This window comes from Megachile rotundata, chromosome 7 (assembly GCF_050947335.1).
Source record: "Megachile rotundata isolate GNS110a chromosome 7, iyMegRotu1, whole genome shotgun sequence".
Classification (NCBI taxonomy): Eukaryota; Metazoa; Arthropoda; class Insecta; order Hymenoptera; family Megachilidae; genus Megachile; species Megachile rotundata.
The window spans coordinates 12,675,585-13,153,189 of record NC_134989.1 but is presented as its reverse complement, the minus strand read 5'-3'; the positions used below and the strand labels follow the sequence as shown (position 1 = coordinate 13,153,189).

Here is a 477,605-nt window from a genome sequence, read left to right as displayed (position 1 = left end):
TGGTTGGTTGGCAGTTTGGTTGGTTGGCTGCTTGGCTGCTTTGGTCAGATTTGGATGTGGCGGTTTGGCAATTGACCCTCTGTAATCATAAAACAATCACAACGATTAATTAACTGTATTTATCGATTTGCATTTTGATAACATACACGTTTTCGGACAACTACTTCTACAAACATTTAATAAGCTTTTGATTTTGAGATGTAGAAACACATAGAGGCATGCAGGAATCGGTTATAAATTTGCAAACGTTTGTCACAACGTGAAATATTGTAAAATATTTGAAAATACATGTCAAAATACTTGGGTAATTACTTTAGAGAGCATGGTAAACGTTTGCAAAAATATAACGGAACACATAGGTAACTACAGTTTAAACACCAATAACAGTTTGTCAAAACATTTAAATAACCATTGCATAAAGTACACTCAAACACCAGGAACCGTTTGTAAAAACATTTAAATAATCATTGCATAAATTGCACTCAAGCACTAGTAACAATATGCCAAAACAATTAAATAACCATTGCATAAATTGCACTCAAGCACCATTAATAGTATGCCAAAACAATTAAATAACCATTGCACAAATTACACTAAAGCACCAGTAAGTATGCCAAAACAATTAAATAACCATTGCATAAATTACACTAAAGCACCAGTAACATTATGTCAAATCACTTAAATAATCGTTACATAAAGTGCACTAATACCCACTAACGATTTATAAAAACGCTTAAATAATCACTCCACAAAATACAGTAAAACGATAAAAAATTAATAAAACATTTAAATAACCGCACCATAAAACACACTAATAAATCCGTATACACAAGCACAATCACTTAAGGAAACACAGTAGTAAAGTCACTAATACTTGTAGAACCACACCATAAAATTTGTTAATACACCCCCATAATTAATAAAAAATATTTAATAAAGCACACTAAACAGTAGTAGTAGCACACTAGGTACACTAATATATCCGTATATGCATGCAGGTAATACACTATTAAAGTCACTGACACTTGTAGAATTACACCATAAATTTTATTAATACACCCACGTATTTATTAAAAAATATTTAATAAAGCACACTAAACATTAGTAGTAGCACACTAGGTAACACAGGGACAAGCACAGTATCGATAAAATAGGATCCTTGACTCGTACCAGTAAGTGTTGACAGGTGTAATCCGACCTCCTCGACTTCCAAAATACAACTGAGAACATTTGACCTCCCTCTACTGCGAGAGTTATTGGTAGTTTACAGTGGCCAATTAGACATCGTGTAATCGACCAATAGATCAAATTCGATCTCTTCGAGTGATTGGTAGTTTACAGTGACCAATTACACATCATGTAATCCACCAATAGCGTGCAACCACTCTGATTGGATGTTGTATAATTATTTTAATGTTAATTTTTCTATAATTTTATATTTTTCGATTATTTATTAACAAATTTATTGTTGCAATTGTTTAAATTTATTATTTTTGTTTAACTTACTCTTGCAGATATTTTGCAAAATGATTGTTAATTAATATATTACGATATATTTTATTGTAATTAATAATTTTTTAGATATTTATTTATAAAATTGATGTTGTAACTATTCGAATTCATCGGTTTTATTAACTTCCTCTAGCAGATATTTTGCAAAATAATTGTTAATTAATATATTACGATATATTTTATTGTAACTCATTATTACATATATCAGAGACGAAGCGCGAGAGGGTTGCGGTCCGAAGGAGCGTCCAAGAAGAACAACAGCAGGGGGTAAATTCATTCATGCCGGATTATACGCGATAAGCGACGGGCGAACTGGACGGCGGTCACTCGAGATTTACCTCTCAAGCGCGCAGGATCTATTCGAACAGAAATTCTGTAACATTCTAAAAATAAATAATTTCACTATCACTCGTTCTCTGACATATAAATTAATTATTGTAATTAATTATTTTCATAATTTTCTCGTGCGAATATCTTGTAAATTATCTACGAATTATTCAAATTTATTTTTATGTAATTCTTTGTAATTACTGATTACCGAAGAGACTCAGTACAGTGTGCGAACTGTTTATAACACATAATAGTTTCATATTTTTCAAAAAGTTTCATTCTTATATCTTGTTAAAAATTCAAATTAACGCGCAGTTTTTTGAAAAGTGACGTCATCAACAAAAATTGAACCAGTAACGCCATCTCTCCGACAAACGGGGTGAACTACGCGTTTTTCAAACTGCAGTTTCGTTAGTTTCCCACGCTGCCACTGGACGGCGCCACATGTCGTTTCCCGTTAATTTTAATTAATGTAGTTGATTTTATTAGAAGAGCAAAAAGTAGATATAACAAGAGGCGACACTAGACAAGGAAACCCACCTTATGGAAAGAGAGGGAGGATACAAATTATTAGAGATTGACATCAACGTAGATTTGCTCGATTTAAATTTCCCGCTCGTCTGCACAGCTAGTTTAAAGAGACAGCGTTTTCGAACAAAGACGCCGACAGAGAGTGTCGCCTCTGGTGTACTCTGTGACAATGATCTCCGATCGAACTACCAGTCCCCGCTACGAAATTGTTAGAAGGTGTACGTTCTCTATAAAGCTGCATTTCCGATGACCATGTGTCACGTCATACGACACAGTAACGCACTGCCACTGGACGGAGTGTGGCACGATGTGAAGGAATTTGGATCGTGCGAACTTTGTACAAATAGTCATAGATTATACGTGCGATGCGTTACATATCATTTACTGTGAGATAAGAACTCAGCTGTTGATTCATTGGATGTGCATATCCGCGAAATTGTAATAAATTAATCGCTCTTCGTTTATTATATCAAACTTTGACCCACAGTTACGGTCTCAGTTTTTCGAGAAGAAGAAAAAGTTACGCGGAAGGACACAAGCCACCTCTCTCTCTCAGTGCCACCACTCTTTTGTCCTCTCTCGTTTTCGCTTGCAGTCAATCTCTGTTTATAGAACGCATTGAAGGCACTCATCGAAAAAAGAAACGTGAACGTCGAGCGAAGTGACGCTCGGCTAGCAAAGGTGAGCAAGATTAGGATACTGAACTAGATTTGTTCTTTTGTCACCGATCCAAATGAGAAAATGATCCGTCTGTGCTTGTCCAATACAACGGGCCACTCGTTTCGAAGTTATTTCAAAGAAATAAGTGAAATTACCTTAAGTTTCATTCAATTTAATTAAGTTTATCTCGATTATTAGTGTTGGTATTTTAAACAACCGCTTCAATTCCGAACTAGAATAAATGAAAAAAGATCAAAGAAAGTGTAATGAAAGTATGCTGTATTGTAATAAATGCGATTTGGATCGATGATCACGATAATGTAGAAAGCAGATACGGTATATTTTTAAGCTAGATATATCGCGTGTGTCGGCGTATTTTATACAGGATTCCGCAATTTAAACTTCGCGGGATTTTACAGATTTCGTTATCGCGATATCTCGTTGAACAACCAAATACACGGTCACTCTAGTTAGATAACATTAGAAAAACCGCTCAATCGTTGATATCGTGTATGTTACGACCCAAATGCGTAATCTGTAGTAAGAAGCTTATCACAAACGTCTACAAGTGCAGTTATACAACTATTTTTGCATGCGCAGTGCAATTTATAAATTCGTTTAATTTTGGATCACGGTACTTGTTTACGAGCCTGAAATTCATTTGGGCGGTAACATTGAACTGCTATACGTCACTTATTTGCAATAATAATGTGCTAATTTTGCAAATTCAAATTTAAACAATTTTGCAGTAACGATCCAATTATGGTCAAATTCGTTTTCTCGGTTCTGTTGGTTCAACGCGTTTCTCTTGTAGGAAAGTGGTCTTTCATACTGGTGAAACTTTTGTACAAAGACCTTCGATTTTAAGGACAGACTTCTTTATGACAGTTTGTTCCGCCACGGGAGTCCATCGACAGGAAAAAATACGGGTAACGACGGAAATGGAATGGGTCGAACCAGTTTCATTTTTACCGCATAAGCTTTCATTGAAAGAGCTGACATTTGCACACATTATCACATTTTTAACGGACGTTTATGCAAAATACAACAAAGATAACGAACAAATTTGTACCAGTTATTACCACCATAATAGAAATAATTGAATGCAATAAATCAAACATAAAATGATTTATCAGAGATTTAATGCTATAATGCTTCAATTTTCTATATTACATTGTTAGCACAATTTAGAGCCATTAGTTACCGTTTTCATTTCACTCTCGTTCAGTCGTTATCGTTGTCAGCTCGGATTAGAAGATTTAATGACCGAAAGTTGAAAATCGTATTGAATTAAATTGATTTATATTTCGGGATATCACGTAAGCCATACTTCCATGACCCTCGTGTACCTACATTCGGAATGTATTATTTATCAACGAATTCTATTGTATTCAGCATTATTTACCACGCAATGTATGTTTCTACAAAACGGTGACTTAGATTACCAATTCACCGAATCGACGATGATTTAATAACGATATTACGTGATTGGACGAAGAAAAATGCAGCACTTGTTATTTCATCAGAATAATTTTTAGTTAGATAAGACGATTGGAAAAGTGAAGTAACGCGTGAATCTAAGACACATATTTTCTTTATACATTTATATATGTTGTTAATATATTTTTCTTAATATATTTTATAGCCCACGTCGTACAAAAGCATGCGGAAATAAGTACACGGTTTGAAAATATAGCCATTTATCAAATTTCAGCGTATTAGTGTTCGAGACCTTCAAGTACATTAACTAGCTAAGTGGTTGCCATTTTTTTGAGAGTGCGTTAGACGCTCCACGTGAGAACAGAATGCTGCGTAACAGAGAATCGATGTTCAATTTAACGTGTCAATGATCTCCATAATAGTCTTCATGATCATAATTGTTTGCTCAGGCGTAGTCACGTAACAAATTGAAAACAATTAGATATGTGACCGTACTGTGTGACTGATCACGACGGTAGGATATTCGCGAACCTCCCAGTCACGATTTTCCTTAATTGTACACGTCATGGGACGAGTATTAATTTTATGCGAGAAATATGTTCCGTGTCATTACGTAGACAATAACAGATAATAAATTCTTACGTACTTAAATACCATATTCTAAATAGATATACAAACGGGACTTGTACAAAAAATATTCATCAGATGATTACACATCGAATTATGAAATTTCATGTAATTTTTTTCTAATTTACGACGTCGTTATATCGTGACGAAGACTGAGAACCGTTGTTTGAAACAGGCGGGGTACGCGTCCGAAACAGCACGGGGCCCAAAGGTTAATCACCATCAGTATCTCCTTCTAGGAATTCCGTTCAGCTGTAAATTCATAAATTTAATACTTTTCTTGCGTTTTCATAAGAAAATAGCGAGAGTAGTTAATAAAGTTAACATATAAAAAATGTTCTGTTATTTAAGCATTAAGACATAACCGTGAACTTCTTAGAACACAGTGATTTTACATCGATATATTGATATACAATAGAACGGAACATAAATAGTCAGGTTTTCGCTGAAAGGAATGACAGTGACAAAATGACTCATTTATCGATGCGTAATATTTAGTTAGAAAAAAACAACGTGCTCTTGCTTCAATAACAAGATCACTGAATATTCATGAAATCGACGATGGATATAGATTAAAACGTTGGAATATCCAAAACGATATAATTACGTTCTTTTCGTGTGTTTTTGTGGTTCTTAAACACTTTTCTTTTTCTCTTTTAGTTCGAAGGGATGCCATCAACATGGATTTATATAATTGTTAACCTCGTGATCTATGCGGTCGCTTCGGTGGAAAATGAACAGACGAAATTTTTTATACAGTTAACGGAATTCGACTATGAGGATAATTGTACAAGTGCAGCCGAGGCTGAATGGGCGTTCATTAACTCTCCGTCGAATAAAACACTGTCGGTGTGGGTAAGTTTCTCGCTTAATAAATTCCGCCAAGCGAAAAATTCGGTCGAAATTTCTAAATGTAAATCGTTTTCGTATATTGCAGGAAGAGAAATTAATTTCTTACGCCGCTTTCAAGAATGTACAAAAGAACGAGCTTGCCAATATTTCAAAGGATGATATAGATGATCCATCTCTGCGATACAAGTATGATGTTGCTGAAAAAGCAGGTGATGCTTTGTTGGAAAGTGAAGATTATAAAACGGTAAGATGAATTTGGATGATTTTTAATATTTAAATGAACTTAAAATGATTATACATTTTATAGCTTATTCATTTTGCTGGAGTAGCTGAATTATTGAGATTATCTGCAGTCCATATGGACAGTTTACATAATTATACACGCAAAGGTATTATAATTACTGCAATTAGTTATCAGAGAAAATCGTATGTGCATAAAATATTAAAAATATGAATGCTTTTAGATGTAGAATATCTCCTATCTCATAGTAATAATGTTGAAAATAAGAGTCATGTATGGACAGCCTGGCATCAACAGTTAGCCCCATTAGTTAAGAACTTTACAACTGTGCTTCCACTTGTTGAGTCAGCTGCCAAAGCAAATGGTTAGTATCAATGAAGAAATTTTGTATTTTGTGTATGATTCATAAATATTATGTCTGATTTAGGTGCCAAAGATGTTACAACATATTGGGAGCTCTTAAGTAATTATGATGAAGGTTATTATAGAATTCAGAATGAATGGAGTAAGATTGCTAATCTTCACAAAAAAATATTGAAATTTGCAATTAGTAACTTATCTCAGAAGTACAAGATACCTGTGAATGATACAGCACCAGCTTATTTATTTGGTAAGCAATACGATTTCGGTATGTAGATTATATTTCAATTAAGAATTGTTATTTTTTTGTAAAAAGGATCTCTGGAAGGAAATGATTGGACACATATATCGGTTGATATAACGCCTTACCCGGATATAATGTACAGCATAAAAAAGAATCTCTGGAAAAGGGTAAAAAATGATGTGTTTTATTTATCATTTTATTTAACGCGCGAGCAAAATGATATATTAATTAAATTCCTTTTTAGAAACTTCTTGGGAAATCACTATACAAAACAGCCGCTGGTATGAGCACACAATTACTGAATCAAGTGCCACAAGCTGAATTTTGGGAGAAAAGCGATTTCAATAAACAATGCCCATCAAAACTGATTAATTTTTGTAAAGAAGGCAGTTTGAGGTATACATTTATTGCGCTATAATTTATTTATTAAAAAGTGTGCTTTTGTTCAAATGAAAATTTCATATTATAGGGTGTCTACTTGCTTTGATCCCACTATAAGCAATGTTCTATCTGCATATAAGAACGTAGGAAAAGTTATATTCAATCAGATGTCTATCGAGACAATAACGGTACTTAATACCGCTAATCGATATTCTGGTAAGAATGAAAATATCTAAATGTACACTGCAATGATGTTACAATACTCATTAAAAAATATATTTTGTAGCTTTAGAGGAAGGTTTATCAGAACTATTTGGCATTCTAGCAGCAAGTCCTGCTTGGTTAAATTATACCCAAGTTATGAATGATTCGGCCGATAATAATGAACGTTTAATCGTATCGTTAATGATTACTGCACTGAATGTATTACCCAGCCTTGCTTATTATATGGCTGCAGATATGTGGAGAATTAATGCCATTAATGAAGGAATAAAAGATCCTGAAGAACTAATATCGTCATGGTGGAAGCATAGGTAATTATTATTTGAAAGACTTAATATGACAAAACAAGGCAAAGATGTAATTTTAATTTCTTATTGAAGGCAAGAGTACGAAGGACTTAATTCCAACGGAACTAATGTACCTACATTTTTAAACGACGATTACATTACTAGCAATAAGCCATATCTTCCGTAAGTACTAATAAAAATTAAAAGAAGACAATCTATCTAGGTTTGATAATATTGGTACAAATTCTATTTTTGCAGAAAATTTGCTGGTACACTTCTGGCATTTCAATTCTATGAGTTTCTGATGGAGTCTACAGAGATTAGATACGATTCAATTATAAGAAAACAAGTAGACGCTAGTTTTATGTATGTATTATTTATAAACATGTATTTTATAACAATTATTTTAAGGGAGAAATTCAGAACTGATTATTTTGTTAACAGAAAAATGCTTTTACATGGAGGTGCTGACGACTGGACAAAAGTAGTCGATAAGTACTTAGAAATATATTCAATTTCATCGGATGCTCTTCTGTCATTTTTTTCGCCACTAGAGGAATTCATTGATGAGCTGGAAGAAGATTTTGAATACAAAGCAGTTCAAGAAACGGACTTACAAGATTTAGAAAAGAAAATAATCGCAGATTTCAATGCCCCACCAACGACCACTGTCAGGCCTACAACTACTAGTACTACTACTACCACTGCGCCAAAAAGTGTAAACAAAGATCATAGAAAAGCGAATGGAGTATTGTCGAGTAAACAAAATGACGGCAGAGGAGTTATGAATGATGCAGTTGCTTCCAATACAAATTTAGAACCTAAATCGTCTGTACATATACCTGAGAACAAAGCAGAAGATCATAACACTGAGACAAAAGTTATGACTGAGGTTCCTTTCGATGAGTCACCACTTAATACAGAAGAAGATAAGAAACCAAAGATGAATACTAGTAAAGCAGTATGGGCAGTGGGCGCAGTGCTTTTAGCAACAATTATTATTTGTACAATTGCGATCTTTGGAAGACAAAGATGTCGCAAAACACCAAAAAATAGACGCTACGTTTAACAGTATACTTTTCAGCATTAAAAATGAAAATACCTATTTATTTTTGCATTTAATTTAGGTAGCCTTGGCTTAAGTAAATTATTGTCACAAAGTCATACGATGACAAAGACATTTAGAAGTATACCGGATGCCAAACTTTCAAAAAGAAAGCGACGCGGGAAACTTTGTACGACCGAAGAAAGCCGAATGCGTCCGATTTTTGTCGAATCGAGCCGAAGTTTTTGAGATCTTCGCTGATCTCGCCCGAAGTTTACCGCCCCACCTTGATTTTGAAAATTCGGGATTCGCACGCTTCTAACATTTACAAATTTTGCGACATCTAACACTACACATTCCTTATTCCTCATTACAAAGGAAGTGGAGACTCCGTAGAAAGGAAAGCAGCAATAAAAGGAATTAGTATTGAAAAGAAAAGGCAAAATAATAAGTATTAATAAGCAAATGTTATTATAATTGTATTTTTTTAAATCAAATATTTAATTTCAAATGCGACATGTACATACATGTACGTACTTAATATGGCTTCCGAGTAAAAATTTACATATGTTTGCTTTCGTCGTCATTATGTCGCAATCAATTAATCATAGCACAAATATAATACAGTTTGTATAATACAAGTGTTAATTTGAAAGTTAGAAAGATAATATTGTAACATAAAAGAGTCGCAACATGTATGCTTAAGTACAACAGTTCCTCTATAATCATGCCAAACCATAAAAAGTGAATTTAAAAATACGCACAAAAGAATATCTCTTACATTTTCTATAGAATCCTTAGATAATATATTTCATTAATATCTTTAATAGGAGATACCTATAGCATACACCTCGATTAAACTAAGGCCTGTACATAATTACTTTACAATTTTAGAGTAAAATAGTTAGTATGATCATGTGTAACTTCCATCAAACCTGTGACAATCAATAGGGACATATCCTTTTAACATTGATGTTACTGTGTACGAATTTTTGCATACATGTATGTCATTTATATGCAATGTATTGAAAATTTATATTTTTTATAAAAGTATTTATTTTGTACCTTACAAGATAAGATAATAAAGTATTGTTCTGGTACAAAGTTAACATTTGTCAATTATATGCATATCAAATAAAAGGCAGATCAATTTTTCTAATTTTTTTTTGTATTGAACCTATTGACCACTCTTAATACATACAAAAAAATACATGTACCACTCACCCTTACCTTTTTGATATATTATGTTACATTGTACGACATACTAACGCGAATTATTCTTACCAGATTCAAAGACTGATACTATCATTTAAAGTTTATGACAGTACCGGTGTAAACATCGTAAATTAATTACTCACCACGTGCTGTACATCAACGAGAATGGTACACGTTCCTGGAGAAAATGGTGGGGTACAGGAAAGAGGCTTCACAGAGGCTTTAAATTGAAAATGTAGGAAATGTAGGAAATTGGAAATATAATTTTGTAAATATGGGAGATAGAAAGTAAAGAAGTGTCAAATTTACCTCAAAAAGTGGGATGTACTTCGTCCTACATTAATGCGTCGAACTGTACTGACTGACATTTCGTAATGCAGTCTGCTCTCGCCTACAGAGGACGCTGATTGGTCGACTTTCAAAAATTCAAAAAAATGGCGCGCATCGATTGATTGCTGTATGACTGAAGTCAAACACATAACAATTGTTGAAATTATCTTTAAGAAATTTATTGTCATATATCATCTGTTTTATGATTCTGAAATTACGTTTTTTTAAGTATGGTAAATCATATATATTAACTGTTTTAATAATAATTGGGCATGTGGTCAATGCGCTATTTTCAAACATATCTAACACTGTGCATTGAGTAGAAAAATGATTTGATATATTAATAAATCTTTAAAACATGATTTTTTGATTATCGAATAAATATAAAAAATTTCTCGAACATCAAACGATTTTATTCGGTCACTATCGCCCCCATCTGCAGTAAAGCTGCAAGCATAAGGTCACGCAAAGAAATAACAACCTTTCCAGACACGGATATCAAAGCGCAGAAAATCAATATAAGGCGAAGCGGGTTCAGAATCGTAACACTCGTCTCGAAGAAAGTGTGTTGCGAAAATCAGTGACATTCACCGTTATCGGTAAATGATTACTCATGCACGAATAATCTTGTTGTTCGAGGAGAATTATCATTGAAAATATTTGAAAGACTGAGAGGGAGAGAATCATGGATCAGCCGTTCGATGATTGAGGATTGGAGAGGGTGCTTAGACATGCGCAGCATAACCTCAAAAACATTAGGGGGTTGAATATACCACCGACAGTTCCTTATCGCCGTTCCCCTTGCATGGATTCGAACGACGATACTTGGTCGGGGTGTTAGTGCTTGAAATTGCACGCGAGGAGGACCTAAGTGCTAAGAACGGAATCATCCCCTTTCGCCAGAAACGACCAGTCGAATTCGAGAGCATGCGCATTTCACGTTAGACAAGGGTTGTTGCAGTCAGGGAGGGGCTCTCCTCGACAGAGTGACTCAGAATATGCATTCCGGAAAGTACGTCTTCGTGATTTTTAAGAAGTGACATGCGTATATAATTACACCGTAATCGTAAAGTGATATCCACGCGAAATTTCACGCGATGTCATAATTCGTGGCAGTGTTGAGTGTACGTGGATCGACTGTCAGCTGTCCCTTCACTATGAACGTGAGTACTTTGGTCGCTTCTAATATCGACTCGTTTTCTAGCACCGTGGGCGTATCTCTATTTCCCGTCTACATTAACGTAATCACCGGTACAAATCTACATCTCGCGGATGAAACCAAAGAAATACCTTTTACACTCGACGCATTTCCGAAACATAGTTCAACCTAATACGTCATTGACCTCTGCTATACATAAAATCGATGCGAAGGTTACGTCTCGTCGAAGGACTACATTCTGTACCGCATTTTGCGCTAATATCATCGTATACACTGCAAACATCCATCATTAGCAATTAAACACCAGCAAAATTTCACCTTACTTTTCTTTTTACTTAAACTACTTAACAAGTGATGCAACGTATTGCTAAATTTTTGCAATCTGGAAATCGATATAGAAATCTAGAAATGAACTGAAATATCTAGTGACGGATACAGTACTGCATCTACAAATATCTTGAGACCTAGGGACCTAGTAGGAACATAAGTATATTTAGAGATATATGTCAAGATACCAGAATCTAGGGATATAGATACACCTTTTACCTTTGTACAGATATTTTGAAGACAACGATTAAAGAATTAAAAATCTTTGGGACGTTATCTATCGAGGCGTTTATCGAACCAATATGGTGGTTTCAAATTGCGAACTGGAAACGATCAATTTAGCTCAAGTGGCGTACGATAATTGCGCTAAGACTGATTCATCCTCCTCTTATTTAGAAACGTTAAGATCCAGTGACCTTGTTCCTGCTCGGTTTTTGTCTCCGCCGGAAAAATAGCTTAAGAATCGTTTCTTGGTTGCCTTTCCTCGGGCCGCATAATTACAATGTGACGCCTCTATTCATGTGTGTCGAGGTTTATATGGACATAGCCTGTAGGAAAAAGAAAGAATGAAACAAAGCCATGTGGGTTGCGGAAAGAAAAACGTGGTTCGGAATTGCTAAAGAAGAACCCACACTGTCATGTCTAATCAATCTTGCGTTACACTCTCATCTCTGAATAAATCTATCCGATAACAAGTTATCGAATTACCATTTTTTTCCATTGTATAACAGAGAGAAGAATTTGCCTGTTAGCGATATTTATCTTAGCTCTCGAGGGGAATGCATCGCAATCTTTCAAAGATACTGCTTCGCTGTACTTGCGAAGGTTCAAAAATAGCGTGGTATTTTATAACGCGTTGCTTGCGAGAAAAAATTCTGGAATGTGAAATTCTTTCCGCAAAAATTTCGAATTACCGAGAAAATTAATTAAATTTTATTTTAAATATCGGAGGTCTCTGTGAAAACAAGGCTTAAATGCCACAGTATTCTAGGGTGTATCGAATTTATATTATGGAACTGTATCCAACAGTTTTTGTTGACACTAAAAAATTGACAAAGATGTAAGTATTAATATCATGATGTTTTTTAGGCCTTGGCGACAGGTATTGTCTGCGGCAACGGAGAACGCGTTGGTAAGTTTAATTTATATACTTATAAATTCCTATAATATCCGAAAAAAGTCCCTTCCATTCTTGATGAATATTTATATTTTAATATTTAACGCGATCCCGAAAGTGATCCACTCGCACTTTGGAAATCTCTGATCCACTGTATTCGACACGAAGGAAAAGTCTTTAATGCGATTGAGACAAACGCGATTATTTAGGTGTCCTGTTTCTTTCTGTTTGTCCGCACAGTTCGCCTTAACCGCATTAATTTTCTATTGATTTTTCGTTGTATTTTGTGCACTAAGGCTTATTAAGTTACGTCGACAATTGTGCGAGAACAATAGTATTATACGTACTTATGTTACCTTGACAATTCGTTTGTTGTACTTCACAGCATACATTGCAATATGTATCTGAAATATTTCAATCTGAACGCATTAATGGTTTGCATCCTAATTCTAACGTGACATGTTTTTAAACATGTCTGCTTGTCGATATAAAGTAGTACACGCTTCATTATGTTGCTATACTACTATACTATTACTATACCACACTGTACAACCATAATAATTTATTTCAAACAGATATAATAAAAAAATTTTCCAATTAAACAATATGAGAGAACAGCACTGACATCAGATACAGAAATCTTTCATTCTATCCGGTCAAGCAAAAATATCGAGTTATTTTTGTTTAATCCGAGAATCGATTTCTCGGAGTAACACAATCGCAGCGATGACTCGAAGTTACCCGAATCAAGAGCGCTATCGTTAAGTAATTAACCGAACGCGATCAAATTCCATTCAACATGATGGAAGAACAGATTCTAAACGAACCTGTGAGACTATTTACAATAATCGAAACAAATATTCGTGATCTGTATTTAAAAAACGAAACGTTATATCGATCGTGTTATTTTTCCCTGCGTGATATAACCTCTTTTCTATGCACCTATTATTTAAAAATTGGGAACGAAGTGAAACTACGTTTATTACAAACTTCTATATGAAACGCTGCGTATGCATTCAATGAGCCACCAGTAGAGCTGCTCTCTATTCTGGCCGAGGCAAAGCGGGTATTTATTAATAGAGATTAAACTTCGCGTCGTGTCGTGCCGTGTGCAAACGCTCTCCCGCGCAGGACACATGCTGTTAGGGCAGTCTGACTCAGACTGCGGTCCAGAAACTGATTCCGCCAAAATAAACGTGGAAAAATCGTGTTTTATTCGTTCATCAACTTGTGTCTATAATCGCCAAGCGGATTAAATTGTCCTCCAGTGTTATCGGAAGACAAGACAACGTGTTATATCTAGTGTTATCCATCGAAATAATCACGTCGGAAAAGTTTCCTGGTGATTGCATTCGGTGTCCGCGAGTGACCGAACCATTTCGAAAATGTGTTCGTGAAACATCAAGCGAACATCCGGTGCATCGATGACATTTTCATAAATCGTGTGCTTGTTCTGATTTTCGTGAAAATCTTTGACAGGAATTGTGTAGGACCGATGAACGCTACTTTTACAGTGTGTCGATTTATGGGATATGTTATATTATTGACATAGTATCTGGTTAGAAATATTTAATAGTTTACTGTTTATTAAATAGTATTGAGGTTAATTTGTCAGCTGTTCGGCACAATAATTCGTTTGTTAGGTGTGATGCATCGTATCTGTAGTATATTGTTTACAATGATGTTAACGAGATTAATCATTCGACACTATCGATACTCGATAGATTACCGATAGGTAAACAGTTGCGTATTTACGTGCGTTCTCTTATTATGCGTACATGCAGTTGCATGTACAGTTAGGTGCAATGTAGAACTTTTGATAGGAAGACTCTGTTACTTACCCTCAATTTTAAGCGATTATATATATAAAAAAAAATTCTAAACTTGGGGAATAGCTGGTCAAAAACGTGTGGTAAGATCACTTTTCTTATGCCGCCATTTTCCGGTGAGAAGACTACCACTCTCATCAGCATCCAGTAGAATCTCCTAATATTTAACTGCACGTTCTGACAACATAATTTTTTATCAAGTATATTTTTATCAAAACCGAGTATTAAAATATTATTGCTGTTTACGATTACTTTATTTATTAAAAAAAAATCGACATTAAATAATCTGTATTCCGGTATTGATATGGGATTCCAATTCGTACAACGATATTACTTAATGTATACATTTTTTTCTCATTACATTTATATAGTACTCCACTAACCCACAGACATTAACGCAATTATCGGATGTGTGACTCAACGTTCCAATAACTTTTTTATCTTTCGTTCGTATTTCAAAGCATTAATCGGTTTGACGAACCCTCGTTATCTTAACGTTCGATTAACTCGAAACAATTGCTTCCCCACTTGTTGTAATTTAGGCAGTTGAACGCGTGTGCTGACGTAATGACTATTATTACTGTTGCCGGACAGAATATTAGACCGATGCCAAAAGCATAGTTTTATCACTATTTCTTGAATCTTCTGTCTATTTATTTAACATTGGAACCTTTTCTTATTAAAAAAGTGAATTTCTTGTAAAAGTAATTTTCTTGTGTTTTAAAAATAGTGCATAATAGTGGTATGGTAGGTTTCCATAAAAGTTTAGTATACACATTTGATATTTAGGTTTTTAGATATCTCGGGGTGTTTCCTCTTTGCGGACAGACTATGCTTTTCTTGTCACTAGAAACGGAAACGCGAGTTCAGTCACGATGTTGTGCAAAGTAAAATGGTGTGGTTTTAAACAAAGGTACGTTTGAAAGGTGTCATCGGTTGGAGTACCGACAAGTAATCGGCGCTATTTTGCGCGTGTTTCGTCCGTCAAAGTGCACACGTCTTTCATGCATAAAAAAATGTTCAGAGACTAAAATGTCGCGTCTGCGATAGAAGTTTCAAGTGATAAATGTACGTTGCACAGTGAACTGAAATAATGAATAGTGAACATTTTAAAAGAACGGACAAGCGAAGTTCAGTGTGCTCGCGTTTGGACAACTGATAAAACTTAGTGTAATCTTTTTTGTACAATCATAGTACTGTGATATCGGATAGTTTTCATTGAACCGTCGTACAGTGCTAAAGCGTTACTATTATGTTGTAACGTGATAGATTTATAAAAATATTAAACATTGACAAATGATGCTAGTGCTTTTGTTGTGCGTCATCATGAAAATAGCAGAGTTCTCTGTGGGTCGGATGAGCCCGCCATTTCAAGCCCCTGCACGACCGCCACATCTTTATGGTAAATCCAAGAGGCCGGAACGGAAGTATTACCGACGACTCAATGCGAAGTGCAATTGTTTACTGTTTAATCGTAAGAATGCAAAATTAATTTATTTATATATTCAATATAAATCTACTGCTATATTTATTGACAATAGGAAAGAATGTCAGTTAGAGAGGAGAAACGATATCTACATTTTATCTCCGTCATTATTTACAGATACTAGTATAATTATTAGCAAATTACAAGTTTAATTAGTCTTTTGAATATGTACATAATTCCGTGCATCGCCGATTCCCGTCGTGGTATCTATGGTAAAGCTTAAAGTGCAAAATGGAGGGAAGAGTGACCGGATTTGCTAACCTTGCAAATCGAACGAATAATGATTCTTAAAAAATTCTTAGCTCAACAAACGAAGAAGTCATTCCGGTTCACAATTGTGACGATTTCACTTTTCTTCCAAGTCTGTTTCTCCGTGTATACACATGGATACCCTTCACTAATTTGCAATCACTTCTAATCGGATTCATTATTAGCATAATAAAAGAGTCTGCATATTATTTCATTGAAGGCCGTGCATGATTCTTAACCACCTAATTACTGTAGATAAAGTTAAATAAGAGATCAAATACGAAATAACGTCATAAAATATGTATAAGCGAAAAGAAATGGTGCTCAATTTAAAACTCTCCCACAGCTGCGAGAAGTGGTATTGTGCTACTATTTTCGGCTAGCTACTCCATGTGGGAGTGCTTTACAAGTGTTTACCCAAGAAATAAATACTTTGACATCTGGGACGTTTAAGTATCAAGATAAATGATTCATGATATATTTTTATCCGATACAGATTTTAAGTCAATCAAAGATTTGTTATCACGAAGTGGAAGAAACCGAAGTTATTTTTAGATTACAATAAAAGACAATATAAGACAATTCTACTAGCTGAATTTATATTCGGTTGAAAAATAAGTTATAAACATGAGCCAAATGGCAGAACCGGTCTCTTTGGCAGAAATTATAGAAATTTCGTTGCATTGCGTGTAAAATTTTCCGTCGAGTTGCAAAATTTCGCTCTCGAATTTCTTCCTCCTCTTTACTCGTTCTGCCGCGACTTCGCTAAAATTATCCAGTGCCCTCGACATTGCGGACAAAGCACCATGAAGGACTTTTTTCCTTTCGTACTTTAACAAATTATAATTTGCAATATACGAACCTCATTAATTATCCCCAGATTTGACAAATTGTATCTTAAAATAACCATCATACTGCACTTAGAAATATAATACTAGCTGCCAAGTTATACTGTTCATATTTCAATAGAAATACTTTTTATATTATCATCAATTCAATGATGCAACAATTCACCGTACTATTTCTTTTGATCCTACATTCTTCTTTTTTGTTCTTGTACTTCGCTCTCTGGTCCAATAGTGAACACAAGATGTCTTTGTTTATAACACGTCTGATAAAAAGTCCTAAGGAACGAAAAATGTACAGTCTAGATACTGCAGTGTCGCGTGCACAATTGTGGACATTTCTGTGGAATATTTTATTCTAATCTACTGTTCAGTAAATAACGAAAGAAATCAAACGTTTTGTATCGTAACCTTAATTCAAGCATGTTGTATCTGATTTCCTTTTGCCCACCCTTTACGCTGGATTGGTAATGCTCATGCGCCGCATGAGCAATCATGCTCCATAGACGCAGTTGAAATGAATTCCTAAGTATGAGTGACGGGCGGGTTGTCGCCATATGGTCGCGAGCATGAGTGTTTTCGGATAACATTTATCGGATGTAAATATTTTCCGTAGAACAAAACTCAAATGACCCTGGCGATGCGATGGAAAAAAATTTTTCGAGGTACGATTATTGTAACGCGTGTTCGAGATCATTTTTTTTAATTCTGTTTCACTTTCATTTCAATCACATTTCATTTTTTACGAGGAAATAAACATCATCTTAATGTCACACATCTAACAATTCACGTAATCATTAAATAACTACGTAAATAACAAAACATTAAGTGCATTATTGCTCATATATATTTAGAAAATAATCGTTCCTTAGAAAATAAAATAGTGCAGTCTACTTTATTATCTAATATACTTATTTATCTAATTCATCATTTTGTACATGTACGTTTTTTGCGTTACAATGCAAAGTTTCTAATTTATAGTTGTCAGTCATTCCATGCGTCAATGATTCAATATTAAATTATGTTGAATTTTATTTATTTTAGTAGACTTTCAGAAAAAATTATTTGAAATATTCATACTCAGAGATTTTCCAGAGCATCATCACTTGCTCAATCCAAAGCTGATGCGTACCAATCGATTAATTATTTATTATGTGACAACTAACCTTAAAACACGCCCTCTTAAGAGAGTAGTGATGACGCGCAGCCTTGATCGTTCCTGATACGGAACATGAGTTTTACCTGCTTAAATACAATTTGCCATAACCTCTGCCTGACGTCATTCCCTGACACTTCTTTATCGTGACAGTTTCGTAGCGCGCAAAAAAGAAGAATGCTTATCAGTGTTTCATTGATGCTTTTATCAAAATCAGTACAGTGAATTGTCATCTACAGAGTGCTCAAAAAGATGTGACTCATTGTTGGTACCGTGATGTTACTGCTATGTGCGCTGTATTTCGATAGACGGTTTATTACGTATAATTGAATTGTAATTGTACAGAAAACATTTACCTGCCTTGTCATGTAATTTTTATAATATGCAACACACGATTTTATAAAATTTCAATACAGAGCAGCCTGTCATACACTGTAATCAATCTACAGATGATGTAAATACATGTAACTATGGTCCAGTCACATTATTTTAAATAGTGGATATTTTTATATGGCACAAGATTTATGATATTAAGTTGACAAGAAATACATGTATACTTGACGGACTATGAAAATATATTTAATGTGTCAAATATGGGTCCGTTTCTTATTATTTATTTTCATCAATAATTTATTAATATTTGTGTACTTATTAATGCATTATACTGTATACATTTTAGGTGCAGACAAAGGGGCTGCAGTGATGGAAGATCCACAAACACCAGGATCTGATTGCAATTCCAATCCTGCAACGGATTCTATCCAACATGATTTGATTAGTTCTGACTTTGTGCAGGACAATGTGGAATATCAGTGGTTCATTGACTATGGGTAATCATTTAATTGATTGTAATGTAGTCTACATTTTTTATAATCATAAGCACTTAGTTGTGTACAAAATGTCAGCTACAGAGATGGAGGACTTCATGTTCATCCAAGCGTATTATCCTCACTCTCTGCTTCATATTCTCGAGAAGATTTGGGCTATTATGATGACCTGGCCCGTAACCTGGATGCTAATTTGGCAGAAATTGATATGGAGAGTTTTCGTACAGCGGACATTCATACTTTGCTCACTGCATTGCCTGTTATGTGTACTGATCCAGTTCAGCATTCAGAGGTAATTATTGTGTATATTATTATACATAAGTTAATTTTATAATTTATTATTATAGCAATATTATAAGTTCTATACTGTAGTCTTCTGCAAGAATTATTTCTACTGTGGATAGTTTGCAAGCAAATATATTTTGTACATTTTTCGGTTGCAAGAGTTAATATTTTGTAGAACTATTTTTTGTAACTTTTACTTTTTATTCTATAAATAATTAAGTAATCTTTTATTACAAGAGCATAAGAAATTCCCTATTCGCTGTTGTTCTTGTAAGTAACTTAACTTAAATGCATTATCTATTCCATTATCACAACAGTTTAACTATCAAAGGGAACGATATGCCAGTATATCTGGATCTGTTATGGAAAAACTTGACATCGGTTCATCTATCAGCCCTCATACCAGCAGCCAGGTATGAAAATGGCTGAAAATGTTAGATTTTTCCTGTGTTGAAAATAATACAAAACACCTTATGACATGAATTTTGCTTAACATGAAAATAAAAGACAATTTGCTTGCAATTCCTCTGCATGGTTAATAAAACATTGAATTTAATATAATTTAATTACATAATAAATGTGAAACGCGTTTTATACATTGACATTAATAAACTGAATTTTATTGTTTAACAAGGGCATGGAAATGAGCTTTGCTAGTTTTACAAACTGCATGACATTTAATTTAGAAAAATGAAACAGTAACATATTTTCAATTAAAGGGAGAAGATTCAGCCTGTTCGACCACAGATACAATTTCTATATGCAAATCATCGCTGCTTTTCTCTCCTCTGAAAGAGACACCCGTACTACCACCGGGAGGTAGCTACAGCGTCGACTCTCTGGACTGCGAGGACATGCTGCTCACATGTCAGACAAACAACAAAGACAATTATACTATTGCTTTTGAGGGTAGTATCACAATGTATTCAGATGGTTCTCAAGATTTTGAAAATCAAGGTACAAAAATAGACAATTGTTAATCTATAGCATTAATAGATAAATACAATGGAAGTTGTTTTTTTTTACAGAAAAACAAAAATCGTACGAAACAGGAGAGCCATATTATAGTCGGAATAATGACTTGAAAAATGTGTTAGATGTATCAATGGCATGTTCTGATTCCAAAATATACACTACGTGGAGCAATTTGAAACATTCTTCAATGAACAAAGTTATGACTCGACATCCTTCAGGCAATAACAATACAATACCAGAATTTTTACACGGTATTGAAAATATCATAACCGGAACAAATAAAAGAAGTCAGAGCTTGCCAGATCTTACACAGGCTTCACAATTACAACATATTAATATGCCTCTCAATTTTTCTGTGAGTTTCAAAGCAATTATATATATTTAGCGATTTGAAAGAATTAATCATTAAAATAAGTTTTGGAATATATTTGAACAGGTTGATTCTGCAGAATCAAACAATCATGCACAACAATTACATAGTTCGGGATCAGTGATGAGTCGATCTATTAACGAAGAAAGTTCAGACAATGGAGAACATAATACAGCAGGAAAGAAATTGCAAAATTTAAGTCTCGTAAAATTATTTATGAAACAAAAGAGTATGAGCACCGAAGGAATGAGTCTTACGCTAGATCAGTCGGATTCTGTTAGTGATAATGGATGGCCTACGAGTAATAGTGCTAGCGACAGTGGTACTAATACAAATACACAGATACAACGGCACGATATAAATGATGCTAAACGTCAAGTTCCAGAAAGCGATTTTTCTATTAATTGGGTCAAAGGTGATCTTTATAACAATCAAGAAGTAGAAAATCAAAAAGATAATTTCAGTAACATTCCAAAACATTCATCAATGATAAGTGAGCATAAAGATGAAATGTCATCAGCATCCGTGGAAGAATTATCGGAGAGTATGTCTAAATCAGATTTAACGCACGATAATGATCAAACTGACTTCGACGTTGCTTTCGAACAACAACAAAAAACTGCGTGGCTTAAATCTTTAGAGAAAAAATATCCTATTTGTAAAACGACGGGCATTCAAGCAATAGCTGAAACGGACGATAATGCAGTTCAAACCTCTTTAATATATACAGCGCCTACAGAGAAAGAAAATCCTTCTTTAAGGGAAACAATTGTTAATAAAAAACCTGTTTATGTTGTATATCCGAATTATGCATTGCCTGATTTATCGTTTCTCAATATCAAAGATACGAAATTGGATAACGTAGCCTTAAAGCCACAGGGTTTCGGAAAGAATAAAGTTAGTTGGAAGCATACTGGTAGGTCTGGTAGACCGTTTTCCTGTAATGACATAGATGCGTTGCGCCAACGTGGATTTTCGCACGTTAAAGACTGGGAGTCATTGACATTCCTTTTGCCTACCGAGTACAAGAAAATTTTACACGATGTACCAGAAGTGTCACGGTACATTAACATTAACGAAGAAATTAAGAAACCTCTTTTTTGTTTATCACCCCCGATGCGTCATAAAACTCGTCCCATGAGTGAAGTCATACCAAATAATTCGTCTTCTACTAGTAGCACTGCAACGCAGCCATCGTCCGGATATCGAGGCTCGTCTACGATATTAACCGATTCTTCGACAAATCAGCAGACATTAAATAACCCAACTAATCCATTGTATCTTTACCGTTATGATAGTATTAGCTCCGAGGCCAGTTTAGTAAGTAACGATAAAAAAGTACATAGGCAAATCAGTAAAACAAAATCGTCCTGCCCGTCTCTTCCGAAACGATCGATCTCGTTGCCACATGGAGATCGTGAATCCGACTTTTGTAATGGAAAAGTGCCACCAAGACCACCTTTACCCAGAAGTATTTTAAGAAAAAGCAAGGTTCCTGCGAGTAAGAGATACAGTATGTTCGAAATGGGAGATGTAGAAGAAATAGAGGATCAATCACCTGAAGCAAATAAAAGAATGTCTTTGCAAGAACCATACTACATGAACAATGATTTGCCGTTAGCGTGTCGTGCAAGGATTGTTGATTCAGAAAAAGATGTTGATGAAACGGAAGAAAGATATCACACAGGTAAATATTTTACTATCTTACAACATTATTTTATACTGTTATGTACTATAATAACTTTTTGTGTGTATTTTAGAAAGAGTAAATGAAGTGGCTAGCACAGGAGATATAGAGACTGAAAACTTTGAACATAATGAAGATGACGTGAAACAGTTGGAAGAATTTTTGAAACGTAGTGGGTTCTCGTCACAAAGTAGTGACGGGGACGTAGATGATCCCGATGTAAAACTAAGATCGTACGTACGAAAGTTTTTATCACTCAGAATGAATAAAGATATTACCAAAGCTACTGATATGATAGAATCACAGAAAAAGACTGTCAGTTTTGCCGTACACCAAAGAAAAAAATGTATAGACAATAAGGTAATTTTATACTATTTTCACATTGTATATTTAATCTTGTAACTATTCAGGTTTGATATAAAATATATCTGTTTATTACAGATTAATAATTTAAATACTGTTGCAAATGAACAAAGTAAAGAATCTGCACTTACAGAAGACAGGATAGACATGAGTCCTGATAGTAAATCACTGGATTTAGATGAAAAGAGAAGTAAATATATAAGTTCTTATATGTTAGTCTTTTTCAAATATGTATTATAAGTATGTATATATTGATATAATCGTTTTTCAGAAATGATATTATCTGCAAATAAAGCAGTAGATTTATTGTTAAAGTATTGGAATAGCGAATCGACCCATAGTAGACAGAGTTACAGTGACAAAAATGAATGTGCACAAATTTGTCTCAGTAATTTATGTCCAGCTTTATACGCCATTATGTCGGATGAACTGAAACCACATTTAAATTCTACATTTGGACCAATAACAAACAGTGTTTGGCAAGTGGTTGAAGCATCCTCTCAGCAAGGTCCACTTACTAAAACATTGAATGAATTAGTACAAAAAATTAATGGCGAAGATGTTATCACAGAAGGAATGTTAAAGTTTCACGCATTTGTATTTGGCTTGTTAAAGTATGTTAATACAATTTTAATAACAATATTTTGTGTATGATCTATAATTGTACTATTAATGAATTTGATATTTTTTACAGCCTGAGAGCTTTAGATGCATGGTTTGCATATTTGTGTACAAGAGAGTCTATCCTCAGGAAACATTACAATAGTAACAGTTTATTCGTCGCAGCTTTAGCCAATTCAAATGCACGAGAAGTTGTCGATGCTCTTTTATATATTCTAAATCCTCTCGCGTTTTGTCCATTTCAGCTCGATCTTCTATACCAATATCGTCAACTTCATAATAGTTTTGGTAATTTAAATAATCATACTATAAATGTAAGTATTGGAATAAGACACACAAGCATTATTCATCATTACAATTTTCTTCGTTGACGATGGGGTACTACATATATTACTATAATAACTTTGCAGGCTGTAAACTTCAGAAACGTTGATCGGTCTCCGAAGGAACATCATTTCGACAAAACTGACACATGTGCAATGGTTTCTAGTCCAAGAAAAATACGTCCAAGATCCTGCGTTACTTATGGTAACTACGACGATAAACCAGGAGATTCGCATAAACCCGATATGGAGACTGTAAAGAAACGTTTGAGCAATCCGATAGGTTCAAAAGTATTTCGTGCTCTCGACAAACTAGCTTCTGAAGATTCTGAAGACTATACCGACAGTTTAGAACATTCGCCACTGAACAGAGCGTCGAGCAAACATCCTGTCTCCACGAAGCCTCACAGTCAAGAGAGTAAAATAGACGACGAGAATAGTATGCCAGGCGAAGCGAAATTTAGGAAACTTCAAGAAAAGTGGGAATTGATGGTCGGAAAAGAGGATCCAAAGAATCAACCAGTGTTACCTTCATCACCTATACGAACACCAACGAGTTTAGGAAAATCCAAAATTCCCAGACTCCTTACTTCGCCGGTGAAACAGTCAAGCGCGATATCAGGGCCTTCTAAAACCACGAAATCTCCTGTATCTGGAATTCCATCTTTAAAGAAACCTGTCACACTTCCGACGACAAAAAGTACACCAAAAAAACCTATGGAAATAAAGAGTAAAGATGTACCGAAACGTACTAGCAGAGTGGATCAGGAAGTTGTAGGGACAACACGAACTCATTTAACTCGACCCAGTTCTTTACCCTACAAGTCCTACGGATTAATGTCTAAAGAGAAGAATGTAGTATCTCCACAGAGACGAGCAGCGTCTACATCTTTACCACGACCAACTACCGCTGCTACTACTACGAGAAATCCTTCCAAAAAACGACTTAAGTAAGTACGAAATTAAGTACAGTGCAGCACCGATGGTTCCTTCTTACATGGTGCGAGTTCCCTTTATTCAGATATTTAACTAGTAGCGCTTCCGTACCATTTTGGCGCACTCCCAAATATTTAGATTTACACAAAATTTTATTTCACGTTTATTAGCATAAAGCTTTAGCACATATTAGAATTTGGCAACATTTATCATTTTGACTGCATCGTATATTTTTTGGTTTCTAGGTGTAGAGCTTAATCTTTGGTTCTGTTTTGTTCTCTTTTTATAGATTAGTAAAATAACAGTTCACACATCTCGATTCCAGAGAGGTTCGTACGCTTACGCATAGAATTCGTTCTGAAAATGGGCATCTCGCATTTGGAGAAGGTGAGAAACTGAAAGTTCTTTTAGAAGTAAACAGTAAATGGTTATTATGTGCAAGAGGTGATGCAAAAGGTTTGGTTCCGCGGATGTGTGTGCATTACATTCAAACTTAGCCGAACATTTTACACGAGTAACTAAAGAGAATTTGAAATAAGTGGAACAAAATTACGAGACTTCGACGCCACGAAGACGTTCTGATGAAATGATAAAAAATATGTACAGTGTATCAAAGAAAAAGTATAGAATTGTTTTTAAAGTATGGTAAAGTAATTGTTATAATTCATGACCGTTTGAAGCTTCATTTATATCAAATTGCGATAGTATTATCACTCGTATTGTCATTGACAAAAGGAAGTAGGTATCGCTAGTCATAGGCTTTCAAACCAGGTTATATTTAATTAATTGAACATATACCTATTTATAACCAGGATGTACATATATACAGTAAAATATGATAAATATATATATATATAATAATGATGGATAAAGACGACAATGACATGTAATAACTTATAATTATGAATGTAACTGTGATCATAGTGTATAGGTAAGTTTATTAATGCAAAAATGTGCGATACCGTTGAATCTTTTTTATTTTTAACGTTATAACTTATATTTTATTCGTATCTATTCCGTACGTCGCACGTTTAACGAGTATCTCATTTAATTTTACTTGATGTGTAAATTATTGTATTGCGCGCTTGTGGTTCGCAGAAATCACATTTTTTTACTTGCTTCATGTATTCTTTGGTATGCCAAGGCATACAATGTAATCAAATAAAATCTAAAATTGTAATTGTATCCCTGTATATTTCCTCGTATAATATTCCCTGTAAGGCATCTTATTTATTTAGAATATGAAGGTAAGAATAAATATAAATTAATAAATATGAAGCAAAGTATGAAACAATGCTCTGCATCGTTTAAAGTTATTCAATTTTTTCAAGCTTTAATATACATGTCAAATGTGATTAAAATATGTTATATGCGTTACAAATTCAATATATATGACTAAAGGTAAAAAAAGAAATGTAGCTTTATACGTGTCAGATGCATATACGTACACAGTTTAATAATGTAATTTGCAAATAAGAAAACGTGTTAGCTGATATACTTGTATATATAAATAAAATGTTCACGTTTATTAAATACGCTTTTTTTTTTAATGTGTTCCCATTTCTTGCAAACTTTGGTAAACCAATTTAAGCCGTCTCGCTTACTACAATGTTTATTACTTCACGTGCCTTTAACTAAGCAGATTACGTTATATAATATATTACATTATTGACAAAATAAACTGCTATAAAACAGCTGTAAATAGTTGTGACAAATGATCGTTTGTTATCATTCCTATTATTAATTAAAACAAAGACAAAATTATCTACATACTTAGATTAAAAAATGTTATAGTATTCTTCCAAGCACCAATCTGTTTTTATTCCTTCTCTTCTATAATATTATATCTATAGTCGATACCATGATCGTTTCATATTCTGAGGAACTTTCTCTGTAACCAACATTCCTTTTATACAATTTTGTGAAAAAGATGATGTTCCATAATTGATACAGTTTTATTAGTATCAAGTGTGAAAGTAACGTTTTCAACGCTGTAGTGATATATAAAAATTCATCTATCATCGCAGAAATTTGTTACTATGATTTTGAAAACAGTTACATCCAATATGTGTAGGAACATTCTATTGCTATGAATTGTATTATTTTTAAACGATAATTAAGAAATTACTTTGTTTCTCAATGATCTTACTTCTAAGGTATATTTCGCTTAAATCTTATTTACAATTCTTTTTATTCAGACCAAACACAGACATATGTCTGATTAGTCTAGATTATGATACAATGTGATACAAGCGAAATACGTAATAAACAAAGTATTACAAAAAATCACTAGGTAATTCTTCAAAATTGTATATCAGTAGTAACAACAACAGTACCAGAAACAGACAATGCGATTAAATGACATGTATGTATGTCACGTATGATATGAAACTGATTACGGTATCGGAAATATTTTGATACTTTAACGCTAAATTACAAAAGATGCTCATTATATTTACAAATGTGATGTTAAAATGATATTTTACGTCACGCAAATACGAGTATAACTGATTAGAAAAATTCAGGGTTTGTCAAACACAGGTTTTCAACGAGTACAATATTTGATTCATACAAAAAAAAAGAAACGTATATAAAATTTAATACTTTTTCGATAAAGCTGAAATTACTGATCGAAGTATTTATACAATTTGAAATCGTAAGAGACTGTAATACAAAGTGAAAGAAACAATGAAACTATCTCTTAGTTTACATTAATGATGTTGATAAGAACTTCTATACCCTAAAAGTCAAAAATTACAATATTGATTTACATTAGTATACAGTATATTATATGTGACTGGAATGCCATTGTGGTACTGTCAATATTAAAACCTAACCTTCTGTATATATTTATGGGATATGATTCAGTAAGAGATAAGCGGTGTAACACGATACATTGTATGCACGCCTATGATTTGTATGTCTATATATCTATGTACATGATGTTTTTAAAATATCACCTCACCATTGCATTCTTTTGAGTCTGTAGGCATAAAATCAAAAACACTTTTTCTTATCACAAATAATCATTTTACTTGTACTTCAGTCTTAACTTGACAGACTGATTTCCTTGTATCAAATGCATCGCTCCTTAAATTTTTACACAAAGATTTTCTATTGAGTCGTGTAACTATGTAACAAGTTTTAGCAATGATGAGATTACAATATTATTTTTACATAATTTTTACAAACAGATTCTTCGGCATATACAGCGTACATGAAATGAAAGAACTGAAAGTGAAATCGTTTTTATAAATAACGCAGTTCTCTGCTTTTCGATATGTAAAAGTCCAAAAATTTGTTAAATTCTTAAATAGTCACGCAATTAATCCATAATTGATTGAAACGTGTAAAATGATTGATTTAAATATGTGATGGCATAAAATTAACTGTTAAATAAACTCTGTAGTCTATGATTCTCTAATCATTTAACATCGTTATAACTATATTGCATTGAGGTGATAAATATTATACATAAAGATCCTTAATTTTATAAAATAAAGATAATATTATAGAATCAATTATGGATTAATTTTCTATTTATAACATCATATATTAAAGATTGATTGGTATATACTATCGATTTCAGTGTCTCTTACATAGCTAAAAAATCAATATACAAAGATGAAGCTGCAATGTGTGCATATAATATTAGTCTTTTGGCACTGCTAAAGCCCGGTATCAAAGATAAAACAATTTGTTTATCTTTTACTTGCTCTGATAAATTATGATGATGAATTATGAGCAACATCTGAAATATATTTAGGCCTTATTCGTGTCGGTTACGATACTTAATCCACGTATTTATTATCACAGCTTGTAGAGCAATTATGCAATCTCGAATACAGCAAACTAATTTCATTCTGTAAAACTCAGTGATTTATGAACACAGTTTGATCGATTAATGATGTATTTTTAAACTGAACCAAACTTATCTCTTAGTTTAACTCTAATGAAAAAAATTCAGAGCAAGTAAAAGAAATCATTTACTCGCAATTCATTTACTAGAACTACAATTTAAACAAACATTATTTTAAACGTGCATCTTGAATGGCCATTATTAAAAAGAAGAAAATTAAAATTATCTTGTACGTTTCTTAAATTTATTCAGTCTAATTGAAAGGATATCTAAAATTGATAAAAAATTCTCAACTTTGAAAAGTATTGTCTCAATGTCCATTTTACATATTTTCATTCTAACAAGGAATAACATAATTTGTTATATTACTTGCACAAAATTTTGTTTAAAAAATATTGGTTTGTTTGATGGTGCATAAGAAAACTAATAAGATTTAAGCATATACTGAATAAGCATAATGAAAATATTTATTACAATATCTATTATGTGGACTGTCATATATTGGTTCAAGCAAGATGCGCCGTTTTCTTAGATATCTTAAATAATATTGTTGCGTCAAGGTGAACTTCGGGATTCTTCTATTTGCGTGTAATTATTAAAACCCTCTTGTGATAATTCTTCTCGGCGCAACAATATAAATAGCACATAATAATGATGTATTTAACGCCTTAGATATCCACTGTACATATAGTGGATGCAAGATTCATTTCAAAACTAGATTACACGTGTACTAATTCGAGAACTTTTTTTACACAATTGTGTAATATTATTAAAAAAAAAATTAATACAAGAGAAGCAAAACATATAAAGGAAGACTTTCACTTTGCCCAATAAAATTTAATCCATGAACATTCCAGTAGCATTAATTTTGATTATTTAATATATTATGTTTGAAATTAAAAAAAACTAATTACCATATTTATCAGATCATGTCTTACTATAAACTAAAATAAATTTGAAATAAATTACACGCGTACTGAATGTGGAACGTAATAACTTTTAAAGAGAAAAAAAATTTTTCTTATATAAAAACATGTTCATGGATACAATTTTATTTTCAGAAACAAGGTAACCACCTTAAATAATGTATAAAATGCAAAATAATTAGATTAACTTATTAATTTCATGCAGAAAGCCTAATAAATTCCCCATGGCTTCCAATCAGTTAACTTGACTGTTTCTACCAGGTACTTTGTATAAAATTGTTGAGGCATCTTCTTTGTAACAATTCACATACAATATGATTTATAGATAAAAATTATTCATTAAATTTCACTTGGCTAGTATTCACTTTGTCATCTCAGAACAATCACTGCATAGTTGACATCAACGAGGAATGTAATTGCTCTGTGTTTGGAAAACATACTATTTATATGAATTAAAAAAAAGAAAGTAGGAATCTTTATATGTTTACTTTACCCCACTAAGAAGATAGTAACACTTCTGATAAATAATAATTTCATGATTATTTATAGTAAGTTGCAACAAAATGTTTATATAAAAAAGAAATAAAGACATAAAAACAAACTAGTTCTCAGGATATGCAATATTTTAACATTCCTCATTGATGTATATGTAAAAATTATGATACAGCAAATGGTTGTGCAATTTCACTAAAGCTATAATACACATAGATTAACTACATACTAGATTCCTTAGTGGTGATAGTCTCGTTGGTATTATCAACTCGTATTAACGTTGACGAATTTAAAACAAGTGTCCTACTCAATGTAGCAACTCTTTCCATTACACAAGAAGCTGAAAGGCGTGCTTCAGCATCATGATCCCAACACTCCTCCATTGTATCACAAATTGACTGAAGTCCCTAAGGCAACAACAGTAACTTTCCTTAAATCTATTCTATTTAATAAACAATAATGGTTAATATTTTTCTAAATTTACGTACGGGATGTTTACGCCACGTTTCTAAGATAACTGGCCTTTCTTTTTTGTGCACAACACTTTCTTGCATGTCTTCTAAAGTGGGATGGAGACCTACTTCATCTTCAAAAGGTAATCTATATTCCCCAATTGGTCCCTAAAATAACAAAACATGATATTTAAAAATACAATATTATATGATTTAAAATACACAAACGGAATCTTACATCCTGTACAGTGCATCGTGAAGCCAATTCCCAAAGCACCAGACCACAAGCGTACATATCGATTCGTAAAAATGAATCTCTCGTGAAATTAATGGCTCCTTCTAAAACCTCTGGTGCCATGTACCTTCTTGTTCCAACCTATAAACCATAAAAAATAAATTGAATTGCATAAATTGCATCAATTACGCGAGGACCGTACCTGTCCATGTGTATCGCCGCAAGGTTTTCCAGGATGAAATATTAGGGCTAAACCAAAATCTGCTATACAGGCACTCATATCAGCTTTCAGTAATACATTTTTTGACTTAAAATCCCTGTGAGCCACAGCAGGTTTATAGCCATCTGCTTTATTGGCAGGAATTTCTTCATGTAAGTGCATCAAGCCTCTAACAGATTAAAATATACATCATTATAAAAGAAGATATATATTTCTTAAACCTGTGTTACAAAATTACCTTGCCATAGATTCTGCTATTCTACACATCTCAGGCCATGTAACAACGTTTGCTTTCAGGTAATCACATAATGAACCTTTTTCATGGTATGCAGTAATTAACCAGAATTCAGTTTGTAAGTTATCTCCTCTTTTCTCAACGCCTATGAAACGCAAAATGTCTTCATGATCCATATGTGCAAGTTTGAAAATTTCTTGTTCAGTTTGCCAAGACTGTTTGTCTTGTATAGGAAATACTTTTACAGCAACAATTTCATTTTTCAATTGTGCTTTCCACACTGCTCCAAAACGACCACGAGCTTTAATCTCTAAAAGTTGTATTGGACGTAATCCCAAATTAGGAGATGGTTGTGGCAATGGAAGAGGTTCTAATGTTGGTACCTACAAAAACCAGTTTATAAAATAATCATACAATGAAAATCGTGAAAAAAGTATCATCAAAACCAAAAAATATATATTTAGTAATTGAGAGATCTGTACATATGCCTTCCAAACCTCGTTGAAATATCTCAACTTCCGTCGTCTATAACACCAATACAAAAATGGCAGAACAATAGCAAGAAGAAGCATAGGTATTGATATTGATAAAACAAGTGTTATTATTTGTTGCTCTGTATTTGGAACAGGTTCTGGATCTAAAACATAATTTTATTTAATACTCAGCTGTCTGTTCTACTTGGTACTGAAAGATTATTAATATGATATCATCTAAGATAAATACACACCATGCAAAATAGGCTTGGAAGAAGAAGTTGGATGAGGATCCCATGTAAAATTCTGATTACACATATTTCCATCACAGCAACAAAAAAATAACTCTTTTTTCCTCTCTGCACTATTTTCAATACAATGTGGTCTGTCATAGCAATCATTACTATCCAAAAAGCACCCCTACAATTAATAATAATAATTAAGTGAAAAATGTACAATTGCTAATAATATAGAAGGTATAATATTTTTATACCTTTAACTTAATTATAGATTTCTTAGTGGCATTGTCAATCTGCCACAATACATAACAATGATTTCTTTTGCCTGGATCATGTGGCCCACATTCTTCTCTCCCAGAGCATTCTTGCTGGGATTCTGCACACATTGTTTCATTGTAAAATTCGCAAACCGAAGAACCTTTGACATCGTGTCCCAATATAGGACCTACAAATCACAATTATAAATTTTTAATACCAGCTGCAGTTTTTATAACTTTCTCTTAAGTCATATTTATAAACATTGATAAAAATAATACCAAAAATAAAAATGTACCTTGATTTATTATATTGCAATTTTTACTTACGAATAGAATAACTACTCAGAGTAATTACAAAATTTCAACCTATTTATACTTATTTTTTAAATAATATACGAAATCTAATGTTTTAGAACTATTTGTTAATAAGCAAAACTATTTATTTTCAACAAAACATTGATTTCACAAGTTTATATTAATGTCTTTTTTTGGACTGCACTGAGAAACTAAATGTAAACACTGGTTAAAAGTGTTTTATAACCAATCTTTATTTTTGTATCAAATTCTCAGTAAAAAACAAATGATTACTCTATATAAACAATCATATCATTGTTGCTCAACGGTATAGGAGATAATGCACTACGTATATAAACATAGAATTTAATATTATCCATACAATGCATAAGATTTGATAACGATACTTAAAATACGTTCGGAAAAGGAAAACAATGGTAATCAGTGGGAAATTTGCATCAACATATATTTTAAATCGCGGATACAACTGTCAAACGGAAGATAATAAAACGTTCAATTACCTAACATTCCTAGGATGAGATATGGCAGTATGGTCGCATATGCGGGCATCGTGAATGGATCGTAAAAGCATACCAGAAATTTGAAGTCTAGACGCACGGTGTTTGAGATATGGCTAAAGCGCCGGACTTTGGTGCGCAAGGTCCGGTATTCGCGCTTAGCCTTCACATTTGGGTTATTTCTACATAATCTACAACATTGTGCATCTGTTCTTTAAATACAATCCCATGGATCCATGTTTATCGAGGCTGAAGTCGCCACAAATAAAAAAAAAACGGAGGAATTGAGTCTATTAACTATTAAGCAAATTGTAGTAATTCATCCACCAACCCATCTCTCTTCCTCTCCTCTCCCTCGCTTCTGTCGGAACGCGCAAACCATAGATTTATATATGTCACTCTTTAATCGTTGAAACACTGCGGTATCAGTCACGTTCGATCGATTACGTTCACTTCGAAGAACGAACGGTCAAGTTAACGAATACGAATGCACTCGTAAGGCAATATGTTCTAAAAATATTAAGAAAAATCGAGTAAGCTTGAGGACTCCTGAGGTACATATATACCAGACACACGGGAGAATGAATCATAAACTAATGGAGTGCAATAGAATGACTACGTTGATGCAAAGCTCATGGGTGCATTTGCAATTTTCATTATCTTCGTGAAATGTATAAAATTTATGCAAAAATAAAATAGTTTTACTTTCTTATCGTTTTCACAATGTTAGGAATAAAAGAAATATACAAAATATTATATTTCTAAAATATGAGAACACCAATTATGTATTGAAATAATATCTTATTAATAATAATCTTATATCAAACATTGTACTAGTAAAGAATTTGTTTTTGAAGAAGTTGCATTATAAAATCAACAACAAATTTTTATAGTGCAACTTATTATAATCATCATTACCGACTGCGCTTAATGTCATTACAGGACAACCATAAGCAATGTATAAGATAAGACATGCTAGTTTTTACAAAATTTGATCCTCACAATTTGAAATACCGATTGTGTCAAACAAATCAGAAAAATGTACTATGACTGCAGTCTATATTATGTGTCGTTTATGGTTTGGCGTATCTAGGCGATGTTAACCCCAAAATATTGATATCTATTTTTGCTCTCTTTAATTTAGTATTAATACAAACTACATAAACGACCAATAGCTGGCTAGATCAAACTGGCTTTTCTAAATGTTCATTTCGCTATAAATTCTAACTACTGATTTTATAATCAATATTACACTTAATAATCAATATAAGATAGCAAATTTGGAAAATGGTAAGCTTATGACAAGTTATAAATTTGTTTTGTAAATTGCATTAAACATTTTGGGTTCATTTTTAAGGCGCAAGAAGTAGAGGAAACTATGAAACGTATTCAATCACATAAAGGAGTAGTTGGAACAATTGTAGTTAATGCAGAAGGTCTGTTATGTTTTGGTTTATAACATTTTATGTTACTAGACAACTTAACAAAATTTTATTTAGGTATTCCAATAAAATCTACATTGGACAATACTACAACTGTTCAGTATGCAGGATTGATAAGCCAATTATCAGATAAAGCAAGATCTGTAGTACGTGATTTAGACCCAACGAATGATCTTACTTTCTTACGTATTCGTAGTAAGAAACATGAAATTATGGTTGCTCCAGATAAAGAATTTATACTTATAGTGATACAAAATCCAGTTGACTGATGTCTAAAGGAGAAAATAATACATGTACGAATATATGGTTTATAAATTATTGATATATTATTTCACGTGGCATATTCTATTACAATGCTAACTACACAATGCAAATGTCATATAAAATCAATGTTGATTTCTACTTCTAAAACAACATTAGAGAATATGCTTTATAATTATTATCACATAAAAGAGTTCATACATATTGTGCTGCATAGTAAAATGGCTTCAAATATTATTGAACAATTACTAAAACTGAAAATTTTAATTATTTAACAAATTTCTTTTAACAAATTTTTATTTATTGTAATTATCACAGTTATAGTATTTACGGGTTGTGTAATTATTGTTTCATATTGTTATTTTTTAATAAATTTTCATTAAAACAGTACATAACAGATTCAACTTGTATCCTATAAAGTTCAAAAGAATAATACCTCATGTTATGGAAATGATGCATTTTATTTAATGTATAAGTATGTAAAGTACATTAAATTTAAAAAAGCTATAAATATATAAATTTGTAATAGTTGGCTTTATCTAAGTATATTAACGAATGTTACAATTTTCATTTTATCTTTAGATCATTTTTACACATTTATAGTACTTTAATATTCATATAAAAATATGTATAAAAATTTTACAATACAATTATTTAAAAAATACGGTAAAAGACGCATTATATACGCTATTATTACATTATCTAGTCACCTGACTTTTTCAGTCTTAAAGGTACTGTCATTGGCAAGCTTATGATAATAATTAATATATTTTTTTAAGTATATAATGATCACTTCGTTTGTTGATTGTATACATGTATAACCATGTAATTTACAAATAAAGTGTTTTGAGTTGAATTGGATGGCAGTTATTTTAAACTGTTACTAATATATACATGAGCAACATGTACTTAGTAAAATGAATAATATAAATAAACATTACTTAATTACGAATGCTACATAAATATTTGTACAAATTGTATGGAATAAATATATAAGTCAAATAAATTTTGTTAAATACTAGACGTACTAATCTTTAATGAAAATTATGTAGTTGGAGAATTTTGATGTTTCAAAGAAGGATGAAAAACACTGTAATAAACAATCATGGCTGTTATACCCAACAAATAGGGTATAATACACAGAATAATTAGTACATGGAAGTACCAGGCATTTTTAACTTCATCTGATGATGTATATATCCAGAATACAGTTGCAGTTATATTTTCAAGGAAACAGACTATATAAAAGAATACATGTTTGAGAAATGTACTACCATCCACAGCATTTAAATATATAAATATGTGAACTACACCAATAACTAAAGAAAAGAAAAAGGAATTGATACGTTCTTTAATTTTCGGAGTATAATGTGGAGCATGATTATAATTTCTACAGAATTCTAGTATGCCATGAGAATCAATAAGGATCCATGTAGTCATACCTATCCAGTGACAAAGACTACCAATGGCAGTATATATTGGCCATATACTTGCAATAACACTTAAAGACAATATTCTTGAAACTGAAAAATTATTTAATTTAAACTTTAATTCTTTCAAATGATCAGAGTTTACATACCTGTTGTGCAAAAATGCCATAAAAATTGTAAAACTGTTCCTGTAATACCAATATTTAACTTATCTTGTTGAATCAATCTAATGCTACGATGGTAACTAGCCATTGCCCATCCCATACTTCCAAGTGAACTTAGGATGCTGGCTACTTGATGAATAACTATAATGAATACACATATAAGTTTCATTCTGATACTTGTAATGTCATAATAGTTGCATAGAAATATATATACACTCAAAATTGATATTGCTGTGATAATTCTTCAGTAATATAGTTAGTTGTAAAATTTGTTGAGGAGCTGCTTCAAGAAAACATTCAAATACTCTCAACAATGCAACATCTTGATCTTCTTTAAGCATTTTGAGATAATATTTCTTTTGAGCATTTCGATTTTCTTGTTTCTTAAACTGATATGCTTTGATAGCATATTTTAAAGTTTTGTAGTAACGCAGCACCGGTGCTAATTGAAATGCTATAATTATAATACAATATAATTTTTTTGATAACATTGTATGTACACACTTAAACTCCGATTGATGCGCCTCTGTACTTCTCTGCAAAAAAAATTGTTTTTAGAAAAATAGAAATAAAACAATGCACTGAATTTTGTATTTAATTTTACTGATGTTCAACATAATTTTTTACCTCATCATCTTGTCGTTGCATTCTTCTGCTGATTATGACATTTATGAATGAAGGTAGAAAAATAAAAACAGTTGTCCATACAAAATATGTTATTTTGTTAGCTAATAAATATCTGACAGCAAGATTTATGTCAATTGCCATGTCTACAACATGCATGACAATTGAAGATACCAGAAAAAAAATATCCAAATATGTTATAGTCGGATTTTTTAAAGGAATATCTACATCATCAGTATCTAATTCTAGTACAGGAAAAATACCAATTATTTGGCGTGTATGTAGACGTTTATTGTTTGCAATCTCCATCTTAAATCATTACAATCAGTCGTCAATTCAAAATCATTGCACATTTGTTGCATTCATTTCTCATTATATAGTAAACCTAACCTTGAGACAAGGAATGTTTCTGATCTTATATTCACCACAAAAATTGTACCATATTTGATATTCCTTTACTTTTTATAATTAAATTTTACTTAAAAAATAAGTATACAATTAAATTAATGTATATATACAATTCAACACATTTTTAAACAAATGTAATTTATTTTTAACAACTGATAAATTACTAATACAGCTGTACTTTGAGTTACTGTATAAAAAAATAATAGTATCATTCAAGTTAATATTTTGTAAAAAATTGAATAAATTTCTAAAATTCATTGTATATACGTCGTGCTGCGTGATGAAGATGTCTTAATTAGTCTTCCTATACATACACCCCTATGTTCGGTATAGTAACCAATAGCAACCCTTAGAATACAAAGATAATATCGTAGTACGGAATTGTAGTTTTATAAATAAAACTTTATTAACGTTAAATAAACATTTCATCCGTGATAAATGAATACATTAAATACGAAAAAATATTCAATAACTATCATAGTGCAGTATATAATATTACTATTTGATATTCTAGTTAATTCGTTTGCTAATTTCTCACAACAAAATCCAATTAATTTATTAATTCTTTACATGTACGTTATCCTTCAAAAAAGTATATTAATTGTTTCAATTTTATTTTGCTTTTTGTTTCCTATTTTAGGGTTCAAGATATTTGTCTCATTGCAACTCTAACAATTTTGTTAGTTAATTTCTTTTCAACCTACATTTTTCAGGTAACTAAAAAGTTTAAACATTGATTGTTAAATATTATAATATTTTTTAAAATAATGATTCATCTCATATCATTGATTAATTGTGTTTGTATGTTACACAGATAGGATTAATACAGTTATTGTACACAAAATTTCGTATAACATTAATATTATGTATTTTATACATGATATTAAGTATTAGTCTTCATATATGGGACATTAAAGTACATTGGTCATCACCTTTCAAATACCATTGGACAAAAGACTTCCATGTTCTTTATTCAGTGCACAAAGGAGGTATATTAAAAATAAAATATTATATACATATATGTATATATTTTAATACTTTTTTTAACATTCATGTATATTAAAGTTGCAGTTTTATATTACTATTTCTATAAAAGAGCATCCCTTAGAATCGCAGATCCTAGGTTCTATGAAAGTTCCACATGGATTCAAAATCAATTCAGTCTTTCATAGTTAATCTTTGAGATAAATAACAATTATTTTCAGAAATGTAAAATAAAGAAGATACATGCTTCTTATAGTTTTATGTAAATTTTGTTTACTTCGTTTGTAATGATGTTACAATTTTATTTAACATAAAAAATTGTAATGATGTAAATATGTACATTTCATACTCTATTCTTGATTTTTTAAAAATAACTACATTTTCATATGTACTAAGAATTTAGTATACAGTAAACTTTTTAATGTATTTCGGAAATAATTCATTTTATATACAGTATAAAAGTATTGTGAATTCTTTTTACAATTATATTTATAGCTTATGAAAATAAAATGTAAAATTCTGTACAATTGTTATAAATATACATGTGTGACTTACATTAAATACAAGACTATATTCAATCATTAAAGTATTAAATGAACAAGCAGCAAGTTTTATCTATAATGCAGATAGTATGTTCATGGTACACATTCTGTTGCATATGATATAAAATGTGCAGTTTTGTACTACTTTAAAATTTTTAAATACAAGTTAATATCACAAGAATACATTTTTTAATCTATTAATTTATTCATTGCTAAACGACTTACCATAAACGAGTGAAATTTATGATAACTAAGTCAATGCTTTAATGCACGAAGATGAAGTTTCTATACTGTTACAATGAATTATTTACTACATTATTATCACTTGTAGCAAATAATTTAACAGTACTCTTTTGCAAAAAAGGCAAGAGATCAAATAAAAAATCTTCTATTTAAATTATTTACAGTGCCTATGCAATATCTACTGTATTGAAATTTTATTTTCAATATTTTATAAAAAATATAATATGTAAAAGTTTTTATACATTTTAATACATCACATGTTTTGAAAATGCAAAACTATTTTTGTATCATCTTTAGAAGTGACATGTTTTTTCTATATATTTGTCATTATGATTTAGCCTTTTATATTTTTTCACAGTAGTTTTAACATTCAAAATATTTAGAAAGTAGTAACATTAATGTTTAAGCAAAATGAAAAAGACTTGATTACGTTACATAACTTATGTAAGATGATCTTAACTGTTTTAATGTGCTTCTACTTCTGATATAATCAAATATATTCTTCTTCTTAATAATGAACAAATGCATTCATATATTTTTCAAGTTCAATCTCTATTGTTAATTAGAAACTTCAGGTTATATATGACTTATATAAATTAATTGAGAAGTAAAATAAACATACAAATTAATAAGCGTATGTTCAATGCAGTAATTAAATTAAATAAAATCCAAATATTTTAATATTATGTTAAAAAAAAACTATTTCAAATCAATAACGGAATCGGCTTATTATCTCGTTGAAATGTAATAGGAGTTCCTTTTTTTAATTTGAAGAAATAAATCTTTTCCTAGAGAGTATTTTACATATTAAAAAAAATAATACCTTTAAATAATAGTAAAGTATAATATCTTCAAACAGTATGGTTACCATGAAGAAAAAGTAGTTTGTCTATCAAATGAGGTGGTAAAGCAGCTCGTCTTGTGTCGTATAAAACTTGTATTTCTGCTGGTATTCTTGAGGGTGGTGCACAACATGCTGGCACACAATTATATCTACAAGCCAGCTTGCCTAAGTTTGGACATTTTGCGGAAATTTTAGCCCACCATTGAAGAGGGCAATAATCTAGAGGTGCAGTAGATTCAGAATGATATTGTACAAGTTCAAGGTCAGCTTTTTCTTCTGCAGGCATTCCACTTTTCACTGAACATAAACCTCCTAGTAAAAGTTCCATGCCTACAAGTAATTGTAATATATTCTAATTTTATTAATAATTTGAAAGATAAAAATCTATTAAACTTATTATAACTTATAGTACTTACCTGATAAACGATTTTTTTTGTTTGGAGGTTCTTCTTCAACTTTAATATTTGAAGTATCACCAGATTCTTCTTGTATTAATTTTGTTAACATCTCCTTTATAGGAGCTGCAACCAAGTTTTTATCTTCTTCAGTGGCATATGGTAGTTGTTTAAATCTAATGTACAACATACAAAATTAATTATATCTATTTCTACTTATGATATAAGATATGTCTACAATTACTCATAATTTATAATTACCTTGGATCAAGTGTAGTTGCAATTTGAAGTAAGAGTGTAACATTGTAATCTGCATATCTATCACAAAGCATATCAGATAAAGATTCTTTAAATGATTTAGCTATATCACTATCAGTTTCTTTTACTTTCAGATGAGAAGACACAAGTTGCCAAAGTAATGGTTTCAGTAATGATATTAAAGGCATTTTTTCTTCACTGAGTGTCATAATTGTAACTTTGAAAGGTTCTAAAACATTCACTAGATCTTCCACAATTTTCCACTGTTCATTTGTTAGATCAACTACTTCTTGATCCACACCTTCCATGCTCTCCAAAATAGATGTCACAATATTATGACGCATAACTATTTGTTCAAGCATGTTATATGTTGATGTCCATACAGGTGGATAATCTATTAACATAGTGTTCTCTTCTAACTGCAATAAGATTAAATTATCTTTAAATAAATTCAATAAATCCATAATTCTTCAAGTAATATTTCATATTATGGTTTTCCAATTACCTCCAATAATTGTTCCTGCATAGCTAAAGCCGCAGATGCAGCTGGATGACTTATAATAGCTCCTATGACTGCTCTACATTTTGATAATATTGTAGCAACTTCTGGATTTTCAAAACAGGCTTGAGCACACACTTGCAAAGTATATAATAAACAAGGAACTAATGTTAATCCTCTGCTGGTTAAAGCAGCTAATAATTCTGGTCTAGATGTAGCTACCACTACTGCAGTTATTTTCTCTATTTTTAAATCCCAATCAAGTAACAAAGAGTCTATCGTGTTACCCCACTGAGATTCATCCCAATCTAAAGGTGCATGAATTGTACTTAGTACTTTACATTCTAAAACTGGCTCACCAGAATTTTGATAATACACAGAAATAGTAACAAATCGTTCATCAGAATTTGATTTCCACTCTTCAACTGTTAAACCTACTTCACTATTAATACAAGATAAAGTTGTTGTCACTGATTCACGAAATGCATCATAAATCTTTGGTATTATTTCTTCTTCTAATTTATTTTTACTAGGAATTTCACAGGGTGAACGTAACGTTGCGACTAGTCTTTGAAAACCTCTACCTTCTACCACCTCTGGTAACTGTAGATCCATTATAATAAATTCTGCTATAGCATCTGATACAGTTTTCCCATCAATACTTGATTGATTTATAGGATTATCTTCTGGCATAAGAAAGGCCACATTTTGACTATTGTTTCCTAGATTAGAACCACTTTTAATCATAACTCGTAATGGTTGACCAATTGTAATGTCATCTTCAATATTAGATAAAGTTATGTTTGGATCAGTCACAAATTGAATATCTCCATCTATTTGAACAGTACCATCAGCATTAGTGGTATAAATATGCTGAGCAGAAGTTAATCCTGCCTTTAATAATTTTTTTTGAGCTCGTCGCTCCTTTGTTTCTTGTGAAAGTACCTGTCTACGAGGAGGATTGGTAGCTTCTAATTCTAAAAGTTCTTGAGCATGTTTATTTTGCAGATGCATACGTAAATTACTAGTATTACGATTATATGCAATTTGAGTTTTACACAATACACAAACGATTTTTACTTTAGTAAGAATATCACCATCTTCAGTAGCTGGAAATCCGAAGAACTTCCAATAAATACTTCTCATTGACATAGGTACTACTAATTTCTTATACGTATATGTATGTTTTTCTTCCATCATTTTAGCAAGTATCATTTGCATCTCACTTTTGGAGTCATCTGGCGTGACAGATTTTCCATTGTTAGGCAATATTATTGATTTAGTTTCCATAATTATTAATTAAAATACATAAATACCGGCTCGTCTTATCTTTCAAATTTTAAAATGTATATATGCATTGTATTTTTCATAGTTTTAATCATTTACAACACTTATTTTTCATCAAAATGGAGGATTTTCGTTGCATAATTTAAAATTCAACTGTCTTACAAGAATATATAATTCTTTTTATCAATCTGTCTCCTCCTACGATTATAATCGAATAACAAATTTACCGCGAAAATTCCGATATCTCAAAGTAGCGTTTGACGAATTATTTTACAGATATCGAACTTCAATTTCTCGTTTCGAAAAGAACGATGCACGATCGGTTATCGACTAGCTCTCGTAACGATGCTATCGACTTTCTTTTGTTCAAAGAAATATCGCTAGGACAACTCTCAACTAATCGATTTCGTAAAATGCTATAGTGTAGAGTATTCTGATTGGAGGATGTAAAGTAACTACAATATAATTTAAAACCGAGCCAACTTAAGGGTACAAAAGTTCCTATCAAGTTAGGAATAATTTTATATATTGGCAACAGATATCTATTCCTTATTCTAAATTTATTATATGTTGAACAAATTGACAAGTGTTGTATTGTTTAATAAAAAGCTTTATTTCTGACATACAGACAAGAATGTAGCAACATTTACTAAGAAATAACTAATAATTATTTACCAAATTACATTTCAGTCAAATGACAAAGAAAGCAAAAATATTATCTTATTTAATACTATGGAGGTTAACCTCTGTTTTTCTTATACAAACTGCCCATGTACCAGATGAATATTGGCAATCATTAGAAGTCGCTCATCATTTAGCATTTGGATACGGTTACCTGACATGGGAATGGAGCATGAAAATTCGCAGTTACATTTATCCATTTTTGATATCCATTATGTATCGAATACTAGCATTGGTATCTTTAGATGATGTAATAATTTTAACAACATTACCTCGAATATTTCAAGCACTTATGAGTGCATATGGAGAATACAAGTTTTATGAATGGACTAAGAACAAATGGGCATTGTATAGTTTATGTCTGAATTGGTACTGGTACTATTGTGCTACACGTACATTGATAAATACTATAGAAACATCATGTACCATGATAGCTTTGTCTATGTTTCCATGGCGTGATAGTAATATTACAACTATAAGATATTTTTGGATTATAGGGTTTTTATGTATGATTAGACCTACTGCTGTTATTATATGGTTACCCTTATGCTTTTATCATTTATGTACCAGTTTACAGAACAAGTTAATATTATTATCAAAGTATATTGTAATATCTTTTGTTTGTTGTATCAGTTCCATATTACTGGACTCTTACTGCTATGGCACATTAGTTATTTCTCCTTTGGAATTTTTTCGTGTAAATGTTTTATATAAGATTGGAGATATATATGGTACTCAACATTTATTATGGTATATTTTAAGTGGATTACCAGTGCTTTTAGGTGTACATTACGTTATTTTTTTATTAAGCATTTGGCAAGTACTGAAGCATTCCAATACCTTTCATCGTCAGTCACTTATGTTAATTGTCATATGTTGGACACTTGGCATTTACTCTTTGCTATCTCATAAGGAATTTAGATTTTTACTGCCACTTTTACCAATGTTTACATATATTTCTACTTCCAGTATACCTTCTTTAGCAATTAAGTCTACAAAAACAGTCAGAAAAGTATTTGTGGCATTACTCATAATTACCAATGTCCTACCTGGTATTTATTTTTCTATGGTACATCAACGTGGATCTTTAGATATAATGAATGTTCTTGGCAAACAGCTTAATTATACTGATAATACAACTAATGTATTATTTCTGACTCCTTGTCATGCTACTCCTTTGTACAGTCATTTACACGTAAATGTACCTATAAAAATATTAACATGTGAACCTAATTTTAATAGCAATGTAAATTATACAGAGGAAGCAGATGAGTTCTTTTCAAATCCAATGCACTGGCTAAATAATTATTACAATAGTGATGAAAACATCAAAATGCCTAGTCATATAATATTATTTGACAGTATTGTACCAAAAATCGAACAATTTTTGAAAAACTACGAACTTGTATCGCAAATATTTTATACGCATTTTCCTCAATCAAATTATAGCAAATATATTTATATGTATAAACGTAAATAAAACATATCAAATTAAATTTAATGATCTTATTAATATTGTCGAAGTCGCCATTATATTTTGCGAGGTCCAAAAATCGATATCATTAAACGTGGACTTGTTATATTGCCACACATTGAACTGCAACGTGTTTATAAATTAAATTTTTTCAAAATTAGAAACTGGTTTGCCCACTGTTGCTAGCGGTACTGATTAATAGTATCCTACTAAATTTTTCGAGTTATTTTTCACATCGTTTCTCCAATATACTTTAACGAAATACAGAACAAACAATTTAATGATGTACATATGTTATGGATAAAAGCTTATACCACACTCAGCGTAAAATTGTTGAATTGTCCATAAATTCTTTTATATTAAAATGAGATGTAAATAATAATAATTAATAACAAATTTCCAAATGAATATTTATTTTTCTTTCTGTATGTACATATGCATACACAAAATTTAAAGTCACCACCAAAGGGGCGGTCGTAATGATGAAGATAATTGAGCCACGCGGCGGGAGGAGCCGAAGTTCCCGACGGATGGTTTGTGGAGTGAAGGAGGTGGTGATCAATGGTGGTAGTGGTGATGGTGGTGGTAGAAGAAAAAACGTAGTAGGAGAAGAAACGGGCGAGCAAGTTTTTTGCGGAATCATTACGAAAATTTTGAATAATAATCATCAGATGAAGCGTAGATTGACTTTTCGACGATAGAAAATTAGTCCAGCTTCGAAGAACGAACGTGTACCGTTATCAAATAACTCTTGAATCTTGGCCACCACACAGACAAAGAGAGGAAAAGAAAGACGATGATGATTCTAACGGTACATTCTCGATGCTAGTTGTTTCTACCGAGTCGTGGTCGTTGATAACATCAGTTGCATTGTTGCATAGGCCGAATATTTGTGAGCACGTTTTTGAAATTACCGTAATTGCCAAGGTCAGAGCCGTCTTACGAAACCTGGGAAAAAAGTTGGACTTGGCACTTTATTGAGTTAATAAATTTTATCAAAATCTAATTCAATTCTAGCTCAACACTCAAAACCCGATTAACACAACTTGTTATAGTTTTTTGTCAGTAAAAAATTTCTGTGATATCCCTATTCTATTAATACTCTAAACTCTATATTTCCTAATTCTCAGATTAAGCTAGGTTTCCACGTCGCCAAAGATACAGCGTCCAAAGTCGATCAACACTTAAGTTTGTGAGCTATAACTGAATTCTAATATTGAACAAATAAAATAAAAACGTAATCACCAACAGAATATTTAATTTCCTTTAGAGTAATATTGTATTAGAATTGTTGATCTGCTTTAGCTGTCCATTGGAGCACATTGTCGATTTCCTTGAAATTAGTCGAAGGTTATAAGTCCACTCGTTGACGAAGCAAGCAGAAGCAGATACAGGTAGGAAGGAAGACACCGGGATCATCTGCAAGATGATAACAATTGTAAGACTAGGGAATATAGTGGTTGCAACCGTGGGTAAAGAAAGGCGGACGTGGTAAAGTAACGCAAAGTAAAGTAAGGAAAGGTAACTCGTGGCTGTAATCGAAGGTACAGTAAGATGGTGCAAGTGGGATGGAAGAAAATATAAAGAGGGGACTGACTACATGGAGTCAACGTTCCGAGCGGGTCAGCGACCAGCCTGTCTTCTTTTCTCTCTCTCTCTCTCTAGCCTTCTCGTGTCCTTTCCTTTATCATGATACCTGGTGAGGTGCCTTTTCGTATTAGTGGAACTTTATTTTGTACTTCGTCATTCGAAAGGGTTCTGTCGAGCAAGGGAAATCGGGTCACACGTTCCCCGAACGACTCAGCCTTGCACCGGCTACTATTTCCAAATATATCAGGAACGCTTGATCGCGGAAGAATCGTCGCGATTTGTAATGGTTTGAAAGTTATGTACAGATACATGTACGAAAGGCACGAATATAATTCTCGTCCGAGAGAAAGTTCTGCGCAACGGTGAATCCGCTCCCCTTCCTCCTATCGTAAAAGAGCATCTAAAACGAATTGTTCATCGTAAAGTACGATCGGCTATAGATTCAAAGTGTTTTCAGGACCCTCTTTCACGACAATTTATCGGCTAATTTCAGTAAACTTACGAGTTATTCTTCCTCTTGCATTCATAATGTATTCATATTATTTCGTTAATCTGGATCGAACCAAAAGCATTCTTTGTAGTATTACAGCTTTAGGAACTAGCCAGGGTCAACTTTAACTCCTTCGAAAAAGCAGGTGTTTAGCAGGTGTCCCTCGAGGAGCTTCGCCCTTCTGCGTCATCCTCTTCCGCCCTCGTTTGTTTCGTGAATGCACACTGTAAATAGATATTACGTTCGCTGTATTTACGCTAAACTAATATAGTATGACTTTGCAAACGGAAGTATATACTTTAATATATAAATAAATATCATGATGTACCAAATAGGATATCTTGTGCTCAAAAAAAATATTCGACTTCCGTTCCGAGGACGAACTATAAAGAAGCTATAAAATGCTTCCCATTGTGAATAAGTACTTTGGATCCACGTTTATTTTATAACAGTCACGATGCTCGTTTGTGTAAGATCAATACGACACAAAAGGTTCAGAGTCCGATCTCGTAAACCGGCTCTCCTTACATTGCCGATCGAGACTTTGTTCTTCGAGCCGAGAACTTTGCTCTTACACGATTCTCGTTGTCCATGTACGCACCTGTTCTGAGATTTTTATCCTTATCTTTATTTTTACGATATATACCATCAAATATTCATGCTAGATTTCATTCTTCATATCTTGCATAGTTTCTCATGGTAATAAATCTGTCACAACGTAATTATAATAAGTATACATGATACAGAACAAATTTTTGTAATTGTCTTAAAAAAAAAACTCAATGATTCTCTTTTCAGTAAAATGCTTATATTATAAAAAAATAATACAAATAAAATAAAGAAAAGACATTACAGTTGTCAACGTTGAAAAATTATGAAATAGTTATATTAGCTTATATTATAAAAAAATAATACAAATAAAATAAAGAAAAGATATTACACTTCTTAATGTTAAAAAAATTATGAAATAGTTTTACATCTCAAGCTAATTCAACGCAAGTTGTTTATCTAGTCATTTATATAATCAATTATTAGAGATAAATCTGCATTTCATGAAATATAAGAAATGGGATAAATTATTATATAATACTTGAGGACGACAGTGTACACGTATGAATAAATGTACGAATGTATAATAAATATACAAAATCGATATCCTTATAGCGTCTATTCTCGAACTTGGTCCATCATAGACCAGGCGACGATGCACTTGTCCTCCTCTAGTCGTCGTTACGCGCTGTCGAGCCCAACCAATCACAGTTGGTAAGCAACAGGTGACCAACCAATCCGGTCTCCCTGTCACGACACCGTCTCTCTTACGTAGCGCTAAGCATTTCGCTTCACGGATATTCCTACCATATCCAAACGACGATTGCTTTCCCGTTTTCTGCTTCTTTGTCTATACATAGGCACCTCTCGTTCTCCCGTTTCCCCATCCGCAGGCGATCGTGCCAACCTGTTGCTCGTTGGCTTTCCTTTACTCTCCTTCCTTAAGTCGATTTAACGCGAACTGTATGTATAACATGTAATATTCATCTATCTCTCGTGCCATGTCTCTGTCACGTTGCACCGATTTGTTAATTCTAAAAAGTTTCTGCGATTTGATTATTTTTTCAATAACGAAAATCACTGTTTAAGTAAATATTTTGTTTTCTTAATTAAAACATCGTTTAAAAATTGGGGAATATAAATTTGCATACAAACGAGCGATGATAACAACGAAATCTAGTAAGCAAACAAGGTTACAGTAAATTGTGATAATAGAACATGGGAAATGTTCTTTCATTAATATTGAAGTGCAGGTCGATAATTTATTAAAATATCCAGTATTCAAAAAACGTTATGCATTTATGCAAATGTTCTACGTAAAATGACAGTATTGATAATTCCATGCTTAACGAGTACCCACTACAGCCTATCTCGATCTAATGACTTTGAAGTCTACACGAAGACACATCCGGGGTACGATGCTTTTTTTATTTAAATTCGCGAAATTGCGAAAGATACGCGAGTACTAGCGTGATACACGTTCGCGCGTTATCAAGGCCGTGATCATGTTATGGAGGGAGCATCGAATCGAGGGCACAGGCGACGGTACGTACCTGTGATCCGTTGTCGGAGGCTACTTATGCTCGAAGGAATCGCTTAAGGTGGTCGCCATTTTTGTTCCGTTCAGTCACATGAATAATTAGCGTGCCTCCATGAGAACAGCGAACCGCATGCTTTCCTAATCAAACGATCGAGCGATACCTGTGCGGTGTTACCATCGCGAAATTCATTCATACGCGGACTATCGTTTGGTGGTTCGATGTATCGAATCTCGTTAGGAGTCCGCCATGAAGAAGTAAACGTGGCGCTCCAGGTGGAAAATAATCGCGGTCGGGTAGCGGGGTGAGCGTACCGCAAGGCGAGTGGAATGTCTGCGCACCTGGCCAGTGCGTCGCTGCTTTTGACCTGCCTTTCCCTTCGACGCCTTTAACCTGAATGGGTGTTGGGTTTTTCGTCGTAGAAACGGCACGACGCGTTGCTTGACTGTTATCGTGCGAATCGTTTAAGAAATTTCTCGAATTTGAATCGTTCCGTGCAGTTTACATCGTCGGGTTTACGCGTTTTTTCAACGTGACATGTTCGGTCCTTGTCGCGCAGCGTTCGGCCGGCATTCGTGCATCTTCGTCGCGCCCATCGCGTGAGTTCGCCGTGCCGAGGAGCCGCGAGTACGGGAACGAACGAAGAGGGTCCTATAGCCAACGAGCGACGGGTTTCGATGCGCAGTCGCCAGGTGAAGCAACAACGACGACGTGTGCGCGCAACGGTCGGGGTTGGCCAGTGCTGCACGAAACCTTGCCACTCACGACGGCGGTCCGTCGACAGAGCCGCGCAAACGAATAACTCGCGGGTGCTGCCCGTTCGCGGAGTTATCGCAGCGAACGATATACCTGCGCAGAAACGTGGCGCGAGGTATCTATCATCGATTCGCGATCCGGATCAACAACGGTCGATCCTTAACCTCAATCAGCACGATAGATAGGTAACATGTCGCGTTTGTACGGCGACAGTCTGTGAACGCGTGAACGTAGTGCGGACGTGAGGTTCAGTTCAGGTGAGCACCCAAGAGGCCGAATTTGGCCTTGTCTAGGACACGTTTGCGTGCATCGTGGTGTGCTACTTTGATAGGTTCAGGTGTACGTTGACCCAGAAGTAGTGAGTAGTGCTCGAACGAAACGGACGAAAGAAACGAAAGGTAATCCTGGCACGATGCAGACTACAGGAACAAGGGGACCTACTCACCTGGTCGCCCTTTACGTGGCGACAGCCGGTCTTCAAGGAAATGCTCTCGGATCTGACGAAGAGGAGATCACGTTGCTGGTTTACGTGCTTCTCGATGTGCTTCAAAATAAGGTAAGTTTTCTCAATTGTTGATAAACAACTGGTCGAGCAGTATCAAATTATATTAAATGATTCACTGTGTCGTGTCACCCGTTTCCTGTACGCGATTTCCTTATACCCTTTTCAAAGTGTCAGTCTTACCTCGAAGCGTGATATTATCGGACAGCACGAAACGACGTTCAAAATTATTCGCATATGTTATAAGGATAACTAAAGTACGCATATGACAGGACAAATTAATCCTGTTCTACCGAGTCATTGTTATTGGTTAGAGTTCTCGCTCGACTTTCATCGACCGCTCCTAGACCAATGACAACGATCGATCGACAACTCGAAGTTAAAACACAAAACCGCCAAACAATCGATATTTCATTCAACTTTCGTGAAAGTTTTCGAATCACTGTCGATCTTACTGCATGTCGCACCGCCACTGTGCGACAATGTCTGCATGTTTCTGGTTGCCATTGTTTCTCGAATTATCCGGTGGGGGCGGAGCGTCGCGCCCTCGAAAGGTCGTCCATTAGTTCCAGCTTTGCCATCGAGATTATCTGGCGCCATGGACTCCGTTTCTCATTAGTTCTCCTATGTTACGATGCTGGGAATCAACGCTTCCTGTTCCAACGCGTTCCTTGATCAAGTCTATCCTTGATTATCCTTTTTCTGTGACTTTAGAACCTTTGCTTATCTTAATTTCATTTGAATTTATTATCCATTAAACTTGCCTCGCCATAGTCACGGCTGCGAGGCACGAATAGAAAGTACGAAAGATTTCAGATGTTACATCTAATACATATTACCTGTATTAACACTAATCATTCAAATTGGTTACAAATCTTATTATTCGTGCATAAATATGCAACAATAATTAAAATTTTCCACGTTACAACCGCAACAGGTAATTATGAAACTATTCATTACACGCTACAAACTTTTATCGTTAATTTTGATACGAAATTATTACTCTTGAACTTTCTCAGCTAGAAAGTCCGTTCTTTCGAAAAAAAGTTCACAGTGGTTTTCGTAATGTAACACGCCAGGAAAAAGTTTCAGGAATCCAACTCGTTCGCGTTTATTTTTTGCTTTCATCATGTTGAAGCGGTGCTCCTCAGGGCCGGCACGAGGCTTTCAGTTTTTGTGGACCTGAAACGTGGTTTTGCGATCTATGAAAATGTTAGAACATTTACTACTCTTGTTACATTCTTTGTACGTATTCTCATGCTTTATATTTTACAAATCCAATATTCATTATATTACCATTTACATTTTCCGCTTCTATATTTTTCTCTCCTCGTGTTTCCAATCTAGAAAGATCCGAATTTTTCCAGGATGCGTTTCGAGAAATCTGTAGGTCCGTCGCGGCAACAGGTGCGCCTAGTTTTCTTTATTCTTTGTTGTGAATCGCTTGCAGTGCGGCCGAGTTCCAGGTAAACAGGGTCGTTTCCTTTTTCCCCTCGAGTCACATACCTGGCTATCACCGATCGAGCTTTGATCGGGGACAATGGCCGCCGGTTCGGCTCTTCTTTATGCTTCACGTTCTCAAGGAAATACGATGATACAATGCGTTGTTTTGCTCCTATTCTATTGTCTAATCGTTTCGATTCGAGACACGACCTCGAGGTTGGCCACATCTCGAGCTTTACTATCGATGTAAATAAAAGTCGATCAGCGGCAACCCGTGTCGATGATGTATTATCTGCGTTACCTAAATGTTGACGATGCCCGTAATCAATTAGATGTTATCGAAGAAAGCGATTCTTGTTGGTTTTTAGCGGTTTACTCTTGAAACAGTGATGCGTAACATTTTATAATCCGTGTTACGTACAGCACGGTGTTAAAATTGAAACAGACCTTTTTATTTACATTAATTCTTTTCTTTATAATTTGGGCTATACTTTACTGTTTGACGTCTAAGTAGATACGGAAGTTCGTGCATTAATTAAGTGATAGCAACTTAGAAATATTATTTCAATTTTACAGTTTAAATTTATAAACGTATTTTTTAATCTTGACGAATTTAATGAAATTTTAGAAATATTTTTTTATACTTATTTACAACTTAAATTATTTGTAAAGAATGTATTCGACTGGAATATTTTGCAGTGGATAAAGAGCGTTGTATTTCAGAATAGAAGCAGCTAGTCTATGACGAATTTGATCTCGCTTGGATACTGTTCGAAGTGAATCGGTGTTGGCGCGTAAAGATTCAACGTGTGAAAAGAGAGGACGTTGACTTTCAGAGGCTTGGAAAGCAAGATTACGTTCGCTAGAGCTGTGTTTCGAGATGCGAAACGGCGAGTGTGTGGTTTTACTTAGTAGATAAAAACTTCGAGGTTGTATGTAATACCTATAATTTGTAAGAAACTGAACGTTATGTTGGTCGGTTAAAAATCTACTCCACTAGTCGCATATTTATCCCTTTTTTTTTTTGGTCATTCGCAAAAATTGTACAACGGGAATTTCCAATTAAAACCAAGTTTCTAACAGTTACTGGGCACAGATTTTTTTTTTAGTAACAAAATTATAATAATCGTTTAAAAATTTTTTTGAAGATAGACTTTTATGATACTGATAAAAAACGTCAAATTATGTAATTAATTTAGACAAATGTTTTTTATTATACTGTTTGATTTTTCATTAACATATAAGTAGGTAGATTTTTTAAAGTTCAGGTGCACAAAGTGTACAATGTCCAATTTTTATTTTTAGTCTACTCTGGAATATTATGTCACTGATAAACAAACAAACGGATTTTGTGCGAAGTAAGCTGAGATCTGTAATAATAATGGTACACAAAGCGTTAAAGCGTTAAAGTCCTCATTATTACTTTCAATGTAATCACTCAGTGATAATTCTATTTTGCTTAGATCCATGTAAATTGATGTTAATGCATTTCTTACATCAATTTTTAGCGTTTATATTGTAACGTTGAATCATGATAGTTTGCAATGTAGCATGTCAGAAGATGAAGCGTGCTGTTAGAATTTGACAGGTACACAAAATGGCGTCTCGGATCAGTAAGGCGGGAAAGTCAAATTTTTTCTACTGTAAATTACAAGGTAATAATTACAAGATTAATCTTTACAATTATTACCTTATAATAATAATTATGTAAGATAATAATTACCTTAACAAGGCAATAATTTAAAATAAATTCTAACATAGTGGAACGTAATAAATTTGTCAGTACTTCATACTGAAGGTGAAGGTTTAAAAATACTGTTTGAACGCAATGTTTGACCCTTCGTGCTTAGGATTACTTGTAAATACTTGATCTTCATAACGAATCGAATTCGAGTTCGTAATTCGTTTGAGGGAATGCTTGCACAACTCGTAGCCATTGTAATTCGTTTCCGGCGTTTAAAGTTGATCGACCAAGTCGAACTCTCTAACAAGCAATCGTTGATTTATGGGCATGACCCTTTTACTGTATGCATTTCCGCGTGCCGTTTCGATTAGTTCTTATCGAGCAAAGCAGTCGACGGTGTTCTTCAACGATTTTGCTCCGCGTGATTTCCCCGAATTGTTTCTGAGACGAGCAGAAACATCACGTTAGCTCTTGCAAACGTTCTGATGTTTACATTGCTTCTTCAAACATTTGCAACGATCATACTAACGTCCAACTGTTCCATTCTTTTCCCTATTTCTTCGATTTTCTGCGTTCTTAGAACACAGCGGTCCAGGTTAATTCTCAAGAAAATTTCTTCATGGCTTCAAACACTTTTTCTTAGCGTTTTTAGCTTTTTAAAATAAATGCTAAGTTGTTGGTAGAACTTATGATCATTCAAGTGCAAGGTCATTCAATATCACTTCTTCAAAAATTTTTTATCTCAAAAAATTCAGAAGTCTTAGACGGTCATCAGGTCATATTCTTTAACCCTCACTAAACATTAATGTCTTCACTTTTTTACCTCCATTGATTAATTGCAAGTCTCACAAAAAATACTTAACGAGTAAATACAAACAAAAAAGTTGTCATTTATATCAATTTCTTGAAACGTAGCTGCTGATTTCTGTACGTTCCAAGGACAGTTTCTAATTCCAGTTATCGTTTTCGAGAGATGAGGATTTATCAAGATGGCGCATAATCGCCGGTAAATCTTTCGCGCTTCTATCAGATATACGCGATTATGTGGAACGGTGTTCGTGTAAGCAGGACATTTATGACGGAATATTAACCAGACCCTTTGTCCTACTTTCTTGGCAGTTATCGCGTCCTTCGAACGGTAGAATTTAGGTGAGCAAGCTTTTAATTCGGACAGCCTGTAGCTCCTGAATTTTATGGAGCGGTTCTCATAAAATCTTAATCGTAAAATAAAGAATACCTTCTTTGATATATCCCCTGAAATATTTCTTAAATAATTATTAAATAATGTGTTAATATAATTGTAAATATACTTCATCTAAAAAATATTTCAAACAAAAAGAGTCTTCATAAATAAAAACATGGAGTACCTATAAACTAGGTTGAACTTCCTCCAAAAATGTGAACTGATCTTCAAAAATAATTATCAGTAACTTTAAGAAATAATAAAAAGTGTACTACTTCTTCAAAGTTCAAATGAAGCTAAATTAAAATTAATAAAAATGATGTTAACTTTGGTACCCATACTTTTAAGTATTCATCGAAGTTGGATTTTTTAAAAAGACCAAAATGCAGATAACGTAGAAAAGTTTGTATTAACAAGATTGCAGTGCTTTCCAATCCACGAAATAGTAACTCCTAAGATCGAAATGATTTCCAAGTGATAATTAACATTTACGTAATATAATACTGGTTCGTTTATGTCGCGAGTTACGCCACGAGGTTTTATCGGTTAAGATAATTCAAGCCGGTGGCACGATCGTACCGAACTACCTTGATCCGTTAACCCCGCGTCAAAGAACCTGCCTATTAAGTTTCTTGCACGGTTTCCAACATTGACGCACCGTCATGTGACATCCATGAACACGGATTTACGTAGCACGGATTCCATTAAACTTGCTACATATTCTAATACTCATCCACCTCTAAACAAAAACAGGTTTCGCTCAACAAATTTCAAGTGCTTTAACTCTAAAGCTAAAGTCAATGTTGCACTTTAAAATTGAAGTAAATTCAATGTTGTACTTTAAACTTAAAGTCAATGTTGCACTTTAAAGTTGAAGTAAACTCAATGTTGTACTTTAAACTTGAAGTCAATGTTGCATTTTAAAGTTGAAGTCAATGTTGCACTTTAAACTTGAAATCAATGTTGCATTTTAAAGTTGAAGTCAATGTTGTTCTTTAAACTTGAAGTCAATGTTACACTTTATAGTTGAAGTCAACGTTGCACTTTAAAATTGAAGTAAATTCAATGTTGTACTTTAAACTTGAAGTCAATGTTGCACTTTAAAGTTGAAGTAAACTCAATGTTGTACTTTAAACTTGAAGTCAATGTTGCACTTTAAAGTTGAAGTCAATGTTGCACTTTAAAATTGAAGTAAACTCAATGTTGCACTTTAAAGTTGAAGTCAATGTTGCACTTTAAACTTGAAGTCAATGTTGCACTTTAAAGTTGAAGTAAAGTCAATGTTGTACTTTAAAGTTGAAGTCAATGTTGCACTTTAAACTTGAAGTCAATGTTGCACTTTAAACTTGAAATCAATCTCCCACTTTAAAGTCGAAGTCACTATCCAAAAATTAAAAAATAAATTTTCCTGCAGTATTTCTGTACACCCTATGTATAAAGTAAATATAAATTCAGAATTTATTTCACTGTCCTTTCGATTTCGAATTGAGAAATCGCGTGTAATTAACAAAAATTTTCAATTTTTCCTGGTCGTTACTTTCTATCCGGATTCGTAACGCGGTAAAAGTCCGCTGATCGTTGAAACGATTGTTTACAATGCGTTTATTTCTATTTTCCCCGAACATTGTTGGTGTCTTGAATCTTTTTCGCATGCCGCCGAGTAATTAATCCAAATTCCTGTGCCCGTAATTAATGATTCGCATAATTACGAAGATGCGCAGTAACGCCATTTTTAAAACTCATTTAGATAATCTCGGCGTTACGGGACGTAGCGGAGCGAAGCTTTTACATAATCGGTCAAAGGCGGAAACGATCGGGTCGCTTAAAAACGATTTCTATCTTCCAACGCTGAAAGTTCTATCTTGTATACGATCAACTGTTGCGACTTTCGATTGAGCGTTACGTTACAATAATGCTGATGATATACAATTAATTTTCCTTTCTTTTTTTAACGATATGACACGTGCATCTAACACTTGGCAGGTAGCGAAAAAATTGCGCTAATTGCCTGCACCTGCGGAATAAAAAATTTCTTAATTTCTTTCGAATTTCTTAAACTTTGAAAATATTTTATTTACTAATTTTTATGTTCTGTACATATGCTCGTTTTAATCCACTTGATCTCTGATGTAATTGATACTTTAGTACTTTTATATTTATACAAAAAAGGAAAGTTTGAATTTAATATTACAATTTATTCTTGATTGCTCCTGCACGCATGCAACCAGTCCGGCGCGGCAGTCTGCACGCCATGTTGCATAGTCACAGGAGCACGTGACGCAGTACCGGTCCAAATATTAATCACTCTCACAGAATTTAAACTCCTACAAATTTTGAAACATTGGAATTAAAACTAGATCCAATAGAAATTAAATAAAATATTAAAACTAGATATTAAATTCCGATAAAAATTACATCGAGATTTGTTAATTGCAAATAATGCAACAATGTATCCTTTCTTCTTGGAAGTTTGAAATATTGTTAAACGATATGAATGATCAACGATGAATGGTTACAGGTGTTAGGAAGACAACAGTATATTGTACGACCGATGGTAATGGACGAAAGTTGTACACCTGGAACCGGTAGCGACAATCCGGCGGTTGCCGGAAGTAGCGGAGTCATCAGCGAGGCAGCGCTGGCGCATGCTCCGACGTTAACCGAAAGAACAGTTCGAGAACACGGAATTTCTTTGGAGCAGGCTATCGAACAGGTAATTGCGGTTTTACCGTGAGGTTTCACTCCAGGTAGTTAAAATACGTGACCTAAAAATAATTCTATTGTTTGCACATGACAATAAGGAATGCAAAACTCCCTCGAAATTAATATTAAAATATGCAGTCTCGTCGGCTAAAATTCGTTGTACAAATAAAACTGCAATGTTTGTTATCGAAGAGTTTAACGTACTTGTATTTGTCGAGGTTAATTTAGAAGATACTTGGCAATGATTCTTCTCAACTGAATGAAGAAAAGTTTTGCAGATATACGTATAAAGGAAAGTGAGTTTTAAACAATTTCATTTTTAATGAAAGTTCGAAGCATGGTGGTCATCCATGTCGTGCGTGACATCCGGTTCCGCACCACGTTTCGTCGTAGACGGCCAGGCACCGATGAGACAGTGTTTACATCCCGAAGCCTGCAACAAAGAAATCGAGCTGCCTGAACATTACAACCTATTTCATGACCTCCGTAAGGAATTTGTTGCCTGTTATTCCACCCATGGAGAACTCGCGACGCTCGGAATACAGGAAATGCTGGATTGTATCCTTTTAAAAAGTCACACGATTTCATTTTCAACTTTCCAAAACCACGTATACATATAATATAGAATTGCCGAAAGTATAAGTTATGGGAAGGCGATGAGTGGTTGGCATAAAACGAAAAGGCCTATCATTATTTAAATTTTGCGCATACATCACGTGGATAATTTTAGACATTTGTTCATTAAAGATTCATGGGATCCGTATAGAAGTTAAATTGAAAATTAAAGACTTTCAAAATACTTTTGAATATTATATTTGAGTACTCAAATTTTTTAATATAAATTTTCGAGTGGTAAAATTAATGTAAAAGTCTAAATGGCGTGGGTCATCGGAGACCCCCTGGCTCCGCCATACGAGAGATTTAAGAGGCGACGTGATGACTGTGGTCGAAACGAAGAGAATTCCAAGGCGTGCGGCCGTTAGGCGGCGCGACAGAAGTCGAATCCAACATATTCGACGAACCTGGCGACGAACTAGCTGCTGGTGCAAAGTCAGTCTGCAAGTGAGTGCAGAGAGTGCGTATCGAGGAATTAGCGCTCTTAGCTAACAGTACATTTCGCCCAATTAGTTATCTTTTAACCGTGATGTTAGTTTAATTATCAAAGACAGTGATAGTGTTTAATTTCTTCCGGAAGTTCTGACAATTTTATAAAATACAATCTTCCAAGGTACGTTTCTTATAATGCGTGTTAAAAGAATTTCCTGAGTTCGATTTCTCTTTATGTTGCTTTCTATCCGGTGAAAAGTCAGAAAATATTGCGTTTGGCGAAATTTGACTCCATTTGAGACCTTTGCCTCTTACGTATTTTAATATATATTCATATGTATAATACGTGTATACATCTCATTATATATTTTTCTTTCCTTGGCATTAAAGACAAAAAAAGAAGAACCGGCTTTACAACTGTGTATACATCGGTTCAGTTTTTTCCATCCTCCGCATTTGCATGAAAAGGTGTAGATATTTCGTGAGATTTAATCCAAAAGAGGAAACGGCTCTTCCATAACGCCACGATTACCTACCTAATCCAACCTCGATATTAAGCTCGTGTCAAGATATGTATATCACGATTATTGTTCCACTTTGCAACGCTGATGTGGTCTGCCCGTGTTAATAAAACAAAACCACCTGTGGCTACTGGGTTACACTGTACGTATCGATCGATACCTCTGTCGTGATCCACCGTTTTAATTTTAACACTTTGAAATGCTCAGCAATACTGTGTATATTGCAGTATACTTTCTTGCGGAAACATGGGTCAATTCGGTAGGTTACTTTAAGAAAAATGGCGGTGTAGCTATCCTAGTTTACATAAAACATACAAGCTTTTATAGCGTTGGATTAAACTATTTTATTGTCACTAAAATTTATATCCTCGTGCATTATAATAACTCAGATATTTATTTTAATATTCTGTGAAAAATATAAGGGTGTTATGTCACCATTTTTCTTAAGTCCTGTACACTTGAGAAATCATAATAATTTGTAGGAACGAAAGTAACTTATAAAATAGTCTCGTAATCTCACACACGGAAAGGAAGAAACAAAAGATGAAATCGAAATTCAGTCAGTATCAATATCGTATAACTTAAGAAAGTCCCACCAAGTAACCAACGCAGTCTTATCATGCGCGGAACACGGTTTAAAGGTCATTCTGGTGGAGATATTGGTAACAGGCTGACGATAATTATGCGCGTAACAAGTTCGTTAGGTTCCCCAGCATATTTTTAACTAATGATCCTCCGTTCGTGACTACGATAAATTTCTAATTCTATGATCAACATATAAATAATCAATTTACCGTTTAATCTCACGGAAATACCATTTCATGTTAATTTATAGCGTCGATAATACTATCTCGATTTTAAAATCGCCGATTAAATACTATTCGAAGTTTATCCTTAATCAATGAAACTCAGATTTTGGTTTGCCATCGGATACCGAGAACGATTACCATGTAAAAGAGATACAGGATATGATATGTGTGATACAGAGAATGATCAAGGATGGTAAGTAAAATTTTTCGTGCAAAAAAGTTCTATTTTTGTAACCTATACAACGGTTTTTTCGTTTTCACAACGAGCAAAAAAGTCTGCAATTATAACTCGAAGATTAAGGTTCACGTACGATAAATTATCTTGACTGTACGCAATCGATGTACGCGGTTTGTGTGCCGCTTGACACTCGGTTTCGAAGTAAACGCAGGGCTAATCATGATCGATTCGATTTTCGATTGTACGTTGAAGAGCGTACAGAGATACGGGCTTACAAAATTAATTCCTCAGCTTCGTTGAGCACGTGGCTAGATCATGTCTTCCATTTTTTCACCCATAACGGACAAGGTCGCGAGTCTTTCAAGGCGATATTTTTCGGTGAACGAAGTTTCTACATATGTAATATTATGCCATGTATAAAAAGAAGAAATATTTGTCGCTTCTTCGTTTCAAGGAAAACGTTATTCGTAATGTACGGTAGCGTGACAGTCATTTTACGAATACGGAATTCTATTAGTCTTCCATTGACGTTCGGAATAATTTCACGGTCTATTGACTGTAAGAGTACTCTGCTAGAATTTTGTATAAAATTTTCAATGATTAATTTTGAAATAAGTTGACGTAAAATGTTTGTTCGGCACGTTCAAAATCATGTCGTTTTAAATTCTGTATACCTAACCCCACTCGTGTTACACACGAACGAAGGAAGGTTAGCGAATGCAAAGGGGACAAAAAGAGGGAACAAGAGGTTGAAACGAAAAGGAAGACGGAATAGTGTACGTCTCAGGTCCGTTTCTTTGTGTGCGTGTTCATGGTTTATAAGTACGGGTCAAGCCATGTAATGCTATAAGCAGTGACGGCCATAATACTTCTTATCACAGTGGTGCTCAGTTCGAAATAATGTTCCGGTCGAATAATGTGTACGTTGTGTGCTACTGTCAGATGCATGCGCGTTCGACGAACAACAAACGGTTGTTGCCTTTTCGAAGACACGTACATACGCTTTATTATCAAAATACGAAGCATTATCTTTTTCGCCACGCTTCATTTTGTCAATTTTTTGTACTCGGAAATCGGAACGTTATTATTAGGATGTGTTGAAAACAGTAGAAATAATGAAAGAAGTTTCGATTCATGAGGCATGAAAATTCTTTGAAAGGTGTGCTGACACGTTACACTGAGTAGGCAAATTGAAAGTGAACATTTTGCGCCAGCACGGGAAATCGGAGACAAACTCGCCCGTGTACTATTACAAAGGAAACGCGTAAGCGACCGAGCTTTAGTGTCGGAACTACAGCTACCGTTATCGATAATATCGAAATGTTATCGATGTTATCTTGTATAATGAATAACTATTTGAAGTAGGTAATATTTAATATTAACAAGAATACATAGATTTGAATGATAAAATAACATATAAGGTTAGATCGCATTAAGTTTGAAGTTCAAACAATGATCCTATTTTGCGCGGGAAAATTAATTTTAAAATTTCCGTAAATATGTTGCGAAGTAAATGACAGTTTAGTGAATTTAAAAACGTACGAAAGAATTTCTGTGATGAGTTTATTAGCTTAGTCAACTTGTTTCGTTTGTATTAAAATCGATTGTTGTGAAGATTTAAATCGACATAAATTGTATTGTAATCATTTTTCGAACCGAAATGAGTCATGGTTATGATCGAGTATGGGCGACATCGACCCCAGAGGTTAATCATGTGTCCATACTTTTTGTTTGTTTTTCATCAAATACTTTTAAATTTGATATTTTTGTTCATAATGATATTTTCATTGCAGGGCACATCTTCCAGAATCCTGAAGTAGTTAATATTGTTCTAGAACCTGGTATATGGTAAGTCTCTTGTTTATTTGTTGCAGAATTGTACAGTAATACATTTGAATTTATTGCATTGACTTTATGTTTGCAGCTCAAAAGATGAAGAAGTGGATAATGGCTGTGTTGTAAGAGCACGAGGTCTTCCTTGGCAATCATCTGATCAGGATATAGCAAAATTTTTTCGGGGCCTAAATGTTGCCAAGTAAGTGGATCTTATGTATATTAGGGGTAAGATGGAGAGTGTATAAAATAAATTGTAATAACTATTACGATATTTGTGCACAAGCCACTTGGATTCATGTAAAAAAGGTAAAGACTCATATTTAATATGTAAATAAACTTATGTCGCTGATATCATTGCCAGATAATATCGGATGGTTATTCAAATATAATAAAATAGTAGTGTTTACTTTATATAGGATAGTAAACAATGTCTTTAAATATTTCCTTGGTTGTTTGTGTTCATCTTATGCAATGATAACTATTATCTGGGGTCATGAATCTTATGAATCGTACAAATTTATCAATAATTCTCATGATCATTGCTGTATAATATATACTGTATTTGTATATAAATATATTTTTATCATTTGTTTAATATACAGTAATCTGAAAACTGGTTTATGTTATAATATAATTTAAATGAAATGTTTTAATGTTTTTGTAGGGGTGGTGTAGCTCTGTGTTTAAGTCCTATGGGAAGACGTAACGGAGAAGCATTAGTACGGTTTGTTAATAAAGAACACAGAGACATGGCACTGAAGAGACACAAACATCATATGGGTGGGAGGTACATAGAAGTTTACAAGGCATCTGGAGAAGATTTTGTAGGTGTTGCTGGAGGAACCAGTGGAGAAGCTCATGCATTTTTATCAAGAGGAGCTCAAGTTATTGTTAGAATGAGAGGCTTGCCATATGACTGTGTTGCTAAACAAGTGGTGTGTATTAAAACAGCAGCAAAAAATTCCCTTTTTTTTATATATTCTATCGTGATTTCGGTCTTCACTTCATGCTTGCATTACTTTTTTTTTCAGTTGGATTTCTTTTTAACGGGGCAAAAGCCTTGCCATGTATTAGATGGGGAGGACGGGGTCTTATTTGTAAAGAAACCAGATGGCAGAGCAACCGGAGACGCTTTCGTTCTTTTTGCGAAAGAAGAAGATGCTGTAAAGGCCTTGAGCAAACACAGGGATTGCATTGGTAGTCGGTACATTGAACTTTTTCGAAGTACGATCGCCGAGGTGCAACAGGTGTGTGCACGTAGAAATAATGCGGGTATAAAAGTAGAATGAAAGAAGTAAAAATAGATATCTCTAACGTACGTATTGATTTTCGTGACTCGTAGGTCTTGAATAGGGCGATTGACCCGAAACAAGTGGTTCTTCCGACGCCACCCATTCCACAGCTTCCTCCTATACTTCCACAACACATTATCACTTCCGGTACGCGTAAAGATTGCGTTAGATTACGCGGTCTACCTTACGAAGCTCTCGTAGAGCACATTCTCGAGTTCATGGGCGAACATTCTAAGAATATCGTCTACCAAGGTGTTCATATGGTTTACAATGCTCAAGTACGTGTACACCTCTGTCTATTATGTTACGACTGGCTCGTATTCCTGTGAATAAATAACTAACGCGCTGTTCTTTTTACTTATTCAGGGTCAACCTTCTGGCGAGGCGTTCATTCAAATGGACAGTGAAAGTTCAGCGTACGCGTGTGCTTCGCAACGACATCATCGGTACATGATATACGGGAAAAAGCAGCGGTACATCGAAGTGTTCCAGTGCAGCGGAGACGATATGAATCTGGTATTAACAGGTGCAGTAACTCCACCGTCAACCAAGGCCCTGCTATCACCCGGTACGTTGACCACACAAACTCCCGCAACATTGACACATCCGCCTCCGCCGACGCCGGTGCCGGTACCGGTGCCGACGGCGCAACCACCCCTCTGGGACATTCACGCGTTAGTACAGGCTCAAGCTCAAGCACAGGTGCAGGCTCAAGCGCAGGCAATGCGAAACCAAGATTTTTGGCTGATGGCGTTAGCCTCGAATCCACCGCCTACGTCTACCACTCCTGCTTCCCCAACTTCGTCGGTCACGACCAAAACGCTCGCTCTTCCCGGACCGAATCCACAGCACCAACTTCCTGCCTATGCCATGGCACCTCCCTCAGCAGCTGCAGCTGCCGCGGCTGCTGCTGCGCTTCATGCTCAACAACCTGCGCCGGCGCCCTTTTTACTTTTCAACGTTCCCTCGCGCATTCCTATTTTACGCGCACCGACGCCGCATGGTCTGCTGACTCCTATTGTCCAGGCTGCGCCTTTGAATCCGGCTGCTCTCATGGGGCTAAAGAGAACTTGGGAAACTGCTTTCCCTCCAGATACGTCGAGCACCGTCGCGAAACGCGCCACGTGGCACACACCAGCGACCGCGTTTCATGCGCAGGCTCCGACCGCCGCACCCGGTTTGCCTTATCCTGCTCAATTTTATCCACAAATTTGATAGATCGAATCGCTGCTGTTCACAGCAGTAGAAACGAACTGGATCACCGATGATACTTTGTATATTCCCTGTGTCGACTGTATTTCTCAGTCGATAGAACGGGACAAATTTAATCCGTAGTTCGTATCTCACTTCATGATCCTTGCAACGAGAGGTTGTGATTTTAAGACATTTATTTCTTGTGTTGTATTGTAACAACAGACGATTTCATTTTCTCCGAATGTAGAGAGAAGTGCTTTCATGTTTATCGTAGTAAACCTAACACATTCCATATGATATTCCGAGCAGACTTCTTTTATATTGCTACGTTAATATCGTCATCGTTACTTTAGATTTCTTTTGCCCTTAAAACCCTTTCTTTCGACTTGAGTGTACACGTAATCGTTTCAGAGTTCTTTTCCATCCCGATACTTACATTGAGCAACAGTACTTAGCGTGTTTCCTTGATACGTGTTATTTTTTTACGTAACATGTGAGTGTTTACGACGGTCACGGTACTTTTTAGGAAATACGTATATCGCGGTTCGTGATCGTATCTATATATTTCTTTTTTTGTTATACAAACTCTTGTGCGGCGTACAAGAATAATTTGTCTCGTATCGTCGCACAAGACGTGCAGCAGAGTGCCTTAAACGTGAACGCGACTAAGGACTTTTTTTTTTTAGATTTCGTGATTTATATGCGTATGTAAATATATACATATAAATTTATATATATATATATAGATATCTAAATATAGACGTAATCATATATACATAAGAGTGATTTATATATTTTGCTAAAAATATTTTTATTAGTGAGTAAGTAAATGGACATTCCATCCACTGTTATCAATTTTATTATTATTTTTTTTCGGAAACTCCTTCCTTACGCGGCATTTACTTTACGCACGTCCAAACGATAAGAAATTAGAAAACGAGCCTGCACTTACATTGCAGTTTCACGTCAAATATTGCGACTGCAATGCGCGCGAGCTTCCTGAGCCAACTAAGTCCAACATGGACAAGTCCCACGACGAAGATTGACAAATCCATTTCTAGCCCCTCATATTCCCCAAGAAGCGTTATTAACACGCGTATCCGTGCTCTGTGTCGCGCAAATTAATCCCGAAGAATGGTACTCGAAAGAGGATAACCGATCCGAGACAATTTTTACCTGAACGTTCTTCAGTAGTGCAAGTACCGTTCGTTTAATTGATAGTTGCGTTGACGTTACGGGGGTTTGGTGAACGATACCGAGCGCGAGGAAAATCATGTGTTATGAAATTCGTTGTTCGATCAACGCTAATTTGTAAGTAGAGTAGGAAATTGTATATTACTCTTAGATAATTAAAAGAGGTTTTCAACCTTATAAATGATTTTTATCAAATTGAAAAGGGTCGATGTAATCGAGCATCCAAACAGGATGAGTCAGTAGCAATGTAAAAAGTAATTGCAACTTTGAAGATAAATTTTCTCGTGCGAATATCGTTGGTCAAGCCTTAGGTAGCTTGTGATGTTGTTTAACTTGGTGTCGGCGGTGTTCACATTCTCGACGCTCTTCCACGGCCTAATAATATTTGTGATAACGTGTAGTTGGTGGAAAACGAGAATTGCTGGCGAAGAGGCGTGCCGAGAGGCCGATATTGAGTGTATGTTTGAAACAACCTCGTTGTATACGTTTCGCCCGTCGAACGATGATCCCTTTAGTTTTTTCTACTGTCATGGCTATATAAAAAGAGAAGAGCTTGTTAACCCATACAAATGTCCACGCAATCGCGAGGTTTGCTTAAGCCTTCCGTTCTTTCCATTTTCTTTTTTTTGTGTTGGTTTTTTCTGTACGATCTCGGTGTTTTTTTTTAACGCGTGTTGTCGTTGATCACGACTTTTTCTTGCCACGTTTTTTTTCCTTTTTTCTATATGTATACACACACATATATTTATAGATATACACATATATATATATATGAAATATACGTGTACGCGATAGCGAAAGGAATTGTTCGACCACGGTGAAACGGCACGAAACGCACAATTAATCGTATATTAAAGTCCACGGGCATAGAAATGACTGGTTTGCATGTCGTGGTTTTTGTGGAGGGACGTGCATACAAGTACCTGTAATATCTTTTCTTCGTTACCTTCGCGAGACGAGAAGATTACGTAAACGCGTTATTTTTTCCCCCTTAGTACGTAACTTAGACGATTCGATATACGTTATCCATCTTTCTTTTTGTTTAATCTTCCGATCATTGTTCTCCACTTTACTCCTGAAGTCCAAATCGTTTTACATTCCTTCAACTGTCAATCGATGTACACCTGTTCATGGATTATTCATTCTTCTACTTGAGTATAGATAAATATTCAACCTCGAAAATTCTAATTGTGTAACTTTAAACTGATTATAAGATGAATTTTAAATAAAATACAAAAAGATAAAAAAGCGTCGACATCGACGTGGACAGGTGTACGTCTTTTGTAACAATTTTCTCGTACTTTGACGCGTAATCCTACAATATTCTCGCACAAAGCCTCTCTCTGTTTTCGACAGGATACGGTAGCGTGTCACATAGAATCGCGTAGTAGTACCTTGGTATACACCTAGTCCTGTTTTGATCGTCACAATTGCAGTGGAAAATGTGCGCAATTCTCGACACGAAGCGACTCTACTAAAGAAAGTTATCAAATTATTCAAATGTAATCGGAGTCTTCCGCGTCGGGGCTGTGCACAATTTGCATTTCAATCTTATTGATGTAACTCGAGAATCGGGTATATTGCCTGCCGATATTATTTACGTCGGGATTACGCTTCCTGATTCGGCTTCACATAGCATTAATAGACATCCTAGAGACTAGATTTCGCAGGGACGATGCGGAACGGGAGAGGTATATTTTTGAGGGATACACTTTCGCTGCGGGGTAGGGTGCAGACACTTTTTTTTAGATATTCTCTAATTTTTAATTATGCAAATTTTTGTTAGATACATCTTTAGTTATTTGAATTTTCGGGTATCTAATTTTTTAATTTTGCAGATTCTTAAATTCCAAGTTTTCCAGAATCCAAATTCCTGAGATTCCAAATCCCCTAGATTCCAAATTCCCCGGATTCCAATTTCCGTAGATCCTAATTTCCCTAGATACCAAATCCCTCAAATTTCAATTTCCCAAATTCCAAATTCCCCAGATTCCAAATTCCCCAAATTCCAAATTCCCCAAATTCCAAATCTCCCAAATTCCAAATTCCCCAAATTCCAAATTCCCCAAATTCCAAATCTTCCAAATTCCAAATTCCCCAGATTCCAAACTCCCCAGATTCCAAATCTCCCAAATTCCAAATTCCCCAAATTCCAAATCTCCCAAATTCCAAATTCCCCAGATTCCAAACTCCCCAGATTCCAAATCTCCCAAATTCCAAATTCCCCAGATTCCAAATCTCCCAAATTCCAAATTCCCCAGATTCCAAATCTCCCAAATTCCAAATTCCCCAAATTCCAAATTCCCCAAATTCCCCAAATTCCAAATTCCCCAAATTCCAAATTCCCCAAATTCCAAATTCCCCAAATTCCAAATTCCCCAAATTCCAAATCACCCAGATTTCAAATCTCCCGGATTCCAAATTCCAAATTCCCCAAATTCCCACTTCCCCAAAATTTCACCATCGCAGCGAAAGGGTTAAAGCATGCATTCTTCACACATCACTAATGAACCTTCCGTGTCGCATCGTCCCTATGGGGCCGCATCTTGGTGTGTTTTATAACGTGAATAAACAAATGTATCGGTCGAGAGTGTCGGGAAGCTTGGCATGTTTCATGTTTCACTATATTCCTTTTTTACACTCGAGCAAACAGTATCGGTACAGTTCTCTATCTGCTCGTTGAACGATTAGCTATACATCAATCAATACTTTTAGAATCTGGATCTTGCAACAAGGGTGTCCCGACACGCTCGATCACCGCGCAGGTTCCTCTATTCGATATACTATTATGACTATCAATAATTGCGGCCTGTATGGTAAGACGCGCCTTCTCGTTACGAACGAGACATACGTGCATTTAATGGACAAAGTTATGCATCAATAGACCAAGCGACCGAGATTAAACCGGTCTAACTTTGGTCTACTGATGTGTAACAGGGTACTGGTCCAACAGCGACAATAGATCATTCAAAGACATCGTCCTAAAAAGCTTCGTCCTTTAATCGATCGCCATTAACCCGTAACTGATATGCTGCATATCAAACTCCTTTTATTTTTTTCTCTTAAATGCAAATCAAATATTAACTATTATTTTTGAAGTTTTTCTTTTGTTCGTTCATTTTTGAAGTTCTTTTTTTTGACCATCATTACAGTTACGGGTTAGCTCTCCGATCCTACTCATAACTTCGAGGATACCATTATTAGAATAGTTATTTGTGCCTTCATATGATAAACTTGGAAGTTTATGTAACGTAGGGTCGGAGGGGTTAAGTATGTCGCAGCAAATAATTCATTCCTTCATCGTAGAGCCGCTTGATATTATTGATGCATAATGTCGTCTGAATTTTGTGTATTACCTGCCATTAGCTTTCGCTGGGCACTCACACGAGCCGTATATACACGTATCCTCCCAGGTACAGTCACGTGCAACGATGGCTTCCGTTAAGGGGAAAGGTCCACTTGTCGTAATTTCGTTTTTAATTTGATAAAATACAATTTTAAGTAGATGAAATTGGTTTTCAATTAATGACAGAGGCAGCTTCCTTCGATTACCAAAATCTGAAGGTTATATCGAACGATTAGACAAGTGATATAGTCAGAAATATTAGAGTGTTACTCTGTTTTAGCCATCACGAATTTTTGTTCTAACAAATCTTTCAAGCCAGAAATCATGACTGAGAAAATATTTTCCAATTTCTTCTTAACGAAGTAATTACGCGTGACTGTACAAGCGGGAGAGCAAGGGAGAGAGTGAGAGGGAGCGAAAGGAGCAGGGAAAGAGTGAGAAATATAGCATTTAGATCGTACTAACTTTCCAGAGCTCGTCTCCATTATCAAAGGTCGTGGCATATACATATATTTTTTTCCTTTTCATCCGTTGAATGTGTTGTCTGGTATCTTGTGATCCGCTAACCTGGTGACTGACAATGTGTCGTCCCTCTTTTGCAAGTTACATCTTAATCAATCATTGATGGTTCTATTTGATACTCCAGTAAGGTTATCAGAAACTAAAAAAGAATACTACGGAACACAATTTCTACGTTGACGAATTTTATGGGACACAATTTTGCTCCTTTTCGATGCGAGCTTCGATAATTTTAACACTTGTACACTTGATCTTATTAAAAAGCAATAAGTTTTAAAATTGAAGCTTTGCAAAGAACACAAGGGTCTCCAAAGTCTATGCTATATAGCACTGTGATATAACAAATTATAGAAATTCTGATCTTCGTCTTGCTATATGGTGTATAACATTTTCTTTCTAAGCTATACAGTATAGACGGATTTTTTATAAATGGCAAACTAGTTCACGGCTGATCGTGATTGTCCTGGCGAAAGTTAATCATCGCAGTTCGTGCATAACTGCTCGCGATGTAACGGGATAAGTTCAATTACCGTTGCGACAACTTTTCACTTTTTATTTTTCTTTTTTTTTTCTCCGTTCTCGTTTCTTTATTCCTCCCTCCGCTCGAGTTACGGGAAAACGTGTTTTTCCGTTTGCGTTTCACCTATACTGGGATGTAGGACACTCACACGCACACGAACACACACACAGATAGAAGTATATACCGATCTTTTTTTACCCCTTGTATACACACTTTTTTCTGTATATCGACGATTATATATCGATGGTGAATCGATCATGTTTAATAAATGTGCCTTGTGGACATACATATCTTTTTGCTTGCCGGGTTGGTGGACTCTTACCCTGATTATATTACCTTGCCTGGTGGTGGTAATTTTCGCGGATAAATATTTTTTCTCGTTCGAATTCTAGGTTGTTTCATTTATTTACCGGTAAGTCTATTCGTCCGTGAAAATTACGGCCATCGTTATCCTGTTACGTTCTATACATTTTTTTTCACTGGGCTCGCAGGTATCTTTGGTGTCTACAGATTAAGTTGGAGATTTCTGTGTCGTAACTCTTGCCTCCTTCTCTCTATTTCCTCTGGCTCGCACAGGTTCTCTCTTTTGTCCTTTTATTATCTCTTTCTCTCTCTCTTTGTCGCTGTGCCGCTGTCTCTCCCGCTCTCTTTATCTTATATTTTGTGTCTCATCCTCCCTTTACAACGATCACGATCCACGATAGTATCATTTTTTGTGCCGACATTAACACAGCGTTGAGCCTGTGATTAGATCTAACATTGTTCTAGCGAGGGTCCATAAGTTCCTTTCGTGGGACGTTGGCTTACATTATTCTTTTACCCTCCAGATCAGTGATAAATATTCATATACAATATTTCTTAGGGGTTTAAGAATGTTTATCACTAATTTGGAGGATGCGTTTGGGCCATATATCGAGACTCCTCTTATATTCCACTATACTCCATATATATTATATTTATACTTTACTTATACTCCATACATATTGTGGTCTATTTAGATTCATGTAAAAGTGGCAATATAATGAGAGTCCGCACCAAACGTTATTTAACGTGATCAGTTCCCGTTCTAACCCTCGAACGTTGAGATAGGTCATTTATTTCCAAGTTCCTGAAAGTGTTCGATGGTTAAAATCCTAGTGAATCCTAATCCAAAAGTTTTGCGAACGCCTCGATGCGAATCCTCGTAGCGAATTAAATACGATGCGAAAGATTAGCGAACACATTAACAGCTTCACCGCGCAATTTGTGTCGCTAATTCTCGTTGTTATTTAATATTTCTGTGTTACTTAATACGTGGTAACCTTGATCCTTTGTTTCATACGAGGCTCGCACGGTAAGAGGCTTCTAATTCATTGAACAAAAGGGAAATGGGAGAGAAAGAGAGAGAGAAAAAGAGAAGATCTGAGAGAGGGAAGCAAGAAGAGAAAGAGAGAGAGAGTGAGAAAGGGGAGAGTCTGAGTGAATTTTTGGTGATTTGGCAGAGGGGCGAAATCGCAAGTTGGTGCTACATATATATAAAACATACGTATATATCGTGTTACAATGGTGCAGTGTCGATTGCTGTTTGGTAGCGGGATCTACAAATACTAACTTCTGTGCTTCCAGGTAGGCCAAGTCCAAATCATTATTCCTTTGGATGACGTGCTTTTACATGGTCCGAGCGATCAAAACGAATAAACACCTTTGCTATTACAGTCCTGTCAAAAATTCTTTATCCAAAAATTAACTTAATTTACAATGATGGGCTCAAAGGTTAAGTCACGTGTGTGTTTCGCATGGACCTTGGAAAATCGTCATGTTAATCGTGAAATCGTGCAGGTAACGGTACGAGAAATACCGAAAATGATTAACAACGAAGACAACTCGAGTATTCTTCTGCACGATGTCATTTACCACGAATCGTGGTGTGGTAACATAGTTGGGCACTCTTCTTACGTTTGTACATACATAGAATCTCTGGGTGTTATTAGATTTTTTTATTCTTTTTTTTTCGATCAGGATAATTTTCGTCGAAGCAAGTTGTCACAATGAATATTACCAATTCAAATATCGAGGTTTTCCTTTTCTTTTTTTTACATTTTGTTCTCTTCTGTAGTCTGGTCTTAAAGTTTCTTTTTTTATTTTCATGGTAAAGGACTTTCCCGATTTTTCTTCACTGGCGTAACTAGAGTGGGCCTCTTGGTAAATTGGTCTTATTAAGAATTTATAGGAGAATGATGATAGGAGACTTCATGATAGGAGAATGAATTGGAAGAAGGTCCACTATAGTTACGTCAATGAGATCTCCATTTTGTTAGTACGCATAGTGCCAGGTAAACTCGATCGAACGTTGATTGTCTTCCTTCTTTTTCTTCCATCTAGGGGGCACGATGTTGCCACCACCACCGGTCGCTATATTCCCACCTGCTGCTGCGATGCTACCGCGTGGACCACCACAGTTTGCGGCACCTTATCCGCCTCCAATTTTTTATTGGCCTTATCCCTCGCCACCAGTCAGCCCGACTAATTATTATAACCCGGCGAACGTTGGTGGTATCGCGGCGATTCCTCAGCAAGCAGCGCTGGTAAGTGAAAAATCCTTAACCCTTTTCGAAATATGCTAAACAATTCAACATCGAAAGGGTTAAGTTAGTAGAACTCCGGCGAGATGTTAACGTAATTCTAATGTAATCGCGTTTCCAGTTGACTCCAGCCGAATGCTTGCAATTACCGCCAGGAACAACGGTACCTGCTACCACCACACCGGCTCCAGAACAACGCATCGAAGCTTTCCTCCCACGAATGGAGCTGGAAAAGCGTGTACCTCTTCCCGCGCCTCCGCAAGCGGAATGCAATCCGTTCGTCGAAGTTTTTATGGTGTGATGCTCGACTTTGTCCGTCTTGAACGCTTGTCGCGTTCGGCCAAGTTGAGTCGACCCTCAGCCTCGCACGACAGAATGTTGCTTTGTTGAAAAGTACACGCGCAGATCGTCATCCTCGTCCTTGAGGAATCGCGAATTTATGAGGTATCGAAATCCTGCGACAGGATTTATCTTTCTGATCTTCGGCAGAAGCTCCATTACCGCAAATCTAACGTGTCATCGAGTGACACGTTTCTTTCTAGTCTAGAGACAGATGCAAGTCGTCGTAGCATAGCGCAGTGACGTCGTTTCCTTCTCGCTCTTTAGTTCAATTTCTCTGGAATCAGAAACACCTTCGTTATTCTTGGATCTACACTATTTAGCTCTTCTGTTACGTCGCTCTGTAAAGCTCGTCTATAAATACGTTATAAGGTTATAACGTAGTCCGTGTTATGACACTCCAAGATGCAGCTTTAGGGAGTTGACACGTTGCATTCCGGGTGCAATAGACCAGAGAATTTGATTATCTGGTTGTCTTGATAATATTGATGCGAGGTTATGAAATAAACGTCAATCGTTTCTGACTAGGCCAGCTGATACATAGTGATCACAGCAAATAATTCGATCAACGAACTCGACGTGCATTAACGACGTGATTTGTACAAATTTCTTCGACACTTTATAACGTCTTGTTCCGAGTACCAAGCCGTGTTCTTGCGATCGAACGTGTTGACTATTGTTGATCGCTTTTCTCGACACGTAAAGTAAAAATAATTGTAATTATTGAAAAAAAAGAAAAAAAAAGATTAACGCGTAATAACGCTTCTATTTTAAAAATTTTACTTAATTTAATTCAAAGTTTTAATATAAAAATTTAATGTATACCGTTATCACTCATCGTTACTCGAACGAGATACTTGTTACTCGTTTTCTATAGAATTCAATGTCTATTATTATTAATATTATTATACTTAATATCGAGTAAGTTATTCGACTCCAAAGTGTCGTTTGATGTTAGTTCTCGTATCATCGATTAGCTCGAATTGCGTAAAAATGCGATTCATAATTTTTCATCACCAAATCGTGTCACCTATTCGAATTAATTTTTTTTATCTTGATTTATGTATTTCGATACGTGAATAATTACAGTTCATTAATGGTGACGATTACATAATATGCACATTAATTGATAGCGATGTTAGGGTCTGGATCGGGTAGGAAAAAATTGGGCATGCTCAGGTAACCCGACTTCATGATAACATCTCTATTAATTAATAAATCATCAGGTAAACATTCTGACACCTGACATTAATCGATCGCTCAATTACGTAATTAGTGTACGTAACATTTCAATTTTGTGTTTCCCGTGTGTCTATATATAGTATATATTTTTTACTCTTTTTATTCTGCCTCCCTTGTTTTACATTTATTTTTATCAAAATTTAATTATATTCTTTCGGAATGTTTATTTTCAAACTAAGGACAGAATTGAAATTTACAAATTATGAAATCTTTTCGAATATGTATACGAGGGAGAGAAGTTTCGTAGTCTTGACAAAAGTCGAATTGAAGATGTCATTCTTCCTGTTCCTGTTAATGGCGCTCGTGTACAAAGGTGCAATTTTAGCTGTAAAAGCGATTTGCGTTTGAAAGTCATGATGACTTTAAATAATAGAAACGTAAGAATTAAATGCATTCGATAGAAAGATACTTAACAAGTTATATTTTAAACGTGTTTATCTTGATACGAACATATTACACGCGCAGGCAAATTACATAAGTATGTATATGTACACGTATATTTATGATTATTACGATTAGATATTGAAATGAGCTTGAATAATCGATAATTCATGATCGAGGTGTAGTTATAATTGTCGCAAAAAATTCAACGTATGTTTCGATTGTAAAACATCTAAATTACGCAACATACATTTGATTTCTAATTAAATGTATGTTCTCGTACGTATATAAGGCATAAAATTAAGAAAGAAAGAAATATCGAGGGAAACATCTTTGAGGATGACGGAGATATTTAATGATATCGATGTTATCGATACTCTCGATTCAAACGTACCTGAAGTTATCTGATCGAACGTACGCGCCAAAACTATGTTGTCAGTGACACGTGATTTGTTGTATTTTGTTCAGCGATTCTCGTCGCGATGAGAAGTGCAATTAAAAAATATCGAAGTAATTAATAAATTATACGAGTGCTATGAGCTAAAATGTTTATCAGCTCGTGTACGGACCGACAATTTGTTCAAGCGTTTTCCGATTAAGTGCGTTAAGAATATAAATGTACGCGTAATAGTGCTCCCAGGTTAACGAGCACCACGAACAAATTGCTGTTTCTCGTTACCGTGTGTACTATTTTGCACGATATTGGTGCAATAATTTATCCCCGTTGTTTATTTTTGTTGTGACGTGTGCAATATGGATCAAAAGGACGACCTTCCCGTACTGCGGAATATCAGGTGAAAAGATATTATTTCTATTAAATTGCTAAAATGTATCTTCTTCGATGTGCGGATAATCCAGTTGAAATTGTGCAGTTCCTTTTTTAAAACATAGTAACAGTTATCAAGAACTTTCGATTATGGATTATAATCGATCGCTGTCGGTTACATGTTGAGGATAGTTCCTAACAAAACGTGTTCTCCTGATCATGAGAACGATTTTCCCGTGTCACATTTTACAAAAGAAAATTCAATTCATTTATTTTACAATGTAAATTGATGCAAAAATATTTCGATAATTTTCGCAGATTGAATCGTACTATTCCGTAGTTAACCGGAAGTGTCCGATTTGATTTCGACGTGACTCCTATAACGTTAGTCTAATAGAAAATTGTATATACGTTTGTATGCCTATTTTATTATAAGATTCAACATATTTAAATGCAAAATATTCGCGTCTAAAGTGCGCGAAATAAAACAAAGCCGTTTTTCCGTTTGTACGTGATGCTACGCGTTGCAAACACGTAGAGAGCTTTATTTAAAACAAAAAATAATAAAAAAATGAAAGTCTGTCGATTGATCGTTTCAGCGGTCTCAGAAAACGGCTACGACGAATAGTAATCTGATTGCGATATTTAATAATGTTATTAACGATATTAATATTAATATATTCGATATTGTTTTAAAATAGTCTTCCATTATTTATTCGATCCCTTCATTATTACTATGTAATATATATTAATTTACTTCATAGGGTAATAAACTTAACCTAAAGAATGATTATGTAAAGATTTGTTTTTTAATCGATGCAATTTATTAGTTTCATCGTGGACAATTTTCAATGTACAAGTATTAAATTACGCACATATTAAAAAAAAGAATCAATAATATGGTATTATGCCCTGAAAATGCGAGTCATTGCTGGAATACTATTTTCCTTCCATTCGTGAATTTGCAATTCCTCCTCCTTGGAAGAATACATTATACATTGGACGTTTGTTCGTTGTGCCGTCGTTATCGTAATAAATCGTACGTAACGTTCTATAATTCTTTCAACGATAACAGTATAAAAAATATGAATGAATATCTTACGTCGATTTATTGAAAGACAGCAATTGATGCTTGTGGAATCTATACATCTACAGTGAGTTGACAAAAGTATTGACACACTATTGTCACAGGTATAATTAAAATATTACATATAAAAGTGTACGACGAATAAAAAAATTATAAAAACGCTGAGTGCAATACTTTTTTCATCCACTGTATAAACACATATAGTAACTCCGGCCTAAACTGGACACACTGTATACATATACAGGGTTTGTCACGAGAAACTGAATATTCTTATTTTCAGAATTATACAAGTATATTCGCAAAAGCTATGTTATTGGAGAAGCCATAACATAATGAATAAACTTTTTTCATATCTTTAACAAATAAATTAAATATTTAGATTCTTGTAATCAACTCTGTATATATCTTGTATAAAAGGGTTACTATCGCTCGTAACAAACTTACAGATAATCTATTGCGACGGAATGCTTCTAAAAAATGTTTTCAAGGCGCTTGGTGAGGTCAGAATCTACAAGGAAAACTGTATCTATTAAGTCGTTGCAAATGAAATAATCCATTCATTCACGAAACTTTCAATAGCAATGATTTCGTGATGAAACCATACTGTAAATTAATACAGGCATTTTAGTTGATCCTGAATTAATTTGACATAAGTATTTTTTAATTTATATTAAAAACGGTAGATACAGTTTTCCTTCGTAGATCACATCCTTAAATTCATCTACTTAATGGGTACCATAAGTACCTTAACGAAGTTATAATGTAATTTATACTCCGACGAGTTATCTATCACAAAACATGGTCACATGAGTATACCTCATTTGTGCGAGTATAAAACATACTTTTATCGGCAGTCTGGCAGTGTAGAATATTTTCAAAATTATCCTTTGCATCTTCCTTTGTGATTTTATGACGACTTATAATAAAAACTATATATGCATAAATGAGATATATTTGTAACATTCGTCAAAAGTTCTAATTACGAATCGCGCAGTCGCATCGTTGCATGATACGTTCTTTGTACACATGAAGTATGAATTTCCCTATTATTAGGTCCTTCAGCAGTGATGGATATTAAGTTTCTCAGTTTGAATTCGGTGCCCCGCGGGCACTTCGTCCGCCCATCACTGTTACACGATACACAGGCTATCTCGATTTCTAATTTGAAAAGGTATAAACACATCCCGATTCACATCGCCGTTTCTAAAGGTTGGCTCTTGCTTCTCGCTGCAGCAGAAAGTTGCGTTAATTCCGTGGGCTCATTCGCTAGGAAAACGTCTAAGTTAGTTTCCAAGAGCGCTTCGCTCTTTGAACGTAAAGGTTTCTCCTCTCCAGTGTCCAGATTTGTTTCAAGTAGCGCGTCGCTTCTGGGTCGACCTTCGGCATAATGATACGGATGAGGAGGTATTGGTGGGTTGAAATCTGGAGCGTATTCCGGAACAGGCTCTGATGCCTGACTCGGTGTCAATGTTGCGTTGTCGTAACTGCGTCTTGGATCATAATCCATCGGACTGTATGCGGCTGACGCTTCGATATCGCGTTTCAATTCGCTAATAGAATCTGTTAGAGCAAGGCTGGCATTCAGAGGAAGAGTGGACGTATTGTTAAGGTACGAGCTCTCGTTGGTTGCGTCGCCAGCGGGAATCTCTTCGGCGGTCGTTTCCGCGGTTGATTCAATGGGCCAGTCATTGGTGCTTCTTGACGTGAACGTGGAATGATTTCTAAAACCTTCATTGCGATAAGTTAGATCAAACACTGGATTGTCCCCGCTTTGCGGAGCCCCGTATTTTTCAACAGAACTTTTAAAGCCGCTGGTACTCGGTGAGTATCTTGGATTGTGCGCCTCGTACACGTCATAGCTCTGATTATCTTCCATCGACGAGTTCAGCTGTGACTTGTCCATTGAATCTATGCTACCACCGTTCAGCATTCTTTTGTAATCCAAGGACTTGGAGTTCAGAGTATCTGTTGAATGCTTCGTCTGAAATCAATCTTCTATTATACCACTTATCTATTTAAAGTTTGAGGTTTGATGTATTTGATCATTATCCCTTACCGCAATTGGTTTACGTCGATAGGCGAGTTCGGTGAACCCTGAAGTAGAGCCGACTGATCGTAATGAATGTAAGGATTGTCTGATGGAGTTTCGTCTTTCTAGCCTCTCGATATTTCGTCTCTTCGACTTGGACACCCAAAGCGCGATAGCAGCTGTTAACAACGCAAGTGCTACACCTGCTGCTCCTAGAACAGCTACTGCAACGATGTCTTTCCTCCACGATAGTGGATCGATCTTCACTTTAGGATCTAAAACGAACAAATATTTCCTTGCACTCTTTCTTTAAGTTTGATAATCAATTAGTAGGACATACCAATTTCACAAATGAAGGGACTCGGTTGAGCACAGTGATCAATCTCTATGGTTTGGTAGGTGAAAGTTGTGCACTCATCCACATGATCTAATTGCTGCACCCATGCACGATCCGAATAGTCATAACGTACTTGTTGCTTCCGTAAGAATTTCCAAAGTTCAAGGTAATCACCCATGATAAATGGCATCGATGCATTTACAGACTACAGCACATAAAAACAAAGGTCATAAGACGAAGCGACAAAATTATATTGCAGTTAGATATGATAACAGATTCAGTCTCACTCTGCAAAAATCTCTGGCACTAAAAAAGTCCATGGGGCCACCAATATATATGTAACAAGTGTCACCCACGAGATCCCACGCAGGTGGACATTTTCCATTAAGGACAGACTGGTTGGTCATGTGAAAAGGTTGATAGTCCACTTGTAACAACTCTGGCGAATCTCCTCTATCCCTGACCCTACCTGCGACTGCTAAGGTTTCATTGTATCCCCACCAGTTGTGTCGTGCATCTATGTGAGATCTCCACATTTCTAATTGCCTGTAAAATTACAGTGTTATTACTGTTCTGAACATTGTACTCAATTATAACACACGGAACATAATACAGACTGTGATCTGTTTGTGGTCAGTATTTCATAATCATTATCTGGATTGAAAAAGACATTGTCAACGTATTGTTGGCCAGGAGTTCCAGCAACTATTGTACTACGTCCATTGCGATCCACTGCGTAATTCCTGAAATAATTCTCCATGTAATTAAAAGTACAGTCATTTGTATTGAACGCTAGTTAGGAAATACTCACTTATAAAAACCATTGTGGGATGTGCTTTGATAGATAGGCAAACGGACACCTTCAAATCCAGAAATTTCTAAGAGATGAGCACCAAGATTAGCATGCAAGTAGTTCAGGGTCATATTGCTGACTACTTGTTTTAAGACAATATTATTATCGTAAGGAGCAGAGTTCTTTGTAAAGTAGTTTCTGAATATTGTCACTTCTTGGTATGGACTGCTTTGACGACCCTCCACATACAGCACAGGTTTATTAAAATTATCAGCAAACAGATTGTTGTGAATCCATGCTTTCAAAGAAGTTGCTGATCCTCTGGAGTCAGCACGAATCGAAAGACCACCTTCATTGAATCGAACTACGTTATTCTGTAACATTAAGGACACTATAACATTCCATTCATTCGTCTGCAAAAATTTGTTCGGTAATTGTTGACTAATTTACCCTGAAGAATAAAGACTGAGTATTTTGAACGTCCAACCATAGAGCTGACTTGCAAGTCGAAAAATTCCCATAAAGTTTCTCACAGTTATTCGTGAACTGGTTACGTTCGAGAGTCATTACTGCATGCACTTCACCGGCACTGGCATATTTGATCGCACCTTCGCGACAGTTGGATATCACAGAATAAGAAATATTATGTTGCATATCACGATCTGAAAAGAAGAAATCCACACATTATATCTGCCATTTATTCTGAAATCATTTAAAAATACTTACTAAATCCAATAGCAGAGATAGGCAAAGTAACAACCTCTGCGATGAAACCGTGCACGTTGCTCGCACCATTAGCAAATAGTCTTACACTAAGGCTAGGTCCCTGAGTCCTAAACAACTTCTTCTCGTCAAGACTATTAGCCTCTAAATGACCTATACGCTTGGCAGTGATGTTATAAATATCTCCATCGTATAAAGTTATACTATCAACTCGTCCAGGTTTTCCGGTAGAATTAAAAAGATTGAATTGCAATAATCTAAAATAAGTCAAACGAGTCAACAAATAAAATCAACATTATTAAATATTTTTAGCGGTGAAAAATGTGTACCTAAATCCAAAAGGCTTCGCTCTATAAGCACTACGGAATATCTTAATACAATTGACGGGATGATTGTCGTATTTGTAGTAAACGATTACACGTTCCTCGAGAGTGATCTCCTTGGAAGTGTCACATATGTCGATCATGCTGAACAAGTTGTAGGGAATATTGAGATCCTTAATAGGGGTGAAGGAACTTTCATCTGCTTCTCGCCCTTCTCCCGTTATAGAGAGCACATTCACACCGTTACCGAGCACATTGTTAATGTTATTGAACAGCAATTCAATCTGCAAGATCGGTAAAGATTAGTGAGCTGATCATCATCACTAAATTATCAACATTTCCATATACTAACCGTATGCGTCGGTGATATTACATTGATTCCATGATAAGCACTGTGAGATATATCGACATGCATTATAGTAGGAGATTTCATGATCGTTTGAAGAGCAGCCGATTTCTCGAAGTGCAAAATTCCAGCACCGGTAATATTAATATATTTTAAGATAGACTCGACGCGTCTTACTGTCCCGTGAGTGACAACGTCGTGAATACGATGCTCGTACAAGTGGTGCTCAAATTCACTGTTGGCAATACGTATGCCACCCCAATAGTCACGATTGTCGTCCAGATTTCGTTTTCCACAATTTATGAAGACAAATTGACTGTCCCATGGACATTCGTGTCGATGGCCATATAATTGACCGTTCAGTCTAATCTGGCAGTCTTCCAGTTTCTCTTCTTTGCCCGTGCACTGAGACATTGCATAACAAATTTATGAAGTAGAACATTCTTTTGAAAGAATATGAATGCTGTCAGTTAAATATGTATATAGATACCTGTAATGGTTCGGACCAAGACCAAACACGAATCAGAGAACCAGGATGAAGCTCGTACCTCCGATCGTACGACACGTAGACATTGAGTGAATCATGGCCCAATTGTCGACAGGCTACTTGCGCGTTTCTTTCTGTAAATCTCGTGTCGCACAGAGGTATCCATTGCAAGGTGGTTTTATTGAAGAATTCCAAAAATCCTACAAGATAAAACGAATATCATAACTGTAACCAAGATGTCATTACATTGAGTTTACCTTCGTTATACAAAGAGGAACATCGTCCATCTTTGCAGAGACGAATCGTTTCCTCCGACACCGAAACAATCTTCCCGCTTCTCAATTTCGCGTTCGACTCATTATTATCTCGTTCCATCGGCCTCATTATAATTTCGTGCTCGGGTGAACCAACAGCCTTCAAGGTACCAAGAACTAGAATTCCAACGTTGGGAGCAAACTCCATAACGACATCTGGATAAATGTGTAAAGTAGCTTCCGGCATGATAGTGATATCCGATCGTACGACGTAAGGTTTGTCTCTGGCGTGTATGGATAAATTCTCTACTATTCGTCCGCCCAAATTGTCAAAATCTATCTCTTTTCCAAATTGGCAGGACGCAGACACATCGGAGTTGAAAGAATCTTCGATCAAAAAGGGGTGAAAATTAGCCACGGCGTGGTCGTTCCAATCATCGAAGTCGAAGATCTTTTTTCTGCAAAAATCATGTGAAAATTATGTATGCGAAAATTATAATACATGTGGGAAGTAAAGAGGTACCTTATTTCACTGTCGTTCGAGGTGCCCCACCAATTATCCGTCACATTAACCTCGTTGTTGATCTTCGCGGTTCTGATACCAGCCAGTAGCTCATAGTCTAGCGAGTTCTGGCCGAACAAGTTCTTATTTATCTGCACCTTCTGTATCCCATGGAAGCCAACGACATAGCTCGGGCCATCATTCGTACGACGTGGTTCCATACTGTCCAAGTCATAACTGTTTCGTTTAACCTCGTTGAAACAGAAATGGGCATGAACATCACCCAGAATTTCAGACTGACTATCTGCCTTGAATTCCACCATGTACACACCCTTATTACTCTCGATACGGTTATTGTCAATCTGCATCTTCTTCTCCATTCCACGGATGGAGATTAAGCCGGACTTACAGCGATTCCCCTCGAATCGGTTGTGTGACATATTCAAGGTAGCGTAATGTCCGTCGACTATGAAGCCAAACTGTTCATTGTTCCGCCAGGTATTGTTATTAAAGTACAAAGAATGCGTGAAATTTTCGTTGTACTGCCAGACATCGGGTAAGGACACTTCAAAGCCACCTTTCTTATTCCTCTCGATGGTGCTGTCTTGCATTATCCAATGGAAGAGGTTGTTGGAGTGTCGTGCGTCGCGGCTGAACTGGTATATGCCTTTACCATTATCCGTGATCAGACTGTCGTTTATGTGGATGGCGATCTCGGACAAGTTCGTCTGAAAGATGTTCCAGTGAGGCGAGTGTACGTAAATAGCCTCCTCCTGATTGTGGGACAACTCGCAACCGACTAGTTGTATGGTCTCGTTCGCTTTCCGGAGAAAGTGATCACCGATCTCGTCCAAATATCTGTTGTAGTAGGAGGCGAGTATACCTTTCTTGTTGTTCTTGATTCTGGAATTTGCAACCAACAGGGTTGGAATAGGTCCTTTCATACTGTCACTTCGCATATCTTGTGCAGAAATCTGGAGAGCAGTGAGGACGATAACAGCGCCTCCAAGTGCATTAGTACCACTACTGTACTTTAACGATATGTCATAAGAGCTGGACGTAGCAGGGAACACCGCCAGATCCCGTTTCAGGTCCCATTTACTTCTATAGGTGTCAATGATTATCTCCTCCGTGCTGCCGTTTTCGATGGGATTGAGAAGTTGGATACCGATAACGTATCCTGGTTTGCATGAGATATGGACCCACTTTTGAATGGGTTCACCCGTGAACTTGGCCGTAATCAAATACTTGGTTTCCTCGTTAGTCAACTCGATATCCTTCATTTGATCCGGTATGACTATTGGATTGTAAGAGGAATCGGTGTAGTCTGGTACACCCAGAAACCAGCCAGCGAATTCTCGTTGCTGAACAGCGGAGAGGGCAGGGTTGTGTCTTATGCCGGCAACCTTGTTGTTCTCGATCCTGGTATTGATAATTTCCATACCCAACTGCTTGAAGCTTATACCGCTCCCTCCGTTCTGCGAGAAATCACTGTTCTTGACCACGTTCACCGCATCCGCGGAATAGATGTCCGAATACAGAACTCCCAAACCGTCTTGCAGGTTGTCGATGACCCGAACGTTGTCCAGGGAGTGTCTCGCGAAATCTATTTGCAAGGCTGGCTTGAACGAGCTCGTGGTATAATCTAGTAACCCAGCTTTCTCGATGGTCACAAACTGAAGATCGCTTCTCTGTGCAAGGGGTCCCAATCGCAGACCCGCCCACGCAGCTTCTGAACATCTGACACCAACGTCGTTCTCATGCGTGCAGGAATTCTCGAAGTTCTGCTCTGTTTCTGCTCGACACCTGGACACGTCGTTGTCGTTCTCCGTGCATCTGACGTTGCTGAGCACGATATCTTCGTTGATGCCCGCCTTTGGGATCTGAGAGCGCTCCATCAGCCAGTTGTCAGGGTCCAGAGTGAGACCTAACTGATGGCAAACGAGAGCTGCGTCGCGCATCGTCCAACCGTAGTTGCAAACGGTGCCCCATTTCTCGCCCACCTTCACCTGCAACCTTCCCTCAAGGTTTGTCTTTCCTCCGAGGAGTCGGACGGGTATGGACTCCATCTCGTTCAATTGACTTAGGCCTTCGTCCATCAGGGACGCGTTGCTGGAGTCCATCAAGAGTTCCTCTTTCAAAGTGAACAAGATGTCGCTGGGTCGTGCGCCTCGAGCGTCCAGTTTACCGGCGACCATCATGCCCACGGCTGGTGGGAAGCGCAAGGTAACGCCAGGGTGAAGAATTAGCTTGCCATCCGGTCGCACGTTGATGTCACGCTCAACGATGTACTCGCCAGCGTTCAGAAACTCTAAACCATCCACTTCACCACCCACTAAATTCGTACCGGGGGTAACGAACCGTGGAACGAACGTTGGATTCGTGATTATCGTGTTGGCACCTGGATTGCTACTGTGTAACAGATACGGCAGATACTCGATCTTGGCTAAGTTGTATCTGTCCTTCCTATGAAACAGTCTCTCGAATATTTTGTTCTCTTCGGCGAATCCCAGCCAGTTGTACGTGCAGTTGATAATCTTGCTCTGGTCCTCCAAGTGGGAACCGATTTCGTATCGCGACTCTGGGTTGTGTAAAATGTTGCGAAACACTTCCACGTTGCTGGAGGAAACCACGACAACAGCCGCGACTCTGGAACGAGGTACCAGCTTGGATCTTATCGCGATGCCGTTGTCGAACAGCTCTCTAATGCGGTTGTCCCGTAAGAAGTTTCTGGTGAACAGTAATCTCTGAACGTCGCTGTACGGTGAAAGACCGATGTTTGCCACGAAAGCACCACGATTACCGTAGAACTCGTTGTGTCTGATTACGATGTCAACCGGCAAAATATTGAATTCCTCGTACAAAGGATTCTTGATCAGTATGCATCCACTGGATTCTTCTCTGAAGTGATTGTACTCGATGGTTGCTTCCATGTTGAGAGCCGGACTCAGTTTAATTCCGACCTTCGCGTTCTGCACGAAAGAATTGTGACCAATTTGAAGTCTCAGCATCCCTGCATTCTGTCTCCAACTGGATTCTACTTGTAACGCCGTGTCTGTGCTACTATTGAACCAATTGCCGGTCACGTTTACGTAAGAATCGCCTGTCACGTTGCCAACGAGAACACCGATGTCCTTGTTCCTGAATATTTGCGAATACTCGACCACGGTGGACTGGTTGAAATACACGTAGTCGGTGGAAGAATTACCGCTCAACCACACTGCAAATCCGTAACCCTGATTCGAGGATATACTTGTCCGTGATATATTGCGATTTCCTCCTGTAACGGTGATGTTAACACCATCTCCAGTGTTGAAGGAAATACGGCTACCGGTGATATTCACATCCGCGACACCATTCAATACATGAACGCCTGCTACATGCTTGTTATTCGACACTGAAGTTTCATGAACGTGTAGAGCGGATCGCAACTTTTCCACTGCAATTCCTCTTCCATTATTACCGGCTATTACGCTACCAGTTACGTTGAGATCATACGTTTTCTCTGGAATGATAAGCAGATTCATCAACGGAACATGGAAAGTTTGAACAACTTTGATTAAAAGATATTTCATTTCTTACTGTAACCAGAAGACAATCGTACGAAAATGATCGTAGAGGTGCGTCGCTCGGCGACAAACTTCACGTACATATTATGACGAGTCGTGGTGACGCTCTGAGGAAGTGTGCCATTCTTCACTCTCACACTGGCTAACAGCTTTTCAGTTTCACCTATGCCGTCGTACACCTCGATGAATGCACTGTTATTTCTGCTAGTTTTCATTTGCAGAAAGTGCATTGTCAGCACGTGGCCTGGTCTCGTGAATATGCGCTGAAAGTATATTTTATATTTAAGCATTATTGCAGTATTGGGGAAGACAACAGTTATCTAACGCACTGTTGACATGTATATTAATGTGTGACTATACATATGAAAGTCTAAGTTACTAACTCAACAGACCATATCACAAGACACTGTACATATTTACCTGCGGACAACGTTTTTCATTTTGTGCATATTTGCTCTGTTCCATGGATATTATTACAGGAAAGGTCTGACTGGCAGTGGTTGGAAAAGTGCACAAATCAAAGACCTCTGTACGATCTAATTTGTCATCGGGTCGTTCGTCGAAATGAATATACTTAATTCCATCCGCTCCATTATCCAATATAGAACAATCGTTAATATGTGCCATGCCAGATGAACTGTTTACGTAAATTCCATACCCTGTAAATCAAATACTTATGAAGACGATAATTGTACTCGAAGAATTAATTAACGATACGGTTATGAAAATTACCTCTATTATTCCGAATAGTGCAGTTGTTTATTAATACAGGAGCGTTCGGCGTGGAGACATTAATGCCCGTAAAGGCGGCATCAAGAACTGAAATCGACTCCATTTGCGGTGGAACACCCTCGACATCGATCGCGGCCGTAACGTTATACTCTCGACCCGTCCCTGCATGCCTTTTAAACGATACATTGTTACATTCTTTCAATTTTTATAACTCTTAGAAATACTTACTCTATGATAACATTCCGTAGAATTGACTTGGATTGTCTTATATAAAGAGTGTTTTCTTGAGTTAATGGATGATCGTACAAAGCTTCCTCGAAACGAATGCCTCGCCAATGCTTGATCGCCTTCGTAGCTCCATCGTGACGAGGCAGACAGGATATCCCAAGATCAGGATGATAATCTAAAACCGTACCTTTACTTTCTCTGGACTGTTTCAATTCATGTTTTTACCGATTCAAATTTTACCACAAACTCCACCACCCAGTTGTCTATCGGACCACTTCTCGCAACTCGTTAAGGATGCTTCCGTGCCTTTGCAGCCCGGTTGCTCGTAAAGCAACCGCGGTTTTGCGGGCCATTGTCTGTCTATCCAGGACCACCATCGTCCTCCTTGGAAACCGAGTTGTCTGCACGCTGTTTCCAAGTCAGCCCGTGTCCAACTATTCCATATGAAGATATATCAATATGATTCAATATTGAGATTCAATAAATATAATAAAAACATACTTTCGCGAATTGGTGCAAACGGATCTCCATTCCCCTCGATGGAAAAGCTGTAGTCGACCCTCGTATGGTGTTGGACCATCTACCAGTCGTATCGAAAGCGGAGACTCTGCAGGATGCACCTCGTTATTTACTTCTGCTGCCGATAACAGAATCGGTGCTTGTGGATCTCCCTTGAAACAGAAAGGAAGCGGTATTCAGCGTGTCTTGGTATTCGATAAATACTATGTGTATTTGGTATTCAGAAGCGCGGCTACATACAAAAATATTTAGAAAAAATAAACATGTGCAATAGCGTTTTACATGTAACAGTTTGTAATAGATTTGCCTTGTAAAAATTTGTCTTGTTAAAAAAACATTTTAGCTAAGAATACAGATCTAATATCTGAAGATCTAATCACAAGAGCACGAGCGATAAAATCACTATAATTCGTCTACGCCGAAGGTGGAGGAAGGTCTCGTCTGGTCTGAAGCGTAAGAGGATTAGCGAGGTCAAAGGTTAACAGTTCAGGCTAAGAACCGCTGTTTGATCCGTGACCTGAAACGCACCGCGTCGGGGGCGGTGCATGTAGAGCTGATTCATTCGTTCATTCCTTTTACACTGTACACGCTCTTCGTATCTCGTTCTTAATCGACCTATTAGTTGCCTCTTCGCCGGGGCTTTCGTCGGGCTGCCCTCGCGGAAACGCTGCGATTAGAATCCGTATATCCATTTAAGTGGATTACTTCCACTCGTTTTCCCTTAATCCGCTAAGACCTTCTCCCTTCACGCGAGTAAAACCAGCTTTAAACCATGGCGTTCAGCGAAAAGCTGAACGTGCATTTTTCACATTTTGGAATATTAATAATACTAATTCTGTCCAGCAATGCGTGCACGTACGCGACACGCACGATACGTTGGGCTACGTGATGCGAATAAAGTAGCAATCAACTCAACTGGCGTGTTTATGGAATTTCCGGTCATTCGCCTCACACTCTATCGAATCCCTTTTCCCTTTACAGTTTCACGATTTATAAAGAGGAAAAATAAGTTTGTAATTCGTAGAATCTTGCGCTGTTTTACTTGAGCGATCACGACTCGGTTTTATAGGAAGGATCAAATGCTTCATCCACAATGTTTCATGAAAATGGAAATTGGCCAATTTCTATGTGCCATTGTCCTTTTGTTGTCACCCAGGATTCCTCGCATTGTACCGGTATACATGAAATTTCATCCGTGCAAAAACGCGGTAACCCTATACCAGTCTTAAATCTGTCTTTCCGGTACAATTAGAATAAGCTGGCCTCTCGGATACCCTTAGGTTCGTTTCGATTCTCGTTACGCGCTACTTAAAGCCGAACACTGTTTATTGCGGTTCTTGCCGTGCGGCAGAACAACGGTTCGATGTCCATTCAAAGAAAAGTTTCATGACTTTCCAGTAACAGAGAATAATTAACGTTTCTCCAAGTTCGAGGAAAATACGAAAGTAACAGCGTCGTGAAACAATGGCGAATTTGGGCAGGAAGATGGACAGGATCGTCACCAGAATTTGCGGAGCCCGGTAATATTATTTTCAGCATTATTTGATGCCGTGTCAAATTACACTTCTATTGTAACTGGAACTAATATAAAATTATGCTTGATTATGTAAGACATAGAGAATTGATGAATAATATTTAGATGCGTCATACTTTAATTACTCAGGGCATGAGTAAGTTGATAATTTGTTCTACTAAATCATTGCACACCAGCGCTATGGAGATATCGATTCCGAGAGACATTTTGTTTAACTACCGTCGCATTATACTTATCGCGAAAATAAATTTCCTCAAAGTTGTAAATCGCCTTCTTGCAGTGGCGAAATGTAAGAAGAGGGATAAAATTTTCTTGGAACCTTAATTATTACCCTTAGTCATTCCTGGCATGTCCGTAGTAACACGTGCACAATCGTACGTTTGGATGAGTAATGCTCATTCAACGTTAGCGTTACACATAGATAAACCCTCATCTCTCTTGTGACTGTGACACCGTGCTCTTGACTAATATTCACACATGTACACTCACGTTAAAAAGCTATTTCATCTTCGTACTCATTGTAATTAATTCATCAGTCTGTCAGCCCTGTAATTTATTCCTCTTTGTTATCCAATATTTTCACTTTTTGCTGAGAGTTTCAATTGCCATTCACTCGGCCGGTAAGGTGTATAAGGGTTTTCGTATAAGTGTTATTTTTGAAAACTTGGTCGACAAATTTTCCGAACAAAAGTTAAATCTATAAAATCGAAATAGTGTTATTAATAACAGTAAAAGTGATCTTGACTATTAATAAGAAAAGATAATGTTTTAGACAACTTGTATGTCCAATTTTCGGAAGTGTCTGAAAAATGATGGCGGCAGTTACATGAGACACCCTGTATTCGAAAGTTTCTAAACACGCCTTCTATCAAAGAAACGTTTATCATTATTTTTTCGAGAAATAAATGTAGTTTTACAGGTTTTAAATCATTACCTTGGCTGTCATGATACCGCGAACCGTGATTCCGATCATGGGACCAAACCGGATCTGCACCCCTGCTTCTATCACCAGTTCTCCCTCACGTTCCACGAATAAATCTTCTCGCACCAGATAAGGACTCTTCGATCGTTCCAATAATCGTTGTCCCCTAACAATACGACCTCCGTGCACTTCCGTGAGAACCCCATTTGCATTGCTGTTGCTCGCATTAATGAAAGTTGGCTCAGCATAGTAAATGGATGATTGGTCGAACCCTTCGTCCGATTGGCCATGAACGGTCAGAAAAATAAAGAACAGGCACGAAACACGCATTTTGTCGCATTCACTGTATCTCGATCTCGATAAGATTGTTAGCGGTTGAACGGAATCCTGCGCGAATCGATAATTCTCGATTCTTGAATTCGCTCGATAGTTTCGTACACTTTGATGACACTTGTTGCAACATTTAGATAGATCGATGTATAACGGTGTCTAATAAAGATAACGATATTTGTTTACCGATAAAACGTACACGAATGAACGATTTTCGAAGCACATTTCGAAGAGTCTGTTTTATAAATACATATTTCTTTATCAGGTTACACGGATGCGTCACACGATGATTCGATCCGCTACGCGTAATCCAATCGATACTTTCACTGATTACGTTGATGCGACTATTACTTTCGGCGCATCATTTTACATCATATTTCTGACGGAAGGTTAGATTTGAGTAATATAATTACGTGTTACATACTTCATTGATCACTTATCCGTTTTAACGATATTATCGATCTATCGGATTATCGACAGCAACTCTGTGGGCCATACTCCAACCTCGAACGTAAGTTTATAACAATTCATTAAAATCGTCCATGTTCCAGTGCGTAGTTGTTCTCCAGTCAAGGATCACCTTTTACCACGGTTCAATTGCATGTTCTAACGTAAAAAGGTCTTCGAATCACAGACCTCGTTCAAGCATGCAGGGGGATCCATGGATCTTGATCGAGACGGGGCTTTCCAAGAGACAGTATCGTCGTGACCAGTACGCAAACGCGGAGGTGCACTGTATTTTAAATTCGAGCGTTAACCTTTCTTCTCAGCGTACTCCTTCACGCGCCAGAGATCGCAGCTCGACTGTAGCGACTCGGTTATACCGCTGCCGTTACTCTCCCGTCATGAAACCCTTTCGCTAATAACGATCCGAAAAACGCCGTGTATCTTTTTGCGCGTTCGTTCATCCACGCAAACAAAAAACTTATTCACCGTCGGATTGTTATTCAATCACTGCTACCACGATTCACAGGCGTGTTTTCTTTTGCCTACTGATTCAAGGGGGAACGTTTGCGTTGCACTTCGGAAGATAGTTTGCGATGGTACCGAACGATCTCTACAATTTGTAACGAACGAAACGGACATGGAACTTGTAAGATAGTTTCGTCGCGGCTTGATGACCACCTGGCGTCACGTTGGGCGCGGTTTCACTGGTTCCACGTTATATTCCTGCTGTCTTTCCCAATGGACGCGCCTTACCTCGCGTCGTCCCGTAGGCCCACTACCGTGGCTACCATAAAGCAATATACTATTGTTACTACTACTACCACCACCACCACCTACTAACGTTGAAAGGTAAAACTTGTCACGTGACACGGTATGCGGTACGTCACGCAGGTTGTGAAACAGGTGAGTCTTCTCTTCGAACCTGTCTTTTGTCCGACACTTGACGATGTGGAATCATTTTATATTTATGATAATGTTTATACAAAATATTTAATGAACGTAACATCGTGTACATTAAAATTAAAAAAAAAATCATGTGCATAAAATTATATTGTATTTAAATAAAAAAATTGCAATCATACATGTAAGGTATTACTTGTAATCAATATACATGATTGTTAATACTTGCTCACAGATGCAGGCTAAAAATACTGATGGTAAGATTAAAATTATTTATGTGCAAGTACATTGATTAAATTGCAAAGATTACCACAATATTAGTTATTTATAGCACCTAGTTTTAGTTGCATTGGTTGAAGTAATTCATTTATAATTTGTTACTTAATAATTGTACTAATGTAAATCATAGTTTTAAGTATGGTAAACGATCTTATTAAGGTTATTCCTTATTTTTTAATAAATGATTTCGAAACATGTAACGGATGGAAATTGATTTCAACAGTGGCGCCATCCGATGATGACCGACGAACATGGCGTATTATTCATTCAACGGAAGATCATAGGTATACATGATGGACAAAAATATATGATTTGGTAAAACAGAAAGTCGTATAAGAAGAGTATGAAATAAATGACCACTAGGTATATTGTACACTTGCAAAGAGCGCTAGTGTGTTATTCTTGGTTACGGATTTTGTTAGAAGCAATCATATCTGACATGCGCAGAATGTACAAAAACTTGTTATTTGAAAGTCTGATCATCTGTGAGACAAAGTGCAATAAAATGCGCGAGGATGAAAACCGGTAGAGTATAGGTTATATGACTCTAAAACTGGCAAATTTTAATAAATCATAAAATGGTACTGTTCCTTGTTCAGGTAACATTGGAAAGTATTAGGTGATTTTGAATTACAACAAATATACAAGGCAATTATTTTATATCAAAATGACATCATTTGTAACCGACGTGCTGATAACAGCAGGTACATATACACACAGGAATACATAAATATTTAAAATCTGAGGTTAAAAAGAAACTTTCATATTTTATTTTTTTGATCAGGGAAACTGGAGAAAGTCAATTTACATGAAAAGATATCAGAAATACAAAAGGAAATAACAAAATTAAAATATGATGTTAAAGATTTGATGGATGATAATTATGTTGAGTTTACATCAAAACTGAAGAGGGATCAACATTTGGTAGTAAAAGGTGAAAAGCTGCTGGAAGAGATGAATTCCTTACAAAAGAAAATAGATGATCAGGTACATCTTCAGTTCGCAAAGATTATATATAAATTATGAATTATCATTATCCAAAATTTATTCATTCTAGGTCAAAGTAGAATTATCAGGGTCCACGAAAGAATTAAAGTCATTATCAGAAGCTTTAAAAGAATCAAACATGATGTTACAACTTTCAAATCAACTTTTAACAATACATGAATCTATAAAGTCAGTGAAAAGTTATCAGGATGAAAAACGATATGTAGATGTGGCTAAAACATTGTGCCACATTTACAGTATCATAAATAATCCACAAACAGACTTACGCGATCTTGATATTTACACAGCAATTGAAGCAGAATGTTTGAATTTGTATACTTCATTTTTATCTAACACATCAATGTTATTATATGAGCGAATTTGTTGGACGGGTATTGATGATAAGGATGCAAAAATTGTTACATTAAGTGTTAAAGACGAATTTGATGACATGCAAGAATTAATTCAGGGTTTGCATTATATTGACAATCTTTCAAGTCATCTTCATAGATTCTCTACAACGCTCATGGACTACATTATAAATCCGATTATCAATGATGATTGTTCTGTATATGTAGTAGATGAAAAAGTTTTCACTGTAGAAGTACTAAACAAAAAGAAGTCACCAACGTACAAAAGTGTACTTTACAATCTAGAATTACTGTTCAAGTTTCTTCATCAATATTTTAATATGATCATATATGATGATGAAACCTTCTTGAAACAAATACAGCCTCATTTATTGGAACGACTGTCAGCGTCGTTAACAGCCGATTGTATTTCACGAATTATTCCTACGTCGAACGCAGATTTGAAAAATTTTACGCCTATTGTTCAGGCGATCAACGATTTCCAGTATTTCTTAGTTAAAATTGGTGGGACAAATATCTTTTTCATTACAAAATTATTTTCTTTTCATTAAATGTAACAACTTGCATTCATTGGTTTCAGGGTTTATCACGAATGATCAACTCTTTCTCTCGGAATACACGAAGAATATTGATCAATTATTCATTAACAAGGTCTGTCAAGATTTGTTATCAAAGGCCAGAAATATTATGAAGAAAGATTTGCACGATTGTATCATATATGAGCCACAGGCAAGTTCCTCTTAAATTATTGCATATTAATCAATTAGCGTTGATTATGTGTCTTTTGAAATATTGTTCTAGGAATCACTTGAATTTCCAGAAGACACGTACGATTATGATAAACTAAAGATTGAGAAAAAATTGAGTGATAACACGTTTCAACTTCCAAAGTGCCAAATAAGGTATACAAATTATTCGAAAAATGATATGAAATGATTTTAGAAACAATTTATTACGTAAAATATATTTTAGCAAGAATACAAAAGAAATATTAGACCTTGCACGAAATATTCTGGATGAAGCGTGTTTCAGTTCAGATTCATGCGCGGTACGATTGTTTTATACGTGTAGAAATATTTTTGAAATGTATACAGGAATCGTGCCCGAACATCACAGAAAATTTTTAGAAACGATACCGCAACAAGTTGGTAAGAAATTGAAATCAATGATTTTTATGAAATAATTGTTTTGGTCTTAAATTCAAATCACTTAAATTTTTATAGCGGTATTCCATAATAATTGTATGTATCTTGCACATCACCTTATCACGTTGGGACACGAATACAGAGATAAATTACCAGAATCCTTGCACAAACTTAATTTGACTTTTGCTGATCAGGTATTGGTATTGAGAGAAGTAGGATCAACTTGCTTTCTAGAGCACATGAAATATCAACGAAATATTATTTTTGATATTCTCAAAGAGTCTGGTTAGTAATACCAATATTTTTGATTCTAGTATTTCACGGTACACATGATGTATAATTAACATGTTTTATTTTGAAATAAGGTTTGTCAGCGTTAGGTCAAACTTCTGAGTTACATCCTAGCACGGAGCGTGCAATGAGGCAATGCATTAGACAATTGGAATTGTTGAAAACAGTTTGGCTAGACGTGTTGCCTGTTAATATTTATTGCAGAACAGTCGGTCAGTTCTCAATAAAATTATGTAATATATATATGTATGTATATGAGCAAAAGTTAATTTAAGTTGTACTTTAGGATGCATTATGAATTCTATGGTTGAAGATCTAATAATTAGAGTAGTATCTGTCGAAGACATTCCTGCTGATGTTGCCACTGAGTTGGTAGCATTATTTAACATGATTGTGAAGCGTGCACCGCAAACCTTCCCGGTAAGTTAAAAGAAAATACATGTTTTAGTATTTTAAGAATTTTTATTGAAGATTGAATTATTACATTTAAAAAATATGTACGTGATTATCACAGTTGAAGTTCTGTGAGATGTACCTGTAAAATTAAACTGTAACTATATTACTATTCTGCAGCGATCATTTTGGAATGATCAGGAAAAATTGCTATATTTTCAGGAGCCTCAAAATATTCATCAACACGTACGAAAATGGGAGAAATTTTTGGAATTGATTCACGTGTTAGGTGCGTCGCTGAAAGAAATTGAAATTAGATGGGACAGCGGTAAAGGGCCGCTCGCGCGTGAATTTACAGCGCCTCAAGTTAAACAACTAATCAGAGCACTATTTCAAAACACCGAACGAAGATCTAACTTGTTAGCTTCTATAAAATAATATTAAAATTTAAAAATCTGTACATGGAAGAAACCTTTTCGCATTTATTCATCCTTATAGTTATGATTAATATTAACAGTATAATTAATATAAAAAATAGAAACATGCGTACGTTTATGTATCAGATTATACAATACAAACATTGGTTGATTATACTGCTAATATTAAGGTGTTATTTATTTACAATCTGTTGTTTTTATTCGTGTACTTTATATTGCCATACTTACGTTATAATTCCATGTATTAAAAGTTACGATCAACTGATTATTATGTTTCTAATACAGCATACAAATTTCAAATAATTAGCAGCTAAACCTTTCTTTTTTGGAAATCCAAAGGGGACGATGTTTCGTAGACAATTTTTGAATAGCGTAGTAGCAAAAATATTATTCAAATCCTTTTTCTATCAGTGGAAACGAGAAACCGATATTAAAAAGTTTTATGAATATAGGCAAGCAGGCAGGCAGGGTGGCGGATAGTAGTGAGAGCAAATCATTTAATAGGTATCCAATTCCATATCATTTACAGCAATGGTAAAACATTACCATGTTTCTTCACTTTTCATTCAAGCATCCACAATAACAAATGCTCAAAAGTTTCCAAATGCAATACTATTTCTGCACATATACTTAAAACGGCTTCAATTTAAATTATTCATAACGAATTAATTTCGCAGCTTTTAAATCTTGATTTGACATGATATATAAAAAGTTTTAAGGCAAAGTTGCACAGTCAATTATATACGAGCAGTTAGTGTGCATTTGGCTAAAATTGGCAAATTTTTTTCGTTTTTCTTCATTTTTTTAAATGATAAGTATGTCTATGGTAAGTAATACAAAATCATATTGAAAATTTCTTAAAGCATATCAAATGTGAAAAAGGAAAAACAGAAAACTTATCAATTATGAAGTATCTTATCTCGTATTTTTTCTATAATCTATTTTAAATTTCCTTCGGCTATATTTTTTTCAGTTCTTCTATAAAAAAGAAACTAAAAAAAGGATACAAAAAATATATATGTAAAAAAAACTTAAAATTATAAAATACATAATACCCCAAGTTTAAATAAGACAAAAGTCACATATATAAATACTTCAGACTAAGATTATATAGCTTGGTTTCAATTTTCTTCGTGATTCATTTCTTTTATCTCATATAAAATTTCCAGTAATGTTTTCCTTCATGAATAATGAGTAATGTTTTGAAAACGTTTACAAACTGCAGAACTAAAGTATACTATACAAATGGTATTGCACAACTTGATCTGCAATGGTAGATTCTTGTTTATATACAGGTCGCTGCGTAGATTGGATAGAAATGTAGTCATCAGGGTGGGCAGCCGATTGGCCCGCAGTTCAGATTGGCAATGCAGCGTAGATCTTTTATGTGCATTCACGAAGATGACGATGACTGTAAACATGGAAGTGCAAAATATAATGTCATATTATCTGTGCCTTTGTTTGGCAGATAATACTCATTACAGGAGTGCACATTTATAATCATAATGTATGTGTACATGCAACAAATTTATCGGTGCCTAAATATTTGAACCTCCACCATGCAATAATTTCTAAATACGTATTCTTTTTATATTGTCAATGTAGATTCAATTGTATCAAAATAAATTTTATTTGTTTCATGTCAGCCTATGTTCATATTTATGCTTCTCTACTTTCAGCCTATAACTTTTGCAGAAACATAATCTAAAATGATTTAACAAGGGACTATATTATTAGTACCTTCCACGAGCAGCTGGTGAACGACTTCGATACCTCGATGTACCAGTGCCTTTGTTGGTATAATAATCAGCAGTGGTCTCTCCGGTATTATAAACATCTTGTGTATATCCTTCTCGAGTAACATATCCACCAGTACGGTTGATATAGGCTTCTCCATAGTAGTCTCTACCTCTACTTCCACCACCCTTGCCTGCATAATAACCTCCATAATCTGTATACATATTGTTTCCTCTATAATTGAACGCGATGGAGGCAGCAGACCCATAACCCCTACTAGCACCACCTCTGTTTCCTCTGAATCCTCCCATACCACCCCTTCCTCCACCCCGACCTCTACCTCGTGAAATTTCTACCCTTAATTTAGCACCCATAATTTCTGTGCCATTCATACTGCTGCAAGCAAGTTCTGCTTCATTCATGTTTAGGAATTCGATAAAAGCAAAACCTGGTGGATTGAAAGCAATCCAAACTTTGTTCAGCTTGCCATATTTTTCAAACTCTGTCTGAAGGTCTTCCTTCTTGATACTTTCGTTTAATCCACCCACATAAACACGCGTGTATCCTTCTGGTGTCATTTTGGTCTAAAAATTAAAATTAAAAATTATACAAAAGACATTTTCATTTTTGAAAGAAGGATAATAAAAAAAAGTGCCAAACTTGCATACTTCGGGTATCTAAGATGTTAGTATGGCATTGTTATATGTTCCAAGGTATATGTATGATGCAAGCATGAACGTGCAATTTGAAATGTTTATATTTTAGATGATTTTGTGTGTAATGTTTCTATCAGAAATGTTTATTGCAATAAAACAATTCCACTTTGTTTACGATATTCGTTCTATTGTTTGATACAAAATCATATTTTTAGGTGAAATGGCATTAAGTGCAGATCAAATGATTCTTACATTTTCAGACATGATGTTTTTTTACTTAAAAGAACCTTTGTACTGTAGTTTTGTAACACAGTGCAGACAGAATCCATTTTTATAATACTTTGGGACATATAAAATGATGTTTTACTGATATTTCAGGTGCCTGAAGGGGTACAATTTTGGCCCTCTTTTACCACCTTCCTTTTCCCTTTGTACAAACAAAATCGAACAAGCACCAAAATTTACTACGATGTGTGCTGTAATTTCACTTTTTCTTACAACAAACTGCTAAAAATTAGTAGCACAGAAGAATATTCGCAACAATTTATTTGCAAAATTGTGAAATAAATTTTGGTTACTACAACATCAAGTATATGTGGCGCGCCAATTGTCTTCCAGAATACTTATTAACTTCACTACGCTGTACTTACTTAATTCTGTTTTGATTTCTCTGATAACTTTCAGTTTTCGCGTGAATTTCTTGGAAAATGGAATAGAAAAAGAATATTCACTACGCTGTTAGTACGACACAATCAATAGGCGAGAATCAACCGGGGTTCACAGTGCACAGAAACTGCATTCCATGTCTTGGCGTCTCCAACCCAGACGCCAAATGCATGTACAGTCTGTTCACGAAGAGATCTATCGATGTGGAAAAAAACCATCGTGTACAGTCAAGAACATTATAGCTTCAACACCTTTATCACTAGGAAACTAGGTATATATCTAGAAATCACTGAAGCGGCGAGGGAGCATAATCTACTATAATAAAAATTGATAGCAGTTCAACTACAGTGGTTCTCTTAATCATCAATATTCTATAACAAAGCCCACAATTTAATTTGTATACCAAGGGCCCAAAAAGCTCTAGACAAGGCAATGAACCTCCTTTACTTTCATGTTAGCCTGCTACATTATTTTCAGTTCAAAATACACACCGTTCGATGGCGTTGATCTATATCCACCTACTTTGCTTTTATGTTACGCTGTGACATCATTTTTAGTTCGGCATACACACCGCAAGATGGTATATTATTGCTCATTTTACTCTTCAGAAAGGTTTTCAGAATTAGTAGCATACTAATTACGTACAACTAATTGTAAGTCTTTTGAGTCTTATTCTTACGTGTTTTAAAATCGAACTTTTTCGCGCGCATTTGAGAAGAAAAAACCACTCGTGACATCTTGCAGCAAGTAGCGATACTAAGGAAAAAAATTAAACAGTTTTAAACCCACGGAATATATTGCAAATAATATAAAATCAATATTAATAAATATTTAATGAATATATATGGTATATTAATCAATAAAATCATTGTGAATTACATTTTTACGGAAATTGAACAAGTGGCTCCATCTCTCCGGCGAACAGGGTGAACTACACCGTTTTGAAACTGTAGCTTCGTTAGTTCCGCGCGCGGTCGCTAGGCGGCGCCACGTGCGCCTCTTCAGTTCAATTCACTTGCGGGTTTCTGTCATGTGTTTCGCCACCTAGCGGTAGAATTGGGAACTAATTAAACTAGTGTTTCAAAAGTGTGTAGTTCACCCCATTCGCCGGAGAGATGGCGCCACGCGTATCTTTTCAGTTCAATTCACTTGCGAGTTTCTGTCATCTGTTTCGCCACCTAGCGGTAGAATATAGAACTAATGAAAGTAGTGTTTCAAAAATGTGTAGTTCAGCCCGTTCGCCGGAGAGATGGCGCCATTTGTTCATTTTTTTTTTTAATTTAATTAATACTGATTTTATCGATTAATACGTTATATATTTATTATATATTGATTGTATACTGTTTATAATATAATTTGAGGGTCCAAAATGCTTTGGCCTCTTAAATTACTTTTAATTTCACAAGTTACTTTGAAACATATTGTCCTGTATTGACTGCAGTATATTCTGATTGAATTTTATGTTGAATTACAATTTTTACATACCTCACTTCTTATTTTAAATTTGAAGGAAATTAAGTATCTTCAGTGAATAAAAATAAAATGTGAACCCGTCTGACAATGAACGTCCAACAATCTAATCTACTTGAATGACAAATAAACTTACTCCTTGTAATAAAATTAATTATTATATTAATGAATGTATGTAACAGATGAATAGAATAGACGAATGTATAAAGAAATTAAAGACGAAACAGAATAGTCTTGAGTATAAAGTAATTAAAGGTGAAAAAACACGTAGGTTAATAAAGTTTGAAATAAAAATGGCGGACAAGGGAAATCGTGGTCGAAGGCACGAACCGGAAGCGTAGAATTGGAACGGGTGTGTATTTCCTTGTTTTATTTCTCTGAACATTAGGACAAAATTGTAATCAATCGCTTATCCGTTTACCGTAAATCCAATAATGTTTGTAATAATGAATTAGCGTTATATTAAATGTACCGATGAGAGATTTAATAATCACACTTTCTCCCTGTCTCTCTCCTCCATTCTCTCATTCGCGCACGCTTTCATACTTTCTCTCTCTATCACTCATTCTCACCACCTTTTCTCTCTTTCTCCTTCTAATTAACATTAATCTGCGAAGGATCGAGGATGCCAGGATTCTCGCGGAACTTCCCGGTTCGTCCTCTCGTTTCTTCAACGCGACACCCGATGGAGCAGAAAACAAACGAAGCTGGAAAATTCGAATCCGTTCTAGCACGCGCATCATCGATCATTTTGGAAGCAATTATAAAATCACTAGATTATCCCTATGCCGCTTTAACTCGTTATCTCCTAACTTTATTCGAATAAATGGTTAATATTAATAGTTAATATTGATTCTCTAACAAGCGTTCCTCTTTGCTCTACCGTTTAAGAAGTAAGCGTCAAAGACAATTAATTACCGAGTGCTATTTCTCGTACAATAATTTCGGGGCTTAAGAAATTATAATCCGGGAATTCGAGAGACTTTCAAATTAGACTGTACAGGGGCTGCTCTAATTCGAGAGAAGACAATTGAAAATATCGATGATCCGTTTCGTTGAACGTACTAAATTTCGCGAACCGTGCTTGAACCATCGTACATTCGAATTCTCACGTTTTTCCAAATATTTCGACTCTTAAATTTTCTGACTTCAGGTACGTCTTTAATTGATCAAATTTTCATATCTCCTCCATTGGGTGTCCGTCAATTCCGTCGTTTCGCTCTCCGTTACTCTCATTTTCTCTCTCTCTCTCGCTCTGTGCTCTCTTCATCGCAACGCTCAAGAAGTAAAAACACGAATGTCGCGCGGAATCGTCATCGCAAAATTGCACGTGAATAATTCCTCTAAAATACGCGTGACGGTAATCATATTAACAATAACAATGATAATAATTAATGATGACAGTAATAATAATGACAATAATATCAATAAGAATAGTAGTGAACGTTTATAATCTATTAAATATTAGTTTTTTTTTCCATTTTTTTCACTTTTTTTTTCTTTAGTCGGAAGGGACGTCGCTCAGATTTGTTTTTTTATTTTTTTCATTTTTTTTTTATTTATTTTCGAGGCACAGTTGGATCGCACGTCCGCTAGAATCGTTTTTTTTTTGTCTTCGTCCACCGAAAAAACGGCGGCCTCCCACTTCCTCTTTTCTCTCGTCTTCTGCCGTGTGTTTTCTCGTTCGCAATTCTTTCTTCTCCCTCGTTTTTTTTTCTCCTTTCATTTTGTTACTCTCGCGTTACTCTCTTCCGCATCGTGTTTGCTATTATTTTTTTCTTGATTTTGTTTAAGCTCGAAAGGGTTTGTTCTTCGTTCGAACAGCGTTCACAGTGCGTTCTTGACCCGCGTCTACGTTAACCAAAATTTACATCTTCGGCAAAACATACTTCATTTATAATTTTTATTTATAACTTGCAGAACGTTCAAACAGTATTTGAAAAACATTCGATGCGACACTTTAAGAATTTGGCGCGAAGTTTCAAATAGTTGGCGGGAAATTTAAACATTTCATAAGAGTACGCCATATTGAAAAGAAGAAAAGTTCCAATAAAGAGTATGTAATTTAAACATTAAAATATTACATTAAAACTATTTTTATGTGAAAAACGGTAATATTAAAACTGTCAGCGAATAAAGCAAATATTTAAGTAAATACAAAAGTGTATACTTGAACGTAACATTAAAGTTAACTTCAAATAATTAACAAATAAATCGAAGATAAATTGTAAGAGATCTTTATAATCTCGAAGATGTTTATTTCAGTTTTGGTGTAAATTTTGAGAAGCGTAGACGGGGTTTTAACCATTCGACGCGTACGATCGCAGAATGAAACGAGAAAAGTAAAGAGGATCGAAAGAAAGTTGCCCTTTCGTGCTCTTATTTGTCTCTTCAGCAACGAACAAGATATGTAAAGTGTATCGACGCCGGTTAAGGAACGAGATCGAGACGCATCGTTCGATGAGAATAAAACGTGTCCACTTGAGAATTCTAAAATTTGTCCTGTTGTTGTATCATCGAGTAGAAGCGACGTACGCGTCGAGGTCGTCGATCCGATCGATCGATCATCTCGTGCAAAATCAACCGAGCTGTACCTCAAGATATACAATTATATATGCACTGATACACGCGCACGCATGCACAGTGGACACACGCACACGCTAAAATACAATGAATTTAATTTCACATGCTTACGTAGGTGGAGTCGCAAAAATGTATGGAATCGATAAAAAACTGTTCGATCACGGACACGAAGTAGCGTAGAGACGAAAGGAGAGGTCGAAATAGCCGAACACCGTGTTTTCGGTCGCGTTTCTATCGAATCGCGAACTTTCATCGGTTTCGTACGTTCGCGTGGGGCATTACGCTCTTTGCTTTTTATCGTGGGTTTTCGGCGTTGATCGGACTCGCCATTAAAAATATAGTTCGTTGAAATTTTCGTATTGGTTCTACGTGAATTTACTTGGTAAAATGGTCATTCGAAATTTCCAATTTTTGAATTTGATAATTTGCACATTTCCAAATTCTTAAATTGTAATATCTTTCAACATTTTCTGATACACCATGTTCTAAGAATTGATTTTGTATTAATGAGATATAAATTAATGAAATTATGTAATTAATAATAATTAGTGAAATGAATAAGCTTAATTAAATTATAGAACGTATATACTTGACAGAACTATATTTTTCATGGCAGTCTGTGTATCGTGTAATTACACTTCAAATCGCGCATCGGAAACCGGAAACGCTCGGGAGGAACTTGATTCTTCGTCATCAACGCCTGTATAGTACTCTCCCGAAGAATTTGGCTGATTCGGGATCGCTATGTGTACGTTGTATGGGCTTATTTCCAATTGTGACTCGCCGCACGTCTCACTCGCGTTATATCGCACGATACATGACTCTAGATCGCATGGTACACGATTCAGTCGCGTTATTCCGCATTCACTGCTCTTATTCTACATCGCGACGTACCTCGTTTTATTTCGCATCGCGATGAACCTCGTTTTATTTCGCATCGCATTCCTTCGCGTTACTTCGCATCGCATGCGGTTCACAATAAATTTTATATTATGGTAAACAATCGCAAGGGCTTTACAATTTATTTCACATTGTGACAATCGCGTTATTTCGCACTGTAACGATTCACTCGCGTTATATTGCATAATGTGATCGATAATCCTTTTACATAGCATATCGCGTTAACCCATAGCGTTATTTTGAATTACACGTTGTTTCATCGAATTCTGTCGCTTCGTACTTCACTCGCGTTATATTGCATAATGTGCCAATAATCATTTTATACCTCATATTGTGTTAATCCATAACGCTACTTCGAATTACACGTTGTTTCATCGAATTTCGTCGCTTCGTACTTCACTCGCGTTATATTGCATAATGTGCTAACAATCTTGTTATACCTCATATTGTATTAACCCATAACAATGTTTTGAATTACACGTCGTTCCATCAAATTTTGCCGCATCGTACTTCACTCGCGTTATATTGCATAATGTGATCGATAATCCTTTTATATAGCATATTGCGTTAACCCATAGCGCTACTTCGAATTACACGTCGTTCCATCGAATTTTACCGCTTCGTACTTCACTCGCGTTATATTGCATAATGTGCTAATAATCTTATTATACCTCACATTGTGTTAACCCATAGCGCTACTTCGAATTACACGTCGTTCCATCGAATTTTGCCGCATCGTACTTCACTCGCGTTATATTGCATAATGTGCAATAATCTCGTTATACCGCATATTACGTTTACCCAAAGACCTATTTCACATTACACGTCGTTCCATCGAATTATATCGCCTCGTGCTTCCCTCGCGTTATATTGCATAATCTGGAAATCTTGTTATACTAAATATGGCAGAGCCCATAGTTACTTTTTCCCTTATTTCGCCTCACCTCCAATTTACTCGCGTTATATCGCACGAAGCGCACCAACCCTCGCGTTATTTCGCATGGTGCGATCAGTCACAGATGAAAATAAGTATGTATGTGTAAGTGTGTATACCGCAAAGGTGCCACTGAAAATCGCCGCTAATAAAATTGGCGTGACTTGTCGAGTATCACGCAGAAGACGCTAATTGTTCACCCGACTAGCTTTAATTACACGCTAAGGTGATTAACCGCTTAGCTGTTGATTGAACATGGTAATTCGGTTGTCACGGCGCGGTGCCGCTTTTTGTGCGCGCGTACCATCTCGATTCATTTCCTGTTGTCGGTCATCGCGCGAAAAACCGTTCTCTCGATTCGAAAACGGGCTCTTTTCGATTCTCGTCGATTTACGCGATTAACACTTTGACCGTTCCGCGTCGAAATCGTAGAAAACTCTGCTAGAATTATACTCGCGGCAAAATTTTAGCTAGATTACTCTTTCTAGTGGACAGACTTTTAAACATCGATAGAATTATCCGCGACTGGTTAACATCGTTTCCATTAAAATAGACGACGGATTTTCGCGAGAATTCACGCGTCACGCAAAATGTTAATTCAGCGACATTCACTCGGTAGCGATATTCAAATCGAGTTTGAACTGCACGTAGTTGGATTCGAATTTGGAATTTCGCGAGGATTTTCCCTCCAATTAACATAGTGATGACCTCGTAACACGTTCTCTCGCTTATTTCCTTGAGTTCGTACCCACACGCAATTCCTTAATTGGCAAATTGGAAGAATGAGAAAATGGGGAATGACTAGATTCGAAAATTGGTAAATTTGTCAATTAGAAAATTCGGGTGTAGAAAGTTGGAAAATTAGGAAGTCTCTAACCTTACAAATTTCAAATGTCTACCTTCCTAAATTCCCAAACCGCTAAACGTGAAAATTTCGCCCGAGTGAAGGGGGACTCTGAACAACGTTACTAGAAATTTAACCGTGAAATCGGTCCCACCCTCCCTTCGATCCAGGGAAGCAACGAAACCAAGGAAGAAGCAAGAGAGACAACATCCGAATCAAAAGTGAACCGTTTTCTCGTTCGATCGATAAGCTTCTCGCCAATTCGCAACGTAACAGTAGAAAATCGTAGGAAACGTCGGAATCGGTGCATACGTATACGGCAGAACAAGTTAAGTTTAGTCAAGCAAAGAAGATTCTGTTGAATAGGGGAAAGTAAAAGATTTATACGTTTATCATGCGATCGCTCGAAATATATATCAATCGAATATAAAGACGAACGTTGCTCTATCTATTCGTTCAAATCGTTGGAACGATATCGAAGAAAAAAGCTAACCACGAAAATGCCTGCTCTTTTCATCCCTTCGGATTTACGAATACTCTCGTCGCGATTTTTCGCTACTTGGTTGAAGCAGATCTTGCTGAAAGTAGCTTCTGAACAAAATCGCGATACAGTTTTTTGATCCCACAATCAGTGTGTTTCGTTGAACTAGATTTTATCGATGGAGTTTCGGAAATTTTAATCCTTCAAAGTTTGAAAGATTTCCGAAAAGTGGAAGAAGTGTTTCAACAAAGGTGAACAACGGATAACAAGCACACCAAGTGTATAAAATGGCTTAAACTCTCTTTTCTTTATGGCCAACAAACTTAAGTAACACGGTACTAAAACTTATGGAACAGCAACGAAATTAGGCAAGTTGGCGTAACTAGGATTTCTCTCTGGTTTAGTACCTTTCTTTTATTTAATGATAATATTCGTTGAATCAACTCGATTTGAGAGGTTTAATCGAAATTTTTATTCGATAATAAGTAAGGTTTACGAGATACAATTTTGTATTAAAATTTCATGAGATTCATTTCTAATAAGTGAAGGTTCATGCAAGATACAAATTGCTGTTAAAATTTCATGAGACTCAATTGTAATGAGTGAAGGTTTATATTAGATTCAATTTTGGGTTAAAATTTCATGAGATTCAATTCTAATAAGTGAAGGTTTATACAAGATACAAATTGCTGTTAAAATTTCAAGAGATTCAATTATAATGAGTGAAGCTTTACACGAGTAGTAATTCCACGCGTAGTAATTCCATGCGTGGTGACTCCAACGTGTTGTATTCCATGCGTAGTAATTCCACGCGTGGTGACTCCAACGCGTAGTAATTCCACGCGTGGTGACTTCAACGCGTAGTAATTCCATGCGTGGTGACTCCAACGCGTAGTAATTCCACGCTTGGTAATTCCAACGCGCAGTAATTCCACGCGTAGTGACTCCAACGCGTAGTAATTCCACGCGTGGTGACTCCAACGCGTAGTAATTCCACGCGTGGTGACTCCAACGCGTAGTAATTCCACGCGCAGTAATTCCACGCGTGGTGACTCCAACGCGTAGTAATTCCACGCGTGGTGCCTCCAACGCGTAGTAATTCCACGCGTGGTGACTCCAACGCGTAGTAATTCCACGCGTGGTGATTTCAACGAGTAGTAATTCCACGCGTGGTGACTCCAACGCGTAGTAATTCCACGCGTGGTGACTTCAACGCGTAGTAATTCCATGCGTGGTGACTCCAACGCGTAGTAATTCCACGCTTGGTAATTCCAACGCGCAGTAATTCCACGCGTGGTGATTCCAACGCGTAGTAATTCCACGCGTGGTGCCTCCAACGCGTAGTAATTCCACGCGTGGTGACTCCAACGCGTAGTAATTCCACGCGCAGTAATTCCACGCGTGGTGACTCCAACGCGTAGTAATTCCACGCGTGGTGCCTCCAACGCGTAGTAATTCCACGCGTGATGACTCCAACGCGTAGTAATTCCACGCGTGGTGATTTCAACGAGTAGTAATTCCACGCGTGGTGACTCCAACGCGTAGTAATTCCATGCGTGGTGACTCCAACGCGTAGTAATTCCATGCGTGGTGACTCCAATGCGTAGTAATTCCACGCGTGGTGATTCCAACGCGTAGTAATTCCATGCGTGGTGACTCCAACGCGTAGTAATTCCACGCGTGGTGACTTCAACGCGTAGTAATTCCATGCGTGGTGACTCCAACGCGTAGTAATTCCACGCTTGGTGACTCCAACGTGTAGTAATTCCACGCGTAGTAATTCCATGCGTGGTGACTCTAACGCGTAGTAATTCTACGCGTGGTGACTCCAACGCGTAGTAATTCCACGCTTGGTGACTCCAACGCGTAGTAATTCCACGCGTGGTGACTCCAACGCGTAGTAATTCCACGCGTAGTAATTCCATGCGTGGTGACTCCAACGCGTAGTAATTCCAACGCGCAGTAATTCCACGCGTGGTGACTCCAACGCGTAGTAATTCCACGCGTAATAATTCCACGCGTGGTGACTCCAGCGCGTACTAATTCAATTTTGTGTTAAAATTTCATGAGATTCAATTTTACGTGGTTGAAATTAAGGAAGATTCAATTTTGCGCGGTTAAAATTACATGAGACCCAATTTTGCATCGTTAAAGCTATACGAGATTCATTTCGGTGTGGTCAAAATTTCAGAAGATTCAATTTGAAGTTAATGCAATTTAATTTAACAAGTGTCAAGAAAAAACTAGTTTAAAATTCGAGTTTCATATCATAGGTTACACTGTCGCTACTATAACAATGTATTATAACATTTCGATCGATATCGACATCTTTGCAGCCTACATTTGAATAATTCCCGAATTCGAAACACGACCTAATTACGCCAACGGCAATATCGGTAACGAGAGTAACGACTAGATAAATTTTCGGTAGACTTGTACGGAATGTGAGAGAACAACCTCGTAGACTGTAGATTAATTAACGGCATTATACTAAACGTTACAAGCTACAAGAGACACTAACAAGTAAAGAGACAATGGAAACAAACTTTCAGCAAAATCCGACGTGGCCAAGCGAGACCCTTCCCATTTCCAACATCCTGTATTTTATTCTCACGCTGTTTTGTTCGATAAAAACATTTGGAGAGAAAGAATATTTCTCTCGTTGTAAACGCACCCCAAGGTTCTCCCGCTTCGACATCGCCGAGGTACCATTATCACCTTACCCGACCCACTTTAACGTTCGTAAACTCGTATTTATAAATGTGTATAATAAAGATCGTTTACGTGCTATTAACTCTTTTTTCTCGTTTTCTATTTTTTGGCTCGTTACATTATGTTTCCATCATATTTTTCGTATCCTGTGTCTAATTTCGATACACTCGTACGTCCATTCAGAATGTTCTTTAGTATCGTAGGAAAAAAAGAGATCGTGGATCTTACAATAATTCTTTATAGTACTCTCTCTCTCATTCTCTCTCTTGCACTCTTAATCTCTCTTATTTGTTACTTTTTTTGTCTGTTTTCTTTAAATCTCTTTCTTTCAACAATTCGTGTTCTCCCTAGACTGCTTTCGCTCGGCAATAATAATAATTGTAATAATAATAATAATAATCAATAATCAATAATCAATAATAATAATAATAATATTAATAGTAGTCGTAACGTGTAATGATAATCGTGTAATAACAATGATAATAAATCAATAATCGTATTTTTTGTTATTTTCTGTTTTATACAACAATCACACGTAGAAGCGACGAAGTTAGAGTAGTAGAAATAACTATTCCTTAAGTTTTTTTAATTTATGTTTATATTTATATTTATAATATAGTATCTGCAATATATTAAATCGTTTCATCATCTTCGCCATCGTTTATCATCGTCGCCTTCCACTCCTTTCTCGCTATTCTTGTGTATCAATATACATACGCGGTAGGTTTGTGGGACGCGCGCGCGCGCATCTGCACGCACCTACACGCGCGTTCCCAAGCGACCACGGTCGCGAGAACCGAACGATTTCGTACTGAAATTAACGCAACACCCTCCTCGGATACTAGATTCAACAGATTCTTCCTATCTGTTACCAGTATCCAATTACGCTCGCGTGACGCTCCAGTATCGCAAGGTTACTTCGAGATTACGCTCGTGGGATATCGGTTTACGATTTCACTAATGGGTTAGTATCAAGATTATGCACTGGATACTAGTATCGTGAGATATCGGTATACGATTTCACTAATGGGATAGTATCAAGATTATGCACTGGATACTAGTATCGTGGGATATCGGTATACGAATTCGCTAATGGGATAATATCGCAAGATTATGCCATTTGGATACTAGTATCGTGACGCTTGTGGGATACTGGTATACGATTTCATTAATGGGATAGTATCGTGAGGTTACGCCACTGGGATATTAGTATCGTGACGCTTGTGGGATACTGGTATGTGATTTCACTAATGGGATAGTATCGCAAGGTTATGCCACTGGGATAGTAGTATCGTGACGTTCATGGAAAGATTACTCTGGATACTAGTAAGGTATTCTCATAGGGTAGTATCACAAGATCACGCTGGTGAGCACTGATACTGCGAGATTATGTTCGTGGTACGCTGGTATTCATGGGATACTAGTCATAGGATAAGACAGTGGGATAGTATTATGAGATTATACTAGTGGAGGTACTGGTACAGCAAGATCACTCCTTTGGGATACTAGTATCACTAGATGAGATACTAGTATCGCTAGATGATGTTCATGAGAAATACCAGTATCTCAAGGTTATTCTTACAGGATACTAGTATCACAAGATCACAATCCTAAGATACTAGAATCACATGGTTATTCTCATACAGTGCCATGACCACAAGACACAATTCTGTGATACTTAGATGATGTTCATACAATACTAGTATCGCAAAATCACACTAATGAAATGCCAGTATCGCAAGGTTATTAATATAGGATACTAGTATCACAAGATCACAATCCTAAGATACTAGAATCACAAGATTATTCTCATACAGTGCCATGACCACAAGATACAATCCTGTGATACTTAGATGATGTTCATACAATACTAGTATCGCAAGATCACACTAATGAAATACCAGTATCGCAAGGTTATTCTTACAGGATACTAGTATCACAAGATCACAATCCTAAGATACTAGAATCACAAAATTATTCTCATGCAATGCCATTACCACAAGACACAATTCTGTGATACTTAGATGATGCTGATAGTATCATAGTATACTAATATCGATTACACTAATGCCATACCAGTATCACAAGTATACGTCAGTAGGATACTAGCACCACATTATGTTCCATAAGCCCTAGTATCCCAATACCAGCATCCCCATAATCTCCACCAGTGAAATCCGTGCAAATACCCTCCCTCGATACTAGAAGATACTAAATCGTGACGCAAGAACGTAAAATCGCAACCCGTTCACTTCCAAATGCAATCGAAACTCTAACACGCAGAAGTAGAAAGTGAGTTAGACACTAAACACTATCTATAAAATGGAGGAGGACGAAAGAAGAAAATGGTTCTCGCCGACATTTCATAACCGCGTGGCACGCGATTCGAGTAACGCCGGAAACGCGCGTGTGTCCTCTTCGCGCGACTGCACGCGCGCGCACCCCTATACATATTATAACATATATATAAATAAAAATGTTCCTTCAATAATCTCGCGGATGGAGACGCTCCTTTCTTTCGCACCTTTCTTCCTTTCTTGTCCCCACCGCCGAACGTGCATTGGTATCTCTTCTAGATAATCTTGTTCATTTTATAATCGATTTATACTCTCGTAAAGTCGTATCTAGTAATTAATAGAGGATGTACGAACGTGTAGAAAGATCCATCGTGCTTCCTTCTCCATTTTAGCGAACGAAGATTCAACAAAGTCTTCGATAACTTGTCGAATATTCTTCTTCGTTCCTCTTTGCTGGCAAACCTTGCGTCTTCAGACTTCTCCTTAAGATTTTCGCGCGGAGGCGGTCTGCTCTTAGGGACTCGACTCGCAATCCTGCTAGCCGCGAAATTGCCTTACGACAATGAGGTAACAACGTTTAAACATCGCTCTTCTCTCCCTCGACTATCGCGCGTATTTTAGTTCTGTGTGTGTACATGAGCGAATGAAAATAGTATTGGATAGTTAGGTTACCTTCAGACGACGGTTAAAACTGGGTTGTAAAGCTGATCATATATCAAAATATAGGAAACTAGATTTCAAGTTAATGTTTTTAATATTCATAATTTGCAGATTCTCAAGTATAATTAAGTTTCAAAGTCTAAATATACACAAATCTTCTTAACTTTGTCCCCTTCCAAATTGTGCAAGTGACCAAAAATTGAAATCTCCAGATCCCTGAATTTCTAAATCTAACTCCTCAAATCCTTAAGTCTAAATCTTCTAACCACCTAAGATCAATACTTCAAATTCCCAAAATTTTTAAATTCTCAAATGCCCAAACCCGTAACTCAAATCAAAAGTGGAGCCTGAAGAAACAATACAGCCTCTCCGGCACGTTCACAGTCTGAAGGTATCAAACCACACATGTTAACATAATACAATATTTAATTCAAAGTAACTGCAAGGTACATTAATACCATTTTCCTTCGCCATACGTATTACAATCTCCACGAGTGAACATAATTCAGTTCCCTCATTTAACCTCAAAATGAATTTTCAAAACCAGTGAATCTGTTACTTAATCAAATTTTGGAATGTATACGCTTTTATCAAACGAATTTCTTCGGAACGATAATTAACGTGTATGTGTGTGTTCGATCGCACGCGCAGATCTACATGGGATTCGTCTTAGCGGGAGACGAGAACGAAAATTAGAAGAAGAAAGTTACAATGGAAGATTGTTCTGTACAGCGACTATCGTTACGAGCTAAATACGTGGTTGCCGACGTGCCGGCGCCATCTTTCTCGACATTCCATTTTCCTCTCTTCCGTGCACCTTTACTTCCGCTCCTTTCTTCATGGTTACAACGCTCACTTCGTCGATGTCCAGCATCGAGTCGATCGGAACACATATCTTCATCTCGGTACTTTTTTCAGATCCTACCTCGACCTTTACTGATCTTTCAAAAATTCTGTTCTTCTCTTAGTTACGGGACTCTCTTAGATTCAGGAAGCAAAAGCTTGTCTAGGTTTTCATCTTCAGACGTTTTCTTCATTCCAGGTCAAATGTCTTAATCTCTCTCGATACAACTTTTCGTTTACCTTCAACATTTTGCTACATTTGATGATACATGAAGAAAAAAGCTTGTGTAGTATTTCTTCATCTTCATACTTTTTCTTTATTCCACGCAAGGTTGAATGTCTAGTCTCCCTCGATACAATTTTTCGTTTACCTTCAACATTTTGCTACATTTCATAATACATGAAGAAAAGCTTGTGTAGTATTTCTTCATCTTCATACTTTTTCTTCATTCCACTCAGGGTCGAATGTTTAATCTCCCTCGATACAATTTTCCTGTTACCTTCAACATTTTGCTACATTTCATAATACATGAAGAAAAGCTTGTGTAGTATTTCTTCATCTTCATACGTTTCCTTCGTTCCACTCAAAGTCGAATGTTTTAATAGTCTCCTTCAATACAATTTTTATATTATCTTCAACATACTGTTACATTTGGTAATTCACGAAGAAACAAAACCTTGTGCATGTATTCTTCATCTTCAGACTTAAATGTTTCAACAGCCTCCTCGATGCAATGCTTTCATCGTCTTCAACATGTGCTGTATTTCATAACTCATGAAGAAGAAATAATACGTTGTCCAGATTTTCATCTGCATTTTCAACTTGACCTTTCAGCATCTTCCCTTGACTCAACTTTCTTGCTACTTTGCTATTACTTCATAATTCATGAAGAAACAGAAACTTGTCCATCTTACATGATTTTCATGATTCATGAAGAAGAAGCTTCGTTTCAGGTTCGTTTCTCAGTTACGATCAATAATCTTCCCGTTATATTCTTAATCGTCGAAGAACAGAAGTCGAGGTGTTTTGAAGGTCGTATCTCTTCACCGGAAGTCCTCTCGTCGATGCTGCGTCACCGATCGGTGTATCGCGGTAAGTACTCTGAGCAGGTACCATTTAGCGAGTTAATCGCCGGCTTAATTCCAGCATTCTCGCGGCATTCCTTCCTCCATTTTGTCGCGCTTATAATACTAAGTGTGTACTCGTCGCGATAAACAAATAAATAGATACACGCCTGCATTATGTATTTATCCATTTATCCGACACGGGAGGTTGTAGTCTCGGCTTGTTAGCCTCGAATGTAACGCGTGTACGATGTGTGTATATACGTGTACCTGTGTGTGTTTGTGTTTGTTTGTGTATTGTTGCACGGTTCGTTCGTTCCACGTGTCGAGGTGACGAGCGTCCACCGACACATCGGCCTTTCTTCTTCGTCGTGTTCTTCTGCTTCTACATCCTCCCTCGTTTCTTTTCTCTTCTTCAACGATCGATTTACTTGTGGTTGAAGGAGAACGGCGATGGACCTGTCACCGCGCTTCGGTGGAAATGCACGTTTTGCCATTTGTTATCTCTCTTGTGCCACACGCGGCTCTCCTCGCTCTGGTGAGTGTGCGCTACGCCTTGTCTGCAACATTCGATCACATTTTTTTAACGTATCTATAACTCATAGGTATAACATGGGAATAGGTATCTAAGGGAACTTTAGTGGCTGAAGTTCAATTGTTAGTAAGGTTGAAGATAGCTGAAGCGTTGTAATTTGGGAATTTGGAGAGCTTGGAATTTGGAGAATTCAGGTTGTTGCAATCATTGACCCAGTAAATGTCGTCGTAAAACAAGGGATATTGGACCGAATATGATCAGACATAAAATACTTGCTCCACAGGGTTGTATTTCCTCCAAACTTTGGAGGTCGTTCAAATTTTCCTTGTATAGATCAAATTCTTAGCATCAAGTATATTTCACAATTTCCTTGAAATATCTGCTACATAGTTTTGTTCTTAAAACGTGGAACATGAGACATGTCTGATCATACACACCCTGCATCACTCACATATGATGTTCTTACATTCTTGAACATATGCATACATGTTCAAGATGAACATATATACATCACATGTATATGTGCATATGTGATATGTACGTGCATACGTATGTGTATGTGCATGTCACATATGTATACATGGATACATGTGTGTATGTATGTGTATACATGTGCATATGCATGTGTATGTGTACATGTAAGTGAATTATATGTATGTGCACGTACATATATGTGTATATACATATCACATATACTCATATACATATGTGTATATATGTGTATATGTACATGTATGTTGAAGGTGCATGTGCATATGTTGAACATTACACATGTCACACATACGTGTCTAAAAATGTATATATGATGTATCATGAATATTATAATAATGCAATATGTAATGTTTGTATGTCCCTCATTTTTCAAAAAGAAAAGAAGAAACTTACTTGTCCATGTACTGCGTCAACCTGACGTACGCGATGCACGCTGCATCCTCTCCCAAAAGGTGCACATGAGGATTCAGGATCGTCGTGTTGACGGCTTTGCAGTTCTTCCCCAGGACTGCTTATGGTTTTTTTGTGAAAAGTAAGATACTCGTTATTCGTGGGTCTGCGAAAGCTTTCTTTCTCCAAGGCAACGATAAATACAAAAGGAAGAGAAAAATGGTAGCGAGAGAATACTGTTCAAGTATTGGTTCTCCTAGGATTTAACAGGCATAGAAAGGAAAAAAGATAAAGCTGTATGGTATCATTTTCGCGCCGGAACAAACGGGAACGTGTCTTTGACGGTCTGCGCCTACACTCTTTAATATGCAAATTCGTTTACGAGCAACTTCGTGCATTATTAAAATTTGAAAATTTGAACGAAAGTGCAATAAGAAGCGTATCGATGTTAGGGTTGAGAGAGTTGTATTGATGTAACTAGATGTGGACTGTAGCTTCTGTTAATACATGTGGATAGGTTACATATGGTAATACTATACATATATGGTTGCTATTGTTAAGCGAAAATGATATTGAAAATTTTGAAATTTTTAACTACTCAAGTTTTTGAGTTATCAATTCTTAAATTTGTCAGCTCCTAATTTACCAATTGTCAAAGTATAGTATTCACAAATTATTAAATTAGGCTCCCTAAATTTTCAATTCCCCAGATTCCAGATTTTCTGCACTTACAATATTACACATTCGAAATTTTCAATATTCCAAATTCCCTAGATCCAAGTTCCCTAAATTCCACCATCCTCCCTAAATTTCACCGGATTCCCACTTACTCAAAATTGTAATTCCCCAAATTTTTAATTCTCCACTTCTGAAATTTCCAAAACCCCAAATTCTCGAATTTCCAAAAACCACATGGTCACTATAAGTTGATAGTGAATTAATATTCCTAGGATGGTTGCTTCTATCTGATACTACTAAAATGTCCCTAGAACAGTTACTATGTGACTCCACCCTTCTAGTTACACCAATGTTCGTAACAAAAAGAATGCGTAAACAGGGATAACAAAAATTGCGTTGATTTCAATTGATTACCGCGTCCAAGTGAACGATAATTCTCTCTCGAAGAAAATAGGGAAAAAATCGAGAAGAGAAGAATCGAATTCACTAGGAGACGGTAGCGACATGCAGCCGAGCAATGAAACTAAAAATGATCGAACGTAGGCACAACGGTGCGGGCGTTTACGATTAAACGGTGATGCAAATGAGTCATAATTACCATTATCAAAGTAAAATTTGTGGAAATCCATTCCCTCGACTAAATTACCTAGAGCCTCTGGCTCGAACGCGGTCAGATGTGGATCACAGATTTTCCTGGAAACGCAAATGTCATTAGAAAACGTCTGCATGTTACATTTTTCACGGGGCTTTATTAGCATTCAATCAAAATTTATATTCATGGCGTGAAACTCCATCAAAATTTTGCCTTCTTCGGCGACCGAAATTATTATGCTGATTGAACAAACGTGTTTTTCTATTTTTCGTTATATTTTGAAATTGCACTCGATCGGGTTACTTAATTATTTCATGAGTTTTGTGAACAATTTATTCGGGTTTCGTGGTCGAAGTGGGTTGATCATAATTTATGTTTCAAGGTTTTAATCATTATTTTTGCTTGAAAAGGTTTAGCGGATTTTATGCTTGACAAGATTTTGTCATTATTTTGGTTTGAGAGTTCGATCATTGTTCATGGTTGCATAAATTCAGTCATAATTTATGTTAAAAAAAAATTGCATCATAATTTATGCTCAAAAAAATTCCATCATAATTTATGTTCAAAAAAATATAATCATAATTTATGTTCAAAAAATATAATCATAATTTATGTTCAAAAAATATGATCATAATTTATGTTCAAAAAATATAATCATAATTTATGTTCAAAAAATATGATCATAATTTATGTTCAAAAAATATAATCATAATTTATGTTCAAAAAATATGATCATAATTTATGTTCAAAAAATATAATCATAATTTATGTTAAAAAAAAATTTCATCAAGATTTATGTTCAACAAAAATATAATCATAATTTATGTTCAAAGAACAAAATCATAATTTATGTTTAAAAAAGAATTCAATGATAATTTATGTTTGAAAAAAATTAAATCATAATTTATGTTCGCACAAAATCAATCATAACACATGTTCAAAAAAATATAGTCTTATTTTATGTTTAAAAAAGAATTCCTTCATAATTTACAGTTTAAAAAAAATCAGTAATAATATACATTTGAAGAAAATCAAGTCAAGATGAAATTATCGATGAACTTAAAAAATATATCTTTTTTCTTGAACTAACATATGTACACAATTAATTAAAGAGCGCGCAAACAGAATGTTAAAACAGAATTAAAACCTTAATATGCATAAATGATGATAAAAATGAAACGTGACCGATGTTGCTCATTTGGAACATATTTACATACAATTTCAGAATAATCAACATAATAACTTCATCACCGTTGTTTTATCAAGTAGATTGTGTAACAACGAAGTGTGTACACTTTATTGGTACATTCTGCATACGTAAATGCATATATCGATTAATATTTATATACATTCATTATAATATTTAATATATCAGCGTCGAACGCAAACTTTGTAAATAAATGATTCTTGTTTATCAAACAATTAACTGTTTCAGTAACGAAGGTGTAAATGTTAGAAAAATCTTTTTGGTAAAAATAAAAAAGTTGTACAGAATTTTTTTTTTAATATTAAATAATGATAAAATGATTATTGTTAAATTGGTTCAATTTTGTATTAATATTGTGTGCAATTTGGGTTCAATAATTTCAGTTATTTAATAGAAAAATAGCTACAACTTTTCGAGGTGGGTTGAAGTTTCGTCTTGCACGAAGCTAAACAAAATGGCGGACACGAGTTCACTTCAAAGAGGTTTTTAAGAAGTTAGTTATTGTTAAGTTATCAAGTTGTCTAGTTATCTAGTTGTCTAGTTGTCAAATTGTCAAATTGTCAATTATTATCACGTTATTAAGTTATTAATCATTGTCGAACTGTTAAACTGTTAATTACTGCTGAACTCTTAGCATGTTAACCTTGCACCATTTTGTCGAGTCACGTGACGTACTCGTACTTCAGCTGCGATCAATTTTACTCGAATTTTTAATATTCTTCATCTTGACGTTCAAGACCTTCTACAATTTTTATAATTAACGTTGGTATAATATCAAACTGACATAAAATTTTAACTTTCTCAGTCTACTTTAATACTGTAGCCATAATTAGTGAGTTCTGTCTGACGCACTCGACAAATAAATCATAGTGCAAGATATCGCGTCACTTTATACAAAAGTGATATTAAGTCACGTTTAACAATTGCTTAACACTGTAAATATTATTTAAGCATCGTTTACTATCATAAACACTAATAAATATCGTTAAGTCACCAATAAAAAAAACCAATAACGTGTCACTTACGTGTACGCCTCGAAATCGCCAGTATTGATGCTTTCGATCAGCTGTTCGGTCATCTTGATGATCTCCTGACGGCGTGCTGGAATCGTCAACAGATTATCGATCAGTGGAAACCGCCCGATCGGCACGCCCGATCAACACAACCGATCCGGGCTCATACCGACACATCGTATGGTACAACAGTCACATGCACGAATCATTATTCTCTTTATCGTTTTATCAACTTCTACATCCTACGCCAAAAAATTATCCTTCACCGATGCACGTACTACGCGCGTACGACGAGCCGGTTAATTCCTCCAATCCTGTTCGAGCGCCAACTCGTCGGACGCGCACGGTACTTTCATTGGAGTCGTTTCAAAAGTCAAAAATCCCGTTACCTGCGAAACCCAATTGTCCTTCGATTTAATTTCGACGCTTTTTGGACTCCAATGATCCTCGAATGATTTATCTTTTGAGGGCGAAAGGGAGATGGGCCTTTCGTGATTTGTTGTCATTCTTTTTACTATTTCTTTTTTTACTTCAATTTTGTGGTACTTTATGGTACTTTATTGTACTTTGTAGGGGTGTTTTGGTGATTTCGGTGTGTTTGAATAAATTTTGCTTGATGGGTTGTATAAATGTCGGTGATGGGCTGATTGAGGGCAAGTTGAGCTCGCGGGCACTTGAGGGCACTTTACAGGCGTTGAAGAGCCTTAGAGATCAATTTTTGAGATTTCCAATTTTGGAAACTGGTGAAAATTAAATTTTGAGATTTTAGAGACACAAAATCTTGAAACTTGAAAATTTAAGAGAAATTCAGAAATGTAAGAACTTACAAATTTAGAAGTACAGAAATTGTCTAAAATAAAATTTGAATATTTTAGTATCATAATGAATACCTAAAAATTTAAATTTACAACCCAAGCATCAAATTAAAAAATTATTAAATTTGAAAATGAAAAACCACAATTTGCTCCAAGTCGCCCATCACCTTTCACGAACGACCCATGCTCCTCCGAAGCTGTTACATCCTCGAAATCGTTCGAGGAGTAAATCTGTGTTGGTAAATTTTCAGTTTCCACTTGACGAGCACCGATTACAATCGCGAGAAATGAAAGGACGTTGGCCAGCGGAAAAAAACGATATCGGTGCGATTCGTTCAAATGGAAACGATCGAGCGTGTCTGGTCGTTGCACGCGTCGCGCGAATCGGCTCGTTTCCTCTCCGATACGCTCGACGCAGCTCGAGACTGGGGAATTTCGAAGGCCCTTTGCAGATCCTTCATTGGTCGGCGAACGGAATCGATATCCGTGGTGAAAAGAAAAGAAAAAAGGTTTCTCGTTGTTCACGTGGTAAAACGCTGAAACAAAAGTCGCCGCCGATCGCTAGAAGCTTCTTCAAAATCGAGTAATTTACCAATAAACGCAGTGTCCTCTTTCCCAAGTCTCCTCTGTGTTAACCCTTTGCGAATACCCGTAGACGTGTGCCGCAGCGGTCGAATAGCACGTATTCCCAACGCGATATCGCGTGAGCGGACTTCCGCACGCGATATCGTTAAAATTTCTCGCAAAGGGTTACAACTCGTTTCTCTTCTACCCATCCACGAAACGCAACTGCGGTTGCGATTTCCGTCTCAAAAATTCCAATTCCAAAAATTTTCACCCTTTCTCTAAGTCGATAAAAAAAGAATAAATAAAGGAATGATAGATGGATCGTGATCTTCTCTGAATCCTCGATTGATCTTCGACCAATCACGCGACCACCACCGTTGTCACAGGGTTGCTTAACTATCCTACTGCGCACCACAGCGAGCGAAAAACAACAAATTTACATTACTCTATCTCGGTTCTACGCGCCATATTTTCCAGTACATTTCATCGATGTCGTTTAGAAAGAGAGTGATAGAGAGAGAGAGATAGAAAGAGAGACAGAGAAAGTGTCATGTGTATGAGATAGAGAGAGAGAGAGACAGAGAGAGAGAGACAGAGAGATATTCTTCCGTTACCTGAGCACTGGGAGTTCGTCGAGAGCTGGCTGCAGGTCTTGATAGGACACACGATTCTTATTTCTACAAGCAATATATATAGAATATATACATACACATAGTTAAGATATCGGTACCCTTAAACGCTTTTTGTTTTTTTTTCTTTTATGATTTTTTGCTATGAAATCGCTTCAGCGCAGGCAGCAGGACTTTTCAGCGTGATTCAAGCGGTCTCGCGGAAGATTAAGATCCGCGGCTTTTGGTTACTTTAATTAACGCGTTCGCTGCGGAGAAAGGGATTTTGGGATGTAAACAATTTTGGGAGATAGAATACTTCGAGACATGAATTTAGAAATGAATTTAGGGATGTAGGTATTTAGAGAGCCTGCGATGTGGACATCTAGGTACTTTAAGATCCAGTGTCCCCTTTTGTACAAATTGTGTAATTGAAATTGACTTATTGTCACTAGATATTAATATTCATTAGCTATGATTAATGTGATCAATATTAATCAAGTAATCAATGCTAGTCAACAATGTCAACATCACATCACTTGACTAAAGTTGGGCATCTGAAGTTAGCTAATAATGTTCACATCATATCATTTGACTAATGATGTTCAATTGAAGTTAGCTAGTAATGTCAACATCATGTCATTTGACTAATGGTGTTCAATTGAAGTTAGCTAATAATGTCCACATCATACCATTTGACTAATGATGTTCAATTGAAGTTAGCTAGTAATGTCAACATCATACCATTTGGCTAATGATGTTCAATTGAAGTTAGCTAGTAATGTCAACATCATGTCATTTGACTAATGGTGTTCAATTGAAGTTAGCTAGTAATGTCCACATCATACCATTTGACTAATGATGTTCAATTGAAGTTAGCTAGTAATGTCAACATCATACCATTTGGCTAATGATGTTCAATTGAAGTTAGCTAGTAATGTCAACATCATGTCATTTGACTAATGGTGTTCAATTGAAGTTAGCTAGTAATGTCCACATCATACCATTTGACTAATGATGTTCAATTGAAGTTAGCTAGTAATGTCAACATCATACCATTTGACTAATGATGCTCAACTGAAGTTAGCTAATAATGTTCACATCATACCATTTGGCTAATGGTGTTCAACTGAAGTTAGCTAATAATGTGAATATCATACAACCTGTCTAATGGTATTCAACTGAAGTTAGCTAATAATATGAACATCACACAGCCTGTCTAATGGTGTTCAACTGAAGTTAGCTAATAATGTGAACATCATACAACCTGTCTAATAATGTTCAACTGAAGTTAGCTAATAATATGAACATCACACAGCCTGTCTAATGGTGTTCAACTGAAGTTAGCTAATAATGTGAACATCATACAACCTGTCTAATAATGTTCAACTGAAGTTAGCTAATAATGTGAACATCACACAACCTGTCTAATGGTGTTCAACTGAAGTTAGCTAATAATGTGAACATCATACGATCTGTCTAATGGTATTCAACTGAAGTTAGCTAATAATATGAGCATCACACAACCTGTCTAATGGTGTTCAACTAAAGTTACCTAATAACATGAACACCATACAACCAGTCTAATAGTGTTCAACTAAAGTTACCTAATAATATGAGCATCACACAACCTGTCTAATAGTGTTCAACTAAAGTTACCTAATAATATGAACATCACATAACTTGTCTAACGATACTCAACTGATGTTAACAAACATTGTTGACATGACACTACTTGATTAATAATATTCAACACACTATTTGACCAATGGTATTCAACGTTGCCTAACAATATTAACTAACATTAATTAAGACATGTCCACATGGAAAACAGCAAACGCGTTAAAAGATCGATGATCCAAAGCAAAGGAAAGGAATCGTGGAAAGGTTCTTTGAACGGAAAATGTCGCGGAGCTTAATCCACACGCAAGAGGATTAACCGTCTTCTCCGGTCTCGTCTCCGTGCTTAGCACGTCTTTACTCTTCCTCGTGTTCCCCTCCTGCCGAAGAACGCGTCACTTTCCGCAGCTTATCTCAACGATTTTCCATTTCATTCGTTTCTTACACTTTTCTTCCTTCAAACTCGTTACGTTGCAGTTTCTCTTTTTACGTCGATCGGATTGCTTGGAGTTTCAAGTAACGAAGACGAATTGCTGAATTTAGATGGGAATTTTAGACTTTGCAAATTTACGGATTTAGACGCTCTGGAATGCAGGGATTTAGGGATTTGGAGACGAGGATTTGGGGATTTGGTTAATTGGAAATTCAATGCGGGATTTGGGAATGTGTGGAGATAGGAATGGCGGGTTTGGTTTTTGGGATTTGGGGTTTTTGAGGTTTGGGGATTTGGGAGATGGGAAGATGGGGAGATGGGGATTTGGAGAGGTGGGGATTTGGGGAGATGGGTATTTGGGGAGATGGGGATTTGGGGAATTTGGGAATTTGGGAGCTTGGAATTGGGAAACTTGGGATTTGGGGCGCTTGGGATTTAGGGCGCTTGGGATTTAGGGCGCTTGGGATTTGGGGAATTTGGGAATTTGGGAGCTTGGGATTTGGGGCGATTGGGATTTGGGGCGTTTGGGATTTAGGGCGTTTGGGATTTGGGGAATTTGGGAATTTGGGAGCTTGGGATTTGGGGCGCTTGGGATTTGGGGCGCTTGGGATTTGGGGAGCTTGGGATTTGGGGCGCTTGGGATTTGGGGAGATGGGGATTTGGGGAATTTGGGAATTTGGGAGCTTGGGATTTGGAGCGCTTGGGATTTGGGGCGCTTGGGATTTAGGGCGCTTGGGATTTGGGGAATTTGGGAATTTGGGAGCTTGGGATTTGGAGCGCTTGGGATTTGGGGCGCTTGGGATTTGGGGCGCTTGGGATTTGGGGAGATGGGGATTTGGGGCGCTTGGGATTTGGGGAGCTTGGGATTTGGGGCGCTTGGGATTTGGGGAGATGGGGATTTGGGGCGCTTGGGATTTGGGGAGATGGGGATTTGGGGAATTTGGGAATTTGGGAGCTTGGAATTGGGAAACTTGGGATTTGGGAATATGGGAATTTGGAATTTGGAAAATGGGGGGATGGAGATATGGGGATGTTTAGATTTGGATATTTGGGAAAATGGGGATTTGGGAGATGGGGAAATAGAGATATCGGGATATAGAGATTTGGATATTTGGAAAATTTGGATTTGGGAGATGGGTACATGGCGACATGGATATATAGGGATTTATATATTTGGAAAATAAATAGTTGAGAAATCAACAGGGATTCAGATATTAAGAAATTTGGGAATATTATAAATTGAGGATCAATTTGATTGCTTGAAATAAATTTGTAAAACTTTAAGAACTAGGAACTTCAAGCAGGGTTCTCCATATTCCAAAACCAAATGTCCCAATGTTGAACACTAACGTCGTTCGAAGACTCGAGGCGATTTCAGCAGTCGAAAAGATGGTAGTCCACACATGAATATCGTACACACATGTGAACAAACGACAGTGTGAAATCATGGTCACAATAGGGTGCTCGTTACAGTCGTTCGAGTGATTTCTTCCTTAAACCGTGTTCGATCTAAATTGCGCTCAACAAATCATTGTCTACCAGCGTGCTAGCGTTAATTATCGTTAACTACGAAGCCTGTCCAACGATCGTTTCCTTTTTTCACACAACACAACGTATATTGGGTTTTCATTAGTTTATTGGTACGTTCACAAGTTTTGCGCCTACACATGGATTACAACGTGGATGTTGTAGCGTTCAGCGTGGACGATATAGCCTAATCGAATGTTCCTACGTCTTACAAAATACCATTTCGATGAATTATATTTTTGATTTATCAGTGGAGGATAAATTTTTAGTTTGAGCTGATTGAACTGATTTTTGAAATCTAATTCAACTGATTGTCGTCAATTTATCGACTAAACTGTAATTTTTTGATTTTGGGGAAATTGCAATATATTAAACAGGGCGAAATAAGGCGACGTTGAGGAGTAATGGCCATTTTTGAACAGACTTTTGAAACTTTCTTGGATACTGAAATTCTTAGGTCAAAAATTTTCTATTTTGTAAATTCCCTAGATTCCAGTACCACAAGTTCAAAAATCCCTAGATCATAAAATTACTAGGTTCCGAAATGCCTAGATGTTGGAATTGACAAATATCGAACTTCTTAGATCACAAATTTCTTACTTGGTGAATTCCCTAGATTACAGAAGTCTAAGCTTCAAAATCCCTAGATCACAAAATTTTTACATTCTCAAGTTCTTAAATCCTAAAATTGAGAGATATCGAAATTTCTAGGACCCGAATCCCTCACATCCCGAAATTTTCTAGTTCGCAAATTCCCTAGATTCCCCAAACCTTAAGTTCCGAAATTCCTAGATTCCCAAATCTTTCAAATTTCAAATCCGTAGATCTCGAAATCGCAAGATTCCCAAATTCGCAAATCCCCCAGATCTAAAATTCTCTAAATCTCCAAATCCCTAAATCTCCAAATTTCCAAATCTCTAAATCTCTAAATCTCTAAATCTCCAAATCTCTAAATCTCCAAATCTCTAAATCTCTAAATCTCTAAATCTCCAAATCTCTAAATCTCCAAATTTGCAAGTCCCCAGATTTCCTAATCCTCAAAAGGATAAATCCCTAGATTCCCCATAAAACCCCAAATCCTCAGATCCCTCAATCTCCAAATCCCCAGATCATGAAGTTCCCAAATTCGAAAATCCCCCAATCAAAAATGGCCACCTTTCAACATCCACATCATCGCTTGATCGCCATATCGATCAATTTCGCTATATCGCCAACAGAAATGATATTTTAACGAAGTCTGCGCACTAAACGATGCGATACAATAGTACGGGACGAACAACGGGGAGAAAAAAGTTCCGACTAGTGTTCGTTCGATTTCCTCCATTTTACTTGACATCCTCCGGTGCGCGATTGTGCGTGTCACCGCGCGTGTTTTCTCGAAATTGAACATAAAAAAAAAAAACAAGTGGAACGTAAATGGGTTCGTGCGAGTCTCGAGATCCTAGAATCCCGATAGTATTCTATAGTTGTACGATGACTAAAGTGCCGTGGAACTTCTCATTGTTGTTGTTCTTGTTGCGTACTCGTGGACGAGCTGCTTGTCTGACCAACAACGATACTTACTACTTGCGCGTCGCCGTCAGGCAAAATTAAAATTTGTACTACTTGCAAAAATTGTCCTCTGCCATACGATGTTATGTACAGTCTAAAAGTTAACTCATTTTTCCTTTTATTTGTATGTACAGAATTCTTGAGATAGAATTCGGTGTAGTTTGAGCGGTAAATTTTTGTGTTCGAAAGTTAGTGCGTTAATAATTTGTGTGACCATAATTTGTTTGACTATAATAGTTGTAACTGTTGCTAATAATAATTGCTTCTGTTATGCTTCTTTCATCGTGTGGCAGAGAGATCTACTAAAAAATAAAAAATTCCAGGGATCAACGCCAGAAAAAATGGCGCCCTGGAAGGAGCAATCGCCAAAAGGCAAAACGATGTACATGCTCTGCCGCGTCGCTCGACGAGCCTCCTCAAAATTATTTAATTCCAAAAATTTGCAAACCCTCAAAATTGTGCCTAAAGTGACGTACAAAATCGTAAAATCCTAAATTTGCAAAATTCTAAATTTCTCTCCAAAACATCCGATTTCCTTCAAAACCGAGGAGAACCTTTTGCTCAAAATTTCCTTCAAAACCGAGGAAAACCTTTCGCTTAAAATCGTGAACAGAAAAGTGCAAATGTACTTGGAACTAAAAAAAGAAAAAAATGGGCATCGTCGAGCGTCGCCCGCGTTGTAAATTCACGACAAGCAACACCGTTTAAGCTTCGAGCAGGCATCCTCGTCCTTTGCGCTCGTGTTTTTCCCTGCGGCCTTACCGTCCTTGGTTCTCTTCTTACCGTCTTCCGGTTCGCTGCACTCAACCGGACCGAGCTGCACGTATCCGGCGCCGATGGTCCGGCGTATGTCCGGCTCTGATATTTTCGTTCGTTTTATCATGCAATTGATAATCGACGCGACATGCCAGCCACGAGTGCAATCGGAACATGCATAAACACACACATGGGCACAGGGTCATCCAACATTGATTTTCCAAAATTAAAACACAACGAACGGGCTTTCCTCTCTGGTTCATGCGGGATATTACATACTCGTACTTATCACTTTTATACGTTACTTTGCATTTTTTTATAATTTCATATTTATCATCTTTTTTGTAATTTTAAGTGTTGAGTTTTTTTTTGAGGATCGTAGTTGAGGATCATAATAAGATACGTAATTTTAGTTATTCGAAGGATGCTATAAAATAGTGTTGTTGTATAATGAAACGATGCAATGATTTTTATTAACTGCATTCTTATTAATTAATTCTTTTTTTGCAAACTTTTTATGGTTTATATATTTTGTGTAAATGAAATGTGTTATCATAGTTTTGAACAAAGTAAAAATTTGTTATATTACGAGTTTAATTTATGAAGATAATTAGTGATGAATGTAAGAATTGTCACCCTGGCAATTTTTAGGATGCTGTATAATTTTGTCTAATTTAATTTGTTTTATTATATTCTTGTTCACACTGAACCTTTATTATATTTTTTATTTACGACGATGTTAGGTAAAATACAATTATTTTGTTCGATATGTAATGTTGCTTTAAGAATGCAATATTAAATTGTTATCCTAGTAAGGGTAGTCCCATAATTCTATCAAATTGAATTTGTATTATACTACTCAAATAAAAAAATGATTATATTATACATTTAATGTACGAAGACATTATTTAAAAATAAATTCAATACTATTTAATGTAACCACAATATTAAATTACTACCCCTGTAACTTTTAAGGGTAACTTTCTCCAGCAACTTTACCCAAATAAAATAGTATCATTGTCTAAATAAAAAAGTTACGAATAGACAATACGTAATTGCGTTTCATATGCAGTGTTTAGCACAAAAATTATGTTAAATTGCCCTAGTAATTTCGAATGCACCCCATTTTCCCGCAAACTACTTTAACAGCAGCGCACGTTAGCGTAAAAATCCATTTGCGAAATGGGCGGTTGATTTATGGGCCCGATCGCGATAAATGCACTTTTGTCTATTATGCGAATCAATCAAGCCCGACAATGCAAGCGTACAATGAAACGCATTAACGAAGATTATTCGCGAACGACGCGATCGAACGGCGATAAAAAAAGACGCGCGCAATCTGCGTACATGAAATTAATCATTTAAATTATCGAAAAACCGGGACCTCGTTACGGTTTATTTATCGCGGTGGAAATGCATCGTTTGTATCGCGTACAATTTTCCTGAAACCGTGGGACAACCACGGGTTTTCCGATATTACGAAAACGATCCAATTTCATCGACACCCGCGACAAATATTAATGAAAAAATAAAAGTTCCTAGCACACCTGTTATTCGATACGCTGCATCCTCAACAGGTTACGATGCATAAAATACGAACGTTTTTTGCAGATTTTTATTTGATCTACCTACGGTTTTGATATTTTTCATTGTTGCGTTAACAGTGACGCGATTAATTCGTAATCGACCAATCAGTAAATTTACCTAGGGATATTTACACGATCTTGTTACATGATTCCATGATATCCATGATATTCCATGGTAAGTTAAAGTTTCATTTTTAATTCGGACTTGATTAGATGTTGATTTTAGAGGAGGTTTAGTTAGGAACTGATTTTAGTGGATAGTTGTTTTGATCACCAATTAAATTTTATGTGTATATGGGAGACATAATTATACTCAAATGCAGATGTCTACATGTAAGAAACATAATTGTGTGTATATGTAATTGTGGAGGTATAGGGAACATAATCATATGTATATGTGATTGTGTACATATGAGGAGCATAATCATATGTACATGTGATTGTGTACATATGAGGAGCATAATCATATGTACATGTGATTGAGTACATATGGGGAACACAATCATATGCACATCTAATAGTCTACATATGTGGAACATAATCATATGTACATGTGATTGAGTACATATGGGGAACACAATCATATGCACATCTAATCGTGTACATATGTGGAACATAATCATATGTACATGTGATTGAGTACATATGGGGAACACAATCATATGCACATCTAATCGTGTACATATGTGGAACATAATCATATGTACATGAGATTGAGTACATATGGGGAACACAATCATATGTGTATGTAATTGTGGACATATAAGGAACACAATCATATATGCACGTAGTTGATTAAAGTGTTGTTCTGACACCATATTTCAAACTGACAGAGAATTAGTACATATGTACATAATACTAAAGAAAGAAGGAAATACGAAGCGGGTAGCAAGGTGCAGTATTATTGATTATTATGAAACCAGAGAAGAAAGCACAGGTGTTAAGATACGTATCCACCAAAGGAATGGTTCATTTTCATTTTAACACTAAACCTAGCAAGGCTCCTTCCTCCAGTCGATGACACAAAATGGCCGCTGCCTTAGAGAGTTAACCTACAATTTTCTACTCGGTTGTCTTATTCATAATTAATTAATTACTGCTACAATGTTAAGATACATGAAGGTTAAAATATTCAACACATTTTGTGTCACAATTGTGTAACCTATAATGTGAAATTTGTAATTCGAAATGTAAAATACGACTGTATAAAATAGTCTGGTTTGTCACTCTTGAAGTGTGCGTCACAAGTTGAGAATTTGAAGTCAGACAACTTTGTCTCCAAAAGCAATAAATTGTCAGATAATGCTACGTCTAGTTAGTGTATTAAAAGGACTAACAAAATTTATGTTGTTTGAACCGTGAGTGCGTCAGTATTTCGAAGTATGTCAAGGTTAACATAAGAAGCGAATTTTTGTAGTTATCGTTGTCCAATTGTAAATTTCTGAAGTTAACATTGATTATAAATTTTTAGAATTAACATTGTCTGATTGCAAATTTTTAGAGTTAACATTATCCAATTGCAAATTTTTCGAGTTATTGTTCTCTGCTTGCAAATTTCTGAAGTTAACTTTGTCTGATTACAAATTTTTAGAATTAACATTGTCTGATTGCAAATTTTTCGAGTTAACATTATCCAATTGCAAATTTTTCGAGTTATTGTTCTCTGCTTGCGAATTTCTGAAGTTAACATTGTCTGATTACAAATTTTTAGAATTAACGTTGTCAGATTGCAAATTTTTCGAGTTAACATTATCCAACTGCAAATTTTGCGAGTTATTGTTCTCTGCTTGCGAATTTCTGAAGTTAATATTGTCTGATTATAAATTTGTATAAATTAACGTTATCCGATTGTAAATTTTTATAAATTAACGTTGTCCAATAGTAATCTCTCGAAGTGGAATATATTACAGAGTAAATTTGTTAGTTCCTTTGGCGGAATACGTAACTTTACAGGTTGTAAAATGAATACAGACCGTTGCTCGCGGAGTCGTAGCGTCGCGACGATGCCGTGGGCGTCGCCGCGTTGTTACCGATGTAGACGGCCGCCGGTGACGAGGGCGATGCGCCAGTCTGGCTGTTTTGGCTGTTGCTGCTGCTACCACTGCTGCTACCGCTTCCTGCACTGCCAGCTAGTCATGCAACCAACCAACCAAAAGAGGAGCTACTGTCAGCCTCTTGGAACTTTGGAACCGCATCCTCCCGGTCGCTTCTGGGTCTCTTTTTATTTCTACCGCCATGATTCTATCGTTGCACTCTCCTTTTTATCTAATTCTTTTCTCAATCGTTTCTATCCTTAATTTCTATTCTTCTATTCCTTACTTTACGTTTATGTTACATTTAAGTGCATTGCACTGCAATTCTTTTCCCTACGTTATATTCTATTTCATTTTTGTGCATTGCAATTTCTTTTCTCTACATTTCATTTCTTTTCTGTGTTACATTTCATTTGTGTACCTTACGATACACTTCATTTTTTTTATACTGTATTATATTTCATTTATGTTTGTTACGTTATACTTCATTTCAAGTTTGTATATTATATTACATTTTATTTTTTTTCTTTATGTTACCTTATATTTCACTATGTTACTACATTTCATTTTATTTTTCTACATCATATTATATTACGTTTCATTTTAGTTCATCACGTTCAACTGCGTTTCATTTCAACATCTCTGTCACGTTTGATCGAAAAGAAAGGAAATGTTTCAAAAGTATTTGTTTTTTTACATTTTCTATATAACTGCCAATTTTTATAATTGCCAGTTGCACTGATTATTGGACACTCATATTACGTAAGAATTTAACTACTTGCAGTGGACTCTTGTTATATTGCCAAGCATTATATTTTGTCATATCGCTTTGTATATCTAGTTTATAGTTAGGTTTCATTTTCTACGTATAATATGTTCTACACGTAGCGTTTCCCATGAGTTGTCATTTCTCCCCTTATTTGCTAAACTTCCCACGCGTTGTATTTCCAATAGCTCGTATTCCCCACACCACATATTTGCTGTGCGTTGTATTTCCTACGCGTTATATTTCCCCTACTCATTTCCAAACATTGCACACCCAATTACTAAATCTCGCAACCACATAACCATATCTTCTAACCGTACTGAATCTTTCAATTCCCACTCCCCCATTCCCATAAGTCCTATTGCAACGTGTAATATAACAAGAGTCCACCACAAACACATCAGTTTACAATAATAAAATCAATATCCCGGACTCTATCACGTACCGATGTCAACCGAGTTGTCCCAAAAGAAGCCCCACCGTGAACACTTCGTTGCATTTCGGCAAATAAGAACAATAATGACAGTAACAACTGCTGAACGCAAGTAGCGCTATCTCACTCTCGAGACGTTTGCCTGTCACTGTTTTTGGCCTAATTGGTGTGCGACCGCGAGAGCCAATACACCGTCGAAAATACGTGTGAGTCGTCCACTTTTCTATTCCGACCAATTGTAGCTCTTCTAAACACGTCAACTCACGCGCCAACTCGTGGGTTGACATCGGTACTCTTCGCAACCCTGAACCTGGCGCGTAGCGGCTGACCCAGGTTTAAGACGCACCCCACCTTGAACAGTCCTAATGTGACCTGACGTTCGAGGTGAAACCGACTGTCTTAAGTTGTCTTTAACTATCGCCGAAGCAATACCACCGAAAATACGCGTGTCATTTTTCTATTCCGACCAATTGGAGCTGCAGCTCTTGTGAACACCTGGGTCAGCCTTTTCACGCGCCAACTGGTGGGTCGACATCTGTAGACGAGACGCGTCATCACGAATTAATCATGTCCATTTCTCGAGACGTTCGTTTGTGATAGTACCTTGGTACTGTGGTTCATGGGTTGATGGTAATGAGTGTCAAATATTAATTTACCCAGATATAAATATCGGTGTTACCCTAAATAACGACTAATACGTTATTTACCCAAATAACGAGAGTGCAACGAAGATCACGTCGGTGATAATATGTCGAACCAAAAGAAAAGAAGAAACAGAATCATTGGAAGCGAAATTTGGCAAAATGCAGGCGGTTACGAGGTGCTCGTCAGGAACGAGCTTCGACAGAGGGAACAACACAGTGTGAAGGCTAAATCGATAATATATGCGACAGATCGATCTAGATCAGACAGTACTGGGTTGCTATCGAACGACATTCGAAAGAAGAAGTCTTCCTCGAATCTCGCGATGCAGGGAGGGTTGTGAATAATTTGTGCTGACAATGAGTGACATACGGATGTGATCGGAGGGTCAAAAAGCTTTTAGTAAAAACAAATAAAAGATACGTGAAAATCTATGGCCGCGAAGCGTGAACTCGTTGCAAGGTGAATGGATTCGTTTTGAAGTTGCTGATGTAGCCAGAGTAAAATCTTAGAAGATAAAAATATGATCCAAGTCATGCTTCGACTCTAAAAAAGGGACTCACCGATTTCTGCCTAGCGACTCGCTCTTCTTTCTTGCCTTTTTTTATTTGCAATCCAGAAAATCAGTCTGGTACGCAAACTTGGAAAGTTTTTAGTCGTTTGTTTGTATTTTATTCGGGGTTGGATACGGTGAGAAACCCCGTAAAATGGTTGCTTGATTGTTTAGTTTACCACGAGGAGGTGGGTAGCAAAGGGACGCAGAGGGTGTTTTTATTTTTTTGCAAACTTTTGCAGTGCGAAGTTTTTTCGATTTGGAGATTTATGAATTTGGAAAGGTGGGTGTTTAGAGATTTGTGTGATCAGAGGTTTGGAAATATAGAGATTTGGCTAAATCCATAATTGAATTGAATTGAATCGTCCCGAATTCAGTCGCGGCGAATTGAATCGTCCCGAATTGAATCGTCCCGAATTCAATCGCGTCGAATTGAATCGTCCCGAATTCAATCGCGGCGAATTGAATCGTTCCGAATTCAATTGTCCCGAATTCAATCGCGTCGAATTGAATCGTCCCGAATTCAATCGCGGCGAATTCAATCGTCCCGAATTCAATCGCGCCGAATTCAATCGTTCCGAATTCAATCGTCCCGAATTCAATCGCGGCGAATTGAATCGTCCCGAATTCAATCGTCCCGAATTCAATCGCGCCGAATTCAATCGTTCCGAATTCAATCGTCCCGAATTCAATCGCGGCGAATTTAATCGTCTCGAATTTAATCGTCCCGAATTCAATCGCGCCGAATTGAATCGTTCCGAATTCAATCGTCCCGAATTCAATCGCGTCGAATTGGATCGTCCCGAATTCAATCGCGTCGAATTGAATCGTCCCGAATTCAATCGCGTCGAATTCAATCGTTCCGAATTAAATCGTCCCGAATTGAATCGTTCCGAATTGAATCGTCCCGAATTCAATCGTGTCGAATTGAATCGTCCGAATCCCTAAATTTCCACATTTCCAAATATACAAATCTCCAAATTTCCAAAGTAAGAAACTCTCAAATCCCCAAATCCCCAAATTCTTGAACCCCCAACTCCCTAAATTTGCAAGTCCCCAAATTCACAAAATTTGCAACTACCTAAATCATGAGAAGAATCCATCTTCGGATTCTCTCAAGAAAGTCATACGTATATAATTTACCAACATATCTTTAATGGGGTTAAATTTTTTTCCATTAAAAGATAAATGTCTCCCACGACTTCTTCATCACGGAAGACCCCCTAAAACTTACCCTTCGTTAAAGGAAGCCTACGTACGAACCCAAATTCTTCGATTACATTCAATATAATCAAAAATTAATGATTATATCGAAATTGGTTGTGTGAAACGAGTTTATTAGACGAGTTCAATAGGACAGGCTTCGTAGATTTGTCTATTTTTCTTTAATACTTTCCAATGCTTCGTATATGATTGTTTGCTTCAGAGAACAGCTTGCTAAATCAGAAATATTGTATCGATTATCAGTAACGATAGAGTGCGAAATTCGGAAAACCTTGTGAAAACTCGATTCGGTGATCGAGTTCAAATTCGAGAATATATGTTCGATGCTGGCGTAGGCGGAAGTGACAAAAACACCGTGGTTCTAATTTCTTCGATGTTGAGATGAAAGAACGGTAGATATTATAAATTTTTTTGATATACTGATTTGAAGTGAATTTGTGTTGAATTGAAACGCTTCAAATTTGACCAACTTGAATTGACTTGAATGATATGCAATTAGAGTGTGTCAAACTAAATAGCGACGAATTGAATGATATTGATCTGATTCGAAGTGAATTGAATGGCATCGTATTGAATAACTCTGAACTGAATAGTAGTGAATTAAATTTAGGTTGAATTGAATTGCGTCGAATTGAATTGTATTGAATTGAATTATAGTAAATTGAATAGCTCTGAGTTAAATTGTATCGATTTGACTCGTATTGAATTGAATAGTACCGACTTGAATCGAGTTGAATTGAATTGTAATTAAATTGAGTAGCGCCAAATTGAATTGTATCGAATTGACTCGATTTGAATTGAAAAAGCGCCGAATTGAATAACCCCGAATTGAATTATATTAACTTGAATAGCTCCGAGTTAAATTGTATCGATTTGACTCGTATTGAATTGAATAGTGCTGACTTGAATCGAGTTGAATTGAATTGTACTTAAATTGAATAGCACCGAATTGAATCGTATTAAATTGAATTATACTAACTTGAATAGCTCCGAGTTAAATTGTATCGATTTGACTCGTATTGAATTGAATAGTGCCGACTTGAATCGAGATGAATTGAATTGTAATTAAATTGAATAGCGTCAAATTGAATTGTATCGAATTGACTCGATTTGAATTGAATAATGCCGACTTGAATCGAGATGAATTGAATTGTAATTAAATTAAATAGCGTCAAATTGAATTGTATCGAATATATCCCACGTGGAATTGAATCGCGTCGAATTGAATCGTCCCGAATTCAATCGTATTAAATTGAATAGCGTCGAATGGAATCGCTCCGAATTGATTCGCGCCGAATCGGATCGTACCGAATTGAATCGCGTCAAATTGAATTGTCCCGAATTGAATCACCCCGAATTCAATCGTCCCGAATTCAATCGTTCCGAACTCAATCGTCCCGAATTCAATCGCGCCCAATTCAATCGTTCCGAATTCAATCGTCCTGAATTCAATCGCGCCGAATTGAATCGTCCCGAATTCAATCGCGCCGAATTGAATCGTTCCGAATTCAATCACGCCGAATTGAATCGTCCCGAATTCAATCGTTCCGAATTCAATCGTCCTGAATTCAATCGCGCCGAATTGAATCGTCCCGAATTCAATCGCGCCGAATTGAATCGTTCCGAATTCAATCACGCCGAATTGAATCGTCCCGAATTCAATCGTTCCGAATTCAATCGTCCCGAATTCAATCGCGCCGAATTGAATCGTTCCGAATTCAATCGCACCGAATTGAATCGCCCCGAATTCAATCGTCCTGAATTCAATCGCGCCGAATTGAATCGTCCCGAATTCAATCGCACCGAATTCAATCGCACCGAATTCAATCGTCCCGAATTCAATCGTCCCGAATTCAATCGCGCCGAATTGAATCGCGCCGAATTGAATCGTTCAGAATTCAATCGCGCCGAATTGAATCGTCTCGAATTCAATCGCACCGAATTCAATCGTCCCGAATTCAATCGTCCCGAATTGAATGGCACCGAATTCAATCGCACCGAATTCAATCGTCCCGAATTCAATCGCGCCGAATTGAATCGTCCCGAATTGAATCGCGCCGAATTGAATCGTCTCGAATTCAATCGTCCCGAATTCAATCGTCCCGAATTGAATGGCACCGAATTAATTTGCCCCGAATTGAATCTCCCCAAATTGAATCACCCCGAATTGAATCTCCCCAAATTGAATCGTCCCAAATTAATTTCCCCCAAACTCAATCACCCCAAACCAAACCACACCAAACTCAATCCCGCCAAATTCAATCACACCAAATCCAAATCAATTTCAATTCTCTCAAAACTTGACTCCTCCAAATAAATTCAAACAAATCTCCAATAAATTCAAAAAAAATTGAAAATCCATAATAATAATAAATGACTCTACCGTGCTTTCCTCTCATCAGACCGCAACCACCTGATTTACCTTGTGCTCCCTGTAAGAGTACCGCGGCTAATCCAAGCGGGTTCCCATGAACCTGGTTTTGTGCCTGCTTGTTCGTCTGGCCCGCTGCCCCGACTACCCTGGAGAACGCGGACACAGCTGCAGGGCTGTTCGGAGGTGTGCCCTGGGAGGCGGGGCCTTTGTCGAAGAGATTTCGAATGGATCGATTAGAAGATTCAGCCAAGAACAGGCAAAAATCAACACTGTTGTCCAAACGCAAAACAGAACACGTCACCAGATGAACATTCAGCTAGACCGAGTCGTAATTGGGTCCATCAGGGATTAATTAGCGTTAATCAATCAACATTGAGAGAATCTGGGATGAATCGGGATTCGATCAAAGCGGGGTATAGCTTTTTTCAACAGCGTTCTTTTATCGAAGATAACGTGTTGTAATTCGATACATCGATTCTCGTGTTAGAAGACGTCGAATCGCTTCTGTCAATGGTTACTTCACTTTCTAAATTACCTACAAAGTCAGTTACTGAGAGTCTACGTAGACCAAGTCTTAGTTCAGTCCATTCAGGATTAGTTACGTGTTAGAAGATACTATGCGCCAGGAGTTTGCGAAGACTAGCCTAGGTTCCTAGGATTATGGCGACTAAGTTCTAGGATTTTCAACGATTTGGACCTGGTCGTAATTTGGTCCATGGCGGCTGGTTTCGTTAAGGTTTAGCACGGTTGGCGCAACTGGGGTCTTTCTAGGTGTACTCATGTCTGATATGTGAAGATGTTTTTCAAATATTTAGATTCTTCAGCGCTCTCACTTCTAAGGTCGCAATTTTGGAACTTGTAAATTTACAAATTTTTGAATTTATAAAATTTCAAATTTACTAGTCTTATAGTTTGCAAACTCGTATTATCAAATTCACTAGTTTATTAAATGCAGAATTTATAAATTTCAATTTCTTCAAATATCAGGGACAATAATTCTCAAACTCATGAATTCTTATATCCTAAAATTCTTAGATTCCGAAATTCCAAATCTCCTAGATTCCAAATCTTCCAAATTCCAAATTCCCCAGATTCCAAATTCCCCAAATTTCCAATTCCCCAAATTCCAAATCTCCTAGATTTCAAATCTTCCAAATTCCAAATTCCCCAGATTCCAAAGTCCCCAAATTTCCAATTCCCCAAATTCCAAATTCCCCAGATTCCAAATTCCCCGAATTCCCACTTCACCCAATTCCAAATTCCCCAAATTCCAAATTCCCCAGATTCCAAATTCCCCAAATTCCAAATTCCCCAAATTCCAAATTCCCTTAATTCCAAATTCCCCGAATTCCCACTTCCCCCAATTCCAAATTCCCCCAATTCCAAATTCCCCTAATTCCAAATTCCCTGAATTCCCACTTCCCCCAATTCCAAATTCCCCTAATTCCAAATTCCCCGAATTCCCACTTCCCCCAATTCCAAATTTCCCAAATTCCAAATTTCCCAAATTCCAAATTTCCCAAATTCCAAATTCCCCCAATTCCAAATTCCCCAAATTCCAAATTCCCCAAATTCCGAATTCCCCAAATTCCAAATTCCCCAAATTCCAAATTCCCTAGATCCCAATTCCCCAGATCCCAATTCCCCAGATTCCAAAATCCCCCAGATTCCAAATCCCCCAGATTCCAAATCTCCCAAATTCCAAATCCCCCAAATTCCAAATCCCCCAAACTCCAAATCCCCCAAAATCCCAAATTTCTCAAATTCCAAATTCCCCAAATTCCCAAATATCCAAATCCCAAAATTCCTCTAAAATTTCCCAATTTGCAAACCTCATGTTCCCAGACCCCAGTTACGCCAACTCACCCCATCAGTACGCAACAATGTCCCTCACGCAACACTTTCAAACATTTCACCGGCAATACAACACGAAAATCGACTGAACACTTTGGCAGACAAAAACGAAGCCAGCACACGAATTACATAAAAGAAACGGACAAAAAGAGACGCAAGTACGTTTGCACGAGGCGAGTTCCGTCGCCTTTCGTTTCAGCCTCATCTGCGAGCGTCGACACGCGGTTCGAGAGGATCGAGCGGAAGTCACACGCTGAACGACCTTTGCCGAGTAGCACGAGAATAGTTGTGCACAATCGCGATAGATTTTCGTACGTGCGTCGACATAGACACGGTTTGGAGACTGAAATAGATACGAAAGGCTGGCTGACGATCGTGACCCAACGTCGTCGAAAGCGCTTGTTAACGAAACGCGCGAACTTGGATATCGATCGAATCTTTACTCGAAGAATTATCGAGATTTCATAGCTTTCGAAATTCGAAGAAATCGAGCGAAACTTACTTCTGTTTCTTTTCTGAAGATTTATAAATAAACTCTTTGTTTTATAGTTTTGAAATTGTTGGACGAATGAAATATTAGTCGCGAGGAAATGTAGTAGTTCGGATTTTTAGAAAGATTTTCAGAACTTGAAATATAGTGACGGAGGTAAAAGTTTCGACCGGTTGTTTCGTTTCCACCGAGTTGTGGAGTTGCAAGACACACGACCTTTAACTGGGTTATTTATGAATCTTTGAAGACAGCTTATATAAGTTGAACATGTAGTTTCATAATACGTGGACACTGATATTTCATGTCTTAACACTGGAAATTGCTATGGGGTCGCGATAACTGCGCGCGGACCAACGTACAGTTATCGCGGGTGGTACATGAATCTATGCACTCGACTGAGAATCATCGAACTACGATTTATGACGACACTGATACATTCACTACAACTTAGTCGATTCATCAATTTTCTACAGATTTTTATTTTTTTATTAACTGAAATTTTTTAATTTTAGACCTTTTAAATTATATTTAAATATGAACTTTATGGACAAAAAGATGATATTGTCACTTGTTTATATTCCGTTACTTCTGCACATCCACATCCAGATCTTCTAAGTAATCACAAAATAATAAGAATGTGTTCTTCACAAGTCACAAGATTTCCAAATGAACATGAATGTCCACGTATTATAAAACACCATCAACCGCACACACCGTAATAACCTCCTGGCGCAATTACCACCATAGAAAGCTAACTCGTGGCTCACCGTAATTGTCAGGCTGCTTCGAGGAGCAAGGTAAGCCAGCGGTGGCCGACATTTCATTCGTTCCTTTTCTCTGTGAATCGCATTTACTCCTCTCGAGACGCTCGCGACGAAACGTGGAAAGGGACGACCGAACCCCGCGGATAGGGAGGGAAAAAGAGGATCGACTCGGTTTTATTGCGACTTCGCGGAACGGCCGGCTTCGAGGACGGCCGAACGAACGCGGACTGCTGCCAATCTATTTTCAAGCGATGCCAACCGGCCAGGTATTTCCGTTGACAGCGCGCCACGCAACGAGATCGAAGCTTCATCTCGATTATATCGCTACTCTTCGTTCTTCTAACTACAGTCGGAATTTTGGTGTTCCTGTTCTTTCTAAGAGGATACAAGATGATATAAGGGCGATAAATGGCAATTGGTTTTTTGTGGACTCAGTTGGTGGACTTAGGGGTCAGTGGACTCCATATGTGAAGATTAGGCTACTTGTTAGAGATGTGAGTACATGTGTGATTATTAGGCTACTTGTTGGAGATGTAAGTACACGTGTGATCATTAGGTTACTTGTTGAAGATGTGAGTATACATGTGATCATTAAGCTACTCGTTGAAGAAGTGACTCCACATATGAACATTAAGCTACTTATTGAAGATGTGACTCCACATATGATCATTAGACTACTTCATTAGGTAGTGTATGACACTACCAAAGTTCCTAAACAAAGTCTTTTTGAAACTGTTGTTGACTTACACTAAGATACAGAATTTGTACCTTGTAATTCATGTGTGATCATTAGACTACTTGTTGGAGATGTGACTCCACATGTGATCGTTAGGTTAGTCGTTAGAGATGTGACTCCACATGTGATCATTAGGTTAGTCATTAGAGATGTGACTCTACATGTGATCATGAGGCTATTCGTTAGAGATGTGACTCCACATGTGATCATGAGGCTACTAGTTGGAGATGTGACTCCACATGTGATCATTAGGTTAGTCGTTAGAGATGTGACTCCACATATGATCATTAAGCTACTAGTTAGAGATGTGACTCCACATGTGATCATTAAGGTACTCGTTAGAGATGTGACTCCACATATGATCATTAAGCTACTAGTTAGAGATGTGACTCCACATATGATCATTAAGCTACTAGTTAGAGATGTGACTCCACATATGATCATTAAGCTACTAGTTAGAGATGTGACTCCAGATGTGATCATTAGGTTAGTCGTTAGAAATGTGACTCAACATATGATCATTAGGCTACTAGTTGGAGATGGGACTACACATGTAATCATTAGGTTAGTCGTTAGAGATGTGACTCCACATGTGATCATTAGGGTACTTGTTAGAGATGTGACTCCACATATGATCATTAGGCTACTAGTTAGAGATGTGACTCCAGATGTGAACATTAGGCTACTCGTTGCACATGTGACTCTAACTATCAAGGTTAGAGTATTGACCCTTTTGTGTTTGACTTTAATATCTCTACTATACTATTATCAATGTATACTGTTATCCTACATGCATGTATCCTCACATATGTGTGAGCTCTCCCATATGCGAAACTCTCAAGTGAACTCTTCAATTCCGACTGTAGTGGAAGTCGACACTAATTGATGCCAGAACTCCAAACTATCAAAACCAGCTAAGAAACTAATCGATGACTAGATTTCGAAACGACAGATGAATGGTAACTACCGTCTATGTACCATCTACAATCCATCTATATCTAACGGAAGAACCAAGCAAGGCTACTTGAAAGGCTACTAACATCAGTATATTTTACTTATCGTTTACGAAACTTCCGGATGTAGACCTCATCGAAGAATTCAATTCGGTACAAAAAAATACAGCCAACAGGTCGATAACATGTATATATATTATTTACTCTCCCTATACAGCGTTACAACAATCTCTATGAACAATCTAATCAAGATTAATCTAATATTTACCAAATAAAGGCTCTTAATCGTTTCGACTGTCTCATCACACGATCGTCTCTAATTTTTCTACTCGCCTCGAGCAGTGGATCCACTAGCGGTTTGATCTGACGTCTTCGTTCGCTATTTCGCCGTCGGTCGCTGCTTCCGGCGGTGGAACTCGATCGACGCCATTTTTAATTCGAGCACAGTTAGCGAACAAGTACGGGGAACAAAAATTTGGGACTCGAACTGGCGATTCTTCGTTATTTAGGCTTACAGTTGGTTTAAGGCTTGATTCTAGTTTTTGTAGAGCAGGGTCTAACGTTGGCACCGGTTTGCTAGTTCTTGATTTTGGGAGATTTTTGCAGAGGGCTCTGGTTTAGTGCGTTTTTGGGGGAGTGCATTGTTTGGTTGTGCGTTTTTTAGATTTGATTTTAGGTAGCTAAATTTTTGGGTTACTGGATTCTTAGATTTTTAGATTTGCAGATTTTTAGGTTTTTAGGTTATTAGGTTTCTGGATTTCTGGGTTTTTGGATTTTTGGATTTCTAGGTTTTTGGATTTTTAGATTTTTGGATTTCTAGGTTTTTGGATTTTTAGATTTCCAAAATTCCAAATTTCTAAATTTCCAAGTTTCCAAATTTCCAAAATTCCAAATTTTCAAATTTCCAAAATTCCAAATTTCTAAATTTCCAAATTTCCAAAATTCCAAATTTCTAAATTTCCAAATTTCCAAATATCCAAATCTCTAAATTTCCAAATTTCCAAATTTCCAAAATTCCAAAATTCCAAATTTCCAAATTTCCAAATCTCCAAATTTCTAAATTTCCAAATCTCCAAATTTCTAAATTTCCAAATTTCCAAAATTCCAAATTTCCAAATTTCTAAATTTCCAAATTCCCAAATTCCCAAATTCCCAAATTCCCAAATTTCCAAATATCCAAATCTCCAAATTTCCAAATTTCTAAACATCTGGAGTTCCAGCTTTTCAAATTTCTAAATTTCTAGTTTCCTAGGTTCCTAGATTTTCTGATTTCTATATTCCTACACTCCTAAATTAGTAAACTACTAAATTACTAACTTACTAACTTCCTATATTTCAATATTTCTGAATTTTCAAATTTATAAGTATAGAAACTGAAAAATTTGGCAACTTGGGTTTTGGGAATTTAAGAGTTGGAGATTTTGACATTAAGGAATTTGACAAATTCAAGATTTTAATACTTTGATCTTGAGGATTTGGGGAGTAGTTGTAGAGGTTTGATCTGGACATTCTTATTTTAGGGACTTTGAGGTTAAAAAGTTTGACAACTTGAAATTACCAAATTCTAAGTTCACAAGCTATCACCAGGAAACTTGAAACTTCAAAAGTTTAGAAATTACATTCGGAAACTTGAAAATTAAGAAAATTAGAGAATTAAGAAAATTAAGAAAAAATATTAAAAATCTCAAATCTATTTTTGAACTTCTAAATATTCCTTGAACCTCAACCCCTCCAAAGATTTCGCCAAAATCACTAGAATTTCTCGGTGCTCAACTAAAATCGACTCATAGCGTGTCAAAAACGCCCATTAATGTCCGAAACCGTCCAGCAATGTCCGAAACGTCCATTAATGGTCCGAAAACGTCCATCAATGTCCGAAAACGTTCGGTAATGGTCCGAAAACGTCCACTAATGGCGAAAAACGTCCATTAATGGTCCGAAAACGTCCACCGATGTTCGAAAACGTGCAGTAATGGCCGAAAAGGACGCAGCACGCGGTCGCGGTCGTAGGAGGGGACACGATCGACCCCACAACGCAACGGGATGCGGGTTTTATTAATAATAGATGCACGCAATGTCCTGATATTAGTTCGTGGAACGAGAGGAAGCTGGAGAGACGGTAAATCCGTAGTACGAGTTAGCGGAAGCTGGAACAGACAGGGTGCAAAAGCTCGAAGCTCGTCAATGAGCCCCTCGTGGACTTGGCTTCTCTGATTCGTGGACTTCTTCGTGTTCTCTCTCGCCTTTCAGGGAAAAACCTTGTGAAACGAGGTTAGTGAGCTTCTTATCGACGTCTCGACACGTTAATGCGTTTCTTTCTCGGTTTTTTTCCAATCAAACTTTAGGTAGTAGGGTTAAGAACTTTGGTGGCCGCCATTTTGGAATCTTGAAGGTTTATTTTAATCGTAGATGTATGAAATTCAGAGCGGTTAAGTTGTATCACTGTCGATTGCAATTTGTTTTTAGTTTTATGGTTAAGAACTTTGGTGGCCGCCATTTTGGGATCTTGAAGGTTTATTTTAATCGTAGATGTATGAAATTCAGAGCGGTCAAGTTGTATCACTGTCGATTGCAATTTGTTTTTAGTTTTATGGTTAAGAACTTTGGTGGCCGCCATTTTGGGATCTTGAAGGTTTATTTTAATCGCAGATTTATGAAATTGAGAGCGGTTAAGTTGTATCACTGTCGATTGCAATTTGTTTTTAGTTCTATGGTTAAGAACTTTGGTGGCCGCCATTTTGGGATCTTGAAGGTTCATTTCAATTATAGATATATAAAATTAACAGTGGTTAAGTTGTATCGTTGTTAACTGCAATTTAATTGTCATGTTTATAATTCTATGTGGATAAGTCGCGTTATATTGCATCTTCTGTAACTGTAACTGTGATATATTGTGTAATGAGCGAGTAGTCACTAGTCATTGAAGAGGAAATAATTTTTACAATGTTATCAAGGTTTTGAACTTCACCGAGAGCTCTCATTGTGCTTACATGTGTTTCAATTTTGTTTATACGCGATTATTAATTATTATTTAGTACATGTTGGTCTTTAAAATAAAATATACTCTTTAATTTTGATTGGAAAAATAAAGAGAGATCGTGAGATGTATTAAATATACATATATTCACAGTGTAGTCTATGGTTAGTATTTATCAGGCCTCCATTTTGAGGCCTCCATCTTGAGACCGCCATTTTGGCGGGAATTCAACGTGGATTCAAACTGACGATTGTATCGTTCAAGCTTATTTTAATGTTCAGACAATTTTGAAAGGCGAGAGAGACACTGAAAGAAGCGTTGGATATTCGGTTTCAGTATTTAGTTGAATTTATAGATTTAAGTTAGAAAAATTTCGATCAACACCAAAGCGTAGATGTGTTTGAGGTTGTTGCATAAATGTTAATGAATGATCTTGAAGCGTAGAATTGCCATGATCGACTGACATAAAATATTATGTCATCAAATCGTGTCAAGTATTCTACATATCGAAATCTGATATGCAACAACCTAATTCAAAGTTGGGAAGATTAATATTAATAATGAATTATAAAATCTTCATTTGCAATTTAAAAAATATTAATGATTCAGTGATAAATTTTCCCAACTATGAAATTAATTAATGTAGAACACGTAAAACATAGACAAAAGAAGAAATAATACAGTGAAGAACAACACAAACTAGCATTTGACAACAATATAGGATATTGTTGCAAAGTTTAGAGGTATGAGAAAAGAAAAAGAGACAACGAAAATATGTGAAGAAACGGTTCATGAATTCCAACTCACGAATGAGGGCTTGTTTCCACTTGTAATCAGTAGCATATGACTGTTAATTGTGAACAATTCATGGTAATGTAACGGAGACGCGAATTTGGCAATATAACGCGAGTTTTGAAATTTGGGAAATTAGGAATTTTTATTTTGAGGATTTTGGAATTTAGGGATTTGGAGATTTAAAGATTTTGAGATTCAGAGATTTTGGGATTTAGGAATTTAATAATATAGGATCTTTTGAATTTAGGGACTTAGAGATTTGGAGATTTGAGAATTCAGCGATCTGAACACATAGGAATTGTTGAAGTTAAAGATCTGAAAATTTAGGGACTTATAAATTTGAAAAATATTAAAATCAATAAATTTATACCTTTATGAATTTTGAAAATCAGAACACTTCAATAAAGTATAAACACAGCATTTATGCAATATACAAGAAAGTATCTATGCATCCGCAATAAATCGCAAGTGGAAACAAGCCCCGAGAGAAGCCACACATGTGCGAATATCGTGGGACGTTTACACGTAACACACGTGGAATACGTAAATCTAGACGCAGTTAATGTACATGTATGTATTAGACATGAAAATTGTCCGAGGAGCCTCGAAACGTTTCGTTTGTCGGCATTCGGTGTGCAGGTTTTTACCTTCCGGTTCTTTGGCGATGACCGTGCTGCTCCGGTCGACGCCGCCCTTCTTATCCTCTGTACAACAATACACACATACATCACGTATACGAATATGCGACATTTTTGATTCGTTTACGTAAAACAAACAAAAAAATCATCGATAAAACGCCTATTTACAGGTCTAGAGAATAGCAAATGCGCTGTAACCCGAGGCAAGCTTCCGTTTCTCTAGCCATTTTGCAAAAGCCAATCAGAAAGCAACTTAATACGTTCTCGAGTAATGCATTTTTTTTTTTATTAAGCAGATCTTTGTGGTATTAGAAATATACGGGATTTTGCGATAAGGTGATAGCGAATGGGATTACAAATTTAAGTTAAGTAAATGAATTTTTAATTTATAATAATTTTCTACTTAAATGAAAGTGTATTTCTAAGATGTTAAATATTGGTATTTATAAATTTTATAGGTATTTACCTTAGAATTAAAATATAAGTATAAGGTGTTTTATAATTAGTGTAAGATTCTGAGATGGTGGCTGACAAGATTCTGAATAAGATTTCCCTTTGCAGAAATGGGGTATGAAGCTTCGTTTTTGAATTATTAAGGAAAAACGCGGACCAATCAGAGCGCGAGGATTACGCATGCGCAAACGCGAGGGCGACAGTTTCGAGTCTAGCGGCGCATGGTAATTCGATGCGTGGTAATTCCACGTGTAGTAATTCAACGCGTGGTAATTCGACGCGTGGTAATTCGACGCGTAGTAATTCCACGCGTGGTAATTCGACGCGTGGTAATTCGATGCGTGGTAATTCGACACGTGGTAATTCGACGCGTGGTAATTCGACGCGTAGTAATTCTACGCGTGGTAATTCGACGCGTGGTAATTCAATGCGTGGTAATTCCACGTGTAGTAATTCCACGCGTGGTAATTCGACGCGTGGTAATTCGACGCGTGGTAATTCGACACGTGGTAATTCGACGCGTGGTAATTCGACGCGTAGTAATTCTACGCGTGGTAATTCGACGCGTGGTAATTCAATGCGTGGTAATTCCACGTGTAGTAATTCCACGCGTGGTAATTCGACGCGTGGTAATTCGACGCGTAGTAATTCCACGCGTGGTAATTCAACGCGTGGTAATTCGATGCGTGGTAATTCGACACGTGGTAATTCGACGCGTGGTAATTCGACGCGTAGTAATTCCACGCGTGGTAATTCGACGCGTGGTAATTCGATGCGTGGTAATTCCACGTGTAGTAATTCCACGCGTGGTAATTCGACGCGTGGTAATTCGACGCGTAGTAATTCCACGCGTGATAATTCGATGCGTGGTAATTCCTACGCATGCGCAAACATGAGAGCGACAGCTTCGAGTCTAGCAGCTGCGCGCGCACTCGCGGTCTGATTGGTCCGTGTTTTTCCTTAATAATTCAAAAACGAAGCTTCAAACCCTATTTCTGCAAAGGGAAATCTTATTCAGAATCACGTTAGCTACCATCTCAGAAACTTACACTAGTATATATTACAATTCACATCCTGCATATATCCTTTTTCTTTAAAATTGAATTGCAAAAATTATAGTTATTTATTTAAAAAAAATACTAGTGTCACAACTGACTACGTACACCATAAATATTACTCAAAATTGAAACTATAATTAACTTTCTATACCAAAATATAAAAGTGAACCTTTGTCTGACCACACTCTGTCTTATACTACTTTTTCCCGAACATAAAACCCTCTCGATATATCGCACAGAAGTGTAAAAAATCCATAAAATGTGTTGTTAAAGACGTGAACAAAAACTATTTGATATCGGAGTTGCTTTTACAATTTCTACTACGTTACCGGGATATAATAACCGTGTTCTTTTTCTGAACCATACATGAGTCAATATGTGTTTTTTTTTTATTACTCTTCCTGCCAATATAGAAGAATATCGTCGATCTACTTTCATGTTGGCGCAGTATGAAAAATCTGGGTCACTCGGTGCATCGTACAAATTGAAATATTCTATATTTTTTTTTGTCCTTGTAAATATTGTAAAATTGCGGAAAATCATGCTTCGACAGAACAAAAGGTTACGGAAATTTTATTATACTTGATGAAATTGTCTCTTTGTGCGACTCCTTTGAATTTGAACGTGGTTAATTTTCTTTTATTTATCACAAAGGATGCGTGAATTTCAACCCTTCTTTTAAAATAGAATTTTTCAGTTTAAAAGAGGGGAAGATTTTATTATACTCTACGTAAAATTTCAGTGAAAAATTCGATAAATAAAAATATTTAATAGGTCAACATTTCCTCCCCCTTAAATTAAAACATAATACACGAAAATTAATTTTTCAAAATGTTTATCTTTTTCATTTATAAAATGAGTCAATATTTGAACCCAATAAAATTTCCACGCCCTCAAAATTTAATTAAAATTTGCAACCCCTAAGTTTGAATTAAAACGATAAATAGAAATTATTAAAATTATTCTTTTTGTTAAATGAAACAAGCCAATATTTAAACTGAGAGAAAATTTTGATAAAACATGTAGCAGTACAAAATTTATGGATGAAGCTTATGTATAATATAAACTTCATGATATAAAATTTTATATTAAACAAATTTTATCTCTGAAAAATTTTACTCATCTGTAAAATCCTACAAATTACACGATAAATATTCCAACAATATAAACAAAAAATTACACTGTTAATTTGTCAAAAGATTAAAAAGTAAAAATTTTATTTTACAGCCAGAAAAGACATAAGGGTTGAAAGAAGGGAAAGTGAAGAAAATAAATCGACTCGGAATAAACGAGTATCCTTTGCAAAATCACAAGTCGCTTTTAATCCTCATTCTAGAGAATGATTCGGTGTCGGTCGCAAAAACTCATTAATGGACTCATTAACGGATGAAAGTTGCGCAACGTCAACACTATTCGCGCTCAACTTTACGCGCTACTGCAAAATTTATCCGATAACCAATTAAATTCTTCTCCCGTTCCAATCGACAAAGTACTCGTTGCTTTCTGAACGACTTCGAAATACACGACGCGATGTCGTTTTAATTCGACGCGAATTAGCTCCACTCCGTGGCCGTAATTAACCCCTAGGCGAGAGACACTGACGAGTTCTATTTAATTTACAACTTCTTTATTTTTATTTCTTTTTAACGTGTTTAGTCATTGCGGCTTTAGCTTTATTTATATTGACATTTTCTAGCTTATTTGTTAATTGATATGTGAAATAAATGGAGGTTTTGTGAAGGGGTGGATGGTGAAATTTTTAATATTTTTTAGGTTATGGGGTTTTATAGGGAGTTTTTATGGGGTTTGTTTAGTTTATTTTTCAGGTTTAGAGGTGGAAATTGTTTGGGGGTTGAAAGAATATTAATTATTTCAGTAGGGTATTGTAAGGAAGAGTGGAGTCTCGTTATATGGCCCAAAGGGTGCAGAATGTTTTAGCTCCATAAAATTTTGAAATTTGAAATTAAAATTTAGGAGTTTGGGAATTTAGGATGCCTCCAATGTTCGCATAAATCGCAGGGAAGAGTGGAGTCTCGTTATATGGCCCAAAGGGTGCAGAATGTTTTAGCTCCATAAAATTTTGAAATTTGGAATTAAAATTTAGGAGTTTGGGAATTTAGGATGCCTCCAATATTCGCATAAATCGCAGGGAAGAGTGGAGTCTCGTTATATGGCCCAAAGGGTGCAGAATGTTTTAGCTCCATAAAATTTTAAAATTTGGAATTAAAATTTAGGAGTTTGGGAATTTGGGATGCCTCCAATGTTCGCATAAATCGCAGGGAAGAGTGGAGTCTCGTTATATGGCCCAAAGGGTGCAGAATGTTCTAGCTCCATAAAATTTTGAAATTTGGAATTAAAATTTAGGAGTTTGGGAATTTAGGATGCCTCCAATATTCGCATAAATCGCAGGGAAGAGTGGAGTCTCGCTATATGGCCCAAAAGGTGCAGAATGTTTTAGCTCCATAAAATTTTGAAATTTGGAATTAAAATTTAGGAGTTTGGGAATGTAGGATGGCTCCAATTTTCAAGACACCATGGAGTGCAGCTAATTCACGAAGCAGAAACATTGCTATCGATTAATATCGATATTAAGCTATCGTCGTAGTACATGAAAGTGACTTATACTCGCATAATTTTATTATTGAAACTTTTCTTACATAAACTTCAAACTTAACCTAAACTTCTCATTCTTAAAATAATTCTCAAATTCTATTCTCCAAATCTAAATTTTAACCCCAATAAAATTCACTAAATTTCACTTTAAATTAGATTAGGTTTGAAGTTTAAACCTAGCAAATATAAACAAAAATAAGAAAAAAACTAACAAAGATAAATTCCAATAATAAAATTATACTTCAGTCACTTAATCTCTTAAGATCTCAACATACCAATAAAATATCGACAATCAATAGCAACATCCCCATCACAAGAGTAAAATTAGCCGTAAAAATTATATTCTAGCTTAATTATTTAGCCGTCCTAAACTAACGAAATCTAATATAGAAAAAGTGAGAAGGAGAGAGAAGTATATAGGCAGAGAAGGATAGAATCATAGCAGTATCGGACGTATTTTTATTCGTTTTATTCGTAGTTGGGTCTTTCGGACGAGTAATAATATCGGTTCAAGGTATTCTTGAAAAGAGAACGAAAAATAGGTAAGGGCAAATGGAGTCGTGCGAAGAAAAAGGTTTCAAGTCATTCTTGTCGGAGAATCGAAACGAATAAAGATTGGTGAAGCGAGTTTGAACGGGGGAACCCTTTGCTTTTTTGCGACGAACGATTGGTACCTTTCTTCCTTTTTTTATTTCGATGATCGCATTGTTGAAGTCTATGGAAAAATTGATTGTATTTCATAACTGGATTTTATCACCGCTTCTTTATATCTTGTTCGATAACTTCTTTGGGTGCAGTTTTTTAAGGTGTTTCTTTTTTTATAAATTTGTACATTTATACTTTATTTAAATTTGTGTAAGTATTTCAAATGTTCAAATTTCTATATTCCCAAATTCTCAAATTTCACTAGATACCTAAATATTGCAAATTTCCTAAATTTCTGAATTTTCCTGGATATCCAAGTCTCCCTAGATTCCCAAATTTCTCAATTGCCATAAATTTTCAATTTTCCCTAGATACTCAAATTTCCCAAGATTATAAATTGCAAAATTTCCCTAGATTTTAAAATATGTAAATTCTCCTAGATTTCCACATTTCTCTAGATTTTCACATTTTCCTAGATTTACAGTTTTCTTAATTTATCTAGATTCCCACATTTCCCTAGATTTCCAAATTTCTTTCAATTTCCAAATTTCCCTATATCCCTAAACTTTTCTAGACTTGAAAATTCCCCTAGATTTCCAAATTTCTTAATTTCTTACAATTCTAAATTTCCCTAGATTTCCCAATTTCTTAATTTTATTAAATTTACATATTTCCCTATATCCCCAAATTTCTCTAGACTTGAAAATTCCCCTAGATTTCAAAATTTCTTGATTCCCCACATTTCTAAATTCCCCTAAATTTCCTTAGATTTCCCAATTTCTTAATTTTGTTAAATTTACAGATTTCCCTACATTCCCAAATTTCCATAAATTTACTAATTCTCCTAGATTTCAAAATTTCATTATTTCCCACATTTCTAAATTCCCCTAAATTTCCTTAGATTTCTCAATTTCTTAATTTTCTTAAATTTACAAATTTCCCTAGATTCCCAAATTTCCATAAAGTTACTAATTCTCCTAGATTTCAAAATTTCATTATTTCTCACATTTCTAAATTCCCCTAAATTTCCTTAGATTTCCCAATTTCTTAATTTTCTTAAATTTACAGATTTCCCTACATTCCCAAATTTCCATAAATTTACTAATTCTCCTAGATTTCAAAATTTCTTGATTTCCCACATTTCTAAATTCCCCTAAACTTCCCTAGATTTCCAAATTTGTCAATTTCTGAGTTGCAAACTTTCCCTAGATTCCCAAATTTTTTAACGTTTCTAAAAAGTTCCTAAATACCACAAAAAACCACCCTCCTAGTTCTCAATCGTTCGAAGTCAAAATTCAAGAAGCTTCCCCGCCAAAATTTCGCCACCCCATCGATTCTCAACCGAAAATAATCGAGCATCCCGTCGAACAAAATTGCATACTCCCAAACAGATCTGTGGTGCAGAGGTGCACTTGTGCAAGTCGAAGATCCGAGATCGATCTTCTTCGTCATAGAGTGAGGGAAACGCGCGTGCATATCGAACGATCGATACAATCTGATCTTCTAAAGGCTGTTTTACAGTGGAGAAGTTCGAAGTCGTCTGTTCGAGATCGACAAATTCCAAGGATCGTGCTCGAACGATCAAACAGTCCTTTTTGTTCTTTCCCTTGGAAAAAGGAGAGTCAGAAGAATAACACACACACGCACACACTGACAGAAAAGGGTTGTGCAGAAAGGGACTTTCTTCTCGGTTCTTCTCGAAGACGAACGAGCTTTCGTTTCCTGAAACTTTTTTCAAGATAAACGAGTGAAATTCTAGAGAACACGTTTATTCCTTTTTTTTTACCCCTTTCGAACAGAGTTATGCGCGTATCCACAGGATTCTTAACGATCGTTTTATATCGTTTTTTTTTTTTTATAAGTTTTATGGTGGTAGTTTCGTAGAGATGTTAAGTTTGCTTTTTAGAACTCGACCGGCGTTCGAGAAAGCTTCGTGTTATTGCACAGGCGGGGGATGCAACAGGCAACGATTAGGCTAAATTCAAGCTTGTGTTGGGACATTTAGGGAAAATTTGAGAAGTTGTGCTTTGGGGGTTTTGCCTGAAAAGGCAGGTAGGGGAGCAAATTATTTTGGGCTGTGGATTTTTTATAGAGGGAGTGGGGAATTTTTATTTACTTATCAAATTCTCAGATTCTTGAATTATTAGATAACTAAATTTCGATTTCCCTGAATTCCCACTTCCCCCAATTCCAAACTCCCCAAATTCTAAATTCCCCTAATTCCAAATTCCCTAAATTCCAAATTCCCCAAATTCCAAATTCCCCGAATTCCAAATTCCCCAAATTCCAAATTCCCCGAATTCCAAATTCCCCGAATTCTAAATTCCCCCAATTCCAAATTCCCTAAATTCCAAATTCCCCAAATTCCAAATTGCCCCAATTCCAAATTCCCCCAATTCCAAATTCCCCCAATTCCAAAGTCCCCCAATTCCAAATTCCCCGAATTCCAAATTCCCCGAATTCCAAATTCCCCGAATTCCAAATTCCCCAAATTCCAAATTGCCCCAATTCCAAATTCCCCCAATTTCAAATTCCCCCAATTCCAAATTCCCCAAATTCCAAATTCCCCAAATTCCAAATTCCCCGAATTCTCACTTCCCCCAATTCTCACTTCCCCCAATTCTCACTTCCCCCAATTCTCACTTCCCCCAATTCCAAATTCCCCGAATTCCCACTTCCCCCAATTCCAAACTCCCCAAATTCTAAATTCCCCCAATTCCAAATTCCCTAAATTCCAAATTCCCTAAATTCCAAATTCCCCGAATTCCAAATTCCCCGAATTCCAAATTCCCCGAATTCCAAATTCCCCGAATTCCAAATTCCCCGAATTCCAAATTCCCCAAATTCCAAATTGCCCCAATTCCAAATTCCCCCAATTTCAAATTCCCCCAATTCCAAATTCCCCGAATTCCAAATTCCCCGAATTCCAAATTCCCCGAATTCCAAATTCCCCGAATTCCAAATTCCCTAAATTCCAAATTGCCTAAATTCCAAATTGCCCCAATTCCAAATTGCCCCAATTCCAAATTGCCCCAATTCCAAATTCCCCCAATATCAAATTCCCCCAATTCCAAATTCCCCAAATTCCCAATTCCCCAAATTCCAAATTCCCCAAATTCCCCAAATTCCAAATTCCGCAAATTCCAAATTCCCCAAATTCCAAATTCCTCAAATTCCAAATTCCCCCAATTCCAAATTCCCCGAATTCCCACTTCCACCAATTCCAAATTCCCCCAATTCCAAATTCCCCAAATTTCAAATTCCCCCAATTCCAAATTCCCCGAATTCCCACTTCCCCCAATTCCAAATTCTCCAAATTTCCACTTCCCCAAATTCCCATTTCCCCAATTCCCACTTCCCCCAATTCCCACTTGCTCCAATTCCAAATTCCCCAAATTCCCACTTCCCCCAATTCCCACTTGCTCCAATTCCAAATTCCCCAAATTCCCACTTCCTCCAATTCCAAATTTCCCAAATTCCCACTTCCCCAAATTTCCACTCTCCCCAATCCAACTCTCCTTCCTCCTCTCCCTCCCTCTCGACTCCTCTCCCCTTCCAACTCCCAAATTCCCAAATTCCCAAACTCCCACCTTCCCAAACCCCCAAACACCCAAACCACTTCATCCACACCCTCTCCCATCAACTTCAACCCCAGCACAACTTCCCACACAACAATCCAGGACATAAAGCCATGCATAACGGTGCGTAAGATGGCGAAGTAATGAAACAAAGATGTATCAGTCGCAGGCAATCGAAGGTGTTCATAAATCCATAACACCGTGGAGTGACGATGAACAGTGTATCGTTGTGACGGGACACGTGAAATCGTGGACCTAAATCTTGTCACGTGTGATGAAAGAAAAAGAAAGACACAGAAGACCATACACAGAGAGAGAGAAAAAACAGAGAGAAACAAAAGATAGTTCGAGGAGAGATCGTGAAGATACTCGAAAGTCTCGGTGCAGAATAATCTGAGTGATCGATCGTGTGGTGAACGGGGTGGTAAGAGAAAAAAGAATAAAATATAAGAAAGAGAAAAAACGAAACGTTACCCCATCGACGGTGTCTGGTTTTGTACCGACTTACGTCCACCATGATGGCGTGTGTGATGATTTGCTGCATTCTCTACGACGATGAGTCTCTTGTGTCGGTCTTGAACTCTAATATGGACGATGCTTCTAACGTGGCTAAACTAATCTACCAACGCTAAGTACTAACTCGGTCGTTGATTCTGAAGCGGTAGAGATGCCCGCGAATGGTTGCTCTTTATGAGAATCACTCGTTTCTTTTTTATTTAATTTTTTACTTCATCTTATTATTCAAGTTCTTTTCTGTTTTTTGTTATATACTATTTCGTCTGTAATAAAGGTTTATAGTATCAATGTTCTATGAAGGCAGCCATATTGCAACTAGATCAAGGTTTGGTTAGGTTAGGTTACTTTTTTAGATTTAATTTTTAGAACAAGTTTACTATTATTATAATAATAATTATTTAACTACAAATTTACTTATTTTTTAGGACATTTTTGGGTAAAAATAGCAAAGCAGTAATTATTAAAATTTCTTATATTATTATGATAGGTTTAGATAGGTTTTAATTGTATACAAGGTAGTGGTTAACGTTATATATTTTTATTGTTAGCTTCAAATCATATTATGAATGTGAGTTAGGCGTTTTTAAATGAAACTTGACAAAAGAAACATCAATACTGTATTTTTCTTTAATTCATCTCCGCAGTCCGCCATGTTGTCCGCTGTCCGCGTCACAAAATGGCCGGCGGCGTCACAAAATGGCTGACAGCGTCACAAAATGGCTGCCAGCGTCACAAAATGGCTGCCATACGAGTTCAAGTTTAAAAGCAATACCATAATTAAATGCATGATATCTGAGCCAATATTTTTATTGATTGATTATCAAACAGTTCCAGAAAGTAATATTAATATACTATATACGAAATAAAATTAATATCATACTTTACAATAAATAATATTAATACAATCCTGTATAAGTATTAATATTATACTCCCTAAACGAGTGTTTCTCATTTCAGCAGAAGCTTCTAAACGATAGAACTGCCATCGAGGGTTCACCTAAAAGAACTAACAAAAAAAAGTGGCCGAGTAAACAGAAAAGAAGCAAAAGCGGTATAATCAATCGACACTTCGATACTTTGGATTTCGTCCGAAGATTTAATCGTTTCCATAATTAAGCATCGTTGATCGAAGTAAATTCAGGGATTCGCGATTTCGATTCACCCTGGCAGCCCTTAACTTTCCCAGGTAACCTGAACAGTAATTTCGCCACTCCATTATCCGAACTCTCGCAACCAGCGACTTTCTCATTGTACATCGCTAATTGCATACCGGATACAGCGATCGCGTGTGCATTAGAAACGGTGGTGGTTGTTTGTACATTTCGTTCGGCGTTCTTTTCTTTTTTTTTTGCCAATCGAATGTCCAGAAAATGCTAATTTCCAATCTTTAGAAATGATTTTTGTTGAATGATTATAAAAGATGGTGATTTTTTTTTGAAACTGTACAATGAATTTTAGATGAAGTTTTTTAAAATTGAACGTAAAGCATGTTCGGATTTTATTGAATCTAGAATTTGTAGATTGAAAATTCTTTCAAAATAAATGTTCCCAATTAAGACTGTCAATTGAAGTGATTATAAAAGATTGTCATTTTTTTTTGAAATTGTACAATGAATTTTAGATGAAGTTTCTTTAGAATTGAAGGTAAAGTATGTTTGAATTTTATTGAATCTGAAATTGTTCATTAAAAATTCTTACAAAATAAATGTTCCCAATTAAGACTGTTCATTGAAATGATTATAAAAGATGGTGATTTTTCTTTTGAAATTCTACAATGAATTTTCGATGAAGTTTCTCTAGAATTCAAGCTAAAGTTCGAATTTTATTGGAATTGGAATTTTGATGACCAAAAATTTTTCGAAAATAAATTTGTCTAATAAAGAATATTAATTATTGCATTTGTAAAGGACAATAATTTGTTCGTAATCATATAACAAATTTTCAGAAAAATTTCCTTAAAATTAAGGGATGCTCGAATTTATTTAGAATTAGAATTCCCATTGAAAATTCTTATAAATATATGCATAGAACTAACAATTTTTCAGATTGAAAATTTTTGGAAAACAAATTCTTCCAATTGAAAATTCACACAGTAAAAATTTTTCCCATTAAAAGTTCTTGGAATAAGAATTTTTCCAATAATTAATTTTTAAATTTTTTCTGTGGTGTATTAAAAAAAAATATATATTCCTTTAACGTATAATAAAATAAAAATAATAGCACACCAAAATAAATATTCCAATTTGCAATGAATATCTTCCTGAGATAATCGTGTCTCATCGAACACCGTCCGTTTCTACTTAACCTACGGTCTGACCTAATTAAAGTCTACACTACTGAAATCACACGCGTGCATTAAAACGTTCCGATCGTTCGTGACTGAAACTGCGGTAACTATCGTTCGAGGTAATCGTATCTAGGGAACCGTGGGTTCTAGTGAAAACTCTAGTGTAACGTTTCCAAGCGAGTTAACCATTCTCGAAAGCGTTCGATAAAAGCGTCGAGCGAACGTCCGACGAATACCGTCGCGAAATTACTCTTGAAATAATCAGAGACAAAAAACTGGACTATTGTCACCATTTTAGTGTCACAGGGATACGCGTACACCGACGCGTTACGATTGCGTGTTATGGATTTGTGAGCATCGTGATTCAACGCAAAACTCTGTCGCGCAAAACTCTTTTTAGCGCTTTAATGAGATGTGTGATGTTCGATGACGTGGACGTGTGGACATATGGAGCGTGTGATGTGGGAGATGTGTCAATCTAGGTTTTTGTAAATATTTATGCAAATATTAATTAGTAAATATTAGTAAATAATATTACAGTAAATATTAATAGAATATAGGTTTGCGTGAATATTAATAAAATATGGGTTTATGCAAATATTTAATTTAGGTTAAGAGAAGCTAGCTGCTGCGAGGATTAACACCTTAGCTATCGTTTATTGTATTATTATTGATGGATATTTAGTGAGCTTAAATTTTAATGGGTATTGTACTATGAATTAATGATTGTTAATTATGGTATCAGTAACTATTATTGATTAGCTTGGGAGTGTTAATAGTAATGGTCTGAGAGCCGCGATAATAATAGGAGTTTGATAATTAGAATTTTGATGAGAAACTGTGTGAGGGTAAAATTTGAAAACTTGAGAATTTTAGAATGTACCAATTCTTCTAAAACTCCTTTCCACCATAAAAATGAGAAATTCTTAAATTTTCAAATATGCATCTCTCTAAAGCAATAAATTAATATTTATTATACTGATAGCTCAATATTCATAAAATATTCTGATAGATAAGGTGTTAATTACCTCAAAGAAAATATTATAAATAAAAATAAAACATTTGCCCAGAAAATTGACTTTAAAATCCTTCTACTATTATTTTGGCGTAACGATTTCGAAGGGCGTGTAAAACAACAACAGGTAGGAGAATTTGCGATTCGTTCCTGAATCGAATTGTTTCAACGGGCCACGGTATTGCCATTTTGTGCTCGAGTGTACTTGTGTCTGGCTCGAGAATCAATCCACTCGGTGATAAAGCGTCTGAATCTTGAAAGCGAATGAAACCCATTGTGTCTGCTAGTGTTTTCGGTGTAACGTCACAAGGAGACTTGGTTGCATGCATGCCTGGGATCCTCGGATTGCACTTTCTTTTCGGTTATCCTCGCACGTTATAATATTTTCTTCACAGACTCGATAAAATTTACTTTCGATCAGGTCGGTGTGTGTCAAACATTTTTTAGGATCTTCAAATTTTTCTGGGTAATTTAAATTTTATTTTAGTTTGAGAGTAATTGCAATTTTTTTTTAGTTTGAGAGTAATTTTGGTTTTGGTTGTATTTGAGAGTAATTTCAATTTTATTTTAGTTTCAGAGTAATTTTAAGTATTTCAGAGTGATTTCAATTTTATTTCAAGTTGAGAGTAATTTCGATTTCGATGTGAGAGTAATTTCAATTAAATTTCAATTTCAAAGTGATTTTAATTATATTTGAGCTTCAAAGTAATTTCAATTACATTTTAATTTGAAAGTAATTTCAATTATATTTCATTTTCAAAGTAATTTCAATTTTATTTCAAGTTGAGAGTAATTTCGATTTCGATGTGAGAGTAATTTTAATTAAATTTCAATTTCGAAGTGATTTCAATTATATTTGAGCTTCAAAGTAATTTCAATTACATTTTAATTTGAAAGTAATTTCAATTATATTTCATTTTCAAAGTAATTTCAATTTTTTTTCATTTGATATCGATGTGAGAGTAATTTCAATTATATTTGTACTTCAAGGTAGTTTCAATTGCATTTCAATTTCAGAGTAATTTCAATTTTTTTTCATTTGATATCGATGTAAGAGTAATTTCAATTATATTTGAACTTCAAAGTAATTTAAATTTTCTTTTCCATTTGATATCGATGTGAGAGTAATTTCAATTATATTTGAACTTCAAAGTAATTTCAATTTTCTTTTCCATTTGATATCGATGTGAGAGTAATTTCAATTATATTTTAACTTCAAAGTAATTTCAATTTTCTTTTCCATTTGATATCGATGTGAGAGTAATTTCAATTATATTTGTACTTCAAAGTAATTTCAATTGCATTTCAATTTCAAACTAATTTCACTACTATTTCAATTTTTAAGCTCATCAAAGATAAACCTCCAAATTCAATGAAAATTAAATGAAAAAATTAATGAACACGACGCTTTCAAAGTATGAAATTCTACGAATACAAATTCCTGGTATACTCTACCTGATATACTAATTAATAATTAAAAAGCTTTACGTCGAACTGCACCGACAAAGTACCATAAAAATGTAATTCCTGAAAGTGCAATCCTCGAGGAATGTCACCGACATTTCCTCTGGCAAATGATGTATATGCGCATGATAAACGACAAATGTATATATATATATTGTCAATATACATTCAATGTATATTAGAGAATAGAGCACTTGAAAGCTGACCAACGTTTGAATGACAACAACGTTCAGAAACACATTGAACAAAAATGTGAAACATTGAACTCTGATCCTACTAGGACAAATGTACATTCGCATAGATGTACAGTTAATATTGCAAAATGAAAGAAGCGGTCGAAGATTTATGAAGCCTCGCATGAAGGTTATACGTGTTACAATTATAGTATGTTTTCTTGCATAATTCGACATGAACAGATGAAAAGATAATCTAGATACTCTAGCTTCCTTGATAATCTAGACAGAATTTAGAATAGATCATCAGAGTTGATTAGTAAATGAATTATTTTGAGGGGTAGAGAGTCTGACATCTATGGGGAGAAAGATTTTTACGGCAGAGTTCCAATGGAGAATTTAATGGGTGACGAGACGAGTAAAGCTCTACGTTCTATAAGAAGACAACGATGTTTTTATTTGTTCTTTTGCAGAGGCTCGTTCGATTTTTGTTTTATAGGTCTATGAAATGTTAGTTGGCTGTATGGGAGATACTGAACTTTCGATATTTGAGAAATTTGGGGGTTTAGAAATTTGGGGGTTGAGAAATTGGAGGGTTTGGAAATTGAAGGGTTTAGGAATTTCAAGATTTAAAAATTTGGAGGGTTAGGAATTTAGGGGTTTAGAAGTTTGAGGATTTAGAAATTTGGGGGTTTAGGAATTTCAAAATTTAGAAATTTGGAGGGTTAGGAATTTGGGGGTTTAGAAATTTCAAGATTTAGAAATTTGGAGGGTTAGGAATTTAGGGGTTTAGAAATTTCAAGATTTAGAAATTTGGAGGGTTAGGAATTTAGGGGTTTAGAAATTTCAAGATTTAGAAATTTGGAGGGTTAGGAATTTGGGGGTTTAGAAGTTTGAGGGTTTAGAAATTTTGTGGGTTTGGAAATTGAAGGGTTTAGGAATTTCAAGATTTAGAAATTTAGAGGGTTAGGAGTTTAGGGGTTTAGAAGTTTGAGGATTTAGAAATTTGGGGGTTTAGGAATTTCAAGATTTAGAAATTTGGAGGGTGAGGAATTTAGGGGTTTAGAAGTTTGAGGGTTTAGGAATTTCAAGATTTAGAAATTTGGAGGGTTAGGAGTTTAGGGGTTTAGAAGTTTGAGGGTTTAGAAATTTTGTGGGTTTGGAAATTGAAGGGTTTAGGAATTTCAAGATTTAGAAATTTAGAGGGTTAGGAGTTTAGGGGTTTAGAAGTTTGAGGATTTAGAAATTTGGGGGTTTAGGAATTTCAAGATTTAGAAATTTGGAGGGTAAGGAGTTTAGGGGTTTAGAAGTTTGAGGGTTTAGGAATTTCAAGATTTAGAAATTTGGAGGGTTAGGAGTTTAGGGGTTTAGAAGTTTGAGGGTTTAGAAATTTTGTGGGTTTGGAAATTGAAGGGTTTAGGAATTTCAAGATTTAGAAGTTTGGAGGGTTAGGAATTTAGGGGTTTAAAAGTTTGAGGATTTAGGAATTTAGAGGTTTAGGGATTTGGCAATTTAGGAATTTGGCAATGTAGGAACTTTAGAATTTAGTAATTCATCATTATAAAAATTTGAGAATTCATAAATTTAAAGATAAAGAAAGTGCTTTAGGAACAGTATTTCAAAATTCCTAGATATAAAGTAAATTCCAAAATTTGTTCCAAATTCCCAAATTCCTCATTCAGAAAGTTAAGTATTCCCTCTACCACAAATATACGTCTCCCCATAATTCCACCCCACATCGACACACTCCCCTATACCTCCACATCTAAAAAATGTGAACATCGAGAATGACCCACGATCGAACCTCTGCGATACAGGTTTACCAACATACGCGTACCGTAAATCGGGACACAGATGTACGCAAATATAAAGGTGGATCGTGGCTGGAGAGAGAGCGATAGGTTGAAGGGGGTAAAGCAACGAGGGGGATACTTAACTACTCGAGCTATTGTCCAACGATCGATTTGCACGTGAGCAAGAGTATTATCTCTCTAATAATAGGCCGATATGCGCGCGCAAATCTCTGCTCGTGATTTCGTTACATCGCATAAAGGAAACCACGGACTGTTTACCGGATCCCCAATCATCCTCCATAAACGTTCGTTAACCGGACAAAAAAAGGGACAATCTTTATCGATCGTCCGGGCTACTGTTTTACCCTTCGTTGCATTATTTTGTATTTATTCTACATATGCAAATACTTTAGCAAATTATTAAATAATTAATATAGTCGCTCTTTGCATTTATTGTACTGATAATTTTGATGTTAAGTTAATGAACACGTGAACTGTGTATTTTCATGTTGCTGAAATTGGAAAATTAGGGAAATTGAATATTCATTTGAATTTGCAATAATTCTTTTTTGGAACAGTTAATTTTTTTATGTACTGTTTTTGGTGTGTTTTATTCTTTGCGACGTTAATTGCAATATTTGCTGTATTTTATTTTTTACAGTTCATGACAATGAAGGTATTTTGTACTTCAATGACTGGAATATCGGAGATGCTTGAAATATTTTATAACACTTGAAATGTTTGAAATATCTGAAACATTTTGAAGTGTTTACTGTTGTCCAAATATTTATAAAAATTTTGCAATGTTACTTTTAATAAATTTTTAACCTAGAAAGCACTTGTATATTATTTTTCAATAAGGACTGTTTTGGACTCTTTAATAATTATCACCCTTGATCAAATATTTTGATGTAAAATTGAAGTGGTAATGCAACGAAGGGTTGGAGGAGTATTCTCATTTATCTGGACAGAAAAAGCTGACATTTTCTTTAGAGTCAAAAAATATATTTTTTAAAATTCGAAGCAGGGTGCACCAATGAAATGTGTACACTCTGTTACATAATTGAATAAATGAAAAATAAGAAAATTTAAATTGACTACATTTGAACATAGAGGCATCCAAAATGGCCGCCATCAACCTCCTCATATACATATACATATATGTACATATTACTGTCTCTAAATATATAATATATAATAATAAATATATACTATTATTTTTATGATTAATTAGCACTGAAAGCTTGTTCACCAATATTTCATTAACCTCCTAAAATATAAATTTTGCAAATGAGAATACTCTTCGAAAATATTTTTCGTTCACTCCTGATATCCTGTATCCCATAAAAGATCATTAAATATGTATCAGGGAACTGTAGAAGATTAAATATATAACCGAGAAAAGATTATTAAACCAAAAATTCTTGAAAGAGTGTATAAGAAGGTAAGAGCACTTCAGAGCAAAGAAAAGTTACTTAAAATACAGTTATTAATAAATAGTCTACGATATAAAAATCGTAAGATGCTTTCAGCTACGATAGAAATTCAAATTCGAGTAATAATAATCGTGTTGCATCTCCGTTCGGAGAAGGTGATTCCGCTTCGAATCCGGACGGCAACGGGACTGAAATTCAATTTATAGCCGCGCAAGTGGCGGGTAAATTCACATTCAATCCATTAGTAGATCTCGCTGTGAAAATTAACCGTCTCAGTTTGGGTGTCGAACAATTAACGAGCCTACCAGCTCGACGATTCGTCGTGTGCGCACGTAACGCCGGTACAATCGACAGGCGTGTCCAACTGTAATCGATATTTTCTATAACGATTTATTATTCCCTCATTCTCCGTTTTGGTACCAAACTTTCTCGCTCAGTTCCAAATTTTTTTACAACATTTATACTTTTCAATATTGTTATTTTCTAATTTTGCAATTTTTCATGTTTCAAATTTAAGGATTTTTCAATTTTCAATCACTCAAGTTTTCAAGGTTTCAAGTTTTCAAGTTTTCAAGTTTTCAAGTTTTCAAGTTTTCAAGTTTTCAAATATTCAAATTTATTAATTTTCGATTTTACTGATTTTCAAATTTTCGCTTCAACACAGTTAGTAATTTTCAAATTTCATAATGCAGCAAAAATTCGAGGAAGATGCGTCACATTCATACTCCAAGTGCGTCATATTTGAATTCCGAGTGCGTCACATTCGACCACCGAGTGCGTCACATTCGAATTCCAAGTGCGTCGCATTAGAATTTTCAGTGCGTCACATTTGAATTCCGAGTGCGTCACATTCGAATTCTAAGTGAGCTGCGTTAGAACTTCTAGCGCGTCACACTTGAATTTTTAGTGCGTCACGTTAGAACTCCGAGTGCGTCACATACGAATTCCAAGTGCGTCGCGTTGGAACTTCTAGTGCGTCAAACTTGAACTGCGAGTGCGTCACATTTGAATTCCGAGTGCGTCACGTTGGAACTTCGAGTGCGTCACATTGGAAGTCCGAGTGCATCACATTCGAATTTCAAGTGCGTCACGTTAGAACTTTCAGTGCGTCACGTTAGAATTTTCAGTGCGTCACATATGAATTCCGAGTGCGTCACATTCGAATTCCAAGTGCGTCACGTTAGAACTTCAAGTGCGTCACACTTGAAATTCTAGTGCGTCACGTTAGAACTCCGAGTGCGTCACATACGAATTCCAAGTGCGTCGCGTTGGAACTTCTAGTGCGTCAAACTTGAACTGCGAGTGCGTCACATTTGAATTCCGAGTGCGTCACGTTGGAACTTCGAGTGCGTCACATTGGAAGTCCGAGTGCATCACATTCGAATTTCAAGTGCGTCACGTTAGAACTTTCAGTGCGTCACGTTAGAATTTTCAGTGCGTCACATATGAATTCCGAGTGCGTCACATTCGAATTCCAAGTGCGTCACGTTAGAACTTCAAGTGCGTCACACTTGAAATTCTAGTGCGTCACGTTAGAACTTCGAGTGCGTCACATTCGAATTCCAAGTGCGTCACATTAGAATTTCCAGTGCGTCACATTTGAGCTCCAAGTGCGTCACATTTGAACTCCAAGTGCGTCACATTTGAACTCCAAGTGCGTCACATTTGAACTCCAAGTGTCTCACGTTAAAACTTTCAGTGCGTCACGCTTGAACTGCGAGTGCGTCACATATGACACATCGAAATATCACTTAGCCCCAAAACGACCAAATCCACCAACACTTCTCAAACACCTCCCATTCAACACAGTCCCCATCGACCGCCCCACGTTACGCACACGACGAATCCACCACAACCCCATAAACCCCCCATACAATCCAACGCCAGGCCCGAAAAGATCGGTGATTCGTGGATAAGAAAAAACTTGACATAAACTTGGGGTGCAATTCCCGAACGATCCTCGAGTGCACCAAGGTCAAACGTGTCAAGTACCGAGGATAAACGCGTCATATACCGAGAACAAACGCGTAAAATACCGCGAGGACAACACGCAGAAACAAAGGGAGTCTATAAGAAGAAGTATAGTGAGAGACAGGATGGGTGGTCCTACCTTTAACGTCATCGTCCTCGATCGTTGTGCTGCTGTCGGTCGACTCCTTCACCTGAGAACCATCGCCCTTCTTCGTGATGATGCTCCGACCTGGAGCACGCAGAGCGTTTCAGTAAATCGACATTGAGACGGGGACAGAGAGTGCGTTTAGTGATAGAGTTTCTTTTCGTTCTTGACTAAGAGAGAAGAGTGAGTGTGGCAGAACGAGGAGGCTGCTTTGGTTAGAGCTCGGGTGGCAGATGCTGTCCACGGGCCCAGGGGTCACTTACGATAGTCGATGTCCTTTGGTGTCCTTTGTGGAGTCTCGTACTTGGATGTTCTAGTGGGGTCTGGGTAGATTTGCGGTTAGGTTAGGTTAGGTTTGCGAGGTTTATTTGGATAGGGTGGGTTCACAAATGGAGATGTGTGAGGGATTCGACTTAGGTGCCATGTGGGATCTTCTGAAGCATCGTTTGATGAGAGTACTGTGTGAAGTTGGAAATTTGGGAGTGGGCTGATTTTGGAAAATTTGGAGTAGATTTGAAAATTTCTAAATTTTCACCTTTAAAAATTTCTAAATTCACAGTCTTGAAAATTTCCAAGATTCCACCCTTGAAAATTTCCAAGGTTCCACCCTTGAAAATTTTCAAGATTCCATCCTTGAAAATTCCCACATTTCCAGCTTTCAAAATTCCCAAAATTCCACCCTCGAAAATTTCTAAATTTCCACCCTTGAAAAATTCCAAGATTCCACCCTTGAAAATTCCTACATTTCCACCTTTCAAAATTCCCAAAATTCCACCCTCGCAAATTCCCATATTTCCACCTTTCAAAATTCCCAAGATTCCACCCCTGAAAATTCCCACATTTCCACCTTTCAAAATTCCCAAAATTTCACCCTTGAAAATTTCTAAGTTTCCAAAATTCCACCCTTGAAAATTCCCACATTTCCACCTTTCAAAATTTCTAAATTTTCAAGTTCCCAATTTCCAAATTTCACAATTCTCATATTTCCAACTTTGCAAATTTCTAAACTTCTAAATTTCCAAATTGACAAATTACCAACTCTGAAAATGCAAAATTTCAAAATCCCATAAAAATCCCATCATAAACAGAGTGGTTAAATTTTATCCCTATATTATTCCTAAGGAACTCCACAGTATAACCTCTATATGGTCAAAGGATGCTCATAGGAATTACACATACATGTACATAAAAGGGGAAATCAACAGGGGACCACCTGGTTCTGCATAAATCCCCGTAGACAGCACCGGTTCAGAAAGATCAGAACGAGTAGAACACACAATTGCACAAGGTGATTAGGAGGAATTTAGGATCGATTAGGATCTCGATATCGATGATAAACTTTGATAGTTTTAGAAAGAAGGCACGTAGCGATCGAGATAACACGTGCAATCTCATCAAAAGTGTTCGATCATTTCCATAAACTTTTTTAAATCTTTGAAAAATTCTGAATCCTCCAAATTTCCACCCTTGAAAATTTCCAAATTTCCACCTTTCAAAATTCCCAAAATTCCACCCTTGAGAATTTCCAAATTTCCACCTTTCAAAATTCCCAAAATTCCACCCTTGAAAATTTCCAAATTTCCACCTTTCAAAATTCCCAAAATTCCACCCTTGAAAATTTCCAAATTTCCACCTTTCAAAATTCCCAAAATTCCATCCTTGAAAATTTCCACTTTTCCACCCTTGAAAATTTCTAAATTTCCACCCTTGAAAATTTCTAAATTCCCATATTTCCATCTTCTAAAATTCCCAAAATACCACCCTTGAAAATTTCTAAATTTCCAAATTTCTACCCTTGAAAATCTCCAAATATCCAACCTTGAAAGTTTCCAAAATTCCACCCTTGAAAATCTCTAAATTATACCCCCGTAAATCTCCAAATTTCCACCCTTGAAAATTTCTAAATTTCCCAAAATTCCACCCTCAAATTTTCCAAAATCCCAAATCCCTAAATTGCACCCCGAAAAACTGCAAACCCCTCAAATTACCAGATACCTAAATTCGTAAATTCCCAATTTGTGCACATGTATCTCGATCACTTCCACAAACTCCCTCAGATTCTCCAGTTAAAATTTGAGAACGTGATTACATCGATCAGCAATCAATTTTTAACCAGACGAATCCTGTAGCGAACAACAGCGCCGTTCCAGAAACCCGAATAAAAGAATAGACGTTGAGATCTGCACAGAGATGGCAGGACGTTAAATCAGAGTAGCATAGAGTTAGGCTAGTATCTAGACAAAAGAATGCTCGAAGAGGAACGCAAACCACAGAGAAGATAGAAAAGAATTGATCGAAAGAGAGAGAGAGAGAGATAGAAACAGGGAGTAGGAAAGACAGAGAAAGATCAGAAGAGGACAAAAGGAATCGAACATTCGAGTGAATCTGTTCTGCATGCGAGACAATAGTGATCAATCAATTTGAGCAACTCTGCCGATGCTCTCAAGATGACGTATCGGTGCCAGGGGAAAAAAAGAAAGCAACAATTCTCCTCTGTCTTTTACCTTCTGACAGCAACTCTCGAGAGCTCGGCTTCGTTCTGCGCCAGCGAAGCGACGTTTCGAAAATAAATATGTAAAAAAGAAGAAGAAGTTGCATGCTGAGCCGCGTGCGATTTTTGCGTGTCATTCGGCAACGAAAAATCGTGTGCGAGTGTGCACGGAGCGAATCCGCGATCGTGGAGGCCTGGTTTTATCTGGATTTTCTGTTCTCTTCTTTTAAGGTTTATTGTTATCGTTATCGTTATGCCGCCGGGGAAATGGCCGACGGCAGTAAAACGCTATCGTTCAGAGTCCCTTCGCAATTTCTATTTCCTGTTTCTGCTTTTTATATGCTCGTAGGTTTTGTGGACGAGGGGGCTGCTAAACCTCGTAATACCGGACTTTGGGAATTCACTTGCTTTTATTGAAACTTCAAGTTTTTTAAGGTTTTAAGTTATTAAGTTATAAAATCAATTTTCAGATAAATTTGTGAAATGTAACTAAACACAACCTCATGTAACCGTAATCTTAACCAAAATGAAACTTCTACACCTATCACTATAATACATAAAACTAACCATAATAATATACAGGGTGTGTCACAACTAGTGTAATTATTGCAAGTAGGTGGTAGGGTTTGTGATTCTGAACAACTTTTCTCTTTACAAAAATTTTTTTTGAAGCTTCGTTTTAAAGTTATTAATGAAAAACACCAGCCACTCAGAGCCGCCATTGCGCCTGCGCGCGAGATTCCCGACAGCCACTGAGTCGCCCTCGCGTCTGCGCATGCGTAATCCCCGCGCGCTGATTGGTCCCGTGTTTTTGCTTAATAATTCAAAAACGAAGCTTCGAATCCAATTTCTGCAAAGAGAAAAGTTGTTCAGAATCGCGAACCCAATCACCTACTGCTCAGAGTTATAGTTTTGGAACATTTTGTATAACTAACTTCATAATCTTTACCAAAATAAAAACCATCACCAGGCAAAACCTCTAATTATCTTCTCTATACAATTATATACCAAGAATTCTTGAATTAATATAAATTCTGAACTGCATGTATTCCTAGTGTAAATATCCCAGTTCGGTATTACGAGGATTAAGATACCTCGCGAAGTTGTAAATCCCCCCACATTGAAATCCCAAAGACCCGAACAATACTAGAATTCCTCGATTGTGCGAGGAATATCGAATTACATGGGGTTTCTATGCCCCGATAGAATTATTATTGTCGCGGTGCAAGCATTAAAGCATCTGAATCGTCTACGCGAGCTCGCATAATTTACCGAGGAAAAGTGGGAAGCGGAGAGAGAAGGAAAGACGTCGGTGTAAATACACCGAATTCATCCCTCAACGTGTAATATCCGTGTACTTTTCGAGGGTTGAATTCGCGTTACGGAAACGCTGGCTTTTATGTGACCCGCGTATTCTTATCTACTGCCAGCAACCAACCAACCTCCGAGGCTATTCTGTGAAACCAGTGATTTCTCGGGGGTTGCACCCTCAGAATATGTACGGATAAATTGTCTTTGGTCGGGGATTCTCAATGGCTTGGAATTTGGCTGGGATTCTGATGTGGGGCATTTGTCATGTGGGGTCAAGTAACACGTTGAAAATTTTCGAGATTTTATATACTGAAGTTCTTGGATTTTGATATAAACGAAAGTCGAAGTTCTTGGATTTTAATATAAGCGAAAGTTGAAGTTCTTAGATTTTGATATAAGTGAAAGTTGTAGTTCTTGCGTTTTGATATATGCGAAAGTTGAAGTTCTTAGATTTTGATATAAGTGAAAGTTGAAGTCCTTGCATTTTGATATAAGTGAAAGTTGAAGTCCTTGCATTTTGATATAAATAAAAGTTGAAGTTCTTAGATTTTGATATAAATGAAAGTTGAAGTTCTTGCATTTTGATATAAATAAAAGTTAAAGTTCTTGCATTTTGATATACGCGAAAGTTGTATTCAATTTTGAGAATTTTCCAATTTACAAACCTCACAATTCTTTCTAATTTTTGAAATAGTATTTGGGAAAATTTCAATACGAAGGGACCCCAAGAAGAACGTGGAAAAGGATTTAGGATACCGATGTTCAGTGTGAACAATTTTTAACGTATGTACTACGCGTCTATGTTTGCGAGAAAAGCAAGCGATTAGGCGTGAAACGAAATAAAGAAGCGAAGCGGAAAGCGTAGCCATGCCAAATGCGACGCGGAAATGCGATCGTTCGTTCGGAAGATTTTTCTCTCGCGCTTCATTCTGTGCTGTTTTTACTTTCTGCTTTTTGGTTTCGGAAGTTGTCGAATATTTTGCTCCTCGGATTTTAAATTTCTACTTTTGACTTCTCGAAAATTTATTCAAGAATGCAAATTTACGTAGAAAGCTTTTTTACTTCAACGTTTATGAATTTCAAACTTTCAAACACGCAAACTTTTTAGACTTTTATGTTTGTAACATATGTAATTATTTAAATTTGTAAGACTAGATACTCAAACACATCTGAATTTATAAATTTTAATGTTATGCACAATAATAAATAAGATGTGCTATAAGAAATCTGAATCAATCAGCTTTAATGTCATCAGCATTCAAAATTCGCGCCACTGTCACTCAACCCTGCGCATGCGCAGAGCCTAGGTTGATATTCTATATAAATTCCTTCATATATCTTTCTCTAAATATTTTCAAAAAACCTTCAAATAGATCAAATCATTTCATACAAAAATCATATCAATAAATGAACTAATTCAAAATTAATTAAAAGTGTAATAAAAGAGAGAGGTAGGCGGAGCATCAATAGTAGGCGTGGCTTCCCGCCAATGTAAAGGCCCATTCTAATTAGGCAAGCAAGCCTAATGTGAACGTAGCCCAACAGAACTCTGCTCGATCGAAGCTTCCGACGAACGTATCGATAGTTGTTCGATTTCGACAGTGTGATAAATCTAAAACGGTGTCGCGTGTGTGTTCGTGTGACGGTGTAGCAAGCGTTGCTGCTTATCGGTTAGATACATCTTCTTTCAGGTTAAGAGAGCGTCGAAAGATTGAGAAAATGGAGGGTGCCCTTGCACCTCCGACCCACTTCGCGTAACCTTGTCAAAAAATTAAATAATCAGTAGTTGAGTGTCGTAGGCTGAAAGAAACAGGTTGAGAAAGAGAAAGAAAGAGAAAAGGACGAGATAGAATCGTATATGTTGGAGGAGAGTCCAAGAGAGAGAGAGATAGAAGGAGAGAGAGTGTGATAGAGAGAGATGGAGAGAACAAAATCGATTTGGCTCGCGTTCTCTTCGCTGGAATACCTAACCGAATTCGCAACGCGAAATTCATGAATTCCCCGCGGACGAGGAATTCATGAATCTGATTTTTTTTTCTATTTCCAACGTTTGAAATTTATCGGTTTTGTCTGAATATACTGGGTGTTGCGACGAGTTGGTCGAATTTTACAAGCGAGAGCGAGAGAAATTTGAAAGGATTATCTGGGTAGTAATAATAGTAAATCCTGAATTCCCTATATACAACTATAGTCAAATTTCGATATCCCTAGATCTCAATATCAGTAGATCTCAATTTTCACAGTTCTCAACTCTTTTAAATCCCAATTTCCCTAGATCATAATTTTCTAGGGCTCCATATTCCATGGATTCAAGTTTCTCTAGATCCCTATATCCCTAGATTCCTTCGTCCTCAACTTCCTTAGATCCCCACATCCCTAGATTCTAGTTTTCACAATTCCTAATTTTCTTATTTCCCAGTGCACCTATTTCCCTAAATTCCTAATTTCTTAGAACCGAATTTCCCACATCCCAATTTTCATCGCATTAAATTTCCCTAGATTCTTATTTCCATCGCCCCCAATTTCCCTAGATTCTAATTTCCATTGCTCCAAATTTTCCTCGATTCTTATTTCCATCGCCTTGAATTTCCCTAGATTTTAATTTCCATCGCTCCAAATTTCCCTGGATTCTAATTTCCATCGCCCCAAAATTCCCTAGACTCCAATTTCCATCGACTCAAATTTCCCTAGATTCTAATTTCCATCGCCTTGAATTTCCCTAGATTTTAATTTCCATCGACCCAAATTTCCCTAAATTCTAATTTCCATTGCCTTGAATTTCCCTAGATTTTAATTTCTATCGCTCCAAATTTCCCTGGATTCTAATTTTCATCGCCCCAAAATTCCCTAGACCCTAATTTCCATCGACTCAAATTTCCCTAGATTCTAATTTCCATCGCCTTGAATTTCCCTAGATTTTAATTTCCATCGCTCCAAATTTCCCTGGATTCTAATTATCATCGCCCCAAACTTCCCTAGACTCCAATTTTCATCGTCCCGGATTTTCCTAGATTCTAATTCTCATCGCCTCAAATTTCCCTAGATTGTAATCGTCATCATCCCAAATTTCCTAGACCCCAATTTTCATCGTCCTGAATTTCCCTAGATTCCAATCTTCATCGCCTCAAATTTCCCCACATTCTACTTGTCATCATAAAAATTCCCTAGACTCCAATTTCTCTAAATTCGAACGACCTAAAATTTCAACAATATCAAATTCCATCTCTAAATTGTCCCTAGATCCGTATATCTCTAAACTATCTCAATATCTCTTTCTTTTCCCAACATCCCAATATTCCTAATGTCCCTAGATTGAAGATATTAAATAAAATTCTCTCCACAATTATGAACACGAAAGAGAAGACGAGCCACGAGTTCTCCCCTCTCGCAAAATAATAATGAAATAACAAGATCCTCGAAACGAACGTCTCAAAGGGTCATCTTGTTCTCGTCTGGCAAAGGAAAGGACGATTATTCTGTTCGGCTTCGATCTGTGAAGAAAAAGAGAGAAAGAGAAAGAAAGAGAGAAAAGGTAAAAGGTGTTCGTGACAAGTCGAAAGATATTTTGGCGTGTTCTTAAAGCGTACTCTGATAGAAGCAATTTGTCGTTTCGATTACGGTTCACGCGGAAACGTATAATCGATTCTCCCAGCCGTTGAAACGCGTCCCGAGACGCTCGGAAAGCGATGGAGATTATATTGGTATCGTGAAAATGAAAATCATGAATATCCGAGAAAGATTTCAGAGACGAACGTGGGAACGATTTGATGGCTGATAAGCGGAACGAAATTTTTGCGTGACTTCGGAACGAATTACGACCACGGGATTAACCGTGGAATTTTCCTCGGTCCAGGGAAATTAGAATTTTACTGGGGAATAATTCCTGCCAAGCTGAATTTCTCTACTAAAATTATTTCGTCGTTTTAAACGATATTTATTGATATAACCTACTTAAACCAATTAGAGTACAAAGATACATTGATATCTCGTTATCTATCAACTCTGTGACAAAAATGGTCATTATCGAATTTGTAGCTTAGGAAATTCTCTACAAAAAAGGTCCTACAAGATTTTTTATAGGATTAACCATTATGCTGCAAGATGGCTCACAAGCTCCACTCGAATATAGCAAACCTTGTTAGATGGACCGAAATCTTGTAACTCACTTTACACAGAAATGGCCAATCCTATGAGGAAAAGTTATATGACATTTCTTGTAGGAAATTTCCTAATCTATAACTTTTGTAATGACCATATTTATCGTAGGAGTAATAAATAACGAGATATTCGCGAATAACTCGGGATATTTAAAGTTTAAAACGACAAATTAGAGATTAATAGAAAAATATAGCTGGTGGGAATTATTTTGCAGACGGGTCACTTGTCCAATTTCCCTGGATTATTAAACGGTGTACCGTGAGGATCGCTGAACGTCGAAAAGATTAATTAATTACGCGGAGATCGAGGGAAGGTAACGTTCTCACGATATCACGGCGGAGAAAAAAAGAGGCAAGAAGAAAAGACATTACAGAGCCGGGGAAGAAGAGAGTCGTAAAGAATAAAGAGAGAAAGAAATAAAAGATGGTCGTAACTCGAAGATCCAGAGCTTACAGCGATTAGATAAATTTAATTAAACTTCCAGCGGACGATCGATGGACGAGAGACAGCGTTTCGAACTTAATTACACGCCGCTTGTTCCAGGTAGTCCTAAAACGAAAGAAAAGGAACGAGAGAGAGAGAGAGAAAAGCAAATAGGAAAGAAAAAGGGGAAACGAACGATCGCGGTCTCTGTCTTTGAGTTCGTAATTGAAACAAATTGCTAGCCAACGGTGGCGACGAGAACTCGCATTTCCACGGCAACTTCCGGACGGAAATTGTTACACGGCAATGAAAGTATTTGATGGTTTTCACGATAACAGGCCGACCAACACGCGATCCGCGAAAAAATTACTCTGTTTCCTTTGCGCGTTCGGTCGCCGACGAATTTTCATTTCGATTCGCATTTTTTTTCAATCGTTCGCTTTCCAATTGCGGAAATTGCGAAAACTGTAGAGCAATAAAATAAATTTTGTTTCGAATAGTACGGGGAATTTGTGATTATTAAATCGTTTAAAAAAATAGGCGAATTGTTTGTTCAGTAAAAAATTCAGTCGACGACGTAAAGAGAGGTACAGTAGACTCTCGTTATATTGCCGCAGGAGGATCTGTAGAAGTCAATAAACAGAGGCTGTATCGGTTATAAAAAGTGGCGATATAACGATAGTTTAGTGGCGATATAATGAGAGGTCACTTAACGACAAGAAATATGAGTGATGAAACAAGATCAAAATAAGAGTACAATGAGTGGTGAAATAATGCATCGATAATACAACGCGTTGAGATTACAATGCATCGAGAACACAACGCGCCGCAAAAACAATGCATCGAATTTACAACGCGCCGAGAACACAACGCATCGAGAATTTAACGCGTTGAGGACACCACGCGTCGAGAACACAACGCATCGAGAATCTAACGCGTCGAGAACACAACACATCGAGAATCTAACGCGTCGAGAACACCACGCATCGAATTTCCAACGCACCGAGAACACAACGCGTCGAGATTACAACGCATCGAGAATCTAGCACGTCGAGAACACAACGCATCGAAATTCCAACGCACCGAGAACACAAAGCGTCGAGATTACAACGCATCGAGAATCTAACGCGGCGAGAACACAACGCATCGAGAATCTAACGCGTCGAGAACACAACGCATCGAGTTTATAACGCATTGAGAAGCTACCGCGTCGAGAACACAACGCATCGAGTTTCCAACGCGCCGAGAACACAACGCATCGAGTTTCCAACGCACCGAGAACACAAAGCGTCGAGATTACAACGCATCGAGAACCTAACGCGTCGAGAACACAACGCATCGAGAATCTAACGCGTCGAGAACACAACGCATTGAGTTTCCAACGCGCCGAGAACACAACGCATCGAGTTTCCAACGCACCGAGAACACAACGCATTGAGTTTACAATGCGTCGAGAAAACTACACATCGAGTTTGCAACGCGCCGAGAACACAACGCATAAAGTTTACAACGCGTCGAGAACACAACGCGTCACAATAATAACGCGTCAAAAATACAGCACATGGAAATTACAATTTGTTGAAAATACAATTATGAACACAACGCTTTGCAATCTAAATCAAATTTCCCTCTACTACATCTAATAACCCAACCTCTCCTTATATCGCCGTTTTCCTAAAATCTACCATACACCTCATTGCACATAAAAATCCTTACAAAAGGAAATTAATTCATCCAGATAATACGAGAGTCGACTGCAAAAGTATTTCTTAAATTCCCATCTTAATTTTCCCATTAATTGCACTTTATACAAAGTTTCTCCTAAATCGAATATAAGACCGATTACAGAACGTAAGATAAGGCGATAACGGAGGTAAAGAACTAAAAATAACAGAATAGGTAAAAGGGTTATAAAAAGGATCGTTATACCCTAATCAATGTAAAATCCTCTTGTATACAAAGGAATTTTCTCATTTTCGTCGCGAGAACGTTACCTTCCCTCGTTGCAACCCTTCAGCATCCCTCCACCCCCAAGAATCCTGCATTTCATCAAATTAACCTAGATCATACTTTTCGTAATCCATTTCTTATTTTAATGTCATTATCAAAAGTGTCCATGGCGTACCCATGAAAACATCCCTTTGTCCTACCTGATTCTACTTCGAGCGTGAAGTGTCCCAGACGATGTGTCTCTTTCTCACAGAAAAATAGTCGCAGTAACAACGAAAGATCAACAAATAAAAACATAAGAAGGTTCACACACAAGAAGTTATCTTTTTTTTTTCTTGTTTCAGGGTGGAGGGTAAACGTGTCACGTTCTGAGGTGTCGTGTCTCTACACAGAAATGCAAGATGCTCATCTACTCGACTAAACTGAGGATGCTGCATTCTAGGCTTATTTTCTTTTTGGTGATGTTTATGTATGTATGCATGTTGCACGGTCGTATACGGACGGGTGGAAAGAGAATGACGTTTATCGAGCATCCAGATTCAAGATGCGAACCAAACTAACAGGTCGTGTGTGTGTATGACGTACACAATACAGACATGGATTTGCGTGATTCAACATTCGTGCTTCGTATTTTGGAACCATTGATTTTTGGCGATTTATAGGCTTTCGAGACTCGAATTCTAAATTGTGCTTTTTGAATATGTATGCTGGTCGATGTTTTTTAGATGAGATTCTTCCGTGTTATCGACTGCAAATATTTTTTTTTTTTTATTAAAAGTAAAGTCGTGTAATTTGTTCGTATTTGTATGACATGTACTTTTCTTCTTGTTCATTTAATTTTTAATAGTCTCAATAATTTTAATCATTTTTAATAACCTTAATGATTTTAATCATTTTAATAATCTCATTGATTTTAATAATTTTTGATAATCTCAATGATTTTAATAATTTTTTATGACCTCAATAATTTTGATAATTTTTAATAATCTGAATAATTTTGATAATTTTTAATAATCTCACTAATTTTAATAATTTTTGATAATCTCAATAACTTTGATAATTTTTAATAATCTCAATGATTTCAATAATTTTTAATAACCTCAATGATTCTAATCATTTTAATAATCTCATTGATTTTAATAATTTTTGATAACCTCAATAATTTTGATAATTTTTAATAATCTCAATAATTTTGATAATTTTTAATAATCTCAATAATTTTGATAATTTTTAATAATCTCAATAATTTTGATAATTTTTAATAATCTCAATAATTTTAATAATTTTTGATAACCTCAATAATTTTAATAATTTTCAATAATCTCAATAATTTTAATAATATTTAATAGACCTAATAATTTTAATAATTTTCAATAATCTCAATAATTTTAACAAAATTTAATAAACCCAATAATTTTAATAATTTTCAACAATCTTTATTAAAAATACAATGGTGAGTCAATGATTACTAAAAATTGAGATTACTTGTTCAAATTTGTATATGAAAAAATTTATCTTCAAATGCAAAATGATTTATAAAAAATTAACTTATGTAACGTCATACAGTAATATCTTTTTGAAGCTTCAAAACCATAGAATCTTTAAATTTTTGAATTTTAACACTTTGACTTTATTAAATGTTCTTGTTATAAAGAATGTAGGGAAAAGTTTAGATGATACAATTTGTGTACTGCACCTCGTAGAGTATGTTTTATAGACAGTTCCAAAATATGTGGCACGAATGCAAGGCAAATAGAAAAAGTGGGCCACGGGAGTGTTTCACATTTCGTTGTTTTATCGATAGGACAGGCGCTACAGAGTGGTTAGCAATAACTAAACAATACAATAATCATTCGTGGGCACTTCTCGACAGTGGACCTAAACAGTTATGCTTGGTATTTCCCTTGTCGATAATTTCCTCGACTCTGTTCACGAAACTGTCTTGCAAAATGAACAAAAACGAATCGTTACCCGACACGTTGTTTTTAATGATCGAATGAAATGAAACAACTGGTATGATAAAATTGATTCACTGAGACGATGGATGATTCTTTGTTACAAGAACATGAAAATTTTAACTTAGGATATTGCATTGCAATCTGGGTGACTATGGTTCAAATCAGTCATTCTTCCGATTTCAAGTTCCTTGTTAAAATAATTTTGTGTAGCAGACGAGTGAACCATTGAATCAGAAAATGTTGAAACGAAAATTCGAATACATGGTAGAATTCGAAGTTGAAATTTGGGTACTCGAATCATTCAAATACTAGAAATCTGAATATCCTAGTATTCAAATGATTCAGAGACCGCTGAAGTCTGCATTCGAATTACGTATCCAAAGAACCGCTCAAATATTCACACACCATTACAAATTCCGTTCGAAGCATGACTCAATGTGACGCTGATGAAAACTGCTTGAGTCCACTGCGACGATTCGCGTGGTTACCCAGATCAAGTGATCGAATCAAGTAAATAATCTACTAATTCATCATCTTAAAGAAGATTGAAAGATTTCGAATTTGATTTATTTGATTTTTCTGGGTAACTCAGCACAGTCCTTGCAGGATATGAAGTGCGAGCCAAGTGCATCGACTATGAGTAGTAACACGAGGCTTGTGAACGAATAATAATCACGATGATTATCGCTAATGACAGAGCAAGCGAGGATGAAATTCGTCGAATAATGTCACACGCGAATCGACGAGAAGAGATAGATCATCCGGGGACGCCATGGTGTTGCCAATGGGAATGGATAATCGCTGCTGTATGGGGTGATTTCGGGTCAATTTCACCTCGCTTCTCCGATCGCCTACGCTCTATAGGCGGGGATCAATGTAATGGGTGTCTAAGTTGTTCGGTGCACGAGCAAGAATGATTTAGGCACTTCATTTCGTTACCACTGTACATTTCATCTTATATATTTTCATTGGAGATACACAGAGTTTTCAAGAGATTGTACAGATTCACGTTTCAATGAAATCTACTGATATTCACTCGTATGTTCACATGTATAGTAACGCATGTTATGGACGTGTGTATAGTAACACTCTGGAGAAGTGTTCAAATATTCGAACGTCGAATGCAAATTTTGTGGATGATCGAATAATTCGTGTGCTATGAGCTTTAAATAAATTTCAAGTTTCATTGATGTTTAGATAATTCAAGTACATGTACTTCATATTATAATTCAAGTATATGTACTTTATGTTATAATTCAAATACATGTACCTTATATTATAATTCAAAATACATGTACTTCATGTTATAATTCAAGTACATGTACTTCATATTATAATTCAAAATACATGTACCTTATATTATAAATCAAAATACATGTACTTCATGTTACAATTCAAATACATGTACTTCATATTATAATTCACAATACATGTACTTTATGTTATAATTCAAAATACATGTACTTCATGTTACAATTCAAATACATGTACTTCATATTATAATTCAAAATACATGTACTTTATGTTATAATTCAAAATACATGTACTTCATGTTACAATTCAAATACATGTACTTTATATTATAATTCAAAATACATGTACTTTATATTATAATTCAAAGTACATGTACTTCATGTTATCATTCAAAATACATGTACTTCATGTTATAATTCAAATACATGTACCTTATATTACTATTCAAAATACATGTACTTCATGTTATAATTCAAGTACATGTACTTCATATTATAATTCAAAATACATGTACCTTATATTATAATTCAAATACATGTACTTCATGTTACAATACAAATACATGTACTTCATATTATAATTCAAAATACATGTACTTCATGTTATCATTCAAAATACATGTACTTCATGTTATCATTCAAAATACATGTACTTCATGTTATCATTCAAAATACATGTACTTCATATTACAATTCAAATACATGTACTTCATATTATAATTCAAAATACATGTACTTCATATTACAATTCAAATACATGTACTTCATATTATAATTCAAAATACATGTACTTCATGTTACAATTCAAGTACATGTACTTCGTATTATGATTCAAAATACATGTGCTTCGTCATAATTCAAGTACAGGTACTTCGTCATAATTCAAAAGTATATGCTCCACTTTGCAGTAACATTGTACTAACATTAAAAATTGAGACACATCTCCATTGCACTCATCTTAATTATTTCCCCAAATTTCCCTTAGAAAGACTTCGCGGAACTGAAGTGGTAAGAAATGGAAAAAGTGTCGCAAGAGTCTGAACAAGTGAAACGGAAGTACGTACAGTGGCACGTCCTGAAGCACCTCTCGAAAAGAACGAAAGGGCTGATGAACAGAACCTCTATATAATATATATATGTATTTATATATATAATATATAAACATGGGGGGTTTGTGCAAGACGGATGAAGAACGAGCTGGGTTTATGGACTATGAATTCAGGAGCGTAACAAAGAGAAAAAGATAGACATAGTAACAGAGAGAAGGTGAGAGGAACCGAGACAGAGATAGACAGAAATAGAGAGTATACAGAGGAGGGGATGTAAAATTTAATAGGTGATATAAAAGTACTGTCTGTCGTGGTCCATGAAGCGCTGAAGAGGGCCGGAGGTACTTACCCTGTGCATCATACTTACTGGAAAAGTTCCTCGTCGCCAACATGGTCGTCAAAATAGCGCCCTGCGAACAAGACGTGCAATCTTAGTCTTCACTGAACTCATTTGGGCAAGTTTAGTTAATTAACTTCTTTCCTTATATCATAAAATCTTTCTTTAAATGAAACACTGATGTGAATAAACATAACAACAGTCCACCATCAGTTTACAATAATAAAATCGATATCCCGAGGACGCTATCACGTACCGATGTCAACCGAGTTGACCCAAAAGAAGCCCCACCGTGACCACTTCGTTACATTTCGCCAAATAAGAACAATAATGACAGTAACAACTGCTGAACGCAAGTAGCGCTATCTCACTCTCGAGACGTTTGCCTGTCACTGTTTTTGGCCTAATTGGTGTGCGACCGCGAGAGCCAATACACCGTCGAAAATACGTGTGAGTCGTCCACTTTTCTATTCCGACCAATTGTAGCTCTTCTAAACACGTCAACTCACGCGCCAACTCGTGGGTTGACATCGGTACTCTTCGCAACCCTGAACCTGGCGCGTAGCGGCTGACCCAGGCTTAAGGCGCACCCCACCTTGAACAGTCCTAATGTGACCTGACGTTCGAGGTGAAACCGACTGTCTTAAGTTGTCTTTAACTATCGCCGAAGCAATACCACCGAAAATACGCGTGTCATTTTTCTATTCCGACCAATTGGAGCCGCAGCTCTTGTGAACACCTGGGTCAGCCTTTTCACGCGCCAACTGGTGGGTCGACATCTGTAGACGAGACACGTCATCACGAATTAATCATGTCCATTTCTCGAGACGTTCGTTTAAATGGCCCTTTTGTGCCATCTCGGCCAACATCCGGCCCGTTCTATTGCATTTATTGAACGGTGAACTTTAGACTCGCTCGCGACACTCGCTCCATTATTTTCCACCGATAATTCCTTACGCCCGAAGAATTCTATGCTTATCAGTATTCTCTCGGGCGCGATCCACGGACGTTCCTTCGCCCGCCAGATCGATAGATTACCTCCGCCATTAATTCGCGTCCAGAGTGTCTTTTATCTAAATTAAACGACACCCATCGTCGACCTGTTACTTCTCCGATTCTACTTCTCTTTTGAATTGCGACAAATTTTTAGGAAATTGGGATATTTGAAAATTTACAAATTTACAAATTCTCACGTTTCCAAATCTCTAAATATCAAATTTTAAAATTTCTAAATCTCACGTTTCAAAATTCTCTAGATACCAAATTCCCAAATTTCCAAATCTCACGCTTTCAAATTCCCTAGCTATCAAATTCCCAAATTTCTAAATCTCACGCTTGCAAATTCCCTAGATACCAAATTCCCAAATTTCCAAATCTCACGCTTTCAAATTCCCTAGCTACCAAATTCCCAAATTTCCAAATCTCACGCTCCCAAATTCCCAAATTTCCAAATCTCACGCTCCCAAATTCCCTAGCTACCAAATTTCCAAATCTCACGCTTGCAAATTCCCTAGATACCAAATTCCCAAATTTCCAAATCTCACGCTCCCAAATTCCCTAGCTACCAAATTTCCAAATTTCCAAATCTCACGCTCCCAAATTCCCAAATTTCCAAATCTCACGCTCCCGAATTCCCTAGATACCAAATTCCCAAATTTCCAAATCCTACGCTCCCAAATTACCTAGATACCAAATTTCCAATTTTCCAAATTCCCTAGGTACCAAATTTCTAAATTTCCAAATTCTGACATTACCAAATTCCCTAAATATCAAATTTCTAAATTTTCCAAATCCTCACGTTACCAAATTCCCTAGATACCAAATTCTCACGTTACCAAATTCCATAGATACCAAATTCTCACGTTACCAAATTCCCTAGGTAACAGATTTCCAAATTCCCTAGCTACCAAACCCCATATTACCAAATCTTCCAATTAGCAAATTTCCAAACCACCAACTAAAATCCCAAAATCACCAAATTCCCAAATTATATTTCCCCCTAGATCTAAAAATTCTCCCCATATAGAAATCCCCAAATCTCCAAATTTTAAAAAATGCAACAGTAATAAAATGTCACAGAAAAGCTATGTCTATCTATAATATAATTGATATATAAAAGGAAAAGAGTAAAGGACTGAGCAATTAATAGTAAAATATAAAAGAAAAGGAAAGAGGATAGAATTGTTTACCGATAAATAACAAGATTGTTGAACGGTGAATTTCTCGATAACGATACAACAAACACGAGCGAACGAACGCAAATAAAGCTAATAAAAGGGGCGTCGATACAACACGCTTGACGTGTATCACTGTACCATCCAGAAAATATTTACTACAAATGTTTACCGAACAGAACAATCGATTTCGATTAGAGGCCACCTTCTATTTCTGTACCGGGACACGCTGCTGTAACCTCTCGTCGTCTATTTAAATTCCGAATATTAAATACATACAGCGGCCATTGTTGTCGTTTATGCCAAAGGAACAATGCTGTTTTTGGCGTAAGCGACCATTTTTTAATCGTAGTTTGGGACTTTCAAATTTTCAGATTTTGAATTTTGGAGTTTCTGAATTTTTGACGTTCAAAATTTGGATTTTGGAATTTTTTAATTTTTGAAGTTTGAAGTTTTGGAATTTGGGACTTTCATTTTTGGATTTTGAAATTTTTGAACTGAAATTTTTCAACTCTATATTTGAATTTATTCATTCTTTAATTTTTTCATTTGTGAACTTGAAATTTTGGACCTTCTGTATTTTGTTATTACATAATTCGAAATTATGAAATTTTTTGAATACATAACATTGAAATGTTTGAACTTTGGAAGTGGGAAGTCTACGTCCCTCGAAAGCAACGTATTAAATAAAACACAACCCGACATCCTCGATTAATAATTAATCGCGATGAATCAAATACAATATATACCTCTGGAATGGTCGCTTCCGGTTGCTTGCATAACGCAAATTTGCTTTTCAACGCCTTCATATTTCATTCCTGTTGAATCTTCGCTAATTTCGCTAGTGTTTCGACTGCTGTCCGAACTACACTTTTCGCTGATATTTTTAAAATAAACGATATATTCGCGGAACACTGGCACTCGTAGAGGAAGGTCGGTGTTTTATTCACGACGTTCAAAAACTCCGGTTGTTGTATGTTTTTTTTTAATATTTGCAGACAGATTTGTTACGATTTTATGACGAATTTAAACCAAGTGTTTTTATGCGCCATGAATGTTGTTCAGACTCGACGTTTCACGCTGAGCTGATAGTAAAAACTTTCTTGATTAAAAACGAACGCGTGTACCATCTGGCTGTAACGTGTATCGTTAAAATCTGACCCTTGTTCCATTATGAAAATTAGCTCCTATCGCTGATCACGAGAGTAATTAACAGGATTGGACAACATCCAGACTTTAAAAGAATGTTTCATCGTAATTTCTGCAGCGTAAGAGGGAACGAAAAATATAAGTACTCTTCAATCGCTACTTTTAGCCGTTTCGTCGAAACATTTAAATATAATTTAAAAGAAACGTTAGCTCCTATAGTAGGATCTCGTTATATTGCCGACTTATAGCGGTAGAAAAGTTTTGGAAATTGGCAATATATGGAGATGTTCCATTTATGCACAGAATCAAATATTATAATTACATATGCAAGAGATAACGCAGTTAGGTTATTTCGCGTTATATCGCCACGCGTTATATCACCACGCATTACAATTTTACGCTTTGATTTATTGCGTGTTATATCGCCGCGCGTTATATCGCCACTCATTGCAATTCCACGAATCGACTTACTACGCGTTATATCGCCACGCGTTATATCACCACGTATTACAATTTTGCGCTTTGACTTATTGTGTGTTATATTGCCGCGCGTTATATGGCCACTCTGTGCAATTCCACGAATCGACTTACTACGCGTTATCTTGCCACACAATGTATCACCAAGCATTACAATTTCAAGCTTTGACTTATTGCGTGTTATATCGCCACGCATTATATCGCCGTTCACTGCAATTCCACAAATCGACTTCCTACGCGTTGTATTGCCACGCAATATATCACCAAGCATTACAATTCCAAGCTTTGACTTATTGCGTGTTATATCGCCATGCGTTATATCGCCGTTCACTGCAATTCCATGAATCGACTTACTACGCGTTGTGTTGCCACGCAATATATTGCCAAGCATTGCAATTTCAAGCTGTGATTTATTGCGTGTTATATCGCCGCGCGTTATATCGCCACTCACTGCAATTCCAGAAATCGACTTACTACGCATTGTGTTGCCACGCGATATATCACCAAGCATTACAATTTCAAGCTTTGACTTATTGCGTGTTATATCGCCACGCGTTATATCGCCACTCACTGCAATTCCACGAATCGACTTCCTACGCGTTGTGTTGCCATGCGATATATCAACAAGTATCTTCAATTTTAAGCTTTGACTTATTGCGTGTTATATCGCCACGCGTTATATCGCCGCCCATTGCAATTTCAAGCGTCGACTTACTACGCGTTGTATGATATGCATGTTACATCGACAAGTGTTAAAGTATCATAAGTTGCTTCACTATGTGTTATATCACCGAATATTGCAATTCGGCGATATAATAATATAAGTGTTATATATCTAAAAAGTTTTATTAACACGCATTATATCGTCACCCGTTAAATCGCATTCAGATCTAATAACTGTGACCGCAAAAAGATTAATCGCGTTATTTTATTCGCCGAAACCTATTTCGTTATCCCGCAAAATTAACCAATTCGAACGATCAGGTGACATTGCTAATCACGGTAATTAATATCACGGTAATTGGCATCACCTCGATCCTTGATACTCCAATTACTCTAATGAAATTCGATTATTCCATTACACGAGATTAAACACCCTAAACGATCACGAAAACATCACTAATTGCTGTAATCAATATCTTTGACGCATTAAGGTTTTCCAAAAAGCCCTTAATTATTTTATAGTCTAATAACATAGAACCTGCTTAGAAATTATGTAAAAACATAACAAGCTTGCATTTCTTACTCTGCTCACGTAAGACCTGTCCAATGACAAAAATTAAAAATCGAGTACTAATTAACATTCGGCTTAATGGAACGATCGCGTGATCGATATCTGGCGAATCTACATCTTTCGCTCGACCGTGTTCAGATAGTATCGATCAAAAGTGATCGAACGAAAAAAATCAAAGAAAACGAGCGTATGCATGAATGTTATTTATACGAGTACTGTTCCTGTGGATGTGGTCGATATCGAGGTTTACTTAATCACTGCCAACCGTGCAAGAAATACGATCGCTCGAACAACGAGCCATCGAAGGTACCCCGTATACTATCTTATCCATCGATTACGCTATAAAAAAGCCGAATTAAAAAAGGTATCGGTGCACTCCGCTCCGCTGTAATCTCTTTAGTTGCAGGTAGGATGCAGGTAGAACAATTGCACGAGTGATACAACGTAAGATGAGATTGTGGTTTGCGATATAACACATGGTTGCACTATGTATTGCGGTGCAATGCGAATTAACGCATCGCAATATTATGCATGGTGATATAACGTGCAGAACTCAACGCATGGCGATGTAACAGGCAATATTTCAACGCGAGGTGACGTGACACGTGGTAATACTACGTGTGGCGATATAACGCGAGGGAACTCAATACGTGGCAATATAACGCGAGGTAACTTAACAAGTGGCAACTTAATGAGTGATAAGTCAACGCGAGGTGACGCGATGCGTGGTAATACTATGTGTGGCGATATAACGCGAGGTAACTCAACGCGTGGCAATATAACGCGAGGTAACTTAACAAGTGACAACTCGATGAGTGATAGCTCAACGCGAGGTGATGCGACGCGAGGTAATACTATGTGTGGCGATATAACGCGAGGTAACTCAATACGTGGCAATATAACGCGAGGTAACTCAATACGTGGCAATATAACGCGAGGTAACTTAACAAGTGACAACTCGATGAGTGATAGATCAACGCGAGGTGATGAGACGCGTGGTAATACTACGCGTGGCGATATAACGCGAGGTAACTCAACATGTGGCAATTCAACGCGAGATATTTAAACAAATGGTAATTTGATGAGTATTAACTCAACGCGAGGGGATGTAACGCGTGGTAATACTACGCGTGGCGATATAACGCGAGGTAACTTAACGCGTGGCAATTCAACGCGAGATAAATAAACAAATGGTAATTTGATGAGTGTTAACTCAACGCGAGGAGATGCAACGCGTGGTAATACTACGCGTGGCGATATAACGCGAGGTAACTCATCGCGTGGCAATTTAACGCGTGGTAACTTAACAAGTGGTAACTTGATGAGTGTTAAATCAACGCGAGGTGCTCCGTCGCATGGTAATACTACGCGTGGCGATATAACGCGAGGTAACTTAACGCGTGGCAATTTAACGCGTGGTAACTTAACAAGTGGTAACTTGATGAGTGTTAAATCAACGCGAGGTGCTCCGTCGCATGGTAATACTACGCGTGGCGATATAACGCGAGGTAACTCAACGCGTGGCAATATAACGCGAGATAACTCTACGCGTGGCGATACAACGCGTGGCAATATAACACATAGTAATATTACACGTAGCGATACATCATCGCGTGTGAATACAACCCGTATTAATCTTACCCGCGGCGATATAACGCGCAATAACTCAACGCGTGGCAATATAACGCACTTTAACGTGCAATAACAGCTACACTTTAATAACAGAAGGGTTAAAGGACCGTTCGTAAACGACCCAGGGATGAAACGTGTGCACTGGTCACCGGTATCGATACGAAAATTTAATGACCGCAGCGTCGTTCGCATAAACGGAGGGACAAGCCGCTTAATGAGTCACCACGTGTCATTGTGCCTGGTCGTGATTATAAATTATAATTTCTCAGCGGACGACTGACGGTTTCGTGTTTCAAGGCGTTCGTGACGTTCGCTGATTACGAGATATCGACGTTTTACATGAAACAACACGTTTTTTTGTTAAACGACAGCGATCGATGCACGGATTGAAAAGGTTTTTAAGCGCTTTTCTCTTTCGATAAACGTTACGTGTGCTAATTAAGAAATTTTATCGCTTTAAACGACGACAGCGAGGAGAAATGGAGCATCGATATATTCTACGAAAGAACATTTCTTATTTACTCTAATGCACGGAATAATGTTGTTGCACATTTACAAAAAATGACCTAGTACCGAATACATTTTGTCACGAATTCAATTCACGTTTAAGCAGATTTTTTAGGAACAAACCACTACACCATATTTCTTTTCAATACATCTAAAAATATACACTGTTGACTTCAATCGCAATAGCACTATGCATACGATGACACGTTGGTAGCAACCTTGTCGAACTTTTTTACTCTAAAGTACGCAAACGCTACGTACGCGTTCACGTATATTAAATATTGTTTAAATTATTGTCGCGCTAGAAACATGTGTAATAACGTGATTTATCGGTATGTAACAGTTTGTTAAAATGTGAACGAAGCACTTCGAAACCTTATAAATCGCGGCAACACATGTAACACGCACACGATACCGACGACAATTCGAATGACACTGAACAGTTACGTTCGTAACAGGCCTCGAAGCGTAAGTGACCCGAGGTAGGGGTATCTACGAATTCCCAATCAAATACGGCCTTTACCACCTCCAATGGTCCCTTACCCAAGTATGTCCACAAAGAACAAGAAGGAACCATAGAAGGGGTATTGTTAAATGCCAACGCGATCGGATTAAATTGCGGATACAGAAACCGCGGAAAACGGAGAACTACTGTGGCTTTTCTGCGGAGATTAACTTTAGAAGGCATCGAGAACGTATCCTAAATCCTTAAGTATCTATGTTTCTAGATCGTATTCCTAGATTCCTATATGACACGATATTACAATTCTGCCAAATCGCTATATTGTAATATTCTTAGATACAAATGTCCCTAGATTTCAACATTCATTCCAATATTCCTAGAATCCAATACTCATTGATTCCAACAATACTAGGTCTCAATAACTTTATACCCCAACATTCCTAGAGCTCAATATCCCTAAATCGCAACATCCCTAGACTTCAATACCCTTAGATTCTAATATTCCCAGACCCATAATTCAAATATCCCTAGATTTGTAAATTCTAGAATTTCGAAATTACCAAAAGTCCTTAGATCTCAAAAAATCCCTAAATCCGAAAAATCCCTACGTCCCAAAAACCCTTAGATTCCAAAAGACCCTAGATTCCAAACAATCCCTAAATCCCCAAGATCCCTTGATTCTAAAAAATCTCTAAATCCCAGAAAATCCCTAGATTCCAAAAAATCCCTAGATCCCAATAACTCCTACATTCCAAGAACCCTTAGATTTCAAAAAATCCCTAAATCCCAAAAACCCCTAATTCCAAGAACTCTTGGATTCCAAAATCCCCTAGATTCCAAAAAATCCCTAGATTTAAAAACCCTTATATCCCAAGAACCCTGAGATTCTAAAATCCCCTAAATTCCAAAAAATCCCCAGATTCCAAAAACCCCTACATCCCAAAAATTCCCTAAATCCAAAAAATCACTCGAAACTCGAATTCCCAAATTACTAGATATCCCTAGATCTCCTAGTGATCCTCAGTAATTCTAGTGTTTGGATATCCCTAGATTTCCATGTAACTAGATAATGATATTCCAGTGTTTCGCAGTGGAGATTGAAATAAAGATAAAATTTGTAACGCATCGATCGATGACCATGACAGTCACCTTGTACGGAATAAAAGAACGATTAAATTGGACGCCCTCGAGGAATCGATAACCTCGCGTATCGGTGAAGCACCATCGAGACAAAGCGAAGTCGATTTCAAGTTGCCAGCTAGTCGATCGTGTTCCACCGTCAGTTTCGAGCTAAGGTCTAATGATCGAACGCTAAACACTGGTTTATCCCGACACAGGTAGCCGCTATAGATCATTTAGCGAGCTTGGCGAACCTCAACGGTCGATGTCTCGAATCGAAACTCGCGTGTAACTAGTTAGCTCGTAGTTCGGATACAACGTTGCCGACATATTCTCGCGGTGAATTCTATTAATTGAGAAACTCGTAGCCCCGTATCCGCCGCCCTTTAATTACTTGTCCGAAGCGGACCGATCGTGCCGAGGGAGCATTATCGTTTAATTAAACTGCGTGAAACAACCGACTCACCTTTAATTTGCGCCTTGCGTTGAATTTCTTCAAACAGTCCACAGTCTCTTGTCTGTGGACCACGGATGCTACGCGTTCACGTTGCTGCAACAAGCGAGAAGAGAAATTAGCACCGGGCGATTCGGGTTGAGGTACGTTAATCGGTACGTCTGCTTAATATCCCAATTTTGTTTAATACGTATCGGATTTTAATATGGAGATCAATCGGCGCTGCATTAAGCGCCGACAAATTTTAATACACCGTACAATTATATAATTTTGTACTCGCTCGCGAAATTTCGATTATTGCGAGCTAATTAACTTTCTTATAATTTATTTAGTCTCCTGTGCGATATCTGAATCCCGATTTTAACGCAGGGAGATTATATGTCAAAAATCATCGAATTATTGAAGTTAGTTTTTTTATAATTTCTTCGTCTCTGACGTAGCGATTAATGATCGTAGAGTTAGGTTCTTTTACTTACGCAGATCCAGGGGTGCTTCAACGCTTCGCTGGCGGTGATCCTTTTGCTCGGGTTCACCGTCAGCATCTGATTGATTAGGTTCTTGGCTTCCGGCGTGACGGTGTCCCATTCTGGACTTGGATACTGGACAACAGATACAACGGTGATAAATGTATTTGCCGTTCCAGAAACGCGTAAATTGTTCGTCTGAATGTTTGCCAGGGCAAAGCTTATTTCGTTAAGAAACCAGACCGCGAAGTAGAAATATCTCAGACGATCAATAAATATATATTCGCAATATTTCAGGGTTCTTCATATTTATTGATGCTATATATCGATCGTCGAAATCCTGAATTATTGCCAGTGCGTATCGATCGCCCAAGGTCTTTGCTATGATGTACTGTGTACTGCAGACATGTACTACGTTTATATTGTACGTGCATTTATATTGGATGGGTCAAAAAATGAAGATGTATAGTGAACAAGTCATAAATGATGTAAACTAAACAATTCAGGAAATGAAGATATATATTGAACATATCATATATGATGCAGAATGAACAAGTCTGAAATTGAAGTACATTGAACGAGTTAAAAAGTGAAGGTTATTGAACAAGTTAACAAATGATGTTTACTGAACAAGTCAGAAATTGGTGTATACTGAACAAGTCAGAAAATGATGTACATTGAACAAATCAAAAAATGAAGATTATTGAACAAGTTAATAAATCATGTTTACTGAACATGTCAAAAATTGGTGTACAGTGAACAAGTCTGAAATTGATGTACTGTGAACGAGTCTGAAATTGAAGTACATTGAACGAGTTAAAAAATGAAGGTTATTGAACAAGTTAACAAATGATGTTTACTGAACAAGTCAGAAATTGGTGTATACTGAACAAGTCAGAAAATGATGTACATTGAACAAATCAAAAAATGAAGATTATTGAACAAGTTAACCAATGATGTTTACTCAACAAGTCAAAAATTGGTGTACAGTGAACAAGTCTGAAATTGATGTAGTGTGAACAAGTCTGAAATTGATGTACAGTGAACAAGTCTGAAATTGATGTACATGGAACAAGTCTAAAGTTCATGTATATGGAACAAGTCAGGCAATGATATATACTAAACACGTCAGAAAATGAACATGTATATTGAACAAGTCTGAAATTGATGTACATGGAACAAGTCTAAAATTGATGTACAGTGAATAAGTCTGAAATTGATATGCAATGAACAAGTCAGAAATTGATGTACACTGAACTTATCAGAAAATGATGTATATTGAACAAATCAAAAATTGATGAATACGGAACAAGTTAGAAATTCATGTATATTAAACAAGACAGAAAATGAAAATCTTTATGACAAATATATCTTGTCCATTTGTCTGCACCACTTCAAGAAGAGAATTTTGTGCTTCCTTCAAAAACGTGACATTTCCAAGATAGCAACATATGTCGATAAATATTTAATGACGAGAAAACGAACCTTTGCATGACATAAATATGAATACAATGATTATCAAATATAAATACAAGCATGACGATTGTTAAATATACATGTGAGTGAATATTTCTCAACATGTTTGAATACACAGGGAATAGTATATCAAGGAATATTTCAGAAAGAATAATAATTTTGTACACATCAAAATGTGAAATATAAAACTGAAACCATCACTAGTCAGTCAAATAAAGTAACTCAATTCATGTCAATTTTTGTATTGTAATCAGTAGTAAAAAGTAATAGTAACAGTGCTTAGTTTCATAATTATGATAGCTCAAAATTATTGAACGACAGATTTAAAAAGGAAGGAAAATAAGGTGGAAATAATTTAGTATGAATGGTAAGTCATATAAGTTCTTACATCGTACGATCCAGCCTTGATCTGCGCATACAGTCGATGCTGATCCTCGTCCCAGAAAGGCGGGTAACCAACGAGGAGGATGTAAAGAATGACACCGCACGCCCAGATGTCGACAGGTTTGCCGTATGGTTCTTTCTTCAGGACTTCCGGGCTGAGGTAACCGGGCGTCCCGGCGAAACCTTTCCAACCAATCGATTCCATTTACTCCGAGGAAGCATTTTATTTTCCGTAGGGTAGTGATGGGTTCGAACCGAATTTAGGGAATTTCAGAATTTGGAGAATTTGAGAATTTGGGGGATTTGGAGAATTTAGGAAATTTGGGGGACTTGGGGAGTTTGGAGAATTTGGAATTTTGAGAATTTGGGGAATTTCAGAATTTGGAGAATTTCAGAATTTGGGGGATTTGGAGAATTTAGGAAATTTGGGGGATTTGGGGAGTTTGGAGAATTTGGGGAATTTGGAATTTTGAGAATTTGGGGAATTTCAGAATTTGGAGAATTTCAGAATTTGGGGGACTTGGAGAATTTAGGAAATTTGAGGGACTTGGGGAGTTTGGAGAATTTGGGGAATTTGGAATTTTGAGAATTTGGGGAATTTCAGAATTTGGAGAATTTCAGAATTTGGAGAATTTAGGAAATTTGGGAGACTTGGGGAGTTTGGAGAATTTGGGGAATTTGGAATTTTGAGAATTTAGGGAATTTGAGAATTTGGAATTTTGTAAAATTAATAACTTTAAGAATTTTGGAAATTCCAAAATATAGAATTGTAAGAATTCCCAATTTCCCCAATTTAGAACTTCAAAAATTTACAAGTTCTCAAATTTGAAATTTAGCTATTATTTAAACTTACAAATATCTAAACTTCCAAATCCAAGAATTTATCAAAAACATGAAAGCTAAGCCCGACAGCGATATCCCCAAATACCACACATCGCCATTGTCTACAAAAAGCAAAAAAAAAAAAACGACAGCCAGAACGGAAAGAAAAGGCAAATCGAGAAGTAAAGAGGAATGAAAATAATCTGTGGAACAATATGGAGAAAGCAGGTAGGAAAAGTGGATGTGTGGTAGCGAAGGATGATGGTTCTTTGACCGCAAACACAATACGGCGCTGTTCCGTAGCGAAAATCTCAGAACGGTGAATCTACTTTGCCTGCGGAAACTTTTCCAATAGCATGGAAAACTTTTGCTAGAGCTTTTCCGCGATAAAACAAACTGGAACAGCCAGTTGTACAAGGACGTTTCAACGCGAGGTTAGGCTACCGTACTCTACTGTTGGTTTCGAAAGTTGGAAAACATGGACGCTATTAGTACTTGATTGAACATATTCATTCGCTTCTTGCATTTTTTAAATTACGAGTGTACAGAACTTGTACTACTTTTTATTTTGCATAGTCGCTTCATAAATATATTTTACTATTTCTGCTATAGGAATTTGGGAATTTTGCGAATTTGGGGAAATTGAGGAATTTGAGAATTTGGGGGATTTGGGGAGTTTGGGGAATTTGAGGAATTTGGGGAGTTTAGGGAATTTGAAGAATTTGGGGAATTTGGAGAATTTGAGGAATATGGGGAATTTGAGAATTTGGGGAATTTGGGGAATTCGGAGAATTTAGGAAATTTGGGGGATTTGGGGAATTCGGAGAATTTGGGGAATTTGGGGAATTTGAGAATTTGGGGAATTTGGGGGATTTGGGGAATTTGGGGGATTTGGGGAATTCGGAGAATTTAGGAAATTTGGGGGATTTGGGGAATTCGGAGAATTTGGGGAATTTGAGGAATTTGGAGAATTTGAGAATTTGGGGAATTTGGGGTATTTGGGGAATTTGGAGAATTTGGGGGATTTGGGGAATTCGGAGAATTTAGGAAATTTGGGGGATTTGGGGAATTCGGAGAATTTGGGGAATTTGAGAATTTGGGGAATTTGAGAATTTGGGGAATTTGAGAATTTGGGGAATTTGGGGTATTTGGGGAATATAGAGAATTTGGGGAATATGGGGGATTTGGGGAATTTGGGGAATTTAGAGAATTTAGGAAATTTGGAAGATTTGGGGAATTTGAGAATTTAGGGAATTTGAGAGTTTGGGAAATTTGAAAGTTTGGGGAATTTGAGACTTTGGGAAATTTGAGAATTTGAGGAATTTGGGGAAATTGGAGAATTTAGGAAATTTTGGGAATTTGAGAATTTGGTGAATTTGAAAAATTGCGAAATTTTGATAATTTAGGAAATTTGGGGAATTTGGGGAGTTTGGAGAATTTAAGGAACTTGGAAAATTTGACAGAAGTTTACAATTACTGTATAATAATAATTGTAACAATTGTATCAAAAATTCTATTCGTCTCAAGTAATAATTATAACAGCAAAATAACAATGATTACAATTAATAATTGCATTTAATTTAATTATAATAATTACAGAAAAATTTGTTCGAATTTTCAGAAATTTCAGCGGTGAAGGAGTTGTAATTAAAATATTGTAGAAACATCGAAATCGTAATATTTCTATGCACGTACAACGGCCATTAATCGACAAAAGGGTGGCAGAAAATGCAGGGACGAATGAAAATGTCGACAGTCAAATTTAAAATCGCGACAGCCTAGAAACGACGGAGAGAAACTGGCAGATGTACCGAAGAATTACACGGGAACGGTGAAAAAAAGAAATATCTTTTTCCATTTCATTTCTTTTTTTTTTTTTTCTATTTCTAGAACACCCACTTTCTGCCGACGCGGAAATGCAAACGAATTTAAATAAACCCCCGACGTCGATTCGTTACGTAAATTTGTAAACCTACGAACAAGTTTCCCGTCTCTCCTCATTTTTATGTATTTTTAAACACCACGATTTACACAATGAAGTCGATTATAATTATGTTCACGATGTTGTGTAACTTTTTTGCTACAACTTTCTGTACCGCGTTGTTTGGTCGACTTTGCGAAAATGCATTTTTCAGATGTTTCAGTACTGGCAAGGAAATAACGATACGTAAATATTTTCTGTAAATGTTTGGTTGAAGATAAAATAATATGGTACTTTTGGATATCTTATAAAGATAGAAGAACAGGTTTTAACTGAAAGAAAATAATGCGTTCAACAATGTTGTTAATTGTGGAGTTTCGTATTCATTTATTAAGAATAAAATATGTGATACAATTATCAGAATAAACATAATAAAATATAGTTCATATGATTAAATTTAGATTTTATGAAGTTAACTTTAATAAGACCATCTTTGATATTTCATAACTATAATTTTTTGTTATACCTTAAAATGTTATAAATTTATAATATTACCTATAGTACTTTTGCTATAAATTTTTTAATAGAAAATATTTGTTAATTGTAAAATTAATTATTTTTGTTTAGCCTTATTGCTTAAGAGACTTTAACAATATAATTTTTTTAGAAGCGACGAAATTATGTATCGAAGGGTTGATAGGTCATACGTGAATGATATATTAAATATTTAGAAAAAAAAATAGAAATAGTGAGACTTACCGAACCATGCTTGTTGTTCGCCCTGCACCTCGATCGCCAATCCGAAATCCGCTAATTTCACAGCCGCGCCTTTCGCCTTACTCGCGAGAAGTAAATTTTCAGGCTGTAACAAAAAGAATACAGTTCTATTAAACTTGCATATTACACTTTTCGAAAGTCCTATTAACTTTTCAGAGCGGACTAGTAACTTTGGGACGCTTATTTTGTAGAAAACCAAACGGGGTATACATTTACTTATATCACTTCATTTTGGGAGAAATTAAGTTCAACATTTTTTAGAACAGAAAATAATCGAAACTGAATAATTGAAAACTTGGAAACTTGACAACTTGAAAATTAAAAACTTGAGGAATTAAAAACTCGAAGAATTGAAAACTTGAGGAATTGAAAGCTTGACGAATTGAAAACTTGCGGAATTGAAAACTCGAAGAATTGGAAACTTGAAGAATTGAATAGCTTGAGGAATTGGAAACTTGAAGAATTGAAAACTTGAAGAAATGGAAACTTGAGGAATTGGAAACTCGAAGAACTGAAAACTTGAAGAATTGGAAACTTGAAGAATTGAAAGCTTGAGGAATTAAAAACTCGAAGAATTGAAAACTTGAGGAATTGAAAACTTGAGGAATTGAAAACTCAAAGAATTGAAAACTTGAGGAATTGAAAACTCGAAGAATTGGAAACTTGAAGAATTGAAAACTTGAAGAAATGGAACCTTGAGGAATTGGAAACTCGAAGAACTGAAAACTCGAAGAATTGAAAACTCGAAAAATTGAAAACTCGAAGAATTGAAAACTCGAAAAATTGAAAACTCGAAGAATTGGAAGCTTGAAGAATTGAAAGCTTGAGGAATTAAAAACTCGAAGAACTGAAAACTTGAAGGATTGAAAACTCGAAGAATTGAAAACTCGAAAAATTGAAAACTCGAAGAATTGGAAACTTGAAGAATTGAAAGCTTGAGAAATTGGAAACTTGAAGAATTGAAAACTTGAAGAAATGGAAACTTGAGGAATTGGAAACTCGAAGAACTGAAAACTTGAAGGATTGAAAACTCGAAGAATTGAAAACTCGAAGAATTGAAAACTTGAAAAATTGAAAACTCGAAGAATTAAAATCTCAAAGAATTGAAAACTTGGAAAATTGAAAACTAGAAGAATTGAAAACTAGAAGAATTAAAAACTTGAAGAATTGAAAACTCGAAGAACTGAAAACTTGGAAAATAGTAAAATATAACCCTTAAAATTGAGAATAAAAAAATTGAAAGCTGAAAAATTGGTAATCAAAATAATTGAAAGTCTACTGCCCAAACAACGAATCCTTAAACCATTAGAACTGCTCTAATTTTCCATTCATTCTATCGCAAAAAGAACCCACAATCTCCCACTCATCCACCATTTTCGCGCACCCTATCCGTCGTAGCGAAAGGTTTAATTAGCGCAAAGAAAAATGGTTTCGAACAGCAGACTTCATATAACCGTAAAAATCAAAATCAGCAAGATAAATCTCAAATTTCCTACTGACTCTGTAGATCTAACGAACCTATTAAAGCTTCTCTATTTACTTTTCACAATTTCCATCTTGATCTTCTTTTGTCTGTCCAAATAGTAAGTTCGCAAAGAAATGTTTGCTCAAAGCAAATTTTATTCGAGGTGCACTGAATCATTCAAGGATGACATTTTGTTGAGTGATTCTTTTTTTTGACAACGTTGATTTCTTATGTCAGAGTTAGGTTAGGGTAACGTACTTTCAGGTCCCTGTGCACAACTCCATTATGATGGCAGTGGTGAACGCTTTCCAGGATTTGTTGAATACAGTGTGACGCGTCCGCTTCGCTGTAGAATTCTCGTGCTACTATATCCTCGAACAATTCTCCACCAGTCACTCTGAAAACGTAATAAATTTTACGATCACTAAGTCCTTTCCTCTTATTTGGAATTATTGCATGTGACGTTAGTCTGATCACGTTCGATGCATAAAAACGCTACGCTTCGTGATCAAATATCAAGCATGTAATATTTAAACATACATGTTTCATCAATTGTGTACTATGTGAAAAACTTCCATATTTTATAAACAAATATCTGTCAATTATGTGACGTCCATATTTTATCAACTATGCAATATGTGAAAAACGTTCATATTTGATAATCAACTTTGCAACATGTGACATCATTTCGTTTATTTAATACGAAAATAGTAGCGCGTAAAAATATTTAATTTGTTCGACAAGGAAAAAGTGATATTTTATAATAGAGTACTTTGACATAATGAAAGGCGAGATGTTAATAAAAAGCGTGATCGAAGAAATTTCTAACGATAGGTACCGGATGAACGAACTATCGTAAAACTGATTGGACTCGTAATTAAATGGCTAACGATACTTTTCGCCGCGGAATATCGATACTCGCGTGGATTCATTAATATGCAAATCGGGCTTGATTAAAATTCACGAGGACCGACCGTTCGAGTAATCGTCAGGCGACTGGTACAAATTAACAATCACCGGGCTTCGAAAGAAAATCAAAAACGAACATGGAAAATTCGTTCGTTGTGGAAAATCGGGAAAATCACGCGAGAATTTTGTCGAATAAAACATTTCGCTTTTGTCGCGTTTTTTTTTGGCGTTAAATATACTTACAAGTCAAACACAAGGTAATGGTAATTTTCCTCTTGTATGCTGTCGTGTAATCTCACTGTAACAGAAAAGAAAACACGGACATTAAACATTACATGTTTTAACCAAAATATACACACACATACATACATACATACACATATTCATTCATACATGTAGACATATGTAGACATACAGACATACATACATACACACATACATACATACACACATACATACGTACATACATACATTCATTCATACATGTAGACATATGTAGATACATGTAGACATACATTCATACGTACAGACACATGCATATGTGAACATACTGATATTCATACATACATCTTCATATGTGTAAATTCACACATACATACATTCATGCATACATCTTCATATGTGTAACTTCATACATACATACATTCATACATACACACATATAGAAATACATATGAACATACTGACATTCATATATGCATCTTCATATGTGTATACTCATACATACATGTAGACATACACACATGCATATATTCACACATGTATATGTATATCCATATATACACATATATGTATATCCATATGTACACATATACCTGCATGAATGCCTGTACACATACGAACATTCATATACAGTCACACGTGTACATATGTACGTAAATACATGTACATATGTGTACATACGTGATTGTACATATGTGTACGTCATTATACTCAAAGAAACAGTGCTTCCAAACAGAATATTTATAATCTCCCCAGTCATATTTCAAGGCGTAAGGAAACACATCCAGTAGGAATTATTTATCAGAATTGTTTATTAGACTTCAGATACGATAGCATTTCATGTCGAGTATCATTTGCATCCACGACATTTTGCTCGATCACGACATTCATTAAGGTCAACGAAGAGACGGTGCTCGCGATACAGACCAACGGTCTCCTCGAATCGGCCTTAATTAATGTCAAGTGAGGGCGCGGACCAAGTCTACGCGAAAATCAACGACGCTAAGCGTCTCGCGTTATTTTATGCACTACTAAACAAACTGATAGAACATCTTAGAGACTCGCGTATTTCGTACAATTTAAACGAAGGTAAAACCCGTAGCTACGTTAACTTTCCTCGTTACTGGTTAAAACGAACTTAAAATTAGATTCTTCGTTGGATCGTTCTCTTAACTTGATCTTCCTCGGGGATTAAATTGTCACGCGTTATATTGCTGTGCGTTATAATGACGTGGATCTTGTCGCTTCGCGTTCTATCGTTACAAGTGACGTACTATTTCTTACAATTTGATGAAGTGCAACTTTAATGCGTTTTAATATGATGCGTTGTTATTTGAAGCGCTGTAATTCGACAGCTTGTAACGCAACAGCGTTGTAACTTGAAGTATTGCAATTCAATGCGCTGTGATTCAACGCGTTTTAATATGATGCGTTGTAACTCGACAGCATATCATTCACAGCGTTGTAATTTGATACCTTGGCATTAGAAGCGCTGTGACTTAGCGTGTTGTTATTCGATGCGCTTTGACTCACAGCATTGCAATACGTTGTAATTCGTTGCGCTGTAACTTAACCCGATGCAATACGATGCATTGTAATTTGATGCGCTGTAACCCATTGCGTTGACATGGGAAGCGCTGTGACCCAATGCGTTGTAATTCGATGCGCTGTAAATTTAAGGCGATGGAACCCAACGTATTAGAACTATGGTGCACTAAGACTTCGGTGCGTTGTAAGTTTGTCGCGCTGTAACTTTGGAGCGTTGTAACTTTGGAGCGCTGTAACTTTGATGCGTCGTGACTTCGGAGCGCTATAACTTTGACGCGCTGTGTCGTCGCAGCGCTGCAACTTTGGTGCGCTGTCGTGACAAAGCGCCGTGACTCTGACGCGCTGTAATTTCGGAGCGCTGAAACTTTGACGCGCTGCAATGTCGGAGCGCTGAAACTTTGACGCGCTGTGATGTCGAAGCGCTGAAACTTTGACGCGCTGTGATGTCGGAACGCTGAAACTTTGACGCGCTGTAATGTCAATGCGCCGTGACTTTGACGCGCTGTGCCGTCGGAGCGCTGTAACTTCAGAGCGTCGTAACTTTAACGCGCTGTAACTCGACACATTGTAGCGCTAAAATTCCATATCTCAACGCGATAAAATTTCAACGCGTTATAACTGTCCACGTTGCAACTATTCGCACTGAAACTCCCCCTGATTCAATACGAAACACAAATATTGATAATAACGCAACGACAAGAGGAAATTGTATACGCACGAAAATTGCATTTCCGTTATCAGCGAAACAACCAGTATTCCTTATTTCCTCGTCCGACATTTCCTTCCCCGTACACGAACGACAAACGATAGCTGATAGAAGAAAAAAAAAGAAAATGAACGGAAAGAAACGACTCGATCCAAAACGTGATCTATCTCCATTTCTCTCTTTCTTTCTATCTCGTCGATAAAAATTCCCATAATAACGCTCGTTCTGGTCCTCTGATCTTCGTCTCCCTCTTGATCCTTATTGGATCGGCGGCGGGTATCAAAGTGCGAGAAGATAGGCTCTCTCTATCTTTTTCCTTTTGATCGGCTTGAGGATCATTTGAAAAGGATGAAGGGCAGAGGATCTCTGCCGTCTGAACGGTGTCTCGTTCTTCGGGATATCTCTTCCATTTTCATTAAATTTTGCTGGCTTCGCGAGTTTCCAGGCGACGACCCATCACGCAACGGCTACCTTTTTTCTGCACAGCTTCCCGGACGGTTCGTCGCGATCTCGCGTCGATAGAGGAGACAATTTCTTTCATGTTTTTAGATAACGTATAGAACTGGATTCTCGCCGACTGATATGGGAAATGATTCCGTGGAAACGATTTATCGAACAACGTTTCCGTGATCTGTACAAGTAGCAAGTGCGATTCTCATATTACTTCACGATCTTTTTCATGAGATTCTGAGGAGAGTTATACTGTCTATTTTCTGGATTAGTTTAACGATGCGTGGCTTTATTACGAGTGGTACAATCTGTGCAAATATTATGCTGATAACAATCTTGGTGAGTATTGAGATCAAACACAAGTGGCGATCTAGTTATCATGGTAGTTTCAAACATGGGGATACTATATATGGCAATATACCGCGAGGGAAATACTATGTGTAATAGCATCGCATGTAGAGATTCAAAACGTAAGGATTTACTGTGTGGCAATTTAACACATGGTAATGTAGCGTGTGCAAATTTAACGCGTGGCAATATAACGCGAGGTAATTTGTCATGTGAAAATCTATCTTATGAAAATATAACGGGTAGTACTATAATGCATAGCAATTTACAACTTGACAATGTAATGCGTGTAAATACAACGCGCGGCGATATAACGCGAGATGCTATGACGCGTGGCAATATAGCACGAGATACTATAATGCGTTGCAATCTACTTCGAGAAATTCTACCGTGTGAAAATACAAGGCGTGGAAATATATCATGCGGCGATATAACGCGAGATACTGCGACGCGCGGCAATATAGCACGTGGTACTACAACGCGACGTAATTTACAACGTAGCAATCTATCTCTCGCGTAGAAATGCAACGCGTGGCAATATAACACGCGGCGATATAACGCGAGGTAATGTGACGCGTGGCAATATAACACGTGGTACTACAACGCATCGTAATTTACCACGTAGCAATCTATCGCGTAGAAATACAACGCGTGGCAATATAACACGCGGCGATATAACGCGAGATACTGCGACGCGCGGCAATATAGCACGTGGTACTACAACGCGACGTAATTTACAACGTAGCAATCTATCTCTCGCGTAGAAATGCAACGCGTGGCAATATAACACGCGGCGATATAACGCGAGGTAATGTGACGCATGGCAATATAGCACGTGGTACTACAACGCGTCGTAATTTACCACGTAACAATCTATCGCGTAGAAATACAACGCGTGGCAATATAACACGTGGCGATATAACGCGACGTAATGTGATGCGTGGCAATATAGCACGTGGTACTACAACGCGACGTAATTTACCACCTGGCAATCTATCTTGACGAAATACCGCGTGTGGCAATATAACACGTGGCAATGTATCGTATGGCAATATAAAGCTTAACAATATATCGCATGAAAATCTACCACAACGGAGTAGAACACTTGGCAATATAACGGGCGTCGATATAGGGCGCGTAATGGGGTTAACAGGCACTTTGATCGATTCAGAAAATATCAGAGGACGTTAATCTTGGCTAAAAGAAGGAGAAACGAGAGTAAACGGCGTAAGTATCGATCCTGGAAGCCACACCTCGACGCAACGCGTTTTCATGATTACCCCATGTAACCGAACCTTTTCCTCCTTGTTTCTAGACATTTTCCTCTGACATTTCATACCTCTGTGATTTATTATTTGGTGAAATTGTCGAGCGTATCTGCAGGAGGCGCCTAAAAGGTCAAGCTGCTTTCAAGTATGTTCAGAATGCCACAGTCGTAAGCGTGTATCAAATTGATAATGAATTTCCACATAAAATTTCAAAATCCCGCGAGAAATAACGTTACACGAAACTGCTACGATAAAACGTTTCATTCCTCGTGTTTTCATAATTGTAAACTCGACGTAACTTTTTTATTTCGTTACAAAGAATAATTCCGTTCGAAGTATTTAAATTTCAAGTTCTCGTCAGTGTTTTTTTCTTGAATCTTTTCCTGAAGTCACAATAGATATAAATAAACCGAAAGACGTCCGCGAAGCCAGCGATTCGCGGATAAGACGATTAACAAGAACGTCTTCCGCCCACGAAAAACCTTACTACAGGAAAGCTCGTTATTGTCGACGAACGCCGTCTTTATCGTCGTTAAACTTTGTCTCCGTTTGTGATTAGAGGGCGATCCTTGAAGAAATTACGATCGTTGATCCGGAGGCCGTGACAGAAACCCGAACGCCTACTTTTTCTCCCGGAACTCTATTTTTATTTCAAACGTGAAATTGCTGCGTCTTCCATCTAATAATACCGAAGCTACGTCTCTTCTGAAACCACTCATTTGTCAGATGATGTGTTATAAAGTTCTGTTATAAACTCGAAGATACACGGTTCGAGATAAATTGCTAAATCTCCAGATTCGATACTTAATTTCAAGATCAGTTAATCTACTTGATCAAATCAATATGTCCAAAAATTAAATCTTCAGATTTCTTAATTTTTATCGAATATGTGCATATCCTTAAATTTCTATATTTCTAATTATATTAAATCTTTGCACGTCCTAATTTATTCCAGGTACTTATCGAAAGCTCTGAACTCCGCAATACGACCAACAGAAAAACATATATGTCCCCTAGAATCGATTCCGGGATTGAACACAGGTGTTCCTGACAGCATCGAAATAACTAATAAATAAATTACTTATCAAGTGATAGCAATCTGGGTCACCGAGTTGATATCGAAAAACCGTGTAAAATCTAGCACTAAATCAAACTCAAATCAGCCAGTGGAATTGCCAGGGAGTACGAAATTCAGGGAACTCGAACGAGCACGAATTTAATACTAAATTTCCCGCTAATTCGATAAAACGATACTCGGACGAGACCGCGGTTTCGAAACCGCCGGAACTGAATTCGGTAAGTCGGAAAAAGGATTACAAGAGGTAATAAGAGTTTCTACCGCTTCCTGGGCCGATAAAACATCCTACCAATTACGTACAGTTTCTGGGTTCTATATGAATTCGACGAAGACTCGAAAGTTAAACGAGTTCCTTCGTAAGGAAAGCGGACTGAACTTTATTTTCCTTCGAGATTAATTTGTTATGCATTATATTGCTGTGCGTTGTAATTCTATGTGCTGTAATTCGATAACTTGTGCCGTATATTGTTGTAACGCTGACGCTGTAACTTTAACGCGTTGTAACTTTGCAGTGTTGTGACTATGGCGCGCTGTAACTTTGGCACGTTGTCACTTTGGCACGCTGTAACTTCAGCACGTTGTAACTTTGACGCGCTGTAACTTCGGAGCGTTATAACTTTGACGCGCTGCAACTACGGCGCGTTGGAACCTTGACGCACTGTAACTTCGAGGCGTTGTAAATCCGTAGCGCTGTAACTCGACACCCTACAACTTTGACAAAATAGATGTTCCTACCGAAATTCCTGCTCCATCGATAAAACAAGCATCCTACCAATTAAGTACATACGGATTTTGTGTTCAGTATGTTCGACGAAGATTCGAAAGTTAAACGAGTTCCATGAAAAGAAAAACAGACCGAACGTCTGTTTCGCGCGGAACAAAGAGGAAACAAGAGTAAAAGGAGGAAGCGTTAGACGTCGAAGCGAGCAAAGCCGAAAGTAAAACGGAAGAAAAGAAAGAGGAATCGGGGCGACAGCTAGTCTGACAGAAACGGGGTGAGATACGGTCGGTCGAGGAGGATCGATAGGTATCACTTGTTGACTGGAACGGACGTGTAAGGCTGGCGCACGCCATGATGGAAAACGGGCCGCGAAAGAGGACGCCGTAATTCATTTGGTCACGTCCAGACCGAACGGATAGAGCCGTACGATGAATAAAAGAAACCCACCTTCAACTCCTTATGAATTATGGAATCGACTCGAACGATTTAACAAACCCCGCGACTTTTGTCGACGTTCAGCGTCGCCTTCTAATTCGTTGCGCGACCGGTTACTACAACTGTTTTCATTCAACGATATCGCCGTATACTTCTTCGTTCAAACATTGTCGTTGACGTATGGTCCACGCGCGGTGTCACGCTTGGTCATATAATGGGTCGACGTACGATATATTTCGATGCGTGGTAATTCGATGCGTGGTAATTCGACGCGTGGTGATTCGACGCGTGGTAATTCCATGCGTGGTAATTCCACGCGTGGTAATTCCACGCGTGGTAATTCGACGCGTGGTAATTCCATGCGTGGTAATTCCACGCGTGGTAATTCCACGCATAGTAATTCCACGCGTGGTAATTTGACGCGTGGTAATTCCACGCGTGGTGAATCGACGCGTGGTAATTCCACGCGTGGTGAATCGACATGTGGTAATTCCACGCGTGGTGATTCTACGCGTGGTATTCCACGCGTGGTAATTCGACGCATGGTAATTCCACGCGTGGTGATTCGACGCGTGGTAATTCGACGCGTGGTACTTCCACGCGTGGTAATTCCACGCGTGGTAATTCGACGCATGGTAATTCCACGCGTAGTAATTCCACGCGTGGTAATTCCACGCGTGGTGAATCGATGCATGGTAATTCCACGCGTAGTAATTCCACGCGTGGTAATTCGTCGCGTGGTAATTCGACGCGTAGTAATTCCACGCGTGGTAATTCGACGCGTGGTAATTCGACGCGTGGTGATTCCACGCGTGGTAATTCGACGCGTGGTAATTCCACGCGTAGTAATTCCACGCGTGGTAACTCCACGCGTGGTAACTCCACGCGTGGTAACTCCACGCGTGGTAACTCCACGCGTGGTAACTCCACGCGTGGTAACTCCACGCGTGGTAATTTGTCGCGTGGTAATTCCACGCGTGGTAATTCGACGCGTGGTAATTCCACGCGTAGTAATTCCACGCGGGGTGATTCGACGCGTGGTGATTCGACGCGTGGTGATTCCACGCGTGGTAATTCGACGCGTGGTACTTCCACGCGTGATAAATCCACGCATAGTAATTCCACGCGTGGTGATTCGACGCGTGGTAATTCGACGCGTGGTAATTCTACGCGTAGTAATTCCATGCGTGGTAATTCGACGCGTGGTAATTCGACGCGTGGTGATTCGACGCGTGGTAATTCGACGCGTGGTAATTCCACGCATGGTAATTCCATACGTGCTAATTCGAAGCGTGGTAATTCCACGCGTAGTAATTCCACGCGTGGTAATATATATTATTAACATAATAATTGACACTACTGAGTCGTAACGAATTGCTTCAGTACCAAAGACTCAGTGTCAAAAGTCCCATGCGTCACCGACTCTCCCTATAGATTCTTCTATAGTGAGAGTGTGCGACTCTTCCTTCACAAAAGGAAGAAACATGTAGCACATACGCTATAGCGACGCATAAAAGAGAGGTTCCGAGAGAATATCGCGTAACGCGAAGGTTCAGCGTGGTAGTTTAATTCTTAAGGGAAAATTAGCATACGTCGGAGCATCGGGGTAGCGAGAGTACGGTCATATATTCTGAGTTTATGCTTTCTCGGCCGTGGAAAGCGGCGTACACGCGTGCGGACAGCGCGGAACTTGGTCGCGTAGTAGAAGTACAAAAGTTTCGCGGCACGTCGGGCCAACCTCGTTTATGGCCACTATAAATCTGACATATGCACGCCGCGATCTCGCCGCCTTTTCGTGCCGCCGAAACTACATTTTTCCCTCGGAAATAAAATCGGGTTTACGTTCGCCAACTTTCCTACTAAAAGAAAATATTAAATTCATCCTCTTCGGAATTTGCTACATTGAAAACTTGCGGACTTCGTACGCCGTTTGACCAATTCGAATAGCCGGGGGATGTCGATTATCTCTCTGTATTTCCGTTGCAAAGGTCGCGCAAAAATTACGGTCAACATCAATTTAAAGTTCGATGCGGTCGAAAGGTATGCTCGAAGCGTGAAAGGTTAATCATCGCCGCCTACGTTTTGGTCCAATCGAAAGAGTACGCTAATTAGATTCGACTTCAAAGCTTCACTTCGGCTTACCCACGCACACTTCGACCCCTGGACAACTTACACGCCGACAGTTTGTGGAAAATGTATTTTTGTAATCTCTCCATAAAAGATAAATAAGGGGAAAAGTGTCGGTACATAATTTGTAACCATCGAGAGAAATGCATATGTTATGTGTCCACCTGTTTTTCCTTCACGAGTTACGACTTCATTGTTGTAACTTCTAATATGTATTGTTAATACCCTAATATCCCTAGATCTCGATCCCCGAAACATCTATGTCCCAGTATCCTCGAATTCCAAATGCAAAATAGCGCGGAAATATGAAACCAGCAAGTGCCGGAAATGAAGACAGCAAATCCAGCGCGAAGAGAGTACAAACACGTAGCGTATACAGTTGGTAAGTTACGTATACGACGGAAAGAGAGAGGGGGAGAGAAAACGTTTGCAGAGCGTGGAGTTGCACAGGTGGTCGCAAACGATCAGGACCAGGCTAATTATCCTCGCAGGCACGAATCGTACGGCTAATTTAACCAAGGAATTGCCGTACACCGAGTTACATCTAGACGATTGGCTCCGCTGAAACCGCACGAATCATCTGGCTGGCTGTTCTAATTATAATCGCGCTTGAATTCCCGTAGAAAAACCCCCTCGAGACGAGGGTAAACCGCCAGATTACAGATTATCCTCGTTACGCGATTTTTCATTCCCGTCGTTCGTCCCTGATCCCCTCGAGCTTCCTACGCCCGGATTTTCTATCTCGTCTATTCCCTTCTTCGATGAATTAACGCCAACACGGACATTAACCGACGGAATGCTACGGGAATTTATTGAATTTTGCGTCACGTGCTTCTCTGTTACGTTCAAACTTTTTTAACCTACTTTTCGAGTGGTAACAATCGTTTTTTATTAAAAAATTAATACTGGAGACGGTGGAAATTGGTTATATGCAGCTTTACAGTGCGTGGCAATATAACGAGAAGTAATGCATCGGCGATATAATGCGTGATGATGCAAGACGTGATGATTTAGTGCGTAGAAATTACAACGTGTGATAATATAACACGTATGGAGATATAACGCGTGGTGATATATCGCGTGGCGATATAACGTGAAATAAGTCAACGGCTGAAATTTTAATATTTGGCGATACAACGCGTGGCGATACAAACGGTAGTACGTCGACGCGTGGAATTACAACGCGTGGCGATATAACACGAAGTAACTCAACGCGTGGCGATATAACGCGAAGTAACTCAACGCGTGGCGATATAACGCGTGGGAATACTACGCGTGGCGATATAATGCTTGGGAATACTACGCGTGGCGATATAACGCGTGCGAATACTACGCGTGGCGATATAACGCGTGGGAATACTACGCGTGGCGATATAACGCGTGCGAATACTGCGCGTGGCGATATAACGCGTGGGAATACTACGCGTGGCGATATAACGCGTGCGAATACTGCGCGTGGCGATATAACGCGTGAGAATACTACGCGTGGCAATATAACGCGTGGAAATACTACGCGTGGCGATATAACGCGTGGGAATACTACGCGTTGTGATATAACGCGCGGCGATATAACGCGAAATAATTCGACGCGTGGAATTACAACGCGTGGTGATATAACACGTGGCAATTTAACACATGGAAAATATAATATGTAATGATATAACGCATAGTATCACAACCATATAAATATACAACATATTCAGATTCAACACGTAGCCATATAATGCATGGCCATATAACGCATGGCCATATAAGCGTAGCTACATGTATAACGTAGCAACACGTTCGATATCAATTCGAGTAATTAAGTACTGAAATGAAATCGATAAAATTACGAAGGCATAATTTTCATTGAATTATTCCAAACGAGTTCGAAAATGACTAAAAACGAGCAGGTAATTTTAACATCTCGTCCGATATTGGCTGCGAATTCGTGTTCGATGTGGAAGTCAAAGAGACGATTCTTTGAAGCATTCCCGTTGGATCAGAATCGTTAAAGGTTCTCTGTGTTCTATCAAACTGGGAAGCTTACCTTTGTGCGAGCACACAGAAGCGAAATTCGAGGTGATCGACGGATTAGAATTTCTCGAGAGATTTCGAAGAATTTCTGCGTAGAAATTCGAAGCAAATGAACACCCTCGTGCGCGCCAAGAATCGCCGTTTAATTGGTCATACGATTCTCTCCGCGAAAAGAACTTTTATTCCGAGAATTCACCGGCTACTCCAAACTTGGAACAAGTTCCCGGGAAAAGCGCGGTAGCCACGTAAAATCGAGATAACCAACGTTCGTTTTCCAAGAATCTCGAAACAACTTCGCCGTTCCGATTCACCGAATCAAATTCTAATTATGCATTCCGGTTGTTATCTAAAAAGTGAATGGTACGAACCTCCGGGGCGGGTTCGACGAAAAGCTCGATCGAACGGCAATTTTAGCGAAAAATTTCATCGCCAAAGAACAATTTATCACGCAACGATTATTCCATGAATGAAATCAATAATTATTCCATGAATGAAACGATACATTCGTTCTCGATTATCCCCCGTTCTATGCATCGCGGGTATCGCGAAAGGATTCGTGACAGGTAATGGTCAATAAAATTCGTTTGCGGACGAATAAAAGAACAGCCGAGAGATTACTCGTTCGACCGTGGCTCAACACGGTTGCATTGCCACAAATACCAGCCAACTAGTTTCCTTTCCGTTCGATCGATTAATAAAGAGAAAAAACTAAAACGTTAATTGCCGTGTCACGTATCCTTGACAGTCGGCTAGGACAAATTTCACAGAGCTTTTCTCTATTGTTACACCTGTCGATATCTGCGTTTCGACGATGCACTTAGACCTCCATGACTTCTAGGGACTTACTAGTTCATAAATTAATTTAATTTCTAATTAAAACATATTGTAATGTAGATACGTACATACATCTTCACAGAGCATCCTTTCGCTAAAATACAGACAAGCGTGATAATTAAATGGATAATCGAAACAGTTTGGCGCTCATAATTTCGAGCATCTCGGTGATATTATAATTTGTCCCGAAGTAAAGCACAAGTAACGTTAACCACGATTCCAATTAGCCGAAGGTGGCCGGTTGTGTCGGAGCCGAGATTGTTCCCCGGAGACCGACCCATCGAGAATTACCGCTCTTCCGATCGTTCGCGTGTCGAACCTGGTATCCACCGATAAATTAATCGTGCGCCGGGCAATTTTCTCAGGGAAAAACGGTCGGGAAAAGACATTTGCATAAAAGGTCTGCAGTCCGTTCTAGGGTAACGAGGAAATTTGGCGAAAACGCGATTAGCCATGCCAACCTTGAATCAACCCGACGGTTAAAAGACACCTGGATGCAAGCCAATCTCGTTTTCTCGCCGACATGACAGCGAGGAGAAAATTGTCGTCGCGAGTGCCAAGTATGGCTCGGCAACGTTTTCTGCAAGATCGGCGGTAAGAAAATCCCGAGATGTGGCGAGATAACAGGTGGTCCGCTCTTCAGGATGTAAAATTAGAATGCTACTCGATTATTCGATGTGGCCCCGATCGAACGAGATCGCGAAACGCGATTATTCTTTGTTCGCAAGAGAGCCTGATCACGTGATCCTGCGATTCTTGACACCGAACCAAGAAAGATCGATGGCCTAGTAAATTCAGATGATGCTGAGTCGAGAGCGATCAAAAGTTCGTGTTATCGAAAGTTGAGTAAGCGTTTAAAGGGTTTATATCTGCTTCTATCGATTATCCTCGACACACGTACACAAATTATCCTACATTTTCGAAATTTTCGAACTGAGAACTTAACGTAATATCTTGTTGTACACGTGACTCAAATTTTTAGTACTCTTCAATTTGGTTAGGTCTAACTAATAGCTTCTATAGTTAAAGATCGCTAAATACTTGAATTAGTTGTACGCACCGAATTTCCACGCGTCAATTTCCCACGCATCGAATTACCACGCACCGAATTTCCACGCGTCAATTTCCCACGCATCGAATTACCACGCGTCGAATTCCCACGCGTCGATTTACCACGCATCGAATTACCACGCATCGAATTACCACGCGTCGAATTACCACGCGTGGAATCACCACGCGTCGAATTACCACGCGTCGAATTACTACGCGTGGGATCACCACGCGTCGAATTACCACGCGTGAAATCACCACGCGTCGAATTACCACGCGTAGAATCGCCACGCGTCAAATTACTATGCGTGGAGTCACCGCGCGTCGAATTACCACGCGTCGAATTCCCACGCGTGAAATCACCACGCGTCGAATTACCACGCGTGGAATCACCACGCGTCAAATTACTACGCGTGGAGTCACCGCGCGTCGAATTACCACGCGTGGAATTACTACGCGTGGAATCACCATGCGTGGAATCACCACGCGTGGAATCACCACGCGTGGAATCACCACGCGTCAAATTACCACGCGTGGAATCGTCGCGCGTCGAATTACCACGCGTAGAATCACCACGCGTCAAATTACCACGCGTTGAATTTCTACGCGTGGAATAACCACGCGTTGAATTATCACGCGTGGAAGTACCACGCGTCGAATTAACGCTGGGTAAACGTCGGGATTCGCGAACGAAAGGTTTCTATAACTGAAATCAAAGGCAAGAAATAAAAATATGAGGCGTAACTGGAAAACGAATTCGATCTGTTACCGATCTGGACAACATCGTGTTTGTTCACTTTCCCGGTTTATTGGATTCCAATATTGTCCACTTCTTAGTTCCCATTTATAATTTTCATCGTTAGCGACACGGTGACATTGGTGGTCGATCGAGAGCTTCCACGTGCCCTTTATACCGCTCCAATGAATATATTTCCACGACCTGCATAACACTTCCCTTTATGGTCATGGTTAAACGGGTCTTTAATAGACTCTTGAAATTGACGATTAATTTTATGGCGATATGGAGGATTGTTTGTTGGATTTGTAAGGTGTTATGATTCATTTTGGTTTGGTTAGTTTAGACTTATTGATCATTGGATGGTACAGAGATACATCATATGCTATGTACAAAATGTTATGCAGAAAATGTACATAATGATTGCTATGTAGAAATGCTATGTAGAAAATGCACGTAAAAAATGCTATACAGAAAGTGCATGAAACAATTGAACATCGTCTAAGCTACCATTTAGAGTCCACTAAAGTACCGTCAAACACGATCCCGTAATTTTTTACGACAGCAATTGACATGTTAATGATTTCCGTCAATACTAAGCCCAAAAATAAAGAAACAAGTATAACGTATAGAGATCGAAGGTCTAATTTTACGCTCGCGTGTCTGACCAGCGAGAGCCGTATCTACTAGCCTGAACGCAAAGCCGCCACGATCTTCAACCTATCTCGATATTTACATATCCGCGAGTGACATGAATCATTTGTAACCTCGTCGAGAAACGCCTACTTCGATCACAGCCACATTGTACACTGTATTTCGTAATATAAACAATATGAAAATAATGCTTACCGATATTTGGATGCTGCAACTTCCTGCATATCCGTGCCTCACGTTCGAGCTTCTGAAAGTCTGAAACACAAAATGGACAATTGTATATACAGGAAAATAAATTGTAATATATATTGCGTAAGACATGATAAGACAATTTATTGGATTCTAAAAATATTTACATCGATTTTTAATATATTATGAGTTAGTTATACTAATTCAGATCTAGAGACAATTGTTCGTAATTGTAGACTAGATTTGCATCAGATTGAGAGTAAGACAAAATTAAGGCTAAACAAGGTTTTAACAAATTAACAGATAACAAGAGTGACTTTATTTCCTCCGCGAGTATAGGAAGATAGACCAGAGTGTTGAATTACCACGCGTGGAGTTACTACGTGTTGAATTATTACGCGTGGAACTACCACGCGTTGAATTACCACGCGTCGAATTACCACGCGTTGAATTACAGCGAGTGGAGTTACCACGCATCGAATTACCACGCGTTGAAATACCACGCGTCGAATTATCACGCGTCGAATTACTACGCGTCGAATTACCACGCGTCGAATTACCACGCGTCGAATTACTACGCGTGGAGTTACCACGCATCGAATTACCACGCGTTGAAATACCACGCATCGAATTACCACGCGTTGAAATACCACGCGTCGAATTACCGCGCGTTGAATTACTACGCGTGGAGTTACCACGCATCGAATTACCACGCGTCGAATTACCACGCGTGGAATTACTACGTGTTGAATTACTACGCGTGGAATTACCACGCATCGAATTACCACGTGCCGAATTACCACGCATCGAATTACCACGCGTCGAATTACCACGTGTCGAATTACCAAGCGTGGAATTGCTACGTATTGAATTACCACGCGTTGAATTTCTACGCATGGAATCACCACGCCTCGAATTACCACGCACCGAATTACCATGCGCCGCTAGACTCGAAACTGTCGCTCTCGCGTCTGCGCATGCGTAATCCTCCCGCTCCGAATGGTACACATTTTTCCTTAATAATTCAAAAATGAAGCTTCAAACCCCAATTCTGCAAAGGCAAACCTCATTCAGAATCACGTCAGCTACCATTCCAGGGACTGAAACTAGTTGTGTACCGACTACACTAATTGTGAGACACCCTATACAATAATATCTACATAGTCATTTATGAATATCCCCTTGACGATACTTTCAAGAGAAATTACCTCGGTGCTTGCGGTACAATTAGGTGAATTAGTGGTCCCCAACGCGAAACAATGAGCGGAACAAATAGCAGGTGGTGGAAAATCGTTCCGAATCGGATTCGGGGCAGTTTTATCGTGAAAGTTTCACGGTAACGACAACCGATGCTGGGTATAGTCATTACCGCGAAATCGAATCTCTCGACGAGGTCCCTTGACGAGTTTCCTCGTGGGTAATTCACCAAGGGCTACGATCAAATTGGATTTATCGATGACCGAGTCATTTCGAGCACGATTTCCTGTTTCCTTCTTCCCCTATGCGACTCGACGGTACTCCGTCGAGGATCAAACAACGATACGTCCTTTTATCGAACAAACCTCTCTGCTAACATTGTTTCCTTTAACCCTTGCGCTATTAAAGCTGACCCTGGTCGATCCTCGTCGACAAATTGCTATGGATCTTCGGTGGAGTTTACGAAGTGGATATTTAGGGGTTTAGGGTTTTAGGATTTGGGGAGATGGGGGGATGGGAATTTAGGGAGGTGGAAATTTAGGGGTTTGGTAATTTGGGGAGATGGAAATTTAGGGAGTTGGAAATTTGGGGAGTTGGAAATTTAGGGGGTTGGAAATTTAGGGAGTTGGAAACTGAGAGGGTTGGAAATTTGGAGAGTTGCAAATTTAGGGAAACTGTGGGGGAAACTGTGGAAACTGTGAGGGTTGGAAATTTAGGGGGTTGGAAATTTAGGGAGTTGGAAACTGAGGGAGTTGGAAATTTAAAGAGTTACAAATTTAGGAGGCTGGAAATTTAGAGAGATGGAAACTGAGGGGGTTGGAAATTTAAAGTTACAAATTTAGGAGGCTGGAAATTTAAGGGGTTGGAAATTTAGGGAGTTGGAAATTTAGGGGCTCGGAAATTTAAAGACCTAAAAATTTGGAATCTTGTGAATTTAAAGAGTGGAAAATTTAGAAGATTTAAAATCTCAAAAATTCAGCAATTTGCACATTAGACAATCCACAAACTTGAAACCCAAAATACCAAAAATAACAACCTGAAACTTTCAACATTACAAACATCCTAATACAAAGTACCCTACACAAGTACACAAGTACAAAGTACAGAAGACAGCAGTCAATGATTTTAATCACATAACAGGGAGATTACAACGAAAGCTGAAGAGGACGCGCATCAGATTCTGATTACCTCGTTCGATTTGTTCGATTTGTTAAAGGAAGACGTCCCTGTTGATTCTCGAACACGTAGCGTGCGTTTTGCCGTCTATAATTAAATCTCCAACGATAGCGAGGTTCGACGGTGTTCGTTCACGTTAAGCAAGCAGAATTAACGAGCACCTACGACGCGAGAAGGGTCCGCTAAGAACACTGGAGGTACACGAGGAGAAGCAAATTGGAGGACAGACCACTTGACGAAAAAAAAACTGGGTTATTTCGACGACGTCGTTTCCCTCCTCGCGAACGATCCAAATTGCGCCCGTTCCTCGAAAAACAACGTGACGCGAATTTAGGAATCATCCAGTGGCAAGTGAACCACGAAATCTCGTTAAATTCCTTTTTTCCCTTCTTCCTTTTCGTCCCTTGTGAGCTTTGGTAGCGTCGAAATTCGTTCGTTCGCTCGTGAAAGACTAGCGCGATTAATTAAGATTTTTTTTTTATGAAAATTAACGACAGAATTTGTTTTTAGATCAAGTTTGTTTTCAGCTAATAACGGGCGACACGTTCTGAATATAATTGGGTTTCGACAAATTGAACGCCGGTAAAAGAGTGGACAATTTCGCAATTGACACGGTATCGAATATCGACTGGTACATGTGTTACGCCTAAACAATCGATTGCTAGATATCGTTTGTTTTAACGTTAAATACCTTTGTGCCCACGTACAAGGCATGCACTGATAGAATCAGGTCAAAACGTACACCTTCACCTTTTCAACTTGCCACACGCTCAATCCCAATTTGTCGTCAATCAAACATTCCAACGGACAGATAAAACTGTCAAACTTCTGCGGTAATTTTTTAACGAAAATTCGCTTTGAAATATATCATTATATATGGACGATCTTAGCTTCTTTGAGAACAGTCTCTTTGCCTGCTACGTCTGATTCGAAGGTACTATACGATTCAGTAATAAATTATTGAAATTTTGTAGTTGCAATTGTCTGAATCTTTTAATTCCTTTGGAATTTCATGGAATTCCAATCTGTGAGATGTAATTTAATTACAGTTGTAAATTGTGTGAAGCCCAGTATGGAACTCCGAAACTTCATGAGTTCTTCGTGTGGATTTCCAAATTGTACGAGGCTCCCATGTGGAATTCCAACTTCTACAAAATTTCTCATGTGGAATTCCAACTTCTACAAAATTTTTCGTGTGGAATTCCATATTTTAGAAGGTTCCTTGTGTGGAATTCCAACATCTACAAGGTTCTTCGCGTGGAATTCCACATTCTAGAAGATTCCTCGTGTGGAATTCCAACATCTACAAGGTTCCTCGTGTGGAATTTCACATTCTAGAAGGTTCCTCATGCGGAATTCCAAATTGTACAAGGTTCCTCAAGTGGAATTTCACGTTCTACAAGGTCCTTCATATGGAATTCCACATTCTACAAAGTTCCTCGTGTAGAATTCCAACTTCTACAAGGTTCTTCCTGTGGAAATCCATATTCTACAAGGCTCTTCATGTGGAATTCCAAAATCCATGATGTTCTTTATATGGAATTTCAAATTCTGTAACGTCTGTCTCATGGAATTTAACTTTTAAAAGGTTCTTTGCACTGAATTCCAACTTGTGAAAGGCTCGTCATATGGAATTCCAACTTCTACAAAGTTTTTCATATGGGATTTCAATTTTTATATGGTTCCTGATATGGAATTCCAACTTCTACAAGGTTTTTCATATGGAATTTCAACTTCTATAATGTTCCTGATATGGAATTCTAACATCTACAAGATTTGTCATGTAGAATTCTAACATCTATAAGGTTCCTGATATGGAATTCCAACTTCTACAAGGTTTTTCATATGGAATTTTAACTTCTATAATGTTCCTGATATGGAATTCTAACATCTACAAGATTTGTCATGTAGAATTCTAACATCTATAAGGTTCCTGATATGGAATTCCAACTTCTACAAGGTTTGTCATGCGGAATTCCAACATCTTCAAGGTTCCTCATACGGAATTCCAACATTTAACAGTTTTGTGATGTGGAATTCCAACAACAACAAGGTTCTTCATAAGGAATTTCAAGTATTCCAATCTCTAAATCAAGATTTCTTAAAACAATTTTTTAAATGATTATTTAAATTGTTAAATTATTATTTAAGAATTTAAAACAATTTTTTAAATTGTTTAAAAACACAATTTTTTAAATTGTTTAAAAACACAGATTTCTCAAAACAGTATTCGTAAACATTTCCCAAACCAATCAAAAAACAAAATTTCAAAAATCATCTACTCCATCAAAAAATTCCAAACTCTACACACAAACCATAAAAAACTCTTTACCCAGAATTTTCCTTCCTGCAAACTTTCAAACGCCACAGCATACGAAACGCAGAATCCCAGATTCAGCATCGTCCCTTATACATAATTCAAAATTACACCGTTCTTTGTCAAATTTACTTGATAAACTTAATCAAATTCCATTGTCCCTTGTTTCAGATTTGGAAAGCCCGTTGCATTAACAGCGGTTTGAAGGCACGCGGCTGCGTGGCCTCGAAAACGGTGCGTCTCGTTGCAGCGAATGCAACGCCGACTGTGGCCAAGATTAGGCGAAGCAGGATGAACGGTTAACGAGCCACCCTTGTTTGCGCTAAATTCGTTACTGCGCCATACCGCAGCCAACGAAACATGCACAACGGAAGATTTCTAACGGACCACCACGCTGTAAACTTTTCTAGCTTCCCTTAAAAGTGCACCAGCTTGTGTATTCTGCTTAATGTTACGTGAAATCTACTTCATCTACTTTGCCGTGCATAAAAGAGTGACTCGTCAAAGAACTTTTCATGAAAAAGATGCCTTTGAAGGTACACCAATGGTATAAACGATACATCGTTAACATATGTAAGGATACTGAACGATTTTTCGTTTGAACGGTTTCTGAAAAATTGTTTTAAAATTCAGGGAAGTTGATAAGTGGAAATGAATTTTTTTTGCAAATATTAACAATGATAATTAAACATTAAACAGGTTAGATTGCTTGTTGAAGGTGCCTCGTGTTGTCAAACATTTTTGATCAATGTCAAAAAAAAATATCAATGTTTCAAAAAAAAATATCAACCACATTTTTTCTCCCACATATACTGAAATGTTCTATTGTCATTTCGAAAGTAGGAGACAAAATCTTCAGGTCAGTGTACGGTATTCATCCCCTGGCAATTTTGCCAATTCGACAAAATCGATATTGGAGATCAACCCCAATAAATTCAACCCTGAAGTCAACCCCCTTGAAATATCAAGATTTTTTTATGTGAGAATCTTGAACATCCCTGTACGACCAGATCTTACTATTTTCCCGCAGGTATTCCGTGTTTTAATCGATCCAAAGAGAATTTCCCAGCGTCAAGTTCATGCTTTCCATCCGGATCGTAGCCAAGATAGCATGGAAACGCAAAATGCAGGTTCACTCGACGCGTTCTTATCCACGGTCGAGCGATCAAGGGCTGCAGCGTCGATCGCATCCCTCCGTTCGTCCCTTGCCGACGTCCCTGGGTGAAGCGTCGTCGAGGGTGAAAGAGTTTTTGCCGACTTTCATGACATTCGTGCTCCATCGAACGCAAAGTAAGCGGCGTGTGGATCGGCCTTGTCTCCACGGTTCAAAGCGATCGCGATCGTCGATTCTCGCAAACAACGAAGATCCGCGTCTTATTTTTATACGACGCTATCGGGTTTGCCTCCCTGCGGAACGAAGGACGGGAGAAATTCGATTCGATCGTTTTTCTTATCCTTCGGAAGTATGGATGGTTTTAAGGACCGAAAACGATCCTTCGGGGGATTCGTTCTTAAATTTCTGACTTTGGAACAATTCGTGGTGAATGATGGTCTTTTAAAATGTCAAACTCTGTTTTGGAATGATGGAGTGTTTTATATGATTTTATATAAGTGACTGCTAGTGATGCTTCATGTTAACAATGCATAAATATAAACCACTACTAACCTAACTCCTAAATTAACATTAAATTAGTGCATCTAATAGGCAGTATTTTATATGATTTGTTATAAGAGACTGGATGTGATGTTTCATACTAACATTGCACGATATAAACCACTACTAACCTTACTTTTAAATTAACATTAAATTAGTGCATCTAATAGGCAGTGTTTTATATGATTTGATATAAGAGACTGGATGTGATGCTTCATACTAACATTGCACAATATAAACCACTACTAACCTTACTCCTAAATTAACATTAAATTAGTGTATTTAATAGGCAGTGTTTTATATGATTTGATATAAGAGACTGGATGTGATGCTTCATACTAACATTGCACAATATAAACCACTACTAACCTTACTCCTAAATTAACATTAAATTAGTGCATCTAATAGGCAGTATTTTATATGATTTGATATAAGAGACTGGATGTGATATTTCATACTAACATTGCAGAATATAAACCACTACTAACCTTACTCCTAAATAGAAATTAAACTAATGAATCTAATATGCAATATCTTATATGATTTGATATAAGAGACTGGAAATGCTGATTTACATAAATATAAACCTAACCTTAATATACCTACAGCAAATACCTCAGCTATCCTATTAAACCTTAAAACCCGACTAAAATAAATTGGAATCTAAGCAAACTTATTGGGTAACATTACCAATTACAATACCGTAACAACGTTAAGGTTTGAAAGAGAAGAAAATGGAAAGAAAAGCAGCTTCTATTGTTTCGAGCCGTTTGCAGCGATCGTGGAAATCGTGGCAACAAAAGGGAGGAAAGTTTGCCGTAGAAAATTTCACGGTAATCGTGGGTCATTCTGGTGTGTAAACAAGTTACCGACTGCGCAAGAAACGCAAAAGGAAATTACTTGGGACAACGAGCTCGCTCGTCGATAAACACCGGACGCGGCGGAAAAGAGGAGCGAACAGCGAGAAAGGAAGGAACGTGCGAACGTTCCCAGCGTCCGTACCGGTCCCCTTTCAATTGCCGTGTCGGGAATTAGAATTTCAAATGGCGCCACCGACGAAACTACTATGCAGAGAACGTTCGATTAATTATTCGTCGAACTGGAAGCACCGCACTGGCCGACTCAAATCTCCGATAAACTTGCCGCCCTGAGCACGAAATGGTCACTTCAAGAATAAAATAACGACCCTTCGGATAAACTTTACTTTACCGGCTATATCGTTAATTACCCTTCGCAGAGAATAGTTAAGGGCAGTTCTAACTGTACAATGGAACAGTATAGTTCAGCATTTTGTAATATACTTGTATTATGCAATGGGGATGTCTGTTAAATTTTGATAGAAAGGTAACTGTGGTCTGTGTATTATTTGGAGATATGTTTGAGAATAATTTGATAATAGCTTTAACATTTTGACTTGTGTATATCCATATGGTCATATATGTACACATGTCCACATGTGACGCTGTAAGTCCCATGTGTGATCTGTACATTATTAAGAATTTCACATTTACCTAACTGAGGATGATAGCAGCTTTAACACTTTGACTTGCTATATATCCATTGATCATATATCCACATATGTTCACATGTGATGCTGTAAGTCCCATGTGTGACCTGTGCATTATTAAAAATTTCACATTTACCTAACTGAGGATGATAGCAGCTTTAACACTTTGATTTGCTACATATCCATATGATCATATATCCACATATGTCCACATGTGACGCTATAAGTCTCACGTGTGACCTGTGTATTATTAAGAATTTCACATTTACCTAACTGAGGATGATAACAGCGTTAACACTTTGACTTGCTACATATCCATATGATCACATATCTACATATGTTCACATGTGACGCTGTAAGTCCCATGTGTGTACTGTACATTATTAAGAATTTCACATTTACCCAACTGAGGATACTTGTATTAATTATTTGCAGATGTGTCACGAATGAAAGTACCCTGAATATATTTGGACAAATTTATTAATCACGAAGATAGTCAAAGTTTCAGCTGCCCATATGAACATGTTAATATATGTAAATTGTCTAATTTCTGAAGACTAAGTCATCATCATAAAAATGATTAAAATCTGTTACCCCTTAAAAAAAAATATGTAATCGTCTCAAAGTGCCATGTGATTTTCCGAAAATGTGGTCTCCGTAAGTCGACCCTTAGAGAGAAAAGGCAGGACGTTTTCATTCATTTGAAAGAACAGTTGCAGGCGGTTCGAAAGTTGACCCATGCACACGGGCCGTCGATGTATGTATAAATGGAGCTTTATTCGTTTCAGAAACGTGCGGTTGAACGACGGCCGTGGCGTGGGTAGGTCAAGAGGTTACTGGAGCAAGGTCGGAGCGGATGGAAGAGGGTGCAAGCGTGGCATCCCTCTGTTGGCCGCGAGGGAGAGACACCGGAGAGGCCAGTGAAGAGGGATATAGCAGAGGGCTCATCTTCTCTGCCTACGGCAACCTTTTTTTTCCTCCTCGTTACCTTTCGCCTCTGCAGAGAAACTGGAACTGGCTGCCAAAGATAGAAGCGGTTTCACGGTGCACGCCCACCACCCCTCCAATTAATTCCAACGCTCCAGCTGGATGCGAACTTTCTTCTTCTAACGCGTTGCTCGATACTTTTTAACCCTCTCTGATCCAATGACGTGCGTATCGTACACTTTTATACCGAGGAAATGCTTTTTGTTTTATATCCTACTTTTTTCAAACGTATATCTCTACTTACATACTATATTTCAGATCTTCTAACATTATCAAACTTTATTTGACACTATCAAATTTTATTTTATTGTCAAGTTAGGATATTTCTACTGCTGTATGATTACAATTGGACCCATTAAGTAAGTACAGTATTTTTTAATTTTTTTGTCAGATATTTTTGGATCACATATTCCACATATGAGTGCTAGTCTTATTCTGTATGCACATTAGTATCAAATTTTTTAATAAATTTTTTTTTGTTAAGGTAATATTTCTACTGCTGTATAATTAGAATTTGACCCATTAAATCAACACAGTATTTTTCATTATTTTCTGTCAAGTATTTTTGAGTCACATATTAGTCCACATATAAGTTTGGTAGTCCTGTGTGAATGGACATTAGTATCAAGTTTTTTAATAAATTTTTTTTATCAAATTAAGATGATATTTCTACTGCTGTATGATTAGAATTTGACCCATTAAATCAACACAGTATTTTTTAATTTTTTTTGTCAAGTATTTTTGGGTCACATATTAGTCCACATATGAGTTTGGTAGTCCTGTGTGTATGGACATTAGTATCAAGTTTTTTAATAAATTTTTTTTATCAAATTAAGATGATATTTCTACTGCTGTATGATTAGAATTTGACCCATTAGATCAACACAGTATTTTTTAATTTTTTTTGTCAAGTATTTTTGGGTCACATATTAATCCACATATGAGTTTGCTAGTCTTACTCTGTCCAAACATTAGTCTCAATTTTTTAATAAATTTTTTTTATCAAATTAAGATGATATTTCTACTGCTGTATGATTAGAATTTGACCCATTAGATCAACACAGTATTTTTTAATTTTTTTTGTCAAGTATTTTTGGGTCACATATTAATCCACATATGAGTTTGCTCGTCTTACTCTGTCCAAACATTAGTCTCATCTTTTTTAATAAATTTTTTTTGTCAAATTAAGATGATATTTCTACTGCTGTATGATCAGAATTTGACCCATTAAATCAACACAGTATTTTTTAATTTTTTTTGTCAGAAATTTTTGGGTCACATATTAATCCACATATGAGTTTGCTAGTCCTGCTCTGTCCATACATAAGTATCACATTTTATCAAAAATTTTGGTTGTTCTGGACTTGACCAATAATGAAACTCTTGTCCAGGAAAAGAAGAATGAAGAAACTTAAATTTAATAGAATGAACGATGGAGATAAGAATTTTTCATCAGAGGAAAATTGGTTTTCTGGGAATAGGACGTCAAAATCTCTTAACAATTAGGTTTGTGAGAAGATTTCCACTCTGACAAAGTCATATAATAAATAAAATTGAGTCTACTATAAAATAGCAGTGATATCAACTTAACAACACTTTTGTTATAATAAAAATATATTAACTTATACAATGTTAAATAAATAAAATGTCACAAAACATAAAACCAAAAATGAAACTGTAAGTAAAAATAAGACCAAAAACTGTAAATGCAAATAAACATGAAACTATAAAAATAAGTATGAAACTAAAAATGGAGTCGTAAATGTATATAAACTGAAAGCAGACTTTTTTATGCAAAACCAAACTGAATTTTCGGTGGAAAAGAAACCTGACAAAGATCAAAATTCAGGAGCATGAAGTAGCTTTCCCTAACAGTGTTAGCAGTTTTGTTCGTCCCGGAAGTTCTATTTTTCTTGGGAGTTTGGTTGGCGGAAAAAATTCGATTACGAGATCAAACGGGTTCGGTTGGAGAAACCGTGGACTTTTTGCTCTTTCTGGATTTTTCACGTCCGCAAACGAATTCTTGGCCCCGGATTCTGCACGCGACCCTCGAAAATTCCTTTCGTCGTCCGGATTCTAAAGATCGATCGAGAGTCTCGATCGAAAGCGGGATAAGAAGATTTCGAACCGAGAGTTCCCTTCTAAAGTCAACTTGTTGATGTTCGACCGTTCGTGAAACCATGATATTTATATACGTCGCGTTCAGAAATCTGTGTTGATCCTTTACGTTGCAGAATAGAGTTGTGGATGAAGAGAGAATTATAGTGAAGTAGATTTATGGGAGAAATTGTGGAATAATTGCATTGCTAATTCCATGCGTTGTAATTCCACGGATTGTAACTTCACATATCGTAATTCCACGCGTTGTAATTCCACGTGTTGGTAATTTCACGCGTTGCTAATTCTACGCGTTGTAATTCTTCACGCGTCTCTAATTCCACGCGTTGGTAGTTCCACGCATTGCTAATTCCACGCGTTGTAATTTCACGCGTCGCTAATTCCACGCGTTGTAATTCTACGCGTTGGTACTTCCACGCATTGCTAATTCCACGCGTTGTAATTCCACGCATTGCTAATTCCACGCGTTGTAATTCCACGCATTGCTAATTCCACGCGTTGTAATTCTACGCGTTGGTACTTCCACGCATTGCTAATTCCACGCGTTGTAATTCCACGCATTGCTAATTCCACGCGTTGTAATTCTACGCGTTGGTAGATTCACGCATTGCTAATTCCACGTGTTATAATTTCACGAATTACTAATTCCACGCGCGACAATTTTACGCATAATATCTTCATACATTCTTAACTCAACGTATCCACCAGAAAACTTCCACTAGTTTCTGGACCAATTCAACTACGGCACTGGCACACTGTTGATCGCGATGGAATGTTGGCAGTTTGACAACGGCGTTGCTCGTTGTTTTTAGACGCTAAATCTTTGCTAATACATACAGCCTCTTTCCATGATTCTCTGTCTAATCGTAAAAAGTGACCGAACAATGCCTTCCAACTGAAATTCTTGCCGAAGAAAGGGCCACGATATAAAGACAGTCATCAGACTCTAATTCCGAGCATCTCCCTCTTCTACCATCTTAGTTACAAATATATACCCACCTTTACAAAAATATTAAATTTAAAAAATTATTTGCAATTAAAATTGTTCTCAACAATTCTGAAAATATTTGTGACGCACTTACCAGATGTATGACAATATATGTGAAGAATTTCACATGTGTGAGTTAGTAGTGTATGAAGTTGTTAAGTGCGGAATTCGGATACATGAAATTATAGCGCGTGGAATTAGCTATGCGTCAAGTTATAGCGCGAGGAATTAGCTATGCGTGGAATTAGCAACGCGTAGAAGTACAATACATGAAATTACAACGAGTGGAATTAGCTGTACGTGGAATTACCAACGCGTGGAATTAGCAACGCGTGGAATTACGGTACGTGAAGTTACAACGCGTGGAATTAGCGACGCGTGAAATTATAGCGCATGAAATTAGCAACGCGTGGAATTACCAACACGTGGAATTAGCAATGCGTGGAATTACTAAAACATGGAATTGCAGCGAAAAATTAATCTCAGAATACCTAGCGAAAATATGAATCAAATCGCACTTCACTAATTACGTCAAGAGTGATCTATAATAAAAGTATTAAATTCTTTCAAGTCTCAAAATACGGACGATCGATAAAGAGCATCGTGGTACAGAAATTAAAATACAATATCGTCTGAAAGTTGTCTCGAGTAGCCTCGTTTGCGTGGTGCATTAATGGAGGGCCATCGAACACGCTGCCTGGATCTCGCATCAAGAATTTTTGCATCAAGTCCATTTTCATACTAACGTTCACCGGTGTGCACTCGTTTCGGTTAATATCGAGTATTTTAAATGCTAATGTTATACAGTTAAGGGAGTTTAGCTACCCTTGCTAAATACGTATCTTATTTGAGGATGAAGGAAGTGGCTACTAATTAATGACCAAGAGCAACATCATATATGTTACTCATACGTGTAATACTCATACGTTTACACTGCTACATATGTCGTGGCTTGACATTTTTCTTGAATCTTATACATTCAGATTATAGATATTTTATAGATTATACTATTTTGAGTTGGTAGATAATAGAAAGGAGTGCGAAAGGTTCATATGTAGATACTCAACATATGATGATATTCAACATATAATTTGAAATGTTTGAAGATGACGTGTTTCTTGTGAAAGACAAATTCTGAACATAGATCTCAAGTTAGATCCACATCTTTGTGGAACGACTTTACACCAAACAAGATGTATCACATACACTACCGTCCATAAATATCGGCACACAAGCGAAATATGCATTCGCGTTGCATGAAAGTTATTCAAGTATCTGCAACAGTAACTAAAATCGATTTTTTTTCTGCAAAAGTCAGTATACTGGAACGTTTTTCGATTGATAATTCTCGTTTGGAACTCATATCTCGATGGAAAAGAAGCTACAGACGAACTAAACCGAAACTGTCGAGTGCGTAGCGTTACCTCCATTCTTATCTCCATTGAGGGAACCTAAACATCTACCAACAGTTTACAAACACTTGAAACATACCGAAGAACCCTCTGAATACGTTCTGCACCATAGAAATGAAACACAGTAGAAATTAAAATTTTTTTTAGAATCGAAAGCGTTTCATTAGATTCACAAATTTGGACTTTGTACTTCTGGACATGAATTTTACTTTCACACTTTCATTGTATAATATGTACTTAAAAATTAATTCTATTACGTTATGACACCTCAGAAAAGATAATAATAATTATTACAAATGATATGATAACCCTAAATACCTTTCGTACAAAGTTCAACTATGTTTTATGTAACGAAACCAAGTGTCCGGATACTTATGGACGGTAGTGTATGTAGATTTATTATTAAGTTGTTCTGATGTTGTGTATTATTGAAACAATGAGTGAACTTACCTCTGGCCGTGAGTTTTTTCGTGTTTATGATTTTTGCCGCGAACTCCTGACCGGTACTCTTCTGAACGCATCGTCGCACTACCGAGAAGGCACCTCTGAAACAATAGAAAGAGAACTATTAGTTAAGGAATTATTGAATTAGTAAGAGAACTATTGGATTATTAGTTCAAACTGTTTATCATTAATTATCTGAACAGTTATTTAATTAGGTACTAAATTGTTAACGATCCCGGTAAAATTTTTGCGATGCTAAGTTTATCATTGCACCGGATTAGAGGAAGTTTGAGCACCTCGAGATTGGAGATCGGCGAAGCTGGACTGATCGTTCAAAGAACTTGAATCTGAGAGATTCAAACTTTTGACAACTTTAAATCCGTCTGGTCATTTTTGGTTATCTCTGGAGAATTATAATCTATGATCTTTGAATGGGGAAAATTAAACTGCAATTCATAGAATTTGATCATATTTCGATATTTGATAACTTGCATCTTCAAGTTAGAAACAGATAGAAAATTCAAAACATCAAAAATGAAATAAACAGCAAGAAAATAAAATTGAATAAAATTAAGATTCAAAGTGAAATCCGTAATAAGTAGATTAACTAAAGTAAAAGGAAAATTAGAAAATTGAAAAAAGAAACGATATCGGGTGTACGATCGTGAAATTCAAAGGAGTTAGGGAAAAGGGGTCAAATATAGTAGGATGAAAGAGCAGGATGAAGCAATTCGAGGCCAGCACTTCAAAGAGGCAACTGTTTTGTCTTTGGACAGTGCGCGTGGTCTTCAAATAATCGGATGACGAAAAGAAAAGAAGCTAACGTTGGTGAACGATGACCTAAATCTCTCCTATTGCAATTAGAGGACGAGAAGAAAAGAAAAATTGGACTTCCAGTCTCGTGATTATTCGCAGAGTGTTATTTATTCGCGTCCTGTCGATTCTTTACGCTGATCAGGTTAACGATGAGGGTAAGGAAAGTATTTATTGATCGTTTGCTGGATAATTATTTTTGTTCTTCGTTTTTTGGTAGCGAGATTTATTAGGAAAGTATGTGAGATAAGTTGTGTGGTTGAGTATTGGTAATTCCACGCGCTGTAATTTCACGCACTGTAATTCCACTCATTGATAATTCCACGCGTTAATAATTTTACGCATTGCTAATTCCACGTACTGCTAATTTCACGCGTTGCAATTTCATATATCGTAATTCCACGCGTTTCAAATTTCACGCGTTGTAATTCCACTCATTGTTAATTCCACGCGTTAATAATTTCACGCATTGCTAATTCCACTTACTGCTAATTTCACGCGTTGCAATTTCATATATCGTAATTCCACGCGTTTCAAATTTCACGCGTTGTAATTCCACTCATTGTTAATTCCACGCGTTAATAATTTCACGCATTGCTAATTCCACGTACTGCTAATTTCACGCGTTGCAATTTCATATATCGTAATTCCACGCGTTTCAAATTTCACGCGTTGTAATTCCACGCATTGCTAATTTCACGCGTTGTGACTCCACGCGTTGGTGATTCCACTCGTTGCTAATTCCATGCGATGTAGTTCCACGCGTTGCTAATTCCACGCTTTGTAATTCCACGCATAGCTACTTCCACGCGTTGCTAATTCCTTGCGTTAGTAATTCCACGCGTTGGTGATTCCACGCATTGCTAATTCCACGGGTTATAGTTCCACGCATTGCTAATTCCACGCTTTATAATTCCACGCATTGTAATTCCACGCATAGCTAATTCCACGCGTTGCTACTTCCACGCATAGCTAATTCCACGCGTTGCTACTTCCACGCGTTAGTAATTTCACGCGTTACTAATTTCACGCACTATAATTTCATGTATCGTAATTCCACACTTAACAACTTCACACTCTACTAATTTCACACGTGGTAATTCCATGAATTACTAATTCCACGCGCCAAAATTTCACACATAATATCTTCATACATTCTTAACTCCACGTGTGGTAACTTCACACGTTGGTAATTTCACGAATTACTATACACATAATATTTCATAATTTCACGGCATAATTTCACACATATCTCCATGCATTAACTCCATGTATGGTTATGTTAGGTTGGGTTAGGTGAAAATTTCACACATTGTTAATTTCTCATATAATGTCTTATAAAATAAAATAACTCTGACATAATAACTTCACCCATCACTCCTCCCCCATATGATAACTCCCAACATTGTTAACTCCACGCACCATAATTCCACGCATCGTTAACTTCACGCGTATTAACTCCACGCATTGTTAATCCCTCCACGATAATTTCACACGTCGTTAATTCTACGCACTGTTATTTCACACGTTCTAATCCCACGCACTCTAATCCTATGCGTTGTTAACTCAAATTGTTGTAATACCACGCGTAATTCCATGCGTTGTTAATTCTACGCGTTATAATTCAGCGCATCGTTACTTTCTCGCGTCCTAACTTCGCCCCGTTCCATTACCACGCGTTGTTAAATCTACATGTTGTAATTCTACGTGTCCTATCAGTACACATCGTAATTCTACATGTTTGTGACTACAGGTTGTATATTCCCATGCAATTTTGCCTCCCAACGTTGTTAATTGCGTGCAGTGCTGATACCATACAGTTTTGCAAATACGATAAATTCTCTATTGTTTGATTATTTATAATGTTGCTCAGTGATACAACATGAATTTTGAATAAATTTAACACGTGTTTATAAATGATATTTTAAAATTGAATAACTTGTTATAACTTCATTATAAAAATTTGTAATAACTTCATTATAAAAATTATATTAATAATCATGAAAATTTAACTACTTTGGAGAATCATATTTTTATTTCAAGATGACAATAGTTATTAAAAAAATATTTATTCTTATGGGAATTTATGTTGTCATAGAGATTCCATGGTACTTTTACTAACTGAAGTTGTTTTATACAATCAAGTTTATTATATTTATGTTTATTAACAAAATTAATATTTTCTCTTCTGTACTTGATATAAAAATATCTAGCATACAATTTCATATGAAAAATAGTTTAAATCTTGCAGTGAAGTAAGCTTCAAATACTTCTAGGTTGTCGAGGGTTAACAAGGAAATATCACATATGTGATACTGTATAATAATTACATATGTGATACTGTACAATAATTACATATGTGATGTTGTACAGTAGTCACATATGTGATACTGTATAATAATTGCATATATGACACTGTTTAATAATTACATGTGTGACATTATACAATAATCACATATGTGATACTGTACAATAATTGCATATGTGATGCTGTACAATAGTCACATATGTGAGATTGTAAAATTACATAATTGCACATATAATAAACAATGATCCTCCATATATAAATGTACACATATCATGAACCATAAGAAACAGGCAAAATGAAAAGAAAAGAGGTCCACATATGTGATCAAATAAACATCCCCTATCCCACATATGCCAGATCTATTCAGTACAGCAAATAATATTTATCCCCATTTCCAAACGCTTGAAACTTCATAGCATGTTTCATTCCGCAAGCTCGCTGATCAGCGAGTTCGAAACTAGTTGTACAGAGTACTCTCTGTTCAACTATAAATTGGCTGGAGAAAAAGAGGTAGAAACGCACGAGCTAGTGACAATAGGACAAAAGGTCAAGCCGGTCGCAGCATGACCGTTTTGCGGAGGTTCGTCGCGTATCCTTCCTTTCTTCAAAGTAGTTCAAGGCAGAGCGCATCGGCGCAAACGCAACGTTAATGTTTCATCCTGCTACGGCGTCGACGTCGTTGCAACCACCAGCAGCGCCGCGACGCTTGGCTGCTGCGCCAGTTGGTCTGCGATGAAAAAGGGCGAGGCGGCCGATTTCTTTTTTTTTTTTTGCAAAGACAACATCCTTCACAATCTCATTTTCTCTTATCACTTTATTGCGGATCATTTTCCTCTGTCTTTACTAATTTTTATCTTATGTCTCTTAAACTATTCATTTGCAAGTTCTTGAGATGTTCAAATTTTCGTATGTGGAAGGTCACATGTTTTCATATGTGGAGGGTCACTAATTTTCATATGTGGAGGGTTACAAGATTTCATATGTGGAAGGTCACAAATTGTCATATGTAGAAGGTTACATGTTCTCATATGTGGAGGGTCACAAATTTTCATATGTGGACGGTCACAAGGTTTCATATGTGGACGGTCACAAGGTTTCATATGTGGAGGGTCACAAATTGTCATATGTAGAAGGTTCTCATATGTGGAGGGTCACTAATTTTCATATGTAGATGATCTCAAGGTTTCATATGTGTAAGGTAACAAATTTTCATATGTAGAGAGTCGCAAGTTCTCATATGTGGAGGGTCACAAATCCCCATACGTAGAGGGTCACAAGATTTCATATGTGTAAGGTAACAAATTTTCATATGTAGAGAGTCACAAGTTTTCATATGTTTAAGGTTACAAATTTGCATGTGTATAAGTTCACATATGTTTATATGTCCAAGTTCAAATTGTTATATGTGTAATATCACAAGTATTCATATGTGTAATGTCACAAATTTTCATGTGCATAAGTTGATCAATTTTTATATGTTCAGGTTTAAATTTTCATATATGTAAGGTCACAAATTGACGTGTGTATAAGCTAACAAATTTTTATATGTTCAAGTTCAAATTTTCATATGTATAATATCATAAGTATTCATATGTGTAAAATCACAAATTGTCATGTGTATAAGCTAACAAACTTTTATATGTTCAAGTTCAAATTTTCATATGTGTAATATCACAAGTTTTCATATGTGTAATGTCACAAATTTTCATGTGCATAAGTTGATCAATTTTTATATGTTCAAGTTCTATTTTCAATTTTATATGTTCAAGATCAATTTTGAATTTCATATGTTCAGTAGGAAGTCACAAGTTTAATAAATATTTTTAGTAAATGAATAGAATTTCGCAAGGAGTATTAACCTAACCAAGATGGCCGTAAAGAAGTGTCAGCCATTAAGACCCATAAGAGATGTAAGAGAAAGAGCGTGAAGAGATGTAAGTGAAAAATATCGGCAGAGGAAAGCACCGACGCAGAAACGATGGTCGAGCGACATCGTTGGCCTTGAATCGAGCCAGTTGCTCGACGACGTGCAACTAGGGCGTGCAAGAGCGACGATGAGCCTTCAAAGCGAACTTTCCTGCCACCCAACCACCACATTTTGCGCCTTTGCAGCCGCAACACGACGACACGTCGATACCTTTAAATACTCGCTCGACTTTGCTCTACACGAGTGTGTTCCCGGATCCTACGAGATCGTGCCATAACCGACCGCCTATAAACGCGTCCCAATGCAACCCGTTTTATCGTTGATCGATTCTCCTCGCAACGGCCACGAGATCGCACTTTCAGATCTACGTGTCGAAGTTCTGGATGTGGGACTTTGGGGACGTGGTTGGGAAATTTGGAGATACGGAAATCTAGGGTTTTGGAGAGATGTGGAGATAGCTTAGGGAGTTGGGAATTTGGGGATATGGAAATTTAGGGTTTTGGGAAGTTAGAGATGTGGAGATGTAGGACTTAGGGAGTTGGGAATTTAGGGAAATGGACATTTAGAGTTTAGGGGGTTGGAAAGTTAGAGATGTGAAGATGGGGTTTAAGGAGTTGGGAATTTAGGAATATGGAAATTTAGGGTTTAGAGTTTGGAGCGATGTGGAGATGGCTTAGGGAGTTGGGAATTTGGGGATATGGAAATCTAGAGTTTAGGGTTTCGAGAGATGTGGAGATGGCTTAGGGAGTTGGGAATTTGGGGATATGGAAATTTAGGATTTTGGAAAGTTAGAGATGTGGAGATGTAGGACTTAGGGAGTTGGAAATTTAGGGAAATGGACGTTTAGAGTTTAGGGGGTTGGAAAGTTAGAGATGTGAAGATGGAGTTTAAGGAGTTGGGAATTTAGGAATATGGAAATTTAGGGTTTAGGGATTTGGGGAGTTAGAGATGTGGAGTTATCATTTAGGGTTTTGGGAAGTTGAGGATATGGGAGACTAGGGTTTGGGGTTTAGAGATTTTGGGATCAAGGCATTTGGGAATGTAGATTTGGGGGTTTTTGAGTTGGGATGTGTAGGGATTTGGGAATTAGGAGAATTTGGGGACCTGGAGGATTTGGAGAGCAAGAGGATTTGGGCACCAGGAGGATTTGGGGCTCTTTGAATTGGGGTGTGTGGGAATTTGGGGACTTTGGAATTTGGAGATATGGAGAATTTGGGAAGTAGGAAGATTTGGGGACCAGGAGAATTTGGGAAGTAGGAAGATTTGGAGACCAGGAGAATTTGGGAAGTAGGAAGATTTGGAGACCAGGAGAATTTGGGGGTCTTTGAATTGGGGTGTGTAGGGATTTGGGGACTTTGGAATTTGGGGAGCAGGAAGATTTGGGGGCCTTTGAATTGGGGTATGTAGGGATTCGAGAACTTTGGAATTTGAGGACCAGGAGAATTTAAGAACTAAAAGAATTTGGGGACTAGGAGGATTTGGAGACCAGAAGGATTTGAGGACCTTAAGGATTCGGTGACAAGGAGGATTTGGGAACAAGGAGGATTGGGGGTTCATGAGAATTCGGAGACCAAGAGAATTTCACGTCTGGCGATATTCAGATGTAGAATCTGGAGATTAATAGATTAGAGGATTAACAGATTTGAGACGTAGCCACTTAGGTATTTAGAGACATGGGAATCTAGGAATTGTGAGGTGTAGAAATGCTAGGACCAAGGTATTGAAATATGTAGATTTGTGGATCCTTGAATTGGGATGCATAAGACTTTTGGGAATAAGAATTGGAGACCATAAAAATTTGATATCTAGTGATTGTTGATTGCTACATGTTACGCGATGATGATTGTTACATCTAGAATTTGGGAATTAAGCAATTTGGGTATCAACAAATTTGGACCTCAGAATTTGAGTCCTGAGACTTCAGAACCTTGAAAGGATTTTTGTTGTTGATTTTAATTTGTATCCGACTTGTAGTTAAAGGTGTTAGGAGACTAAGAAACATTTGTGTCAAAAGATTTTGTAACGTAAATTTTGAGAAAATGTTAATTGTCAGTTTTTAGCTAGGTTCATTAGTTGAATTTTGTAGAACGAGCTGAGCTAATGTTCCAAGTTTTGTCGAGTTATTAAAAGTTTCCTAGCTCAGAGCGAGACAACCGGAGACGAGAAGTTTCAGGGTAGTTCTAGTAAGTTTTAGGAACATGGTTATTGGGAAAGATACGAGAGTATCTTGCTATCTTACAAGGTCAAGTTTGTAAAATGTAGCTTAATGTTGGAAGATCAAAATCACAAATTGTAAAATCCTTATTTAATCCAAATCTCAGATCCCTAACATTCCTTCGCTAAAATCTAAATTCCCAAATTTTCAAATATTTAAATTAATATTCTAAGAGCAAAGACCCTAGTGTCTGTGAACTTGTGACATGTGTCTCGTTGTGAATGAGTGTCATAATCATTCACAATAATTCACAAATAATAATTTGCCACCAAGAAACATAAATCTCATCCAAACCTCAATGTCCTCATCACAACCTTAAGGTCCCACATCAACATTAAAGTTGCGATGAGGACTTTGAGGTTTGGATGAAGACTTTGAGTATTCCCACATTAACACAAAATAATACTAAAAACGTGTTTCAATATTTACCACACATACCATCAAAATTAATAATACTTGACACAATGTTGCGTTTAATAACCCATCTCGAAAATAAATCTTGCGGCAAACGATCTGATGGACGTTAGCAGCCCAGCCAAGAGAGTTAAGAGACCTAAATGGACCATTTAGAAGGTGAACGAACCCGTTAAAAGACGCGAACGTACATCTAAGGATCAGCGAACGCTTCGTTCACCCCAAGAACGGAAAGAATTACCAGCTTTTACGAGAGTAACAAGTCGGGCTGTGGCTAAGCATCGATCTTACTCTGCTCGTAAGATGATTTCCCTAGGGAACCCTCGTTCCGGTGTTCCCCAACAGCCCGTTACGATATTACGATCGTCTCCGCTTACACGAAAAACCCAGGAATTTTCGTTAATGCCAGTTTCCCTTCGACCACGTGACACGGTTCACTCATGTTCTTTTCAAACGCTATGTTACTTAAGTTTTTCGTGTCACGCTAACGGAATATTACGGTTCGTACATTTTATATGTGATGTAATGGTGAAGTTGATGAAATTGTGTTGTTTTAAACGGACGTTTGTTATGCAGTTTGTACTTGATGAAATTGGTGAGGATATTTTATGCATGGATTTTAGAGTATGTATGTATGTATGATCATATGTGTATTTTACATGTGGTATATAATTGTACATATGATATTGTATTATTTTTATACGATGATTGCATGTATGATATTGTTCAACGATTATACAATAATTGCATATGTGATATTGTATAATAATTACATATGTGATACTGTAAAATAATTTCACATATGCTACTGTACAATAATTACATATGTGATACTGTAAAATAATTTCACATATGATACTGTACAATAATTACATATGTGATACTGTACAATAACCTCATATGTGATGTTGTACAATAGTCACATATGTGATGCTGTACAATAATTACATATGTGATGCTGCACAATAACTGCATATGTGATGTTGTACAATAGTCACATATGTGATGCTGTACACTAATTACATATGTGATACTGTAAAATAATTTCACAAATGATACTGTACAATAATTACATATGTGATACTGTACAATAACTGCATATGTGATGTTGTACAACAGTCACATATGTGATACTGTACAATAATTACATATGTGATACTATACAATAACTGCATATGTGAAATTGTACAATAGTCACATACGTGATACTGTAAAATAATTTCACAAATGATACTGTATAATAATTACATATGTGATACTGTACAATAACCTCATATGTGATGTTGTACAATAGTCACATATGTGATACTGTACAATAACTGCATATGTTATGTTGTACAATAGTCACATATGTGATACTGTACAATAATTACATATGTGATACTGTACAACAACTGCATGTGTGATGTTGTGCAATAGTCACATATGTGACACTGTAAAATAATTTCACATATGATACTGTACAATAATTGCATATGTGATATAAAATTGACGCAAAGAGCGCGTCACGAGTCAATCTCGCCAAAATAGTTAAAAATGTCCTCCGAATATGGAGACCATATGTTCCCACCTCGATCCTCAATGACTCCAAAAGTGCAAACCCCCATAAATCTCCGACGTAACCGGACACACTTGTAAATCCCGTTGGATTTGGAGTAGTTGTAAATTCCGGTGTCCATCGGTATGAAACTCGAAGAGAGATCGAGCGTGAAGTCGCTTCAGGAAGCGATCGTTCTAGGATTTATTTCAGGAATCGCGAGCAGTAGGGTGTTCAGGATGTGGGTCGACGACATCGGTGGTAGGGGTTGTTTCTGTTGGCCGTCAAAGCCGTACGAACGATTCGTTTCTTTTCCCCCACCTCCTTGGTATATATATTTTTTATTTCCCGCCACGGCAGCTCTCCTTTTTGCATCGTGGTCGCGGATGAATGCGAAACGCCGGCAGAACTATTGCAGCCAGTCTCGGCTCGCCGCTCCATTGTTTCGCCGGCTGCTCGGCAGACAGTTGACACGGAACAACGATACACACGCGTGCGTCAACGACAGAAAGGCGAAAAAAAGCTTTCAAGCGACGACCAAACGAAAAAAAAACAACAAACAAAATGGAAGAAACACGGGGAAAGGGAGGGAGGAAAGGAGCCGAGCTTTGTTCGGACGCTGGGCTGAAAATGCCTTGAGGTCAGCGTGAAAGGGATTCATCGCGATCTCGCGAGTCTCGCGTTCTTCGATATATTGTTCGACAGAAATTTACTACTTTATGGTTTCATAGTTTTTATATGAATATACATATGTTCAATTATTTTTGGATTATGGTTTTGTGGGGGTGGTTTTGTGGTGGGTTTTGCATTTCTTATGTTAATTTGCCTGTTTCTTATGTTTCATATGTGTACTTTATACATGTAGGATCGTTGTACTTCATATGTACAATTGTGTAATTTTATAGTCTCACATATGTAATTACTGTACAGTATCATGTGTGAAATTATTTTACAGTGTCACATATGTAATTATTTTACAGTATCACATATGTGACTATTATAAAACATCACATATGCAGTTATTGTACAAGATCACATATGCAATTATTGTACAGCATCACATACGTAATTATTGTACAGTATCATATGTGAAGTTATTTTACAGTATCACATATGTAACTAATGTACAGCATCATATGTGAAGCTATTTTACAGTATCACATATGTAACTAATGTACAGCATCATATGTGAAATTATTTTACAGTATCACATATGGGATTATTGTACAGTATCACATATGTGACTATTGTACATCACATATGCAATTATTGTACATCACATATGCAATTATTGTACAGCATCACATATGTAATTATTGTACAGCATCACATGTGTAATTATTGTACAGTATCATATGTGAAATTATTTTACAGTATCACATATGTAACTAATGTGCAGCATCATATATGCAACTATTGTACAACATCACATATGCAGTTATTGTATAATATCATATGTGCAATTATCGTACAATATCACATATGCAATTATTTTATAATTGTTGAACAATATTATACATGCAATAATCGTTCAAAAATAATACAATACCACATGTAAAATACACATATGAACATACATATGATCAATTGTACTCGAATTTGTAATATGCTTCAATTTGTAGTTCAAGTGCAATTACAACATAGTCCACTTATCACATAATCAGCGATTGAATACCAAATCGACGTAACATTCCAAATATCTTTGTTTTAATATTGTTCTGATAATTCATAGTGCACCTAATAATAGTGTATAAAAATCATAGTGCAATAGTGTGTCCATTGAACAATTCGAAGAAAAAGTTCGTCCAGTTCTTGTTAGCATTCTTTAGAGATTACAAGTCCGTCCAGTAGCAGGATCAGGGCTGTGTCACGATCGTCCCGCACCCCTCGTGAGGCAACACAGCAAGCTCTCTCGCCGTGGAACGAAGTATCGACCGGTTAAAGCCATCCCCGCCGGGCTAAAGCGGCCAACCCTCGCCCCAATACCCTCCTCCCACCAAGGCCTACTCACCCACCTTCTCTTCGCATTCACCATCTCCATCATCATCCCCTGTTCGCCCCTATATATCTATATACCTATATAAGCTTTAGAGGCGACGGAAAACGGTGCGCAACACGACCGGACGCCAACGAATCCTCGCCGTTTAAACGGAAACTAAACGTCACCGCGTGCCAGGGAAAGTAGGCTCGCCACTGCGATACGCGACGATTATATGGCTTCGGTTTTTATCTTTTACTGTTTTCCGTGGAAAGTTACTGCTACGTTATTGGACCGAGGGATTCGTTTTCGGGCTGGATTACTGCTCGATCGGGTTTATGGCGACAGCCGAAGGGGATCTTGGGAATTTTTCATGGGGTGAGGATTTCGGAATTTCAGATTTTGGGTGGTTTGGGGTTTGGGAGGGTATGTGGAGAATTGAGGATTTAGGGATTTCAGATTTTGGGTGATTTGGGGTTTCTTGGAAGTTTGGGGTTTGGGACAGTATGTGGAGAGTTGAGGATTTGTAAATTTCAGATTTTTAAATTGAAATTGATCAGGGGGGTTTGAAATTTGGGACGACTGAGAATTTGGGGGATTTGAAATTTGGGACGACTGAGAATTTGGGGGATTTGAAATTTGGGACGACTGAGAATTTGGGAGGTTTGAAATTTGGGACGACTGAGAATTTGGGGGGTTTGAAATTTGGGACTATTGAGAACTGGGGGGATTTGAAATTTGGAACGACTGAGAACTTGGGAGGGTTGAAATTTGGGACGACTGAGAATTTGGGGGGTTTGAAATTTGGGACTATTGAGAACTGGGGGGATTTGAAATTTGGAACGACTAAGAATTTGGGAGGGTTGAAATTTGGGACGACTGAGAATTTGGGGGGTTTGAAATTTGGGACGACTGAGAATTTGTAGGGTTTGAAATTTGGGACTATTGAGAACTGGGGGGATTTGAAATTTGGAACGACTAAGAATTTGGAAGGGTTGAAATTTGGGATGACTGAGAATTTGGGAGATTTGAAATTTGGGACATTTGAGAATTTAGGGGGTTTGAAATTTGGGACGACTGAGAACTTGGGAGGGTTGAAATTTGGGACGACTGAGAATTTGGAGGGTTTGAAATTTGAGATTTGGGGATTTCAGATTTTAGGTGATTTGGGGTTTCTTGGAAGTTTGAGGTTTGGAAAGGTATGTGGAGAGTTGAGTATTTGGAGATTTTGAGGATTTCAGATTCGTCGAAATATCGCAAGGGGTTAATATGATAGACCAATGGTTCTTCACCTTCCACTACCCTTAACTCTACAGCTACCACCGTCAAATGCTCACTTACTTTTCGACTAAAAATGAATATGTGAATACTGACACATCAAATAATGTACATTCTCTGCCTCGACAAAATATGACAGATGGTTGCATATGTGTATTATGATATATGTACACATATGACTCGATTATCATTTTTAGTATAATTGAATATTACGTTCAGTTCATATAAACGATAATACAAAATGGAAGACCTAACACATGATTCATATGATTGAATATGTGTAATTCATACGTGTAATACGAGAAGAATATTAACAAGGTTACCTGATATATTTTTAATACGATTCAACTGTGTCGATGTAATTCATATGTGGAATACAAAATGGTGAACCTGACACACTTTCAATACGACTGAACTGTATAAATTTAATTCATATGTACAATATAAGAAGAACAATGACAAGGTTGCAAACTTCATATATTTTTAATATGATCAAACTGTACCGGTGCATCTCATATGTGGAATAATACAAAATGGTGAACCTGACGCACTTTTAATACGAGTGAACGGTATACATTTAATTCACATGTATGATACAAGAAGAACAATGACAAGGTTGCAGACTTCATATATTTTTAATATGATCAAACTGTACCAGTGCATCTCATATGTGGAATAATACAAAATGGTGAACCTGACACAATTTTAACACGACTGACCAGTATACATCTAATTAACATAATAATACAAGATGACAAACCTGACACGTTTTCAATAAAATCGAATAGTACAAGTTTAATTTATACGTACAATATAAAATGATAAACATGACAATTTTAACACGATCATGACACAATTTTAATTTAGTAACATGAAGTAATTCAGTTTACGTGAAGAGTAATGTATGAAAAATAAAGAAACTGATCCACCCCTGATCTTAAACTTCAAAGTCCATTAAGATTCATGATTTCATCGTGTTTTTGGGTGTCAATCAAAGAGCATCATAACTGGATAAGTAGGCTATGGTTTAACACCCCGTACAGAGAGTACAACTAACCTACAACTGTCACAGGCGCATGGCTTCTCTACAGTCACAGCCTACGGAACAATATGAATCCCGTGCTTCCGGTTAGCCAATCTACTGGAAACTGGAATAACAGGAACGACACGTGTCAATACGTGATTCGTCTGGATACCTTTTCAAAACTGGCCGATTTGTTTCCAACCCAGGAGGAATATCGCTTTCGAACAGGTTATAACCCCGTAACCAATCGTTTATGGGATTAATCTCCTCTCGTTTCAAAGTACATCGTTTCTCTTTATGTATTTCCTTTTCGATGGATCGCGTTTCAGGGGATACAAAAAACCTTTTGAGAACGTGATTATGAATATATTGGGTAATAAATTATGGGCGCTGCTCGTTCGTGTATGAATAATTCTTTTTCGTGAAGAGGGAAATTGGGAGATTGGGAATGGGGAGGTTTTAGTGTATGGAAATTTGGGACGAGCGAGAATTTATGGGCAGGTTTGAAATTTGGGGAGTTTGAAATTTGGGACAAGTGAAAATTTGAGAAGTTCGAAATTTGGACCAGGTGGAAATTGGAGAGCTTGAAATTTTACAAGATTGAGAGCTTTACTGCTTTGGGAACTGCATTATATCGCCATGCGAAGACTTCCTATGCGTTATATCGCCACGCGTAGTGTTCCCTCGCGTTATATCGCCTCGCACAGACTTCCTATGGGTTATACCACCACGCGTAGTGTTCCCACGCGTTATATCACCACGCGTAGACTTCCCATGCGTTATATCGCCACGCGTAGTGGTCCCTCGCGTTATATCGCCGCGCGAGACTTCCCATGCCTTATATCGTCACGCGTAGTGTTCCCTCGCGTTATATCGCCACGCGTAGACTTCCTATGCGTTATATCGCCACGCGTAGTGTTCCCTCGCGTTATATCACCACGCGTAGATTTCCCATGCGTTATATCGCCACGCGTAGTGTTCCCTCGCGTTATATCGCCTCGCACAGACTTCCTATGCGTTATATCACCACGCGTAGTGTTCCCTCGCGTTATATCGCCTCGCACAGACTTCCTATGCGTTATATCACCACGCGTAGTGTTCCCACGCGTTATATCACCACACGTAGACTTCCCACGCGTTATATCGCCACGCGTAGGATTCCCACGCGTTATATCGCCACGCGTAGACTTCCCATGCGTTATATCGCCACGCGTAGACTTCCTATGCGTTATATCGCCACGCATAGTATTCCCACGCGTTATATCACCACGCGTAGACTTCCCATGCGTTATATCGCCACGCATAGTATTCCCACGCGTTATATCACCACGCGTAGACTTCCCATGCGTTATATCGCCACGCGTAGACTTCCCACGCGTTATATCGCCGCGCGAGACTTCCCATGCGTTATATCGTCACGCGTAGTGTTCCCTCGCGTTATATCGCCACGCGTAGACTTCCTATGCGTTATATCGCCACGCGTAGTGTTCCCTCGCGTTATATCACCACGCGTAGACTTCCCATACGTTATATCGCCACGCGTAGTGTTCCCTCGCGTTATATCGCCTCGCACAGACTTCCTATGCGTTATATCACCACGCGTAGTGTTCCCACGCGTTATATCACCACACGTACACTTCCCACGCGTTATATCGCCACGCGTAGGATTCCCACGCGTTATATCGCCACGCGTAGACTTCCCATGCGTTATATCGCCACGTGTAGACTTCCTATGCGTTATATCGCCACGCGTAGTGTTCCCTCGCGTTATATCGCTTCGCGTAGACTTCCTATGCGTTATATCGCCACGCGTAGACTTCTCATGCGTTATATCGCCACGCGTAGACTTCTCATGCGTTATATCGCCACGCGTAGTGTTCCCTCGCGTTATATCGCTTCGCGTAGACTTCCTATGCGTTATATTGCCACGCGCAGACTTCCCTGGCGTTATATCACCACGTGTAGTATTTCTACGCGAATGTGTAAAGAGAATTGTAGAATTTGTGCTTTAGAATATTTGAGAGTTTAAATATAACAGCATATAACTTAAACGGTTGAGAAAATTGAAAGAAGATCGATCGAACGTCGAAAGAGATCGATTAACCGAAAACCAATCTTGACAACGAAACAAACTTTCTTTCGTTACTTAAGGCACGGAAGTTGGAGTATCAGAAAAGTTGGGAAGCTTCTTAAACATCAATCTCGATCGAGATTCGATCGTTGACGAGCGGATCGAAGGTGCACAACTTCCATCCAATCTCCTGCGAAAAGCTTGGGATAAAGGGTTTCGTGTCTGCCAGTATTGGCTGCCCCTTGTACAGTATAATTACGTTATTAGTAAATAATCGAGTTAAACCGATCGAACTAGAATGCTGCTCGATCCTCGAGAGCTGCTCTTCAATTCTGGACACGCTGTTTACCGCTTACGACTTCCCTCAGAAACGAAGAAAATATCGCCGAAAAACAAACCTACAAATCATTCGTTCTGACGTTAATCGAATCTTCATTCATTTCACGCTTAATTGTTTCTTAATTCGCGACACTATAATCATTATTGTGAACCATCAAATCAGTTAGTTCTATCTCAAAATTTATTTCTAAATTTTATATAATATTTATCAATTTTAGAAATCTATTATGTTAAACATATGAAATATTTAAATGATGAAAAGTTCTGCAGTAGAAAATTAATGAAAAGTTCTCATTGATATAGAATAATTTCTCAAAGGTATTAGAGTGAAATTTTTTATGCAATCAACGGATTATACCTCCTTCATTGTTCCTCTCATCAATGAAAATTTCAATTATCGATTAGAGCGATCGAACTCGAACAGACACGATTTGCCGCTTAATCTGCTCGCCGAAAGGACGCATAAATTACGCGCTCGAAAATCCAGCTCGCCTCCATCAGACAGGCAGATACTACTTCCATCGTTTCGTGCTTAAATAGCCCGGCTAAGGCATAATTTAGACGCTGTATACAGTAATACCGTACCGCTTTGGGCACCATTACCCAGTTACCTCCTATTATTGGGAAGTCCAAGTTATATCTAACAACCAGCCTCTGAAGCCGGCCAAATCGATCAAGAGAAGCAAAGCGGACCGAGCTACACCCCTTTCTTTGCCTCGCATTATTTTACCTCGACAATTATATATACTATATATACTTCTTTAATTATACAGTTCCCCAATTTACAAAGTTAATGTGATGCAAGCTGTAAATGTATAAAATAAGTGGGAATCCTACGCGTGGGAATACAACGCGTGGCGATATAACGCGAGGGAACACTACGCATGGCAATATAACGCTTGGGAATACTACGCATGGCGATATAACGCGGCGGAACACCACGCGTGGCGATATAACGCAAGGGAACACTACGCGTGGCGATATAACGCGAGGGAACACTACGCATGGTGATATAACGCGTGGGAATACTACGCATGGCGATATAACGCGTGGGAACACTACGCGTGGCGATATAACGCGAGGGAACACTACACGTGGCAATGTAACGCGATGGAACACTACGCGTGGCGATATAACGCGTGGAAATACAACGCGTGGCGATATAACACGTGGAATTACTACGCGTGGTAATATAACGCGTGGGAATACTACGCGTGGTAATATAACGCGTGGGAATACTACGCATGGCGATATAACGCGACGGAACACTACGCGTGGCGATATAACGCGAGGGAACACTACGCGTGGCGATATAACGCGAGGGAACACTACGCGTGGCGATATAACGCGTGGGAATACTACGCATGGCGATATAACGCGACGGAACACTACGCGTGGCGATATAACGCGTGGGAATACTACGTGTCGCAATGTAACGCGTGGGAATACTACGCGTGGCGATATAACGCGAAGGAATACTACGCGTGGTAATATAACGCATAGGAAGTCTACGCATGGCAATATAACGAGTGGTAATACAATGCGTAGCAATATGATGCTTGGCAATATAACGCAGGGCAGTATAACGTACGGCAATATTACGAATGGTAACGTAATGCATGGAAATGTACCACACGGTAATATAACGCGAGCACATTAACACAAAGTAAACTAGCAGTTATAAATTTTTCTTGTCCAACCCTCGCAAGATGGCATTCGATCGTCACTCGATTCAGCGAATCGATACTGCAATATTTCGCGATGTCTCGTGGAAACAGTCCTTCGAAATCGACCCTATGCGCAAACATTACGCGATAAGCATCACGAACAAAGCGTATTTCGTGTCAACCTACTTCGAAATGTACCTCGATAGAAACGGACGCTCCTTCGTCCTCCTGATCATCGATCTCTTGCCGAGAAATTCTCTTGGTTTTACAGCGAGTCGGATCAGACAGACCTTGAGAAAATGGCGTAGAAAGTGGACAGGTATTGACGTTCGATGGACGTGAAAAAATGGCAAGTTTCATGGTGAGATACACGGGAAAACGTTTGTCGCAAAGTCACGTAGTTATCGGCCAGGCATAAGATACTACGGCAGAAACGAAACGAGATATCGATATTGAGAAAGTTTGCCAAATACGAAGTGCACGAGATATTTCGTGTTACGTATTTATACTCGATGTGTCGTGTCGCAAGGTACGAAAGTAAGATTAAACAATCGAAGGAATTAAATTTTCCAATCGATTTCCCCTTGCTTGTTTGTTTAAATTTATTTTCAATTTCGATGTAAATCTGTGTCGAGTACGATTGTATCGCTGTTAAAATACCAGATTACGATACATAGTCTGAATCAACAATCGTATTACATCATTTTCCAGGGTGCGATAAAGTTACCCTTCCAGTCACGGTGAAGTACAATTGAAACAGCTGTTCCAAGCAAACTCGACTGTCGACGGAGTTTCATAATTAAAGTATAGCGGGACTCGCAACTTTCAACATGCTCGAAATCGCTATAAGATAATCATTCGTCTTGCAGGTCTGGCTGGGAATCGTGCGAAAAGCGTGAAACTTTGTCTTCATTCACGCTGTGTACTCGAACCGGCTTTATCGCTGAATCAATGACGTTTCGAATGATACTTATCGGAATTTTTTACGATACGTAACATGCTTTTTAAATTATCGACTGATCAATTTATATTTCGTGCGTCGCTTTGCGATCGATGTGGGAAGAAAGCCAACTCCTCTTTCATTTTTATCGGTAAATTTATGAATTTAGAAAATATCAGGAAAATGGGTAATTTGAAAATTTGAAATTTCGCGCCAACCTCGTAACTTGATACTTGAGTCTTTGTGCACCCACGAATAATGATCACGAGAAACAAAAGCTAGCATCCAGTAATATACAAGTACACCATACCAATAATAAGTAAGCCGAAGAACCACAAATTGTAAACGAAAAGAAAACAAGATCTCAGATCAGTAATAACAAAGATTAGATATCTTATCATATCACTCCAAACATATAAACAGTTCCTTATCGTAACTTCCTAGTTAACCAATTACAATAACGAGATCAATTTGCAAGAGTATCATTCGTCTAAAACATATTAGACCAATTCCGTATTCCACGACGAGAAGAACCAAATGTCCCAAGAATATATCCGGTGACAATGGCTTTTCAAGCTGACAGCCGTTGGATGAAATGTTGGCCCTAGCAACCCCTATGAAATTCACCCTTTTGTCTGTGGACCCCTTAATCACTAGGACAAAGAGACTGTTCAGATTCTGCTGCCAGCCGGAATGCATTTTTTCCCCGGTGGGTCACTTTTCTAGGAGAAAACTCGACCTGCCCTTTGAAACGTCTGATGCATGCGATGTGAATGCGAGGATAGATTGAACCGTGCAATAAATGTATTAAAATAGTACTAAAAATTTGATGATACTGAACATGGCAATATAGCGCGATGGAAAAACATGTGGTGATACCACATGCGGCAATGTAATATAACTTGTGGCGATGCAAGATATAGTAACTTAGTTCATGACAATATAACGCGTGGCAGTACAACGCGTGGTAACTCAACGCATGGTGGTATAACAAGTGGCAATATAGTAGGTGATATAACGCGTGGGAATACTACGCGTGGCGATATAACGCGAAGTAACTTAACGCGTGGCGATATAACGCGAAGTAACTTAACGCGTGGCAATATAACGCGAAGTAACTCAACGCGTGGCGATATAACGCATTGCAACTCCACACATGGTGATCTAACGCGTAGTAAATCAACGCATAGTGATATAACGCGTGGGAATACTACGCGTGGCGATATAACGCGTGGGAACACTACGCGTGGCGATATGACGCGTAGGAATACTACGCGTGGCGATATAACGCGTGGGAATACTACATGTGGTGATATAACGCGTGGAAATACTACGCGTGGCGATATAACGCGTGGGAATACTACGCGTGGTGATATAACGCGTGGGAATACAACGCGTGGCGATATAACGCGTGGGAATACTACGCGTGGCGATATAATGCGTGAGAATACTACGCGTGGCGATATAACGCGTGGGAATACTACGTGTGGCGATATAACGCGTGGGAATACTACGCGTGGTGATAGAACGCGTGGGAATACTACGCGTGGCGATATAACGCGTGGGAATACTACGCGTGGCGATATAACGAAAAGTAACTCAACGCGTGGCAATGCAACGCGTAGTAACTCAACTCATGGTGACATAACGCGTAACAATATAACGCGTGGCGATATAACACGAAATCACTCAACGCGTGGTGATATATCGCATATCTATACAACAAACACTAATTCATCCTATGACTCTATGTACACATCGCTAGATAAGAAAAAGTTCTGCGATATAACGCGTAGCCATCCGTGACATATCCGAATGCCAACGAGAGGTGATAAAAAGAGATTATTGTAATAAAATGCAAATGTCCTGTTAGAAGAAACGTGTACTAACTTTTCTAACGATAGTACGTAGTATCTTTGTTCGTGCAATTTCGTCGCAGAAGGATTAAGGAACGGGTAGAATTGCTGTCGACGCTTCCTACGAGCAAAATTCTCATTTCCGGGTAAACAAGGATCGAGTGAACCAAAGAAACGCGGGGACAAACAACGCTATTCTCGATGGAGAAACAGGGAAACGACGTTCATCAGAGCGGGGGTTCGAATAAAATTTTCACGTTACCTCCTGTACCCCGTTGGTTCCATGCACATTTCCCTCGAGCATCAAAGCCGACGTTTAATGAAACGTCACCAACAACGACCGTTCCCGTTCACCTCTTTCTCAGCGAACCGTTTGTTTGCTCCCGTTAACTGGTATCAACTGTTATGGTTATTAACTTGGGACATAATGATACGATCGTTACACGAACGTGGTGTTTCTAAATGAAAAGCAACGCTAGAAACGCCGATTTGTCTTTTAACTCTCAAACCGTGATCTGTCGTATCACTTGTGAACGTAACGCGATACATATATCGCGTATGTTATTATACATTCCACAGTTCGAACAGTACTGGGCACATAAATCGATCTCTGTTTGGTTAAGAACGAGTTCAGTCTTCCGGCTCTGATTTGTTTCCAAACAATTCAGGAAAAACCGTGGACACAGAGAAAGTCTATGGGGAAAATAAAAAAACTCTTGATCGAAAAAAAATCAGTCAGTTGACGCGTAGACAAATTTCAACGAAGTTTGACCCCTCGAACGTTATAAATCGTTGAACGATCAAAGCAGCGTAAGCATCGTGTTTACGCGACTGCAACGGCTGGACATTTCGAGCGATCGGTTCGTGATTTAATTGCTCCGTTCGATTCTTTGACCGGAAATTGTACAATTGCTCCCAATCGAGTAGGAATGATCCGCGTGCACAAACGATGTCGCTGGCCGCGGTGCAATCGCGGAATTATTGTAGCCGGAGAAACGCGTAGAATTCCACGAGGCGCGAGCAAAGCGTTAACGAAGCTGATGCCGGCGCACAATCGGACGAAAGGGAAGAGATACCTAGCCCCGCACAAAGGAACAAGACGAGAAACAGCTTCTTCCACTGAAATCGTAACACAATACCAGAAAACAACTTTGAATCGTGGAAACAGGAATCCCGGCGGAACGGTTCCCGTCGTTATAGCCTGGAAGACACGATCCAGACAGTCTCGTATCGATTAACGATTAGCCAACCCGGAGCGGTCGACCATTATTTCAATCGTGGTATTTCTGACTCGCGTTTGAGAGCCGACCACGAGGAAGAAAAACCTGGATACGTGAACGAAAGGCGTCGATAACGAGTCGAAACTCGAGTAATGGACCTTGCCTATCGCCTCTATATATTATACACAATGTTGCTATTATCTTTTATTTTTGGATCGTCTTCTCTCCTTGTTACTCCAAACCTCGAGATCTTACGAGCTCGAACAGTGGCTATTATCGACGTTATCACGGAAAAGTTTATTATTGTCGGAGATTTCTGATTCATATTTTATTAGCGGCAAGATATTCTCGAGAGGAGTCTTGAAATTTTAACGATCTAAGTGCGAGAAGAATAGATGGCAAAACTGTTAAAGCTGTATGGTAATATCTTGAATCGGAGCTGCTGATGTCGATAACGTTATTATGATTTAATGACTGAAATTGCAACATCAAGTTTTATCATCCGAGTTTATTTTCTTCCTTAAACTTATTATTAAAGTTGGTTATGCTTCTTCGAAATTAGGTCAGATGAATGAATTTTTAGTGGCAAGATTTGTACACAAAAATAAATAGATAAAATTCAATGTTGTCGATAGTCAAATATCAATAAGATATCGATAATTTATCGATACTCAATAACAGCAATATGTCGAATACAATGGCTACAAGTGACCGTCATCGGCAATTCAATACACTGATTTAACTGCACCACAATGACGCTTCGAATCCTCAATTGAACTAACAATTTTTGAAATCGATTATTGCGTGAGCGTATAATAATCGTAAACGTCGATCTACGAGGTTAATATCGCGACCACGCGGTTATGACTGTGACATTTCTCCGTGTACGATGTAGCGAAATTCTGGCGCCGTCAATTATTTATAGTCGGTCTAAACATACGCTTGTTGCTCGCGCGAGCACACGACGGTCATCGTTGAATTAGAAACTGTCCCTACACGCCTAACCGGCCCCGACAGAACACGGAACTATAAAACTCTAACCGTTGGATTATTTTCGTGCGATCTTCCCTTACCCTCGAGTCCTCGTTCTGCTCGATCTGTCGACGCTCGAATTAGTCAAACGCCGCGCGCCGTTGCGCTCGCGCGATCACGATTCCACGCTCTGGCGACTCGCGCGTGTAAACAAATCGCATCTCCCTCCTATCGTCATCGTTTTTACTCATTATTCATGAATACAAGTTTATTTAGGATTTTACGCGTTGTGGAAAGCGATACATTGTTTTCCACACTTTTCAATTTCTTTTCATTCTCATTTTCCGAATTTCTATCCAAGTTTCCTATCAAACTTAAATAATTTTCCTGAGTTCATATTTCCCGAATTTCTACAATTCCTAATTTCCTAAATCCTGTACTCTCAAATTTCCACACAGTTTCCTAATTTCCAAACTCCCAATTTTCCAAATTTCAAATTCAAGTTTCCCCTAATTCCCCGAATTTTTGAAATTCCCTAAATTTTCCTTTCTGAATAGTGGTTTTCACTGAAAATTCCTAACACCATGGGGAAAAATCGTGGAAAATCACAGAAAAAAACCGCCGGACCCCCCGCCGGGATTCGAACCCGTACCCCCCATTTCACCAATCCGTCGCTCTACCTACTGCGCCAACTTCTCCCTTGCAATTACGTTCACAATTTCTTTTATTCTCTCTACTAATCCATTCGTACTAACTATTAAACACTCTGTCAAGTACAGCCTGCATTAAATCCTGTCATATAAAGCGCATTACACCCTGCATTCTTAATTTTTCGAATTAATTCTCAAGCGTCACCCCGAATACTAAATTCCTGGATTGCGCTAGTAGAACCTGGATATTCGCAGATTCCCTGTAATCCTTCCGTGTCTTGAACAAGCTAACTGGCTCTCAGTTTCGGTTTAATTTCGAGCTTAAACTCTCGCAGGGTATCAGCTGTAAGTACGATAGGTCCATGGCAAACAGTTAACCTGGATAACCTGGATGGTAATCGATAACGTGGTTGTTTGACATCGATGCTACAGGTAACAAGAAACCCCGGAACCTTTTAGGCCGTTTGATCGTTTCTGTATCCAATTTCTCGTTGACTTATAAATGTTATTTAAGATTTGAGCAGCGTCCTGATGAAGTCTTAGACGATGTGCCTTTTCAGAGGAATTATACTCCCATGGGAAGTAATCATACTCTCATCGATCGACCTACATGTATATTCCCACAGTGAAGACATAATAAGGAAAGCTTCGCTCTTCGAATTTCAATCTAACAAAATCCTCGGCATCCTCCAACTATCGTAACATCAATTTGCATCTTTAATTAGAAACGCTAAAGTGACGATGTCTTTTGAAAAAGATAAACTTGCCGATAGTTTTATCCGTTCGAAGTTATTAGATACGAAAATGCAAAAGCGCTGTTTTACTGTGTGGCGGTAAAACAATCGGGCAATTGCATTATTCAGTAGTTATGAATTTTCGAGTTTCCATCACTTTGTTCGCGGGATATAAACATTGCAATTTACTTCTTCAGGGCTGACCTAAATCTGCTGTATTATTTGTTTGGACGATGCCAGACCTATCGTTACATCCTCGACTCACTTTCGGAACGTATCAACGGTTAATAACAGAGCATCTAGTAAATCCACTGAAAAACATAATCGTAACATAATTTCTGATCTCGAGTATCGCTTAATTAATTATTTACTTGAAAATTGATCCTCTCATCTTGCCAAATAAATTCATTTGCACTCACACGTTTGTTATAACTTCAATCTACTTAAATAATGAAGCGGGGTTTATAAAGTCATCTACAGATCATTTAATCGACATCGGGTTTACGACTCGTGAAATGATAGTTTAATTTACGACAATGCGATGAATGAAATTAATTGCGTGATATCTCGAATCATTGAGAATTCCCACGCGTTACGATTCGAATTAGCCCTGACGGCCCTAATATAGACGCGCGTGTTGGAAACGGGGCTGTTCCAGCGGCGTCGCGAACGGCCCGATCGAAAGATTAAAAGAAGCGGCGGCTTCGATATAAACGCGTCCGCCGCTCAAAATAAGCCTGCCTTCGATCCGAACGCCCAAAAATAATATCCGCGAAGCCGATAGGAGACGTGGAAAGACACGGATCCGAGAAACGCGTCATTTCGTTCGATTTTATCGATTCTCGTTAAATACGAAATATTAATTACTTCCGTTTCGCTTTGTGTCTTAAACGCGAATCGGAAATGCTTTCGAAGAACATCGACACGATATTTTTGTATCGAAAAGTATTTCGTTTGGTCAGAGTCAAGGACGCGGTCAATACGAAGTTCTTTTAGAACAAAAATATACGGAGGAAATTTATTATGTTTTAGAACGGAATCGCATTTTTGGCGAGTTTAGGCAATTTCAATTTATACATTGTTGTTCGTAAGCGTGCTGGTGTATCTCGTTCGTAGAATTCCGCTCGGGACGATAATCGATGACGACGATGTAAGTACACTTGGTAAGATACGATAGCCTCGGAAATTCAGAACGTCTTTTCTCGCGGTAAATCCCGAGGCCTTAAAAGTTCACCGTTTCACGCCGCTTTTCACCTCGCGAGAAGACGGCGTTCTCAGAGTCTTCTAATCCCGATGAACGGGGGTCTCAGCTGCGATCGAGTCGAGTCTTGAAGTTTAATCGATAACTTCCCAATTTCCCTCCGGCAGAAATTAAAATTGTACGCGCATTCTACGGGGATGTACACGTACATCCCACGGGAGTGCGAATAATTGAAACGAACAAGTCGATCGTAATTTAAACAGTCCGAAGAGATTAATCGCCGATATATGGGACGTGTCTTTCGAAACCCGAGTGCTCGTCCCTCATTGCCATTTTATGACTGCTTGTTGCATTGTCATATATCATATGGAAATGCCCTCTATTGCGATAGGTAACATTACCGTGTGCTTTATCGCCTCGTGTTATATCACTTTCAATTACTAAGAAGTTAGATTACTACGCATTACATTATTATGCGCTATATTAAAATGTATACTGCTATACACTGAATTCCATCACGTTATATCACCGCGAGTTGTATTCCCACGCGTTATATCACCACGCGGAGTATTCCCACGCGTTATATCACCACGCGTAGTAATCCCACGCATTATATCGCCACGCGCCAAGTTACCACGCGTTATATCGCCACGCACAGAATTTCCACGCGTGGTATCGCTACGCACCGAATTTCCACGCGTTATATTGCCACGCGCCAAATTCCCACGCGTTATATTGCCGCGCACCGAATTTCTACGCGTTATATCGCCACGCACAGAATTTCCACGCGTGGTATCGCTACGCACCGAATTTCCACGCGTTATATTGCCACGCGCCAAATTCCCACGCGTTATATCGCCACGCACTGAATTTCCACGCGTGGTACCGCTACGCACCGAATTTCCACGCGTTATATTGCCACGCGCCAAATTCCCACGCGTTATATTGCCGCGCACCGAATTTCTACGCGTTATATCGCCACGCACAGAATTTCCACGCGTGGTATCGCTGCGCACCGAATTTCCACGCGTTATATTGCCACGCGCCAAATTCCCACGCGTTATATCGCCACGCACTGAATTTCCACGCGTGGTACCGCTACGCACCGAATTTCCACGCGTTATATTGCCACGCGCCAAATTCCCACGCGTTATATTGCCGCGCACCGAATTTCTACGCGTTATATCGCCACGCACAGAATTTCCACGCGTGGTATCGCTGCGCACCGAATTTCCACGCGTTATATTGCCACGCGCCAAATTCCCACGCGTTATATTGCCGCGCACCGAATTTCTACGCGTTATATCGCCACGCACTGAATTCCCACGCGTTATATCGCCACGCACTGAATTCCCACGCGTTATATTGCCACGCGCCGAGTTCCCACGCGTTATATCGCCACGCACTGAATTTCCACGCGTGGTACCGCTACGCACCGAATTTCCACGCGTTATATTGCCACGCGCCAAATTCCCACGCGTTATATTGCCACGCGCCGAGTTCCCACGCGTTATATCGCCACGCACTGAATTTCCACGCTTGGTACCGCTACGCACTGAATTCCCACGCGTTATATTGCCACGCGCCGAGTTCCCACGCGTTATATTGCCGCGCACCGAATTTCTACGCGTTATATCGCTACGCACTATATTGCCACGCGTAATATCACTACGCGTTGATTTACTACGCGTTAGATTACCGTGTGTGGAGTTGCAATGCGTTATATCACCATGCGTTAAATTACTTCGTGTTATCTTCACACGCAAAAATACCACACATCATATTTCTACCTGCGAAAGTACCACGCGTTATATCGCCAAATTTCCACGTATATTGCGACTCATACTATCACCACGTGTAAAATCACGCTATGAAAGACGTCACGTTGCTACCACGAATCGAGCTGTCACGTGTCACATCACGCGTGTTAATTGCCTATTATTTGGCAACGCATTGTATCGCAACATATTAAGTGACCAAAAATTAGCAACACGCGATATGTCTCCGAAAATTTTCTGTTGGCAACGTCCACGTGCAAGTAAGAATTATGTACGTTCCACTCAAGCATTATTGGCTACTATAACATTCACCCAATGCAAAATACGCCATTTATATCTGCCAATTCCGCAATTCTTTCCACCGCTGTATAGCAAGACTCTATTGTACGCGTCTCAGAAACGACAGCTAATAGCGTTTTACCGACGCGTCTAAATTGGTCTGTTAGATAAACCCTGTTTATTGGCCATCTTTTATTTATAGTATAATAGCTTCCTGGTCGAGAGACAAAGTTCCGCGCGATGTCTCATTAGGACGAGGGAAACGGCCGTTGCGAGGTCAGCAGACGATGAAATTCCTGAACCGCGTGTTGCATAGTTCTGCACGCCTATTTTCGTCCTGTACAGCTTACTATTATTAGCCGGTGCCGCGAGAAGGGCGAAAGATAGCGGTAAAGAGAGATCGTTAGTAAATAGATGGATAGGTTTGATACGGCACTGTCCAAGCGCCGTGGAGAACGCACGTGCGTGAACCGAATTTGTCCATCGATCGCGGAAACGTGCTTGCGAATATACAACACGACAAGATTTAACACCTCCAAGATTTCGCGCTCGTGTCCAGATCGAATATCATCAGCCTCTGTGTATTTCGAGTTCCACGCTGAAGACAGACACCGCCACGTTCAATCCCCTAAAAATAGTATGGGACGTGGAACGTTCGAGGACTCACGGGGCATTATTTTGACGGGAAACATCAAGAAAATGAAATCACTGATCAATTAGGATTTCCAGATAACTTAGGTAACTTTTATTTAACCCTTTCCCTATAATTTATTTGTCAGATGCGTCACTCAGAACCTATTCATATCCACAATATTATAGTAAATAAGGAAATTTGAAATGTTATGTCCATTTTATATTCAGTGATCCTCGCAAGTTCAAAGTGGACTCAGACTTCAAATTGAGATATATAAAAAATTCGTGTAAATTCATCACATTCGAATGTATCACATGAGTGCGTCACATGAGTGCGTCACATGAGTGTGTCACGTGTCAGAAGCAAATAAGGAAATTTGTAATTTTATGTCTATTTTATATTCAGTGATCCTTGCAAGTTCAAAGTGGACTCAGACTTCAAATTGAGACATATTAAAAATTCGTGTACATTCATCACATTCGAATGTGTCACATAAGTGCGTCACATGAGTGCGTCACGTGTCAGAAGCAAATAAGGAAATTTGTAATTTTATGTCTATTTTATATTCAGTGATCCTTGCAAGTTCAAAGTGGACTCAGACTTCAAATTGAGACATATTAAAAATTCCTGTACATTCATCACATTCGAATGTGTCACATGAGTGCGTCACATGAGTGCGTCACGTGTCAGAAGCAAATAAGGAAATTTGTAATTTTATGTCTATTTTATATTCAGTGATCCTTGCAAGTTCAAAGTGGACTCAGACTTCAAATTGAAACATATTAAAAATTCATGTAAATTCATCACATTTTAATGTGTCACATAAGTGCGTCACATGAGTGCGTCACGTGTCAGAATCGTGTACAGCAAAGTTCTAAGATCGTCGATTCGCAAGCTTAATATTCAATCGATCACACGATCCAGTAAGGGAACTTCGTAATATCTGTAAATTTATTCTAAAAATAAATTGTATCCGAGATTCCCAAATTCCAAAATCCCCGAGATCCCTCAATCTCCAGGTTTCCAAATCACCAATCTCCATATTCTTCTTAAATCGATTATGCTAATTTGATTTTGATAAAGCCCCACGATTCAAGGACCCCAACGAATTCACGAGTTAAATTCAGACATTTCGTATTCGGTCCGCGCGTTTCACATAGCGAGGATGGATTTGAATTTTGACGCCGACTGCGTCGCTCGTAAAACCGCCTCGCATTTTCAGCTTACAAAGCGAGCCGACTGTGCGAAATGCTGTATGAAAAGAAAAAGAACCGCCTTCGTAAATAATAATACAAACTATTTTTGAACTAGGATTCTTTCGTAGATTAAATGGGTGTCATAGATTGGTCAATTTAGATCGATTGAATATGGAGAGTTAGATAAATATTCATGAGTGTGCTTCATCCATCAATTGATGATAAATAATTGAAATTAAGTGGCAATGTATCTTATAAATTTTTGAGAATAGCAAGTACTTCTTCATCACGAAGAATAACGTTAAATGTAAGATAATAAAATTGTAGAACAATGATATAGATAACAGCATAGTACAGTCAAATAGTAAATTTGTACGAACACAGCAAATAGTGTAACAGTCCGACAAAAATAATTCACAGTACAGTAAAATATTCGCATATTTTATAACGGTACAGCAGTAGAATATTCAAACATTTGTGCACGGTAAAAAAATGTGTGAAACTCGAAGCGCTAGAGGCAAGAAAGCTTCACGCAAGAATTGCACTGAATCGCGACAATTGGCTGGAAAGAAAAGAGGGAAATAAGGAACAGCAAAGGAACGATAACAACCGACTAAATTATCATAATTAAAGGAGAGAAAGAATGCAGTAGGGTTCTCCTCTGCAGGGGCCACGTATATAGTGTGCAGAACGCGAATCGATGCTTTCTTATCTTACGCAACCACGTTTAATAATACGTATCCAGCGTAAAAGCACGCGACAATTCCACGGTACGGGTCGCATGTATAAGTAAGCGTATCCACGGACACGAAGAGCGACCGGGTTATCGATCGTAGGCCGCCTCCTCCTCGGGAATGTCTCCAGGGAGGACCCTGACGTCGCCGCAGGACACGTGAGTTACCCTCTTACAACGCCGAGCGGATCCGAATCCCGACGAAACCCACCGAACCCCTCTATGCTAACGGTACCATTTAACCTAGCGCTAACTGAAATTTCTCTAACGAGCAAACCGACGAAACTGTCACACCTGTCCGGGGATTTCGAGGATCAGAAAATGTTTTCCACGTGAAACGGTGCCGATCTCGCGGAACTGTGTGCCACACGAGAGATAGAGTAACATTAATGCGAATTCGAGAAATAGGTTGCTATAGATGGACGACGAGATTACGGTACGTTAACTTACCATTAGAAGGAAAGCTATCAATTTTTACGTAACAGGAAGGTTCGTTAGCAGGGATTGTTTCTTCTCGATAAGAATAAATGGGGGTCTTCCTTTACGAACTTTCGAGAGAAAATCCCTAAATACGAAAGTTCTTAAGACCCGAAAGTCCAGTTACGAAATTCGATTGGCTTTATTTATGAAGATATTCGCAACGCTGTGTACTAACTTGAAAATCCACCCCGACAATTGTTCCGATAAAACAAGGAACAGAGTTCGAGGAGACAATGAATCAAAGGTAGGTACATAATGACCATTGAATGGGGAAACCAGATGTAATCCACGACATCAATCCGATCAACTAAAATTGCTCTGGGAAGTATGCAGTACGGTGAATAATAATTAGGAGGTATTAACAAGCACGTTAATTATTAACGCGAACGAGGTGGTCCACGGTCAACGACCTACCCGCAAAATCTCATTAAACGGACGAACGATCGAATCCGAACCCCTAACCTTATTCGATACGTCTGAACGAACGATCGAATCGAACCCTGTTCACGGATATTGCGAACGAATTCGACGAGATCAATTTTCTCGATGTACCACCCGGAACATCCTAATATTCGACCACTCGAAAGGCAACCGAGAGACGATCGATTCCGTATCTAATGCTTATCGTGGCCAGATAAGATTCTTTTACGAAACATCGCTTCACTTTATTTAGCATGGCGCTTTTGTTATTGGAAATACGTTCTGCGGAAACGGAAGAAAATCGCACACGAGATTATTGATGGGGATGTTTTATCGTATTTCGATTTGATTTATTAACGAATTGTATTTTGATATACAGTTAAATTCCAACGCGTTATATTGCCACGCTCCGAGTTCCCACGCGTTATATTGCAGCGCACCGAATTTCTACGCGTTATATTGCTACGCACCGAATTACCACGCATGGTACTAACACGTATCGGACTCTCACGCGTTATATTGCCACGCGCCGAGTTCCCGCGCGTTATATTGCCACGCATCGAATTTCTACGCGTTATATTGCCACGCACTGAATTTCCACGCGTGGTACCGCTACGCACCGAATTCCAACGCGTTATATTGCCACGCGCCGAGTTCCCACGCGTTATATTGCCGCGCACCGAATTTATACGCGTTATATCGCCACGCACTGAATTTCCACACGTGGTACCGCTACGCACCGAATTCCCACGCATTATATTGCCACGCGCCGCGTTCCCACGCGTTATATTGCCGCGCATCGAATTTCTACGCGTTATATCGCCACGCACTGAATTTCCGCGCGTGGTACCGCTACGCACCGAATTCCCACGCGTTATATTGCCACGTGCCGAGTTCCCACGCGTTATATTGCAGCGCACCGAATTTCTACGCGTTATATCGCCACGCACTGAATTTCCACGCGTGGTACCGCTACGCATCGAATTCCCACGCATTATATTGCCACGCGCGGAGTTCCCACGCGTTATATTGCCGTGCACCGAATTTCTACGCGTTATATCGCCACGCACTGAATTTCTACGCGTGGTACCGCTACGCATTGAATTCCCACGTGTTATATTGCCACGCGCCGAGTTCCCACGCGTTATATTGCCGCGCACCGAATTTCTACGCGTTATATCGCCACGCACTGAATTTTTGCGCGTGGTACCTTCACGAACCGAATTCCCACGCGTTATTTCGCCGCGCTGAGTTCCCTCGCGTTATATTGCCACGATGTGAATTCTTATGCATTACATTGCCACGCATGGTATCACCACAAGTTAAATTCCCACGCGTCGAATTCCTGCGCTATATCGCCACTTACCCAATTCCCTCGCGTTATATCGCCATGCACCGAATAACCACGAGGCATTTTTAAACATTAGTACGTTCATTACTTGTATAAAACCAGTCCACGTGGCAAATTGTCGCGACGAGGCTCATTTCAATCGGCCCCGTTCCGTTCAAGATTATTCCAGTCTTCCTCATCCCGATGATGATGCGCAAGCATAGCTGAAAATTACGAGGCGTTTCACGGTTTTTACGATCCTGGAAGACGACATTTTTACCAGCGGTTACGGGAGCCAAGGCTTTTTCCGCTTTACGAGGCAATTTCGTCGCGAGCACGCTCGCGACAGAGGGCCGCAGGGGCGGTCGTATGGTAACACCGCGGCGGGAACAAAGAAAAAAAAAAGGAAAATTCATAACTCAACGACTACGAGCGAGATCGTCTGGTAGAGGGATTACGGGCAGAATCGGATTGCACCGAGCTCGTAGAAGATGCTTTGAAAACTGGGGAATTACGCAGAGACGGAGTAAATTCTTTTCGCACGCTCGTACGATCGAGGCGCCGCGTGAAATTTCTTCCAGCTCCATATTCGTGATTTCATGGTGCAATTAACGACGGACCACCTTCGATGCTGCTCGCTTCGCGCCTTGGTATTTCCACTTGCGTAACCAATCGAAAGTTTTTACGTTCGTTGACACCGGGTTTCGTTACATAAAAAACTCGCTGACATTATACTTATCGCTTCGGTCGGGCGTTTATAATTTATCGGGAATATTGTTTTAAGTGGTATTCCTCTTTTGACACGATTTAACGCTCCATTATGTAACGAGTTACGATATATTGAGGACAGTCTCATTCTACTACGATATATCAACTTTACGGATGGTTTAAAAGATTTTCAATTTGATCATTTTTTAATTTGTTACACTTTAGCAATTTTTTAATCAAACTTGTAGATCCTCAACTTTTAAATCTTTTTTTTGGAAACTTGTAAAATGTATTATACATAAATCTTCAAATTTATAAAACAGAAATATAGATATGTATTGAAAATTAATAGAAAAATTGTCTGTCCATGAGTGCACTTGGTTCGCACGTTCCTGCACAGTTGCCCGAGTGTTTAACTAACAATAAGCTGCAAAGGCTAAGAATGTTAGCGAGAAATCGGCGGCTCGCCGCGATCGCGAGGAATTCGAAAGCACGAACCGGAAATCGAAAAACTGCAAAGCGGAGGATTTCGTGGAACGCGCAACCTCGTACCGGGAATTGGCATTTCCCTCGAGCTTTTCGATAGAGCCAATATTTACCCTCGGTCTTAATGTCAGCGTAGCCCGTTGCCAAAACTAACATACGAATCGGTTTGGCCGTAAACACCAATACCGAGCCGACTCTCGACGATCGAATCGAATCGAATGAATACGAATATAGATATCCTGGGATCACTTTGCCGATAATCGAGTGTCATGAAACGCGAATAGACGTCTGCGAGTACGATTCCGAGATCACAGAGTACAACTTTGAATTCCGTTCGTGTTTCATTTACGCCTTCAGATATTTCTGCGGATCGTATTCTACTTACCGTGTTTGGACCTATGGGTGGCTCAAATTTCTGGTTCATTTGATCGGAGTTATACTTGGGGGATAATTCGGGTGGAGTTCTGGTAATTATTCGGGAATATTTCGGTCACTAGATTCTTGGTACTACTAAGTTTTTAAATTTCTAAATTGATGGATGTTGAAATCCCCAAAATTCTGCGATCCTGGTACCAAAATTGTTGAACTCTCAAATTTTCCCATTTGGAAATCCCTATTACCAGAATTGTTGAGCTCTGAAATTTTCCAATTTGGAAACCCCCATTACCAAAATTGTTGAACTCTTAAATTTTTCCATTTGGAAACCCCTAAATTCCTACGCCCCTATTACCAAAATTGTTGAACTCTCAAATTTTCCCATTTGGAAACCCCTATTACCATAATTGTTGAACTCTCAAATTCTCCCATTTGGAAACCCCTATTACCATAATTGTTGAACTCTCAAATTTTCCCATTTGGAAACCCCTATCACCAAAATTGTTGAACTCTCAAATTTTCCCTTTTGGAAACCCCCAAATTCCTACGCCCCTATTACCAAAATTGTTGAACTCTCAAATTTTCCACTTTGAAAACCCCCCAAATCCTCAGATCACCAATTACCTACAGTCCCTAATTCTAAAATGTTGATACTCTCAAATTCCACATCCTCGAATTCCCAATCCTAGTAGTGAAACTCTGAAACCTCCCCAAATATCGAATGCTCAAATCCCAACTCCCGAATCGAAGCGTATCTGTTCCCGAAAACGTTCGTTCCCCTCGTTTGTCTTCGCAATTCATCGAACGAAGACATCATAACGAGAAACGAGTTCGGGGTGATTGATGAATCCTCGAAGAGCGATTCGAGCTAAAAGCATACCGGAGCACAAAGATCCGCGGGGCAGCAATTTTGAAGTGTAATCGTAATTCAGGATACCTGCTTCCGAATATCGAGGTCGAAATACAGACGGATACGTCTGTCTATCTGTTTGTGGATGGTCGAGGAAGGGATAACCGTAATCCGAGGCCACGAATTGACGACGTGTATGATCGATGTAAACGCTGACATGTAAACAGACATGGCCAGTTGAAGCGATCGATCCCTTATTCCATCAGCGTGTCAAAATCCCTTCGCGTTATTATTTAATTCAAAGTAATAACCGCCTATGCCAGAATCCCTTTGTACACAAATCATTACATTATCGTATGGCTATGCGAACACTATCAACATTATTGCCACGGTATTTGGTGCAAGCTTACAAATTATTTAACCTTTGCAAAATCAATGTTTTCTGCTGTTAAAGAAACTCTTGAAATTGGCAATATAATAAAAGCTTTTTCTAAAGAAAACTTGGTGCTTGAAACTGGGCAAGTTATGATACTATGTATTAACATGTTTCAATAAAATATTTAGTCGTACAGCATATGGCAATATAACACGTGACAGTAGCACATGTGTTGTGAAACAACGTGTGGCGATATAGCACGCAATAAGTCAATGCATCAAGTTGTAATGCTTAGCCGTACTACGAGTGGTGATACAAAGCGTAGTAAGTAGATGCGTGGAATTGCAACGCGTGGCGATATAATGCGAAGTAAGCCAACGCGTAGCGATATAACGCGAAGTAAGTCAACGCGTGAAATTTTAATATTTGGTGATATAACACGTGGCGATACAACGCGTAGTAAATCGATGCGTGGAATTGCAACGCGTGGCGATATAACGCGAAATAAGTCGATGCGTGGAATTTCAACGCGTGGTGATATAATGCGTGGCGATATAAGGCGAAATAAGTCGATGCGTGGAATTGCAACGCGTGGTGATATAATGCGTGGCGATATAACGCGAAATAAGTCGATGCGTGGAATTTCAACGCATGGTGATATAACGCGTGGAATTTCAACGCGTGGAATTTCAACACGTGGTGATATAACGCGTGGAATTTCAACGCGTGGTGATATAACGCGTGGCGATATAACGCGAAATAAGTCAACGCATGGAATTTCAACGCGTGGTGATATAACGCGTGGAATTTCAACGCGTGGAATTTCAACGCGTGGTGATATAACGCGTGGCGATATAACGCGAAATAAGTCAACGCATGGAATTTCAACGCGCGGTGATATAACGCGTGTAATTTCAACGCGTGGTGACATAACGCGTGGCGATGTAACGCGTGGTGACATAACGCGTGGCGATGTAACGCGTGGTGACATAACGCGTGGCGATGTAACGCGTGGTGACATAACGCGTGGCGATGTAACGCGAAATAAGTCAACGCATGGTGATATAACGCGTGGAATTTCAACGCGTGGTGATATAACGCGTGTAAGTCGAAGCATGGAACAGCAACGCGTGGCGATATAACGCGAGGCAATATAACACGTAGAAGCTCAACGAAACAAAAAGCAACGAACGAATTTCTAGATGCAACATCAGCGACATCGAAACTTGGTTAATTTCGCGACAAAATTAATCGTCCAAGAGTTAATTGAACCGTGGCCGAATTCGTAGCAGAGTTTGAATCGGGTAACGTTGCAGCCCGGAAGTGTGTAACTGCGTTCGCAATCGATCGCGAGTTAACTGAATGTTTAACGAGTTCTCGTTGGAGCGGTGGCTGTTTTGTAACCGGCATTGTATTCTCGATTCGCAGACGAAAAAAAAGGAAAAGAGACGGACGGATAACTTTCGTCCGGATTCAAGATGAAATCGGACGTGCGGATAATTAAATCGCAAACAAAACGATGGAACACCCTGGAAAACGAGGAAATAATAACGGAACAGGAAGAGTACAGCCCTTGTACGATCGACGGTTTTATTATCTTCGATTATTTCGAGAACAAAAACGAAATCGTATCGTGTCATCGACTCGTTTATAACCCCCGTCTGTTCCTCTTTTTCTTCGATTCCCCTCGTCTTTTTTTATAAATTCTTAACACGCGACACTCGATCAAACGTGAAACCTCACATATTTCTAACCGTGACGTGACGCACAGAAACACTTCTACACCCTCCGCAATAAATCACATGGTATACGGACCAATAAATTGCACGAGTCTCGGTTCTTAAACGTTGCAAAAAATAATCCAACGCTCTCTTACAACGCATTGAAAATTTCCGTTCTGTTCGAATCAGATCAGACACAGTTAACTATAACGCTGTGGCAATATAGCATGTAGCAGTCGACGTTGAGCTTTCTACTTGCTAACTGACATTCCAGTATTCTTATAATCCTTTAATGAACAAAATTTACCTATAAAATTCTAGCTAGATTATTCACAATATGGATCAAGAAACGGGAAAGATGATCTCCTCACGATTCGACGCGAAATGATTAAGAACGATAAGGGACGGTTATTTGCTCGCGCGACATGCACAACTAGTATGACACGAACGTTGAATTATTCAACACGAAGTGAGGCGAGGAAAATGTTTTGATTATGCCGAGAAGGCGCGTGCATAGATTCTTGTCGGTGAAATTAGTTGGATATCCAAATAATTAACGGAAATAACTTCAGAGAAACTGTGATGTACAAATTCGTTGACGAAAATATTCTCAAGTTTGCACCAAAAGAAATTGATCAAAATAATTAATTCGAATCGATATTTTTATCTTGCTCCAAATAAAACGTACGTTCATTAAAGTAATGAGTATCGCAATAAATAATCGAATAGCCGTTTCAATATTCGAATATTATTCCGTTACTCACGGTCGACGAATCGTCCTCGTGCACGCGAAAACAAACGGTAACCGCTCAGCCGTGTTTACACGCGTTGACAATATTCTAAATCAGCCGGGCCTAATTGCGAATCCCGTGGCGATGCCATTTAAATTAGATTCGCTCTTGGTTTTAGTAGTTCAACGGGAACGAAACATGGCCGTGCAGTGAGAAATGGTGACTCGAAAATGGTCCAAGTTAGTCGCGGAATACGTTGCAATTAGTATCGATGAATCGACCGTTATCGTTGCGAAATTTATACTCGTTTTCTTGCTACTCGAACGTATCTATTGAGCTGACTCTTGTAAGATTAGATGTATTATTTTTTAAATGTTCAATGTATCTCTGTGCTTTATTATTTAATATTAGTTTGCAGCAATATTATTTTTCAAGCAGCAAGGATACGGTATTAAAATGTGCACGTAATTATCCTCTATATATAATAGATTTAACACATATAGGCATATAAAGGTTCGTGTCGATTGCGATCTTAATAACATGCATACGACGTAAATTCTATGATGATAATAATTTACTTTATAAATATTGAATATATTATTATACTAATTAGCATAGTTCATGAAAAATAAGTGGTCACCCAACGGGGATTTGAACCCGCCCCCTCCAGGTGGTAAGCCGGCACCCTATTCATTACGCCAACACCGATAGTCGTTACTTATGCGACTCTTTTAACGTGACATTCCAAATTCCTCTATTATCTATATTTTACTATAGAACCCGGATAATCGACGGTATGGTAATCGGTGAAGATCGATTAAAAAATAAAAAAAGCGCCAATAACGAAGCACCCGATCATAGCGACCAGGTGACACCGTGTAACGCGTGCTCTACGCGTGCTCTACGCTCCGTGTTTATCGACCGTGGCACAAACTCTCCCAAAAAGACGCGGGGTGTGGTCAGAAATTTTCCTTCTTCCCGTGTGCACGGGTCGGGGCCAAAGAGATTCCTCGGCTACGAGTCGAGGTCAGCCGAGGTCACGGGTGACACGAGACACCCGTACCCTCAAGACACCTATAGAACCATCGTGACTCCTAACCTAGAAGGGTAGACCGCGTGACATTTCCAGTCGTTTTCCGGTCGTCAGCCTACGTTCGAACACACGACGAGCGATAAAACCGTGAACGATTTTGGGGTAGTTCGCAGAAGCGGAATCACGATAATGATAAGAATCGATCGTAACGTTTATCGTATCGAGAAGAGACGGGACGAGAGGAAAGAAAACAATGCGCGAGATCTGGTGACTTTTAGGGACAACGTCGCGCAAGGCTGCAACCACCTGCCGTCGGTGAAACGGGAACGAGAGAACGATAAAAAGGAAGGCGAGCACGCGATCGCCGGCGAAAGAGATAAAGAAGACGGGCAGGAAGGAGAGAAAACACACGGGAGCGCGAGAAAGAGGTCGTAGGAGGGGGATGAAGGTAAAAAGCGGCGCGACGACATCGTATTGATTCGGTGACAGATCCGTGTACGATGCGGATGCTTCGTTTTCGAGACGGTGAGAGACCACCACGACGACACGGCCACAAGGCACGATAGCAAGCGCCCTGACGCTTTATATATAGAGGCTGAGCCACGAGCAGACAGGCCGTGCCGCTTAAATATAGACGAAATGCAACGGGGTGTCTCCGTCGAGTGAACGAGGAACACGGACGGCGCACGAACGGGACGAGAAAAGAGAACGATAAACGAGAAGTGGGGACACAGCGGAGAAGAGGCTCCGCATACGTAGAGAATAATCATGGCCGACGCGACACGGCGCGGCGTCGTCTGCTAGGAATCACGCTAAACAGATCGTCACTCGCGTGTCCATCTATGACACGACCGGTCAAGACACACCAGTTAATCGTCGACACTGGATGCACCTCGACGTACGAAACGCGAGTTCGCATGTAACGCATGTCGACGATGCACACAATGGAGATGATACGAACGAACGAACGAATGAGAGACAGAGAGGGAGGACGTACGTGTATACGCGGAGGTAGAGAGAAACGAAAGAAACGTCACGACACGCGGAAACGTTAACCCGATCTCTTTCTCTCTCTCTCTTTCTGTCTTCGCGTTCGCTGATCGTTCGTTTTTCTTTCGACGAACAAACAGTCGAAAAGGTTTTTTACTTACTTGCCCAGTTCCTCCTTGAGGTCGTAGTTGTCACTGAACCACGTGCAAGCGGTCGTAGTAGCCATGCCGAGGTATCGCGATTATTTACCGCACTAACCGAGGAACGTAAGCGCGAGAGCCACTGCCGGCCGCCACTACCGCACACGCTAGGGGAAACTTCGCAGGTCAAATTCGATCAATAGAGGGGAACCGCCGCGGCGCTGGTAGAACACCGGGTAACCGTCGGGAGGGAGGGTCGTCGGGCCGGGCAGAGGGGAGGTGGTTCTGTCCGCGGGAGCCGTGCGTTACCGTGGCACCGACGGTGGGGCAAATCGCGGTCGTGCCAGCAAATATTTGCGGGCAACGGCAATCGGATCCTTTCACGACGCGTCCGCACTGCTCGCCGGCAGACCGTCGACTGACTCGCGTAGTGGTGGTGGCTCGCGACTGCGCACCGATCCCGTTTCGCTACGCCGCTACCGCCGCCAATGGCGACCGCGACGCGATCTTACACAGAGTGGTACGTTACTGTTAACCCCCTTAATGCTTCTACGCTTTTCAAATTTACCCTCTATAGATGCACAAGTTCTTTACATAAATTCATATTCCGTACATATTGCAACATCTTCTTCGCGTTTGTACTTGGGCACGAAGTTTTCAAACATAAACGAAATATGGAACATACAGATACCACTCTGCTGGGGCCGCTTTTACCACTAAAAGTGAAATAGTCACGTGACTAGGGCCCGCTATGACGATTCAGGGGAAGACACCCCACTGCCATTAGGTTTGGTTTAAATTTTTGAATTGACAAACTTTATAGTTCAAAAATGGGGAAATTGGAAATATCGGGGTTGATTTTGAGTTTTTGGAAACTCGAGGATTTAGAAAATTATAAGGTTTAGAATTTGAGAGTTATTAAAGTTGAAAATGACAAATCCACATTTAGTCCTCCAAAATCGAAGGCGAATGATAAAAGGTCCCTCCCCCCGTTCTTAATCAAGGGAAGCCTACGTTGCACCCGGCTGTACGAACGCGTTTTAATTTCTCGGAGATCTATGCTCCGTGTACCGTTCTAATTGGACGTGCGCCAAAAAGCCGATCGAAGTGATACCAAAGCTTCGTTCGGACGGCGTATGCGCCAGTAGTAAATCTCGTGTTTATGTCGGACATGCGGAATCGAGTCAGTGCGCGGTATCCCGTCTAACCAGCGACGGTTCGCATCTCCTTACGCTCGCCGAGAGCCTATGCGAACGGTTACCATTCGATATTTCCAAACATATTACCCTTTCGTATACAGAATTTTTTTCATGTATCGAGCAAGAATCTAATATAATTATGCTTCGGGGGAAAAAAATATCGAATGGAGAAAGGAAATTGTATCATGAAGCGTGATCCTGAAAAGCTATCCGCGTGATCAAGCATACTTCCAGGTGCTAAATTTAAATATGTTGCCTCGATCCCCTCGGGTTATTTCGCATAGGTTGGCTGCGCTTGAACGGGTCTGTAGAGGAGCTGTATCGTCAGCACTGCCGTCAGTAGTATCGCTGTTGACCGTCGCGGCGTACGATGCGTTGACGGACGTTGCGACGGACGTTGTAACGTCCATCATACATTATCCTGCACGGGATCAGTCACACGAGTTACATATATATTTTGATGCAAACATACATAAATACATAAGATCGATCCCAGCAACACGTGCCTCTACGGAGCGGCAAAATGAATACAAACAATTTGAAATTCAAATGTAATAAATCATAAAATAAATCATAATTATGTCATTTATTCCTTCCTTCTTAAAACCCGGTATTAGCATATCGTCAGTTGAATTTTAGCATAGTATGAAAACTGGGGTATGGGAAAATTGCATTGCAAAATTTTGTTTAACAATTTATTTTCCGTACATTTACATTCCAATTACAGTTGGTTTTAAAAGAAAATTCTTTTCTTAAATTCAATTATAATATAAATACATGCGTCCTGCCCTGGGGAGAACGCATGGTTAATAACTTAATGGCGAATAATATGCGTATTCACTTTGAATAATTATACATTCTAACAGTTTATTTGTATCGCTACCGGATATTTCGTTGAAAATAGTATAGTTGACTTTACGGGTTCCAACACCTTGATTAATCTGTAGAAAAGTTTCCGTTTATTTCTGCGTCACGAACAGGGAAAGGTGAACGCAATATTGTACGAATCTAGAAATTGAATGCAGCTTGTACAATTTGTTACTGTAGAAACAGGACCGAATTAAAATCGTTATGAATTTGGCGCCCTATTTAATTCAAATCGTAAAGTGAAATATTTTTCGAAACGGGATTTTGGAGATTTTAGGATTATTTTAATTCAGCCCTACAGAATGTACACCGTCGATAACAAAATTCGCTTAACGTGTAAATATACCGTTCCGTAGAAAAATGAAAGGGAAAGTATCAAATTTCACTTTGTTCCTCTAAAATACTGTACAAAATACGAATTTTTGAATGCACGACGCACGAGCCATTACACACCAGAACGAACATCACGGCTATTACCACATCTGTGAATTATTGTTTCTGCCCATTACCTAATTCTCGGTGTCCATTGTGGCTACGCGTTCATCTCAATTGAAATTTATGACACACACGTATACAGGATGTTTCGCTCAACCCTGTTACTCTTAATTATTTTGTTACCTGCAAACATACCAGCATAATCTAATTTGTCTCGCAAACATCTTTTTCTGTATTCACAGATAATAAAATAATTAAACATCGGGTTAGAGGAATCATCCTCTATACTCTCACATCCACACGCATACGTACACTTTTCAGAATGATACAACGCAATTTTGCAACCACAGTCTTATTTTCAACTCGATCAAGGAATAGAATCACGATTAGTCTATGATCTGAAAAGCGTCACGTGTTCTTTGCTCTTATCGCGTTGATATGGATACAAACAACCGTGTTAAATGCATTGGAATCATCATCTAGGAAACACGTTCGTGTATTCCCATGATAAAGGAACGTTTTCGTTGATTTTTAACGGGATCGTCCTGCGTCATTCGATCAAATTAAGAAGGCCGAGTACGATGGTCCAAGTTGTTCTACATCCCTAATACACACGTACGGATATAAGAATTATCTGTTTCTATACTCACTGGCGTAACTAGAATTTCTAAGGGTCATCTTCATTAAAAATATTGAGTATCCAATGTTTCTTAATTCTAACATAGTTGTCATAAATTTTGAGTAATAAAAACATTACTGTGTTTTATGTTTTGGCCCAAATATTTAAACAAGTTAAGTTTACAATAACATTAGCTACGCCAATGATTCGTATTCCAAACGAATACAAATCTAGAATTACTAAGCACACAGAATTATGTTAAACGAATCACATTCCTCTAAAAATTTCTCTGGGACCTTGTTCTTATCATCCGTTAAATGAACATTTTGACAGAGACGATCTTTAATCATTTCCGAACAACTACCGTGTTCTGAAACAAACTCCCGATACTTCCAGCAAACCTTTACTCGACCGTAACCGACTTCGCCAGGTTTCTAGGACAATCTACGTTGCAGCCGCGGAGTACGGCGATATGGAAAGATAACAGTTGCATTGGAATGACCGTGAGAATTCCTTGAAGACAATCGACAGTTCTAGGCACTTCGAGAACTCTGTCTGCAAACATTTTTGTCTCCTCGTCTCCTTCCTCGCATATGACAATAGGTTTACCGTCGCGTGCCGTTACTTGCTGCAGAGCGTTCATGCATTTCTGAAAAGAACAATCGAATTTAATTTGTAGGCACATTTATACCTTCGTTCCTTCACGAAGAATATTTACCACGTAAACTGGGTCCCTCATGACGATCATTATCACGGGCATGGAATCGTCAACGAGTGCCAAGGGGCCGTGTTTCAATTCACCAGCCATGATACCCTCGCTGTGCATATATGTCAATTCTTTGACTTTCTGCGAAGAGATACATTCTTTAATAATTTTTGTGACGTTGTTTAGGGACTGTATGGTTCAAGGTTGATGTCACATATTACTGAAAAATTAAGAAAGAGATAAATAATCGTAGTGCGTACCAATGCTCCCTCCATACAGGTGGCAAAATTGTATCCTCTACCCATGATGAGTAGAGACTTGTGCTGAAACAGAGACTTGGCAAGCTCTTTTACTTTGTCATCAAGTTGCAAAACTTGACGGATTAGGTTATCCAAATTCTTCAATCCTTCTATGATCTGCAACAAGAAGTTATATATCATTATTTTACTATGTTACTATGCTATATTATTTTACTATGTTTCTTTAAGTGAATAGTTGATGCACGAACAGCATTTATATCGCAAACAAACATAATTTACAACAATATGTACCTGAAGGCGTCTCGCACCAAGAGAGATTCTGTCCTCGCTCATAACCAGGGCAAACATAACAAGCGAAATGAACTGCGAAGTGTAGGCCTTTGTGCTGGCCACACCTATTTCTGGTCCAGCATTGATATGAACACCACAGTGTGACTCACGACAGATGCTGCTACCGACCGTGTTGGTAATACCAACAATTAGAGCGCCGCGGCCTTTGCAATAACGCAGAGCCATCAGTGTATCCGCAGTCTCTCCTGCAAGAAAAGACAAGGTTAATAACATCGACTGTAATGTTTGCTATAGAAAATTGAATTAAAACTCTTACCAGACTGCGAGATGAAGAAACAGACATCGTCCCTGAACACCGGTGTGTTCCTATCTAAGAAATCAGAGGCCAATTCAACCATCACTGGCAGTTCAGTTAGTTCTTCTAAGAGCTGTCTGGTTGCGATTGCGGAATGGTAGCTCGTTCCACATCCGATCAACATCAGACGTCTGCACCTCTTGATCTCGGGAATGTAATCCTGTTTAAATGAGAGATATGAAGGTACCAAATATGAGGACTATTGGTTTGTGATTACTGTAGGTTTCAGGTAGTGTTTGTTGGGGAGATGTATGGAGTATGTGGACATTTGAGGAGGTGGAGAGGTGATTTGGGGAGAAAGGAATTTTGGGACGTGGAGATTTCGGGACTTGAGGACTTTGGGACGTGGGAGTTTTGAGACTTGAGGTTTTGGCAATGAGGAGATTTGGGGGTGTGGTAATTTGGGGACGTGGGAATTTCGGGGCGTGGGAATTTCGGGGCGTGGGAATTTCGGGACGTGGGAATTTCGGGACGTGGAAATTTCGGGATGTGAGAATTTTGGGACGTGTGAATTTCGGAGCGTGGGAATTTCGGGACGTGGGAATTTCGGAGCGTGGGAATTTCGGGGCGTGGGAAATTCGAGACGTGAGAATTTCGGGTTGTGGGAATTTTGGGACGTGGGAATTTTGGAACGTGGGAATTTCGAAACATGGAAATTTCGGGGCGTCGGAAATTCGAGACGTGGGAATTTCGGAGCGTGGGAATTTCGGGACGTGGGAATTTCGGAGCGTGGGAATTTCGGGACGTGGGAATTTCGGAGCGTTGGAATTTCGGGACGTGGGAATTTTGGGACGTGAGAATTTCGGAACGTGGAAATTTCAGAGCGTGGGAATTTTGGGACGTGGGAATTTCGGAACGTGGAAATTTCGGGACGTGGGAATTTCGGAGCGTGGAAATTTCAGAGCGTGGGAATTTCGGAACGTGGAAATTTCAGAACGTGGGAATTTCGGAACGTGGGAATTTCGGAACGTGGGAATTTCAGATCGTAGGAGTTTCGGAACGTGGAGATGTTGGGACATGGAGATTCGGAGACTTGAGGATTTCAAATACCTAGAGATCTGCAGACATAGTGATTTGAGGAATGTCAGAATTTGGAAACGTGAAGTTTGGAAACTTAAGAAATCCACAACTTGAAACTTCAGCAATCTAACAACATAAAAGCTTGAAAATTACCGAACTCACCTTAATCCCTCCTAAAGTAACCGAATTATCTCGGAAGTTCAAACGACCCCTCATAGTGTTCACCACCGACTCGGGTTGTTCAAAGATTTCTTTTTGCATGAAATACTCATAGTTGCCTTTCATAATTTGCTGGATCTCCATCTTAAGAGTAGTGATCTCCCTAGCATGGGGATCATCCATGCATCGACGAAGTCGATGAATGCTGAGTGCACCCTCTTTCACTGCGGCAACGTCGTCATCCTAAAAAACATTTTGTGTTACTCTTCCATCAAATTTATTTGTCGAAGTACAAGTGAATAATTTACCTCGAGGAATATCACACGATTTGTGTGCTCGATGACGGCACTGGCGTCAGAAGCGAAGAAGTACTCCACTTCTTTGTCTTCAAGGGGTTGGAACTCGGACGTGCTTTCGCTACGCGGTATCACCGGAAGTTCTGCAGTGCGGCCATGTGGACGGTGATCTATTAAGAGGCAGAAATTAACTTTCCTACCCTTCTGACGGGTCAAAACATTTCACCTCGTTCAAATATATACACGTTGCAAATTATTGAATCCAATATTGTACAAGTTCATTCAAGCAAGTAGAACATTTTATATTCGCAAGGTACCTCGGTAATTCCGCCAAAATTAAACGTTATTGATTGCAATGTAATTTCAATACGATGAATTATCAAACTGTGGCGGTCTTTAATCGTCATGAGATTTTATAAATACTTATTTAGTTCATATAAAATTAGAAATCTAAAAATATATTGACATATGAACATCACAAGCTGAATGTAAATCAACTACAGTTCAGATGTACAACTCCTATATTTTTTTTAATAAATAAAACATATTTTGTTTAACAAATATAAATAAAATGTAAAGTACTATTTATACGAATCAAGTAGAATGATGTTCTCACTTACTATTGTACGGTTATATTTGATTAAGGATTTGAGTACAGTGATAGAAAATAACGAATCAAGTAACTGAATGGAAAAGAATTTTTTTCCAAAATTAACAAGTAAATTCTAACAAGTAATTTCCATTCAATTCCAAGACTAGTTATTTTCCCAGTTTCTTCAGTATCGTCGACACCAAAAAGACACGATACAATCAGAACAGGACTATTATTAACAGACAGATCGTTTTCCTTCGCATCGTATCGTGTTCTCATACTCGCAAGCCCCACACCAAATTAGGCGGATCGGATAATAATTAACAGCAACCTTGATCATTTTCCAATGTACCTGGTATTAGCGACATTAAGTGAAAAGAAGAAAATGAGGTGATTACATGTTAACGTGTATGCGGTCTCGTTAAACAGCCAATTGGCATTAAACGATGTCGAACCTCGTTAAAGATAAGCTTAACACCTGTCCATAATGAGGAAAACACCTATTTAAACAAGAAGATAGACGTAGAAATTATGGCTTGGAAATCCGGGCCGGGTGTACAGTAGTGCCTACATAATTACGACATTTAATTTATGAACTGAATTTACATATTTTGGAATTAAAAAATTTCAAACCTTAAAAATTTGGGATCATAAAAATTGAGAATATGAATTTTTAAATCTAGGAAATTTCAGATTGAGTTTAATAAAATGAGAAACTTGAAGCTTTTACAGCAATTTAATAAAATTTCAAGCTTAGCTATTTTTGCAAAATAAATTCGCAATGGAGGCACTATTGCAACCCGTTGATCGCCTGTCCATACTGAAAGAAAAACACGCGGAAGTTAAATACGTACTGAATAAAAAGCGTGACGATGCCATAAGGCGCACGACGCGTGTGAATCCTTTAGAATCCATGAGATAGCAGTTTGCCATTCGAACGAAGCAGATTTGTGCGGGTCTAGATTCACAACGGTGGAAAGCGTGGCTGTGGGATCATTTTGTGGCAAGCGAATCGGAAAAGAAACGTATATGAATGTAAAGTATTACCTTTAGTTGGCGCTTCACCTTCTGCTCAAATTTGGAGATGCGGAGGGGGAGACGAAAAAGAAAACAAAACAATTAGCAAACAAGTAACGCAGTGACTAATAGCGGTACAAAATATAATGAAAGAACAAAAACGTAGATCGCGGACTGTATCGTGTACGAAATCAAATTACCAGGTTTCTGTGAAAAGATATTCAGAGATATCTGAGAAAAGATATTTAAGATATTCAAGTATGAACGAAGTCTTTATATATTTTGATTTTCGAGGGTGCGGATGAACATCTTATCACAAAACCCTGCAATCACAAAGCTACGAATGCTTAAGCCGTCGAGGATTTCTGACTCGAGAAACTTTTACGCTCGAAAATTGCACACAGTAAAACTAGCTTTATGTACGATGTAATAAATAATTACGTGGTATTTCGAAGCAATTTCAAGTACAATATTAGAGTACAAATTTCGTATTATTTACATACCGAATGAGCAAGAGAAAGCCAACGGTTATTTTTAATTAGAAAAGAAGCGAGAAACTTACGAAAGACAGACAAGACACTTAGACATAAAATATTTTTGATTAACGAAAGTTGTCGCGAGGAAATTTTCTCTCAAGTATACGTAACAGGTGAAGCGAAATTAGTTTTGCATACATTTGAATGAACATTGAACCTTTCATAAGAATAGTGTATGTATTAAACTATAAATAAATATTATTGTATATAATGAATTTTATGATGATATAAATTTTTTAGTTGATGTATTGCATTTGTATGATATACTGTGGTACTAAATATAATGTAGTGTAGTGGAGTGTAGTGTGATATAGAATGGTGTAGTATGATGTACTGTAGGATGGGATAATATGGAGTACTGTAGCACAGTGTAGTATATTATTTGTATTGTAGGTTAGTACAGAGTAGTGTAACACAGTGTAGGTTAGTGTAAGATAGTGTGAAGTAATGTAGAATATTAGTGTAGTGTAGTGTAGGGTAGTGTAGAGTAGTGTAGAGTAGTGTAGAGTAGTGTAGAGTAGTGTAGAGTAGTGTAGAGTAGTGTAGAGTAGTGTAGAGTAGTGTAGAGTAGTGTAGAGTAGAGTAGAGTAGTGTAGTGTAGTGTAGTGTAGTGTAGTGTAGTGTAGTGTAGTGTAGTGTAATGTAGTGTAGTGCACCGTAATGTAGTGTAGTGCAGCGTAGTATAGTATTACAAACTAAAGTATAACGACGTACAATGTAACGTAGTATAATATAACGCAACACAGTGTAATATAGTATAACATAACATAATACATTATAATATATAATAGTATGAGCTAATGTAGCATAGTGTAAAATACTGTATCATAGTATAACAAATTACAGCATAGTATAACCTATATCAGACTACTGACAATGACAGTGTTGCATAGTGTATCGTAACGCAGATAATACAGTATAGTGTACAACATTGCATCATAGTACAACACAGTGTATCATAGTACATTACAGTGTAACATAGTGTAGACTACCATAAATATTCCATAACCGAATTACATCAAACATGAAAGGTTCAACGTCGAAAAAGAATAAGTGTAGTGTAGTGTAGAGAGTAGTGTATATACCTTTGTTTACGCATGGAGGTTCATCTGTTGAGAGACGAAAAGTTGGAGAACATAACCGGTAGGTGTTCATGCAAAAGAAACATCATATAGTATCCATCATAAAAAACATAATCACCGATGGAAATTTACATGCTACAATTTTCAACGTTTAAAGAAACAGATAAACCAATGTAAATTTAACAAGTTCGCTATGTTAAACACTATTAATATTAACATTATTTTCATTTATATCATTTGATACATCGGTCCACAACGAACGTATTAAATTAACAAATCTAACGACACCACGTCATAAAAAACAACATGCTACTCAAACTCAGCTACGTGCTCTGATTAATCATAAAATACTACTTGAAGAAATTCAACGTTAATTTGATCACAAGCGACTACGGGATAAATAATTTGTTAAACATTTGGTGTAAGATTTTCTGTTAACGTCGTTTACATTTGTTAATCGTAGCGTTATCGAGCCATTTCGCTCTGTTACATTTTATCGAACACGGTAAACGAGAACGTAACATGATAATGCGATGACACGACTTAGTGTGTTATTTCGAGGATAAAACGTGGATCCCTCTGCTAATACATGAGTTGTAAATTATAACAGGCACATGCTATTAATGTTTTCGCAGATTCCTTACGAATGAGACACATAGTTTATTCCCTTGAATGTTCACCAACTACCATAGCAATCCCTCCTTCCTTGCGCGGAGAAAAAGGGGATTATGTCCAGCAATTAGAAATGCCATCACACTTATTTAATGATGTTTTAACCCTTGTGTAGACAATCAGTAATATTCGATGAAATGTCTTCATCGTTTGTACACTTGTTACTTTTGAAAAATAAAATTTTGTGAATATTAAAGCCTGTGAATATCTCGGATTGTTTATACAAGGATTGAAAAGCTTTCGTATTTCGATGTAGGTACTGATACACCGTCAGTATTCATTTTTGGGAACCGTAGAGACCAGAAATAGCCTTGTGATCTTTCTCTGTTTAAGTCTATCGATTTATACACCCTTTCGCCGTAATTGCCTCTAATAGAATTCGTGCGAACAGCGGCCATGTTTCTCCGATGAACTTACCTTTTCCATACAGAATAGGCACGTGATCGGTGGCCAATCTTGTTTTCGTTTTAATACCCACTAAAAGGGGCGATCCTCTTCTCGTAGCTACGCACTCTCCTGGAAAGTACTTGCTTTTAAAGCACAGAGCAAAAGCGCCTTCCTGCAACATTAATATTCGTTGTATAATACGTTCATATGCAATCAAGTAATTAAGAAGAGAAAATCGTTGAATAAAACTCGATGGTATGATAAGTGTAATAACGATTACATATCATTACTAGTACTAGTTACTAGTGCAGCAGTCACTTTATTTGAACACTTACCAACTGTTGAACAACTTGCTCAACGAGTTCCCGAAACGAGTAACCAGGATGCTGGACCCACAAATGGTGAATAAGCTTCGCGATTACTTCAGTATCGGTTTCACTCTCGAAGATGTAACCCCTCTGCTGTAGCAATGTCTTCACTTCTTTATAGTTGGTTACAATACCTTTAGAACAATTGCAGTATTTTTAATCTTTTAACAGATAACAGATTTATAATCTTGTTAAGTACTTTGTAAAAATGAGGTACAAGTATAAATGTACAAGTGCGTTTTATCTAGAGGCGTATTTATAGATTATTTTCACGCTTATGGATATCTAGACTCTAGATTACTACATTCCAGATTTCTATTCTTTAATTATTATGATATTAGATTTGTATGTTAACAGATAACTGTGGTTCTAGCTCTTTATATTTTCAGATATTTATATTCTTGAGTTATTGTGCTGATAGATCTGTATTATTCTAAGGTACCTATGTTCCTGGATCTCTATATTCTGAGATATCTGTGTGTCTATGTCTCTATGTTCCTAGATTCTTAAGTTATCGAATTCCTATATTCTCACACTCTTATATCTGGAAGATCCTGTGTTCCTAGATCTCTACGTTGTGGGATACCTACCTGTCTATATCTCTATATCCCTAGATTCTTATGTTCCTGAATTTCCATGCTCGCACACTCCTACATCCCTGAGTTTCTATGTTCCTAGGTCTCTACATTCTCAGATCCCTATATCTCTTGACTCTTAAGTCCCCAAATTCCTATGTTCTCACACTTCTACATCCCCAAGTTCCTACATTCCTAGATCCCTATATCATCTTCCCTATATCATCCCTGTATCATATCTTCCTACATCTCCACATCCTAACACCCTCACATCCTCCAACACATATGTACACCCCCACCCATTACAATCCTCCTATCCTCTCAATTTAATAATTCAAACAAAGTGTACTCATATAAAGCTACATAAGTTACCATTATGCACAACCACAAAAGCATGCTCGCTGTCAGACCTCTGCGGATGCGAATTCACTTCGGAAGGAACACCATGCGTTGCCCAACGCGTGTGAGCGATCCCCACATGACTGTACGTCTTCGACTCGAAGTCGATATTGGTACCTATAAAAATTTAAATGAGTACTTTTATTTTTTACGGCAATTCGCTAAATACCACTCACGATAAAATATCTCCTCTTCGAGAGCCTTGACCTTCCCCTGTTTTTTAATAATCGAGATATCCTTGCCGTCGACGCTGTCAAGGGCGACACCTAAAACAAAACGAGCATCAGTGACGCTGTTCCTTTCATCGAATCAATTTTACGTGTTCACTTTCTATTCCCAGAATGAGTCTTATAGATTCTGGGTCCTCTTTCGTAAACGGATTTCGTAAAAGACATCTTTCACCGCGTTCTTACCGGCTGAATCGTAGCCTCTGTATTCCAGGCGCTTCAATCCGCCGACCAACAGCTCCAGAATTTCTTTCCTGCTCTTCGGAGTCAGGTAATTTAGGTATGCGAAGATTCCTGCGGGATGAAACAAATTATGATTATCGTAAAAGACATTGTAGTAAACTGCGGAAATATTTTATAAACGAGAGTGCTACTTTTAATCGTTTTAATTGAAGGGTTTCTCTTCTGCAGAAATATGTCTTGTCGATTTGCATACACGTTTCACATAAATTAAGCTTTTATTAATCGCCCGATTTATACCTGAATTTTGAGTACCTTTTGTTCGAAACTCGCGTTTATGGAGTAATTTGATTTCGATCACCCAAACCGAGATTAATGAACCGACTGATTTATCCAACAAACGCGCAACAATTTCATCAGACCATTAATCACCCTTTCCAACTCCCCCTACCAGGGAAAGAGAAAACGAGACCTTCGATACAGTAGCGCACACGTTGATTTTTTCATTCCACATTTCCTTTCCTTCCCTCGTTGAAAGGTCGTGGCGAAGAAAGAACGCGGAAAGAGTCGATTTATTGACTCGAGTAGCTACATAGTTAATTGCATCAGACGTCTAGGTTAATAATGATGTGAACCTTCAATGACTAACTTACGTTTATGTTAAGTACATAATTTCTTAAAGTACTCTCAAGGTCATCGCCAAATAAATTTAACTACGTTCATTAAAAAAAACTTGATACAGTAACATTTACAGTTGTAAATGTCCTAAATTCGATGTAGCTCACGTGTTTCTTTATTCTTCTATTTAAGGAGGCTTGATGCACTGTGACATTTAGCGTTGTCTGTCGAATAATGAATACCTTCATATCAACCCAGCCTACATGTGTTCCTATTGTTTTAATTGAGAAAAGTATTGTGGACAGTGGCATAGGAGATTGTCTTTCGAATAACAAATATCGCACAATCAATGCAGCTTATCTAACATTTTCTCTCATAGAAAAAATCCTAAATCTCAACATGGCCAAATTTCTACGTTCCCAAATCCTTATATCACCAAATGTCTAAATTCCCAAATTCCTACATTTCAAAATTTCTACGTTCCCAAATCTCTAAATTCCCAAATTTCTACGTTCCCAAATTCCTACATTTCCAAATTTCTACATTTCCAAATTTCTACGTTTCCAAATTTCTACGTTCCCAAATTCCTACATTTCAAAATTTCTACGTTCCCATATCTCTAAATTCCTAAATTTCTACATTTCCAAATTCCTACATTTCCAAATTTCTACATTTCCAAATTTCTACGTTCCCATATCTCTGAATTCCCAAATTTCTACGTTCCCAAATTCCTACATTTCCAAATTTCTACATTTCCAAATTTCTACGTTCCCATATCTCTAAATTCCCAAATTTCTACGTTCCCAAATTCCTACATTTCCAAATTTCTACATTTCCAAATTTCTACGTTCCCAAATTCCTACATTTCCAAATTTCTACGTTCCCATATCTCCAAATTCCCAAATTTCTACGTTCCCAAATTCCTACATTTCCAAATTTCTACATTCCCAAATTTCTACATCCCCAAATCTCTAAATTCCCAAATTCCTACATTTCCAAATTTCTACATTCCCAAATCCTTACATCCCCAAATTTCTACGTTCCCAAATTCCTACATTTCCAAATTTCTACATCCCCAAATTTCTACATCCCCAAATCTCTAAATTCCCAAATTCTTACATTTCCAAATTTCTACATCCCCAAATCTCTAAATTCCCAAATTCCTACATTTCCAAATTTCTACATTCCCAAATCCTTACATCCCCAAATCTCTAAATTCCCAAATTTCTACATTCCCAAATCCTTACATCCCCAAATCCTTTCATCCCCAAATCTCTAAATTCCCAAATTCCTACATGCCCAAATCCCTACCTCCCAAAGTCCCAACTCCCAAAAATCAGACCTTCCCAAATTTCCCAACCCGCAATTCTCCAACATTAAAATCCCCACCGTTCACCCGACCAAATATCTAATTTCCCAACAACTCCATAACAAAAATTCGTCGAAAAAAAGGTAAGAAAATGTTTGCAACCGCAGCAATCGTCGTGACATTAACTAAATCACGCTTCACCGTCACGCGAAAGCGAACCTTGAGGTGATCGGGTTAAAAACCGTTTCTAAGTCGATCGCCTCGCTTAGAACTCGATACTCTTAAATTCTCGCGGCAAGAAAGACACCGTAGCCGATAGAATTCCATATCGAATGATCGAATCACGGTACAGATTGCGTTCGGCAACGAGACAGCCACGTAATAAGGTAACGTTATATTGTAGCATACGATGCTCTTAACCCGCGACCACGGTCACCGTACTTGCAAAATCGATGTTCCTTTCGAACAAACATACGAAAGCAACATTCCAAGAACGATCTTCTGGGAGAACAAAACACAGAGAATATTCTAACTAGAATTTTGTTTATTCTCACGTACGCAAGCTTTCCCTTTCACCTGTGACTCTGTGTGGGGAATTACCTGGCGCGCACTTTACGGACGCGTGTGCGTGCGTGTCCGTGTGGGTTCGTTCACGGGCGACGACTTTTTGCATTTTTGCAATGCCATGCAGGACCTCGAACACCTATCGATACGAATACCTCGTGTTCAGAAAACGAGCGGAATTTCGAACCGTGTTCGAGTGGAAAGTTACAATAGACGTGTTAGAATTAACTTACTTTAAATAAAGGGACGGAGACACTACAGCTGCATTCATTTTAGGCTACTTGGTATTTTACACACGAGTAGGGATTTTGGAATGTAGGGATATTGGGATCTGGGGATTTGGAGATCTAGGGATTTTGGGATCCAGGGATTTTGGGATCCGGGGATTTTGGGATTCGGGGATTTTGGGATCTGGGGATATTGGGATCCGGGGATTTTGGGATCTGGAAATTTTGGGATCTGGGGATCTAGGAATATTGGGAGCTAGGGATATTGGGATCTGGGGATATTGGGATCTAGGGATATTGGGATCTAGGGGTATCGGGAGCTAGGGGTATCGGGATCTGGGGATATCGGGATATAGGGATATCGGGATATAGGGATATCGGGATATCGGGATATCGGGATATCGGGATATAGGGATATCGGGATCTAGGGATATTGGCATTTAGAGAAGTTGGAATCTAGGGAAGTTGGAATCTATGGAATTTGGGATCTAAGGAATTTAGGATCTAAAGAATTTGGGGGTCTAGGGAATTTAGAATCTACAGAATTTGGGATTTAGGAAAGTTGGAATCTAGGGAATTTAGGATCTACAGAATTTGGGATCTAGGAATTTGAGAATCTAGGAATTTGAAAATTTGAAGAATTGAGGACTCAGGGACTTAGAGATTTGAAAATGTGAGGACTTAAGAACAAAATCGTGAAATTGAGACATTAAGAAATTTAGGAATCAGATAATCAAGCACTAAACTTAAAAATTTAATTTAGAACGGAGAAACGTCAAATTCAAAAATGTAAGAATATGAGAATACAAAAAAGCATCCCTCACAATCATAAATCTAAATCGAAACACCTCCACAAAAAGAAGCGCTATAATCCCCCAGAATAATTGTCGCGTTACCAGCAATGCACTTAACAGCAAGATCATAAATATCCACCGCAGCAATTTAATTCCACTCTCGAATCATAAATCGTCGACACTTGTTCTCCTTCGCTGTTCTCTTATTTTTATTCAATTATCGAAGACGCCGTACTTAATCCAAGCGATACTCGAAACAAACAATAATAAAAAACGACTCGAAAAAGTAAAACGTACCGCCCATCATCGGTGCCAACGTCGAGGTGAAAAAACCAGCGTGACGGCTCACACAGTTCGAATAGTTAAATAAAAAGAATAATGACCGCGAGCTGCATAAATCGACCGAGTGTAATTCGATTTCGATGTCGACCTGTCAATAGACGATCGAACGAACCGCGTCGCGACTAGATTGCTCTTTGCAGTTGTCGATAAGCGAATTTTCTTGTTCGATGATAGGGGAACATCCTGGCGAGATTGAAGTGAAAAAATCGGCCATATAATCGGAGCGAAGAGGGAGGGAAATTCTCCCTGGTACATGGTGGACGTGAAAATCTACGAAAAAATTCCTACGTTGACGATAAAGCCTTGTTACGATAACGTCGGTGCTTATCGCTGTTTCTTAACTTTTCATTGTCACAATAATAATCGTCACGCGAAGCTATTGGTGCATGCCGCGTTGTAAATTAATTACGCTTGTTTAGGGATGGGCTGGAGGGATTTATCGACTGATACGTAATTGATAAACGCGATATTTTTTATTGCTTTATTTTTAGATTTTCGGGGTGGACAATTTAAGAGGTTGAGGATTTGGAAAGTTTAGGGTGGGGGAAGTTGGGATATTTGAATTTTGGGGTTGGAAATTTGAAGTTGGGGAGAAATTTTGAGAATGAAGGTTAGGAAATTTGAAAGTGGAGAGTTGGAAATTTTGAAATTTGGAAATGTGAGGGTTTTGACGTTGGAAGATATGGAAAATCTCTAAATTTGATGATATAAAGATTTCCAAATTTGAGAAGATAAAAATTTCCAAATTTGAAGACAAAAATTCTTAAATTTGAGAAGATAAAAATTTCCAAATTTGAGAAGATAAAAATTTTCAAATTTGAGAATATAAAAATTTCCAAACTTGAAGACAAAAATTTCTAAATTTGAGAATATAAAAATTTCCATGTTTGAGACCATAAAAATTTCCAAATTTGAAAACTATACAAATTTCCAAATTTGAAAACTAAAAATTTCCAAATTTGAAAACTAAAAATTTCCAAATTTGAAGACCACAAAAATTTCCAAATTAGAAGACCACAAAAATTTCCAAAAAGCACGAAAATTTCTAAGCTTCAAGATATAAAAATTTCAACACATCAGAACATCCGAGTATCTCTCTCAAAAATGACAAAAATGAAAGTTCAAAAATTACGAAACTTGACAGTTCGGATCTTGCAAAATGTATAAGCACGTAATTCGTGGAGAAACGATTAAGTGGTTTTAAATATAGATCCTGCGAAATGGCCGTGAAAGTGTTACTTTATCATGACAAGTATAACATTGAATGATTGTTGCGTATACGTTATTAGCTTTTTTTTGTTTCACCATCAATTCTAGTTACTTTGATGTTCAGATAAAACGACGATAACATTTACGAGTGTAATTTGAGAACTGAAGTGTTGCACTTCTATGTAAGCTTCATTCATTCTTTGAACCAATGCAGTTTGAAAAATGTGGACATTGTTTGAAATTGCCGCCTTTATTTCTGGTTGAATTATATATTAGATGTTAGCTATTGAAATTTACAAATTGATTTTTGTAAAAACAAGTAATAATCACAAAGAAATGGTAATTAAATAGTTTTGGACAGATTCATAGACGTATATTGTAAACTAAGTACACTAGACTCGTTATATTGCGATATATGTAAGTAGTGTATTAATGAAATTTTCTTTGAATATTTAGTATGAATATACATACATATTGTATAGGTTCAATTGATCAAAAGAATGATTGATAATCTTGAAATGTAATACAGACAATTACCACTCCGATAAGTATCGGTTCGATAAGTACCTGTCAAATAATTACTACTGCGATAAGTAACTGCCAAATAATTACCAAATGTGATAAATACTTGTTAAGTAACTAGCATGATAAATACTTTTCAATTCATTACTAGTGCGATATGCAGCTGTCAAATAATTACCAATGCGGTAAATACCTGTCAAGTAATCACCAGTGCGATAGATACCTATCAGTCAATTACCAGTGCGATGAATACCTGTCAAATAATCACCAATGTAATAGATACCTATCACTTAATTACCAGTGCGATAAGTACCTACCAAATAATTACCAGTGCGATAGATACCTATCAGTTAATTACCAGTGCGATAAGTACCTACCAAATAATTACCAATGCAACAAATACCTATCAGTCAATCACTAAATACAATTAAAAAATACACGAAAATATAAAAATTTAAAAGCAACGAAATATCTATATCAACAAACTTGAAATGTTACTGTAATCTCCGTAAATTCTCAAGCATTCTAAAAGTGGTTCAAATGTTATGGCAATATAACGAGTGTCTACTGTAACGATAATTGAGATGCGTTCAGTGTTCGCGATCAGCTAGAGAGTTGAATGACTGGAAGAAACGTTGAATAATCAAGATATCGTAGCCTCGAATCTCTTCTTGTCCGACCTACTAACACAAAATAATTCGATTAGACCTGTATGTTTATTTCTAAGCCACCTTAACGGTACACGACTACTCTTGTTTTTCTCCTATTTCACTTGTTCTGTCTCCTGTATTACGCATACAAATATATCATTAAACGAGGAGAAATCAACTGTATAAACGATTAACTGAACATGTTCGATTGTCAGTAAATAAGTGTTAATAAGTGGAAATAAGTGCAAAACGGAATCTGCTGATGAGAGACACTGTCTATTGTTTGCATAAGGAAACCGTACTAGGTCTAAGGGCCTGGTCTGTCACTGAAGGCCAAGATAATGAGTGCAGATATAGCTTCTGTTTTCTTTAAGTGAGCCAGATTTCCTTTTCGGAGATATAAACATCACTTTCTTGCACTTTTAAGAGTCAACACGTCCTTGTCAACAGTAAAATAAAATTTTATTCATAGAAAAAATAAAAGAGTACCTCACCTCACCTAACCTAACCTAACCAGACTGTCTTGAAGTTTTAAAAAGTCAACACATCCTTGTGAACAGTAAAATAAAATTTTATTCATAGAAGAAATAAAAGAGTACCTCACCTAACCTAACATAACCAAACCACACTTTCTTAAAGTTTTAAAAAAGTCAACACATCCTTGTGAACAGTAAAATAAAATTTTATTCATAGAAGAAATAAAAGAGTACCTCACCTAACCTAACATAACCTAACCACACTTTCTTAACGTTTTAAAAAAGTCAACACATCCTTGTGAACAGTAAAATAAAATTTTATTCATAGAAGAAATAAAAGAGTACCTCACCTAACCTAACATAACCTAACCACACTTTCTTAACGTTTTAAAAAAGTCAACACATCCTTGTGAACAGTAAAATAAAATTTTAATCATAGAAGAAATAAAAGAGTACCTCACCTAACCTAACCTAACCTAATCAGACTGTCTTGAAGTTTTAAAAAATCAACACATCCTTGTGAACAGTAAAATAAAATTTTATTCATAGAAGAAATAAAAGAGTACCTCACCTACCCTAACATAACCTAACCACACTTTCTTAAAGTTTTAAAAAAGTCAACACATCCTTGTGAACAGTAAAATAAAATTTTATTCATAGAGGAAATAAAAGAGTACCTAACCTAACCTAACCTAACCTAATCACATTTTCTTGCAATTCTAAAAGAGCCAACACGTCCTCGTGAATAGTAAAATAAAATTTTAATTGTAAAAGAGTGCCACTATTTTTCACCCATTTCCAATAAAATAGAAATAGAGTCAAGCGTCATCGAATGTTCAAATTGATTAATTTTTTCACTTCCTTATCACGTAGTAACTTTATTCAACTACGATCGAGTCCATGCATCCGGTAGAGATAAGTGCATCTCGATACCGAAGTGATAACCTCGAACACGCTTCTGTTTATCGATAGATTAATAAAAATCGAATAACGTCGACAGGAAACAAATTGCGGCGAACGAAATCCGTGATAAGTGAAAGGGATGTACCGGGCGTTATCTATGACACCGATTCTTTGTCCAGAACTTTTACGTTAATACTGGGAATCAAAGGAAGAGTAGATAATCGTAATTGAATAAACAACATTTTTTTCTACTATCAACTGAAGTGACTCATTGATGGATCTATGTAATTAGGACTTTTATCAGATACTTGATTACGATTCTCTGGATACACTCTTAATGCTAGAACAAAATTTCTGGACGCGACGTGTGACGCTCTGACAGTGACGTTTGGAAATTTGGAAGCGTGCGAATTTGAGGATATGAAATTTGGGATACGAAATATTGAAAATTAGGGAGTTGGGTAATTTACAAATTCGGAAGTGCTGTGTTTTGACTTGTGAAAAATTAAAAATAAAGAAATTAGGAGGGGTGGAGATATGAAAATTTGGGTGTAGGAAATGTAGGAACCTGGCATGTGGAGATTTGGATATGTGGAAATTTGAAAATGTAGAAATTAGGGGATGTGGAGATATGAAAGTGTGAGTATTCCACATATAGAAATTTGGGATGTGAAGATTTGGAAATGTGGAAATTTGAAAATGTAGAAATTAGGGGATGTGGGGATATGAAAGTATGAGTATTCCACATATAGAAATTTGGGATGTGAAGATTTGGAAATGTGGAAATTTGAAAATGTAGAAATTAGGGGATGTGGGGATATGAAAGTATGAGTATTTCACATATAGAAATTTGGGATGTGAAGATTTGGAAATGTGGAAATTTGAAAATGTAGAAATTAGGGGATGTGGAGATATGAAAGTGTGAGTATTTCACATATGGAAATATGACACGTGGAGATTCAGAAATGTGAAAATTTGAAAATGTGGAAATTAGGGGATGTGGAGATATGAAAGTGTGAGTATTTCACATATGGAAATCTGTCACGTGGCGATTTGGAAATGTGGAAATTTAAAAATGTAGAAATTAGTGGATGTGGAGATATGAAAGTGTGAGTACTTCACATATGGAAATCTGTCACATGGAGATTTGGAAATATAAAAATTCAAAATTGCAAAAATTAGAAAACCTAAATATTTGCAACATAGCAATCTAAAATTTGTAGCTTCTGAAATATATGAATTTGTGAATTCGTCAACTCGAAAATGCGAGATCTCGTGAATCTGTCGATTCGTCCCCGAGAAAGTTGGAAAGTTAGGGTTTGAAGTGAACCGTAGATTAAAATCGGGGATACCCATGGCCATCAAGAAGGAAGTAAAAACAACAGTTCCACGACGGTCGAGCTATTTCAGTCGAAAACTTCAACTGCAGGAATTCCTCGGTCGTAAACAAAAATCAGGTTCGACGAGGTCGTGCGTTTGAATTTGGTGAGGAAGGTAAAGGCGAACTGGTTGGAGAAAGGATTCGCCGAGTCCTGCCTACTCGAGGATACAACAACCTTTTGGCGTACGTGCTGTGTGGAACATATCTAAATGTCACGTGTTACTGTCCTGTATGAACCGCTGCACCCTCTTCTTAGTTTTGCCACGAGGAAACTTTCACTCGTCGGTCACGAGTCACGGCATATCGGCTCGTGTCACCACCGCTTGATAGGCGCTATTCTACCGATTCGATTAGGCGCTATTCTACCGTCTACGTGTATTCTATATTACTCGAAGTACTAATCCCTCCAGATATTATATCTCAAGTTTAATACATCTATCAATTTCGATCAACTATTATAAAATTACTGTTTCATCTTGCACGCTTCGAATCAAGAATATTAATGTTTGAATAATTGCAATTCTCAAATCATTACTTGAATAATACAAATTTAACACGGCGGGAATATCAAGCAATAAGTGTATTGCTCGATCAGTCTAGAACCTAATTCCCTAGATCCCTAATTACCTAGAGCTCTAATTCCCTACATCCATAACTCCCTAAATCCCAAATTCCCTAGATTCCAAATTCCCTAGATTCCAAATTCCCTAGATTCCAAATTCCCTAGATTCCAAATTCCCTAGTTCCCAAATTCCCTAGTTCCCAAATTCTCTAGATACCAAAATCCCAAATTCTCTAGATACCAAAATCCCAAATTCCCTAGATTCCAAATTCCCTAGATATCAAAATCCCTAAATCCCCATTTCCCTAGATTTTAAATTCCTCAGCCCCCAAAATCCCTAAACCCCAAATTCCCTAGATTCCGAATTCCCTAAATCCCAAATTCCCTAGATCCCAAAATCCCTAGACCCCAAATTCCTTAGATTCAAAGTTTTCTAAATTCCAAATTCCCCAAATTCCAAATTCCCTAGATTCTAAATCCCTAAGTCCCGAATTCCCCCATCCCTAATTCTCTAGATTTCAAATTTCTCCAATTCCTAATTCCCTAGATTTCAAAATTCCCCAATTCCTAATTCCCTAAATGCCTAATTCTCATATCCCTAAATTCCTTAATAAATTCCCCAGATCCCTACACCCATATATATACATTCCCATATTCTTATATCTGTTATCTTCGTAAATCCCTAGTTCCGGTTAATAAAAATTTCCGAATGTAATCGATCAATCGACAATTCTATAAATGAAATATCAGTTACGATTTCCTTTGAAATCGTAGATAACTGCAGCTTTGTCCGTTCGCTAAGTATCGATGGCAATCTCCGGCCACGTAATGTCGCAATTTTGCAACTGAGAAAGAGTGTTTCTCTTACTCCGGCTACTTTGCTTACGATCTCACTATTGCGATTCGAATTAACACACTCATCGACAACTTTCTACCGCCGACGTTTCATCAAATTATTCCGAAACGAACAGCGATCGTGTTGATACAATTGCTTAATTAGATCGCGCATGTTAACAATCTAGATTCTAATGCTGGAATTTTTTTTTGGGTTTTATCAGGTGTATAATCAGCGATAAATTTTTAGTCATAGAATCGAACAGGAACTTTCATTTTTTGTAGTGGTATCTGTTGTACTGTCCTTGTGATTTTCGATCGGTTTACTCTGTATATCGGAATTGGTAAAGGGTTGATCATCAAAGCTGCACAACGTAAACATCCAGAGTCGTTGACCGATACGCTGTCCGATGGTTCGAATACAAAAGATGGATACCAAGATTCCTCGTAAAACGTCGAGTCCCAAATTAAAACTCAATGTTAAACAAAAATTGCGAAATCTTTCTTATCGCAAACGTGCTGTGACGTTTAAAATTTACAATTTATTTTTCAAAACAGCCGACTGAAATATACGCTGCTATTCGAGATTAACTTCGAACGAAATCAAACGTTGATTCGTATCGTGACGAGGAAAAAAGATGAACCGTTAATTTCCCTCGTGGAGGTGAATACCAAACGATGGGGCTCGATTTGATGCGCGGCAAACTCTGTCGGAAATAAAAGTTTTCTGTTCGTTCCCTGATAGAATATGCAATTATCTTTGACGTGTTAACGTGTTCATTTTATATTGTTAACTATCTAATAGCTCGACGTGTGGTTGCCTACGTGTTATCATTGCTCCCACTACTTCGTTATCAGAATATTTTGCGGGCCGTCCTTGGTACGTATTATTAATGCAAATACCACAATGAACATTTTGTAAATTATTTACGCAAACAATGTCACACAGATGTGTCGTACTAATTAGTTCGCTGAAAAACAATCTTATATTTCGATAATGCGAAAATCCATATTTAACCGAAGACAGTAAGTGTACACTTAACACATTTGCATTTCGCGCGGTTTGAAAAACCTCAACGGTTCGCTAATATAACTTTCAAATCCTCTTTACATTTTTAAAATATTCAAATATTCTTGTAAATATATATTTTCGTTTAAAAACATCGATAACTAATTTTAATTAAAACACTGTATATATTTCCTGACCCTCCGCCGTTCAGGAACCGGGAGAAATTTGCGAACGCGTGAAACGTCTTATTTCTATACAAATGTTGGAGTTACACGCAAGAATGAAATGTACCAGATGTTAAATCGAACAGCGCGAAGAGTTGCGCCGGTGGCGCGTTAACTCTAGGACAACATTGCGCTTGAACGAGCTGTCACCTGAACACCGAATCGTACACTTTCTCCTTCGAAAATTTTCCAGTCGAACAATACCATCGATCCGTGTACGGGAAGAAACAAAAACAACCGAGCCGGAAGTGTTTTATGTTTACAAAGAGTTTACTCACCGCACATGTTGCCCAAATGTTGAATACTAGGTATCCGCCACGTAAATGAATAAGATTGGACGCGGAGTAAAAAAGCAGTCAAGTCAGAATGTCACTCCTCAAGCTACTGCGAAGCACGGTCTGAACCACACGACAGCGTGCTCGTGCTTCTTATGATATGAGATTTCGTATGGGTGTAGGTACGGTCACATCTACGACCGGTGTCTATGTGTTTGTGAGCAACACCGTTCAGACAAACCATTGACAGTGGGCGCATCGTCTACACGGTGACTGTATACCTCGAAAAACAATTCGACGTGTTGACAATGCGATCAGAAGTCGTGGTTTTTTTACTATTCGCTGAGCACGAGAATCACTGGGGAAGGTAAATAATGTTTGGATAATCGAGGAACATGAATTAAGTATAGAACACGCGAGTAGAGAATATATCACGAACGTACACTTCGACTTGCGTAGTGTCAACCATGATACGCGTGAATAGACGAGTATCTTGATTACTCTTTTTTAGTGCGTGTTACTTGTCGATGCGGTGTCATGTGTTTTGTGAATGAAATGCGTTAATTGCGTTATTAAAGTGGAATGAACACTTTCAAATGTTTGGAATCGACTCTTTGTTGACTTATTTGTTCAATGAAAGATCGTACTCATCGTACGACAAGTTTCGATTCATTCCGCGCATGTGAATTCTCATTGGTCCTGAAATGCCCCGTTAGCCAAAACTACGCACATGCGCGTTAGAACGTTCGTGGCGGAAAATTGGTATATCCTGTGATCTTTTATTTTGCGTATCGCTTATGTCGAGTATTTTCATTTTATTTGAAAGCATAACAATTTAAGAATACAGAAATTTGGAAATTTGGAAATTTTAGGACTTGGCAATTTGGAAATTTCACCTGGTCATACTTGTTTTGCTCCTATTTACGCATTTATTTTCGTTCACCGTGTATATGGCCAACAGAGCTGACGGTGTATGGTAGTGGGGACATCTCAACTGATGGGGGTTTACTGAAATTAGCCATGTTGCGCGAAATGAGTACGATCTCTCGTTGAATGAATAATGATCTTATCCGAACTGTACGTATCAGACAGAGCGCGCTGTCTGTTCATAAATTTCAAGTATCAATAATTTAAACATCTCATTGATTAAATATTATCTATATCGATGCAAGAGATAAAGCGTAATATTATGATTTACTCGAGAAGAATTTTTGTTATGTTATACCTTGTTCATAATTAGGGGATGTCAATCGTAGCTTATGATTGGACGTTCATATTCGCGCCATATTATTTGACAAGTGTAGACGAATACGTAATAATTGGAGTATTGTGCCAAATTGTAATAATTGTTAATAGTAAGCCCGCCTATATATTCGACGATTGACACGGTTTTATTGCAAATAGTATTTTATTGTTAAAGTGCGGGCACCCTTTTGGGAAACTTCATTACCAGTCTATAAATTTCTGCACCACATATTTATTTTGGTATTTTAAATATTCCTGTTAAATTTATTTACTCAGGTACATTTAATATCGCAAATAATCTTTTTTTAGTTATGTAACATATAATGAAATAATAAACTTTGACATTTATACAATAACACAATATTTTGGTAAATCAAGTGACATTTCATAACAATTTTGAATGTCATCTAATAGAAGCCTGTAAAAAGGTTTACAAACATTATATTAAATATCAGAAATAATTTAAAACAGCTGAATAATCGTAACCCTCATCATTTTGTCTTAATAAATGGTCGATCTTGTATCGCACGTACGAAACGTTATGACAAAGTCACAAACATGTTTGCATCCTAATGCAACATGGTGTTAGTAAAAATACGGCGTGTATATAATTGATCTTATGCCGATTAAAGAAAAGTAAAAATACAGAAACGTGCGTCTCGATTGAAAAGTGCATTAATTGTCTTGTAACGTAAACCGCAAATTAACCAGAAATCGTAACGATTTCGATCACTGTCAAACATGTCTTTTTTAATATGAAAATAACACTACGAACGAGGAAAATCGTTCTTTATATCAGAGAAAGTGAGGATATAAATAGTACAAATATTTGTTAAATACGTCACTTTCTTTTTGTACATATGTAAAATATTTTATGCGTATATTTTACAGACAACCTTAAAATCTTTGACACATTATGGAAAATACGAATGACTGTATTACTTGTGGAGATTTTGCATTTTATAACAACTTTGATTCTGCCAATTTAGCAAAAGTCGAAATAGTGAAATTACCAGAAATATCTGAGAAAGGTAATATTTAGCCCATATTTATTATTCCCATATTACTGTGAACAGTTTAATTTTATATTTGATTATTTATAGATGGATATGAAGCTGAGAATAAATCATGCAAAAGTTCAAACTCTGAAGATGCAATAGATTATGAGTTCAATTTGTGGACAAAACACGATTGCCATGGAACACAATTCCAGAATAACAATAGAACATGGTTTTATTTTGGCGTTAAAGCTAATGCACCGAGAGTTTGTGTTAAATTTAATATAGTCAACTTAAATAAACATGTCAAAATGTTTAGTCAAGGAATGTGTCCGGTTTTTAAAATCGTACCTGGTCACTTACATTGGGAACGGATTCGTGAAAAACCTACTTACACTGTAAATTTGTTATGTCATGCACATCGTAAGCCATTTATATATTGTCAAGAAATTACATGAGCTTAAAATATTTCAGTTGGATCAAACAGGAAATGATTTTACATTATCATTTGTTTATAATGCCCCTGAAAATCCTAAAGCTATTACGTATTTCGCGTTTACTTATCCTTTTTCTTACACCGATTTACAAAATTATTTAAGAAGAATAGAAGCAAAATTAGCAAAGAGAGACATAACTTGTGTAGACGATGTTTATTATCATAGGGAATGTGCAATAAAATCATTAGAGGGACGAAGAATGGATTTAATAACGGTAAGCTCATTTCATAACATATCAACGGAGAGAGAAGATAGACTGAGCAATATGTTTCCTGAAAAAACTGAGGAAAGACCTTTCAAATTTTGGGATAAAAAGGTACAGAATTTTTACTTTTAATTTAAATATAAATTAAGGTAAATATGAAAACTGTTTATTTAAAATCTTTAGGTAATTTTTGTCAGTGCAAGGGTCCATCCAGGTGAAACACCATCTAGTTTTGTTTTTAATGGTTTCCTCAACTTTATTATAACCCGTGATGACCAAATTGCAATTAATCTTCGCCGCCTATATGTGTTCAAATTGATACCAATGCTCAATCCTGATGGCGTAGCTAGAGGTCATTATCGGATGGATACTAGAGGAATCAATCTCAATAGGGTATATTTAAATCCTTCTTTGAAAGATCACCCAACAATATATGCTGCAAGAAATTTAATAAGGTAAAATTAGATTTCAACATTGTGTTTCAATCTATTATTAGACCATTTTGATTAATTACTGATCTATACTTTAAGATATTATCATAACACATACAAACTGCCAAAAGAGGACGAACTTTCGAGTGTATATTTAGGAAATGGTGAAAATAATTTAACTATTATCGATTCCACTCGTACAATTACAAGTATAGTACGTGATACAACAGCAAGATTACTTCAACAGGTAATTATATGAATTTATAATTTACATAATTTCATTCTAACAAATGTCCGTACTAACATGTACTAACCCTCATGCAATTCAAGAACAGTAAATTAGGAAAATAGGCACTAACTAACAATTTTAACAATAGGTAACACTTATGACATTAGATGATAAGAGTAAAGATCAACCGGAAATTTTTCAGGAATCTATGTTACCTAAAACAAATTCGGATGACATGCCTCAGGGTATGATATTTAGAATTAAATTATTCAACACGGTCAGCAAACTTCTTTTACTTATTTTTTCACATTATGTGAAGGTGATGGAGAAGAGCTGTGTAATAGAGCAAAGGAAAACGATAACTCTGTAGAACTTAACTCTGATAAAAAGACTTACACAGCTGTTGGCATTGGACAGCTACCTAAAGAGGATTCTAGTTTATATCTATACATCGATTTGCATGGCCATGCTTCGAAGAAAGGTGTTTTTATGTATGGAAACTACTTTGATAATGTAGAAGATACGATCACGTGTATGCTTCTACCAAAATTGATGTCTATTAACAATCCAAATTTTCATTTTACTTCGTGCAATTTTACAGAAAAGAATATGTACATTATGTAAGTCTTGTTAGTAACAGCAAAATTGAAATTTTAATCTTTTGACTTTAATTATAATGTCTGTTTTCACAGTGACAAAAGAGATGGTATGTCAAGAGAAGGATCGGGCCGTGTAGCTGTATATAAATTAACTGGTCTTATACGTAGTTACACGCTTGAATGTAATTATAATTCTGGGCGTTTAGTAAATACTATACCACCAAGGATTCGTGATGGCGTTAATAAAACCATGGCGACCATGTTTGTTCCACCAAAATATACTCCAGCAGTTTTCGAAGCGGTAAAATATATTTTTATTATTTGCATATCATTTTTTACCAGCAATCATTTATTTGATTATATTTTTAGGTTGGAGCAGCGTTAGGTCCTTCAATTTTAGATCTTACAAGTAATAATCCTAACAGTCGACTGCCAAACAGTCAATATCGTTGTTTAAGAGGTGTAAAATCTTTCTTAAAATTATCGTATGTGAACAATCTTTCTGCGCCGTTAGGCAAGTCACTGAATAAGGTAAATTTTGATGTAAATAATGAGAGTGAAATTGCAGCTGTTAATATAAGGCAATGTGTACTCTCTTAATTTAGAGTACCATTATTATGGTACGCTTTCGCATATTAACACTAAGACACATTAGTGCCTGAGTAAATTGCAGTCCATGTTGTTAGTTAAACATGTGGGAGAGAGATTTTGTATGCATATAATTTGTATATTATTTTCTGTTAGTGACACCGTATTACGGTTTTGTTATTAAAAGAGATATACCCTGATTTTATAGTATTATAACATTATAAATGAAAGAGTTTTATGCTGACAATTCCATAACTTAATATTATACTAGGTATTTATTACTTTTATATATGTAATTGTTATAATTTTTTTGAAATTTTTACTATATCAAACTAATGGGTCTTCCATCTAATGCATACGTATGCATGACAATAACATTTGGAGAACTTTTTTATAAAAATTTATGACAAAGAAAATTATTTGTTTGTTGGTTTCATTTTGTAAATTTATTACATAATCTAATTGCAATCACAACGTTTGCATAAAATGGAGTTGTATACAACTTCAGCATGGCATTAACAAAAATATAGTGCATACACACAATGTTTCTATTACATAGTGTTTTTTATAGTGCAGTTTTTAGCCGACAAGTTTACGAAACTAGTTCTTGTTAATTTAACGCTAGAGCCAATTAACAGAGTATAGAATACTCGATACTAATGCTTATACTTTTAGCAAAGAACAAGTTCTTTTTCTTGTAATTCTTAGTCAATTTTTGTTGCACTGTAATTCTGGTGACAATAAACAAGTGCACTTAAAAATTATTTCACGGTTGTGAGTGATAAGAAAACAAAAAAAAAATGCACACGTATATAAATGATCGTATCTATTTCTTTAGAAAAAAGTAAAGAATAACGGTTTAAACGATTAAACCGTAAATCTGTGGATGATGGAGTCTTTTAACGAATGATGTGCAGATTTTGAAATCAGATTTGAAATCATTAATCAAGTGTATGATGGATTTTCTAGATTTTCTTTTAGTGTTCGTGAAAATTGAAAATAATATTAAAAATCTTTTAACAGAAACATAAAAAACAAACTATGAAAAAGAAATATAAAGTATACATATGTGTCTATCATAAAATAAGTACGAATGTGTGTTAGATTACATTAAATTATTAGTATAAAAAAAAAACAATCAATATTCTTTAGTCAGACAGCAACACAAATTTGTAGAATATTTATGCCATTCACGATTTAAATGTAAATACTGTTATCAATTGAAAAGAATATTATGTATAAATTCATGTATACTAATCTTACAATGTATACTGTTATAACACACATGTGTACGCACACATATATACACATGCCTGTCCCATTGTTTTAATAAATGTACAGTATTTTTAGCAATAATTTATGTACCTCATTTTTATTTTGTTCCTGTTAATCCTTAGTCCCCCTATTATGTAATTTATACCATAATTTTTTACAAAACTGAATGTAATGTAGATTAAGTTAAAAATTGTAACTCTAAAATATTAATGTCTTTGTTATATATGTTTGTCATTTGTGTTCTAATACGTACAATTTTTGTATACGTTTAAATCTACAAAACTTAAGAGATCATGGGAACATAAAGCTAATCTCTCTCTCACAAATTGTCTTCATTTTAAATGTACAAATTTTTTATTTATGAAGATGCAATGTTCGCAACGTTATGTGCATTTTCCTCATTGAAAGAAAGAACTAAACCTAAATCCGCGCTTTTATTCACAGGATGATAGTGATATCGTAGCTCAAGATCCTTCTAATTTAAAAGGAAACGAATCTCAAATAAGTGATTCGTCAGTTGGTTCAAAAAGTTCTGTGAAAAGTGATACAAATCTTGTCAAAAAATCGTGCATCATTCGTCGTACCTCATCCCTTTACACTGCAGTGAAAAGAATAAAGAATAACAAAAAATCTCGGCAAACTATAACTCGTAGACCGTTCAAAACACAATGCGTTAATAATGTCGAAAGCAATTCGAAGCTTCCTGTGATGGGCTCGAAAGATATGAAATCGTTATTGAAAACTACAGATAACTTGAAAAGTCCATGCTTTGGTTGCATCAACGATGCACCGGAGTCGCAAATAAACGATTTCCAATACACAAACAAAAAGCTAACGGCCAACAAATTATCTAAAATGCCATTATCTTCCGAAGAAACAGCAATCGTGAAGCACGGAGCGAAACGATTGAAAATTATTTCTACGAGAGTGAATAAAAAGCGATCGGAAGTCGGAGAACCCTCTAACAACGTTCCGGAAATTACCAAGCCATCGGCAAAAACATTCCTTGCAGTTAATAAGCAGAGTGCAAGAACAGCTTCTAAAGTGATTAAGAAACGTTACCATAACGTGGAACAAAACAAATCGAAGTCTTCCAAGTCTAAAAAAATGAATAGGAACGCCATGGTTGATAACCTATTAAAAACCGAAAACTAATATAAAATTATAGTGCATAAATTAGTCTGTGTTATCGTCATTGGGGTAACTAGATACGTGGCAATCTAATTCGTGGCTATGCACCACATGGTAGTGTAACGTACAGTGACGTAAAGTTGTCCCTTGCAAACAAAAATTCTAGTTACGCCAATGGTTATCGTAGAAGAGTAATATATTTGCCATGAAGAGTAGCTTTATAATCCATTGAGACAAATAATTTAGTTGTGTACCCTTAGTGTAAAAACTACAAGTTGGTTAAGAAACACAAAAGAATGGAGTTACTATTTATTTCCTAATAAAATTATATCGTATTCATGTAATATTTTATAGCGATTTTGAGGTATAGAATATTTCTGCTATTGTATATACTCGTATACATTTTAGGATCCGTTATATGATTAGAATAAATAGAATAAATGCTAATCTATGTGACATTCAATTATTATTAATAGTTCTTGCAGAGTTTACAGAACCGAAGCAGATTTAAAATCATCGGTTAGATATATGTAGATCACTTCGGTTATTTTCGTGTCGAATCGGAATGGTTCGGAACTCGTGGTATTCGTCACCCCTTCCCGCCTTCCCGCAACAGTCGCATTCGCGTGTGGTAACTTTCGAGTAGTCGCGTGTCAACTCGGACAGAGGTTATTGTTGTATAGTATTGTGATTTAAACGAATCATATTTGAACGTGTAAAATCGTGGTATAGTAGTTACAAGTGATACGTTTGTGATCTGTGAGAAGCTGCATCTTTCGAAATGGGCACCAAAAACAACATCAATAGTTGTGTACTTTTCGCAGTGTTTCTACTACTCATCGAAACTGGTAAGGTTAATGCATGTAACTATACAAGACGTGAAACATCGTGGCGTCCTTTGGGCGGGGCATTTGTAATTTTAATTGCAATATTGAATAATGTAGAACTTCGATCTATAAAGATCGGAGACGGATATGTAGTTTAGTAATCGTTTATAGCATCTTAAAATTATTAATTTAATTCGTTTATGATGACATATTATTATTTCACTTCGAACATTATCACTTCTGTTTTGAAACGCTTATTTTTGATTTTTGAAACGAACTTATTGAGATAGTAAAAGCTTGAATAGTGATTCAGTGTTTTACTGACGCGATACGTCAGGTCAAAGGGTTAAAAATTATCTAAATCTAGCTCTGTAAGCAGAGCCACCGCTAGGGTTTGTGGGACCTGCGACAAAAATCGATAACATAATCGACACTTAGTGAAATTGGAACGAAGGAAAAACATAGGATTTCAAAAAGAATTTTCGTTCAGTCCACAGTCTACGATGCTATCAGTGCATTAGCACGAACAACTCGCATCCGTTCCAATGCAACGAATTTCTGACAAGTGACATCGATATCGAACCACAGCCTTGCGATGATGTTTACGGGGCTCAGTACTGCGTGAAGCATACAGGCCGATTTGAGGGTAAAACAATATCGGAGATCAGGTTACTTGTAATGAGAAGGGAAACATAACACTTTCGTGCGAAAACTAACCTTAAAATCATACCCAGTCATACTTTCGCATCGATTCATCGCAGCATGAGAAAATCGAAGCACGATCGATGGTCATCCGAGTTTCGGTTTGGGAATCTAAATACTAATTTCAATTGTGCTATCATAAGGAACATCTAACATCATGCACTGAGGGTTTCGACGGTTGACACTTGGACATTAAAATTTATTCAAATTATATTGCATGAAAATTTATAATACTGTGTATGTAACAACTGGTGTTGCGTATCGAGCAGTTCTACGGGTCTAACGTTTAAACAGTCCACGAAGTGCACTCATGTACGAATGACAATTTAATCATTGCTTTCTTGATCGATTAAGCGGCAAGTCTGGATTGCTACCAATGCACGTCGGAAGAAGAGTTGGGCTGCGGAAACAGCAATTTGGTTCTAAGTACTCTGCAACCGGCGAATTGCAGTCACGTTTACGATGCACGTTATTGCATCAAATCAATCGGCCGATACGGAGGTTTTTGCATTATACATTGAATGTCTTTCATCTTCGAGTGTGCGTCATCGTAGACACTGTTGTCTTTCCTTGCCACACGAATATTCCGCTTCTTACAAAAATAGTATTCAGACTGTTCGACCAAGTATTTGATCGAACATTGTAATTATCGATAACGTTATCAACGGCTCACTGTATGTACGCATCATCTCGCTGTGAACACGCTATTTGCATCTCTCGCTTTCATAACGCATGCTGTTTATCAAGCTTTGTGTCAATGTTTACGATGAAACAAAGGAAAAGAAAAGATCGAATGTTTTGTTGCAACAGGTGGAATAGGCACGAAGCGATTCTGCTCGTCGTTGGATCTCGGAAATTACTGCGATTACGTCAGCCAGCCAGGTGACAAATTAACTTACCGAACCTGCATCTTCACCTGCTCCGGTGACGGATGTAATCCAGCCGCCATCTTGAAACCTACTGTCTCATGGATCATACCAATTGGATTATCGATAGTTTGTAAATTAATTTTCCAAAGGTAGACTGTTTTAAATGACGCGTTTTATGCTATAACGGAGATGATGACCCTCAGTCGGTAAGAAAGAGTACCTTGAGAAACGAAATAAATGGACAGGATTGAATATATAGAAACTGAAGAGTTTTTGGAATCTTATTGAAGACTGTACTTAAGTTACTCATGAGGTTTAAAATTGAGAATTGAATAAATAGGTGAATTATCGATTGAGGGTAAAGTTAATCTCTAAGCAAGAAAATTAATCCGTCCTTATTGTGTTAAGATTTAATGTACATACTCTAAGCCTAAGGGAACAATTTACACAAAGCTGCTGTATTTTATACAATTCAAATAATGTGCCTTCTTTTTTAATGTATCAATAGTTACCGTAACAAGTACAGTGTTAACGCGATTTATAGTAAGATCGACGAAAAATGTTTAAGACTTAGTTAATTATACGTGTATTTTAACGTGTAAAAATATTTTGTACGAAATCACATCTTTCAATCCGAATTTTTATAGGTTTATAGATAAGTGACTTTTGTACTTGCATATAATTATTTTTGTACGTTTCTTTTTTTTTAAACAAATAGTTGTGTTAATCAATTTTGTATAGAATCTCATTTACGTCTTGAATGCAACGACATGATTATTTATAATTCTGTACAGAGTACAAAATAAAACACTGTCGGTTTACAAAATAAGGATTGTGTATTATCTGTATGGGTGATAAGAGAGAAATGCAATCGAATGCTTTGTTCTTTATTCACGAACGAGCTCCTCAGTTCGTTTTACATACACTTAGTCGTTCCTCTGCATATAAATATAATACGATAGTCGACCGATTGATAATAAATTTGTCCGGCGACCATCCGTAGAAAGGTACTTGTACGTTAACGCTCTTTGGTATGTCCGTTTATATGAACAATGCATAGGATAAACAGGATTTTTCTTTTCTCTATACGACATACACGTTTGTAAATGTTCGCGTGAACATTAAACAAAGTTACACGGAACAAAATAGATCACCGGCGAAAGAATTTTCAATGTAGATTTACTGAAAAACATTGCACACGCTTTACGCAAGCTTTATTGCACAAAATTCGACGGTGTAAACGAAGGAAAAGAAGAAAGTACACACACATTAACGACGACCGATAAGATTAATAAGTCTGAACTAAGCTTAACCCTCGTGTAGTAAATTTGATTGAGATATAGTACACACACTGTATCCTATACCTGATTACACAAGGGTTAACACAATATTGTAGTCTACCAATTTATTCATGATTTTTCTATCCATAACTGCTGTGTTAAATGTTGAAGGCAACACAGTGTGATACACTTTTAGAAAGACACTTCCATCAGGCTTCAAGCAATTCGATGAAATTTGAATATCAACATTTGAGTATAACTATTTTGTACAGTAATCATAGAAATATAGCATGATCAAATCGAGCTTATGTCACGCTTTGTTTGTACGACTACTATACTGCAATCTTTTTCTACAATGATCGACTGATGCGCGCTGAACACAAGCATATTTTTACTCGAATTTTATATTTGTTGCTCGAAATTACAACTATGTACATATATATCGTATGAAAAAATACATATATGTATATGTATAAACAGTGTGTGCATACGTGTATATATACAGGATGTATAACGTAGTACTACCAAGTAATCTATATGCAAAAATAAGTTGCGAATGTAAAATAACATTTTAAGTATGGTATTAGTAGTAGACTGTGTTCTAACGTATTCACATCCTGCGAATATCATATGATAGAAGTTTACATTGTTGTTAACAATATATTTCAGCAATCTTTCTTTTGCAGTCCACTTATTAATATCCTATGTAATATTATCACACCATACATTAGTATTTCATAAATGTATTCTACATTTTTTACTTCTATTTGCACTAAGTCAACCTGAAGTAGTGCTTCGTTATGCATCTACCCTGTATATATACATACATGTATACAAACCACTACTTAAATTTGTTAATCGCTATCAAGCAGCAATAAAGTACCTTGTTACTAACAATTTTCCCCGTTTGTTGGTCCTAGTAATGTAGAGTAATTTGACACACAAATATCAGCGTTTATTAAATAGAATCGAATCAGTATTGCATATCTCTGCTTTTACGGTGTTTCAACTTTACGATCATACATTTCGTCTCTTTGATTTATTTCTTGTATCACCCGCAGGTTAGGGGTATATCTTGTTCTCTAGCGCTAATATGCACACGTATAACGCTCTTCTCTGGTTGTACAAAAAAAGAAGTGTCAGCCTAACATGTTCGAAACTAATTATAGTATACAATAATTGAATATCATCACTGCCATGCGTTCAGTTAGAAAATTAGATATTGCCATCTTGTACCATGGCAGTGGATGTTGGCAGTGATCAATGCACTCGACGTTATGATAGCTTATAGTTAACTGGTTAAGTGTACCACCGTATATATGTATATCTTACCTACGAAAGCGAGATGTACAGTTGCGTGCAATGATACAGTTATCAGAGTTAAATTATACAGAATGTTTTCTGTCTCAGCAATATGTCTCTGCAACATTGTATTGCATACTAATTTAGTTTCACTTCCGTAATATTAAGTTTTGTGTACTAACTTTACTACAACATTTCTGAATGGTAATTATGTTAGAAGGAATTAATCACATGGATATAAGTAATAATTATTACTGTATCGTTACACGCAACTGCACACGAAATAGAACACAACGGTACTCTTTAAATTAACATATAAATTAATGTACAATTATCGATGAAATTTCTAATATTGTCGACTGTTAACGTCAAAAGTGAATAATTAACTCGTGTGAATCAAATAATAAATAGAATCATAAATATTAGTTAAATGTTACAAATAAGTCCATCTCAAAGAAAATTACAACAACAAAATATTATAGAAAATGCATCATTGCTTCGAATGATTTCTTTCTTTTGCAACCTTCGTTGACTTATGAACGAAGAATCTCAATTATTATTCGTCGTCACAGTTTGTGCTTTTCTCGTACGATGTTTCATTGCATACGCAATTCCTAAATAATCTGCGTTCATCTAGCATTTCTATACACGACAATTCTATTGTAAAACGAATTGCATATGATAAACGTGCATATGCAACAGACAGGTACAATTTTTCGTGTACACAACATTTTAATACTTCGTCGAAGTTTTTCGTCTTTATATTAAGCTGATCTTTCTCCTTCGTTATTTTAACGAACAACATACAAACAGTGACTGATAAAAATAAAGAGAAGATCACTACTATCAATATACGTACACATGTTTCAATGCGTAAGTAAATTCAAATGGTTTAAATTTAGAATTAAAGAAAGCGGTCGCTTCAAAAATGCACGGTTAAAAACTGCGAAGAAGTATCAACATTTTATATAGACGAAACCTCGTCTGTACATTGAAGGCAATCGTGTAAATCACAATCATTCGTTTTTTTATTTCTTTCACCTTCGACTTCTCTATACGGAACGGTGTCCTAAAAAAATTGGCTAAATTATTGTTACTTCATTGCTGCATTTGTTCACGGTACAATATTACACGAAGGTAGCAGAGAGAAGATACAAATTGTAGAGAGACGAGAGATATAAAAATGTATCGCATCGTATTGTTCGCAAGATACATCAGCCAGCGTAAGAACCGCGTTAAAAATCTTCTGCACCATTTTTTCTCGAGTTTAAATATCATAGCGCCGATGTACGCTTTAAAAGTTCAATTAAGTACCATGTTTCTCGTACATCTAGCAACAAAGCTATCAAGAATTTATTCGAAGCAAACGAGATTAAAGGATTTATTGACGCTGAAGCTTGCGAATTTGTTCCTCTAGTTCTTTCACACGCAACTGACTGTTAGCTAACTGTCGTCGGACCAGTCTCAGTTCATCGGTTTGGCGAGCAAACGCCAATCTAAGCTCCGCCTCGTTGTTAGGAATGTCCACGGTCTCCAGAACTTTGTTGTCATTCAACGGCGCGGAAATAATGTTTTTCTAAAAATAAAACATTCACTATTAGTCGAAACGTGATGTTAGAGAAAGGCTGTTCAAAATATTTATGTTCATTTAACGAGCGCTCGTTTAACCGACGAGTGCTTATATGTCTCTAACTTTCCAATTCCGTCATCTTAAATTACAATAATACGAAAGCGGTATATACTTGTAACACGGCATTGCCGAATTTTTGTTGTAACTGTTGAAACTTGGTGCTCTGATTGCTAGACGTTTTCTGGCTTTTCTCCGACATATCATGAAACTCGATTGGTCTGTAGTCCGGCACAGTTTCAGTCGACAGGAATGCGAATTTCTTTTTGTTGTTCAAGTCGGTCGTCGGGGGAAGTTGAGGCGGTTTGTAAACGCGCGGCTTGTGCGTGGTTATGCTGCCACCTGTTAACATTTCGGCCGCAAAATTAAGCAACAAATATTGCAAAAAAGAGTCTCGTTAAAGATAGCGCGTGAAAAGTTCAACGGTTATACCGGTTTTCAGGGAAATTAAAATCGGTGGACTATTCATGCCGCTGATCCAGTCTCTGGCTGATAGAGCCGGACAGGTACCAACTGTGTCAGGATACAGGTCCTCCTGGAACTGGTCACTCTGGAAAGTGAAAGTCCCGATTATCGCGATGCGGATAATTAAATAAATTTATCTAACGACGAGAAATCTACCTTTCGAGGAACTATCATCGAAATCGGCTCGCACATGCCGCGAGTCGCGTGCAGCTTGTAAAATCTGAACACCTCGCATATGGAGGTGTTAACGCCTCTTTTTGGCATCACGCCCAATCCTCTCTGCGGATTACCGGAAATGAATTGGCTGAGGTAGTGCACCCAAGGAGCCTCGTTCACGATCTCGTAGTATCGGATGTTACCGTCACCCTGGAATTAAACATGCATTAAGTTCGCATTTACGAACAACCTTAAACATAGTTTTTGTACCTTGCCCGCCAAGTAGACCATATTGGTGTCGTTATCGTAGTAAGGGAAAACAACGCCGCTGGAGGAATCGATGGTTTCGCACGTCAATGGAACAGTGAGGTCGTGCTGGCTCCAAATGGCGTATTGTCTATCAGAATGGCGGCTAAAGCCGGTGGTAAGAAGACGTCCGGAACTGCCAAGGAAAACCACTTTGCTGGCTTTTGTTCCGGCATGACAGACTCCTTCCTGTTCAACGAACAATCGACACTCCTGAATCGAGCTTCATTGTGATGGCAAATGAAAGGATAGATACGTACGGATACGACAATGCCGGATCTCGGCTCGAAAACCCTCAATTTCTTATCCTTGCAGGTCGTCGCTAATAAGCTGCCATCACGATTCAAAGATATGCTATAGATCACATCAGGATGCCTGTCGATCACGCTAACGGCCTCTCCTCTATTTATATCCCAGACGATAACGAGGTGATCGAAGCCGGCGCTGAAGAGCACGTTCTCGGCCACCGGGTGCCATTCTATGTACGCAACGCGACGTTTATGTCCTTGCAACTCCACCAGCCATTCGGTTAGATTTCGGGAGAGCCCGCCGTCAGGAATGTGCCACAGTTTAATCTAAAATCGAGGAACAGTGATAAGGGGATCGTGTGAAAATCGCGAAAAGAGAGCTGGTTGCTCGGAATAATGAGAGCGAATCGCGTTGCAGCAGAGATAAGATATCCACAACATTTAGCATCCCGTTTAATATTATGCGTCGGCGAACGTTTAATTTGTAAAAGGTGATACTAGATTCTTTTTTTTTACTTTCACTTACAAGAAAGTTGTAAAATACTGTTATTCGAGTTGTATTTGAGCGAGAAAGAGGAAAGCCTCACTGACAGGCGATGGAAAAGCTGACATTTTACGAGCGTCGACAGAAATAATGATAGCTTGATGCATGTCAAACGACCAGTTTCGAAACATAGAAAGTAGAAGATTTGATGGCGTAAAGTAGTACTTATGATGTATCAACCGAAGCTTCCAGTTTGATGGAAATGGTCATAAAACTTAAGGTACTTTAAAGTGGGCAATAAAGTAACTGCAAACGATTTCCTAATTATTCTGAGCAACGCAACCAAATCGAGTAATCCTACGGTGCAATCGTCGGAGCAGGAAGCGATGATGTTATCGTTGAACGGATTCCACTTGATATCCAGAACTGGTCCAGTGTGTCCAGTCACTCTGCTCGCATTGAAATCCAGCCTTCCGGTCTAAAATATAGAATAATTAGTCATCGTGAGAATTTACATTCGCTTCATTTAAAAGTGTGCGATGCTCAACGCGAACCACCCCGTAGATTTCCTAGAGTTCCAATAACATTAACCTATCACGCTATTTGCGTCGGTTTATAATCGAATGATAAAGCAACCCCGTTGATAGGCTATCAGGTAATGGTCGCGCGCCAGAATCAAGCGAATCAATAAGTCGATAACTCACACGATCGAGCGGCAGCACCAGGAACGCCCCGCCGCCGGCCACTTCTGTCACCACGGCGAGGAACTTCGGATTGACGGCGCAGAATTGCGAATCGTGGGCGTTCTTCGTGATCTTGATGTTGTCGTAGCATTTTTCCCTCTTCGCTGGTACCCCGTACACGTGGCGAAATTTGCTGCTTCGAACGCCACGGAACCATGACTGGAAAAACGTATCGCACACATTATAATTAGCTATTTAATCAATTTATGCAATTACTCGCTTTAGTGATGAACATAATTATGCTCATACGGTAGACTCTTATTATATTGCCATTTTCGTATGAAGCTTGGTACATGATAACAGTTCGTATCTGCGCGTTATATGATTGTTATATCAACACGTACTGTAACCACACGCTGTATCACTGTTGTGTTACCTCGCGCTATATCGCCGTGTTATATCACCACGTATTATATCACCGTGTATTGTATTATATCACTGTGCGTTGCATCAATATATATTATATCACCGTGCATTGCATAATCGTGTTATATTGCCGCGTTAGATAATTACTCGTTATATCACCGAGTAACTAAATGTTTAAATAAAATGTAAGAATAAAATTTGCAAATATTTCACTGATCTATTTTCCATTTATATTTCATCGGTTGTTGCGTTAATATTTAACCGTACGGTCATTAAAAACTAATTTAATTCTCATTTTCCCTAAGTACCTCTATTCCCACAGTCTCATGTACATGACTAGCAAGTCTGTCGTTATCAGATATTTGTCAAACATGTTTCTAGTACAAATTTCGTAAAAATTTCCTTATTAGTGAACTGATCCCTGACCTAAGAAGCAATTCAAACAAGATTTAGCAATAGGAATTAATTGTTATCAGTCGGTTAAATAATAGGTTCGATAACGAGCAAATTATGACGCGCATAACCGCGCTCGTTTTCACTGCACCAAGCCGACCAAATCGTTCGTTGTTCGATTTGGTACTAATCGCAAGGTCAACAGCACGTTAAAGATTTGCTGTTTGGGACTCTCTCCGGTTCAGAAACCGTGAAGAAGAAAGTTTCGGAACAAGCCGAAAGCGTGTTACCAACTCGACACATGGTATATCACTATCGCTATCAGGTTTTTTGAATCGTACCCGTTGCTCCGCATGGTGATCCATAGTATCGAGCAACGCCTCTACAGCGTACACCATCGATTCGCTTCGCGAACGCAATGATAATCGCGCAAACGTGAAATCTTTTTTTTTCGAGTTAGTCGCGCGTGATGCGTGTTAACCGCGGAGCGCAGTGTAGCGCGGCGAGACAGATCAAATTATGCGACTTTTTCTTGCAATAACGAACAACGTGTTCCAACCGTTAATACACGGCTAAACTGTAACCGTAATACCGTATCGTAAAGATTGCCGCGATTAACGGTACGCTTTTGCGTCACTTTTCGTTGGAACGCGAATCGTGACACGCTTTATCATGCGTGGGTTACTTATGACCCATGCTCTTTTGCGAAGTCGAGTGTTGATGACTTTCGTATAGATTTTTAATTACTGAGATTTCAAATTTTCAAGTTTACTTTCGATTTTCGAATTTGGAGATAGGGAAATTTGGGAAGTTAGGTACTTAGGTAGTGGTGTAGTTAGGTAGTTGGGCAGTTAGGGATTTGGGGAGTGGTGTACTTTGGTACTTGGATATTTAGGAATTTAGGTACTGGTATATGGAAATAGGTATTTAGGATATTTAGGTACTGATATATTAGGTATTTAGGTACTTGAATATTTAGGAATTTAGGTACTTGGATATTTAAGAATTTAGGTACTTGGATATTTAAGAATTTAGGTACTTGGATATTTAGGAATTTAGGTACTGGTATATGGAAATAGGTATTTAGGATATTTAGGTACTGATATATTAGGTATTTAGGTACTTGAATATTTAGGAATTTAGGTACTCGGATATTTAAGAATTTAGGTACTCGGATATTTAAGAATTTAGGTACTTGGATATTTAGGAATTTAGGTACTGGTATATGGAAATAGGTATTTAGGTATTTTGGATATTTGGGATATTTAGGTATTAATATATGAGGCATTTGGGTACTTGGATATTTAGGGATTCAGATACTTGGATATTGAGGAATTTAGGTACTTGGATATTTAGGAATTTAGGTACTGGTATATGGAAATGAGTACTTAGGTACTTGGATATTTGGGGTATTTAGGTATTAATACATGAGATATTTGGATACTTAGATATTTAGAAATTCAGGTACTTGGATATGTATTGAAGAATTTAGGTACTTGGATATTTAGGAATTTAGGTACTGGTATATGGAAATAGGTATTTAGGTACTTTGATATTTACGAATTTATGTATTGGTATATGTGGTATTTAAGTACTTGAATATTTAGAAATTTAGGTACTGATATATGAGATATTTAGGAATTTAGGTCCTAGTATATTGAGATACTCACATAGTTAGGTACTGTATACTACATCAAGGTACTTAGGTATTTAGGAATTTAGGTGCTAGTATACTTAGGTACTTCAGTATTTAGGTCTTGGTATATTTAGGTACTTAGGAATGTAGATATTTAAAAATTTCCTAATTTAAAAATTCAGGTTGTGCCAAACCACTGTGCTTGTATAACAAAGCTTGTATAGCTGAAGTTCCATATACATATGATCCTTTTAATAATTTTCTCATTCCTACACCGGTTCGGGCCATATAGCGAGACTCTACCGCATTAAGAGCATTCGCAATAATTTATAACATTCATAATATTTGTATTATATTCATATGAATATTTATATAATATTATCACACATATAAATACATATAACAAAATCCTTGAGACATCAATGACACCGTGATAAAAATACTAAAGGACTCTGAAAATATTTCAAAATTTCCTTTAATAAAATCTGACTCACAGATTTACTCATAGTTTCCGACAACGGCTTACAATCGATTATATCAACTTTGACTGTTGAGCTTTTTATCTCGTATTCAAGCTCGCAATCATCGACTCAGCGTGAATATACAATTTTAAACAATCGCACACGACAATCTTGGTATGACAAATATATTACCCGGATTTCAGATATATTCATCGATTCGTTGTTAAGAATATTAACAAATTATTAAGTAATTGTAGAAGAAATTCAATCGACCACGATCATCACTATAATTAGAAATAATCCTTGCCGCTGTTCTACGTCCACGTTCACGAATGACCTCACGATTTATTACAACCGAATCGATAATAGAATACAATATCAATCTCATTTCGCATCTTGCGTCACGCTTTGCATACAACATGCCTTAAAGATGAGAAAAAAAAAGTCCTGTGCGTCGTCTGTACAAAATAAAACACAATTACGTATCGTACAGAGTGTTCAGACATTTACTTCGTCATGCAAACAATATCTGTGCAAATGTAATCGAAAACAACCGCAGACAAGATGTGGCTAAGTATATAGTAAAATGGAGATTGAGTTTATGTACATACATTAAGTGCATCGTGCGAATAATCTTTAAACAAAAGGTCTTGATTCTTTATGCCGTCTTGCGTCTTTTTCTTTTCGCTTTGTTTCGACGGACAGAAAGAATCAGAATTATTCTTATAAATTCTTATAAGAACAATTTTCCTATAAATTCAAGTTATGTTCTTGTTGGATACAAATCTATTCATGTAACATTTAAATGTTTATATGTAATATTTGATCATTTTGTATATTTTGTACTTGTTGGAATTTGTTCATGTATATGTTGTATATTGTGAACCATTTTGTGAAACTGAAACTTTAGGAGTAATACTTTATTTGAAATTTTAGCTAAGCTACAATTAATATTAAATTCTACGAGACTGTTTTAACTCTTTGTCTTAGATAACAGATCATTGTACCTGTGCTGATAAGGAGCGGTATCGATAAGTATTGGATTTCCGCAGAATTATTACAAGTTTATGTTTGAATATCTAATTCAAGAATTCTTGTAAAAGACTTACAAAGAGTTCGAAACAGAAGCTCAAATATCACTAAACTTCAAGTCTGAAATATTAATCTTTTAGTCTACATCTGAATCCTCTTGTAGTCACATATTCAAATATCTAAATATTCAAGCATCTAAATAATCAAACATCCAAAAACTTCTAACACAAATTAAATTTAAAATTCAAATAACCAAACATACTACAAGTCCGATACCCCACAATTGTGTCCGAATTCATAATTTAAAATTCCAATACCTTTAGCTAATTTCTGACTCCAATCAATTCTGGTTCCAAGTATCAATTTCGAAAGTGTGCTATTTCGGTTAATTTATAGAGGGAGATCCAACAAGAACAGTAACAGGCAGGAATTAATCGTCGCGTAACACCAAAAGCACTCACCTGTTTGTCGTTGGTCATGTCTGATACTAATCAAGCCGAGTGAGCAGGTAGTCGGGTACACGTGCGCGGTGAGACGGTGGTCGCCAGTGCACAACAGGAACGTAGGAATTGAACAAGCCAGTACCCATGCATTGGAAGGAGAGAAAATTCAACTATTACTTCGAAACTCGCGATCGTGGGCGTTCGCTGGTCGAGGCGGCGCGGCTGCACCGAACTTTTCCGCTTTACTGGAAGAAAAGGGAACACGAGGCCTAATTACACGGAATCATCGAATCGCGATGGAATCGTTTATCGATCGTCGCCTTTTTCCGCTTCGAGATGGAAGTAATTTCAATTATACACTCTTGGAGATTAGGTCCCTTCCCGATGGAATATTTCGTTCTTTTCCTTTGCTGAAAGTTGCGCTTTCTTGCGGAGAAATTATCATTCTTAGGATATCACCCGAATCGGTGACTGAGTGTGATGGTAGGATTCCACTTCCAAGTTTCGAAATTTTTCAAATTCCCTCAAATTATCAACCCTTCTATACCTCTCCAATACTCCTCCAACTCTCAAACCCCTAATTTAAAAAATTTCCCCAACTCCAAAGACCCCTACCCTACAAACCCCTCAGTACTGATCACCTTAGCATATTAAAATTCGAATCTTAAAAAATCCGTAACCATCGATTTTATCGGCCCAAACGACGTGTTCCTGTGTTCGTCGTGAGTGGAACAGTCAAAGTACGAAAGCAACAGCGGAGATTCTAGAGATAAGTGGAGAAAATCATCGATGGAAGAGGAAGGTACACGACGTTAATGTTTAACGTCGGGCGGCGCGCGCGAGATGAATATTTCATCGGCGCGCTTAAAGCTTTGGCTCGTCGGTCGAATAACTTGCGTCCACTTGCGTCACGCTTGAAAATCGATGTCGCCTATAAAGGAAGGAGAAGGATGAGGTATGTCGACGAGTCTCTAGATTTTTGTCCGATCGGTTCGTGGAACGATAACCGTTCGAATTTCGACGCGGCGCTGAATGTAAATAAACGGCATCGGTTTTGCAAAGTGTTCCACGGTATTACCTAACGGGAAGATAACAGAATTCTCTGTCATCGTTCATTTTTTTACCCTACGTTCCGATTTCTATATTTTACAAATCGGATCGGAGGCAAAGTTTCTCCGAGTTGATTTATCGACTGGGTCGAATCTTCGTTCACGCTGAATAACGTGTTACGTACGTAAATGAGAGTTTATTTATTTGCAGGAAGTTCTTTTATGAGCCGATGGAATTCGCGAAGTGTTCCGGAGATCGGTCTTTAAAAAGTAAGCTACGTTTATGCTTTTCGACTCGAGCACCATCGTCCGCGATTCGTCGAGAGGTGAACGGTTAAAGAACGAAAGAAACCGCCGAGATACGTGCGGAAAATGGGAAAAATGAACCGTCGGTTGAACCGCGAGTTGCTCGCTGATCTACATTCTTCCACGGACATACACTCTTCGAGCGATAGAATATTCAAACACCGGATGTTCTACTTTGTGCAAACTTCGATAAGCAAGTCACGGTGGCAAACGAAAGAAAGAAATGAACGCGCGATGAGAGATTTTTTTTACGAAACGAACAAGGGAAACACTATTTTTGCAGCAACCTAATACTTGAGCGGTCGTTGCCAACAGCCTATTCTTTCCTTCTGCACGCTTGAACCTCGTGCATGAAGAAACGGACTGAAGAAGCCGACGAAAAAACAGCAACACTCTCGTAACGTTACTTGGTCGCGGTTAATGCGCACTTCTAGCGATCGCTAACTTTCGAACAGGTTCGATAAGCGGTACCATTGCCGATTAACATATGTTAGGGACATAGAAACCTAGACAAAATAAGAAGCGATAGAATATGGGGAATAATCATTACCGATTTAGGGATATGAATTAACTGACACATAAATCTACATGTATGAATGTAGAGATATAAAAAGATATATATCTGCATCTGTAAAAATCTAGTGACTTTTACAGAATACATGTCTAGTGACATTTAAGGATATTCACCACTGAGTAGTAACATCTAGGGATATTTTGAGATATTTAACAACATCTAGGGATATTTGGAGATATCTAGCAGCATCTAGAGGTATTTTGAGATATCTAGTAACATCTAGGGGTATTTTGAGATGTCTAGTAACATCTAGGCATATTTTGATATATCTAGTTACATCTGTGGATATGTAGGGTCATCTAGGGACATATGGAAAGGCCTAGTGATATCTGGTAACATTTTTCGATTTATAAAGATCTAGTAGTATTTGGTGATATCTGGTAGTGTCTAGTAATATCTGATGACATCTATGATTATATAGAAATATCTCGGGATATCTGGTAATATCTAGTAACATCTCATATTTGGTGACATCAGATGTATAAAAATATCTAGGGATATCTGAAGATACTTAATAATGTCTAATTAGTATCTGGTAATATCTAGTAACACCTCATACTTGGTGACATCAGATGTATAAAAATATCTAGGGATATCTGAAGATAATAATGTCTAGCTGATATCTGGTAATATCTAGTGGTATCTAATAATACGTAGAAATATTACCTAATGATATCTACATATGCATATCCAGCAATATCTCAATATATCTCGAGGTGTATATCGATATCTATGCCCCTCGAATCTGTTCTCGATAGCGACGTAAAGAAAAATGAAATTCACGACTCAAAGAATGTTATCGTGATTATCTCGTTTGGATTTGTAGCTTTTACAAAGTAGTTTATATTCCGTATGACACGGAATGCGTTAACAAGATAATTCCCGCCATTTCCGGCTTCACCGAAGAAACACCAACTCCTGCGTATAATTTCTACCCGCATGTGTAGTACACGCGTTTAATCGTGTTTAGAAAGAAAAAGAAAACAAGAAAGAGAGTCGTCGGGACGTTGAACGGGCACGTAGATGCACCGGACGAACGATTTACACAAAGGGCGTCTCAAAAACCTACTGCGTGACTCATAGTTTCTTTTTTGCCGCACATATATTTTCGTTGGTGTAACACTTTGCTAATTTCTCGCGCGCTCTAATTTGCGCGTTTCTCAATCCAGATTTGGGTTAGCCGCACGATGATTCAAAAAGAAGGCCGCATTGTATTCTGAGAATCGAATTCGTTTCGAGACCTATAATACTTGTATTCCTTTCGAGGTAAAAACGAACCACCACGGAATATACTCTTGCACACCGCGAAGTTTGTTTAGAAGCGTAAACGGTAACGCACAATCGTTGAAAACGGTATCCCAAGTTCACGCGATCGCCGAGAAAGAGATAGCAACTGTTGGTAATCGGTTGCACGGTCACGCAACGTAGATTCATTGAGACAGTACCGCGTAAAAAAAGAGCACTACGTACATGTACGATCGTGTAGTAGAGTTCCAGGCGCGCGCGTTAGATCGCGAAAGTCGCCGAGCCAGCACTGACTGACTTGACTGGCGATGGTTATATAGCCGCTGCCTGATGCCAGCCGGGTGTCACGTGGCACGCTTATCCGTGCTTCTTTCAATGCAGTAGCCTGACGTTTTTGCCTTTTTTTATACTAACGCGCATTGTCATTACGACACACGATTCTTTTCGAATTTTTTCTCTATCGAGTAGAAATTAAAATCCATACCTACCACTTCTGTTGCAACTCGAACGCGAGGCCCGGCGTACACTGTAACGCAACGTCGATTCGTGCTTTGTTAAAATGCTACGTGTATACATGCAATAATCGTGCAGAGACACTGAACAGACAGGTAGACTTCGATCCGATTGCGACTTGACAAGATGAAACTAATTAATCGAAGTTAAATGTATAGGTTAGAAAAGACGAGATGACACGAGTGCTATCGAAAGTATCTTTGGAATATACAAGAGGTTATTTGCATCACTCAGAGAAATTTATTCGTTATTGTAAACATAAATGAATACTTCCTTAAAAAAGTGGAACTGTTGTCCCCCATCGTGAACGCCAATTAATGCCAATTTTGTTAAATCAAGTCGAACGATAAAGTAGAACAGTTTAAGTACTTCTTGATTCATAAACAAAGAGTAACGGTATAGCTTAACGATTATATGCGATCGGTTAATATCTGTTAATACTTGTAAGTCAAATCTAATTAATAATAGTCGATAATAATTCCCATTTACCATATCTTTTTAATGAAAAAAGGCATGCTTAATAGAACACACATTATCAAAGTATCGATTAATAAATAAAAATACATGCTGAAGTGCGTTTAGACTGAACGAATGCTCATTCATCCTCCATTTCGAAAAAATTCAAATGTCAACGAACATTCTTCCGCAAAACAAGTTCGTATATTGAATCGATTGGACGGGTTTCAATTTAATGTGATTCAATTCCGATTCGTTGCGACCTAATTCAATTATATACAATTCGAGTCAATATGACTCGATTCAATGCTTTTTAATTCGACACAATTCAATTTGCCGTACAGTGCATTCGAACGCTCGTTCGGAACTGCACGAACTTTCGCTCGCATTCAGCTGTTTGATACAATCGAACGGTTCCCTCGATAGTCGATTACAATGGAGCACGAACGAATGCTCTTACTCCTGCGCTGCGTTCTTCCCCGTTCAATCAAAACGCACCCTTACAAATAAAACCGTCAAGCAAATCTAAATATATTGTACTATTCACATACATCAATTTATAAGAGAAACACGAAAGAACAAAAACATCGAACATGACAATCTTACTTTTCCGCTGGGCTTGTAGCACGCTCTGACGTCTACCATATTGTTCAATAAAGTATGAGTGTCATCCACGCCTTCTAGGCCCAATTTTTCCGCCAATTCCTCCCTCGTACGTATCATTTCCCAGTTTGCGATGTTATATCCCATAGAAGCTTCGATCTATCGAATTGTCCGCCTTCGACTCGTGCCACCCGGCCACCGTTGTATCTGTCGCGTATTATTTATTGACCGCCCGTCGATATTTGAAAGTCCGCTGTCAGAGGCTCTCTATATACCTAAACGTCAAACAAGAAGAACGTTTCACGAGTAATGGACAATTACGAGCCACGTGCGAACGCTTCCGTCCACCGATTTCGTAACTCACTCACTGAACACGCTAGCACATGTACACGACGTATCGATTTGACGTGCGCGCAACATGTAAACACGAAAGCACGCCGCCTCTCGAACAGTGGTTACTCGCCGCTATGCCACGAATCGAAAGAATATCGCACGTTTCCATTAAACTGCGTCGCTTTATGCCTGGCAGGAGATCGGAGAATTGCGCGCGAGTTCCTCGTCGACACGCGAACACGCTGTGCCACCGAGTAACAACGCATTTACTCTCGCAAGTAGAAAGCACATCCTTTTTATCCGTCGATCGCGTATCCTTTTCTCGCGTTTACTTCGCGATGTATTCAAAATGTTTACATTAACATTCATTCGAAATTGCTCGAAAGCGAACGAACTCGAAACGCGTACTTTCGATTCGTGACACAACGCACGCCTGTTATTTTATTTTTTTGAATTAGCGCTAATACACGTGTGTATGAGACAACCGCTTTTAACGTACACAAACTGTGCGTTACAGGTATTCGTATCACGTCACGATACAAATCACAATTTTGAATATTTGCGGCTTTCGAGTATCGCTTGATGAAAAATGAATTTGTTTCGCGGTGAAAGGAGAAACCACGTCACGGAATGGCTTTAAAGTTCGCGGTCAGTGTACACACGATCCGTGTAGAAACGCAGTTTAATCTGATGTAACACTGGCGGAGCGTCACTCACCATTTCATCCGTGCAACACCGATTTACATATCGATTTTGAAAGGAAGCGAGAACACGCCGTGATGGAAGGCGGTCTGCTCGAGAAACGGTGTGTGAAAGACGGTTACACGAATTGAACGAACAAAGATGAATAAATTTAAATCAAACAGCTATACATACATAAAATCAAATATGCGTGCGTTCAGATACTTGAATATTTCATGAATCAATGTTGTGAAATAGAGAACAGTTAAATTCGCACAGAGCTGTGCCTACAGTTTGCGGGGCCCCGGGTATAAGTCCACATTATTTGGACTAGATAAATTCATTCCAAATTATGAATTACTAATATATAATAAATGCATTTTGTATCTGTCATGTTTTATATTTTACACATTGTGAAATACAGAAATTATATTTTTCTAATTAAAAGGTCATACTCAATTCGCGCATCTCGACTAACTTCAGTAGGTTCCCTAGCATTTGATGCTATACCACGGTCATGCGCTTTGTATTTATTTTGCTGGCCATGTATATGGTGGACAAAATATACGAACAACTGGATTAGAATAACCAGCTTGGAGAATTGAAGACTTTTTAGATCACCGAGTACGTCGCCTTGCATCAAGAATATGGTAAAAGTGCATGCGCGTTGCTCTCGATCACGAAACGTATTCGAACCAATCAAATCTACTGTGCGCAGAATGAACAAGAATTCATTGAATGATGAGTATGATCTCCCGTTGAACGAGCAATACCTGTTGTATTATTTTATTATATTGACCGTCGACGCAATTCAGTCGTTCTAGTACATTTAGAAACGACTGTTTGGTGTCGCTACTGTAATTCGGCGATTATCAGGTGGCTTGAAAAATAGTACCCGTCGATTGTATTATTTGAATAGGTTATGATGTACAAAAAAGATATACAAAATGTTTAATTAGAATATTAATGCTTTATTAATATAATTTAAAAAGTGCTTAATTACTCAGATAATGGGTTCCGATCACACTCACAGACGATGGAGCAATTTGCGAAAAGTATTGGAGAGATCAGGTCCTTTTTGCAGACCCGATTTCGAACCATCGTCAGACACCTTACAATTTATGCTGGACAATTGTAAGATTCTAGTTATAGGTGCCGGTGGTTTAGGATGCGAATTACTTAAAAATTTAGCGTTAATGGGATTTAGACAAATTCATGTGATCGATATGGACACAATTGAATTGTCTAACCTTAATCGGTATGGAAATATAATTTAAGCACAACCTTTAGATTCTAGTACGCTATAAAATATGAAGAATTTAATTAGAAAAAATTACAGGCAGTTTTTATTCCGTCACAATGATATTGGTTCATCAAAAGCAGAGGTAGCTTCAAAATTTATTAATGCTAGAATCCCAGGCTGTAATGTTGTATCGCATTGTTGTAAAATACAAGACAAAGATGAAGAATTTTATAGACAATTCCATATAGTAATTTGTGGCCTGGATTCAGTAGTTGCAAGAAGGTGGATCAATGGTATGCTACTGTCCCTTTTAGTTTACAAAGATGGAGAATTAGATCGTTCTAGCATAATACCAATGATTGATGGAGGAACAGAAGGTTTTAAAGGAAATGCAAGAGTAATACTTCCTGGTCTGACTGCTTGCATTGAATGCACGTTAGATTTATACCCTCCTCAGGTGAATGTTACAAACAAGTTATTAACATATTGCAGTCCTTGTTAATTAAGATTGTATTACTTTGATATGCAGGTTACATATCCATTGTGTACAATAGCTAATACTCCACGTCTGCCAGAGCATTGTATAGAATACGTAAAAGTAATCCAATGGCCGAAAGAAAATCCATTTGACTGTCCAATCGATGGTGATGATCCCCATCATATAAATTGGATTTATGAGAAGTCTAATGAAAGAGCAACACAATTTGGTATACAGGGTTTAACATACAGACTAGTACAAGGAGTAGTAAAAAACATTATACCAGCAGTAGCATCTACAAATGCTGTTATTGCTGCAACATGTGCTACAGAAGCATTTAAACTTGCTAGCAGTTGCAGTGCATCATTGAATAATTACATGGTACTTGTCACAACAATACAAGTTAAAAATATGTCTTTTCTATAACTTAATAAACAAATGATTTCCTTTCAAAGGTACTCAACAATGTAGATGGAATCTATACTTACACTTATGAAGCAGAAAGGAAAGAAGACTGTGTAGCTTGTAGTCAAATTCCAAAAGAAATTGAAATTGATAATCCCAAATCTAAGTTGAAGGATTTGATAGAGCTTCTGTGTGAAAGATCTGATTTGCAAATGAAAAATCCAGGTCTCACGGCATGTATTAACGGCAAAAACAGAACTCTGTACATGCAAACTGTACCAAGTATAGAAGAAAAAACCCGCGAGAACTTGACGAAATCATTAGCTGAACTTGGTTTGAGAAACGGCAGTGAGATCAATGTCGCTGATATTACTACTCCTAATGCGATTGTATTAAAATTAAAATTTGTATATTCTGATTCAGAAATGTGCTAATCAAAAAGCATCCTTCATTTTGATCATGAATTTATCACTATACGTCATCATATATTTACAGTACTTATATTGCTTTTTTGTTACTTTAAAAAGTGGCATTGAGCCAAAAATTGATCAACATTATCCTTATCGAAATAATAAAAATAAAAACACTTTAATTTAATACTATTTTTTTTAACGAGCCTAGAAGTAGATATCACACGATGAAATTATTTTGAACATTGTTTTAATATCAATTCATTCGAATTTTATGTAATAAATTGGCATTGCTTAATATTTTTAATTTTTTTTTTGTTTTCTTTTCTTTTGTAGCGCTAATTTTTTTCTTGGACTAATCTTAAGTATAACAGAAGCAAGTATTAAAACTATATTAGTTTATATGACATACCTGTTACATTAACAATAAAGACACGGCAGCAAATATGTTTCTATATTTATGACGTCTCGTTTTTCATTTTTCACCAGAGATTATATCGTAGAAAAATTAGTAAGTCATAATCTATAAAATTCTATCTTGCTTGTTCATAGTTTTTCTTTGACGAATTTGTTAGAAATAGACAGTATCTTACAGATTATGCATTATTTATCTTGAAAGAGAAACAAGGAGCAGTATAATGATCTGCAGAATATGCACGTGTCAAAATCTATACTTGTTAGTTTGTCGTTAATTTTCTTTAACAACAATTTTATGTTATGAATTTTGTGCACAGTCCTCTTTTGCGTAGTAGACACTAACGATCTCTGTGCAATAAAATTATTCTTACTTTTATTATTTAAAATTTCGTTAAAACGATAAAAACTTTGTCGAAGAAGATGCATGGATTCAACCTTTCCATAGTACATGTTACTTTTATTGCAAGTATAATACCAAATATAATGGAAAGATGCTCCGACGAGGGCAAATGAAGGACAGTGCACCTATCACTTAAGATATCTTTTGTTTTACAAGCACACTCGGTAACATTCGACATATGCACAACTTGAGTAGAAAAAATATCTATAACAGATACATTATCTATCCTCCTTATTACAAAACTATTATTACATCGTATTAATATTTTATAATTTCCGCTTTTTTCCTCGGCAAGACTATTACTCCCCATAATTATCTTGTCCTCTGAAAGATTCTATTTTCTTTTACCCTCACTCGAACGTGAATGATACGAAATGCACCTGTGATTAGTTCCTACATTTACTTTAAACACGCATTAGAAATTCGCGTGGACATAAACTTAAACAGAATAAAATATTTATTGATGGTCGGGGAATTCTTGCAACGAAATACTCCGAGGTTCATTGGCATTTCATTGTTTATGCGAAATCCGAATATGGACATTCATTCCAATTGTACAATTCGAAATTAAGTGTTTTTGTATGGTAATAATCCTCATTGATTAAATGTGAATCAGCTAGTAGAAAACTAGCAACGGTGTCGAAGTGAATCGTATAACGTTCAACAATGCACTGAGAAACTATACTTATATTGACTATGATTCCATTGAAGCAATTTCTTTGTAATGCAATTAAATTTCAAGTAAATACGACTTAACTCAATATAGTTTTTTTTGTTTATAATTTTTACAAAATCAAAGTCGTATTTTCTTCCATGTGGCTCGGTCAAATTAATTCGCACAAAACAGTCATATACTCTCACCATTGTTTGCGAAATATTCACATGTTCAAATTGTAATACATCAGCTGCAAAACGTCTTATGAATAATCATTGTTCAATGTAAAATAATACCATGGTCCATTAAAAGATACGTCGGTATAAAAACGTAAGTTCCAATAAATGGCGCAGCATTAAGAAGTGTCATAAAGTCCGATTCTTTCAGGGCAGAATCCGACACTTTTTGAATTAACGTGGATCCAGTTATGTTATCAAAAAATAATCAAAGGAGACGTAGTGAAGGGAGACGATACGATGAATTGCAATTTATCAATGAAGCGCTCCAATAAAAGAAAAAAGATATTAAGATAAGGTGATGTTGAAAAGTGTCTAATTTCTGCTCTGAAGCTACTGAATAAAAGATAACGTAAAGTGCACGATGTTATTAATACGTCATGATGAACACTAAAATGGTTGTGTTAGGCCTTGGCATCAACTTCCATCGCTACTTCACCTACGGCTTTTTCAGCCTTCTTTTTCTTCTTCTTTGCAGACTTCGGGTTTGCTGAGGTACACAAAAGGGTCTGAAAATGAAACATTAAATTAATGAAAATTCATTGAAAAGTTAGAAAGAACATCTAAATCCTACCTTTAATTCAGGATCTTTAACAACACAATCAGATTGATAAACATCAAGATCAAAAGGAATTCCTGTTATTTTATGTGGCCCATTGGGCATTAATAGTACCGTAAATTTAAACTGTGCAGCAAATTCATTTGGTTTTTCGTAAAGAACCTAGAATTTTAATAAAAATATGTAAATACGAGAAACTTGAATTGCACAGAAAAATTATATGTATAATATAGACTTACTTGGAATGGCTCAATCAACCTATGGTTTACACATTCCACTACTGCCATTTTTGCCTTCTTTTCGTCTTCGAAAGTACGCAAATTAAATGGCATAAGTCCATGTTTATGAGTGACTTCAGAGTAAAACATGCGTGACGCTTTTAACTTTAGCTGATATGTTTCCTCTGTTTTTTTAAATATAGTAACCCGAGTGTCCTGTTCTCGGCCTACTCCTTCGCCAGTACTAACCAAAACATCCATAGCATACACCTAATTCAAAAAATTCATATGTATTACATGAATGTTTTTTTGGTCATGCTCAACACAATATTAAATGCATTTTACCTCATGAGTTTCAAGGGTATATTTTTCATGTTCCTTTTTCTGTGCATCATTGGGATTTTGGATTATAGTTTTTTCGCCATCTATTTTAAATTGTTTCAATTGATGACTGAGCATTCCTTCAATTGGTTTACATTTATATGCTTCACAAATTTTTTCAACTGTTCCTGTTATCGTATATGTCTAGAAAGAGGAAACATTATATAAAATATATTGAAATCGAAAAGGCATAAGTTATTATGTATATTACATGGTACTCAAGCAACTCACCTCTGTACCTGGCTTTAGAAGCCTTAATGCAGCTTGAGACGCATAGTGTGCAGCTAACACTACATCTGCTTTCCTACCAGTAACTTTCTTTTCTGACGAAGAACCTATAACAATAGTGTGTGCCACAACTGCTATAAAGCCATCAATGTGTGCTCCAAGATCTCTAAAAATATGAACCAACAATTACTTTAAAAGAAAGATATTATAATTTTAAACTATAGCATCACATATGTTATTTTTACAGATCATATACCTACACTTTTACCATGTCCTCATCTTTAAGTATGAGGTCTGGTTCACTTGCAATTGGCGAGAAGTGACAAATACAATTATTGACCGATATGCATGTGGGAAAAGCAATTCCCTTTTTCAATTCTTTCTCTTTCTTAAAAACCTTGCTGGTTTCTTCAAGTAATAACTTGTCTCCATATTCACAAATTTCTCTTACCGATGCTCCAACAATGCATTTGTCTAACACTTGCTTTAGTACTCCTGAAAGGATAAAAATATATTTGTTGTTAGAAGCAGTTATATTTATAGCTGAACGAAATCTACACGAACAAAATAAGAATTTACTAAAAATTAGATTATATTATAATTAGATTTATAAAATTTATTTCATACATTAATAATAATCAAATATACAATTGAAATAAAAAGTAAAAAACTAACACAAAGTAAAATTGGCCATACAACATGAAAGTGTTCATATGATATTTAACGACTGATCGTTTTACGGAAATGGAAACATTGAGATACAAGAATTCATAGTAGATTATGGTCACTGCTAAAAATGTTACATAGCGATAATAAACTAAAATCGATGATTTTCAAGAGTGCCTAGTGAAAAATGAATAATTCGTTGTCCACAGATCATTAAAATATCATGGAAGATTTAAGATATTAATAAATTATCGGGATGTAATAGTCAATGCTATCTATCCCACATGGTAAGGGAGCCCGGCATTAGCGCGCCACATTCCATATGGCCAGGTGGAAAATAACACAGTAAGATGCTCATGCTTTCATGAGACAGTTTCACTCTTGATTTCTGGGCTTCATTAGAGAACGTTAATTCGTTTTCTTACGATTTACGATCTCGCCGGCCATTTTATACTTGGTGACAACCAAGTCTTCGGCGATGGTCTTCTCATTCTCCTCTTTGTCCGCCATGTCTTCAGCACACTATGTTACGATCACGTGACTTACGACTGCTTTGCAGTTGCTTCCTGCAAACGCTACTCACTCCGTTTCGAACATGAACATAGGAATATAGGCACAGAGTATATCCTTAAGGGGGGAAGCCATTGAGGGACGAGGTGGAAAGAAAACGATGCCCAATTTTAATTGGCTGTTGTTTGCTACAACTTCAAATTTCGAATAAAACTGTGCGTTCCAAAATTTTGTATACGTGACTTTTACAAGAGTTTATATGTCAATGCACTTTTTCAACTATATTTAATAAATTATTGTTCGAAAACTGCTGTATTATTGCTTAAAAACATATTTCATTTCTGGACACTGATGACATCAAATTATTCCAACTTTTTTTTGTTTTAATTATAAAGGAACAAATATTTTTAATTATTAATATTAAAAATTTATTAAAATTATATGTAATTCAGTTAAAATATTTTCTTGTCCTCAACTTTGTGATACATGGCATTAACCGACTTGTATCTATCTAGAACGTGTTTCATGCCTTATGGGTCCTGAGGTTGGTCGTGTGGTTCATCGGAACGCGAATTTGATTTACGTTGCTTTAAATTTGACCCGTAATCATGTCTGCAGGTAAATTTTTCACAAATAATGTTAAGTTATTCATTTTTCATTCTTTTGATTTTGTTCTTAACATTCGAAATGGTGACGTTGTTACATTTTCTTATTTTTTTTCGTAACATAACCAAACCTTTTACGATACGCAGCATGCTTTCAATATTGTGCTGCCGTATATTAAAGATCTCTTTTTTAAAAATGTAGCCTTATATTTACTTTGATTTTTAGCAGGCAAGAAGGGGAAAAAGAAGAAGGGTAAAACTTTAGATTTAATGTCATTCCTTGCTGATGGGAGTGGAACACCCACTGTACCAGTGAAATCAGGCTGCTGGGCTGATGAAACGGACGATGAGCAGGGTAAAAGAAATTTTCCCAATGTTTAGGCTCTAACCTTATATTATATTATTGTAATAGTTTAGAGGTACATATGTATACATATACATATTTGTATATGCATTGTATTAGGTATTAAAAGAAATAAACTCTCTTAATTTTTGAATAACATTAAAGTTTTATTCAAAGACTTAAGAAGAGTTTGTTGAAATTTGTTGAAACATTTTTAGAGACTAATAATTGATTTAAACTATATATTTATTAGATACATATAATTAAATTTTCTTTGATAAATATCCTTCAAAAATATTATTATTATGTGACAGAAGGATTTTCATCAAGAAGCAGCAAGGAACCATTAGTTCTACCCACAGCTCCTAGAGCAGCACGAGGACCTCGTGTTGCTGATGAAGATATCCCTACTAATCCACCTTATGTAGCATATCTTACCAATCTTCCTTATGAAGTGGATGAAGCATTTTTAACTGAATTCTTTGCAGACATGAAGGCCAGTATCTGAAAATATTTTGTTTTATCATAATTCATGTGAAGTATTGATTTCATTATTTCAACTTGAGCCATTATTTGCTTTTAGATCGTTAACATACGTCTGCCAAAAGATTCTAATAAACTTAAAGGATATGGATATGTTGAATTTGAAGATCGTCAGAGTTTAATTGATGCTCTCTGTTTATCTAATACAGTAAGTTCAAGCATTTTCATAGAAACTTATATTCATATTATATTGTACTATAGAAGAACTTTGTATAAATTATTATATTCATAGTCTATGAAGACAAGAAGAGTACGAATTGATGTTTCAAATAGTGTTAATGATGATCGTCGTGGAGGACGTATGGGTAGAGATAACCGTAGAGACAATTATGACGATTCCGAACGTACATCTGGAGATTGGAGAAGTGGTCCACGAGACGAAACCCTACCATCAGATGGAGACTCGTATCGAAGTCGATATGACAATAGAGATCGAAGAGATGATCGTGATAGTATGTTTATATAATAATAGAGTTTTTCATGCGCCAAAAATTACTAATTCAAAGAGAATTATAAAACTACTATATATTTATCATTTAGCTTCTGATTACGATAATAAGCCGGGTGCATGGCGTGAAAGCAGTGACAGAGGAAGACCAACGTTTAAAGACAGAGGTGGTTTTAAAGATGACGACAAAGATAAAGAATGGTCTCGCTATGACAAAGGTAGTAGAGACAGAGATGGGGATAGAGGGAGCAATTTTGGGCCACGTCGTAATTTTGATTCTGATTGGGACAGAGATGGTGCACGTAGACAAGGAGGAGGAAAATCCAGTGTTGACAGTAAACGATAATAATTCCTAATTATATTATATTTAAAATATTGGAAGTATATAAAATTTTGTATTGTACAGCTGAACCAAGAAGTAGGCCGAAGTTGCAGCTACAGCCTCGTACGAAACCTATTGAGGCTACTGCTGTCAAAGATGAATCTGCACCGCCGGCAGCAGCTCCCGCACATGTCCCTTCAACAAATATATTTGGTGCTGCAAAGCCTGTAGATACCACTGCCAGAGAAAGAGAAATCGAAGAACGTCTTGCAAAATCATACGCAGAATCGAAGTCCAAAGAAGAAGGGTAAACTATCAGGCAACTACATAATTTCTTTGATAATACATAGTTTGAAAATATTTAACAAATCTTTTTCTCCAGCGATTCAGACAAACGCGGTACTAAGGAAGGTACTTGGGGCAAACGTAATGGAGTAAGTTTATTACAATTGAAGTTGATATTATAACATATGTCGTTATTTCATTTATTAAGTATTAATTATATTTTATAGGAGGGTCGTGATGAGAAGGAAAGAGACAGAGGTCGGCCAACTTGGCGATCAGAAGACGATAGAAATCGACGAAACGAAAGATCAACACCGCGAAGTCAACCCGCTCATTCTGGTAAATTAAAATCGTTTATAAATAGATATATTAAAAACAATATGGGTACAAATATTGTTCTACGATTTAGATCAATACGGAGATTCTAAAGGACAACCGTCTTCTCGCGGTGGACCTGCTTCCTCCAGAGGTTTTCAAAGATCAACTGACACTCGTCCTGCTGAGAGGTAATAGTTTTGACCATATATTATTTTTTGTGTGAAAAATTGTATATCTTCATATATGTCTTGACTAATAATTTTTTAGAGAACGAAAAGATAGAGAGAAAGACGATATCAGCAGAATGCCAAAGGCAAAAGATGAACAAGCTCCAGTAAGTGAGAAAACTGAACAAGTTATAGTATTTATAGTAATCATTGTAATTATTTATGATTTATTCGTTTCAGAATTTCGTAGCTTCCAATAAGTATTCTATGCTACCTGATGATGTGGATCCTGACAATATCGATGATTAGCTCTAATCATTATACATCACCAATTAAATTGTGCCACATGCATCATAATTGGTCTATATATGCATATTATTAATTTGTTTTATCTCTATTAAATACTTATCGAATTGATTCATAAATCAAACACTGAGCTCTTGGTATTACTTTACAGGAATTCTTGTTGATTTGTATTTAATCTATTTTATTATTCTTAATATAATTATCTATCTACATATGTATTTACTTTATATTTCAATATGAATATTCAACATCATTAGATCGATGTGGAAATTTGGATAACTTTAGAATGATCAATTATTGTGGTTTTTTTTTAAATATTTAATTCTAAAGATAATTACACATGTAAGACTTAGGAATTGGGACTTTATACGTCATACTTTACCCGCTGTACAGTTATTGTACGATATGTAACTCATTTACATGTAAAATAACAATGCCAATTTAGGAGAAAACAAAATAATAAGTGTAATGGGAATTTAAATGATGTATTATATTCTATTGCTTGGAATTCGATGTTGCGTGAAATTCTTAATAATTACAAACAAAACAGGTGATCACGATGCAACTGAACATTGCAAAGTTGATGCTATTATCGATATGAGCATAATAAAATATAAGTCATTTCTATTGTAATGCGAAATGTTATTTAAAAAAAAACCGTAAGAAACTATTTTAACATTCACCGTATCATGACAATATAAGAAAGTTAATACATGACTGATTAAAATTTTTTATCGCAATTTTATTACAATAAGTTTCTAAAGAATTATGCATACAGTATATATTAAAAATTATGTATTTACAATCTTTTCTGAGGTATATACATACTGACTTTTTTTATTTACTGCTGAGTAGTTTGTGCTAATTGTCGTAATTGTTTTAATACAGTTTCTAAAAGTTTTTTCTTATCTCTTTCGCTCTTCTTTAGTACAGAAAACACTGTCTTTTTGTCAGATTCCTTTAACCTATAAGAATCCATGTTAAAATGTAAATATCAGTGCGTAGCATAGTATTATATTAAACAAAACAAGATGCATACTTCTCTAACAAAAGTACAGCCATATTTGGAGTTACCAAATTGTATTTACTTGATTCATGACCATAATCATGAAAATAAGTAGGCCAGTCCCAACTCATGAATAAGTCTAGTAATTGTCTTAATTGTGCAAAATATTGGAGCAAGGTACCTTCGGGTAAACCGACAACAGGTTCCGAGGCAGCAAATTCTAAAAATTCAAATATTCTAATTTTATGTTCGGATCAATTCAATATCATCAGAAGTATTTTGTAATCGTATATTGTATCTTATTTATGAATAAAAATGGAACACGTACGCTCACATTGTATAGTATCTAAATTGACTTGTTGAAGAGCACCCATGGATATTTGTTTCACATCTTCACTAATTAATATTCCTAATATAGCTTTTGCTATATGAGAACAAGCAGATTTACAAGCAACCTGTGCAACTTCTTCCTAAAAGTATATATTTTTAGCTATTAAAAATTTGTATTACATCTAATAAGTCTTTTAATATCTGAAATACGTACTGGTAAATTAGTGAAACAGGTGAAAGTACTTTGTAAGAATGCTATGAGGTCGGTGATAAATCCAGACGCGTGTCCTTGAGGTTCCGCTAAATTCCAATCATAATTTTCTAATTCTAAAAACTCGTCAAGTTTATTTTTTAATTTCTCACATATTTGCTTCTCAGCATCGTCCCTTGCAACTCGAAACATAGCTGATTCAACACCCATATTACTTAATTGTCCTTCATGCTGTGTTCTATAAAATTTTTCACATTATATCGTATTAGATCCACTACTCATGAATTGAATTCTTACCCTGTAATATTAGACACAAATTCTTCTAAATACTTGGTAGACTTTTCAAGGTATCCTGTATTTATTATAATTTGAACAACTTGCAATAGCGCTAACGATGGCTTTCGAAACAAGGACGACAAACATCCACTAAATGTTCTTGTTAATAATAAATTCGTTGATTTGCAGATCATTTCATCTATTTCTGTCTGCGTGAAATTTAAGTCTTCTGAAAATTTCAAGCAAGCGTAAATAAATTCTTTCACTTGCTGATAAACCTTTGGTACCATATCAGAAAATGGAAATTTTTTAGGGAATTCTGCTTTCTGTAACTCTTCATCGTGATACGGAAATAAATCAAGAATATTGTCATATTCTTCTTGCGTAGTAACCTAAGACAATATATTATAGATATACTAGCCTATAAAACAGATGCTGATTCTTTCCAAAAATAACCAACTTACTTGAATTGGTAAAAAACTATCTTCATCTAAAATATCTCTAAATACTTGAACCCAATGTTGCATTAGAACCTCGTTATAATGTACTCTAATTTCTTGTAATAAATCCCATAATTGTCCTATAGAATATCCATAATTCTGTTAAAAGAAAAGTAATAAGAAAATTGTTGTGTTATTCGCAATAAATTTATAATACAGTAGATTACTTACACTTAGAGTTGTGTTAAACAACATTATAAGATTTTTTATTTTCAAAATGAGCATTGCATCCGTACAATACGCCTAAGAAAACATAATCATAATAACTGTTAAGTTCGACTTACGAGTAATTCAATAATATTTCATTAACACTTACGGAATGAGTGCGCAACGCATTTACTATTTTCGATAGTGCCATAGACCATAATTCGTCTAAATAAGAACGCGTAGCTAAACCATTGCCAGTATTTAGAATATGATCTTCTACTACGAAAAAGCCTATGATACCTTGTAAGTATGTTTGGTAACCAGCTATACTCTCATGCTGAGAAGTGACAAATTTAGTTAAAAGAACATCTTACTTCTAAAACCGGTGGTAATATTTACCATATTAATAGGAGATTGTAAAACTAATCTTGCTTGTTGCATCCTTTGTTGTCTGTAGTAAGCTTTAAAAGTATCTCCTTCACGAAGCACAGTATAAATATGCATACAGCGATAAACTGGACTGAAGTCCATTAAATCTTGAGCACTTAATTCTTCCTCACATTCATTTGATAAAGAATTAGTTACTTGTGGTCTTTTCTTTTTCCGACCAACAATCTCGGCTTCAATTATTAGTTGTTCTTGAGTCTTGAGTTATATAATTAAGATGATATATTAAATACAATGAAATTTATTTTTAAGTTTTGATAGTCTCACTTACATGTCTCATAGCAACTTCACCAATTTTTGGCGAGTATTTCCTAATATTTTCTAAAAAGTCTCTTAAATCAGACATGGAAGCATCCTTTATATTTTCACGTAGTCTAAAATCATTCAAGTGATCAGTCACTTAATGTACTTTAATATGTTTTTGTGAATTATTACTCTTTAGTTAACATCTGCTGTAAACACAAATATTCTTTCATCTCGTGACATTACTCACTGTGGAATTTGTTGAGTAATTTGCGAAGAAAATCTATAATTTGTTACTTTTGGTAAATCATGTTGCTCTAATTGTTCTAATGTTTTCAATGCAGGATAGTAACGTTTATCTTTGAGCTGTTTCTTTAACTTTGCATAGGCAGCTAAAACAGGAAGACACATGGTAAGACTGTCCACTGCTGCAGCCATATTACTCTCCACTTTACGAGCTTTAACAAGTTCCTCTCCTTTTTCTATTACTTTGGTAGCAGTAGCAGTAATACGTTTATCGAGTTCTAATATGTCAGCCTATAAGGAAGTTATATTTCATTGAATCCCTGTTTATTTTGGATCAAAATTAAATTATAAATAACTAACTAACATTAAGTTGTTGTGCTTGAGAACGAACTTGTAAAAGTTCTCTAATGGAGTCGATGAAACCTTGATAGTGGTGATTACACATCCTTTCGATATCTTTATCGTGTGCTTTAATACGCTCATCCAGCTTTTCCATAAATTTCTGGTGTTCATGTCCATCGTAAATTGCTCTAAAAGAGGAAAAGTGACACTTATAATTACTTTGTCTCTTAAAATTGTGTTCCTTCAAGGATTAACTCAGAATAATAATACCTGAAAACAAGACCTATACTATTAGTATCTGTGGACTCTATTTCATACAATAAGTACTCATGTTTTGGTACCATAGTTGATAATAGATTGTCAACTTGGTTAGTTGACAACCTGGACATGATACAACCCTAATTAAATTTTTCTTTATTCCACCATAAAGATATCCACCCCCATTTTCTACCCTCCTAGTGCGCATATGCGCGATAAAAGCTGCATCTGCGTGAAGGGGATGTTTTGGGGGCGCGTCTTTTAACAAAATCATCGATAATGAATTACATTTACGTACCGAAAAGTTGGACCCAAATAATCATCTATCCCTTCAATTTCTTGGATAAGAATATCGTCTCGCTGCATTCTGATAAATTCAATGACAATTCAGATGGGAAATTATACAAAATTTTAACTGGTTCGAACCCCTTTATGAAGGTCAAACAATTCGCATTTATTACCCAATTGTATATTGCATCGATGTATGTAACTAAATGTTATAGTTAAACAATATTTTCGTCTTTAAAGGTCTCATTTTAAACAATGACATCGTCAGAATCATTCGCTTAAGTTTTAACTGTCATATTTGCTAAACAGGGGTTGGAAACTCCCACCGAATCCTAAAGTTTTTGCTTAGTTCCATAAAACGATCAAGCATTGTTCAGATGGCGATAATGTAATGATTTCAAGACCTTTTATGTGACTCTTCCTATAGTAAAAATAAAACAGATGCTTTATCAGTACATTGAGTATATATCATACACGTACCAATATATAACAAATACAAAATATACTAATAAATCAGGTGTATTGTTAGTAATTGAATGAATCAGTTTTTCATTGTATTTCGCGCGTGAAAAAAATGGATCAACGCCATCTAACCGTTTGTATACCGAACTAAAAATAAAGTAACAGGCTATCATAAAAGCGAAGTAGGTAAAGGAGGTATCTACAAGACCGTATCAAAAGTTTCTTGGGCCCCGGAGATACAAATTAAAATCTTCTAATATTCAAAAGAACTTTAATTTTTTTTAATTATAGACTTTATCGCAAGCTATTGCTCATTTATTGCTACAAAATTAATTGGATTTTAGAAGTAGTATATGTTTAAAAGAATTATGTTATTCAGCTACGTTTTAGAGCCTATTGAAGTTAGCTACGTTCCTTCAGGAAGTAATCTGCGCGTTACTTAAAGGTAGTTTAAGCCATGCTATCAGAACAGTGATGAGATATGGGCCGGGTTTTTCCGCGCATGCGCGGCAATTTTAGTCTCAGTAAAGTACAAGTTTCAATAAAATAGGGTACCTCAATCACCCCTCATTATTTTTCAAATATTTTTATAATTTGGTTGAGAAATATGAATGTATAGGTTGCATAAGATTATATTATATACATATTTTCATATTTGAGGAGCAGATGGAAAGGAAAGGTACTATAATAACTGTAAGCAAAATATATAATAAAGCCATCTAGCGGCGCCACTAAATACATACGCTGCGTACGCTCCTGCATTTCTCGCGCATGCGCGAAAAAACCCGGCCCATATCTCATCACTGTATCAGACCGACGAGTTAGTCTTTACAGCATTGAAGTGGAGGAAGGATATCTGTGTTCCATTTAATCAACGTAAGTCCTATTTTTTAATATTACACATATATTTAGTCACAACAATTGTACATTATAAATAGTTATTCAATTTATTATTTTTATAATTAACATTTTCTGTTTACTAATGTTCTAACTTTCAGGTAAAAATATTATTAAATCGTGCAACAACAATAAATACGTTGTTATAAATGCTTTTATTTTTCAATTCCAAAATTGAATGTATACACAATCGGCCTCGCTCTTCGACAAAGAATTAAGCCAATAAAGAGTTACATAAATTAAAAATTGTACAAAATATATTTGCAAATTGTATGTATTTATGAAGTTACAATAAATAAACAAAAGAAATCATGTACTTATTTACAATCCTTTCCATTACATTCTTAAACATAACAGACAATCAACAGGTTAGGTCAGGCTTACGGTTAGGTTATATTCGGTTAGGTCAGGCCTACGGTTAGGTTATATTAGATTAGGTCAGGCCTACGGTTACGATATATTATGTTAGGTCAGGATCTAAGGTTAATTCGGATCATGTTAGGTCAGGGACTAAGGTTAGGTTGTATCAGCTTAGGCCTGGAGACTTAACATATATCATTCCCCATGTTACTATTACTATTATCATGGAACTATAATTATTATCCTTACTACTCTTATTTTTACCAATATTATTACGCATATTAATACTTTTATCATCATTATCCTTATTATTCTTATTATTATCAATATTACTACGTATATTACGACTACTATCATCGCTGGAACTGTAATTATCCTTACTATTCTTATTTTTACCAATATTATTACGCATATTACTACTTTTACCATCATAATCCTTATTATTCTTATTATTATAAATATTATTACGTATATTACGACTACTATCATCGCTGGAACTGTAATTATCCTTACAACTCTTATTTTTACCAATATTATTACGCATATTACTACTTTTACCATCATAATCCTTATTATTCTTATTATTATAAATATTATTACGCATATTACGACTATTATCATCGCTGGAACTATAATTATCCTTACTACTCTTATTTTTACCAATATTATTACGCATATTACTACTTTTATCATCATTATCCTTATTATTCATATCATTATCAATATTATTACACATATTACTACATTTATGATCATAATCCTTATTATTCTTATTATTATCAATATTATTACGCATATTACTACTTTAATCATCATTATCCTCATTATACTTATTATTATCAATATTATTACGTATATTACGACTACTATCATCACTGGAACTGTGACTATCCTTACTACTACTATTATCATCAAAATTATTACCCATATTATTACTTTTATCATCATTATCCTTATTATTCATATCATTATCAATATTATTACGCATATTACTACTTTTATGATCATAATCCTTATTATTCCTATTATTATCAATATTATTACGCATATTACTACTGTAATCATCATAATCCTTATTATTCTTATTATTATCAATATTATTACGCATACTACGACTATTATCATCGCTGGAACTGTAATTATCCTTACTACTCTTATTTTTACCAATATTATTACGTATATTACTACTTTAATCATCATAATCCTTATTATTCTTATTATTATCAGTATTATTACGCATATTACGACTATTATCATCGCTGGAACTGTAATTATCCTTACTACTCTTATTATTACCAATATTATTACGCATATTACTACTTTTATCATCATTAACCTTATTATTCATATCATTATCAATATTATTACGCATATTACGACTATTATCATCGCTGGAACTGCAATTATCCTTACTACTCTTATTTTTACCAATATTATTACGCATATTACTACTTTTATGATCATAAGCCTTATTGTTCTTATTATTATCAATATTATTACGCATATTACGACTACTATCGTCGCTGGAACTGTAATTATCCTTACTACTCTTATTATTACCAATATTATTACGCATATTACTACTTTTATCATCATTAACCTTATTATTCATATCATTATCAATATTATTACGCATATTACGACTATTATCATCGCTGGAACTGCAATTATCCTTACTACTCTTATTTTTACCAATATTATTACGCATATTACTACTTTTATGATCATAAGCCTTATTGTTCTTATTATTATCAATATTATTACGCATATTACGACTACTATCGTCGCTGGAACTGTAATTATCCTTACTACTCTTATTATTACCAATATTATTACGCATATTACTACTTTTATCATCATTAACCTTATTATTCATATCATTATCAATATTATTACGCATATTACGACTATTATCATCGCTGGAACTGCAATTATCCTTACTACTCTTATTTTTACCAATATTATTACGCATATTACTACTTTTATGATCATAAGCCTTATTGTTCTTATTATTATCAATATTATTACGCATATTACGACTACTATCGTCGCTGGAACTGTAATTATCCTTACTACTCTTATTATTACCAATATTATTACGCATATTACTACTTTTATCATCATTAACCTTATTATTCATATCATTATCAATATTATTACGCATATTACGACTATTATCATCGCTGGAACTGCAATTATCCTTACTACTCTTATTTTTACCAATATTATTACGCATATTACTACTTTTATGATCATAAGCCTTATTGTTCTTATTATTATCAATATTATTACGCATATTACGACTACTATCGTCGCTGGAACTGTAATTATCCTTACTACTCTTATTATTACCAATATTATTACGCATATTACTACTTTTATCATCATTAACCTTATTATTCATATCATTATCAATATTATTACGCATATTACGACTATTATCATCGCTGGAACTGCAATTATCCTTACTACTCTTATTTTTACCAATATTATTACGCATACTACTACTTTTATGATCATAAGCCTTATTGTTCTTATTATTATCAATATTATTACGCATATTACGACTACTATCGTCGCTGGAACTGTAATTATCCTTACTACTCTTATTATTACCAATATTATTACGCATATTACTACTTTTATCATTATTATCCTTATTATTCTTATTATTATCAATATTATTACGCATATTACGACTATTATCATCGCTGGAACTGCAATTATCCTTACTACTCTTATTTTTACCAATATTATTACGCATATTACTACTTTTATCATCATAATCTTTATTATTCTTATTATTATCAGTATTATTACGCATATTACGACTATTATCATCGATGGAACTGTAATTATCCTTACGACTCTTATTTTTACCAATATTATTACGCATATTACTACTTTTATCATCATTATCCTTATTATTCATATCATTATCAATATTATTACGCATATTACTACTTTTTTTATTATTATCCTTATTATTCTTATTATTATCAATATTATTACGCATATTACGACTATTATCATCGCTGGAACTGTAATTATCCTTATTATTCCTATTATTACCAATATTATTACGCATATTACTACTTTAATCATCATAATCCTTATTATTCTTATTATTATCAGTATTATTACGCATATTACGACTATTATCATTGCTGGAACTGTAATTATCCTTATTATTCCTATTATTATCAATATTATTACGCATATTACTACTTTAATCATCATAATCCTTATTATTCTTATTATTATCAGTATTATTACGCATATTACGACTATTATCATCGCTGGAACTGTAATTATCCTTATTACTCTTATTATTATCAATATAACATATATCATTCCTCATATTACTATTATTATTATCGTTGGTACTATAATTGCAACTGTAATTACTATCAGTTAGGACCTAAGGTTTGGTCGGATTATGTCAGGCCCCAAGGTTAGGTTATATTACGTTAGGTCTGGGCCTAGGGTTAGGTTATATTAGGTTAGGTCGGGGCCTAAGGTTAGGTTATATTAGGTTAGGTCTGGGCCTAGGGTTAGGTTATATTAGGTTAGGTCGGGGCCTAAGGTTAGGTTATATTAGGTTAGGTCTGGGCCTAGGGTTAGGTTATATTAGGTTAGGTCGGGGCCTAAGGTTAGGTTATATTAGGTTAGGTCAGGGCCTAGGGTTAGGTTATATTAGGTTAGGTCGGGGCCTAAGGTTAGGTTATATTAGGTTAGGTCGGGGCCTAGGGTTAGGTTATATTAGGTTAGGTCGGGGCCTAGGGTTAGGTTATATTAGGTTAGGTCTGGGTACCTAACCTACCTAACCCACCCTGACCTAACCTGATCTGACCTAACCGGTTAGGTTGGAAAAGGTTAGGTCGGACCCTAGGGTTAGGTTATATTAGGTTAGGTCTGGGTACCTAACCTACCTAACCCACCCTGACCTAACCTGATCTGACCTAACCGGTTAGGTTGGAAAAGGTTAGGTCGGACCCTAGGGTTAGGTTATATTAGGTTAGGTCTGGGTACCTAACCTACCTAACCCACCCTGACCTAACCTGATCTGACCTAACCGGTTAGGTTGGAAAAGGTTAGGTCGGACCCTAGGGTTAGGTTATATCAGGTTAGGTCTGGGTACCTAACCTACCTAACCTACCCTGACCTAACCTGATCCGACCTAACCTTAGGCCCAGACCTAACCTAATATAACCTAACCCTAGGGTCCGACCTAACCTTTTCCAACCTAACCGGGTAGGTTGGATTAGGTTAGGTCTGTGCCTAAGGTTAGGTCAGATTAGGTTAGGTCAGGGTGGGTTAGGTAGGTTAGGTACCCAGACCTAACCTAATATAACCTAACCCTAGGGTCCCACCTAACCTTTTCCAACCTAACCGGTTAGGTTGGATTAGGTTAGGTCTGTGCCTAAGGTTAGGTCAGATTAGGTTAGGTCAGGGTGGGATTGGTAGGTTAGGTACCCAGACCTAACCTAATATAACCTAACCCTAGGGTCCGACCTAACCTTTTCCAACCTAACCCTGGGGTCCGACCTAACCTTTTCCAACCTAACCCTTGGCAGCGACCTAACCTGATATAACCTAACCGTTTATGTCGGAATGGCGAAGGGGAGGGTAGGTTATGTAGGTCAAGGATATAATAATAATAGTAGTTGTAATGATAAAAATAGTAATATAGGTAATAATATTGATAATAAATAAGAATAATAAGGAAAATGATAATAAAAGTGGTAATATGCGTAAGAATATTGATAATAATAATATGGGTAATAATATTGATAATAATAAGACTAATAAAGATTATGATCATAAAAGTTATAATATGCGTAATAATATTGATAATAATAAGAATAATCAGGATTATGATCATAAAAGTAATAATATGGGTAATAGATTGATAATAATAGGTGTAGTAAGGATAATTACAGTTCCAGCGACGATACTAGTCGTAATATGCGTAATAATATTGATAATAATAAGAATAATAAGGATTATGATGATTAGAGTAGTAATATGCGTAATAATATTGATAAAAATAGGAGTAGTAAGGATAATTACAGTTTCAGCGACGATAGTAGTCGTAATATGCGTAATAATATTGATAATAATAAGAATAATAAGGATTATGATCATAAAAGTAGTAATATGCGTAATAATATTGGTAATAATAAGAGTAGTAAGGATAATTACAGTTCCAGCGATGATAATAGTCGTAATATGCGTAATAATATTGATAATAATAAGAATAATAAGGATAATAATGATAAAAGTAGTAATATGCGTAATAATATTGGTAATAATAAGAGTAGTAAGGATAATTACAGTTCCAGCGACGATAGTAGGCGTAATATGCGTAATAATATAGGTAAAAATAAGAGTAGAAAGGATAATTACAGTTCCAGCGACGATAGTAGTCGTAATATGCGTAATAATATTGATAATAATAAGAATAATAAGGATTATGATTATAAAAGTAGTAATATGCGTAATAATATTGGTAAAAATAAGAGTAGTAAGGATAATTGCAGTTCCAGCGATGATAATAGTCGTAATATGCGTAATAATATTGATAATAATAAGAATAATAAAGATTATGATCATAAATGTAGTAATATGCGTAATAATATAGGTAAAAATAAGAGTAGAAAGGATAATTACGGTTCCAGCGACGATAGTAGTCGTAATTTGCGTAATAATATTGATAATAATAAGAATAATAAGCATAATGATGATAAAAGTAGTAATATGCGTAATTATATTGATAATAATAGCAAAAATAAGGATAATGCTGATAAAAGTAGTAATATGCGTAATTATATTGATAATAATAGGAAAAATAAGGATAATGTTAATAAAAGTAGTAATATGCGTAATAATATTGATAAAAATAGGAGTAGTAAGGATAATTACAGTTTCAGCGACGATAGTAGTCGTAATATGCGTAATAATATTGATAATAATAAGAATAATAAGGATTATGATCATAAAAGTAGTAATATGCGTAATAATATTGGTAATAATAAGAGTAGTAAGGATAATTACAGTTCCAGCGATGATAATAGTCGTAATATGCGTAATAATATTGATAATAATAAGAATAATAAGGATAATAATGATAAAAGTAGTAATATGCGTAATAATATTGGTAATAATAAGAGTAGTAAGGATAATTACAGTTCCAGCGACGATAGTAGGCGTAATATGCGTAATAATATAGGTAAAAATAAGAGTAGAAAGGATAATTACAGTTCCAGCGACGATAGTAGTCGTAATATGCGTAATAATATTGATAATAATAAGAATAATAAGGATTATGATTATAAAAGTAGTAATATGCGTAATAATATTGGTAAAAATAAGAGTAGTAAGGATAATTGCAGTTCCAGCGATGATAATAGTCGTAATATGCGTAATAATATTGATAATAATAAGAATAATAAAGATTATGATCATAAATGTAGTAATATGCGTAATAATATAGGTAAAAATAAGAGTAGAAAGGATAATTACGGTTCCAGCGACGATAGTAGTCGTAATTTGCGTAATAATATTGATAATAATAAGAATAATAAGCATAATGATGATAAAAGTAGTAATATGCGTAATTATATTGATAATAATAGCAAAAATAAGGATAATGCTGATAAAAGTAGTAATATGCGTAATTATATTGATAATAATAGGAAAAATAAGGATAATGTTAATAAAAGTAGTAATATGCGTAATAATATTGATAAGAATAGAAGTAGTAAGGATAATTGCAGTTACAACTATATATAACTATATATATATATATATATATATATGCTATACTATAGTATAGTATACTATACTATACTATACTATATACTATATATATACTATATATATAGTATGTATTGTATACATATATATATACTATATATATAGTATGTATTGTATAGTATAGTATATAGTATAGTATATAGTATAGTATAGTATATAGTATAGTATAGTATAGTATATAGTATAGTATAGTATAGTATATAGTATAGTGTGTGTGTGTGTGTGTGTGTGTGTGTGTGTGTGTGTGTGTGTGTGTGTGTGTGTGTGTGTGTGTGTGTGTGTGTGTGTGTGTGTGTGTGTGTGTGTGTGTGTGTGTGTGTGTGTGTGTGTGTGTGTGTGTGTGTGTGTGTGTGTGTGTGTGTGTGTGTGTGTGTGTGTGTGTGTGTGTGTGTGTGTGTGTGTGTGTGTGTGTGTGTGTGTGTGTGTGTGTGTGTACTATACTATATATACTATACTATACTATACTATATAGTATATATATACTATACTATACTATATATCGTGAGTTATATAATATAATATAATGGGAATGATATGATGGAATATGGGAGATTATTATATTTAAAATAACACAAAAGCACAATAACTTTTAAAACACTAAATGATTTTATTATTTAAGAAAAACGACTTGGAAGGACCTCTTTGAATAACTATATTTTATAAGTGTGAAAATTATAATATCAGAGAAACAATAACAAAGAAATACATGGATTTTATTTTGTTAACCTGCATAGATCTGATAAAAATCGTGCGGTATCTTTTTCCTTTGCTCTTGCAAAAAATATTGGTATTCATATATAAATTTAATATTTCTTTTATTATGTACAATCTGTTGTATTATTTAACCCTTTTATTCTCTTTCCTGCAATATTTTCTTCAGATTTATTTTTTTTCCTCACTAGGGCCTAATGATACCTTATATTTCATCAAAGTGTATACGCTACTGAGGACTTCCACGGATAGCTTACTGCGCATGCGCTGGGACTGCTCAACACTGTTGAGAAGCCGTGATGAGATATGGGCCGGGTTTTTTCGCGCATGCGCGGCGATTTTAGTCTCAGTGAAGTATAAGTTTCAATAGAATAGGGTACCTCAATTACCCTACATTATTTTTTTCAAAAATTTTTAGAATTTGGTTGTGAAATATGAATGTATAGGTTGGATAAGATTACATTATATACATATTTGCATATTTGAGGAGTAGATGGAAAGGAAAGGTACTAAAATAACTGTAAGCAAAATATATAATAAAGCCACCTAGTGGCGCCACTAAATATATACGCTGCGTACGCTCCTGCATTTCTCGCGCATGCGCGAAAAAACCCGCCCCATATCTCGTCACTGTTGAGAAGTATAGTCTCTTACTGGAGTGAATAGTAATCAACTTTGTATGTATAAAATGGAAACGTCGGCAAATTCGTATATATAGATGTTCATATAATTGTCTTCTGGACAATCTTGTATAAAGATTAGTACGGTATTAATCGTAAAATGGCATTGTTAACTAATACGTTTTTTTCAATATTTTTATGCGGATTATTATTTCACATAAGTGTAGCTGCTAATAAATATTCCGCTGAAGCAAATAAACCTAAATATGAAGATCCTTTACAGTTTCCAAATTCTCTTCGTGAATTGGATAAACCATTTCGTATGGCAAAATTAAATATTCTTTGGGTCAAAGCAAAGAACGTAAGTATTAATCCAATATAATTGCGCATTTACAATCATATGAAAACAGTGTGTAAACATATATTTTCTTATAGCGTTTGACAGAGTCAAAACTCCAGTCAATATTCAGTGATTTGAAAATTCATGATAAAGAAGAAATTGCATACAAGCATTTTAAATCTGATGGTAAAGATCCAAATGGCGAAGAAGAAGCACGTTTGAGAAAAAAACTTATTGGTAATTTAAAAGGAAATAATAAACCAAACAATGAATATTAAATTTTTATTAATAAAAAATTACTAATTTAAAATTAATTTGTTTAAAGGTATTATGAGCACCTATGGATTGTTGGAACATTTTGTTGATACAGAAAATCCAGAACTATTGAAGAAACATAAAGCATTAAATGATGGTAGTAATTATATTGCTAAAGATGTTTTTAAAGATAAAAGATTGAACAAGTTATGGGCTAAAGCTGAATTAGCAGGTTTTACACGTAAGTTTGTTAGATATGCTTGTTAGGTTTTAAACAAAGGCTTTATACTATATTGTAAATGTGTTTAACAGATGAAGAATTGGAAACTTTAAAGGAAGAGTTTCAACATCATCAAGATAAAATAGATGAATATATGAGTCTTTTGAAAGATGTGGAAGCAGGAGATACAGAAATACATGAAAGTTAGTAATTAATTGTTTGTTAATTGTTTAAGTTGAAACAGAATTAAATAGGATAATTATTATATTTAATGTTCGCAGATAGCTTACATCATAAACCAGCAAGTTGGAATGTAATAGAAGGAGAAGAAGAGGATAGATTTTCTAATAATGTTCCTGGACAAAAGTTGGATTATTTAGGAAAAGCAAACTTACTTAGGTATGCGTATACCACTATGAAATTATTACCAGATAAGTTAAATAAATTCTAAATGTATAATTGTAGGGAGAAACATTTGGAAATTCGAAGCGATTTCGATCGATTAGATAGATTAACCGCTAAAGGTCCAAATCACAAAGAATTTATAGAGCCTAAAGTACAAGGTTTATGGCGAATGGTATTGGAAGGTTCATTTTCACCGGAAGAACGTGCTTCTTTGAAGGTAAAGGGATTCATTTAAAATTAACCAAAATTTTACCTCATTTAACAATTTGTAAATACTTTATTTAATTTATAGGAAGAACTTTTACATTATGAAGGCAGATTACTTAAATTACGTCACTTACATACGGAAGCTGCTTTAGAGGCGGCGCGTCAAGGAAAACCTTATGATGTAGATAATTCTACTATGGAACAACATATTAAAAAGCATGCTAGAACAGTCCAAAAACTTCATGCTGGAATCGAAGCAAAAATAATACAAAGACACTCTGAACTTTAATACATTTAAAATGTAATTGATAAAAGTTCTAATAAATTTAGTATTTTCAAGATAATAAATTACTATTACTAACAGAAGTATACAAAAATTTAATATAGATCAAGTTATTATTTTATACTATATTTACATAAAGTATTTTTAAGAAGTTTATATTAAAAGATTGTTGTAATAATTGTAATTTTTAAATTTATATGATTTTATGATGTTTGTTGCAATAAATGTTTTATTGTCTAATTGGTTTTTGTTTAATGGGTGTGCTGTTACTTAGTAACATGTGTTACATCAATATTAGTATGACAACAGCTCCAAATTTACTTTATGATAACACTAAGTGGTCAGACAGTTAAAAATACGTAAATGATATTGCTCTTTACATAGTGTATTGTATGTTACTCAGCAGCATATAAATAATAATGGCAACAGCGATAAAAGATGGAATCCCTGTTATGGATACCCTGGTTAAATATGACACTCCAGTATTAGTCACAACTCGTCCAGAGAAGGTTCAATTTATTTTTAATAATACCTGTCATTCATCTTTAAATTGTACCAAGATTATATAAAATACAATCATAATTTTGATTCACTATATCTTCTTATTAAGACAGGTACCCAAAGATACAACACCAAAAATTGGAGCAACAGTTTGCAAAGTGCAAACAACTATTCCTACAATAGACACACGACATGAGACTACTGAAGTTCTGAACAGGATTTTGCCACCTAAACAATGGGAAGAAGATGGTCAAACCTGGACTCAACAAGTAACAGTTTCTCTTTACAGAGTGTGACAAATAGTACTCAATACGTAATTTATCTAATTTTCGTCCAGGTATCAAGTATACCAGCAACGAGACTAGATGTTATTAATTTACAAGAACAACTTGATATGAAATTGCAACAAAGACAAGCAAGAGAAACTGGTATTTGCCCAGTTCGTAGAGAACTTTACACGCAATGCTTTGGTAACGTTTTATTACAGCTTTACATTACTGAATTATTTCAAATTAAAATTTTTACTAATTTTATTTCGTAGACGAAGTAATACGCCAGGTGACAGTAAATTGTGCTGAACGTGGTCTACTCTTGCTTCGAGTTCGAGATGAACTTAAAATGACATTAGCTGCTTATCAGACTTTATATCAAAGCAGTATTGCTTTTGGTATGCGTAAAGCACTCCAAGTAAATTATCATTTTTAATATAGAAACAAATATACAGTAAAGAATATTGAGATTTCATTAAGACTTTTATAGGCTGAACAAGGAAAGGAAGATCTAATTGCTGCTGCAGATGAGCTACAATTGCAAAAGGCTGAGCTGGAGAAAACGGTTGCTGAATTGAAACAAAAGTTTGAACAGGCTGAAAGAAGAGCAGCTGAATTGAGAGAAGCAGAAGAAAAAAAGTATACAGAAGAGATACAGTTCCTTAAGAAAACAAATCAGCAGCTAAAGGTATGTTCTTCTATTGATTCTGACTACTTTTCGATTAATTTATGTTCTATTAATTTTTTTAGGCACAATTGGAAGGTATTATTGCACCGAAGAGATAAAATAACAATAAATGATGAAACATCTTTTAACCACTGATCAATGTGTTGAGTATTGTAAGACACATATTATTTAATAGATAACATAGATAAATAAATATATATTTATTCGTCAACTTAGTACCATAAATATTTAGTACTAATCATATAAACAGCACTTCATTAGTTCAATCGTAGTTTTCCAATCCGGCACATTTAAGGAAATCAGTAGTTTCAGTTTATTGCTTATAAAATAAACTAGGTGATAATATCAAAATATAAAACGTGTACAATGAAACGTAATATTGAGAATTAGTTATATAAATAAGAATTAATACAAGTATTTTAAAAGTATATATAAATTATTTCGAGTACTATATTTGACGTCGATGTAAAGTACATATTTCTGAATATATGAGTTTACAAATATGATTTTGCCTTGTCTATCTTAAAAAACATGTGGCATTTTGAAATGTTGTAGTGTTAAAACATTTTACATTTTTTCAAGTAGACGAATATTTTATGTAACATTCAACACTATAACTGTTATACATTTTTATTTTACATCCAACATTTTTAAAAAATGTTTTCTTTACTATTTCTACAAAGGTATAGTTTAGATTGGCGGCATAATGTTCGCACAACTTTTGCAAATAATGCCATCAGTAATTTTATTGTTGTTCCACTGTTATTGACAACAGATATCAAATTATACATAATGGTTGTACAAAAAAAGTACTTTGTTCTTATTGTACAATTTTAATGCAGTATATTGGTCCCGCTCCTTTAACCGCACTTTACACCAAAATTAATAGTGTATCAATTAATATTTGCTTATGTTACATATTATGTAATTTTACATGTATAATTTTTATAAATCTTAGTACTAAAAATATAATCTGTTTTTATTAAAAAATTGTCTATTAACCATATGATATTTTTATGTTTAATAGTGTTTACTCGATACTGCAAAAACAAGTAGAATAAGAGCAATCGAGTTTAAAATAAAAACAATACAATTGTTTAAATATTCTATTTACCTTTCGTTTACTTCATATATTGCATTATTTAATTGATATTCTCAAAATTAATATATATATTATTTTGCCAAATTTTACTGCACACGTGCATCAATTCAAAGCTACTGTTATAACCAGGAATAAATAAATAAAATGTATGAATGAAATTAAAATAATGAATTTTCATTTTACATTTGTTACGTTATAATTTCAGTTAATCCTTTTTATGCGTATTGAGTACATAATTGAGAACATTTGACAGTATGGAAATACATTAGTGTACATATGTAAATAAACTATAACAGCGACAAAATGTAATAAGCGTTAATGTAAATAAATTAAAACAAATGAATTTAAAAAATAGAATCCGTAAATATGTATTATAATGTTATATTTAAAACAATTAATGAATTCAATACTAGTGTTCGTTCATTAGTGGCAACTTATATATTAAAATGAATAACAAAACTTTAAATACATTAAAGTATTGCTTCTAAAGATGGGTGATTAAACAATGTTGATGTTTAACAATATGATTAAATACATATGCTTTATAAATGAATCTTCTAATGTATTAAAACAGTTTTACATAATATATATATTAATTTACTTACGTCTAAAGGAAAATAAATAAAATACTTTACAAACCACATTTAATTAAGCGCGGTTTACGTTACTTTCCATTTTCATGCTAACTAATAATTTATTTTACATGCATTTGGAGCCAATCATGTATTATAATTTAATTAAAAACTTGATATAACTTCAACTAAATTATTCATGTTTCAATACAAGAATACCATTTATAATAGTACCAGTTCAAGAATAAAAAGAAAAAGTAAAAATTATAAAAGGGAATGTGGATCACTTCATATAGAATAGCATAAGAATTAAATCATATGATTTTTCTATAGGATTTGACTTTCATAAATTATTTCATAAGAAATATTATATATAATATTGACAATAAAAATACTATTTCTATGTCATATAAATACTAATTCCATCATGGACTTCGTTTTAAGTGATAATTCCTTTAACATTGCAATATTTTTTACCAATGATTTCAATCTCTGAACACAAAAAATATTAAAATATACATTTTGTCGTACATGAAATATGAAAGGAGATGACTGATTTTTAAGATGCACCACTTTAATGAAGGCAACGATACGCTAATTCTATTGAAAAATGTATTATTTTAAAAAACTGCATATCTGATACTAAAAACATAGCACGACGTACATGAAAGATAAACGTAGTTTCGAATGCACCTAAATAATTTACATTAAATTATGGACATGAAATGATATCTTATACATACATGTGTATGCTTTTAAGCAGTAATGCATAATGAATGATTTGTAGTACTGCATGCACCAATACAGTCGAGATTTGTAATTTAAAATATGCAAAGATCAATGTAATGCAATGTTTGCATTATTGGAACACACTTTCACAATGTCATTTACAAGGAAGTGTTTCACCAATTTCCTTGCACTTTTGTTTCTCTTTCATTTTGCACCAGAATTCATTTTTTAGGTCAATGACGACCTTTTTTCGAACGTTTCCGTTTCTTCTTCTTCGGAACAAGAACAGTATTTGCACTTATTTTAGGAGCGGCACCTTCAGTGATATTTGTAGGTATAATCGTTTCAGTTTTTTCTTGCGGTGTACTCACAGCCGAAGACTGTCCTGTAACTTCTTCACTTTCGCTCTCAGCGTCGCTTGCTCCAGTGCCAGTAATACTTTCTACATCGTCTTCAGCATTACTTAATTCCAGTGATATAATCTTTTCTCGCAGAGTTTCAACCTGTTTACATAAATATATATATATTGCACATGAAAAACCGTCTCAAAATAAACTGAAAAATACACTGATGTATACAACTTAAACATAAATAAAAAAAATACTAAAAAAAAATATATTACATGAGATTGAATGTAAAACTTATAATAATTTTTACAGTATTAACATTTAATATGTACCGTTACCATAAAAATAATTACAGTAAAACATTATTTTAAGAGAATGTATACTTTTACATGCTTAAGTAAACTGATAGATAAGAAAACCAATAGTAGCATTACCAATAGTGTGAGAAGAGTTTGTTAGTGGTCAGTGGAAATGAAATCAATTGCTCAAGGTGGTGCAGGTTGCACTTCCATGATCAGTGTTGGATTCTTGGAACAACAAACACAACCAATGAACTAGTGTCATCAGATATTGTGCGTTCAAGCAAAAATGTATAATGGCAACATGCGTTTACATATACACACACATATACAACATACATACTTACACCCAAGCATACATACATTATTTTTTTTAACAGTTTAAAAAATTACAAATATATATTTTACATTACTCAAATTTTTATGAACATTTCTTTAATACTTTTTAAAAAAATTCTTTTAGTGGCAATTAGGGATATCAGTAAGGGCTTATTTTGACCCCACTTCAACTGTATTACCTTAACAGCGAAATAAATATGAGATGGTGAAATATTAAAATAGATAACAATTTTCAACAGAGTTTAAAGGTTTGAATATGTAAAAGTTATGAGGCTTTGTGTTGGTATTTACCTCCCTGATAAGGTAATAAAATTGGAATAGCATAATAAGTTGAAAATATAATCTAAAGAGAAACTTATCCTGCTCGCTCAAACCATTTGTAGTCCATAATGTGATCAGATACGTTTGGTGCTTAAATTCTGTGCAAGTTCTAGAATTTATAGTACCTGCCGCTCAATGAGCTTCTCGACGTATTCAACTGTTCGTACACGACGTTCACCCGTCACCTCATCCACATATTCCTCGGTACGCCGAGTGACCTTCTCGTCCACTACTTTTTCGGATTCGCGGATCTCTTTAGGGGGACCCACTTTGCTGCGTACAGCAAGTTTGGGAAAATCTGCACTAGACGGCCGTAACGTAGTAAACTATGATAGTAAGACAGACAAAGAGGGTACCGTTGTAGTTACAATTACATTGTAATACACAAACGCTAAGTTAGAACCACAGGCGAGCAAAGAAGTAATTAGTAAATACTTAGGTTAAATCATTACATTGAAAAAAAAAATGCTGGTTAATTTATTTCAAACACATCGTTAGACTATGTAGTTGCTAACGGTTTGTGAGCCAAAGAGTACTTTACAGTTGCTTACATCAGCCGTCTTTTCTGGTTCAGGAACAGGAGTGACGGAATCTGTAGAATCTTGCGGTGCGTCTGTTTTATTCGCAGTATCCATCATTTCGCTCATTTTTTTTATTACTATCTGCGCTTGAAGAGCATCCTAAATGTTTCATGTTAGAAGGATTAATTTCCATGAAATATTTAAGTATGAATGTTTATGTTTATTAAGTATGAGTTTACCTGTTCAAGAGACTTCAAACGCGCTTGTCTCCAAGCTGCACGTTTCTCTGCTCTTAAAGCTCTCTGTTCGGCAGGACTTAAATGGCTTTCTTCGTCTTCGTCCGAAATTATACCCTATGAGATAACAGAGAAATCAGATTGTAACAAAGGATTACTTATTTTAAACTAAGCAACGTTTCTTCTTTTTTACATCTAGATTAAATTTTATTTGCTTATTTTAATAAACTTGTTCAGAGCTGATATGAGAAACCGCAATGATTGAGAAAGATTCAATAAGGTGAATACCTCCTGTACCAGTCTCTCCTTCAAGCGACGTTCTGCTTTTGCTGTCCTTACACTGCTTGGAAGGTTCTGCAGAAGGGGGATCGAACTTCGCGAGCTCAGTCGGCTACTGCAAGGTAACGAGCATGCACACTGACAAATCATATACATGTGCCAAAATTGTAATATTTATTCGTTAAAAAGAAGAAGTACAAAAGCAACGTTCAGTACAAAGGCAAAAAAATGTATCGTAGGACTTATGTACAAAACGATAACGATACAAAAAAAGGTTCAACTACACTACACAACGGCTAAGTCTATAAATAATGTAGGCATCGGTGCTGTAAGATTCTAAAAAATAATTATTTCCACTTTACCGATAGAAACAGGATAAAATTGTTGCATAAATAAGACTACAAATAAATCTTGTTAGTGGCTGAATAAATAATAACTATTCTTCAGAATCTTTCGCTTGCAGTGCATGTAAAAAGGAAGTGAGTTAAAGCGTATGTATGTATTTGTTGACAATAAATTTGTATTTCAATCCGCATAATCTTCCTAAATATTATCATCTCATCTTATCAGACGAGATTGTCAAATTTCTTTTTTTGTGCAGTAAATGTGCCTGTGTAAGCACCACAACCTTAACTGCAAGGTACAATGTGAATGTGGATTTATAAGCCTATGTACAAATACAAGTTATTTTATATAAAAAAAAATAAAAGCAACCGCTAATTTGTAACGAAATCACTTACACGCTAATTGTAATAAGCATGCACACTTGTAGTAAAACAATAGCTAAAACAAAACACCCAATACAAGTTATATGTACACATATAAAACTTATCGCAGATATAAAAATACTGATATTTACACGATATTCAGTCCTTTACATTCATATGAAACGTTGAAATTCTTTTAAACTGTAAATTTTACCATAGAAGCAATAAAGATATGTGTCATATTATTTTTACAGCTAATGTTCATAAAACAATCTGGTAATGAACATCACCATTTTCCAACTGAAAAACAGTTTTTCCTTATGCCTAGCATCTTACAATTGGAAAATATCTAGCATAACATTATATGTACAGAAATGTAAGACACGAACATGGACTAAATAAAGTGCTATAATACTCGAGTATATAATGCAAATTAATTTGATCCTCTTGTTCTTTTTTTGCGACTAATAATCTACTGAAATTCAGTACGCCAATACAACGATGGTTTGTTTGAAAAATAATGTATATCAATTTTCCGTATGTTCATTTAAAAACAATATTGCTGCATACAAAATCTACAACTAATAGCTTTCAAAGTAGAATTGTATCACTGCTTAAAAAATGTGAATGTCTTTAACATTGGTACATCACATGTATGCAATCACTAATAATTATTTTCTGTTTCGTCTTTCCTTATTTTATGGTATGCAGACATTAAGAAACGGAAACAAAATAGGGAATAATAAGGTAAAAAGATTTTAATAACCACACGTTTAAATGCGTAGTATGAGTACAATTGAGCTTACTTAGGTCGCCGGTTATCCTGATCTTCTAGCGTTTCCTCCAAATCTTCTAAACCTTCATTTTCATCGAGTTGAGCCCATGATTTTAATTCATCTCGCGTTAATGTGGCAATCTTTTTTTCTAAAAATATATAATAATAACACTTGTAGTAAAATGAATCATCATATTCAATTATTAAATTGCATACCTTCTTCTTGCTTCATTTTTTCCACTTCATCCTGACTTAGAAAACTGAATACTTTTTCTGAAGTAAAAAAAGAAAGATGAAGTAATAAATCAAAGTCTCATCAGAGAGTATGTTCTTATTGGTACTAACCTGGTTTAGGTGAAGGTTTCAGATGCTCTTCCATGGCACTTTCAAATAACTTCTTTTTGTCGCTAACAGACATCTTTACTACAGGTGGAGGTGGTGATGGTGTTGGCGAAGACTGAATTAAAACATTTGATATTTATTATTGCATGACCATAAATATTTAGCCCTTGTGCAGAAATTTCATAAAGAACAACGTGTAAATAATAACTTATTCTATAACAATTCCACCCAATACCCTTTTACATGCATACCAATTTGTTTTTAAGTTTTGTTAATAAGTTATATATTTTGTATAATGAAATTCTACAATTGAAACATACCAACATTCTTAATAAGTGTCAACTAAGAATAGTGCATTAGTGCTATTGAAACATGCTTTTTAAACCCACCTCAACCTGAATATTCCCATCAACAGAGCGTGCGTTCTGTCGTTTGCTAAAAGAAGCCGAAGTGCCAAGATCTTCTATGGACTTAGGAGAAGTTAAAGGCGTTGGAGGAAGTTTGAAACGAGAATGAACAGTCTGGGTAGGACTTTGATAAACTTTCTTATAAGAAAAAATGTGTGGATCTGAAGTAAATTTGTCATGCAAGGATGATGGCCGTTCTTCTTTAATTTTAGGCGAATAGGGATAATTAGTTGATTCTTCTTTGGAAATGGGAGGAAGATCGGCGAACGTAATGCTACGCTTTGGTGCAGAACTTTTTTTCCTCGGAGAGGGCAAGGTTTGAACAGTAGTATTACGATCGAAATTCTTTGATGGAGTAAGAGTAGAGACCGGAGACTGAAGCGACGGATTGTCCACTGGTGTAACAGCTCTCTCTTTCCTTAGTGACTGAGTAAATAACATGAAGAATTGTATTAGTAAAGTTAATTCAATGTTCCAGTATAAAGACATAACAAAAACCATTACATACTACATAACATAATCTTTAAAAATTAGGTACAATAGAAAATATCTGTATCCTTCCATCAAATGAGGATACATTTCTGTTTAAGATTAACAAGATTATTTTTGTGAAACTTGTTATTATTATTATACTTTAAAAACAGATTTATTTTCCAATACTACATCTCATACAAAATCTATATTAGAATTAAAAAGGAATCAGTTTTGAACTTATTCATTCATTATTCTTTTTTTATACCATCTATACATTCAATGTTATATCAATTGTACTATTATTGCAACAATTCATGCAGCTTTGCGCATAATTTTCTCTGTATACCCTTCCAATGATTTTAAACGCGTTAAAATCGGCCTTATAAAGTTACGTCATATATTTGTACCCTATCCATCATCTTTCCATACGCATGAATGCGTGACAAGATATTCTGAAGCAAGGTGGTTTCTATCCCAGACGATAAATTCAGTAACAGGAACTCTGATCTCTGTGTTACTAAATACGAATATGAAAAATTTATACTCTCGCAATTTAATAATATCAACGGGATAACTTTAATTGCTTTCAGAACAACCTGCCGCATAGATACGTCTGAATAAAGCACTGCACATATTTCATTTTTACTGTCAACTGGAACTTCAACATTAACATTATCTTTCTTTTTTTTTACAATTAGATAAATACTATCTTATCTTTATAGTCTGTAATAATATATAAACATCTGGTCCATTAGATTTATGTCAACATATAACATTTATAGAAAATTTGTAGAATACAGTACATTGATTTATATTTTAATAGTGATATGAGTTTACCGTAGAAGTAACCATCCAAGAGTGCTAGCATTTATAACTTAGAAAAAAGAAATGCTAGATGCACAAATGATGTCTCAACAAATATTTCATTTTTCTTTTTTACTTTATACAGTATACGATAAACCGAATAATTAGAACGAGATGTTCTTGGATACACTCCCATAGTTAGTAACACGCGCGCATGATATTATTTTCTGAGTGAATAAAATATATAAAATGAAGCATAACTATAAATTACAACATGTAAACCTCTACTGTATGATAATGTTTACATTTCTGGAAGTAGTAAAATATTCTATGTTTCTTTATATTAACTATTTTGTTGATAATATAAAAAAGACATTTCTAGCATATTTTCTACAAAACATTTGTAAAAAATAACAGTGAAACAAATCTTTTCATAGTATTGCAACTGCAGACTACTAAATAAGTGGGGTTATTAAAAACAATATATAAAAAGTAATTAAATTTGCAAACTAGGCACTAAACTAATTTTTAGAAATTATAGTAATAGATATGAATGTAGACTTTCGATTCTTTACTCGCCAAATTGTGTATCAAGAAGAGAAAAGTTAATGGTAGAATTTACATCTTCTGTGAAATGTTAGTTACAGGTATATTAGTATAGAAGCTACTAATACAGTAATATACTTTGAACTTAGCATTCACAGAAGTTATTATTATTAAACAGCTCATATTTATGCATTTATGATACATCATGTTTGTAGATTTTGATATATCATAACTATGTAAATATGTGCAGTCTAACTATTACCATCTATGTTCTTACTTTCAATCATTTTTGATACAGTGCCCAGAAAAGATTCACATAAATTTTTTAAGCTCACTTAATCGCAATAATTGTCCGTCGCATTTCTAATACTTTATAAACACATTGCGAAAGAAATGTACGAATCAATGTACAAATATTGCTAAAAAATATCCATTAAATACATGGGAAGTTTTTACCGTCTATGACGTCTGTCTACCTATCACAGAAATATCTTTTCATTTTTCATCATTTAACCGATATCCATGAACAAAGAAGCGATGAGTATATACATGAGAGTCATGTAATATAAGGAAGATATCACATTCTTTGTGATGATTAAAATCTTGATCCCTTCTTGGACCAAAACAAGAGAAACAATCACAGAATCAACCCAGCCAGTCAGCGTATTCGCAATAATTACACTTAATATTATAATGGCAGTATCAGTAACAAACGGAGTAACGATAGTTAAATTGTACAACAATGATACCCATGAAACGCAATAAACATTATGTGATTATGCGAGTTAACGACATGAATTCCTTAGAATAATTTATTATGGCACAGTCCCGCGGATTCAGAGGTATGGACGTAGACACAGGGAAAATGAGTAGAGGGTCGAACGGATTCACTCCTGTTAGAGGGCAGCCAAAGTAGCACTATCACCTTCCACTGTCTGTAAACACGTGAAATATCTCTTGTTTTGCCGCTCAGGAGAGCATGCGACGCTAAGAACACTGACAAATGTACATTTCATGCGTCACATATTAAAAATAAGTAATGAGATTCATGGTGAATGTATGATAATGACAAATATTTCAATTCTTCTATAGCGGTAACAAATTGAGGAATGTATTTAAGTTTGTGTTAAATGCAATGTCATTCGAAAATACTATGTTCAGTGATGAGCAGTTTAAGTACTGAAGAAAGTCATTGAATTCGTCGAAATTTAAAATATCTAAATTTTCCAATTAAGAAACTCATCCATCAATTGCCACAGTTACAAATTATTTGCACATACATAAACTATGCTCTATGGGTGCAGTTGCCAATCACTGTTATAGACCATGCTTATGTTAAACATATAAAAGTATATGTAAATATACAATATTAAATTTGTCTTATTTTTGTTTAATCAGATAAAGTTTTAATGTATCAATTATATTCTTAGGGAAGAACAACCTAGTTCTATCAACACATTGTACCATAATAACTTTTCTATTCTTAAAGTCATGAAAGTCTATCACTTTTCAACTTAGATAAATAAATGTGTCCCTCCTTTTGTTCCATTAGTGCCATTAATAAACTGTGTAATATGTCTGTTAATAGAACATATGTGTATGTATCGATGAGTACACATACACAGAAAATACATGAGCAAATAAATGAATGATCTTCTATACTATAAGGCGCACAGCAGACTCATGCATGTAAAATGGAACTTAAAATTAAAAGCACTAATTATAAAACAACTTCTAAAAGAACAACTTAAAAAATAAACAGAGATAATTTCACAAAATTAAAGTGGATCAAGCAGTAACATATGCAGGAATAATGAAATTATTATACCTACATTCATAAAGTATTTATACATTGTATTTTTAAAGTAATTACAAGGCTAAATAAAAAAAGCTGAAATTATTTAATCATACAGGAATTTTAAACGTCACTTAAACGTTATGGCTTAATTATAATATTCTACAAAAATTTTAGTAAAATTATTTTATTATAAATAGTAAAAGCAAACTACTACTTGCAAATTAGGTAATACTTATTAAAACATGCAAATGCAACCAATTTTGCAACTTAAAATTTGTAAAGATAATAAAAATACTCACATTTGTATTCTGAGGTGCTAAAGTGTGTTTGCTCATTACAATGGTAGTCGTTTTGAGATCTTTAGTGCCACCTGGTGATTTTGGTGGAACCATGTCGACGGGACTATTCGACTTGCTTACTAATGATTCGGCTGCTCTTACTACATCTAATACCTGTTTAACAATATCATTATTATTAACATTAACTTTAGAAACATCCATAGAATAACCATACACAGCGAGCATATTTTTAGTATAATTTTACTTTTTCAGGAGTAGACTTTTCTCTGTGTTCTAACAAAGCACGCTCCCTTTCTTCTTGTTCCCATGCTACAAGCTCGGCTTTCATTTCCTGCTCTTGTCTGAGCGTTGCTGCTTCTTCGTCGTCACGATCTAAACTGGATACACTTTGCGATAAAGATTTAGTACCATCGGCTGCAGGATCTTTGAATTCCTTAGATGTTCTAGATTCTTTAGAATCCCTTCCGTCGGATACGGGGAATATTGGTTCAACCTCGTTTTTATCATAACCTTTACAAACTACTAAGGTAATTGTGTTTCCTGAACACCTCAGTATATTTACTGCTTCTTGGTGAGTTGCACCTAGTAATGATGTGCCATTGACTTCCAAGAGTCTCATTCCAACCTAAGATCAAAAATACATAAGTAACAATATTGCACAAGTTTAATTTTGATAACTACCATAATAATTACCTTCAGTCTTCCGTCTCTTTTAGCCGCACCGCCAGAATTTATTTTAGATATAAAAACTCCTTCGTCCGTATGATCAAGGGGATTACCCTTTTGTCCTCGAAGTCCACCCTTTATGTGCATTCCCAATTTTTCACCTGGTTCTTTCGTTATAACCAATTCCTAAAATATAAAATTAATCTTAAATATACTGCAATCACTTTTAATATTATCTGATTTAAAATTTACAAAAATATTCTCTTATTCTGAAGTATATTAAATCACATTTATTGTTCGCATATTTTTATAAATAATAAATACACAGTAGAATAACTGTTATATGTTTTTCAATTTAGCATAAAGCATATAAAGCAAATTAAAAAAATTGTAAAATTCTATATAATATCAGCCAAGGCAGATAAGCAGTAGCTCATGATTTGGTGCTGAGCTTGTTCGCAGCCTGAACTGAAGAGTAAGCATAGTATAATAAAAAAGGAAAAAAAATCAGGTCAAATAAATTGAGTACTTACTGTCACAGGGATGTACTCTATTTCGACCAGCTTGTAGGACAAATTATAAATAATGGCATTAAGAAATAACACGAGGAAATTATTATAAGCACCAAGTGCCATTGTTTGCAAATGATAAGCACCGATTGATTGGCATATGGCGTGAAGTACTAACGATTCAATGTTATTGCTTCTATTCTATTTTTTGCCTAATTAAAATGACTATTTTATGTACATTCTTGAGTGAACTAAATTTATGCACGTATTTATGTTTTGCACATTTTGTATTTAGTTTCAAATTTTTTTAATATTTGAACACTAAGTGAAACTCAGGATGGTTAATGAACATTCATTGTGAATTCGTGAGTCGATAAAGTTACATTTCTGAAGCGTGTTCAAACTAGAAAACTATTTTGTTAAGCGTAGAACTATGTGCAATATCTAGCAAGCATGTGGATGAATATATTAAAAACATTTACCTGATAATTTTCTGGTAATGGATCATGTTGAACAGTAAGCACAATTTGATCTCCTGGTCGTAAAAGTTCCATTACAGCTTCTTGATGAGTAGCTTTCGTTACATCAGTACCATTTACCTTCAGTATTCTGTCACCCATCCTTAATTTACCAGACTTTGCAGCTATACCACCAGGCACAACCTAACATATTTATGCAACACTTATAATCTACATGTAAAATCAATTGAGAAGTTTTATATTAAAAGGAAAGTATGTACGTACATGTGATATGAAAATTCCTGGTTCTTTTGCACCAAATGGTGTACAAGAATGATCTGTACCACCAATAATACTGAATCCTAATGATCCTTCTTTCACAAGAACTACATCCTAAACAATAAAAATGCAGTCATTAAAATAGATGACACCTGATTAAATTATTATTTTAATTAAGCTATGAGAATAAATTATTTTGATGACATTTTGTATTTATAATGAGTTAATTAAGAATGTGTAGGTAAACGAATGAGCCGAATACCCGCACATCCCCAGTTAATGCAAACATATAATTGTATAATATGACAGTACATTAATAATACAATATGCTTAACTATACTACTTACCTATTTCCATGCCAGAGGATAAGCATCCCAATATAATATAAAAAATAACACAACATCCCATACAACCAATTCCTACTGAATACTTTGATTTTAGCAATAAACACAAGGGACAAAAGACAAATTGTATTGAATTAATGAATGAAATTGACGATACATTTAAATTACATAAGCATGCAGTAATGAGGACATCATTTTATAATAATTTCAGATATGTTCTTTCGAACGCAAGAATAATATATCGTTTAATAAAAAAAAACACATACCAAGCATTGCTGTATGAAATAATGAAAGTTTATAAAAATTTTATAGCATGCATGAAAATACCACTTAACCACCATCATAAAAATTGGGATTATTCAAAATCTTAATTGATTGTAATGAAACGAGCTAAAAAACCGTCTTAATGTTAAAATTTTTTAAGTAGGAATATTGTTAAATGATTCTTATCAATATCGTGATTATCATCCAAGCATGGAAATAAGTTAATAGGTCACAAATGTTAAATACTTAACTTTAGTTTAAGATATTTTTAAAAATGCAACTATTCCCATATCGGAGAAGAAACAATTATAATCTTAATATTTAGAAAGCTACGTGTTTCATAAATTTTCTTTTCGTTATTGTTCGACGAAAAAATAACTAAATAATATTTTAATGTCAATTAAATGACAATTTGCATAATTTCAAGTTACATGTACACATGGACGCAACGTAGACTTCCTTTGGCTAAGAAATAAATTTTTAAACCCTCAAATTTCCGAATTCCCAAATTTCCTTACATTGTCATTTTTCTTACAGGAGCCTACGGCGTTCGCCCAGTGTACAACATAATTCATGCATCTAACTACCAAGCACATACCTCAATGATTACTGGTGGTACCAATTGATTTTCGGTCACCCTAGTTACGACGGTCTCGGTGAGAGTGCTCTTTGTGATGGTCTCAGTAACTTTACCAAGAGTAGTAGGGGCCGGAGGAAAATTAACATCCCCAGGTAGATTATCAGGCTGTTTTATTGTCACTGTCACGATAGGGCCTTGATGGGGGTCTGGCGATGGTGAGGAGGTAGGACGGAGGAAATGAGCAGGGATCATAGCCTGAAATTCCTCGTTGGTGATAGGCTTCGGTACCTGTATATCTTCCTGGGGTGAGGTCGACCTAGGCTCTGTAGAAGAGGTAGGCGTCGAGCTTGCAGTTGTCGTGGGTGTAATCGTCGGCTGCGAAATACTATGCCTCGGAGCAGGTTGTGGATGAGGTTGACTATTTGTCGGACTTGGCGATATCGATGAGACATTTTTAACACTTCCTGTTTCTGTAACGCCGTTCATTTTAGTCATCTCAGTGGTTTCAATTTTCATGGGCGGAGGTGTTTTTGAAGTAGGACTCGGGGATAAAGTTCTATCAGCATCGACGGAGCGTCGATAGCTAGTATATCCTGGCCTATTTGCAATGTAACTATTGGCATTATATAGCCCTGTGTATGGTTTAGGTGCACCAATAACACGCGGTGACTTTTCTGAAGGTGTTACAACCGTGGCTGCGTTTGCTTGGGAAAGTGGAATATCACGTTCGACTACCAATCGAACGAATCTTTCCAAGCCTGTTAACAAGGCAACTGCTTGTTCGTGCTTAGCACCTCTCATTTCTACACCATTAATCTGAAAAATAATTAAGAACATAAAATGTAGACGATAGTATAACTAAATACAATAACTTTAGTGTATTAAGAAAATATACACTTACAGATATTACTTTGTCCCCAACTAATAATTTACCATCTTTCTGTGCCACACCACCATCAGTTATCCTTGAAATGTATATCGCCTAAACAATATGTAAAATTTCAGTCTATACAAAAGTATAGAGGGAATTATATTGCTGATTTTATATCTTACATCACTATTGTCTTTAAATGGAGGAGAGCCTTCTCCACCAGCGATACTAAATCCAAGCCCATTTTGGTCCCGTATTAATGTTGTATGAACAAGAACAGATACCATTGGTTCACTCCCTGCCTTTGTCGAGGATATAGGTTCTGGAATTTTCTTGGGCTAATTGATAGAAAAAATATATTTTCACAGTTTATGCGCTGATAATGTATTGCAACTGATAAATGTAAGCAGCATGTACCTTAATAGTGTCCTGAGGTAAAGCATCTCCGTTTTCTAAATTATGCGGTAAACCCGTGGATGAAACATGAGACGTTGCACTCGGTGCTCTACTGGTACTGAGACTGGAGCATGCCGAATCTTTTCTAGATGATCCCTATTTATGTTTGATAATGTTAATAATACTGCAACAAACGTATGTTCAAGAATGTAGTACCTGTTCATACGGCGGTACTATCCTCGTAACTTCTCTTTGAACTACTAACACAAGAACACGCCCACATGCTTTCAAAACTTCTACGGCATCGTAATGACCTACATTTACTACCGAAACACCGTTCACGGACAGTACTTTATCTTCCACTTTTAAACCAGCCAAATCTGCAGGTCCGCCTATAAAATTCAATAGTATGGTTGTAATTGTGGTACATGTTATAACTCAGTGAACGAGCAGATCAAACACTCAGTTAAGAGCTTACGGGTAACGGTGCTTCATTTAAATGTTTACCTTCAGTAACTCTAGAAATAAAAATGCCTTCATCGTCCCCCTTAAAAGGGGTTGAACCGATTCCACCAGCGATCGACAAACCAAGTCCGCCTGTCGTTCTTTCGATATGAATTTCATATTGTTCTTCTCGTACTTCTATTGTTGGTTCAGCGTCGGATGTGGCGCCTAGAATTATTATAAGCAATTAATAAATATTAACTCATTGATTATATCATTTTAATCGTTACCACTATTCCTTTTTTTCCTGACGAAACACCTGTATCTTCTAGGCATTTTTACTACTATGTTAAAAAATAATATCTACTGTTACTCGAATTTTTAAGTGAACATCTGACTCAATCATTTTCCTTTACACACGTAGATTCGCGACATAAAACCAACCAGATAATTGGATGAGAGATAAGATAGCTAGAGGGAAGGAGTATCTTATCATAGTGTATTTGCAGTTACGATTACGAAGCAATCATATCAAGAAATATTCGTTTTACAGTATACCAGAAAAGGCTGCTATATGCACTGACGTGTTTTATTACATTTTAGGGCGTGAACACTAAATAATTCTATACATTACTTATAAAATTTCTTTTAAATAATGCGGAAAAGTGTATAAATTAAAAAGTGACGTAATGTGATTGTTATTTTACCTTGACTTTGGGTGTCAAAATTTTCCGTGGGTTCTGTGGGCGCTGACGTGGGTGCGGGAGTGTCATCAGTTTTTTTCATAAGTGCCTGTTTAAATATAAAAAATATATACATATACACATATTTATATATATTTACCGTTTTTTATAAATATGTTTTAGGGAGATAATCTTACTAGGGAGATAATCTTACTTGGGCAATAATGGAAGCAACTTTTTCTTTGTCCACTGCTGTATGGATACGTTTATTTTTCAAATGATGTGGAGTGTCTCTACGATGAAGCCTATTTGGTCTATTTGAATCGCCACCACCCTCATAATCAGTACCCTCTGTTATAGAAAATTCTACGTGTCTTTGAGTTTCCTCGCTTTCCGATTCATCATCCTCCTTTTCACTCTTTTCCTTTGATTCAGTAACTGAACCATCAGTTCTGACCTCCTGAAAGTGATAAAAATAAATATACGAGTTTATTAATAAATGGAAATAAATAAATAATTTTATCAATTGTTGTGTAAGTTCTTACAGCACTAGGTTCTGCAACGTATTGATTACAAACTACTTCTGGTTCATTACTAGACTGGAGATCTGTATTATTAGTCAATGTTCCAGGTACAATTTGTGTTTGTTCATTTTCTACAGACTCAGGTTTCTCTGGTTCTAATTCTGTAGAATCTTCTACTGTATCACTAGATTTTGTTACGATATCAGTCTCAGTTTTATCTAAACCAAATGTTTGAGAAACATCCTAAAAGAATATTAAAAATTATAAAAGCGTTACACAAACCGATATTTTAAGCTTTTTCGAAGTATTACCTGTTCTTCCGTAGACGCTGATCGGCTGTCATTCTTTCCTTTACTGAATAATTTATGAGCTTTCGCTTTCAACTCTTTAGGATGAGGAGTATTTTGTCGTACAAATGGTGTCTGAAATAAATACAAATCTTTATGTATGTGCTATTTAAGAAGATAAGCGGTAAGGAAAGAAAGACACTTTTGTTTTTCTGACATTTCAACTTTAATACAATGAATTATACGAGTAACCTTTCCAACACATAAAATAACGCGACAATATTCTGAACTTAGATGTAATGTATCGAAAGAATTTAGGTTTTCTTGAATATCGTCTCACCTCCTTATCAGTTTCTGGAGGTTCGTCTGTAAATTTAACAGAGTGCGTTCGTGATGCTTCTTTTTCTTGCCATTCTTCATCCTCACTGCTACCTGCTTCACGTACTTCACCTTGGACAGCATTTCTCATACCAACTAGCATACCAAGTCTTCCCGAATCTAAATAAAACATTGTATTAGAAACAACATCCGTACATTTAAATAATCTATTATTATGTATACTTCAAATAATAATCCACCAACCATCAGGATGGATTTCTAATTGTGGCAGGAGGAAACATGTTAATACTTCTTGTCCAGTTTCTTCGTCGATATCTGTTTGGAAAATAAGCATTGGTTGTGCTTGATTTTCACTTAACCATACTGCCTTTAAGTTCAAATTGATCAAGGAATATGGCAAGTACTGTAATCTGAAAAAGCAAACATCGCTTATTAGTAATTCCTTGAAAGAAAATTTATAAACTGAAGAAAGTTAAAATTAGAATTACCTGTTGCCAGATACATCTAACACATGGAGGGCAGTACATTGCCCAACTTCAACTGGAAGATATTGCAATTTGTTATCTCTTAGAGATAGTACACCCAACTGTTTTAAATTCCCTAAAATAAATATAACAAATGCACTCAAATAAAATTACCAAAGATCTGAAAATTTAAGAATTTTGACAAACTCCTTTTACCAATCTCTGTAGGAAGCGATTGTAAACTATTTCTGTCTACGTTTAAATTATTTAAATTAAGAAGTTTTCCTATAGTCGAAGGCAGTTCGAAGAGAAAATTTTCCGTGAGAATTAATTCCTGAAGATTTTCACAACTGAAACAAACAAATACATTAGTTTTTGTTTCACTTCCTTTCAATTCAATGAATATTGAAAAGAAGAAAGATATTAATCTCACCTGCCTATATTTGGATTTAATGTAGAAAGCCTATTCTGATCAACTTTAAGAATGGTCAGTTTTTTAAGTTCTCCAAGTCCATCAGGCAATTTTTCGATAACATTCTGCGATAAGTGTAAGTCCGTTAAGGATTCTAAACCTCCGATCTCTTCCGGAAGATCTTCTAAACGATTCTCCGAGACATCTAAACACGCCAACGTTTTCAGTTGCCCAAGTTCAGGTGGTAAATGTTGCAGCTGATTATGATCCAACCACAATTCCTGCAATGCTGGTAATTTCCCTATGTGTGCTGGCTAAAATAAAACACATCATTTCATACAATGAAACTAAAATTTTCAATAATGCTTCTAATTATATTTTACCAGAACATCGATGTCATTGTCACCGAGATCCAACCGCTCTAATTTATAAAGTTTCGACAGCGATTCCGGCAAGGTTTTGAGCAAATTTTCTCTCAACTCCAACGACTGCAATGCCTCTAAACTGAAAATGAACGACCAGAACAACTAAGTACAAATTCAATTGCTCAGAGCGTCAAACTTAATTAAACAAAGTTCTTGGCATTACCTTCCGAAATCAGGTGGTAGATTCGTGAGGGACATATCGTTCAGTCCGAGAACAGTCAAGTTCCTTAGCTGCACAAAACCTGCTGGGAGCCTGATAAACAAATGTCTACCGTTACCGTACTTTCCTCTTTTCCAGTAAACTACTTTGTGAAATATACTTGCCTTGGAATTGGATTACTACTAAAGTCCGCCACCTGAAGTGCCCGTAAATTCTTGATGTTCTCAGGAATGTCTGGTATATCTGTAACAAAAAGATCAAACAACGTCTAATAAAATTGTCTAAGTGATATAACCAGAAATTTATACCGACACATCGCTATAACTTATTTATCGGGTACTTTATATTTTGTATAATTTACGACTCGATGATTGAAAAAGTATACAACATGTGTGAAAGACGTCGCAACTCACCCGCTAAAGGAACTAATTTCTGATGCATAAAAAAAATTCTAGAGATATTGGGATTTGTAGATATTGAAATATAAAATTATTAAAATTTAGTGGTGCAAAAGTATAAAAATAAATTTATGAGTTAATAGTAATAACAGTTAAAAAATTAATTGGTTCAATTAAAAATTTTTGAAAGTGGGATTTGAATTGCCGTGTCGTCATCAATGAACGTACTTCAGTTTCCCGATTCGCCGCGCATCGAGACGCGCTATTTCTCGCAGCTTACGTAAGTCTCGGTTATTTTTCTCCTGTTTGACAATTCCGACGCACGTGCAGATGCGACGAATTTTCACCGTCGGCAGAGAGGAGCACGTTAGGCTGTTTATCGGAAACACACGACTTATTAACCCGTCCTTTAATTGACGTCGGTACGCTGCACAACTGTGCCATCCTCGCGTATGGTTAATTAATTCGCACGGGAAATCAACACGTCCAATGACAAATTCTTTCGAGGAAAACGTAACTATCGGGCAATTCATGACCAAACACTGCTATTGCATAAGAATGCAGGATGCTGTTGTGGGATGAGATAATACCCAGCATTCCTGCGCTCCTTCTCACCGCCGAAGCCGAGGTATTTAATGAACCAAAGTGAAAAGCAAACGAGCGATTTCGAACGCGGAAGCTGCTCGTTATAGCGTACGCGGAATAACGTTTTATTCAACTGGACAGGAACGACTTTATTTTAATTAAAATACGCAAACGGATACGTTTTGAATAGAGATTGCTTTTAATTACAGTTTGCATAGTTAATCGTAATAAATGAAAAATTGTAACGAGCTAAAATACGTAAGGGCATAATACTGTCGGATTATGACGAATACACGACGAATAAACGTTATTATGAATCACGACGCGTTTATGCATTCTCGAGTTAAGAGATGAAACGCGGAGGGAAAGAAGGAGAGGAATGGGAAAACGAGTATCGCATAGCAAACGAAGCGATAGGCTTCACCGGCAAATTGAACCTTGAAAAACCGCTAGCCACTTTTAAAACAGTGGTTCGCAGTTTCAGACCGTTATACAAATACTTTCGTTCCTAACCGTATCTTTACGATATACTACAAATTAAGATTATCTAACCTATTTATTCTTATAATAGTAGAATTTAAATATTTAATATTTGAACGTCGTAACAGAGAATACTGTAAGTCTTAAACTAACTTGAGTGCTGTCAAAACATCGTGCTATCCGTGTTCCGCCATTCTTCGATTGTATTATATCGAGCCGTAGATCGAGAACGCCGTTACGCCTATAAAGATTTCTCGATTCTCGAAGCGTACATAGGTTTTTATTGTACTCTATGCTCGACGGTAGCCAGTTAGATTCCTATCTACCAAACGTCGACAAGAACGCCACAATCTCGTACTTTAAGAAACTCGAATTTTTCAACCGATAACGACCGCGAGAGACAGACGCACGTGTTTCGTGATGAATGCCCGCGTGTACGCACGCATACCGTAACACCGGTGCACGCAACAGAACGCAACGCCAACGACGTGGAGCAATTACAAACTAACCGTGATTCCGCCAGACGGAAGAGACAGACCCTTCGTTTCGCCGGATCTCTTTGTTCCGAAAAGGATGTTAATGATCGATGAACAAAGGTGTACGTCTGAGAACTTTAACAGCATGGTATCGACGCTACAAAAGACCGATTCGTGATATGCATGGCAGCCGGTGTCTCCGAACGTATCGAATAGCTATACGGTGGATGTTATCGATCGATAAACTTTCACGGGTCTGGGCTACAACACCGTGTCTCGAGGAAACGATACGCCATCTCATGGTTTTGTGGTTAAAATATCCGATCGAGCGATACGATTACTGGGCGTGCAAACACACCGACGTACGCGTATGCAAGTACGAACCTCGCGTGGGTATTTTTAATACGTTGCTCGGGTGCGAACGATTTCGAAAATTGTCTCGCGACCAACCGTGACGCGCGTCGAACAGACCCCGCCGCGGTTTTTTTAAAAGTGCGTTTACGTGCACGCGATGCATAATGATTGATCCCAAGTATATCAAGGTTGGTTATAAAAAAAGATATACGATGAAAGAATGCGTTACGCGAAGAGAACCGGGAATTTTTTTTAACGCGGTTTACGATTGTACAATGATAAACATTTGCGATATACAACATCTACACTTAACATATCGATTCGATAGATTACAACGATTAAATAATAGATAACGTGTATAATTCTTATCTGAACTATAGATCCAGATAATGGGGGCTACAGGTAGATCTAGGAATATTGATTTAGAGTACGAGTGTCTAGGAAGACAGAAATCTGCAGAGCTAGCGATATACAGGGATTTAGTACACGATCTGATGTAACATATGTACGTTTCGCTTTAATAGTACAGATAATACACGAAATACGAACATTGGAACGCTCCCACCTTCTCATCGAATATCTAAGCAATCAACAGTAAAATAATGCAAGGACGACGAGCGAACAATGGCGCCCTCTCTCGTAAACAATAAAAACGTTCGTAAAAGAATTACGCGCTTTATTTGCAAAATCGTTTCCTACCGCGCCTCCGGGATAATTTACCCGTATGACCCTGGTTACACCCTTCGTTTCTTTTTTTTGTTCCACGGAATTAGTCGATTTTCAGTGGTTACGGGAATCGCGGTCAATTACCACGCCTATGGACGACTGTGGTAACCTGTAATTAAGCAGCCGGTAAATAACACAAAACAGCTGCTACTGCTCTCCTCCGAACGCGTCCGTCACTGTAAACATTATAAATAGCGCGAAACATCCACCCTCGGCCTTTGCAATTTACCTTGGAAGAAGAGGAGGTGGTGGAGGCCGTGTAACACAGATGTGTGAGGGACGGACGGGTCTCGTTTGATACACGTGAACACACACGCACTAAGTTTAAGTAAATAGGATCCATTACCGTGGACGGAAAACACGAATCCATGTTTCTGTCTGATGTACGATATCGCTTTTCGTTTATCGCGATAAACTTATCGTTATTCGTACCATTTCGAAAACATAAGTGATTCACGATCAGTAAACAAAAATTGTTAAGAGATTTCATTCATTAACACGTATAATTGCCGAATAATTAATTTTCTATTTTAACATCAGTTTTTTTATAAGAATTATTTTTATCCGCGGAATCAGCACCTTCGCGTTCGCCTCGTTTGATTAACAGGACACGCAGTATAGACCCACCGGATCACCCGACGCAACACTGTTTATGATCATTCAGACTATACAGCCGCAGCGGAAAAAATCCAATCGGGTAAACAGCCTTTAAAGCCGAAGCTTTCGTGACGTGTAATTTTATGCCGCATAAATCGCAAGAGATATTCACTGCTGCGGTTTTCCGTCGCGGATACGCAACAGGGAACAGGGGTAATACACGGTGAGGTTAAAAGATTACAGTGCACGTACGTTTTTCTCTTTTCTTCTTACATAATATCCATGGTGCACGTTAAAGAATCGATCGACGCCCAGAAAAAATTTCCTGACTCTATGATTCGTCTATTTATTTTGTTTCTTATTGAAAGGTTTCTACGGAAGATAATGTACTATTTATACTGTGTTATTACTTTACTATACAATAGTTTCGAACTGTATCATTTAAACTTCATAGTATTTAATCAAATTTGTATGTATGTAATAAAATTTATAATGTATAAACTTTTCGCAATATTTCCCAATATTTTTGTACTAAATGGTAGTTTCTTTTTCTGTGCTTATAGGTTGTAAGAAGTATAATTTAAATTGCAGGTGCACTATGTAATTGACGAAAAAACCCGACCACGATTAAAGTAATTTTTTGTTCCTTTTTTCTCGTCGTACAGATTTATCGGATAACACCCATCGGAACCTTTATAAAATCCCTCGTAGGGAAAAAAAGGGAAAACCCGAGGGTAAGAGCGGCCCGTATGCATCCTGGATGCACGTGTGCATTTTACGTTGTTACATAATAAACCCACGACACGTGAACGCCCGACAAACTTATCGGTTAGAATATTTCTCCGAGAGGTAATTCATCTTTGCGAAGGTTAAAGACACCTACTCGACAACTTGTAATTAATTAATCCTCGGGAATTGCTTAATTTTCGAGTAATGTTAAGTATATTAAACTATCAGCGTAAACGGTAATGGTAACTCTCCTGCGGCGCCGACTCTATGGACTTTCCAACTACTAGAAGCGCATAATGCAAGAAAGTTCATGAGTCATGATAGTGTGCTTTCGTATATCACCATGAAGTAACGGTATTTTCAATAAAACTGCGTTTTTATTCAATCTTATACACGGTGATCGATCGATCGTTTAGTGTATAGAACGATTTAGAAGGAAAAACGCGTTGCAATAACGTAACGTGCAATTTTACTCGTATGAAAAAAGGGGAACAATTTCCTATGTTCAATAAGATCTTATTCCGGCGTGATACTCGTAAATCCGGAGACGGGTTGACAAATGGATCCACGAAAAAGAAAGTGAAGCTTGTTCGACGAAGCTTCTGAAAATATTATCGCTGCGTTCGGCGCTGTAAGTTGTAATTAACGATCACGTGCGGCGAGAAACATTATTTTCCTTGGCGTACTACGTGCCTGCTCGCAGGAAATTGCTCGGAAACCATAGATTTTCTTCGGTGGTAAAAATAATCGTCCCGCGGGAAGAAAAATTGTGCTACAACGAAATAAAAGTAAAATTCTTGCTCGCCGCATTCCGATTAGTCGTGCCTTCTTCGTTCGTTGCACCTACACGTGAGTGCAACGTCTTTCATTAATGGGGGATAGGTTTCCTGAACCCGAACCTGTTGCTATAAACTTATATTTCTTACACGCAACTAGTTTTCACTGTCAACCAGTCTTAACTATTAAAGATCTACTATCTGAGCGTGAAAATCATTCACGTTCGGACGAGGACTAACAGTGAACATTAATACGCGTTCTGAATGATACATTTATAATTTCCATCTTTAATGCATATTTTAACGTTTTCCTTTTTTCAGATAATGATGGTCATATTTCGAAACACGTCGATCGTTTATCAACCTGTGGTATTTGTACTAGAAAAACAAAACATGTGTATGCGTTGCTTATTCTACAATTTATATATTGCTATATCAATATATCGCTGTATCATAGTATATAGATTACTATAATCTAGATCTGGATTCCTCAGGTCTCAATATTCCTAAATCCCTAAATTAACTAGATGAATAAATTCGTGCAATTCTTATATATGTAGAGATCTATCCTATTATAACCAAATATCTTTAGCGGTTTAAATATCGTAGATTCGAAATTTCCTAGATATGAAAATTCTCTTAGATCAAAAATTCCCTAAATAAAAAACCCCTAGATACGGAAACTCCCTAGATCAAAAATTCTCTAGGCCGAACATTTCTTAGGCCAAAAATTCCCTAAGCCACAAATTCCCTAGATCAAAAATTCTCTGAGCTAAAAATTCCCTAGATCAAAAATCCCTCGATAAAAAATTCTCTAGGCTAAAAATTTCCTAGATCAAAAATTCTCTAGACCAAAAATTATTTAGATCGAAAATTCCCTAGATCCTAAATATCCCTAGGCCCCGAATTCGCTAGATCTTGTTAACCCCAGCGCAACATTCGATTCATAGCCGAATTTCCAAAGATTCAATATCCCTAGATCTCCAAATCCTTAAATTCCCATATTTTTGCATTTCAATATCCCTAGGTCCTTAAATCCCTATTTAACAAGAGTCGTAATGACGTACACCGTATCGTCAGAAACCATCAACGTTCCTTTTATATTTGTAACGGAGATCGTTTTGATTCAAGGGAAACAAGAAATGAAAAGGGCTTTTTCCATTTCGGAGATGTTGATTTTAGTATTCGTTATTCGATTTGTTTATACAGAGGAACCGAGTCGTGATCTGTTATCAGCGATGAAAAATTCTGCTCGTCGTGTTTCAAAGCGAAACCGGCGTCAGACAAATTAATCTTGAGATTAATATTCATGAAGGTAAATTATTGGACATTTCAAAGTTCATTTGAAAACGAAGGAAAAAAGCTGTGTCAGTAAGTTAAATTGGAGCATACGTTGAAAACTACTCGTAACCGATACGTTCGATAGATTAACGTTACGCGACTGGCTCATTTCATTCAATAAATTTCAAGAGGTGATTTATTTCCGAAACACTGTTGGGATTATGCCATTTTCCCGCAAGCGGCGTAACACTAGTTCGCATCGCGGTTATGAATTAAAATTCTGAATTAGAATTACAGCTAGAACAGGCAACCAACGAGCACAACGCACCTATTCCCATGCAATTTAATTGTTACTTTCTCCTGTTTTTTATAACGGTCAATGAACTGTCTCACTCGAGCGTATCGCATTAAATTGAAACAAGTGAAAACGGCGAAGTTTACGCGAAACTCATCGTCGCATTAGCATCGATAAAATCAACGTAAACACAATGATGTAACTGCACTTAATCACTGACGTCGCTTTCGTACATCCTGGGAAAACTCGCGGATTTAATTTAGAACCTCGTGATACAATTACCACTTGCATTTGGGACTTGTACACTCTCGAAGGTAGAAATAATTCCCACGCAAATTTTAAAAACGTAACAGCTGATTACGCCAACTATTTGAATATTTATTCAGGTTGCCAGTAGTGATAACGTTATCGTGACACCGATCAGTCTGACGCTTGCAAGTTGATTAAAGCTCTATCGTTTAGGAAAATTTGATCCAATATTCTTTATGAATCGTCGCTAATAATATCGATCACGAATATTCAACTCTACCCTGTTGCATACGTATAACTATTTCATAGTTTCACAACAGGCAAAAATATTAGCCTAAATTGACCAACGGAGTTTACGAAATTATCTCAAAAGATGCTACGATAATTCCATCAACGTTTTAATTCAATTTCAGACCTAAATTCTCCAAAGGCTTTCGACATGAGACAGGCTATCTCCATTGTCAGTTTCCATACAATTGTCTGCGAAACTCGTACACGAGAACGACTTTTGATAGTCGTTAACAAGGTCGGCCGCAAAGTTGCATACACAATTTATAACAAGTCTTGTGAATATACCAGAGGGATGAAAGTTAGTTTGTTCCAGTAATCGTCTCGTCGCACTGTAACTTCGTTACGCTGATTTATCGAATCGCGGTAGTTTGTCGTGCACAGGATGCACCGCTAGTTGTGGATCAACTGTCTCCAATTAGAATCAACAATTGCAACAGCATCAATCCGTCACTGAAACTATCTCCAAAACTTTCAACCATGATCCAAAATCGAAAAATAGACTAGAATAAATAAAAGATAAGTATACTTCCGGATCCTCCACATTCACCCATAGATCTCAACACTTTAAATTCAATGCGAATCCTTTGTCTTTCTTTGTTTAACGAATGATCCGAACTGTTTTATAGAATCAACGTTTCACGCGTGACGTAAAAACCTGACTCGATATCGACGGGGGAGTTTTTGATGAAATCCAACGGTGGACCAGCTTCGTTTTGTAGTTTATTCCGTTGGTAACACCAGCTGCACGTCCATGCACCGCGTCGGTATTTATACGTGTCGAATAAAAACGATTCGCAGTATATCTGGGCCAATGATTGATATTTCTGCGTCGCTTTCGAGAGAACAGAGGACAAAAGTGTCCCACTTTTCGTGCCACCCTAGACAGGGGCTCGTGTACACGTTCGATCGAGCCGCTTTTGTTCGCAGTAAGGATCCATCGAAAGGGCTGTGTGTTGTGTTACGTAGAGACGCGAAAAGGCGAAAATAAACGAGAAAATAGAGAGTGACCACACCTTACATGACCGTGGACTTAACGAGACCGTGAAATTGCGATCGTTCATTGTACAGGTAGTCCACGTGGGATAGCGAGACGATGGAGAGCAATTTAATTAAGAAATTAACACTCTAATTTTCTTCAGACGTATCTGGAGGAGGTTTAAACTTCGGTAATTTTGGTATCAAGAAAGGAGAAGTAGAAAGGAGCTGTTTGTTCGTAGACAGTGGCGAAAGAAACGCACAAAAAGTCCCGGCACGTTTCTATAACTGAAAACGTCCGGGAAGCCAGCACATGTACGCGTTTCGCGTAACCTAATTGTAGCGCCTTATTGAGTTTCCATCGACGGCGACTTGGTATGCGCACCGATGTCCTCGCCTTATAATACGTTGACCATCGACCAACGAACGCTGCAAGCTCATTTTCCAGGCCAAGTAATCAGTCTAATTAAGTTTTTCGAAAATCTTTTCATTATTCCAAATCTTCGATTAGTCATTTCACCTTGCAGAGTACTCAATCATTTCTGTAAGAGTACTCAAAATATTGCAAAGTGATCGGAAGGATTTCGATATGAAAAATTTATGAAACCCTAACGTTCGAGTCTGGAAACGATCGACAAATACCTTCGATATCCCGGTTCGATCTCCTCGAGAATGCTCGACAGTGCTCGACCTAAAAATAATCGTTTCAGGTGCCCAAAGGTTTAGCACGGATCTCAGAGGGCCGCAAACAACACTCGATGGTATCGCGATTCGAAATTTCCAGGTACCTGCACACACCTGGGTAACACGTGAAGGAAAGCCGTTCGAGAGAAGTGTGCGTCGTCTGAATTAAAATCAATGAGCCAACGTGGAACGTTCAAACATTCCTCGAGTGACTCACCCGGACTGATATTTTCCCTCTTTTTCCATTTCGACGACAAGTATTTTTCTTCGTTTCTTGTCGCATCGTGGCCACCTTTGATAAAATAACACACCTCGATAAAACTCGAGAGCCAGCTTTCACGATGTAACGAGGTTGTAACAACAATTACGTTCAACTCGACGCAATGCGCGTAATAACTTCGTCAGGACTGAAATATGCTCGAATCACTAGGAGACATACGGCCCTGGGAATGTTTCGCAATTTATGTACCCACGATGCGTAAAACGTTTACGTGCCAACCAACCGGTCATGGTACGTCGAATTATCGACGAAAATATTGCTGAAACTCAAAGCGATATACAGTCGAGTAGCATCGTTTGCATCCCAAATGGGTTGGCTAAGAACTTTTCTCTTTTTCTCGAATTCTGCTTTGATACGAGATAAAATATTACATACTGGTCAAAATATACATGAGAAAAATTGCATCGAATGGTATAGGACGCATTCATAGTGTATTACACCCTTAGATGCTCAAATACGCTTAAGTATCCTTAGACATCTCTAAGTAGATCTTAGGCCACTAAATATTATGAAATTCAACATTCCTACAGGGCGTCCCACAATTTGTGTAGGTCCCTGAAATGAGGGGTAGCTGACATGATTTTGAATAAGATTTCCCTTTGCAAGAATGGGGTTTGAAGCTTTGTGTTTGAATTATTAAGGAAAAACACGGACCAATCAGAGCGCGAGGATTACGCATGCGCGGACATGAGGACGGCAGTTTCGTATAAGGCGTAGTTATCCAACGCGGGGTAATCCAACGCGTAATAATCCTACGCTTAGTAATCTAATGCGTAGTAATCCGACGCGTACTAATACAACGTGTGGATATCCAACGCGTAGTAATCTAGCGCGTGCATATTCTACGCGTAGTAATTCAACGCGTAATAATGCAACGTGTGGTAATTCTTAGCGTAGGAATCTAATGTGTGGTAATCTAACGCGCAGTAATCCAGCATGTGGATATCAAACGAGCAGTAATCCAGCATGTGGATATCCAACGCGTAGTAATCCAACGCGTAGTAATCCAACGTGTAGTAATCCTACGCGTAGTAATTCAATGCGTAGTAATCCAACGCGTAGTAATCCAACGCGTAGTAATCCAACGCGTAGTAATCCTACGCGTAGTAATCCAACGCGTAGTAATCCAACGCGTAGTAATCTAGCGCGTGCATATTCTACGCGTAGTAATCCAACGCGTAATAATGCAACGTGTGGTAATTCTTAGCGTAGGAATCTAATGTGTGGTAATCTAACGCGCAGTAATCCAGCATGTGGATATCCAACGCGCAGTAATCCAGCATGTGGATATCCAACGCGTAGTAATCCAACGCGCGAATGTTCGACGTGTATTAGTCCACCGCGTAATAATACTCTTTTCCTTAATAATTCAAAAACGAAGCGTTCAACCCCATTCTTGCAGAGGGAAAATCTTATTCGGAATCACGTCAGCTACCCCTCATTTCAGGGACCTACACTAATTGTGAGACACCCTATATATCTCTAAATATACGCAGACCTCCTATCGCTAGAATCTTACATTCTAATATATTCTTAAATGTTATAATCTCATAGTAAGATGACAAAATTAATATTCCTGGAAGAAAATCTCCGTTATTACTGGAACACATCAAACCCGTATCAGACCGTTATCTTCCCCTAATGATATCGCTGCATTTTTTCCATCGCCGATAAGTTCGATCAACACGATGATTTGGGTACATTCGCATCATCGAATCATCGCACACACGCAAGGTCTATAGAATTAATGGCAAAGATAGGCATGTAGGCACACGTCTAGGTCGGACAGAAATTTATGGTATCGATTATCATAGGAATGCAATTTATTACACAAATTAAATTCTCCGCAGCATAGATAGAGACCACTTGTGTAAGTAACTTGTGAAGCACGATTTTACGGGAGGAATTAATTGGAGTGAAATATTAATCTTGTTGTTCGCATTTTTGATGAAAAATCGTTAACCCGTTATAAATCGATTGGTAATGGCACGGTTATTTCAAGAAATATTCTTGAAAATTAGAAAGTGTATTTATAGGTTTCACGTAAGGCAAAGTGTTAATGACCTCTTGCTCGAATCTCGATCGATTGATCAGATTTAGAAATTGTTGCGCAAACTTTTTTCTATAATTCGTCATTGCTTGTCTACAGGTTGCGATGAAGGATTACTCAACAACCGTGACACTTGCTTACTTAAAGCCTGACATGACGAAGACATATGTGTGTGTGGATCGTCTTCCACATATGCTTCTGCGAAATTATTTACTACATCTTGTAACTTTGTTACGTGTTCAAAACGTACGAAGGGTGGGGCGAAAGATTGCACAGAAATTACCCCAAATTCTGTTAATTATTTAATATCAGAGATTATCCTGTCGTGGATGAAACACCTGTTACGTGACACGATTGTTCTTCAAATCTCTCGACGACCGAATCTCTCGATCTCCATAATCGATTTGCACGAAATTTCGATAGAGTCATCGGAAGATTGATGGGACTTTGAAGAAAGAAGCGTTCGAATTACCTTGTATCTGTTACAAAAGAAAAGCCTTTTCAAAAGCTTTCCAATAATTGCTCAACAACTGAGCCCTCTAAGTTGACCTTTACCAGATTGAAAGTCGAAGGTTAAAACGACCACATTTCAAATTTCGACAGCGGTTACATCATACAAATTGTTCGCGACAAGCTGTCGTGACACACGCTCGTATTCCTCGGTAAACGGTGCATACACCAATCTTGATGCTGTGTTACCAAACAGGCGAACAAAACCGATCGAAATTCTCTTTATCGATGGTTTCAAGCATGCACGTAATGTGCAACGTGCCCGAGCTAAATCACGGTCGATTATGATTCCGAGGAAACGTTACTTTTACGACGGAAATCGCACGTGCTTCGTTACGAACTCGGTTCGACAAAGGTCACCTAATTAGCAACAACCAGTTCAACATCCAAAGGATGTCATGCTCTCTTATTAGAGAGAAAACAAGACGAACTTGACCTTTCGCGAGATGAGAATGTTCAAAGATTGGCCATTTCTGGCCCCGAGTCAGAACAAACAATTTATTCAAAAGTATGCAACAAACAAATTTACTATTTATTCGTAAGATACTTTTGGGTCAATTTACGACTGTCGGACATTTGTGGGTACATTTGAGATTTTGTTTGTGGGGCATTTGTGGGATAATTTGTTTGTGAAGCATTTGTGGAATAACTTGCTTGTCAGATGATTTATTTCCGAAGATATTTGTAGGATTTGTGAAATAACTATTGTGCGGGTCAATTTGCCTTTTAGGAACCTTTGTAGGACTTCGGTGGAACGAAGGGCTATTTATGAGATTTATTTGAGTGAAACATCTATAAGATTAATTCGAGATAAAATAACCATATTGTAGTTTGAATGATTAAACTTATATTGATCAACTAACAAGTAAAATATATTATCTCCTGTCACGCAGGAGAGTTGCAGTGATAAAGCTATACTTGAAGTAACATGGCGAACAGGTGTCCTGATTTTCTAACAAAGATAAATCAACACGAAGATGTAACAGGCTGCTCCTTTGAAAATCATAGGAAAGCCGTTTATCGGTATGAAAAATATCGCAGCTCTTCAAAGTTTTCAACCCCTGACACGAGCTTTTATACCTCCGTCACAACATAAATCCTATAAATCCCAGCCGAGTTCTCGCCTCAATTTCGCTCTCATATTTCGCAGTTCACGGGGGTTCAGTTTTATAGGCGATCCTCCGAGGGTGGTTTCCAATGTCTCGAAAAGCGTCGATTACGAAACAAGGCGACTATATTCGTAGCTGCGACGGAGGCTAGCGTCGTGCGCAAAAAGACGTCAATTATGAAATTGCTCGATTCACTTTTGCTTTTGTGTCGAGGGATGTTTTCAGCGTTAAGCTCGCGGAAAGCACCGATTATGAAATGGGTCGACCCGATTTTTCTACGCTTCGCCAGCTTTCGAGGGAGTCCTCGGTTTCGCGCGAGAAGCGCCGATCACGAAATCGGTCGATTAAATTTTTCTTTCGTTTCGTGGAAGGTTTACGACAAACGGCGGTCGGTTGCAAAACTGGTCAGCCCGTTTCTGCTTTCAGTTCACAGAGTCTTCTGTATCTTGCTCGGCGAGTGAAAAGAACCCCATTACGAAATCGGTTAACTTGATTTTCCTTTTGTTTCATCAGGTTTCGCGGGAGGTTTCCAGTATCTTGGTATTCACGAGAAACGTCGATTATGAAACCGGTCGACGCGAATCTATCTATCTGGTTTATTGTTAGCGAGCGTAGATAGACGCAAAAGAGGAAGAGCGCTATTCCGTGCTGGCATGCGCAACATTTCAAATTGGCACGATGTTTAGGCGTATCCCAACGTAATTACCGGGCAACGTATACTTTCAAGTAAGATATTTGTCAGTGAGATCCACAAAGAACTTGGATCTTGACACTTCAATGGCGTATCGCGTATTTTCATCGTATACGTGAACGGGCAACGGGAAGAGAACAGGTTATTTATTTTTCAAACGGCTGTATAACTGTTAATCCCATCGATACATGTACACGTGTCGATTGCAACGAGTTCAAGTTTATCGCCTAATAGAAATTGATGCACCTTCTCAAACAAACTCGTACATTACCATCGCGATTTAATCACTAACGTACACTAACCACAACATAATTTAACCTCGACCTTATACATAAACCCACTCTATTAACTTTACTGACAACTTAACCTGACGAGGCTTAATCGACCTAGTCTAATATAACCTAACTCTGACTCAACCTAACCTGACCAGTAACTTAACCAACGTAACCTAACCTATCTCTGACCTACGTTGACGAATCTCAAGCTAATCCAACATAATCCCGACGTAATCTTATCTCAATCTAATCTGAATTCGATGGAATCGTGTTCATTAGTCTCCAAGTGATATTTTGCGGTACTTTTGTGTCATGAAATTGCATTCTAAGGAAACTCGCCATTTGATATGCAGCGACTTAATCTTATCTTTTACTTTTTTGCCTCAATCTTCGCTAAGCCACTTTGCAGGTTAGATTTAATTGAAGGTACCATTTGTTAAATCGTGCCAATTTCAATCCACTCGGTTACTTACACGTTTGCGCGTTCGCAAAGAGAAAGAAGAAAGAGAGAGAGTGGACGCTCGAGCAAGAATGCTAAGAGCATTCGAGGGTTCGTGACATTTCAATCCCCCGATTCTTTTCAAAGCTTCCAACGGAATCGTTCGTACGCTCGTCTCTTCCGGGTGCTTAATTCCACGGTATAGAGTCTGGTATAACGGCAACCCACGCGATTTTAGCGATTAAATAACGAATGAAGATCGAGTAACAGAATTGCAGCATCACGATCCCGTGCTTAAGCCATGGTGCTGCAGGCGATGTCCATTTTTCTCTCATCAGAAAATTATCCTTGCGGACCTAGCATCGCCATGATATATCAAGTTGTTGCATATTAAACAGATTTCGAAATATCGTCGATTTGATACGGTTTCACGGTGCAAAATATCGTGGAATAACTCTTATCGTATAATAACTTCAGACTAATATACAAGTTATCCCCTATGAATTTAACGCAGCTCTAGGAAATTCTAAAGTTCAAAGTAATTAATTTTTAAACACTCCCTGGAGGTGGCATACAATCAAAGTTAACAGGAATTGCTGTTCAGTAATTTCTATTAACCTGTTGGAACCATTCCTCGTATAAAGCGAGTGTTTTCAGCGGAAATACTGAACTTTGGAGAAACAATTAACGAATATTCAAAGGGGGAACGTGGCCCCGGTAAACAAGGATATTTTCTTTCATCCTGAAAATACTACATTCTAATGAAAATTCAATTTCACCTTTTCCTGTTATTGCTGTTGAACGCGTACGAAATTTATTGTTCATTCATTACGCGGAAACTGCGATTCAAATGCGCTATTGATTCGATAAAAAAAGAATCCTAAATTAGTTCGTCCGATATCGAATCGTATGAATCCATTTCTATCCACGTTACGGTGAGAAATATAAACTTTAATACCCACTTTTATTACGGACTACATCAAATATTGCTCATGAGATTGCAAAGTTTCGTAAATAAAAATTTACTTTTGCTACACATGGTAAATATGTGGTACATGGCGATATATGGTGAGTGGCAATATATGACGAATGGCGATATATGACGAGTGGCGATATATGGCGAGTGGCGATATATGACGAGTGGCGATATATGGCGAGTGGCGATATATGACGAGTGGCGATATATGACGAGTGGCGATAAATGGCGAGTGGCGATATATGGCGAGTGGCGATATATGGCGAGTGGCGATATAACGCGTGGTGATATACGACGCGTAGTGATATAATCCATGGCGATATATGGCGCATGGTAATACAGCGCGTGGCGATATAACGCGTGGTGATATATGACGCGTAGTGATATAACCCATGGCGATATATGGCGCATGGTAATACAACGCATGGCGATATAACGCGTGGTGATATATGACGCGTAGTGATATAACCCATGGCGACATATGGCGCACGGCAATACAGCGCGTGGCGATATAACGCGTGGTGATATACGACGCGTAGTGATATAATCCATGGCGATATATGGCGCATGGTAATACAGCGCGTGGCGATATAACGCGTGGTGATATATGACGCGTAGTGATATAACCCATGGCGATATATGGCGCATGGTAATGCAGCGCGTGGCGATATAACGCGTGATGATATATTACGCGTAGTGATATAACCCATGACGATATATGGCGCATGGTAATGCAGCGCGTGGCGATATAACGCGTGATGATATATTACGCGTAGTGATATAACCCATGGCGATATATGGCGCACAGTAATACAACGCGTGGCGATATAACGCGTAGTAATATATAACGCGTAGTGATATAACCCATGGCGATATATGGCGCACGGTAATACAACGCGTGGCGATATAACGCGTGATGATATATGACGCGTAGTGATATAACTCATAGCGATATATGGCACATGGTGATATAACACGTGGCGATCTAATGTCCCGTGCTATTTGACTCGTAGCAATACAACGCGTGGTAATACAACGTGTAGCGATAGAACGCATGATAATATATAGTGCACAACGATATATGACACATAACATATAAAGATCTCTATTATAATAGAAATATTATCATACATAATTTTACAATAAAAAGAACAAGGTTACGTGATTCGTACAAAGGAACAACGTTCAATTTACTTCGAATCTGTTAGTCATGGTTCGCATCAGAGCTATTCACTGAGCATTGCTTTGTTTTAGACGGATGCTTTTAATAAGCATATTACGGTACACTGTCATCGCGAGTGTCATTAAAGCTACCACGGTACCGGTGCAATAAACTAACTGGAACCAGGAAATAGCCGATGTCGTGATAAGTAAGCGTGCATCCGCGTATCACCTTCTCCTATCGAGATCAGAAGGAAGCATTTTTTTTTTCAACAACGCAACATCCAGGTTCAGTACCATGAAAAACTTGTCTGACCAGATACTTGAAGTTGAAAATGAATTCGATGATTCTACTCGGGTCGATCTTAAGCCTTTTCCTTATTACTTCACGTACAGGATATTTTAATTCACATAAGTATTTCATTCTTTGCTTTGTGTCTTTTCTTAAGAAAGAGATTCCACGTGTCACATGTAGCGCTGTCTATTTCCCACAACACCGACAATGTTTCTTTATTAAATTATGTAAGAGTTTCGAACTGACGAGACGTGAAATGGAAACACCTTGAACAAGCTACGAATTTATTAGAGTGTAAAGTTTACTTATTTATCCGTTACGCGAATGAAAACACGATAATAATGGAATATTTCCTGGCAATTTTTAATTAATTCGCGGAGAGTTTCATAACATTTTGAGGAACGAGATATAATGTTCGAATGCACGCAAATAGCTCGAGGATGGAGATACGCGTTAGAAAGTGTTTTACGATCGCCTGCGTTCATATTTGAACAATTAATGATGATGGTCACAAACATTGAATAAAAGTGGTGCTTTTTTTGAGACGTGTTCGGTATTCAAATAAAATAAAGAAGGGGCGAAGGTAAGGCCATAAAGTGTCGCGTACAATCGATAGTTCTATATGCTGCTCAAAATAACTAGAGGATCAGCTACCCAAACATGTTTATCGCTCATTCAGGTGTCCAACATTTTAAAAGCTCGTGTGTGGTAGTCAAAGCGAAACTTAGCGATGTTAATTTCTAAATTTTCGAATCCACAATTCGGTAAATTTTCAAATTTTTAAACTACGTTTGAAAATGTAGTGACCAAAAAATGAACGAATGGAAGACTTTTCCGTACATCACCATTTTCCCCAGAGAAGCCTACCATGCTCGCCGGTGTAAGTAGGCTAATTACTAACTCCGGTACACTCCACCATTCGCTTGACTAGCGTAATACAAGCTTAAAGGTAGCAATAATAGAATATTAAAGTACTTACATTAATATACTCTATCTTGTATGGCGGTAATGTAACATAAGCCCAAAGCTAACAAACGTGGGATATTAGAGAATGTATACCTGTACTGTTATACTGTGTATCAATGTAAACTAGCCTGAAGACCACCAAATCCCATAAATTGGTACACTTCAACCGTGAACCACGATACAAGCCACTTTGTCACACCCAAATTATCAAATTAGCGAAGTTCAACGTGGTATCCTAAACTTGTTATGGCCTATTCTGTCTCCTGCAACACCATTGTACATCCGCCCCCTTCGAACAATAAAGGATGGTTCCTGAATAGATAACCGTATTAAAGTTTGATAAAGGTCTAGAGACCGGCGAATAAAGGAATAGTTAAACGTCTGTTAGGAGAAGTTTTCTTTATTCTTCATAGATCGATCCGCGCGATAATGCAATCCTCTCGAGCCTGAAAGAGAAACAGCGGCATCGATCGTCCATGAAGGAGGAACCGATCCAGAAGGATAAACCGATTCTATCGTGACAGGGAGAAGAAGTCACCTCGATCATGGTTGGTTTCTTAGTTTCTCCATTGGGAAATGAAAGCTCCTCGACAGAAAAAGCGAGTTGTTTTTGATCAACTCGATTAGATTCGAATCTAGACAGGAGGTTGGTTAGCGATTAAAAAAAGAAAGTGATACAACTGCAAGAAATGTCCCTAGGGAATGATATCCGGACCGTTAACAACGTGCTCTCTTCTCTCTGCTGATGAATTTACGAAACATCGAGGACTTCCTTAGAATGAGAGGCTCGTTCACTTAACGAATTCCTTTGAAGATTCTTAAGCAAGATACTCCTCTCGCTTAAGATTACAGAATTATGCTGCAGACAGTTGTCGAGCGATTCGAAACGTTGCAAAAGTTTTACGAACGCTATACAACGCTATAAAGTTTATTTCCTCGTTGAAGGAAGACGTTCGAAACGTTTTCTTTGATATTGGAAGCTAGCCAGAGTCGAATAAGAAACCTTGAACGATCCACGACTTTTATCAATGCAATAAATAGAAGATATTGTTGAAATTGCGCGGTTAATTTCAAATAATATCTTCCATTCCTCTTTTATGCGCTTTATACCAGCGAAACATGTGTCTAAGATTCTAATATCTCTAAATTTCAAATTCTCAAAATTCCTAAGCCCAGATACGAATATTTTTATATTTTCAGTATCCTTGGGACAGATGTCCCCAGATCATAATATCCCTAGATTCAACGTCCAATGTCCCTACATACCAAATACCCTGTATCCCCACATTTAAAGTCCCCAAAAATATTCCCAGGTCCTAAGTCCGAAATATCCCTAGACCCTAAATATTCTTAGATTTCCAAAATTCCTAGACCCTAAATATCCCTAGATCCCAAAAATCCTTAGACCCTAAATATTCCTAGATCCAAAAAAATCCCTAAATCCCTAGACCCCAAACATACCTAGACCCTAACTATCTCTATACCCCAAATATCCCTAGATCCCCAGTACCGAATATCCCTAGATTTCAAGTCCCAAATATACCTAGATCCCAAGACCATAATATCTCTAGAACTTGATACCCCAAAATCGCAATATCCCTAGGAACCAAATTTTGGACCCTAGATCCCAAGCTTGCAATAGTGTTAGATGCGAATGTCAGTATAACGCAAGTTCCTATAATACTCTTATTACCGGAACTAATATTACGAACATTGTAATTTATGTTAACAACATGCACATACTATGAATAGATATATTACAAATACAAGTAGAGTCTTTGAAAATGTTGAAGCGGTACACATTTTTGTCTAGCAACATCGACGAAAAAGAAACAGTGTTGCGCTTTTGAAAGAAGTAACAGTGAATAGATAGGAACGGTTCACGGTAGAGTGATTTAGCCACGTTACAAAGGCAGCGATGAAACTTTCATCGATTCAATCCGAAAAAAAGAACGAAACAAGGCACAGATCAGCGGTCAACGTTGGTATAGTAGTATCGGGCGGTTCCGTTTTTCGAAAATCGCACGTCGACCGCGTGGCAAAAGCGGTCGAGCGTTTAACTTGGCTGAAACTCAGGCCGTCGACTTTCATCGCGAACAAAAGAATTCATTTTCAGCCGGTGTACAATGCCGCCGCGGTTTATTATACACTTCGGCATTGTTCGACATTTTTTTCTCTTATTATTTCATCGTTTCGGTTGAAAATGAAAGCCATTGACTCGATCCGACTCGTTAAACGTGTTCCCACGTCGCGGTGCGTTTTTTCACGCGAGATTTTATTATTTCAAATCCCTTCATTTACGTCTGTTGGTTGGTTGGGGTAAAAATACCGGACTCGGTTTCATAACAGAAATGGAAACAAAATGCGAATATTCCAGTAATACAAATATATCAATTTCTGCCGTGAACATTCCCTTAATTTGTGTACAAAAACTACCGCTGTCCCATCAAGCTGTAACGGATTAGTGCCCCGCCCCCCAGGGCAAATGCCCAGTTTGCTCAGCACTAACGACGGTATTGCCTATAAGCATCCATGCTTTAGCAATTGCTATTGATGCGCAGTTACGCGGCTAAATGGTTTACGGTAAACGAAAACCGTCTAACTGCAAGTATTCAGCGAGGTACATAACATACATAAGCGCATTCGATAGCAAAAGGTTCACTACAGTGAATGAGCTACTATCATCGAGACGAGATGCGTTCTGCCCTGCGTGCTGAATGAAAAATTTTATTTTACGCGACGGCTGAACGCTACGGATAAAATGCAGATACCCGTGATCGTACTATATACGCACACACATACATATACACACAGGTTTAAATTACTAGACGGGCATGTATCACGCTCGCGTACACGAAAGAATGCGAGCGGCGCTTCTATTGATAACGAGAGCAATCGCGCATCAGGAAGTAATAATTACGTCGGGAATTATTTATAGTACGCACTTTCGTCGCCACCTTTCTGGATAATGTCAGAGAAAACGTCATTCGTTTATAATCTTTCATTCACGATTTACTTTACGTTTACGAGGACGTAATTAATCGTTAACTGATCAACAGGGAACTTTCTAAAATATACATTTTAGTGTAATTTAATTATGTACGCTACGTCGTAGGAGTGTACGTCAAAATCTGTTTTCCTGCGTCAGCCATTTTATTACGTTAAAAGATGTTCGACGAAGCGCACCTAATATTAGTTACAAGTGTTGCCGAGGTATTTAACGACAAGGAGCATTCCAGGGGAACGAAGGGCAAAGTGTGCACGGAGAGGGGGGAGGACTCATGGCAAAACGAGACATCCGCGACTCTACGATGCATTCCTTTTCCTTAGCCATATTGTACGTGAAGTAACGAAGTTCTATGTGTACGCGGGTGGCGAGGGACGAGCATAAAGTAAACATAAAAACGCCAAAGTGGAACGGTAAGTAAATCCAGCGAACAGCGAGAAAGGAAAGGCTTCCCTCTTGGGAAACAACTTCGAGGCGGGAGTAAGAACGTTTCAACGTGCCTTTCGAGCAACGAGCCACTGCATCGTCGTTAGAAAGTAAACGAGACACCGCTTGTTAGATATGTTTTCGTCTCTTCGAGTCTGCCATTAAATTTGAGAACACTACATATAGACAAAAACTGAATTTTACGTATAAATCGATAAATTCAAACGAGTCGAATCGATACTGCAACTGGTTTGCACAATATCACCATGGATTGCATTGTTTTACGTGATATTATCATTCGTTGCAATTTCTCGCCATATTACCACCTGTTGTAATCTCGTGTTATATCACCATGTGTTACACAGCTTTGTATTGCGTCATACGTCACGTTATCATTTATTATATTGTTTGGCATTAACACGTGGTAGTCTCGCATTATATCGCAACAATCGTTGAGATGATATGAAATTTATTTTGAACTTTTGATGGACCCTTGAATCGATCGAAACTATACGTCAACCTGTTAGATCACGCTAGATGCATCGGTTACTATAACCGATAGTAAAGATGAAAAAAAGAATAGCGGTAACGGTAACCTGTCCACAAGAAAGTAGCATCTTTTATTAATACTTGACATTAGTATGCCTGTGTTCTCGGTTTATCCAAGTTGAACGTGCGTACAGTAAGGTTCCGTTAACAGTCTGCCTCTTTTGACTCTAGTCTTTCTTTATTTAACGCCTTTTGTGCGAACATTTATTACATTTGGCTTTCTTACTGACACCGTCCGAAACGCAAGTACACGTGCTTCGTTCGAAGCCGTCGACAGGCGCTGTTGTATTGGCCAGCTATGCATGAAAAAGAAAGATAACCGGAAGACGAAGAGGAAAAACGTCCACGAAATATTCTCGTCTAATGAAACGACGAAACGAAACGGGGCCGAGTCTTTCCCTTAGCGAGTTTGCCGGCCGCAGAAACCGCAAAACTTAAAGAGAATAATAAAAAAAACCACGTCACTCACCATTCCTGGATACATCCAACTCCACGAGGTTTTCGAAGTTCTGAATATCTGGTGGCAAGCGATGAATGTCATTGTCACTCAAGCCGAGTTTTCGTAGCCTTTGTAACCGGAAGAAATTCTATAAGGGATACAAAAAAATATTGTTATGTTCTTTGTTAAACAATGATAACGGTAAGCAACCCCATCAACTACGTCGAGCGTGTTCTTCGTTGTTACATTATAGCCGATGGAATGATACGTCATGGACACAATAGAAAGAAGAGAGAGAGAGCGAGAGGGAGACAAATGAGAAGAGGGGAGAGGTAAAGAAAGAAAAAAGAGATACGGTTGTAAGACAGAAAGCTGGCATGTAGCGGTATTTGCCTACCTTCGGTAGATCACTGATGTGATTCGCGTCCAACAGAAGTTCCTCCAAGCTTCTCGAATATCGTAAAATATCATCGGGGACGCTCACCAGAGAGCAATGACGCTTGTCAACGTATTCCACCTGCCTGTTACACCCTTTAAAAATCGGAATGCAGCGGAACATGGTATCCTTTTCACTATCAATCACATTAAAACAGCACCGAACATAATTGTCCCGTAACTTTACGGAGGCACACGCTGCTATTTGCACATATTCGTGGATGGAATAGATTAAAAGAACTAGGAGGAAAACGAGCGGCACGACACACACTTTCACGCCCTACTCGGCTTTAAACGCGCTCTCGGCTTGTGCCTCGAAGTCTGACGTCATCACGTCTACAAACCACTGATCACGTTGCTCTAAAGCGACACACAACAGTGAACGAATACGACGCTTTGAAAAGATGCTTCCCTCACGCCGCATGCTTCGTCACGGAGTTACAATGTACATAGAAAGGAAATCTCAAACCTTATTTCATTACAAATTATATATCATCTAGTAAACGTACGAATTGATTTGAAATAATTGTGTAATCAAAATGAAAAACTTTTCGAAGAAATTGTATGTATGAATTATTTCTATTACTCCTGTTTAATTATGAAGATGACAGATGTCGCTTAGGGAGCAATTTACAAATTCAGTGTGATTACGTTCCTCATTTTTTGTTTAACAGGGATCATGCTCAATATTTGACGAATTTTTGTTCATTCTGCGCATGTCTGTTCTGATTGGTTTAACACGCAGTATATCATAAGAAATGCGCATGTGTTCTTACAAACTCATGATCCAAATTTTTAAGAAAAGTTCAAGTCCTCACATTCTTAATATTCTAAATTTTTTAATTTGGTCATGAGTCTTCTATGGTCATGAGTCGTCTATGTCTTCTTTCACTATTTGTATATTTTGTCCACTTTTGAAATGGAATAGATAATAGGGAATCCAGTGAAGCTCACTGTATAACATGTATGATATCCATTTGATATTGTAATTTCATTTTTCCTATAATTTTGCATTATAGGCAACAGAAAGCTTACATATTTTTTAATATATTATGTACATTGCAATTCTATTCATTTTACGATACATTTATTATTCAATTTCTTCTTTGCCGGCAGATTTTAATTTGATTTTCAGCATGCAACCACTAGAGTGCATCATAAAATGAAAAATGAAGATTCATTATAACTTGTACTTTAAACATGTTTATAAATATTTAAAAATTCATACTTTCGAAATACTTATGTAAAAGGTGAAGTTCATATAAATCATACATGTTTTACGTTAGTGATTAGTTGCATACAAGAAAATTACTTTCTTCGCTTCAACTTGCGTTTTTGAATACAACATATGTTGCTTATTTTGTTTATGTTCTCAACAATATAACAAGTACGTAATACTTTACGTGAATACATAATTGGTAAGACAATACATTGTGTACTAAATGTATCATTTTTAAAAACAGATCTTGGAATTTTAACAAATGTGAACTATTGCTTTAAGTGTTCATTCAACTGTCAGGAATAAATTATTAATACTGATTTATTTTTTATATTATGTAACTAATGTTTCTAAATATCTGATAATATTTATAACTTAATTTATAGGTAATTCCTTATCAGAATATATTTGAAGATATTTCTAAACCAAAATGAATTTTGCTTTGGTATCAGAATATTTGGAAACTTATGAAGGAAGAGATAAATTTTTAAGAACATTATCTTATATGGCAAAATTGGCTACGCTGGGTGCATCTTCCAAGGAGATGGAAAATAAGTTAAAAATATTTGGTAGTCAAATGAGTGAATGTAGAGTGATTTTAAGATTATTAGATGACATACCAATGATTCATTACGCCATGTCATATGGTTGGGGTAAAGAGGTACATATGATAAATAAAGGGACAGTAATAATGAAGAATATTTCATGTAAATTATACAAATCAGTTTCTATGTATTAATATGATGTGCAGATTTATACTATTTTTCTACAGGCATATAAATTTCATATGTCATATAATAGGAGCCAGATTGGTTGATCAGATGGGCAGAACTGATACAGATTGCAGTGAATATTATATTTTGTCCAATAGAACACATTACCTGGGCTGGTACAAAGAAATTAGTCAAAATTAATATTGAAGCATGGGACAATACTTCAACATGGTTTTGGATAATTTCTCTACATTTGTCATTACTGAAGTATGTTAAAAGAAGACATTCAAGTACTTATGTCTATTAGCACTTAACTACAATCTCTTATTTGCTGCAATTGCTTATAGGTCTCTCCAAAAATTGAAAAAGTTCAATAATTATAAAACACATCTCTGTGAAACTACTTATGATACAAGGTAAGTGCAGTAAATAATAGTTAATAATAATTCATAAGTCAGGTGATTACTAATCATTTTTGTTAACAGAATAGCTTTAAAAGCAATAAGTAAGCAATGGCGGAATGAACTATTGACTACCACAAGATTGGTATTGGATATAAGTTATGCAGTTAGTTATTTACCACCTGGTGTACTTTGGGGTGGTAGGTTAAAAGCTTGGCAAGTAGGAGCACTTGGAACATTGTCTTCCTTGATTGGTTTGTATCAGGCATTAAACAAACGATCAGCAAATAAAAGGTATTCTTGATATTTAATGTAAAAAATTATATCTAGCAGTATTAGATACTACATGGGAGTGAGAATCTTGATTGTAAATGCGTTTTTATTTCTATTAAAAGAAGCTTTTTATAATTCGAACAACAATATATAATAAATAAAATCAAGAAAAGAAAGTAATTTTAATGAATTAATCCTTTCATACAATATGAGGTATAATTTCATAAATCGTAAAATAATGTAATGTTAACATAATAAAGAACAATTTATTGTTTTCAATATATTAGTTTTGTGTTACAAGGTATGCTTTAACAAGGATACATGTAATAGGAAAAAAGCTAGAGCAATATAAATTATTAATACTTGGACAAAGCTTATTTGACTTTATGCTAACGTGTATACTTATATATTGTTATTAATATTCGAATCAGTTTTAAATGTATATTCGAATCATGTTACTTATAAATAATAGACGTAGGTTGTATTATTAATAAAAGTGAAAGAACAGGAGGCACTTTTCATACGAACATAAAAAAGAAAGTATTTTGCTATCTAGGGCGTTGTGTAGTCATTGCCTCACACGTGATTAAGTCTCTTAAAAGTTTTAAGAAAGTTTGACATCATGCGTACCAGTAGCAGTTTTGTTTCTCTTTTTTTTTTAATAATAGATCACACCCTATATCGCGTGGTTATCAATGATTTAAAAATAATTTGTGTTTTCCACATTAGAATAAAATCTATGGAGATTACATTAAAAGGCACGACTTATTAAAAGTTTGTAAATAAGATATTTTCGATAAAAGAGCATCTTTAAAATTTCCAACGGCTCATCGTTCTTTGGCCGTCAATTCATTAGATTTTAGCCTAAGAGTTTTTATCATTCGTCGGTTTAGAATTATTCTTAGGCATAGTAAACCGGGTTTTTTAAACTAAAAACTTTATGGATACGTTCAAAGCTTCTGTAGAATATATATATATATATATTTTGTATGTTGTATTAAAGCACTTCATATGAGTATCTCCCTATATATATAGCAATCATGTTATTTGTTAATTATATTTGATGTTGTAACACGATATATTTTTTGTATTTGTTCCACATTTTTAAATCAAGCAAAATTTCAATGATTTGGAAACATGATTAACTCTTCCCTTTCTTTAACACTTGTTAAATACAACCGATAACATATTAGAGTAACTTGTTGATTATATGCATTCTCAATTTTAAATCTTAATTTTATATATCTTCTTTTTCGGAACATCCACCAGTAGTAACGTATAAAGTAATGATTTATAATTATCTGTAGTGAAACGAATAATGTGACTAAATATTGTGCGTATTACACACAATTAACTGTACGATTTTTAATCTAATTAAAATATCACGATTTAAGTCGGTCTGTAAATAAAAAGAAATGAATGTTAATGACGAATACAATTTTTGCTGTTAAGTAATTCCTATCTTACGTTATGTTTTTAGTATTACGTATTCATCAAATTCTTATAATGTAATAACTGAACTACAAATGATTATACATTTATGATATCTCAAAGTCTGCAAACAATACTTTGCAGGCTTCAGTGCATCATATATGCATAAACATTTGCAATCGAGTAATAACATTTAATATTTAGCACACTTTTAAGATGAGGAGATTGGGAAGGGCAGAAGGTTCGCCTGGAGAAATCAGTTTGTTTAACGATTAAAAGAAAAACAATCATGAAACAAAAAAAAAAAGAAGAACGACAATGAACGTCTATCTGCAAAAATATGATTTTTAATTCACTCAAGAAAATGATATCAAAACATCAGAAACACGATTAGAATACTACGAAATGTTGTTGAAAGAAAATACGTAACATAATATCGTAACAAAAAATAAAAACAGAATCAATTCACTACAATCCGCTCCAGAATCGTAGACCATGTACTTTTCCATTTCGTCAACAGTTAAACAGTCCCTGTAAACGAAAGCTCGCGAACGCTTAGCACTTTTTACTAAGGTGATAAATTATGATTTACAGTGCCCATTTATGGCGATACCCTTACACTGTACAATCTAACGTAAAACTATAAAGATGAGGCAATATCATCAATAAACGTTGAAACAGAAGAACGGATTGTTTCAGACAGTACTTCAATAGAAAGTCATCGCTTTGGTTATATCAAATTAAATACGTTCTTCGCAAAAAATAATAATCAAGTTATTAATCCCTCCTGCCGCTAGAACAATACAATAATCTAATCTCATCGAATCATTTACGGTTTAAGCGTAATATTTCGCCGTTAGATTATTACAGCGGCGCGTTGTATTTCACGGATCATCGAAGATCACAAACTTAGCCTTTCTTTCTTTCTTTTCCTTCCTTAGCAGTCGAGTGGCTTCTCTTTTTTATTATCGCATAAAAATTATTTTCACTATAAAAGCCACAATTGAACTCGCAGGAGTTCAATGGTAAACGCACACATCGTTACGCATAATTGCCGCATAATGTGACATGTTAGTTAATGGCACAATTGTATACTTTTCGTAATAAAACGATCAACAAGAGAGCCAGTCCCCTAAGTAAACATAGTAAATAAAAATACTGTTTGTTGAACGTGGTAGTTGCCGCGTTCGAAATAGGAACTTTTTCAGGAAACACGATTTTTTATCTTTTAATTAGTCTCTATACCACGGACGCACGTGATAATAACGATAATAAAGAAATCGTTGCATTCGCCGATCAGCTGGTGTATACGGTATTTGTTTGTATATCGTCAAACCAGCAGTTCGTAGCTCTAGGATAAAAACTAAGTTTGCACCCTTGTCAGTAAGTCAGCTAGCGCAACGTCCGTGTGAAAACTAATAGTCAAAAAAAAGTGAACGAATGATCATGAAAGGAAAGCTAGATGATTGTACTTAAATCGTGGAGTTATTCATTCCACGGGATCCAGAGTTCATATTCGGTGATAATCCAACTACTTTGTTTGTTTTTGAATTACGCATTAAAGGTTTGTGGTGCCACATTGATTCCATAGAATGTTGCCACTGCCAGCAACTGCGACAGAAGTATCGGAAGCAAATCTGAAATAGAATCAAAATAAAATTTATTAAATATTATCTTATTTCTAAGTTTAAACGTAATAGTAAAGCAATATGTAACTTACCACTTCACGACAGAAGTAAGGTCCTTGTTGCACCGAACACTCGGAACACATAGAATCTTCTAAGTACGGGTCGACTTGTACCTATATAAAGTTAATGAAAATCATTACAATATCAGGGAAATCTTTAATTCCTGTAAAAGCAGACAATCGAGTAACTCGGACTGCTAACCTTTTTCGTAAATTTGGCAGTTTTTATTTCTATGAAAGCAGCTGAAATTGCTTTCATGTACGAATGTTTTGTACTAAACGTAACACGACCGGATCCTATCGGATACTTATGTTTATCAGTATCAATTCCTGAAATGAAGTTTTAATTTGTTACTACTTATCTACCCAGGTATATTTATGAACACGATTTTAATTTTTTACCTGCATAAATAACCCCACGGAACAGATCATCCATAATTTTTGCTAAACCACTAGCTGTTAACATACCATGAAGAGCGCCAACAAATACTGTTTTGTGAGGATCAAGTTTTTGCGAAGAAGATTTCACGTAATTACTATCTTCTAGAATCCATGGTATTACCTGAACCTATTTAAAACAATTATTGCATAAAGCTGATTTATATTCTAAACGAATAAAATGATGTATCTCTTACCTCTTTTGCTTTCATACGTTTAGACGATATTTTATAATACCAACTACCACCATTGGTAAAATCGTGTGTGCAACATGCCAATAAAGTTTTCACCTTAAAAAGATGTAAAAAATCTTGTAAAAGGAGAATAATCAAGCAAAGGAATAGAATATGAGATCTATGTACCTGTTTTTCAGACTCAAAAATGATATATACATATCCTTTGGGTTGAGCAGCGGATTGGTCTTTTCCCGGCCATTCCACTCGTATTTGACCAAATTGCTTGAAAGTGGCAATTAAAAGGGATTCGGTAATGTCCCAAGGTACGCCACCAAGGAATACTTTGGACGAGTAACCCGACGGTTTCTGAGTACGTTGTGGTAATATACCGCTCCAAGTACAAGTTGGATCGCAAAGCGCTAAAGCATTTTCATATTATTAATACATTATTTTTCATTGACCACCAAATCATTACATACCAGCGGCACTTCGATGAAATCGAGCTACACGTTCCAGAGAGAGTTGTGGATTTAAAATATTAATCGGAGGTGAATTGGATTGCATCACATGGTTATTGGCAGAGCAACAATTTTTCTCATGCGACAACAGGGAATTGAGGAAACCATTATTTTGATTCGAGCCATAGTGATGACCACGATTGTGTCCGTGTGAATGGTGATGATGGGTCGATGATGAATTTTGATGAGATGGAGACAAGTACTTTTTCACCACCATTCGTTGTAACGCGGCTGCCCTGTTGTTCGTACATAAATCCACTTCCGGTGATATCAACGAGCTCAGAGACTGAGGGTAACATCCATTCGACGACGTATTTAACGATAAACAATTCTAAAAACATTTAGAACATGTAATAATTTATTATAACATTTTATACGATTATCAAAAGCTTACCATTATGTCGGATAAAGAACCATCCATGCTACTTATTCCGCTCGTTTCGGAATCTGCCGGTGAGTTAGATCTCGAACTGTTGCATCCCATCATATGCGAATACTCGAACGTAGGACTGCTACAGTCGCTAGCGTTAAAAAATTGCATCGCACATTAATCTTTCTCTTATTACAGGGAAAAGTGATAACATGAAATCAAAAAAGAATGTACCTATAAGGGGGTGAGCCACGAATAGATCTTCCATAGTAGGGAGAATGAAGAGGGGATGACGGAGAACCGATCTGCTGCATAGATCCTCGGCTAGCTGGCGATGATGCCGCCTGATTACTACTGTTCATAGAAGAGTATGAATACGGATTGGAGTACAGACTTTCGGGCGTGCTAGGACTGCCAGGTGTACTGATGGAACTAGGTGAGCTTGGAACGTCCAGCATCAACGAATTCGAGCATACTCCGTTTCTATCGTCACATTGCTGTCAAAAATACATTCATTTATTAAACATCTATTTCTGTAATGATATTCAATCTCTAATATCAAAATTTAATTCGCGATAGAGTATGAAGAGTGTGTTTAACTAATATAATACTAACAAAATATTATTTTTAATTTGCAAGTGTGTTGCCGATAGTGGAAATTCGAAACGACGAAGTAGGCAGTATTCTGAAACGTCTGGCTGCTGCCAATGCAATAACCGGAACAATGATTATCCTCATTGGAATGACTCCAACTGCTTCTCGAACTTCCTTTTCCATCCGTCGCGGCTAATTTTTTTGCGCACAATAAGAACGCTCCCAGTTACCTGATGTATCGATTTTCAATATATTCGTTACGTCCGATCCCTAACATCAATTTACGATAGCAGCAGCCACGATAACAGACGGTGATAACAACGATAAGAATCGAAGTTGGTTCCTTTCGCGAAATCTTTCATCTTCAACCGATGCTTCAATGCGAATCGTTGACACGCTGACTGTCGCGGGGCTATCACAACTAACCAGTAGATGAATTTAATCCAGTTAATTAATGTAACAATGAGAAACCGGTCTAAATTGTTTATGAAAGATAAAATATAAAAAATAGGATTGTATACGGTATAACATTTTTATTTCTACTATAACAATCAAGATGTTATATAAATTAATGTATCCTTCATAAAATATTTGTCATCAGATGTAATCTGTTAAAATGTTACACAGTTAATTATTGTAAATACCAGAATGATTGTAATAATAATCGCGAATAGCTGAATGATAACCGATGATATCTCGGTCACAAATAATGCTGTTTCATGGCAAAAGTAAGAGAGTAACAGTACGAAAGTCGTGCCTCATCGACCAGACGCTTTAATGGACATTTTATCAGGCTCTTCTCGACGCCTTTAACGTTATTACCTTCACCATTTGCTGAATGCATCGGTACATAAAGGACCGACAGGACATCGAGATGCGTGTATTAGACTTGACTTATAATGCGTGTGGTAAAATAAATTACACATAGTTGAGCGCGTTAGCGCGACCCGGATTCCAGGATAGCCAAGAATTTACAAGCTTGAGCCAAACGGCTCTATCATAGCCCTCTCCGTTACCACCCTTTGGCCTCAACTTTCCTGTGAACTTGTAATCGCGCTTCTTCTCTTTTTATCTCTTATTTTGTAACATTATTTTGAACCCGTTCCAAGAGCGGTGTCAAGCAAGGTTGCCGGCTTATCATAATACGAAATCCCGTTTGTCATAAATTACAACTTGGAGAATATAATAAAGTACTCGGAGGCAGCAAAAAATAGGATTTTTTTTTAAAAATAAGTAGGTAAACAGCAATCGAATTCTCGGGGTACTCGATCATGAGACAAAACTTTGTGCAACGATAAATGCGTTAAGAGAGAATGTTGTTTCATTAAAATGATCCTACGATGGCAAATAACAAGCGCCGTTAGTTGCATTCAACGGAACCGTAACAAATTACAGCAAGGATAAATTAAGGGAACTAGTTCTAGGAAGCACGACGTGAATAACGAAGTTGCTTGACCTAAATGAGACTGAAATGTTCCGTGTAAAGCGGCCGCGGAAAAGCTTATGCATAATATATAAAATAAAAGGAGACATCACCTGATAATGCTGAGAGGACCCCTGATTGCGAGCCTGATACTGATAATTATAGCAGCCGGGAGATGTAGCCGTTGACTGACTGTTCATCAATGAGCCCCGAGGCAACCCCAATCCGAATAAATCCGAGATCGACATATCTCCTGGCATGGAGCAAACGAAAAAATATGTTACTATTTAAAATGGCACGAAAATATAAATAAACAAGGCGCCGCGAGGACTATCGATTAACAAAAGACGAACGGATACATGGGTTGTTAATTTTAAAACAACCAAACAGACAATTAGAACAATACAGTTTTAATTAATTCGATTACACTATAGCGATTTACATCGCGTTGTTTATGTATAATACAACGTTAACGACAGTAAATTTTCATAAATTAAACCGTAACGTAATTGAAATTTGAACACTGTAAATAATTTAATCGATAGCTACAATGTAAATGCGCGATATAAAATTATGTAGAACGGAAATTCATCATTGATGCTGTTATGCGATCGCGGTACAATATGAATTTGATGAAGCTTTTTATTAGAATCACTTTTCAACGAACAAATGCGAAATTGTACTCGAAAAGAAAATAGCAGCAAGATTTATGACTTTCGCGTTAACTCACGCTCAATACCAAGTACATACAAGCATTCAAATATCTTAAAAAATATGAAAAATGCAAAAATTGTTCCATTCAAGGAGCATGTGCTTTTATCTACTTGACCCCGCAATGACCTTGACGTTAAGGCTTTAATCGTACTGTACTAGTTATGAATTAAAAATAAACTATACCCTCCATCAAAATTGCACATTAATACTCAATAAATAATCCCGTTGATAAAATAAAAAGAATTATGAATCCAACGATTAGTGTAATTAATTCCATTCAACAGTCATACATCATTAACGGAATCTAAAAAGAAAGAAAATGTAAAAAAAGAAGCAAGCATACAAATAACAACAACAATAAGTGTAAAAAACAAGCTTAATACCATCGATATTGTTTCCTTTTTTGGGTTGGGTGCACGACTTATCGTGGGAGTATCCTTGCAAGTTAGCCGATGTCGGTAAGTCCAGTAACAAGTTATTCATCGACTGCAATTGATGCAGGTGCTCCCTTTCGCGGTCACGTTGCTGTTGCAACTTGTCGCGATGCAATTGCTCCCTATCTCGTTGCTGATACTGCAACTGGTCCCTGTTGTCCCGTTGTTGCAGCTGCTGGGGGGACACGTGGTCCCGTTGTGGCAACTGCAGTTGCATCAGTTGTAGATGGTCGCGTTGCTGCAACTGCGTGTGGTCTGCGTCGCGTGAAGTTTGCAGTTGCAAACCGTGCGACGATTCATTATTTCGGTCAGGCACGTCCGGTATTTTCACTCCATCGACATCATAGTTTAAATCTAGCTGCAATTAGACGAGAAACAACATTCACCGTTAACGTACGCATTTATTTCGACGAAGGACTTGTACAGTCGTAGCTTGCGACGCCATTTTGAAAGACGTCGTAATAAAAGAAAATTTACTATTTCTTATTATTGGAATAAAAAGCCCAAAGCATAGTCGATAAGTCTTACAGAAAGATTTGAAAATTCAGGAATTTGAAAATTTGATTATTCCATCCTCCCCGCGCTTACTCACAAAAGTGCCTCTTCAAAGACGAAGAGGGTGTCAAAACGCAGTTTTGCCTAATACCGTATTTACTATCAAGTCGATTCTGCATTTCGATTAGAGATTTCGTAACACTGTACGCTTCCATATGATCTGATACATATTTACATAATTCCCAATAATAACTTATGTATAACTTTACAACTATAATATAACAAAATGTGATAGTCACCATTTCTAATCCACCTTCTGTTTGCAAACGAAAGATTGCGGCCTGTTACTGTTATTGAAGTTGTAACGTATGTAAACAGACGCTATAGAAAGTAACGACGCTTACACAAAATATTTGATACAAATATAAATTGTATTACATATACAGATATTGAAAAAATAAAATGTATCGACTTTCTTCATTCTTCAAACAATTTCAATTCGTTTTACACGAAAATTACTAAACTAATAATTTATTTGACCTAAGCACGTTGTTCGTTACATCCTCTTACGCAATTTCCGGTAAGCATGATGAAATGTAAAACGCTCTACAAATATACGTATCGGTAATACGAACGATTCGTGGACGTCGATGGCGTTTTTAATTGTGATCGAAAATAGTGAAATTTAATGCGTATCACCTACCAGTAGATTTCCTGAACTCATCGCGGTGAACGATACCAGCGGACTATGCTTCGAGCTTTCGGTACAGAACAACGAAAACAGGAGCTGAAGGACGCCACTCCCAGTTCGCGTTCGTGGAATTCAGAAAAAAAATGTTACAGGATCGACGGAAGATATCACGGCATTCTAGAGTTCGACAGGAATTCCAAACTTCGTGGAATTCAACGCTGTCAAGTTCAAAGGCGTACGGAAACCTAAGCAAATCTGTAATCTACAAAAACAACTGCCATTTCATAGTACGTTCGTTCGAACGTTACATTTTCGAGAATGTCTTACGATTTGCAACCCTTTGACACGTCGAATCGATGGTGGTTTGCACCGATATCGATTGTTCTTACGAAAGTTGACGGATGTATGACAGAAGGATGTATATACATATATATGTCTCAGCAGAAATAGATGAAGCCTGAATTTCATGAAATTTCAACTTGGGAATGTATTATGTTCAAATTAAATAAGCGAATTAATTGCAAAGGTAAATGTATAATTATTGCAATACAAATTTATAATAATTTACACGATCTGTATAAAGTATACAAATATTTATATTTTAATTAATAACATGTCTGGTTCAGTAGTTCTATAAGAAATTGATAAATTATAAAATTTCGTTCAATATGGTTAATAATGACGTAAGAATAATATCCAAATCCCTAAATTCTCAAATTCCCAAATCCTTATTTAATTTTGCCGTAAATCAAATATTTTTATGACGTTTAAAATAGAGATAACGTTAAGATAAATCGAACAAAAGTTTCTTTATACCTTTGTTTAACACTACAAATATTTATATTTTCATCTAAAAAAATTAATATTTCGATTCATCAATGCAATCAATTAATTTAATTTCAATAATTTTGTAACAGATCTATAAATAGAACCTCACATTTTTGTGACATTCGAAACAAAGATAATCTTCAGATGAATTTAATAAGAATTTCTTCTTTATCATCGTTTAATATTCTTAACATAACCAGTAAAGGGTTAAGAGTAATTTCAGAGGGCGCGATCACATATGTATATATGTATATATGTATAGGTAAAGGGCATGTCTATCAGCGTACGAAACGCAACGTGTTTTGCACGTGGACGCGTTGCGGCTCAACGTACGATTCGCGTGTTTGTTTACAACTGAGGACGCAGGACATTCCTTCGCATTCGGTTTCACATTCTAGATTCTACATTATGATTGTCACCGTATACTGACACGATTTACACAGCAAATTCCCCTTTTGAAATGGCACTATAACGCGTAACGAAATTCTAAAGTAGGTTACCAATCGACCGCATGAGAAAGTCAAAAACCGAGGTCCACGGAAAAATGACACGTCTTCGAGACATTTCTATCGAATTAAAGAAAATAAATATGAAAATTATAGACAAACGTATAATATTTATAGAAAAATAACGACTTACCGATGGCATTAACATAGGCATGTCGATCTTCAACTGAATTTCACCGAGTTTTTCAATTGTCCAAATCGGTGTTCTCCACTAAATACAACGTAGTAACTTTTTTTTCGCAATTTAATTAGAAAATTGATACGGTATAGAAACGTTCAGCAGAATTTTTCGATTTAACGAACTCGATGAATTAAATACACGAATTTAATAAATTAGCGAATCAACAATTATTATTAAAAAGTTCGGAATATTTGATCCCACCGGGATTTTAATCATTTGCCGGGGGATAATATTTTAATTAATTTAACTCCCAGAATCGCCCATTTATAATCAGTTCGTTGGTTCTTCGAAAGTAAAATTTATTTGCTCTCGTGTTTGATTTAATATCGATACAGCAACGATGGAGACGGAACGCCCATTCTTCTCCACGTTGCTTCACTCTGCGAACTGAATTCAAGATCTGTCTCACCCTCTCGCTTTTTCACCAGCAAGTTCCATCTTCGGTAAACGCCGGCGCGGTTCACGAACGCGCCCTTGTGGAATTTTATACATATGTGTGAATAAATATAAAATTATAATATTTCATGTTCGAAAATACTTGTTTTATTTTATGTTCATTAGTAATGTCATTAATAAAATCAATAATATCTACAATATTTAATAATTTACAAACCTTATATACTTTGTATCATATTGTAATTTTCTTCTTTCTAATTTAAAAAAAATTAAATGTTTTTAATAAAATGCACAATTTATTACCTTTTTGTTTAAAAAATAGTGTAAACTGCCTGTAAAGATCATGTATTTTAGTATATGTATAGAATACATATATATTTACGTACATATTGAACATGTAAAAATAAGGAATTTTAACAAATAGTTCACATATTTCTTTAAAGCAAAATGTTACACATGAAACTGATACAATTCACGTTGAAGGTAGACTGTTAAGAACAAAAAGAAATTATTTTTGAAGCAAAATTCTTGCTTTATTACATGGTCAAAAATCTATTCATTATATTAAAAATTGTTTATTTTATATATTTTTTATTCTATATGCGCAGTAGATGAATCCAACATTTCAACTTCGGAACTTATATCACTGGAATAGTTAACAACCACCTCTCGCGAATTGTGTTCTACTTTATCAGAAGTATTGTCTTCGGTTTTATTCGAATCTTCTCCCCATCCAGAAAATAAATTTACTCTTAATTTATCGATGTCTTGATTGGCCGACCCGGTTATAGTATTTGCAGTGTCCAGTGTTCCTGTATTGTCCGTTTCTTGATGTCTAGCTTCAGGAAATTTATACTTCGGAATGTCGATAGGTGCATCTAACATCAGTTATTTGCAATTAGACATAATAGGATTATTTTAAAAAATATAATAAAAACAAATATTATTTTATATACCAGGATATGGAGGTGATTCTTCTATCAGTTGCTCCATAACGTAAGTTAACATTGTTGTTGTAAATGTGTCATCTCTTCTAAGACCAAGTGCTCTGTGAAATGCATCAACTGCTTCTTGTGTATTTCCCATCAATGCATGAATGAAACCTACCGCTGAATAAGTTGATGGATTTAATGGATTTAACACCAATGCCTGTAATCACAACAAAACAGATAAATTCAGTATAAAAATATACTTAACCGAAGTCTATTTTATTTTTATATTCAACCTGTTGGTGATATTCCAATGCTTCTTCATATTTCTTCATTTTTCTACATGTGTGACCCAAATTATTTAGAAGTGCTTCCCATTTACTAGGTAGAATAACATCCTTCAGACCACCTTGAATTCTTTTCATGGCTTCCTTAAATTGCCGTTCAGCAGTTTTGTAACTGTATTCGATGAAATGACAACTCTTGATAAATTAGACAGATTTCCAAAAACCGTTGAAGGGTGGAAGTACACTAATCAGGTTGCAGAGTGAATTTTGAACTTCTCTTTTGTACATTACAGTAACTTTTTAGGGATAATGTCTAACTAAATATAAAGTCACTTACTCTAAATTGTAAAAAGATATAACTCCCATTTCATGTATGACAAATGGATCATTTGAAGCTATTCCTTGAGCCTGTTGGAAAAACTTATCAGCCAATTTAAGATTATTCGTCAAGCCACATTCAAGTCCAATGTATAAAAGTGGCAGATGACAACCTTTCATTAACTGAGATGCTTTAAAATAAGCAGCCATTGCTTGATCATGTTCATTTTCTACTGCAAATGAATGTCCATAAGCTAACCAAGCAGGACCAAATAATCTATCTAATGCTGTAGCTTTTGCTAAGTATCTTCGAGCCGGGTCACTTTTGCCTTTAAATAAATTAAATTAACTGTATAAAACGATATTTTGGAAAAATTTATGTTATTTCATTATAATTACCTATACTATAATAGTAACATCCAACTGCAAACCATGCTAATGCCATGTCTGGATATAAATCAACTAACTTATGTGCCAAATAAAATAAAGCTGAAAAGTTATTATATTATATACATTTGTTTTGTTGTAAAAATGTAATATACTTACCATTCGTTTTTTTTAATTCCACTAAACAGGCAATGTGTATTGGTAAACACGAATTATGATAGGGATCTTTTTTTAATATTCTAAAACATGCAAAAATGACATATACATTTATATATCCATTTATGAAGTATAAAAATATGTTTTAAAAAATTACCGTTCTGTAAGCGAGAAGCATTTATGATAATCACAATTGTAATATAATCTTTCAGCTTTTGCAACTTCCATGTCCAAATTGTCTAATAGCCTATCCGTGACAAGAACTCCCATTACACTACAAGTTACTAGTGTTTGTTTTTTACTGGGTTCCTGATATTTCTTTAATTTACTTTCATACAATAATCGTAAAAGCTCTGCTTCCGCTTCTGTACATTGCTCACTAAATGGGAGAGATTCCAATAGTTCTTTTTCTAATAAAATTACATGTATCTTAGATTACTAATTTCTAGTTTTATGCCATATATGCAATTTCTCATACCTTCAGAAGCTGAAAGCATCTGATTCTGAACTAATGCTTCAAATGCCTGATAAGAATATACATCACAGTGTAGGGCTTGTTTATAACAGTCAGTTGCTACTGCACGATTATCCATAGCTTCATATACTCTTCCTTTTACATACAGTATTGAACTCTGTACCTATAACAGAATACAAATATATTAAAAATGTAATTGGAGTATTAACATAGGTTTTTTTAAAAGATCATTATTTATACTTAATCACATTTTTGGGAGCATCTTCAAATATATCTGTACGATCTGTAAAACTTGATTGTGTCATATTTGTACAAATCTCTGATTCCTTAATGACATGTAAGGCTTCATTATATTCTTTTGCTTCTAAAAGACTTCTTACAGTTAAATAATGGCACATTACATCCGACTGCAAAGTAATGTTAATTTAGTTCATAAAACAGGTAGATATATCAAAGTTTTATAGCTTAACAAATATAACAAAACTAAATCTTACCTTTTCTAACCCCCTGCTCCTAATAAGATGAGCAGCTCGATGATACTGTTTCATTAGATACATACAATGTGCCAAAGTACATATGTCTTTAGGATCTTCGTTGCTTAACGAAACAACTTTATCTGCCCAAAACAAAGCTGCACTGTACAAATGCTGCAAATAGATAGAAGTTAGGTTTCCTTGGTAGTTGCAAATAATTGAATATCATCAATAAAACTTAATACATCTTCAAACTTTACCAGATCAATATACGATTTAATTAGTTTTCTGCAATTATCCAAGTCAATGTTTTTATTATCTAACAAATTATGCATTTTTTCACAATCTGTATTAACACTCTGACGCGCCATGTTTAATTTAAATCTCCCCTCCACAAAATTACTGTGTACTACTGTGCACTGTTTGCTGTTGATACGTAAAATTTATTTTATGTCATAGACTAAGTTTTCACCGAGGGTTCAAATCGGGTTAGAGTCGGATTGAGGTGAGCGCTCTTATGGTGGAAACACCAAAGTTGAAGTTGAACTCTACCCTATAAAATTGTAGGGTAGCGTTCAATTGAGGTTCAGTGGAAACGACAAAAGTCAAGTTCATGTTGCCAACATAACAAATCCAAATTGCATTGTGTATCACGTGTATTAATTGGTGTGGACAAGGTTATTATTACTTTTTGTCGGTGATCTTGTAATCTGAGAAATAATTTTTGTATATTATTTTGATATTGTAAAATTAATATTGCTCTCCTTTAAATGTCAAAATATGGTAGTTGACTTTGTGCAGTTGGTAATGTTCAACCCTGCCGCAACTCCAACCCGCGATTCAAACCCGATTTGAACCCTCGGTGGAAACTTAATCATAGTTTGCTCCCAGGAAAAATAGAGGTCGCAACCTTTTTTATTTTTTTCCTTTTGGCGCCCCCAACGCAACAGAACACATCAAAATTTAATCGTGAGATATTAACTATAAATACAAACAGAGATCAATGGATTCCATCATATTTATTATTTAATTACATGATTGTACAAAATATTTCTTTTTTTTGGCTATTTCTTAATTTTGTAATTGCTATACAGAACACTAAGATTAGTTACATAAAAACAATTGCAATGTTCAGATATATTTTACAAGGTATAATAAATTACTTTTGTTACTAATTGTACTGAGAAAAATATAGTAAAATGATTTACATTTTTACTAAGTTACTTTTTTCTTTTAACTATATGTAAAGTTTTCATAAAAATATGTACTATTTCTGTATCACATGTATCTGTAGATCATCAGTTGATTATAATTCATACAATTTTTGGAAATAGTTTTGTTGTTAATTGGCATAATCATCGAAAATAGCAACAAATTATATTTGTATTAATTATTATTATATATCGAAATTTAAAGTTTCCAATCCCATGGTATACATAAAACACCATCACTCATGACAGAGTAATAATGTGTCACCCAAAGCATGACACCTTCTAATAACGGAGCTAAAACGTTTTTGTGCAACAATAAACGCTCGCAACATTGTATCATCAAATCTGGAGTGATACTGTCATCTTTATTAAGAGCAGTTAAACCCAATTGTTTAACAGCCTTATCATGAAGTTCACGTTCGACGTATTTGATGCTGCAACAAAATAAGATATAGAATAAAACGCTATACAATATATCAATAAAAGAATCTTACTTATTATAGTGATGTAATCTCTTTGTGGCTTCATCTAAATTTTCAGTAATAAAATTTACTAAAAGAAAACTTGGACATGAAGATGGAACTATAAACTGTCCAGTAGGAGAGAGCATTAAAGGGCCTGCTTCACTGAAAATAAAGTTTATTTTAGTATATAAGTTCTATTTCAATGTAATACCATATTATACTTACAAACAAGTTAAACTAGCCATGTTTATCAAATACTTACAAATTAAATGAAAGTAAACATACAAGAAACATTAAGTACTACATATAATACTAACGCTTCGATTACAATCTCATAAGTAGATAAATTTGTTGGCCAGACTTTTGGATAATTTCGTCGACCTCGGTAATCCGAGAGGGTTGTAGTAAGTTGTCGGAGTTGCCGTTCATACTGACTAACCATTACTTTTGGCATGAATTTCCTGCACATATAGAGCACCCTGAGCCTTACCGTCATTCAATTAATTTGTTGTATTACGCACCGTCGACCAACTTTAATGTCGAGAAGTACTTGTGAAACTGCCTTCTCAAAAGCTGGTAATCTTAACAGTACCACATCATACTTCTGGATATTTTTAATTAACTATAAAAAAAGAATGCATTCACTGTTAGAAATAACAGTTTTTCTTTAATTGTATCACTATAATTAAGTATAAGTAATAAATATTATACAAATTTAATAATTCATTCTTACATCGAGCCAATTGTGTCTCACTTCACCTGAATTCAACATAACGTTTCCTTCTAGACTAATGCCTGTATCATTGGCAAAAACAAGTGTTCTGTTTTGTAGTACTTGCATTGGTTCAGGATGATGTTCAGCTAATGCCTTGAAAGCTAATAAACATCCTCTATAGTGAGCTATGTTCCATCCACAATCCCATACAATATGTTTTAAACCTAATTCAGTGCATAATATTTTTTCTAATTTTTGTACTTCTTCCCGCATCGGTCTACATGCTTCCAATTTCACGTGTACTTCATTAATATGTTTCTCTAAGTATGCTCTAATCAATGGTAATCACCTTTTTAATTAAACATATTCAACTAAATTTTAATTGTTCAAGTAAAAACATTGATAATCTTACTTAAGAGTATCTGGTTCTAAATTAATTTTTCTTTTCATTATAATAGATGCATAAATGGGATCATCTTCTAATTCTGAAAAATCTATGTTTTCTCCAGCATATCCTTTTCTTTGCCAAAATCTTGATTTATAATTTGTACCATCTGGTGGCTTTTGTTCCTGAATTTGATCCACAAATGTGGTTGGCAAATCACACGTCTTTAGAATCGAAAGTATAGTTTTCCTTAGATCCTTCTCTTTTAACTGTATTTGTACTAAAGTAAATTTACCAGCTTTGACTTCTTTTTCATCCTTTGATCGTAAATAAAATGGCAAAGTAGTAGGTCTGATAGGTCTATGTTGTTGCAAATTTTCTATGATAGAACTTAATTGTTTTAAAGAATTTTCATTTACAGTCTGAAACAAACAAAATAATAAATATGTAATATTTTATTTACACTCAATAAATCATTTACTTAATTAGTAAATAGATATGAATCTTCTGTTGTGATAAATTTATTTATACCTAAGTCTTATGTACATACACATATAGATAGCAATTATTGCATGTCCTTTGTTCTATAAATACATTTAAACATAATAAGACAATAAACTGCGTTGCCGACGCCTAATTGATTTAAAACGCTTTCACTTTAGAGATGTAGTTTTTACAGGTTACTCAAAGTCATTGAAGTTAATAAAACTTACTCTTTGTGTAGGATATTGTCCGAAAAGGTCAGGGTGAACTGTAAAGTAAAAAGGTCGAAGTGCGGTAGATACCTCACCCGTGCTCAAAGCTCTTACCGCATCTCTTCTGCAAAAACTATCAAAAAACTGCTATTAAAGAACTGTATGATCTGTTAATAGTGTCAAAACTTAATTAAAAACATTGATTTACCATCTTCCCAATGCACAATACATTTTGTAATTTACCGTAATATCATCACACGTTCATATCACGTAAAAGTTTACGAGCTGAAATGCGATAAATACCGCATTTACCACTCATCGGAATTGCTTAATGTACTACATTAATATACAAATAACAAATCTGTATCTTGTTAGTCGTAGAATATAATCTTTAAGATATATAATCTACATAAAGTCTATGTATATACTCGATTCGTTGCAAAATAATTGTCCTCACACTGCGTCAATATGCAAACTGGTATAACATTGAATTTGAACCTCTTCTTTTTGTCTAATCAATGGTAAGATGCGATATAGTATACAGATATACGACTAAGTGCACATGTATAGTGCTATATATATATATTGATAAAAATAAAGCATTCGGGCGCGTTCAAACAGGACGAACAAGAGCAAGAACATTCGTTTGTGTTCGGTCATAAAAAATTACTGAATTCCTATTTAAAGTAGTATTAAAATTCAGTGTAGTAAATAATTAAATATGAGCGAATATTCGCGAAAATAAATAGATTATGAATTGTTGATTAGTTAGTAATCGAGCTGATTTTATAAAGCGAAGAATAATCGTCGAACGCACGAAAGAATGCTCGTTTATGCTCGATGCTTTTTGTAGTAAGAAAAGCTGAAGCAAATTAGTTCGCTTCGTTTAAACATACCCTTATATACGGTCAGTTAGTAGATGGATTTTATCTATATAATGTAAAACTGAAGTTTTTTCGGTATACAGTTAAGTTTAGAATATTTCCTTGTACACACAATTATATACAATTTTACACGATGTGTTACATACTTTTCACAATACGTCACCATCTATTGGCGCGTTGCTTTTGTGAACTGTATGATGTACACCAGCTGTTTGTGTATTTAGAATGTAAATGACTATAGTAAACGAAAAAGTGCAGTAGGATTATCATAATACTAATCTATGGTATTTAGTATTTGTATCTGTGCTTAGTCACAGGTGGCCAAGGAAATGCCTTATATACGACGTCGAGTCTTTTTAAGACTCTAGAACAATAATATGTTACAAGTATTGTTCAGTATTATCATTTGCCTCCCAGGTGTGGATTGCTAAACATGATTTTTACTACAACATGTGTTAAATGTGATAACATTTAAACGAAGTGATATAAGTTCTAATGTTGCAACAATGTAAATGATTATTATGTTCTAAGCGCGAATACATTATCAAGTGACAATTTCTATGTAGACAATTTTCTATGTAATCTTGTAAGTACAAAATTATTTAATATTATTGCATGTATACTTTGTATGTACATATTATATCTTATTTAATGCATATTACAACTTCTGTAAATTTTATTCTTTGTTCTTAGTTTTGCCATGTATCCTATCAATAAAAGACCTTTGTTAGGAGGATCGGACAGTGAATTTGAAGATGACTTAGAAACTGAAATTGATGATCCAAATATTTCTGTTCCGGATGAAAAACCATTTTTAAAACAACATGAGCCCAGTGACAGGTATTTTTTATTTATCATATATGTTTTATGTCCCTTAACCCAACACTTTTAAATAACATTTAAATTATTTTGTGTATCTTCTTTAAATTTAGGTATAATATTGCATACATTGTTTTTTATTTACTTGGAATGAACACATTAATTCCTTGGAGTTTTTTTATTACTGCAGATGATGTAAGTAATTCATATACCATATTATTTAATATTATTGGTAATATATGTTTATATTTGTTTAATTCATTTTGTAGTATTGGATGTATAAATTTAGAGAAATACATAATAATTTTACGGAAAGTGACAATTTTACTCATGTAGAAAATTTGGAAAAGAAAACTGATCTTCAAGCAAGTTTTACTTCATACTTAAGTGTAGCAAGTGCAATACCTAATACATTATTTTTAATTGTAAATGCATTTATTAGTAAAAGGTAAGTGTGTTAAATATTATAACTGTATAATAATAAAATAACTATGTTAACTTTCTAATAATACAACAAATATGTAAAATAATAGAATTCGTCTGAGGATAAGAATGGTGGGCTCACAATGCATCATACTTCTTTTTTTCATTGTGACAACAACATTTGTCAAAATTAATACAGATAAATGTAAGTTACAAAAATGAAAGTATTAAATGTTATTATACTTTTCTTTCAAAGTAAAATTTCCATTTTATTTCTAGGGCAAAATACATTTCTGGTTATTACTTTGACAACAGTGGCATGTGTAAATGGTATATATATATATGATATTTAAATTACCATTAAATACTGCACCAAGCAAATTGGTGGAATAATGTTAATCTATTTTTTCAGCTGCAAGTGCAATATTTGGAGGTAGCTTAATGGGTGTTGTTGGACGTTTTTCTCCAAAATATATAACTGCTATGTCAAGTGGTCAAGCACTTGGAGGAATTTTCACTGCTTTAACAGAAGTATGCTCTCTTTGGATTGGTGCTAGTCCAGTACTTTCAGGCCTAGTATATTTCATTATTGGAGATGTTATCCTGTTTTTATCTTTAATCGCATACGTAATGCTGGAAAAAGCAGTGAGTAATCTAATATTTTAATGAATATATAACAATGATATGTATGGCACAGATGTTTTTAACATATAAGTAGCTTATGATAATGATACAGACATATATTAATCATCTTCCTCATACGCTGAACAGAAAATTTAAACTTTATAACACAAATTGTATATATACTTACTATTTAGGCATTTTTTAAACATCATATGGTGGAAAGATTTCCGGGAAACGTAGAAACAGATTATTCGGTAACTGGAGAAGTAACCTTTCCTCAAGGCACCACAATATCTTATACTCGTATTGTCAAAAGGATTTGGCATTATGGTGTTAGTGTATTCTTAGTATTTTTTATATCAATTTCTGTGTGTCCATCAGTTACCGTGCTGGTGGAAAGTCAGTACAAAGGCAAAGGTTATGCATGGAATGGTAAATATCGATATTAAATTTGATATGTATAATAGTAATATTATTGAAATTCATATACATTTTACAGATATCTATTTTGTACCTGTGGTGACATACCTCATTTTCAGTTCGGGTGATTATGTTGGAAGAATATTATCAGGCATTTTACAGTGGGTGCGTATAAAGACCATTTTTAAAGTCATTTAATATAATATTAGTTAAAACAATATTTAATAAATTTAACATTTCTGGATTTTTAGCCAAAAAATAAGCCGTGGCACGTCATACTTTTAAGTCTTGCGAGAGTAATCTTTATACCAGCTCTTATGTTTTGTAATGCACAACCTAGACATCATCTTCCTGTTTATATCAATAATGACTTTTATTATATTTTATTAACTATTGTATTCGCCATTAGCAATGGTTATCTGTGTAATTTAACATTTATTTTAATTCCTACGTAAGTATTATAATGTATTATAAATATTAATACGCTAAAATTTGATTCTGTTTGTAATGAAAATTTTAAAATAGGGTTGTAGATTCTCAGGAAAAAGAAATTGCGTCTGCTATGATGGGTGCTTTCCTTGGTATGGGATTGGCATCAGGCGCTGCTCTTAGTTTGTTTATGGTAAAAGCACTTTAATCATTATCAATAAAAGAAACAACCACGAAAAAAATGTAGGCGTTCAACTCACTGCCTATTACGTACTTGACATAAACTAGGACCACAGGACGCATAGTCCAACCTTATTAAAATAGTACAGTTGTTTTATACTCTGTAATAAATTGATAAATTTAATGTTTGACACGTTATAGTAAATTATTTTTTACTTATTTCTTGGAGTAATTAAACTTGACCATTCCATAAATATTTAAATTGTTTTACATATGAAATGGAAACAGTTGTATGTCAAATTATATGTATGTAACATGTACATCTGAAATATATAATAACATATAGGGAATTAATTGATTGTATAAATAAATGTAACTCTAGTCATTATACATTTTAATAATGTATTTATCTCAAAGTATTCAGAGTACAATAAATTATGACAAGTAAATTATACTATATACAAAATAAATTAAAGACAGTATAAAGATATACAAGAATAGTTTGTACTTTATTATATGCATTATCAATAAATAAAAAGAATATTATTCTTATCCTCATGATTTGTTGCATTTTTCAATTTAGATAATACGTTTCATTAGGGAAAAATAACTATTGTATCATTTTATTAAAATTATAATTGAAAAATACCAAAAATGTATTCAAATAACTCTAGACTCATGACTGACTTTTTTAATATTTAAAACAATTGATTGCAAATATGCAGTTCAAGTTATGTGCTTTATTTAGTATGTCCTCTTAATCAAATTCGCAAAAGGAAAAAATGCTCACTTATTGGAGCATACATGTATCTCATGATGGATGTTGCTTATTTTTACTAGTTAATGGGACAAAAACAACACTTGTAAGAGATTTTTTCAGAATTTTTCCATCCATTGTCTTATCAACTTGTACTAATGTTTGATCTGAATTTTCTGGACCCATTGGTAATACTAAACGTCCTCCAGGAGCTAGTTGATCAATCAACTACAGAAATAATGCCATAATAAATTGTATATCAAATAATACATTAATTGATAAGAAAAATATTCCTTACAGCTTGTGGCATTTCTTTAGCAGCTGCTCCTACATGAATAGCATTGTATGGTGCCTTCTCAGGATATCCTAATCTTCCATCTCCAACTAGATTATTAAATTATTTTTTAATGCCAAAGTAGTAAAGGTTTACTTGTGAAATATTTAGGAGATAATTACCAACTAATTCAACACGACCACTTTTAAGAAGCTCTGGATTATCCCTTTGAATGTTGGAAATAGCAAATGATTTAAGTTCAGGAATATGATCAATACCAATAGCCAACCCATTTGGACCTAACATCATTGCCATGCATGCTGTCAAATATCCAGATCCAGAACCAACATCTAATGCTCTTGCACCATCACGTAATTTATCTTCAAGTATTTCCAAAGCATATGCATGCTAAAATATTTGGATATTTTATATATTTCTTAAATAAGTGATATTAATGGTATATCACAATTTTTTTAAAAAGACGTGTACCATATGAGGAGCACTTATAGTAGCACCATAACCAATTGATTGCGGAGAATCTACATATGCATAGCTGGGATGAGTATAATTTCCTCTGTCTACAGAAGACATTGCTTCATAAACTCGTTCAGATTTAATTACTCTTGATCCTACAATCAAAATTGAATATTTTTAAATATTAATAAAAATTATAATACATGTATTAACACTACTTACTTTTAAGATTTTGTATAAGATCATGGTTACTTTTCCCATGAAATCTTCCAGACCAGGCCATTTCATATGCAAATACGGAAAATAATAAACTAATTACTACAAAAATAAAAAACGTTAGATACTGAGACTGAATCTTGAGGCCGTATATCGCAACACTGTGAAACATTAACAATCTCTATTAATATATAGAATAATTGATAATATATAACGAAAAAGGCAATTTAATTAAATAATATACTGATGTCGTTTTTCAACAATTAAATTATTGTAATATTAAAAGATTTTACAAATGTTTAACAGTATAATAGAGAATTAAATCGAAGCCGGTTGCAATCAACGTGTGTTTTTCATTCGGATAAGCCTCAGTTATCTGTTACACACAAATACTGTATTTTATCAATACAAAATTTGTTAATAACAGCGTACGATGCACTTATTTACAAATGCGAATAATAATCGTTGCACTATACAAACTGCAGATGAAATAGAGCAACTTGTAATAGTCGAATACGTCACTGACCAACTTAAATTTAGTAGCAAGTCAAGTGCAGTACAGAGCTTCTAGATAATACTGTACCATCGTTATATTCAATCGCTACTTTATCTACATATGTCAGTAAAACTTCCATTAATCGCGTATGGGTACAAAGGCAGTCGGTATTTTATGAAAAATAATACGTTCGCGTAAGTGTATCAGAAATTTTTAGATATGGCTGGTACAATGCAGAAAGTTCAACTTTCAAGCTGTTATGTTATGCCTCTTATTGGATGTAAGATTAATAAAAACATAACATACAATATTTATTCCTCGTTTTTAACATTTATTTGTATATTTCTTTTTCAGTTGGAACATATAAAATTCAGGGAAGAGATGTAATATATGAAGTTGTTGATGAAAGTTTAAAAGTAGGTTTTCGTTCTATTGGTATGTATGTACACTAGATATTTGTAAGTAAAATTGCAAATGTATTTCAAAATTTTATATTTTTCACAATTTGTTTGTTATGTATAGATACAGCTGTGGTTTATAGAAATGAAGAAGATATTGGTTATGCTTTAACAAAGTTATTACCAAAATATAATCTTCAGAGAAGTGATATTTTCTTAACAACTAAACTTTCACCATCTGAATTTGGCAATCCAAAAGGCATAGCAGAATCTGTGCAAAGATCACTTAAAGCACTTAACACTACATATATTGATTTGTATTTAATTCATTGGCCAGCAGCTGCTCGTATACCAGAAACTTCTAAAGACAACTTTGCTTTAAGAGCAAAGACCTGGAGTACATTAGTAGATTTGAAGAAACAAGGATTGATGAGATCTATAGGTGTATCTAATTATACAATAAGACATTTGGAAGAATTGTTACAAGATCAGAAAGGTGAACTACCAGCTGTTAACCAAGTAAGATAACTCTGTGAATATTATATATTTTTATTTGTATATTGTTATAAAATTTAGGTATGTTCACAATAGGTTGAATGCCATCCTCATTATCGTCAAGAAGAACTAATTAAATACTGTAATGAGAAAGGCATACATGTGCAAGCATATTCTTCTTTAGGAACTAGTAAGAATACTAGTCTTTTAAAAGATCCAACTGTAACAAAAATAGCTTCTCAACTACATGTATCTCCAGCACAACTATTGCTAAAATGGGCTCTTCAGCAAGGAATTGGTAAATGATTTATTTTGCCAATGTATATTATAGTCATATAACATTTAAGAATATTGTTTCAGGTGTTATTCCCAAAGCTGTAAAGAAAGAACACATAAGAAACAATATACAGTTAGATTTTATGATTGATGAAGAAAGTATGAATGCTTTATCTTCTTTGCCTCAGTGTAAATATACATGGGATCCTTCCAATGTGTATTAAACAAGTGAAGAAAGAAATTATTTGATCTAATTTAATAACACAATTTTATATTATCTTATAAAAGCATGAAAGGTTTTGCAGATCAAGTTGCACAACTTTGTATAGAAAAATATGCAAAACTTAAAACAGGTAAACCATCAGAAAAAGAATGGACTGTATTATCAGGCATTGTATTAAAGAAACCCGATAATTCACTATTTTTGGTAGCTCTTGCTACGGGTACAAAATGTTTAGGAGAAATAGATTTATTAAATACAGAGATATACAAAGAAGGTTGTAGATTGAGCGATTCACACGCTGAAGTTCTTGCTAGACGTGCCTTTCTAAGATATTTGTATAGCCAAATTGATTTAATACTTGATGGTATTAAAAGTGATGTTTTTGAAATGAATGATCAGAATAAAATTAAACTGCAAAATGGAATATCGTTTCACTTCTTTACGAGTCAAACACCTTGCGGAGATTGTTCCATATTTTTAAAAGAATTAAACGAAAATGAGGCACCTCCAATAAAAATTAGGAAATGCAATTACAACAACGAAGAACAAACGAATGATACAAACAAGAAGGAACAATTAATCGAGGATATATATAGAACCGGAGCGAAATGTGTTGCATCTGAAAAATACCGTGATCCTTATTTACCTGGAATAAACTATCACGTAGTCGGACCATTACGCACTAAACCTGGAAGAGGAAATCCTACTCTTAGCTTGTCTTGTTCGGACAAACTAGCAAAGTGAAAATGTTACAATTTGCTTTTGATACATACAATGCTCTCACAATTTGTTATAACTATATTTTGTACGTGGATTTCAGGTGGAATATTCTTGGTTTACAAGGTTCACTTTTATCAATATTAATACCATCGATAAAATTAGATACTGTCATAGTCGGAGGTAACTGTCCCTTTTCTTTAGAGGCAATGGAACGTGGATTATATAAACGATTCAACAACGATGCATACAAAATAAAAGTTGTACAAAGTAATATTTCTTTTGAACATCAGAAAAGTCATAAGAGAACACATCCATGTCCCTCAAGTATAATATGGTGCGCTGTGAAAAATCGGTAAATTTTTAATACTTATGTTTCCATATTATATGAGCACTTATAGTTTTAAATCATATTTGTATAATTCAATTTACAGTGATACAGAAATAGCAATTGAAGGTAGGAAACAAGGTGCGACGAAGAAAAAGAAAGGTAATAATTTACTTGTAACAAGAAAAGCTTTATATGAAATGTTTTTACGAATTTGTGACAAATATCAGAATAATGACTGCGATATCAGGCATCCGAAAAAAATTACTTATTTAGATTGTAAAAAATTGTCCAAAACTTATCAAAATCTATGGAACACATTAAAGTCGAGTTTTTTCCAGGCATGGCCTTCCAAACCAATTCACTTACAAACTTTTGTGTTATAAAATTATTATTATATATAGTACAAATATAAATATTTACATTATATTTATAATATCCGTCTGCTTATGTTTGTATAGCCCACACCTAGACAGGTTAAAACAACTTGATCTAATATCTCGTCTTCTTCTTTAAGTGGATCAATTTTAAAGACAATTCCAAAGAAATCTCGTAGATCACGTAAAAACTGTATCCTGTAGAAATAATGTTTTTTTTAGATTTAACATTTATCTTTATATAAGTCTAAATACTCACATTGCTGGTGTTAAAGGACCTGTTACGACTTTAGAAACATCCTTTTTCCCTAATGCCATGAACATTGCAGTCATAACTTGGAAAGGTGAATCCACACATCCATTCCTAGAATTATACAATTGTGTATTATGTTTCCATCACACTATTTATGTTCCTTATTAATTCTGTTTACCTATAAATTTCATCAATTAGTTTCATAGCTGCTTCTTTACCAATATCTTCTGGTACACAAGGTAAAGAACCTGTTGTCATATGAGGTGAACATGCTTCCGCACCAAAGACAACTTCATTTGTTGTTTCAGCTGTTAAGCTTATTCCAAACCCTATAATTATATAAAATATCTAGTATACATTAAGAAATAGAATTTAATAACATTAAATATATACCTGGAGATTTCCCACTAGCTGCACCTCTACAGTGATCTGCATAAATGTAGACATCTGGTATAAACTTCAATAATACACCTTTAGCAGATTCTATAATTCGGTTGGCAATAGCAGGGGAAACTCGTATGCTACATGCAACACCTCTTATTCGTTTTACCATACCACTATTTTGAAACTATAAACAAATAACTCTGGATAAAATTTTTAACATCATCATTAAGAAAAGATATATTCTAATTAAAACTAACTTGAATACTTCTAAGATTACGACTAGCAGGGCATTTAAAATAAACTTCTCCACCTCCTAGTGGTGCTGCTCCTCTTTTGTTAATATTAAACACAACTTCAGTGTCACCCAATAAAAATCTTTTTAACACAGGTACAGCAGTTGCTTTGATCCGATCAACACAGGGATCTTAAAAATTACAAATAAACTTTAGTAATTTCTCATCTTTAAATTTTACTTGCTCATAGTATTATTATTTGTATGTACCTATTGTGTTATTAGTGATTCCTCTCAGTTTTGCTTCTATGGGCTTTTTACAAAAAGGAGCCAATATCATGATTCCTTCTAAGTAATAACCAATACCTCGTTGTAGGCTACAATCATGTTCTATATCTCCTCCATGTAACAAACCAGGATTATAGTACAAATTAGTTCCTGTTTCATTCAATTCTATCCTTGATCCATTTGTAACTTTATCCAGTAAACGTATAAAACTAACTTCATACTCTGGAAAGGAAATACAATAAATCATGTTGCATTTATTAGTCAATTTTAAATATCTAAGTATTTTAGAAGTTTTTTAAACTAACCTCTAAGTCCAGGATTATCATCTTTGATTCTAATATCTGTTATTTGCACTGGTCTACCTGATAATGTGGACAGTAGCAACCGATATCGCAAGTAGTTGCAACCTTCATATGTTAGAATTTTATTTTTCAGTTTAGCTGGCATATTTTATCAAAATTCGCGGGTCATAACAAAACCACGAGGAAATAGATGATCGAATCTTTTTCGCGCAGGTTGGGAGCTCAAAAAGCTCCTTAGTGGGGAGACTTCATCAATTTATCATTCCATATACAGTGGCTAATAATGTATAAATAGCGAGAATATGATTTACAAATATAAAGGACTAAACTTTTAAATAAAAGGCCACTCGGTATATGTTCTTGACATTACAAACGTAAAGGCACGCGTGCATTACTCTTCATTACAAAATATTGTACATCAAACCCAGTGACAGTGTTGGGCAGTCGTGAGATTTTATCGCACGCGAGAGCTTTATACGCATGCGTCAGCTGACGTCACAGCTTGCTGCCAATGCCGTACCTAGTCGGTACACGCAGTGGTGACTGATGAGGGCACCTTAATGATCCTACATAATTTTTCAAAAATTCTTATAATTGCACTGTAAACTATGAATGTATAGGTTGTGTTAGATTACATTAGGCTGGGTTAGGTTAGTTATATATATGACTGTATATATATATATATATATATATATATATATATATATATATATATATATATATATATATATATATATTCAATTTATTATTTTTATAAGTAACATTTTCTGTTTACTAATGTTCAAACTTTCACGTAAAAATATTATTAAATCGTGCAACAATTTTATTTTTCAGTTCCAAAATTGAATATACACACAATCTGCCTCGATCTTCGACAAAGAATTAAGCCAATAAAGAGTTACATAAATTAAAAGTTGTACAAAATATATTTGCAAATTGAATGTATTTATGAGGTTACAATAAATAAACAAAAGAAATCATGTACTTATTTACAATCCTTTCCATTACATTCTTAAACGTAACAGACAATCAACAGGTTAGGTCAGACTTACGGTTCGGTTACATTCGGTTAGGTCAGGGTCCAAGGTTAGGCCGGATTATGTTAGGTCAGGCATACGGTTAGGTTATTTTATGTTAGGTCAGAGCCTAAGGTTAGGTCGGAATAGGTTAGGTCGGGCTTACAGTTAGGTTATATTATGTTAGGTCAAGGCCAAAGGTTAGGTCGGATTATATTAGGTCAGACCTACGGTTAGGATATGTTATGTTAGGTCAGGATCTAAGGTTAGTTCGGACCATGTTAGGTCAGGGACTAAGGTTAGGTTGTATCAGGTTAGGTCTGGAGACCTAACATATATCATTCCCCATGTTACTATTACTATTATCGTGGAACTATAATTATTATCCTTACTATTCTTATTATCATCAATTGAACCGATTTCACTACCCATATTACTACTTTTATTATCATTACAACTATTATTATTATGCTTATTATTCCTATTATTATCAATATTATTACCCATATTACGACTATTATCATCGCTTCAACTGTAATTATCCTTACTACTCTTATTATTATGAATATTATTACACATATTACTACTTTTATTAACATTATCCTTATTATTTATATTATTATCAATATTATTACGCATATTACTACTTTTATCATCATTATCCTTATTATTCTTATTATTATCAATATTATTACGCATACTACGACTACTATTATTGCTGGAACTGCAATTATCCTTACTACCTCTATTATTATCAATATTATTACGCATATTAGTCCTTTTATTAAAATTATCCTTATTATTCCTATTATTATCAATATTATTACGCATATTACTACTTTTATCATCATTTACCTTATTATTCTTATTATTATCAATATTACTACGCATATTACGACTACAATCGGCGCTGGAACTGTAATTATCCTTACTACCCTTATTTTTAGCTATATTATTACGCATATTACTACTTTTATTATCATTATCCCTATTATTCTTATTATTATCAATATTATTACGCATATTACTACTTTTATCATCATTATCCTTATTATTCTTATTATATTCAATATTATTACGCATATTACGACTACTATCATTGCTGCAACTGCAATTATCCTTACAACTTCTATTATTATGAATATTATTACACATATTTCTACTTTTATTAACATTATCCTTATTATTCTTATTATATTCAATATTATTACGCATATTACGACTACTATCATTGCTGCAACTGCAATTATCCTTACAACTTCTATTATTATGAATATTATTACACATATTACTACTTTTATTAACATTATCCTTATTATTTATATTATTATCAATATTTTTACGCATATTACTACTTTTATCATCATTATCCTTATTATTCTTATTATTATCAATATTATTACGCATATTACTACTTTTATCATCATTATCCTTATTATTCTTATTATATTCAATATTATTACGCATATTACGACTACTATCATTGCTGCAACTGCAATTATCCTTACAACTTCTATTATTATGAATATTATTACACATATTACTACTTTTATTAACATTATCCTTATTATTTATATTATTATCAATATTATTACGCATATTACGACTACTATCATTGCTGGAACTGCAATTATCCTTACTACTTCTATTATTATCAATATTATTACGCATATTACCACTTTTATTATCATTATCCTTATTATTCTTATTATTATCAATATTATTACGCATATTACGACTACTATCGTCGCTGGAACTGTAATTATCCTTACTACTCTTATTTTTAGCTATATTATTACGCATATTACTACTTTTATTATCATTATCCCTATTATTCTTATTATTATCAATATTATTACGCATATTACTACTTTTATCATCATTATCCTTATTATTCTTATTATATTCAATATTATTACGCATATTACGACTACTATCATTGCTGCAACTGCAATTATCCTTACAACTTCTATTATTATGAATATTATTACACATATTTCTACTTTTATTAACATTATCCTTATTATTCTTATTATATTCAATATTATTACGCATATTACGACTACTATCATTGCTGCAACTGCAATTATCCTTACAACTTCTATTATTATGAATATTATTACACATATTACTACTTTTATTAACATTATCCTTATTATTTATATTATTATCAATATTTTTACGCATATTACTACTTTTATCATCATTATCCTTATTATTCTTATTATTATCAATATTATTACGCATATTACTACTTTTATCATCATTATCCTTATTATTCTTATTATATTCAATATTATTACGCATATTACGACTACTATCATTGCTGCAACTGCAATTATCCTTACAACTTCTATTATTATGAATATTATTACACATATTACTACTTTTATTAACATTATCCTTATTATTTATATTATTATCAATATTTTTACGCATATTACTACTTTTATCATCATTATCCTTATTATTCTTATTATTATCAATATTATTACGCATATTACGACTATTATCATCGCTGGAAATGTAATTATCCTCACTACATTTATTATTATCAATATTCGGTTATATTAGTTTAGGTCGGGGCCCAAGGTTAGGTCAGATTAGGTTAGGTCGGGGCCCAAGGTTAGGTCAGATTAGGTTAGGTCGGGCCCAAGGTTAGGTCAGATTAGGTTAGGTCGGGCCCAAGGTTAGGTCAGATTAGGTTAGGTCGGGGCCCAAGGTTAGGTCAGATTAGGTTAGGTCGGGCCCAAGGTTAGGTCAGATTAGGTTAGGTCGGGCCCAAGGTTAGGTCAGATTAGGTTAGGTCGGGCCCAAGGTTAGGTCAGATTAGGTTAGGTCGGGCCCAAGGTTAGGTCAGATTAGGTTAGGTCGGGGCCCAAGGTTAGGTCAGATTAGGTTAGGTCGGGCCCAAGGTTAGGTCAGATTAGGTTAGGTCGGGGCCCAAGGTTAGGTCAGATTAGGTTAGGTCGGGTCCCAAGGTTAGGTCAGATTAGGTTAGGTCGGGGCCCAAGGTTAGGTCAGATTAGGTTAGGTCGGGGCCCAAGGTTAGGTCAGATTAGGTTAGGTCGGGGCCCAAGGTTAGGTCAGATTAGGTTAGGTCGGGGCCCAAGGTTAGGTCAGATTAGGTTAGGTCGGGGCCCAAGGTTAGGTCAGATTAGGTTAGGTCGGGGCCCAAGGTTAGGTCAGATTAGGTTAGGTCGGGGCCCAAGGTTAGGTCAGATTAGGTTAGGTCGGGGCCCAAGGTTAGGTCAGATTAGGTTAGGTCGGGGCCCAAGGTTAGGTCAGATTAGGTTAGGTCGAGGCCCAAGGTTAGGTCAGATTAGGTTAGGTCGGGCCCAAGGTTAGGTCAGATCGGGTTAGGTCAGGGTGGGTTAGGTAGGTTAGGTACCCAGACCTAACCTAATGCAACCTAACCCTAGGGTCCGACCTAACCTCTTCCAACCTAACCCTAGGGACCGACCTAACCTGATACAACCTAACCGGTTAGATCGCTAAAGGGCAGGGGAGGGTAAGTTATATGGGAAAAGGTAATAATAATAATAATAATTGTTGCAACGATAATAAAAGTAGTAATATTGGTAGTAATATTGATAATAGTAAAAATAATAAGGATAATAATAATAAACTTAGTAATATGCATAATAATATTGATAATAATATTGATAATAAAAGTGGTAATATGCGTAATAATATTGATAATAATAGAAGTAGTAAGGATAATTGCAGTTCCAGCAATGATAGTAGTCGTAATATGCGTAATAATATTGATAATAATAAGAATAATAAGGTTAATGATGATAAAAGTAGTAATATGCGTAATAATATTGATAATAATAGAAGTTGTAAGGATAATTGCAGTTGCAGCAATGATAGTAGTCGTAATATGCGTAATAATATTGAATATAATAAGAATAATAAGGTTAATGATGATAAAAGTAGTAATATGCGTAATAATATTGATAATAATAAGAATAATAGGGATAATGATAATAAAAGTAGTAATATGCGTAATAATATAGCTAAAAATAAGAGTAGTAAGGATAATTACAGTTCCAGCGACGATAGTAGTCGTAATATGCGTAGTAATATTGATAATAATAAGAATAATAAGGTAAATGATGATAAAAGTAGTAATATGCGTAATAATATTGGTAAAAATAAGAGTAGTAAGGATAATTGCAGTTCCAGCGATGATAATAGTCGTAATATGCGTAATAATATTGATAATAATAAGAATAATAAGGATAATGATGATAAAAGTAGTAATATGCGTAAAAATATTGATAATAATATAAATAATAAGGATAATGTTAATAAAAGTAGTAATATGTGTAATAATATTCATAATAATAGAAGTTGTAAGGATAATTGCAGTTGCAGCAATGATAGTAGTCGTAATATGCGTAATAATATTGAATATAATAAGAATAATAAGGATAATGATGATAAAAGTAGTAATATGCGTAATAATATTGATAATAATAAGAATAATAGGGATAATGATAATAAAAGTAGTAATATGCGTAATAATATAGCTAAAAATAAGGGTAGTAAGGATAATTACAGTTCCAGCGCCGATTGTAGTCGTAATATGCGTAATAATATTGATAATAATAAGAATAATAAGGATAATGATAATAAAAGTGGTAATATGCGTAATAATATTGATAATAATAGAAGTAGTAAGGATAATTGCAGTTCCAGCAATGATAGTAGTCGTAATATGCGTAATAATATTGATAATAATATAAATAATAAGGATAATGTTAATAAAAGTAGTAATATGTGTAATAATATTCATAATAATAGAAGTTGTAAGGATAATTGCATTTGCAGCAATGATAGTAGTCGTAATATGCGTAATAATATTGAATATAATAAGAATAATAAGGTTAATGATGATAAAAGTAGTAATATGCGTAATAATATTGATAATAATAGGAATAATAAGGATAATTTTAATAAAAGCAGTAATATGCGTAATAATATTGATAATAATAGAGGTAGTAAGGATAATTGCAGTTCCAGCAATGATAGTAGTCGTAGTATGCGTAATAATATTGATAATAATAAGAATAATAAGGTAAATGATGATAAAAGTAGTAATATGCGTAATAATATTGATAATAATAGGAATAATAAGGATAATTTTAATAAAAGCAGTAATATGCGTAATAATATTGATAATAATAGAGGTAGTAAGGATAATTGCAGTTCCAGCAATGATAGTAGTCGTAGTATGCGTAATAATATTGATAATAATATAAATAATAAGGATAATGTTAATAAAAGTAGTAATATGTGTAATAATATTCATAATAATAAGAGTAGTAAGGATAATTACAGTTGAAGCGATGATAATAGTCGTAATATGGGTAATAATATTGATAATAATAGGAATAATAAGCATAATAATAATAGTTGTAATGATAATAAAAGTAGTAATATGGGTAGTGAAATCGGTTCAATTGATGATAATAAGAATAGTAAGGATAATAATTATAGTTCCACGATAATAGTAATAGTAACATGGGGAATGATATATGTTAGGTCTCCAGACCTAACCTGATACAACCTAACCTTAGTCCCTGACCTAACATGGTCCGAACTAACCTTAGATCCTGACCTAACATAACATATCCTAACCGTAGGTCTGACCTAATATAATCCGACCTAACCTTTGGCCTTGACCTAACATAATATAACCTAACTGTAAGCCCGACCTAACCTATTCCGACCTAACCTTAGGCTCTGACCTAACATAAAATAACCTAACCGTATGCCTGACCTAACATAATCCGACCTAACCTTGGACCCTGACCTAACCGAATGTAACCGAACCGTAAGCCTGACCTAACCTGTTGATTGTCTGTTACGTTTAAGAATGTAATGGAAAGGATTGTAAATAAGTACATGATTTCTTTTGTTTATTTATTGTAACTTCATAAATGCATACAATTTGCAAATATATTTTGTACAACTTTTAATTTATGTAACTCTTTATTGGCTTAATTCTTTGTCAAAGATCGAGGCAGATTGTGTGTATATTCAATTTTGGAACTGAAAAATAAAATTGTTGCACGATTTAATAATATTTTTACGTGAAAGTTTGAACATTAGTAAACAGAAAATGTTACTTATAAAAATAATAAATATATATATATATATATAATAAATTGAATATACATATATTTACTGTCATATATATAACTAACCTAACCCAGCCTAATGTAATCTTACACAACCTATACATTCATAGTTTACAGTCCAATTATAAGAATTTTTAAAAATTACGTAGGATCTCTAAGGTGCCCTCATCAGTCACCACTGCGTGTACCGGCTAGGTACGGCATTGCCAGCAAGCTGTGACGTAGGCTGACGCATGCGCATAAAGCTTTCGCGTGAGATAAAATCTCACGACTGCCCAACTCTGGCTGGTCAGCTTTATGCGCATGCGTCAGCCTACGTCACAGCTTGCTGGCAATGCCGTACCTAGCCGGTACACGCAGTGGTGACTGATGAGGGCACCTTATTGATTCAACATATTTTTTCAAAAATTCGTATAATTGCACTGTAAACTATGAATGTATAGGTTGGGTTAGATTACATTAAGCTGGTTTTATGTTAGTTATATATATGACTGTATAAAACTATACAACTATATATATATATATATATCATCAATTATATAATATAATATAATGGGAATAATATGATGGAATATGGGAGATTATTATATTCAAAATAACACAAAAGCACAATAACTTTAAATACACTAAATGATTTTATTATTTAAGAAAAACGACTTGGAAGGACCTCTTTGAATAACTATATTTTATAAGTGTGAAAATTATAATATCAGAGAAACAATAACAAAGAAATACAAGGATTTTATTTTGTTAACATGCATAGATCTGATAAAAATCGAGCGGTATGTTTTTCCTTTGCTCTTGCAACAAATATTGGAATACATATAGCAAATCGGCTGCAAACGTAAAAAATAATAATAATTATAAATAAATTTAATATTACTTTTATTATATATAATCTGTTGTATTATTTAACCCTTTTATTCTCTTTCCTGCAATTTTCTTCAAATTTATTTTTTTTTCCTCACTAGGGCCTAATGATACCTTATATTCCATCAAAGTGGATACGCTACTGAGGACTTCTACGGATAGCTTACTGCGCATGCACTGGGACTGCCCAACACTGTGTCCAACACTGATCGAACGAATGAGAGCGACATATGAAGAATGAACAAAAATGTATTGTTCGAAGATAATGTTCTCCTGTGAATTGAATTATAGGAAGCACTAATTTGACATTATTGTATGGTATTATTAAACACATTGTAGTGAACAGGAATCATGGTTATACGTATAAATAACAAATGATTTGATATTGTTATTTAATTGTTATAATTTGCATATTTTAGTTTTGAGTTCTGTTACACATATTTATTTATACTTGAAATGAGGACAGCAAAGAAAACAGTGTTTGTCACTGTGGGTACTACTAAATTTGATGACTTAATTAAAACAGTACTCACTTCAGAAATTTTACAGGTAAATATAATGAAATATGTAAATTTATACATTTTCTGTCACAAGTCTTTACATCACAAAGAATCTTTTATTTTTTATTATGTTGCTTTCAGGCATTATCATTAAAAGGCTACAATGAAATGATTTTACAAATTGGTAAAACTGTTTTTGTACCTGATTGTACATTACATTATGGTTTTGTCAATATAGAATATTTTAACTTATGTTTTAACATACAAGAGTATGTAGAGAATGCAGATCTGATCATAAGTCATGCAGGAGCAGGTAGTATTCTTGATGCGTTAGAAAAGAGAAAGAACTTGATTGTAGTTACAAATCAAAGTTTAATGGATAATCATCAGTTAGAATTAGCTGAGCAACTTTATAAAGATGAACATTTGTACTACTGTACCTGCGAAACATTATTAGATACTATTCAAACAATGGATTTTACAAAACTAAAACCATTTATCAGTGGAAAAAGTAAACGTATTGCTGAGTTTATAGATCAAATAATGGGATTTTCAGTTTAAAAACGTATTGAGAAATATTTGAAAACAAATATAACATTTATTTCTACACAACAATAAACTTTTAAAGGGTTAATTGATGTCATTTAATATATTTTAGTTTTTACATGTGTTACAGTATGAGTATATAACAGTTTCAATTATTTGTTATAACAGATATAGCTTTGATATAATTTACAACAATAAGAATTGCTTAAATAACGGTTTCTTAAAATTATGGTGTAATGGCATAGAAAAATTCATAATTTGCAAGTTAAAAAAATGATGAGTAACAACGGCAGTTCTTGTTAAATATTTTTTTACATATTATCTTTGGACATTTGCTATCATTAAAATAAAAGCTATATCGATAAAAGTATTCTTTTGAACACTATAGTGTTAAAATAAATTCAGTTCTCCAACAAATTTTCCTGTTACTTTCATAAGTTTTGTATTTAGGAATGAAGTAGACAGCCAACTTCGTACGACGATGAGTATAGGTATTGCGTTGTTAGCAATTTAAAGAATTCACACATTTCAATGTGTTGCATTGTTTCGTTTTTTTAGATGATCTCATTATTTATACTTTAAATTTATTGTACGAAGATACATCCACATGAGGCAAACTACATATATATATAGCGACATGTGTCTTTAATTACACACCAAGCCAAGACGTGTCATTTCTTTCAAAAGTTCGTTTCCCATTTGCGCAGGACTCCTCGTGACTATTACACCAGCCTATAGGAAATAGTTTCGTATGCGATAAACGTGACCAAATTAAATTAAACAGATTTAGGGTTTAGTTCTACCTTTTCTAGTGCATTGATTTTATCTTGCGCGCCTCCTTTTCCTCCTGAAATAATCGCACCAGCATGTCCCATTCGTCGTCCAGGAGGAGCAGTGATACCAGCAATAAATGACACTACTGGCTTAGCCTTCCCACCCTAAAATATGTTAAACATACATAAGATCTATGTATATTAATTATACAGTAATTTACATTGATGAGGATTCAAAACATGCTTTGAGGGATGAAGTGCATCAGGATTACTGAAAAATAATGATCAGTAATTAGGATAGGGTAGGGTAGGAGTTAAGTACCAATAATGTATCATTGCAACCAACAGTGTTATTTTCAATGAGGTACTCCGCCGCTGATTCTTCTGCACTACCACCAATTTCACCAATCATTATAATACCATCACATTCTGGATCTTTAAGGAATACATCCAAACAATCAATGAAATCTGTTCCATTGAAAGGGTCACCACCAATTCCAACACAAAGTGTTTGTCCAAGACCAGTCTTAAAATGATAATAAGATTAAATTTAAAACAAATTTAATTTACTTTTGAAGAAAGACTAAGACATTAGAAAAGAGAAAGAAATAAGTATTATTTACTTACAAGGGTTGTTTGATTTACAGCTTCATATGTTAAAGTTCCAGATCTTGACACAATACCAATTTTTCCTTTTTGATGTATATGGCCTGGCATAATACCTATTTTACACTGAGATAGTAATAGATTATAAAATAAATGTAGGAACTCTAATACATAGATATTAATAAATTTATAATATTTATACCTGCTCTGGAGCTATTATTCCAGGACAATTTGGCCCAATTAAACGAGATTTGTTTTGTTCTAAAAGTCGTCTTTTAACTTTAACCATATCATGTTGTGGAATACCTTCTGTAATACATACAATTAATGACATTTCTGCATCTATAGCTTCCATAATAGCTGATGCAGCAGCTGGAGGAGGAACATAAATGACACTTGCTGTAGCACCTGTGGCTTCTTTAGCCTATAATAAAAATCACGTAATCTATAAATTTAATGTCATTTTATATGTGATTTTTTAATAGATATTATGAAATTTAGGCAATATAATGAAAAGCTTTTCCAACCTCTTTTACAGTTTTAAAAACTGGTTTTCCAAGATGTTCCGAACCAGCCTTCTTGGGACTAACACCACCTACTATTTTAGTTCCATACTCAATGGCTTGTTTGCAATGAAATGTTCCCTGTTTACCAGTAAAACCCTGACATATTACTTTAGTATTGGAATCAATTTTCAAATTTTTTCTAGTATCTGTATAATTAAACCTTATTTGGGAACGTAACAAACCTCCACAGTTCCTAACTGAAACATAAAAGAAACAATTTATGAAAAACATAGATGCATGACATTGTATCAAGACATTCATTAGAACAAGTTATCTTTAATTACTAATTAATATTTAGTAATAATTTAAAAGTATTGATGTATAATAATTGGAAATTTTATGTCACTATTGTCTCAACATTGGCTTATTTATAGGAACAATATCAAATTTCTTAACTTTTAGGTCAAGGTTCATTGAATGAACATCATCCAATAAGTTCATATGATTTGACATTTATTATGACAGGATAAGGAATTACAGCAGAGATGTAGTACAACAATCATATAAGCCATTGATTTCCAGTAACAGTACAATATAATGTTAACAAAAAAGATGAGATATGAGTGGCATGAAGTATATGTGAAGTAAAAAAAAGTTAAAAAAACATGTATTGTGACATGTATATAAGAAAGAAGTAAAAATTTAATACATAATTATATAATGCTTCATTTATAGTCAAACTAAACTACATATCAAAGTCAATTAATTGTATGTGAATTCCCCCATAAAGAGTGAATTATGAATAATTATATATATCCTTATATAATGGGAACATTAATATGAACCTAGGATGTATTTTTAGTTTTTGAAAATATAGCAGGTTCAAAACGAAACACGGGAATAGGGCGTGCAATCTTGCAATATCGTACAAATAAGTTTCAAGTATTTCGAAACGTACAAAGATCCTTTTTATTAACATTGAATAAACTACCCAACAATTATTCATGTTTTACCTGTGAATTTGGAAAACGTCCTGACAGCCACAGCCATTTTTTAACTAATGTTTCTTTTAAAAAAGATCACTTAATAAAATCGAATTATTACAGAACAACCATTAAGAGGACTAACTTCGAAGAACTAGCGAGGTCAAGTTCGAAAGAAAATATGTATACGGACAAAGTGCACTTATCGCATGTACCCAACCCCACCGTACATCGTTGCGGAATTGTCAAATGTCAGGAACGTAGAACAACGAAATGATTGGTCAAGTACTTCTTGAAGCCTTTATTTAAGTCTGATTTTCAAAGTAGTTCATTTACATAACTTGTAAGAACAAGCAATTGGTTAAAACAAATGTCTTTTTCTATAATAAGCTTATTCTAAATCCCTGTAAAATTGTGACCAAATTAGAGCATGGGATCTCACAGCTTTGTTTACTGGTACATGCATAGAAACATTAGTTCTATTTCTATGTGATATTTTTTGCTTTGAACGTAGAAGTTACATATTAATATATTGCTCATAAGCGATATATCCAATGGCAATAATAACGAAGAAAACTTTGTTTAATTTAGGGTTCACGTCAATTCTGAACCATTCATGAAATCTACAGATTTTAAATACAAATTGGATTAATTGGAATAATTTTTGAAAAATTTTTACCCTATACTTCATGTACGATTAAATTCATGTTGCAATTATTATTTGTAATAAATGTAATAATTCTATTGTACGGAAAGGTAGTGTGCTGCATAATCAACAGAGACCACCTATAGCTGAGCATTGTAGTTAATGAAAGCTACGATTGATGGTATCGTAGTTTGGCAAATGTAGATTACTGAAAGAAAGTCTACGTAAATCCTTTTTCGATTTTATTGTTATTACTGACACAAGAATTTAATTATATACAAATTTTCATATGGATTAAAAAGTTTATTGAAATTCCTAGTGAACCGGGTATAAGAGTGATATTGATGCGTATAGATAGTACGACATAAATGACAGTGATGTATAGAAAATAAATATCTCGATAAAAATGACGTGGTGAAGAGAACCTTATCGTTTTACAAAACCATCGAGGAAATTGCAAGGTACGCGGCTTTTCCTGCTTGATATTGTTCCTTATTTATGTTGTTCTAAATATTTAGGAAGTGATTAACAAAATGTATTTAAAACGCCGATTGTATCAGATATAGTTTTGAAGATGATTGAAGAATATCTTTTATAATCAAGAAGCAATTACACTTATGATACTTACAGACTATTCGGAAAGATTTTTACTATCTATTGTTACGTATTACGTGTTATGAAATTATTTGCTATTATAGTGGTGGTTAATATTTTTATATGTTTGAAACGTATTTCATGTAAGGATGAGAAAAACGTTCTATTAATAAAAAACGAAAAAAATATGTGCATATTTTTGACTAGCATAACAGATATTCATTTCAGTATACAGTTTTTGATACTATTTTATGTTTTATTTCATTCTTTTGTCATTGAAAAAGTGGTTCTATCTTTTCATCATATTTAATTATAGTATAATATAAATCAGACACAATTAATTATCATATATTAAGTATTGAATATATAAATATTAAGTAATCAAGTATGAAACATAAAACAGGATGGAAGAAAGTACAAGTTCTGAAAATGTTTGGTGTAAAACTAAAGCTGAAGAACAAAGTAGCTTATACCATGGAGAATCTATAACTCAGTCTATGGAAGCTAATTCTACTTCTTTAGCAGATATATTCGATACAGCATTTACATCAACGGTTGATCCTTCTCCACAATCTAGATTTAATTCAGGTACAGGAAAAATGTTGATATTAAATGTAAGAACTAATGTAGGATAATGTTATTGGATAAAGGTTTATTACATAAAATGATACATAGAATAAAGCATTACAAGTACATGTAACAAATACTAATAATTCAGTTTTTTCGTTATAGCTAATGAGATGGAATACGAACACCTATTCGCAGAAAGTGATATAGAGGATTCAGATGTAGTACCTCTTAACCGTTATGTAAATTCACCGCATCATCCTACTTCAGATAACAATTTTGTTTTTGGGAATTATTTAAGTGCACCTGAAACTGGCGGAAGAATTTTACATGAACGTGATCCTCCGGTAAAACATAGAAGTAAAAAAAGGGAAGAACATAAATTAATCAATCAATCAATTGATAGTTTAAATGTAGCTGGACCATCAAGAATATCAGATGGAATTTCTAATAGGTAGTATCTCAGAATTACCTTTCCTTTACTACTTTTTCATTGGTGATACTTTTCCTTTCAGCGCAATCAGATCTACAACTAGTAATGGAGCCATTTTAAGCAGAGTTATACAGAACATTGAAAATGACAGTGCCAATGAATCCAATACTTTATATCATTCAGTTTTGCCAAATACAATTAATCCACAACAGCATTCTATGCATACGACAAGTATAATTACATTTTTTATTATGTTAATATTAAATGACAATTATGATAAAAGACTATATAATATTTTTCAGTTAATTTCTATATTCTTAAGTAATTACATTTTGTTGTACACTGCATTTACTTTTATAATATAGGAAGTGATGATACACCATCAGCACCAGATCTGCAACTAGATTGGTCCTCAAGCAGTGATGATGCCACCAGTAGTGAGGGTGCTACCAGTAGCGATGATGCTACTAGTAGTGATGATGAAGATGGGTCTGTTGAAGTCCTTGGAACAGTAAATCATAATAACAAGGTAAAACAGCTCAAATATAGCTTTCAGCAATTCACTTCTAATACGATATGCTTTAATGTATTTCAACAGCAAAATTCTGTACAAAATAATGAAGAAGGTAATCGTCCAGTAACTGTAGTTGATTTAACTGTGGAATCAGACGAAGAACATACTCCACCGACGTCAACAGCTACTGTTGTAAATCCAACAGATTATGTACATAGGTACGAAAAGAAAAGTCTTTAATATATACATATTCTCGTATTATTTTTAATCATTATTTTAGTGGGAACTACTCTTACTGCATGCATGGTTCACCAGACTACATGTACCATAACAGATGTATGCACCACAATTGTAGAATTCCGATTCCAGTTATACCCGTAGGGTATGGTCAATTACCAGGTAAATTTTTCAAGCCATGGAAACAAATGAAGTGTTTTATAGAATTATTACTAATTTGTTTCTTTTTTAAGATATTTCTATAGGAATGAGACCACGTATGCATCCTATGCAAGAAAGATTATGGAGGGAACAGCAACGCATGCAAGAAGTTCGCAGAAGAAGTCTTCATCCAAGATTTTCGTCGCATCACACGTTAGTATTGTAGTAAATCGACGTAATTTTACGTTACGTAATAATTTTTATATTTAGTAGCACATCGTCGTGTAATCCACACGTACACCAACCAAGCCAGCATACGTGTAACAACGGAAACGCTAATCCTCCGAATAATCGTTACAATGGTTCGGAAAATATGGCATTCGCAGAAAATTATCTTCCGCCTCCACTATTACCACCACTGCTGCAGCCCCCCGTTTACAGTCATCCGGAAGCTAGAGGAACACCAAGTTTCAGTCCACCTTGTCCCGTGCAACCTGTATCTGTAATTCAGTACATCCTTTCCTTTAGAAATTTAATTGTTATTCAGGCAATTAATATTATTTTACATGTTTAGGACAATTCTTTGATCGGTGTTGCGGAAATGGAACCGACACCATCGGCGTTACCGTCAATGTCGGTTCATCCTTATGTGCATCATCACATGTATCACTATGGTCCTCATCGAAGACCACCTGGACCACATATCCATATAAATTGGTTACCACATCCTCATTTGGTACGATTTTAATTATGAAATATTGAATAATGTAAATTTCTCTGTACAATTTATGCTACAATTTTTTACATATTTTGTGTATAGCAAGGATCGGGAGCTCATGATATGATGTCATTTTCACCTTTGGGTTCACTCCATATGCGCCTCGCATATAATTTACGACGTATAGCTCATATTAGTTGTGGAGCAACGCAAGAGTCAATTGAAAGTCATACATTCCGCTATAAGTACAAACGGGTAATAACTAGTAATAAATACGACTTCATGAATATTAGATACTATAGTATTATTATTAGTGTATGTTCACTATATTTTATTTGGCAGGTTAAGAAAGTTGAAAATGGTGAAGATGCTATAGAAAAGTGTACTATATGTTTGTCTGAATTCGAAGACTGTGAAAGTGTCAGGTACAGGTTATCTTTTGTATACGAATATAGACCCGCGATATTTATAACATCTTTTAGATTAATTGTGTTTATAATGTTTTTCTTTTTATTGTTTTTGTGCAGAAGGCTTCCATGTATGCATTTATTTCACATAGACTGTGTTGATCAATGGTTATGCACGAATAAGCGCTGCCCTATATGTCGAGTGGATATCGAAACCTTCCTACATAAGGAACTTGCCAGCACTGCATAGTTTAAGGTCGATTTTATCCAACTGTTTTCGTTTTTAAATATAATCAGGTAATATCCACATCTTTTAAATACTTTGAGATATCCTAATCACGGGTAATCCCACTTCTGATGATGTTATGGATGTTGGTGTAAAAAAATTTCACTGTGAATAATCAAAATATCAATAACTAAAATAGAACTAAGTTCCTGGAGTAGTAGGAGAGGTTTGTTTTGATTTAACATTATTATCTTTGCATTCGTTTTATGAGTATTAATAATGCTGTATATAATGAATGTTAGATTTGTTACATGTTATTACTGAAACTTGTAATTTTTTTTAATGACTTGTCGCGTATATAGTGCTTCGGGTAACAACAAATTGTTGAATTGTATCGAGCATTTGAAATCGTATATGTCTTCACATTTTTTTATCAAATTTTTTTATTACTTGTAATAAGAAAAAAAAGATGTTACATTATCAAAACCTCTGGGCAGTTGCCAAGTTGTGAATCCTTTTTAATGGAAACTAAGAAAAAAGCAAATGTAAACTAATAAGGATCATATAAAAATAGTTCATTTCTAAATAATAGTAATTCTACTGGGTGCTATCTTCATATAAATTTTATATACGCTAAACATGTATTAATAATTTATGAAGCAGTTAAAAGTTTCGTATTGGAACGATTCTTTGAGGCTATACCTGTAAATTTTCGCTAAGTTTTTATATTAAACAAATTTTTTTAATAAAATTGTACTTGTTATACTTAAATAAGTAATTGTAAAATTTAATCGGTTAGTTACGAGTGAAATACGTTTTGATATTTTAAATTTTGAAATTTTTTACTATGTATAAGAAAAACATAATGAACTTTAATATACCAAACCATTGATTGTGAGACATGATTCTACATCGGTGTTTGCGGTATTACGATCGTTTTCGTAAAGTCAGTTTAAGAGCAGTGTATATTATGGAAGCTACGTTAAAACTGTAGAGACTAGAGAAAAATTGACCCATCGGGAATGTTAATTTTAATTGCGAAGAGGCGAGTAACTGTGTTAAAAATACTAACTTGTATTCAACGAAATACCACGATCGTTTTTCCTTTCAACAAAGATCGAAGATGAAATTTGCACGTAATAAAGCTTATTTAAAGCGAAATACAGAACAAGCGTGATTATTGTAAATATCGAAAGGCTGCGTTTTTAATAATTTATTGAAGTCAAATGTATCGAAGGATTGCGTGAGAAGAATCCTCGCATATCGTAATAAGTTGATATTAAAAGAAAATTTGTTAAATGTCAAGCATTGCCGTTATTGGACAATGATTCGTAATCAGCAGAAAGTCTACATGTACGATTATCTTATCGTTTTAATATTAACACGATTCCATAAAAATTTATATCATAGCTTAACATGTACATTTTCTGTTCACACAAATGCGAATGCGTTACAAGCTTTTCTTTACGTAGAAATTATTGACGGGTTCAGAAAGTTCCGTTTCTAAGAGAACATCGTATATTAATGATTCGAGTATACGTATATAACAAATAAAAAGGAATTTACATAAAACCTCGCATAATTTATTTCCTGTTTTCATTGTATAAATATTTACCCGATACTGCGTTCAAATTTTTAGTTTCGCAAATTCCGAAAATCACAAATTTCTTCGAATTCCTAAATTCTGAATCGTTTTATTTTTAATTAAATTTTTAAGAATTATTTTAATTTCAATGCTCGTTTAATAATTTATCAATATTAGGAAAGATATAATTTTCATTCAGCTTTTTACAAATTCATGAGATGCCTATTACGCTGTAGATAGTGAAAGGGGTGCAATAGAATTAAAAAAAGAAACTGGGTCATGCACGGTAGCCTACGTCTTTAGAAACAGGTTTCACGTTCAAACTGATCGTAGATTATAATAAGTTCTAGTATCTAGTTATTTTTTGTAATGAATGTAAAAACATTCATAACCGAGTCAAATATAATAATTGCGTCTATACAAATTTATTTCATTTATTTCTTCCTTTCAAAATTATAATTTGACTGTTTGATAAATACAATTTATGAAGATCATAATATTTTACGAGATATTTTGCAATATACACATGTATGTGTACATACATTATGTTTGAAACCTTCCATTTCTTATTTCGCTTCATTAAATTCATTTTTGAAGAATTGCCTTTTAATCCTCCGTTCCGTTTTAAACAAATACTAAAAACAGAGATTGCTTGCACACCACATTGTCAAATAAAATAAATAAGACAAAACATAAAGCATGGTACATTAACAATACATTTTCATGATTTTGCAAGTACTATTGCGTTTGAACGTAGCGTCCCTGTTACGTGTGCAGTTATCTTGCAACGCAATCGTAATCATTGTAATATCTCCATTATATGTAGATACCTGTATCCTTTTTTACCAACATTTTTCAATCAAACCCGAGTGATTGCTCGACTATTTTCGCAAACAGATCTTTCGATCCAACGCAAGATTAAACCATAAACTAGTATCAATATTCTAATCGTCAGATAAGATCGTCTAATAAAGACATTTTCAAGCGTTTATCGACCTATTTTGTTGTTTCGTGATTTATCGAATGATACTCGATGCGATGAAAACCTGCGATGGAAAAATGGTGTCGACGATGACAAAGCCAGCTGTGCGAAAGAAAAAATTGTTGGTGAGAAGCTTGTGATTATACAAACCGTTTAATTATGAGTCAGCTATATCTCGTTAATTACAAATCAGCATGCGAAGGAGAGTTTTACATTGGTGACGCACCATTTGCGTCATTGAAAAGTTTTGATATTAGCGTTGCAGTTATGGTAGGTGGAAATTTGAGAGAGAATATGGGAATTTAGGGATTTAGGGAATTTGAGGATTTAGAGAATTTTGGGAGTTTAGGGATTTAGTGATTTAGAGAATTTGGGGAATTTAGGGAGTTTTGGGAATTTAGAGAATTTGGGAAATTTAGGGAGTTTCGGGAATTTAGTGAATTTAGGGAATTTGAAGAATTTAGAGAATTTGGGGAATTTAGAGGGTTTTGGGAATTTAGGGAATTTAGAGAATTTGGGGATAGGTGGTTTTGGGAATTTAGGGAATTTGGGGATTTTGGGGATAGGTGGTTTTGGGAATTTAGGGAATTTGGGGAATTTAGGAAATTTAGGTGATTTGGGGCACACGAGAAATTAGGGAAAATTGGGGAATTTAGGGAATTAGAGGGTTGGAGATTAGAGGGTTCTGTGGAATTTAGGAATTTAGAGATTTTGGGATTTAGAAATTTAGGGATTTAGAGATTTAGAGAATTTGGGAAATTTAGCGATTTAGGGCTTTAAAAAATTTAGGGAATTTAGGAATTTAGAGAATTTGGACAATTTAGGGATTTAGGGGATTTAGAGAATTTAGGAAATTTAGGTATTTAAAGATTTAAAGAATTTTGAGAATTTGCATGGTTTATGTAATTGGAAAATTTAGGACTTCAAAAGCCGAGGAATTTGGATAATTGCATAATTTTGTATATTTTGGGATTTTGAGGAATTTTGAGGAATTCTATGGATTTTTAGTAATGCACATTTTTGGAATCTCCTTCCCAGAAGATTTGACGAATTTCACTTTCTGGAAGCTAAGGGTTTGACGAATTCCTGCGTTCAATTGTTATTTTGAAAATTCTATTTTCAAAAATAGAAAGTCTCTTTTAACCTATGAATGTTTAAAAGTTTTCGAGCAAGGAAAACTGCATATTACAGCGACCGCAATCCAACGGATCTAACGCGATCTCCGACAGCACAAGATGCGCCATTGTGATTAAAAAGTCTCTGGGAAAACGATACGATCAGCTCCCGTATATTATCCCAATTTCGTAAGGTCCCGGTAGAAAGTAGGAATTGCAACGCGAAACTATCGCAATCTGCGCGAATTGCGGTGCAGCGTATCAGATACTTTCTCTGCAACATTTATCGACGCGGTAGACAAAAGTCAGCGTCGCGTCTTCGGGGAGAGCGCGAGAAGAAATTAGCCGGTCGCCAATGGCGAAGATAATCGACGCGTTCGGTTCAATGCCGTTTGCAGAACATTGAATTCTGCTTTCAGGAGGAAAGGAGAGGGAGTAAGTCTCACCGTCGGTTATATAGCCAGCTACGAGAACTGTTCGTTTCAGTTCTGAACACTTCGGTCAGGATTTGTGCACTGTTGTTTCCCGCCATTTTTCGATGTCCTGAACGACTTTACTTCGACATTTAAAATCGTGAACATTTAAACAGCGGTAAGGAGCAGAAACCGGAAGTATGCTATCAGGGACGTGAAAGTCTACGAGGTGTTCTGAGGATGGTCCTTTGAGTAGCAAGGTTCCAGTAAAAATGTCGCCACAGAAGAAATTTGATGTACCTGTTGATCCGGAGGATGCACAGAAGGATTGTCGAAATGTGGAAACGCGTGTGTCTAAGAACGACAAGGAGGAAAGCATGGACTTAGATTTTGACGAGTTGTTGCCTTATGTTGGTGAATTTGGACTTTACCAGAAGATTCTGTTCTTGCTGATGATACCGTTTGCTTCTTTCGTCGCGTGGGTATACTTCTCGCAGATATTCATCACGATTGTACCGGATGGGTACTGGTGTTTGGTGCCGGAGCTGGAGAACCTCACTGTCGATGAAAGGTGCGTGATTTCTGTTGTAGCGTTTTGTCTTGCAAAGTGGAGAAGATATTTATTTACATATATAATATACATTACATACATTACATGATATATATATTACATACATTACATATGATACATACATTACATACATTACATATGTTACATACATTACATATGATACATACATTACATACATTACATACATTACATACATTACATACATTACATATGTTACATACATTACATACATAACATATATTACACACATGACATACATTGCATTCATTACATACATTACATACACTACATACATTACATACATTACATACATTACATACATTACATACATTGCATTCATTACATACATTACATACATTACATACATTACATACATTACATACATTACATACATTACATACATTACATACATTACATACATTACATACATTACATATATTACACACATGACATACATTGCATACATTACATACATTACACACATAACATACATTACATACACAACATATATTACACACATTACATACATTATGTACATTACATACATTACATACACAACATATATTACACACATTACATACATTATGTACATAACATACGTTACATACATTACATACCTCAACATATATTACATACATTACAGACCTTAACATATATTACATACATTACATACCTTAACATATATTACATACATAACATACATTACATATACAACATACATAGAAGACATAAGTGTCTTACCTGACATACAGTCATTAAATACCTTGGCAAACCTTTCTCATTATTTCGTAACATGAACTTCAATTAAACTTCATATTGTCTACACTCTTTTATCACTTCCATCACTTAGGTTTTGTCTGTTACTGCAAATAACCAGATACGATGGTTACTGAAGACTTGACAGATACTATAGAAACAACTAATAAACACACAAATAACAAATAAGGAAAATAAGTAGTGAAGCGTCTTCTAAACTGACCTAACATTCATTTGGCACAAAACGAGATAAATGTCAGAGTCTACATTTCGATATCTGCCAAGTTTCGTACCTAATAATACATTTGTAATACACTAGAACGACGATATTGATACAGTTCTATTAAACGAGGAAGTGTATCTAAATAGATGCTGTTCAGATATCATCTGAATTTACATATTTCGCTCATCGGAATATGACATAATAATCGTAGACATGTGGAAAGATAACCATTTAATGCGAATACTTGTTAGATCGGCGTGAATCATCGTTTTTCACAATGTTCGGAATCGGAACGGTGCTTATTATCGTGTAATTATCGATAGCTGGTCTAGAAACTTTCCAGTTGCTGGACGATCTTTTCGGGGATTAGAAGTGCTTATTTGCGAATTTATATGGGAATTTGGGGATGTAGGAATTTGGGGGTGTAGGAATTTGGGGGTATGGGAACTTGGAGATGTAGGAATTTGGGGATTTAGGGATTTGGGGATTTGGGAGTGTAAAAATTTAGGGGTGTAGGAATTTGGGGATTTAGGGATTTGGGAGTGTAGGAATTTGGGGATGTGGGAATTTGGGGATATGGGAATTTGGGGATGTGGGAATTTGGGGATGTGGGAATTTGGGGATAAGGGAATTTGGGGATATGGGACTTTGGGGATGTAGGAATTTGGGGATTTGGGGATTTGGGAGTGTAGAAATTTAGGGGTGTAGGAATTTGGGGATATGGGAATTTGGGGATTTAGGGATTTTGGAGTGTAGGAATTTGGGGATGTGGGAATTTGGGGATATGGGAATCTAGGGATGTGAGAATTTGGGGATATGGGAATTTGGGGATATGGGAATTTGGGGACGTAGGAATTTGGGGATTTAGGGATTTAAGAGTGTAGGAATTTGGGGATATGGGAAATTGGGGATGTGGGAATTTGGGGATGTGGGAATTTGGGGATGTGGGAATTTGGGGATGTGGGAATTTGGGGATATGGGAATTTGGGGATATAGAAATTTGGAAATATAGAAATCTAGGGATGTGAGAATTTGGGAATACAGAAATCTGGGGATATAGCAATTTGTGGACATAAGAATTTTGGGATATAGAAATCTGTAAATACAGAAATCTAGGGATATGAGAATTTGCAAACAGAGTAATCTGGTGGCATAGAAAACTGGGAATATAGGAATCTGGCGATATAGGAATCTAGGGACATAGATTTGCAAATACATAGATTTCTACATATACTAATCCACAAAAATAGAGATCCAAATCACAATTAACCATTTGAATCCTCAATTCCGTCTCCTCCTCAGTTCACTCTCCGCCATCTTGAAAGACCGAATATCTCACAAAGAACCACCTTCATTTCGCAATTATTAACAACGATCATTATCTACTTTAAATTGCAAAACACGTGTCGAACGTTGATGACGATCATTCATATCCTCTTTTCTCTCACTGAATGCATTACTAGATGTTCGCAATTCAATTCATTTTTTTGCATTTTCACAGTAACCACTTATGATCGATGATTTCTGTATGACTCATTTTGCTTTTGTTATTTGGCGAAGAAAGGCAGTTGTTTATTTTACCGAACTTCAGTTGTGTACATTATGAAAATTATAAACGCAGCGTGATAAAGTTGACTACTTTACTATGTGTTTGGTGCAGTATACATTTTATGGAAACTTACACAGCGCTTTTGCCAGCACCTTTCAACTCCTTTCTCCGATTGTAAATCTGTAACTTTCATTTATTATGTACATTTCGGCGACAGAACATTATTATGGAAATTGTCAAATAATACAAGTTGTAATTTTCTTTGCAAAGGAACTGTCATATACAATCATCCTTTCGAAGATATAAAGAAGAAGCGTAAAATTGCGAGTATCATAAATCTCGCAAAAATATGCAGTTATCAAAGAGTTAATCTACTGTCAACACGGGAAAAGTTGCATAAACAGATAAAGTTGCTTTTTGCTGTCTGTTGAGAATCCTTATCATTAACTACAGGTTGACGTCGATAAAAACATCCTTGAACCTTGTTTAGTGCGATTCTAGCGGGTACAATGCTTATCGTGCAAACTACCGAAGTTACACTTACGAATTCATATTGTTAAAATGAAATATTTTTTGGTTATGTTATAAGGTATATTTCTAGCTTTTAAGAACTTTATTTAAAATAACTACATGCTTTGAAACTCCAAGGGCTATAATTCCACGTGTTGTAATTCCACGCGTTATAATTCCACGCGTGGTAATTCCACGTGTAATAACTACACGCGTTCTAATTCCACGCATAGTAATTCCACGCGTTGGAATTCCACGCGTAATAGTTCCACGCGTTGGAATTCTAAGCGCTATAATTCCACGCGTGGTAATTCTACGCATTGGAATTCTAAACGCTATAATTTCACGCGTGGTAATTCCACGCGTGGTAATTCCACGCGTGGTAATTCCACGCGTTGGAATTCTAAGCGCTGTAATTCCACGCGTGATAATTCTAAGCGCTATAATTCCATGCATGGTAATTCCATGCGTTGGAATTCTAAGCGCTATAATTCCACGCGTGGTATTTCAACGCGTGGTAATTCCATGCGTTGGAATTCTAAGCGCTATAATTCCACGCGTGGTAATTGCACGCGTTGGAATTCTAAGCGCTATAATTCCACGCGTGGTATTTCTATGTGTGGTAATTCCACGCGTGGTATTTCTATGCGTGGTAATTCCACGCGTTGGAATTCCACGTATTGTAATTCCACGCGTGATAATTCCACGCGTAATAATTCCGCGCGGTAATAATTTCACGCGTAATAACTCCATGCGTTGGAATTCTAAGCGCTATAATTCCACGTGTCGTAATTCCAAGCGTGATAATTCCGTGCGTTCAAATTCCACGCGTTATTCATAAAATTTGTAATTTTCGAAATTATAGATTTTACGAATTTATAGGTCAGTAATTTTGCAAAATAATAATTGACAAATCAGTGGTTTCAATTAGTAATCGAATAACAAGGTAATAATTGATAACAAGATAATAAATAATTTTCAGTAATCTCAGAATCAGTAATTCTATAATTTACAAGCTAATGACACCACACATTAGTAACATACAAACCACTGTTAATACATACAAATAATTTGCAGCCTAGTCATTTCACAAATCAGTAATGTACAAATTAGTGATTTTACCACGCACATTAACTCTTAAACACAATTTCCTTAATAACCACCAGCTAGGCACAAGTAAAAACGCACATAAAATCACAAAACATGCGAACAAACTTCGAATGCCTTTCTCATATCTCCATATGACACAATCAATTTGACACAACAAATTTTGTACCGTGTCATCAATTCATCGAATATTTTTTCTTTCAATTATCGTGTGATATTAACCGAGGTACATTATTCAAGATTACTCCTGCACTCCTTAATTTTACTTAATAATTTAATTTATAAAATAGATTAAAAAAGGGGTTCTCAATAAAATGTATTATAACATAGTTGTATTGCAACAAATTTTTCATTTATTATAAATAGTAACTAAATTAAAATATACATCTTTAACCATTTATCTGTTTATTTCATTTAAATCTTTTATTCTATTATTTATAAGACACAAGAGAAATGTAATGTCGAGCCACACGTGACATATGTATGTAAAGGATTAAAGAAAAAAAAAAAAAAAAAATACTGATCGAATTGAGTAACCTCCTCCTTTTTCGAAGTCGGTAAAAAAAGAATCATATGATTATAATTCAAGTAAAATCATTATACGAAAAATAATTTTAATTTTCAACAAGCATACAGAAGTACATTAGTCCCATTCGAAGTTTCCATGAAACTCTACTCTCCTATCGGACATTCTCCTCGAGAATGGTTTCTCAACGCAAAACCGTTCTTGGATTTCACGATGTATTTCCTATTGAAACCTTCCAGTAGATTGTGCCTGCTTCTGGTCAGACTGTCTCTAAAAAGGCACAGTGTATTAGCGAAAACACGCGGTGACGAAACACTCGGAGGTGTAACTAGATTGCACTTCGGTTACGGTATAAGAATTACAGAGGTAAAGTTACAGCGTTTTATTATTCAAATAACACAATTCCTTGGGTAACGACTGATTAATGTACTCGGAGATTAATAGCCTGCACTGCATGCATAATACTCGAATCGATGTGCTTTTCAATTTATTAACTGTGTTGCAATTCTATGTTCGTGTGTTGCAATTTCGCGCTTATTAATTGGTATAATTGCTCGCGGTGGAATTTTATATGTTGTAATTTCACGTGTTATAATTCCACGCGTGGTATTTTTACGCGTGGTAATTCTACGCGTTGGAATTCTAAGTGTTGGAATTCTAAGCGTTGTAATTCCACGCGTGGTAATTCCATGCGTTGGAATTCTAAGCGCTATAATTCCACGCGTGGTAATTCCATGCGTTGGAATTCTAAGCGCTATAATTCCACGCGTGGTAATTCCACGCATGGTAATTCCATGCGTTGGAATTCTAAGCGCTATAATTCCACGCGTGGTAATTCCATGCGTTGGAATTCTAAGCGCTATAATTCCACGCGTGGTATTTCTACGCGTTGGAATCCTAAGCGTTGTAATTCCACGCGTGGTAATTCCACGCATGGTAATTCCATGCGTTGGAATTCTAAGCGCTATAATTCCACGCGTGATAATTCTACGCGTGGTAATTCCATGCGTTGGAATTCTAAGCGCTACAATTCCACACCTGGTAATTCCATGCGTTGGAATTCTAAGCGTTGTAATTCCACGAATTAAGAATCTAAGCGTAATAATTCTACATGTCAGTATTTCACGCATTACAATTCCACGTAATAGAATTTGAACATTCCCATTTAATGAAGACTCAATAAAATAATAATTAGATGCAAAAATGTTGATCGGCGCATTGTAAAAATTCATTTTGTACCGAAGTTCTTTGTACAGCAGGTGTTGTTTGCTGTTCGAATATTTAGCAGGAAATGCGCAACGTTTCACGTGGAACCTTCGTGAAAATAATGAGAGCGTGAACACGTTGCGTTTAAAAATGACGTTGTGCGCTAACATTTGGTTTGAAATTATTGATTACGTGCGAAGGATATGGTGGAAATGATAGCTATGGGACGCTTGCTCGTTGAAATGCGATAAGAGTAGTATTAATTAGCGCTAAGCGAGTTCTGCCAATGAATGTTTAAGGTACAAACAAAAAATTACGTAAAATTGCATACAAATGCAATTCATATTTTCCAAAATTGTATACATATAAATTGCAGTTTATATTGTTTTTAGATTATATATATAAAGTGCAGCTTATACTAAAAGTTGCATACAAATGCATTTCATATTTTCCAAAATTGTATACATATAAATTGCCATTTACACTGTTTTTAAATTACATATATAAATTGCAATTTACACGAAAACTTGCATATATGCAGTGCATTATATTTAAAAATTGCAAACGTGAAGTGCATCTCATGTTTATTAAAACTGCATAAACTTGTACTTTGCATTTCCTAAAATGTGAAGTATATTTCACACTTGAAGTCCTAAATACGAATTGTATTTCACATCTCTCAAAATCGCACACGCGCAATTGCTCACAGCATTGACCTTCACAACACACACGAAGGTCATTGAAATCAGAAGCATATAAACTACTCTACCTAATCAACGATCTTTTTTACGTGGTTCAAAAATGTTACAAAGGGAACGAAAGAGCTTCTGTTTCTTGGAGTTATCACATTTTTACAAAACCTTGTCACGGTGAGTTCAGGATGAAAAATGCATCGTACGCGTGCATAATGCAATCCATCGTTGCTCGTTCACTCCTCATGCAAAGGTCAGACGATGCACGCGATTAATCGCCACGGTATAAGAACTCGATTTGATAACATCGTTCTGCTGCGAATATTCTTCTTTTTCTCGAACAATTCTTCCGGCAACGTCAATCATCGCGTCACTTTGACAATCACCAAAAATTTTGGCTTATTCATCACGGCAACTGAAATGAGCTGTCGTCATAAAAAACTATTCGACTGAATTAAACAACCAGTATTATTTAACATTTTCGCAAGAAACAAACCGTCGAAGAAATAAAACAGCGTCATTAAAAAAATTGCCTTTAAATATTTTGTTAGAAATGCAACAAATATGTTGCTATTCACTTTTCTTAATTACTATCAGTTTGTATTTTTCGTACAAATGCATTGCGATCTTCCACACGATCTAAATACAGTACACTCTCGTTATATTGCCGGTATACAATATACAACGTGTAGTTCGTCACACGAGCAGAGTTTTTCAGAAACGATAAGACTTGTCATAAAATTAATTTCAATAACTGCAACTTTGTTTCGTAATGGTTGAACTTACGGCAATATAACGAGAGTCTACTATAAAAACTAGTAGACTAGTTAGTCGATAACTGAAGTCGACCTTGAAAGTCAATATAAAAGTTATTAAAGCAAAATGAAATGTAACTCTTTACATATCTTTTTTTCTAGATTATCACTGGCTATACCGTTCGGTAGTAATGGTTATTCGAAATGTAGTATGTACGATGTAAATTACACGGAGATCTTGTTAAATGGAGGCCGCTCACCGGATCCAACCTGGCCAACTAAATCCTGTCAGCACGGTTGGGAATTCAATTACACCGACGTCCCTTACGCCTCCGTAGCGAGCGAGGTTCGTTTTATAAATTATTTATCGCGTGGCTCGTGTGTGGATCGTTAATCAACTTCTTATCAATTAAAAGCTAAATATGTGCAGCTTTGCGTAATGGACCGGGAGGTGATATAGTGGACATTTGGGTATATGGGTAGTTGGGGTGTTCGGGGAATTAGGGATATGGAGATTTGAGGATTTTGGGGATTTTGGGAATTTTAGGAATTTTGGGGATGTTGGGAATTTTGGAAATTTTGGAAATTTTAGGGAGGTTGGAGAATTAGAGATTTGGAGGATTTGGGGAATTGGGGATTTGGATGAGGCAGAGATTTTGAGAGTTTGAGGAATTAGAGATTTGGAGATTTGAGGAGTTTGGGGAATTTGGAGATTTGGGGACTTGAGGATTTGGGGATTTGAGGAGCTAGAAGTTTGATAATTTGGAAATTTGCAAATTTGGATATTTGAGAATTTGGGGATTTGGGGAGTTGGACATTTGGAAATTTGGAAATTTGAGAGTTTGGGATTTGAGGAGTTGGACATTTGGAAATTTGGAAATTTGAGAGTTTGGGATTTGAGGAGTTGGACATTTGGAAGTTTGGGGATTTGAGGAATTGGACATTTGGAAATTTGGATATTTGAGAATTTGGGGATTCGAGGAGTTGGACATTTGGAAATTTGGAAATTTGATAATTTGGAAATTTGCAAATTTGGATATTTGGAAGTTTGGGGATTTGACGAGTTGGAAATTTGCAAATTTGAAAATTTGAGAATTTGGGGATTCGAGGAGTTGAACATTTGGAAATTTGGATATCTGAGAATTTGGGGATTCGAAGAGTTGAACATTTGGAAATTTGGAAATCTGAGAATTTGGGGATTCGAAGAGTTGAACATTTGGAAATTTGGAAATTTGAGAGTTTGGAGATTCGAGGAGTAGGCCATTTAGAAATTTGTCTATTTGAGAATTTGGGCCTGTAGAAATCACTAAATTTGAAATGTTATAATTTCACGAGTTCCCACTCTGAAGATTTATAAATTGTGAAATTGTGAAATTTGAAATTTGTAAATTTAACGATTTGGAAATTTGCAAATTTAGAAACTTGAAACCCTCTTGAAAATTCTCAAAATCTATCTCCTCATCAAAGAACCCCTTTAAAGTGATTCTTTGTTGCAGTTAGGATGGGTATGCGAGTACGATTCGTTGCCAACCATAGCCCAAAGCATCTTCTTCATCGGCGCCATCTTCGGAGGATTGATCTTTGGATGGATAGCCGATCAATATGGCAGAATACCTGCATTGATCGGCGCAAATCTTACAGGATTTGTAGCAGGAGTTGCTACTGCATTTAGTAATAACTTTTGGCAATTCACATTATGCCGTTTCTTTGTTGGATTCGCTTTCGACAATTGCTTCACCATGATGTACATATTAGGTAACTATCTTTTAACTCTTTTGCTTCTTTCATTTTTGTTAATTTATAAAAACACATTCTTTCAGTGTCAAGATTTTTGTGTTACAAATTTCTTATTTTTCTTGGTAGTATTTTTAAAAAATGTGTATGGCATGTGCATGATTTTTTAGTTACTTTGAAGGGGGATGTTAGGTACCTGTCTTCCTGACGGCCATTTTGTTTACGTTAGTATTTGTTTTGAACTTTCATGTTCTAAAATTACAAAATATATAGAATTATCAAATTTAATAATTTAACAAAAAATACGTACAAGGTGTACATATTTTTTTACTACTTTTGATTATGTAACAAGAAGTATATATAGGGTGTGCATTATTTTTTTGCTACTTTTGATAATTTGACAGAAAGTGTATAGAAGCTGTGCATGATTCATGAACTACTTTTAATGATTTAATGACAAGTATATTATATAGGGTGTGCATTATTTTTCAACCATTTTTGATAATTTAACAAAAAGTATATATAGGGTGTGCATTATTTTTCAATTAGCTTTAATAATTTAACTAAAAGTATATTATACAGGGTGTGCATGATTTTTCAACCACTTTTGATAATTTAACAAAAAGTATATATAGGGGTGTGCATTATTTTTCAACCACTTCTGATAATGTAATAAAAAGTATATATAGGGGAGTGCATTATTTTTCAACCACTTTTAATAATTTAACAAAAAGTATATATAGGGTGTGCATGATTATTCAACCACTTCTGATAATGTAATAAAAAGTATATCATATAGGATGTGCATTATTTTTCAACCACTTTTAATAATTTAACAAAAAGTATATATAGGGTGTGCATGATTATTCAACCACTTCTGATAATGTAATAAAAAGTATATCATATAGGGTGTGCATTATTTTTCAACCACTTTTGATAATTTAACAAAAAGTATATGTAGGGTGTCCATGATTTTTCAACCACTTTTGATAATTCAAAAAAAAAGTTCACTTTCACTTTCAAATAACAGTTCCACAGTCTCTTTCCAAATACAACTATCACTCGAAATAATCAACAAATGCCTCTCACCAAACTATCAAGATCACCTTGACTTTCTATCTAAATGACTCACAGTATTTATAATTTCGTGCACAAAAATTGTCCTAATTCCTTTCATACCTGACATCAAAAGGAGTTCAATGTCTCACAACCGCACTCAATTGATCTTGAATTTAGAAAATCGAACTGCATGGTAAATTTTCATTTATCCCACACGTTGTGTTATGTGATTACATCAAAATTGCGATGTTGATCTTTGCCGACCCCCATGATAGTGAACGTGTTAAACAGGACATTCTATTCGTTCAACGACACGTTGTTGCGTGTTTTCTTTATTATAGTGGTTGTCGAGCCGACAGCATTCCTGTCGTGAAAATCGAGTCAACCGTGACTTAAGTCAACCGTGAGTTGAGTCGAGGTTGGAAAAATTCACGGCGGACCCAAGTTACTGCATTGTTCAAAACTAGGCCAAGTTGACCAGATTCGTGCACCGGTACTGTGATCTTGTTTCCCAATTGCGAAGGTCTTTGTCGTTCTACAGTATGGTCTATAGCATGGCCAAACCTTACAGATTTATTTGTAGTATTTGATGTACTTCTGATGGAGGTGCTGTAGAATGAAAGTGAAGGAGAAAAGTGAAAATTGGAGACTTGTGGACGTGTAGACGGAGATAGAGTTGGATATTTATAGACTTGAAGATTTATAGACTTGGAGACTTTTAGACTTGTAGATTTTTAGACTTGCAGACTTGTAGACTTGGAGATTTATAGACTTGTAGACTTGTAGACTTGTAGACTTGGAGATTTATAGACTTGGAGATTTGTAGACTTGTAGACTTGGACATTTATAGATTTGTAGACTTTTAGACTTGTAGACTTTTAGACTTGTAGACTTGTAGACTTTTAGACTTGTAGACTTTTAGACTTGTAGACTTGTAAACTTGTAGACTTGTAGACTTGTAGACTTGTAGACTTTTAGACTTGTAGACTTGTAGACTTGTAGACTTGTAGACTTATAGACTTTTAGACTTGTAGACTTTTAGATTTGTAGACTTGGAGATTTGTAGACTTTTAAACTTGTAGACTTTTAGACTTGTAGACCTCCAAATCCCAAAATCTCCAAATTTCCAAAGCCTCACAACCCCAAATCTCTGAATTCCTAAATTTCACAAATCTCCGAAGTTCTAAGTCCATAAATACCTAAATCTGCACATCTCCAAAACCCTAAATCCCTAATTTCCCAAATCTCTAAATTTTCAAATCCCTAAGTTCCTAAATCCCCCAATTCCCCAAATTTCCAAATCCCCAAATGTCCGAATCTCCAAGTCCCCAAATCCCTAAATCCCTAAATCTCTAAATCTCCAAATCCCCAAATCCCCAAATCCCCAAATCCCCAAATCCCCAAATTCCCAAATTCCCAAATTTCCGAATCTCCATATACCTAAATCCCTAAATCTCTAAATCCCCAAATCCCTAAATTCCTAAATCCCCAAATCCCCAAATCCCTAAATCCCCATGCCCCCATGTCCCCAAATCCCCAAATCCCCAAATTTCCAAATCCGCAAATCCCTAAATTTCTGAATCTCCAAATCTCCAAATCCCTAAATCCCCAAATTCCCAAATCCCTAAATCCCCAAATTCTCAAATCCCAAAATCCCTAAATCCCCAAATCCCCAAATCCTCCAATCCCCAAATCCTCCAATCCCCAAATCCCCAAATTCTCAAATCCCAAAATCCCTAAATCCCCAAATCCTCCAATCCCCAAATCCTCCAATCCCCAAATCCCCAAATTCTCAAATCCCAAAATCCCTAAATCCCCAAATCCTCCAATCCCCAAATCCCTAATCCCCCAACCCTCTAAATCTATAAATCCCCAAATCTATAAATCTCCAAAACCCCAAATCCCTAGTCCCCCAAATCTCCAAATCCCTAAATCCCCCAAATTCCCAAATCTCCAAATCTCCAAATCTACAAATCTCCAAAACCCCAAATCCCCCAAATCCAACCCCTACAAAACGAATCAACTATACAAAGTCTCTTCCGTTTAAAAACCGAACGATTTATGATTGCGTGTCACGAATTATAAGAGAAAAAAGGAAGTGGACGTTAATTCGTTTCAAAATGGTTGTCAAGGACCCAGCATTTAACGCGTGTCCAACGATCAAACGCCTGTTGAACACGCAACGAGCAGACAAGATCGTAATTACATACATATTATTATTATTCCCGATACTGTTGTCTTATCGGTGTATCATGGCCATCGTTGCAGACGACGAGAAATTATCTCCTATCCGTGATGAACGATAGAAATACTTTAGTGAAAAGTGATTGCTTCGAAGTTGAAGGCAATAAACCTTGATTCAACGAGTGATGAAACGAACTGAGAAAATGTTTCCCGTTTTCTCTTTGCAGCAAATGTTTTGCAACCATTTTTGCTGGACACGATGACTGCAAAAACGTGTACTTTAAAACAAATTATTAATTCTTTATTTTTTGGATTAAACTCTTTTTATGGTATTTGAGGATTGTTGTAGTTATTGCGAGGTTGTAGTTTTGCAAGAAAGCGATGAATGCAGTTTTGTAAGAAATTATTAATTCTTTATTTTTAAGGTTAATCTCATTTTAAGAAATGTGAAGATTGCTGTAGTTATTGCAAGGTTGTTGTAGTTTTGTAAGAAAGTGATGAATGTAGTTCTGTAACAAATTATTAGTCCAATTAGTACTTATTTTAGTACAGTTATTGAATTTTTAAACCTACAAGGAACTCACGTATCCGTGAACAGCCATTTGCAATTTCAAAAATAAATCAGTCACCTGCAAAGGTGTTAACAATAAAGTTACAGCGACGGTAGAACGTTTCCACAGATTTCTATCTGTCCGTGGCTATTAAACACGTGCACCCGGTGCATTAAATATATGGTCAAGAATCTGTCGCTCTGTTTCAGCCACAGAATGCAGCGACAAGAACGTGGAAATGTTACAATGCATACTCGAGGAACATTTACAAATTTGAGCGTTTAGCGGAGACTCGGGAATTGTTCACGGAGATCTGCGACGTTCTGAAATATTTTGTTTTTCTTTCGCGTTGCTAATTTTCTTTCGTGAGGCAGAGGCGTCGGAACTTGCTGTTAATTATCGTGTTCGTGAAATTACTGTAGCTGTGAAGTGTAATTTATTTTTAAGTCTTGTGTTCTTTTGTTTTAGCAAAACTTCTGAATTTTCAGCATTTTTTAACTTTAATATTTTTTAATATTAAGTTTGTAATATGTAGTTTTAGAGTTTTTAACGAGGAGATGTATTTCGTTTTTAAAATTATTTCTAAGATACACAGTTTATTTTATATTAATAATATATGAATTTTTTTTATTTTCAACTGGGAGATGTATTTTGAAATAATTTTTTGTTCTTAAACTTTTATCTAAACTACACAGTTTAAGTGCAATAATATACACAATTTTTAATTTCCACTTAAAAAATATATTTAGAAATAATTTTTCGTACTTGAATTTGTCCCAAGATTTTCAATGATATTTAATACACAAAATCGAAATAAATTCAACTAATTAAGAAACGTCAGCGTAACGCCAATTACCCGATTATGCAACGGTTGTTCAACTGGAAATAGTTGATATGTGGAAATCCATTGCCAACGAATTACGTCTATTCGTGCATGTCGGGAAATAGGAGCAATTGCGTTTAATGAAGAGACAACGTTACTCATTTAACAGAGCTTCTTTTTCTTTTTTTCTACTAATCAGCAATCACCCTTAATTAGCTGTAAGTGCAGGCTTAACTACGATCGTTGGTTGCTTCTCCAAATTGCGTTACTTCACTCATGCTTCGAATTAACGAAATTATCTTGTTGGAATTATAGAAAGTGCACCGAAACTGTTTGATAAATACTTATCAATTTTACACAATATTTTGATATATACATTATTTCATAAAATATTTTTATACAATTTTTATGAATTTTTTAGTGTGAGACTTCTCGTATTAATTTTTCTTTATTTAGTAATTTTTTATTTAATTTTTTAATTCGTTCTTCAGATATTAATTTTGTTCTTATTCGATTTTTAATTTATTCTTCTTTTATTAAATTATTTTTATTAATTCTTTTATTTTATTCTCCGGCTATTCATTTTATTCTTATTTATTTTTCAATTCATTCTTCGTCTATTAATTTTTCTAATCAGTTCTTTATTCATTCTTTAATTTATTCTTCATCTACTAATTTTTTTATTAACTCTTTATATATTTATTCTGTAATTCATTCTTCATATATTAATTTTCTGACAAATTCTTCGTCTATTAATTATCTGACAAATTCTTCGTTTATTAATTTTTGAATTAATTTTTCTCCATTTCAGTATTAGAGTACGTGGGACCAAAATGGCGGACCTTCGTCGCAAACATGTCGATCGCCATATTCTTCACGTTCGCCGCCTGCATTCTTCCTTGGATCGCCTACTATTTGGCCGATTGGAGAATGACCTGCATCGCCACATCTGTTCCTCTCGTTTTATCAGTAGCAGCACCGTGGTTGATCCCAGAGAGTGCTCGATGGTTAGTCAGCCAGGGACAAATAGATAGAGCCATCAACATCCTCAACAAATTCGAAAAAATGAACGGCACTAAAGTGCCTGACAACGTCTACAAACGCTTTCGGGTAAATAAGCTCAATTTATACAATATACTTAAAGTATCTTATGTTTCTCTTCGCATAATGCAAGACATTAAGGAATGGCTGTACAATGCATAGAACTAGTTGTTAATTCTTTGAAATTTTACCTGGAGATTGATAACTAGTTTAATTCTAGAACTAATTAATTAAGAATTAATTAATAAAGTTAATCATTAATAGACTAACTGTGTCAATTAGTTGTTTATTTTATTTATTTTATAATTTGTAATTACTGATATTAAAATGTATGTAACATGTGAGTATACATGTACATGTGTGTGTGTGTGTGTTACAACATATGTGATGTATATGAAATACATCACATGAACAATATTTGCTTGTTTATAATAAAATATTTATAGCCAATCTATAAACAATATTTGCTTTATTAAGAAAGTCATAATGATCAGATTAATGAAATTGAATTTCTGATACAATAGGACACCTGTGAGAGGATATGCAAGGAAGAGGAAGCGGACAAAACCTACTCTGTGTTCGATCTATTCAGAAGTCCACGATTGAGAAGAATTACTATTCTGTTCATCGTCATGTGGTACATATTATTATATTATTTATTTATAAATCAATTACAAATTGCAAAACAAAAGATTAATTAATAAAATTCGTATAAAGAAAAGAAAAGAAAAGTACACTCACATATAACAAAGTACTCTTCTACTTTTCTCTATATTTTATTACACTGACAGTTTATACTTTGATTTCATAAAAAATTCTTTCATTATCATAAATGAATGATAACATAAATGAATGATCCACATTACGTTATTTATCTAAAAATTTCTCCACGTGTCCTTACACGAACAAATTCCTCTTTCATATCAAGTTATAACATTCTTCATCCACAAACAATGTAATCCTCATAAACAAAGCGTGACTTCTGATCGTATAAAATTTCTTTGTGTACCCAGGATGGCGATTTCTTTGGTGTTCGACGGTCACGTACGAAACGTCGATAACTTAGGTTTGAACGTGTTCATGACTTTTACCATCGCAGCAGCCACCGAGCTTCCTGCAGATACTTTCCTCACGATTGTCCTTGATCGATGGGGTCGAAGATGGCTGGCTTGTGGATCTCTCGTTATTTCTGGAATTTTCAGTATTTGGGCTTCTACTGTTTCCAACAGTTAGTAGTTTTTATCTTCTTGTTGGTGGAGAATGAAATTTTCAGACGAATATGAATTTCAAATTTATGATAGATTGAATTCTTGTATTTTTAGATTTGTAAGGTCAAATTGTTCAGGAGATAGAGCTTCAAATTTTAAATTTCAAAATTTGTAAATTTCTGAATCTCCTAACTTTTCAAAATCCTAAAACAAAATTTTACAAGTTTTAAATTCTCAAATTTAAAAATTGCTAAATAACTAAATTTACACTTTCTGAATCTCAAAATTTCCAAATTCCTAAATCCTCAAATTTGCACTTTTGAAATTCCTAAATCCCCAAATTCTCACTTTTCAAATTCCCAAATCCCCAAATTCTCACTCTCCCAATCCCAAAATTCCCAAATTTCCAAATCTCCAAATTCTCATTTTTCCAAATCCTTAAATTCCCAAATTTCCAAATCCCTAAATTCTCATTTTTCCAAATCCCAAAATTTCCAAATTCCTAAATCCCCAAATTCTCACTCTTCAAATTCCAAAATTTCAAAATTCTCACTCTACCAATCCCAAAATTCCCAAATTTCCAAATCCCCAAATTCTCATTTTTCCAAATCCCTAAATTCCCAAATTTCCAAATCCCCAAATTCTCACTTTCCAAATCCCAAAATTTCCAAATTCCTAAATCCCCAAATTCTCACTCTTCAAATTCCAAAATTTCCAAATTCCTAAATCCCCAAATTCTCACTCTTCAAATTCCAAAATTTCAAAATTCTCACTCTACCAATCCCAAAATTCCCAAATTTCCAAATCCCCAAATTCTCATTTTTCCAAATCCCTAAATTCCCAAATTTCCAAATCCCCAAATTCTCACTTTCCAAATCCCAAAATTTCCAAATTCCTAAATCCCCAAATTCTCACTCTTCAAATTCCAAAATTTCCAAATTCCTAAATCCCCAAATTCTCACTCTTCAAATTCAAAAATTTCAAAATTCCCAAATCCCCAAATTCTCACTCTTTAAATTCCAAAATTTCAAAATTCCCAAATCTCCAAATTCCCACTCTCCCAATCCCAAAATTCCCAAATTTCCAAATCCCCAAATTCTCATTTTTCCAAATCCCTAAATTCCCAAATTTGCAAATCCCCAAATTCTCACTTTCCAAATCCCAAAATTTCAAAATTCCCAAATCCCCAAATTCTCACTTTCCCAATCCCTAAACCCTCAAATTTCCAAATCCCCAAATTTTCACTCACTCAATTCCTAAATCCCCAAATTCCCTCATCCCCAAATTTCAAAATATCCAAATCCAAATCTCCAAAAATTTCTCAAGCCCCAAATTCTCAAACTTCCAAATTCCCTCATCCCCCAACTTCCAAAATTCTCTCATCCCCAAATCCCCAATTCTCCATCTTCCAAATTTCCACGTCCTCTACCCACTCATCCCTAACCTCATCTCCCAACCAAACTACTCATCACACATTCACGCACTCAAAAATAAATAATTAATACTAAAAATCATCTCCTTCTTTTGCAGATATATACATGGCGACCCTGGCAATCCTAGGTCGTTTCTGGATAAACATTTCCTACAACATCGGCCTTCAATACGCAGCCGAAGTGTTGCCAACAGTAGTTAGAGCTCAGGGTGTTGCCCTGATCCACATAATGGGATACGTAGCAAGTATTCTGGCGCCCTTCGTGGTGTATCTCGACGTCGTGTCATCGATTCTACCGCTTATGGTGTTGGGTATCCTTGGTATACTGAGTGGATTTATCACTTTGTTTCTACCTGAAACGCTGGACAAGGATTTACCTCAAACCCTTCAGGATGGGGAGAACTTTGGGAAGGATCAGAAACTGTGGGATGCTCCTTGCATCAGCAAGTAAGATAACAATTAATTGGAACTGGAAAAGTTGTATGAAATTTCATTGATTAGGGTAGAAGTTAGGTATAAATTGAGAGATAGGAAAAGTTAGATAGTTAGGTGATTTAATAGTAAACCTATATGCTTTTTATTTTCAATTAAAAATGAATAAACAAGTGACTAAACATAAAATGGTGCATTCGTTAATTGTTTACTTTGATGAAAATCAACAAAGATATGAAGAAAAGTATTTTAACAAAATGTGTAACAAACTTGTGGAACTTATTTGACTGTTTTGATAGGTTTGTTAAGTTAGATAAAAATGAATGAACCAAGGTAGGTAAAATTATGCAGAAATTAATTCAGACAAAAATTAGTTGACTCAAATAGTAAATATTATACAAAATTTATTTACAGATATTTATCTTATGAATTAAATACAGATAAGAGTGAAATAAAAATTAGGTTGAGACAGGAGAAGTTAGATGAAAATTACTTGACTCAGATACAAGAAAAATTAAATAAAAGTTAATTGACTCAAGTGCAAAAAGTATTTTGAGATAAGAAAAGTTACATAAAACTCGGATAAGAAAAGTGAGATAAAAGTTGATTCAGCTAGTTACATAAAAATTAATTGATATAAGATAAAATAAATTACAGGAATGTTAATCTATTTGTAAAAGGATAATTTTCGAACTTGAAGAAAATTCTATAGTTGAAGTTTGAATTGTACAGCGAGGTCTTTAAGTTGAAATGAAATAGAAATAAGTCTTTCAAGTTGAAATTAATTAATTTTGTAATTTCAGGAAACACGAAGATGAAGAGGTCCCACCAGCCATATTCAGATCCATATCTCGAGACAGCGTGAGGAACTCGATGAGAGCCTCCCTTCGTGGTGAACCCTTGAGGAGCAGCATGATACGAAGATCCAGCGTGAGATCGAGGAAAAACGGAAATTCGGTCGTCGAGGTGGAGAAATTCTAGCGAACTTCTGTAAAATCTGTCGAGTTGATCTCGGTCGTAGGATCCTCATAGTTTTTCAAACAAGGGTTGTGTCAGCGTTCGCCAGTTATTTGTTATACGATTGTTATTTACTTGTCCAAATTTGTCTTGAAGACAAAAGGGTAGAGGTACCAAAGTGTCAAACTGTAAAATTTGAGAATCTACAAAATCTCAAGTTCTTAAATTCTTAAATAGAATTCTAAAGTGCCTGGGTCTCCATGTACCAAACTTCTGAAAGTCTAAATCCTCAAAACCTGAAATCCTAAGTCTTCAAATCATCAAATTCCTGAAATGTCCAAATCTCAAGCCCCTAAGTCTCCATATTCCTGAATTTTTAAACCCCTTAATCTCTAAATGGCAAATATCTAAATTTTCCAAACTTCAAACCCCTAAATCCTCAACTCTCCAAATTCTATAACCTCTAGGACTTCAAATGCTAACTTTGGACAATGTCAACCTTCTAAATTCCCAAATTCCCTCATTCTGACCTCCCTAGATCAAAGTGCATCTGCCCAAGTTAAATTTGAACTTCACAAAGTTCCAAAACTGTAAAGTTAAAAAATGTTGTAATAAATAATAAATAATAGTTTAACTGCAGAAATTGAAATAATTTGTCGAACGCTGGCGATACTCCATGATTTGTGTACATATGTACCTATAAAAATGCCTAGATCGAAGCTAAAGTCACTGTAAGAGCCTCGAACATGGCGTTCGAGGAAGCGGTGCTACTGACATTTATTTCACCGTGTAACACTCTTAAGCAACTAGTAATAAGATCGTTGGATTTCCTCTGAAAAATCTTTCCAACACCTGTTTTCTATCGACTCGAATAATCGATATTATGAATAGGGATGAGGATCATCTTCTTACTGGTATAAATTGACGATGTATTCGTCTACGTTTCTGTTTTCATATGTATATATTTTAATAGTGTCTCGTGGATCATTGATAAAATGATTCGAACCCTTTCGTTGCTGATAGTGTACATGTGTATACTATACATATACTATTATGTTCTAGAGTTCAAATACACTATTATTTTTGTAATTGTTCAGATTTATGAAAATATCATTTTTTGATTTTGCAGAGAAAATTTGATAGAGTATGATAAGTTTGCTGTATATTATGTTCGTATGCACGCGTGATAATTCCACGCGTGGTAATTCTACGCGGTCTAATTTTACGCGTGATAACTCCACACGTTGTAATTCCACGCGTTATAATTCCATGCGTAATAATTCCACGCGTTGGAATTCTAAGCGCTATAATTTCACGCGTAGTAATTCTACGCGTGGTAATTCCACGCGTTGGAATTCTAAGCGCTATAATTTCACGCGTGGTAATTCTACGCGTGGTAATTCCACGCGTTGGAATTCTAAGCGCTATAATTCCACGCGTGGTAATTCTACGCGTGGTAATTCCACGCCTGGTATTTCTAAGCGTTATAATTTCACGCGTGGTATTTCTACGCGTGGTAATTCCACGCGTTGGAATTCTAAGCGCTATAATTCCACGCGTGGTAATTCTACGCGTGGTAATTCCATGCGTTGGAATTCTAAGCGCTATAATTCCACGCGTGGTAATTCTACGCGTGGTAATTCCATGCGTTGGAATTCTAAGCGCTATAATTCCACGCGTGGTAATTCTACGCGTGGTAATTCCACGCGTTGGAATTCTAAGCGCTCTAATTCCACGCGTGGTAATTCTACGCGTGGTAATTCCATGCGTTGGAATTCTAAGCGCTATAATTCCACGCGTGGTTATTCTACGCGTGGTAATTCCATGCGTTGGAATTCTAAACGCTATAATTCAACGTGTGTTAATTCTACGCGTGGTAATTCCATGCGTTGGAATTCTAAGCGCTATAATTCCACGCGTGGTAATTCTACGCGTGGTAATTCCACGCGTTGGAATTGTAAGCGCTATAATTCTACGCGTGGTAATTCCATACGTTGGAATTGTAAGCGCTGTAATTCCACGCGTTGTAATTCCACGCGTTGGAGTTCTAAGCATTGTAATTTCACGCGTTGGAATTCTAAATCGGCGACGTATGGTACATGTTTAAAATTCAAGACCTACAAGTTTCCACTTATGTCTTGTCAAACTATTTTTAAGTTTTTAAAAAATTCAGCTATTCTGAATGAAAGCATGAAAGTACTCTTATGTATTCGCAGTATTACATTGTACAGGATGTTAGCAAATCTTTTACTCGAAAGTAACTATCAAATTCCCTGTAACTCTTTTGCAGTATTTGAAGTAAATTTCTGTAATTTAGTACCTGTATTTGATGATGAAGAAAATTAAATTTTGACTGTGAATGTAAATAATTTATCTGAGCAGTATTATTCCAAATCAGTACTTCATTGAATTATTCCAAAGGAAGTTATAATTTTAAAAAGAAATGATGTGTAATAACTACTGTAAAATTATTAATATAATTTTTAATACAATTTCTGTAAAATTATTTAGAATATCATGTATCATTTTTAATACCACCGTTGACAGATAGTGTTAAGGTAATCGTAAGAATTTTCAATAAATTATATATACTACCAAGTTTACGTAACGTTCATTTATCAAACCTGTCGTCCATCTTTCAACCTGCGATCTCCCAAAGATTTCGCTAAAATATCAAACTATTTGTTTAGCTGATGAAAAAGAAACAGAGGTCTCCGTTTCGCAACATGTTTTCCCTTCTCCAAGAAACATTTCCATTGAGTAGTTGACAATGCATTAATTAATCTCGATGGGTACTAGATCCAAGAATAACATTCATACGCTCAATGTTAAGTTCAACAGACTGGAGTTCATGACCTTTATTGAGTGTTATCTTTATGACCAATTAATATTACCGTAACGCAATCGAAAGCTCGGATACGTGTCTTCGCCACGAAAAACCGATCGTTTCTATTCGTAGTTTCATTTTTAATGATTAGGTGTGTGTGTGTGTATTAGCATTAATATCGGATCAATACTGTTATAAATATGTAACGAAGGGGAATCTAATTAGTCTATTCGAGACTATTAATTGGACCACATGTGTATATTCTTATCTTCGTGAGCTTTTAATTCTACTTATGTGATTATTTCTCTTCTTTAGTTTCTAAGATCCCCTAGATTTCAAGGTTTGTAAGATTTTTATTATTCCCTAGATTTCAAGGTTTCCTAGATTTCGAGATTTTTAAGATTCAAAACTTTCCTGGATTTCAAGGTTCTTAAGGTTAAAAAATTCCATAGATTTCAAGGTTCTTAAGGTTCCAAAATTCCCTAGATTTCAAGGTTTCTCAGATTTCAGGTCTCCCTAGATTTCAAGATTCTTAAGGTACAAAAATTCCATAGATTTCAAGGTTCTAAAGATTAAAAAATTCACTAGACTTCAAGGCTCTTAAGGTTCCAAGATTCCCTAGACTTCAAGGCTCTTAAGGTTCCAAAATTCCCTAGATTTCAAGGTTTCTCAGATTTCAGGTCTCCCTAGATTTCAAGATTCTTAAGGTACAAAAATTCCATAGATTTCAAGGTTCTAAAGATTAAAAAATTCACTAGACTTCAAGGCTCTTAAGATTCCAATATTCCCTAGATTTCAAGCTTCCTGAGATTTTCATGATTCTCTAAATTCCAAGGCTTCTCAGATTACAAGACTCCCTTGATTTCAAGATTATTAGGATTCAAAAATTCCATAGGTTTCAAGATTTTTAGGATATGTATGATTCCCTAATCTTCAAGGTTTCTAACATTCGAAAATTCCCTAGATTTCAAGGTTTTTAAGATTCCAAGATTCCCTAGATTTTAAGGGTCTTAAAATTTATATGACTCCCTAAACTCCAAGATTTCTAAGATTCTGAAATTCCCTAGATGTCAAGGTTTATATGATTTTTATGATTCTCTAAACTCCAAGGTTTCTAAGATTCCAAGATTCCCTAGATTTTAAGGGTCTTAAAATTTATATGACTCCCTAAACTCCAAGATTTCTAAGATTCTGAAATTCTCTAGATGTCAAGGTTTATATGATTTTTATGATTCTCTAAACTCCAAGGTTTCTAAGATTCCAAGATTCCCTAGACTTTAAGGGTCTTAAAATTTATATGACTCCTTAAACTCCAAGATTTCTAAGATTCTGAAATTCCCTAGATGTCAAGGTTTATATGATTTTTATGATTCTCTAAACTCCAAGGTTTCTAAGATTCCAAGATTTCCTAGATGTCAAGGTTCTTAAGACTTTCAAAATTCTCTAGAATCCAAGATTTTTTGAATTCTTTAGACCTCCTATATCCCCTCGATTTCCTAAATCCTTAGGACACCTCAAATTCCCTAGAGATCTAACAAACTTCATAGCCTTACATCTCCTATATATCCACATCGACTAGATTCCCTAGAATATTCATTAGATTCCAACATCCTCTAAATCCTTAAGTTCCACATATTTTGAGTTTGTCAAAATTAAAAGTTTCAAAGACCAACATCCTCGAATAGCATTTATAACAACTCTAATGTCCGAATGCATCCGGATTCACATAACCCTAATCGAAACGCAATATTTTCTTCCATCACTCATTGTTCAACAACGTCGTCGAAATGCTTCGGATGGCTGCGACACCGGATCCTCGAAAGGATTAACGATCCCGCCTGCCTTGATGGATTACCGACGAGTAATACGAATGGAATCCGCAGGTTTCGCGTTGCATCGTCGTCGTGGCGAGTGCACACCATGACACGGGAGAAAAAGAGAAGGTGAAGAAAAGAAAGGTAAATACTTTCGCCTAGCCTCGCGGAGGCCGAACGGTTACCCTGTACATTAAAAACAAAGGAACTCGTGTCCGCTTCTGTTTTATGTAACACTTTGTTCTTGAAAGATGGACGTATTTCACAGCGTTCGTGTCATGAATATGTAATGAAACAGAATCCACTGGGATCGCAGGGGAATCGATCCCTTATCCGAGAATAAACATCGTCATCACGATCTATTGAATAAATTCGGTTCCATGGTAATTCTTTGAAAAGTCACGCGGTTTTATTTGCTGTTTCTGTGAGTTGGTCAGCTTTGTAGTCTTCTCGTGTCTTCCTCTTTGAAAAGTCACGCGGTTTTATTTTCTCCTGTGACTTTGAGGATAATTTCTTAAGGATAAGAGTTATGTTCCTAATCCTTAATCCTTGTATTTTTAGATTTGTAAGGTCAACTTGTTCAGGAGACAGAGCTTCAAATTGTTTATTTCAAAATTTGTGGAGTTTCTGAATTCTCAAAATTCTAGGCTAAAATTTTACAAGATCAAACTTCTCAAATTTCCAAATTCCTAAATTCCCAAATTCTCACTTTTCAAATTCCAAAATTTCCAAATTTTCAAATCCCCAAATTCTCATTTTTTGAATCCCAAAATTTCCAAATTTCTAAGTTCCCAAATTCTCACTTTTCAAATTCCACAATTTCCAAATTCCCAGCTCCCCAAATTCTCACTTTCAAATTCCAAAATTTCTAAATTCCCACATCCCCAAATTCTCACTTTCCAAATCCCAAAATTCCCAAATTCCTAAATCCCCAAATTCTCACTTTCCAAATCCCAAAATTTCCAAATTTCCAAGTCCCCAAATTCTCACTTTCCAAATCCCAAAATTCCCAAATTCCTAAATCCCCGAATTCTCATTTTCCAAATCCCAAAATTTCCAAATTTCCAAGTCCCCAAATTCTCACTTTCCAAATCCCAAAATTCCCAAATTCCTAAATCCCCAAATTCTCACTTTCCAAATCCCAAAATTTCCAAATTTCCAAATTCCCAAATTCTCATTTTTTGAATCCCAAAATTTCCAAATTTCCAAGTCCCCAAATTCTCACTTTCCAAATCCCAAAATTCCCAAATTCCTAAATCCCCAAATTCTCACTTTCCAAATCCCAAAATTTCCAAATTTCCAAATTCCCAAATTCTCATTTTTTGAATCCCAAAATTTCCAAATTTCCAAGTCCCCAAATTCTCACTTTCCAAATCCCAAAATTCCCAAATTCCTAAATCCCCAAATTCTCATTTTCCTAAATCCCAAAATTCCCAAATTCCTAAATCCGCAAATTCTCACTTTCCAAATCCCAAAATTCCCAAATCTCTGAATCCTCAAATTCTCACTCTCCCAATCCCTAAATCCTCAAATTTCCAAAGTCCCCAAATTTCAAAATATCCAAATCCACATCTCCTTATTTCCTCTTTCTTTGACTTAGTCAGTTTTCTAGTCCTTTCGTGAAAGTCTTCCTTCTCTACGTTGCTCAGATAAACCAGAATAATCAAATAAATCAGAATTAAACATAATTCTCAGACGTAAAACTAGTACTCTTTCTGCACTAGTTGCAAGTGTCACAAGTTGCATTATCTTTGATCGTTGTGAAATAGACCCATTATCATTGCTACTTGTTGATACGGTAATCTTCGAACAGAAAATCTTGTTTGCTTCGCGACTTGATGAAAAAAAAGATTCTAATTAGATTCTTCCGTTTGGTAAGATACGGTAGACGAGATGTCCTTGTACAGGATTTAAATGGGTCGCGTATTGTTATCGTGTTACGATCAATTCTATAGGAATATAAAAGACTGATACTCGTACGTGAAGACAAAATTAATACAATAAATATTTCTGTTATGTTACGAGTATTTACGAATATTTACAGTATGTTGATATCTAGGAATATTAAGGTTTTAACGGTATTTAAGATTTAGGCATACTTTGGATTTGAGGATATTTAGGTTAGAATGATGTTTACAATTTTTAGATATTTAAATTATAAAGATGTTTAAAATTAAGGGATGTTTAGGTTGAGCAAGATTTTAAGATCTAGGGATATTTAGGTAACAGAGATGTTTAAAATTTAAGGATATTTAAGTTGCAAAGATATTTAAGATTAATAGGTTATTAAATTATCAAAATGTTTAAGATCTAGGGATATTTAGGTTACAAAAATGTTTAATGTCTGAGGATATTTAAGTTATAAAATTGTTACAGATTAAATGATATTTAGGTTACGTAAAATTTTAAGATCTAGGGATATTAAGATTACAAAAATGTTTAAAATTTAAGGATATTTATGTTACAAAGATATTTAAGATTAATAGGTAGTTAAGTTACTAAAATGTTTAAGATCCCTAAATATTTAAGGTACATAAATGTTTGAGGTCTAAAGATGTGTCTTACAAATACGTTTAAGATATACGAATATTTAAGGTTAGGTCAGTTTATATTCAAGGTTAGGTTCGGTTACGATATTCAAGTTTAGGTTAGGTTAAAATATTCAAGATTTATAGACATGCAGAAATGTTTGAGATCTAATGATGTGTCTTACAAATATGTTTAAGATCTATGAATATTTAAGGTTAGGTTAGCTTATATTTAAGGTTAGGTTGGGTTAAGATATTCAAGTTTAGGTTAGGTTAAAATATTCAAGATTTATAAACATGCAGAACTGTTTGAGATCTAAAGATGTGTCTTACAGAAATGTGTAAGATGTACGAATATTTAAGGTTAGGTTAGCTTATATTGAAGGTTAGATTCAGTTAGGATATTCAAGTTTAGGTTAGGTTAGAATATGCAAGATTTATAGACACAGTAACATATTTCAAAAGATACAAATGTCTCAACACAAATTAACGTCTTCATAAACAAATATCTCCATAATTACTCTCCCGATATTCCACTAATCAACGTTCCAAGTTTTTCCCCGCACATTTTCCTCGACCGAATTTATCGTACTCTCCGCAGATTTTTCCGGAAATAGTTGCGGCCTTTAATTAGAACGACTGAGAAATTATTTATAGACCGTTACGGAACGTTATAACAACATATATACCGTTGCTCCGTACATACATGCGTGCTTATATGTATACACATGTGCGTCCTTTCTAGCGAGCGTGGATTAGGAACGGTGCCAGATCGGGTCAGACGAAACCCGTTTAAATGATACGATACTTGGTAACAGAGCCATAACTATGTCTTTGCTATTATCAATGTCAGTGACCGTTAAACTTGCCTCATCCAGTGAACGTTGTAATTAATGTTGAATTTCAAACTCGTTCTTGAACTTAAATCGACTTTTAACTCCCCGACGGATTAATCGTGCGGATCGTTACGAAACGTTTGGGTTCCTTTTCAAACAATGGAAACGTGACCTTCGACCGCTTCTTCCTTGACCAAATAAAAACGAAAGAGTTATGTTCTTAAACCTTATTAAGAATATTTTTAAATATTCTTAATAACAAGGATGTGTTATTTGCGTTAATTACATGTATGTGTAATTTTATTGTGGGGGCTGCAGGATGTTTAGGACACGCTGTAACAATTATAGAGACTACATAAAATTATTTTTATTTTAAAAGAATTTTCAATGTTACTTTACAAAATTTTATGTAACTACAATAAAATGAAGCTATGGAAAATTATTTTTAATTCAAAGGAATTTTCAATGTTACTTCACAAAATTTTATGTAACTACAATAAAATGAAGCTACACAAAATTATTTTTAATTTAAAGGAATTTTCAATGTTACTTCACAAAATTTTTTGTAACTACAATAAAATAAAGCTATAGAAAATTATTTTTAATTCAAAAGAATTTTCAATGTTACTTCACAAAGTTTTATGTAACCACAATAAAATGAAGCTACATAAAATTATTTTTAATTTAAAAGAAATTTCAATGTTACATTACAAAATTTTATGTGCCTACAATAAAGTACTATGTACATAAATAATTTAGGAGGCAAGCTTTTATTTTCAATTATATTTCTCAACAATGATACAGAACATAACAATTGTAGTCGTATGTACATCTTGTCGAAAGAAAGAAATTACAACGTCATTCGATAATTAAATAATAACACGCGAAGAGATGCTCAGACACGATTAATTTTATTGTGCTTTCAAGGTAGAATTGTTGTTCGGGCACCGCAGCAATCTTCGATTTCTGCAAACAATGCCTATAGCGATTTGAGGAAACAATACGGTTCTCGAGAAGAGTATATCGAGCAGAAATTCGTTTGCTGACAATGGTGGCCACGTGGCCTTCTAGGTCCGCAAGTACACTCAAGTGTGGTTTCCCTAGATGAAAATATGGCAGTGAAGGAGGAAGATTCTCACGCTTATTAACTCAATTTTTAGGAATTTTTGATGATTTGAATATTTGGGAAAAGAGTAGGACATAGGAATTTGGGGATTGAGGAAGATTAGAGATTTGGAGATTGAAATCTAGGGATTTGGGAGTCTAGGAAATTGGGAATGTGGAGTCTTGAAGGTTTAGGTATTTGAAAGTTTAGAAATTTGGAGATGTAGATGGGGATTTAGGGATTTTGGGACATAGGAATTTGGGGATTTGGTAGTTTTTGGAACTGGGAATATGGGAATCTAGGGATTTTGGGATGTAGGAATTTGGGGAACTAGGAATATGGGAATCTAGAGATTTGGGGACATAGGAATTTGGGGAATTAACAATATGGGAACCTAGGGATTTTGGGATATAGGAATTTGGGGAACTAGAGATATGGGAATCTAGGGATTTGAGGTCGTAGGAATTTGGAGAACTAGGAATATGGGAATCTAGAGATTTTGGGACATAGGAATTTTGAGGCATAGGTATTTGGAAAATTGGGAATATGGGAATCTAGGGATTTGGGGACACAGGAATTTTGGGGCATAGGTATTTGGAAAATTGGGAATGTGGGAACCTAGGGATTTTAGGACATAGAAATTTGGGGAACTAGGAATATGGGAATCTAGGGATTTGGGGACATAGGAATTTAGGGAACTAGGAATATGGGAATCTAGGGATTTGGGGACATAGGAAATTGGGGTACTAGAAATGTGGGAATCTAGGGATTTGAGGTCGTAGGAATTTGGGGAACTAGAAATATGGGAATCTGCGAATTTTGAAGACTAGGAATTTCAGAATCTAGAAATTTGGAAATTTGAAAACTTGAAAATTTGAAAACTTAAAAACTTGAAAATTTGAAAACTTCAAAACTTCAAAACTTCAAAACTTGACAATTTGAAAACTAAAAACTTGAAAACTTGAAAACTTGAAAACTTGAAAACTTGAAAACTTGAAAATTTAGAAATTTCCTAATTCGATAACATTCACAAATTTGCAAATTCAGTCACCTCGAAACTTGAGTTTCCCAAAACTTAAAAATCTGAAAACTCAAAAAACTTGAAAATTTAATCACTCACAAACATCACCATTCCAACTACCAATACCTCGAAAACCAAAAATCTCGAAACCTCGAAAACTCAAGAATACAAACACACCCAAATGAAAAAATTCTTCACATATTTCACACATGTACCCTACCCAAAAAATCTACACTGCGTTCAAACCTACACAAATGCAAAATCGCCAACCAACCGATTCTTTCTCTTTCTCTCCTATCTCCATTCCTCCTTCATTCTCTTACTCGTTCATTTCTTACCAGTCTTACACGTGTCACCGGGTATTGCGTTCGTCTTCGCCAAGCAGAGTTTCTACATATATCAGCGATATACTCGGCGCTCTCCCCTTCATATTCGAGTAAGGTCTCGCGAGTATCGCACGCGTTCTTCTTTTCCTCATCGCGGCAGAAACCGAGTGACAATTTTCCGTTGTTTTTCTCGGAAAAGACAAGCAATGAAGACGTTCACGGCTCAGTGAATGATTATCGGAGCCGTTCGACGAGGATCTTGACGAGAAGAATCGAAGACGCGTTCCCGGTTGAATAGTTTCGCGAGGGATGATGATACGATCGAGCCGGCGAGCGTTTTTAATTACTAGTTACGTAATTCGAGGTTAGTCGCGCGGAAAACGACGCCAGCTGAAACGGAGCTGTTTGATGCCGTTCGGGTCCATTGTCTGATAGTGCGGTGCTCAAACAGGACTGGTTTCGAGAACGTAGTGTGATTTTAATCGTGTGAGCGAAAATTCGTTGAGGATTACTTCGAAAACGTAAGCTTCTTGACATTTTCTTCGCTGCTTATTTCAGTTTATTCAATTTTTCAAAATTAATTAAAAATAACCAATTATGATTTTTTGAATTATTGCAAATTCTCAACTGGTATCATTGTTTGTATGATGTGGGAAAAACGGATATAGTAATTGTATTCGAATATTCGAATAATGCAACACGTGGTTATGAGTCACTTATGATTAGAAGTAACATAATTTTGATTACTTAAAGTACTTCTATTACCAAACCATTGACATTTTTGTAATAAATATTAATTACGCTGCTGTAAATTTTTATGACTTGTAGACGTTTACGAATATTGATGAAATGGTGTATTTTGTACTGCGAAATATTTGAAATATAGGATGATTAACGATTTAAGGATATTTGCTAGCTGGGAATATTTGGTATTTAGAGATATTTTGATGTAAAGAAATTCTCACTATTGGAATATTCAAAATTTGGTGACATAGATTTCTGGTGCATGGCAATTTAATGGGTAGAAATTTAACTTGTGGCAATATATCGCGAGGGAATCTAACGCGTGGTATTCCAACGTCTAGCTATATAGCGTGTGGCAAATTGACGCGTGGTAGTCTAATGCGTAAAAATTTCACGTGTGGTAATATATCACAAGGAAATCTAATGTGTGGCAATATATCGCGAGGGAATCTAGCGCGCGGTATTCTAACTTATAGCTATGTAGCGCATGGCGAATTAACGCGTGGTAGTCTAATGCGCAAAAATTTCACGCGTGGCAATATATCGCGAGGGAATTTCGTGCGTGGCAATATATCGCGAGAGAATCTAGTTCGTGGTATTCTAACGTGTAGCTGTGTAGCGCGTGGAAAATTGACGAGTGGTAATCTAATACATAGAAGTTTCACGTGCGGCAATATATCGCGAGGGAATTCAGTACGTAGTATTGTAACGTGTAGATATATAGCGCGTGGCAAATACACGGGCAATAGTTTAATGCGTAGAAATTTAACGCGTGGCAATATACCGCGAGGGAATTTAGTGCGTGGCAATATATCACGAGGGAATTCAGTGCGTGGTATTGTAACGTGTAGATATATAGCGCGTGGCAAATTAATGCGTGGTAATCTAACGCGTGAAATTTAACGCGTGGCAATATATCGTGAGGGAACCTAGTGTGTGGAATTTTAACGTGTAGCTATATAACGCGTGGTAATCTAACGCGTAGAAATTTAACCCGTAGAAATTTAATGCGTGGAAATTTAACGCGTAGAAATTTAACGCATGGCAATATATTGCGAGGGAATCTAGTGCGTGGCAATATAACGCGCGGCAAATTTAATGTGAGGTAATGTAACGTGTGGTAATCTAATGCGTGGAAATTTAACGCGTAGCAATATATTGCGAGGGAACCTAGTGCGTGGAATTCTAGCGTGTAGCTATATAACGCATGGTAATGTAACGCTTAGAAATTCAACGCGTAGAAATTTAACGCGTAGAAATTTGATGCGTAGAAATTTGATGCGTGGCAATATATTGCGAAGGAATCAAGTGCGTGGCAATATAACGCGCGGTAAATTTAATGTGAGGTAATGTAACGTGTGGTAACTGAACGCGTGGTAATCTAACGCGTGGTAATCTAACGCGTGGCAATATAACGCGTAATAATTCGTCCCATAAATCTTCTACCTTAAGGCAATATATCGCGTGAAAATCTAACTCCTCCTATAGCCTATAATCTATCGCATATATCGCGTGGTTATACGACGCGATAATAAATAACTTATAACGTATTGTACACCGCGTAAAGATGCAGACGTAGATCGCGTGGTGGTCTTCTCCGCGATGATATAACGCCTAGACAAAAAAAGTTAATTGCGTCAATGATTCTCATAAACGCTCCGAAAGCGTTTCTTTCAGTTTGCTTTCACACGATATTCGACCCGGCAGACATGTCTTAAGGCTCCCCGTGTTGGTTCGCGTTCGTGTCTCGTTTACAATTCAGTTTACAATCGAGCTGCGTGTCACGATCCACTTGACTCTCGGTTACAATAGTAATTGAACAGCTCCGACACAAATAAGTCGCATTTAATTTATCGTTTGACAGATTCGAAAACGAGACACACGGCGGACTTTGCTCCACAATTTCAGCCAGTTCGAACAGCAATTGCTGTGGTTAGCGTATTCCGCTTCAAGAACTCCACTTTCTCAAGTTCGACTGTTGTGGAAACGTTCTCCAGGAAACATGAGCGCCGGGTGAGATTCGTGATAGTCTACTCGAGGTTATTCTTTGACCTCTACCGCGAACTGGCTTTCGACTCTTTTTTTCCTGTGTTTTGTTATCGGCGTTCATTAATATACTTATCGTCGGCTACGAATCTATTCGTTAATCGCCTCTTCCTAATCTTAAAGTATAATTTTTATTTTGCGGTTTGTCCCCTATTACGCATTCTTCCGTTTATCGAATTATTTGCTTAGACACATATAAGAATTGCTCGTTCTCTAACTATGAAAGTTGCTGAACTAATCTCTTTCGATACAAAAGCACACTTCAAGCAAAACAAAGTAACGACAATAACGTGAAATATGAAATGTTCCAGAGAAATGAAGAATATGAAGAACAGCGTGAACAACCAGAACAACGCCGTGGGGCCAACGGAGACGACGGCTCTGAGGCAAAAATTGGAGAGTTTCGATGATATTCTACCGTACGTCGGTGATTATGGCAGATACCAATGGCTGCTGTTGTTATCGTTGTTACCTTACGGTGTTACGTACGCTTTCTTGTATTTCTCCCAATTCTTCATCACGATCATACCTTCGGAACACTGGTGCAGGATTGATGAATTGATGAACTCGAATTTTACTGCGGCAGATAGGTGAGATTTGCAATTAATATTTATTTTTATTTAGTTTGAAATGAATCGATTGGTTTCAAATAGTGAATTAATAATAGCAATGCTATGTATAATAATATGTGTGATAATAATGGCAATATGTTAATGAAAGCAGTATGTAGGTAATGTCTTGATAAAGGCAATATATTGTGTATGCAATGTATTGTACAGGAAATATATTGTATAGACAATATGTTAATAAAGGCAATGTTGTATAGATAATATATTAATAAAAGCAATATATGCTAAAGACAATATGTTAATAAAAATAATACATTATATAAACAATATATGAATAAAGGCAATATATTGTGAAGGCAATATACCATATAAGAAATATATTGAACAGACAATACATCAACAAAGAACATATACATCATATATCCTTAAAAAAAGTATGCGAAAAAAGTATCCTCAAATAAATGCGAATCTCTTTATTTCTTAAATAAAAATCTTAGAGACTAGAGACTAGAGACTAGAGTCTACAGAAGAGACTTAATGAAAGCAACTATTATAGTTACTTAATATTTGCAGAATTCGAATAGCAATTCCGAAGACAGGAGAGTATCCTTACTACGACCAGTGTAATCGGAAAGATTTGAATTTCGCGGAGCTCCTCAGCAGCGGCACAGACCTGCACTCCATGGAGTTCCGAACGAACAAAACTGCGCAATGTACGCGATGGGAATACAATTTCACGCAGATCCCATATGCTAGTGTGGGTGCCGAGGTGAGGTATTCGGAATAATTCAACTTTTCGGTCATTTGAATAGTCGAGTGCGTGAACTCTAGTGAAATACGCGGTGTAACCTAAGTTGGAGTGTTTTGAATATTCAGATGGTTGATGATTGAGAGGATATTTAGTATAATTTGAAATTCGTAAGCGTTGAATGTTCAAATGGACGTGGACATGCACCTATGGATGCCCAGATTTATAGATAAATGAAGTCATAGATGCCTTGATCCATGGATTCCTAGATCTTTAGATAGGTAGATAGGTAGATAGGTAGACACCTAGACACCTAGACACCCAGACACCTAGATACCTAGATATCTAAACTGGTAGATACCTAGATAGCTAGACACCTAAATACCTAAATAGCTAGATAGCTAGACACCTAAATACCTAAATAGCTAGATAGCTAGACACCTAGACACCTAGACACCTAGACAACTACACACCTAGATACCCAGATACCTAAACTGGTAGATACCTAGATAGCTAGACACCTAAATACCTAGATAGCTAGATAGCTAGACACCTAGACACCTAGATAGCTAGACACGTAAATACCTAGATAGCTAGATAGCTAGACACCTAGACACCTAGACACCTAGACACCTAGACACCTAGACACCTAGACAACTAGACACCTAGATACCTAGATACCTAAACTGGTAGATACCTAGATAGCTAGACACCTAAATACCTAGATAGCTAGATAGCTAGACACCCAGACACCTAGACACCTAGATACCTAAACACCTATATACTTAGATAGCTAGATACCTGGACACCTAGTCACCTAGACATCTAGACACCTAGACACCTAGACACCTAGAGACCTAGACACCTAGATCCATAGACACCTAGATCCCTCCATATCTTGATCCCTTGATACATAGATCCCTGGATAGCTAGATCTCCAGATGCATACATCCCTACATGACCACATCCCCACATGACCACATCCCTACATGACCACATCTCTACATGACCATATCCCTAAATGACCACATCCCACAAATCCTTCACATTCTCAAAATCCACAAACATCCATAACCTTCATATTCTCAAAATCCACAAACATCCATATCCTTAAATGTTCAGATCCCAAAATCCCTATACCCTTAAGCTCCACATCCCTACATTTCTACTTCCATATAATTCCAAACTTGCACACTTCGAGTACTCGAATATTTCAATATTTCAATCCAGAATTCATGCACGAGCCATTTCGTACGAATATGTAATATCTCAGGTACGAATATATCCGTGGTCAGCCCATTTTCACCGACTAATCCTTAGCCCTTGGTGATTAGCTAGATTGGGTATGCGACCGAGGGTACCTCGTATCGACGGCGCAGGCGATCTTCTTCTGCGGATCCATCGTTGGCGGTTTCTTGATCGGCTGGATAGCAGATCATAAAGGTCGGATACCGGCTTTAGTATTCTGCCTGGGTATCGCTCTTCTAAGCTCAATCGCCACCGGCAGCAGCAATAGCTTTTGGTCTTTCGCTGTGTGCCGATTCCTCACTGGACTCGCGTTCGACAACTGCATCAACATTCCTCTTATAATCGGTGAGGTTTTTCAATAATATGTACCACGATGATAACCTCTGATTCATCGCCACTTTTTTTTAACCTAATTATCACTTCGATGAATTATGAGCTTTATTATCTTTCATTTTTTGGACTACATAATTTGAAGTACGTAATTGTTAAGTATAAGTATGTTTATATGTAAGAGTAATCAGGTGATTATAATACAATAAAATTGTAATCGAATATGTGAATGATCTACATGTTTCGTGACACGTGGGGTGAGACGATGATTATTGTTCAAATTAATTTCTTGTCTGCTGATTGCAGGAAATGTTTTTGTAAATTATGATTATGATAACGTTATTGCTGTAATTTACTAATAAGTGCTAATGATTACTCCATTAAGATTACTTCATTATGATAACTCGATTATGACTACTTGACTATGATAACTTGATTATGATAAGTTCATTATGATAATTTCACTATGATTACTTGAATATGACTACTTAGTTTTGATATCTTCTTTATCAAAACTCGACTATCATAACATGAATATGATAACTTGTCTCTGATACTTCAATTTTAATAGGTTGATTATAGTAACTTGACTATGATGATTCAATTATAACAATTTATATGTTACTTGACTATGATAACTTGATCACAAATAATTGACTATCATAACCTGACTATTATTAGTTGATTATGATACATTGACTATGATAACTTGAATATGACTACTTGAGAATGATGACTCAACTATAATATCTTGATCCTAAAAACATGACTATCATAGCTTGACTATTATGACTTGACTATCATAACTGGACTATTATAACTTGACTATTATGACTTGACTATCGTAACTTGATTATCAAAGCTTGACTATCATATCTTGATTATCATAACTTATTATTATAACTTGACCATCATGACTTGACTATCATAACTTGGCCATTATGACTTGACTATCATAACTTGACTATCGTAACTTGATTATCAAAACTTGATTATCAAAGTTTGACTATCATACCTCGATTATCATAACTTGGCCATTATGACTTGACTATTATAACTAGACTATTATGGCTTGACTATCACAACTTGATTATCATAACTTGTATATCATAAGCTGATTATCATAACTTGACTATCACAACTTGGCTATTATGACTTGACTATCATAACTTGACTATCATAACTTGACTATCATAACTTGACTATCATAACTTGACTATCATAACTTGATTATCATAACTTGTCTATCATAACTTGACTACCATAACTTGACTATTATCATTCGATTATGATAAGCTACCCATGATAACTTGAATAAGACTATTTGAGTATGATGACTCGACTATAATAACTTGATCTTCAATTTGAATAACAGCATAAAAAATTTCTTTCACAGTATTGGAGTACATGGCGGTCTCCAAACGCACACTGGTGGTAAACGTGGCTTTCGGTATATACTTCGCAATAGCTAGCACCATTTTACCGTGGATAGCATACTACGTATCTAACTGGAGGTGTTTCACTTACATCACTGCCATACCATTGATGTCCGTGTTCGTTACACCATGGATCCTGCCCGAGAGCGCCCGGTATGTAAACCGACTATTCGACTCTGTGTAAAGATTTGCTTATCGATTCGTTCGTCGAAAATTTACTTTTCCAGATGGTACGTTTCCAACGGAATGATGAACAAGGTTGTAATGAAGCTGCGGAAGATCGCAAGGATCAACCGCATGTATCCGGATCCTCGTATTTATGATGTCTTCGTTGTAAGTGAAAGGAGTAAACATTTTTGACGTAGTTTTAGCTAAGCGATATTTAGGAGATCTACCCAGATAAGAATTCGTTTTATTTTACATATTCAAATATTGTTTTTTATCGTTGTGTTTTGAATTCACTTATGTTGCGTTTTGAAGTCGTTTGTGTTATCTTAAATTGTATTGCCTTCGGTGCTCATTAATATTAATTACCGTTTTGTTAAATTATTTTTTAAGAAGGAGGTCTTAACTTTCGTGGCCATTTTACGTAGTTCAATTTTTGTTTACTGTAAAATTGTCAGTTATTCATTTAAAATTATGTAACTGATGCAAAATTATATAATTCACTTTCAAATTGCAGTTAGCTAGAAAGTCAAATGGTTGTACCGCTCCTTTAATTCAAATATAAATTTATCTATCGATTATAACCGATCCCAAATACCTATCTATTTAAAAATTGTTCAATCGAGCAAATATTTGTAAGACACTCACCATTCGCTGTTCTAGTTTTGATCCTTCAATCGTCCATGTGTTCACCTATCATATCTTGATTTTATCGAACAAATATTTGCTTTCAGACCAATCTGGAGGCTTCAGAGAGATTGCAAGAGACAGCAACATTGGTTGATCTCTTTAAATCACCTAGGTTGTCAAGGAATACTATTCTTCTTGTCCTCTTTTGGTAAATATGCGAAAACGAGGCGTTTGTGTAGAATCTCTACCTTGTCGATTTAAGGGAATTTTCATTGTTTGATATAAGTGAACTTATAGCGCAAATTATGCATCAAGTTATAGAAATCATAGATCGAATTATAGATCAAATCATGGATCAAATTATAGATCAATTTATAGATCAAAGTATAGGTCAGATTTGATAGTCATATATCAAATCATATATCAAATCATACATCAGATCATACATGAAATCATACATCAAATCACAGATCAAATCATACATCAGATAATAATTCAAAACATATATCAAATCATATGTCAACTCATACATCAAATCATATATCAACTCATAGATCAAATCATACACCAAATCATACATGAAATCATATATCAAATTATACATCAAATCATATATCAAATTATATATCAACTCATATATCAAATCATACATCAGATAATACATCAAATCATACATCAAATCATATATCAACTCATAGATCAAATCATACACCAAATCATACATGAAATCATATATCAAATTATACATCAAATCATATATCAAATTATATATCAACTCATATATCAAATCATACATCAGATAATACATCAAATCATATATCAAATTATATATCAACTCATATATTAAATCATACATCAGATAATACATCAAAACATATATCAAATCTTACACCAAATCATATATGAAATTACACATCAAATCATATATCAAATCATACACCAAATCATATATGAAATTACACATCAAATCATAGATCAAATCATACACTAAATCGTACATGAAATCATATATCTAATCATACATCAAAACATATATCTAATCATACGTCAACTCATACATCAAATCATATGTCAACTCATATATCAAATCATACATCAAAACATATATCAACTCATACACCAAATCATACATCAAATCATATATCTAATCATACGTCAACTCATACATCAAATCATATATCAACTCATATATCTAATCATACGTCAACTCATATATCAAAACATACATAAAATCATACATAAGATCAATATCACTAAAATCGTCAAGGTAAATCATAATCTACATAGTTATCAGAGATCATTCTTGAAAATAAAGTTAATTGCTAATTGATCACGTGTTATTTTACAGGAGTTTGACAGTGATCTCATTCGACAGCCACGTGTACTCGTTAAAACTCATTCCAAGCTCGGTTTTTACGTCTTTCTCCGTGGCGTGTTCTACGGAACTTCCGGCTGGTTTGTTACTGACCGCAGTGCTGGATCGATGGGGTCGTAGATTATGTGGATTTCTCACGATGGCGACAACCTGCTTGTTCACTATCATCGAACTGCTGCTGCAATCAAGTAAATATATATATGTTTAGGACGGTTATTGTTAGACTGTAAGAGAATTTGGAAATTTGAGAATTTGGGGAATTGAGAAATTGGAGATTTGAGAATTTAGGAATTGAGAAATTGGGGATTTGAGAATTTGGGGAATTGAGAAATTGGAGATTTGAGAATTTGGGGAATTGAGAAATTGGAGATTTGAGAATTTGGGGAATTGAGAAATTGGAGATTTGAGAATTTGGGGAATTGAGAAATTGGAGATTTGAGAATTTGGGGAATTGAGAAATTGGAGATTTGAGAATTTGGGGAATTGAGAAATTGGAGATTTGAGAATTTGGGGAATTGAGAAATTGGAGATTTGACAATTTGGGGAATTGAGAAATTGGAGATTTGACAATTTGGGGAATTGAGAAATTGGAGATTTGACAATTTGGGGAATTGAGAAATTGGAAATTTGAGAATTTGGGGAATTGAGAAATTGGAGATTTGGGAATTTGGAAATTTGAGAATTTGAGGAATTGAGAAATTGGAGATTTGGGAATTTGGAAATTTGAGAATTTGGGGAATTGAGAAATTGGAGATTGGAGAATTTGGGGAATTGAGAAATTGGAGATTGGAGAATTTGGGGAATTGAGAAATTGGAGATTTGAGAATTTGGGAAATTGAGAATTCAGAAACTTGAGAATTTGGGGAATTGAGAATTCAGAAACTTGAGAATTTGGGAATTGAGAATTCAGAAACTTGAGAATTTGCAAAACTAAGAACTTGAGGATTTGAGAAATTGGAGATTTAAGAATTTGGAAAACTGAGAATTCAGAAACTTGAGAATTTATGTAGAAGTATTGAGAAGTGAAATTATTTATTGTCACATTTACCTACATAATTTTACTTTCCATTAATTTGTTATCCAGTAACTGCCAAGCTGGCCATGTCGGTGTTGTCACGGTTCTGTCTAAACATGGCAGCTAACATTGGACTTCAATACGCAGCTGAATTACTACCAACTCCCGTCAGATCACAAGGTGTATCATTAATTCATATTTTCGGAATAATTGCACACTCTATAGCACCATACATCACTGATACCGTAAGTAAATTCATTTTATATCTACACATTTCTTCATTTTCTATTAAAGTCAAAATTAATCATTGAACTCAAAAAAGAAATATTTTTATTTTGAATCAAAATTTACTTCCAGCAGTCAGTTATTAATGATTGACTATCACAGACAAACTTTTAGTTTAAAATAAAAGAAGTAATAATTTCATAATATAATTTTGCAATTTAATTTAATTTATAATATAACTAGTAATATTATTTCAATATTATCTCAACTTGAGATTATTAAATATTCTTCTTGAATTAATGCAAGCTTGAATTAATCTCAAATTCCCAAATTTGCAAGTTCCCAACTTCTCAAATTCCCAATTTCTCAAATTCCCAATTTCTCAAATTCCCAATTTCTCAAATTCCCAATTTCTTAAATTCCCAACTTCTCAAATTCCCAATTTCTCAAATTCCCAACTTCTCAAATTCCCAACTTCTCAAATACCTAATTTCTCAAATTCCCAATTTCTCAAATTCCCAATTTCTTAAATTCCCAACTTCTCAAATTCCCAACTTCTCAAATTCCCAACTTCTCAAATTCCCAATTTCTCAAATTCCCAATTTCTCAAATTCCCAACTTCTCAAATTCCCAATTTCTCAAATTCCCAATTTCTCAAATTCCCAACTTCTCAAGTTCCCAACTTCTCAAGTTCCCAACTTCTCAAATTCCCAATTTCTCAAATTCCCAACTTCTCAAATTTCCAATTTCTCAAATTCCCAACTTCTCAAATTCCCAACTTCTCAAGTTCCCAACTTCTCAAGTTCCCAACTTCTCAAATTCCCAATTTCTCAAATTCCCAACTTCTCAAATTCCCAACTTCTCAAATTCCTAATTTCTCAAATTCCCAATTTCTCAAATTCCCAACTTCTCAAATTCTCAATTTCTTAAATTCCCAACTTCTCAAATTTCCAACTTCTCAAATTCCCAACTTCTCAAATTCCCAATTTCTCAAATTCCCAATTTCTTAAATTCCCAATTTCTCAAATTCCCAACTTCTCAAATTCCCAACTTCTCAAATTCCCAATTTCTCAAATTCCCAACTTCTCAAATTCCCAACTTCTCAAATTCCTAATTTCTCAAATTCCCAATTTCTCAAATTCCCAACTTCTCAAATTCTCAATTTCTTAAATTCCCAACTTCTCAAATTTCCAACTTCTCAAATTCCCAACTTCTCAAATTCCCAATTTCTCAAATTCCCAATTTCTTAAATTCCCAATTTCTCAAATTCCCAACTTCTCAAATTCCCAACTTCTCAAATTCCCAATTTCTCAAATTCCCAACTTCTCAAATTCCCAACTTCTCATATTCCCAATTTCTCAAATTCCCAACTTCTCAAATTCCCAACTTCTCAAATTCCCAACTTCTCAAATTCCCAATTTCTCAAATTTCCAACTTCTCAAATTCCCAAATTAATGCTTCATTAATTAATTTTTTAGGCAAAACTTTGGGAGGGACTCCCAATGCTAATAATAAGCATAGTATCGTTCCTCGGCGCCATGTTGGTTTTGTTCCTGCCGGAAACCGTCGGTCAGAATCTTCCTCAGACGATCAAGCAGGGCGAAGAATTCGGAAAAGATCAACAATTTTGGTCCTTACCGTGCTATCAAAAAACTTCCTACGATAACCAACGACATTACGGTTCCTGAATATTTATAATCATTCAATTTCCATTTTTCATTTCAACGAAAACACGAACTGTAACAACTGTGTTGAAGTATCACCGTGATACTTTTAGTACATCAAGCATGTTATTTTGTATTTCTCTACTTTTATTATCTATTTCTAAGTCTTGTGATAGAATCACCGAGAATACTTAGAATTAATGTTCCTACATAGTTTTTTAATGTTACGTTTTATTTTAAGAGTTTTTTCATCTGTTTTTGTATTATGTTACTCGTTCAAAAGTCAGCAGTTGGTTCCGTTATTTAAAATGTTAATAAAAAACGGACTAATTTCTCGCATATTCTTTTTACAATATTTCTTACATTACAACGTTTTAACCAACTGTACTTAAAAATGTTTCTTTTTAACAGTATCATAATTATGATATAGTTAATTGTAACATTAAGGTTAAAACGATAATGTAACACTGTAGAAAACATTGTGAAATGAGCTCCAACTGCTGGTTTTTTATCCATGCTTAAAACCGTGGATAGTTTGATTAGGTGAGAAAAGAATTGTCAACTGTGCCATCGAATGACGATCAGTGTTCGTCGTTGTATCAATAACAACGCTATCAACTGAAAAATACGTCTTACTTTTATTTTCGCATCAACCTCTCGTTTTATACACGCTTTACATATTTCTGTAAACCATCCAACTTCGAGTCGTGACCTACTTTAGGTTACAAAAGTTTGTTTCTTTTTCATGAAGGGTTTTCTTCCCTTGCAATATGTTATTTTATTTTTTAATTTTGTGTTGTTATATTTTATAAACTTGACATATTACTAAAGTAGTTTTATTAATAAATTTATTATATTACTAAAGTAGTTGTATTGATAAATTTATTATATTATTAAAGTAACTACTTAATTTATTTATAATGCAACATTTATCATACTTCACTATATTCATTTACCAAAACAGTATAAGTTTGTAATAAATAAATTTTACAGATCTCTGCAAGATTACAACAATGCAACGTTTATCATACTTCACTATACTACTTCATTTACCAAAGCAGTGTAAGTTTCTAATAAATAAATTTTGAAGATCTCTGCAAGATTACAACAATGCAACATTTATCATACTTCACTATACTACTTCATTTACCAAAACAGTGTAAGTTTCTAATAAATAAATTTTGAAGATCTCTGCAAGATTACAACAATGCAACGTTTATCATACTTCACTATACTACTTCATTTACCAAAACAGTGTAAGTTTCTAATAAATAAATTTTGAAGATCTCTGCAAGATTACAACAATGCAACGTTTATCATACTTCACTATACTACTTCATTTACCAAAACAGTGTAAGTTTGTAATAAATAAATTTTAAAGATCTCTGCAAGATTACAACAATGCAACGTTTATCATACTTCACTATACTACTTCATTTATCAAAACAGTATAAGTTTCTAATAAATAAATTTTGAAGATCTCTGCAAGATTACAACAATGCAACATTTATCATACTTCACTATACTACTTCATTTACCAAAACAGTGTAAGTTTGTAATAAATAAATTTTAAAGATCTCTGCAAGATTACAACAATGCAACGTTTATCATACTTCACTATACTACTTCATTTATCAAAACAGTATAAGTTTCTAATAAATAAATTTTGAAGATCTCTGCAAGATTACAACAATGCAACATTTATCATACTTCACTATACTACTTCATTTACCAAAACAGTGTAAGTTTGTAATAAATAAATTTTAAAGATCTCTGTAAGATTACAACAATGCAACGTTTATCATACTTCACTATACTACTTCATTTATCAAAACAGTATAAGTTTCTAATAAATAAATTTTGAAGATCTCTGCAAGATTACAACAATGCAACATTTATCATACTTCACTATACTACTTCATTTACCAAAACAGTGTAAGTTTGTAATAAATAAATTTTAAAGATCTCTGTAAGATTACAACAATGCAATATTTATCATACTTCACTATACTACTTCATTTACCAAAACAGTATAAGTTTGTAATAAATAAATTTTGAAGATCTTTGCAAGATTCCAATCCATGATTAGAAATACAATGCAATAAGTAACACTGTCAGAAATAATTAATGTTATTACAAATAATTGGTTTCCTCATTTTTCAGAAAAATCACGCCAT

The 477,605-nt window shown here is 36.0% G+C and overlaps 38 protein-coding genes and 1 long non-coding RNA gene across 142 annotated transcripts; 21 read left to right on the top strand and 18 right to left on the bottom strand.

Annotated features, from left to right (window-relative positions):
- Positions 1-2,613: 2,613 nt before the first annotated feature.
- LOC100879342 (angiotensin-converting enzyme) lies at positions 2,614-9,891 on the top strand. 5 transcript variants are annotated; one of them, XM_003703890.3, is made up of 13 exons: positions 2,614-3,054; positions 5,761-5,955; positions 6,038-6,196; positions 6,260-6,341; positions 6,417-6,557; positions 6,621-6,803; positions 6,870-6,964; positions 7,042-7,193; positions 7,267-7,394; positions 7,465-7,711; positions 7,781-7,870; positions 7,946-8,053; positions 8,132-9,891. In XM_003703890.3, the coding sequence occupies exons 2-13, from the start codon at positions 5,770-5,772 to the stop codon at positions 8,754-8,756; spliced, it is 2,196 nt and encodes a 731-aa protein (XP_003703938.2). In that variant the 5' UTR covers positions 2,614-3,054; positions 5,761-5,769; the 3' UTR covers positions 8,757-9,891. The 5 variants fall into 5 exon arrangements, with proteins under 5 accessions (XP_003703938.2, XP_076389374.1, XP_076389376.1 ...); XM_076533259.1 differs by lacking the exon at positions 2,614-3,054 and adding an exon at positions 3,900-3,962; XM_076533261.1 differs by lacking the exon at positions 2,614-3,054 and adding an exon at positions 5,180-5,311.
- LOC143264757 (uncharacterized) lies at positions 8,132-18,463 on the bottom strand. 3 transcript variants are annotated; one of them, XR_013038686.1, is made up of 4 exons: positions 18,370-18,463; positions 12,396-16,173; positions 10,257-12,311; positions 8,132-10,167 (listed from the first exon to the last, which is right to left on the bottom strand). It is a non-coding gene; the product is annotated as an uncharacterized LOC143264757 (long non-coding RNA). The 3 variants fall into 3 exon arrangements; XR_013038688.1 differs by lacking the exon at positions 18,370-18,463 and adding an exon at positions 17,464-17,551; XR_013038687.1 differs by lacking the exon at positions 18,370-18,463 and adding an exon at positions 17,307-17,457.
- On the top strand, positions 11,300-26,017 carry LOC100876431 (uncharacterized). Of its 7 annotated transcripts, none has more exons than XM_076533252.1 (14): positions 11,300-11,440; positions 12,853-12,895; positions 19,125-19,275; positions 19,351-19,564; positions 19,875-19,970; positions 20,277-20,514; positions 20,586-20,887; positions 20,969-22,589; positions 22,663-22,949; positions 23,031-23,142; positions 23,224-23,566; positions 23,647-23,887; positions 23,984-24,846; positions 25,158-26,017. In XM_076533252.1, the coding sequence occupies exons 1-14, from the start codon at positions 11,435-11,437 to the stop codon at positions 25,327-25,329; spliced, it is 4,689 nt and encodes a 1,562-aa protein (XP_076389367.1). In that variant the 5' UTR covers positions 11,300-11,434; the 3' UTR covers positions 25,330-26,017. The 7 variants fall into 7 exon arrangements, with proteins under 7 accessions (XP_076389367.1, XP_076389365.1, XP_012142014.2 ...); XM_076533255.1 differs by lacking the exons at positions 11,300-11,440; positions 12,853-12,895 and adding exons at positions 17,815-17,954; positions 18,862-19,042; XM_076533250.1 differs by lacking the exons at positions 11,300-11,440; positions 12,853-12,895 and adding an exon at positions 16,006-16,183.
- put (activin A receptor type 2 punt) lies at positions 20,969-33,631 on the bottom strand. Of its 5 annotated transcripts, none has more exons than XM_076533300.1 (11): positions 33,364-33,631; positions 33,036-33,281; positions 32,218-32,408; positions 31,979-32,144; positions 31,734-31,888; positions 31,255-31,634; positions 30,999-31,185; positions 30,800-30,937; positions 30,598-30,729; positions 30,339-30,516; positions 20,969-26,046 (listed from the first exon to the last, which is right to left on the bottom strand). In XM_076533300.1, the coding sequence occupies exons 2-11, from the start codon at positions 33,082-33,084 to the stop codon at positions 25,934-25,936; spliced, it is 1,689 nt and encodes a 562-aa protein (XP_076389415.1). In that variant the 5' UTR covers positions 33,085-33,281; positions 33,364-33,631; the 3' UTR covers positions 20,969-25,933. The 5 variants fall into 5 exon arrangements, with proteins under 5 accessions (XP_076389415.1, XP_076389416.1, XP_003703950.2 ...); XM_076533301.1 differs by having other exon boundaries at positions 33,036-33,223; XM_003703902.3 differs by having other exon boundaries at positions 31,749-31,888; positions 33,036-33,631.
- Positions 33,632-34,082: 451 nt separating this feature from the next.
- On the top strand, positions 34,083-36,927 carry robl (dynein light chain roadblock). 2 transcript variants are annotated; one of them, XM_012286635.2, is made up of 4 exons: positions 34,083-34,322; positions 34,390-34,468; positions 34,532-34,767; positions 35,788-36,927. In XM_012286635.2, exons 1-3 carry the CDS (start codon positions 34,320-34,322, stop codon positions 34,741-34,743), a joined length of 294 nt encoding a protein of 97 aa, XP_012142025.1. In that variant the 5' UTR covers positions 34,083-34,319; the 3' UTR covers positions 34,744-34,767; positions 35,788-36,927. The 2 variants fall into 2 exon arrangements, with proteins under 2 accessions (XP_012142025.1, XP_012142024.1); XM_012286634.2 differs by lacking the exon at positions 35,788-36,927 and having other exon boundaries at positions 34,085-34,322; positions 34,532-35,591.
- Positions 35,178-37,756, bottom strand: LOC100876653 (XK-related protein 6). 2 transcript variants are annotated; one of them, XM_076533306.1, is made up of 5 exons: positions 37,344-37,756; positions 36,957-37,262; positions 36,544-36,865; positions 36,315-36,470; positions 35,178-36,258 (listed from the first exon to the last, which is right to left on the bottom strand). In XM_076533306.1, exons 2-5 carry the CDS (start codon positions 37,260-37,262, stop codon positions 35,780-35,782), a joined length of 1,263 nt encoding a protein of 420 aa, XP_076389421.1. In that variant the 5' UTR covers positions 37,344-37,756; the 3' UTR covers positions 35,178-35,779. The 2 variants fall into 2 exon arrangements, with proteins under 2 accessions (XP_076389421.1, XP_003703915.1); XM_003703867.3 differs by having other exon boundaries at positions 36,957-37,756.
- Positions 37,757-37,799: 43 nt separating this feature from the next.
- Positions 37,800-38,564, top strand: LOC105662626 (transmembrane protein 138). Its single transcript, XM_012286633.2, has 4 exons — positions 37,800-37,933; positions 38,002-38,074; positions 38,176-38,350; positions 38,427-38,564. The coding sequence occupies exons 1-4, from the start codon at positions 37,800-37,802 to the stop codon at positions 38,531-38,533; spliced, it is 489 nt and encodes a 162-aa protein (XP_012142023.1). The 3' UTR covers positions 38,534-38,564.
- Positions 38,173-42,788, bottom strand: LOC100877657 (E3 SUMO-protein ligase ZBED1). Of its 2 annotated transcripts, XM_012286637.2 has the most exons (6): positions 42,443-42,788; positions 41,133-42,364; positions 40,631-41,046; positions 40,391-40,545; positions 39,999-40,304; positions 38,173-39,918 (listed from the first exon to the last, which is right to left on the bottom strand). In XM_012286637.2, the coding sequence occupies exons 2-6, from the start codon at positions 42,345-42,347 to the stop codon at positions 39,860-39,862; spliced, it is 2,151 nt and encodes a 716-aa protein (XP_012142027.1). In that variant the 5' UTR covers positions 42,348-42,364; positions 42,443-42,788; the 3' UTR covers positions 38,173-39,859. The 2 variants fall into 2 exon arrangements, with proteins under 2 accessions (XP_012142027.1, XP_012142026.1); XM_012286636.2 differs by having other exon boundaries at positions 41,133-42,788.
- Positions 42,789-42,955: 167 nt separating this feature from the next.
- On the top strand, positions 42,956-45,805 carry PIG-B (phosphatidylinositol glycan anchor biosynthesis class B). The gene has a single exon (XM_012286639.2). It carries the CDS (start codon positions 43,108-43,110, stop codon positions 44,572-44,574), a length of 1,467 nt encoding a protein of 488 aa, XP_012142029.1. The 5' UTR covers positions 42,956-43,107; the 3' UTR covers positions 44,575-45,805.
- A 2,482-nt stretch (positions 45,806-48,287) lies between these two features.
- On the top strand, positions 48,288-75,449 carry LOC100878893 (RNA-binding protein fusilli). 5 transcript variants are annotated; one of them, XR_001096154.2, is made up of 13 exons: positions 48,293-50,047; positions 56,822-57,016; positions 57,336-57,564; positions 59,487-59,576; positions 61,355-61,409; positions 61,486-61,596; positions 62,062-62,332; positions 62,429-62,644; positions 62,740-62,967; positions 63,056-63,257; positions 70,944-71,067; positions 71,824-72,026; positions 72,145-72,286. XR_001096154.2 is itself a non-coding variant. In XM_012286646.2 (12 exons), the coding sequence occupies exons 1-12, from the start codon at positions 49,904-49,906 to the stop codon at positions 72,322-72,324; spliced, it is 2,124 nt and encodes a 707-aa protein (XP_012142036.1). In that variant the 5' UTR covers positions 48,296-49,903; the 3' UTR covers positions 72,325-75,449. The 5 variants fall into 5 exon arrangements, 4 of the variants coding, with proteins under 4 accessions (XP_012142034.1, XP_012142036.1, XP_012142037.1 ...); XM_012286646.2 differs by lacking the exon at positions 70,944-71,067 and having other exon boundaries at positions 48,296-50,047; positions 72,145-75,449; XM_012286644.2 differs by lacking the exons at positions 70,944-71,067; positions 71,824-72,026; positions 72,145-72,286 and having other exon boundaries at positions 48,288-50,047; positions 63,056-69,748.
- Positions 75,450-75,552: 103 nt separating this feature from the next.
- bark (C-type lectin domain-containing protein bark beetle) lies at positions 75,553-90,788 on the bottom strand. The gene is made up of 20 exons (XM_003703868.3): positions 89,149-90,788; positions 86,663-86,832; positions 86,402-86,595; positions 86,162-86,336; positions 85,934-86,103; positions 85,622-85,860; positions 85,215-85,464; positions 81,654-85,137; positions 81,134-81,588; positions 80,880-81,076; positions 80,396-80,794; positions 80,050-80,327; positions 79,724-79,977; positions 79,448-79,659; positions 79,016-79,371; positions 78,822-78,947; positions 78,492-78,750; positions 78,208-78,409; positions 77,895-78,142; positions 75,553-77,819 (listed from the first exon to the last, which is right to left on the bottom strand). Exons 1-20 carry the CDS (start codon positions 89,464-89,466, stop codon positions 77,028-77,030), a joined length of 8,778 nt encoding a protein of 2,925 aa, XP_003703916.2. The 5' UTR covers positions 89,467-90,788; the 3' UTR covers positions 75,553-77,027.
- A 145-nt stretch (positions 90,789-90,933) lies between these two features.
- Zw10 (Zeste-white 10 kinetochore protein) lies at positions 90,934-94,750 on the top strand. Of its 2 annotated transcripts, none has more exons than XM_012286642.2 (12): positions 90,934-91,070; positions 91,316-91,617; positions 91,692-91,796; positions 91,877-92,079; positions 92,150-92,954; positions 93,031-93,179; positions 93,252-93,352; positions 93,423-93,598; positions 93,674-93,880; positions 93,961-94,098; positions 94,173-94,306; positions 94,502-94,750. In XM_012286642.2, exons 3-12 carry the CDS (start codon positions 91,760-91,762, stop codon positions 94,715-94,717), a joined length of 2,166 nt encoding a protein of 721 aa, XP_012142032.1. In that variant the 5' UTR covers positions 90,934-91,070; positions 91,316-91,617; positions 91,692-91,759; the 3' UTR covers positions 94,718-94,750. The 2 variants fall into 2 exon arrangements, with proteins under 2 accessions (XP_012142032.1, XP_012142033.1); XM_012286643.2 differs by having other exon boundaries at positions 91,316-91,628.
- A 443-nt stretch (positions 94,751-95,193) lies between these two features.
- Positions 95,194-97,939, bottom strand: Rsf1 (Repressor splicing factor 1). Of its 2 annotated transcripts, none has more exons than XM_012286641.2 (3): positions 97,760-97,939; positions 96,457-97,037; positions 95,194-96,127 (listed from the first exon to the last, which is right to left on the bottom strand). In XM_012286641.2, exons 2-3 carry the CDS (start codon positions 97,029-97,031, stop codon positions 96,100-96,102), a joined length of 603 nt encoding a protein of 200 aa, XP_012142031.1. In that variant the 5' UTR covers positions 97,032-97,037; positions 97,760-97,939; the 3' UTR covers positions 95,194-96,099. The 2 variants fall into 2 exon arrangements, with proteins under 2 accessions (XP_012142031.1, XP_012142030.1); XM_012286640.2 differs by lacking the exon at positions 97,760-97,939 and adding an exon at positions 97,362-97,522.
- Positions 97,940-99,600: 1,661 nt separating this feature from the next.
- Positions 99,601-263,707, bottom strand: CaMKII (Calcium/calmodulin-dependent protein kinase II). Of its 38 annotated transcripts, XR_013038685.1 has the most exons (20): positions 263,281-263,697; positions 223,862-223,956; positions 210,062-210,121; positions 195,914-195,968; positions 195,020-195,158; positions 193,279-193,381; positions 189,781-189,959; positions 187,929-188,051; positions 187,465-187,548; positions 178,256-178,316; positions 163,308-163,397; positions 144,176-144,232; positions 128,908-129,063; positions 125,355-125,450; positions 119,468-119,530; positions 117,484-117,559; positions 115,258-115,352; positions 113,985-114,102; positions 111,871-113,124; positions 99,601-111,739 (listed from the first exon to the last, which is right to left on the bottom strand). XR_013038685.1 is itself a non-coding variant. In XM_012286653.2 (19 exons), exons 1-19 carry the CDS (start codon positions 263,343-263,345, stop codon positions 112,992-112,994), a joined length of 1,848 nt encoding a protein of 615 aa, XP_012142043.2. In that variant the 5' UTR covers positions 263,346-263,697; the 3' UTR covers positions 99,601-112,991. The 38 variants fall into 38 exon arrangements, 37 of the variants coding, with proteins under 37 accessions (XP_012142043.2, XP_012142044.2, XP_076389383.1 ...); XM_012286653.2 differs by having other exon boundaries at positions 99,601-113,124; XM_012286654.2 differs by having other exon boundaries at positions 99,601-113,124; positions 113,985-114,099.
- Positions 263,708-265,139: 1,432 nt separating this feature from the next.
- Gfat2 (glucosamine-fructose-6-phosphate aminotransferase 2) lies at positions 265,140-287,544 on the bottom strand. 6 transcript variants are annotated; one of them, XM_012286678.2, is made up of 15 exons: positions 287,404-287,544; positions 275,508-275,615; positions 275,271-275,360; positions 275,068-275,211; positions 274,088-274,254; positions 273,783-273,924; positions 272,697-272,720; positions 271,106-271,126; positions 269,479-269,636; positions 269,165-269,413; positions 267,953-268,151; positions 267,637-267,881; positions 267,346-267,501; positions 267,098-267,226; positions 265,140-267,028 (listed from the first exon to the last, which is right to left on the bottom strand). In XM_012286678.2, the coding sequence occupies exons 1-15, from the start codon at positions 287,408-287,410 to the stop codon at positions 266,783-266,785; spliced, it is 2,085 nt and encodes a 694-aa protein (XP_012142068.1). In that variant the 5' UTR covers positions 287,411-287,544; the 3' UTR covers positions 265,140-266,782. The 6 variants fall into 6 exon arrangements, with proteins under 6 accessions (XP_012142068.1, XP_012142069.1, XP_012142070.1 ...); XM_012286679.2 differs by having other exon boundaries at positions 269,174-269,413; XM_012286680.2 differs by lacking the exon at positions 271,106-271,126.
- Positions 287,545-287,628: 84 nt separating this feature from the next.
- Positions 287,629-294,630, top strand: LOC100877098 (cytosolic carboxypeptidase-like protein 5). Of its 5 annotated transcripts, none has more exons than XM_012286675.2 (11): positions 287,629-287,767; positions 289,537-289,676; positions 289,749-290,041; positions 290,118-290,456; positions 290,529-290,800; positions 290,876-291,023; positions 291,154-291,250; positions 291,325-291,625; positions 291,698-291,905; positions 291,974-292,135; positions 293,912-294,630. In XM_012286675.2, the coding sequence occupies exons 2-11, from the start codon at positions 289,562-289,564 to the stop codon at positions 294,620-294,622; spliced, it is 2,646 nt and encodes an 881-aa protein (XP_012142065.1). In that variant the 5' UTR covers positions 287,629-287,767; positions 289,537-289,561; the 3' UTR covers positions 294,623-294,630. The 5 variants fall into 5 exon arrangements, with proteins under 5 accessions (XP_012142065.1, XP_076389371.1, XP_003703919.1 ...); XM_076533256.1 differs by lacking the exon at positions 287,629-287,767 and adding an exon at positions 288,104-288,921; XM_003703871.3 differs by lacking the exon at positions 287,629-287,767 and adding an exon at positions 288,966-289,449.
- Positions 294,631-295,147: 517 nt separating this feature from the next.
- bou (glycosylphosphatidylinositol anchored membrane protein boudin) lies at positions 295,148-299,173 on the top strand. Of its 2 annotated transcripts, XM_012286674.2 has the most exons (4): positions 295,148-295,446; positions 295,916-296,071; positions 296,482-296,628; positions 296,938-299,173. In XM_012286674.2, the coding sequence occupies exons 1-4, from the start codon at positions 295,380-295,382 to the stop codon at positions 297,147-297,149; spliced, it is 582 nt and encodes a 193-aa protein (XP_012142064.1). In that variant the 5' UTR covers positions 295,148-295,379; the 3' UTR covers positions 297,150-299,173. The 2 variants fall into 2 exon arrangements, with proteins under 2 accessions (XP_012142064.1, XP_003703920.1); XM_003703872.3 differs by lacking the exon at positions 296,482-296,628 and having other exon boundaries at positions 295,199-295,446.
- On the bottom strand, positions 297,871-314,355 carry LOC100879455 (coronin-2B). Of its 7 annotated transcripts, none has more exons than XM_076533299.1 (10): positions 313,894-314,355; positions 312,688-312,959; positions 303,569-303,766; positions 303,226-303,342; positions 302,393-302,707; positions 302,097-302,321; positions 301,827-302,036; positions 301,638-301,755; positions 301,321-301,547; positions 297,871-301,154 (listed from the first exon to the last, which is right to left on the bottom strand). In XM_076533299.1, exons 2-10 carry the CDS (start codon positions 312,829-312,831, stop codon positions 300,960-300,962), a joined length of 1,749 nt encoding a protein of 582 aa, XP_076389414.1. In that variant the 5' UTR covers positions 312,832-312,959; positions 313,894-314,355; the 3' UTR covers positions 297,871-300,959. The 7 variants fall into 7 exon arrangements, with proteins under 7 accessions (XP_076389414.1, XP_076389411.1, XP_076389412.1 ...); XM_076533296.1 differs by lacking the exon at positions 313,894-314,355 and adding an exon at positions 313,735-313,881; XM_076533297.1 differs by lacking the exon at positions 313,894-314,355 and adding an exon at positions 313,517-313,818.
- Positions 314,356-314,486: 131 nt separating this feature from the next.
- On the top strand, positions 314,487-316,691 carry Uba3 (Ubiquitin-like activating enzyme 3). Its single transcript, XM_012286669.2, has 5 exons — positions 314,487-314,625; positions 314,706-314,956; positions 315,038-315,398; positions 315,471-315,800; positions 315,875-316,691. Exons 2-5 carry the CDS (start codon positions 314,709-314,711, stop codon positions 316,256-316,258), a joined length of 1,323 nt encoding a protein of 440 aa, XP_012142059.1. The 5' UTR covers positions 314,487-314,625; positions 314,706-314,708; the 3' UTR covers positions 316,259-316,691.
- An 859-nt stretch (positions 316,692-317,550) lies between these two features.
- On the bottom strand, positions 317,551-320,595 carry LOC100879744 (proliferation-associated protein 2G4). The gene is made up of 7 exons (XM_003703894.3): positions 320,420-320,595; positions 319,589-319,823; positions 319,332-319,494; positions 319,065-319,244; positions 318,741-318,989; positions 318,517-318,663; positions 317,551-318,451 (listed from the first exon to the last, which is right to left on the bottom strand). Exons 1-7 carry the CDS (start codon positions 320,502-320,504, stop codon positions 318,347-318,349), a joined length of 1,164 nt encoding a protein of 387 aa, XP_003703942.1. The 5' UTR covers positions 320,505-320,595; the 3' UTR covers positions 317,551-318,346.
- Positions 320,596-320,700: 105 nt separating this feature from the next.
- Positions 320,701-325,180, top strand: eIF4B (eukaryotic translation initiation factor 4B). 3 transcript variants are annotated; one of them, XM_076533304.1, is made up of 13 exons: positions 320,701-320,719; positions 321,020-321,122; positions 321,336-321,464; positions 321,770-321,948; positions 322,036-322,143; positions 322,228-322,447; positions 322,536-322,778; positions 322,850-323,072; positions 323,148-323,199; positions 323,278-323,389; positions 323,460-323,556; positions 323,636-323,702; positions 323,776-325,180. In XM_076533304.1, the coding sequence occupies exons 2-13, from the start codon at positions 321,113-321,115 to the stop codon at positions 323,842-323,844; spliced, it is 1,509 nt and encodes a 502-aa protein (XP_076389419.1). In that variant the 5' UTR covers positions 320,701-320,719; positions 321,020-321,112; the 3' UTR covers positions 323,845-325,180. The 3 variants fall into 3 exon arrangements, with proteins under 3 accessions (XP_076389419.1, XP_003703921.1, XP_076389420.1); XM_003703873.3 differs by having other exon boundaries at positions 321,767-321,948; XM_076533305.1 differs by having other exon boundaries at positions 320,703-320,719; positions 321,339-321,464; positions 321,767-321,948.
- Sec15 (exocyst complex component Sec15) lies at positions 324,563-328,529 on the bottom strand. Of its 2 annotated transcripts, XM_003703896.3 has the most exons (14): positions 328,309-328,529; positions 328,146-328,214; positions 327,612-327,777; positions 327,252-327,538; positions 327,030-327,132; positions 326,711-326,956; positions 326,481-326,648; positions 326,336-326,407; positions 326,129-326,263; positions 325,686-326,056; positions 325,392-325,626; positions 325,176-325,317; positions 324,881-325,067; positions 324,563-324,806 (listed from the first exon to the last, which is right to left on the bottom strand). In XM_003703896.3, exons 1-14 carry the CDS (start codon positions 328,323-328,325, stop codon positions 324,683-324,685), a joined length of 2,322 nt encoding a protein of 773 aa, XP_003703944.2. In that variant the 5' UTR covers positions 328,326-328,529; the 3' UTR covers positions 324,563-324,682. The 2 variants fall into 2 exon arrangements, with proteins under 2 accessions (XP_003703944.2, XP_076389373.1); XM_076533258.1 differs by lacking the exons at positions 328,146-328,214; positions 328,309-328,529 and adding an exon at positions 327,860-328,090.
- A 9,479-nt stretch (positions 328,530-338,008) lies between these two features.
- Positions 338,009-339,954, top strand: LOC100880039 (alpha-2-macroglobulin receptor-associated protein). Its single transcript, XM_003703897.3, has 7 exons — positions 338,009-338,365; positions 338,440-338,581; positions 338,670-338,840; positions 338,912-339,022; positions 339,101-339,218; positions 339,285-339,441; positions 339,517-339,954. Exons 1-7 carry the CDS (start codon positions 338,165-338,167, stop codon positions 339,718-339,720), a joined length of 1,104 nt encoding a protein of 367 aa, XP_003703945.1. The 5' UTR covers positions 338,009-338,164; the 3' UTR covers positions 339,721-339,954.
- A 131-nt stretch (positions 339,955-340,085) lies between these two features.
- Positions 340,086-341,383, top strand: Dnali1 (Putative inner dynein arm light chain, axonemal Dnali1). 2 transcript variants are annotated; one of them, XM_003703898.3, is made up of 6 exons: positions 340,086-340,223; positions 340,329-340,484; positions 340,553-340,685; positions 340,757-340,902; positions 340,975-341,172; positions 341,235-341,383. In XM_003703898.3, exons 1-6 carry the CDS (start codon positions 340,134-340,136, stop codon positions 341,268-341,270), a joined length of 759 nt encoding a protein of 252 aa, XP_003703946.1. In that variant the 5' UTR covers positions 340,086-340,133; the 3' UTR covers positions 341,271-341,383. The 2 variants fall into 2 exon arrangements, with proteins under 2 accessions (XP_003703946.1, XP_076389754.1); XM_076533639.1 differs by having other exon boundaries at positions 340,975-341,383.
- On the bottom strand, positions 341,358-383,075 carry scrib (scribble planar cell polarity protein). 3 transcript variants are annotated; one of them, XM_012286685.2, is made up of 35 exons: positions 382,641-383,075; positions 382,274-382,391; positions 360,339-360,417; positions 360,178-360,267; positions 359,973-360,093; positions 359,611-359,903; positions 359,394-359,527; positions 359,202-359,313; positions 358,957-359,123; positions 358,715-358,872; positions 358,399-358,509; positions 358,109-358,330; positions 357,778-358,023; positions 357,588-357,672; positions 356,944-357,108; positions 356,653-356,828; positions 356,458-356,592; positions 356,223-356,378; positions 356,071-356,151; positions 355,188-355,985; positions 353,988-354,095; positions 353,727-353,906; positions 353,269-353,298; positions 352,763-352,921; positions 352,314-352,694; positions 352,070-352,222; positions 348,131-348,574; positions 347,745-347,856; positions 347,616-347,672; positions 347,431-347,548; positions 345,927-346,032; positions 345,642-345,755; positions 345,433-345,561; positions 345,007-345,207; positions 341,358-344,078 (listed from the first exon to the last, which is right to left on the bottom strand). In XM_012286685.2, exons 1-35 carry the CDS (start codon positions 382,800-382,802, stop codon positions 343,809-343,811), a joined length of 6,171 nt encoding a protein of 2,056 aa, XP_012142075.1. In that variant the 5' UTR covers positions 382,803-383,075; the 3' UTR covers positions 341,358-343,808. The 3 variants fall into 3 exon arrangements, with proteins under 3 accessions (XP_012142075.1, XP_012142076.1, XP_076389746.1); XM_012286686.2 differs by lacking the exon at positions 353,269-353,298 and having other exon boundaries at positions 382,641-383,073; XM_076533631.1 differs by lacking the exons at positions 382,274-382,391; positions 382,641-383,075 and adding an exon at positions 361,791-362,025.
- Positions 383,076-383,683: 608 nt separating this feature from the next.
- Pex11c (peroxisomal biogenesis factor 11c) lies at positions 383,684-387,701 on the top strand. Of its 3 annotated transcripts, none has more exons than XM_003703875.3 (5): positions 383,684-384,096; positions 384,284-384,558; positions 384,699-384,877; positions 384,958-385,026; positions 385,096-387,701. In XM_003703875.3, exons 2-5 carry the CDS (start codon positions 384,328-384,330, stop codon positions 385,313-385,315), a joined length of 699 nt encoding a protein of 232 aa, XP_003703923.1. In that variant the 5' UTR covers positions 383,684-384,096; positions 384,284-384,327; the 3' UTR covers positions 385,316-387,701. The 3 variants fall into 3 exon arrangements, with proteins under 3 accessions (XP_003703923.1, XP_012142074.1, XP_012142073.1); XM_012286684.2 differs by having other exon boundaries at positions 383,795-383,928; XM_012286683.2 differs by having other exon boundaries at positions 383,800-384,065.
- On the bottom strand, positions 387,043-396,188 carry orb (polyadenylation element binding protein orb). 5 transcript variants are annotated; one of them, XM_076533633.1, is made up of 13 exons: positions 395,723-396,188; positions 395,584-395,649; positions 393,019-393,427; positions 392,035-392,174; positions 390,139-390,401; positions 389,929-390,046; positions 389,496-389,865; positions 389,203-389,435; positions 389,038-389,130; positions 388,805-388,970; positions 388,605-388,732; positions 388,436-388,516; positions 387,043-388,352 (listed from the first exon to the last, which is right to left on the bottom strand). In XM_076533633.1, exons 1-13 carry the CDS (start codon positions 395,741-395,743, stop codon positions 388,188-388,190), a joined length of 2,253 nt encoding a protein of 750 aa, XP_076389748.1. In that variant the 5' UTR covers positions 395,744-396,188; the 3' UTR covers positions 387,043-388,187. The 5 variants fall into 5 exon arrangements, with proteins under 5 accessions (XP_076389748.1, XP_076389747.1, XP_076389749.1 ...); XM_076533632.1 differs by having other exon boundaries at positions 389,929-390,055; positions 395,723-396,187; XM_076533634.1 differs by lacking the exon at positions 395,584-395,649 and having other exon boundaries at positions 389,929-390,055; positions 395,723-396,186.
- A 486-nt stretch (positions 396,189-396,674) lies between these two features.
- Cdc16 (cell division cycle protein 16) lies at positions 396,675-400,426 on the bottom strand. Its single transcript, XM_003703899.3, has 11 exons — positions 399,452-400,426; positions 399,213-399,365; positions 398,967-399,125; positions 398,722-398,881; positions 398,401-398,653; positions 398,247-398,326; positions 398,100-398,189; positions 397,720-398,029; positions 397,392-397,554; positions 397,123-397,315; positions 396,675-397,044 (listed from the first exon to the last, which is right to left on the bottom strand). The coding sequence occupies exons 1-11, from the start codon at positions 399,560-399,562 to the stop codon at positions 396,758-396,760; spliced, it is 1,959 nt and encodes a 652-aa protein (XP_003703947.2). The 5' UTR covers positions 399,563-400,426; the 3' UTR covers positions 396,675-396,757.
- A 140-nt stretch (positions 400,427-400,566) lies between these two features.
- On the bottom strand, positions 400,567-403,011 carry LOC100880492 (T-cell activation inhibitor, mitochondrial). 2 transcript variants are annotated; one of them, XM_012286709.2, is made up of 8 exons: positions 402,870-403,011; positions 402,680-402,794; positions 401,994-402,388; positions 401,600-401,912; positions 401,388-401,488; positions 401,184-401,345; positions 400,897-401,028; positions 400,567-400,836 (listed from the first exon to the last, which is right to left on the bottom strand). In XM_012286709.2, exons 1-8 carry the CDS (start codon positions 402,890-402,892, stop codon positions 400,602-400,604), a joined length of 1,476 nt encoding a protein of 491 aa, XP_012142099.1. In that variant the 5' UTR covers positions 402,893-403,011; the 3' UTR covers positions 400,567-400,601. The 2 variants fall into 2 exon arrangements, with proteins under 2 accessions (XP_012142099.1, XP_003703948.1); XM_003703900.3 differs by having other exon boundaries at positions 401,184-401,327.
- A 546-nt stretch (positions 403,012-403,557) lies between these two features.
- Positions 403,558-408,879, bottom strand: LOC100877885 (protein-L-isoaspartate(D-aspartate) O-methyltransferase). 6 transcript variants are annotated; one of them, XR_013038752.1, is made up of 6 exons: positions 408,168-408,680; positions 407,961-408,100; positions 407,654-407,879; positions 407,496-407,581; positions 405,599-406,763; positions 403,558-405,420 (listed from the first exon to the last, which is right to left on the bottom strand). XR_013038752.1 is itself a non-coding variant. In XM_012286707.2 (6 exons), exons 1-6 carry the CDS (start codon positions 408,794-408,796, stop codon positions 407,252-407,254), a joined length of 774 nt encoding a protein of 257 aa, XP_012142097.1. In that variant the 5' UTR covers positions 408,797-408,879; the 3' UTR covers positions 407,161-407,251. The 6 variants fall into 6 exon arrangements, 5 of the variants coding, with proteins under 5 accessions (XP_012142097.1, XP_076389756.1, XP_076389758.1 ...); XM_012286707.2 differs by lacking the exons at positions 403,558-405,420; positions 405,599-406,763 and adding exons at positions 407,161-407,425; positions 408,745-408,879 and having other exon boundaries at positions 408,168-408,263; XM_076533641.1 differs by lacking the exons at positions 403,558-405,420; positions 405,599-406,763 and adding an exon at positions 407,161-407,425 and having other exon boundaries at positions 408,168-408,263; positions 408,609-408,739.
- On the top strand, positions 404,246-406,659 carry Ent1 (Equilibrative nucleoside transporter 1). Its single transcript, XM_012286708.2, has 10 exons — positions 404,246-404,385; positions 404,478-404,559; positions 404,634-404,812; positions 404,898-404,992; positions 405,067-405,117; positions 405,200-405,432; positions 405,606-405,843; positions 405,911-405,996; positions 406,083-406,282; positions 406,357-406,659. Exons 1-10 carry the CDS (start codon positions 404,246-404,248, stop codon positions 406,466-406,468), a joined length of 1,416 nt encoding a protein of 471 aa, XP_012142098.1. The 3' UTR covers positions 406,469-406,659.
- On the top strand, positions 408,797-410,067 carry LOC100877997 (glyoxal reductase-like). The gene is made up of 5 exons (XM_003703879.3): positions 408,797-408,937; positions 409,012-409,092; positions 409,180-409,574; positions 409,647-409,848; positions 409,911-410,067. The coding sequence occupies exons 1-5, from the start codon at positions 408,877-408,879 to the stop codon at positions 410,048-410,050; spliced, it is 879 nt and encodes a 292-aa protein (XP_003703927.1). The 5' UTR covers positions 408,797-408,876; the 3' UTR covers positions 410,051-410,067.
- Positions 410,068-410,115: 48 nt separating this feature from the next.
- LOC100880604 (Adenosine deaminase, tRNA-specific 1) lies at positions 410,116-421,209 on the top strand. 3 transcript variants are annotated; one of them, XM_076533637.1, is made up of 4 exons: positions 410,116-410,789; positions 410,870-411,121; positions 411,201-411,256; positions 421,070-421,209. In XM_076533637.1, the coding sequence occupies exons 1-4, from the start codon at positions 410,116-410,118 to the stop codon at positions 421,207-421,209; spliced, it is 1,122 nt and encodes a 373-aa protein (XP_076389752.1). The 3 variants fall into 3 exon arrangements, with proteins under 3 accessions (XP_076389752.1, XP_076389753.1, XP_003703949.1); XM_076533638.1 differs by lacking the exon at positions 421,070-421,209 and adding an exon at positions 413,765-413,907; XM_003703901.3 differs by lacking the exon at positions 421,070-421,209 and having other exon boundaries at positions 411,201-411,530.
- On the bottom strand, positions 411,468-413,342 carry Rtc1 (RNA terminal phosphate cyclase 1). Its single transcript, XM_003703880.3, has 7 exons — positions 412,934-413,342; positions 412,611-412,850; positions 412,366-412,532; positions 412,118-412,292; positions 411,903-412,053; positions 411,731-411,835; positions 411,468-411,669 (listed from the first exon to the last, which is right to left on the bottom strand). The coding sequence occupies exons 1-7, from the start codon at positions 413,073-413,075 to the stop codon at positions 411,525-411,527; spliced, it is 1,125 nt and encodes a 374-aa protein (XP_003703928.1). The 5' UTR covers positions 413,076-413,342; the 3' UTR covers positions 411,468-411,524.
- Alg13 (Alg13 UDP-N-acetylglucosaminyltransferase subunit) lies at positions 421,148-425,062 on the top strand. 2 transcript variants are annotated; one of them, XM_003703881.3, is made up of 3 exons: positions 421,148-421,286; positions 421,388-421,517; positions 421,610-425,062. In XM_003703881.3, exons 2-3 carry the CDS (start codon positions 421,425-421,427, stop codon positions 422,027-422,029), a joined length of 513 nt encoding a protein of 170 aa, XP_003703929.1. In that variant the 5' UTR covers positions 421,148-421,286; positions 421,388-421,424; the 3' UTR covers positions 422,030-425,062. The 2 variants fall into 2 exon arrangements, with proteins under 2 accessions (XP_003703929.1, XP_076389759.1); XM_076533644.1 differs by having other exon boundaries at positions 421,149-421,281.
- Positions 422,582-425,055, bottom strand: Scsalpha1 (Succinyl-coenzyme A synthetase alpha subunit 1). Its single transcript, XM_012286703.2, has 7 exons — positions 424,913-425,055; positions 423,921-424,156; positions 423,596-423,817; positions 423,415-423,519; positions 423,134-423,313; positions 422,818-422,952; positions 422,582-422,746 (listed from the first exon to the last, which is right to left on the bottom strand). The coding sequence occupies exons 1-7, from the start codon at positions 424,947-424,949 to the stop codon at positions 422,660-422,662; spliced, it is 1,002 nt and encodes a 333-aa protein (XP_012142093.1). The 5' UTR covers positions 424,950-425,055; the 3' UTR covers positions 422,582-422,659.
- Positions 425,063-425,748: 686 nt separating the features above from the next.
- Positions 425,749-430,937, top strand: LOC100880939 (uncharacterized). 4 transcript variants are annotated; one of them, XM_076533636.1, is made up of 13 exons: positions 425,749-425,989; positions 426,526-426,710; positions 426,855-427,143; positions 427,205-427,353; positions 427,488-427,651; positions 427,721-427,854; positions 427,917-428,035; positions 428,119-428,227; positions 428,285-428,516; positions 428,589-428,750; positions 428,835-428,987; positions 429,075-429,157; positions 429,260-430,937. In XM_076533636.1, exons 2-13 carry the CDS (start codon positions 426,527-426,529, stop codon positions 429,387-429,389), a joined length of 1,908 nt encoding a protein of 635 aa, XP_076389751.1. In that variant the 5' UTR covers positions 425,749-425,989; position 426,526; the 3' UTR covers positions 429,390-430,937. The 4 variants fall into 4 exon arrangements, with proteins under 4 accessions (XP_076389751.1, XP_012142089.1, XP_012142090.1 ...); XM_012286699.2 differs by having other exon boundaries at positions 428,107-428,227; positions 428,288-428,516; XM_012286700.2 differs by having other exon boundaries at positions 425,750-425,989; positions 428,107-428,227; positions 428,285-428,510.
- Positions 430,938-433,419: 2,482 nt separating this feature from the next.
- On the top strand, positions 433,420-455,092 carry LOC100878339 (organic cation transporter protein). Its single transcript, XM_003703882.3, has 8 exons — positions 433,420-434,031; positions 441,518-441,701; positions 442,852-443,110; positions 448,518-448,816; positions 449,272-449,384; positions 449,761-449,975; positions 451,486-451,834; positions 452,623-455,092. The coding sequence occupies exons 1-8, from the start codon at positions 433,733-433,735 to the stop codon at positions 452,798-452,800; spliced, it is 1,896 nt and encodes a 631-aa protein (XP_003703930.1). The 5' UTR covers positions 433,420-433,732; the 3' UTR covers positions 452,801-455,092.
- Positions 455,093-463,252: 8,160 nt separating this feature from the next.
- On the top strand, positions 463,253-476,054 carry LOC100878452 (carcinine transporter-like). Of its 2 annotated transcripts, XM_003703883.3 has the most exons (11): positions 463,253-463,754; positions 465,842-465,990; positions 466,335-466,613; positions 467,166-467,361; positions 468,675-468,933; positions 470,315-470,507; positions 470,582-470,687; positions 471,254-471,357; positions 472,498-472,712; positions 473,609-473,784; positions 475,243-476,054. In XM_003703883.3, exons 2-11 carry the CDS (start codon positions 465,980-465,982, stop codon positions 475,450-475,452), a joined length of 1,749 nt encoding a protein of 582 aa, XP_003703931.1. In that variant the 5' UTR covers positions 463,253-463,754; positions 465,842-465,979; the 3' UTR covers positions 475,453-476,054. The 2 variants fall into 2 exon arrangements, with proteins under 2 accessions (XP_003703931.1, XP_012142101.1); XM_012286711.2 differs by lacking the exon at positions 465,842-465,990.
- Positions 476,055-477,605: the final 1,551 nt, after the last annotated feature.

What these genes read in the sequence shown, in the direction of transcription:
- LOC100879342 (XM_076533259.1), top strand. Translation starts at nt 3,915, where the DNA reads ATGACAGTTTGTTCCGCCACGGGAGTCCATCGACAGGAAAAAATACGG. An exon ending in GTCAGCTGCCAAAGCAAATG is followed by an intron (nt 6,558 to 6,620) that starts GTTAGTATCAAT and finishes TGTCTGATTTAG; the next exon opens with GTGCCAAAGATGTTACAACA. An exon ending in CAAGTAGACGCTAGTTTTAT is followed by an intron (nt 8,054 to 8,131) that starts GTATGTATTATT and finishes TTTTGTTAACAG; the next exon opens with AAAAATGCTTTTACATGGAG.
- LOC100876431 (XM_076533250.1), top strand. Translation starts at nt 16,006, where the DNA reads ATGATGCTAGTGCTTTTGTTGTGCGTCATCATGAAAATAGCAGAGTTC. An exon ending in ATCCAGTTCAGCATTCAGAG is followed by an intron (nt 19,565 to 19,874) that starts GTAATTATTGTG and finishes TTATCACAACAG; the next exon opens with TTTAACTATCAAAGGGAACG. An exon ending in TAAATAATCATACTATAAAT is followed by an intron (nt 23,888 to 23,983) that starts GTAAGTATTGGA and finishes ATAACTTTGCAG; the next exon opens with GCTGTAAACTTCAGAAACGT.
- put (XM_076533300.1), bottom strand. Translation starts at nt 33,084, where the DNA reads ATGCCCGCATATGCGACCATACTGCCATATCTCATCCTAGGAATGTTA. An exon ending in ACGAGGTTTGGAAGGCATAT is followed by an intron (nt 31,635 to 31,733) that starts GTACAGATCTCT and finishes TGGTTTTTGTAG; the next exon opens with GTACCAACATTAGAACCTCT. An exon ending in CACGATGCACTGTACAGGAT is followed by an intron (nt 30,730 to 30,799) that starts GTAAGATTCCGT and finishes TTGTTATTTTAG; the next exon opens with GGACCAATTGGGGAATATAG.
- robl (XM_012286635.2), top strand. An exon ending in AATTGTAGTTAATGCAGAAG is followed by an intron (nt 34,469 to 34,531) that starts GTCTGTTATGTT and finishes AATTTTATTTAG; the next exon opens with GTATTCCAATAAAATCTACA.
- LOC100876653 (XM_003703867.3), bottom strand. Translation starts at nt 37,262, where the DNA reads ATGGAGATTGCAAACAATAAACGTCTACATACACGCCAAATAATTGGT. An exon ending in TGCAACGACAAGATGATGAG is followed by an intron (nt 36,866 to 36,956) that starts GTAAAAAATTAT and finishes TTTTTTTTGCAG; the next exon opens with AGAAGTACAGAGGCGCATCA. An exon ending in CAGCAATATCAATTTTGAGT is followed by an intron (nt 36,471 to 36,543) that starts GTATATATATTT and finishes TATTCATTATAG; the next exon opens with TTATTCATCAAGTAGCCAGC.
- LOC105662626 (XM_012286633.2), top strand. Translation starts at nt 37,800, where the DNA reads ATGAATACATTAAATACGAAAAAATATTCAATAACTATCATAGTGCAG. An exon ending in TTTCAACCTACATTTTTCAG is followed by an intron (nt 38,075 to 38,175) that starts GTAACTAAAAAG and finishes TATGTTACACAG; the next exon opens with ATAGGATTAATACAGTTATT. An exon ending in TTATTCAGTGCACAAAGGAG is followed by an intron (nt 38,351 to 38,426) that starts GTATATTAAAAA and finishes TGTATATTAAAG; the next exon opens with TTGCAGTTTTATATTACTAT.
- LOC100877657 (XM_012286636.2), bottom strand. Translation starts at nt 42,416, where the DNA reads ATGGAAACTAAATCAATAATATTGCCTAACAATGGAAAATCTGTCACG. An exon ending in GCAACTACACTTGATCCAAG is followed by an intron (nt 40,546 to 40,630) that starts GTAATTATAAAT and finishes GTTGTACATTAG; the next exon opens with ATTTAAACAACTACCATATG. An exon ending in CAAACTACTTTTTCTTCATG is followed by an intron (nt 39,919 to 39,998) that starts GTAACCATACTG and finishes AATACTCTCTAG; the next exon opens with GAAAAGATTTATTTCTTCAA.
- PIG-B (XM_012286639.2), top strand. Translation starts at nt 43,108, where the DNA reads ATGACAAAGAAAGCAAAAATATTATCTTATTTAATACTATGGAGGTTA.
- LOC100878893 (XM_012286644.2), top strand. Translation starts at nt 49,904, where the DNA reads ATGCAGACTACAGGAACAAGGGGACCTACTCACCTGGTCGCCCTTTAC. An exon ending in AATACAGGAAATGCTGGATT is followed by an intron (nt 57,565 to 59,486) that starts GTATCCTTTTAA and finishes AATGAAACTCAG; the next exon opens with ATTTTGGTTTGCCATCGGAT. An exon ending in CGGGGCCTAAATGTTGCCAA is followed by an intron (nt 61,597 to 62,061) that starts GTAAGTGGATCT and finishes ATGTTTTTGTAG; the next exon opens with GGGTGGTGTAGCTCTGTGTT.
- bark (XM_003703868.3), bottom strand. Translation starts at nt 89,466, where the DNA reads ATGCGTGTTTCGTGCCTGTTCTTTATTTTTCTGACCGTTCATGGCCAA. An exon ending in ACTGGGTGGTGGAGTTTGTG is followed by an intron (nt 86,337 to 86,401) that starts GTAAAATTTGAA and finishes GTACGGTTTTAG; the next exon opens with ATTATCATCCTGATCTTGGG. An exon ending in TTCCTCTTTGTATAACGAAG is followed by an intron (nt 81,077 to 81,133) that starts GTAAACTCAATG and finishes TTTATCTTGTAG; the next exon opens with GATTTTTGGAATTCTTCAAT.
- Zw10 (XM_012286642.2), top strand. Translation starts at nt 91,760, where the DNA reads ATGACATCATTTGTAACCGACGTGCTGATAACAGCAG. An exon ending in AACGATACCGCAACAAGTTG is followed by an intron (nt 93,599 to 93,673) that starts GTAAGAAATTGA and finishes AAATTTTTATAG; the next exon opens with CGGTATTCCATAATAATTGT. An exon ending in TATTTATTGCAGAACAGTCG is followed by an intron (nt 94,099 to 94,172) that starts GTCAGTTCTCAA and finishes GTTGTACTTTAG; the next exon opens with GATGCATTATGAATTCTATG.
- Rsf1 (XM_012286640.2), bottom strand. An exon ending in TCACCAGCTGCTCGTGGAAG is followed by an intron (nt 96,128 to 96,456) that starts GTACTAATAATA and finishes CCATGTTTACAG; the next exon opens with TCATCGTCATCTTCGTGAAT.
- CaMKII (XM_076533265.1), bottom strand. Translation starts at nt 263,345, where the DNA reads ATGGCTACTACGACCGCTTGCACGTGGTTCAGTGACAACTACGACCTC. An exon ending in CATTACCTTGTGTTTGACTT is followed by an intron (nt 195,159 to 195,913) that starts GTAAGTATATTT and finishes TTACGTTTTCAG; the next exon opens with AGTGACTGGTGGAGAATTGT. An exon ending in CATCGCCAAAGAACCGGAAG is followed by an intron (nt 129,064 to 144,175) that starts GTAAAAACCTGC and finishes TTGCATGACTAG; the next exon opens with CTGGCAGTGCAGGAAGCGGT.
- Gfat2 (XM_012286678.2), bottom strand. An exon ending in CGAAGAGGAGATATTTTATC is followed by an intron (nt 275,212 to 275,270) that starts GTGAGTGGTATT and finishes AAATTTTTATAG; the next exon opens with GTACCAATATCGACTTCGAG. An exon ending in TTTCTTCATCTCGCAGTCTG is followed by an intron (nt 267,882 to 267,952) that starts GTAAGAGTTTTA and finishes CTTTTCTTGCAG; the next exon opens with GAGAGACTGCGGATACACTG.
- LOC100877098 (XM_012286675.2), top strand. Translation starts at nt 289,562, where the DNA reads ATGGAAAATACGAATGACTGTATTACTTGTGGAGATTTTGCATTTTAT. An exon ending in GTGAAAAACCTACTTACACT is followed by an intron (nt 290,042 to 290,117) that starts GTAAATTTGTTA and finishes AAAATATTTCAG; the next exon opens with TTGGATCAAACAGGAAATGA. An exon ending in CAGCAAGATTACTTCAACAG is followed by an intron (nt 291,024 to 291,153) that starts GTAATTATATGA and finishes TTTTAACAATAG; the next exon opens with GTAACACTTATGACATTAGA.
- bou (XM_012286674.2), top strand. Translation starts at nt 295,380, where the DNA reads ATGGGCACCAAAAACAACATCAATAGTTGTGTACTTTTCGCAGTGTTT. An exon ending in TCTACTACTCATCGAAACTG is followed by an intron (nt 295,447 to 295,915) that starts GTAAGGTTAATG and finishes ATTTTCGTTCAG; the next exon opens with TCCACAGTCTACGATGCTAT. An exon ending in ATCAATCGGCCGATACGGAG is followed by an intron (nt 296,629 to 296,937) that starts GTTTTTGCATTA and finishes TTGTTGCAACAG; the next exon opens with GTGGAATAGGCACGAAGCGA.
- LOC100879455 (XM_076533299.1), bottom strand. Translation starts at nt 312,831, where the DNA reads ATGGGATATAACATCGCAAACTGGGAAATGATACGTACGAGGGAGGAA. An exon ending in GCTACAAGCCCAGCGGAAAA is followed by an intron (nt 303,767 to 312,687) that starts GTAAGATTGTCA and finishes ACGTTTTTCCAG; the next exon opens with TCATGGTTCCGTGGCGTTCG. An exon ending in TTTAATTTCCCTGAAAACCG is followed by an intron (nt 301,548 to 301,637) that starts GTATAACCGTTG and finishes AAATGTTAACAG; the next exon opens with GTGGCAGCATAACCACGCAC.
- Uba3 (XM_012286669.2), top strand. Translation starts at nt 314,709, where the DNA reads ATGGGTTCCGATCACACTCACAGACGATGGAGCAATTTGCGAAAAGTA. An exon ending in GAATTGTCTAACCTTAATCG is followed by an intron (nt 314,957 to 315,037) that starts GTATGGAAATAT and finishes AAAAAATTACAG; the next exon opens with GCAGTTTTTATTCCGTCACA. An exon ending in TAGATTTATACCCTCCTCAG is followed by an intron (nt 315,399 to 315,470) that starts GTGAATGTTACA and finishes TTTGATATGCAG; the next exon opens with GTTACATATCCATTGTGTAC.
- LOC100879744 (XM_003703894.3), bottom strand. Translation starts at nt 320,504, where the DNA reads ATGGCGGACAAAGAGGAGAATGAGAAGACCATCGCCGAAGACTTGGTT. An exon ending in GGCCGGCGAGATCGTAAATC is followed by an intron (nt 319,824 to 320,419) that starts GTAAGAAAACGA and finishes TTATCCTTTCAG; the next exon opens with GAGTACTAAAGCAAGTGTTA. An exon ending in TTAAAGATCCTGAATTAAAG is followed by an intron (nt 318,452 to 318,516) that starts GTAGGATTTAGA and finishes TTTCATTTTCAG; the next exon opens with ACCCTTTTGTGTACCTCAGC.
- eIF4B (XM_003703873.3), top strand. An exon ending in AGGAAAATCCAGTGTTGACA is followed by an intron (nt 322,779 to 322,849) that starts GTAAACGATAAT and finishes TGTATTGTACAG; the next exon opens with CTGAACCAAGAAGTAGGCCG. An exon ending in TCGAAGTCCAAAGAAGAAGG is followed by an intron (nt 323,073 to 323,147) that starts GTAAACTATCAG and finishes CTTTTTCTCCAG; the next exon opens with CGATTCAGACAAACGCGGTA.
- Sec15 (XM_076533258.1), bottom strand. Translation starts at nt 327,978, where the DNA reads ATGTCCAGGTTGTCAACTAACCAAGTTGACAATCTATTATCAACTATG. An exon ending in ATAGTTTTTTACCAATTCAA is followed by an intron (nt 326,057 to 326,128) that starts GTAAGTTGGTTA and finishes ATATTGTCTTAG; the next exon opens with GTTACTACGCAAGAAGAATA. An exon ending in TTTGTGTCTAATATTACAGG is followed by an intron (nt 325,627 to 325,685) that starts GTAAGAATTCAA and finishes AAAATTTTATAG; the next exon opens with AACACAGCATGAAGGACAAT.
- LOC100880039 (XM_003703897.3), top strand. Translation starts at nt 338,165, where the DNA reads ATGGCATTGTTAACTAATACGTTTTTTTCAATATTTTTATGCGGATTA. An exon ending in TTTGAGAAAAAAACTTATTG is followed by an intron (nt 338,582 to 338,669) that starts GTAATTTAAAAG and finishes ATTTGTTTAAAG; the next exon opens with GTATTATGAGCACCTATGGA. An exon ending in AAGAACGTGCTTCTTTGAAG is followed by an intron (nt 339,442 to 339,516) that starts GTAAAGGGATTC and finishes TTTAATTTATAG; the next exon opens with GAAGAACTTTTACATTATGA.
- Dnali1 (XM_076533639.1), top strand. Translation starts at nt 340,134, where the DNA reads ATGGCAACAGCGATAAAAGATGGAATCCCTGTTATGGATACCCTGGTT. An exon ending in GTCAAACCTGGACTCAACAA is followed by an intron (nt 340,485 to 340,552) that starts GTAACAGTTTCT and finishes ATTTTCGTCCAG; the next exon opens with GTATCAAGTATACCAGCAAC. An exon ending in ACTTTACACGCAATGCTTTG is followed by an intron (nt 340,686 to 340,756) that starts GTAACGTTTTAT and finishes TTTATTTCGTAG; the next exon opens with ACGAAGTAATACGCCAGGTG.
- scrib (XM_012286685.2), bottom strand. Translation starts at nt 382,802, where the DNA reads ATGTTCCGCTGCATTCCGATTTTTAAAGGGTGTAACAGGCAGGTGGAA. An exon ending in CTACCACCTGATTTCGGAAG is followed by an intron (nt 360,094 to 360,177) that starts GTAATGCCAAGA and finishes GTTCATTTTCAG; the next exon opens with TTTAGAGGCATTGCAGTCGT. An exon ending in CAGGAATTTTCATATCACAT is followed by an intron (nt 353,907 to 353,987) that starts GTACGTACATAC and finishes TAAATATGTTAG; the next exon opens with GTTGTGCCTGGTGGTATAGC.
- Pex11c (XM_003703875.3), top strand. Translation starts at nt 384,328, where the DNA reads ATGAATTTTGCTTTGGTATCAGAATATTTGGAAACTTATGAAGGAAGA. An exon ending in CATATGGTTGGGGTAAAGAG is followed by an intron (nt 384,559 to 384,698) that starts GTACATATGATA and finishes GTCATATAATAG; the next exon opens with GAGCCAGATTGGTTGATCAG. An exon ending in CTACATTTGTCATTACTGAA is followed by an intron (nt 384,878 to 384,957) that starts GTATGTTAAAAG and finishes AATTGCTTATAG; the next exon opens with GTCTCTCCAAAAATTGAAAA.
- orb (XM_076533632.1), bottom strand. Translation starts at nt 395,743, where the DNA reads ATGCCTATGTTAATGCCATCG. An exon ending in AACGTATGAAAGCAAAAGAG is followed by an intron (nt 388,971 to 389,037) that starts GTAAGAGATACA and finishes TGTTTTAAATAG; the next exon opens with GTTCAGGTAATACCATGGAT. An exon ending in CCGTGGGGTTATTTATGCAG is followed by an intron (nt 388,733 to 388,804) that starts GTAAAAAATTAA and finishes ACTTCATTTCAG; the next exon opens with GAATTGATACTGATAAACAT.
- Cdc16 (XM_003703899.3), bottom strand. Translation starts at nt 399,562, where the DNA reads ATGGCGCGTCAGAGTGTTAATACAGATTGTGAAAAAATGCATAATTTG. An exon ending in TTAAATCGTATATTGATCTG is followed by an intron (nt 399,366 to 399,451) that starts GTAAAGTTTGAA and finishes ATCTATTTGCAG; the next exon opens with CATTTGTACAGTGCAGCTTT. An exon ending in GGAATTAAAAAAAACGAATG is followed by an intron (nt 398,190 to 398,246) that starts GTAAGTATATTA and finishes ATAACTTTTCAG; the next exon opens with CTTTATTTTATTTGGCACAT.
- LOC100880492 (XM_012286709.2), bottom strand. Translation starts at nt 402,892, where the DNA reads ATGTATTGTGCATTGGGAAGATG. An exon ending in GACATTAAAGTTGGTCGACG is followed by an intron (nt 401,346 to 401,387) that starts GTGCGTAATACA and finishes GGTAAGGCTCAG; the next exon opens with GGTGCTCTATATGTGCAGGA. An exon ending in AGATTACATCACTATAATAA is followed by an intron (nt 400,837 to 400,896) that starts GTAAGATTCTTT and finishes ATTTTGTTGCAG; the next exon opens with CATCAAATACGTCGAACGTG.
- Ent1 (XM_012286708.2), top strand. Translation starts at nt 404,246, where the DNA reads ATGTATCCTATCAATAAAAGACCTTTGTTAGGAGGATCGGACAGTGAA. An exon ending in CAACATGAGCCCAGTGACAG is followed by an intron (nt 404,386 to 404,477) that starts GTATTTTTTATT and finishes CTTTAAATTTAG; the next exon opens with GTATAATATTGCATACATTG. An exon ending in ACGTAATGCTGGAAAAAGCA is followed by an intron (nt 405,433 to 405,605) that starts GTGAGTAATCTA and finishes CTTACTATTTAG; the next exon opens with GCATTTTTTAAACATCATAT.
- LOC100877885 (XM_076533640.1), bottom strand. Translation starts at nt 408,333, where the DNA reads ATGTTTCACAGTGTTGCGATATACGGCCTCAAGATTCAGTCTCAGTAT. An exon ending in CTATAAGTGCTCCTCATATG is followed by an intron (nt 407,880 to 407,960) that starts GTACACGTCTTT and finishes CAAATATTTTAG; the next exon opens with CATGCATATGCTTTGGAAAT. An exon ending in CTAAAGAAATGCCACAAGCT is followed by an intron (nt 407,426 to 407,495) that starts GTAAGGAATATT and finishes TTATTTCTGTAG; the next exon opens with TTGATTGATCAACTAGCTCC.
- LOC100877997 (XM_003703879.3), top strand. Translation starts at nt 408,877, where the DNA reads ATGGCTGGTACAATGCAGAAAGTTCAACTTTCAAGCTGTTATGTTATG. An exon ending in TGTTATGCCTCTTATTGGAT is followed by an intron (nt 408,938 to 409,011) that starts GTAAGATTAATA and finishes TTTCTTTTTCAG; the next exon opens with TTGGAACATATAAAATTCAG. An exon ending in GGCTCTTCAGCAAGGAATTG is followed by an intron (nt 409,849 to 409,910) that starts GTAAATGATTTA and finishes ATATTGTTTCAG; the next exon opens with GTGTTATTCCCAAAGCTGTA.
- LOC100880604 (XM_003703901.3), top strand. Translation starts at nt 410,116, where the DNA reads ATGAAAGGTTTTGCAGATCAAGTTGCACAACTTTGTATAGAAAAATAT. An exon ending in TGTTCGGACAAACTAGCAAA is followed by an intron (nt 410,790 to 410,869) that starts GTGAAAATGTTA and finishes CGTGGATTTCAG; the next exon opens with GTGGAATATTCTTGGTTTAC. An exon ending in TGGTGCGCTGTGAAAAATCG is followed by an intron (nt 411,122 to 411,200) that starts GTAAATTTTTAA and finishes TTCAATTTACAG; the next exon opens with TGATACAGAAATAGCAATTG.
- Rtc1 (XM_003703880.3), bottom strand. Translation starts at nt 413,075, where the DNA reads ATGCCAGCTAAACTGAAAAATAAAATTCTAACATATGAAGGTTGCAAC. An exon ending in AATCACTAATAACACAATAG is followed by an intron (nt 412,533 to 412,610) that starts GTACATACAAAT and finishes GTAATTTTTAAG; the next exon opens with ATCCCTGTGTTGATCGGATC. An exon ending in GTAATCTTAGAAGTATTCAA is followed by an intron (nt 412,293 to 412,365) that starts GTTAGTTTTAAT and finishes ATTTGTTTATAG; the next exon opens with TTTCAAAATAGTGGTATGGT.
- Alg13 (XM_003703881.3), top strand. Translation starts at nt 421,425, where the DNA reads ATGAGGACAGCAAAGAAAACAGTGTTTGTCACTGTGGGTACTACTAAA. An exon ending in TCACTTCAGAAATTTTACAG is followed by an intron (nt 421,518 to 421,609) that starts GTAAATATAATG and finishes TGTTGCTTTCAG; the next exon opens with GCATTATCATTAAAAGGCTA.
- Scsalpha1 (XM_012286703.2), bottom strand. Translation starts at nt 424,949, where the DNA reads ATGGCTGTGGCTGTCAGGACGTTTTCCAAATTCACAG. An exon ending in GAATAATAGCTCCAGAGCAG is followed by an intron (nt 423,520 to 423,595) that starts GTATAAATATTA and finishes TTACTATCTCAG; the next exon opens with TGTAAAATAGGTATTATGCC. An exon ending in CTGTAAATCAAACAACCCTT is followed by an intron (nt 423,314 to 423,414) that starts GTAAGTAAATAA and finishes TATCATTTTAAG; the next exon opens with ACTGGTCTTGGACAAACACT.
- LOC100880939 (XM_012286698.2), top strand. Translation starts at nt 426,527, where the DNA reads ATGGAAGAAAGTACAAGTTCTGAAAATGTTTGGTGTAAAACTAAAGCT. An exon ending in CAGTAAATCATAATAACAAG is followed by an intron (nt 427,652 to 427,720) that starts GTAAAACAGCTC and finishes GTATTTCAACAG; the next exon opens with CAAAATTCTGTACAAAATAA. An exon ending in TCCGCTATAAGTACAAACGG is followed by an intron (nt 428,988 to 429,074) that starts GTAATAACTAGT and finishes TTTATTTGGCAG; the next exon opens with GTTAAGAAAGTTGAAAATGG.
- LOC100878339 (XM_003703882.3), top strand. Translation starts at nt 433,733, where the DNA reads ATGTCGCCACAGAAGAAATTTGATGTACCTGTTGATCCGGAGGATGCA. An exon ending in CACCATGATGTACATATTAG is followed by an intron (nt 443,111 to 448,517) that starts GTAACTATCTTT and finishes TCTCCATTTCAG; the next exon opens with TATTAGAGTACGTGGGACCA. An exon ending in GATGCTCCTTGCATCAGCAA is followed by an intron (nt 451,835 to 452,622) that starts GTAAGATAACAA and finishes TTGTAATTTCAG; the next exon opens with GAAACACGAAGATGAAGAGG.
- LOC100878452 (XM_003703883.3), top strand. An exon ending in GTATTTATGATGTCTTCGTT is followed by an intron (nt 470,688 to 471,253) that starts GTAAGTGAAAGG and finishes ATTTGCTTTCAG; the next exon opens with ACCAATCTGGAGGCTTCAGA. An exon ending in CACCATACATCACTGATACC is followed by an intron (nt 473,785 to 475,242) that starts GTAAGTAAATTC and finishes TTAATTTTTTAG; the next exon opens with GCAAAACTTTGGGAGGGACT.